Below are 576716 nucleotides of genomic sequence, written 5' to 3' on the forward strand. Positions count from 1 at the left end.
CTGGGCCAAACATCAGAGTACTGAGATTTGTCTCTTGGTGTTGATGTATTTTGGGGTTGGTTTGGTTTTTGTCAGAACTGGATGAACAGCTCATCCTTTCCATGGATAGGGAGTTCCATTAATTTACAGTTACCTTTGTGTCTGCTGAACTGAATTTTGTATGCAAAGTAGGTACATGGTTGCATATCCATGTAGCCTAAAAATAGGTGTTTTAAAAAGTCACCTCCCTTCCATTAAATCTTTCTCTTCCTTTCTGTCACACACATACAAGCTCACCTAGCCTATGATACTATATATCATGCCAGGGTTTCAAGATCTCTGTTAATGAGGGAGTCAAAACTAGAAGCAGCTTAAGGAGAACGCCCTTTTGCGGCTGAAAATCCCCTGTGAATGTGGCAGTGACCGACACACCCACTTTGAATCTCAGACACCCTCCTCCCAAGTTCTTTCTGAGTACAAGTGAGTTCAGATTAGCGCTGGAGATGGGGAGGGAGAGCAAATGATGAAATCTTGTGATTAGAAATGTGGGCTCCATTTTAGCAGCAAAGGGTTGGAGTGGTGCAGCTTGAACGATGAGCACTCTGTGAATTGAAGGCATCTTGGGAGAAGTAAATCTGCCTCGTGCAACACAGACTGAGCACTGGCCCAAAGACCCCGGGTAAATAAGAATCAAACTGCGCTCCAGGACGTTTATATGGTTGTGATTTATCGGTGCTCTCAAACCCTTTGAACCTTTGTAGTCCATTGGGGGAAATGGTGTGTTACAGGGGTTTAACTAAATAAATAAAGAATAGAAAGCAATACATGGCTACAGCTACAGGAAGAACTTATTGTGCTATTTGTTTCAAAAGCCTTGACATGCTCAGTTTTTTTGCCCTGAATTTGATTTTTCTTTTTTATGAGATTTTGGTCAGTCAGCCAGCACTGTAGGAAATAAAACAACTTTTTGACAGATTCTTGCGTCTCAGGCCCATTCCCAGCAGCACGCTCCCCTCCCCACCAGTAAAAAGAACTTAATGGCAGGAAAAAATCAAACCAACCTGCCGAGCGTAGCTGAGGAGTAATAGAAAACTACTTGGCTCTCATGGTCCTGCCAGTATAAGTTTAACACATAATGTTGTTCCTTCACCACATGTCAGATTTCGTTTTCTGTTTTCTACATCCAGTGCATTGCGTCTTTGATTCATGCACATGTGATCAGCTGCTGGCTCAGACTGCTGGGAAGGAGCAGGTACCTCCTTTCTGCAATACTTTTCAGACCCGCAGGGTGCCCCTCTCTCGCCAAGTCAAAATGTTCTGTACAATTCAAATTCCATATGGATGTTTTTTTGTACACCAGAGCCACCTGTATCTTCAGTCTGAGTGACTTTAGATTAGGGAAACAACAAAACAAGGAGACTTAAAAGTGGCCTGAATTTTGCGCCGTTCAACTCAATGACCAAATCACCTCTGACTTTAGTGGGGCCAGGATTTCACCCTCAGAGAGCAGTGCAACTCTGTCTTGTAACATATTGCATCAGTAATGCCTAGCAAAATGCCAGCTGCCTCTATAGAGAGGCTGTAATCAAAATCTAAAGGCAGAGGACAGAGAGAACAGACTATCAATTGCAAAGTTATATATATTTCTATTACCATCATTCTTATTTTTATTTATTTATTTTTTTGCCTGTTGACTTGTGGGTGATTAGATCATAACACTGATGTTCACTCTTCTGCTTATCAGTATGAAAAAGTTTTATGTGATTTATGTATGCATCTGAAGAAGTGAGTCTGTGCTCACGAAAGCTCATGCTCAAAACTTTTCTGTTAGTCTACAAGGTGCCACAGGACCCTTTGTTGCTGTTATGTATGTCTTGGGCATTCTTATTATTAGAGCTGGTGGAAACTTTTTAAATTCATTCTCCTGCCCGCCCCCCAATGGAAAATGACATTTTTAATCCAACTGAATACTTCCACTGAATATTCATTTTGGCTAAATGTTTCATTTTTTGGGTGGGAGAATTTCTAAAAATTTCCCATCTCATTTTGGTGTTATCCTTGCACATTCTCTGATCTTTTTATCCTCCTCTTTTACATATTTCCCCCTCCCCAACCAAAAGTTTCATTAAAAATATTACCTGGACATTTGAACAAAACAGATATTTGTCTCAACTGTTCATTTAAATACCGTTTTCCCTCAACTGGCTCTAATTACATACATATGTTGTGGATCTGTGGTTTGTTATGCTTCTTGTCAATCAAGAATGACTTCCATTGAATTCAATGGGTTGCACAGTTGTGTAAAACCTGTTCAAGAGTCTGAGTGCACATGTGCTGGTCCCTTTGAGCAGTCCTGTAAAGTGCAGGGGCAGCAATCCTGTATAGAGTGGACTCCAAGCAAGTCCTCCTTTCCTTTGGTACCCTTCCCCACTACCTGCATATAAGTCTGAAGGCACTCTTGGTAGCCTGGCACTGTTTTTGGGATGTCAGCAAAGCTCCTCTAAAGTTTGCAGGAAGTTCAGGATGAGCCAAGGCTCATGGGACTGATCTGGGTAACATGATCTGTGTTACTGTATCATAATTATCCCAGGTTATTTGCACCATCTATTGTCCAGGCACTATCGAGGATCAAAAATGAGAAATTACTGTAACTACCATATAACCCCAGAGCTCACTCAGGGTATGTTTACACAGCAACGTTATTTTGAAATAGCTTTGCTAGCATCTACACTACACAACTACTATTTTGAAATATTTCAAAATGGAGGTTGGCTTATTTCAGAATAGGTAAACCTCATTCCACAAAGAATAGTGCCTGTTTTGAAATAGGGGCTGTGTAGACAGGGAATACAGCCACAATAGGCTCTATTGTGTGTAGATGCTGTATTTCAAACGAGCTGAGTGCTATTTTGAAATGCATTTTGTGTGTAGCAGTGTTATTTTTGGAGAAAAAACTACTCTGGAATAACTCTTCTGGAATAGCTTATTTCAGAACACTGCTGTGTAGACATACACTCAGTATGCTGTGAGTGTTTCCCATGAGAGAATAAAAACCATCCTATGACTGAGATGTACATATAACAATGAGGGCCTCTTGGCATAATCATCTTGTTACATGTGTTGCTGCCCCAGGCCTCCTACTATGCTGTGCTTCTCCTGCTGCAGCTACTGCTGGCCCTTGTTCAGTTTTCACTCCCAGGCCCTATGCTTCCTGGTGTTCTCTCCATAGTCTGTTCCTGAGTGGACACTTCCCTCCTGCTGCTTCTATGTGTCTGTGGCCCCTGGTTCCCATGACCCTGTCCTTTTTGTGTCCTCAGGTTGTTAGAGTCTTTTTCTTCACCTGTCAGCACTGTAGCACTCTCTGGGTCATGATGTGCTTTCTACTGTCCAAATTTTTGCCCTCCATATCAGCCAGGGCTCACCGTAGTATTTTCACATGTAGCTGGGGAGCATGCTTGGTACATTCGGCCAAAGCATCTGGATGGCTGAGGCTATGATGACTATGGTCCAGTAAGGCAGAGTTCTCATGGCTGCTTGGGTAAGCAAGGCAGTAGATCTGCAAAGGGTGCGTCTACACTAGCCCCTTGTTCTGAAATTAATTTCGAAAGGGGGCACAATTTCAAAAGAGGCTGAAGAGAGTCTACACGCCCAACAGCCTCTTTCAAAATTGTTTTTGGCAAAAAGGGGCACAAATTTCGAAACCGTTCTTCCCATCCGGCATTGGGAAGAGCGGCCCCTTTTGAAACCAAATTTCAAAATAGGGCATGTGTAGATGCTCCAGGCCCACAATTTCAAAATTACGGGTTCGCCATGGCAGCGGCTTCAGGGAGCACGGAAACACATTAGCAAACCCCAGTGGGGCTCTGTGGTCCCTGGGACAGCCCCTTAAAGCCGCATGGCCCCAGAAACCCCATGCAGGAAGCTGAGAGCATGCCCAGTGCCTGAGGAGCACAAGCTGTGCCTGGCACACGTTCCAGCAGCCCAAGACAGATGCGCCACACAGCCCATCAGCTGGACGGTGAGGCCCCCACGCTCCGGGGACCCCCAGGAGGCCCCCACCTCCCAGCCTGAGAGGTCGCCTGAGGAGAGCAAGGGCCAGAAAAGGAGGGGCCCCTCCTGGACAGAGGCCAAGGTAAAAGACCTCTTTGGCTTCTGGGCGGAGGAGGAGTAATGCTCCATAGCACCGGGCAGCCCCGCAATGCAGCTGCCTTCAAGTGGCTGTCACTGGGACTGCGGAAGCTGGGACGCCCCCCAGCTCACGGTCGCTCAGGTCTGATCCAAGGTGAAGGAGCTGAGGCAGGCCTATAGCCAGGCCAGGGACACCCGCAGGCAATCGGGGGCTGGGGCTGGCTCGAGGTGCCCACATTACCAGGCATTGGAACAGCTCCTCGGCCCAAAGGTTGTCCCTGAGCTGTTGGTGGTGGTCAACACAGGTGGGCCTGACACCGACTGGCAAACAGAGCCGCAGGAACAGCCAGGACCCTCGAGCCAGACCACACCAGTGGATCCAGGGAATGACTCGAAGGAGGGGGGGCCGCTCATGAACGCAATCAGCTCTGGTACCTCCAGCCAGGCCCCCTCAAGGCAGGTGTCCCTGGACCTGTTCTCCAGAGTCCCAGGTAGGTAACGGGTGGATCCGGCTGCCTGGGAGGGTGGGGACTGTCCCACAGTCCCATGCCCTGTCCCAGACCCAGGTGCAGTGCCATCCAGCACCCATGCCCATGGACAGCACACTGGCCCTCCCGACCAGGAAGGAATGTGGGGGCCAGGCCGCAGCCAGCAGTTGCTCCACAGATAAGGTCCCAGCAGGCACATGGGAGCCCCAAGGGAGGGTTGGCAGGGGAGGCGCCACCTCAGGGGATGGTCCAGGGGTGGTGCGGGTGAAGCCCCTGGGCCTGGGCAACTGCACTGACGGGTGGTCTCTCTCCCCCTTGTGTCTCCACAACATCATCCTCTGAGGGCCAGACCACACCCATGCCACCATCTGATGGAGCCAGAGAACCCTCCTACCCATCACCCAGGCTGCTGCCCGCCCAGCCCCGGAGGGCCTGACGGCGAGGCCATTACGACCCTCAGGAGGCGGTGGAGGCCCACACTGCAGCCATCTGGGGGAAGACTGCCATGCTCCAGGAGTGGCTGCAGATGGAGTGGGAGGACAGAGCTTGGTGGTGGGAGGTCTGGGCTGAGGCGGCCACAGTCCTCCAACGGCTGGCTCCCGCCAGTGCCCCCTGCCGCCCCCCTACTGCCCTCGTCCCCCCCAGCCACCCCAGCGTTCCTGTGTAGACTCTCCCTTTTGAAGCATGGGGGATTTCTTTTGGAATAGCAGATCGGTACAGCAATCCGTTTTGTGTGTGTAGCTGTGCTATTTCGAAATCCCTTCTTTTGATTTTGTTTTTCGATGTTCCCCCTTTCGAAGTTTCTTTGTTGTGTAGACACACCCTAAAGGGTTGAAGAGATGATAAAAATGCTGCAAATTGGGGAAACTAATGTGCAAAAGACAATCAGATCTCTTCCCCTGTCCAGTTTTATCATTTTGCTGACATTACTTATGGACTGTGCAGTCCAGTGTGGGTCACAGTGGAGCAGGTGGTATCATGGAAAAGAGGAGAACAATAGGGCTATTCCATGTTGTGTGTAGCAGGATTCCTCTGCCTGGGAAAAGGAGGGTGTGAATAGGAGACAGTCTGGCTCTACACCAGTTCCATTAGTCTATAATTTCTGATAAAGAGAGCCCCTCCTTTGGTGTGCCTTTCTGTGTAGCATATGCTGTCCTCTAAACAAGAGAATGCATGCTGGCAGTTAATGAGAAATGCTGGAAGCTGTGTCCCAGGAGATGATTAAACCCCATGAGCCAATTAAAAGGAGTGTAATTGTCCCTGCTGTGCAAGTTGTTAAACAAGCTAGAGGTTATTGTCCTTCTAGTCAACTTACTGGAACAACCAAGAAAAACCTACCATGAAATCACTGCTAGGGCAGTTTTGCTTTTGCCTAAAGCATCTTTTAAAGAAGTTCAGGAGCTTTTTAGGAAGTAGTAAGATAGCATGGCCATTACTGCCTTGTATTGGATTTCTGAGTGAGAAGTTCTTGAAGCAGCGAGTGCCAAGAACGGTTGAAAAAAATCTCTGCAGGGCCTGGAAATGGAGCTACTTTGATGTGACGATATAGGATGTAGCTCTTTCTGTGCTTCTGAACAGCATGGTCCCTTGCCATGGGAAACTGGCCATTCCCACTTATGGTCACTTCCTGGAATGCCACTGATGCATTAGGAAACCCAACTGTTAGGGTGACCTGAGCAATACAGGAGGCCAAGGTTTTCATCCAGACAGTTGGGAGAACTTTACTGAACAAGCTAGAGATAAAGTAGAATTCGTCAGCCATTGTAAATTATTCTTCTCTGTGCATAGTGTCCACAGACATAATGCGATTGCATCAAATTTCTGTTAAACAATCAATCATTTTTATTTATTAGTTCTGGATTTATTGTGCACAATTTAGCGTTTGATTTTTTGGTACGAGTAATATTGGATGCTTCTGATTGGTCAAAAAGTCACATGCTAATGTTTCTGTTCCCTTATTGGGTAGGTCTGCAAATGTAATGATCCCTTCTGCACACATCCTAGACTTCAGCTGGTATAGAACCTGAGCACTTCAGCACCAAAACCATGTGTCTCTACCATCTGAACTGAAGGATAGACTCTCTCTTGCCTATGTATCCCAGCCACTAAAGGATAATACTTAGCCTGCATATTATATTAGCACCCCTAATGTGAACACTTATACCTGCAGTTTTAAAACTTGTTTCTATACAAACTTATGCAGCACTGAAATTCTCTTTCAGCAAACATTTACCAGTTGAATTCTGTGGGATAACAATTTGGGGAGAGCAAAACCGAGAAGGAAATACAAGCCCCTGGGGAAAGAATTTACTTAGTCTAGGCATGAATCTGTGGAATATTTTCTTGCTCTAGTGAAAATCTAGATAGATTTGCAAAATGGATGCAATCTGTAGAATCAGACATGACAATCAGAGTGAGATGCCTGACTTAATTTTGTAGCCACCCCCATGACCAGAATTCCCACTGGGAAAGAACAGCTACAGTATTTTGATACACCATAGCTTGGGGGGGATGGGAAGCGGGGGAACATGGTTAGGCTGTGAACTCAAACTTCAGTCTGTAATTAGGAAAAAGAGTACAAATTCTTTCTAAAAATAAAGAAACACCTCTGAAAGGGAGAAGAGCACACAACCGCAAACACTACCACTTTGGGCCATATTCAGCTTTGGGGTAAGCAGATGCAGCTCTACTGCTTTCCAAGAGTGCATTTGCTGTGTTGTCTTTCCAGCTTCCCAAGGGAAGGAGATCTTTTTTGGTGAATTCTCACAGGTCAGCTTCTCATTCATCTCCTGTGCTTTTGTTTGCTATTATTTCAGGCGATAGATGCACTGTGAACAAGGAGCAATGAAAGAGTTTGGAATGATGGGGGAACTGAGGCATCTTTTGAACGTGACTAGCTCGTAGCAATGTTGAATAATCTGATCTGACTTCTACTCTAATAGTTGTGGGCTTGATAGAGCCCCCTCCTTGAACTGGTGTGTTTCTTATGGGCCTGCCCACTCATCCTTCATGAATTTTTATTAAACAAAACTGTGAGCAGATTGATTTTGTACTCCTTTATTGCATTCTTATTTAATTCATTTCAGTGGTGGAAGCTCCATCATGTTATCTGGGTGTAAATCAAGCCAGGGCAACATGCCAAAAAAGCCAGAGAGCCTGCAGGAGCATACCTGCATCCAGTGTAAATTGCACTCTTCTACCTTTATTAGCACAGATGCATTGATTATTTATTTTTTATGTGAGGTCCGACCCTAACAGCCCCTCTGTAAAAGAAAGGTGGACAGGCTCTCTATTTTTCTTGCAGTCTGTCAGAGATGTAGTTCGGGTCGATTAGGCAAGGCTTTGTCCACTTGGAGTTCACAAGGAGCTACAGGAACCCGAGGAAACATCAGTGTTACTGATTTCTTCGTCATCAACTGAAGCTGAATGTGGGGTAGCAGGAAGGATTCAGGGGAGCAATGAGCAGATTCAGGACTGTCAAGCTTTCCACAGTAGCTTGGAAATTTGACTACCAGTCCCAGGTCAAGCTGTTACGAACCAGGCACAAACCCAGGGGTTGGGTGTTCTGTGCTCTGATTTCACCAACCAAGTGTGAATGCCAAGGAAATAGTTAGCAAGGAGACAGGTTGCCAGTAGGTGTTCCTCAAGAGCACATAGTATAATTCCAGTGTATTATAGGACCAATAAGAGTTCTGTCGCAATGCAAATAGCTTCCCATGAGCAGCTCTTTGTATCAACTCTTAATAATGCCAGCTTCCACCACAGCTGTTTTGTGTAGTGCCCAGCATGATGCCCCCTATTCTTGGTTGGCTTCTAGGTGCTACATTAATCAAATAATGAAAAAAAGAGGAAGGGGAAGACCTTTTTCCTCACTGTGCTTTGCGCTAATTTTTGCTCTCCTCATTGTCCTAATATGTCCTGTCCATGCTGGAACTCTGGAAGTTCTTACAGAAAGGGTTCATCTCATTTCTCTGTGTTGTGAAGCACCCAGCGTGCTATTAGAAGTAGTAAGAAATCATGGTAAAAATAAGAAACGGTAAAATGCAACTAAAGGATATTTTCAGAAATCCAAATTCTGTTGGAGGTAGGGCCAGACTCTGCAATGGGAATTGCTTGGGCAAACCCTTACATCTCTGTAGACTGCTGTTTACTTCAGTGGGACCCCACATGGCTATAAGTGCCCACGCTTGGTGTGTCTCCTTGCAGGTCTGGAGGTCTTAACATCCTATGAGTCTCTCTTATGCATGCAGGAAAAAAAAAGACAAATCCTATGATGCTCCTTGTCATGCTTGTTACTCCTGAAATAGCAGTCTTTGAATGGAGAGCGAGCAAATGTGCTTATCTTCTCAAACCTCCACAAAAGGTTAATAACCCTCAATTTTTCCATGTAAAAATGAGCGCTTTTTTGATAAAGCAACATTATTTGCCTTTAGCATCCAGATATAGGCTATGATTAACTCATTGTGATCCAGTGTAGCTTGTCCTTTGAGAGATGTATTTCTTTGTTTTCGTTTTTTGTTTGAATCGGAGCCACTCTGTCCATAGGATGTTTTGCAATGGCTGCTTTATAGCTTGCTCTTTGGGGGGCTCTGCAGTGGCACCTCAGTCATCCTAAGGATGGGCCCCAGGGGATAACTAGGGGCCTTGCATAGGGTGGTATCACAGGGCTGGAAGGGACCTCAGGAGGTCATCTAGTCCAGCCCCCTGCTTCAAGCAGGATCAACCCCCATTTCAGCAGCAGGAACCAGAGTGACCTGGCAGCCTGCTCTGTCCCACTCCCCTCTGCCAGCCTGCTGCTCTCCACTTCACCATGGAGCAGGAAGGGGAGTGCTGCTTCCCACTGCCACAGAGAAGCAGAGTGCAGCAGGTTGGGAAGGGGCAGAGAGGAGCGGAGCACGCTGCTTGGTCGCTATGGCTCCCACTGTCTTGTTGAGTGCAGGACAGGGGTTTGACCCCCTACTACTGCCCCAGGCTAGGCCTCTGGTAATTTTCTGGCTTGTGTTGCTTGGGAGATGGGGCTTCAGACAAGAGCATGGAGCAGGGGTAGAGCCAGAGCAGGGATGAGGGGTCAGAAAGGGGAGAGGTGGGTTGGAGCTGGAGATGGTGTACCTGCAATGGGGGGGGATGGTTGTCTTGAGCCCTATGCTCTGGGCAGAGGGAATCCCAGACCCCATGCCTCCCTAGGGACAGCCCTGTTTAAAATTCACAGTTTAGCAAAACATTTACACTATGTTGGAAACATTCTATTGTAAACATGCAGGAGAAATACAGACATGGGAGAAATTTCTCGTCGATCTGTAGTAACTCGTGGTCTGACAAAGCTTATCTGTGGACATTTCTAATGAACTCTCAGAAAGAGAGTAAGCAAAAGGGATTTGGAACACCAGATTCTCTGCCAGTCTGTATTGACATCCGTGGAGCTGTGCCTATTTTACAAATGGGCCTCTGGGCATAATATGCTGTCTCTTTGTTGCCACACAGGGAGGGAGAATCGGTTTGCCTGTACAGAGGGACAAAACCAGGAACAATTTCTTACTGATTACTTTTTGAGTGTTTTAGCTGAAGAGAAGACAGTGAGTTTTGGCAGGAAGTGCACTTTAAAAACAGACTTGAATTTCAGAAATTGCTGAGCATCCCCACCCTTACAAAATCTGTCCCCTTTAAAAAATCACTGTTAACTTTTGAAAACCTTGGCCTAACAGCATAGAATTGAAACCTGATATTCTCTTAACCAACTTCTCTTGATATGTGCTGTCTGTTTCAAACAGACACATTGAGCTACTGATTAAACCCATTAGCAGGAGAGCTTACTGTGTATTAAAGATTCTTTGCAAGAGAAACATAAAGACACATATAAGGGAGTTTTTATTGGTGGGCCTCACTTGTCCTGCCCCCACAATGGATACATTTCCACTCCTAGTCCAAGCAGATCAATTCATTACTGAATGCTGCAGAGGACTACCATTTTAAAATAGGAGATGATCATAGTTTGCAAATGTTCCCAGTTCAATTTATCGATACTTGGGGGTGAGGGGAAAGGAGGCAGAAGAATTTTTAAAAAAGGAGAGAGAGAAAATATTAAAAGACTTCTCTTTGATTTATCACTGGCCCAGAGATAAAAATAGTCCATCTGAGATGGCTTAATGAGCTCGTTTATGGTTGGTGAAGGAGGAGGCAGTGTTTCTAATGGGAACCATGGCATTAATCAGAAAACAAAAGTGGCAATCTACAAACCTAATGACATTCCAGATAATTTGATTATAACATGATGATTGTTTGAAACTGTCACTTCTAATTTGGTTAAAAGAAATAATATGAAATGGATCCATAAGTTAGTGATCTACAAAGGATAGCTGAAACATTAAGGGGAAGAATCTCAGGCCATTAGAGATGCGCTGCATTTAGGGGACATCAGTATAGGAGAAATGGGTTGACCCTAGTCCATGGTAAATCAAGTTATATGATCTTAAAGTGTCTTGACCCTTTCTTAACCTTGTCCATTGCTGGAGCTTTAGAATAAACTCACTAATTTCACACCCCTCAGAGCAAAACTCAATAACTAGCCAGCTAGGATGGAAGAAGGAAATGTTTCTAATGATGAGAGCAATTAGGGACTGAGAGTTTGTTGGAGAGTTCTGGTCTTTGCTCTGTCACTGAGTTGCTGTTTGACCTTCAGCAAATTACTTACCCTGTCTGTTCTCTATCCTTTTAACTTAAAGGGCAGTACACCTTCCTGCCTGGGTAGTCTTGTGGCTTATTTTTTATAAGCATGTCTAAGCTAGAAATGTATGTTGACCTAGGGCAAGTCTACACTACTATCTTAAGTCAACATCTGTTAGGTTAACTTATAGCTGCTGAAATAATTACTATGGGGGTTCATGACCACATTGTCTTCTCTTGGTGGCATGTGGCCTCACCAGAAGCATGTACATCAGTGTGGCTGAGACTGAGTGCTCAGCTCCCCCTGCATCTCCTTGCTGAAAGCCTGGCTACCTGCCCAGGTGCTGATCTCTCCACTGGAAGGGAGAGGGCAAATGAGAACGCTTGAGAGGCAGCTGGTCTCCCTGTGGGGAACTGCATGGAGCTGAGTGCCCTGGTTTTCCATCCCCCATATATGCCTCTATTCAGGCAATGGAGCGACTCCTGATGAGGATGCATACCACTGACAGAAGCATGGATAGCAATGACCTCAGTAATTGAGGTTCTGACCTCAGTAGACCCATTTGCTTCCTTTAAGTGACCCAACAGGCTTGGATCTGTTTCCCCTGATCTCTCTGGCAATGTATTGTGGAATTAACTTGGAAATTCTAGTTGTTTAGCTTGGATTTTCAAGCTGTCTGCATGTATGTTGTCTTTCCAGTTGCTTGTATACACATAATCCTACAGTCTGGCAAGCTCCATAATAAATCCAGATAGATGAGTGTGTGCACCATCTTCATTAACATGACTGTGCAGGCTAATGATGACCCCCCACTGTTCTCCGCTTGTTTTCTGTTGATTGTTATGTAATGTTTGGCAGCAGGAGGTAAATTCCTCTCCAATTTCGAGACCAGTTACAGCGAGCGAACCCCACTGTGGGAAGTCACGGTGATTGAGCTTTCGAATCAGGTCCCATGCTGATAACTATAAATCAGGCCTATTATGTACTCCGACCCACAGCCAGAAACCTTCGTATGGGATGTGGCACAGCTGAGTCTTGGAGCTACATGGGAGTTTATTTCGTAATTCTCAACAGTTGCATCCTTGAGGGGCTGTTTGTTAAATGTGCTTGGGTGTTTGTGCTCATGCAGATAAAGGGTGGGAGCTGTTTTTAAAGCTGATATGGAAGATCAGGCCTTGAGGCTCGTTTCTGATCTGCATATCGGATTTTCCTCCATTTTGGCTGATTGCATTAGGGACAAGCGAACCTCCTAGATATAGGAGCACTACTAACTCTAGAGACAAGGCTCTGTAGAGGGGATGAAATGGCTGTAACAATTCACATCTTCTGTGATTTGCATGGGGTAGGGCTTGTAATACACAACTGATAACACTTGTAACACATGCCTGGTTGCATGTTACAGTGTTGGAAGTGAATATGATTTTTCTTATGACTAGTGGCATTTGTTCACCGTTTCAGATGCACCTTGGTCATCCTGTGATCTGGGGCTCTAAAAAAAATGCTTCTTAACAAGTGTGTTGCATTGTCTAAGTACCAAATGACACCTGCCTTCAAAATACTTAGGGTAGCTTGCCATGGATGTGCTAGGGGTCAGAGGGTGTCTGTATTCTTTCCATACCCTTCTTGAGACCCTTGTGCAGGTGCAAAGTGCAGTGGCAATCCTTTATGTCAGTTAGTACAACAAGAACTCACAGGGTTAATGTGACTAGTGCTCGTGTCCACTCTTCAAATCTTTGTAGAGTAGGGTGGAGAGAGGATGGTTCTGCTAGATGTGCCGTAGATGTGCACTCAATGTGCTGTAGTTCAGCCACACACTTGGGCTTGATACAAGATTAAGCTGTTGACTTATTTTAATCTCATGATTTTGATAATTTCAATATTATGATTAATCACACTGTTAAAAATTAAAATACAAATTGAATTTCATTATATTATGTTGAACTTGAGATCTATCAAATGTGAAAGATGTCTGAAAATATTAGTATACAGTGCTCAATTTCTATTTTATTACAAATATTTGTACTGTTAACTTTTTTCAATTCTTCCTACAAGTAACATCGTACAATCTTTTTATCACGAAAGTGCAGTTTACCAAATGTAGATTTTTTTTCTTTTGAACATAACCACACTCAGACAAAACAGTATAAAACTTCAGAGCCTACAAGTCAAAGTGTGCAGGGACATATAAATGTTTAACATATCTGGCACATAAATACCTTGCAGTGACTGCTATAACAATGCCATGCAAATGCCTGGTCTCACTTTAAAGTAATCTTGTAAATAAGAAGCAGACAGAATTATGTCCTGTAAATGCAAACAAATATTTTTGTCTTAGTGAAGGGCTGAACAAGAAGTAGGACTGAGTGGACTTTGTTTTGGTTTTGAGTACCTTTTATGAAAAAAAGCTTTTTTACATTAGTACTCTGATAGAGATTGCACTGCAGTACTTGTATGAGGTGAATTTGAAAAATACTGTTCTTACAGCGTAAATATTTAATCAAAATAACAGTATAAAGTAAGCACTATACACTCTGTATTCTGTGTAATTGAAGTCAATATATTTGAAAAGGTAGAAAAAATACAAAACTATTTAAAATTTTAAATTGACGTTCTATTTGCAACAGTGTTATTAGAACTGATGAATGACACCTTTTAAAAAACCTTTTACATACCTTAATTGGGATAATACAAGCCCCAGTACAAGAATTGTGGGAGAAAATATTTTGGATATTGTCATGCAGGCATTCAGACTATATGATTATAAAGGTCCTTTGTGGTCTTAAAATCTATGAATCCTCATTTGCTTCTTGCTTGTTCTTTTGGCAGCACTTGCTGAAAAGCAATGTACACATTTCATTTCGCACTTTAAATTTTAGGGTTTTTTTTCCATGAGATTTGAGCTTTCTTCAGCCAAGGTAGTCTGAATTTTGAAACCACATCAGTAAAAATAGAATAAAATGGCCTAAATCATTAGAAATATTATGATTTGAAGCTTGAAGAGAAACTAGGCTCATGGAGTTGATTTGTATTAAGTCAGAATGAATTTTGGGAATTCTCAGTAGGTGAGATCAACAGATGTTTACTGCAGTTTCTGTTGAGAGGGTCCATGTAACAGCCTCTGTGCTATGTCACCCTATAGTGGTGGCTCAGATATTTATAGACAAAGGTATCTGAGCCTGCTGCAACCTTGACTGACAGGCTTTGGCCTCTTAGCTTTAGCAGAAGAAGCTCATGTATTTAGATCCAGAGAAGTGCAACCTTTATACCTATACCCTATGCAATTGTTCTATGGGGTGCGCTGCTGTTGCTGGAAGTTGGGCTCTGCGTAACTAAGAACTTCGGCATTTGGCCCACAGAAAGGAGCAGAGTCTTTGGACTATGTGGTATTGGGGCTGAGGCATACTGGTGCTGTAACTGCAGTTCCGTCTCTAGTTTGCTCTATCATTTAACCTTGCAGGTTTGTTGTGAGGCTTAGGTAATGTGCGTGTATTGCCTTGAAGCTGGGTGATGGACTCCTCAGCTGGTATAAATTTGGCCTGGCTCCACTGAAGTCCCGAGAGCTATGCTGATGTGCACAGGCTGGCTTGCAAATACTATTGCTAAGCAGCAGCAGTGGTAGTGAATGAAGCGGATCCTATCTGAAGGTTATGCATAGACATTGTATAAAAGGAGCTGCCCGCTAAGTATACCTAAATAGTTGAGTGACAGGGCCTTTAAATAAAATTTCTGTCTTAGTCCTGTTTAATAGTCAAAGATTAGGCAGCACGCAGGTGGAGATATATAGTCTAGGCAGCATGTGATGGGCTAATGATGAATGTGAGCTTGAGAAGGGCTTCAGATTTGTGTCTCACATGCATAAATATCACATGTGGCCTGACAAGGACAGTGGAGGTCACTGAAAAGTATGTGCTCACATTCACGGCTTTTAGAGATTCAGTAGTACGTGAGCAAGTTACCCTCAGGAAAGTATGGTCAGATGTGTTCCCAGGAGCCTTTTCCATCTGATATGAGCTTTCCAAATCTATCCTAACAATATGCTGATTTCTGTGGTGCTCATGGGGCACAGTATGTTGATAAGGATTAAAATGTTTCCACGCCTCCCCACCTTTACTACCTATTTGTTTCTTCCTTTCCTTTTTCCCTTCCATCCCCTCCATCACAGTGTTAGTATTTCTTACTCTAGAGGTAGAAAAGGCTCATTAGGTGATCCAGACCCTCTGAGTGAAGGAATGTTAAATTTGTAATACATTACATAGTACTTTTTGGCTTAATTTTGGATCCTTCCCCTGCAAAAATGTATTACAGTAAAGTTAAAGTTGTAGACTGGTATGTCAGTGAGTTTAGTCAATATTCTTTTACAAAATCATAAGCTTGTGTGTGTGTTTAAAAAAAAAAGTCACCGTTTTTAGAAACCTAGGAACTGCAAAGTTAAGGTTATACTTATCAAGAAATGTACCCAAACTACCTTAACTTTACATGTCCGTAGAGTCTACCATGTGAAGGTTTCTTAAATGATTGTGGCTGGAGGGATGTAGTGTTAACATTTCTACTTGGAGGCAGGAAGAGAAGACAGTCCCATTGAGCTCTCCAAAATAAGCAATCCGTACTACATTACTGTTTATCTTTAGAGCCATTAAACAACTAAATAATGAAAACTGAAAACCTTCTACCCAGATCAATGACAGACTCTGGTTTCTTTGGCTGCCATACTGCAGGATGTTGTCAACTAATGTGCATTGCCCTGCTGTTTTTTTTTTTTTTCAGAAATGACCTAATAAAATTAATTGTCCAAATATGTTCAAAGTAGCCTCAGCTGTCATATATTGTACCTGGTGGACACCTACTACTGTTGTTCCAGATGGAATGTTTACTTTTATTTGTATAACTTCTTCCATGATGCTCACAAGTTGAGAGATAAGACACCCTTAAAGGCCAGATTCTGCCACTGCTAATTCTGTCCCACAGAAATTAATACGGCTCAGTGCTAGAAGATCTGCAGAATTGGCAGCTGTTTTTTGGTTTTCCTCTTACGGTCTTTTCTGTACTAGACATCACTGATATAGCTATGTGACACCAAACCCCCAGGGTAGGTACACTGCACAGAAGTAAGACAGAACTTGGATCAGTCTGACCCACCACAATTAGTTACCATAGTGTAAATTGTATTGGTGTGGTGAGTAAATGAGGAGTATACACAGTATTGTTTTAGTAACACTGTTGCCTATTTGCCTAGCCTAGAGAAATGAGAACACCCCAAGTTGTTCCCATTGCTCTTCAAGGGGGGGAAGATGGGGAGATCACAATACTTTTCCCACAGTTATTTGCATGTAAATACTAAAGGTATTGCAATACTTTTGGTTTCATTCAATCCATTTTTCACAGTTAAGCAGAAAAGGAAGAGAAGCACTTGAATGAAAATGCAATTGTGGTAGTGATTGAAAGGACCACTGCTGCATTATATGTATTTTGGTCTTGGTTTAGGTCAGAGTTGCTCAGTGGAAGTCTGCTTTGCTGGCCTCCTTGTGATCCAGTCCCTAACACAAACATTGCTCAAAAACCCAACATTTAAGTCAAGAGGATTACAATTAAAGGGAAGTTTTCATGCAGTAGCCTTCTGTTGATCTGCGTATCGTAAGTAATGAAATGAATGTTCATACTACTTGTTAAACATATTGATTAGTGAAGGAAAAAAATATTGCCAATGAAGAAGAGGAGTATTTTCAATTGACCTAGCTAGGGATCCTTTCTTATTGGGACCTGAAAAAGAGTTGCAGTGTGAAAATCTGAAGCCCTTTTACTAACCAGCATAGACTTATTTACAGCCATGTGACATTTTCATATCGTAATTTGACTCCAATCTCTAGTCAAGGTTGCAAAAGTTTTGGGTGAACCTTGGCTGGATTTAAAGTGAATCTGCACCATTTTATGGTGTCAAAAATGTGAAGGAAAGAATGGGTGTATGTGTGTGGCCGGGGATTAAAATGTGAGCCATACAATTTAGCAGTAGTAGAGGGCTGTGCATCAAAGCTACCCAGAAGAAGAAGAAGTGGAAGAAGCTGCCATGAGAGCATCATCATGCCTTTGTGTATCATGGAGGATGACATTTATGTCTGGGTAAGGCAAGACTGTATAGGGTCATGGGCTTATGAATACTGTGATCCTAACACTCTAGGTAAGCGGTAGAGAAAGTATGATCTGCAGTTCACGTTCTGCCAGGTGGTGCCAGCAGGAGCCAGGCCCAGGTTCAATATCTAAGAGAAGAAATGCTGATGTAATCCATCCTCTCTCTAACTAAGTATTGTGGCCAGGGATGGATTTCACACATCTCAAACATCATGTACTTTACTGCCAAAAGCCTAGCTATTTGGCCTGTATGCAGATGATGTGACAACGCCCCTGATTTTTTGTTAAAATCTGATTTCTTTTTAGATTCAGTTAGAGATCACTTTAAAAAAAATCTAATTCGATATATGCCTAACCAATTATCAGCCCTTTCATTCTGTCCTTGGTAGGCCCCAGGAAAAATATCCAGATCTAAGGGTCTGTTGGGAGAAAGAATGATTTGGAAGATGCCTTAATTGCATTCTATCTGTCTGACAGCCTGACAATGACAAAATTATGTCTTACTGCCCTATTCTATAAAGTCTGTCTTCAGTGTGTGTTAATTAAAAATGTATTGCCAGTATTTTCAAAAGTAGGGTTTTCTGTGTGCCCAGCTGGAAACTCTCACAAAAGTCCTGATTTTCAGAGAGTGCTGAGCATTCTTCACCAGAAAAAGAGGTCCCTTTAAGGCATCTGAATCTGTTTACCAAGAAGGAATGATGCTCAGTACTATGCATAAAAAAATCTAGGCCATACTTGCATAAATAAACAACATCCAAATACTGCTGACTGGATGTGACAAAGTGGAACGCCTTAATACTTATAGGCTACGTCTACACGTGAAGCCAACATCGAAATAGGCTATTTCGATGAATAACGTCTACACGTCCTCCAGGGCCGGCAACGTCGATGTTCAACTTCGACGTTGCTCAGCCCAACATCGAAATAGGCGCAGCGAGGGAACGTCTACACGCCCAAGTAGCACACATCGAAATAGGGATGCCAGGCACAGCTGCAGACAGGGTCAACGGGCGGACTAGCGCTTCCGGGGCAACAGCTAGCCGCTCCCTTAAAGGGCCCCTCCCACATACACTCAGCCTGCACAGCACGCGGTCTGAGGAGCCATAGGCACACAGACCCCGGGCGCCGCAGTCATGGACCCCCAGCAGCAGCAGCAGCAGCAGCAGCTAGAGGTCCACCCAGACCTCCCGGCAGGAGCAGGGCTTGCCCTGGCCCATGCCATGTGGGAGGCAGCTGAGTACCTTCTTGCCCCAGGGGAGGAGATGCCCCCAGGGCAGCAGGGCTCAACCCCTACCCCTGCAGCATCCTGCTCCACCCCCCGCCTCACACGCCGGCGGCTGTGGAGCTACCCCACCAGCACCGACTGGTGGGAGCGGCTGGTGCTTGGGGAGTGGGACGACGACCACTGGCTCAGGAACTTCAGGATGAGCCGGCAGACATTCCTGGAGCTGTGCCAGTGGCTCACCCCCGCACTCAGGCACCGGGACACCACCATGCGGCGTGCCCTCCCTGTGGAGAAACGGGTCGGCATCGCTGTCTGGAAGCTGGCCACTCCGGACAGCTACCGATCCATGGGGCAGCAGTTTGGTGTCGGAAAGGCCACCGTCGGGGCTGTCTTCATGGAGGTAAGAGAACCCACAGGGGGAGGCCAGGGCAGGGCAGGGGGGCCAGGGCAGGGCAGGGCAGAGCAGGGGGGCCAGGGCAGGGCAGGGCAGGGCCACGCACACCCTGCTCACCCCTCATTGGGGCTGTCCCATGTGCTTTCTCTGCAGGTCGTGCGTGCCATCAACGCCATGCTCCTGCACAGGCTCGTGAAGCTGGGGGACCCACATGCCACTGTCGCCGCCTTTGCCACCCTGGGCTTCCCCAACTGCTTCGGGGCTCTGGATGGGACTCACATCCCCATCCGCGCCCCGCACCACAGTGGAGGACGATACCTCAATCGGAAGGGCTACCATTCAGTCGTCCTGCAGGCCTTGGTGGACAGCCGGGGACGTTTCCAGGACATTTACGTGGGCTGGCCTGGCAGCACCCACGACGCCCGGGTTTTTCGGAACTCGGGCCTGTGCCGCTGGCTGGAGGCGGGGACCTACATCCCCCAGTGGGAGATCCCTCTGGGGGACACCACCATGCCCTTCTGCGTCATCGCAGATGCGGCCTACCCCCTCCGGCTGTGGCTCATGCACCCCTACACGGGCCATCTCTCCGCTAGCCAGGAGCGCTTCAACGAGCGCCCGAACTGTGCGCGCCAGGTGGTAGAGCGCTCATTTGGCCGCCTCAAGGGACGCTGGCGATGTCTCCTGACCCGCCTGGATGCGGGCCCCAACAACATCCCCCAGATTGTGGGTGCCTGCTGCGCCCTGCACAACCTCGTGGAGAGCAAGGGAGAGACCTTTCTGCAGGGCTGGGCCGTGGAGGCCGGCAGGGCACACGTGCAGCCACCTGCTGCCCCCAGTCGGCAGGTGGACCCCGAGGGGACCCGGGTCCGGGAGGCCCTGCGGGCCCACTTCGACCAACAGGCCGCGGGGTGAACTCTGCCCAGGCCCCCTACTGCCCGCCCCTTCCTCCCCCACACTCCTGCCCCAACGCCCACACCATGGAGCACCCCACCGCCCCCCCCCACTTGTCCTGGACAAATGACAGCACGAACTTGTGGCTGAACGTAAACTTTTTTTTTGTCTTTCAGAAACTTTTTTTTTTTTTTTTCAATAAATATGTCAAACACAAACCAAAAAGTAGGGACAAACGTTCAACAAAAGCAAGATGTGCACAAATAAAACAATACAACAACAAAGCAAACAAGTGTGCGCCATCAACCAAAAAGAAATCCAGGGAGGAGAACGGGGAGAACTATTTACATGGGGGGGACGGGGCAAACGGGGGCACCAAAAAAAAACAGTCCAACTATATACACAACAACGGGGGGGGCCACGTCCCGGGCCCCTCGCCCCTAGAGCCCAGCACTGGGCGTGCCCAGCCGGGAGCCCCGCCGTGCCTGCAGTCTGGTCTGCGGCTGGGTGGGAGCGGGCTGGGCCGGAAGGTATCGGTGCCGGCGAGTCTCAGGTGGCTCCAGGGGTCCCTCGGCACTGTGGCCCTCGCGGGTGGGTGGTGGGGTGACGGCGGACGGGCTGGCGACGGCCGGAGCAGCTGGTGGTGGGGCTGCAGGAGCGGGCGGGGCGGGCAATGGCTGGGCCGGCGCAGCATGGGGGGCCAGGTATCCAACCAGGCGGTTAAATGTCTGGATATAGGCCCCCCATGCCTCCTGGCGCCAGGCCAGGGCCCGCTCCTGCAGCTGGAGGTGCTGCTCTGACACCTCCAGCTGCCGGCGGAGGATGGCCAGCAGCTGGGGGTCCGTGGCCGTTGCCGGTAGTAGGCGCGGGGTCCGCCGTCTTGCCCTCCGCGGGGCCGGTGGTTCCTCGGCCGAGGGGCTGCCCTGGAGCGATGGTCCTGGAGGGCTCTCCGGGACAACTGAGGCCTCGCCGGCGCTCTCTTCCGGTCCTTCGGATGGTGCAGGTGCAGGTGCAGGTGCAGGACACAGGAGAGGAGGGGGGAAAGAAGAATGGAGACAGGCGTTAGTGTGGGCCCCGAGCCGTGGCCTCTGTCCCCCCCGCCCTGTGCTGCAGGTTCCCCATCCCCATCCCCGGGAGATGCTGCTGTGATGGACGGGGTTCAGGGGTCCCCCTGCCCTGCACCCCGTCCCCTGGTGGGAGTGACTCTCACTTCAGCCCGCAGGGTCTGAGAGCAGGAGAGGTTTCTTCGGCCACAGATGGCCAGTTTCTGGCAGGAGTGACAGCACCAGCTGTCGGGAGAGACAGTCCTTCCAACCCGTTGTGGGGAGAAGACCCCAAGGGGGGCCCCTCTGGGATGCAGCTTTCCCCCTCCTCTGGCTGGCTGCCTACCAGCTCTCCCTTCCCCTAGCCTCTACCTGTGGCCCCCGCCCTCGCCCCCCAATTCCAAGCCAGCTCGGCTCCTCCCTCCTGCTTGTTCAGGGCAGAGGTGTCACCTGCCAGCTGTAGCGCCAGGATCCTCCTTTGGCCATTGGAGCTCTTCGGCTCTTGTGGCTCATATGTAGCCTGAGTCTCCCTTTGGCACTCCCCCCACTCCATCACATGCTGCTGCTGCGGGGTGTCCCACCCCCTCGCCCGGGGGCCCCTCGAGGTTCTGCTCCCCCCTGGCCCGGGGATGGGGCATGGCACTGTCATGCAGGGTGGGGGGGGGCAGGGGCTGATGGCTGCAGTGCTGTGAGGGCCATGGCCCTGGTGTCCTTGGGGCCATGGCCATGTGAGCGTGTGGGGGGCCCTGGACACATCTCTGTTACCCCCGCCCCTCAAGCCCAGGGGTGTCCACCAGAGAGGGGTACCTACCTGTGGGTCCGCTCCACCGGTCCGGAGATCCCCGGGGGTCGGAGACCCTGCTGCTGCTCCAGGATGGCAGGAGGAGGATCTGCAGGCTGGATTCTGCGGAGGAGGAGCCCCCCCCCCCCTCCTCCTCCTCCTCCTGCCGCGATGTCCCGGGGATGGCCTCCGGGGGGGGCCCCCAGGGTGCGGGGCTTGCCTCCGGGGCGGACTCCGGCTGCAGGGCCTGCTGGGCCTCGTCAGCCGAGATGTCAAGGGTGGCCGGAGGGGAGGAGGTGTGCCGGGGGCCCAGGATGTCCCTGAGCTCCCTGTAAAAGGGGCAAGTGACGGGGGCGGCCCCAGATCGGCTGGCTGCATCCCGGGCCTGGGCGTAACCCTGCCGCAGCTCCTTGACTTTACTCCGGACATGGTCCGGAGTGCGGGCAGGGTGACCCCGGGCAGCCAGGCCCTTGGCCAGCCGAGCGAACGCATCCACGTTCCGCCTCTTGCTCCCCATTACCTGGAGCACCTCCTCCTCGCTCCAGAGCCCCAGCAGGTCCCGCAGCTTGGCCTCCGTCCAGGAGGGGCCCCGCTGCCGCTTCCCAGACTGCCTGGCCCTCTGGCTGGGCTGGCTGCCCTGGCTCCCCTTGAGGGGGGTCCCCTGGGGGCGCTGGGGGGGCTGCTGGGCAGCCATCGCCGCTGTGTGGTGGGCTGAGGGCTGTGCAGGCTGCCCGCGTGTGCAGGTTGCCGCCTGCACATTGCCTTAGCTTCCTGCAGAGTCAGGGCGGGGGAGGGGACCTTTAAGGGGCCGCTCCACGCGGCCACCAGTGAGCTGAGGGGCTGGAGAGAGCGTCTCTCAACCCCCCAGCTGATGGCTGCCATGGAGGATCCGGCAATTTCGACGTTGCGGGACGCGGATTGTCTACACTGTCCCTACTTCGATGTTGAACGTCGAAGTAGGGCGCTATTCCTATCCCCTCATGGGGTTAGCGACTTCAACCTCTCGCCGCCTAACGTCGAAGTTAACTTCGAAATAGCGCCCGACGCGTGTAGCCGCGACGGGCGCTATTTCGAAGTTAGTGCCGCTACTTCGAAGTAGCGTGCACGTGTAGACACAGCTACACTCTCCTATTCTGCCAAGTGCCCTGATACAATGTCCGCCATGGTGCCATGAAAATCTTGAGCTTCCCTGGGATTTGCCAATGCATACAGAGACTATAGACTCTTGTCAGTCTCTGTTCTCTCTTACATAAAGGGAAATTTTTCTGTCAATTTTTCTAAGCATGCCATAAAAAATATACAATACCTATATTTTGAATGCACAAGTGAGTAAATTACACACACAGATTAGCACTGGAAGCTTTGGGGACAAGGGTTACCTTTATTTCAGTATTTTGTCTGACACTTTAGTGCCAGGGGTACCCATAGCCCTACTTGTGTCATATCATTGGCATGTGCACTAGCTGGAGGTTCAGTGTGCCATTTGTGAGGCGGGGCCATCCCAGGGCAGAACAGTTTGCTCAGGCTTCCATTTTTGACAACCTCCAAACCAAGTGGAATTATAAGCTAGGGTAGTGGTTTGGCCTCCCTGTGAGGTGACTGCTCAGCCAAACCTGAGTGCTTGATCCAACATGTCAGGTTTCAATACCACTCATTGAAATTTGGCCCAGCAGCCCCACCATCATGCTGGAAGGGTGGCTGAGGCAAACCCGAGTGGCACTGTGACCCTAGGTGCCAGGTAGCAGTACACGGAGCAGGGAATCTGTCCCTTGGGACAGGAGCTGAGTCATCCTGGCAAGGCGAGTGAAGTTCAGTTTTGTGTACTTTTTAGTACAAAACCCGTGGGAGTGCCCCTGCTGAGTGCAGTACTAGTGCTGAAAATAGTAAAACAATGTGCAATTACTGGCACTGGTCAGAAATTTTCAATGAAACATTGTTCATTCTGAAAATGCTGATTTGTCGAAATTGAAACCTTCCACGGAAATGTCTATTGGGAAGAAAATCTGGCAGACCTGGAATGTTTCCTGGCTTCCATTCAGTGTGATCACCTACCTCTTCAGCAGCCTGGCACTAAGAAGAAAACCAGGGAATCCAGGGCTGCTTAGTTTTTGACTCCTTGGCAGCTTCCTGGGTTCTGGGCAGCTTGGGGACTCTTGGAAATACTCAGAAAACATTATGTAACCCTTCTAGCAGGTGGGGCCAGCAGCGGCCAGGGCCAGGTTCAATATCTAAGAGTTCCTCTCCATCCATCCAATACAGAACTGGCTCAAGCTCCATCCCAGTCACCTGAGAAATTCACACACCATCCATGGGCTCTCGGAGAGGCAATGCTTGCCTACATACAAGCACTGAGTTTGAGCATAGAAAAGAAGTTTAATAAGAGGGAAGGAAATAACTTGGCATTTAATTTGGGAATACACCATAGAGTGGATCAACAAACCATGATTTAGAGTCTCACCCCAAGTAGGTTGTCCAATGTCCTTTTCTTAAGTTTTCAAGTCCAACAATCTAAATCTCTCCCTCAAACGCCCAACCCTTCTCTGCATCTCTCTCGCAGTTGCTGCCCCTGGCCAGGGCAGACCCAGAGTTCAGCAGTGCATCTGCAGAGTTCACCTCCCACCCTGAGTGGTGTGGAGGGGGAGGTAAAGAGACATCTTACTCTGCTGAGTACTCACCATTCACCTGCTCTCTGCTGCCACCCCGCTGGCTGCTCATTATGACTCACTGCCACCACCATGCTGGCTTTTCTTTGTGCCTCTGCTGGCTCACTCATTGCATCTGTTCATTTGTCTGCTGCTTCTGTCTGCTTGTGGTGGATTTGGCTTTGGACAAAACTCTCGTGATTTCAGCTCTTGGCCCAAAGCACAGTCCAGACACACAGTTCAGAATGTGCTGCAGTAAATTTAAAATAAGACTCCTTATGAAGCCTATTTTAGCTCTACCATTGATACAGTGTGGGGGGAAACAGGCTGGACCAGTCTTACAGCGAACATCTGGAGGGCGTGTAGCCTGCTTGTTGAGAGTCTTGCACCCCCCTGTTAACCTTACAGAAGTTTGGTAATGGAGCCCTTGTTCATCTAAGGTTCTTTATTATGACCGTCTCTCTCTCTCTCGAAACAGGTTAAATACAGTCTCTCTTTAGTGTATCCCCACAATAATTGCAAGCCTTGGTGATCATATTTCACAATTCCTGCACTTAGTATTTACAAACTTGTGGGCTTCTTCCATCACCGAGGAACCCAGTTGATTACAATGAGAAAAACACCACGCTGTCAGGTGTGTATCTAGCAATTCTAAGCAAAGAGGAGCGAACTGTATTTACATGCGCCCACCCAAAAGTTTCATTCTTTCAACAGAGAGTTTCCTTCACTTGAGCCAAGTTAAGCACAGTCTTGCTTTTCTATATTCCCACAATAATTACAAATATTTCATTTTGTTTTAACACAATTTGTGACCCAACATCAGCCCAGTTTATTACAATGAGAGAGAGAAAACAAAAAACACAAGAAACACGCCCCCCCACACTGCTCCATAGGCTGAATATTCAACAAATCTAAGCAAGAAGGTGTAAGGCGTATTTACTTGGACACATTCAGGGTTTCTCCCTATTTCCAGCTAGCTGTAAGGGATGCATTCCTTCAGATGCTGCTTACAGCTACAAACAAATGTCAAGCCAAAATTTCAGGATTCTCATTCCACAGAAAATTCCAAAAATTCTAGTTTTCATCCCGTTTCAGAGCACCTGTGATTTTCTTAAAAGTTGGAACTTAACTGGAATGTCCTGGTGTATGGTTCCAGTCAGTTCTAGTAATTCCTGTGTTTGTGTTTTAGTGGGCATAGAATGTGCTTGCAGGGTCTGACATTAAAAAGGAGGCCTGTTAAAATCTTAGGCCAAATATACTGTGGCGGAAGTTACCATGGTGAAGTTATTCATAGCAAAGCAATAGGTGACCCATTTTTAATGGCTACCACACTGTGATAAATAAATCTCTTTGGGTATGTTTGACATCTGGTTCAATCCTTTACTGAATGTAATCAGGGGGAAAAAAACTCTTCCCCTTCACTTCAGTGGAAGCAGGATCAGGCCCACATTGTAATAACAGACTTCAAACAGAATAAGAACTGGCCAGTTGCATTCTGGTTTAAATGCCAGTGTCCACAGGAATCATTAGATTCAAATGAAGAACAATGCTATTATGTTACAGTCTCAAGGATAGTAAAGTTGCTGAAATACAGTGATTTATTTTTTCCTTCAGTAGTTGAAATCAACTTGGCACTGCCCCAGGTCCTTGGGAAACTGTACACGTGTCGAAACTGACCCAGTGGCTCAGAACCAGTCATCATTCATCTAAGATCTGGGTGAGAAGCCAGTTAAGGAAACCCAAAAATTTTTGAGCAACCATCCCTGCCCTTTTCCCTCAAAAACATCTCTTTTGAAAGCCCATCACTCAGTCCACTGTCTGTCCATCTATTTCAAAAGCAGGAAAAGATAAACCAACATATGATTTTGTCAACATACAGTCAATAAGAATAAATATTTATTTATAAAACAGGAAGTGGAATTATGTAACCTTCATAACACGACTTTGGATATAAAAGGACAGAAATCAGCCCAGAACAAATCTGTGCAGCACCTTGTGATATGCTTCAGGCCAACACAACGCTTTGTTTTCAAAGCTGTCTGCTAGCATTAACGAGTAAGGTTCGAATTATGCACATGGACACACCACTGCCTATCTGCTGCCTACTTCAATCTTCACTACTTCCCTTTCAGGTACCCACCAGAATGAGTGTTTTTCCAGTAGATAGCTAGGAAGACTAAGTCATAAAAGATTGGGTTGCTCAAGACCACAGATGGGAACCAGTACCAAGATTATTGTTGGAATATGGGACTTCTTCATTCCCAGGCCTGTGCCTAAACCATTGGTTGAATATTAGTGGAATTGTCCTTGCTTGCCCAACAGCTGGATTTGACCCTGATGACTGATTAAAATGTGATCTTATTGCTGCTAGAGAGTGACTTTATGCACATGGAATGCTAGTAGGGCTCTGTTTAGTGATTGTGTCAAATCTGTTTAATCGACAAGTTCAGCATTTTTTTCCAGAGAATATTTAATGTATTACAGACAAGAAAAGGATTTTATAACATTCTCCTCCCTATTAAATGCTGATGTAACATTTGTTATGTTCTGATAATAGTTAATGGTGATGGTAATAGGTGTGTGATAATTGACTCACAACAGGTAACATTTGCAGCAGTGCTGAAGTGACTTAGGATATTGTCACTGAAAATCAGTGCTTGTCACTGAGAAGGCTTGCCTACATTAGGGGGAAGATCGATGCTTCTGTGGTCAATCTTCCGGGGTTTGATTTAGCATGTCTACTAGGAATGTGCTAAATGGAACCCTGAGGACACCCCCATCAACTGTGGTACTCCTTGTGGTCAGAAGAAGGGAAGTCAACAGAAGAGTTTCTCCTATTGAGATCTTGCAGTGAAGCTGCACTGGAAATTTGACCTCAGATATGTTAACTCCAGCGAAGCAATTCTTGTGGCTGGAGTTGCATATCTTAGGTTGAATTTCTTTTTTTAGTGCAGACCAAGCCTAAGTTAGTTTAAAATGGGTCTTAGGCTACTAAGTCACTTAGGGCTAGATTTTTTCAAAGGTACTTACACAGTGACAGATGCAGCTAGGTTTGATTTCAATGGGTGTTAGATGCCTCTCTTCATCTTCAGGTGCCTAAATATCTTTACAAATTTGACCCTTAGGCACTTCTGAAAATTGTAACCAGAAAGATTAAGGGCCCAATCCACTGCCTACAAAAATCAGTGAGAGTTTTCCTGTTGTCTAAAATCCCTCAAATGCTTTTAAATGTGATTTCTTCTTCTTTTTTTTTTTAAACAAATTAAGGTGCCATGTAATACAAGGAATAAAATACATGTGATTCCATTAGTGCTCTTGGGCCGCTAAATGAATGTTGGTGACCAGCATTGCACAAATGCACATCTTGACCTTAGGTGGGTGAGGTAATATCTTTTATTGGACCACTGTCTGTTGGTTGGAGACAAACTTCAGGTCTGAAGAGCTCTGTGTAGTTTGAAAGCTTGTCTGTCACCAACAGAATTTGGTCCAGTAAATATTACCTCATCCATCTTATCGCTCAGATGTCCTGGGACTGACACAGCTATAACAACACTGTGTACATCCTGGCCCTGGCTAACTGCTCCACAAACCAGACCTGTCCTATTGACTCACTAGAGCTGTAGGTAATCTCTTAAAAGACTTGGACGCTTTTCAGATAGGGTTTGAAAATTTTGCCTGAAATCCCAAATCCCATTTTTCAAAAGCATCTAAATCCTGTGCCAGATTAGTCACCAATGCAATTAAAATGATTTTGTGGGATTTAGACTAATGCTTTTGACAATGAGATTTAGGCACTTGGTAAATTTTACCTGAAGTGCTATCAAGCCCTATGGAGATTTAGCTTAAGGTGCTTAATCTCTTAAGTGACTTGGATGCTTTCAAAAATGTTACCCCTTGTGTGGAGTCAGTTTATCTGTTTTCCTCAAGTAGTTGGCTGGTTTCCCCTGTTTGAGTGGACCTTTTATGCTTCAACAGAGGGGAGACTGATATTTGGGCAGCTGGGCAAGGAACTCCAGGGCAGATAGTTGTGCCTGAGACTGCAGTTAGCTTGAGGAAATATGACTTCGTCTTCACCCGCCTTTCAGATGCCCCATGTTTGGACCTCTGCTACTTCACATCTCCCAGATGACACAGATGGCAGGATGGAGCGAATCGGAAGCACTTGACGATAAACTGGCAATTCATTTTTGCAATTCCTTTGGCATTCATGCTAACAATACTGGTCCTGATGGGCTCCTTGGATATGAATGTCGCTTTCAATATGCAATTCCACAGGAATTACGCTATTGCTCGGCTCTCATTAAGTCCGCTTTATTGTAAAGTGTTGCTGAGAAACCCTGCTATTGCTGATCCAGGGGAACTGCTTTGCTTCAGACAACTGCCTGATTTCTGAAAGCTCCTGCCTGTGTTGGATTTTTTTTTTTTTAATACACAGCTCTTTACAGAGCATTATCTCACTGTGTTTATGTTTTGGACACTAATGTGATGTGCTTAAGTATGTAAATTGCCATAATGTGAGGATATGAGATGTTAAAAATAGCAAGGGAGGACTGGAGGGGGAGCTGGGAGAAAGTGTTTTTGGATCCAGACATTCTCACCCCATCCATCTTTTTAGGGAAGGCGAATCCCTTTTTGGAGCCAGAGGAAAATTGGTCCAGGAGTGAGAGAGCGAAAGCTCTGGCACTGGGTACTGCCTAGAAATAGGGATTGGCATCCAGCCGCTAGTCGAAATTGGATCTCTCACCTCTTCAAAACATGCAGCGCCTGCTGGTCTGGGACACAGGCATTCAAGCCTAATTCCACACGTTTGAATTTTATAACCCAATCTCCAGCTAAGATCGCCAAGTTAAAAGGAATCGTTTAGTCCCATCAAGTGACTTAAGCAGAAAGTTATCCATCTTGAAATTAAATGCCTCTCTTTGTGCCAGCTTTGTATCCTGCTACAGTTTTGCTGTTTACAGTAGCAGGTGCTGTCAACGCTTGATTTAAAAGGCTCGGGGCTGAATTCTGAGCTACAGCTGAGCAGCATACAGCTGCAGCTCAGGGGAGTAAGGTGCAAAAGTAGATTTAGACTGTCTTTGTCTTTTCATCCTGGGGCCTGTCTGCTCTCTGTCATGCAGTAGAAAACTCCTGGCTCAAAAGGTCTGTCTTATCAGCCAGCAATCTCTGTGGAGCAGGGGCATCCAGACCAGGCCCCTTACACTAGAGGAGCTGAGGGGAGGGAGATGTTGGTGCTGTCATAGTAGCCTTGCAAAATCTGAATATGTGCATTTGGGGGAATCCTCATGAGGCCAGATTCACTGCTTTTTTTTGGCTCTTTTGAGTTATTAGAGCAGTGTAAAGCATATCAGAGGCTGTTATCCCTGGGAAAGAGAGAGAGAGAGAGAGAGAGAGAGAGAGAGAGAGAGAGAGAGAGTGATCTGAACCTGAGATTTTCGGATGGATGAAGCTGTAGAAATACAAAGTATTGTTCTCCAAGATCTCCATGTGGTGTCAGGAGGGTGCCTGAAAGATCTGTATGATGATGTGGTTCTTCATTCCATGTGCATGTTGTTGCCAAATATCTTGTCTTTTTCGCTGATGTGTGTTTTCTATGTAATCTCTAATTGTTTGGGTTTGTCATTGGTTGTCTCTCTATCCAGGAGAAGTAAACTTTTTTCTAAAGTCTATCTGGGGGGAAGATTTTTTTTTCTGTAATCTTGCCTACGATGGTTTTAAGTTACACCCAGTCAGTAAATTTAAGATGATTTTATTAGAACTCTCAAATAGAGTTTGGTAGCTTAGGCTGAATAACAAGTGTTTCTGACTCTGTTACTGACTCCCTATATGGCCTGAGGAACAGATAGTGCCTGGCAGCTCTGTAGGTATACAAGGACTTTATGGGATACATCTAGGTCCCTCCAAACCCTTTCTTTTTACCATGTCCATAACAGTTTTCCTGATCTAAATGTTGACACCATAGGAATTAGGTCCATGTCTTTGAGGATCAGTCTGGTTAGCTTGATCCCGAAAAGGACGGCAGTGAATATCCAGTTTGTCCCCACAGGATCTCTGGCAAACATAATGAGACCACCGAATCTAAAATAGCACCTAGGGGCAGTGATGGGTTTGATTAGAAGGGTTCCTTGGGAGCTTCATCCAGTATGCTAGTCGTACCTCTGAGCCTGCCAACCTGCTCTCTGGAGCACCTCATCACCCTTTCCTGCTGGATCAAAAGCTTTGGTCTCCCTCAGCAAAGGCACAGTGGGTTCATCTATAAGACCACTGGCAATGGCCAGGAACACAACTCCAAAGAAGACCACACCCTGTGGAGGATCACAGCCTGCAGCATACTATAGTGACCTTAGTAAGGGCAAGTATGTGGGCAGTTGGGTCAGTGCCTTTGTTTCCCAAGGACTGAAGCTTATCAGTGATCAGGCTGCAGGAGGAGGCTAACGCAGCCCCTGGGGCTAATCAAGCAACTGCAGCCAATTAAGGCCTGTGGAACCTTTCTATAAGGCTTCCCCTCAGGTCAGGACGAGGGAGAAGAAAGGGGTTGGACCAGGAAGGAGGGAAGAACTGCAGAGGAGAGCCTGCAAGAAGGAAGGGCAGCAGCCAGTGGAAGGTACTGAGGAAAGCGTCTGGGGAAGTGGCCCAGGGAGGAGGCTGGTGCACTTGGGACTGAGGGAGACAGTCCCTCCAGCAGCAGCTAGCTTGGGTCCCTGTGCCAGAACCTGGATTGAATGAGTGGGGACTGGGTTCCTCCCAGACCACCCCACACCCTCTGGGGCAGTTTGGAAGGGGCAGGAGGAGACCCAACATCCATGAGGGACCTCCCCCCATTTATTGCTGTGCTGCTGATGAGAAGGGCTCAATAGCCTGCACCCCACCCTTGGGAAAACTGGGAAGAAGAGCAAAAAGGGAAACAGCGAGCCTCTGAGGCATCTCTTTAACTGCCACAAAGCACAGGACCCGCAGAGAATATCTCAGGACTTTGTCATGCCCAAGTAAGTTGTCCTACTCAGTAAAACATTTTATGCAAAGAAAGCTCATAAGTTGTCCCTTTTTATCAATGAAAGACAGAAACGTATAGTGATTGCTTCCTGCCCATTCCTGGTAACAATCATTTACATTGAGATTGATAATCAACAAAAATATTATTATTTTGTATGGAAAGTCAATTTTAAGCAATGGCTAAACCTAAAACACTAAGAAAATTGTTACATACAAATTCTTAATCTAATAGTTGTTCTCATCATCACTTTTCCAAGCTAGACTGCCTCCTAGTTTGGGCCCAATCCTTCCCCCTGTTTAGTCTTAGATGTTTCCTGCAGGCATCTTGAGTGCTGAGGGTGGGAGGTGGTCTTCTGGAACTTGGCTTTTAACACTATTGTTTTTTGTTCCCCCTCCCCCCGACTTTTATATCCCTTTTGCCTAAAGTGAGGACTCTTTATGCTCTGTTCAACTTTTTCTTAACTTGAGTGGAAAAGAACCAGATCCAAAATGGGTTCCAGCATCAGGTAGCCTAGCCACATATCTTTACATGACCAACCACAGTCGAGGCTTACAGGAAAAATAAAACCTTTCACAAATGGGTATCCTGAGCACTGGGACATTAAGTTCCCAAAGTATCACTAATAGCTCTCATTAACACATTTAGAATTATACACAGATCAACACTTCATATTTCTAATTTCATGTACAGTAATGATACCTCCACAAAAATCGAACACATACATTCAGCAGATTGTAACTTTAATTATGGCATGTGATGCATTTTGCCTAAGGCACCTTTCAGTTTGGTATATTCCTATTCACCAGCTAGTTTTCAAAAAGCCTGGGGGACATGGCAGGGGCATTAAGCCATTTCTGGTCTAAGGTTTGGCCAGACATTGGCATGTTATGAAACACAGTACAAAATTAAAGGATTGTATCGCCTGAGTTCAACCATGTCTTTTCTCAGCCCTTTAGGCTAAACTTCCTAGTCTGCCCTTATACATTTAGCTGTCTTGTTTATGAGTTCTCCATATCACACTTTTAAACACCCTCTTCTACTCGAGTACACAGAATGATGGGCCGTGCCCTGCCCTTTGGGCTTCCTCCAGATTTACACCCGTGTAAATGAGGGTAGAATCTGGCTCATTAATCTCATGACTTCATTTTTATGACCCTTCCGGCTGTGGGAGATCTGGAGCAATCTTGTTCTGAACCCTCCTGTCCTGGCTTTGAACTATTTCACTGTTTGTGTAGGTACACTGTGCCTGCACACACCTTATAGTGGAATGTAGAGTACGTACACTGCATGACTTGCTGGCATGGGTATAAATGGCAGTGCAGATGCTTTAGGGAGGAGAGCAAATACTCACACACCCGCCTCCGAGTCTTTCGTCCCCTCAGGCAAAGACTCCTGGAAGCGCCATACTGCCAGAGCCTTTTCCTGCTGCATCTCCCCAGCTCAAGCCTTTCACCTACCATGTGTAGCTACATGCTGCAGTATGGGCACAACCTGCTTTGCACTGAGGCAAGTAGCCTACATGACTCATGCCTATAGCCTACGGGCTACTGCTAGTGTCGACTGAGCTGTAGATGTCTGCCTCCATTGGCCTCAGTGAATGATACAGCAATGCAACAAAGTACACAAGCAGCACTAGCCACAAAATGCTGGATCATTGCTGCCAAACAGGGTTTGGCTCAGATAATCTGTAGTACAGCACAGGCTGTTTCACATGCTGCCTTTACTGTGGGCTAGCAGAAAAGTTGGTCAACCCTATTGTGCTGGATAGTCTGTGACAGCCCCTTTCTGGCAAGGCCATCAGGGGAGCTCTCCCTTGTGACCTCCAGCACTTTCAGTGTGGAGGAAGGTAGCAGCTCTCCTATGGAATGTTCTTGTAGATACGGTGCAATAGGGACAGTGTTAAAATGGTCAATTTGGCATGAGTTGAATGCAGCCTAGTGACTTGACTGCCCGCTGGATTTTTTAAACACCTTCCTCTGGTATTGTGTCTTGGCTTGAAGACACACATATATGCAGAATGTTGGGAAAGCACCTGTATCTTTTTTGCCTGCAGCCCCAAAGGGCACATTGGTGAATACCTTGATAATCAAATCACTGATTTTTTGGCATATATTTTAATGAAGGACTCTTCTTCTCCACTAGGATCTGCTTGCAAGAGTGAACTTCTTCAGTTCCAGCTGAAAAGAAGCCTGGAAACAAATGTGTCAGAGACAATGAGGCCCCCCATGGCTTGCTCCTTTGTTGCTGATTATCATGTTAATGTTCAGCCTTCTACCTGAATGCCAGCCAAAGGACAGTACCTCTTTAATTGGAAATATGAAAGCCTGCTCGTGGCCTGGCTTGAACTGGGAGAATTTATGTCTCTCTTTCTAGATGGGATTGAAGGGAATGGTGTGATTCATGGAGAGGCCTGCATCTTGCCTGATTTACTGCCTATCATTTACATTCCACTAAAGTCAATCAGTGCAGAAGGTCATTCCCAACCTGTTTTTTTTCCCACCTTAAATCTTCTCCATCCTAGAATCTGCTTGGCAATCAAAGCTGCTGTTTCAAGATGGTTGCTCTTTACTCTGCCTTTTGACTGAAGAAAGATGGAATAAATAGAATGAAGGATTCTTGAGCCTGTCTGGAAGACTCCTTGGGGCATGCTGAGTCCATCAGATACAGCAGGTAGCTACTGGGCTATTTCCTTACATGATTTGCACAGCCATGTCCATGTCATGGGCCTGCTGAATCCATTGCACCTTCTGATTCAGAACAAGGTGGTCTTTATTTGTTCTTGATGTTTGGTCATGATGCTTTATTCCATACATACCCAAAGAAACTAATTGGATGGAGGCTTGACAAGCAATAAATTTAACAGCCCCTGTTTTTTTTCTGAATGTTAATTTGAGGATAAAAACATCTTACTGTTCCAAATGTTGAATGGAGGCAATTGTGGAAGTTTTAGCAAATTAGTAATCTTCTAATACCAAAGTATTTCTTAAAATATATCAATGTTTTGCAATGGAAAATGGCTAAAGCTGGACTGTCACATGATAGATGTACAATTATGTGCTTAAATTGTGTACACAACTTTAGTAACTGCTGAGAAGTGGCTAGACACAATTGCAAGTGCAGTTAGCCTGTTGGCATGTGACGTCTCAGTAGGCATGCGTATGATTGTGTATCTGGCCTGCCAGCATCTGACCTTTGAGTCTTTAATACTGGAGAATAAAATGAGAGCTCTAGAGGATGGCTATTCTCACAAGGGTTGTAGCATGTGTGATCTGCAGTTTGATCAGTTTCTGACATATTTCTTATGGACAGTAGAATTGTGCAAATAGTTCAAAGACCTAATCAGGAATATCCACACTGGTGCTAGAACAACTTTTATAGTAGAGACGCTTTGAGCCACTGACCCACACCATAAAGCTACTGCATAAGGGGTCAGCAACCTTTCTGAGTCCTAGTGCCGAAATATGGTCCAAGTGCTGGTGTGAGTGATAATTTTAAAGTCACTAATGGTTCCTGCGTGCAAGGGAGAGAATGGACAGGTCTGAGCTCCCACCTTATGTGTTGATGAAAATAGGCTCATGTGCCATTCTTGGCACCTGTGCCAGTGATCGCTAACCCCTGCTTTACATAATGGAAATCACTTCAAGTCAGCACTTAAGAATATCGGCTTGAATTTGAGAGTGAAATTTGATTTGACCATATCCTAAGAAGCTGTTTTTGTTGTTGTCTGCTTTGTGTATCTGTGTGTTTTTTCCCCCCAATTCTAAAGCTCAGCAATCCCTGGAGTGTGTTGTAAAAGGCTGTGCATTCTTTTGAATTTTATTGCTATCTGTGCAGTAGCTGGGCACTGTTCTTATACTCCTTTGACTTGTCCATTGTACATGCATTTACCAAATCCATGTACAGCATGGCTTTTTGCAACCCCCAAGTCTCTGTGTTCTTGTGAGTTCAGATTACCTTGTTTCCAGCTGCCACTCACTGGGGAATACAATAGAGTCCTGTGGTGCCTTATAGATTAACAGATTTTTTGGAGCATAAGCTTTCGTGGGCAAAGACCCGCTTCATCAAATGCATGTAGTTGAGGTTCCAGAGGCAGCTCTAAATATACAGGCCCAAGAAAAGGAGGGAGTACCAATCAGGAGGAAGGCCAGAGCTGATGAGGTCTGTTCAGTCAGGGAGGATGTGGGCCACTTCCAGCAGATGATATAGAGGTGTGTACACCAAAGGAGGAGAAACTGCTTTTGTAGTTGGCCAGCCATTCCCAGCATATGTTCAATCCTTGATTTACGATGTCAAATTTGAATTGTAGCTCCACAGTTTCTCTTTGGAGTCTGTTTTGGGGGTTGTTTTTGTTGCAGGATGGCTACTTCGAAGTCTGCTACTGAGTGTCTCTGGAATCTCCACTACATACAAAGTAGGTCTTTACCCATGAATGCTTATGCTCCAAAGTATCAGTTAGCCTACAAGGTACCACAGGATTTCGAGATTTTTTTTCAAGATTCTTGAGTTCCGAAATGGGCATGGTGGCTATTTTCTGAGGCACTGACTCTAAGAGAAGAGAGATAATGAAATCTGTGTGGTATGAGAGTTGTTGTTCTTTTAAGATCTATTAGGGTGAGAGGTCACAGAAAGGTTTAGTGGCACCCCGCCCAGTTATGTTGACTGGTTGTTTTCTCCCTATACACAGGCAATAAATATTGCAAAAGCGAGAACTGGCTGAGAATATCCCCAGCAGTTATTTTCCTGATAATTGCGTTATGGTTAATTAAAAACAGACTGAAACAGGAATGTGCATCATTTGATCTTAAGACTGAGCTGTTTCTTGTTCTATCGTATGTGCTATGTTTGGAAGGTCTGCTGCTTATATAAACTCCTTAAATACATCCTTGTATGCAATGAAGGAACCAGAATCATGTGTAAAATGTACAAGTGTGTGTGTGTGTGTGTGTGTGTGAGAGAGAGAAAGAGAGAGAGAGAGAGTATACAATGTAAGTCAAGGCCAAATTGTGCAAAATACATATATGAAATATAGGTGAACACTTCCATGAGTGGCCCCAATGACTGGTAGCAGTCCCACTGAAGTGTTCCCTCTAATTTTTTCCATTCCTGGGTGAAATAAATTTACATATGTGCACCAAGGCATGGGCAGATGTGCATCACTAATAGAAACACATGCTACTGGCTCTGGGCGCTTCAGTAATCAGCCTGGCAGCCCCTTCAAGTGCTCATCTTACCAGGAGCAAGACTGCTGGTGGTGTGCGTGCATGCAGTTTTCAACATGTGGAAGGTTTGCATAATTGGGCCTGTAACTGGGATAGCCTAGTGGATGGGCTGTCGTTCCAATTAAGCATCCTTTCCGCATAGTCGTTGGGAACGCCTTGTGTTTTGAGACACTTCACACATCACTCTTACAAATTCCCGTGAAGAAACTTGTGTATCCTCTTGCTGCTAAGCATTTAAGCTGAGAATCCTATCTTCCCTACTTTGCCACCAAAAGAACGGAATGACGATAGGCTTGTGGTAGAATCCTGTCTTTGTTATACTGAACCACCTTATAAGTCGACTGTCTTACATTGACAGAGATCCTAACCCTGGATCTTAACCACGTTAAGCCATGGACTGAGATATATAGAGCGTGCAGTGATGTTTTTACTGTCCTGTCTGGGTAACTGACATTTTCTGCAAGTTATTTGCTAGGACCCATGGATTACCCCTCTCATGTTAATGGAAAATTAGCATGTATTCAGATTTGTGATACAGGTTCAGGACCCTCCATAATTCTAACCCACCACTGGCAGAGAGATTTTCAACTCAAGTTTAATTTAATTTTGCAGTTATAACCAAACAGTTATCCCAGCTTTCTGTACAAGTTCACATGAACCAAATAGGGAAAAATGTTACACAAACCTATCTGAACTGAATCTGCGGAGCTTCACAACTATGCACGAAATAGCTTGTACTATATCTATCTATCTATCTATCTATATCTATCTATCTATCTATCTATCTATATAGATATATCTATCTATCTATCTATCTATGTAGTATGTAGTGTGTGTGTATATATATATAAGGGTCAAGATAAAACACCTTGAAGGAGGGGATGTTCATGCTAGCCTATATTTTTGATCTACTTTACTGTAATTTTATTAAATGCATGAAAGGAAAGCTGTGAATAATAAGAAATTGGATATTCTTTTCTTAATGCTTCTCTAAAAGCATTGGCAATACTCTTAACTCTGCTGAGTTACATCAGATCTTAGTGTACATCTACACTGGCTCTTAGGTTATAATTTCCAGCTGGAGTAGACATTCCCATTACTGGCTATTATCAGGCTAAAAACAGCAGCGAAGTGCAATAGCATGAGCAGCATGTTGAGGTAATCTGATAAAGTACATAATTCGGGTTGTAGGTGGGAATGTACCCAAAGTGACTAGCCCATCCTGCTGCTCCTGTGGCTACACTGTACTTTTTAGCATTCAAGCTCAATTAGAGCAAGCCCCAGCATGTCTACCCATACTGGAAATTGCACATGCATTCTAGACATTAGTAGATCTTTTGATCAGTTGCACAAAAAAGGTCAAACTGGGCTTTTTGGTACTTTATATGGACTTACGTTCTAGGCATATCATACTGACCACACAGTCATGCTGTGGTTTTTTTCCCCTTCCCCCAGTGAAAAGCACATAATTTTTGCTGTCAGTTCTATTTGTTATTTATAGGACTTGGCAGTGCAAGTGAGAGAGGCGTTTCTGCCCTTGGCAAACTGGAAAATGTCTGCTTTTCTTAGCAGTCATTCAGTCACTTAACCTTCTGTTTTCCTAGGAAAGTCCTGCTAGGTAAAGCCTCTGGCTTTGCAGTCCAAAAGTATTGTAACTCTCACTATGGGCTTTATTTTGGCTGAGATTTTTTCAGAGATGCCTAGGACATTTAGATGCACACTTAGCTTTTTTTCCATAGGCTTCTTGGGTGTTTTTTTGACACACACAGATATTTGTTAAGTGAGGTATAAGTGGTGCATTGAACCTCAGACTGGATAAGGATGCTATCGCATATTTAGGTCATACAATCTTTTAATGTTGTTTGCAGTGTAGTTATTCTAGCCACGTTAGTTCCAGAATGTAAGACAGTGCGGGTGAGGTAATATCTTTTACTGGACCCACTTCTGTCAATGAAAGAGACAAGCTTTCAAGCTCTCTCTAGCTCATAGTCTTTTCTTTCACCAGCAAGGTTGGTCTAAACAAAGCTATACCTCACCTACCTTGTCAGACTCTTTAAAAAAAAAAAAAGATAAACCCAACATAAATGACCTACCTCTTGTAATTGTGGACCCAGTGCTCATGTTCTGTTTCATTACAAGCACAGCTGACTAGATTGCTGCGTAAGGGGTTGGTGCCATTTTCTCGTCAGGCTTGTCTACATTAGGTTTCAAATGTCCCCATGTAGTTACTTTCTTAGTGAAGATAAGATGGTGCCTCAATCTTGTGTTGGGCCTACTTTGTTGCTGCAATTTGCCTTGTGGAGGAGACCAAAGACAAGCTCTCTCCTGCCTTGTGGTCATTAACAACATCCGCGTGAAGGCCAAGCAAGGTTCTGAACAGTGTCCTAGCTAAATTTTATGTATAGGAATAAAGATCTTGTGAAAAGCTTTTTAAACCCTGCTTCTTCCCTTGTAGAATGGACACAGATTGTGGACTATGCAAGGCAGGTTCAACATACTGCTCTGTGCTCGCTTGTTGATGCAACCAAACCACATCCTTTTCTATATGTTGTCTACAAAGTAAGATTTTTGTTTTAGGGACCTTGTTCTCCTACTTTTGTGTAGAGTACCATGCACATTTCTTGTGCTAAGTATAGTAGTAATTATTTGCATAATTGTATCCTTCCTGTAAACTTTTACAAGTGCCAGTTGGGTTTGGTATTCTTAATTATTTATTCTATGGCTGTGCAGTGTTACACCAACCAAGTTGACCTCAAAGGTTAGCTGCAAGTTAGTGACTCTTCTACATAAGTAGACTCTTTTAAATATGCTTTTGGCATCCTTTCCAGTGAAAGACTCTATAAATTCAAGGTAGCTATTAAGATTGATTATATTAGTATAAGATTAGAATAATGAATAAAAAGTAGAGATTATCAGAAAGGAGCTGAGAAATTAAGCAACAACAACAACAACAAGAAGCCTTCATACTTCACTCTTTTTTGGTGAAATTTTGAATATTGCAAAACTTGTCCATCCAGGTTTAGTAAACAGCCATGTGAAGGTAACCGAATGTAGGCCAAGAGTCATGAACTTAGACGTGACAAATCTTTTGGTAGGCTTGAAAACAGCAGCATTATCAAATCTATCCTGGCTCTTTCTGTAGAAATAATGAAGTAAATCTGGGTTGCAGTTTCCATTTTTCTCATTTGTAGGGTTTATTTTCTGATTACCTTTGAGCCACGAAACTTCCAAAAATAGCCCCAAATAATTGTATAGGGTCTTTTATTTGCAGTGGCATATATTTTTCTTAAAATCTGTTAGTTGTAAAACACAAATAAAAAAAGAGAAAAGAGAACTTAAGGAGGGAGTTGATTCCACAAAATGCTGAACCCTGAGGTTCTGCTTCAACACAATATTTAAGCATATAGTTAAATTTAAATATGTGGGGCAGTCCCATGAAAGTCACGGATCGCTCATGCACATAAGGCTAAGCATGTGATGAAGTTCTTTGCTTGAACTGGGGTCAAAATTTTGCAGAACCATTAAGGACTGAGTGGTGAATGAACAGGAAGGATGGAGTATGCAAAGGAAACTCCAAGAACTTTAACTCAACTTCTCATTGACCAATGCAAGTCCCAGAAGATAGTGCAATCAGATCCAGTGACATGAACTGGTGTGTGGAGGGGGAGGGCACCCTACCAGATCCAGTTGCAGGACTGGGTTCTAATTCTCAACATAAACAGCATGTGTATTTTGGTGGAAATTCCCAAAAAGGAACCCTTTTTATAGATAACTTTTCTTTGATGTGAAACTTTTCCAGGAGAACCTGACATCAGTTGTACCATGTTTGTGTGTGGGGGCTGTGTTTATATCAAGTGTCCTGCAGTGAGACAAGGCTAGAGATTAAAATTAGGAGGGCAATTATTGGATTTTGTTAGTTTCTTAGAAATTGATGCTATTCTTTGCCTCTCTCCTGAAGGTTGCCAGGTAAAGCAGCATTTAAGAGAGAGAACCAAACATTTTCAAATTGATTTTGTGATTGGGACTATAGGGTTTGGAGGGGAGGGGCCAGGGGAATATTATAATGCTGATACACATTTTAAAATGTCAAAACTGTATTCTGTTTAAAAAAATCAAGAGCAGAAACTGGGTCTGCTTTGAAACTCCATTTCCTAATTAGTTTTTACTGTAGAAATCTTTTAAAGGGGGATTCTTTCTGGAAACTCAAAAGTTCCTCCCTGTCATTGGCTACAGAAAAGAAAGCCAAAGGTATCATTTGGTGAAGATGCTGTTATGACTCTATCTTCCGAGGATATATCCTCAGGTTCTAAAACCTCCAAATGCACCAATAAGCAATTGTGAGAAAGTTACCTATTATCTGCCCCTTATGCTTGTGGACCAATGTTCTGCAAAGAGCAGCTGGCAAAATAGAGCTGAAAAACCTTGATTTGAAGGACCCAGATATCCACTGCTGCATTCCCTGTGCAGCTGCCTGCCCCTGTGCGCATAGAGCAGTGTTGTACGCACATGGCACAGGAGTACTGACGACCAAAAAACAGAACAGTGACAAATCATGCCTGACATCCCTCCTCTGAGCTTAGACCACACTAGTTTTTTTGCCATATTTGGTGAACAAGGGCTGCTTTTGTTTTCATTTGCTCATCTTCTGTTTTGAACAGTTTTCAATTTGCTTTTCATCGTACTAGTCTAGCGTTAACAGCTGTAATCGTAGAGCACTCATCATGGCTTAAGTGCTGGTTCCTAACAGGACAGCCCCAACACAGCTGAAATCTCAAGTCTCATCACATCAGTTTCCCAGCTACATGGGGAAAATGAGATTTAAGCTTACACGGATGGCCAGGGTCAGCATTTTGGTGCATTGAGCTGAGCTGCGTCCCCAGACATGGCAAGTGCCATGGGGAGCATATACTAGTGAATACATCCTGGGTTGCCAAAAACTCTATTAGACCACCTTGTTGGCACAGGAAACTGTTGCAATTTGAATAATGGCTTCTCTTATGGCCTTTGGAAGATACTGTAGAATGAATATTTGTAGTCAGAAATAAAAGAGAAAGCAAATGATCTTAAAAGCAAACATTTCTCTTTTCATTTCAGTTGAGATGCATTGGTTCTTCTCACCCATGTAGTTGTACAGTTACGTGCCATGCATGTGCAGATATATAATACAGAAAACAACAGGGAACACACATGCATCTCATCTCTAGGCTGCACTGAACAAGACGCTATCCAGAGTGTTAGGATGGTCTTCCTCTGCACGCGTGGTCACCATTTTCAACCCTGCAGCTCATGCTGAGTTTCAGTGGCTTTCCCTCTCTTCATTGACTTTTCTTCTTCCACCTCAAGCATCTCACCTTTATCTTTAAGGCTGTGCACAACTCTGCCCCCTCCTTATCTTTCATCCCATCCCATGTGCTCCTCCCCACCCCTTTCTAACTTTTTTTTTTCCTCTGCTACTACTTAAGTTTCCTTGGGTTTATGCAATGGGCTTCCCCCTAATGTCCGCCTTCCCCTTGCTCCTTAAATCTCTTCCTCCCTTTAGCATTGCCCCAGGGAACAGACAATGCTGATTTCCTCCCCAAGACCATATTTGCACCTTCTCACACTTGAAATGTTTGCCCAAATGAGGATGGAGAGGCTAGCTTGTAGTCCATGCTAGATCTTCTGCTCAGCTGAGCATAGACTGTCATTCCAAAGACTGTGCTGGAGGAGGTGATTTTTCCACCATGTCTGCCTGTTGGGGTCAAGGTAGTGAAATGACCCTTGATCAGTATATCCATAGCTATGACTATGGACCATAGGTAGCAGCTGTACAAGGTGGGTTGGAGGACAGCCTCATTAAAAAAGGCATAAAAATTGACCATTTTTACAGAATTAGCCACGAAAAATATAGTTGCTTAATTTGTGCCACACAGTTGTGTAGGTGCATTACTACTTAAATGCCTAAATGGGTATTTGCAAGTGAAATCATTGCCCTGGTGCAAACAATCTAGGCACATGCACGCACTTGTGTAAGCAATACTGAATCTGGGCCACAAGCTTTTCCCCTGCAGCGACTCACTTAACATATACCACTAGGCAATGGCCCACAATACTTTGTCTGATGATATTAAAATCCTGCCCAGGTGTAAAAATATTCTACTACTCCTAAATTCCAGAGCTTCCTTCTGAACCTTCATAGGACGTGTCCGATGGTAGAGCCCTTAACGCTGAAAAATCACTGCTCTGATTGGACTTGAATCATATGGATCAACCGTCAACGTTCAATGAGAAACAGGAGTTGCAGTTCAATAAGCAATGGAGGTACGAGTGACCCTGGTATAGGATACCCATCCATCACAGAGTGATTGATACACAGGGACTCCATGAGAAGCCAGACCTCCCAGGTGAGGAAGCAAGATTGCTTTAATGAATGGTTTTCTATGTAGGAGCGCAAACAATCTGGTTTTCCAACAGGAAAGAAACCTTTAAACAATATTGCAGTTCCTTCTAGAATCAATGATTTAAGGCAACCCGCCAGAAATGGCCTATGTAAAAACCCTGCTGTCAGGCTGTGGTACTAAGTCATCTGTTGCCTGAACGTTGCTGTGAAAGTACATCTCTTAGTTACATATTTTGCAGATTTAACCTCTGGTTTTATATAGGGGGACTGCAAATGATCTTTGAGAGATACCTGTGGATATCTCAAAGTGGTGGTGTGTTCTCTAAGGGTATGTCTGCACAGCAGAGATATTCTGGAATAGCTTATTTTGAAATAATGCTGCTACACACAAAATGCACTTTGAAAGAACGCTCAGCCATTTTGAAATACAGCATCTGTACTCAATGGAGCCTATTTTGAAACAGAGCCATTGGACGCACTGTGGCTCATTTCAAAATAGGGGCCATGTAGATGGGGAATAGGTGCTATTCCTTGTACAGTGAGGTTTACCAATTTTGAAATAAGGCATCTGCTATTCGGAAATTATTTTGAAGTGGCACTTGCGTTGTGTACATGCTGACATAGTTATTTCGAAATAATGACTTTGAAATAACTTTCCTGGGTAGACATGCCCTAAGAGTGCCATCATCAGCAGTATTAAGGAGATCAGTGGAGACAAGGAGGAAGGCTTGGTTTGCAGAGGCAACACGCAATTCCCTATCTCGGTTAGATTACTTTTCTCTGTTGGCTGCTTACACCAAATCTACTGTGATGTTGTCAACACCCAAAGGAGGAGGGCTAGTCCTTACTCCTTTTAGCAAAGAAGTATTTCAAGTTTTGGGCAAGTTTCCAGTGAGGCTCTGGATAGGGCAAAGTTTGGGAATCCCTGTTGTTCAGAGCATAATTATGAATTGAACTGCATGACGGCTCTTATGGCACCATATCAGGTCTGTTGTGTAAGATGAAAGCTTTCAAATAGATTTTGCTTTTTACTTTGAGACCAGCCCATTTTTCTTGCTTGCAGTCCTTTTCCATGAGCACTTGCTTCCTGCTGTACAGCATGGCCTAACAGCACTGAACATGTTCCTCCAACTCCCTGAATTTCACACATTTGCAATTTGTCTTGTGAATTTTGTTAGCCAAATTCACTTTCCTGCCAGATTTTTGTGTTTTTTGTTGTGTGTGTGTGTGAATGTATGTATTATAAATGCTAAATAACACCAACCACTTGGCACGAATGTTGAAAGCAGAATTGCTCTGCCAGGCGAGATGTCTGGGGTGGTTAATACCCATGAAAGTTCAAGTACTTCTGAATGCTTGGGGCCAGATTTTGAATTCTTGCCTTGCTTTGGTGACCACAGCAACATGGAGCTAATGACTAGCAATTTTAAACGTTTAAAAACCTTGTGGGCATCAGCTTTTCATTTGATTTCCCAGTACGTTATTTAACCAGGAAAGTTCAGCTCAGATGACATGCACCATCTGGAAGTCTGTGTGGTCCAGATTTTTGCCCAAGTGTTCCATCCGGGCAGACTGAAACTCAACGAGGTGACAGTGACTTGTCTGAGGTCAGGGTGTGGGTGACACAGCTAGGTTAGAACCCTGTGTTGCCCAGTCCTTGGATATGTAACCACTGCCTTCCTGAGCCTAAGGTGCCTTCTTCCAGGAAATGTTTTTTTTTTCCCTGAAGCTTCTAAAGAAACAAAATAAATTGGATTTGTACAACTATTTAACCAATATTACAGGGGCGTGTGGAGATGGCTCCAGGCGGCCACGGCTGTGTTTTTTAATTCATGGGAGCTAGGCATTTTCTTTCTATAAGGCCACCAAAATGTACTGAAAACAGTCCCAGTGCAATATGATAGGAGGTTTGAGTTTCTAGTGCCCTGATTTTGTTCTGAATTCTGCCTTGACCAAACCCTTTAGACCTGGAACACGTGAGAAGTGGGGGGAAAAAAGTACAAGCAAAGGGAACTGGCTATTTTTGCTTAGTCACTGTTATTAGAGTACTGTCCACACCCATTTGTCTTGCTGGTCAGTAGCAGTGTGTAGTTCACAATATATATGGGTGCTTAGAGCTTTCCTTTGCTGTATATTCAAAGCACTTCTAAGTTTCACAGTGAAACTGGTAAATAAATTGGTTTGCAGATTTGTGTTCCTCTTTCTTCCAGCACTGCTTCAGGCATCTGTGGAATGCTGAAGGACGTAAAAGGCACAACATGAGTTTGTTGGTGCTTAGGAAAGGTGTAGTAGCTGGTGATTTTTTTTTCCTTCCTGCTTGATCAGGGGACTGCATCTGCCAGCCAACGACGCATGGGAGAATGCCTTAGAAACAGGTGCTCCTGCAGAGTGCATGGTGCATGGAAAACTCAGATGTTTTGCTTTGCAATTTCTTTGCACAGAATAAAGAAAATGGTCTGTCACCATCTCCAATCCCCTGCCCATACAAAACTGAGCTTGTCACTTTAAAGACCCACCTACACAAATTACTGAGCGAGTGTGCCATGCATTGAAAGTAATGCTACATGCTGTGGCAACAGCTTTGGAGCTATTTCTGCACAGTTATTGGATAATGATCCATCACCAGCTGACTGATATGTGACCCACAGGTACCACATATGTTACCTAATGACCAGTCACTTAATTATAGAGTAGGTGACATGTTTATAAGGGTGAACTTTGGAGTGCTATTAGCGAATGGACAGATGAACTATACAGGAGCCCTCCGGGTAGATTTCACCCAGCCTCTTCTGCCTCTGTGGACCCATTACACAGTAATTAGGGTGATTTTTAAGTAGGATGCAAGGAGTTAAATGACTAACCTTATTATTGCTTCATTTATCACTGTGGTAAGTGCTGCTTGGGGGAGGTGGAGTGGGAGAAAGCAAGTGAGAGGGAAAGAGAAGCTGCGGTGTAAGGTCCATTCTCCCATCAGTCCATAGGAGGAGGGTAAGTCCATAGAGAAGGGTGTAGGCTTCTTCCAGGCTGAGGCAGGAGGAGCTTGAGCAAGTTAACTCTTTGCTTTCGCTGTTGAAATGTCAGTGGCATGGTGACTTAGTGTGACAGTATTCTGTGGTAGCTGGGTTCTCACATGAATAAGGAATTTACACAGCTGGGTGCAGATTTCACAAACTTATTTATCAATGAATTCATGTCATGAGTTTCTAAAATAAAATATTTTTGGCCATTTTGCTCAGCTGTGAGGGAGAGGGAGAGACTCAGGGTTACAGCAGTGGACTGGGGGCTCGATGGGTGATGATTCATTCCCCAGCACTGTCCCACGTTTCCTGTGATCATGGGTAAGCCACTTAGCCTCCTTGTGCCTGACTTCCCCATTTGATAATTGGGAGGTTGTGATTTATGAACTCAGTGTTATGTTCAGTGCTCAGGTACAAAACTGCTGGGAGCGGTTTAGGTACTTGGAAGAAGCAGCCGGTAGAATTTGCCATAATGTCTCAGACCCCTAAACTCTGAGCTCCACCCCTATGCCTATGGCAGCAGGTGGTCCCTACTGCTTAAAAGGAATGGGATCCCCTCCTCTTTCTGTGTAGTGGTGTATGAAGGAGGAATTAATGGTATGTCCTGGAAGCATGAGCCATTACCTTAATGAGCACAGCTACGCAATTTATTATTAGTAGTAAAGTTTTCCTGCTTTCCTTAAAATGCAGCAAGAACATTTGACTTGGAAACCAAGGTATTTGATTCAGTTAATTACTTACCACTTTCCCTTTACCTTGACCACAGCATAGCTACTTTTTAGGGAGTGAGTTATGTCCTCATCCTTGGGCACAGAAGGCTCAATAAATGTCAGAATGGTTTTTATTCCTGTGGGGCACTGGGCTGCTGGCAGCAAGTGGCAGGAGGGCCTTAACAGCAGTGGTCTGGCTCACGCTGTATGTGGTGCAGGGGTGGTAGAAATGTGATTGGTGCATCTGAAAAGCGGATTTCCAATACCATTCCATCACCGCTGCCAGGGCACGGGAGGGCTACAACCATTGCAGGGTCACTGACTTACCATGGGATGGGAGGGAAGATTCTCTCTTCTCTGACCCCTGCAGAACCTCCCCTCCCAATGCTGCACCTAACTCTGCTTACTCAAGCTTGGTGCAGGGACCAAGATTTTGCCCTATGTGCCACACACCATAATTCATGCTCTATAACAGCACTAATTCCTTTCCAATCCTTCCCTTGCCTAGCTAATTGCTTTTCTTGTGCATAGTCAATTGAAAAAGTCAAATATTCTCCATTACTGCCAATGACTTATTTGTCTGGGGTGAGTGTGGAAACATTTACCTTTTTGCACAGCTTTATTACTTTGGCAGTTTTTAAGTTTTAAGTCCCTTTCATCTTTCTAATGTGTTACATGCAAGTTTGATAGTGCTGGGCGTGCCTCTCACATTAGTCTGGCTTTACCATGTAGTTGCCCTGAAAATGAACAACATTTGGTTTGTAATATGGAGTCATGTGAATGAGTCATTGCACTGAACTCTGCAACTATTTATTTGCCATATATCTAGGTTTAGGGTTTTCAGTGATGTGCTTGATAGGCTTTATTAATTTCCATAGGCAGCAACCTGCTGTTTTCAGGAAGTGGGGAAGGATGGTATTGTGGGAGGAGACTAGTTTTCTCTCCAAGATAAATAATTGATTTGGATTTGTCAACACTTAATTTGGGTAAAAGTAGAGACTGAATTTAAAGTGCATAAGCTATTCCTGAATAACTCCATGTGTGAACACACTCATTCCAGAATAAAAGTGTTTGGTTTTTGTGATTGGTGTGGTCCATTTCCAAAGTTGAGTAAGCTAAACAGGTGCTCCTCTTCTGAAATAAGAGTGTCCACAAATGGAGTTATTTCAGTATAGCTAATCTGGAATACCCTTAGATACCGTAGGACAGATTTGTGAGCAAGCTAGGTGTAAATTTACATGCCTCCTGTGCACAGGTGCTGTAATTGCATATGTGCATTGGATAGCTGCAGGTGAAAATTGACCTCTCTGATAATTTGCATTTACTTACTATCCATCTTACTGGTATCTGTTGCCTTTTCAAGAATATAAACCTGATGTATACTGTGGACCATTGTTCCCTGTAAGCTGAGTGCTTGGGTGGCTGTCCAAGATAGGTTCAGGTGCTACTCAGCTGATTTGAAGAGCATCTAGAGTCAGAAGCATCTGTTTTTACGAGTGGTACACGTCCATTGGTGCACATAACAATTTATTCTGCACATGGATGAAAGAAATTTAGAGGGAATGTTGCCAGGCTCACGAGAGGCACATGAGGCCTTTAGCACCTCGCACAGGGGGGCCCAATGTTTCTCTTGCCCCACCAGTTTTGTCAACGCGCCAAAGAGCACAGATTTGCAAACCAATTGGATATTAATACCATGCGCAGTTGTGCATCTATTTGTGAACACAGTTGAAATACTGTTTCAACCTACTCCAGGATCTGCTGCTCTCCCCACTTCAATCTTTATTGAAGGAACAGAGTTAAAAACAGTAGAGGAGTTCAAGTACCTTGGCAGTGTGATAGCCAATGGTGGCTCCCTTGGCAAAGAAATCAATGCCAGAATCTGCCAGGCCAGCTGGGCACTAGGACGTCTGAGAGCGCGAGTGTTGAATCAGCACAATATCTGACAGTCCACTAAACTGGAAGTGTGCAAGGCTGTAGTCCTGACCAGTCTCCTGTGTGGCTGTGAAACCTGGACCTTGTACAGAAAACATATTAAAGTGCTGGAGCGCTTCCACACACGCAGCCTGAGGTCAATACTGCACATTCAATGGCAGGACAGAATTACAAACCTGGAAGTCCTGGACAGAGCAGGAACCATGAGCATTGAAGCCATGATCCGAAAGCCCAGCTTCGCTGGACAGGCCACATCATATGAATGGAGGAGTCAAGAATCCCTCAGCAGCTCCTCTACAGTGAACTCTCCCAGGGCAAAGGAATCAAGGTAGGCCTCGCAAGAGGTATAAAGACTGCGTGAAGGCCAACATTGCTCATGCTGGTAAAACCAGATCAGCTAGAGAAGCACGCAAAAGACTTCACAGGCTGGCGTGCTCTCGTACAACACGCGTATGACAACTTTGAAGAGCAGCGATGTGTACGCCTCATTGATGCTCCTGACAGGAAGAAAGCAACAGCAGCAGCCACACCAACAGAGCCAGGACAATTCCCTTGCCCCCACTGTGAACGCCCAGGCCGTTCAAAGCTTGGACTCCTCAGCCACATGCGAGTCCACAACCGATGAGCCTGTACAAGCTCAAGACGTCATCATTGGACATGATGGACTATCTACATGAGTTGCGCATCTATTTGTGAACACAGCTGAAATACAGTCTGGCACCATTTCCTCTGATTTTTTTCATCCATGTGCAGAATAAATGGGAACACTAAATATTCAGAAGAATTTCTCAGATGGCTGCTAGGTCAGCTTCCCCGGGAAGAAAGAAGAGCATTGGCACAGAATGCAATGGAGCTCGGCAATAGGAAAAAATTGCAGCCACAGCATTTGCTATGAACCCTTAAAAGAATTAGAACCTTTGGAAGTTCACTTTGCCCTTCCCTGGCTGGAATTTCTCTTTATGAAAATCTTCATAGAAAAGTTAAATGTTAACAAAATGTTTTCAGAAGTTTTCCAACCCTCTGAAAAAACACGTTAAAATACCCACCTAAGACATCAAAGAAGCAAAACGGTGAGAGTTAAATCAGTTTTATGTTCACTTGAAGATCAAAATGTGTGCACAGGCCTTAGTTCTTTTAATGTACCACTCTTAGGTGTGGTATATTTTTCTTAAAATTGTGGCTTTTCCATATTTTCTAAGAGTGAAAATAATACAGCTGCTCAAGGTAGTCATGGACTGTTAACATGTTTTTCTGAAAAAAAGAAATTGCATCCCTTCTTCCTTGAGGTATTTCACGGAATCTTTGACCATGTTTTCCCTTATTTGAGGATTTCATTGTCTGAATTCTTCCCAGATTTATATGGTCAGCAGTGGTTTCTTTAAGTGGTGGAAAATGTTTGCAACAAAGGGAATCGTTTAAAAGATGCAAGACCCTATGTCCATTGTATCCCAGTGTAATTCAGTATGTGGCCATTTTGGGTGAAATTTCAGTTCACGTATTAAATGAGCCTGATGGGAACAATCAACGGAGAGTGAAACATTTTTCCTTTTAATTGTTTTCCTGGCTTTTTCATGTACTGGTATTTGGCCTTTGCTATTGAGGATCCTTAAATACAAGTCATGCTCTTATCTGCCTGAGTCCAAACAAAATAGACAAGGTGAGTGAGGCATAAAACCTCTTCTTAAACCAGTTTCTGTTGGTGAGAGAGACAAGCTTACACAGAGCTATCCTTCTGATCAGGGAAATGTACTTAGAATGTTGCAGCTAAACACGAGGTAGAATAGATTTAGTCCAGATAAGTTCATTGTAGAGTCGTGGAAGTTGTGCTTAGGTTCACAGGCCTGCTTGAATTTTTTCTTCAGTTTCATGTCATATCTCTTGCCCCCATGAGTCTTTTTAGTTTCTAGTGAAGCCCGAATTGTAAAAAAAGACCCAACAAATGTTAAGAACCTTATTTCTGAAGAAAAACTGTAAGTCAGCCTGAGTCTATTTTAAAACAGTAGGTTGGGTTCATGAGTAGTTCCTGGTCAGCATGGGTAAACTGGGCATTGTCCTTGCACTAGGTTCTAGGAAACTATGGATGGATTGCCTGGTTCTTAGTTTCACTGCAGACCTTTAACAAACCCTTTTGTTAGCTAGCTAAACCCTTTGACAGCAAGTCAGCGTGACTCAACTTATATTAGATAGGTGGGAATCCTGTTCTTCAGCTGAGTGGGTGGGAAGTACAGTCTATTGGGGCTGTTTTTCCTCTCACTTAAATTTAGTTTGCACTAGTGCAGTAGTTCTCAACCTGAGGTCCATGGACCCCGAGAGCCTGCAAGGGTATTGAAGGGGGTCCAAGCAAAAAAAAAATATATATATATATAAATAAAAATGATCATAGAAAATGAGTCGTAAATCAACTGCTAAATTACAATAAATTATAATTTTTAAATTAAATATCTTCCAATAATGTTTGGGTGGGTTAGTGGGGGTGTGTCCATGAATGGTTTTGGGAAGTGATGGAGGGAGGTCACACTAGCGAAAAGGTTGGGAACCACTGCACTATAGGGCACTTACTTTTCCTATAGATAGGGTAAGGTATTTTGGATGCCACTGGCTACATCTACACTAGCCAAAAACTTCAAAATGGCCATGCAAATGGCCATTTTGAAGTTTACTAATGAAGTGCTGAAATACATATTCAGCACCTCATTAGCATGAGGGCAGCCACGGCACTTCGAAATTGATGCGGCTCGCCCAGATGGGGCTCCTTTTCGAAAGGACCCTGGCTACTTCAAAGTCTCCTTATTCCTATCTGCTCATAGAAATATGAAGGGACTTTGAAGTAGCCGGGGTCCTTTCGAAAAGGAGCCCCGTCTGGACGAGCTGCGCGGCAGCGAGCCGTGTCAATTTCGAAGTGCTGCAGCTGCCCTCATGCTAATGAGGCGCTGAATATGTATTTCAGCACTTCATTCGTAAACTTCGAAATGGCCATTTGCATGGCGATTTCGAAGTTTTTGGCTAGTGTAGACACGGCCACTGTGTGATTCCTCCAGGTAAATGTTGACTTCTTAAATGACCTCCTCCATGGTGATGTAACTCCTAGAGCTGGTTGGAAACTCCTTTCTCTTGTGAAGAACTTTGACTTTACATAACCGTCCCCAAAATCTTCAGTTTTTATCAACAGAAATGCAAAAAATATTAGCCTAAAACAGCCAATATTTTTCCCCAACAAAGTTTAATCAGAAAATTTTCATCACCTGGAGCAACTTTCTTTTGGTTAATTTCCCTGCAACTGGAAACATCCATGATCCATTTTTGGTAACATGTCCACTTTCAAGATAAAAATATGAAATTTGAAATGTGACATTTTTACAAAAATTACAGTGGAAAAACTCCTCCTTTTCGTACAAAATAATTTTGCATTTTCATTTTGGAATGTGAAATTAATCAGTTTTTCATTTAGAAATGACCGTGTTTAGAAAAGCACCACATAATTTTGAGATTCTCATCATATCAAACCATTTTCAGAAATGCAAAAATTTCCATCATGAGGCTTCATGTCTTTCCCAGTTCTCCAAGTTGAACATGTCCATGAATTTACTTTTACCGCCATCAAGGTAGTAGGAGCTGAATGTGTGTAAACACACTCTGTACCCCAGTCTAATTATCTTTGGGCCAGCTATTCTCAGCTGTCACTAATTTCAGCTGACAGCCACTCTTCTTCAAACTATTTTTAAATGTCTGGCCTGATTGCCTGAGTCAGTAAGCAGTCAAACTTCAGCTCAAATCCAGGGAAGTTCTGGTACATGGTACCTATGAAAATCAGGTTGGTATACAAAAGTTATGTTTGGTTCCTGTTGATACATCTGCCACTAACAGAAAACTTACACAATTTTCCTGGCTAGCACTTAGGTTGTTGTGTATGTTTCATGTCTGCTTCAAATGTGGCTGTGGAATATTTACACATTCCAACTGTGTATAACTCAGAGAATTGTATAGTCTGTCTCATTTATACACCTCCACCAAGTAGGTACTGTATTCTAGCCTGTGAAAGGGGCAATGAAGCAGCAGCAGAGGATGCGTGTCTTAATCTGACAGTTGGCTGGGCAGTGCTAGGGCAGTGCCAAGAAACCTGTAACATGAAGACTGAAATGCACATCATACCACCAGGAAATTCCATGGCTCAACTGAAGGCTGGTACCCAGGAACTTTTGGGTTGGGAAATTAATGTCAGATGGCTCTGAAATCTGACTGCTGAATAAATAGTCTGAATATCCCAAAACGAGCAAGTAATTTAAAACAGTGTGGGGCATTTGGGGAATTAATGGTAAAAATGGTGGGGGGGAGAAAAGGTAACTTAAAACTGTGATTTAAAGACTAAAACACAAGGCCTGACATGAGTATAGGAAAATTCAAGCAATAATCGAGTCCAAGGGTGTCAGTGGAATAATTAAAAGCACACAGTGTAAAATTGCTGTGGCTGCTGTGATAGACATGGGGTTGCCTTATATATATTGTGGTATTTTCATATAACAATGTGAATCTGAGGACTGAGCCTGGACTCTGAGGAACTCTGTGTTGGCCCCTCTGTAGTTACTTTAAACATTTCTTTATTATGGTCTCTCCTTCTTTGATGCACTGGAAAGGAAAATAGTGGCCGTTTGCTCCTGTTAGTTAATTGGCAGAGAGATGAGTTTTCTCTCTCAGATAGCATCTGAGCCATGAAGTATCATCTCAGAAAAGTCATGGAAGACCGAAGAAATTCCAGAAGCCTGGAAAAAGCAAATCTAGTACCCATCTGTGAAAAGGGAAATAAAGACAACTCAGGAAGTAAAGACCAGTCAGCCTAACTTCTGTGCCAGGAAAGATAGTGGAGTAAATAATTAAGGAATCAGTCGGCAAACGTCTGGAAGATAACAACTTGATAAGTAACAATCAGCATGGATCGGTCAGAAACAAATCATGTGAAACCAACCTGATAGCTTCTTTTGAAAGAATAACTGATCTTGTGGATAAGGGGAAAGCAGTAGATGTGGTATACCTAGACTTAGTGAAGCATTTGAGACAGTTTCACATCACCTTCTTATCAATAAACTAGGGCAATGCAGAGTAGATGACACTACTAGAAGTTGGATGGGTAACTGATTGGATAACTGTTCTCAGAGTGTAGTTTATATTTGGCTCACAGTCATGTTGGAAAGGCATAACAAATGGGGTTCTACAGAGATCAGTTTTGAGTTCTGTTCTGTATCTTCATACGCAATTTAGATATTGGCATAGAAAGCACGCTTACAAAATTTCTAAATGATACCAAGCTGAGAGGTTGCAAATATTTTGGAGGTTGGGTTATAGTTCAGAATGATCAGGACAAATCTGAGAAATGTCTTGAAGTAAAAAGGATGAAGTTCAATAAGGACAAATGCAAAGTACTTGACTTAGGAAAGAACAGTCAGACAAAATGGGAGGTGACTCCCTAGGAAGGAGTACTGCAGAAAGGGAGCTAAGGGATCATGGTGGACCACAAGTTAAATGTGAGTCAACAGTGTGACACTGTTGCCAAAAAAGATGTTTCTTGAGTGCATTAACAAGAGTGTCATAAGCAAAACATGAGAAGTAACTCCTCTGCTCTCCTCTGCACTGATGAGGCCTCAACTAGAGTATTGTGTCCAGTTCTGGGGCCCACATTTCAAGAAAAGACGTGGAGAAATTGGAAAAGGTCCAGGAAATCTTTTGGGCAACATCCCAGGAAACCCTTTTTCACTCATTGCTTTCATGGCTGCATGCTATCCTACTAACTCTGGGAATGAGTGTCATCCCACAGCATGCTAGACCCAGGGGCATGCCTCATTCTTAGCTGTCAACCATTCTCTGACTGATTTTGGAATTTGCTCAGATGGCTGCAGAGCACCTCACTGCCCAGCAGATGTGGGGTTTTTAAATCTGCAGTCATGATTATGCAATGTGATATGTAAGCCTGTCTACAGAGCTAGATGTTGTGCTGCAGTATGGATCTCGGAATTTGAAATGTACGGCTTTATGACAGAGCTGCAAGAACTATGACGGAAACTGTCTCATACTCTCAGTGGTATCCTCTGTGCAGTAAATATAATGGGTAGTAAAGTCAGTGTTCACCCTATTTTGGATTGCTCACAAGAAGGAAACTAAGCTTGGATGTGAACCAAGCCAACATTAGCATTATTAAACTTAGCTTAATTGTAACTGTTGGAGGCATCGGGGAAACCGTGAATAGTAGAGGCAGCAGAATGCATAGATTTAACCTTTACTGTAAACCATCTAACCCTCCTGGTTCTGAACTTTCATCAATGAGCTTCCAATCTGTTCTGTATTGGTCATTTACTCGGTGTCAATAGTGGCTGTTGTGAAGGTGAGCCAAGCCTGCAATTCAGGTTAATAGAGTTCAAGTCGTATTAAAACAAGAGACAAAAGAGCATGCGTGTGTGTACACATGAAGTGTGATGTAAGTTATAAAAAAAATTCAAACCCAGTTGACTAAAGTTTTGTAGAAGGGAGGTTTTAACAGGATGTGTATGTGTCACATACAGTACTACAGATGTCTCCCTCTATATATTTAAAAGAAGCCATATTAGAAATGTATTTGATTTTTTTTCAAACTGTTTTTGGGACTCTTTTCTTGTACCCTTCTACCTGCAAAGCTGAGTATTTTGGTTACCATGAGTTCAGCTGCACAGGGCTCAGGAGGAGAAATTAAAATCCATTTAACACCAGATTTCAAATGAGATAATGTGAGGCTGATTGAACATTTTTGGCTTGAGCTTTTTAGTAGAAAATAGCTTTTCCACCAACTAGAAATTATGGTGAAAATTGTCCCCATTTATGGAAAATTTCTGATGTTTTTCCCCTTGGCAAAACAGGCATTTTTGGTTTTAAAATGAAGCATTTTTGCTTTTCTTTGCCTCTCCCGCAATTAGTTCAGTTTTTTGACAAATGGGGAAAAGGTAGAAGAAATTTTTTTTGGGAAAAATAACTTATTTTGTCAGTAATAATTTTCCTAAGGCAGCGATTGGAACCTTTTCCTATACAGTTCTAGCTGTGTCGCCCACTGAAATTCTGGGAATCCATCTCCTTTCTGAGTTTCTGTCAGTTCTACCTCTGCAGGTTCATGAAATAGTGGGCATTAAACAGTTCACTTATCTGGCATTGAAATACATCTCATTCTGGCCTTTGGGCATCCAAAAATGGGAGGTTTTGTGGTATAACCAGAGGCAGCTGTTTGAAGCCAGCCAGGGAGGTGGAATGTTGGAGTGGTAAATATAGACGGATTAATGGGCAAAGGGCAGATGAGAGCATGAAAGGTATATGATACAGGGGGGAACTTTCACATGTCTTTGCAATTTATCACATGGATATCAACACCATTATGTGGTTTGCCTGTCCTATTTGGATATGTCTGTATACTTCCTTCTACGGAGTCTAAGGGGAGTTTTGGATCAGTGCCTGTTGTGCTGCAGTTACTCAGTCATTATTTTATTTTTCCTTTTTTGTTAAGCATTCAATTTATTTATTAAGAAATTACTGGAGGCATTAAAGATAGCAAACAGGTGGTTCCCCAAATCGAAAGACACTTAATTCAGATCAGTGTAATTAGTATCTTCCATTAATTGCTAACTATACATTACACTCAGATATCATGTTTCATTCAAGCATATCAAAGCTGCTTTACATGACAGTATTGACTAAGGCCCTCTTACCCCCACAAGATGGATCACTTATGCTTCTGTAAAATGGGTGTAAGAAGTTCAAAAAGTTGTTTTTCCCCAATACCATGCAGGAAAGACTCCCACTGCATGTAGAAAAGATGCGGACTGAAGTGATGAATCCTATCTTCCAATTCCCCTCATTAGCCAGCAGATCATCTGCCCTTTTGGCTGGAAATGCTGGAAGCAGCATGTCATGTCTGGAATTTGTGTCCTCAAAGGAAATTTTGCTGTTAGATGCAGAACTTGAAACCATAATATAATACCACTCTTTGCTGGAGCACATCTTTGATCCACTGAACTATGCAATCCAGTGGCAGGCTTCTGCTCACTTCAGACAATAGCTAATGCAGCTGACTCTGGGGTCCAGTGCTACACACAGCAACGCGGCAGCCAACTTTATTCTTTGCCTGTCCCAATATGTCCATATTGAAACTGATCAGGGAACCAGACATAGCACCCTTAAACTTACAAAATGTGCCATGAGATCTTTAAGGTGAAAATGTTGTTTTTAGATCTCATTCAAGAGAGGACAGGTCTACCCACCCTGTGCCTCCAATGCCACGTAGAGCTGATAATTTAGCATTAGACTGTGGAGGTGGGTGGGGTGAAGCACTAGTTGTTAAATCTGGGGAGAAGCACACTTTTGGCGAGTTCTCCCACGAGTACTGGCCAGGCAAGGTAGCGGTTCGTTTGTAAGGTCTGGCAGCTGAGCGCATGGCACTGTGGGCTAAGCATACATATAGCAATAAATATCTGACCTGTATACTATCAACATAATTGTAACAGAATCACAGGCACATTCTCACGTTCCTCATCATATGTGCCAACAATGCCCAGATGCTTTGTATATTGGCCAGACTTCAAACTCTCTTAGACAAAGAATTAATGGGCACAAAACAGACATAAAAACACTCCTGATCCACAAACTGGTCAGTCAGCACTTTAATGGAGTGGGCCATTCTGTTAATGACCTGAAGGTTTGCGTCTTGCTGAAGAGGAAGTTTCACAACAGATTGGAAAGAGAGGCTGCTGAACTCTCTTTTATATTCAAATTCGACACATTAACACGTGGCTTGAACTGGGATGTGAATTTTCTAGGTCATTGTAGGGATTCTTTTGCATACTTGGCTTAATCTAATTCTGGACCTCTCCCTGCTTCTACCCCTCAACTCTCTGATTTGCTCACCTTGATAATATTTTTCTGATTTGTTAACCTTGATTACTATTTTTGGTTCTCTGTGCCTTAAATATTGAGTCTATTCTGGTATGGCTATAGTCTGAAGAAGTGGGTCTGTCCCACGAAAGCTCGTCATCTAATAAATTATTTTGTTGGTCTTTAAAGTGCTACTGGACTGCTTTTTTGCTTTTTATCAATGTAATTGTACATTATCACTAAGTAGGATGAGCCCAGGTTAGATATCAGATAATCTGTGGAAGGAGTTAATTAATTGTGAATCATGTTTACTGAAAGCCCAGTGTGGAGAGCCCTGTGGTAACAGTCACCCCCACAAATCAGTGTTTGTTAGCATTGTCTCTGGGGGATGTCTGTTCTGTTCTGAACACAAAATGAAACAGAAGCTTTCATCTCCATCTCTGTTGCTTTGTCATTGAGAGGTAATAAGCGGCATTGTTCATTTAAATCTGAAAATGCCAGCAGTTTAATTCCTCGGGCCTCCCCTCTTTGCCTTTTTGTCTGAGAGCTCCTGATTGGTTAGAAAGACAAAATAGCAAGGCAAATGGTGTGGGCTTTTTAATGTATTCACTCTGGCTAGGCCTTATGTTTTCCATGCAATGCTCCCGGCCTTCCAAGAATGTTACTCTTTTTTTTTTCAGGTGCAGGTTTTTGTACATCCATATTTTCGCAATAGTGCTTCTGCTTTAACTAAATCATGCCCCCGGGCAGAAAGCTGAAGGCACAGTTGAACTGGAGGCCTGGTTTTGTCATTGCAATTTGCTACATTTTCAAAATTTGGCCATTGGTATTACTTTGCAATTGGAGGTGACTGGTGTGCGGGTTCTAGGGGGTGCACCAGCCAAGTGCCTCTGCCCTGCCGCCTCCTCACCCCTGCTCTGCCCATGCTCTGCCTTCTCCCTTCCGTGTCTGCCTCTTCCCACGGAACCATCATGCCACTTCTGGTGGGTGCGGTGCCAGTCCCCTCCTCCCATGAAGTGGTATGGCCTAGAAGTAGTGCTTTCAGGACACATTGTGGTGGGGGCGGGAAGGGACAGGACGGGACTGCCCCTGTACTCATCAGACATGAGATGGTGTTCACGGTGAGTGTGCGCGGGGGAGACCTGGGGGTGCATGTGGTCTCCATGCATTTCCTGCACACCGCCTATGGTTATAATTGTATCTGGATGGCATTTATTGTAGACTGCCCTAATGGTGTGTGTGATGTTGCACCTGTATTCCATATTAAAATATGCCTATGAATATGAATGATATAACTCCAATATGCTTAATGCAAAATAGCTCTTGTAACACATCATTGGAAAGTGTGTAATACACTGAAAGTCTGTATTCTGTTTGTGTATCTGGATTATTTCTGTATCTGAAATTAGGAATATTGAATGTAGGTTTATTATCAATGTGTTCATGTTCTGAAAAGCCTATTTCCAGACAGTCAGGAACAACCATAAAGGAGCCAGACACAGAGCTGACAGCCCATTAGCAAGAAACAATTGAGTAGGGGAGAATTATCTTCCTGCTGATGTTTGGAAAAGACAGGCGTCCATGTCAGCTGATACGGGGCTCCATCTTGAATTTGTACGTTTTCACAGACGTATCTAGGGACTTGAACAAAGACTTTCCAATCTAGGGAAATTCTATATTAGAATTTAGAGAGCCCAGTGAAGGGCAACCAAAATGATGAGGGGGCTGGACCACATGACATACGAGGAAAGACTGAGGGATTTGGGCTTATTTGGTTCTCAAAAGAGACAATTGAGGGGTGATTTGATAGTCTTCAGCTTCCTGAAGGCAGGTGCTAAAGAGGCTGGAGGGAGGCTGTTCTCAGTAGTGACGGATGGCAGAACAAGGAGCAATGGTCTTGGTTACAGTGTGGGGGAGGTCTAGTTTGGATATTAGGAAAACCTGTTTCCCTAAGATGGTGGTGAAGCACTGGAATGCATTACCTAGAGAGGTGGTGAAATCTCCACCCCTAGAGGTTTTTAAGTTCTGGCTTGACAAAGCCCTGGATTTAGGGTTGATCCTGCTTTGGGCAGGACGCTGGCCTTGATGACCTCCTGAGGTCTCTTCCAGCCCTAGGATTCTATGATCCTGTATAAGGCAAGGGAAGTAAACGATAATGGCCTTCAGCTGGTTTTATGGACTGACTCCCCACTCTGAAAGGATGTATAAAAACACCTGGAAACAACCAGGACTGTGAGGACAAGGGTGGAGGAGAACTGCCGGACCCAGGTCAGAAAGGACATCTCTGGCTCAAAAAGGAATTTACCTGAAATAAGAACTAGGGTGAAAAATTATGATTATAATGGGCCTTCTTAATATATTAAATTTAGCTGGGGTGTTTTGTTTTGCTTTGCTTTGTAACTTAATTGCTTCTATCATGAGCAGTCACTTAAATCCTATTTTTTATGCTCAATAAAACTATGTTTGTTTATTATTAAACCCAGTGTAAATAATTATCACGTGTGGGGAGAGGCCAACAGTTGTGCATCTCTCTCTTTCATTGATAAAGGTGACAATTTATGAGCTTGCGCTATATAAAACTTTCTTACAGAGTAAGACAGATGGCTCTGGGGGTCTGGTCTAGTATTCCCTATAGGATGTGCGCTTGTGCAGCTGCTCAGGAGAGATTCCAAATGTTGGCCAGCTGATTAGCAACGTGCCCATGGCTTGTTTCCTTTGTATTGGTGGTGCACATTTGCATATGCCTTGGTGCACATAAATATGTATTCTGTCCATGAATGGAAAAGATTAAAGGGGATGTTCTGGTCCTTTTGGGGTTGTGCACCTGGGTGCGGTGTCAAGGCTCTTTGACGGAGACCTTCCCAAAGCTGACCTGAACTCAATGTCTGTGGTGAGCTGTGACCCCGACTGTGTACCATCGCTTGGAGAGACAGGAGTGTCTGGCCCAGCAGGACAGTGTGGTGGGGTGCTCCAGAGGGCAGGAGTGTTGGCCTAGTGATATTTCAACACACAGAGTGACAGTTTCAAGGAGATCAGTGTGACTGAACCCATCACAGTGCATCACATGAACCTTTGCTAGATACATACAAAATGGGAACAAGAAATTCCATGGGTAGTGGGAAACTGGGATTTTGTTGTATTGGTTGTTGCGTTGCTCAGAGCTGGCTTGTATTCCTTTCATTCTTATTGAAATTCGTAAGGCACTTGTCTATCCCCAGCTTCTATGTTTTAACACACTCCATCCAGGTTTTGAAGATGCTGAAACCACAAATATCAACAGCATCATATTGCATTATCCTACCCAACAGTTAAATAGTGGCTAACTTTATGAGGTTTGGACCACACTTGTCCACTGCTTATCCAAGTACTACTTGCCCATGGAGTTCCTTGGGGCCTATTTCTGTCCCAGCACACCTGTGTAAATCAGGAAAACCTCAGTGAATTCTTTAGACCATGTAAAATAGGGTCAGTGGGGTCAGAATTAGTCACGTTGAGCCCTCAGTTAGGTAAACAGGTATGGACCTTAGTAACATTGCAGTCTCCAACTTTCTAGCCGCCATCATACAGAAACCACTTATTCCTGTCCAAGAAACTGTCTGCAGTCTCTGTTATCGTTAGATGTTTCCAATTGTTTACCAGTATTAATTCTGGAAGCATTAGCTGGATGGTATTTTCTGCCTGTTGCCAGCTCTTGCTCTTCTACAGTGTCTTGTGGGTATCTGAAGATTTTCTTAATGCTGGAGTCCTGTGATTACAGAAGCATCTGTTTTCATTTAAATAAAAAAGTAGTTGTCTAGATCTCACTATTGTGGGAAATAGCTGAAAGCATAACTGAAGTGCATCCTCATGGCTCAGAAACCTGAAGGTGCACACGCTGGCTCCAGATGCTGTCCTGTTTGAACAGCCTGCGGGGAAGTGACAAGCAGGGAGATTGCCCCAGGATCCATCTAGGGCATGGGTGTCCAACCTTTTGGCTTGCCTGGGCCGCATTGAGTGAAGAGGAATTGTATTGGGCTGCATATAAAATATATGATATAGTTAATGTATATAAATCACATAATAATGTTAAAAGTTTACGATCTTGTGGGGCCGCATTACTAGCTGTCCAGGGCTGCATGCAGCCCGTGGGCTGTGGGTTGGACACGCCTGATCTAGGGTAGGTGCCTCCTGGCACCCTGCCCTCTCCTGCCTCCCACCTTTCTGCCTCAGTCACAACCCAAACTCTGCACCGCCCCTCCTGCCTCCCTGCTTCAGGTCAGAACCTTCTCCCAAATTCTGCTCCTGTTCCTACACCCCCATCCCAAGTCAGAATCCACTTGTGAACTCAACACCCGTCCCAGACCCTGCTCCCCCTCCTGCCCTCCAAGCTCCTACCCTGAGCTGCTGTCTGCACCCAACCTCTGTCCTTGTCCCTGCACTCTCTCCATTTATACTGTGGAAAAGTTTGCCCTTGACCACTTTCCAAATTCTTGGAGTGCCCCCATCCAATCAAAAATGATTGCTCACCCATGAGTGAAGGGCTTGATTACAAGTTGAGTAGGGTATGCCTGCACTGCAGTAAAAGCCCAGGGTTCAAACACTTGCTCAAGACTTTTCCCACTTCTATTGACACAAAAATCATGCTTATCTCAGGCTAAAACTCAGGACCAAGTTTCAGTCAAGTCAGGTATCCAGGTTCAAGTCCTATTGCTTTACAGTCTAGAGCTAGTCCCACTGGACTCATACTCTGAGACTACCAAATGCACCTCACAAGCCTGTGTGCTGACTTTGTTCATGCTCTGGATAGACACATTTTCCTATGCTGCATCATGAACAATGGGGGAGAGAGGCTGTGTTTCGGGAAGTCCTTTGGGAGTCTCGGGTATGGGTGGCTAGACTTGGCCCACATCATGCAGTGCAGAGACCTGAGCCCCAAGTTAAGACCCTGGGGTTGCAAATGTGTGTAGATACCGAAGCCCAAATCTGGTAACTCAAATTCTGTTAACCCAGGCCTTACATTGTAGTGCAGATGTACCTTTGGTGTGCAACAAGCCTGGGTGGGCCCATACAGGGCACTAGCAGGGAGTGTGAATTCTGTAGCCACATGTTACGTTGGTGTTCTGTACCTTCAATCTTGATATCTTTGTGCGCCCCAAAACTCACACTGAGGTGCCGGTGAGTTCTGAGTGCAGAACCACTGAGGGACGGTTGTTCCTTCCCAGCCTAGCATGGCTCCAGGAATCTCATTCCCACACACACGAGTTGTGTGCAAGATGAAACAAGAGCCTATTGGCTTCTCAACCAGGCTTCAAAAAACCATGAGACTCTCTTAAAAAAAAAAAAAGCTGAGTTTAAAAAAATACATTTGGGGTTCTCTCTGCCCTCGGGCTTCTGATCCATTAGGATGTCATTGTGTTTTCAGGAGTTCCCCACGACAATGAGAGGCACTAAGGTCTCTGCACAGTGTGTCCTCTCCATGTGATGCCTGTGCCTGCAAGCGCAGCCCGTTGGCCAGTTTCCTGTGAGGATTGTGCTGGGGGCAGAGACAGAATGCAGAGAATCCCATCCTCCAGGGGTGTGCGTCACACAGAGATGCACATGTTGGTTCCAGCAGCTGGCCACTTTGAGTGACAGATGAGGGGCGTGGCAGGCAAGGATCGGGCATAAGAGTCCTGCTGAGCCATAGAATGTTGGCAGCCCAGAGGATCAAGGAGGGCCAGATGTGGCCTACGGGCCATATTTTACCTGTCCCAGGCTTAGTAAAACTGTCATCAGTAAAGTGAGGCCGTCCCTCAGTCTGGTCATGTCCTCAGAACAAATCTGTTATCAAAGTGTGGGCCGGATCCTCAGCAGGTAGAAGCTGGCATAGCTCCATTAATTTCAATAGATTTACACTGATCTGCACCTCGTGACTATTTAATAGTCCTTAATTTTAATCTGGTCTGCAGACTGTGTTCCTGAGTCTCCACTCACCAGTCCTATGAATGTATAACCTCTGGCTACAGTACTAACTTCTGATTTACCCTGCTATAACCGAGCAGGATCAGGCTTCTAGGTTGCAAATGAGTCTTGCTATGGCTTAGGAGAATTTCTCCCAGTGGAGTTTCTAGAGTTGGAAATCATCTTCAGATTGTCCCCTGCCTCTTCAACGGACACTGGAGACCAGGTGACTGGATGAACAATTAAGGTTCTCTGACAGACCTGCTAATTGATACCTCATTGTTGGATTCTGCTACACCAAACCAAAAAAGCAATAAGCAGTCAAGTAGCACTTTAAAGACTAGCAAAATGGTTTATTAGGTGAGCTTTCGTGGGACAGACCCACTTTTTGTTATGATAGTGTATAGACTAGCACGGCTTCCTCTCTGTTATTATTCAAAAAAGCAATGTTTTCATTTATTGACCTAGATAGCGCCTCAGTGTGATCACAACAAAGCAAGTTCAACAACAAGCCCTGTAATTAACTGTATCTATACCGCTGGGCATGTGCACGTGTAAATAACAAACTGGATATTTTCTTTTGTGGCTTGCCTATTTGCTAATGAATATTGTCTGGTATTTTTGTAAACATATTATGGTCAATTACAATTAATTCTGTTTGTATTGACTGCCTTTTTGCTTATGCAAAGATTGTGCAAATTGAGTGTGTGGCAAAGGCTTTGTTCCCTATAAAATCCATAATGTTTGCTTTCTTAGCTGGTGGGGGGAGCAATCAAAATTGCAGGCTGTTTGAAATTTAAATGAGAGCACTGGCGGTCAATAGTGTCAAGGTTATAGTGCTCTGGAAGATTTTTTGATTGGTCACTGCAAGGTGTATCCCAGGTAACACTGACATTAAAGGTCAAATGATAGGATTCTGTGTGGCTGAATACTGTGGTTTCTAGATTCATTTTTGAATGAAAAATCATGGACAGCTATGACCTTTAGAAATCTATTGGAATCTTATGGGCTTTCAGTGGAGGATGAAGGTATTCCTGGGCAGAGAGCTGGTGCAAGGCTCTTAACTTGATGATGGCAGGGCCCCTCCAGGACCTTGATTGTGCTAGTTATGGTACAAACACATATAGCAAGAGACAGTCCCTGTCCTGAAGTGTTTCCAATCTAAATACATGAGACTGACAAAGTTTGTGGAAAGCAAACATAGGCCTAGGACGGTGATGTGATTTCCTCAGATATACATTGTGGGTCAGAAGGGTCTATAACCACTTGAATATGTTCCCCTGAGAACACGGAATAAGCCCAGGTTTCCTGAATTTCCCTGTTCCTCTGATGTTATCAAATAGCAGTGAAGCCCACTCCCATCTCCCATTAATGATTGACCTTGCTACTGCTCATTTACTTGGCTAGTTTAAGTGGCAGAGGTCTGTGCTGTGGATTGTGGATCTAAAAACACTTGTTCTGCTGATTATTCAGGTGGGAGTTAGTTTGGTTCCACACAAGGGCATTTCTGTTTTTTTTAATTTGTTTTTTTCAGAAAAAACCCTTAGGAAATGACATCCAAATAGCTACTGAGAGTACATTAGGTTTTCAAACCCAGTCTCTTAAAAATTAGGAATTGCATGAGCAGTCTTAACTCTGGCAACATTAGGTCCTGGTTCGTAAGCATTATGAAAGTCTTTAATGACCTGATCATCAATTTTTTTTCTACATGGCCCTGCCTTCTATGCAAATAAGGCCATGTCTATATTACCCAGAAGATCAACCTGCTGAGGGTCACTCTTCCAGGGTTCAATTTCATGCATCCAGTAGGGACATGCAAAATCAACATATCAGGATTCAGCAATTAACCTTTGTATTCCTCGCCATTGTGAAGAGTAAGGTAAGGCAATAGAAGAAACTCTCCTGTTGACTCTCCTCAGTGAGGACAACTAGGTGAGTCAATTTCAGATAAGTCAATTCTAGCTACGCGATTGCCATATCTGGAATTGCGTATCTGAAATCGACTTATTTCCCCAGTGTAAACTAAGCCTAAGTGTGCCTCCTATCCAAGTCCTGAATATTCAACGTATTCAACATCTGGCATGTTCACCACAGGGGGTTGTATACCTGTGCATACACTGAAAGAGGAAATACATGATGTATGTGAAAGCTAGTCAGGGATGGAAGGGTAAGTCCTTCTTGGCTTCAAATGACTGAAGGTAACTTGGAAAAAATGTGTGGTTAGCCTTACAATCCTTGTAGAGATCTAACTACAGCTCTGGCCCCATGTATGCTGAACCTTGACTCTGCAGTGGGATCCTTGAGTGAGTCAGCACAGTGGAAATTCTGTGGCGCCTTCATTTAAATCTGACAACAGGTAGTTTCGTTGAATTAAATGTTAAGCAGAGAAGTGAAATAAGAGCAATAGTCCCTATGCTTTTTTGACAGTCAATTAAATTTATTTTATGATGCTCTTGTGTTTTCTAGAATCAGTATGCCAAGTTTTTGACTATACCACTGTCTTGGCAAAGTTCTCAGAGAGGAAGCTGCAGGATTTAATCACCTGGGTAGGGGACAGATGGAGAATTTGAAGTCTAGGTAAGTATTCAAGGCAGTTTGGAATTTTCATGTATGTGTCTACTAACATGTTCATCACTTAAGGAGTTATAGACTATGTAGACCATTTAAAAGCCAGTCTTCAGGTTTCACAGTTCACCACTGAGATGAACAGGGCAGTTCCCTCTTCTCTGAGCCATTGTGGCAGGATGTCTGCAGACTCAGCAACACAGTGCTGCATTGCTTTACTCTCAGGTTATGTTTTCATGGTTTTTTCCACAATGAGGTAAGATTGTTACATGGTTCAAATTGGGGGATTTACTGAGGATCTTCCTCCTAATTCACATGTAAACTCTAGAGCCCAATTCTGCAGTAAAGGCTGATTCTATAGCTAATTCTATGGCTGCAGAATTCCAGGGTATTTGGGGCCCTGATGATGCTGATGTGTAGGGCTTTAGGTCATTTGTATACAAAATATACCACGTTTCTCAAAACAGTAATAATATTAATAAAGCAAACAGGAGTTGTCATTTTTGTCCGCTTTCTTTTCTACAGCTCCGTAGTAAATGTGAATATGTTCCATTTGCTTTATAGAACAGTTCTAATAACTAACAAGGAGGAGGTGGAAGACTTGGAGAATTTTTCCCATTAAACTTGACTTTTAATCTACTTCCCCGACAAATGTACTTGATGCTGATGACGTTTTTCCATTCCTATCTAATCCCCAGTAAGACTGCTGCTGTCTGTCTTGGCTCTGATAATGTTTTTGTACTAACATAACATAATGCCATACAATTAGAAATTATATGTTAGCTGTTAGTCATAGCCCAGTGAGTTTACATTAGACAAAGGAAATTGAACAGGAACCAGAGGAGACCTCGTATGCACAGTTTGTGTTACTTCTATATTCTGAAATATAACATTTCTGTGGATGAGCATCATTTAGGTCTGTATGGGGAAAACTCGCTGTCCTGCAGGCAAGAGACTTCCCGATCATTTTCATGGGTTCACATCTACTGAGTTAATTTGTGAATGAAAATTTTTAATGAGATTTTTTCCCCTTTGTTTTAGGGATAGGTGAGTTGGTTATTTCCACTATTATTTATTACGTGTATTACATTAACATCTAGAAACCTTCGCCATTGTCCAGAGCTACGTAGTGCTAGGTGCTGTACACACACAGCAAAAAAGATGGTCCCTGCTTCCAATTTGCATCCATTCTTTAGGAGGGAATGGAACCTTTTTTCCTCCTCCTACAGCTGGATCATCTGAGATAAAGCAAAGCCCTGCGTAGTGCTAAAGAACCCTTGTGAAGTGATTCTGTTGGAGGTAGCAGTTCAGAATCTGGAAGGGGCACCAAATACCTCACAATTTGTGGGACACACAGAGCTTCTTTCTCCAGCTGGTGCTGCTGAGTCAGACCAATGGTGCATTGAGTCCAGCCATCTTTTGTGAGGGGTTACAGGTTCCAGTTGCTTCAGAGGATGTTCTGAGATAATCTGTCTGCAGCAAAAGTTTCCTCCTACCCTACGTTCTAGGTTGGCTTATGCCTCAGATCATGCTACTTATATGCTTGCATTTTCTTTTTCTTATAATTATGTCCCATGTTTGTTTCCTCTCCTTGTGTCATCTGGAGTCTTTATCATGCATTTTCAAATTCTTGGTTCATTCACCCATCAGAGACTGTTAACCATGGCAGAAAATTGGAATCAATGAAGTTACTGACTGCTGCTATTTCAATTCTTTTATCAATAACAAATTGAGGGCTTTCTGGAAGACTTTGTGTGAGAATTCAGTCTTTATAAATGTGAGTGAATTCATTCACTCTCGGGGACTAAGAGTAAAATCCCTACCTCAAAATGTGAGGAAGCAGCCAGGTTAGGGGCTTGCTCATGGATAAACAGCAAGTCAGTGGAAGAAATTGGAATAGAACCCAAGAGTCCTGATTTAATCAGGTCTTTTTGCTAGGCTACAGACCACACTGCCTCTATGGCAGCTGCTGGACTTTTTCCAGGGTTAAATGGTTCAGGCTGTAGAATCTAAATTGCTGAGCTCCTCACTCTGTTGCATATCCATGATGACCTGAGGTTGCCTGTGCTCTCTAGTTATAGTGTGGAACAATCCAAAGGACCAGCATGAAAGCAAAACATTGCCCTTTTAGCCTCAAAATCTTTGGACTGAATTTCAAACAATGGTTGAACCCCTCTAGTCCAGAACACACATAAACCAGTCCTGGCTCTGTGTTCTGGGATGTTGTTTAGCTGTAATTTACGCCTACACATCCTCTATGAGCCCAGTATGCAGTAGAAGTTTTGGCAATGCTGCTAGACAACACTGATCTCCTGTTGTTCAGAAAATTCTCTCATCCGGCACCGGTCCGGTCCCGAAAGCGATGGATTAGAGAGGTTCAACCTGTAATAAAATATTAAGCTGCATAAAATATTAAGGTGCACAATTTTTTTCAAATTAGGCACATTTGATGGAAAAAAAAAAGAAATTTTAACTACTTTTTTCTCTCCTGGGCACAAACACTCCATTGTCCAGATACTTGTGAGTTACTGAGTAGATAATATTTGTAACGTGTTTAGAAACAGTTACTCGTGGTTACTTTTTTCTTTCCCCCCAGTTATAGCAGCTCTTCTCCTGCCCAAAACCAAGCCACAAGGCAGCTCTGTTCCCAATTAGATACAGAGATGGAATGGTTTGTGGGCTGGTACTAGATGTCAACTTGGAACATTTTAGATCTTCAATGTGCTGCCTCCATAATAAGAAATTTTCTGCACTCTTAGGTGGATTTTCCAGACTCCTCTTTATTTTTTTAAAATAGGAACTAATCACTCTGTGAGTAGAAGAGACTCAGGCAGACACTGAGCAAGTTTTCTTGCACAGATGTGACTGTGCACAGATACAGCACCTCTTACCATTTACCAGCACTGGAGCCTGTAAAACTCTGCTAAGACATTCAGAAACAGTACCCATATCATTCCAAACCTTTGCCTTCTGCCAATGTGTCTGGTGTGATATGTGACACCCGCACTCCCTGTTCCACTCTTGAGCAGAAGTTGATGAATGGGTTTAGTGAGGTGGATAAATATCCCCTGGGAATGAAGTTGAAACCATTAAACTAACTTCCAAACATGTGACATGGCCTAGATTGAATCCAGGCCTCTAATGGCCAGAATGCTTTATATCATCCCTCAATCCTCCATCTCTGCAGAACTGTTCTAATCTGTCTTATTTGTGTACCTTCTCTTTCCTGCTGTTAGCTGTGGCATTGGTTTTATTCAGTAAAATGCCTGTTAGAAAGGGGATGCTACAGCACATTGTAGGTTCATGATGGACCCAATGAGACCAGAAGTAAGCAACAGCTTCTCTGATTGATCTCACATGCTAAGGCTAACATTGCATTGCTGGGTGGTGGTTGTAGTCCAGTTTCCATGTTACCTTTGATACTTGGGGAAATACACAGGCTGGCTTGTCCAGCAGGATCTACAGAACTGGTGAAATAATTTTATGGGGGACCTGTTCCGTTAGGTGCTGAGCACCTTTGAGCTACAGTCCCCCTACCCTACCACTGAAATGCACAGGGATTGAGGATGCACAGCATTTCTTGAGATCAGCCTTTAGTCTGCAAGGTGGTACATCTCAGTATTTATCTGATTGAAATAATACAGTACCTCTCCCATTCTTTATGGACTTCCATCTCAGTATCTGAGCACCTTTCTAACATACGTACGTGTGTGTGTGTGTGTGTGTGTGTACTATAAAACAGAAGCTTTTCTTTTTCATTCTCTTGGGAATATGTTTATAAAAATAAAATTGCAGAAGCTTTCATTGAGCTTTCCAACCCCCCCGAGGAGATTTAATGCTCATCTCCCATTGACATCATTGGGAACTGTATACCAACCCCCACAAGCCTTTATCTTTCTCCTGTCCTGTATTAATCTTCTCTGATGTCTAATTACATGCTCTGGGTGTGCGTGTGTACCTAGAACAAAGCTGCACAGTGTAAGTTGGTGATTAAGTTCGCTCTGCTTTCTCAGAGTTACTACTTTTTCCATTCCTCTTCTGGATTTTCTTTGCTAGGAGTTCCTATTCTTGAACTTCAGGGCTCAGCTTGCTGATGGTACTGGTGTGGATTCAGACATCCTGTTTCTCCTCTTACCCATATAGTCCTGAACTCCAAAGTCAAGCATCTAAACTCCTCCACGGTTGGATTTTTTTTTTTTAGTGGGAAGGACAAAAAATTAGGGGTGGGATAAAGAAATACAAGAGTCATCAAACCCTGAAGGCAACAAGGCAAAGCAGCCCTGTGTCCTGCTGTCCACGTGTCCTGCTGTGGTTTCCAAGCAACAACATACATGAACATTCCTACAGCTGGAGCATCAGGAGTATCTGGAGAGTGGCTTCTCTGGTGATTTTAAAATTCTCACATTTTCCCTTTTGGAATGCAAAGATGGTGAATTCCCCAGAACCTGCTTGCATGGCCTCAGGGTGCCTCATGAATGCATGCATGTGGATTTGCAAGTAAAGTACATGCAAATATGCATGTAAATACAAGAGCAGATGACTAAACTGGAATGTGTGCATACGGCATGCAGGTAAACATGGACACATCCCTTGCTGGACTAGTCAAATACATGAAGTCCAGGAGGTGGTTTGTTTATTTATGAACAGGTTTGTACATGTGTATGCATACACACGCAGCTAAATGCATGGGAATATATATGACTGGGTAAGCGTGCATTTGTGTTACTATGTTAAAGAACTAAACATATCCAGGCTTGCTAGGGAAGGGTAAGAAGGATTGTAATTTATGCAGATGTAAGTAACTGTAAGGGTTGAGCATGTTTCCTTGTAAGGATTGTGCAGATGTAGGTACAGGTATAAGTACATATTCAAGGTGCAAGTACCCATGGAAATGTTTGGGATGGAGCATGTTGAATAGAAGGTGGTGGAGGTGTGGCGGCTGTCTGGGTATGCATGTGTGTGAAGTGATGCATAAGTGTGTACAGATATTTATGGAAGTATGCGCAGATGTGTAGATACACTGTAGCGGTTTGTATGTATGAGGTAGAAGTGAGAGGTCTCTGGGTATTAATAAGAATGGCTTGCTGGGAGGTCCTGGATTTTGAACAGAACAGACTGAAAATCATGCAGTTGCTGCTGTTGCATTTTAATACTGCAAGTGTAACATACATGAGATGTTAATTCACAGGGACATAGAAAATGGTGGATTATATGAAAACATGGTTGCAGGAATAAAATGGGGTTATGTTAGGCATTTAATTACCAGTAGTAAGAAACATGCTCTTTAATGTACAGACATAGGGCAGATATTCATGTGAAGTTTTGCTGCCTTCAGATCAGTAGAAAGATTTACCTGAGTCAAAATCAATAACCAGCTTTCATAGCTGTTTCCCATGTGTTTTTCCCCCCACATATTTAAATACTGAGATTGGACCTGAAATAACTACTTTTGTTGCTTGTCTTCTGTATTTTCTATTCCTTTAATAATAAAATAATTATAGTTAATAATTAAGATTTACTTTGTTTCTGTTTAATCACAATGCCTCTGAAGACATGATGAGAAATCAAGGTCCTGAAATGACCATTGAAAGAAACAATTATGAGGATTTGAGCCCTCTAGTTCCTGTTTTTCTAGGCTGTGTATTTCAAAATAATTGTAAGTGTAAAATGGCTTGACACTCCACCTTTAAAACCCCTCCTCCTACAGTATCCACAGAGTGAAAGTTAATATTGTGAAGGTGCTCTGAGTGAAATATATTTGAACTGATTGGGGGAAAGCAGGGCTTTGACTCTAGTGATTTTATGTTGCATCCTGGAGGTAGGCTTGAGTACAGATACAGTAATCCCTCAAAATGCGCGATTTCAAGTTGCGCTTAACTCGAGTTATGCGTAACTCAAAATCCCGCTCTCTACGTCTCTGGTTCAACCCCGCTGTGGGACCCTGGCTCAATGTCACTCTCCCATCCCTCCTGCAGCCCTAGTCCCCTGTCCCCCATTCATGGCCCCAACCCACCACCAGGCTTAACCCTCCCTAATTGCTCCCCACACCCCAGGATTTACCTTTCAAAAGGAGCTCCAGGTGCTCCTGCTGCTTCCCCAGGTGCAGAATGTGTGTTCCACCAGGGAGAAAAAGCACCCCCACCCTCACCCCCTGACTTATGCAAAATTTGAGTTATGCAAGGGTATGTGGGAATGCAACCCTCGCATAACTTGAGGGACTACTGTAACTGTCAAGGAACCACAAACTACAGTGAATGTGAGACTGCTGGAAGCTGTTGAGTAGGCTGCAGTTTTGCATCCAACATCCAAGAATGCAGTATGTTCTTCAGAAATTGTGGTGGGTTTTGTTCTCACCTAACATACAGGTGGATGAAGGACTTGTGGGTGTGAGAACGTTTTTTCGCTCATCCTATTTGTCTGTTGGAAACCTGGCTCTCAAAGGGTTCTGAGATGATTTAGGAGAGCATCCCACTTTTCCAAATGCTAGTCTCCAATCTAGGCACATAATCTTGTGGTTCTTTTCTATCCCACTTTACTGGGAAATCGGGGCAGTCAGTTGTTTCTCTAGTAGCAAAGTTGAAGCAACACAGATGGGTCGTGCATTTGGCCCTGAAGTTGATGATGAGAGTTAAAAAAAAAATTCTCTAAAGTATTAGAAGTCCAGTGGATGGGGCCAATACAGACTAGATTACATATAATCTTCTAAATGTTTAAGAGGTGGACCTTGTAGAAATGTTACCTCTCAAGTGTGGCAAAACACTTTTCAGCAGCTGAGATGAGCATATAAGCAGTAAGATCTGCTCTGCTTTAAATAATCTCTCTAATAATCCAGGCTTAAATGTGGCTAAGGCATGCAGATTATACAGATGCAAGCAAATAAAAAGGCCTGGCCTATAATAGCTGGTTTTACACCCCCTAAAATTTCTCACTGTGGCAGCTCCATTTGTGGGAACAACGAGTGTTTGAGCTGACAAGATATTGGCGGCGGTTGGTGTCTTTAAATTTTTATAGACCTGCTTTAAGCTGTTTTTCTTGAAAGAAGTGCAGTTCTTTCTGCTTCTGGCTGGACTGCAGCAGGAGTGGTCTTGCTCCAATCATTTCATCTCTGGAAATGCAGAGAGAGCACAATAATAAAAGGTGTTGGGTAGGGTTGTGGTGGCAATGAATAGGCCTGGGCTGAAGGGATAACATCTGAATCTTGATCTAAATTGCTAACAACATTGGGACCTTTGGTTCAGCACCTTAGAAAGATAGGGGCAGTTTGTAAATTGTGGAGCTGGGCTTGGTTTAAAAAGACCCTCTATATTTCATGGTGGGTGGAACTGGCTTTTTCTAACTCAAAAAATTAGACTTTTAAAACCTCACCTCTACCTTATCTCACCCTCAATTCCCATTTGGGTTCAGCTGTGCTTGAAGGGTCAAATATGTTATTTAATCCAAATAAATGCACAGCATTCTTGATCTTAGAGATAGGATTTCCACTTGAATCGGAACTTGAGTTCAACTTGTAACCTGGAGGAAATGATTTGGGATCTACCACTTCTTCCTTGTCTTTGGCCTCTGGACATTTGATGACTTCCTTGCTTTTTGCATTGTTAGTAGTTTGGAAGGATGGAGACAGGTTGTGCTTTCCATGAATAGGGGATATTTAAAATACAAAAACAATATGAATTGGGTTAGTTGGTCCCTTCCAGAAGCTCCTAACCTTTGGACATTTCTCTTGGGTTTATTGTAATATTGTGCATTAGATGCACAATGCAAACTAGAGTAGAGAAGTCTCACTGGTGCTTATCTGATGGCTGAGTATTCACACACCTTGGATAGGGAATTTGGGTTTTCTTTCATTTTGTGCTGCTTCAGAGGTCAGTGTATAGGCATTTAAAAAGCTAGACTCAGGAAGGCAAGATACACAATGTAATGAGTGTGGCGTATCAGAATACTGGAGTCAGATACTCTAGTCTTTGATCACTGCACCCCCCTCCACCACAATGTCATGGATTTAGAAAAGGTATTCTTCACTCCCCATCCTAAATGCTTGTATAAAGTTGCTTTTTTCTGCCAGGAGGTTGTTCTGTCTTACCCCACTAGTCACTTGTCAATCCTGAATGAAGTTCTTCCAGCATGTAATTTCTTTATCAGTAGGTAAACTTTCCTTAGAGCATGAACTCATTACTTACAGTGCCTGCAGATATGTGTCACCTGGCTAGTCCTTGTTAAAGTGATGCTGATAATGCAAAGGTTGTAGATTTGGTGCCCTCTTTGGTCATGTATGAATGCCTGGATAGTCTAATGACCAGCACTTTGGAAATGCATAGTTATACACAAAACATACATATTCTCTTTATGGGATTATTTATGGTGACCAGAGTGTAGCTAGTTTCTGTGCCTCCTAAATCACAGCCATGTTATTCCTACAGTCTTATTGGCTTAATATCTCTTTCATTAGAATTTCTGTTCTCCTAAGAGTGAACCAAACAAAAACCATGCAAAGAAGTGATAGAAAATAGACTGTCAACCAGCTATTAAGAAGCGATGTAAAAGCACAGGTTCCTGATTGGAGTATTAAAGGGGGGTTATGTCTTAGGTGACAAAGGACATGTCAAACTTTGAAGATGAAAGTTTGTTTTGGAAGCACTCTCTGGAGCTCCTTTTTTCCATCTGAAAAAGGGGCCTTCCAAGGCAAACGTCAGTGCTTGACATGCAGAGCTCCCCTCCTTCCTATTCTAACCTTGCAAAGGAGGAAACAACCAGTGAGGAGAGGTGAGAGAATCAGTAATAGCATGTAAAGCAGCTTGGAATCACTTTCATTCAGCAGGGAGCTGAAGCTGCAAGCTCTGAGAGGAAGGCTTTTTCTGTTTTTTGTTTTGTTTCTTGTGCATATTTTTTGTCCTCCATTTAACTCCTGGCATCTCCAAAGAGAACCTTGGAGCTAGATTTTTCAGAAACCAGAGTCTTTTCAAACCTGTACACTTGCAATATGTAGGGGCAGATTTTTCACAAGAGTAAAGCACTCAGCAGCTCTGAGAGAGAGCTGAGTTGGGTACTTGCATTAACCTTCCCTATTACCACAAAAATAAACTGAACATTTAGGCTGTGTCTACGCTACAAAAATAACTTTGAAGTAAGCAACTTTGAAACTGAGCATCTACACACACCCTACTTCAAAGTAGGATACTACTCCATTACTGGGAATGGAGAAAGGACTTCGAAGTTAACATTGAAGTAACTGAAAATGTGTGTAGACTCGCTGCTGGCTACTTTGAAGTAGTACCTAACTTCCAAGTTAGTTCCTAGTGTAAACATACTCTAAGGGCCTCAACAAAAAGCCCAATGGAATTGCTGAGTAATTCAAACTTCTTTTCTTGCTCCAATCCCCCTTCTCAGGTCTGACATTTCCAGACACACAGTGCTGATACATTTTCAGGCCAAAATCAAGTCTCATTTCACTAGGTAAGAGAGGTTGGGCCTGGTGCTGTACTTGACTGAGACAGTTCCAAGGAAAACTCAGATGCTTAATGGTCCACGGACTGAGTGTCCCAGAATGATGATGCAGGAGGTAGTTAGTGATGCTAATGGTGTTTGAGGATTTTCCGTTGAATGGGAAACAAATATGAGGTCCATGGTCACTATGATAATGAGACTCCATGGTCTGGATAACTTATGCTCAATACCTAAAATCTCACCACTTGTTTTCATTGAGTAAGGTGGGGGTCCCAAACTCCCAGACCATGGGCCATATATGACCTGAGCAGTTCCCCATTCTGGCCCATGAAATATTTTGAAAAAATTGTTTAATTAGGCCCATGCAGCTGCTGGCAAGGGGTGGGGGCAGCAGGCTGGGGCTCACCTGTACACATGGTTCGCAGGCCCCAGCACCCATATAATCTAGGCCACAGAGGGTGCCAATTGGTCTGGGGAACTATGCTGGCTGCCTCTGCTGCCATGCGAACCACACTGGCCAGGGAGCTGCTGCACTTCTGCAGCCAGTGAAGCAGGGCCAGTGGGTTTCACTTTTGGTTACCCCAGGTGGTAGTGGAGGGATTCCAGCTTGAGGACCTGAATGTTAGTAGGAAGAGGGATCCCAATGGTGAGGACATAGTGGTGTCAGGGTGAGGATGTCTTTTGTAGGATCCTGGCCTCTGTCTGGGCTCCTGGACACTGGGGGAGATGCTATCAAACTGAATGTACTGTATCGCCAACTCCAAGAGTGCAAAACTCATGACTCAACACACTGATGTTGTATTGCTCAGGGGTATGGAAAATCCACCCCACTACCCCACACCTCGGCGCAATGCAATTTTATCGGCTGCACTCCTGGTGTGGATAGCACTGTACGGATGGTAGGCCTCTCTGGTCAACAAAGCTACCAGCTCTCAGGAAAGTAAAGTGCCTGCACCAGCAAAAGAAGCTCTCCCGTTGCTGTGGGTAGTGTTTTCACAAAGGGCTACAATGGCAGAACTGCATTACTACAGTGCAGTAAGTGTAGACAAGCCCTCAGAGTGTGAAGTGATGTGTATAAGTTTATAAAGTGCCTGGTGGTGATACAGCATGTTTTTATGTGTATTGTCTGCTAGGTACAGTGCATTGGAAAAAGTCACTTAACTGTTCAGTCTGTGAGTTTTCTCATTTGTGTAAGGAGGATATTTTTTTTTTTGCAAAAACGGAACCATAAGAACTACTGCATAATTCATAAGATGTCAGTAAAATCTTCCTAGCAAATTTGTAATACTAGGCAAGGGCTTGCAACTTTTCTGAGATTCCATACTAAATCCATTCAGAGATTTTTATCTTCGCTTTCATTGTTACGTCTATATCAGATTAGCTATCTTGATGTAAAGCTGATTTAGCTGGATGTGGGGACCCATATATCCCCACATGGGATTAAGGTCAACTAACTAAATCAGAGTAAAACCTAAAAAAAACCAACCTACCTTCTCTCCACTAGGATTTTGCAGTGCGTTGGCTAACTCAATATCAATACACTTCCCTTTTTGCAGTGAAGGTCTAGCCAAAGCTATTTGAAAGAGGTGCTTCTATATCATTTATTTTTAGCTTCCAAATTTCTTCTTTTATTACTACTAGTAATGTGCATCTGTCTGTTTACTAATACGTTGTTTTTGTAGCTTGTGCTCCCAGAAGTCATCTAATGAAGTCACACATTGGGTCAAACCATTCACTTGTTGAGGTCAAATCCTCTGCTGCAATTTTTACTGGATTTATGCTAGGAGCCAACTTGGCCCAGTGTGAATGTGACATCACAATGTATTAATTTTTTATGTCAGTCTTACCCATTGTGTTTCTGTGGAGTAGGAAAAATAGAACTACAGATTGAAGTTCTATAGCCTGGCACCCTGGGAACTTGACTGGTTCCAAACCGTGGGATGTCAATCTTGTCTAGAAGCATTACCAGCACTTCCACTGCTTACTGAGCTATTACATGTAGCTATTTTGAAATACAGTGTCTACACAGAGTCTGTTTTGAAATAGGGCCATTGGACATGGTATGGCTTATTTTGAAATAGGCTCTATTCCATGTCTACACCACCCCTATTTTGAAAGAGGTGCTATTCCTCATACAATAAGATTTACCTATTTCTAAATAAGCCAACCGCTTTTTCAAAATGATTTTGAAATAGCGGTCACATTGTGTAGACACTAGTAAAGTTTTTGCAAAATAACTTTGCTATGTAGACATACCCCAAAAATAACTTTGCCATGTAGACATACCCATACCCTTGAGCTAAATAGTAGCACAGAACACTGAAAGCCAGAACTAGCGGCTGTAAACACGTTTTATGGGACCATGGAAAGCTTTGCCACACCTGTGATAAATGGACACCAGCTAACTAAAATCTTGCTGGACCACGGATGTTGCTGGACCAGAGAGTGCCAGACTAGGGTGGTTCAGCCTGTATAAGAAAACACAATTAGTTTTACCATCCAGTAATGGTGATTGAAAACAAACTAACCTTGTTTGTTGCCCTCTTTTCTGACTTGAAAATGCTCTGTAGGTTACACAAATAGGAGGCAGAGCACCAGATTATGCTGAACTGAGCTTCTGGCCATGCTCATCTCTGTCTACCTCAGCCTTGAATTCTACACACGCAGGTTGTTTTTTTTTTAAATAAAAAAACAAAAGCATTTTTGTAGGGAATTAATATAGTTTCTCTAAGCACAAAGGTTCATCTTTTTAAGGAAAAAAAAGAGTAAGTTGCTTCCTTGAAGAAATACATCTACTGCCAAGTAGGCTGACAGCACAGCTTGGACTCTTCCAGTCAATGTTGTCTCCAGCAGGCTCTTGCTGTTACCAAACTAGACACTTTTCCATGGCTATGGAATAGGGCTTTTTTAAACCAAGTGCAGAGTGGGGTGGAATGAGCCTAACATGGCTCAGTTTCCCAGGTACTCCTTGAATTTTTCAGCTACCCTTGGGTAACTGGGGTTTAGAGACACATGACTACGACTCCCCCTTGCGTCTCATTGGGGCACCACGTGAAACACACTGAAGTATTGGGGCAGAGTACCACCGTACCAAAGTTCTTTCCTTCTTCTCTGGATTCCCTGCACTGGCAGTCAGCAGCAATTAGATGTGTACGTGTTGCCTTCTGCTTGCTGTTTCACTGCTACAGTGGATTTGCAATACCAGGCTGACATGGCTGGTTTCAGTATTGTCTTGGTCCATCCCTTGTGTGTGTTATGGAGTGGTGGCAGGTGAGCCAACAGCCTCACCAGGTCCCTGGGCAAGGGGTGTGGGGGGAGCAAGGGAGGTTGGCTGACTCCACACTCCTGGAAGGGGCTGGGCCATGAAGCCAGTCCTCAGCACCGGCTGGACTGTGCCCTGCTCCATGACATCCGGAGCATGCTGCCCCAGGCTCAAGTGCCCATTTAAAGGACCTGAAGCTCTGGCTGCCACCGCCCCTTGATATGCCAGGCTCTGGGGCAGTTGCTCCCTTTGTACCCCTCTGTTGGCAGGCCTGAATGAAAGTCAGCCTTTAGCCATCAACTTTTTGCTCACTTTCAACCTGTACTCTAATGAATATTTCCCTGCGGCAATATTTTCATCTGCAGATCAAGCAGATATCAGGGAGTAGACATGGAAATGAACTTTGAATTCATAAATGTGCATTTTCAGCCTGGAAAACTGATTGTGAAAGTTACATTCATTGACTCAAGGAGTGGAAACAATGCCATGTTAGCTCTGTGTTCATCTGAAATGAGCTAAACAAACGATCACAGTGAATAATTTATCTGATGAATCTGAGCCCCTGTTTTCTCCTTTGCAAACAGCTGCTGATTTTTATGAAACTGTTCATTCAGAATGTTTAGGTTTTCTGTGTTTCCTGCTGGTGGCTTGTTTGCAAACAATCCCTGGCAACTGTGAAAGTGCTCACCTATTGTACCGACTCCTTGAGAGTATGACTGAAACTTGTGTAAAAGAGAAGGGAAATGTAGGAAAGCTATGAGAATTTGAGTGATGCATCTGACGAAGTGCGTCTTTGCCCATGAAAGCTTATGATCCAAAGTATCTGTTAGTCTATAAGGTGCCACAGGATTTCTTGTTGTTCTGGAAGATACAGACTAACATGGCTACCTCTCTGATACTAGTGTACACAAGTGTGACTTCCCAGGAACATTCTTTTAGTGTTGGGAGCTTAATATTTTCCTGATTTTGAATGTTCATGGCAAACAAGTAAATGCTTTTATAGCTCCTGCTGGAGTGAGATTATGGCTTCTATAGAAATAATTGAATGACATTCAGTTCACCATAAACAGAAGCTCTTCTGAGGCCCGTATTCTGTCCCTCACCTGAGTGGTGTTATCATAAGGTTGAAGGACATGTACAGCCCTTTCCTAGTGGAGCAACTTTTCTGACTGAGGATTCTCTGGATTGTTTTAAACACTTACATATTCTGCTGTTGGAAGGGGCAAAGAAACAGCAATTCCTAAGAGCCTTGTGGTATATCTCTTCTTTACCTTCTAACTTCCTCCACTCCACACTTCCATCCCAGTCTTCTGGTACGGGAATGAATAAATAAATTATCCCTAATTACCTAGGCTGCTTTCTTGACTGAGTTCTTGAGGTGCCTTTCACTCAGCTTTCAAACCCTGTAGTCAGTTTATTGAAACACAGTAGGATCCTTCTGGGATGAGCTCCAAGATGACCCTTTGAAAGAGATGAAATGCAGTCCCTAATGAGCCGTTCCTCTTTTTTTCTTGGTCAGGAGGCTGCGCTGCTTTGAAAAATGAAGATGTGCTGCCTGCTTGTTTATTTTTAAAAAGTCCCTTTAAGGGAAAGGACTTGGCCTGCAGACTCCCTTCCTTCTCTTTTCTCCATATGGGTATGTTAATGTAGCTGCTGGCCCCGAGATTTATTCTAGAAAAGGGTGGGAAGGCTTTTTATTTTTTTCTGCTGAACACCTGGACCTCCCCAGAGGGATTTCCTGTCATCTGGAGTCTTTGAGGTTGACCTTATTGGTTTGGTTGTGGTTATTTGCTTTGAACTGGGGCTTGAGCTGTGGAATTTGGACATGGATTTCAAGCAGCTCAAGAGCTGGTTGGAAAATGTGGGTGAAGAGTGGTGTGCAAATATATCATCCACATTTTCTTCCTGTCTTCTTCATGATTTTCTGACCAAGTGTAGTTGCTATTCTCATGGAATAGGTATGCTACAAATTCCACCTAAATCTTTTCACTTGAAGGAACCTGGGATCTTCCTTTAACAGAATCCTAAGTTGAGCTTGACTGACTGTGTTTGCACAGTCCAGACCAGTATTGTCCTCACATTATCCCTATCTCCTGTCCGTATTTCATAGAATACATGCTGTTGCCTCTGCTCAGAGTTTAACAACAAAGCTCTTAAGACTCCCACTGCAGCCAAAAATAATAACAATAAAAATAAAGACATTATTGAAGCCAGAAACGACTGATGTGAAATCGCAGCGAGTGTAACATGACTCAGTCAAATTCCCAGGAGAGTCAGAGACAGAACAAGAAGGGAAGAGAGAGAAGAAAACTCTGTTTAAAGTTCTGGACCCCAAACATCTTGTGAATTGAGTTTGATAATTCATCAGATGAACACAGGGAAGAATGCCTCCCCCGCTCCAGATGCAAACATATCTTCTCCCTGCCTCTTTTTCCACAGCCTGTGAATCTCACCATATCAAGAGGCACAGGGAATAAATTTTAAAAATGTCTATTTTGGCTGGGTAGGTTTGAAATATTGTCTATATATGTACAGCATGTGTTTTATATACACAAAATTGTACTTGGAGGAAGAGCAAGATCACAAACTGACCATTCACACCCAGTGCAATTACAGAAGGAGGAGATTTCTGATCACTTTACAGGCCTGCCCATACTAACTAGGGAGAAACCTGAGGAGCCTAGCTGCTGGAGTTGAGAGAGTGGGCTCAATAGATCATCAATGATGGATAATGGCACTCATGCTCCCAGCAAGATAATTCAATGCACTGAAGGACTAGTTCAGAGTCCATGCAACTATTCATGGAACAGTAAAAGGATCCTGGATGATGAATTTGGCTGCCATTCTGATTGCTCTGCTGAATAAAGAGATGGCTTGGCTGCTGTGCAAAGGGACGGAAGAGGAGGCAAAGTGGTGATTGGTTACAATTCTTCTCTGATGCTCTCAGACTGGGAGAGTGTAACTTTTCATGTCCAGTAGCACTAGTAACCCTCCTACAAGTGGGTGCCATAAAATGAGCTCCTTCAATCTCTCCTTGGTAAACATGACTTTAGCTTTGATGTAGGGCTTCAATGTAGTGAGGAGGCAGATTAAGTAAATCAAGAAAACTCTGATCTGGATCCATTGTCCCCAGAACCTGAACATGATTGCTTCTAAAGTTTTGGTAAAGGCCCAACTCCAAATATTCTGGGGTCCTGCTATTTATATGTCTGGATACTCACTTTCTCCATCCCCAGCTGGGGCCAGACAGTATAGAATCTTCTGAGAAATGTGTTTTAATGTAGAGTTAGCTAAACCTTTTCAAGTATCAAGAGAGAGAAACCAGGTTCTGGGTAATGTGGTGTGATGGTGACTGTCTTGATCTGTTATTTATGTCTCTGATCTCTGCTTCTTCATAGGGCTTGTCTACAATTGGGTTTTTCTTCCATGAAAACCCCTTTCTTCTGTAAGAAAACACTTTGCATCCCCACAGCTGAGCCTGTTATTCAGGAGTGACAGGACATTTAACTCGGAATAGTCACTCCACCAAAACGAATGACTTTCACTACTCCCTCTCTTTCAATTCTGTAATTGAGTCAGTGTGTACAAAGCAGAGCTAATGGCAACTTCATTGGCCCCCTAGGAGGCGTCCCATTAAAGTCAGGTGTGTAGCTGGGCTCCCTGTAACACTTTGAAATGGCATGGAAAAGAACAGGAAACTGGAGGGGAGGGAGATTCAGGAAGAGAAGGGGCTCATGGGACAAATTCCTGATTTTAGGCACCATGTTTTTCCTGTTGATATCCCCTAGTGCGGCCAGGCATGATGGGATATACACCCAAAATGCATTGCCCTTATTTCTGAATTGGGCTGTCTCTTGTGAACACTCAATGTCAAAATGCTCTTGCAGTATAGATGCTATTCAGAAATAACTTATTTCTGCTCAACAAAGTAGAAGGAAGCTATTCCAGAAAATCCCTGCGGTATAGACCAAGCCATCGACTCTGGAAACAAAATCTCCCTACAATTTGGCAAGCTCTGCTGCCTTGCTTCAAGATGTCCCAGGATGAGAATTATAGAGTGTAACATTACAGCCAGGTCTGGACTGAGGGGTGCACACATATGAATTTGCAGGAGGACTGTGTGTGAAGTGAAATGGTTGCGTTTTGTTTGGTTTTGTAAAATGCACATGGTATATGTTAAGGCTGGATAAAGTAGATGAGAGATGTGCACCTTCCACTTGAATCATAAAGTGGTGAGATTTGCGATGGTCCTTAGTTCCTGTGGGATTTTGTTCAACAGTCTGGGACTGAGCTCTGGAAAAGCTCAATCTAGTCCATGGATGAACTTCAGCATAAAGACCTAAAGTTCCAGTGTGCCTAGAAATGGTGATGTTGACCTCGGTCATCCTGGGGCTTAAGTGATTTTTAGGTTTCATTAGCTGAGGCACTCACAGGAGCCCCAGGGACCTCATTTTTAATAATGACTGTGTTTGTCTACACTAAGGATGGGATTTGCAAGGGACTCTAATGAAGTTACATGACCAAGTCCCACTGAATATCAATATGATTCAGATATATCACTGCCTTAGGCTACTTTTGAAATTCCAGCCTAGATGCTAAGTGGTGTTCAAAAGTGTGTTGTTGAAAACCTTTGTTATTTGCACTGCAATAGCTTTGTTGGTCCCAAAATGTGAGAGATGAAATGGGTGAAGAACGTGTCTTTTATTAAACCAAATTTTGTTGATGAATGAGACAAGTTTTTGAGCTCCACAGAGCTGAAGCAAACTTGTCTATTTTTGCCAGGGGTATCTGGGGATTATTACCTTACCCATCTTGTAACCTCAGTTAAAAACTGAAAGTCAAAATGTTTTAAAACATCACTCCTTTTTCAGGATAGATACAGGTAGGGGATTTCATGTGTAATTGCAAATTAAAGTCATGCATTTGCAGATAACTAGTTAAATGCCTGCTTTGTCTTTATTGGTATTTGCAGTTGCAGGAGCCACACACAGTCTTGGTTTCTTTCTTTTGGATATGGGGGTAAGGTTTCCATTTCTGAGCATTTGTCTAACTTTGCCAAAAATTGTATGAAGTGCTACCTCATTCAGAGTTTTGATTGAGAGTCTCCAAGACTTCCCAGCTTCTGCTTGGTGTCCCCAATGAAAGTAAACAAAATGGACTTCTTGTGGCATCGCTATGCTCTAAAATTCAAATTATTTTGGCTGAATTTTATTCAGAAGTTTAGAGCAGTGTTTCGCAACCTTTTTTTTTAAATAAAGTATGTCTTTTAAAAAATATGTAAGCACCCCCAGCTTTCTCTTGCATACTCAGAAGAGTACATGTACCACCCATTGAGAAACTTGGTCCTAAGGTAATCTGAGGTCTTGAAACAAGTGCCATTCAGCCTTTCCAGATCACTGTACCCTTTTCAGGAGTCAGATCTGTTTTGCATACCACCAAGTTACACCTCACTCAAAAACTACTTACTTACAAAAGCAACGAAGAATCCTGTGGCACCTTATAGACTAACAGAAAAGTTTTGAGCATGAGCTTTCGTGAGCACAGACTCACTTCATCAGATGCATCTGATGCATCAGATGCATCTGATGAAGTGAGTCTGTGCTCACGAAAGCTCATGCTCAAAACTTTTCTGTTAGTCTATAAGGTGCCACAGGACCCTTTGTTGCTGTTACAGATCCAGACTAACATGGCTACCCTTCCTATACTTTACTCATAAAAATGTCACAGAAAATTACTACTGAAAACTTGCTGACTTTCTACCATCTTGTTATCAAATAAATGAATTGGAATATAAATATGGTACTTACATTTCAGTGTAAGGCATATGAAGCAGTAGAAACAAGTCATTGTCTGTCTGTGTGAACTTTCAGATTGTACTGACCTTACTAGTGTTTTTATGTACAGTAAGCTCTTTCATATCCAGCATTCTGTTATCCAAAACTGTCAAATCACCAGCATTTTAACCATAAGTAAATGTTAGTTATGTAAATACAAATACAGTATAAGTTTACAGTGTACAATACTACTGTTGTTGGTAAATAAAGTACTCTGCACACATTTATTTTTGTTTTCTTAGTATTTACTCTTGTTTTTCTTTAGTGTTATGCATTGCTAGTTGCACTTCTCTTTTATCCAGAATATTTGACTATCCAGCAACCTTTCAGTTCAGGGGCTGCCAGATATGAAAGACTTTACTGCAGCCTGTTGTAAAATTAGGCAAATATCTAGATGAGTTGATGTATCCCTGGAAGATCTCAGTATACCCCAAAGGGTACGTGAAATACTGGTTTAGAAGATATCTCAGTCATTAGCCCTACTGTTCTCACCGAGAAGCTTCCTGTCCTCACTGATCTTGGCAGTAATCTTTATGGGATTCTTAGCCATCCACAGAGAAAGGGAAGCTGTTGTGAAAGAAGGAGGGAAAATGGAAATACTAAGCACCTCTTGTGTGCCTTCAGGAGAAGGGTCTATTGTTCTCCCCAACCCCAAATGCTCCTTACTGGAAAGATACTCCACCCCACTAGGTACTAGCTCTGTAAAACTTTTTTGCAGTGAATACTCAATTCACTATCCTCTCCCAATGTGAGGGACTGGCAGTTTACTACTTGGCTTTGTCCATTTTTGTATACAAAGCATCTGGGCAGCTCCAGACTGGACTGTCCTTTGTAAGCCAGATTCTGCCACTGAGGAAGAAGAGGGTAGAATTCTTCTGATGTCTAAAAGGTTTGGGGGTTAGTTTGAAGTATGTTGTCTTTCAATATGTGATCCCAGCCTAAAGTCAGTTGACAGCCATTCAAGACTATGTCTACACTGGAGGATTGTGTTAACAAAACAACCCGGGGAACATCCACATTCCCTAGGCATTCTGCCAGCAGTAAATCGAGAGAACACAGCACTTTTGTCAACAGCTGTACCCATCTCCCCACTAGGCATAACACCTCTGTGGATAGAGATCTGTTGACAGAAAGCTGGTCTGGACGTTCTGGGGAGCCCTCTGTCAACAGACAGGGCTTCCAAGACACCAGGCAGCCATGTCTGCTGTGCTTCCCTTTGGCCATTTTGGTGATAGAGCAGCCAAGCAGTCCAGTCGCTCTCTGTCAAGAGTGGATCATTCTTGTGGTCTGACTGGAAGTGTGGTTGCAATCTGTCAACAGAAGTTTTGTCGAAGTGGTGAATTCAGCAAGTATCTTAGCTGAATGAAGATCAGGCACTGAGCGAAGACTTCTGGTGGTGGTCTGTCAGTGCAATTTGGAAGTTTTTCTCCTTTCTGAATAGTTTCCAAATACTAAATTTGTTGCCCATTTCTGCTAATTTGCCCTAACTTCGAAAAGGCAATTTTCAGCCTTAGAATTGGGGATGTGAAATATCTCAATTGGCCACCACATCATGAAGAAGGATTTATTGTATCTGGTTATATACAGTTTTATACTCTCTCTCTGGGGGCTATACCCTTGGCTTGCAGAACCATGGATACAGTGATCTAATAGATCTTTTCCCATCTCTGACTTCTGTGACTTGCTATATGTATGGATACCGTTTATCTCTTTCTCCAGTCACTGTTGATGGACAGGCTTTCAGGCATGGAAATATTATTGTGCGGGGGGGAGGGGGAGAGGCTGTGACGGGGAGTAGGGCCATTCACTGAGCATTAATACCTCAAGGGCATAGGATTATTGGAAAATGATAAATAGCTGGGCAGGCAAAAGAAATATGAAAACCCTGTTGCAATGCAGGGCTGCCCAAGATTTTTGTTCATATTGCAGTGACCAAAAGAAATTTACATTGGAAAAACCCTTCTGCCTCCAGGGCTGAATGTTATGAAATTTCAGTGATTCTTTAAGTCACACCCCTTGTTCTTTTCAAAGAGTGGGAGGGGTTGCTATTTCTTTGGAGAAGGGATGTAGGAGGAATTCATTCATCATGCTGCTGTGGTCAAGAGGATGGGGGAAAGGTGAGAGACGATCAAAGTAAAGATGATCTGCAATCAGCCATTTTCCACCTACTTCCCAAATCCAGACTTCCTGGCTCCTGGATTACTTTCAGGGATCATCTGGCTGGCCTTTAAGCTGGCAACTTTGGTAGAATGACTTGCTGCAAATTTACCTCTAGAGTTGCTTGGACTATAGCCTTTCAGTATTACAGACTAGAGTAAAGGGCAAATCCTTTGCTGGTAGAAGTCACTGAAGTTAGTGGGGCTATGACAAGTTACACTAGCCAAATATTTGCCCCAGGTATTGAATTGCAGGACATTTTGTGCCTCATGAGAAACAAAGACAAACAGCCATTTTTCATTATTACCTGAGAGGAAAACTTCCCCATTTTAATTTTAGTGTGATTGAGAAACAGTTAACTTTTCTTCATCTATCTCTCCACCCACTTAGCAATCAGAGTAACTACTGATGTATGTTACCTCTGAGGGCCTTGCAGTTCCATTCCACCCACAAAATACCTCATCTGATTTTGTTTTGTAAACCCACAGCCCAATGGATGGAAGTGTAGAGAGTTCTTGGGGTCAGATTTCCTTGTTCTTTCGATTCTGGTCTGAATGTTGTGTCGGTGATCAGCAATAGAGTCCCTGCTGCCAGAGTAAGATGAGTGGATAGGGAACCGAAGTGAATGCCAGTCACCCAGCAGAAGATGATCTTATTTTTTAAAAATATCAGTTTAAAATAGGACTTTTTGTTGATAGTGCATAGGATTGGAAAATGGGAAACCAAGAGTCTAGGCTCAGTTTTTGGACAAGCACTTGAAGCCAACATTTTCAAATTTGGTTCCCTAAATTAGCAGCCTAGCACTCATTGACACTGAATACCCAGTTCCTATTGAAGTTCAATGGTCTTTTAGGTGCCTAACTCCCTTAGGTTCCTTTTCAGAGGAAAAGTTCAGTTAAAGTTCTTAGAAAATTGACTTTTTCCCAAGAAATCCATGTAAAGATTTGTTCAGAAATTGGCCTATATTGAAGTTCATGATTAAATGGGAGAACCTTTGAATTTTGTACGTGTGAAGGACACCGTGCATACCTCTCCCCTGTGTCGCTAGTTGGGACTGCCTTGCTGCAGCACTTGGGTGTACAGGAAACACTTCTGGAATGGAATCATTGATAACAGGTGGCCAGTATCTTTATGGAAATAGTATTATATGTGTATATTAGGGAAATAGGTTCATTTTCTGTACCTTCCTGCCTCTCTTAATGAGTGAATAAGAGGGACTGTTTCTGTTAAATTTTAGGGTGTAAGGGACACAGAAGAAATTAATCAAGAAAGGATTCAAAGGTTTGAGAAATCTGAGGTAGGCACAATGAGAATGTAAAGGAAACTGAGGAAGCTATCAATGGGAAATGAAGGATGGATAATGCTGTGTACTGATCTGGCTTGAGGGTTTAACTGTAACAGCTGCTCATTTCCAAAAGCTTAGAATGGGGTTGTAATTAAGTATGTGTTAGAGAAAGTATTACTCCCTGATATACTGGAGAAACATTAAACCTGCGTATCAAACATAACATGATCACCACTGTGTATCTGGAGCTCTGCAATTGCAAATAATAATTCTTTTTACTTCCAAATACCATAGAAGTATGAAAAACGAAATGAAAAGGGTGGATGTTTTATTTTCTACTAAGGATTTCTCTGTGTTACCAGAAGGTAAAACCGAAACCTCAGCTGTTAACTACTTTAATTTTACCACTATTCTTCCCAATGACTATTTTTCCTCAGTCCAAAAGGGACCTTCAAATCAAAATGTCATCCGGATAAGATATCAGCCTCTTCCTTTGTCCTATTCAACACATTAGTGGGTTGGATTGTCTTCTGGATGGAAAATGAGGTCAGCAGTGCCACAGGCCCAATCTGAACAGAATCTGGTGGTGTTTGGAAGTGTGCTACATTTCTGTTTTAATATAGATTTAGAAACACCAGCTATCTGAGACACTGATTCAACATTCCTGAGGCTTCCTGGCTGGTCAGGCAGGCCGTAACCCTTTTGTAGTGTTCACCAACTTTCTGTTCCTCGAAAAATTTTTGCTTTAGTGCCTCTTTTGGCAAGTCTGTCATTACTGCAGACGTAGCCTCTAGGCTTGTCTGCAGAAGAGTTGGTATGGTCCAGTGATTAGCTCCCCTAATGCAGCCCCACATCACTTTGTACTGTAATGCTTGCATGCTTTCACACTGCAGTTGGAGTGGTGGGTGTAATTAGGCTGAGACTTTCAAATAAGTCTGAAGGCTGGTAGTACTGATTGTATTTAGGGCATGTCTATGCTTGGAGCAATGGGTATGATTCCTAGCTCAGGTAGACATGGTTGTACTAGCTGTCACCAAACTAGTGCACTAAAAATCTAAGTGTATCTGCAGTAGTTACTGTAAGCTCAAGGTATAGCCTGAACTAGTTGCCTTGAGCAATGTACGTGTGCTGGCTGGCCCAAACTTCTGCTGTTGGTTCCTTCCAGGATATGTTATGATGGAGAAGAGTGACGGGAGATTTGATAGCAGCCCTCAACTTCCTGACGGGGGGGTTCTAAAGAGGACGGAGAGAGGCTGCTTTCAGTGGTGACAAATGGCAGAACAAGGAGCAATGGTCTTAAGTTACAGAGGGGGAGGTGTAGTTGGACTTTATGAAAAACTATTTCTCTAGGATGGTGGAGAAGCACTGGAATGCATTACCAAGAGAGGTGCTAGAATCTCCCTCCCTAGAGGGTTTCAGTCCCAGCATGACAAAGTGGGACTGAAACCCATTGGCTGGGATGATTTAGATAGAGTTGATCCTGCTTTAGGCAGGGGGCTGGACTTGATGATCTCCTGAGATCCCTTCCAGCCCTAGGATTCCATGATTCTACTTTTAGTGTGCTACCTCAGCGAGAGCTACCATGAGCAGGTCCACCTAGGACAGGCATCACACCCTTTAGTTCCAAGTGTAGATGTGGCCTTTAGATTCTTTTAGAAAATCCCCATCTTAATGGTGATGGCATCTACAAGTGAAGGGCACAATGTGACCCAAAGACCTTGGATTTCCGTAGTGCCATTGATCCCAGAGCACTACACAAGCTATATGTAGAAGTCATTTTTTACCTTCCTAATGTCCATCTATGTCCAGGGCTGGGAAAATATCGGCCTGCGTGCTGGATACTATTCCCCAGGCTTAGTCCTTGCTGTGCTCCCACCTCTGTATTTACCTGCACCTCCACAGGTATTGGGTGCTCACAACTCTCATTGTCTGTGGATCGCTGTTCATAGTAAATGCAGCAGAGGGAGGCAGTGTCCTGGTCAGTGCCGCCTCCAGCCACTCCCATTAGCCGCAAACAGTGGGTCGCTGCTTTTATTTTATTGCCCATGCCTGGTCTCGGTGAAACACGAGAACTCATTGCAGAGTAACAACTGTTATGGGCAAGAAGGGATGATAGAGGAGTCTTCATTCCCAGTGACTAGCTTTTTTTTTAAGCTGGAGGTTTGGCCGAAACCAGTGTTCTTTATTTGACAACTGGTCCTTGCACTAGCCACAGATTGAAACCAAATAAACAAATAAAACCCACCACTTATTCGTTCCCTATAATTTCTGACCTGAGATGACACAAGTTTTGGCCTGATCACGTTACACTGCATCGTAGTGCACTGAATGTCACAAAGTTCCCTGAAACATGGTTGAGCTGCAAAGCACCACAGCGGAGATCTGAACAGGGTCCCAGCCTTTCCAGAAGGGAGTGCCCTTAGCACCCCTGGGGCTGAGGCATTGTATTCTGCTGCCGCAAGCTTAATGGGCACAGCTTCTTCAAGTTTGCATTTGCAGGCTTCACAGACAGGTTCTTGCATAATCATTCTTGCATAATCATTCCTGTAGTTTTTCATCTTCCAACATCTTCACTGAATGAAGCATCACAAAAACAAACAAACAAACAAACAAACAAACCCCAAACCACTAAAGAAATAAATGAAAAAGCAACCTTCCATGGGGAATTTGAAAAGCTGGTCTCTGATCTCATGCTGGTGTAAATCAAGCATAATCCACTGAAATCAGTGGACTGTGTACACCAGAGGAAGTAAGTGGCATACATTAAATCAGTACAGTCTTCTGACAACTCATCTGCTTCTGACTTTGCATAAATGTGCCCCCTGCTTCCCATGTGCTAATGGGAATTTATAGTGTTTTTTTCTGTTTTTATAATCTTTTCGCATGCTTACCCCAAATTGAACTGTCTCTTGGACCTCGACTCCTGTTTGTCTTAGGGACGCAGACACATTTTTATTCAGATGAAAAACTAAGTGACCGCAAAAACTTGGATTTGTTAAAGCTCAACTTTTTCCCCCCTAACCAGGCACAGCCTTTATCTGTGTTTTGGTTATTAAGAGACTTGTTTTTCTCTGTGCTCAAGGTCTTGCACGACCCCAATTCTAATTTACAGGATAATTTACAAAGGATTTTTGTGTGTCTGTGCATTTTAATTTGGTTGGCTTCTGTGTCAGCTGATGAGCTTTGATTGGTTATTTATTAGGAGAACAGGACCAAACAGAGACAGTTACAGAGCATGGTTTGTTTGGATGCGTGGTTTTTTTTCTCGGCAAATGATTCATTTTCTGTTAAGAGAGGCTGCAGCTGGAGAGCAGAGGCTTGCAGGAACAGAGACTGTATCTGCCCCTTTCCCTGAACTTTCAACAGCACCCCCATCTGTTGTCCATCACTCTGTGAGGTTCTTGAGAGACATAAAACTAGCAACCTTGTAGTCAGCATTATAGATGAACTGTAAGGCCTTAACTTGCCAGCCCCCCACCAAAATGACCACAGGTTGGTCATATGTACTGTATTTGGCTGAAGACATTTCACAGTCCATAAATACACATACTATAAACTCTTAAATATCACAAACATTGGCAGTTCCTATAATAGTTACTGTATTTAATATTATCACCTATTTTTTACATTCTGCAGACATTGTCCAAATCTGATCTGTGCCTAAAAGTTGTAGGATAAAATGTTCAAATTTCCCAACTCCCAAAATTTTCACTGGGAAGTGTAGGTGCTCAATAGATCTGATATTCAAACACCTTTGAGTGATGTGTATTAAATACAGTTTTAGGTGCCTAATTTCAGAGACCTACATTTGAAAAAATCCGGTATAAGTGACGTGTCCAAGTCTACATGTCAAGACAGTGGCAGAGCCAAGATTATAGTCTGGTTTCCTGATTCATTCCTTGAGCTCAATCCCTCAGACCATGCTGCTGCTCAAAAAGAACCTTTCTTCAAATTCCACATACATAATCTGAAACTTCCAGAAGCTTTTGTAGTCACTTCAAATTGGAAATGAGACCTCACTTTAATAGTGAGGATAATTAAGTATACGAACAATTTATGGAGGGGAGTGATAAATTATCTTTGCATGGACTGTGTCTACAGTACAGTGATCTTTTGAAAGAAATTTTCTGGAAGATCTCTTCCGAAGAAACTTCCTTCGAAAGAACACGTCCACACACAAAAAGCAGATTAAAAGAGTGATCTGCTCTTTCAAAAGAGAGGCCAGAGACCAAAAAAATCCAGCATCATGAGGACTGCTCTGTTGGGGAAAAGAAAAACTCCCAGAGCATCTACACATGCTTTCTTTTGAAAGAAGGTTTTGGTAGGAGGCACTCTTCCTGATCTGGGAGCGGAAGAGGGCTTCCAGAAGAAGAGCTGTGATCTTTCAATTTCAGATTGAAAGGGTGCATTTTGTGTGTGGACAATCAGTGTGTTCTTTCTGAAAGAACTTGCTAGTGTAGACACAGCCATGGAGTCTTTAAGAGATTAGAAGTTTTTCTAGAAAATAGGCTGTAGTTCATAAAAGTTACTGGGCTTAATCATAACAGAGAGGAAGCCATGCTAGTCTATACACTATCAAAACAAAAAGCAGTCAAGTAGCACTTTAAAGACGAGCAAAATAGTTTATTAGGTGAGCTTTCATGGGACAGACCCACTTCTTCAGACCACAGCCAAACCAGAACAGACTTAATATTTAAGGCACAGAGAACCAAAAACAGTAAGCGAGGAGGACAAATCAGAAAAAGATAATCAAGGTGAGCAAATCAAAGAGTGGAGGGGTGGGGGGGAAGGTCAAGAATTAGATTGAGCCAAGTATGCAGACGAGCCTCTATAGTGACTCAGAAAGTTCCCATCACGATTTAAACCATGTGTTAATGTGCCGAATTTGAATATAAAAGCCAGCTCAGCTGTTTCCCTTTCCAGAACGGTGCGATGATTCCTCTTCAGTTACACACATACCTTTAGGTCATTGACAGAATGCCCCATTCCATTAAAATGTTGACTAACTGGTTTTTGGATCTGGAGTGTTTTGATGTCTGTTTTGTGCCCTTTGACCCTTTGTCTAAGGGAGTTAGAAATCTGTCCAATATGCAAAGCACCTGGGCATTGTTGGCACATGATGGCATATATAATGTTAGTAGAGGAGCATGAGAAAGTGCCCGTGATTCTGTGAGTAACCTGGTTAGGTCCAGTGATGGTATTTCCAGAGAAGATATGTGGACAAAGCTGGCAGTGGGCTTTGTTGCAGGGAAAGGTTCCAGGACTGGTATTCCCAGGGTATAGACTGTGGCTGTTAGTGAGGATCCTCATGAGGTTGGGAGGTTGTCTGCAGGAGAGAACAGGCATGTCACCCAGGGCCTTCTGGAGTGTGGCATCCTGATTAAGGATAGGTTGTAGGTCTTTAAGAATTTGTTGCAGTGGTCTGAGTTGGGGGCTGTAGGTGATGACCAGTGGTGTTCTGTCCTTGGCTTTTTTTGGCCAATCTTGGAGTAGCTGGTCTCTGGGTATTCATCTGGCCCTGTCGATTTGTTTTTTTACTTCTCCTGGTGGGTAATTCAGGTTTATGAATATTTGGTAAAGTTCTTGTAGTTTTTGGTCTCTGTCAGTTGGATCAGAGCAAATGCGATTGTACTTAAGTGCTTGACTGTAAACAATGGATCTAGTCACGTGTGCAGGATGGAAACTAGAAGCGGGTAGATAAGTATAGCGATCAGTAGGTTTTCAGTACAGTGTGGTACTGATGAGGCCATCCTTGATTAGTACTGTAGTGTCCAGGAAATGTATCTCTTGCATGTTGTAATCAAGGCATAAGTTGATGGTGGGGTGTAGATTGTTAAAGTCTCTGTGGAATTCCTCTAGAGCCTCTGTACCATGGGTCCAAATCATAAAGATGTCATCAATGTATCTTAAGTAGAGGAGTGGTAATAGGGGACGAGAGCTGAGGAATCATTGTTCCAGGTCAGCCATAAATATATTAGCATATTGTGGGGCCATGCGGGTGCCCATAGCAGTTCCATTAATCTGGAGGTATAAATTGTCCCCAAAACGGAAATGATTGTGTGTGAGAACAAAGTTACAGAGGTCAGACACCGGATTAATCATGGGCTTAATCATGTTTGCTTATGTAGTAATGAAGAATAATTTTCTCCTTTGTAGTAACTGGGGAGGGGGAATTCCATGGCCTGTGTTACATGGAAGGTCACTCTAGATAATCATAGTAGTTCCTTCTGGTCTTTAAAACTTATTTTAAAGTTCTGGTCTTTAAATGTTTATTTCCCCCATTTGGCCCTTTGTAACTTGGAAAAAATGGGGTGTGGTTGCCTCTGATTAGGAAGACACGTTTATATGTACGCACACACAACTTGAGGTGCCCAAGTTTTAATGTTTTTTGGCCATTGGATTTGTCCTTCTTAAACAAATGATTGACTAAGTTAGTCTCATATCCTGCTTCCCTCACTCATCAAAAGCCAATGCTTCAGGGGACAGTGAAGAAGTGAAAACTTCTTAGAGACACCTTTCTTTGAGACAATTGTGCATTGTTGTTCATGGGGTTGGAAGGGTATAAAAGCTCTTTCTTGACCCCTGTGCTCATCACGTGACAACCTGTAGTGTGATTTTTCTGACAACCCAAATCTTAGTTTGTGTAGCTACCCATATGTAAAGATCCATCAGACCAGAACCTGGATATGCAGAGCCTGAGGCAGGTGATGTTCCAATTTTGCCACCAGTCTGCTGTGTGGAGCTATAGCCAAGGAGCACTGTGGTTATTAGGTGCTGCAAAAAAACACTGCAAAAGGTCTGGCGTGACAATACCCTGTAACCTTCTAATTTGCCCATGCTCTCTACCCAAGCCTGGAGGGTGGCTCAGGAAGTTTACTTGGCAACCCTACAGACTTCTGATTTGCTGCAACTCCAGAGGTCATGTAACAGCAACGAAGAGTCCTGTGGCACCTTATAGACTAACAGAAAAGAGGTCATGTAGCTACTCCAGTACAAGACAGTCAAGTCTTGACACATGTCAAGTCTGCCCTCATCCTGATTTTTACCCTTCCTATTGACTCCAACCTGGTTACTATCTCTGGTCACCAGCCTCTGACACTGATGCTTGTCTGTTGATCGTGGCTCTTGCAATTTACTCAGATCCCTACTTTCTAATTACTACCCCCAAGTCTTTGACATGTGTATACCAGCTGAGCTGTAGCTGCTAGCCCAGAAGACCCATGCCCCAGGCCCTTACAATGTTGTTTTACCAATCATAAATGTAGTAATCCAACTGCAGTAGTTAACTCTGACCTCCAATGGCCATGAATTTCCAGGCTGTGGTCACAGTGGCAGATGGAGCTGCAGGCCCTTTAAATTCCTGCCAGGTCCCTGGGTGATGTGCTGTGGGTGAGGCTAAGGGGCAGCTGGCCCCAGTCCTGGTCTTTCCGCCTGAGGCCTTGCCCTTTCTGGGAGTGCAGACCCAGTCCCCTCAGCTTGCCCAGGGTCCTTGCAATTCTGTCAGTCCCCCTACTTTTAGCAGATTAGGAGTAATAAATAGCTCTTGAAATCTAGTTCCCAGCGGCGGTAAGCACTTTGAAAACACTGAACCCATCATTGTACTGTCAGTGGTCCCCATCTACCATGTGCCTTTTGGTAAAGTTTGAATCTGATTTTGTGTCACTGCACTTAATAAAAAGCAGGCATTTTGTTTTTTTCAAATTAAAGGAAATGTCACGCCAGCAAATGATTAATTACTAATTAAACAGTGACTTTGTGACATTACTAAAAAGAGAAAACAAAAATTACCTGCATACTTTCAGCCGTAGCTTGGCTGTGCTCAAATAATTTTATTCTTAAATTATTTGAATTAAGTAATTCCTAAATGTATATTTAGTGTTTAATTTTGCCTCATACTGGAGTACCCAAATGGGAAAATACAGCATTCTCCTCCCAGATATGTGGCTGCAAATCTTAGGATGGACTTTCAAAATGGCCCAGGGTATTTAGGAATAAAAGCACCACTAAACGTTGATGGGACGTCTTCTCCTAAACTCCTGTTATTCATTTGAATATTTCCTCATTCTTTCTCTGGGAGATGAGGAAAATGTGACTAACAGTGGAGCTGGTAATTGGTAAATGACAATCATCAAATAGTCTTTCTGTTTAAGAATAACTAAAGATTATGGTATATATTTAGGCTCGGTCAAAAGGTGCTGAGCTATAGTAAGTGGACATATACTAGTGTGCACCTGTATTCTGCAGGTAAAAATACTTGTGATCTCCTAAAATTCAGCAAAATGGAACAGTTCAACAGCAGCTCAGGCATACGCTAGCACTTGCAAAGGGCTTCAAATACATGGCTTCTGCAAGTGCAAAGGCTTCTGTTTGCTTTTGATAGGTTTCATTATTTACCCAAGTGCTAGCGTTTCTAGCATGGCTTTTCATGAACAACGACAGTTGGCTGACAGTTTTCCTCATGGACTCTGGATGGGTGCTAGATAGATAGCAGGTGAGATAAATGAACTACTGTATGTGCTTAGGGGAGAGTTAGGTCAACCAAATGGAGTGAGTGTTTAGTAAGGACTTCAGAGATGGGACAATGAAGTAGCAAGGCAGATTGGATCAGGGGGCTGTTCGAGGAATAAAGATAATACATAAAAAGGCACAGGAAAATTATGGTTTGCTACTTGAAAAAGGGCAGCTGTCTGGCATTTACTCTGCTAAGCAGCTGGACACTGTCATTGGGTGGGCCTGCCCTGTTGTGCCCCTGCTGGGGGAGTGTAGTACAGAAGGCAGTCCTTGCCTCTTCCTTTTTCTTAGGATTTTCTCTCTCTCCTGGGTGAGGGTGTGGTTTAGGGGCATCAGGCCTCTGACTTGGTCGCTCTGAGTTCACTCTTGTTTTGGGGTAACAATTCCAAACAAACGTCCCACAGCAATCACATGTCCTTCTGCTCTACTCAGTCCTCCCTCTGGGTTCAGTTCTCAGCCCCTTGAAGGCTACCCTTAAATGTCCCTGTTCTAAGACAGAACACTGACTTCTCCGTTGCTTCCCTAACACACTTCATGGTGTTAGGCCTTATGGGTTACCATTCCCCCTTCGGTTGTTTGGAATAGGACCCTCTTTCCAAGCCTGAGTCCCTGGAGGACTTTGGAGCGTTCCAGAGGAGATGAGTTTGCCCCCCGTAGCTCTGCTGTTAAACTGAGTCAAGAAATCACACAGTTGATCAGGACCAGTGGAGGGGGAGCAGGGTGAGTAGCTAATCTGCCACAAGTGCAACAGAGCCCAACCACCCATAAAGGGCCAGTAAAATTCAGAAATTGGGTCATGTTGTTGTGTGTTGGTAGAGACATAGACTCATCTATGCCAAAATAGTTGTATACATGTCATCGGGAAGTACTAACATGAGAGGTTTTCTTTAAAGCAAAAGCGCCATAGCCTAAAGAAAGAGTGTATGGTGGTATGCGTTTGAAGGCGGGGTTGGGGTTGGGGTTGGGGAGCAGGCAGGGGTTGGAAGATGGGTGGAATGGGTGAGGTATAATTAGAATAATCTAATTCTCTGGTAACTGAAGGGTTAGGCCTTTTCTATACAGTGGGCATATAGCAGCACCACAGCTATGCTATTATAACCCATAGTGTAGACACAGCCTAGACTGATGGAAGGCCATCCATGGCGGAACGCCACCTCTCCAAGTAGCAGTTGTGATGGGGCAGTCCGTATTTTTATGGGAATATGTTTATGATATTAATAGGACCTGGCTTGAATATGAGAGAGTTCATGTGAGATATCATTGGAAAGGTGGTAATCTACTGAATATGATTATCTCCTTTGTGTCCAGGTATAATTTTTGTAGTTCAAGATAGGAATATGGAACTGTGTATCTATAATTGCATAGTTGCTGCTTTGAGTCACTCCCACAATTTACATTTCAGGCTCTGTTGGCCCATTAGTAAGGGAAAATGGAGCATTGGAGATCAATTTTCATGTGGGTCAGCCTGTGATGCATGGACATGGGCCTTGCAGAGACATATGACCATGTCACCTGATGCTGGGACCCATCCGGGATGCTGTCTTTTCCCACAAGAACAGAAGGAAAGCTTAGACTGAATGCAAATGATTCCTGCCTTTTGTTAAAAGTGTTTAAGCATGCGGGGGGGGGGAGGGGCGATGCTGTGTATCTGTGTGCAGCCTTGAAGGTGTGGCCCTGTTCCCTATGTCTGTGCTGAAGCAGGGTGGAGAGCTGGGCTCATCATGACAAGGTTACCAGGTGCCCAAGCTGTTGGAAAAAGCAGGCTCAGTGGGGTCTTAGCACATCAATGACAGTCCTGAGGGGAGTCCTAATCTGTCACAAGTGACATTCTTCTGTCATCCTAGCTGTCTATACACCGGGGTTTGGTTAGGGGTTAGCTGTTGCATTCTGAAGGGTGTATTTTTAACACTCTTCAGCACTGTAGTTATGTCAAACTAAATTTGAAGCGTGGACCAGGCATTAGAAAAGAAGATGTAGGTGCTACTGTTCCAATGATTTATTAAAGTATTTATTTTTACATACCTTAGGAGAGCTTATTCCTTTTCAGAGCTAAGGGGCACCAGTTGAATTCTAAGTAACATAGCAAGATTCAGAACTGTGGTCTGTACTGCTCCTTGTTTCTTGCTGGAGTGGTATATCTCTATCCACACACCAAACTGAATGCACTGGAAAAACTAGGTGTCTGAACACAAGACTGACTACGTTGGGATATTGGGTCAGACCAATCCTCCACCCCCTCAATATCCTGTCTTCTGACAGTGCCTAATGCCAGAACATGAGAGGAACTCTTTTTGTTCCGCTGAAGAAAGTATGTGAGAGTCTCACCAGCCAGAGGTGACTGGAGAAGTCTATCATTTACTACAGATGAACACTAATGTGGTTCACTTCTGGTATTTATAGCTACCATTTTTGCCTGAGAAAAAAAGTTCTTGCTTAAAGCAGAGAGAGAGTCCCTACAAGTTTGTTCTCTGACTGACGTGCTTTAGGAGAAGTAAAGAGGAAAGTTATTGACAATGTGTAATGTTGTCGTGCTATCAACTTCTGCATGCTGTTGTGTGGCGTAAGACTACACAGACTGGCACACTGCAAGCTAGTACAGTGATGGGGTCTGGACAGTGAAGGAGCTGTGTGGTATGCTTTATAACTATTTTACAACTTTAGGTTATCTGCCTAATATTAATCTGCCTGGCTGCCAGGAATTAAATGAAAGGAGGCTGTTCCCGGAGAAACCAATAGCAAAAGAAACAATGAGAAAGATAAAGCTCTGTGGGGAAATAATAGTGAAGCTATTGATTGGGCATACACCTTGCCTGGCTCCAGCTAGTCTGCCAAGGTGTAGTCTTCCTGGCTTCCCATACCAAAGCCTCAGATCAGAAAGGACTCTGAATCTTAAAAATGCTGGCCCAAGGGAGAAAGGGTGGGGTAGAGCTGGGAGCAGACTGAAGCTGATATCCAGCCCAACAGACTCAACTACTGTCTGTGACTGGGATGTGGAAGGTCATACTCAGTGGTTGGAGCACGAGTCAGGCGCAGTGACTCTGTCAGAGCTGGAGTTAGAGGCCAGGTACCTGAGCCAAGGGTCAGTCAAAGTGAGGAAAACAGGTCATGGTGGGCCCAAGGCAGGAGCAGAGTTGCAGACAGGCTCTCAGAGTCTAGATATGGGAATAATCTGGACCTACTGGAGTTATGACTAGAGAGGTTAAGCTGAGGCAAGGAAAATATGCACATAAGACCAGGCCCAGCTTTAGGGTGAGGTGAGCATGGTGGTTGCCTCGAGCACCGTGCTTTCAGGGCCCAACACTCCACTTGAGAATAGCCTCTACTACCTACCAGCCAGACCTCACTGGGCCAGGTCTACATAAGACTCAGTTGTGTTACCCCATTCTCCTCAATGCTGCATTCCCTCGGGCAGTTAAAAGCTGCTGGTTTTGAGTCACTTTAATTATCTAAAGTCAAACATGGAATAACTCTGCTGGCTCCAATGGAGTTGCTGCAGCTCTACAGTGATGTTGTTAAGGACAGAACTTGGTTCCTTTATTTCCTTTTATTATAATATTACAACAACACTGCCCGTATGTTATCACAGAAGTCTATTTTTGTGACTTCTACGCAGTGCGGATTGAGGGTTTGCGGCCTCAGCAACATAGCCGGTGCGTGGGAATACATTGCTTCTCTTTTGTTAAAGGGCCCATGAGCTGGTGGGATAGACCTCAGATGTGCAGTGAGGTTGAACTCCTTTATAAGGCTCCAGAGGGGAACTTCAAGACAGACATTAAAAGGCAACTGTTTCCTGAGCTCAGTGTATACTCCACGACCCCAGTCTGAGGTTTGTTCGGTTCCCTACAGTTGGATTATTCTTTCTTTCTCGCTGAAAGCATATTCTGTGCCCGATCTTTGACTCAAGCTCTGTAATTAAGGTCCTGTATATCTGCAGCTAGATCATAAGCAAAAGGGGTGAGGGATGTCATCAAGTCATAATTTCCACAATCTAAAGGCATGTGTTTTGTTACACCATACACTTTTTTTTTTTCTTATTTTGGGATTTGGCATCAGCCTCCTTTAAAAGTAGGCCATCATGTCCTTTCCTACAGTTCATTGTCGAATGGGCTGCAAGGAAAGCCTTGGACTGCCAAAGCCTCTATTTTGGTTTCCTTTTTCAGCATGAGGACAAAGTTTCCTTGAGATACAATTCTAGTCAGTGAGCTCTGTTCATGGAACATAGTATATAATTTTATTAAAAAAACAAAACAAAGTCTCTACAGTCCACATTACTTTACTATATGTAGATCTATAGATCCATATGATACAGTCACTGCTGGGGAAACCAGTCTGTAGTTAGAGTTGCCGAAAAATTTCTGTTAAGACACCCTGTTTTCACATGCTGAAAACTTTCAGAAGCATTTGCCTACTTGTAAGTAGGAGATTTGTCCCTCTGTAATGGGGTACAGTACCCCGCTGAACTGAGTGATGTCAAGATGTGAGCCCCTGCCATCATTCACTTTACCCTGGCACCAGCCTATCTGGACCGTCCCTCCTGGCCTTGTGTGAACAGGACTTGCATCACACGTGGGCACTGAGCCAGGGAGTTCCTGCGTGTTACCTCAATGTCCCCATGGGTAACTTGGAGCAGTGATGAAGGTGCTGCTACTCCAAAATACTTCTGACTCACTTGTTACCCTCTCACCCATAATTGGTGCAGTTCTCTTAAACATACATATACCATTTGAGTACACCAGAAACCGTTTATCTGGTAACTAAGGAATGCTTCTCCATGTATGTACTGTGAGGAAAGGGTGAGTGTGCATGGTTTGACCCAGTCCTGGATCTATGCATGGGCTTTAAATCAGCATCTCCCTCAGAGATGTGGTTATGCTGACCTATCCCCTGTTGTTGATGGTCCTTGGTCACTGGAAGCCCAGTTAGTGCCTTCTGTAAGGTTCAGTGCAGCAGTCTCTAATGTGCAGTAAACTTAACAGTTACAACAAATTTACAGGTCCAGTGTGTTCTTCCTGGACCTGAATGTTATGCTGTGACCCTGCTTGCATGGTACTTGCCCAGGTGGTGATCAGGATTCATGGCTAAAGTTAGGAGCTTGGATCTGGAGTCAGTTAGGTGCTAGGCCAAAGGCTGAAGCAGGAGACAGAACCAGGAGTCAAGGCAGGAGTTCACATCAGGACTAGGAGCAGGGAGTGGACGTGGGACAAGAAAGCAGGCACTGGGAGCAAATGGGGCCTGGGATGGGAAGTTACAGGAACAGGTGGTGAGGAAAGGCTCCGGAGTCAGGCAAGCAGGCAGGTTCCATAGTAGCACCCTACCAGGGATTCATCTAGAGGCACAGATGTCTTCCTGTACTCCTATCTGGTTTAATAAACAGTTCTAGGCCCAGTCAATTGGTGAAGCTGGGTATCTCCCCACCCCCAAGTCAGGGTACTGTGGGATCTTTTGTGATTTAGAACTTTGCTTGCCTCTTTTCCAAACCTTCAGGTAAATTACTGGATGGCGGTCACAGGCTGACCCCTAGCTGGGGACTTGAGGGCCTGCATTCAAGGCTTGCAAGCCCTCACACCTATGTGACTGAAATATTCCATATGTGTGACTGCCGGACAAAAACTGTCAAAATTGAGTGCAAAATCTATTGTCAGTTTTTGGATTATGAGAGTGAAAAAACCCAATACCACGTGATCCCTGTGGGAAGAAAAAATTCTGACTAGTCTTGTCTCTTTTTTTAAAGTTAAAACTCCAGCAAAAGTGGCTGAATTCTGAGTCTGGAAAGTCAGCAGAGCCCTACTTAGCATTGAGGGCTAGCCCCTTTATTTGATGGGGAAGTAATGCGCAATTGGCATTCTCTCAGATTTTAGTAGACTTTAGTGCAGTTCTACCCCATTGCAATATCACTGCGTAGTCTTGCTGCTCAGCTTGAGCCAGTGGGTAGTTGAGGATAAAAGATATTTTTTTTTCCCCAGGTTGCCTCTGAGAGAAGTTGCATGATGAAGATTTGCTTCTCATTTGCTATATCTGCTCTTGCCCCCTTCTTCAAAGGGGGCATGGTAGTCAGGCTGATGGGAGATTACTAATGAAGTGCTGTGATGCATATGCAGCACTTCATGAGGCAGATTCTCCCCCACAGCAACTTCAAACTGTCTAACTTCGAAGTGCCAGCATGCTGTGTAGCCACGGGCACTTCAAAGTGCCTTTACTCCCCAGAATTTTGAGTTCAAAAGTTTTGCAGCCACTACTGATTGTCTCATAGCTTCATAACTACGCAGTCTCACCAGTCTGTGCTTGTTTCGCAGAACCAGAATCCCTGGAAAGGAAATAAGTGCATTATGGGAATTTTATGAATTGCTTTCGCCAACCCTGAAGTGCAGCAGTAGCAGAATGAGGTCCTTTCTGACAATTCAGGTGTGAGTTGCAGTACACCTGTGAAAGCTTGCAACACCAGTCTGTTGCTGATTAGCCAGGAATCAGTTTGGTGTAGGTAAATCTACAGTGGGGGTTGCTGTGATCCAAGTAGCCTGGGCTATCAATACTTTTCTGCTAGGAAGGATAGTGAATCTGGGAAACTAACAGGACGTAGTGGATGGCTTTGCTGTGGTAGGGTTCCCGAACTGTGGTGGGGAGATAGACAGAATGCATATCCTTCTCTGGGGATCGGGCCCTCTTTCCAAAGAGTACATAAATGGGCAAGGGATACTTCTTAATGGTGTTGCTGATGCTTGTGAATTACGAAGACTGGTTCACTGGTATCAACATGGGATGGTTGGGAAAGGTGCGTGACGTATGCATCTTTAGGAACTCTGGTCTCTTCAGAAAGCTAAAAGATGGCACTTTCTTCCCACACTGGAAAGTTACCATTGGACATGTTGAAATGCCAGTAGTTATCCTTGGAGACCCAGACTGTGCCTTGCTCCCATGGCTCATAAAGCTGTGTACAGGCAGCCTGGAAAGCAGCAAGGAGCAGTTCATCTACAGGCTGAGCAAGTTGAGAATGGTGGTAGAATGTGCTTTTGGGCATATAAAGGGATGCTTTCACAGTTTTTGACTAGGTTAGACCTTGGTAAATACAGCGTTCCTGTTGTTGTGGCTGCTTGCTGTGTGCTTCATAATACCTGTGAAAGTAAGGGGGAAAAGTTTATGTCAAGGCAGATCACTTAGGGGTGGCAAATAATTTTTGAAGGGGAGGGGGCAACTCCAACAATTTGATAAGAGATCAAGGGCAGAACTCTTCCATCATTTTAATGGAGGAGGTGCAGGATCTGAGATGGAGGTTGGGTGCAGAAGAGAGCTTGAGGTGAGGGATTGGGGTGCAGGAGGGGATGTAGGGCCTGGGAGCAAGCTAGCATGTGGGAGTGGATTGTGAACTGGGGTAGGGTAAAGGAGTGGGTGTAGGGTCTGGGAGGGGGCTGTGACCTGGAGGAGCAGTGCAGTAAGTAGTGCAGGGTCTGGTAGAGTGTTGTGACCTAGGGCAGGCATGCAGGCTGTGGTGCAGGGATTTGGGTTGTGACCAGGGTTAGGGGATTGGGATTCAAGGTCTGTGAGGGGTTATGGCTGCAGGAACAAGGGTGCACAGGATTTGGGTTACATGGGAAAGGAGTGTAGGAGGGGGCAGAGAGTAGAGGGGAGGGATGGCTGGAGAGCCATAGGCAGGCTCTGGCTGGGAGACACTCAAGGGGCTCCCAGCCAGCAGTCCAGCTGGTTCCTCTGTATCATTCAGCTTACTACATGTAATATGTCTTCTCTGAATCAAACAGTGTGATAGGGAGTGGATGCTAACTAAATGTACCCAGAAACTTCGACCCTATGATGCACTGCTTTGAGCTGCAATGATGCCAGATCACTTGCTGCTGGCTTGGTGTGGAAGGATGTCCTACTGTGGAGGATGGAATAAGGCGGGCCTCCTGAGAAATCTCAAGAGTAGGACTGAAGAGTACCTCTATGAGAGCTTTGTAAAGGTGTGCAGGGAGAATTCCCCCACTCCACTTCCAGACATGTTAACAAAGAATTTCAGGGAGCCCCCACTGTGTTGGCAGTATGGCTGCCACAGATCAAACCCCATTACCTTAACCCACTTGTAATATGATTACAAGTGTGAACTTCCCAGAAGTGCCCTCCCCATCATCAGGGTCCAGCAGCAATATATCCTGGAAGGAGAGAATTGGCTCCAAAGTTAAAAAAGATTGTGGCTGTTGGTGAGATAGGATCCTCCACTTGCCTGCTGAGCATTCTCTTCCTCTTCCTCATCTACAATATCTTCCTTGTTGTTGCCAGAGGCTGCCTGAAGAGTTGCTTGGGAGTTATCCATGGACAGCTTTGGGACACTGTTTAGGTCTACCCCTAGAATCCCATGCAGCTGCTTGTAGAAGTGGCATGATTGTTTGTCTCATTTGTCTTCTGCTATGCTGGCCTAAGTTCCTTCATTTTCACATGGCACTGCTCGTTATCCCTTGATCCATCGTGCTCTCTGTCATTTTGAAAAAGATATCAGAATTTCTTCTGCTGCTTGGGAATTCTGCCTGCACAGATTTCTCTCCCCATACAGCAATCAGATCCAGGTTCTCTGGCACACTCCAAGCTGGAGGTCATTTGCAACCCCGATCATTCATGGCCACCTGTGCTGCTATGCTCACCACACTGACCAAACAAAACATTAAATTAAAATTTTCTTGGGGCTTTTCCTGTGTACCTGGCAGAGCAGCAGAGCTGAAAGTGCTCACCAGAGTGGTCAAATTGGGGCACTGTGGGACAACTCACAGAGTCCAAGTATGTTGACGTTAACAGTCCTGCAAGTGCACTATCCCAAAGTTGACCATGTGAGGTTGAATTTTAGTGTTACTCCTAACATCGAGGAGGAGTAGAGAAATTGACTATAACTGCCCTTAAAGTCAGCAGAATGGGCTTGGTGTTGTAGACTCACTGTTTTTTAGTTGACCTAACATAGCTGTGTTCAACCTACACTCATATTGTGGACCAGGTCCAAAACTACCTTAGTATCCAGGACAGAGGAAACTGGAATATACAATAAAAATACATTTGCCACATTCAGCAATATTCTATACATTCTAAACTTGAATTATAAACAAGGATTTTTTTTCCATTGGGAAGGTAGATATGAAAATGGAAGCAGATGTGTCTCTGCCCTGTCAACTAAGTTTTGCGAGATACTGTCTCCAAGCACAGAATTGCATCAGCAAGGTGTGAATTTTAAAGCCTAAGTGAGAGAATTTTGAAGACTGAAAAGATTGTTCATCAGAATTTTTAATAGGCACTATAAAAACCCTTAAGATAGGAATAAATGCTGAAATGGCTAATGAGACAAGAAGAGCGTGGCAATTTATTTTGTTAGATCAACCTCTTTGGATAAGACAGACAAGCTTTTGAGATACCCTGAGCTCTTTTTCAGGTCTGGGATAGGTACTCAGTGTCACAGCTGTGTACGTGGTCAAACAAATAGCTTAGTATAAGTAGGTAGTATATATTCAAAGGGGTGTTTCAAGGTAAAGAGACCCATTAACTCCTTAGGTGGTCATAGGATCAATTGAATAAAAGAGGGTAGGTTATAGATTGCTGTAATAAAATATGAATCTAGTGTCTTAATTGTAAGATCATGATTTTTGCTGTAATTTCCCATGCTTGTCCTTTGGATGTATCATGCAGGTTTTCTTTGAGGATGAGGACAGCCAAGGCCTCAGACTTTGCTCATGAAGTAGAAGCAATACTGAGTAAATTTCCCACTGGTTATAAGGGGCACATTTGCACTACAGAGTTATTTTGGATTTGTTTCAAAATATGCTATTCCAGATAATGCATCTACATTAGATACTGCATCTACACTCATAAAGCCTCAAAGTAAACAAAACTTACTCTGAAAGAGTGTGTCCACACACAATGGAGCCTACTTTTGGCTGTGTCTACACTAGCATTGCACTTTCAAAAGAGGCATGCAAATGAGGAAATTGAAAATGCAAATGAGGTGTGGATTTACATATCTGGAATTTCATTTGCATGCCCTCCTTTCGAAAGCACTTCTTTTGACAGAAAAAAAGCAGTTAGATGTGGCTCTTTCGAAAGTAAACCCCATCTTTGAAAGAACCCTTCTTCCTATTTTGTTTCAGGAAGAAGGATTCTTTTGAAGATGGGGTTTACTTTCAAAAGAGCCATGTCTACACTGCTTTTTTTTATTTTGAAAGAAGCTCTTTTGAAAGGAGAATGTGCAAATGAGGTGCCAGATATATAAATCTGCACCACATTTGCATTTTTAATTTCCTCTTTTGCATGCCTGTTTCGAAAGCACAATGCTAATGTAGACACAGCCACCATGTCTACACAGCAGCATTATTTCAGAATAAGCCATTCCAGAATAGCTTATTTCAAAATAGACCCTATGTCCTGTCTACACAGCCCCTATTTTGAAATATCTGTTTTGGAATAGATCCTATTCCTCATGCAATAAAGTTTGCCAAATTTCAAATAAGGCATCTGCTCTTTTGAAATTATTTCAAAATAGCAGTTGCGTTGTGTGGATGCTCGCAAAGTTATTTCAGAATATTAGCTGTTATTCCAAAATAACTTTTTTGCTGTGTAGACACACCTGAGTAGAGCTGGGTAAAATATTTGATACAAATAGCTGTCACAGTTTGTCCTGTTTGGTGTCTGATAATTCTCTGTAATAATTCAGCAAAGTAGCATTCATCACATGAAATTATTATGAATTTTTCCCCTATGTAATATTTAATCCATAGATTGTGTGAGTGTAAAAAGGGTACAGCTGCACAGTGGTGATAACAACAAAAAACACCCTGTAGCAACCTGTCTCAGGCTATGTCTAGATTAGTGATTTGTCAACAGGAGCTTTTGTTGGAAGATGCCTTCTGACATAACTTCTGTCGACAGATCACAGCCAGATTGCCAAGTGAATCACAAGAGCAATCTGCTCTGTCGAGAGAGTGGCTGGACTGCCTTACTGCACTCTCGACAAAACAGCCAAGAAGAAGCACAGCAGACAGGGCTGCCTGGCGTCCCGGAAGCCCTGTCTGTCGACAGAAGGTCCCCCGAACATCCAGACAGTCTTTCTGTTGACAGATCTGTCGACAGAGGCGTCATGCCTCATGGGGAGCAGGATAAAACTGCTGACAAAAGTGCCACTTTCTGCTGATTTACTGTCAACAGAATGCGTTGGGAAGCTGGACTGTCCCTGGGTTTTGTCGACAAACTGCCTGTTTTGAATATCCTCAAAAGAGCCAAGGCCTCAGACTTTGCTCATGAATTAGAAGCAGTACTGAGTAACTTTCCCACTGGTCATGAAGGGTATGTCTACCCTACAGAGTTGTCGACAAAACCCTCTAGTGTAGATATAGCCTCAGATCCCAGGTCAACTGACTTGTTCTTGCAGGGTTTGTGCTGCAGAGCTAACAATTGGGGTGTAGGCATTCCCACTTGGTGTGGAGCCTGAGGAGAGGAGAAGGGCCCTGGAGTCCAGGCTCTAGGGCAAGTGGGGATATTTTTATCTCCTTGTCATAAGTCCAAGTCAATTGACCGGGGTTCTGAGACTTACTACTGAGGGGTAGAGGTGTGTAGAAGCACCCTGAAAATCTCCTTGTTAATCATATAAATCATGTGGCGTTTTTAGTTTTCTTTGCTGATGGTATGACTTCATGCAATAATCTTATCAACCACAACACGTTTGATGAAAAATTAAATATTTGCAATGTGGAATTTGAATTTCATACTATTGGCTGTGCTATGCAGAATTCCCTACAGGAGAGCATTTGGAATTCCAATTTTCTTTTAACATTTCTACCGGCAACTCTGTCTTTCAAAATTTTGGCATCACCTCACATTGACTGCATTTCACCCCACAACCTCTGATGACTTAGCCTTTCTGCAAAAGAAAGTTGGACACACAGATGGCATATCTGAAAAATGTGCCACGTGAAAATCATGTGTCACCTCTAGTGGCAGATCCACAGGGAGCATGAATTTGCTGCACACTACAAGAGTTAATCTTTTAGCTCACGCGGCAAAGGTACAAGAGTTCAGAAGCGTAGGTCTTGGGTCCAATCCCTGATGGCAGTTACACGCTGTCACTTAGTTCAAGCAGCGGTGACTTCTGTGTGAAACATAATAAAGTTTCTCTTTTTACCATATTGAATAAAAAGTATTCGGTGCTAATTAGAATCACTCTGCTTCATGAGCATGAGACAGCATTTGAAAGCTGCTTTAAATGGTACGTGTGTGTAGTAGAAACACAGCGATCCTGTGCTTTTTATAACACACATTTCTCTCCCATGCATCTTGTTCTGTTTCTCAGGACATATCGTGGAATTAGCCATAAGGCTGGGCTTCCTCTGCACGTCATGGACATTCCATGGTTGAGCTCGGATTGCATTCTAATTATTAGCATTAGGTTTTATCGGAAGCTGCCAAGATGCACCATTTACTCCCCAGGGAAAAGTGGGGGTAGTGGGGGGGGGGAGAGGCAGAAGTGTTTTTGATTTGAAGAACTGGAAGGTGCTCCTTGACAAGAGACTGACCGGCAGCATACCCACAATTACTTTTGTCTATGAAATGCTTAGTAAACAGCAGGGCAGAGATCTGTATGAATTCTGGCACTGCTCATGGGTATGATAAATTGATACATGTCATGAGTTGGGCCAACTTGTTTGTAGAAGAGCATAAGCCAACCCACAGAAGAGCTGCTTTGAATTTTGGATGCTGAACAAAGTTTTCCTCTCCAGTAGGGCCCGTATTTCTTCCCTTACTCCTCCCTTTGTCTCCCCCCTCCTTTATTTATTTTATTTATTGCTTTTCATTAGCTTATTTCCCTCTTTAAACTCTCGGCTGTCTAACAGTTAAAACACGACTGAGATGCAGGCCAAGCTCCTGGCATGTGATGCTAAACCCTGCTGGCCTTGATCTGATAACGAAGCTGGTACTGGCCATCACAGTTTTCTGAGCAGCCAGTGAACACCCCAAACCAGTGTACCTTAATCCAAGGGTTGAGCTTGGTATGAAGGGCCTGAGGGGATGGGGTCAAAGGCTATCTGTACCTCTTGTGACCAGCACAGCAATCTGAAAATTCACCACATGTGAAGCAAAGACATGGAACTGAAATTTACACACTGTTATGAAGCTTCTGTCTATAGAGAAAAGAGAACAAAATATTCCTTACTGTTTATATCACAGTAATACCTAGATAGCCCAATTGATATTGGGGGATCTATTGTGTTCAGTGCTGAACAAATACATAATGAGACTGCCCTTGCTCCCAAACAGTTTACAATTTAATGACAAAGAGCAGGGAGGAAGGGACACTGAGGCAGAGATTAATTGATATGCACAGGATGATATAGCAAGAATTTGGCCAGCTGGAAACTATTGCTTCTAGCCCTCATCATCATAGTATCGGTGAGTGCATTCCAGTAGTGTATTAAGTGACATTGCCAATGTGTCATATACGACACATCATCCTCTTTTCAGAATAGAATTGTCTGCACCTTGTACTGCTTCCTTTTAGTTACCTTTGGTTCTTGGTTTTTATTTGTTTTTAAATATATGTAATATTCTATACAGTAGAACCCCAATTATCTGACCTAAATGGGATTGAAGGATGGTCAGATAACGGAAATGTTGGATAGTAAGGAATATTAATGAAAAACAGGTACAAATATCTATTAAATCAGCATACAGTATGTCATAAAGATGTCCTCTGTTCACACACCATCACTTGTGAATCATTCTTATGTTGGATAAAAGGAAATGTTGGATAATTGAAGGTTGGATAATCAGGATTCTCCTGTATTTATATTACATAAAGCAGGTAAAAGAAAAGCACTTGTATTTGGTGTGGAAGGTGATGAAGTGAGATGGTGATGGTCCTTAGTTCTTTCCCCAATCTAGGAGTTGCTCCAGGAAAGTTGATTTCGTGCAGATGAGCTTCACCCTTATGGCAGACAGTATAACTGTGCAAGAGGAGCAGAGTTGCTGACCATGTTTCTTATCCCAGAGCTGGATATGAGTTAACAGTAGCCAGGAAAGCTCATAATATATTGGGGTGCATGAGGCAGACTATTTCCAGCAGATCTAGAGAAATTATTATTCCCTTCTGTTTGGCACTTGTGAGTCCACATCTGGAGTATTGCATCCACTTCTGGGCCCCCTGGTGCAGAGAGGATGTGGTTGCATTGGAGACGGTTCAGCAGAGGGCAACAAAAATGATTATGGGGCTGGAGCACATGACCTGTGAGAAGAGGTTGAGGGATTTGGGCTTATTCATTTGCAGAAGAGAAGAGTGAGGGGTGATTTGATAGCAGCCTTCAGCTTCCTGAAAGGGGGCTCTGAAGAGGACAGAGAGTGGCTGTTCTCAGTAGTGATGGATGGCAGAACAAGGACTAATGGTCTCAAGTTCAGAGTGGGAGGTGTTGGACAGATATTAGGGAAAAAATACTATTTCACCAGGAGGGTGCTAAAGCACTGGAGTGTGTTACCTAGAGAGGTGGTGGAATCTCCATCCTTTGAGGTTTTTAAGTCCCAGCTTGACAAAGTTCTGTCTGGGATGATTTTGTTAGGGTTGTTCCTGCTTTAGGTAGGAGGCTGGACTCCATGAGATCCTGAGGTCCCTTCCAGCCCTAGGATTGTATCAATCTATAACTGTTAAGATATGCTGGCCTTAGGTCAATGAATGCCTTGAAAAGAATGACTGAGACCTTGAATTTGGCCTGATGTTCTATGGAAAGCCCGTGTAAAGAATGGAGGACGGGTCTGATGTATTTGCAGTTGCTGAGGCACATTCTGTACTGTATTTGTAGTTTAGCAAAGGCTCTTTTTCCATCTACTGCAGCAAAGATTTGTAGTAATAGTTGTATAAGGTCCCTGAATTAGGAATTACTTGTTGAACCTCTCTGTTCTAGCACTCTCTGGTCTGGCAACATCCGTAATCTGGCAGCGTATTAGTTAGCCAAACTTCCACTTATCATTAGTGTGGCCAAGTTTCCTGCAGTCCTATGAAGTTTGTTTACAGCCACGAGTCCTGGCTCTCAGTGTTCTGTGCTGTTATTTAACTCCCTCTAACTCCTAAATGAGAGCCCAGTAAGTAGTGCAGTGATGGTAATGCTGCTGGGCAATATTGACCTCCAGTGGTTTGGAAAATTCTCTGGTTCAGTACCAGTCAGGTCCCAAGGGTGCCAGATGAGAGAGGTTCAACGTGTACTACAAGACTGATTTAATGGGATAATGCTGTGTAGCCTTTATCATAAATATTTGGGTTTTAATTAGATGGACTTGACTTTTCAGCCAGGCCTCATCTAGTCTGGACTTTACCTGGTACAATTTTGTGCACATATAAAAACATGCTCATTTTTCTGTACCTGCAATCCATGTTTGGAGCAAATGCAAGTGAAGTGTCTAACTCCTGGCCCGAGAGGCATAGGCTCTCACAGGAAATCGTACTTCTTGCAGTGATTGTGTCTCCAGATGCAAAGGTAGAAAACGGTGTCCATAAAAATGGTGACCAGTTTTAAAAATCATCAAGGACACTTTGCTTGGATTGTTCTGCTTGCTCTGTTCAACCACAAAATGCTTATTTGTCCTCCCAAAAAGCCTAGGAGAAGGCACTATTCCATGCTCCCTATTGCCCTACCATTAAACATAGGCATGCATCCATCCCCCAGTTCAAGACTGCACACCAGCGTGTGCATAACTTCAAGCATCTGCAAGAGTCCCTTTGACTTCAAAGATATCATTGATAGCAGCGACCTGGTGAGATTCAAGGAGGGATTAGCCACTTAATGAGTGTAGCAGAATAACATCCAGAGCTGCTAGAGTTAATGTTAAAAACAGAACAGCTGCAAAAATCTCTTGCTTCAGGGCTTTAGCCAATCTGCCATCCTTAGAGGTTAGGAGGAGGCTTTCATCAAGGGCAGATCGTCTCATATCCCCCCTTGTGGAGTTGTTTACCCCATCTCTGAATCAGCTTATGCTGGTCACTGTCAGAGACAGGATGATGAAGATTGACCGTATGGCTTTTCTTCTACAGGAGGGTTGTCTAACCTTTTTTCACTTGGGGCGGGGGGGGGGGGGGGGGGGGGCGCATAGCAATTTTATACATATTCTGGGGGATGAACACAAAAGTGACTGAAAACACTGCCCTCCACCCACTGTTGCCAGGCTTAGACCCCTTGCAGCCCCAAACCCAGGATTAACATAATTTACTCAGGAGCTCAGGGTGCTGCTGCCTCCAGCTGTACCTTTACTGGGCTACTGTCTCCTCCTCTGCATGACTCCCCTGTCCTTCCATTCCCCTCCCCGCCCGACACCTTCAGCGTGCTTGGCTCTGTGCACGGCCACGCTGAAATAATGGGACTCAATTTAATTGGCTTAACAGCCACATCCCTCCTGCCAGCCATTAAAGAGTAAAACTCAATTTAATTGGTTTCAGCACAGCAGGGCAGGGAGCTGGAGGAGGAGTGAGTAGCGGCAGTGGCAGGAGCCGCAAATGGTTCCTTAAAAAGCCGTGTGGTTCAGAGCCACCCAGCTGGCTTTCAGAATCGTTCTGCTGTTGGCTCTGCAGGCTGGATGTAAAGTCTCTGCAAGCTGGATTCTGGCCTGCCGGCTGTGTGTTGGACATCTCTGCTCTGCAGGGTACCTTCCCGAGCGGGATCCATAATGGCCACTCTCTGAGTGTCACATAACTTCCATGTGCCTTCTCTCTTGAGTCCTTCTGTCCTAACCTCCCACTGTAGTGGGGACATCACTTGGCCCGTGTCTCTCATTTGTCCCAATTAATTTACCTTCTCTATCATGCAACCCCTATTGTCTGTCCTCCTCAATGACTGAATGGGAAGATGTGCTGGTTCAAAGAAAAGGCTTCCCATCCAGAGAAAGCAGCATGCTCTAGTCATATAAGATCTGGACAGGAAGCCAGGAACTCCTGAGTTCCAGTTCCGTTTCTGTTGTCATATATTCATTGTGTGGGTTTGAGCCAGTAACTTAACCTCTTTGTCCCTTGGTTTTTCCATTTATAGAATTAAGTTGATAATATTTCTCTTGCTCCTAGAGGCAGTTAGTTCATTGTGAAATGTTTGTCCAGTACTCTGAGGACATGAGATGTTATGAGTTATCTATGGTTAGTAAAAAGAATTGGGACTCTCAAAAATGCATATTGCAACATGCTACAGAATAGATCATGTTAATGAGTCAGAGTGGTTTGGGTTTATTTATTTATTTATTTATTTATTTTTAGTACCGTTGGAAAGCTGCTTGAGCATATCAGTAAGTACAAATCACCAGATCCCAAATCCCATGTCATAAATATCTCCCTCCTCAGACACTCTACAAAATGGGTTGATTTGAAACAGATCTATCTTGGCATTGCAACCCATCCATGGGGACTTCCAAGCAACATATGGTGAGACTGTCTAAGAATTCAGATATTCTGGGAAATGATCATGCAACTAATTCAAAAAATATTAGTGTCTTTAGTTAATTTAAATATGTTTGACTTGCTATGTGTAAATAATGCCTCCCCTTGAAAGAAAAAAATACTTTTGAATTCAGCCTGTTTGTGCAGGCTTGCACAATCCACATATTCTTAATTACTTTGTTTAATACAGTCTGTTTCATCTTAATGATAGAGAAAAATCACATGATTTCAAAATAACAAGAACGTGAAGTATTTTTGTACGGTGCTCCCTGCCTATCAGATAAACCATATCCAGTAAAGATGCTACTGAGCTGGTTTAACTTCCATTATTCTTTACTAAGTGGGGAGAAGTTAAATGTATTATTCTTTTAACATTTTCCTTCAGGATGGCTGCAGAAAGCTATGTTCTAGACTTTGCTTTCTCTCCTCTACAATTCTGCTGATACATGTCCCTTGTATCTGTCATGTCCTTGTAATTCATTCCCAATATCATGGCTGATGAGAGACTTTGCTAGTTCCTAAGGGGAGCTGGTTCTGGGCCTCTGAAAGGGGTGGGGCCTTGGGCAGAGCTGGAGTTAGTATCTCCCTGTGAGCCATTCAGCCCTGCCAGGGCTTCAGGGTGCGCATCGCCAGGTGGTCCAGTGGCAATTTCAAGGGCCTGTGAGTCCAGCTGCTGCCCCTTTAAATCACTGGGCCTGAGGATAACTTCTCCCTCTAACAAATCAGTGACACTGCCAAATATTATATGTTGCCTCTTTGTTTATATTTGTACTTGATTTTAGTTCAGAGAATTCAACCTCTCTTATTCAGGAATAGGAGATCTCCTCTTAGGCCCTTCACGAGAGAAGGCGAGAGACCTACAATTAACACTCATGGTAGAGGACACAAAAGTGACTCTCAGTGGTACCTGATTTTTATCTTTTTCTGCTTTTCTTAACGTAGGCTCATTGCTTGATATGTTGATCTTTGCCAGAAGCGAGGGACACCCTCTTTTGCTTCGGGGTTGCCCATAATGGAAAACAGGCTAATTCTAGCTGATTCATGGGCGGAGGCCAGGACATTCGAACACAGTCTCCAAAACTTGCAGTCTAACATAAGAAACCACTTGATACTCCATGAAAAAAATATACAAAAAGCACCTAAACATGCCTTATAATGGGAAGACTGGCCTGAGAGCCACTTTATGCATTTCCATGGGAGAGACCCATATGCTACCGTGATGAGAGAGGTCCAGCTAGATTGTTTGTTTGTGATCTAACCCAGTCTCTCAGGGGGCCAGCACAACTTGCCACTTGTTACCCTTATTTTTAAATACAGTCTAATATTGAGCAATAGAAATAACAAGACCCATTTCTTTCTGACTTTCTGCCTTTCCAACCTGTTGTAGACATTGTCTGCTTAACGTATAGTTTGTGTTTGGTGTGTGAAAAGCATTGGGGAGAGTTCAATAGTGCCTAATACTCCCCAGGCAAATAAAACATAAGTCTGTCTTCTGAAGACAATGGATAGTCTTGTTCCGTTGTTGTTTGTATTATTGGAGCACCCAGGAGCTGTCATCATTGACAAGACTCTACTATCTAGGCTCTGTCCTTGGACTTGGGAAACCTGGGCTCACTTCCTAGCTCCTCTTGTAGTGTTAGACAAATCACTTCATCCCATCTGAGCCTCAGTTCTCCATCTGCAGACAAGGAGCACTTCCTTTCCCCACCCTTTGTCTGTCTTGACTGTTTAGACTTTAGCTAAGGGATTGTGTCTTGCTATTTAAGGATCTTGGACAATACCTTTTAGGAGCTATTGAATGTGAATAAATAGAGCAAACCCTTTAAATGGCATGGAGTATCTGAGATTAGATTTTGGATTGGTGCCCATAAGTCTGAGGCAGGGCCTGAGGAACACAAAATATGTATGTGTTATCTACCCAAGGGAGCATGCAGAGTTAACATACTAGAAAATCAGGTATTCTACTGAACTAGCTTTCTACAGCTTATGAAACATGGACCTGTCCGCTGTAGCCTGTTCACTTTCTGTAGGACATCTACAGCAATCAAGAATTTGGGCAATTAAATGGTATTTCTTAAGTGGCAGTGCAAGAATGTTAATTGATGTGTGAAATATAATTATCCTCCTGGGCTCCTCAGCTTTCTTTTTTTCATGCCTGGTTTTGATTAAACAGTTCTATATTCCAGGCCCTATTGCGTCCACGCGCCCACTCTTTTCTTTGCACAAGCCTGCAATATGGAGAGAAATCTCAAGAGACTGTAGCCTTGTTTCAAGTCACGAAAAATAAAATAAAATAAAATAAAAAATAAAATTAAATTAAAAAAAAGAAGAAAAAGGAAAAACAAAGGAAGAGGGACAGGAAAAATCAGACACCCTCCTTGATGTTTGGGTCCTTTGCTGAGTGCTGTTTTTGGGTAAGAACCCTGCATCTGGACTCCAGCTCATGCCAGCTGAAAAGGAAATTTCTATTTTGTTTGCTTAAAAGGCAAAAACCTCTCTTTTAAAAAGGCAATCCAGGGGAATTTTGCAGGGACTTGACTTGTTTGGTCTGGAAGGTGAGTTAAATTAGGTGTGGCCAAAGCCTCCTTGAAGCATGAAAGAAAATACTATCTTACGAGGATGGTCAGGAAACAAGAGGGTGGGATCCTATGGCTACTGCTACATCACTTTCCTTAGTTTTATTCTGGTGGGCTAGTGTAATCCACTCCCTGTGGGTTTTTATAATCAGCCAGGCACAGGACTCTGCAATGAATTGAACATCTGAAACTGAAGGCTTCTTGTGCACCCCTAGATCTGGACTTGAGAAATCTGAGGACAAACCAGGATTAAAAGCTACAAGGAGATTTTTTTTTGCAGACCAGATATCGGGAACACTGTTCGTTTAGCTTTGAAAGTTGCTAGCCTGGCTGTCCTGCAGGCTGATTGTTCTTTAAACTGATACAGTATAGTTTATATGCAGTAGCAGGGCAGAGCTCTGCACTGATGGGTTGGAGGGGCAGCTGTCTGGCCTCATACCCCAGTTACTCCATGGCCTCTTTGCTGAGGTCACCAGTTATGATATACTAGGCAGTCTTAAAGTTATTTCTGATTTTGCTGGTATTACTGATTTCAGAAAGATTGTGTATATTTAAAATAGAGATGACCACTCAAGCAGGTAATTTTCTCAGTAGATAAATGAACTTCTAAGCACTGCTTCTGGGCCTGTGTTCTGTTCAATTTAAGTTTTTTATGACAGCCGTCGTCATAATATCTAAGCATGTAGAACATAAACCAAGACCACCAACTCTATACCACAAAGCATCAGATTGTGGTGACTTAAAATTGTGATCCTGTTGATGACCATAGCTGCACCAAACTAGTGATTTAGATACAAGACTCCCATTATCAATCAGATCAGCTCTACTTCCCCTTCAAGCTATTTTGTCACATTTTCATTCGGAATTCTGAATATGGAGGAAAGGGGGTAATGCTTCTAGGGAAAAGGCGTATATTTTTTCTATAATTCTGGTTTGTAAAGTACTGCATAGAAAAAGAGGTTTTTAAAATATCCAATAAGTGGGCCATATTTAGTTTGACTGGGAGTTAGGGTTGTTAGTGCCAGAGGGCTTGTCTTTACTACTTGGTGAATTGATACTGCAGAGATCAATCCATCAGCAGTCGACTTACTGTGTGGGCTTAGATGCACTATATCAATCTCCAAGTGCTCTCCCGTTACTTCACTACTCCACTAGGATGAGAAGAATAGCAGAAGTACATGGGAGAGCAGCCCTCACTGACCTTACGGCACAGAAGACCTTGCAGTGAGTACGTTGACTTCAGCTATGCTATTTGAGTAGCTGAAGTTGCATAGGTTAGTTCAATGGGGCAGTGGGTGGGGAGAGGCAGTGTATAGACAATGTCCTAGCCACATTTGAAAATGGGATGTAGCTTCCCGAGTAGAACAGGTGGGGAATTTTTTGACTAAACATTTTAGTCAGAAAATGCTGATTTATCAAACCTAAAACTTTTCACATAATGATGAAAATTTACTGGGAATGCCTCTTGGGTCCAGGATGGCAGGAGGGAGCAATACCCTCACACCAGCCTATAGCTTGCTGATCTGCCCTCACATGGGAGGCAGGCGACACAGAGAGTCCTAAACATTTTGAAAGGTCTCATTTTTGTCCAGAGGAGGGGGGAACTAATGCGCAAACCTGGAATTTTTTACCAAACAGAACTCTTGTTTGTTAGCTGATACGTTGCTGTCCACACCGGTGTTTGGGTCAGTGTAACTCCCATCACTTGGGTGTGTGGCTTTTTCACATTCCTGGGCAGTGTAAGTTACATCAATTTAAACGGTAGTGTAGACCTGCCTTAGGAAATTAAAAATACAGCACACACTTCCTTCTTTAGTGACGGCTAACATCACAGAGTTGGGCTGTGTGTAAATCAGAAAATCAGGCGAAAAGGTCGAGTCCTTTCCTGTGTCAATCGAGAGAGAGAGAGAGATGGAGAAATCCTCACTTAGCGGAGCTGGTTGGTGGAGACCGCCATCCTATCCCTTGATGCTGAAGCTCCGTTCTAGCTCATTTAGCACCACAACCCTCCATAAACCAAAGGGAGTACAACATGCCTAATGTAGCGTGAGGAGCAAGGCGGGGTTAGCCTGGCTGTGGAGAATTACTACAACCCTGGAGAATGATGGGCTTTAGAATAAGCAACTCTACCCACCCCCTTCAGCACCACTGTCTCGCTATCTCCCCACTCCCTCCCCAATGCACTTTAAACCTTTTCCTTTTCCTCATTAAAAGTGCCAGGATGCATGTCAAACGCCCGGAGCAGTCTCTTGCTTTATGGCTGTATTATGGTACTATTATGACTTGTCTAATTTGTTTTTTTTTTTGGGGGGTGGGGGGTGGGAAGTCTTCGTGCTTATCCTGCAAGTATTTGTGTCAAGTGGTGACAATCCTGTTTGTATATGTTTGAGGAGGGGGCTGTGCTCTTAAAGGGACCTGCATCTTTTCCTTTCTCCTGCTCCTATGCAAGAATATGTCTTTCACAAGAGGAAAAAATAAAATTCTTATTTTTTAAGTGTCATCTGTATAGGTCCTCCAGTTCATGATGTGCACACACTTGTGCCTTCTTGCTTGGAGACGTTCATCAGCAGTGCCTATGGGTCTGTGCCTTAGATATCACTGTGGTCTGGTATGAGGGTATGTGGAGAAAGAGGGAGGAATTCCTCCAGTTCCTTCTCAACAACCTGTAACTCAAGATGGAGAACTTGCTAGCTAGCGACCTGGCTTGCTATTTCTCGTGCTTGTTTTCTTTGCTCTGTCTCTCTTCTCTGTTATTTAGCACAGTTTGTGCCTTGGGAGGAGTGTTGGCCTGATCAGGACCTTAGTTATTGCTCAGGCCTCGATTTGCAGCCTCAAGTAATGGATTATGCCCACATTTCTTGGGGATCACACCCTGTCAGACCTTCTGTATGTCGCTTCTTTGCTGCTATGAACACTCAAGTTGTCTCTGCTACTTAGGAGTGACTTGTGTCCTCTGCAAATGTAAGACCTGCACAGGAGTTAAAAGTAGATGTAAAAAAAACAAGGGACGGTTTGGTAAAATTCCTGTTGATGGCACATTCCTCGAGACTCGTTTCATCAGAGTCCCCACCCTCACCCCCAAATATTAGATTTGGCTCCTCAGAAATGTCCGGTGATCATCCCTGCTGCTGCAGTAAGCAAAGACCATGGAACCCCCTCAGAACCAGAAAGACCATTAAAAGCAACAGAGATCACATTTTCCTGCATGGGATAGGAAGAGGGAAAGTCACCTTTTTGGTTTGGGTCTCAGGAGACCTCATGTCCCAGCTAAGGGCACCTCTGAGCAGCAGGGCCGACACCCACCGTGGGCAAGGTGGGAGAGTGGTCTGGGTCTAGACCCTGGGAAGGGGCAGGGCCAAAGGCAGACGGGGCAGGGGTCTGTGGCAGTCAACCCTTAGCTTTTCCTGGACCATGGTGCTGCGGCACTTCAAAGGGCCCCAGAGCTCCAGCCACAGTGGTGGCAGCCAGAGCTGTGGGCCTCTTTGAAACAGCAGCCCCCAGGCCATCTTCTCCCTTTGCCCTCACCCCTGTTGGCAGGCCTGTCTCTGAGGCCTCATCTCCTCTGATAGTGAGACACCAGCACCAGCTAACAAAAACATGCTATATACTGCACTGAACCTTGACCACAGTTCATCTGAAGCACAAGGTCTCTGAATTTAAGCTAAAATCATCATCAGTACTACCTTCCACAGACCACAGGAAGGGCACGTGGATCCCACTTAGGTACAGTCTCCACTACCATCATATGTAAGGACTATTGAGTCCTTATCTTGAGTTCCCAATTCTATCCAGGTTCCTGTGCTAAGAGTATCTTCAGATCCTGGAAGAACCTGAATCATCACTGCTGTGGGGAAAATGAGAGACTTCTCTCCGGTAGTGACATACCTTCTGGAACTGCTACACCTGGGAAACATGGTGTGGACAACCCCAGGCATCCTTCCTCTTTCTTTTTTGTCCTACTTCAGTGGCCTTCTTAGAACTTGTGTGGTCCCCTTACGGCAACCAGCTCTGCACAGTTCCACCTGGATAGGAGGATATGCCAAGGGCAACAATGGTCATTCTTGGACCCTGCTCCATGAGAGCAACTTGCAGAGGATCAAAAGCCAAGGGGGGAAGAATGAACACTTCCTTCTCACTAATCCTCCCCCCACCATTTTATGCTGATTATTTCAAAAGGCCTTAAAACAGATAGCTGAGACTTTACAAATTCCCTTGCAGGAGATATGGTATAGACTTCATTGGGACAATGCTAAAGTCATTCACTTATAGGCAAGTTTGCCACAGATGTCCAGCCTCTGGTCAGCTAAGTGGTACAGTCCACAAACCATAACAAGAGCTTCCCTAAAAACCTGGACAATATGGCAGCCCATATATTACCAAGATTACACTCATGGTGTTTTCACACCTGGTGAAGAACAGTCCGCATACCCAATAAGTACAGTCTATCCAAGCAGTCAGCTGTACCTCAGGAAGCCTCAAATCTCTAAATCAGAGGAAAGATCCCCAAAAAGTATGTGTAGAAGTTCCATTTCTTCAGCCTCCTCCCACAAGGATTGTCACTACAAATGCCTCTCTGATAGGCTGGGATACAAGCTTCCAGAGCTTCACTGCTTAGGGCAAATGGACACCTCAGGAGGCTATTCCTCTTCTCAATATATTAGTGCTCAGAGAAGTTTGCTACGCTTGCCATCACTTTCTATCACACAGCAGAGGCTCCCTAATCAGAATAATACTGGGTGACAGAGCAACAATATACAACATCATTTGATAAATGACAGGGATCTTGTTTCCCCTTATCTGCTGATGTGTAATACTGTGGAACTAATTCACACTACTGTTTCTTAGTTGTTTATCAGGGTTACAGAACACAGTGGCAGACTCCCCCAGCAGTCATTTCCATTTGGACCATGAGTGGCAGCTGAACAGCAAGGTAGCCTGAAGAATGTTTCTTATGTGGGAGCATCCAGAAGTAGATCTCTTCATGACACCATCAGATATGAAGGGCAGAGGATTCTGTTTCAGGAGAGAGCATAGCTACAACTTGATGAGAGATGCCCTAGCCATTCCTTGGTTTGGCGTATTTCTAAACGTTTCGCTCCCACTGCTTTACTGTTCAAGGTTCTAAACTAAATGACACAGGAGATATATCCACATAGCACTATCGTGGCTGTGGGAAGCCCAGTCTCCAGGCCTGGTGTTTGTGTTTTGACACCTCTCTCTTCACTTTTTCTTGACAGCAAAACTTCTCACTCTTCCAATCACAGCCTCTCAACACGTCACCCCAAGGCCTGCCTGCTAGATGGCTGTCTGGTATAGAACAAGATTGTTCACCTGGAGGTGCAAACAGTACAAATACACAACAAGGATCCCTTGCCTTCATAAATGGAACCTTTTCAGACTTGGTGCAACCACAGATATATCTCCTCTTGAGTGGTACCTAATGCACTCTTGGTTACTGACAGCATTTAAAATGCTCAGGATTATCTCAGAACTTAGTCAAGTTTATCTTTGCTTCCAATGTGGTCTTTTGCCCCTTCCGTGAAGGAGCTTCCAGTCTTCATTCACTCAACCGCTTTGAAGTTTATTAAAGCCCATTGAAGATTTGTCCTTTTGTCAAGGATCCTACTTTGCCTCAAAGCCCCCCATTTAATCCTTGCTGCACTGAAAATAACCCTATTTGAACCTGTGGTAACTTAATGTGGCTTTTAAGACCATTTTCATCTAAGCTATCCCCTTGGGTCGGAGGATACAGGAGCTAGGAGCTCTGATTGTGGATACTCTGCATATGGTCGTCTGTTGCAATGATATGATGCTACACCCACAACCTCATTTTCTATTTAAAGTTCCTTCAAGATTCTACATTAATTAGGACATGCACCTGCTTGTATTTGATCCAAAGCCTTACAGCTAAAGAGAAGAAGCAACCCTCCAAACATTGGATATAAAAAGGGCTCTTGCCTTTTACCTTGACAAGGCCAAGTCCTTCATGACTTCCCCTGGATTTTTCTTGATTTATGGAATGAATGCAAGGTCAGCTGATTTTGGGACTCCAGCATAAGCTGATTTCCCTTTCCATCGGGGCTCAGTCTAACTCTGAGTCCCTGCTGAAAAAATATTCCTGTCTCAGATCTCTTTCAAAACAGTCAGCTGGGTTCTGTTTTCCCAGAACTGTGCTGCTGTGCCTGGTTCCAGGTTTGATGTGGTGATCAGTGTTGTGGTTCTAAGATCTGTACTGAATCTGGCTTCTTGGAACCTTCCTCTAGAACTGATGAACTACTTTTGAATCTCCCACAGTGGAACAGCTTTAGGGACACTACTCGCAGAAGGAAGGGTTACTTTGTTCAGTAACTGGAGTTTTCAAGGTATGTGTCCCAATGGGTGCTTCATTATTCATTTTCTCCTCCTCATGGAGACTTCTTGCTGGACTTCCATGGACAAGAAGGAGCTGTATTGTTGGTCAGTCTTCTCCTCGTATGCTTTGTACCAAAGCTTGAGGATGTAGAAGATGCAGATGCAGATAGGAAGGTGAAAATCTTGGATTTGGAGTGTAAGGCTGTACATATATCCTTTGACTGTGTGCTCATAAAGGCACACATCTCAAAGAATTTCAGTTATTGCACAAGGTAAGTGATCTCTCCTTCCACAGTCCCTTTTTACTAACATCATGGAGTGGAGTGTTAACAGCAGCTTCTCTAGTTGCTGTCACATGCGTGTGTCCGGAGTCTAATATTAATAGAGTGGGTACCATCTTGATTGAATTACTGTCATGAAAATATTTTTTATACTTGGAATAGGAAGTACACTGGTAAACATCAGTCATATGTGTGATCGGTATTTTCATTTTTAAAGATTGTGACGGTGTATATGGCTCTGTGCTGCTGAACTAAATGTCAGTGAGCAGTTCTGGGCTGAGAAGGCCCTGCCTAGCTGCACCTTGTGTGCCTGTCCAAAGTGAGCTGCTCAGCTCAAAGAGGGCACAAAGGGCAGGAGCGCTGATATGCTGTGGGGTCTCCTGCAGAGAAGCTAGTGGTTCTTCATGTGGCCATGTGCTTCCCACTAACAAGCCACAGCAGTTTCTTCACTCACAGGGACTAGAAATGATATGTCATAACTGATTGAGGGAAACTCTCTGAAGTATGATCAGAGAGGACTCCAGAGGAAATTCAGACACGGACCAGTGGTGCTAATGGAGGAGCAGAAACTGGGATAGAAAGTGGCCCAGGGAGCTGGCGAAGGCTTCTCACCCTTCTAGCTACACAGTTGAAGTATTAATCTTGTGGCTGTGGGTTCGAACCCTGTGAAGCCAGGTGGGACTACATTCCACTATCCCCAGGCATTGTCTCACTCCACTGAATGGAGTCACCAGGTTTGGACTGCAGTCCCCTGACAAAGCTGCCTATTGAATTAGTGTTTCATAAACTAGGCCAGATTCATAGCTTCTTTATGCCAGTACAAATCCAGAGTCACTCTGGTGGGTGGAATGGCTGGCCACACTGGAGCTCCTGTAAGAGGGCTCTCTGTGAGAACACAAGAAGCTCTAACTGAGTTGGAATTTATTTGTGGTTTTGCACATGTTGCTTGACTAGACTAGGTTGGGTGCCACGTGTGTGGAGTTGTGCCAAATGTCCTGGGGCAAGGAAAACATTAATGCAACTCCTAGCCACCGTGCAGTCTCACTTTGTGCTGCTTTGAGCCTGTCTCATCCTCCTCTCTGACAACTACTCATGTTAAAACTCAGCCTACCTCAGAAGCTTGGGGAGCTCCCTTTCCACACAACTAGCTCTAACCTCCTGTCTGTCCCTTCCATCAATCTTATCACTGTTAGTGACAGACCTCTCCTTGGCAGCTTGTGCCAGTCACAGCAGGAGTCCCATAGCTCTCTGCCTCATCAGTTTCCAACCTTAATCTCTAAACCTACATCTTCTCTGTGTGTGTCTCTCAATTCTTTTCTCTCTACTGACATTTTGTATTTAGCTTTGTAAGGCATTTTGGGATATAGTTTTTTGGAAAATGCCCTGCCTAATAAAGTTGTAATGCATTGTACTATATTTCCTCCATACAGCAAAGCCAATTTTGGTCCAGTTTCCTTTCAAGCTTCTCTAGTTCCTTCAGCATTAATTGTTGCTGCCAGACTGGAAACCATAACAAGGAAGTGTAGAGAGTCAGAACATTGCTGTGGGGTCAGGACCTTGGCTTTTTGACTCATCCTTCTGGAAAGAAACCTTTCCAAAATAACAGTGATGCTGAGCGGGCACTGCTGTAAATGGGATGTGAGATGGTTCTTAGCCAACATCCAAGCTCTGTTCCCATTTGGACAGGAACAGGGGAAATGGACCTTCATTCAAGCAGAACTCAGAATCCTTCTCCTGGCTTTTCACCTCTACTCTTATTGTCACCCTTCCTTTAGTAATCTTTGGAATCAGAAAAGCAAGTTACTTCCTGTTCTCAAGTTCTGGGGTATTTCTAGGTGCGCTGGTGCAGGCTGTGTATGAATGGGGCATAACTCTCCTATAACTGGGTTAGACTTGGGAATCCCAGCCTTCTATGCAAAATATCCTCCTAGTCTCATATCACTGAGCACCTGTTCCTGTGTTTGTGAGAGACATTTTGGATGTCTTACATACCCCATGTGAGGCCTGGTATATTGAGGAACACCAGGTATAGCTGATTTCCCATGTCACAAGTTAAGTTTTCTTCAAATCTTCCAGGGAAAGAAGTCCCTGATTAGACTTTCAACAGGTTTTGAATTTCGTAGACATTGTAACGAGAAGAAATCCATTTCAGCTGAGGATCTTTTGCCACAAGCAAGAATAAGCAAGGGCTCCACGGCATCTCAGTTGTTGCTTGTGGTTAGTTTGTGACCTAAATGTTTGCCTGCTCCAGATAACTCTGAACCACTTTGCAACGGAGACTAAGGGATGAAGAAATGCGCCTTGACAGTCTGTTGTTTTGTCCTCTGGGAGCTAAACCTCACTGTCTAACAACACGGCTGACACACAATCTGATGCAGCTGATTTGCCGTGGACACCCAGCAAGTCCTGAAATCTCAGACTCTTGCAGTAGTGGGCTGCTATGCATGGACACGCTTCCTGCTAATTTCGGGGCATAAACACTCAGTGGCTCCAGACGCTTGGAGAAATAAACACAATGACTCAGTATTAATATTTCATCACAACACACTAAAGTTAAACCTTGCTGATCCAGAGTGACCTGCAACCACTCAAGAAAATGTTTCTTTTCTTTTTTTAATAATTTACCTTTTTATGAGATAAAATAAAAGAGAAATGCTCTCCTGTATGGCAGACTTAGCTTGGGGAAGCAAAGCCATTCCAGCGATAGTAAAATCTGCTTTCTTACATTACTTTGGAAGTTCAGGGAGGACAGTTAACTGATCTGGTGTTTTGCCTATGTCATCTAAGGAGAGCTAATACTCATAATGACATATATGGAATAGCAGGATACATGATCATTGGCTATTTAAAGGGGCAGTTTCAGTTATACATAATATAGCACTACTTGTGTGACTGAAAACCTGCTTTGGGTATGTGCCTACGCTCCCTGTCTTCCCCACCCTTTCTTTTAAGCACCAAAATTTATCCAACAGCTAACAATGCATACTATTGCTGATGCACTCAGCTGCATGTGAGTAAAGGCCATTTCACTCACAAGCAGGTGTTTGTCAAGAGCTGCACAGAGGTAGCTTCCAGCCCAAAATAGCTGTGCTCGGTGCTGAGAGTCTGATCTCAACCCTACTGAAGTCAGTGGGAATCTTTCCACTGACTTCAAAGGGTTATTGGATACAACCCTAACTGACTTTGCCAGAGAGAGATTTTTCTTGTCATCATTCTGGGTAGAAAAACATCTCTCATTCCAGGTGGATGCCAGATCTTGTCTTGGCTCCGAAAACCTTGGAAAACATGGCAAGTTCAGATGGGTTGGGGGAGTCAAGTGATTGTATAAATACCTTGGATGTGTCTGGCCAGCTTTGGCAGATATTGCATGGATCAAAGTGCCTTAGAGTCTGAAATAAGCTCACTACTCTTGTGTACTAAGTTTCATGTAACCTGAGATCTCTGGAGGTGAAATGGCAGCACATCATCACTAACAGCATCTGAGGCATGAACCCCCAAGAGAAAATGTTTTTGTTTATACAGTGGGGTAATGTACAGTAAAAGCCACATTATCCAGCACTTGGATAATCAACAAGTTTTGTTACCCAGTTCTGCAGCTTCTGGGGCCACTTGGCCTCTGCCGGGTGGCTGCCCTCCTGGCGGTAGCAGGGTTAACACTCAAATAACTGGAAGATTTGATTATCTGGAAATCCCCATGCCTTGGGGATGCCACATAATCAAGCTTTTACTGTAGTTGAATAAACGTGGTTGTGGTGTTTTAATTCACTCTAGTTTGTTCCCGAGGCTGCGTCTACACTACAAGATAAAATCAAATTTATTTATATTGATTTTTTAATACTGGAATTTATAAGTTCGATTTTGAGCATCCTCATTTCCATCGTGCTCCCCACAAAGTCGAGTCACTGCTGCCACACACAAATTGGCTAACATCGACTGTTGTAGTAGTGCATTGTTAGAAGCTATCCCACGGCTCCCTCATCCACATAGCATTCTGGGTATGCTTCCTGGTCTTGATGTCATCTTCCCTCATTGCATTTTCCTCATTCTCCTCCTGATCTCTGAAAGTATGCCAATCCCTGGAAATAATGCAGAGACCTGCAAAATTAGATGAAAGAATTTTTGGTTTCCCCCAACATTACATTGCCAGCACAGGTGCAGTGACTGTATTCTCAGCTAGCCATCTGCTTGTTCCACTTCCCATCATTGTGTGCATATCACCCCTGAAATGAATGCAGGGGCCCGGACTGTTTTTAAAAGTAAGAAGAAAGAGGATGGGAAAGTGTAGGAAAAAAAAATTGTTTTCCCCATTCACTATGCTGGTGTTGGGGAAAGTCTTTGGCTTTCCCGTGCACTATAAGGCTTTCGTGCAATGACTGTGTTCTCGATTGGCCATTCACTGAGTATCCCACCACCCATCATTGCCTGCATGTGATCCCTGAAAGTAATGTGGGGTCCCAGAGTGTTTTTTAAAGTGAGAAGAAAGAGGTTAGAAAAGTGCAGGAGGAAAGAATTTTTGGTTTTCCCCTGGCGTCAGCAAGCCCCAGCATGGGTGAGGGGGGCTGCAGTGGGGGGCAGTTGAAGTGGTTCTTCCCTGGTTGCATCAAGCCACTTAGCCACTTGGGGAGACCTTTTCCCCAGCAGCAGCAGCAGCAAGCCCTTTAGCTGCCGGGGGAGACTTTTCTCCGGTGGCAGCAAGCCCCAGTATGAGCCAACGGCCGGGGCAGGGATGGTTCAGTGGAGGACCAGTTAAGGGGTCCTACCCTGGTAGTAGCAAGCCCTTTAGCCACTGCAGGAGACCTTTTCCCTAGTGTCAGCAAGCCTGAGGGGCAGAGGGGGTGGGTGGTGCTTTGGTGGAGGACCAGTTGAAGTGGTCCTTCCCTAACAGCACCAACAAGCTCCTTAGCTGCCAGGGGAGACTCTTCCCCAGTGGCAGCGAGGCCTGGTATGGGTGAAGTGGGGGATGAACAGCTGGGGGGCTAGTTGAGGTGGTGCTTCCCCATGGAGGCAGCAAAGCCCCCAGCATCTCAACTGCCCTGGGGAGACTTTCCCACAGCAGCAGCAAAGCCCAGAATATCTTCCCCACTCTTGGAGCCCTAAAAGCGCGACTGGCAGCATTGCCAGCACTGAACTGTAGGCACATCCTTTTATTGGGTTGGGTTGGGGGCTACCCACCTGATGTGGCTGAGTACAGGAAAGACCTAGACTGTGTGGCACCTGTGTGGGAGGGAAGAGGGTCCACAAACAAATGTCAACTGCTAAGAAGAAGTTTTCTCCATGTGTTATGCAAGCATGACCCCCAGCACAGCCTTGTTGATACATGATATGGTGGGTTAGGCTCCAGGCAGCACAGAAAAAACACCAAGTGTACAGACAGAGCCACAAACTCCCTGCAGGGGCTATTTGAATGAATAGATGCACTCACAGCACTAGTAGCACAGAAAGAGAAAAGCCATTTCTCAGGCTGTTGTAACATGAGCCCACAGCTAAAAGCTCATCACTCCCACTTGGAAATTCACTCTCTTACTGTTACTTGATAGCAGTGGCCCGAGCGGAGCACTGAGAGGGGCATTATGGGTTACATACAGGACACATCTGGAGGCTAATAAAGTCACTTTGCAGATGTGGCGCTTCCACATTTGCCTTTAATCAAACTTCTGAATTTGAGCTTGATGCTATACCATCAGGTAACTGCGATTTTGTAATCTCAGGATTAGTGCACCCAAAATCTAGCTAATGGTCTTTACAGTGAAGACAGTCATATGGTAAAATCGAGCTAACTGAATTAAATTCGAATTTACCTCGTAATGTAGATGCAACCTCAGTTGTTGACTGTGATTAAGTGAAGCCTTAAAAAATCGTTTTATTAGCCTGGCTTCGAAAAGTATGTTTTTTAGTTCATTTCACTCTAAGCACCAGAAAAAATCTGAGCATGAAGCCTGCTACATAAGCATACACCACTGATTGATTGTGATAGGGAAGGAACACGAGCAACAACGTTTCCTTCTCAGTAGCCTGTTAGTGGTAATCAGAACAAAGACCACATGGGGCAGTGGAGAGCATCAGACAGAATTCTATGTCTTTTCCTGGGAACCAGATACAAATGGCAACAATTCATAGTGTAGCAGCTCCAACTGTTTAGCAGAGTCATAAAAGCCAAGTGGAATTTCAATGGTACCATTCTGACAAAGTTGGCATCAGCTGGTTGTGGTCTCAGTGCAGTGTGATGCAGGAACACCACTTGTGCATTAAGAGTGGAATGAATAGGAAGCTTAAAAGCAGCTGTGCTTCCAAAAGTTTGCTCATTCTCTTCATTCTGACCTTGGCTTGAGAGTGCAAGTGAAATGAAATGTGTTTGCACAACTTGGTTGCAGTTAGTGGAACCATCTACTATTTGCTTTCTGTCAGTACCACTGCTGATCCTTCAAGAATCCAACTGGATTCCTCAGAGGTTAAGGAGAATTTTCTAGAAGATGGAAACAACTTGATCCTTTGGTATTTTAGGCCTATTCAAACTGTTAGTTAACTCACATTTAAACTTAGTTATCGAGAGCCCTTTGTCACTGTAGGCCAAAGAACAAGGTCTGATCCATGGAATGTCTTGCTATAAACAGGTTTCCGTGATCTTGGTGTAGACTTGTGGGTCACAACCTTTCCAGAGTATTGTACCCACTTTCCAGAGTTTTATTTGTCTTGTGTACCCCAAAGCACTTCCCTTAAAAACTATTTGCTTAAAAAATTAGCCATAAATATCCAAGTGTCACAGCACACCTTTATTGAAAAATTGCTTCCTTTCTCATTTTGTATGTATTAAATGTATTTGCACTGACTTTGCTAGTAGTTCTTTTTGTTTAGTTTATTGTAAACCTAGGCAAAAATCTAGATGAGTTATATACTGCCCCAAGGACCTCTGTATACTCCCAATGGTACATGTTCCCCTGTTTGAGGACCACTGTTGTATATGGTCTCAGCATAGACAATCTTTTGAAAAGTGGTTTGTAAGTGAGTCTACTCCTGTCTTCTCTACACATCGGGGAGATGAGTTGTAAAACCTTGCTAGTGAGAACTCTCTTTATAACATCATTCTTTTTGTAAGTCTTTTTAGATACATGGGAGATGAAAGCCCAGGGCCCCAAAGGACAGAGGAATGGGGAGTTCTTGGGGCTTCAGTCCTGAGAACTTGCAAAGTGAGGATCCATTGAAGATGCAAGATCAAGGTTTTCCTCCCTAGATGTTTATACACTGCATAGGTCTTCACAGAGGCCTTGGGCTTTAGAAATCCTGAATTATAACAGTTAATCAGCCGTGTTTGTCTCTCTGCTTCCTGCTTCTGAAGCCCACATGGGAGAAAAATCATCAGTTGCCCCCACCCCTCCATTCCTCTTACTTCAGCACCAGATCAGTAGTCTCAGCTATGAGCACTGCACAGCTCAACATGTGCTATTTAGCGGTTTGAGGCTAATATTGCTGTCGAGAATGGATGGAGCAAGACCCTGTGGGGACTTTGGAAGCCTGTTGGCTGCAGGGTTGGTGGGTTGAAGGGCAGGACACCATAGGTTTTCTGAATTATTTCAATAGTCTGTCTCTTTCCACTTCCCTGCAAGGAAATGGGCGTTTTTTCTTTCTTTAACCCACCACATTGAGAGGGTTGCTTTTCTATCTTTGGTTGAATTTATGCCTGAAAGCAATGAGGTTTATCTTACTGATTACTGAATAAGATTTCTGTTCATGTTTGGATTCTAACAGTGGTTTCCAGCAAAATGCTCTTGCTTGAATTTTAGATAAACCTCCACTGTAGCTGCAAAAGACCCATGTCTCTGTAAGTGCTGTAAAGCTGAGTACATAATCTTTGGCATGTCTACCGGTCTTTACATAGAAGGAATTGCTCTTAAATTCCAGGCAATAGAGATTGGAGCCTTTCTCCTCCAGTTCCATCCTCTCCTCCTCCTCCTAATCAGGACTAAATGGTAGGTTTGTTCTCACATGTGTCCTTCTCCTTATATAAACACAAAATTCCTTAAACAAACCCCGTGATGGACATATTTTTTAAACTCTTCTGTTTATGCGAATGAGCTAGCTAATCCTTGTGTTTATGTGCAGTAGGGTGTGTCAATCTATAAGCTAGCCCAGCTAATGAAATTCATCTGTTCTCCACCTTCCAGCTGAAAGGGAAGGGGAGGGAGGAAGAAAAACCCACCCACTTCTCCTCAGTGTAACATGGTAATATGATCAGCAGTGGTGTTTGCAGCCATTTGCTCAGAGAGGGAATTGTGTGGCGGGGGTGGTAGGGAGGAGGTAAAGTGACTGAATGGGAGAAGTGAAGGGAAATATGCCCCCTTCAATTAGAGTAATTAAAAAGTAGTAAAAATAAACCACCCAAACGAGAGTCTGGCCAAAACAAAGTCTTAATGCACAGTTATGGTTTAGAAGAGTCTGCCGTCGGCCATCCCTGCGTGTTGGCACAGTGCTCTGGTGTCTGTCTCTGACATTAAGCAGACACCGCCGCAAGAATGAGGACAGGGGCAGCATTTGGATTTCACTTGGGTATGCAGTGTAACCAGAGGCTGAGCTGCCAAGACTCAGCATTCATCTGAGAGGGCCTGCCAAATGCCAGTTGCTGTGGCTTTTGTCGTTCCAGGCTGCAGTGTTTGAGCTTGGTACACTAAATACTGCATACAGCCATCCTAGATGTCACCCCAGCCCTGAGGAATTGTTACAGGGACGGGAATTATAAACCCCCTTGACAGTGATATGTTCCCTAACGTTTCGCTCTAGAACGGCTGCTGTCTGACTGTCGTCTGTTTTATTACAAAAGAACAGCTTGGTAGCTTGGTATAATTTCTTGAACTCCTCATCCGTTTCCCCCCCTCCACACTCTTTCTTGATTCTTTCTGGGCCAAATCAAGAGTCACTTAATTTTTTAAAAAACAACAAGAAGTCCTGTGACCCCTTATAGACTAAAATATATTTTGGAACATAAGCTTTCGTGGACAAAGACCCACTTCATCAGATTTATTTTTTTAAATTCAGTTCCTGCACTCTTTGATGCCAGTTGGAGATGTGCCTGCATGAGGGTTTCTGGACCCAGGCTATTTTACAGGAGATTCTCACTGGTACTTTTTGTCAGTCTAGTGTTTATGAAATGTACTGCTTCATGTGCTGCAGCCAGGGACAGTACAGACCAATGTCGTGGGCACTCCTTCATGTACCTAATGAATCTCGAGCCTGACCATAGAAGCTCATCATCAGGACACATTGCATGGTGGTTCTGTGATGTGTTTGGGACAGAGCCACTAGTGACCAGGTTGAATCCTTCAAACTAGTGACTGACGGGTTTGAACCTATGTGAATACAAAGCACTGTCTTAAAACCTCTGCCTGTTTTATGCTGCAACAGGATCTCCTGCTGCAGCCTCTCAGTGTGAGACAAAATTCTCTGTTACCTGTCTAGTGGTGATATAATCATCTTAAGCTCAGAGACGGGCTTTCTGGGCATTCCAGCCACTAGGCCTTACAGCTTCTGATGCTTGGTGGAGTTCCCAAGAAACAACTAATACTGAACTAGTATTTCCTAGAGCTGGTAAAGAAGCAAGGATGGAAACACCCTTTGCAAAAGTCAAAGGCTGGAATTTGCGTAGTGGAGTACTTAAAGCCAGGCTCTTCATTGCACATGGACATTTAAATCAAAGTGGCCTGGTTTTCCAACGTGCTGAGCATTTGCAGTAGCCACACAGCTCAGTGGGGCATGGTGTTCTACACCTCTAGGAGATTTTGCACTTCAGGGCTACGTCTACACGTGAAGCCTACATCGAAGTAGCCTATTTCGATGTGGTGACATCGATTTCAATGAATAACGTCTACACGTCCTCCAGGGCTGGCAATGTCGATGTTCAACTTCGACGTTGCGAGGCACCACATCGAAATAGGCGCTGCGAGGGAACGTCTACATGCCAAAGTAGCACACATCGAAATAAAGGTGCCAGGCACAGCTGCAGACAGGGTCACAGGGGGGACTCAACAGCAAGCCGCTCCCTTAAAGGGCCCCTCCCAGACACAGTTGCACTAAACAACACAAGATACACAGAGCCTACAACTGGTTGCAGACCCTGTGCCTGCAGCATGGATCTCCAGCTGCCGCAGCAGCAGCCAGAAGCCCTGGGCTAAGGGCTGCTGCCCACGGTGACCATAGAGCCCCGCAGGGGCTGGAGAGAGAGCATTTCTCAACCCCCCAGCTGATGGCCGCCATGGAGGACCCGGCAATTTCGACGTTGCAGGACACGGATCGTCTACAGGGTCCCTACTTCGACGTTCAACGTCGAAGTAGGGCGCTATTCCGATCCCCTCATGAGGTTAGGGACTTCGACGTCTCGCCACCTAACGTCGAAGTTAAATTTGAAATAGTGCCCAACGCGTGTAGCTGCGACGGGCGCTATTTCGAAGTTAGTGCCGCTACTTCGAAGTAGCGTGCACGTGTAGACACAGCTCAGGTGTCAGACATGTGAATTTGGGTACTCAAAAATGCAAAACTTAGAAAGAAAAAAACACAGAAATGTCTCTCCTGGAGGTTAGTGCAATAGTCTGTCTTCTCTGCTTCCTTGTGCTCTGCCAATCTGTTTTATGCACCTGTTGTCTATAGATTGACATGTAGATTGCAAGCTATTTGGGGCTGGCGCTGGGGCAGGGACAGGGCAGGTGTTTGTACAGCACCTAGCACAATGGGATTTGTGACCTGCAGGCACTGGTATAAGATAAAAAAAAATCATAACATAGAATTGTCTTCACTTCTCTTGTGGCTGAGGATTTCCCAAAGCTAACACACCTATCATGTAAAAAGAACTGGAGTCAAGAAATCAGTTCAGAATTTGTATGCACCTCTTTTATTACACAGGGGATCCACACAAGGGACCATTTCCAGTCTACATCAGTTCCTGCTCACAGCTGGGCTACCAGCAGGGCAATACACACCCCAACCCCATCTGCTGTACAGCTGTCCCCAGTAGCACTGCACTAGTGGAGAAATGCGTCTCCACACGCTGTTGGTGTAGAGCTATGAGGACTTTAAACCAAGTCAGACACAATATCTCCAATATCTCCCACTGCATCAGCATGTGCAGTCCCTGAACAGAGCCAGCTACTTAAAGCAACAGTCTGGCCAATGCTTCGTTTATTATGAAAGAGGAGTTGGGGTTCAAACAGGTTTTAGGATTTTGTAACTGATGTGGTGAGCCCTGAGGTGCTGGGGCTCTGAACTGCCAAGCCCAGAGGTGCCGGAGCTGAGCCTGGGCCAGCCCTGGCCCAAATGAAGCACTAAACCTACCCTTTTATTTAGGGGAGCCAACAAACTTGCTAGGCCCCTTGGCAAGGTGGGAGGAGCCACAGCTCTCAAAAGGAGCAGGGCTTCAGAGAGAAGGGGTGGAGCTGGGGGGTAGTCAGCCCTTCGCACAGGCTGGAGTGCACCATGTTGCATTACCCGCTCCCCAGCAAGCCCTGAGAGGGTCCCAGAGCACATTGTGCCATGTTTCACCAGCAATGTAAAGGTCCTGGGAGTTCCAGGCTCTGTTGAATCACTCTTTGCCCCCTCTTCTGCCCCCCAGGCATGCCTGATTTTATTATATTTTCAGCTTGGAAGGGCACAATCTGTAAAAACACAGAGGTGATTGATTTTGCTCTGACAGAACTGTCTGGGCAACCTGTAACTATGAAGCGTGTTTTCTTCCCTAGTTGCTGGAAGGCAAAATAGAGCTGGTGGGAAATCCTCCAGTGGAACTTGGCAAGTGTGGATCTGTTGCAATACAAATCTTTCAGACACTGCTTGATTTTTGTCAAACCTGTGATGGAACCCAACTAGGGTTCTGTCAGAAACCTCTCTGGGTTTCTTTTAGTTTCTTGGCCTTCCGTGTGGCAGGGGGACAGAGGAGCCTGCACAGCTGGGCTCCTGTCTCTTTGGTAGACCCCTAGCAAGTTGACAGGAAGCAAAGGTCTTGGCAAGCCTGGGTCTCAGGCTTCTTCGCACCTTGCCTGGTAAGCAGCTGCAGAGCTGGGCTCCCAGGATGCTGACCTCACAGATCAGCCTGCTAGGGTCTTCTGCTTTGGACCAGCCTGCCGTGTGTGATTAGACAGTCCCAAACTGCAATGAAACCAAATTTCAAAATGTCACAATCTTCTGCAGAGTCATTCTATGCACAGCTCCAATGTAAAACAAAAGGGCATCACCTGGGAGATAAGTGCTTATGCTGCCTTATTTAATCCATCTCACTGGCTGTCACCTTGGCACCAGAATCTTTTCCTAGTTAACTGACCTGATCAAGACCATTCCCATTCTTACTGAAGTGGGTTTCATCAGTTGAGGTAATTGTGAGTCACTCTCCCATCGATTCACTGTGCAATCTTGGACAAATCACTTTACCACCTGGTATCTCACTCTTCCCTTGTGGAGATATGTAATTATCATAAATAGGAATAAAACATGCCCATTTCATAGTCTGCTGGGAGTCTTCATTCATTTATATTTGTGAAATGCTTTTAGATCCTCAGCTGGAAGGTGTTTAAAGAACGTAAACTTCTTCTTTTTATTTATTTATTTATTTATTTTTGGCATAATGATAAAGTTGCAAAAGGGCCTCAGCCCAGTCTCTATCAGTATTTGTGCATGAAATTACACCACATGAGATCTCCCCACCTAGTTTGCTCATGGATGCATTCTTGGCATGCTTTTGCCTGTAAAGTATTGTGCGCACAAATTTATTCTTGCAAATGTTAGGAGCCATCTGTGGAAAATTTAACCAATCATGCCATTGCTTGTAAAATAGCTTAAAATAAACAGTGAAATGTAAACAGAGGAAATTATTGGTTTCCCAGCTGCTTTCCTGCACCAGGGATTCTGGATGGTTCTAGCAAGATTTTCATTGTCAGGGGCTGTGTATTAAAAAACAAAACAAAACAAAACAAAAAGCAGGTGCTTTTGATAGCCTGGGACCAAACAAGATCACCATGTGGACTGGGGAAGAAAGAGTAAGACCTGCTTGGAGTTAGCAGGGAGATCTTCTGCAGTGACGGGAGAAAGAAGCAGCACTGGTGCAACAAAAGGCCCAGTTAGGGCCTCCACTCTCTGTCCCTGATAGTTTGAGTCCCCATATCTACATTCATATCTACAACACTGAGCCAGGGATATCTGCATTCATATTCGCTGATATAAAGCAGATATCCATGGATATACCAGGCTCTAGTGATGGTCACAGTTTTGTCCAGTTTTGTGATCTTTTCTTCCATGCATTCATGTAAGTGTGAAAGGAGAGCAACATCTCAGCAAAATCAGTGTCCTCTAGCTGTTTGAGAAGTACCCACGGAATGCCCCATTGATGGCCATCTGTTGTCTTGCTCATAATCCAATCCATTATGATCAAACACAGGAAAGGTGACAATAGGCACCCTTGTCACACTCCTGAAAGGGAACACTTCAGACAACAGGGAGAAGATCTACTGAAACTGAAGGACAACAGTTAGGGTACTCTTGGAGTCAGCTAGAAGTTTTGTCCCAAAACAGAGTGGAGACTGGTAGATGACCTTTTCTCCACTTGATGTACAAGGCTTTAAGTCAAGTCAAGTGACGGTCACAGACCCTGAACACCTGCAGCTCTTAGAACTTTGTCCCATTGGATCTCCCTCCTGTTTGCTGATTGGCTGTTTTCTCCAACCCCCTTTCCACCCTGCAGAATCCCTCAGCTGCATCCTTTGGCCAACTTCACTTGTGGTCCTTCATGCAGCTCAGCCCTTATCTTATTTCTATCCTTCTTTCTCCAGATTCCTCCTCCTCCTCCTTTTCCCTTTTACTCCCATTTCTTTTGCTCACATTAACTCAGTCCTCTTGCCAGTCCCCATCACCGTATCACTTGCCTCATAATAAAATACAGACTAAAATAATGAATTCCACTAGGTTGTCAGCAATGTTATAAAAATAATACTGACTATGGTGCAGATGCCTTAGTGGCTGTCTTCTGAGTAATATGAGTGTAAAAGCATGGTGGCCACTGTAAGAAAAGGAGAATGGCCATACTTTGTCAGACCAAAGGTCTGTCGAGCCCAGTATCCTGTCTTCTGACTGGACAACATCCCTATCCATCCTGACTAATAGCGATTGATGGACCTAACCTCCATGAATTTATCTGTTAAGGTCCTGGTCTTCACAACATCCTCTGGCAAGCAGTTCCACAGGCCTACAGTGCACTGCATTAAGAAAAACTTCCTTTTGTTTTAAACCTGCTACCAATTACTTTCATTTGGTGACTGCTAGTTCTTATGTTATGGGAACAAATGAATAACTCTCCCTTATTCACTTTTTATACACCTGTCATAACTTTGTAGACCTCTATCATATCTCCCCTTAGTGTCCTCTTTTCTATAGGCCGTACTTTGAAGATGAGTTCTTGGTTACCCTTTGTTTCAGGCTATGGGTCCCATGCTATGTGTAAGTGGATGAAGAATGCAGTAGAATAGTGGGCTCCAGAGACACCATGTGCAGGGCTAGGTGCATAAGAACTATAGGCAGATGATATATGAAGGGATGAATGGATGGTAGGTCTTGGGATGTGTGTCCTCAGCTGGGGGAAATATGTAACCCAGGAGGCACTGAAACCCTGACAAGGGAGAGTGAAGTCTCTGCTCTGTAGCCTTGGTTGAGGGCCAGTTGATTTTTAGCTCATGGGATAGAGCAGAGAATTTACTCTCTTTTGTCAGTGGTCTCAGTGCTCCTGGGTTATGTAAAGATGACTTCCTGCCACAGTGACATGGTTCTGGACATTTTTTTGGACAACTCAGGTTGAGTCCTAAAAGAGTAATTCCAGTTTCTGATCCAGTTCTCAGGTTTGTAATCAGCCTGTGAGGTGCTACACTGAAATTGCTCATGCTGTGCTGGAGAAGGGAGTATTGGCTACCAGGAGGGGAGAGATATATTGATGCAGTTGATAAGGAATCTAAATGAAAGCATAAGAGAGAAGAGACGAGGTTGGTATAATATTTAAAAATGGCAAACTAAATAATATATAATTTACAGAAAATGACAGGGTAATGCTGGGACTATTTTTAAATCGGCAGTAAATTAGAATTATAAAACCTCTGATAGGTTTAGCAGATGGTCTGGATCCTAGAATCCAAACCCACACACTTTATTTCCTAGTATGCTAAGAACAAAATAATGTCATGTAGCTGCTGTAACACAGGTCTGAGATTACAGAACATTTGTAGCTATTAACTGTGCTGAAGTTAACTTTTAATGAGCCTGGATGTACTGGATCTGGAAACCAGTAACAATTGTAATCCAAGCTGGTAAGTGACTAAGAAATAAACTGTCTGGTATTTCAGAGTAACTTCCAGATGGAGAAATTTAATGCAGGTTCTGTGGACACAAGTTACAAGTCAATTCCAGGTCAGGGAAATGGTGAAGATCACGGAATGTGATATGTAGTCCACAGACTGTATGGCATTGATTCTTACATGGTCCAAAATAATCATATTTTGTGTAGTCATCCATTTATAACCATGGGGATCCAATCCCATTCACCTTCTCCAGAAAGTCATAGAAGCATGTTTTTGTTTGCAAAGGCGTGGAAGTATCCTGAAATCTCTCCTGAATTGGTCTCTATTCATGTTGGCAATGTTCATGCGCTATCTTGAAAGCTTGTTGTGGCACTGCAAACCATCCTTCAGAGAAGTCATTCAGTGAGTGAGCAGAAAGACTACATGCTGTAGTGTGCCTCTGCACTAGGAAAACTAGTGCCTGTTTTCCAGCATGGGTGAAACTGCATGGTTGCTTCCACTAGTGTAGACAGTGCTCACTGTGTCGTGAAGCCCTCTCTTAGCTGGAAGTTGCTCTCAGCACAAGACAGTTTACTTATGAGCTGGACTACAGTTATTGCCCATTTTCCAGGAACAGCATCTGTTGCATTACATGCACACTTGGTTCAGAGCAACTGGTTAAAACACTTGAGTCCCTTCTACAGTAAGGCTAACGTTGCCATTAGCAATGGTGCAGCTGCAGCATTGCTGAGAAAAGAAGTCTAGTATTTCTAGTGTAAAAATAGCTTTCTGTGACTGATCATAAATAGCAAACTCCAAATAAGAAAGAGTTAAAGAAATAGTTGCAGCAAATAGTTTCCAGTCAGTCCATAGACAGAAATATATTAGTGTAATAATTTAAAATGTACTTGCTCACAGATAATTCAGAAATGTCACAGGAACTTGGCAAAGTCCATTGGGTAGGGGGGTGAAGAGGAGGCTTATTCCCGTATACATTAAGATTCTTTTACACTACTCAGAAAAGAGAATCTAACTGCCCAAGTGGTGTAAGGGGTTTTCACATAGCTGAGATTTCAGACCGATCGCTTGTATGGCAGGAACGACAGTACAGTCCTTTCACAGTTTGTGCAAGAACTAGGAAGAAACATCAGCAAAGCCATGAAATTGTCTCAGCGAAATAGGATGATCTTATGCACCTGGCTTTTATGAGGTAGGATATGGGAGGGGAGAGAAGCCAAATAACTGCAGGCATTTTTGGCTGCTTTTGGGTAGTTTTTAATACACTATCTATTCAGACCATACCTTGCCTCTCTTGGCAACTTTACATGCTTTTCCTGGAAGTAAAATTGCTGGCCAAAGATACTTTTTTTTTTTTTTTGGGCAGGGGTGAGGAGAAGGTTTATCTCCCTATCTGTCACTATAGTTATAATTATTTTTTCAGTGCACATGAAAGGTGCCAACTTGACAGCTCTGGAGGCAGCACTCATTTGTTTATTCACAGAAGAGCTGTAGCTGGCGCAGGAGGAGTACAATATTTTCCCACTTTGTCCCATCAGTGTGCCTTTACCATGTCAATGGAAGAGTCGAAGGCCCATTCGGTGGTTGGCTTCTCTGCTGAGATTACCATTTCATGCCAGTTTTGGTGATCATTTTGGGGATTACTCTTTTCTTCCAGGCAGAAGTCTGGCGCTGTCACCTTATTTTATGTGATATAACCCCTTTGAGCCAGTAGATAGCAGCACAGGAATTGTTATACCAGATACGGCCAGTGGTCCATTCAGTCTGGTCAGGCCCAGTGAAAGAGTTTGCAGGAACCCTGTTGGCACACTGACAGTGGGCCCAGCGGATGGGCACTGGATGCTATAGTTTAAATCAAACCCAGTTGAGGGGTTACAGAGGCCAACCCAGGCAGCACTACCAATTATTAATTGCAGTGGAGAACATAGACAGTTACGGAATAGCCTGCTCATGAGCTAAGCTAAGCTTCTTCCTTACCCTAGATGGTTAGTAATTGGCTTATGCCCTTGTTTTTTTCATTCTATCTAGTGTAACTTAAAGTTCTAATTATCAAAATCAATGGCTGATCATTTTTTTCAATTCCTATGAGCACTTGGTCTCAACAATGTGATGAACAACGCAATGACTTCAATAGCTTAAAAGTATCAGGAGGGTAGCCGTATTAGTCTGTACCACAAAACCAATGAGAAGTCCTGTGGCATCTTATAGACTAACAGATTTTTTGGAGCATAAGCCTTTGTGGGCAAAGCTGACAAAGTGGGTCTTTGCCCATGAAAGCTTATGCTCCAAAAATCTGTTAGTCTATAAGGTGCTACAGGACTTCTTATTGTTTTTTCAGTAGCTTAGTTACACATTGCATAAGAATCAAAATGTCTTTTTGTGGTTTTACACTTGTTTGCCTTTCAGTTTTAGAGGATATTTCACTGTTTAGTGTTAAAATTCTAAAAGGAACATCCACTTTATTTTCCCTATCCCTAAGTCTTATTGGCATCATCTTTAAACAAAACACTTCATATCTTTTCTCTTCATATGGAAGCATTCTATGCTTCTAAACGCTTTGCTTGCATATCCTCAGACCTTCTCTAGGTTTGGTACATCTGTTTTTGAGATAGAATTCCCAGGACTGAATACACAGTTTCATACGAGGGTGTGCCCACAGCATATACAATGGTATTAATGCTGCTCTGTAGCAGAATATTCTGCAAAATTGGGCCCAGGTATATAACTAAATGTGAATTGTGTATCGTGCATTCAGTTACAAATATTTTTCAAGTTTCTTTTTGGCTCTTCTCAGAGTTGCCATCTTAGGCTTGAATCCTCCAAGAGATTGCTTGCTTTCCCCCTGGAGCTGGGGAATGGAATATTATGATGGAATTTTGGTACAGACATAGAATCGTAGAATACTAAAATTGTAAGGAGTGTCAAGAGATCATCAAGTCCACTCCTCTTGGCAAAGAAGTTAAGCGGATTGGTCTCGAGGTCCCTTGGTTGTTCTTATTTCTCTTTACAGATGAGCAGTACATTTGCCCTTTTCCAGTCATCTGGAATTTCTCTCTTTTTTAGTGACTATCAAAATATGTCAGCTACTGGCACACTTATCTTCTTAGTCAGCTTCTTGAGTATTCTAGGATGCATTTCATGGAGATGTGAAGACATCTAACTTTTCTAAGTAATATTTAACTTGTTCTTTTCCTATTTTAACTTCTGAACCTACTTCATTTCCTCCAACATTCTCTATGCTAGGCATCCAATTACCACCAACCTTGTGAAAACAAACCAAAGAAATAATTAATAACTTCTGCCATTTACTCACATTCTGTTGATTTTTTCCTCTTTTCATTGAATAATGGTCCTATCCTGATCTTGGTCTTCTTTTTTCTTCTAATATATTTGTAGGAAGTTTTCTTGTTACCCTTTATGTCTCTAGATAACTTGAGATCATTTTGAGCCTTTACCTTTCTAATTTTGCCTTTGCATACTAATGTTGTTTGGATTAATCCTTTGAAATTTGTTTTAGTTGTCACTTTTTGTAGGACTCCTATTTGATTTTTGGATCATTCAAGATCTTCTGCTTAAGACTGCCTGTCTTTTCTATTCAGCGAAATAATTTGCTCTTGCACCCTTCATATTGTCTCTCTGAAAACCTGCCAGCACTGCAGGAGGCAGAAGAATTCTTCTCCCTCCACTTCCATCACCATTCCAATTCCAACAGTTGATACTCAAGAGCTGGTTCCTTAGTTAATGTAAATTGTCATTTTGGTGACTTACCATGTCCATCTCCAACATTGCCTTCCTCTGTATTCAGTAACAAAAAACATGCAGTCAGGCTCATATCAGAAGCCTTCTAAAATGCAGCTTGTGAGCTAAACAAAAGCTGTGAGATTTATAGACAATAGACAAATATACTTAAATCCTCCAATGAGAAATATTTGTGATAAGAAAACAAAATGGTACGTGAAATTGTTCTGTTTTAATGAGTAAAAATCACGTATACTCTTCAAAATCTCTCTGGTCTCTTGGACTTCATTCTCTTCTGACTTGCAGCAATTTCACACCAGTGTAACTTCACTGAATTTTTAGCTTCCCCTTGATTTACAGTGATGTTAAATGAACAGTGGGCCGGGGTCAACATATAATAGAGAAAATGTAATAGAAACTCACTGCTAATTTGAGGGGACTGGATAGAGTTGGAGATTAGCAATAGAATCATAGAACTGGAGGAGACCTCTAAAGGTCATCAAGTCCTGTCCCTGCATTCATGGCAGAACCCAGCAGCATCTTCTCCATCCCGGACAGGTGTTAGTCCACTCTGCTCTTAAAAATCTCCAGTGGTGCAGATTCCACAGACTCCCCAGGCAATTTATTCCAGTGCCTAACCACCCTGACAGGAAGTTTTTCCTAATGCCCAGCCTAAATCTCCCTTACTGCAATTTAAGATCATGGCTCCTTATCCTATCTTCAGAGGTTATGGAGAATATTTGTTCTCCCTTCTCCTTGTAATAATCTTCTAGGCACTTAAAACCTGTTATGTCCCCTCTCAGTTTTCTCTTTTCCAAATTAAACACAATTCTTTCAATCTTCCCTCAGAGGTCTTGTGGTTTAGACCTTTAATCATTTTTGTTGCTTTTCTCCGGACCTTTTCCAGTTTGTCCAACTCTTTCCTGAAACGTGGTGCCCAGAAACGATATTCCAGTCAAGGCCTAAGCACAGAGTAGAGTGGAAGGACTGCTTGTCATGTCTTGCTTACAGCACTCCTGCTAATACATCCCAGAATGATGTTTGCTTTTTTTTTTTTTTTTTTTTTGCAAGTGTCACACTATTGATATTTACCTTGTGATTCACTCTGACCACTGGATCCCTTGCCCCAGGACTCCTTCCTACGTATTCGTTTCCTATTTTGCATGCATCTGTCTAATTACATCTTCCTAAATGGAGTACTTTGCATTTGTGCTTATTGAATTTCATTCTGTTTACCTCAGAATATTTCTTCAGTTTGTCCAGATTATTTTGAATTTTCTTCCTACAAATTGAACTTTTCTTGTCTGGCACCCTCAGGATCTGACCAGTGCCAGACAAGAGAATGTGCCAGATTTAGGAGAGGTCAATATTTTCTACAATGTTACTAACACTTCCACTGCTTACTGGATGCTTAGAAGACATTTAGGTCTTCATAACAGCACAGAACACTGAGAGACAGGACTGGCGGCAGTAAACAAACTTAGTTGACCACAAGAAACTTGGCCACACTCATGATAAGTGGTCGTTTGGCTAACTAAAATCATGCTGGATTATGGAGCTCACTGGACAAGAGAGTTCTGGATTAGAGAGGGTCAGCCTCTGTCCTTTGAAGAACTTGCAACCCTTCCCAACTTGGTATCATTTGCAATTTAAGACTATGGCTCTTTTTCCTATCTTCAGAGGTCATGGACAATATTTGTTTTCTCCATGCCATCATTTAAATAATTGGTTAAGATATTGAACAGAACCTGATGCACAACTGATCCCTGTGAAACACCATCTCATTATGTCACAGCTGGAATGAGATTTGGGTCTATAACACTACCAGTGTGTGAAATAGTTGATCTAGACTAAACTCTGTACTGGATCCAAGTTTGTCCCCATTGAAAAAAAGCAGCAGCAAAGGCCTTAATTGGTTATGATCATCAGAACTGGATCTACCTATGGAAGAAGAGGTGCTTGGGGAACAGTGGTGCTCCCATTGCTTCTGCTTTACCTATGCTTTACCTTCCTAGTGGCTGTTTCCAAAAAGAAAATAGGGAAAATAAAGATTATTCTTCATTCATTGGCATTTGTTCAGCATCAATTGTATGTTTTAAGGTGTTCAGCTTTAGCCTAATTCAGGCTTTCTTCTCATAATCTACTAGGAAATAGTCTAGTGGGAATTTTTTAATATCACCCTTTTGCCTGTAGCTCTCTGATTTTGATTATACATTGCATCACGGGTGAAATTTGGGTTAAAGATAATTGTAAATATGGTATTGATATTAAATGATGTTTTCCCAACATTGCAATAATGCTTGTTTTGTTTGCTGGAGAGTTTATTACTTTTTGATCAATAGCATATGAGATTTGTGAGGGAAATTAGCATAGTGAATAACAATTAGGAGAAAAATCAATGGCATTCAGACAAATAAGTGACTTGAAAAAGTCCCATAGGTACACAAACACTCACAGCGATTCTTTAAAGTGTAATACATCTCATTTAGAATTCCAGCAGAGGGGGAGGGCTATTTGGACCAGAGCTAAAACTGATGGAGCTACAGTTCCACTGTTGTGGTACCATTTGTTGCTGCTTATTTATTTTGAAATATTTGAATATATGACTCTACTTTACGTATTGCCCCAGGGACCTTCTCTCTCTTCCAGCTCCCTTTTCCCCTAAAATCTGTACCTATCTCCTTGCTGGAGGGTGCCCCCATATTGCCTCTTGTATCCCACTTGAGGTGTCTCCTTCCCCAAATAAAGTTGTTTCTCCTGTTCCTTTGAGGACATGGGAAGATTGAGTTTCTTCTGTCCCCACAATCCAGGAGCAGTGGTACAGCTGCTTCTCTAGATGAATGCGAGCAGCTCTCAGGCTGAGTCTACAATTAACTGGAAGGCTGACGGCTGCGACACAATTTTTGGTACACCAATTGCTTACCAAAAATCCACTTTGCAGCTGTTGACTTCCCTGCCTGTCTTCTTGGCAGAGGGTCGATGGGAGCACTCCTCCAATTGACTTTCTTTAATACCATGCCGCTCAAAAGAAGTTCCAGGGTCGACATTGACCCTGGAATGCTCAGTTTCACACACGTAAACGTTCAATCTTCCGTGGAGAGTGTAGACCTAGCCTTAGTCTTTGCTGATCCTTTTGAGTTGATTTGGTTCTTCCATGTGCTGTCTCTTTCCATCCCCACTGTTAGGTCAGAGAAAGTGAGTCAAGGTGAGTTGGTTCTCTGAAAGAATTGAAGGGCGTACATGTGTTGGATTTGGCTAGCGTCCCCAGGTTCAGGCGGTGAGTGAAAACACTTGGCAAGAGCTCTAACGAGTAGCTGGGGAGTTGCAGGGAGATTGGAGCAGACTTGGGAGGGAAAATGTTATGGGAAGGAGTCTTGCAGCAGGGAGAGACAACATCAATGAACAGTTAGCTACTGTTGTTTTGGTGAAGGAAGGAGCTGAGATCCTGGATTCTGAAGAGACTCAGAGGGAAATTCCTTGGAGTAGTACCTGTTCCTGGACTCAGATAAGGGTGAGCTAGAAAAGTCAGTGACGCTTACAGCATAGCTCAAGGAAGGAGGGCTGGGGTAACATCTTTCGAGGGAGAAGCTTGAGGCCTGAAAGGAAGGCAGCAAGTATGAGAAGAGGCCTTGTGAAGGAGAAATAGGGCAAGTGAAACTACAGGGATGGATGCCCTAAGTTTTTAGGAATTCCATAGCTGGGGCACTGGAGTAGAGAGTGGATATGGGTTCCCCCTATGCTGCTATCTGGTTGGGTGAAGCACAGACAGGAGAAAGGACTAGACTGAGCCTAGGAAACATAGAAGTTGATCCTAGGAAGAGAAGACTGACCCATAGCCTGTGCACCCTCTACAGATCTGGGTTGTAAGACTGGTGTTTTCCTTTGGACTTTACTGGAACAGGTTGGCCTTTGACAGAGCTGGACAGCAAGGCCACCTCAAGGGCATGACCATGCTGAGACCCCACTTTACAAAGGCAGGCTGTGCCATGTTATCCTGTAGAAATCAGTCTGGGAAAGAGCTGCAGAGCATAGGGTGGACCGAGCAGGAGTCCTTCTCTCAGGTTAAGGACTTAGGAGTGTGGCTGATAGAGGCAAGAGGTGACCTCGGAGACTGTAGCCCTTGTTGGGCAAAAGCTTTGCTCTGCCTAGATGTTTTCTCTTAGCTTTGGTGTTAAACCACATGTTATACCCAGGGCAAAGGGCGTTCAGTGAATTTGGGTTCATCTGCCAAACTTCCTGGTCTGGGGTAAGAGCTCACCAGATCATAAGAAGAGTTGGTTCAGTGACAGGGAGATGGGCAGGAGATCATGAGCCTTGTCCCTGCTGATGGCTGTCTGGAAAGTCTAAGCCCCTGAATACCACAAATCCACTTTGCAGATCTCAAAGGCTGTCTCTGCCTGTGGTACCCCATAGGTGTGTCAAAACCCTGCCCCAAGAAGGACCAGTCTAGATGTGAAAAATTCTGATTTTTCATTAAGTGTGTGATGTGCTGAGAGAGCCAGCACTGGACAGTTGGTGACATTTGTGACCATGCTATCTGCAATGTGGGCAGCTGGCCACTAGAAACTCGACCTAGACTCCCAGACTTATTCTGTGTAGGTCTCCAGATGAATGGTAGAAGTTTTGAGTCACTAACATCCTGAAACACACAAAGAAGCTGTGGTCTTTTCAAGGAAATGGTGGGAGGGGTAAAGAAAAAGTCTATGATATGACAAGGTAGTTGATAAACAGAGCTTATGCCATGTGTCTTCTAAGTGCATAATGATCCTGTACAGAAAACTGGGACCCACCACCCCTTTTCTGGCCCTGGCTAGATGTTTGCATTCCAACTTATACATATCACAGCATCTGAGAGTTCTCCTTTCCCGCAGACCTGTTCAGGAATCGATGTTTAGAATAATGGCCCTGCTTGCCTCTGAATTGAGCTGGTTAATAACCATTGCTGGGGAAATCAATCAGTTCTATGATATCTTATTACTTACGCTAATTTAATCACAGGGAACGGATCATTGCTTCAGTTCAGAGGGCAAAGTGAGTGTGTGTGGGTGGGATGGTGACGGGGAAGGAAGCAGAGGGTGAAGCGACTCAGTGAATTGCAGCCAAACTAGAAAAATTAAAGTCACAGTGCATGTATTTGGGTGAGTGTGGGGGCAGAGAATCCTTCACAGTGACAGAATGTTTTGAGGTCTCTGTATTGTGTAGTTTTCTGCTTAACTCAGCCTTCAGTGGTAGAGAAGGTTGTGATATATAACAGCTTAGCTCCTGGCCTGTCTCTACACACAATAAAATGGGGATCGCCAAGGAAAAACACAACCAACCAAAACAAAAAAAAAAAGAAAAAAAGGCCACTTTCACCCAAAGTACTTTGTGTCTGTTTTGGGTCTGTGTATGGACATGTACCTTATCCAAGGGAAAGGTAAATGCAGATGAATTGTTCACATCATAAACCCTTGATATACATGGTAATTAAAACCAGCCTCTGAAGTTGGTGTCTTCACAAATAAATATGGATCCCCAAATGTACATACCCTTTGCAAAGATCGTCAACATTTACTAGCCCTGGTGCAGAGTCTACCTGCCTCTTTTTCCATGGCGCTGAACATGTGAACTGCCTCCTTTGCAGAAATGCCACCTACTTGCTTCTGAGCAAGTGTGTTTTCTGGATAACACTCAGACTTTAAGTAGGAGAAATTGGTCTGCTGCAAGGACGATCTCCAGGATGATAAATCCAATATGTGATTAAAGAATATGAATATTTTTTCTGGGCAAAAGTGTCTTCATACTCAGAACATGGGCTTTAATCCTTACAGGAAATCTTAGAGTAACCTACTTGTACTAATATCACAGGGGTAGCTGTGTTAGACTGTATCCACAAAAACAATGAGAAGTCCTGTGGCACCTTCTAGACTAACAGATATACTGGAGCATAAACTTTCATGGGCAAAAACCCACTTCATCAGATCACATCTGACAAAGTGGGTCTTTATCTATGAAAGCTCAGGCTCCAATGTATCTATTAGTCTATAAGGTGTCACAGGACTTCTCGTTTCTGCTTACAACAGAGAGAACAATGCTTCTTAAGTCCACTGCCCCCCCCAAAAAAAAAACCACACCCCACATACAAGTGTGGACAGTGAAAGCTTCAGCTGTGAGCATTCCATTCAGAAGGGCTTCAGTGAAATTAACAATGGGTAAGGAAGTAAAAAATTAGAAAGAGAGAAACCATTCTATTGCAAATAGTCTAATACCATCAACCTGTCATGGCTCCAGTATAACCTACCCCAACTCTACCCCACCCCCCAGGATCCTCAAGGAATCCATTTTGGAGCACTTGGAAGAGGGGAAAATGATCAAGGGTAGTCAGCATAGATTCACCAAGGTCAAGTCGTGCCTGATCAATCTGAGTAGCTTCTGTGATGAGGTAACCGGTTCTGTGGATATGGGGAAGTCAATGGCTTTGATATACCTTGACTTTAGCAAAGCTTTTGATACAGTCTCCCACAACATTTTTGCCCATAAGTTAAGAAAGTATGGATTGGATACGTGGACTGTAAGATGGATAGAAAGCTTACTAGACATTCGAGCCCAGTTGGTAATGATCAATGGCTCTAAGTCTAGCTGGCGTTCGGGTTCAAGTGGAGTGCCTCAGGGATCTGTTCTAGGGCCAGTACTGTTCAACATCTTTATTAATGACCTGGATGGGGGTATGGATTGCATCCCCAGCAAATTTGCAGATGACACTTAAGCTAGGGGGAGAGGTGGATATGTTGGAGGGTAGGAATAGGGTCCAGAGTGACCTAGACAAATTGGAGGATTGGGCCAAAAGAAATCTGATGAGATTCAGCAAGGACAAGTGCAGAGTTGTCATATTCAGCACTGGTGAGGTCACATCTGGAGTATTGCATCTAGTTCTGTCTCTCCCACCCCTCAGTGTAGAAAAGATGTGGATGCATTGGAGCAGGTCCAGCAGAGGGAAACAAAAATGTTTAAGGGGCTGGAGCACATAACCTATGAGGAGAGGCTGAGGGACTTGGGCTTATTTAGTTTGCAGAAGGGAAGCCTGAAGGGCAATTTGATAGCAGCCTTCAACTTCCTGATGGGGGACTCTAAAGAAGATGGAGAGAGGCTGTTTTCAGTAGTGATGGGTGACAAAACAAGAAGCAATGGTTTGAAGTTACAGAGGGAGAGGTGTAGGGTGGATATTAGGAAACATTATTTCACCAGGAGGATGGTGAAGCACTGGAATGCATTACCTCAAGAGGTGGTGGACTCTCCATCCCTAGAGATTTTTAAGTCCTGGCTTGACAAACTCCTGGCTGGGATTGATATAGTTAGGGTCGATCCTGCTTTAGGCAGGGGACTGGACTAGATGACCTCCTAAGGGTCCCTTCGAGCCCTAGGATTCTATGATTTTCCTGAAATGACACCCTTGTAACTCAGCAAGGATGAGGGAGCCAGAAAGGAGCCCACAGTGACTCCACTGTGATGAAAAATATCAGAGAGAGAAGCTTGTTGGTCTGTGTCTTCGAGAACAGCAAGAAGTTCTGTGGCACCTGAAAGGCTAACTGGGTCTTTGCCGACGAAAGCTCATGCTCCAAAATATCTGTTAGCCTGTAAGGTGCCACAGGGCTTCTTGTTGTTGACTGTGATGAAAGTAGCACTGGTCCAGCCTGCTTCTGGAAGCACCTCTCTGAAAAGCTCTTCCTTATGGAAAGAAACTTGAAGCACACAGTGTATGTTATCGAGAACTGCTGAGTATTCAGTTACCAAAACCAGGCAAAACATTTCTAGGACCTAAAGTCAGGCAGCTAGAGCTGCGACTACGTTGTAGCTAGTGGGTGTAATGGCATCCTGAGCGGTCATACCTGCATTATCTTTCATCTTGCTAGCTCACGTCCCAGTGCGCGGAAGCCTTGTTTGCATGGGCTGTGCAGGCCCACCTGGAACCCCGAGGAGTTACTCCTGGAGCTAGCCCATGTTCTGCAACAGCTTCTGTTCTGTAGGGTTAAGCTAGCTCCGCTAAAGTTCCCGTAGCTGTGGCCTCTTGAGCCATCCTCTGATGGCAGCCTAGGCATGACCAAAAGCAGGAGTGAGCAGAATTTTTGCCTCAGGCCCCACTTTTCATCCCTGCAATTAGCAGCCTTCTGTCCCGCATCCAACCTCTCTGATGTAATCTAAACCAATGGAAATTCTGGTTGTGTTCATATGGGGGGAAACTAGTCTGTAGAATGTAAAAACTTAATTAATTGGTATTTAAATGTGAATACAGAAACATGTTTCAACATTTTCCATGAGCTGGATGAGCCTGAGACCCAGCAGCTAATGGTGCTGCGCCCTCCTTATGACATTTCACATACCCCAAGGGGGCTCACCCCCAACTTTGTGCACTCCTGCCCCTAACCCATATTTAAAGTCTGTGGCCTGATTTTTCAAACTCCCTAAGCGGTTGCAGGTCCTTCTGCTTTCATAAGAGTTTTTGTCAAGTGGTGGGGTGCAAACGAAGGGTAACAAAGCAGAAAGATGGGAACAGTTTGGCAACAGGGCTTGGGTCTCTCTGTAGGTCAAGGTTGTTGCAACTTACCCTCAGCTGTTTCCACAGGTCTTGTCTGTGTTTGTGAGAATGCATCCAAAACACCAACAATTACAATCTTATCTTTTGTGGACAAGGACGGTCCTGTTTAAAACCTAACAATCAGGCTTAACCTTAAGGGGATGTTGCTCATTATTTTCCAAGCAGCCTGAATTTGGTGGTACAACCTCATGGAATTAGGTGTGTGCTCCTCTAGCAGGGTTATCATTTGCAAGGGGCAGAGGAAGGCAGTTACTCCATCCCCAGAGCCTTGGTTTGCTCCCCACTCCCACACTTTTCATAGTACAGTGCTACCAGTAAGGAGATATCTTCCCAGGTTCACAGGAATGCCTGTTCTCACTTTGGTTCCTAATCACTGCATTGTCAGCATCAACCCCCTCTCCACACTGGCCAGACAGGAAGCATCAGTGACGTCCTGGGCTGCAGCTGAGCCTGGAGGCAGCCAGGAGCCAATCCCTGCCCTGGGCTGGTCCTAGGCGAGAACCCACTGTCTGCGTATGGCATGTCATTGCCTTTGGAGATGGGACTGGCCCGCCGATGCCCCATGGGCAGTTGCAGCCTCAGCAGGGAAGGCAGAAGGGGAGGAGCTGATACAACTTCACCTCCCCGCCCCTTGAGTTTTCTGATATGACACCCTTGCTACTCAGCAAGAATAAGAGAGCCAGAAACTAGCCCAGAGTAGTACAAATGCACACCAGACAATACAGGACTCCACCACGAAGAAGGTTGCACCACTTTTGTCACAAGAGGTTAGTGCTGTCCATATTTCTAACTGCTGCACAAAAACAATCTAACCCACCTGATTAACTAGTTAATGAACTAACACCCCTGTAGACTAGATGAAATAAATACACACATTAAAGCTGTGAATTAAAGTAACCACCTGTGGATGGTTTTGATTATTCTTGTTGTTTTAAAATCTTAGTTTTATCCCAGATGTTGGAGGACACATCTCCTTGTGCCCTAGAAAAGCCTGGCAAACATTTTTACTGGCCTTTTATTCTCTGTATCATGTTTACCTCATCTTTTTTTTTTTTCCTCCTGGGATGTCTGTTTTCAGTAATGCATTTGGCAAACCTACAAAGCAGTAAAGGAGCAAGGGAAATTGTCAAACCTTGACAACAGGACCAAGTAGCAGTTTAAATTCTACCGTCTATCTTGGCTTTCAATGGGAGAACAGTTAGTGCATGAAGACCTTGTCGAGTGGAAACCCAGCGTTGTTAAGTGTTGACTCCAGCCCCCTTTCCCATGGCCCCAACTGGCCTCTGGCCACTGGAACCAGTCAGTCCCTAAGCTTCAGGGGTTGGGGACAGAATGATGTGGGGAAGGGGGAGAGCAGAGGGAGCACTTCCACTGTGTGGTGTAGAGTCCAGTTTTATGTGGCAACGTTCGCACCTTCTTCTCTAGCACTGTGTGCGTGTTATGGAGGCTATGCTGCAGTCATGAAGGGATGGATTCCTCCCCTTTCAATTCTCTCTATCCCAGGTACATCAGCCCAGCAATAGAATGTAGTTTTCCTGAGTTCCAGTCCAGTGCTTTGTCCACTTGGCCACGCTGCCTCCTGTTTCAAAGAAATTATGCAAAAAAGCAAGGCTAGAATGTTACTTTCCAGTTTCTAGAAGAAAGTCACAGCAACTGAAGCCCAAAGCTTTTTTAAAAAACTTAATTTTAGAACAGGAATTACAAACTAGAAGCCAAAAGGCATGAGCTTGTGAGGAGCTGAGTGCACCCAGCATAGAGTAAAATACTCGCCTCACTGTACAATCAGGCCCTGAGTTCTACCTCTACCTCCCCTTCAAAAATTAAAGCCAGGTTTGCCACACACCACACATTAGCAAAACTGCTGCAGCAGCAGGAAGCTTGGAAAAAAAAATCAATGCTGAGCATTCCTCGTGTCGCCTAAAAGAAGCAGTCTCCAGGCCCCTTGTATATGTCCTTCTCCTAAGGAAGTGGTTTTCTGAGGGTAGAAAGTCTGTGACTCTAATTCTGGTTTTTACAGAAACCATCAAAGGGAACCTTTGCAGCAGTGATTCTGCCAAGCTTAGCACAGCACATCCTTGTGCTCCGGAGTCTCTCCTGGGCTGTGCGCTTGGAATCTTTGATCACCAGTACTTGCATTTTTGCTGACACCTTCAGGCCTTTGTTTTCGCAATTCCTTCTCTGCTTTGTGTAGACTTTTGTGATCCTGGAAGGTGCAGAAACTTTGATATTAACCCCTTGTTTGCCCTGTGCTGTAAAAGAGCTCCAGGTCCTTTCGGGTTTTGCAATGCTAAATTTCCTCTGTTTATGGAGAAACCTGTAACGCCCACACGTGTTATTCCTGGTGTGTCAGGGAGTGTGGGAATAGAGAGGCCGCAGAAGTCATACACAGGGACATCCACAGTTCTTCCCCTATAGAGAAGCTGACCTGAGTGCCCAGTTAAAGTGGACAGCCAGGGGAGTCCTGAACTGTATGGATCCACTGGCTCCAACCCCATATAGGCTCCCTGCCTAGAGAGCTGGCACTGGAGCAGGGAAGGGACAACATTTCCCAGCATGCCCTTGGCCACTAGCAACAGGAAAGGGAGGGGGATAAGGGGATACTATTTTTCACTTACTTCAAGATCCCAGAAGCTAATTTCTATAAATCTTTCATACTGCATAAAATTTTCAGTCTAGAAAAGAGGAGACTGAGGGGCGATATGATAGAGGTATATAAAATCATGAATGGTGTGGAGAAAGTGAATACAGAAGAGTTATTTACTTGTTACCATAATATAAGAACTAGAGGACACCAATTGAGATTAATGGGTAGCAGGTTCAAAACTAATAAAAGAAAGTTTTTCTTCACATAGCGCCCAGTCAATCTGTGGAACTGCTTGCCAGAGGACGCTGTGAAGGCCAGGACTCTAACAGAGTTTAAAAAAAGAGCTTGATAAATGTTTGGAGGTTAGGTCCATAGATGGCTATTAACAAGGGGTAAGGTATGGTGCCTAGCCTTTTGTCGAAGGCGGGAGATGGATGGCAAGAGACAAATCACTTGATCATTGTCTTCGGTTCACCTCCTCTGGAGCACATGGCATTGGCTACTGTCGGCAGACAGGATACTGGGCTAGACGGACCTTTGGTCTGACCCAGTATGGCCATGCTTATGTTCTTAATATGTTCTTATAACTGAATGTTTTCACCAATCACTGTTTCCACTCAAATATTTCATTAACCTCCCTTAGGCACACTCATTGCATGATATTTTGAATTCCCTTATATTTAAGAAACATTGCAGTGAATATTTACCAAAAAAAAAAAGGAAAAAGCACCTGGCCCTCACAAGATATGGCCCTGGAGCCCCACTGAAGTCAGCGGAGGGCTTCATAGGGGCACAGCTCATGATAATTAGAACCTAAGGTCTTGCCTAGAGCTGTATGAAATTTTTGGACAAATAGTTTACTTGATGGAAAAGGCAGCCTAAGCTGAAGAAAATGATTCATGAGTTCAACCCAAATTTGCTAAGAAGTTTTGACAAGACAAACAAACAAAAACAGTTCAAGCCAGCTTTACCAGGGACTTATGATTCATGTATAAAGGCGATGATGGTATCCTTATGCCCTGTAGTTACAACAGTGGTCCATAGTATGAGGAGATACAGCTTCAAGTCCCTACTGGGTATGCGTTGTAGTATGAGTTTGAACTTGGGTCTCCCACTGGCCTCTGGGTTATTTCAGAGTGAGTCTCAATATGTCCTCCTGGAGCTGTTCCACTAAGTATTTATTTTTGTACACCGAACAATTCCATAGCCCAGTGGGATTCCAGTCCTTGCTCCAATGGCTATTCAAGCATCTTGTACAAAGTAAAACAGCTTCATCAGGAGCCACTGAGCCCTTTCCAGATTACTCCATAGCCCCATATTAAGGGCAATCACCTGCAGTGTGGGAGACCCAGGTTTTCAAATCTCTGCTTGGAATCAGTCAGAGTGGGGACTGGAACCCTGGCCTACCTCATCCCAGGGGAGCACTGGATCTGAAAGTGGCTACCATAACCTCTTCCTCTTATGTCTGGGGTTTCCAAATGCCCTTTGTTCTTACCACTATTATTACTAAATAATAATAAAAAATAATTAATAAAAGTGGCCAGTGTCTAAAATAAGAAAAAAAATCTGAAATCAAGGGGAGAATGTTTTTGGTCAGTTTAGTCACCAAACCAAAACAGAAATCAAATATTCACAGAGCTTTTGTCTTGTCTACATTAGAATGTTGAACTGCTTTAATTAAGGAAGTATAACCCCTAGTGTGGATTCAGAATCCATATAAAGCCGATATACACTGGTTTAGCTGCTTCTGTATGAAAAAGGAATAACTGTACCTGTAAAAATCACTACATCAGTAAAAAAACAAAACAAAGCCATATTCCTAACCAGTTTTTGCTAATAAGAGTGCAGGTTGAATCTCTGAAATCTGTGCTCTCTGTTTGGTGGTCTGGCAGGACCATAGAAGCTGCTGAACCAGAGAGGCCTGGTGGCCAGGATTTGGGGGCAGGGAGGGGGCCAGCTGGTAGGCCAGTAGAGCCATGGCCCAGGCTGCAGCCAGGAATTTGGCAGTGGCTGGGGCAGCAGGAGCCACAGCCAGAGCTGGGAGACTGGCAGTCATGGCCAGGCCATGGCAAGCCACGGCTATAGCTGGGGATGGCAGCCAAGAGCAGGCCAAGGTGGGGCCAGTGGCCAGCAGGGAAGCTGTAACCTCCCCGGGTCCAGCAAAATCTCTGGTTCAGGACCACTCAGGTCCTGAGTGTGCTGTACCAGGCAGGTGTAACTTGTATAGACTAGGCTTAATACTACAGTACATAGAAAAATAAATTGCAGGGTCCTATGCAATTCAGCTGTGAAAAGCACTGACAGCCAGTCTTTGCAGTTTGATTTAAAACCAGGAATGGATCATTTCTTTGATTTTAATAGGGGTAATACCATAATTAAATCTCATTGTTTACTTTTATTAACAAGGGTTATCTAGAGCTCCAAGGGATTTACAATCTGTTTTGTTTTTAAGCCAACCTGCAAACCCTGTGGGACATAACTAAGAGCCTGTGCTTTTCTAGAAGTAAGCACAGCAGATATTGCTGCAAATTTCGTCCATCCCACTTGCACCAGCAGAAACATATGTTTGTGCTACCAAAATGGCCCATTGCACAGATTGTCCACATAGCTGCATGTCTAAGTAGCTGTCGGCATGCAAAGTTGTCAGTTTGCATGCAAAAATGCAAAGGAGGTTGCCGGACTTCATACTCTGTATGCTTAGGCAAAATCATTGTCAAACATTTGGCTCACAGATTTCAAACTGTAAATGTCTCTGAATTGTATCCAATCAGGGAAAATTCAATAACTTCATAAGCCGTGCTTTTTAAAATGAAAGCAGAAAACAGGATTACAAACAAAAAAATTGATATTAGAAAGAATGTTGCAGCCTATTTGCTTGTCTGTTTGTTCCATCAGTCATTTCCCCATTATCAGCACAGAGTAATATCTGGAAGATGACCAATAAGTGAGACCCATATATCTTTAGCTAGGATCAATGCAACATGCTGCTGTGTGTTAGTTTCCACACACCACTGACTTCACAGAAGATAAAAAGAAGCAAGCAAAGGACACCCCTCACTTCTGTCCAGCGTTCTTTAAATACACGCACACACACGCAGGCACACGCACGTCACATTTTTTTCAAGCTTGCATAATACCACTTCCTTTTTCTCTTGTCCTAAATCCCGTAAATCTTTCCTGATTTTCTTTCAAAAGTGTGACCTAAATAATTAGTTTCCTTCTGCGCTAGTGCTCAGCTAAAAGAAATGGCTCCCTCTTGCCAATGTGACGTACAGGTCATTGGATTTTCTGAATGCATCCTGTGCCATCAGTTAAAGGACTTCTCACTGCATGCTGGATTTAGGGATCATTACTGTTAATAGTTTTTTGTATTTATATATTGCTTTAGTCCCTCACAGCCTTGACCAGTGCAGTGTCACACATGTGCATTGTAAGGCCTACACTAAAGGGGAAGTTAAAATTAAGATACATGATTCCAGCTATGTTAATTATGTAGCTTGAGTTGACGTACCTTAATTTGAGCTTCCATGCCACCTCCACTGCAGGAGGTCGACAGAAGCAAACGCTCCCATGGACTACCCTTACTTCTCACAAGGAGCAGGAGTATCGCTGCCATTAGAGGCACCCTGTGAATTCAAGGCGCATCCCTACCAGGTGTGCTAAATCGAGCTCTAGAAGATTGACTGTGGCAGCATCAATTTTCCCTGTAGTGAAGGCACACCCTCAATGAGTTTAGAATTTAAGCAAAGAAGATGGAATGGGTCTGGTGACACAAACAAGCAGTCAAGTGTGAAGTGGAAGCAAAGACACAATCATATAAAGTTTACCACAGACTGGTCAGCTGTTGTGCAGAAATCACAGCTCTCCATTGGTCTACCCATTATATGAGGATAGTTTTCTCTCAGGTATTATAACAGAAGTATGTTTTAAGGGCTTATTTACTGGTGTAGTTAGATAAACAGTTAGAAAAGGGAAACATTTGTTTTCAGAGAGGAAACGTTTCTGACCAAGATGCCTGGTGTCACCACAGATTAATGAAGGGATGTAAGCAGCCAGATTATGAAACACTGAGTTTTCAAAGAGGGGATTTAAGAGAGAAGCTGCATTCCCATTGATTTTCCATGGCAAATGATTGCCCAACTCTCTTAGATGTCTTTGAACAATTCCACTCTGAATAAACACCAATGCAAGCTCTATGAGGAAAAACTGATTCTTTCGCTTTCTATTTTTTTCAGACTCTCCACTCTATTGACTGTTTTAGCTGCATCTAGGGTGAGAAGGGGAACTCAACTTGGGAGGGATCTTCTGCATTACCACTAAAATTCCAGGGACAATTAAGAACACATCTATAACATGAAGTAAGGCGAGAGAAAGAGGTAGTGGACTAGAAGACCAGCTCGTCTTTCAAATCAATAGATGAGCTGACACTGAAGCTAGAGGTCCGATAGAAGTAATGAGGAGGATGGACATACTGGGCAAATTTCTAAAGGTATTCAATAGAACGATACAGAGATGAGGCTGATAAATTGATAGCTCTAAGGCCAGATTAGATTGATATTTTGAATGTGTGTGGAAGTGTTCTAGTCAGGAAGACCTGGGCAACCACTGAGGGAATTGGTATGCAGAGAAACAGATTCATATTGGAATATCATTTTAGTGTGGTTTTTATTTAAAGGAAACCCCAGGCATGCAAGAGTGTTTCCACCTCACATTTGGAAAGCTGGATCATATGGTGAGAAAGGGGTGCAGTGCTGTCCTTTACATTCCTTTTCCTAGCTATTCTGGGTTAAGTTAGGAGTTATGAATAAGTTATTGTTTGTGACAAAACCATTTGATGCTAAGCTTTACACTGTGCTATAATTGGGAGAATAGTGTATCTTTATTGGCAGAGCACAACTTGGCTCTGACCCACAATGTATATTTTCTGTGTGTGGGTGTTCTCCGAAGCATATGATTGTAAGGGAACCATTATGGCAGTATTCCAAACCATGTGGTCACCAAGACTTGGAGCCTAAAATATACCTCCACTGAAGACAATGGGAGTTTTGTCATGATTTCAGTGGGAGCAAGATAGGTCCCTTACACGCAGGACTTTGTACTGCAATTGGCCAATCAGACTGCCCCTCCATCCTATACATTTTATAAGATGTAATCAGCAAAACCAAACCAGCCTTGCAAAGTGACATTAATCATCTAAAGCTGCCTGGGCTGATATTGCAGCTGTTAAACTGTACTGATTAACATTATTCATGTTCTCCCTTGACTCCTCCCTATCTTTACCCAGGCTCTGCTGGAAGTTGAACTTGAAATGTTTTCAGATTGGCGTTGCTCTTGTGTTCACCAGATGTTGAAGTAAGGGGGTTGTCTGTATTAGTGCAATCTTTTAGCAGCCTGTGACTGAAACATGGTGTTCAGCCTATGCTGGGAAATTGCCACTTATTTTACGCAGAAAACTTGGGTCTCTACCGAAAGCGCCTCCATGCTCCTGAGAGGATGATGAACCAAAGGTAGTTCTGAGCCACATTTTTGACTCCCCTAATCTTGAACTTGGCACAGAATGGACCCCAGCAGAAGCCTGAGCAGCTACATGTCTTATAGTAGATAAAATGGTCGCTCCCAGGATGGTTGCAGGCGAGTCTGTTAAATGAAGATGTATAGTACTCTGAAATATTTTTCAAAAAGTTCTAATATCTTTTTTTGAAAAAAAATGAAGCCCTATTGAAGTACATACAAAGCCTGTGAAAAAGGAAGCAACTTTGGTGCAGGGAAGTTGATGGTTTTTTGTCTACTGTGCAGAGAGCTTAATCATATAGCCAAAATGTATAATCCAGGGATTCTCAAAGAGGGGGTCATGACCTCTTAGGGGGCTGGGATGTTATTACATGAGGAGCACACACTGCCAGGCACACTCTCAAATCCCACTTTGCATTCAGCATTTTAACAGTGCTAAATGAAAACAAAATTTTTTTTATTTATATAGGGTAGGGGTAATCACACCCAGAGGCTTGCTGTGTGAAAAGGGTCACCGGTGCGAAGGTTTGAGAACCATGGGGATAACCTGTTGCCAGACAACTGTTTTATGGGAATAAAACAGTCCTGAGACATTCTTATTCTGCCAAGCAGCATCTTTGTAATACTTTAAAGGCTCTTGCCTCTATCCCTGCTGTGCTTGCTTTTTGGTAAAATTGTCTCTTGGAAGGTCACTGCCCTCCAAGGTGTCAACAGCAGGTATGGCTCCTGCTCTTCAAGGCAAAGCAATGAATTAAATAGTTGAACTGGAGTCCAATGCAGGTAGAAAGCAAGGGGAAGTGAAGATCAGTGTCAATTTTGGGCTTTTATGAAGTGCCCAAAGGGACTCCAGTAGAGATTTCTTTACTGTGCCTTAGAGTGGTAGCTGTGTTTGTCTAGTTTTACAAAAGCACCTTGAAGACTAAAAATTAGATGTATTAGGTAATGAGCTTTGTAGATAAGACCCTCTGCATCAGATTTTGCAGCAAAAAATTACTCTGCCTGGTAAGGGGCGATAGGCCTAAGCTGCAAAATTCAGATCTAGAGCTATGTTTTCAGACCCCTCCCACACAAAAACCTGGTGTTTCTTCAGATAAAGGAGGATTGGACCAACTCTGTAACCACAGAGGTGATTTGCATTATTTGGTGCCAGATCCAGCTATGGATTCCCAATATCCCAGAAGCATCTGGCTCTGGATTTTTGGCTTGGTCCTGTCTGTTTTTTTAAATCAGGGCAGCAGCAGAGATATTGAAAGATAAAAATCAGTTTCTCCATTAGACATTTGTGTGTGATTATTGGCCCTAATTCCTTTGTACACCCACCCCTCATTTAAAGAGTACTTTACTTATGAGTACTCGCTAAAATGAGGGACACCTATACCCACCTATGTTCACTAAATGAGTGACCTTCCTCTGCTAATATGAGCAAGCCACGGGGTCTCTGTCTGGGAGGCGGGGAGACCTGCACCCCCCCTGCAGCCCCAAACTTCCCCCAGTCTTAGACCCCCCCCCACATCCCTAAACTGCCCCCAGCCTTAGATTCCACCGCACCCCCGCAGCCCTAAACAGCCCCAGCCTTAGACACTCCTCCTCCTCCCACAGCCTCTTTACTGGGGCTGCTAGGCTGGGTGGCTCCCGCAGCCCTCCTGCTCCCAGCAGGTAACAGTCATTAAAACCAATTAACTCAAGTGTTAAGCTTTCAGCACCTATGTATAAGGAGATTGCTATTTCTAGTGATAGATATTTGCCTGAAGCAGCAGATATTTGCCTGAAGCAGCAGTGTTAAGAAACTGCAAATGGCTTCTTTAACAGCCACATGCAGCTTGGAACTGCCCAACTGGTGACCCTTAACAAATCTGATGGTGACCCATGTTTGGGTCCCGACCCATAAGCTGGGAATCCCTGCTCTAGATACATACACTACACCCTATTTCTGGTGCCAAACTAGTCAAATACATAGAAAAGTACCTAAACTCAACTGGTTTATGTCAAGTTACAAGCACTTGGAACAAACTGGAGACTTTTACATGTATTTTAATGGGAATTTAGTGTCATCCTTATGAGTTTTCACCTATGAGCAGAAATTTGGGAACCACTTGTGCTCATATAGTGAGGGATGAGTGTGCATGCTTCTCCTTTTGTGGTATGATATTAAAGTAACTACTTATACTTTCCTAGGATCATGTATGATTTGTGTGACCAGTTGATTACATGCATAGATTACTTTTCAGAAATCCTCTGAGCCAGGCAGGGTTTGAATGATTTGTGTGATGGCGGATGGGCTGTAGAACTTCTCACTCCAATTAAAATGTGGTCCATGTTGGGACTGGTGGATTAACAGGCTTTTCAAGCCAAAGCATTAACAGGTTTGAGGCAATTATTGTTCTAGGAGATTCTGCCTTCTGTCCTGATTGTGAAAGATAATGCTAAAAGCATTGAGGCTAACTTTGGTCTTATTGTTTTTGTATCATAGATGCATGTTTCACAATCTGCAAGTTACCAGTAGAGATGGAACTAAGCCAAAAAGTTTGGGATTAAATCTGTTGGGAGTTGGGATGTGGGGGGGGACAGAGAGAGAAAAATTAAAATATTTAATTAAAGATGAGTTAATCTAAGGCATTGTCAGGTTTTTGGTTCTAATCATAATCAAGTGGTCAATTCATTGCATCACGATGGGGCAGAGTTAAGGCTGTCTGGGTGCATTCGCTGTATGTATTTCCATGTGTTAACCCAGCATTTTCCAAACTGTGTTCCAGGGAACACTGGTGTTCCATGCAATGTGAAGAGGTGTTCTGTGGGGGAAAAAAAGATGCTAGTGATATGTTTCCTTTTAAAATATTTAATACATTTATTTTCTAATAGTTTTCTGTAAAAATGACATTTATAAAAACACAGTTTAAAAACATTTTTCCATACCTAATTTGTTTTGAAATTCTTTTTGTTTCCTTTTTCATAAAAATGTTTTTTAAGACTTCAGGAAGGACAGTTTTTATTTTTTTAAATAATATCATCCTTTCTGTTATGTACAAAAGAACCACACTAACTATCCTTCTTTTGGCTTTTATATTGATCCTTTGTTTTGGGTTTGTACCTAATTTTTAATTATTATACTTACTAAGGGGGTTGGTAACCTCCTGCTATCAGAATCATAGAATCATAGAACACTAGGACTGGAAGGGACCTTGAGAGGCCATCGAGTCCAGCCCCCTGCCCCAAAGTCAGGAGCAAGTACTATTTAAACCGTTCTTAAATATCTCCAGCGATGGAGATTCCACAACCTCCCTTGGCAATTTATTCCACTGTTTGACTGCCCTGACAGTTAGGAACTTTTTCCTAATATCCAACCTAAACCTCCCTTGCTGCAGTTTAAGCCCGTTGCCTCTTGTTCTATCCTCAGAGGCCAAGAAGAACAAGTTTTCTCCTTCCTCCTTATGACTCCCTTTTAGATACCTGAAAACCGCTATCATGTCTCCCCTCAATCATCTCTTTTCCAAACTAAACAAGCCCAATTCTTTCAACCTTTTTTCATAGGTCACATTCTCTAGACCTTTAATCATTCTTGTCACTCTTTTCTGGACCCTCTCTAGTCTCTCCACATCTTTTCTGAGCTGCAGTGCCCAGAACTGGACACAATACTCCAGCTGAGGCCTAACCAGCCAGAGTAGAGCGGAAGAATGACTTCTCGTGTCTTGTTCACAACACACCTGTTAATGCATCCCAGAATCATGTTTGCTTTTTTTGCAACAGCATCACACTGTTGACTCATATTTAGCTTGTGGCCCACTATAATCTCTAGATCCCTTCTGCTGTAGTCATTCCTAGATGGTCTCTCCCCATTCTCTCCCCATTAGGGCATTAGTTGTTCATTCAGATGATTTTCTCTTTTTTTATAAAGAACAAAAAATAACAAAAGACATCTTAAAAAACCCTAACTCTTTTAAATCAACTTTTGAGCATTATGTGTGGCAATTTTTCATTATGAAACACTCACTGTTTCTCCCAACCAGCCTGTATGTATTCTGTCAATATATTCCAAGACCAAAAGAGTTACATGGCCAAATTAGTTTGGGAAATGCTGTTTTAACATATTTGGATTTCTTTTCATTTTAGGCTTAACTCTGAATTTTCTTGATTTATAATGCTTATTTGAAATAACACCAATAACCCGGTCATGTATTTTACCCTACTCATATGTATTTAGTGTTAACTCTACATTGTTTTGTGTGTACAAGTGTGGGTCTGGGGGAGGAGGAATAAATACATGCTATAAACAGACTGGTGAATAGGGCTTTGGACTGGGACCCAGGAGAACTTCATTCTCTTCTTGGCTCTGATGTTCACATTCTGGTGGTCTTGGGTAAGTCACTCACTTCTTTTTGCTTCTTTTTTCCCTGACTACTCCCCACAACATCACTTTGTTCTGATTTGTCAATACAGAGTGTAAGCTCTGTGAGATGTGGCATATCTTTTTGTGGTTTGCACAGTAGGATGCATATAGCCTTGCCCTTGGACAGGCTCTCTAAGCACTAATGTGATACTTCTAATAGACTTAAGTGGAAAAGTTGATGGTAGAGCTAGTTGCATATGTATCAGTGGGTTGAATACAGACTACCATGCATGAACTCGGGACTTAAGAATAACCTACCACACAAACGTTTGTTGGGATTAAGCTAAAAAACTAAGCCATGGGGCTAAATTCTTCCCCTGTGCAAAGTTACATCTGCATGGCATTTGGTCCATTTCATCCACAAATTAAACCAAGATGTGAGCCTAGATTGCCAGAAGTGAATGACTACTGCATGGCTCACCAAACCTGCCACCTCCTTAGGCTGGTCAGTTGAGTTCAGTTTTCTTTCTGATGTCCTCTCTTCAACTGGATGTGAAGACAACAGCTTTTGAAACTGAAAGTCTATTAAAACAAAAAGCAGTCAAGTAGCACTTTAAAGACTAGCAAAATGGTTTATTAGGTGAGCTTTCGTGGGACAGACCCACTTCTTCAGACCATAGCCAGACCAGAACAGACTTAATATTTAAGGCACAGAGAACCAAAAACAGTAAGCAAAGAGGACAAATCAGAAAAACTTTTTCTGATTTGTCCTCTTTGCTTACTGTTTTTGGTTCTCTGTGCCTTAAATATTAAGTCTGTTCTGGTCTGGCTATGGTCTGAAGAAGTGGGTCTGTCCCACGAAAGCTCACCTAATAAACCATTTTGCTAGTCTTTAAAGTGCTACTTGACTGCTTTTTGTTTTGATAGTGTATAGACTAGCACAGCTTACTCTTTGTTACTATTCAACATGAAAGTCTATTGTATCCCTTCTTACCTTTCCACTTTCCCTTGCCCCCAGCCCACCCAATCTTACTGGCATCTTCAGCTACTGCCCAGCTGCCATCCCCATCCATCATCCTAGCTAACAATGACCGTCTGCTGTCCAGCGTGTTCTGATTGCTTCTGCTGCATTGATGTCACTGACAATATATGTACACATTTGTCATAATTACATGCAAAGCTCCATTAATTGGAAAGCATGTTGCTTGCCCTCAAGTCTGCACAGCTATCGATGTCAGTTCACTGCTTTGGCCTTCCCAGGGGAGTCTGTCTCCAAAAGGAAATGGTACAGCTTCCAAAAAGCCTAACAGCTGCACCCTGTCAGCCTGTTGAAAAGCAATCTCCCTTAACAATAGACCACAACATTCACTCTACTGTTTCGACATCACAGACTTAAGCTCACTGAGCAGCGTGTTTCTGCATGTCATGGTTGCCACATGCAGGACCTTTCCCATCCATCAAGATCATCACTTTGGTGGAAAAAAAATATAGCAGAGACGTTCCAAATGGCTTCTCACTAAAAGGAAGTGGCAGGCATTGCATTGGGTAGAGCGTAATGGAAGTTCATACACTGGGCAGGACCTCTTGCCACAGACAGGCTGTATCAACCCCCTGCAGGATTTAGCATTCTTAATTAAAATTGGCAGTGTTGACTGCCTCCTGCTGGCTGGGAGGCCGTTTGGGTGAACTGTAACTGTGAGAGCACAACTATGTGGAGCCTGTTGTCCATTTCCCATCTCATTCGAGCAACCCAACACTAAAAGGGTCTCAACAGTGATGCTCAATGCAAAATTAGTCCTTCTGGTCTTGGAACGTTGGCATAATTAAACAGAAACAGTGGGTGCAAAATCAAAGGTTCCCCTTCATTAATACACCAAAGTTCATATGGCAGAAATCCCCGTTTGTTTTCAGAAAATGGGCTGATGATTAATACTGCCTGGATTGACAGCACCTTCTGGCACAGGTAGAGCTCCTGAAACCCAGCTGAATCCCACTCATGACAGCGTTGGCCTTCCTCCCGGCCCTGTAACTGCTGCCCTTTAGGCAAAGCTGAGGCAGGTTTAACTGCAAAGTTGAGGCTTATTGCAAATGTAAAATGACTGTCTAAAGACAGGGCTATTTAACACAGTGATTCCTAACTGCCAAAGGCAGATTATATGCGCACATTGATAAGTTGCTGGAGACTTGCAGAATCTTGTGTTCCTGAGAAGGGCCGGCCAAACCAGCTCTGTTTGATTGTATTACCCCAGTTGAGTTTTACACCAATCAAGCCTTGTTACTTCTGTTTTTTTTCCTGTTCCTATCCAAAAAGAGGTACAGTCACTAACTGCATTTGGGGCCTGTGGCCCTAGCTTTCCATTTGGTACCTAAAATCTTCAACACTGGGAATGAAGCTGGAATGTTTTGCCTTTCCCATGAAGGTCAAGGAAAGAAGTGCCAGGGAGAGAGGGTGGGGGAAGGATCCCATTGCCACTTCAGCTCAGCGTCAATAGGACACGGGCTAGATGATTAAAGCTGGAAGTATTAGATAGCTGGGTAGTTGTGTCCTGAGTGTCAGAATGAAAGGCACAAATATGTTCAACCCAGCTATGCACCATCTCCATTCAGAAGAGCCGTGGGCAGAGGCTCAGGAACAGTTTGTGTATTGGCTGTACTGGGAGCCATTAACCCAAACTGTAAACCTTGGTTATAATGGAAGCCACTTCAATGCAAGAGGTGCTGCAGCATTCCCAGAAACTCAATATCCAGATCATTAGAGGCTGAAATAGCAGGAGCTTGCTATAGGTTCAAAATCAGGTTTTGTTAGCTGTGAGGACAGCACAGAAGTAGAACAGCTGAGTTAGGGCTGAAGGCCAAGACTGAAGTGCAAAAGCAAAGGGAGGACTACTAGACCAGCAGAGGCTATTGAGATGTGTTGCCTAGCTGTGTGTGGAGGCTAGAATGGCAGCAGTAGATGATGATGCAGAGTGCCAAGTAAACTTGAAAAATGGGGCAGTTCAACCAGGGGAAATACTAGACCATATATCCAAAGACCAATTAATCCTTTTGTGATAGCCTTATCTAAGGTTAACTAGGTGCACGTGTTGCAGGCCACTTTAGGGCATTGCTCTCTCTCACAGTTCAAGCGAAGGACCACGTTTTTTTCAACTCAGAACCCACTGTGATAGTTTCCCTGGACATGAGTAGAGTTGGCAAAGGTGATATTTGCTTGCTTGCTTCAAGAAGAATACATCTGCATGCTTACTAGGTGCATTTGTAACACTTAGGGAGGCTAACAATCCACAGGCTTTAGGACTTAAATTCATTAGGTACTGCAGTCAGGAAAATCTAGACCTGCGCAGGGGACAGAAGTTCTGCTTCACAAAGTACTTCAGATTTTGAAATCTGGCTTCATGCTGATTTGGAATAAAAATTCCATTTTTTTTTTGTTAATTTTTGGGTCAATTGCAGTATTTTATTTAGGCAGAATCCTAATGCTGCTTCTTTTCAATTTTGACTTCACATTTTTATCCTATAAACCAATACAGAAAGTCTAAGCACAGTCATTTAAAATTAACATACCTGGTTCCATAAGCTTTGAAATAAGCAAATTTCAATTTTCTGGGAGCTTTTGAGTTTTCTTCCAAAACAAAGTTTTGCTAAAAGAGATGACATTTCAAAGCTTCTCAATTTCCATGGACTTACACATTCCCACAGAGTGTAGTTCAGTTAGAATTTCTGTGAGCCACTCTACAAACTGCATCTAGATATTACTGTTCTACGCATTCTGTTATATGTGCAGATTTGAGAAGTAAAGCATTTTCTGACACACAAAACCAAGTCCTTTTCTTTCTGGCCACTATTTAGACAGCTGATAAAAATGGAAAATATAGTGGGTTTAGCTCACAGTAGATCTAACCAATAGTCCATTTAGCCCAGTATCTGTTTTCCAGCAGTAGCTAGTCCCAGTTGCCCTGAAGGGTATGAGCAGAACAGGACAATATTGAGTGATCCATTGCCGGTTATCCAGTCCCAGCTTCTGACAGTTGGAGGGGAAAAAACACCTGGAACATGGGACTTCGTCTCTAGCTGTCATGGCTAGTAGCCACTGATAGATCTATCCTCCAGGAGTTTATTTAATTCTTTTTTGAACCTAGGTATAATATTGGCCTTCACAACATCTCCTGGCATTGAATTCCACAGGTGCTATGTGTGTTGTGTGAAAAGGTACTGCCTTATTTTTGTTTTAAACCTACTGCCTGTTACTTTCGTTTGGCAATTGCTGGTTCTTGTGTTATTTGAAGGGGTGCATTACACAAACCTATTCATATTCTCCACGGCATTAATGATTTTATATACCTCATATTTCCCCCTTACTTGGCTCTCTAACATGAAAAGTCCAAATATTTTTAATCTTCCCTTGTATGAAAACTGTTAGAAACTACCAACTCCTTTCTTAAACCACCTAGGAACTTTTCTGTTAATGATATTGCTTCAAGGTGAATTGTGTTCATTTAGTAACAGACTTCCATTTTCCAAGTGAGGTGGTTCAAGCTGTCCATGTCAGTCTTCCAAGAAAACACTGGGAAGGTCACAAGCAGATCTGAGACCACTGTTAGAGGTTTTCAGTAGGAAAGCAAAGGAGCAGTAAAGGGGAGGGAAGTGCACATTCTAATCCTGATCTGGATTGTTCATTGGCTAACAGGTGGGTCTGGGGATGTCTTCATTGCACTGCCCATGCTGCCTGTGGATCAGTGTTAAAGATGCGCTAGGGATGTGATCTTGTGATAAGGAGTTCTGAACTGAGGCCCAGATTTTTAAAGGCATTTAGGCATTGCTCAGCATTGCAACAGCCAAGTCTCTTTAAAAAGTGGATTTTCGGCATCTAAGTACCTATCACTTAAAAATTAGATGTATGCTCCTAAATTAGGTACGCATGTCAATGCTGTGAGGAGGAATACATGGATAATATATACAAGTCTGTGTGCAAGCTCATCCGAGTAGGGGCCTTCTGTTTCCGCATATGTAAGATGCCACCAGTCATAAATAGGTCTCTGGGAGCACCAGAGCTTTCTTACAGATTGTCCTGAAGTTTAGAATTGAGTAACTTTTTCTTAAGCTGTGATTTTTTTTTCTGCATATGGAATGTACAAAATGGTCCAGATTGTAATCTAATCCGTCACCTATCTGCTGATAAAGCACAGATAAGAGAAAACCAGACATGAAACTAGATTTATGCACTTGTTTGACCCTCAAAACAAGACTCATAAGTTCTCTAAAACATTTTCCATTTTCACTCAGTTCCCCTCCTTGTTATGCCTGGGAACAAGAAGCAAGGAAGTACTACAAATCTTGTGAAAAAGTCTGGCATGAATCCTAGCTCATTTTTGCTGATTTTTGTGTTTTGGATCATTTGGATAAATGTCCCATAAATATCCAGACCTGTGTGCTCCTCCAAATCAAATCTGAACTCAAGACCTTAAAAGGCTTACCTGTCACTACTGGAACTGTCTGAACTATGGCCTCTGGTATCCAGCTTTCATTCATGTACAAAGCACAATATGCAGTTGGTTTGCTTTGTGGATGAACCTGATGCTCAGGTAACTTAGTCTGATAAGAATGACCGGAGCCAAGCATAATACAAGCAGCTGTTGAGCAAGTTTCCATCACATAGCTCTGCTGATGCACCTGTGCCCTGACCAGTGATAGTTCATGCTGTTCTGTATTTGGGTTTCTCCTCGGTAGATTTTACGCACACTCTTCCACTCAGGCTTACATTATAACTACTGAGATCCTTTTCCCTTCTGCAATCCAGGCTGGATTTGAACCCAGAAGAAAGAAACTGTTACAGAAAGGGCTACTGCCACTGCAGTCAATCTTCTTTTCTTCCATATAGTCACCGTAAGGCTGTGGCTACACTAGCCCCTGCCTTTTGGAAGGGGTATGCTAATGAGCCACTTCAGCAGATACTAATGAGGCTCTGCCATGAATATGCAGTGCCTTATTAGCATAGTGGCAGGCACGCGCGTTTCGAAAGTGCCACTTTCGAAATGCAGGTGGCTGCCATTATGCTAATAAGGTGTTGCATATTCATGGCACCACCTCATTAGTACCTGCTGAAGTGTCTCATTAGCATACCCCTTCCAAAAGGCAGGGGCTAGTGTAGCCATGTCCTAACACTACTTTGTGCCTGGAACAAGCAATATAAATGATGAGAATAGGTTATTCACCCGGATAGGTTACCAGGGAATTGAGGGCAAGATACCATGCATACAAGTATATGTATAGTCCCTATCCCCAGGTCTACACTCAGTATTACTACTTTAGTTCCAGAAGATACACAGAATTTGGTTAGTGCGCTGCCAAGGGGGATCTACCGCCTGTCACACCTTGACTTGTTGAGCACTAACACAGCCGCTGGGGATCAGAAAGCTGTCATTACACAGCATTAGCATAAGAAAAGGAGCACCCCTCGTGTTTTGGCACGTCACACCCAAGTGACAAGGAGCACAAATACAGTCAGACATGCAGAACAGTGCAAGTCAACATTGGCTTTGACAGTGTTGGGCACCAAGGCTGTCACTCTTTTGACACGGCCCCTCCTCCTCTCCTACCCACGCTGCCATTTGAAACAGCACCTCGCCCACTGCTTTTCTTTCTACACAATGTGTCAATAATTACTTGTCAGGCCTCTGCTTATAGACCTGGAATGGCGAATAAACGCTCATTATGCCTGAAAAATGTTGCAAGCTTTACCATAAATCTTGTGTTACAAATGCACACAATAGGGGCTATTGACACAGAGGCAAAACACTCACATTAACATGTAGAGTCATGCTGCCGAGAAGGGATTTGACAAACTAACTTGCAGCAAAGGAGTTTGTTGACCTTTTCTTTGCCTTCCTGGCAGCAGTGTGAGGTTTGTCTGGATTAAAAAATCCCGAGGAAGGAGAGAAGAGAGGGAGCCGAGGAGTGGATTGTTTATCTCCTTGGCTGCCAGAGCTCCAGGAATGGCCTTGCACATAATAAAGCTGCGAAAACACTGAAGCGATAGCCACATGTGGAGGACCAACGATTGTGTCTTAACTGAAGCTGACCACAAAGTTAACTACAAACCATGAAGCTGTTTGAGTTCAGCTGCAGGTTGAGTTCTGTCTGTATCTGGTAGGAGCCTAAAACTGGGTTGTCATTTGGATCCTCAAATGGCCCTGGATTCTCTTTGCCAAAGGCTGTGCTGTATCTGTGTATCTCGTAATAGTTTGAAGTGACTATTTTGCAATGCATTTGGGGTTTGAGCTAGTTTCATTGTGAGGAAATCACACTTCCAGTGTTCCCTGTGCTCAAATGTTCAGAATTTATGAGTCCAACTCCCACTCTGCCTCCAGGGCAGGACCTGGAGTTGTAAGAAAACCACAAGAATAGGCACTTTGGAAAAGCACATGCTGTTTTCTAGCAAGACCCGTCATATCTTGTGAACATGTAGGTGCCTAGGAAAACACTGTCGGGTTAAAAATCAAGTTTTAAGACCTGTTGCAAGTAACTCTCTAGAACTACATCCTGCATGTAGTTCCATGGAGGCAGCCCTGTACAACCACACTGGTCAGTGAGGCTCACTCAGAGATATGCCTTTATATCCCTCTGCAGCATCTAGTCCTTATATAGTATTTGTGTCTATGCTACTTTCATTTATTTCATACTGGGCCCCAAAGTATGCCAGTGATATACAAAGATACAAGAAGACTGGGCTATGTCCTGAAGAATTTAAAACTCTTAATGTCATAATTTTCAGGAATGGCTTGTTTAGGTGACCCAAATATCAACAGTGCTTTTGAAAGTAAGGCTGCATACATACAGCCATCTGTATCACGGGATTATATTTCATTTTTCTATATTTTTAAAATGCTTTCCATCCTAAGCCTGCCTGATTTGTTCACGTACTTTTACCATCCTTGGATTTGAATGACATTTTATAATGGTTGAACATCTCTAATCCCACACTCTTGTCCAGCAACATCGATAATCTGGCATTTTAGTTAGTTTGATGACTACTTATCATGAGTGTGGCCAAGTTTCCCTTGGTCCCGTAAAGTTTGTTTACAGCCACCAGACCTGGCTGTCAGTGTTCTGTGCTGTTGTTTAGCTGTAATTTACCCCAAAATGTCTTCTAAGAGCCCAGTAAACAGCAGAAGTGTTGGTAATGCTGCTAGACAATATTGAACTCCTGTAGTCCAGCAAATTCTCTCACCTGGCACCGTTCAGGTCGCACGGGTGCTGGACTAACAGGTTCAACCTGTAGTAATCCCAATGTGCATTTTTAATCCTTTCATATGTTCATGCTCACTTTTATTTATTTATTTATTTATTTTGCTACAGCATGAAAACTTAGCTGTTCAATGCATTTTACTCTCCAATTGTGTAATAGTGACAAAATGCTCCAGGGTGGGTTTCCAACATTTTAAGGAAGTATTTATTTTTATTTAAAGAAATACTGAGTAATTTTGATTTCTTTTAAAAAACCAAGGCCATGTTTTGATTGATCCCAGATTTTTTAGAAGTGTGTTTAATAGAAAGACTAGGCTTTGGAATACATTTGATTTAATTCCTTAAACCAAACCCAACACTAATTGGCAAATAAATTTTATGCTGCATATGTAGACTGATAACTTGCACATGATTTGCTATAGTACAACAGATGAATGTGTAAAGTTCATGTATGAAAATCACTGTTTTAAATCTCATATCTATATATAAAAATAGAAACTTTCAATTTATTTTTTGTTGCAAATGAATAATACATAAGTAATAGCAACATGTAGCTCTGGCAAATACTCCACATTGTTGGTATAACTCCTTTCAGGAGAGCTATAGCAATTTATCCTGGCTGAGGGTCCATCCCATAGAGCCTAATCTGACATCTTTTACTCATATTAGTAATATACATGTATGCGAATAGTCCCGTTGAAATCAAGGGGGCTACTTCTATGCATATAACGATTAATGGCATGTGCAATTATTGCAGGAGCCACTCTTTTTTAATTATTCGAGCAGTAAGCACACAGACCTTTTCCATTCAGAGAAGTGGCAAACATTTTGACACTTGTCCATCACTGAGGATGTGTAAGGGGATGGCTCTCTACCGTGGTCTTCTCAGGTGACGTTCTATTTAGTTGCACTTGGATAGGTTTGGACTAAGTTGATCGATTGATTTCAAGATTTGTATCAATGTGGATGAGACTATAGCTGAAGTGTTACTCAGCTGTTGGAATTATATTCACCAACATAGACTAAGAAACTCACCTTTGCTTGCTTCTGGGAAGAAAAGCATCCTGTTGCTTCACGTTAGACAGTAGCTTTTTGTTTTACCAGTTAGGAATTTGTAATCGGGTAGAAAACACACAGGAATCTTCCTGTAGAGGCAACTATGTTTGTAAAGTGTGTTTATAAATGAAAGAACTAAGGTAGAATTGGGTGCTTTGGCAACCTAGAGTCTTTCTGGATCTGCCTGCTCCAGGAGAAGAGCTATCTAAGGATAGCTGTAGAAGGCAGGTGAGTTTGTGCTTTGTGTAAAAGCTTTGGGTTACTGGGCGATTGTGCGGTGTACAATAGATTGGTATGTAGGATAAATCCATTTTGCTTTGCCAGATGCTTCAAAGGGGTGGGAGGAGAGACATGTTTTGATTTTAGGGTTTTTTCTTTAATTATTGTGGACTGAATGCACCCCAATGTGGAGTAGGTTTGCCAATTGCAGTTGGATGCATTCCTGGAGGTTTTATCATATGACATAATCTTCAATTACTGGAGATTTCAGGACTGTCCTGGAGTGTTGGCAACAATCATGCAGAGGTAAATACAAGGGGTGTAAATCACATTAGTACTCAAAACATGCACAGGCTTTGTTTATAGAACATTATATTATACCAGAGCAGTTCTGTGTTTAACGAGTCCATGTAACATGTGACAGGTATGGTGGTTTTGTGTCCTCTTCTCTCCCTTAGCAACCACCCCAGGCTATTGATTTGTATTTTAGTAACCCGGATGAAATTGTTAGATATCCCTATACCTCCTGCTGTGATTAACTTAAAAATCTATGGACATCTAATAAGTCATGCTGAACATTTGGATTATGTTTATATATATACTATATATATGCAATACCACGCAGCATTCCAAGACAGGAAGTGAAGCAGCATACCTGATACAACAGTGTTACATCTGAAGCGCATCTGGTTCGTGTGCTGAACAAACAGAAGAGCATTGCTCTGGACCCAGAGATGTCATTTTAAAATAAAAAAAAATTTCCCCATGTCTTTCTCTGGCATTTACAGCCACTTCTGAAGTGAAAAGGGTAATATCTCAGAAAGTAGGAAGTGTGATAGGCTGCATGTGCTAGTTTGGCAATGTAAGGTTCTCTGTGAGTTCTGAAGGGATGGCACTTTTTAAAGAACTCAAGTGAGCCAGCAAAGTATGTGTTTATAAAGCAGAATGACATAAACTTATAGTATATCTGGAAAGGACCTTGAAAGGTCATCAAGTCCAGGACCTTATCTGCACACTGGGAACAGGCACAGTCATCCCTAGTAGCCCTAACTTGCTCTTAAATATCTCCAGTGACAGAGATTCCACAACCTCCTTGGGCAGTTTACTCCAATGCTTAACCACCTTGATAGTTAGGAAGATTTTTTCCTGATGTCCAGTCTAAATCTCCCCTTGCTGCAATTTGAGCCCCTTGCTTCTTGTCCTATCATCAGGGGTCCAAGAGAACAATTTTTCTCCCTTCTCCTTGAAACACCCTGGCCGTGTCTACACTAGCCCCAAACTTTGAAATGGCCACGCAAATGGCCATTTCGAAGTTTACTAATGAAGTGCTGAATCAGCTCATGGGAATATTGCATTTCAGCACTTCATTAGTAAACTTCAAAATGACCATTTGCTTGGCCATTTCGAAGTTTGGGGCTAGTGTAGACATAGCCCCTTTTAAGTACTTGAAAACTGGTATCACATCCGCTCTGTCTTCTCTTTTTCAAACTAAACCATTGCTTTTCTTTCAGTCTTCCATCATAGGTCATTTTTTCCTAGACCTCTAAACATTTTTGTTGCTGTTCTCTGGACCGTCTCTAATTTCTCCACATCTTTCTTGAAATGTGGTGCCCAGAACTGGCAATAATACTCCAACTGAGGCCTAATCATGGATGATTGGGAGCAGACAAATTACTTCTAGTGTCTTGTTTATAACACTCCTGTTAATGCATTCCAGAATAATTGCTTTTCTTTCAGTAGTGTCACACTATTGACTCATATTTATCTTGTGGTTCACTATGATCCCTAGATCACTTTCTGCAGAACTTTACAGAGACATAGTGAGTAAGGGAGTATATTTTACTGAACAAACCTCTATTTGTGAGAGAGAGATGCATTTGAGCTTACCTGTGCAAACTCAAAAACTTACTCAATAAAAGGTAATATCTCACCCACCTTGTCTCTTTAATATCCTGGGACCATTATGACTGACACAACACTGCATGGTGCAGTCTTGAGTAGTGATGAGCACCTTGAACTCATGTGGAAATCAAGCCCCCAGATAGATGCCAGGGGGGATAAATAGGAAATAAAATAAAATGGAGGCCTGGCCAGCTTTGTCTCTTCAATTTAAAGCAAAAACACAATAAATTAATGGCACAGAGGCTCTAGTTTTAAACTCATGCTAGTAAGGACTGAGCAGAACTTCAAATTTGATTGCAGCTGTTTTCCCTTGGAAGGTTTCCTGTAGTTCTTTTTTGAAGGGTGCAGATGGAGAGGTCACTCAAACTGGGATATCTGGAGAAAAAACAGGGAAACTGTAATCGCCTAATATAATCACCATTTCACACTTCTTCCAGGTGTCCCTTGGAACTGTCAGCAGCATGACTTTTGGTTTCCCCTAGTGAGAGTTGCTGGATATTTCCTGTGATGAACAGTAATTCCCACTGCAAGAAATGTAAAATTCATTCTGCATAATGTTAAAGAAACACAAAGGTCAAGAGGGCCACAGCTATATTTGTCTTCTTAGCGTGCTACCTCAGTTAAAGCTACCACACATCCACCTCCCTGATTTAGTGATAATACCCCTAGCTCCAGTGTAGATGTACCCTTAGTCTCCCTATGCCTCAGTTCCCCAGTTGTGAAATAAGGATACTAGCACTATGCTGACTCCCAGGTAAGGGATGTTAGGATGATGAATTCACTGAAGATGCCACTACAGTGGTAGGAGCCAGGTAAGTATCTTGTATTGACAGAAACCAAAATATCCCAGGTTAGGAGAGAGAGTCCCTATGTACTCAAGAAAAACAGTTGTACAGTTTTGCTTCTAAACCTGTTAAAAATCCCAGTGTTCCCATGCATTGCAAGGGAGCCAATGGAGTTTCCTATAGTTTACTTTCCAAACATTCCAGTTACTTTAACTACTCCACTGTTGAACTGTGTGCCAAAGTGAATCAGTTCTTGATTATCTGCAACTTCATTGCTATAACTACCACTGATCACAGACAGCTTTTTAAAATTAGATTGCCATTATGGAAGGTAAGTGAATGATGTCCATTTTCTCATCCATGGCTCCCGTTGTCAATTTCCTCGATCTGCATGTCAAAACATAATAATCTTCTACCTGCTAGTGTGACAAACTGTGCCTGACACCTGCAAATCAAACTGAGTTCCTTTCTGCTCCATGCCATTGCCTGCCTGTGCTTGCCTGTATTAAAGACTGCATTTGGAATACACACTTCCATTCTGTTGTTGATGTCGAGTCTGACAAAAATGGATAAAACTAATATTTCAAAGCCAGGGTGGACAACGGTAAAATCCTGATTTTAAGGGAAAAATGGATCAGCTGTGACCAGGAGGAAGCAAAAGAAAAAGAACATTACCATGGGGCTGTTTTGAAGGAATCCCTGTATTGAACGTAACCATATTTAATACAAATTCTGGAGCACTCTGCTTCCCTGGTTTCGAATATGGCTTTGGGTTTTATCTCCTTCTCTGGAGCTGATACACTTCTGGGGTTAAGCAGCTTTGCGGATTTTAATCTGAGGGTTATGAAGTGAAACACTTACTACAGAGTAACACACGATTCTGATGCCAAATACACCAGTGTGGTGTATTTTGCGCTGAGGTTTTTTTTTTTAAAGCCTCACTAAAAAGTCAGAGGGACCATTTTCAAATCCTGATGTAGGCTGGAGTTTCATACACACTCCAGAATTGAAACAAAAAATCAGTCAAGTAGCACTTTAAAGACTAACAAAATAATTTATTAGATGAGCTTTCATGGGACAGACCCACTTCTTCAGACCATACCCATACCAATGGTCTAAAGAAGTGAGTCTGTCCCACGAAAGCTCACCTAATAAATTATTTTGTTAGTCTTTGAAGTGCCACTTGACTGCTTTTTTGTTTTGCTAGTATATAGACTAGCACGGCTCCCTCTCTGTTACAACTCCAGAATTGGTGCCACTTATATGTAGATAGAGGGCTCTAGTCTCATGCCATAGGATATAGAGTGAACTCTTTCATATCCAGCATTCCATCATCCAGACATCTCAAATAACCAGCATGTTAACCATAAGTAAATTTTAGTTACGTTTTCCATAAGTACAGTATAATGAAAGTAAATACAAATAAATACAGCAGATACAGTATAACTCTACAATGTACTATACTACTGTGGTTGGTTAATAAGACTCCACATATAGTTTTGTTTCTTAATATCTAATCTTGTTTTTCTTATTGTTATGCATTGCTATGTATACCTCTCTATTATCCAGAATATTTTAATATCCAGCAACCTCTTGGCCCTGGGGCTGCCAGATATGAAAGAGTTTACTGTAGTAAATCCCATTGAGCTCAGTGAGAGTTACTCAGGTGCCATGGTGAAAGACTTTGCCCCTTGTTTTCTCCAAGAATTGGTCTTGTTTTCTCCCTGTTTACAGTACATAATTGGTAATCGCTCTGTGCAATTATAAAGAACTAAATCTGAGAAGTAATAAAGAGCAAGGTTAAGAGAAAAGCTTCCTGTCTTGTTTTTTGTAAGCCCCAGCACCCTGTGAGACAGTGGCGTCTGACTGTGTCCTTGGAGGTTACAAATGTGGGATGGGGACAAGTAGAACATTCTGTTGCCCTGAGCAGAAGGGCACAATTTCAGCAGATTCACTGCCCTTATCTTTTCTTGTTTACAGTTCCTCTGGGAGGATTATGACCTTCTATCTCCTTTTCTACCATGGGTGGATTCTATTTTGAAAATAACATTTTCTGGATTATTGCCACAGCCAATTGGAGTCAGTTTCATAAAACCTTATGCCTCAAAAATGCAGCCAAAATGCAATGCTAGCCGATAGTTGTTTTTGACATGTAGTGGTGATGTGTACCATAACTTTGGAGTATGTTAACCTTTCTGCTGCTGCTATTTTGTGTGTTTTGCTGTGTGTTTTGTGACTGTATTTGTCTGAATCTGGTCTAACCGCTGTGGAAAAGAAAACCACAACTTTAAGTGCAGACTACTACAAAATACTGTTTTTCAGTCTCTTGTATTGATATACCATTGCTACAATGCAGAATGTATATGTGGTTATATGAAAGCACAGCCCTGTCTTTAACCCTTGAGTGCAAAATAAATTCTTTTAACTAGTTTATACGTAAAAAAATCAGTCTCCAAACCAATTATGTATACGTGCTGCTGGGAATTGCCAACTGATTCTTTTTTCTTCCATTAAATCCTCGCAGGAAATTGGAACCTGCATTCTAATAAGATCCAATTGATAATTTAAACTTTTAGAAGACCAGGTCTGTCTGTGTGCCTTACTGCTTAATGTACTTAAGCTTTGTGAATCTGGTCTTCAGTAGCTAGTGCTTCTTTTAGCAAGTTACCTGTCTTTGGTGTGCTTGCAAAATAAACTTTCCTGCAGAGAGGTCTCTAATTTGCCCTCTTTCTATGCTGTGATTTTCCCATTCACTCTTTCAAGAGTTGTTCCCAAACTTTACTAATCACTCTTCCCTCACTGCCACTCTGCTGGTCCCTCATGGAATGAGACACAGGTCAGCTGGAAAGGACAGTCTCTTCCTCTTCAGTTTTATTTTTAATACTAAGTTCTCCTGTCTGTCAGAGTCCAGACGATCCAAAATATTGCTGTCTGCTGCCATAATCTTCTTTCTCACCTATCACTTTGACATGGTGCACTGCCTTTGAATTATTTCACTAGCTCCTTGTTGCACGCACAAAAGCTTAAATAGCTAGCCCTGGCCTTTGAGACTATAATCATGCAGCATCTGCCTATTCCTGTCCACTGACCTCCCTCCATCTGCCTTCTCCCCGCTGACCTTCATGTCAGTCTCAGTAGGCCCTTCATCATCTTCCCTGTTGTATATCCATATTTGCTTCTATGCTTCCTCATTTGCTTTGAAATCTTCCACCAACCTATTTGTCAATCCACCACTTGCACCTTCTTCAAATCTTTCCCTAAAATTAACTTTCTCCCATTTGTCAGAAGAGTCTAATATTGCCTCATTCACCTATATAACCTGATCATTATCACACTCATCTGTCATCTCCCAGTCTAGTTTTTGTCTGGTTAATGACCCTCAATACTTGTTGCAACTTGAATTTAGATTTGTTAGCTTTTAACTGTAATAGTTTCTGTTCTGTACACGGTACACTTTTAGGTACCTAAAATAGTAATAATCAAGCCACACCATTTCCACTGCTGTTCACTTTCCTGTTTTTGTATAAGATTTCAACAGATAAGAGCGTGAAGATTTTGTACTTGTTTAAAAAAAAGTGTATTTTTTATTTGGCAGCCCTGGCTTTTATGTAGTAGTGGTTTGATACCAATATACAACCTTGTTCATTCACTATTCAAAGAGAAGGATAGTTATCAAACCTTTCCCAAATACTGTCAGAAGTTTTTTGGGGGAATGGAAGGCCCTGAAGAATAGTTTCCATTTTACCTAAACTTTTGGGCTACTCCGACCCAAGCATCTTGTCTAACTTACATTCAAATGTGAATTGTCTTTAACTATCACTGCAATAGCCTAAAACAACTGCCGAGGAGAAATCAGTAATTTCTTCTGTACATAGGCTGAATTTTGCTTCCTTTACCCACCAGTTATGGAAGTCAAATGGATGCACCCTTACCCTTGGTGTAGTGCTCTCTGATTCCCAGTCTTTACCCTGGGACAGAGGAGGGTGGGGTAGGGGAGCAAGAGGGTCACTACACACTACCAAATTGGACTTTCTAGGTGGAACCAAATTTAGTAGACCAATTAGTCCTGAGTGTATTGTAACATCATTGAATCATGGAATTACACCCAGGATGAATTTTGATCCACTGTTTATTTTTAGACCTGTCTAGGTTAATTCATCATTGAATTTTGGAGGTTTCACAATTGTTGCACTCACAGGAATTTCTCATCCAGCTGGCACAACAGAAGCTGGGACTAAGCCAGATTCTATGCTAGCTTGAAAAGCAGAGCTCTACAAAGATATATAGCAAAGGCTGCATTCACCTAAGATGTGGTCAGTGAACTCTGAGCATTTTTCCAGCATGTAAGTCATCCCAGTCTCCCTTTTCCAGTGCACATAAGAGTGACCATACTGGGTCAGACTAAAGGTCCATCTAGCCCTTCTGCCTGTGGCACTATCCCTTCTGGGGCTGCCACAGAGCCACCCCCACCTTGTTCAGTGGCCCAGGAAGTCTCCCATCAGCCCTGCTCTTCAGTCTGCTCTGGACTCAACTATTTTCAGTAGATTTGCATCTGCAAATTTTGCCACCTCACTGTTTACCACTTTTCCTAGATCATTTATGAATATTGGATTGGTCCCAGTACTTACTCCTAGGGGATGCCACTGGTTACTTCTTGCCATTCAAAACACTGAGCCTTTATTCCTACCCTTTGTTTCCTATCTTTTAACCATTTACTAGTCTGAGAGAGGACCTTTCCCTTTATCCCATGCCAGCTTACTTTGCTTAAGACCCTTTGAAGAGGGACATGGTCAAAGGTTTTGTGAAAATCTAAGTACACTATATCTGTCAGATACCCCTTGTCCACATGCTTGCTCATCCACGTCAAAGAGTTCTATTAAATTGGCGAGGTATGATTTCCCCCTACAATAAACATGTTGTCTCTTCCCCAACAAATTATGTTCACTTATGTGTCTGACAGTTGTGTTCTTTACTGTAGTTTTAACCAATTTGCCCAGTACTGAAATTAGGTGTACTGTCCTGTAATTGCCAGGATCACCCTGAAATCCATTTTAAAAATTGGCATAACATTAGGTAGCCTACAGTTATTTGGTACAAAATCTAATTTAAATGATAGGTAACAAACTAGAGTTAGTAGTTCTGCAATTTCACATTTGAGTTCCATTAGGACAGTTGGTGAACATCATCTGGTCCTAGTGACTTATTACTGTTCCAAAATCTCCTCTAATGACAACTCACCTGGGATAGGATCTCCGACTTGGCACCTAAAATCAATGGCTCAGATTTGGGTATCTCCTTCACATCCTCAGATGTGAAGACCAGTGCAAATCGTTCATTTAGTTTCTCAATAATGGCCTTATTGTCTTTGAGTGCCTCTTTAGCATCTCAGTAATCCAGTGGCCCCACTGGTTGTTGGCTTTCTGCTTCTGGTGTACTTAAATTTTTTTCTATTACTTTTTGAGTCTTTGGCTAACTGTTACTCAAAATCCTTTTTGGCCTTTCTAATTATATTTTTATGTCACTTGCCAGAGTTTATGTTCCTTTCTATTTTCCTCATTAGAATTTAACTTCCACTTTTTAAAGGATGCCTTTTTGCCTGTCACTGCTTCTTTTACTTTGTTGTTCAGCCATGGACTGAGTCATAGGGCTGGGAGGGACCTTGAGAAGTCATCTAGTCCAGTTCCTTACACTTGAGGCAGGACTTTAAAAAGTTTCCATGCTAAGGGAAGCAACAAGAAGACAGGACAAGATAAATATTCAACTAAAAGAGAAGGAAGAGGATGCTCATTGTTTTCTTTGAAGCCAATGTCCATGACATCTACTTTGGGTCAATATGAATAAAACTACCCAATCTAAACAGTACAGTTCTCCAGTTGCTGCTCTGGTCACCAGACCCAAGTGTCCAAGTCAGAGATGAAACATCCTTGGCACATGCCAATGAAGGAAACCACTTGAGGCCATGTTGATTCTTCCGCCAATGCCCATGCTCTTGATGTGGCTGCCACATATATGCAGCTTTGCCAGGACCAAATCAGACAAACGTTTAATTAGAAAGAAAATGGTCAACCACTATTTTTACATGCTGCCAAGAAAAATCTCTCTCTCTCTCTTTTTCTCTCCTCTACCTCCATTTCTATTATTCAGTGAAAGCAAAGTTTTCTGAATTCAAAACTTGAACAGGTTCTCAATAATGTGTGACACTAGAATCAGATTTATTTGAAAGAAATTGGTACTTGAAAACTAGTAAGGGCTACCCTGAGGCCTGTGACTTCTGTCTGCTCATCTCCTGATGTGATAGGTTCTCTGGTGTCTTGGTGGGTCTGTGCTTCAGAAAACTGAGAACACACTGAAACCTTAAAGTTCTGGGGCTATTAAAGCTCCAAACTGCTGAAGAGACAAGGGCAGGAAGGTAGAATAATAAATAGCTATACTGTTGGGTGTGGTCTGTTTTGCATCATCTTCAAAGCATTGCAGTTCAGTGGAGTCACGTGTCAGCATGTAGGTTTCATTTGAGAATCAGTATCTTGGATACAACTATTAGGTTTTTATTTTCATTGAATTTTTGTCAAAATGTTCAGTGACAAAAGGAGCCCATTGGTCTTTGAAATCCGCCAAGAAAGTACAAAGTTCTGGTAAGCTCAAGTACCTTGTTAAATACCACAAGATAAGCATAAAAGGTTGTTATACTGTAACCCTATTGTATTCTGAATGATCAAGCCATATAACACAACATTGAGAGTAGACCAGAGCAAAATATTTTCAGCTCATACTTTCTTTAATTGAAAAAAATGCTGACTTGGGGTCACCCAAAATGTTTAGTGAATTAAAAATGAATTTGCCAAATTGTTTTAGTTAAAAAAAGTTTTACATGACATTTTTAATCAAACATTTACTTTTTTCAGTTAAATTACTTTCAATTTTATTACAAAACAAAAAATGAATATTTAATTTCAGCTGAAATAACTTTTTTTTAGTAACAGAGAGATAGCCGTGCTAGTGTATATACTGTCAAAACAAAAAAGCAGTTCAGTAGCACTTTAAAGAATAACAAAATAATTTAAGAGGTGATGAGCTTTCATGGGACAGACCCACTTCTTCAGATCATAGCTTTACCAGAACAACAGTGGAAAGAAGTGTCTTTATTGAAGTTCATAGGTTGATCATTGCTTTAGTATTTCATCTCCCAGATGGTGATGTAATGATTGTCCATGCTATGCATGAGTTTTCACATAGTTGCAACTAATCACCCCAAAACCTGCTGTGGGCTCAGTGGCAATCAGGGTATGTATTTTCCTGGAACAGTCCCTTCTTTTGATGTTCCATAGGACTGGTTAGAAATATGGAGGGATCCCTTTTTGCTGTCCTAATCCCCTATAACATTACAGAACCTTACCAAATTGATTTGGAAAACCATTCACTTTTTTTTCTCCCCCCAACACTAAGTTCACAGCATTTGATAGTTTTCGGAAAAAAAAATCAGGTTTGAATTACTGTTGTTATCCTACGTTTAAATGTCTTGCAGTCAAATCTGAGGGCAAGTTTCAGTTAGATGGATGTGGCATGACATACAATCTCTCACTGGAAGTGAAACAAGTGGGAATAGTGGAAAATATTGTGGCTAAAGCTGTGATATTTTTTCTTGGCAAACACAGTTTGAACATATAATTCACTGGTAAATAAAAGGGTATTCACAGATATCCATGTAATCCAAAAACCTTTGCACAACAGTTCGGAAACCTGAGGGCTTGGACAAACCTCAGCTGCTCTATGGCTTATTTCAAACCCAGGCTGATTTCAAGTAATAATGAGGCGTGGAGATGAGCAATCTGCACAACACTAATTGAGGCCACTCTGACAGTTGTGCCAGGTCTGTTGCATAATTTATTTACTCTAGTTTGCATTGTGGTGGGAGCAAAAGTGAGGCATCATAGACACTGGCTGGACTTGAGAGAGAGAATATGTCTAAAACATACTCATTTGGTTGGTGTGGGCCCTGCCCAATCAGAGTATTTGAATGTTTGAGGACAGATTTGATGCAGTGAATATGCTGGGAAACAGGCACATTCCTTGTCTAGCCCTGACATGGATTCCCCCAGTGTTGTTAGGTAATGATTTCTTATTCATAAAGTAGGGGTCTGATTGTGCTCATCTCACAAGATGAGGATTAATGAATTCAAGCTTGCATAGCCTGTAGAACACGAAAGCTTCACAGAAGTGCCAAATGTTCTTACTGAAGCAGCACCACTCTGTGAAGAATTGTCTGTGTCTGAACAAAACACTTTCCAATGACTGAATTCAGTGCCTTGGTTAAGCAGTGATTTGACTGCTTGAGGCAAAGGGTAAGGTCTGTAAAGTTATGTTGGTGCTTGAAGATGCAGATAGTCACACACGGTGTGATCTTCAAAAGCACATAAGCACCTAACCTCTATAGATTTCAATGGGAAGTCTGTCTGCACATTTAGACCCCCAAATCAGTTTAAAAATCTGGCCCTAGGTCCCTTAGCTGGAAGCCATAAGAGACTGTTTCCCCATGAATGCAGCAAGGGTTGATTCCTTGCTTTGGCTCACATCAGCAAGTGATGGATACTGTGACAAAGTCAGTTCTATTCCTGGTCCTCTGGCCTCTGTTCAGTACATTAGGACCGCTTAAGGGCCCTGTTGCCCTCGCTGGGGCAAGGATGGTCTTGGGGAGAACCCGGCCCCCTGCCCACTTGTGCCGGGTTCCGGCCCAGGGACCCTGTGTAGCTGCCAGTGGGAGGAGCTGACTCCCTTAGCCCTTGGCACAGCAGCTCTCCTTCGTGGGCCACTTCCCAGACAGTTCTCTCTGGTACCTTCTCCAGGCTGTAGCAGTCCTGGATCCTTACTCTTGATCTGTAGAAGCTCCCAGTCTCCCCCTGTGATCTCTGGTGTTCCTGCTGCTCTCCTCTGCTCCTCTCAACCCTGTTCTCTCTCACTGCTCTGGTCTCCTTTTATCTCTTTGCTCACCTCTCACACACTCTCCCTGCCCTTCCCACTCTGAAGGGTTTTAAAGGCCTCGTATTAGTCCAGTCATTAGGGCCTGCTGGCCTTAATTACCCTGAGCTATCTCCCACCCCCCTGCCTGGGACTGCCCTGCAGGCCCTTCTGCTTGTTTGGGCTCCCTCTGAGGGGGCCCTTCACCCTGGCCCTGCCACAATACTTAGGCCTTGATCATGTCATTGGATCAGCTGGTGTGGACAGCTGCCTCCTTACATAGTCTATTGACTTCAAATCAAAAGTTAGCACAAAAGATCTGATTGCAGGACTGGGGCCCTGGTTAAGTCTAGTCTAGATATACCACTGCGTCTGTTAATTTACCTTAATTTTCTTGGTTTATTTTTTAATCAGTTACTTTAATAACACTCTGAAATGGGATGTAGTAAACATGGAATTAAACAGGTGTCCTGCAATCTCGACCCTGCTGGCTAATAAAGATGTCAGTCCAGCAAACTGGAACAAAAGGAAAAGTCATAGCTAATGGAGAGGACTGTTAGTGCCTCAAGTCTGCTGGCTTAGTTTATTGCTAGTATGGATGGTGATTGGCTCATTGAATGAGCGGCTAAGTGAAATTTTGTATTGAAGATTCTAAATATTGTAGCCATTGTTTCAGGTTTTAAGTGGTGAGAAGTTACGAGACTCGGGCTATTTCTACACTAGAAGCATCTGTTGACAGAAGTTAACTGTCGACAGGGTAATCTCGGCGGACCCTCTGTCAACAGATTGCATCTACACACAAGTTGCTCTGTTGACAGAGAACTCCCAGACTGCAATGTCCGCTGGTGCCAGAAAGCGGAATGGCAGCTCTGCAGAGGGCTGCCTGTCAACCGGAAGCCCTTTCTGTAGACAGACGTGGCTACACTGCACTTTTGTCGACAGTACTCTGTCCAGAGATTGTTATGCCTCCAATTTTTGAGAGATAACACTGTAGAGGAAAGTGCAGAGTTCTGTTGAGACTTTGTCAATGGAATGCTTTAAGTGTGTGGACGCTCCCTGAGTTATGTCGACAGAAGGCCCATTCTGTCAACAAAACCCTGTAGTGTAGACCCAGCCTGGGACCAGATGTGGATAAAACTAAATTAAATAATCGAGGGTGAAATATTTATATCTGCAATTTGTGGGGGCACAAAAGGAGACATGCTTGGGGATATATGACAGTGCATTTGGTATGTGATAATCAAGGAGCTAAAAGATGCCAAAATGTATAGAGGTAATAGGAAAGAAACAAATTACATCTGAAATATTTGGTGGTACAAGTTGAGAATTTACACAAGGTGAAATTTCATGCAATTCCAGTTAGTTCTGTAAAGACAAAGCTATTTTGTGAAATTGATGAGAATGCAGTAATTGTGAAATTTTCTTCAGTCCTTTAAAAAGAGAGACAACTTGTTGATGTTTAATTAAAGTGGTAGTGGTTTTTCTAATAAAAATGTCTTTGATATTGAAAAACAGTGCTACAAGTCTGAGTGGAAGCAGAGGAACAGCATTCTGTTAACTCTGAAAAAGGTTACTTAGCTTTGGTATGTTTATTCAGAGAACTTACCTTTCACTGGATGACAATAAGGCTTATTACAACTGTGGTAACACTTCCATCTGAAGACTTCAAAAATACTCAGCAGTCATTCATTACTTAATTCTCACCAACACTACTCTTGTAATGTAGCTGAGTGTTATAATACCTGTGTGACAGATGAGTTGCCTGAGGTTAAGCCATTAACCCAAGGTGTCACAGTAATTTAATGACAATACCAGCAATAGAACACAAGTCTTTGGACTCCTGTGCTCTAACCTCTAGGCAACACTCACTGTGTAAAAATTCCTTTGGCAAGAAGTGTGGTGTTTTCTTTTACCAAGTGTCAGAGTTTTATAAGGCCATTATAAAAGCCCAAATTTACTCTTATTATGTTGAGGAGGAGGAACATTTTTCACAGGTCATCTTAGTAAAGTAAATGGATGACTGATCCCTCTCCACTCTACCTTATAGGCTGGAGACTTGTACTTTCCATACAACAGTTTCTTTTAGCATTTTGTTGTGGTGCAAAACAAGGAAAATCCAAGTCAATGCAACTATCAGTGAGTGGATTAGAATCACAGCCCTGTGGCATTGAAACACAGCATTCTACATTTTCCCTACACTGCTTCCATACCATAGGATGACTGTAGTTCCTCATTTTTTTTTCTCTCTAAGTAGCTGAAAAATATTGCCGGTAACGTGTTGTGTCTATTGATCTTTCCTTGTCGTCCCCCAGCCCTGGAGGTCAGGAGAACAGGGGCTAAATAAACCACAAGTAAAAAGCCCACTCTCTTTCTGCAAACATGACAGTGAGATTATATATATTGTATGTTTCAGCCACTGTCTGAGTTCTAATTGAATTAATGCTGGGGGATGGTTTGTAGCGCATATCCTGACAAAGGTACAAGAGGCGACGTGTCTTTTATGGGAAAGGGAGAACTATAAGAGTGAACAGGAAAGAGCTTCTTTTGATACAGGACTTTTTTATACTTTGCACTTGATCACACAGTAAAACAACTAATTAGGTACTGACAACCCAGTGCCAGTGACTGTGCTGTAAGTAATGTGTTAACATTACAGAAGTCATTGAAAGTTCACACACACTTTAAGATATTGACGTTCACCCCAGTTAGGAAGGGAATGTTATCAAAGCAGCTCCCTTATTTTGGGTTGAAATATGACTCATTTTTGTTTGAAAGTGTCTTGAGATTTTTAATGCCCTTCTAAAATAAAGTTGGTTTAACGTTCCCAGGACAGGTTAATGATAGATCTAGTTGAACAAAAGGAAAATGTTGGGATTTTTTCCACAGTTTTGAAGTTGTTTCCATTTTTCAGACTTTGAAATGGACCCATTTAATCTTTCATGTTTTCATGATTGTTTTAAATAACAGTTTGTATAGATATATAAAACTTTTCAAACCAAAATCATTCTCGTAACCATTATCAAAATGATCCATTTATTGAAAAACACCTTTTTCATAATGAAAGCCAAGTTTCTGGGAAAGGAAAAAAGGCCCATGATTTTGGAAAAAAATTGAATTTCCATGACAGATTTTGAAACAAAACAAAATAAAACAAAAAAAACCAGCTAATTTTGACATTTCTTTCAGGAGAAAAAGTTTTATTTCTGAAAAAAAGAAAAAATCTTTTAAAACAGAAACCTCATCTAAAACATTTTGACAACCTGAGAATAATACAGTGTTCAGGGGAAGTGCGTGAAGTTTTGTGCCAAAAAAATTCTGGCACATCTAACTCAGTGGGTGAATTTCCAGTCACTGTGGATTGGAATCATTTGGACACTTCACACTACAGAAAAACCTGGGCCTCATATTTTGGACCTGGAAATGGACCTGAATCTAAAATTTAGAGGCAAGAGAAAATTCTGCAATGTCCAGGAGTGAAGGGTTTGCTACAGCGAAACTTTTTGTTCTTTCATAGACAGGATTTCCCTTGCTCTCCTGACCTCCCTCCCCTCCAGCTCTGTGTACAGGTGAGGGACATAGGACTTCTGTGTGACCTTTGTCAAATTTTTTAGTTGCTGAGTGCCTCAGTTTCCCCATGAAAGAGGGACAATAGTGCTTACTTGCCCTATTGGTATGAAAAGTAATGTTTATAAAGCGGTTTGAGAAATGCAAATGAAAGGTATTGTCAGTGTAAAGTGGTGGTATATTTTATACATCTCTTTAACCCCTGTTCTTATGGCAGTGGGGTGCCTCTTGGTAGCAGCTGGTCTGTTACCAAGAGTGTTTCTGTGGCTGTCTTTTGGCTCTGAGGACCCTTATGACCATCTGTGGCCAGGGTAGAGGCTGAAATAGCTCCTTGCAGTGGCCAAGATCAATAGCTTTAAGAAGAAATGAGAGAGAGCAAAAGAAGCCACTAACCACGATTTCTACCAGGCTCAATTGATTTCTAAAGTACTTTGACTAGTTCCCTTTGAAGTTGTGCTTCCATTTTTTCTATAAGTATCCAAAACTCAGAGGCCCACCCACAGCTGTCCTGCAGTAGGTTTACTTGGGCTGGCTATGGCTGCTCAAGAGAGTCGTTATTGTTTGGCTGTGGGTGGGCCTCCGAGTTTTCTGGGAACCTCTCCCAGATCCTGGAAATATGATTTAAAAAGCCAGTTGAGGAAGTTCCTGAAGCACGGTGGCCTCGGTGGAAAGAGGGCCTGCTGCTGTTTTCCTGTCTGAACCTTGGACTAGGAAAAGAAAGAAAAGGGAGGAAAGGAAAAAAGTAATAATAATAATAATTTAAAAAAAAACACCAAAAACAACAACAACAACAAAAAAAGACCTCTACAAACTCACATTCAGGCGTGGTTCAGATTCTTGGATCTACTCCAAGTGAATAAGAGACTGATTGTGAAGAGTTGTCCACACCCACTACCTCCTCTGTACATGATTAAATAAGTCATTCCATCAGCCCTAAGGCTGGGCCAATGGGAAGTATTTTTAAATTCCCAATAAGTCATTCAACCTTGGTACATCCTCCCCTTCTGTGAACAAATACAAGTGTGCACATTTTGCCAAGTGGGAAAATCTGCACTGTAGTGCATTGGGCCAGATTTTTTAGTTGTTTGCTCACAGTTGCATAAAGAACTTATTTATACCCCAAAGTGTACACTTGCACATGTCCCACAAGTGCCTGATTTGCAACTGATGTAATTCTAAGCTTGTATGTGCAAATGAATGCCATGTGTGTAGCCACTCTCAATAGCACATATCTGTGATAAGATGCCCAATTGAATGTGCACAAATAGAGGCTGGATTTTGATGTGTCCTATGACACCTTTGGGTGTGTCCACACTTCCATTCCTCTTTCGAAAGAGGCATGCAAATGAGGGAAATAGAAAATGCAAATTAGGCATAAATTTGCATAGCCAGCACCTCATTTGCATATTCCAATTTCCAAAGAGCTTCTTTCGAATGAAGAAAGCCAGTGTAAATGCTGCTCTTTCGAAAGTAAACCTGTCTTTGAAAGAATCCTTCTTCCCTTTATTTAATGGGAAGAAGGATTCTTTCGAAGATGGGGTTTATTTTCAAAAGAGCAGTGTCTACACTGGCTTTCTTCTTTCAAAGGAAGCTCTTTTGAAACTAGAATATGCAAATGCGGTGCTGAGTACACAAATTTATGCTTCATTTGCATTTTCTATTCGCCTCATTTACATGCCTCTTTCGAAAGAGGAATGCAAGTGTAGACACACCCTTTCTGTCAAAAAGAGATGCCACCAACACAGTGCTGGGTTACTAGGAAGGGGTAACACTAACTATCTCATTTCACGTGTTACCTGCATGAAAAAAGACTTTATGACATTTGATTTTAACACATACATTTTATTTATTTTGACCTCTACCCTTCCTGCAGAAGTGCTGAGACCACATAACGAAGGCTATTATCTTATATGCAGCTTGGATGTAAGCAAGGTGTACCAGGCACTTCATGGAAGGGCTTTAGCTAGTAAGATTTCCTACCCAGATTTACAGATTTATGAACATCTCCAGTCCAAGCTGCCTGCCCTTTTAGAGTACACTGTTTACAGAATCTAACAAGGAGAAGAGCACTGGAGAGACCGAAATAAAAGCTACAGATCAGGACTGAGGACAGAAGAACAGTCAAGGAACAAATGAGGAGGCCAGCATGACAAGGGAAAACTGTACCAACAAAATTAAAATTATAGCTGTTCACATAGCAGCTATAATAAAATATGAATAGGCAAAGAAGGGGAACATGGATGTCTGTGTTCCTCTGGCCATTTAGTAATAGGAGCTTGCTTCTCATGCACGGAGTTTCCCTGTAGGAACTGATGCTCTGATGCACTGGCTGAGTGATGATGGCAGACTTCAGAAGAAGCAGAACCAAACAGATTCAGGTCCAGGTCCTCTCTCAGCTCTTTTAAGAGAGAGAGACCTTCTCCCCTCTCCTCCACTGAAGCACCTGTCTTAGGAAATGTGATCTATGCTTTTATTTTGGACAATATCCCCATCTATTTTCTCCTTGTTTTAATGCAAATGTAGAATTGTGTATAAAAGTGATGTCACCTTAGACCACATCTGTACATTGTTTTATGGGCTCTTTCTCTCTGTCCTTACACATACAATGTGTGGGGCCCAGAAGGAGGGCACGTGCTTGATTTATACTGTCAGGGAGGGTTCAGCATCCAGCTCTGGGCTTTGAATCTTTCTTTGCCCCATTCTCTCTTTTTTATTATTGTTCTTCACCCTAGCTCATGTAATGAAGTTTCCTGTTGCATCTTCAAGAACCACTTTTAATCAAAGGAAAAGCAAGGAAGTCCCTCTTCTCTGGACTCCACCCATATTGAGCTGGCTCTTCCCCTGAGAGAGTAGAACTGGAAGAGGAAGTAATACTTCACTGCTATGCCCCTCCACACTCAATTGCCCCTCTCCCAAGGAGCTACAGGTCTGCTTCTTCCTTCCCCAGCAGCTTGAGACCCTGCAAACTTTAAGGCTAGTGTTGGTGGGGCTTGATACCTGGAAGGACTTAACCAATTAGCAGAGGCTCCCCTGTGGTGGCATTCTCAGAGCATATCTATTTCCAGTGTGTCTAGGGCTTCTCAGAGGCCCAGGCCACTTCCAGCTTTTTAGGCCCCTAGCCATAAAAAAATAAAAAATTATGGCACATGAAAACAAAATAGGTCAACAAAAAGAGGGAGACATATTTTTTATTTAAAAATTCTTTTCTACTCTTTTTATGTGCAAATGCGCAAGTTGCAAAGCTTATCAAATGGCAAAATAATGCAACAACAACAAAAAATTAAGAAGTGTCTAAATCTGAGTCCTCCTTTCAGTGTGAAGCCAAGGCCAAATGGCCTCATTCCCCATGTCTCTCTGATTGGCCCTGAGAGTATTAGCATATGTGAGACTCAACAAGGCAACCTTAAAGCCTTGTGGGGCAGCAGCTCTGTCAGCTGAGCCAACAAGGAGCATCAGGGAATTATGTGGTTGGTTGTATGTAAGTGCAAATCCATTTTTCTGCACTGAAGGCATAGCAAAAGTTCTCAGTGTTGGACTTGTGACAATGGAGATATCTGAAATTCCTGTTCTTCTCTCTGATAATACCAAAGTCTCTTCCACATTCCTTAATGCACCCATATGCTTCCAGTAGTCAAAGTGCAAATTTCTGTGCAGAGAGTGATGCCAGTGAATGATGTCAAAGCTCCAATGGCTACCTCATCTGATGACAACGAGGCAGAACTTTAAGTGAAATCCTGGATCTGTGGAAGTCAATGACAAACTCCCATAGCCTTCAGTAAGTCCAGGCTTTCACCATCACTGACTAACTGAGATGGGAACCTAAGGCCTGCAAAGAATGTATTTCATAAACCAGTGCATTAAAGAAGAGAGTGTTTGAAACCATTAATTTGCAATCACTTTGCACTTGCCTAACATCAAAACAGTCAAGTGATTGTTCTAACTTAGATGGGGGAAATTGTTTGCTTCTGGGGCTCTGATCTTTCAGTGGAAGCCAAGCTTCAGCTTAAATCAGATATTTACAGATGAGTTATGAACCCCTAAGGCCCATCATACTCTTACTGAAAAGAATGAGACTATTCACTTAGTGAGTGGGTGAGTGAGAGAGGCCTGTTAATCTTTAGGAAAAGGCTGCCAATCCATTTATCTGTCTCCTTTTACTTGTAGGCATTAATCACAACTGTTGCTTGAAAGAACTCATATTTTGTAACTTGTTAATTGTCCATTTGTCAGGGATATAGATTTTGCTACACGAATGCTTGTGTTTTCACGGAGAGTCTTGGTAACACCAGTATGTCAACTTTTTGCATTCTATGACCCCAACTTAAAATAACACTGTCACCTCCCATCTACCAGCTTTATGAAAATTGGCTTCTGGATATGAAAATACATATATGAAAGATGCTTCACGTAAAAAAGATCATGCAATTTATTAATGTGACAGTTAAAATCTGCTGAATCTGTGTATCTTACTTTTCTGAATGTATCATTCTTGTATGATTAGTTAGAAACATGAAGCATGGATCTGTTTGTAGCTCTATATGTGCTAATGAGGGCCATTACTGGTGCTCAGGTACTTAATGACTCAGTACTTAAACTAACGACTTGTGAATGGTTGTGTTTGTCCCATAAGCCCGAACTTTGGTTGGTCATAGAAAGACATGCCTCATTGTACTGGAATCCATCTTGATCCTGGTATATTTCCATGGGGATGGGGAGTATAGAGCAAAGGGTTCCTGCTCTGGGAGAAAGTCTATTTAAGCAATGGGAAGCCATCAGGCCTTTGACTTCAGCTGGCTTTGAAAATGCCTGGCCTACTCTAAGGGGATACAAGGCTGTAGACTAGGGCTAGAGTGAATATCAACTCAGAGTCAAAGCTCTCTGCCCAACAAGAACAGCTGTTTAGGGTAAGAATTCGCATGTAACAAATTTCTTAATGGAATAGAACTAGTTAAGTGGGTTTTGTTTGTTTTAATTTAGCAACTTACTTTGATCAAACTGTTTTCACTTGCAACCACTTCAGTCCTTTGCACTTAATAAACACACTTTTTTTTTTATTATTATCAAGCCCATTGTAAGTAACAGTTTGGGGTGGGGGAAGGCATGGGAAGCAACCACTGTGCATATCTTTGTTTCATTGATAAAGGGGGGCAGACATCCTTATAAGCTTTCTCTGTGTACAATCTTTACAGAGAGTAAGACAGATTTATATGGGGGGTTGGTTTCCTGGATGCTGAACCCTTATATCTGAGCCTTCCAAGAGCTGAACTGTTTCAGTGTCTGTGTGGTTCTGCAATGGGGTGGGTAATCCCAACTCTGTGGTTTGGCTGCAGGAGAACAGAGGGTCTGGCCCAGCAGGACAGGGTGGTGGGGAGCCCCAGAGAACAGAAAGACAGGCTTCAGTGGCATGATCAGCACAGCAGGGGACAAGCCCAAGGGGAGTTCTGTGATTCAACCCATCACAAGTGCTCCACCCACCTAAACACAAAGAAAAAGAGAATAATGGTAAAAGGAGGTTTTCCGAAATTTCACTGTTGGGTAGAAGATGAAGTATGGAAAAATTCAGGTCTAAAGATTATTTTCTTTGGAATATTGTAAGTGTAAGAATATAGTGATATTCACTCAAATAGTTTAGCATGCTTTTCTAGCATGTGTTTACTACCAGCGAATGCTATTTTGTGTGCATATATGAAATGATTTTATTTTTGTTCTTCATTATGTTAAATGCCTTTTTTCTGAAACAGTCCATTCAGCAGTGAATAAGGAAAAGCCATTGGGGTGAGGAGGGATGGCTATATCTTCTTGGACCATAAATGATCGAGTGTTAACTTTGGCATAAGCACAGGTCTCTATTTTCGTCTGACTAACTGAAGCCCATTGTATTTATTCCTTTGTGTGGTCGTGTCTGCCTTGGCATCTAAACTCACTGAGGCTTATGAAACTTATAAAGCATGTGAAGATACTTCTCGCTTGCTCTTTCTCTCTTTCTCAAACAACCTTAAGGTGTTGACTAGCACCTCAGTGTAGCACTTAGTATATTACCAGCCATTCACACCTCTACTTGTCTACTGTCCCCACCTACTCCCACACTTCCTTTTATTTTTTTTTTGACGCCTGTGCATTGTCAAGTAGTTGCAAGAACGATGTATTGCCAAACTAAACTGTATATCATACTGAATATATAGGAAGAACAAGCAGGTATTTCATGGCTGAGAGTTCAGGAGCTGGTAGAGAAAGGGAGAGGAAACAGCTTCTGGGACATCTAGCAGTTGTGTTATGTGAGAGTTGAGTGAATGCTGCAAAATAAGTCTCCTGAGCATTCATTTGCATAAGTAACTTTCAACTCAACAGGGAGAGGTAGGATAGTCCACTGGTTATGGAGCTAGCTTGGGCTTCAGGAGACCCACATTCAATTTCTTGTTCTATCAGAGGCTCCATCAGGCAAGCGATTTTACAACAAAAGCCGGGAACATTTTTTTCAATCAGAGGCTACTGACCCACAGAAGTATCAGTCAAGGCCCACACACATACCAACCTCCCCACCCCACATAACCCTCCCCCCGCCAATCCCTCACTACACACCTACTCCCAGGTGCTTCTAATGTGCAAATATCTTTTGTGCTTCAGTAATCATGACCACTTGCATAAAAGATTGGGCAGTGACTGTTCATTTGGATGTCCACATTCACCAGGAATAATCATGCATGAAGAAGATGATTTGTTGTCCTATTTTAAAGATTCCTGTAACCCAATCAAGCAGCAAAAACAATGTCCCTGTAATGCAGGTGATCAACCACACACCACAAGTAATAGTAAAATATGAACTGCTAATAGCACAGAGACTGAATATTGTTCATTGAACCATGCTGGATACATGTGTTAAGTCAAAATTTGATGGAGTTGGTCATAAATCAGCAAAACTGTTTTTGCTGGTTTAATGGAAATGTTGATGAATATTGTAATGAACTTTTCCCAAGTTTAAAAATGTTGAGTAGCTCTGTTTATATTTTGAAAAATGAAAAAGTAAAATTCAGTCAACAAATATTGCTCAGTTTCACTGACGAGACACAAATCCACCATTTTCACCATTGTTTCAATGCAGAAACAGTGCACTGGACAGGTTTACTTTATTTAAACTGAGTTCCAGTTTCCTTTGAAAGGTTCATGAGCCTTGGTTGAAGGAACCTAGGCTTGAGAGTACCTGGACTTAGTTTCATCGCTATAACTGCCCCTGAAAGCAGAGCATATTTTACACTTCTTTCCATGCAGGTCTTCCCACTCTTTGGAACCTGATGTTGTAGAGATGGTGCAAAACTTTGTCATTATCTTCCTGATTTTGTCAGATTTCCTGGCACTCCAAATTATAAGCAATGTCTTGGCCCTCTCAGTGCTGGCTGCATTTGACAGGTGCGGGGCAACCCTTTGTTAATTGTAAACAGCCATACCCAGTCGAACCTCAGCTAGATAGAGTATTTCTTCAGTGCACGTAACTATCTCTCTGTCTTTCTTTCTCTACAATTGATTCATGTGGAAAAAATATGATTAAAACATGAATGTCTACAAGTAATTCAGAATAACAAGTGAGGAAAGGCCATTGTGGCTTGCATTGACTATACAGGATTTCTGTAATTACAAACCAATGCTTGTGTACACCTCTCTGTGTCCCCCCAAAAAACTTTAAGACCCTCCATAGCCCACTGAAGTACCATTCAAAAACAGTATTTTCCCTAGCAAGGCTGTTTCTTTGATCCATTAGCAACCTTTACTTTGGCACATGTGGTCTCTGGCATAAGGTCATGCAATGTTGCCTGCATACACACAAACAAATCCCTAACTCTTCAGACATCTGCTCTAGCGCTTTGGCCAAGAACTGGAGAGAACGCTGTGCCAGTTCAGCAGTCACTCCTGAAGATTGCAGTTGGCTTATATTCAGCACCCTGAGTGGGTGGCACTGCCAGGTTCCCAATTAGAATCTGCTAAAGGCAAACGAGGCAGAAGTGATCATTTCTTTACACTCCCCTCCCCCCAAATCTCCAAATATAATAGTTATTCAGCATTTTTATTTTGGCCATTAAGTACAATGGGAGGGAGGAGGTTGTGTCCCCTGACCTCTGTCCATAGCTTCAAAGAAAACTGGCCAGGAGCTTGATATGGTGAGGGGCAATGTATGTTAGGGTTTGTTCACTCTTACAGGTTGTGCAGACTACTAAGGTTGGATGTCCTTCCCCCATTTCATTATGAATTTAACTAGAACAATCATCCCACTTCTTTGGGGAGAAATGTCATTGGCTGGTACCTAGCCAAAGCAATTTTAAGTCACTACCCCACATCTATGGCACCCAGAAAATTAAATAGAACAAATACTTCCTCCCCTCAACCCTTAGTCACTGCAGAAGAGTTGCTTAATCCTGATGTACCCCAGGCCAACTTGGTCAGTGGTGGGCCAGTTGTCTGGGTCGGATACTCTTCAAAATGGACAGGAGAGCAGTGGAAGAAAGGGATTTCTGGGAAGAGCCTGTAGGCTACTGGCAAGGAGCACGAGCTGCTGTTTGTATGGGAGCAGTAGGCTGAAAGATCAGCCCAAGGAACTGTCAGGATGTATGGCCACAGGTAAGCCTAGAGAAACCAGACCAAGTTAGATGCTAGCTGGAAACCATTAATCCAAGGGAGCCTGCTGCACAGAAGGTCCTGGTTCCTGCTATAGAGGCTTCTCCATTTGATGGGTGGAAAAAATATACAGGACAGGGTTTTCTTCCATTATCTTTCCTGAAGAGGGCTTTGAAATGAACTTTTTGAGTCAGACTTACTTGTCTCAACAGTTCGTGGAACTCATTGGTGGGTGGGGAAGGCAAGCAATTTTGGATTGAGACTTGGTGACGTTGTGCAAGAAAATTTCATGTGAACCTTCACGAGCTGAAATTACTGTTTTTCTTCCTGGCTGTAATGTACCCAGTTGCTAAACCTATGGTGAAGTTTGAAGCTGGGAAACAGTAAGAGCCAACTAATGAGCAATGACTGTCACCCTTTTTTAAAAATAGCAATTGTGTATATGGCCTTCTCTTTTCACAAGGAACGCAGTAGGAAGTGTATTGCAGTACTTATCTGAAATATAGAAAAATCTGAATTGTTTAGCAGGAATACACTAATTAATGTGAGCACATAGCTTACTATAAAGACTGTGGGCTTGACTAACTTTTGTGAAGGGAAGGACCCATCTATTTGGTGCATGCCAAATGCTTACTATAAGCCAGCATATACCATGTTGTGAGTTATATCAGTAGGTGGCTACTGAAGGCCTTTGAAATGAGGCAGTGCCAACAGTTGTTCTCAGTCATCTGCTAATTAAGGTTATCATATGTATGTGACAAGCAGTAGAAAGGATTGATAATATATGTGTATGTCTGTGTAAGTGAGAACTGAGGAATGTGCCTCTCAAGTAGAAACAACTGACAGAGGAAGGCGAGAATGTACCTTCTATGATGAGGGTCTCATTTCTCAACCTTTTTCTTTCCAAGCTTCCTTGTTGCTTCAATTCTATAAAAGCTCTGCCACCCACCTGTGCCACAACTATGTTTTTTCTGCCTATAAAAGCCCTGGCTGGCATTAAAGGGTGAAAACCAATACAGTTGCTTAGGGCCATGCAAAGCTCAGTTACTCAGGGTTAGGCTTCAGTCACCAGCACAGTGGCTCTGATGTGGCAGGGCTTCACTAAGTCTAACATCAGCTTTCCTTTTTCCTGGGAGGACCCCTGAAACCTGTTTGTGGTCTCCCAGAGAGCCACAGACCCCGTGCTGAAAACCACTGCTCTACAAAATGGCAAACAAGTATCTTGCAGTAATATGGTACCTGTGTGCTGACTCTGAAATGCCCACAGGTCAAGTGCATGCTGCATAAGGAAAGCAACAAGGTTTACATAAAAATTAAATAGAAGTCAATTGTGTTTGTAACATCTGATGCAGAAATATAGCAGCTTATGTTTTATGGGAGCAAAGAGCTGCATATTTGGCACCAATTTATGTTTCTAAACACGAGTGCTCTCTCCATCAGTTTGAGATAATCCAGGTCTGGCTTTTGCCCAATCACTCATTTTAACTAGAATTACATAAGACATATCCCATTCCCTACACAGGCACACTATGTATCCAAGTATTTTACCTCAGGGTGGCCGGGTGCCTTTCTATAAAAAGTCTTGTTTGTAAATCTTCCTTGTGATACTGTCCTCTTGGACTGAAAGTAATTATTTGCCAATCATTCTATTTCCATTTGAGAATTCCTGTTCTCTCTTCCCACTCCCCCTAATTGTTTTGGAGTTATATTAAGGTAGTTCTTGATGTGGAACTTAAACTTTTGATGGTCATAATGTGTTTGGTTCTAGCAAGATACAGTAGAAGTTGAACTTCTTTCGTGCAGCACCCTTGGGACCTGACTGGTGTCAGACAAGAGAATTTTCCCGATAATGAGAGGTCAATATTTCTAGCATGTAACCAACACTTCCACTGCTTTCTGGGCTCTTAGAAGACAGACAGCATAAATTACAGCTAATAACACCACAGAACACTAAGAACCAGGTCTGATGGCTTTAAGTAAACTTTATGGGATCCCAGAAAACTTGGCCACACCCCTGATAAATGGTCGTCCGGTTAACTAAAATCATAATGGTTTATGGAGTTTGTCGGATGAGATAGTTCAGGATTAGAGAGGTTCCACCTGTATCTGGACTGCTGTAGTTCTGTTGTATTCCCCTGGTTATCCTGGAAGCAGGACGTACTTTATTTTCAGTCAAGAAATGTTTGCTTCTGGGTAGACGTAATTATGGATTAACTCTGAGCCAAAGAGGTAAATTTTCATCTATGCATACAACCAGTTTCCACTACTGCAGGCATATAGATATATGCACACTTCATTGTTCCTGCACTTTACAAGTACAAATTCTTGTGCAGGCATGTGAAATAACCTAACATAATTTTATCCACATCTGTTAGAATTTATAACTGCTTAAATCATTGTGTTACTCTTGAAAATGCACTAGATGTACTTACATTGTACAGGTGCTAACCAGTAGCAGGTTAAATACATGTATGCAATTTTTAGCATGCAAAAGAGGAGCTGGCCTTTGAAAAATTTATACAAAGTATTAACGTGCACGTTGGTAACATCTGAATATGTAGAAATCTGAAGACCAAATCCACTTTCCTGGGCTTTAGCCCTTAGTCTGTGCTTACTCCTTATAGACATAGCCAGATTTTCAGAGAAGCGCTTTAATCGACCACATAACTTTTAGGGAGTCTCAAAATAATTCAGTAAATGTCTCTATTAATACTTAACGTATCTGCATTTCATTGTATTAATTAGGGCAGGCATGGAAGCCAGTATATAAGGATGTGTGAGGCTGTTCGCTTGCTTTCAGTGATCAAACAATGACTAGAAAACTTGTGATAGTTTCTTGTGGTTCAGGTTACATGCCTGGATAAATTGAGCATCACTATCCATACCCAACTTCACTCTTTGATATGCAGGGAATACATGGTGGCAGAGAGGATTGTAAAATCTTTATTCAACAGAATTTTATATTCTGTGTATGCCATATTGCCACATATGTTAAAGAAGTTGTTTAAAAAAGTAGTTCTAATTATTTTTATTTTCCCCTGACCCTAAAGCCAGCTCCCTGATTCTGCATCTACCATTTTCTTCATTGCATTGAGGGTTTGGCACTCTGAGTCCACTTGCACAAGGCTATGCCTGAGCCATAAATCTCTAATAATGACCTATTAATATAGCTTTAGGTGCAGGAAAGCTATTGCAAAGAGGTCTTGCCATAAGTGCTGGGTGTTTCGCTGGGAATCTCCTCTTTCAGTTAGCACAGGTTCTGCTCCTAGATCTGCAGAATCACTTAATGTCATATTTAGGACAAAGACATTTTCAGATGAAAATATTTGGGCTTTGGTTATTGGACAAAATGTTGCAATTTTTCATGTTGGGAAGTTTTTCCCCCAAACATCTCTGATATATAATTAATATTAGTTAGATATAAGGGCATTTCCCATGATTTCCATTTACCTTTAATGAGCAGCAATGAATGGAATTAAGATAGATCCTTTGACATGTACAAAAATTGTGCATTAAGAAGGTGAGCTTCAGCCACTGCTGTGATGCAATTCACAGATGCTACTAAGAGTGAGTCTTGGTCCAGAACTGGGATCTGCACTAACCTTGGAGACCAGACTACTATATAGTATGTTTAATGTGCCAGTGCAATAAAATATGGTCTCCTATATGCTGTTTATAATAATATGGAAATTGGTCAATTTTCTATTGTTTTAGGTCTTGCCACACTCACAAAGAGGATAAGATATTTCATGAAACAGTTGAAAACTACATGGAAAATATTTCATTCCCTAAGGAAATGTGATAAAATAGTGAACAATAGTGTCAAAACTCTACAAACTCTGCTTTAACCTTACCTTTCCTGGGGGATTCATTATCGCCGTATTAAGGTTGCAAGTCAACTTCTGTTATAACTCTCTGTTTTTGTAGGCTTTTTCTTCTTTCCATTCTAAAAGTTGTATATGGTGTCTGCCCAAAGAGGGACATGCAAAGCTAGTCTGAGCTGTTCAGTTTTACCATTTCACAGGAGGAACGACCATATCCATGTCGTCTTTAGGGCCAAATTTTGCTGCCATTGCTCACACTGAGTAGTGAGTTACTGCTTGAGTAGACTGAGGAGATTGCTTGTGTAACAGAATCTTGCTTGACATGAGTGAGCTGGCACAAGCTAACCTTGAAAAATGTAGCTCTGACCACACCATTCAAAGAGAAATTAACTTTAAAGCTTCATATTTTGATGGCTCATCCTTAAAGAGCAAATTTCTAAGGTTCAAAATGTGCAGCATAGAATTTCTGCTAGGCTTTAGTTGTGCAACCTCTACCAACACCTTCCTGTCTTGTGATAAGACCTGTGGCTCCAGAATCAGTCTGATCAGTCATCAATGGACTCACAAATATGAGGGTGACATGAAGGCATGCTACTCATTATCAAGTGATCGTTAAGAGAGATATTCAATAATCTTGTTACAAGAGGTGCTGTCCCTCTACAGGGAGGCTGAGTTTAAAAACTAGAGTTTTAAAATTTATTTTTCCTTTGTTTTTTATTCTTTTGATAATTCAGAAGAAATCAGTGAACTGAAATGCAAAGCATGTATGCTAAATTAACTTAAAAGCTGTGCATTAAAACAGCATGAAGAAGGAAATGCAGAATGTTAATATTGCCATAGTAGCAGTGACAGGCAGAACAGAACCTGGGACTTGTAGATCTGAGTGCCTAACATTCTACCACTTGAGCTAAAAGCCACTTGCTTGTTAGCAAAAGCTGCAGAGGAGATTCCTTCTTTCTCTCTGTAAGTGGTTTATGTACACCCACATGGGACAGTGAACCACAGGTAGTAGGTGTGTGGGTTACACCATATTACACATGAAGTATTGCCACATCCAAGTGTTTCTTGTGGCATTTGAAAGTTTCCCTAAGCCCGAGTTCCTGGAGTCCTGTGACTATGTGAATTTCCAGCCCTCATGCTTGCAGAGGGAAGCATGAAAACTTGGCCCCATGCACCTGAAAGGCTCAAAAATTAGAAGGCCAGTGAAAAGAAACCTGCAAGTGAATACTTTTATAAAGCCAATCTTATGATTTTTTTCAAATGCTCAGTGTTGGAAATAATGCTCTGGCCTCAGATGTACAACCAGTACACCTTGGAGTGAGCAGTTACCTCAGTAGTTCCATTACAGCCACTTGGGCACACGTCTATTAAAGTAAGGCTCAGAATTGACCATATGCTGAAATCCAGGAGGGAGAAAAGGCAGCTCTTCTTTCTGTTCAAGCAATAGGTCTGCATCCTCTCATTATACTACAGGGCTTGGACAGATGGCGGGTCTGTGCGCCAGTTCCTGCCCTCACCCCCCAAGGGAACATGGGTCGGGGTAAGAAGTCCCCTGCAGCTGGCTAGCATGAATGCTGTGGTCAGCAGCAAGTGCTAGCTTGAAGCACAGATTGTGCCCACTTACAGCAGATGCAAAGTGCACTCCCCAGCAGGGCACTTGTGTCCTTGCCCGTGGAATGCTGCTTTGGCTTGAAGGAGCAGAGGGCTCTCAGAATGCATCTGTTCCTCTTTGTTTGCATGGGCTTGATTAGCAATTGGCAATGCAGGTGAGCTCAAATTGCTGTGCAAACCTTAATGGTCCTGTTTCCAAACTCCTTTGGAGTTGAACATCACAGGGTTAACATTGCATTAATCTGGAGGAGGAGAGGCTCTTCCCTTCATGGTATAGTTTCATTTGTACCAAGGGGAGGAACTCGCTTTCAGCTGGACTCTCACTGTCTCTGTCTCCTCCTCCCAGTCCTACACGTATGTGATCACAACCCTTGACTGCTAACTAGGCTGTCCTCATCTGCCAGACTCTGAAGAGCTGCAGGGGGCTACTTCCTGCAGGGCTGTGCCAAGCTTGTAGCATATGGTAGACATCCATAGGCAGATGAGGTCAGTTAGGGCCAGTGAAGCATGAAAAAAACATGGGCTTTGGGAGGGGTAGGCTAAAGCACCTCAGCAAGCTGGTTGGATGACGTTCCCCAGCCAGTGTTAGCAGCTTGTTAATGTTCCCCTCAGTGTTCACAGGTCAACACCATAGGTCAAGGAAATGGAAAGCAAAGAGGGTTAGATAAATGCAATGGGTACAGGATACAGTGAAGGGTGTAGCCCGAGAAAGGAGCAAGGGGAATGCTTCACTTCGGTGTCCGCCTGACTAGCTGGGCCCCACCATCTGTCCACTTTTTACCTGAGATTCTCCCCATGCTGGGTTAAAACTCACATCATTAATCAAAAGCAAACTTGCCCAATGGCACAAGACACTGGAAAGCAGCTGATTCAAGATCCAGCCAAAGACATGGGGAGGAGGAAAGAGGGCTTGCCTTTGAACCAGGCTGTGTAAGCATATGGTGGCCCATGTACTTTAGGACTTGAGCCATATGCTCCACTTCAGCGCCCATATGCTTTAGATATTTTTTTAATCAGGAAGAGTCTGTGATCCTCATTCTCATCTTGCTGTTGGCTGTACAATTACATTTGCCTGTGTACCACAAATAAAACAACAAGGGTAAAAATACTCTCAGCTGCATCCCTTAGCTCTTTCTCATATCATGCAATTAACGTAGGAGATTGTAGTGTGAGTTATTGATATTTTATTTTGTTAGGTTACATTGCTCCTCCTTGATGCCCAATAAGAGCAACTAAGAAGTAGAGTTTCATTAACATCAAGGTTACGAGAGACACGCCAGAGTGTTATACAAACATTAACTAATCCTGAAAACACCTCTGGAGATACGTACATCATTTTATCCTTGTTTCACTGAAGAAAGTATCATTATTTACACCCTCCAATCTCCTACAAAGTGGAGCAGAGCTTGAGCCAAGATTTGTAGGTAAGATGTCATCAGTAATGCTTACATTCCCTTTGCTATTGTATTGAATATTTTGGCTTCAGTAAGAGATTTCCTGCATTGTGCACCGTTCAGACAAAAATTAATCACTTTAAAGTAAGGAAAATAGCAAGAAAGGACAAAAGCAAAATCTTCCAAAGAGAACATAGTGTGGTTCTCACCAACATTCTGCCCTAAAAACAAAATGGCTGTGGAACTGTGCACATGGAAAAAGCTCTTGGGGAAAGGCAGACAGCAAGAAATAGCTACATTCACCTAAAAATGTTTTCCTCCTCCTTGCTGCTGCTTTAGTCTGAAAAAGGTCTAAAGAGCAGATTTCTTGCTTTAGGGACAGAAGAGATGTTTATGATCAAATTATTTCACATCCGCTTGTCTTCTTGTTGCCTTTGCTAATCCAATTAATAATGGAATCCAATGTTCTATTGCATTTCCAGAGTTCTAATTTTTGTGGCAGAAAGATTCCTATTTTTTTCTGATACTAAAATTCAGTTCCTTGGGAAGGAGTTCCCTGCACACAGAACCGCTGGCTAAGAAGACTGTATCCTTCTGAGGATTCACCCCAGTAATTAAATGTATATATTCCCCACTTTTCATTCACAAGGAATGAGCAGACCGAGTGCTTTCTGGATGAATAGATAACATTTGTGAGTTATTCTGGGGGACCTGTGAGGAATACACATGCCCTTATTGCAGAGTGGTAACTCATGTTAACAAACTTAGAAGTCAATGGGAGTTTTGCTTGAACACTTTGGCTTCTTACTGATTTTTTTTATTGGAGATTTTACAGCCACAAAATTCCGAGGTGTTGGGAAGCCCCACTGTCCACAAGGGATGGAAGAATTACTCTGAAAATAAGAACTGCCATGACCTTGGTCTGCTCCTTGACCTGAACATATTTTGAGAATGAAAAGGGCCGTAAACATTAGTTGTCATTTTCAATTTTTACATTTCCTCTGAATTTTTTGATTGTGGAGATGAAAGTACCAACATATTTCATGACAGGCATTGATTCCACAGGAAATATTGCGAATTGTAGAGACCCTTTTCCAGGCTGAAGAAATTAGCAATACAGCTAGTCAGGAATCTTCTATTAAAATGCCTTTCTGATAGAAAATACAATTTGTGAAATAATCACAATTTTCTACTCGGGAAATGTAGAACAGTCAGCGAAGAGAACAACACCATGAGGTATTCAAACTGCAATTCCCATGAGGCATCCTTGTAACTGGGCAGGGTGCAGTTCAGCTGTGAACTGTATCTAAGGATATGTCTACACCACAGAGTTATTCTGGAATAGCTTATTCTGGAGTTGTTATTCCAAAATAAACTATTCTGGAATATTGCATTTAAACTACAGGGAAGCCCCAGAATGAGCAAAACTTATTCCAAAATAGTGTGTCCATGCACAACAGAGCCTATTTTGGATTAAAGCCCCCTGGAAGCAGTGCTTCCTGGGGGCTCTAATCTGAAATTCTGTGTCTGCACAGCAGCTTTATTTTGAAATAAATTATTTGGGAATAGCTATTTTGAAATAGCCCCTGTTCTGTGTTTACATAGCCCCTATTTTGAAATATCTATTGAATGAAGTTTATCAAATTCAAAATAAGGCATCTGCTATTTCGAAATTATTTTAAAATAGTGCTTGCATTGTGTACGTGCTCACAAAGTTATTTCAAAATACCTTTGCTGTGTAGACCCATCCTAAGTGAATTCCACTTGGGACTGTCAAAATGGGGATTTCAGTTGGAAATGTCAAAGCAAAATGTTAAAAGGTCTTGAATTGAAACTGTTTGGAACTTTGTGTTTCACAAAAACAACAACAACAAACAAACAAAAAAACCCCAAAACCCTCCCTTTTTTCCCCCTTACTATGTTGCAGCGTAGGGATGTCCACAGAATAGAAAGACATATTTTTGGCTAGCTCTAGTTATAAAATTTGGTATTTGAACTGGGATCTTGTGCATAAGCAACCCACCGAACATCAAAACTTATGGTTTTTTTCATCCAGCTATTGTAGGTGCTGATGACTCCCATTATTATAGTTTCTGAACCCTTCACAATACCTTTGTGAGGAAGGGAAATGAATCCAGGTCTCCTGAGTGATAGATGAGGCCCCTGGACCATCCTTGCTCTCCTCCAGAACTAGCATACACACAAGGCGGAAGCCACTGTTGGCTTTTCCAACTATAAAAGAGAACAAGTTAGGGCCTTCACTATGACTTTATGTAAAAGCCAGACATGTTCACCGAATCTCTCATTGCCAGGGGAGTAACAGCCCCATTCAGGTTCATGTGAAAACCTTCCCTGTGCTTCCAGGATATAATTTATATTCTGAAGAAAGTTGTATTGTATCTATAGTAGGGCCAATCGTGAAAAACATCACCACTTCGTATTTTGGCAAGCCCAGACAGGATTTGCCAAGCAGAATTGAGCTGTAAAGATCACAGCTAATTCTATTCTGATTTTAATAATCCTCCTCAGGTCAGGTGAATCCATAAAACACAGCAAAAGAAATCAAGGTAACGGACAATGCCGGCGGCTATGTAAGATGTGTTGCTGACCAGCTCCGTCCTGGAATGACCTGTAACTGGATGTGGCACATTGGGTTCAGAGTAACAGCTGTCTTGTGTGGCTATATGGATTGCCACACAGAATTTGATAAGAATGCTGGACAGGCTTGTACGCTGGAGGTTCACAAGGCCCTGAGCAAGAGGAATAGAATTCCAGGGTGTCAGTCATTTGTCCTTCTTTTACCACTTGTCAGGTTGTGAAATGTGACCCAAACTGATCTGCAGGCATCTCCTGCATCAGGCCTTGATTCACACTGGCTTTAATTCACTGCAGTGAAAAATGGGCTGGTGTCCTACTGTGAATTTAAATACTCCCAACCCAGGAATAAATGGATCCCATGGCTCATTTATCTTTCAGCCATTAATTAATCGTGGTTAATTGTAGTTATGAACTGCAGTATTCCAGTCTCCAGCATCCATACATTTTATTTAATGTATTCTGATTAAGGTGGAATCAGCGAGTTGGAGAATAATTAAAACAACCCCTCATTATCAGCTCCTTACAAAACCTCAGTTTCCTCCTGAATCTCTTCCTGTGTGGGAGTGTTGTTTTGGGACTAACGCATAGGACCCTTTGTAAGGGTTCTAGCTGAGCTCTGTCACCTATGTGGGTGTAAGGCTTTAACTTCTTAGCAACTCCATTTCCCAGGTTTGCATTGGGAGAGGCATTGTACCTATCACCACAGTTCCTGGGATTGCATGATGAGAATATCAGCGCTCATTTTAAAAAGAGATTTCTATCCGTCATGGATGCAAAAAAATGTCTGATGATGGGAATGTCTGCCTGACTCTGCAAACAGCCTGAAACAATAACCCTGAAAGCTGTGAACTAACCCCCTTCATCTTAATTCTGAAACATGTAGCTACCCTAAGGAGGGGTGGGGAGATGGTGCAGCGGTACATGAAAATATAAGAGTGGCCGTATTGGGTCAGACAAAAGGTCCAGTATCCAATGCCAGATGCCCTACAGGGAGTAAACAGAACAGGTAATCATTGAATTGATCTTCCTGTCATCCATTTCCAGCTTCTGACAGACTGAGGCTAGTGACACCATTCCTACCTATCCTAGTTGATAAGTGTTGATGGATATAACCTCCATGAATTTGTCTAGTTTTTTTTTTAAACTCATATTAGCTGTGTCTACACGTGCACGCTACTTCGAAGTAGCGGCACTAACTTCGAAATAGCGCCCGTCGCGGCTACACGCGTTGGGCGCTATTTCGAAGTTAACTTCGACGTTAGGCGGCGAGACGTCGAAGTCGCTAACCTCATGAGGGGATCGGAATAGCGCCCTACTTCGACGTTCAACGTCGAAGTAGGGACCGTGTAGACGATCCACGTCCCGCAACGTCGAAATTGCCAGGTCCTCCATGGCGGCCATCAGCTGGGGGGTTGAGAGATGCTCTCTCTCCAGCCCCTGCGGGGCTCTATGGTCACCGTGGGCAGCAGCCCTTAGCCCAGGGCTTCTGGCTGCTGCTGCGGCAGCTGGGGATCCATGCTGCAGGCACAGGGTCTGCAACCAGTTGTAGGCTCTGTGTATCTTGTGTTGTATAGTGCAACTGTGTCTGGGAGGGGCCCTTTAAGGGAGCGGCTTGCTGTTGAGTCTGCCCTGTGACCCTGTCTGCAGCTGTGCCTGGCACCCTTATTTCGATGTGTGCTACTTTGGCGTGTAGACGTTCCCTCGCAGCGCCTATTTCGATGTGGTGCCGCACAACGTCGAAGTTGAACATCGACATTGCCAGCCCTGGAGGACGTGTAGACGTTATTCATCGAAATAGCCTATTTCCATGTTGCTACATCGAAATAAGCTATTTCGATGTAGGCTTCACGTGTAGACGTAGCCATAAAGTCCTAGTCTTCACAACATCCTTTGGCAAGGAGTTCCACAGGTTGCCTGGGTGTTATGTGAAGAAAAACTTCCTTTTTTTTTGTTTTAAAACTGCTGTTTATTAATGTCATCTGGCGACCCGTAGTTCTTATGTTATGGGAACAAGTAACTTTTCCTTATTCACTTTTTCCACACCCGTCATGACTTTATAGACCTCTATCATATCCTCCCCCTTCCTCTTCCCTTTTCTAAGCTGAAAAGTCCTGGTCTTTTTAATCTTTCTTCATATGGCAGCCATTCCACATCCCTAATCATTTTTGTTACCCTTTTCTGAACCTTTTCCAATGCCAATATCTATTTTTTGAGATGAGGTGACCACATCTGTGTGCAATATTCAAGATATGGATGTACGATGGATTTATATAGTGGCAAAAAGATATTTTTTTGTCTTATTCTCTATCCCTTTTCTGCTGAATCCTAACATTCTGTTAGCTTTTTTGACTGCTGCAGCACACTGAGTGGATGTTTTCAGAGAACTATCCACAATGACTCCAAGATCTCTCTCGAGTAGTTGCAGCTAAATAGATCCTTCTAATTTTGTATGTATAGTTGGGATTATTTTTTCCACTGTGCACTACTTTGTATTTATCAACACTAAAATTCATTTGCCGTTTTGTGAGATTTCTTTTAAGCTCTTCACTGCCTGCTTTGTTCTGAATTATCTTGAAAAGTTTAGTATCATCAGCAGATTTTGCCACCTCAGTGCTTACTCCTTTCTGCAGATCATTTATAAATAGGTTGAATAGGATTGGTTCCAGTTGGCTCCTTGGGGGTCACTACTAGTTACCTCTCTCCATTTTGAAAACGGACCTTTTATTTCTACCCTTTGTTTCCTGTCTTTTAGCCAGTTACCAATCTGTGAGAGGACCTTCCCTCTTATCCCATGACAACCTACTTTACTTAAGAACCTTTGGTGAGGGAGCTTGTCCAAGGCTTTCTGGAAATGTAAGTACACTATAGCCACTGGATCCCCCTTCTCCACATGCTTGTTGGGGTAGTCCCACGAGGTGTTGTAGGGGCGGGGTTCGTATGAGCCATAAGTGTTTAATTTGCCCAGGCCCTTTTCGTTCTCTAAAAAGCTATTCCATACCATGCTATAAGTAATTTTCCCCTGTGCTATTATGAGGCTTAGTTTTATCAGTCTTTGCATTTCCCTTTGGGACTTCAGTGTCTTACAATGTGCTATTTTACTTTAATGAGTCAAAAGGCTTTGATTTCAGAGCATATCCCAGGGAGTGTTATTTTGGGTGCAGAGCTCCATTTGGATCCAGACACAATGGGGGCCCATGCAGAGTGACAGGTGTTAGTTCTTGCCATGCGTGTGCAGTTTAAGGGCTGTTTCCTTTGAGATTTCCTGGCCAGTCGTCCTCCTGGAGCCAGCCATTGTTTCTTTAAAAGAAAGCCGTATCCACTCTGGATGCTGTAGCAACCTGAAGCGCGCTAATATGCAGCAGAGAAGTTCAGTTCTGAAATGGAGTTGAAGATGAAACCTTTCTGAACAGTTAAATATTCCTGCCTAAGCCCGTGACTCTGGCAGGGCGACATCTTGATTGAAAATCCACTTCAGTAATTAGCACTATGGTGAGGGGGCTGTAGTCAACACAGACTGGCTTCCTCACTGCGACTGCTAGCCCATCAAAAGCAGAGCCCCTTTATTTATGTTGTGGTGGCTGTTGCAGTGAGGTGGGAGTTGGCTTGCGGTGTAAACCCTTGCTCCTTTTCAAGTCACTGGCAGAGCCCCCATTCACTTCACTTACAGCTAGGGTTTCTCCCAGTTTCTGCCCTCGAGCTCTGTGCTTCCCATATTACCAGTTAAAGCAAAAATTAGGCTTGGACTGAGATTTCCAAAGACTGTTCGGTAATTTAGAAGCAAAACTTGCATTAATTTAAATAGGAATCATCTCACTCTACATCCCTAGAAATCTTAGGAACCATGTATGCTTTCTACAGCACATAGGGTGGTCTATATTTGACAGGAATCTGAGCACAACAACAATGTAAAGAAAAATTATCCCTGAGGAGCAAATCACATCAATTCTTTCCTCTGTCAGTGGAAGTAGTGGGATGTAACAGTCTCGGCCAGTGGCAGCCGCCCCCTCTGGGCAGCGCAAGCCCCCACACCTTACCCCAGTCTGCGTACGACCAATGTTGGGGCCTTGTCCCCTTTAGCGGGGCTGCCGCCCAGCAGTGTATGCACCCATGGCCTGATTCAGAGTGCAGCAGCAGTCAAATAGTCAGTGAGCCCAACCCTGGTTCAGGGCAGGGCCACAGGCAAACAGTCAGGGATCCCGGCCCTGGTTCAGGGCAAAGCAGCAGGCAAACAAATAGCCAGCAAAGTGGTGTGGCTTGGGAGAGGTGAGGGGCTGCCTCTCCAGGGGTGGAGTAGGGGGACGCAGGCCCTACAACTCCACTGCATCCTGGCCCGGGGCCCTAGCGACAGCTCACATGGTGAGCTGGGTAGTGGGGATCCAGGCCACAACATGCTACCATGGGCTCAGGTGGAGCATTCCCTGGGCCATTTCCTACCTCCACCGCCATTGGTGTTGGTCCCCCTCAGAATTCGCAGCAAGCTCAGGAAGGCGGGTCTCCTCTGGGTAGGTAGCAGTTGACAGGTCCGGCCAGTTGGGCATCTCCATGTCGTTTGGGTAGTATTCTGTGGGCAGGACCATGGGCTCCAGCAGGTCCGAGGCCTCGGCGTTGCAGGCAGCAGGTAAGATTCCAGGCCCATGCCCATCTGGGCCCCTGGGGTAGGTGGCCATGGGCAGGCTCTCTAGCTCCCGAGGGACCTTGAGGTGTGGGGTTAGCTGCAAGCCCGAGGGCTCCAGTAGATCAGGGGAGTCAGGGTACTTGGCTAATGGCAGGCTTGGTTGTGGCTCTCTGGGTCAGTCAGGGCAGCTGGCTGCTGGCTCTCACCGGCCTGGCGGTCTGGCCCAGGTTCCCTGGCTCTGGCTCCCAGGAGCCCAGTCAGAGGCCTCTGCCCTGCTCAGAGGCCAGCCTTTGAATAAGCCTTGAGCCCTGCCCTTGGTACTCCTGGCCCCAGGTGCTGCTGTCTGGGGGACAGGGCACAGGTGTTCTGGGCCCACCCACCAAGGTCTCTGAGAGGCCTCCTCCACCTCTGAGTCGGGGGTGGGGCACTGCACCTCGCTACATGGAGATACCCTGAAATGACCGTAGGGCTTACCATTCAGTTTTACAGGGTGTCCTACTACTTCTTTCTAGCAGTGCACGTGCCCCTGTATATGATCTCTATGCTGGTGGAAAGGAAAAGTGTAGTCAGGCAGAGAATATGCGTTGTGTATAGGGTGAAGCGGTTTGTGCCACTATCCTTCTGTAATCCTACATGGAAATGATCTAGGCCTTTCCATAAAATGATGTGTGTTTTCTCTTTAAACTAGGGTGCTGGAAGAACTTTAATAGTCCGTGTGTTGACAGCCTTTCAACAGAGCTGTAATTCCTACATGTAGTGAAAACCACTTCAAGACAGGAGGTGCGGCAGCACCCCATTTTCCAGCACGTATGCTTTGAACCCAGATTAATGGTAAAATCCTTGGAAAACCTACTTTGCTGAACCACCTCCTTGACAGTAGCCAATGGGTGATGCTGTGGAGGAAAGGGCGTAAATATTTCATAATACCAACAAGCACGAATCTAGGGCCAGAAGTGACAATCATGTTCCCCTTATCTAATCACATGCATAATACAAGTTGTAATATTGCATCTGGTAATTTTTTCTTCAAGTCATTCACTTTATGTAGAGCTGGAGCATAGACTAATATATCTAGCAAGTTGAGAAGTGTTCCTTCCTGACCATTTGGCAGTCACTTTAAGACCCAAAGCATAGAATTTGTTTACCTCTACTGTTCTCTTTGTCATGTTCAGTTACATTATTGGAGAGGAGACCATGAGTCAATGTTTAGAGGTGTTCAGATGTGTGGTTTTAGCTAAGGTCCATCTTTTTTCATTGCTAGTGGTCACGACATTTTCAAGCCCTTTTAAAGTCCAGCTACAGTATTTGACTTGCTGACTGCGCAGCAGTGAATTTGTTGGGCAGTCTCTCAGTATATGCTAGATGCATTCCTTTTAATTGTTCTAAATTTATTACCCTTTAATTTAATCAAGTCTCCCTTCATTCTCATGCAGGAGGGACCAGCTTTTACTTTGCTCTTCTTAATTTTAAATAGCACTCTTAAAAAGCTCTCTTGCATTTTAGCTGAAACAGACCTATATTGTGAAGGGTCCTGCCATTGGGAGTCGTTTTTGTTGTCTTTGTTTGTTCTTTCTAGTTTCTACTCTCTCTAAGATCAGGCAGAAAAGTTTCTATGACAACATGATACAAGGTATGCACATGCACGTACTGCATAAAGTTGTAGTGATGTGATACCAAAAGTTGTGGTTTCATGATCTCTTCTTCAGAGAGTTTGGATACTTTTTGGAGTATGTGTGGAAAAGCTCTTTATGATCACTAGTTCTTCAGTAACAATTCAGCAGGAAATGCATATATGCTAAGGTTTTTCAGAACACTCTTCACCTTAATACCTACAATCTACATTTTGACTCTAGACTGGACAATGATTAAGTTGCTGCACCCCAGGAATATTTCCAGAAGACATTAAGACTGAAGATTTTCCCACAGGTGCCATAGCTGTGGAGCTGTAATCCCACAGTAGAGACACATGCAACAGTGATGGAAGAAATTTTTCTATTGCTGTAGTGGCTGCACCTCCCTGGGTGATGGTAGCTAGGTTGAGAGATGCATTCTTCCATAGACCTACCCGTTGTAATAGTGGGGGATAGGTTGGCATAGCTGTGGCATTCCAGGTGTGAATTTTTTCATGTCCTTGAATGAAGTAGCGATGTTGACCTCCATTTTGCATAGCCTCAGGCACATTTCGGAGTGCTGTGTCGTCTTCTTTTTGCACCAGTGGGACTGGCAGTAGGAAATTGCTGCTGGACAGTACCAAGAGTAAAATCTGATACCCTCCATGCTGGCTCAGTGGAGCTGGCTAGTGAGAAGAGACTACACAGAGGCTTCCTGTCCTTGACAGAAATTTGCAGCAGCTTAAAGATGGGTTTCAACCAGTTTAACCTGGTAGAAAGCCCTGTGTGGGACAATCCTGTTTCAATGTATGAGTGGCTTATTTTGACTTAGTCTAAATTAGATAGGAATAGGATGAAACCAGGCCAAAGTAAGCCCCTCTGAGCTACATCTATGCTTAAAACCACATAGTGGCATGGTGGCCATGCATGCTGAACTGCTATAGTGCTTTGGCATAGACACTTACTATTACTAGTGGAGGGGTCTAACCTGCCCCAGAGGCAGTGGTTAGTTTGATGAAGTGAAGAAGTCTTCCATCAACCTAGTGCAGATATGTGGGGAGTTACAGGCCCGCAGACATGGGCAGGGAGTGGGAAGTGCAAAGGTGGCAATTGCCCCAGTGCCTGGTGATTCAAAGGGGCTCAGGGCTCTTATCCTCTGCTATTGTTACTGTGTCAGTAAAGGCAGCTGGTGCCCTGGGCCCGTAAAATCACCATTGGAAAGCTGCTCTGCACACCCTCTGAAGCTGAGGGCTGATGGGGAGGTGCAGCACAGTGGCCGGGTTGGCTCTGAGGGACAGCTGCCCCATTCCCTCTCCTTCTGACTGAGGCCCCACTCCTTTTTGGGGTGTGGTGCTCCCCACATGCACCCCTGGCTTGAGGACCCAGCAAAGGTGTCGGCCCCACTGCTTAGATCCACTTAACTTTGTTTCTCAGGGTTGTGGATTTTTCTTATCCCTGAGCATCATAGCTGGGTCTATCTAATTATATAATGTAAACTCTGAAACTATTGGTATGACTTCAGTATAAGGTTATATTGGCTTTGCTATGGAAGCATAACCTCCAGTATAGCCGCAGCGCACACAGGCAGAAAGAACTTTTCTGCTGGTGTAGGAATACCACACTCCTGAATATAATTACCTATCTGTCTTCTATGAGCATTGCTGCATCTGCACTGGGCAGCTTGTCAGCATAGCTGTGTTGCTTGGGGCTGAGGTGGGGAAGGTTTTTTTCATATTCTTACATAGCTGGGGCTGTGTCTGACCTGGCATTCCTCTTTTGAAAGGGGCATGCAAATAAGGGAAATTGAAAATGCAAATGAGGTACAGATTTACATATCTGGCACCACATTTACATATTCTTATTTTGAAATAGCTTCTTTTGAAAGAAGAAGACCAATGTAGACACTGCTCTGTTGAAAGTAAACCCCATCTTTGAAAGAATCCTTTTTCCCATAAAAAAGGGAAGGATTCTTCCAAAGGAGGGGTTTACTTTTGAAAGAAAAGTGTCTCCACTGGTTTTCTTCATTCACAAGAAGCTATTTGGAAATAAGAATATGCAAATGAGGTGCCAGGTATGTAAATCTGCACCTCATTTGCATTTTCAGGTTCTCTTATTTGCATACCTCTTTCGAAAGAGGAATGCAAGTGTAGACACAGCCTATGTGAATGGAAATTTCAGCGTAAATCAGGCCTACCATCATCCGCACTATGGTTAGTTTAAAGTAATAACATTAGTCAAATGTTCTCAAACAGGCAAGGCCTTACACCCGGCCGGGCACTTAGTCCATCCGAGTCTCCAGTCATGTCTACCTTCGAGTTGAGAGGTGTGATTTCCCACCTCACAGAGAGATGCCCATTTTACCCTTGCTTTAGCTAGTGCCTAAAAATACTAGTGTGTCCATGGCGGCATGGGGAGATGTTCTGGGTCTGAACTTGGGGATTGGGCAGGATTGTACTCAGGGTGGCTAGTCTGAGTAGCCACCCATGCTGTTGCAGACAGGCTGCTATTTATAGGACCTAGGTCAAGCAGAGAGAGCATGTTTATGTGTATGGGAGCTGGGAATCACATTTCTCAGCTCAATTGTAGACTTACCCACAATCTAGCACTGAACATTTGCACCAGCCTAGCACTGTCCAAGGGAACATTCCACTCTCACAGGTTCAGGAAGCCTGTGCTTGTTTTCTGATGGTAATCTTGTGTGTGCTGGTTTGTGTTAGTAACTCCTCATCTTTGGTTGAGTCAGGAGAGTGACATGCACATAACCTGGGAGGGGCTTGGTGAAGGAATTAAAATCCATGGAAAAGAGTCTATGAAAGAAAGACCGAGTGCATGTTTCCCATACATTCTCCATTGTCCACCTGGGTTTGGGATACTGTCTCCTCAGGTGTGTGCCATTTATAAGTACCCATAAAGTTAATAATTCCCAGATGACCTTGTAGAAAATATAGTGCTGGTGTGGCTGAGAAACATACAGTGCTTTCTGACCCTGTCCTGAATTTCTCTATTTCATGGAATTTTATATTTATCTGTTTAGTATTATTAATATGGGACCTTAAAGATAACTTTTGACTCTGAAAATCAGGAGGGAGTTGTCTATTACTCGCTCAATACAAAGCTAACTTCCCAGGTATAACTCTATATGACTTGTTCATATCCTACAGCGGGGCATTAGAGTATGAAAGAAAAGGGGCCTGATAGGGTTCCCCTGCCAGGGCCATGTGGTGTGAGTTAGACACACCTTCCCTTCCCATAGAGGCAGGGACAACAGCATGGGGGCCCTTTTATTTGCCCTGCAGGGCAGGCAGCAAGGGGCCCTCTGTTCCCCATCTATACCCCGACTTCTTGGAGGCTTCCCTATCTCCGGAGAGGGTGAGGAGGACAAGCCCATAAAGAGTTCTCTGCTGAAGTGGTGTTGGCAGGGTACCAGAACAATGGATTTGATTGTTAACCCCACTCTTCAGTCACTGGGCAGCTCCCACCTTTCAGTGCTATTGCTTCAGCCTCTTGTCAGACACTGGCAGATGTCACTGAGTGGGTACACTTAGCTCATGCTTTCGATCTTTTCTCTGTGACCATGGGGGCTTAAAAAACTACTCTCAACTTAAATGAAACCTGGAATTTGGACAGTGGAGTTGACCTTGAGCACGTGAGCAAAACTCACCAGCCAGCATCTGGAAAGAGGATTCTTCGTATTGCTTCCCACTACTGAAGCAGCCCATCCTGTGTCCCATCTCTCTCTCTGATCAATCTCATGCACATCAGAGTAAGGTGAAGATATGCCAAGATTACATCTAGCCAGTTATGCACCAAGGAGGGGGGTGGGGGATTCCTTCCTGACTTCTTTAGGTGACCAGCTGAAGTCATGATCTTAATGCAGGCTGTAAGCGCTATATAAGTATGTATAAATTCCTGACTCCAGGAGCCAGAGCCCTCAGCATGGACCTGCAGTGCACATGCTTTTATCTGTTCCATTCTCAGCATTTGAACAAGCTCTCTGCATGATACAAAATAGTCCTAGGTTATAAACCTTCAGTGCCTGGTACAAGGCCCATCCTCCATGCACAATTTTTGAGGGAGATGTAAAGGCTGTTGTCAGAGAATGTAAAGTTCTTTAGCTGCTGGGTAATTTGTGATGCTTGTGGGACATGTTGATTGATGAAAAGAGGGATTGTTTTCATAACTGTGTGTTCTTTACCTTTACTCTGTTCTTGGTCCACCTTGTCTCTTTTGAAAATACTATACTGTTCAGGGCAGGGACCTTCTACTACAACACCAAGCACAAAAAGTCCCAGACTTTGGTTTGTTCCTAGGAACTCTTGCAATAAATGTGATTAATAATGCACACATTAATCCAATTGAATAAAGCACAAGGGTAACCAGAAATGCTTTGAGAATATTCCTGTGTCCTGAATCTCTGGGAACAGGCCTCAGAATGGAAAACTTGGTACTTGGAAACTACAGTATTTACTGTGCTGTAGGTGCAGATTCAGAGACTATCTCACCTCCACATTCCTCCTTCCGTCTCTGTTTAAAGCTTCTACTCATGACTCCAATCAAGCAAGCACCCAAATTCCTAGAGGAACCATTTTGCAGCAATGTGAGCCTAATTGTTTCTAGATTGAATATTTTCATGGGATATCAGTTTCAGAGTTCCTGGAATTAGCATGCTCACTGAAGGATTGAAGATGCTTATCGGGCCCGACAGTTTTAGTGTCAGCAGGATCGTCGACAGCTCTGTGAAACCATGCAGGCTGGTGACAATATTTATTTATGTGGAAGGGAGACATATGGGCAGAATCATCCGCTCCCTTTCCTCTGTAATTAAAACATCTGGGAGCACAAAAGGGTTGTATGAAGAAAATCCTCTCTGTGCTAAATAATACAGGAGCATGGTGCCTCTAGATAACTGCTGGGGTGCTTTTCCAATAGTGGTAATATCCCTGGAGAGAGACCCCCTTCAATGTTGAATGTGTAACAGTCAATCTCAGAGCAACAGGACTGAGGCCAGGGATCAGACTTTTTGTTGAAACAATATATTTTCCTTAGGGAATGTATTTTAGTTTCCCTGTGAAGGCTAATGGGATTATTTGAAGAATGGGAAAAGAGAAATCTTTCACTCTTTTATACACCAGTTATATTGGTGGTTTCCTCTGTCTTTTAGGGTCTCCTGTGTACCCACAGATATGTGATGGTGGGGCTCACTCATTACTGAGTATAATCACCTTTCATGGGAGTAGTGAACTGTGTCCTAGGCCTATCCTTGAACCCCAAGCTCTATTACAGTGAGGACAGATGTTTCCAGGTACAGCAGGAGTCTGATGGCCATGACTGAAAGCCAGTCTCTTCTTTCTCCTGTGCCTCTTGTCGTTGTCAGTGGGCAAGTTCAAAATATAGGGACCATTGCAGAGGACTTCTCTCCATTTTGAATGATCCTGGGCCAGTGTCTCCCAAGTGCCAATGTCAATATTACATTTCTTTAAGTTATACTTCAGCAGACATAGTCACAGAGTGGTGGGTCACCATGTTTGCCTGTATCTTTACAAAATATAAAAAGCAGCCCTGTAGCACCTTAAAGACTAACCAGATCAATTATTTTGTTAGTCTTTAAAGTGATACAGGACTTTTTGTTGTTGTTTCTTTGTTTTGCTTCAGCAGACATGTAGAACTCTGAGGGTCGTACAGCTGTAAACAGCTCTGAAGCTTTGAGGATCAAATTTATACCATGTTGGTAATGATGAAAGCTGTTACTATGTGCTGGATCTTCAGTGGCCTATGCACAGTAGCCAGTAATTTGCACAACTTCTTTGAGGTTAGATGTCCATATCACCTAAAGTACCACTTTTCTATCTCCTAAGTGGCCATTGCAGTACGTACTTAGCTATAAAACCATTGCATCCTCAGCTCCCATTTTATCAATGGTAGTTAACCTTGTTCCCTAAATGAGGGCACGTATTTGTTGTGTATTGAACCTTGAAGTCTCCAAACCCAGTCTGAAGAGACAGGCAGCCATTTCCAGAGACCGAGTTATGCTATATGAGAGAGACATCTACTGCAGAACTGGGCAAACCAAAACATCAGGAAAAACATTTAGTGTCCGTTCAGAATCTGCCAGCAAATTGGGAAAGTCCAGTTTGGACCAGCAAGTTGTGTTCATCTGTGTGTTCCCCTTTATAGCCTCTAGCGCAGTGTTTAAGGCTCTTATATAAGAGGAAGAAAACACAGGTTTGAATCTGGAGCAGGAACTATTACAGATCTCCACTCTGCCAGTGGTCATGCTAACCATCTTACTGGGTAGTCGGGGATGGGTTGCTCTGTCTCCTGTTGAAGCTCTTTGTATAAATTAGTTGGACCAAGGAGAGAGAGGGTGACTGTTTGGCCTGGTGGTCAAGGAACTTACTGGGGAGCAAAGAAATGAAAATTCACTTCTTCTCTCTGCCTGTTCAGAGAAGAGAATTCTATTTCCATCTGTCCCAGCACAGAACCTGATTACTCCCTTCTGGCTGTAGAGTCAGGTTAGGTGAAACACACTCTCATCCTATGGATAAAGAGTAAGGCATATAAATGGGATTCTGGGGAAATCTTGCATTCTGGTTCCCTGTGCTGCTCCTACTTTTATTTTTTCCTTTTTTTGTGGGAAAATTGAGAGTTTCAACTAGCCATCCTTGGTTAATCTAGCACTTTGAACACCCACTACACTGGAAAAAGAGTAATAAAAGATTTTTGGTCTATAAAACCTCACCACAACAGAGTTCCAGACAAATATGTTTATATTACAATGAATGGGAGTCTTGGGTTGGCTTTGATCAATCCATTTGTAGGTATAGCTCCTAATTAAAGTATCAGACATCCACACGGACTTCAAAATTAATGCTTGATAGAACCTGTGTTTAATAGCAGAGCAGTTGTCCCTGAGAACACAGAATACATGAACACTTTCTATGCGATAAGCTGTTAGTAGATTTAATGGAAGTGTCAGCAGGTGTAATTTTGCAAGTGTGGGAGAAACCTGTAAAAAGTATTTGGAAGAAATTTTGCGTAGTTGATGAATTGCCAGTTTGTCTGAAAGTTGCAGGAAGTCATAGAATCATGGAACTGAAGGAACCCTGAGAGGTCATCAAGTCTAGTCCTCTGCACTCATCGCAAGACCATGCAGCACCAAGAACATCCCTGGTAGATGTTTATCTAACCTGTTCTTAAATATGTCCAATGGTGGGGATTCCGCAGCCTCCTGGGGCAATTTGTTCCAGAGCTCAACCATCCTGGTACATTTTTCCTAACGTTCTCCTGTTCTGCAATTTCAGCCCATTGTTTCATGTCATATCATCACAGGTTAAGGAGAATAATTTCAATCTTCCCAACAGGTCATACATTCTAGATGTTTAATCAGTTTCATTGCTCTTCTCTGGACCTTCTCCAGTTTTTCCATACCTTTTCTGAAAGGTGACATGCAAACCTGGACACAATATTCCAGTTGAGGCAACCCAGAGTGGAATGGAAGAATTACTTCTCGTTCCCTGCTTAAAACACTCCTGTCAGTGTATCCCAGAATGAGGTTTGCTTTTTTGTTTTTTTGTTTTTCCCTTCAGAAGTGTCACACTGTTGACTGCTATTTACCTTGTGGCCCATCTGGGCCCCAAGATCCATTTCTACAGACGTTCTTGCTGGACAGTCATTTCCTGTTTTCTATGTGTGAAACGGATTGCACCTACCTAAGTGTAGTACTTTGCATTTGACTGTATTGAATTTCATCCTGTTTACCTCAGATCATTTTGTCCAGATTATGTTGAATTACAATCCTAGCCTCCAAAGCACTTCCAACCCTTCCCAGCATGGCATCATCTTGCAACCTTTACAAGCATACTCTCTATGCTATTACCTATATTGCTTATTAAGGTATTGAACAGAACCAGTCCAAAACCTGATCCCTGCAGAATCCCACCTGTTATGCCCTTCCAGCATGACCGTGGACCTCTGATAACTGCTCTCTGTGAAAGGTTATCCACCAGTTATCTGTCAACCTTATAGTAGTCTTGTCTAGGTTGCATTTACTTAGTTTATTGATAAGAAGGTCATGTGAGATTGTATCCAATGCTTTACTAAACTCCTTGGATCCAATTCTGTAACTCTTTTTGGTGCCTGATTCTCAGTTACACTAAGGTCCCCTGCCTGTTACACCACCTGACTGGTGTTCTCAGAATAGGTGCAAATATTATGCTTCTCAGATAGAGCCTTGGGTGGGAATATTAATCAATCCTGCTCTCACTGTTATGGCAGAAGGGCCTGGGGGACCTATAGGATCCCAGTTCCACACAGAGCTCTACTTTCAGGCCCATTTTGCCAAGAAGGAGCTGCATCCATGTATAAGCTGCTGATGACCTTTCAGCGCTCATTAGGTTGAGTATAACCAGCAACCTAAATGAGGCCAGGACTGCATTTATAGCCGGGGGGCCGACAACCACTGCAAGCCCTGGGGCAAGGTGGGAGGGGGCCCAGCTCCACCTCGCAGAAGGAGTTGGGCTAAGTGCAGAAGGGGCAGTGCTTAGAAGAGCCAGCCCTTATCAACCTCCAGCTCCTGGTCCTCTGCCACCTCTCCCCCCACTTCCCTCACAGCCACGCAGAGCGGCAGAACAGTGCTGCTGTGACAATTCAAAAGGGACCCGGAGCTTCAGCAGCACCACTGCCAAAGAACATCAGAGGCCAATGGTGCTCCAGGCCTCTTGGAAATGCCGGACCTCCTTCATCCCCTGCTGTTGGTGGGTCTGTTTGTAGTTCATACTTCCCAAGGCCACAGGCTCCAGACTGCCTCCTTTCTCAGCCCAACCAGCACTTCACTTCCACTTTCCTATCTGCTTCCATTTCTTTCTGTCCCATCAGCCCAGAGACTACTCAGTCTCCAGTCAGTTCAATTTCATTACCCACAGTTATCTCTGCCCATTCGGGTGCAAACCAGCACTTCCCAAAATCTGTCCGGGCCACATTGGCTGCTTCACAGAAACTGATATAACTTTGATATAAGCTTTGGAGCTTTTCCTGCTTTTCCCCGTCAGTCAGTTTGGCCCTATGTTCTCCAGGATAAAACTTTCCTAACTCCATGGGTAGGCCACAATAAGGTTTAACACGCTCTAGTGTTGCTTATCCATGAATGAAGAGAGAGACACAGATTCAGAGACCCCGCTACTGACAAACAAAAGCCAAGACGGAGTAAATGTGTCTAACCCAAGTAGTTGTACATAGCTAAGCATTCTGCTGTGCTCCTTGAGCAGCTTTCATTTATCTTGCTGTTCCTTTCCCATGTGCTTTGGCTGTCAGTAGAAATAAAAGACCCCAAAAGCAGGTGACAGCTCAGTGAACAAAATACACTTGTATTTTTCCAGAAATAGGCATTTGTTTTTACTCACTCAAATCCCTGATTCCAAGCAGGAGGAGCACAAGTCATAAATAGTGCAACAGGCTTGGTGAAGAGGTGAGCATCTACATATTTTTTCCATTTACCGTCCCCCACCCACAACTTTCCTCCAGTGCATTACAAGGACTTAACAATCAAATTGTTTCTCTCTTCATTTCCACCCCAGCACAATATCTGACAAACCGACCACCCACCCACTCACCCTCAGCTTTCCCACTCAATTGTTTCTTGTGACACCTTGTGCCAGCACACGTTCCGTATGTGGGGATACTAACAGAATACGGCAGTGACTTTGCAACATGCTTTGTTCATTTAGCACAAAGCTAGACAGAGGTGTAAAACATGGTTTCTCTCCTGGGGAAACACTGGTTTTGTGCCTCTTTTTCCCAGACAGATCTCAGTTTGAAAGAGCACTATTAATAGGTCCCCATGGAGATGTTTATCAGACAGCAAATGGTAGAATAGGGAAACTACCAGTGCCTTATCACAGAAAGCATTTTTAGGTCTTGTTACTTGGGAGAAAAGCCTGTATTTACACTCCATGGCTGTGTAGCTGGTTAGTGTTAACATTGCTTCTGCAGGCAGACGGGGAATTGTAGTAAATCTTCCAAGAATGGAGCGCTAGTTTTATCCTGTTTGACACATGGATTCCTGATAAGAACTGCTGGGAAAATACTTCAGCTCAGCAAGCTTGTCACACCAAGCTTGCTGAGCTGCTGGAAGAGACCCTGAGTCCACAGGGTGCTGCAGGAGGTAGGGATGGGGGAGGAAAATGCCCAGATCAGAAGGAGGAGGGGTGGCGGCTTGTGGAATGGATGGACTTTGGTGGTAGCTGTCTGAAATATGGGAAAATGTGGGTGTGACTGGAAATCAAATGTTCATTGGCAGCAGTGGGAAAAAAGGAAGAGGAAGCTTGAGTTTTATGTTTCTCCAGGATTCCTGTCTCTTGCACACTCCTGCTTTCTGCATGGACACAACTCTGTTGAGTGAGAATCTAGGGGCAGGTCTACACTGGACTTTAAAGTTGATCGTAGATATGCAATGCCAACTATGGCAATTGCATAGCTGGAGTTGACATTATCTGCAACTGACTTACCTGGCCATCCTCACTTAGGGAGGTCGACATGAGAAACTCTCCCCTCGACCTTGTTTACTCCTCATGAGAAGTGTAGTGTAGATGTACCCTAGAACTGAACGTTTGGCTGATTCCAGCTGAGGTACCTAGAGGCTGAATCTGTTCCTGTGAGATAGTGACATGGGGGTCTCCAAGGAATGAGCTCTCTTGTGGACACAAATTCCCCATTACAGATGGCACTGGTTTTATACCCCAATTGTCAATCTTTGTCAAAGGGACACAAGTGATATAGACCATGCAGGCTGAATTCCATTTTTGCTTACCCAGGCCATGGTTGAGGGGAAGAGGACTGACCTCCTGTGGACTGCTCACGTGCTTAAAGTTGGGCATATTTTTGACTGCCTCTGGGACCAGTGATAGACAGAAGATGCAGCCTCAAGAGGTGATGTGGGTATCAGTTAACTCAGTTGTAACAGTCAAAGGTTCCTATCCTATTGCCTAACCCTAGGTCTGAAAGCTGCAAAAACAAATAGAAAACGCAGGCCAAAGGTGATGTAAAGTGCGAGAGGAGTCACTTTTTTAATACCAAAGACTTCCCCAGAAAACCTATGGACCTTCCCCATCCCAGTATCTTTTGGGAGATTCAAAACATTCATTGTATTTCTCTTTTCTATTTCAGAAGCTTAGCTGTTTTAGTTTGTTTTAGAAAAAAAATCCCCACCCACAAAAAACGAGGAGTCCTGTTGCACTTTAAATAGCAATATAACATAGTATACAATAGTATGTAATGTTCCCACCTTTGCATGTATATATAAATCCCTGCCAAATTGAAGCTTACATTCGTGTATCTGATGAAGTGGGCTGCATGCCCACTCATGCCCAATACATTTGTTAGCCTTTAAGGTGCCACGGTGCCACAGGACTCCTTGTGGCTTCTTCTCTTGCTGTCTCAACTGCTAGCTCATGCCACTTAGAAAGTGGCACATTTCTAATGCCCTTTGACTAATTACTAGCTCTGCCATTGGACTTCACTGCAGCAGCCACCTATGCCAAAGAGCTCCTATTAAAATATTGTTGTACTTGCATTTAAAAAGTTCCCGTATATCCAAAATTGTCTCTGATCCCGCTGACACTCACCGGAATAAGTCAGATCAGAATGTATCTCTGAACAACATGTGGTTATGTGCATGTGCTCTTACGTTCTGAAACCAAAGCAAGCAAGGTCGCACACTGATAGTTCACATTTACCGAAAAATGTACTGCAACTTTGTCATCCTGTATTGCAAACCATGGGCCAATTTTTCATGGATTCTATGTCATTTTGATTACAACTATAGTTTGTTCAGACTCTGAAACACAAGAGTTACGAGTTTAAAGGAAATAAAACAGAAGACAGAATTCCCATAAACCCAGGTGAACTTCAGATACAGTTTCACAAAAAGTTGCACTGAGTCATATTTATCCCTGAACTACACTGACTTCAACTCAATTAGACCAGTGGCTATAAAAGCCAATTGGAGACACATGTCTTCATCATCTCTGAAAATCAAGCGGATTACTCAGATGCCTAATGCAGATTTCTGCACCTTTGAAAAATTTGGCTGCCATGTTTTTTCTGATTTAAAAACTTTAAGTGGTTTGAAAGATAATTTCTATAATAATGGGCAGTATCAGTACACGAAAAAAATTGAAAAAAATGTATGCAAGGGATATATTCAGCTCAGTGTGTCAGAATGTAACTAGGACTAGCAGTCTGCTTTGCATGAACATAAACACTTACTTTGAAATATTTCTAATTGTAGCAAAGTGCCTATTTTATATCAAATATATATACACACATGCGACACACCCAATGACAAAGATTTGAAAAATAAATGGACATAATCTTTCAAGCAGTTGTTTAGAACTTAGCTACATGTCAGAAATCACCTTAGTAATGTGCTCATCCTTCTGTATTTTTCACTACCTAGCCCTAGCTGAGGTCTGATACACAACTGGCACAAGCAGAGATGCATTCCCTTTACAAATTAATTTTTTTCAGCAAAATGTGAAGCGGAATGGAAAGCTTATAAATTACCTATGAAGTTCTGTAAACATCAGATTGCTGCTTTTTTAATTTAATTGCTGCTTTAAATGTTTAATTTGGAGACTTTCACAGCAGACGCTGTAGAGGATACTGATGGAGCTGTTGCGACACAGTGTCCTGTCTGTCAAATGGACAGCGCTCCAGAATTAACAACCCAGATTCCCCAAAGAAATCTGTGTCAAGTTGATGCTGAGCTGGTTTGGCATCTGAGAAGCATCTTAGGATGACAGTATCAGCCCCCAAATGTCGTGGGGTACATAGTGCATGTCACTGAATGGGAAGGGCACACATACAGCCGTGTGAATGTAAATGTTGCCAGCTTCAGGCTGAGTACAGAGGCTTATGGTACAAAAAGGCTTTATTAGACTGGCTAATAGCTAAAGTTAATTCTGCACTTCTACCCGGCCCAATGTATTTGTCACAAGATATACTAGAGTATTTCCGAGATGTCATAGACTCTGTAGCATCCTTTAGGGGTCAGCCTTATGAGATACAGAGCATCTCTTGTAAAAATTGAGTACCTTCTCTTGCTCCAATCCCTTGGAGGTGAGTGCTTAGCACTTCAGAGAGGGCATTCAGCACCATGCAGGATTGGGCCCTTTGGTGGTTGACTGGTCCATAAGGAAATATTCAATACTAAAGGAAATCATTAGCCATTCATGTTAGAATCCCAGTGCTATCCACTGCCACCTTGATACTATGAATATGATTTTTGGGCTAAAGAACCAGATGTTCAGCTAATGTAAATTGCCATATCTGCATTGAAGGCCATGGAATGAGGCTAATTGACAGCTGCCCAACTTCTCCCAGCTGGTTCTTATCAAAAGGACCTTGATCAACAAATGCACAGTCTTGGCAGTATAACTACCCCTATTCTCAGGTTAGGTTTCCTCCGCAGGGAACAGCTACTAATAGAGGGAATGGGATTGTGATATTGCTTGGCATGGTTATGATGCTTTTGCCCCTTGTAGGGGAATCACATAAACCTGATCTCAGAGCTTAGCATGGATGTGAAACTGATTTTCCGGTATTGTTCAATTGTAAACCTACCCAGAGAGAATTAATGGTTTGGAATGCTTAATCAGCTTTAATGACTGGGAGATTATGGATGCTCCTTTACTGGAGGTTTTCAAAAGGAGTCTGGTAGCTATCTCTCTCATCGGGTTTAGACACAACAAATCCAATATTTTGGCAGAGAGTTGTACAAGATGATGCTTGTGTTCCCTTCTAACCTTATGAGTCAATTATTCCCATTTATTCTAAGCCCCCGTAACAATGTATTGGCAGTGTTCAGAGGTATTCATAGAATCATAGGGTTGGAAGAGAGCTCAGGAAGTCATTGAGTCCAATTCTCATATGTAAATGAATTAATATAAATGAGAATCAGTCTAATATAATCTTTGCAGTTTATTTCGTGAAGGACAATTTTCTCTGCGACTAGTGAGAAAGTTGTTTTTGCAACTTTGTGCGTTATCCCAAATGTAAAACACTAGGACCTGGCTGCAACCTTGACAAATGTATGTGATCCCACTAACCTCAATGTGTCTTTTTCAAAAGGATCTTGGGCGGTTAAGGTTCTAAACTTCAATTGAAGGTTAATGTGATATGGGTTTATAAGTCACTTTGGGCCAGATATTTAAAAGTATTCAGGTACCTAAATTCTGAGTAGGAGCCTAGTGAAATTTCAGGAGTACAAAGGCAAGTAATGACTTTTAATTTCTAATTTTTCTGATGGTCCACCAATTTTGATTATCTTTATTTTGGGTGTGTAACCTAAGTGTGGTAAAGGAGACATCTGGGCCTCTTGTTGGCCCCTTGCTGAATGCAAGAGTTATGGATGCTTAGCCATATTGAAAACCAGCATGCAGGGGTGTCAAGTCAAGCTACCTAACAGTACTGGGCCTTTCTGGAAATGCTTACTCTTGTGAAAAGTTACATTCATTTTTGGATGCCAAAATGAAGCCATATGACAGCAAAATAACTATCCCTATTTGGAGTTTTGCAAAAATGTAAGTCATCATGACTTCTCATGACAGTGAGGGCTGAAGGATCAGACTTCAGTGTAGGTTGAACAAAATATTATTCTTGGTGTGCTGAGATGGCAGAGGCTGGATTCCCTTTGAAAGCAAGCAAGCTTGAGGTTTTTAGATGTCTCTCACTTACAGAGTGGGTGCTACTTCTTAAAATTAAGGAGATTTGTGGCAGTGGTACAGTGGGATGCTGGGAGAGAAAAAGTCTTCAGTTGACATGAATGTTGCATATTCACCTATTCGTGGTGATCATGTATAAAAGATGATCAACCCATTAGCCATAAAGCTAACTGTATATGAAGTCACCTCTACCTCAGTTTTTGGCTGTCATATAGCTTGAACTTCTAAACTGGCATAGAAAAGAATAGTTTACACCAAGCAAATTAGATCAATTAATTTCTAAAGCAAATCTAATGGGCATTTTAGAAGAGGATTTAATGTCTCATTTACTCGCTATAGCTATCTTGTTAAATGCCAATTAAGTATCTAAATATTTCTTACAAGCTTAATGAATTACAGTATAATAAGTAATAATTGATTACCAGCTTTTGCTAATGTATTGAAATCTCCTCTTCACTTTGGGACTCTCATTAAACTTCTCACACATGCTTGTTTGTATCATTAAAGAAATTATTTTTAACACTCAGATGATGTTTTATTAACATGGAAAAAGTGTCAGAGGGGTAGCCATGTTAGTCTGTAGCTTCACAAAAAAACAAGCAGTCCTGTAGCACCTTAAACACTAACAGTTTGTTTTTTATTAGGTAATGGGCTTTCCTGGGTAAAACTATGGAATAACTGGTTTAATGTAGAGGCTATCATCTATTAGGCCACTGTCAAATTGTAGAAGTAAAGCCAACTTCGGAGGTCAGATATGACACTGGCTTAGAACTCAGAGGCTCTTAAATTATTCAAATATTGCAGTTTTACCTGATTAGCTATTTGCACATGCAATTAACTCATTTTTTCATGCATAATTTTTCAAACTGCTTGAAAATCTGCCCCCATATTTATTCAAACCTGAAGATGATTGCCCTGTGCAATCTAAGAGCCAAATTTCCAGTGCTCTGAATACCTTTGCAGGTGCACAGCAGTCCTACAAAAATTGTCTAAAGTGCTTAAGAGTGTTTTTTTTGAGGCGGGGGCGGGGGCGGGGGCGGGGGGCAGAGGCCCCGCTTTCCTTTGTGGTTATAATATATGTCATAAATATCCAACTTTTAAACATCCTTATATTGTGAAATGGAAAAAACCTCTCAATAAGCAGTTTGGGCCAAACACTTCAGCTGGTGTATGTAGCAGGAGGAGGTGCATAAAGCCACAAAAAGCCACGCTAACTTAGTATTTTGGTAAAGCAGTAAAATGCCTAGGAAGGAGGGGAGACCATGTGGCTGTAAATGGTTCATATAACCAGTGCATCAACAGCCAAGCTTTCCTGATAATGAATTGTCATTGTGCCTCAAACCAGGAGATCTCTGGAGTGGAAGGATGCTTCATTCTTTGAGACCCACTGAGTTCTTAGCCTTCACTCCTGACATTAGCATTAACAATGGCACTTGTCATGGAGGTTTTTCTACATGATGTGCAACTGTTCTGTAGAAAACAGAATGGAAAGCCATCAAAGTGCACCAGTCAGCCATCAGACAATAAACAGCTGTCAGTCAAGTTTCCAAAGTGCTCAGTGCCTGCAACTAGCAACACCTACCTCCATGGAGGTATTTGAAATGCAGTGGATATATTTTTCCAAAGTAGAACTGAGCAACTTCCATTGAGAATGATGGGACATGGGACAAGCACCCTTGAAAATCTCCCCAATTCATTTACATGTCTGCATGATCGCTGTTGGGTGCTGAGCCCTTTTAAAATCTGACCACTAGGCTGGGATTTTCAAAGATGCCTTAGCAAGTTAGGTACCCTGTTCCAACACTGAGTACTTGCTAAAACAGTCCTGGATGATCAGTTGTACTCAGATGTTTTTTCCCCACACTATGAAAAATCTTCCTATTTGATGATTTTTTTTTAAAAATATCTCTTCTATTTATATCAGTTGTTGGTTTATTGTAAAAAGAAGGAAAGAGAGAAAGCGCTGCAGCCATCTGGCTATGCAGCTCCTTAAGTGCTTTTTGTCCAATTTAGGAAATAAACAAAACAAAACAAAACAGAAAATAACCTCCAAAGTTAAACTAATATGAAATGGCCCTAGCATTTGAACTTGTCACACGAAGCTGGTTTAAATTTTAATGTGAGCTCTGGAGTAGATTTGTGTAAGGCAAGGTAAAGCAAGGTCCATGAAATATTGATTCTGTACATTTTCTTATGAATTTTTATACTCCGATTTAGTAAATTTTTCATCTTGCCTGCACTTAGAGGTTGCCTATAAAGTCGTTACTACCAATTGTATTAACTGTTGTAAATAAATCATCTTGGTTTGGGCTATTTGTATGAACATGGGCCGACAGGCCCCAGTTTTGTTCAAGCTCTGACATTTCCTAGCCCCAGCCTGAAAGGGCTAAAAAGGATAATCAAAATTTAAAACCCGTCATGGCAGCAGAGAGGCCATCCATAAGTGACTAACAGTAGCAGGCTTCTTTCACCAGCACTGCCTATGTAGAACAAACAATGAAACATTCAGAAAGTCTATTGTATTACAAGTCCCGTGGAATTCCTAGCTTTGTTCCAATTTGTAAAAGACAGACCTGATGGTCCCTAGCTGCTTTCTCATCTTGCAGTCATTACTTGCTCCAAATGCCCACTGAAGATGCAAATAAAGACTGCAGCATTTGGTTCTGTTTGAATATAGCGCAGATGTTGCAAATTCCTCTAAGGCTTGAGCCCAAAAGGGCCCATGGGAACAATTTATATTTCAAGATTTCCATCATTCAGAATTATGAAGTTATGTGCTGAAACTTCAGGACAGTAGGTCATACCTTTCTGAACCCTGTGTCTTGATTCTGGCCTGAACCCAGATCAGGTCCGTACACCAAACCTCATTATGATCCTTGTGCTACTTCCTCCTCTCTAATTATTGCATATTAAATATATACATAGACAGTATATGGATCATTGCTTTAAAAAGTGCTCATCTCCTTGTCAGGTTTCTTGGTACTTTTCCCATTAAAGGTATTTAAAAGCAACGTTAGCAAATGAAGTAACATTTTAGTAGTAAAAACTTAAAATTTACTCTCCAACAGCAGTCCCAGGTTTAAAAATTGATTGCCTGAATGTTAATTGAAAGGAAGCACAAGCGGGACATGAGACTAGTAAAGCGGATTCTTGTTTTAATTTGGAACTAGTACATATGGACTCTTTTTGTTTGGTTTTATCCCCATAACTATGGATTATGGCTCCAATTCAGCATGTCGTTAAGCTTAAAGTTAGATATGTCCATAACTCTTTCAGGCTATGTCTACACCAGAGTGTTTTGTTGCCAAAACTCTTGTTTTGTCAACAAAAGCTGCAGAGTGTCCAGATTCCCAGGGCATTCTGTCAATAGTAAACGGACAGAATTTGCACTTTGGTCGCCAGCATTATCCCACTCCCCGTGAGGAATAATGCCTCTGTTCAGTCAACAGAAAGCTGGTGAGGATGTTCTGGGAGATGGGAAGTGGGGGGCCTTTTGTTGACAGCTGGGCTTCTGGGACACTGGACAGCCCTGTCTGCTCTGCTTTTGGTTTGCCATTTCGTCGATAGAGTATCCAGGCAGTCCGGCTGCTCAATGTCAACAGGGCAGATCGGTCTTGTGATCCAGCTGGCAGTTTGGCTGCAGTCTGTAGATAGAAGTTTTCATTGGAAGGTATATTCAGACCAATCCCTGTGATCTATACATAGCTTCATAGACAGGATCCCAACTCACCATGATAATTGTAGCACTGTCAAATCATGACGGTTAATAAGACCATAAGAACAGCCATACTGGATCACACCAAAGGTCATTTAGCCCACTATTCTGTCTTCCGACAGTGGCCAATGCCGGGTGCCCCAAAGGGAATGAACAGAAGGGTTACATCAGGTGATCCTACCCCGTTGCCTATACCCAGCATCTGATAGATGTTAGGGATACCACACCAATGAAATAAACTGTATTATATGAGGATTCAGCTGAGGGATGTTTGTAAACATGAACTTACATCGCAAACTATAAAATGGCTTATGTACATGCTAGAAGTTAGGTACGTGCTTCAGTATTGCCCTGAAGAGGAAAGTGCTTCTGAATTAGGGCTGGCTATGCATTAGCTGTAGCTGCACACGAGGACAAATAGTATTTACTACACTTCAGCTAACTGTGATCACATTTCTAGGTTTGCAAATAATCATGCCATATTGTTTTATTCAGAATTATTTGGCACTGGATTTCTATGATTGATGTATGGTGTAGTTTGTTTTGCAAAAAGTTTTTAAAAATTAAGTCTTCAAAATCCAGGTTGTTTTGACTGAGGAAAAAAGTAAGATTCGTGGCAGAATTTTGTTGCTTGCTCACTTAAGAGAAACTCTTACAATCAGCTTTCTGGTGCAACGGCTTATAAATGCAAATGTGGTGTTCACTTTTGCAAATATCCAGAAGTATCCATGATTTTGGAGAACTCTCCTGTCAGTAAGATGATGCACTGGAATGGTCAGAGAAAACAGACAAAAGAGGAAAGAGTGTACTAAAACCAGATCATTTACAAAAAGGAAAGAACATTCATATTTTCTTTTCTGTTAGTCTATAAGGTGCCATGGGACCCTTCGTTGCTGTTACAGATCCAGACTAACATGGCTACCCCTCTGATACTTCATATTTTCTGTTTGTTTTTCGGTTATCAGCCCAGTTCTTCTAACAAAATAAATAAACCCTGTTAATGGTGTGTCACTAATAAAATGCTATTTTAAATATTAAAACACTTAGTTTTTGAAGCTTCACTTTTGGAATAAAATGATGGAGATTGAAAAATAGTCATTGACTGCTGTAATCCCCTTTTTATTCTTGTTTAGTTCAGTATATTGCTGTTCTTTCAAAGAGAATCAGGCCTACATTAGTTAAGTGATATTCCGTGACATCTCCCCCCCACAAGATTTAATTAAATGTGTACTAGAATGAAACTGGCCTTTTGGTTGTCTGTGTATTTAAGTGTTTGTGTAAACAGCAAAGGATCCAGTTAATTACAGATCCTTCCTTCCATTCAGCAGAGCGATGTCCGGCCTTCTCTGATTGCAAGAGAGATAGGAGAAAGCCACTTGGAGACAGGAAAGAGCCTGCAGAAAGGGAAGATGGCTGCCAGGAGACAGAAGAGTGTGTACTAAACTAAACTAAAGGAAAGAGAAATGCAGAAGGGCAGAGAAGTAGCACCTAACAGCGGCTCTCAGGAAGATGTGAAAGGGAAATATGTACTTGTAGGGTAAATTTTCCATTGGCCTTGAGGATTTGGTCTATAGAGTTTACCTCACTCAGGCTGTTGGAAGGTTAATTCAGCATCTGAAGTACAACACTGGGGGTTGACACACTGGTTTCCATTTAGCAGGAACAGATCTAGATCTCCCCTTCAAATTCAAATCCAACTTGAACCCCCAAAGATTTAGTAACAGAGAGGTAGCCGTGGTAGTCTGTACTCTAACAAAACAAAACAGCAGTCATGTATCACTTTAAAGACTAACAAAATAATTTATTAGGTGATGAGCTTTCGTTGGACAGACCCACTTCTTCCACAAAAGCTCATCACCTAATAAATTTTTTGTTTGTCTTTAAACTGCATTGTGCTGCTGTTTTGTTTCCCCAAACATTTAGTGAGATTTGAAAAATAATTCATGCTTTCAGGCACCTCCCTGCATGTTCTGTGGCTAGCTTGCTCCTTTACTTCTGAGTCTTGAACCCATGAAGCTTGCAGTTCTGTTCTTCAAGTGGAATACTGCTGTGGTGGGAGACCATGAATCACAACTGCACGGGGAGAGCTGACCTCCCTGTGAAGTGCCTCTTCATGGGAGGCTGGGACTTTGTGGCAATATTTCAGTGGAAAGTGGGGGATTCTGGAGTTGGGAATTGTCGTGCCTTCCTTACCAAGTATCTTGCCTTAGAAAGATGGAATCCTGTAGGTCAAGCAGGTGATTATTCAAGAAAACCAAATTATGTCTAGTTTATGATTATGGCTGTGTCCAGTAAGATGCTATAGCTCTTCACAAAGGGCCCAGTTTTGCAAGGTGGTAAGCGCTCTGAGCTTGCATGCAAGTCAGTAAAACTCAGTATCTGCCAGGAGGTTTTGGGACAGATTCCCAGGACTGGTTCCATGATAGTGTTTTGTTAGCTTGGGATGGGAAGGTAATTCCCCTGAACTGGTAATATTTGGGAGAACATGGGCTCTCCTGCTCCCACTATGCATTCAGGTTTTTCCTGTAGTTAGTTTTCAAGATGAAAGCAAAAATCTACCTTTTGACTGGAATTGGAACACTGTAGTTTGATCAATAATAAATGTAGGCCTTTGGAGAGCAATTAGAAAGCAATGCTACCTTAAGGCTACATATTTGTGCTGTATTTCTGCTAAATGTAGCAACAGCATTTATTAGCCATGTTTAAACTAAAAATGCCTATTTGGTTATGATGGTTTTGTGAAATTAATATAATTATAATGTACATTGAATGTATTGTTTTCAAATACTATCAGTGCAAACAATAGTTGTGCAGTCACAGTCAGTAAATCTCTAGATAATTTGTTAGAAATGAAGAGATGGTAAAATGTATGTGGAAAGCACCTCAGAGATACTCAAACTAAATATGAGAGGTTGAATATCAGGAGCTTTTGCTATTATCTTTGCATGAACTGTGGTCCTTAGAAGTAGCTGCTTCTGAAAGTGATGCTGGTCCAGTATGATTCAAAATCACCTCATTATCATTAAGACTCCCAGCTCTGATGCTTTATAGATACACTACACCTTTCATCTGAGTAGCTTAAACATTGTATACAAATTAATTCCCCATAGCCTTGTATCTCAGTGTGGTAGGTCCTGCAAGTAGTATTGCACCAATTTCACAAATGGAATAAACTGAGGCTCAGAAGACTTAATATTATGGCACAAATATAGTAGTAAGTTTCCTAAGTTTTCAAACCTGGTTCTTTCATCCTGCATTTGGATGAACAATGGGTACTTGGGTGTCCAAATATGGGTTTTAGTTACTTAAGAACTGGCTTGAATGTCCAACTTTGGGCACCCAGCATATGCATCTGATTTATAACTTATACTCTGATGTGAACTCCCTTAATTATCATTGCCTCAGTGCTGAGACCACTCAACCTTCAGAGTTTTGAGATGCTCTATATCTCATAGGCTCAGAAACAAAGGCCAGGGAGCTCTCTTATTTTGGGGTTCTCATTCTTGGAATCCCCAGGTCTCAATTTTCAGGGGTGCTGCATGCACACAGCTCCATTTAATCTGCTTTTGTGATTATCACCAGACTTCTTTGAAAGAGCAAATTGGATCATTTCATTAAAGTACGCTTATTTTACATTGGTGTAGGATTGAAAGGACAGAATCTTGTTGACTGGCCACATTCGGCTTGAATGTTTCAAATAACATCAAAGGAACATATTTTGACTTTCAATAACTGATGGTGGGTTGGTTGGGGGGAGAACCTACAGGTCCTGGACTCAAGTTCTTCACATAGACCCATCAAAACAGAATTGCTTCCACCTACTCTAAAGCTCAACTGGTGAAAGAGAAAGGAACATACCACAGGTGCATATGATCCTTCTGACTCCTGAGTTCATTATACAGCAAGTGTGTTTCAAAGGACCTTGAGAGGCATGTTTCCAAGGGAGGGGACAAGGTCGATGCTTGGATGGGAGAAGCCAATTGAAATCAATGGGAATTGATTTAGAGTCTGGGGGCACAGTGTTAAAATCTCTAGTCTTGCGATATAGCTTCATGAATATTAACAGGAATAGAATCAATAACCAGCTGATGTTCAGATGCAAAACTGGCTCCTTTTTGTCTGTAGATTAAAGAAATGACACTCTTTCTTCCTTCACATAACATTCAGAAAATGGAGGCACAGCATTCAAAGGTAATAATTAGGATTATTTTTAAATGAACGTCTTTTGATAATATTTACCTCCAGTATCTGTCTGCCCTTTGAGCTGGCAAAATACAGGCCAGTGGGGTTACTTTCTGGGCAGGGTGGTATTAGGATGCCTTGTTTCCAAAAGTGGACATTTCCACCTAGATGCTACAATTTAATTATGCTGCACTTCCAGAAATCTGTGGGATCCCCAAAGGGCAATCCTCTAGGTCTCCTATCTGCCAGCAGAGGGCTGCCATGCTCTTACTGTTAGGAGATTTTGCACTACTCATCTCTTGTGCTTGTTGGAAAGGTGAACAAAGACAGGTACATTTTGGATTTGTCCTAACATTCTAATACCTCACTTCCCAAGTAGTATTCCACCAAGGTGAATTGCCATCCCATCTACTCCAATGTATGGAAGTAATAGCTCTTCAGGGTTCAAAGGAGGAATACTATCTTACTACTGATGAGACTGCATATGCTTGAAACACCCAGAATTTCTCCAGTCTTGGAGGCTGCAGCTGTGAAACAGAGTGTTGCAAAGCTATGACTTAAGAAGAAATGTACTTGAATCAAAATACCCTGACCATTTTTGGAGAGTTCAGGTAGGGGTCAGGAAGGGTCAGCTGAGACTTTTCTCTAATGGGCTGAACAATGGACCCAGATACAAAAAAGTGAAAGTTTGGGAAAGTTCACTCTAGCCTCTTTGGCTCTTCTCTACAGCAGACAAGGATGTCATTATTCAGGCTAGTTAATAATAAAGCATCATGTCCAAATCACAAACTCTAACCTAAACAAAGAAGGATTTGTGTTAAGCTCTGGAAAATTGGTTTTCACAGTTTTCTGTGTTATCAGGAGTGTCACTTTGAAACCTTCCTGAGACTCTCTGTCTGAGGAGAACACTTGAACAGTGCCTGCTGAGCAGCTGAGTTTTAAGTATGTATGTGCATGCTTTCACCCATGTTGAAACATTCAGGACTGTGTAAGTTTACAAGTTGTTTCAAAGTTATTTCTGTAAGAGCAGTCCAGACTTTGGTATCACGACAATGTAGAAGGGGGAAGAGAGGAGGACAGCAATCCTCTCATTTGTAGGAAGGCAAATGTAGGAAATGTTCCTCAAAACACGCCTTTACTTCACGATCAGCTTGATCCAAATTCTGAGCTCTGAGAGGGGAAAAATGCAGTGCTAGATTTTAGATTTTCCATCATTGAAATGGTTAATACTACTTCTACATTTCCCCACATTTAGGCAGACATAAATAGCCATTGTTATGTTCTTTGTTTCTTGAATTTAAGGCATATCAAATTACATTTTTAACCCTGTCTCTTTATATGGGTGTTAGCTAAAGCCCTAGCCCACATCCCCCCAGCTGCACCCACCACCAACACAGAAAAGCCTCTGACCTATGTTGGGAGGTAAATAAAATCTGAGGTGACTGACAATAAGGGCAGGAATCTGGATGGTGCTTTAGTGCTGGCTAGAACCTGCCATCTTTGTACTGAAGATACAGACCATATCACATGAGAGCCACCGATAGCCCTCCATTCTGTTCCCACAGTTTCCCCAGAAGGATAGAAAAGTTAGGATCACAGAACTGGAAGGAATCTCAAGAGGTCATCAAGTCCAGTCCCCTGCACTCATGGCAGGACCATGCACCATGTAAGGCATCCCTGACAGGCTTTTTTCTAACCTGCTCTTAAACATCTCAAATGATGCTAGTTAATTTATTCACCCAAAGGTTTTCATAACATCCATCCTCAACATTTCTTGCTGAAATTTAAGCCCATTGCTTCATGTCCTGTTATTGCAGGCTAAGAAGAATACTTTTTCTCTTTTGTCCTTTGTAACAATCTTTACAGTAATCATGTGCCCTCTCAGTCTTCCCTTTTTTCAGACAACAGACCTAATTCTTGCAGTTTTACTTCATAAATAATGTTTTTGAGACCTTTATTAATTTTGTCCCCTCTTCCATGAACCTCTTCCATGTTCTTCACAGGTTTCTAGCAAAATAGGCTTTGTTGACAGTTTGTTGACAAAACCTAACACACCTGCCAGCAGCATTGTACCTGTCCCCCATTCAGGTATAACGCCTCTTTCAACAGTGTTCTGTTGACAAAACAGCTGTGTAGATACTCTGGGGCCCTTTAGTCCATATATGGACAGGGCTTCCAGTTCACCAGGCAGCCCTGTTAGCAGAGCTTCTGGTCAGCTTCTCTATTGAGACAGGGCCAGACAGTCTGTTTTATGTGTAGACGCAATCTGTTGACAGAAGTTTTACTGGGAAATCCCTTTTGACAGTGACTTCTGTCAACAGAGGCTTCCTATGTAGACGTAGCCAAAGTGACACACATACCTCTTTATTCCGCCAAAGAAAATCTGCTTCTCTGTTGAGTCTCTGAGCCAGTTGACTTGTACTCATTATGAGACTAAAAACACTGGTAGGCGTCCCAGGCTCTGAAACTTGGCCAGGGCCTCTGAGCCCAGGGAACACCTACACTGCCATTTTTAGTCTTGTAGTGTGAGCCAGAGTGAGTTAACCTGTTTCTGGGACTCATAGCCAGAGGTCTTGGTTTCACAGTGTCAATACATCCTTGGGAACAGATCCCAAAAGGGCTTATGTGTTTCACTGCTTAACTTCTACATGCACTGCCACATGGTGGGATCCACAGCCTCAGGTTAGTGTCAAGGCTCTGCATACAGAGCATGAGGGGTGTGAGCAGGCACTAGACATGGTGTATAGTGTATTGACTATAGTCTATAGTCACATATAGTTAGGCATCTATCTCCACTCAAGATTGAAAGCCATGATCTTCCTTATAGAATAGGATGAAGAAGCCAGGGCAGTCCTCTCTCAAGAACAAGAAACTCAGACATCTCCTGCCTTCCTGACTGCTCCACCTGTTATAGCCAGCAGTCTGATGGTCAGGAGAACTATTTTCAAATCTTCACTCTGCCTGAGTTGGACCAGGGACAAGAGTCTACTGTGTCCCAGCTGGGTGCCCTAACCACTAGGCTATAGAATCAACCTCTCTTTCTCTGGTCCAGTTAAAATTTATTTATACAAAATGAAACCACTTCATCAGGGGAGATGGAGAACCACATATGGACCCTCAGGAGCTTAGGGATTAGATCATTTAACAGGCATCTAGAAGACTCCTGTTCAAATCCCTCCTCCAAATCAGGTCAAGTGGGATTTTGAAAACAGGTCTTCTACATCCCAATTGGATGTCCCAGCCAGTGGACTATTAGATATTTTGGGAATTAAAACATCTAAGGGTCATATCCAAAGCTCCATGAAGTCAACTGAAGATCTCCCACCAATTCCAATGGACTTTGGATCAGGCTGTAAGCACAGTGGAGGAATTACAGAAGCTGATTCCCATTCTAGAGGTATAATCAGTATTCCCCATTTTAAATATACAAAATATGTTTGGAAATATCTGTAGATATTTTAGAATGTGAAGTCACTTTTGAAACCCTTGATTTAAATGCCCAACCATTGGACTAGGTGATCACAGTCTTCAAGCCTTATATTTGTACTTGCAACACACTTTCTGTTGACTCTGAGCCCAGTTACATGTTTTTGAAAAAGTTGCTCAAATGTCAGCCCTGTATGGGTAGGTCTGTGCAGCAGCTGTTATTTCAAAATAACTATCCTAGCATCTACACAATGCAACCATTATTTCAAAATAATTTTGAAATAATTTTTGTCTTATTTTGAAATAGGTAAACTTCATTCTACGAGGAGTAGTGCCTATATCAAAATAAGCCATAGAGCATCCAATGGCTCAATTTTGAAATAGGCTTTGTGTGTGTAGGGAAACCAAAGCTTTTTGAAGATTAAAAAAAATGAGACTCTCCAAACTAGTCAGTTAGGCTTAGCTAGTTTTAACTGCTTCCTGCAGGTTTTTAAAAGGCTAAGGACCTAGTGATGGGAATTGTTTTTAAAAGAGAGTGTCCTAGAGTGGAAAAGACAATACTAAGGGTATGTCTATACTTATCTGGCATTTGATGCACTGGGATTGATCTTTTGGAGTTTGATTTTTGCTGTATGCGCAAAGACAGCAAAATTGATCTCTCTGGCCTCAGCTGTTGATCCTGGTACTCCATGCTATCGTGTGGAGTTAGGGACATCAGCACAAGCCCACAGAGTCCTGATCTATACTAGGGCAGAAAGCTGATTCTGATACATCAATTCCAGCTATGCTATTGCTGTAGTTAGAATTGCATATCTGGGATCGGCTTTGTTCCCTAGTGTGCAGGCCTAAGCAATGCAAAACTACATTGGATAAGTTTTGAAACTTTTGCTTTTTCATACATTATTCATTGCGGCTAGTGAAAGGCAACTTGGCTTCTGTTATGTTGTTGACAGCCAAGTGGAAATGCTGAAACTCTTTGTAACTTCCATTGTGTTTTCCTCTAATTAGATGTGGCAAATAGTTTATGAAGAGCAAAGACAGAATTAATCATGGGCTTTTGCTCATCACAGCTGTGTTCTGAATGTCTGAACAGGTCTACTTTATGGAATTTTATCTGGTGTATAAAATTAGATATATAGCCAAGGATGTATTTTTTGTCAAGCATTATTGGTGGCCATGCAATGATCTTTTGTATAAACTCAGCTGCTGAACACAAGCAACCATGTGTGGTTTCTGCATGTCTCAGGCCTTAACCAGCCTTTTGAAAAAAGAGGCCTCAGGTTAATATATAACACTGTGCATTCTTCTGTATACATTTTCATGTCCCATTCCTGTGACTGCAGACAAGTCTGATATATTGTGCATGCAGATGGTTAACTGTCTAGTTAACTCTCTAGCTGCACACACATAAAAAGAATGTGACCTTCATGCTGCTAATCGGACTGAAGACCTACTGGTCTCTGAATATCTATATCATAAGGCTATAGATAAATACAGATATATAAATATAATATGCACTTTAGAAGGTTTTGGTGTCAGTAACAAAAACACCTAAAGTAAATTATTGCTCAGTTATTTTAAAACTGACATTGCTTACTGGTTTGGGGCCTTTTTTTTACAATTTTTTAAAAATTTGCTCTTCAGATATTTTCCTCAGCTATTTGTTAAATAGCTTATTTGGTTAGCCAGAAGAAATTTTGTTGCTTTCTAATTGACTGCTGATATCATCCCATTCTTGTTTTAGTAAACTAATTTTTCTTTAAAAGTGGTCTTTCAGATAGGGAACACCAGAGCTGCCAACTGCTGTAAAACATGGATAGATATTTTTTTGGACAGCATAGAAAAAAATACAGACAACCTAATTTTTAACAGACACTTTCTTGCTAAATATAAAGATGGCTCAAAAGGATGAAAGTATTCAACATTTTTATTCATACAAAACAACAGGAATGTTAGTTTGCTAGTTTACCCTATCTACTGGCCACATCAGTGTCCTTGGTGATTGTACGTTGCAACAGCCACTCTGTCAACCATTGCTTTAATAGCAACTTTTCAGCTCCATTTTTGACAGTCAGTAATCCTTCCAGTACAGGTGTGGACAGATCATTATATTTAAGTGACCTCCCTGCAGTGTCTTACCGGTGGGTGGCTGTGGGAGGCTGCTACACCCAGCCTTCTGCATTCCATCCCCAACCCAGCTGCAGGGAGCTCAGCAGGGGAGTGTGCTGCATCCACACCCTTGAAAAGTTGCTGCTGCACTGACTAATGATGTAGAAGAAAAAGTTCAAAGTGGGAGAGGGAGAAGAGCAGCCCCCTACCAGCCAGGAGGGGGTCAGAGGACACACTGGCCATCATGTAACGTGTCCTGGGGCCAGGAGGGAGTGACTCTTCAGCTCCATTGCAAAGCTCAGTGGCTTTTTACTGATGACTGACTGTTTTTATGGATTTTACAGACAGGTCTAATTTTAGCTCCTTTTTATGGACTGTCCATGAATTTACTGACAGCTGCAACCTTGGGGGACCCTGATCTACACACACTTGACACAGGCCAGTTGACTTCCTTGGATTTTTGCCCCTGAGCTAGATTTCAAGAAGGATCCACCATCATTTGCAGCTACAAAGAGATCTCTCTAGCTTTAGCTAGCTAGCGTAGCAGTAGGAGGGAATTCAGAGAAGCACGGGCAGCAGCATGGCATAGGCATTAGGTGCTGTCATCCCAGAATGGCTTGTGCTGTTCATGCTGCCAGCCACACTGCCCGCCTTCACTGATCGCAATGAAGCTCACACTAGCTCAGGCACACTTACATGTGCTGCAGTCACACTTTGGATTGCTATGTAGACAAACTCAGAGTAGAGAGACAATGGTGGTGTCTTCTGTTGGACAATGGTGATATTCTGTTGATGAATGAGACAAGCCCTCAAACTTACACCCATTCCTTCAGGTCTGGGAAGGGACTCAGGACGCCAGCTAAATACAGAGTGGAATAGATTGTTTAGCAGAACAGAGTTACGTATTTAAAGAGGTCATTCAGGGTGAAGTGGCCAGTCAACACCTCTGCAGTCAAAGGACAAGAAAGGGGAAGGAGGTTCATGGATTATAGCTTATTGTGATGAGCCATAAATCCAATGTCCTTCAGTCTATGATTTTAAGAATCTAGCAAAGTTACTAATGTCAGCTCCTAGGCTTGTCTCTTGAAGGTATTGGACACGTTTTCTTTGTGGATGAGGCCTGAGAAGCCAGAGGTGGAGTAATAACTCTGTAGAAAGTGTTCACCCACAGGTAATGCAGTATTTTTTGCCTTAATCATTTTTCTGCGTGATTGCATTTGAAAGTGTAGTGATTGTCTCCTTGCACTCACACAGTGGATTTATATGCACAAATCTTATTTACACATGGAAATAATTGTGTGTACAATTTAGAAACTGATTTAAAACAACGTGGTAACATTGAATGACTGTGTAATTGTGAAACGTGATTTGTCAGCATGAACACACTTCTATTTTGGTGTGATGACTGTGATATCAAATAATATAGCCATGACAGTGGTCACATGAATTAACTATGGTCCCTTAGAAGAACATTCAGAAGCTTTTTGTAATGCACTAAAATGATTTTTCCTCTTCTAATTTCCTACCACCTCTGGGTATGAAACATTGCAATTTTAGCAAGAAAGTCACTACTTTCAGCTGCACAAACTTCAGATTTTCAGATAGTTTAGGTAAGTAGCTGAATGTTTGGATGCTTCGCATTGATCTCCAAATCACTCACACAATAGGATTTGTGCTTGTGGTGGATGGATGGATCAAATGAACTCTTCATTCAGTATAATGCACTGGTTTTAATAGAGGGGGGAAAAATACTCCCGTCTCCTTTATACCTTTACTTTATTACAGGAAAGTAATAAAGGCTAGCCTGTTGTTAACCAAACAGCTTTCAAACATGGAAATTAACATTGAAATTGACAGCTGCTTTTCACCAGATATAGGCAATTTTTTTTCTCTTGGGGAAACAAAAAAAAATAAATTCTGATTTCACACCAGCTCCTGCTTAAAAGAGGTCTTGTTACTTTTTAGCTCATGAAAGACAAAAGTACTACTGCTTAGTGGGATTTGTTGTTTATCTCATTGTAGCAAATCAAAGTTTTACTGGGTTCAGAAATGCCAAAGCAGCACATTTTGTACTCTGCACCAAAAAAACAACAAAAAAAAAAAATCAGTGCCTGGAAGTGAAAAACATCTGCATCTAAAACAGGACAATTAGCAACAAGACACGAGTGATGCTAACGCTTTTGGTCTATTTTTGCTCACTGGCTACGTGATCAGGAAAAACAAAAAATGTAACTACTTTGGTTAACTCTTCTTGTGCCTATTTCAATTCATTTCTTCTTATTTTCGGTGGGAAAATGTAAGGTCTGATCATTGTCTTACTTTTTAATTTGTCCTATGCTAAGACTCTGGGAAGAGCTTGGGTTTTGAGAACCCCACTCTTCTATGTCAGTTAATGTGCCATCGCATATAAAATATAGCCAGGGCATTGGATTATTTTATTACAATTAACTGTTCAGATGTGTAAACAAGTTCGATCCAACCTAAGTATGGAAGTGAACAAGTTTAAAATTCACTTCCCATGTGCTTCTGTGATTAAAGCTCAATTTTTCAAATGCCTGAGTTACCTTGTCATAAAAAGGCTGTAAATGTGGTGAAGCAAATTCATTTTAAAACTCAAGTATAGTCCCAATTTTTTATAGTTTTCAAGTGGCTTTCTTATTGCCTAATATTCCTTAGACCTGAAAATGGGTGTGTTGATACTGATCTTCTTTGTATAGCACTTAGCACTTTTCATTAGTAATTGTAATGATAGACCTCAGTGGTATTACATCTAGGGAGATCCTAGGGCACTTTTTTATAAAGTAAGTGGAGAAATCACACTTATTGCTGAAAATACAGCTACCTCTATGGTGAATCGCAACTTTTCTTGACCACACATAACAGCAGTAAGTAATAATTAAGGACAGAACAAAGAAGAAAATCTGAAACTGGTTTCCTGAACTAAAACTAATCCAGAATACCAGTTTTAATCACCCTCATTCTCATGACTAGTGCCATGGGTTTATTAATAATCAGAAGTAGGCAGGGCCTTCGTTTGACTTGTTTCCCCTTAAAAGGAAAAAGGCCAGATCCCCTGCAAGTGTTAACTAGTCTAGACAATTTGAAGGAAATAGTATTTCAAATTGTCCCGCTACCCCCAGTTGTGGTGCTGAGCAGAAGGAAATCTGACCCTGAAATTTTCTGAAAATCTCTCTTAAAGAGTAGAGTATCACTTTACAAGTTTCTTTAATTGTTCTGCTGGGTAATCTCTGTCCTGATTTATGAGATTTGCTGTTCCAGTTCTGGCATCCCCTGAGACATGCATGCCCATGTCTGGAGATTCCCAAAGCTGTCATTGCTGCCAGATTGCCTGTTTATAACCTGTGGCACATGTTCCGGGAATGTGGATGGAAACCATCAAATTTTATATAAATGTCCAGTAGATTTCCAAGGAACAGAGAAAAGGGCTAGTGGAGCTGCCCTGCATACCTCTTGATTTATTTATGCTGGGGTGATCATCACGTGAGATCAGCTTCTTAGAACACCTTCTGAATTAGGCAAAGGCACTATGGAAAACATCCTCCAAATTACCATAAAAGCAGGGTGATGATCTCTTTTCATTGCACATCATAACACTTCTTCTAACCCATGGTATCCTGGCAGCACTTGGGAACTTTAGGCTTCTTGATTGACCTTTTCAGAAGCCCTAAATTACCTTGGAGGGATTAAAAATTTCAAACTTGGATTTTCTTTTGAGTTATAAGTTATTTATTGCTTTATGTATCTACTTTAGTGAGTATTTTTTATTTTAGTTCTTTAGGTTTCAGGAACACTGACTTTGTGGAAATGCTAACAGATTTATTTATTTGGTGATGAGCTTTTGTGGGACTGACCCACTTCTTCAGATCTGGAAATTTTGTTAGTCTTCAAAGTGCTACAGGATTGCTTTTTTGTTTTGTGAGAATACAGATTAAAACAGCGACCTCTCTGTGATTGTGGAAAGGGAATGTTGTAGAGCTTATTACTTTCTCCGGTGTTATGACTGGAGGAGAGAAAGCATGGAGCCAGGCACAAGTGCATAGTAAAAGCAGACTTGATCAAGATTTTCAGTGGTAAGGGTGACTAGTGTTTTGGGGGATTTTAAATTTTTGAGTGCCCAATTTAAAACACCCAGAAAGGCCTGGAGTATAGATGTTCAGTGTGTTCTTGAAACCAGACCCCTAGATGGGTCACGTTGAGTACCTAACAACTTGAGGCACTCAATCACTGGTAGCTTGAGAAAACTTTGGCCGTACTGCTTATACAGCTAAACCTACAAATTTTGCCTGTGAGTGGAGTTTTCTGTGTGCAGATGTGGTCACCTCATCTCAAAAAAGATATTTTGGCATTGGAAAAAGTTCAGAAAAGGGCAACAGAAATCACTGAAGTATGGAATAGCTGCCATATGAGGAAACATTAATAAAGTTGGGACTTTTCATCTTGGGGAAGAGAGGAAGATTAAGGGTAAGAGTATGACAAACTAAAGGAAACACTACTTCGCTGAATGCAAACTCCTTGCCAAAGGACATTGTGAAGTCCAAGACTATAATAGGGTTGGAAAAACAACTAGATAAATTCTAGGAAGTTAGGTACATCAATGACTATTAGCCAGGATGGGCAGGAGTGGTGTCCCTAACCTCTGTTTGTCAGAATCTGGGAATGGGCAACAGGGGATGGATCACATGATCACCTGTTCTGGTCATTCCCTCTGGGGCACCTGGTATTGACTACTGAACTAGATGGGGCTTTGGTCTGGCCCAGTATGGCTTTTCTTATGTTTTTATTGACTATGTCTACACTACAGTGATCTTTTGAAAGAAGTTCTGCTGGAAGTCTCCTCTGAGAAAACTTATTTTGAAAGAGCGCGTCCATGCACCAAAAAGCAGATCTTTTGATAGACAGTGTCCACGCAGCCCCCTGCTCTTTCAAAAGAACAGGCCAGGGACCAAAACATCTGGCACCATGAGCACTGCCCTTTTGAAAAAAGGGCCTATGGAGTGTCTGCACGTGCTTTTTTTTTTTTTAGAGAAACTTTCAAAAGACAGTGCTTTTCATGATCTGGAAGCGGAAGAGAGCTTCTGGAAGAAGAGCCATATTCTTTCAGTTTTGGATAGAAAGAACGCATTTTGCATGTAGATGTTCTACATGTTCTTTCTAAGAAGGGCCTGATTTTCCAAAAGAACTTGGTAGTGTAGAAGCAGCCACTCACATTAGTGGAATAACCAAAATTAATGGAGCTGCACACCAGAGTCAAGGTTTGTAAAAAGCCCTAAATATGGAGTTAATTAAAAATCAATTGCTTTTCTTGCATTAAAATAAATTTTTGCTTGTACTGCTAAGAGTTGGGGAAGAGAAGAGATTGTATCTCTATCTGGACAGGTGCTGAGGGAAATACAAACACCCTCCTATTAATGGTGTAGCTGCAGCTCTTGGTATGTATATACAGTTGGGGTCTAATCCCAAGCGCTTTGAAATCAATAGAAAGACTTCTATTTACTACAGCGAGCATCTATGCCACATGCTCTCATCAACAGAATCCACTGGATTTTGGGTCAGGTCATTGATGTTTCTGAAGGCATTGCATCTGCATAGGGCACAATAGCTTTGGGAGATGCATTGGTAGTGTCCCCTGTTTGATGGCCCATAACTCTGAGCTTTGCCTTAAAGCCACTGTTTAAATTTTGATGCTTGATTTGCAAATATTTTGGTGGTGCTTTCTCCCGAGCACTTAGCAACTTTTATTTTTGGCAGTGACAATAAAAACAAACACTCAGATGCTGAATTGTTTCTGCAAAATGTAGCATATGGAAAAGTCAAGATTCCTACCAGGTGCAGAAACAAAACCATATTTTGTGAAATTATTTTTTAGTTTAACAGGTAGAAGCTACAGCAACAAAAGAGGCACCAGTTCTCCCCAAATGCTAGGTTTCATGCATTTTTAACTTTCCTTCTTTGAATATAGATTACTAATAATGGAGAAAACTACCTTTTTTTTGGGTATGGAGTGAAATATGTTTTCTGATTTTTACTATTTAATCAGAATTCTTCAAGCCCATTTACTGCACTCTCTGATAACATGAAACTCCAGCAACAAACCCATTATATTTGCTGGACTTTTAGGGACTATTTATCTCATGCAAAACTGATAGAGATTGAAAACAAATGGGGCCACCTAGCTGTGGTGAGCCAAGTTCCTGAGCTAGGGACCATGTGGGTCTTCACCACTGCAATGCCAGTAAAGCTTCCATGTTGCCCTTAAAGGGCCTGATCCAAGCTCTTTAAAGTTAAAGGAAAGGATCTCATTGATATTATTTTGGTCTCAGATCAAATCCTAGGATGTTGTCCCAGGTGAACTTCCCTAGTCTGGCCCTTTGTGGTCCAGCAACACCTCTGGTCCAACATGATTTTAGTTTGCCAGATGTCCACTTATCAGAAGTGTGGACAGGTTTCTGGTGGTCCCATAAAGTTTGTTTACAGCTACGAGTCCTGGCTGTCTGTGTTCTGTGCTATTATTTAGTTCTAATTTACCCCTAAATGTCTTCTAAGAGCCTAGTAAGCTGTGGAAGTGTTGGTGTTGCTACTAGACAGTATTGTCCTCCTGTGATTCTTCAGATCTTTGGCTATGCTTTGGTCAGGTCCTGAGGGTACTACAGGAGAAAGGTTCAACCCATAGTGTGTACTTTCCTTTGCTGTGGAGCAGTGATTCAACATCTTCTCTTTCCTTCTGCCTCTCCTGCCCCCACACAACCTCCACCCCTTCCCCCTCCCCACCCCTCACTACCTCCTAGCAGTACAAGCAAATTGGACTTCTGCCTAGCAGGAGGTACAAATGTGGTTAATTCCTGTTTGGGAGGGACAAGGGATATGGAGACAGTCTTTTTGCACCTTTCCCTTTCTTCCTAAACCATTCCAGGACCAGGCACATTCTGGTCCATATTACACATAACCTCTCAAGGTCATAAAGCAAGGAGCTGAGGAAGTTCCATTGCAAATAGGCCCATTTAAAAATAAAGCTCATTGTATATTCTGCAAAAGCAGAGTTTCATTCCAATGTCTTTCATAGTTCCTTGATTGAAGATTTGGCTACCAGTGACCTCATGGGAGTCAGTCTTCAAGTCACCCACTGGAGAACACGATGAGAGCAGGAAATGACCCTTCCTTCGGAAGTTATTCCAGCTGCGGATACAAGTAAAAAGAAAAGCTATTGCCATTTTTGGCTAGTGTTACTTGGTATTACTTACATTCTAGGCATTTCCAACATTCCAAATGCCTCACAGCTCAACAATTTATTTAGTGTGCAGAGTACAGCTTTCTGGATCTCTCCTTTTGCACCTTGGACCAACCCTTCCCTGTGTGAGAAAAATTGCACCAGTGTAATGAAGGTCCATGCCTTAAGACACTTATGGCTGTTTAAATTGCAATTAAATCAGGTATCAAAGGAGTAATTCCATCAGCTAACAATAACAGTAAGCTGTTTTCCTGGATGTGGGCCAGATGGGCTCTAGTTTGGGATGTGACACACACACTTTAGCTGCATGTTATAAAGTTGTTTGTGGAGTCTAGTTGGGTGTCACAGGGAATGAATTTGCAGGAATATGAGGCATTTTGTGGGTGGCTGTTGCATTTTTCATGGGAATTTGGGAAACATTTAGGTCATTGCAGCAATATTTAACTGGGGCGTGAGGAGTTTTCTGACTTAGCAAAAGAACTTTTCAAGTGTGTCGTGTGTTTCAGTGATCACATGGGGTTTTACTGAAAGCTTTGAGAACCATTGTTTATCTTACTCTGTAATGATGTGATGGAGGCAGCCCTATCATGGATACCTAAAATCTCATCCTAAATTAACACTAATCTGATTTTGCTGCAGACTAAATAGGGAAATAAATAGCTGTTTGGAGCCTCACCCAAGAATTTAGCAACACAAGCCCTATTTGATTCTCTTTCATCAAGAATTCTGACCACACTTTCACACCCACCTCTCCCTTGGTCCCCTGCCCCCATCCCGCTTTCTGGACTGTACAAGTGTTTAATCTTATGCATAGATGTAGGCGCGTCTGTCCATTATTTTGTGTCCTTCAAGTGTTATAATTAGGTCTGATTATTAAGAATTAATGCTTTTTTGTGAACAGAGGGTAATGGAACAACCACATTTCTCCACGTGCTTGACTGTGATTTACTAATAGGAGTTTTCAGGGAAAAGATCATAAAGTGAGCCCCCCACCCCCACATTAGTATGCAACCTGGTGTTAAGAGCGTCTTATGCAGGATCCCTGAGTTGCTGGTGGAAACCTGAAGGGGAAATGAGAGAACCGTATATCTTAAAGGGGCAGGCAGTTTCTTTTCATGTAGAATGAAATAGTATAATACCAAAAGGCTTGATTGAAAGCTCACTGTAATGAAGGTGAAAAAAACCTCTATGGTGTCAAAGGATTTTGGATTTGGCTCAATGATTAGAAAGGTTTGTGTGTGTGCATGCGCACATGTGCGTGAGAAAGAGGATCATCTATGGTTGCTCCCAGCAGGGCTCACAGCCACTGTGGACCGGGAACAAGCGGGGAGGTTCCACGCCCTGGCAGGAGTGAAGCCAATGGTGGAAGGGGTGGAGCCAAGGACAGTTGGCGCTCAGTGCCACCTGAAACAGATAGTGCTGCCACTGTGGCAATGGCAGCAGCCTGCACCTTTGGGTCCCTTTGAAATGCGAGGACTTGGTGCGGTTGCTCCCCTTTCTTCCTTCCCACTGCCCATCGGTGGGCCTGGATGCTCCAAAGGTATTGAACAAAGTGAAAGTGACATGCCTTAAATATGCCAGGGTGGAAAACATCTTGTACTGGAGAAAGGTGCAACGCCAGGTGCAAACCCTCTCACACTTTCAAGGATCTGAATTGAGACCAGGGCCTTACAATTTGGGCTTCTTGCGTTTGTGGGCCAAACTAGAACCCTAAATCAAAACCCTCCCTGACAAATGAGGCAGCACACACTTAGACCTGATTCCAGATCTGAGTTTCAGGTTGTGAGTCCATCTTCAGGCAAACCAGTCAGTGCAATGTGCAGGCAGGCAGAGGACCAGCCTCTGTTTAGGAAATTACATCTGCATCCACTAAGTCATCGGTAATTGCGAATCAGAGCAGCTGCATCACTTACCACCTGATTTGCACCTGTAACTGAGCAGTCAGAGGTGCTACAACTCAAGATTTGTGTCCGCATTCCTTCTGTGGGTGGATAATTAAGATACAGAATGTAGGAGGTGGCAGACACACTTCTGACAATGTATTCCTTAAATCCAGCTATATGTAGCATTTTCAACAGTTGTAACATTTTTGCCAAAAATAATTGCTAAATTGTTATATCCCATAGCTAGATCCCACATATACTGTGACTGGAAACAGTGTGCCACCTTCTTAGTAAAATAAAAAAGTTTGTCAACATGCTTGGCAAACACGTTTTAAAATATGGCCTTTGAGAACGGCAGTAGCTCACATGGAATCTTTGCCAGTCATACAAGAACACGAGGGTGATGTATTCATGGCAGTTGGTGCAAGGCAGCAATGGGGCATTGCTCTTGTGCTTTCCAATTTCTTATCTCAGTGGCTTCAGGGAGCCAGGGGGAGGGAGGACAACCTCTTTCAAAATAAACCTTCACCTGTTCACCACATAACAACTGGGAAGGAGGCAGAGAGGGACCAGTTAACCAGGTAGGCCCCAGCTGAGGTAAATTAGATGGCTGAAACAATCCCCTGAATTACGGCTGTGCCCAAGTGAGAGGGAACAGGCCGGGAAAATAAATCTGCAGTTATGCCCTAGGAGAAGAGTGGTGTGTTTGGGCTTCACAATGCCAAGTAGCCCATAGCTGTACCCTGCAAGGAGGAAGTTTTGGTATGGTAAACCTGGGGGAGATCCAGAAGGTGAGGCTGATGGTAGAAAGGAGTCCAGTGAAAGCACAACAGGTTCTAAGATAAAACCGGCAATAGTTGCCATAATAAGGTCCCTGGAGTAGAACCTGAAATTGTGGGTGGGCCCAGGTTCACCTCCCAGCCACTGTGGAAATGGTGCAGAACACGTAGTGGAGTATAGTCTGAACGGGACAGTTATACAAAGAGACTTTAGTTACCCTGAAGGGGAGGATCATAGTCACCTGGCTGGAGGGTTGAATCATGACAGGGTATCCTGAATCCTAGAGACAGAGACCACAGCACAAGGAACTGGCAAGAGGGAGCTAATCCTGGAATAACTGGAGTGAGACCCTCCAGTGGTGGCTGGACCACATAACACAGAAGCAGACTTCTTTTCACACTGGATGCAATGTTTGTTTTCCAGATGGTGAAAGAGCCCTCCCAATGGAGTTGGCTGGTTATCAAAGTCCCGCATCATCCAGTGAAATTGGCCCCATTAAAGGAAAATTTGCAGGAAAAAAACCAAAGCCAATGAAAAGTAAGTGTGTGTCTTTGTATAGAATTATTTCCCTTTCTCTCCCTCTCATTCTCTTTTTTTTGCAAGTTAACTCTGTATGTGATGTATTGGATTAGGAGATCATAATTTATTATGTCTAGCTTATTTAGAGGAGGCTCTTCAGGTATTCCCTTGATCTGAGTTTGGCTTTCTGATAAAAATCTAAAATTCAGGCCTACATCCTCTTGTGTCACACATATTTTAGGAGAGCTAAGGGTCAGTTTATGACCTTTTTATTGAAATCTTGTAAAATCCCCAGGTTTATTTGCACTGAGATTTTGAGCTGCAATTCAACTCCCCAAAAATAGATGACAAAATGCAGATTTTCATGAGCTCTGTTGCAAGAGGATTTCATATTTCCACAGCTTGGGTCACATCTAGATTAAATGTCTCACAGACACCTTCCTCTTTCATTTTTGATTCCACAGACCAACTCCTCACCCACTGATGACCATGTTAACACTTCTGTGGCATATACAGCAAGTGCTTAACACAAAACAGTAACATTTGGAAAGGTTTTAGTGGGTTGATAACTGGCTTGTACTGAGATATGGCTCTTGGAAATCAGAAGAATGCCACTGCTATGTAACCAGATGGTTAGTCAGCAGGCTCCAGCAAGCGCTCTGAGGACCAGTAGTATGCATCAGGTTCTGAGACTCGCTGCCATGGGTGGGATTTTGGTTTGTTTTTGCAGTACCCTAAAATCCTCCAAATAAGGTGTAAAGTCCTGTTAAAATGGCACTTGAGATCTATGAAGAAAAAGGTGGGATGTCAAAGTTTATATTAGGCATCTGTGAATTTGAGTTCCCAGAGTAGTACTCGGAAAAATACTCTCAAACAGCTCATGCTGTGTTATAGGCTGCAGTTTTCTTTGTAACTGTAGTGTAGAGAATCCATGATAGCAGTAAGACTTCTATTGCTATAAGTATTGGATGAATGTGTTTCTCACACAGAGAGAAAAGATCTTTACAAAGAAGAGGAAGCTAAAACATCTATGCCACGATGTACGATCACGTGTCTTGTGCATGATCCTTATTTTCTTAGGTTTCTATGGGAATTTATTAGCCTCCCCCTGATTTTTTCTGTGACAAATACATTAATTACTAGGGAAACAATGTTATATGAGGAAGAATGGGGTGTAATGCTATTCCTACGGTTCACAATAGAGTCATTTTATTCCATGGCTTACAATTTATGTCATGGTTGGTGAAATATTAGTTTGTGATTATGTTGCCTGAGTACAGTATATAGTATTTCTGCATATAATTAAAACAATGCCCATATATGGGGTTTGTGATGTGGAGGATGTGTAACTTGTTGGTGTGCTGTAGTTAAAGATTTTAATTGGCATTTTTCTAGGCAGGACATCCTATGCACAAGTTGATATTTTCTTTGTGGTCAAAGTCTTAATATCTAATTCTGAGCACCGCCTTTCAGGAAAGATATGGAGAAATTGGAGAAGGTCCAGAGAAGAACAACAGGAATGATTAAAGGTCTAGAGAGCATGAGCTACAAGGAAAGAGTGAAAGAGCTGGGTTTGCTTAGTTTAGAAAAGAGAAGACTTAGAGGGGACATCATAGCAGTTTTCAAGTACCTAACAAAGGGTTACAAGAAAGAGGGAGAAAATTTGTTCTCCTTGGCCTCTGAGGATAGAACAAGGAGCGATGGGCTTAAAATGAAGCAAGTGAGGTTTAGGATGGACACTAGGAAAAACTTCATGTTAGGGAGTTTAAACACTGGAATTAATTGCTTAGGGAGGTTGTGGAATCTCCATCACTGGAGATATCCAAGAGCAGATTAGACAGACATCAATCAGGGATGGTCTAGAAGGTACTTTGGTCCTGCTGTGAAGGCAGGAAACTGGACTAGATGACCTCTCGAGGTCCCTTCCAGTTCTAGCATTTTATGATTCTAAGATTCTATGCAAGTCATGCCAAATGAATGAACATAAAACCTATATGTCCTATTTCTGCCATCAGATGTTTTGTATGTGGCACATATTTTATACATATTTGAAAGCCCCAAGACGTTCCAAATGTCATTGGGACAATATTTGATATCCTGGAACTTCTAAAGACTGGCTACCTAATTATTGTGAATTCAGATGAATAAACTGGTGTCTGTCAGTGAGGAAGTATAAGTAATTCCTACATGACAACCTCGATGAATAATTGGAAAACATTTTCTCAATATCCCCAAGCAGTAGAAGCAAGTGCTGTAATCCCCCTTGAAAGGAAAGTAAGACTCTCCTTTGGTCAACTGTGTAAGCCCTGGTTTCTAGCTCTGATGGTCCCAAAATACCTCCAGCAAACTTAATTTCATCCTACTTTCTTAGGATGCATCTAGGGGTATGTCTACACTACATTGGGGATGGATGCTGTAGCAATCAATTCACCAGCCCTTGGTTTATCACATCAGCTGTAGATGCAATAAATCTGAGCATGCTTCTGTCGATACCAGTACTCCACCAAGGTGAGAAGAGTAGCTAGTGTCAACAGGAGAGCAGCTCCTGCTGACCTGACTGCACACACAAGATGCCACGATGAGGATGTCAACTTCAGCTACACTATTTGTGTAGCTGAATAGATTGATGGTGCTGCAGAACATAGACAAGGCCATGAGAAGCTGTGAGGTATAATTCCCAGGGTGGGTAGCTATGTGCACACTACAATAATTAATTTTAGGCTGTTAGCTCAAGTAATCAGTGTAGTGCTGGCACAGACTCCAATCCTGCTCAACCCTTGCATATGAGCCTTAGCCACCACATGTGCCATGGCAGCCATTCTGCTAGTTCTAATTGTTGGCTTGAACTGAGCTAATGTGTGTACCTCTCCCAGCACTGAGAAGTGTTCCTCCCAGATGCAATGTAAACATACTCTGAGTTGGTTCCGTGACACTGCCAAACAAAGGGTAAAATTTCATTCCACCCCCACCCCCCCAAAATTCACTAAAGTTCTAAATTGTGAAGATTTGTTAAAAATTAAAATGATTAGGCCAGATGTCTGGGCAGGACCTCCCCCTGTGTAAGTCAGTAAAGATGTTACCAACCATTGACTAACTGTCATATCTACTTGTTCTCAAACTATAATGTACCCATCAGTGTGATATTGACACTGATCTGTGAACAGGTAAAATGGAAGTACTGGGTCAGGAGTGAACAGTGATCCCATTAAGTGCTGGTGATTAGTCTACTCTCCCTTTTTAGTTAGCAGAGGACAGAGGGGGGAAACAGTGATTCAAATAGAGCAGATTTTCCTTCCTAGCAGCCAGATTAATATTGCTATCTTAAATTGTCATTTCATACTTGACTTCAACTCAGTGCTTTACCCCCTTACCCCTCTTCAGCTTTAATATCCACGTTTGTCTGAGATTTTTTTTCAAACTGGGTTATTTGAATGTCAAACTTTCAATAACACTTTAATAGAGGTGTCCATTAACCCATGCTAAATTACAGCAGAACATCTCTGAAAATACATGTGACATCCACATGAATACCAAATGAATTCATTAAGATCAGTGCTAGTACAATGCATACCAAATGAAATCCACAATGATAGGCATGTCTCCTTTCAATGAGTAATCGCAGGTATTCCTGCTGGGCTGGTCCAATGCATTAGCTGTTTGTTTCCAGTGATGAGAGGAGGCCATCTAGCTTTTGGTTAGATAAACAAATGACACCAGTAATCACTTAGTTCATGGCTGTAACACCTAATAATCAGGCCTTGATATCATGCACACTAGCAGCAGGGCTGCACTTTGTATGCATAATGAATCCCAAACATTTCATAAAAAAGGTGATAACTTTCTTTGACCATTGAATATATTATTTATAAGAGCTCCTTGCCCCTGCCCCTCCCCCACCCTTGGAGATTCTGTTATCTTGTGGAATACACTTAGATTATAAGGTCTCTTCTTATGCATAATTTATTAAACAATTTACAAGTGATTTATTTTTAGCAATACGATAAAACACCGCATGGAGAGTTTTGCCAAGAGACACACAGACTGGCTGGGGAATAATACATGGAGAGGCACCTGTGGTTAAGTCAAGCTTGTTGTTATGCCCCCCTCCACCGTGAACCTTAACCCTCATTTATGTAAAGCACAAAATATAGATACACACAAACTCCTTTCTCTTGCACTCACTAATTAGTTCCCTAAAACTGCATGATATTATGTGGCATCACCAGATGACTTGATTACGGATGCCTTTGTGAATTCTTTTTAACTGAATATGTGGTCAGTTAAATCTCCAAGGTGGGAGAGAGAGGTTGTAGGGTGGTTCTTCAGAGTTGTTTGCTTATCAGTGGTGAGATTTTTGCTTTGTTCTTCATTGCCAGATTCTTGGAATCACTTCCTAAACTCAGAGCAGGTATTGACTGAGGCCTAGTGTATACTACATCTTCCTCCCCACTTCATCAATCTAACCCATGCAACTTCCCCCATGCAAACAGCTGAAGTCAAAGTACTCAGCATGGTAAAGTCAGCGGGGGCTACTCTCCTGTTGATTCTGGCTCCTCTTCTTGTCCTGGTGGAGCACTGTAGCCCATGGAGAGTGCTCAGAGTTCAACTTATCATGCCTAAGCAGATGAGATAAATCTATGGTCGGTGGATTGATTGCTGCAAAGTGGATTCACTGTGTGGTGAGTACAAGCCCTGAGTGGCTACTTGTACACAGCAGCGATATTTCGAAATAATCCGTTCCAGACTATCTGTTCCGAAATAGTTTACTTCAAAAGAACACAGCTGCACACAAGAATGCATTTCAAAATAGAATGTCTGGACAAATAGTGCCTATTTCAAAATAGTGCTATTGGATGCCATTGTTTTATTTCAAAATAGCACTATTCTGGGTCTTAAGAGGGCCTACAGTAGACCCTCGCTTAGCATGGACTCGACTTAAGCATTTTCATATTAAAATTTTCATATTTGAGTCTGGAGGAACCCTACTTTATTGTACCCCACCTCTCCACTTACCCCCATGCTGCTGGCTGGCTCAGGGGCTCCTTAGGAGGTGGCTCCTGCCTTGCGGCTGCCCAGTGCTACAATACCAGGGGTGAAGAGGGGCAGGCATGGCTGGAGCTGCCTGGGGCCAAGCCACGCCATGGCTGGAGCTGCTGCCGCCTGAGCAACCCTGAGGCCAACCTGTGCCATGGCTGTGGGGTGGCAGGGGCACCATGGCTGCTCTGCATGGCCAGCAGCTGGAGCAGGAGGCAGCCTGCCTTGCCCCTAACCTGGCCCTTGCCTGCCCACCCACCCAACTCCCCACCCAATTTTCACAAAATTTGATTTACGCAGAGGTTGCCCAGGATACAACTGCCACATAAATTGAGGATTACTGTATTTTTGAAATAGCTATTTCAAAATCAGTGTTAATTCTCCTGCAGTGAGGTTTACGAAATTTGAAATAATGCACCTGCTATTTTGAAATAGCATGTGTGTAGTGTAGATGTTCCCAAAGTTATTTCAAAATAATGGCTGTTCTTTCAAAATAACTTTGTTGTGCAGATATAGCCAATGTGACCTCTTCGGCAAAATCAAGATATGATATGATGTAAAAAACTTACCCTCTAACTCACAAGTTTGCAGGGAACACTAGGATATGTTACCTCTACTTACTCTTACCAGAGTTTCAGAAGCTTAATATCCTATCCGGGCTCTCCAGAAATGTTGCACAGGTAACCAGTGGTTGAAACATGGCATGGTAGTGGCTGACAAAAGAGAGAGCAAAGAACAAACAGAGAACGCCGCGAAGGAAGTAAGCAATGTGGCTGTGGTGCAGCATGACAGCTTTTTTGCAATGCTCCTTCTGCAGCCTCAGGGATACACCAGTTACTGCTTGGGAAGTGGTTGCCTTACCTGGGGCACCTGGTTGGTGGATGCTTGAAGCCATTGATCTTTTCAGCCTGCTCCAGTTCCCATTTAGTGGCTGCATAGGGACCTCCGACCCCCAAAACTGAACTCCACAATGCAGACCCTATAACAAGCTTCTTCAGATTCTGCCAGATGGACAGAGTTGGATCTACTGTAGCCACACTCTGCAGACATGGAAGAGAGAGCAAGATTCATTTCTGCATCACTAGATGCTGACACAGGAACTGGGGGACTCTGCCCCCCATGTGTTGGATTGCTGAGAACTGCCTCAGCATAAAATTTAGTAGGTGTCATATGTGACTGATGATTGAGACTCTATTGTTCTCGTTCTGAGTTTTTTTCAGGAAGGGTTTGAGAAAAGTCACTGGTTCTTAGCTGCACAGGAATTCTCATGTGTAACTAGCTACTGACTCACTTCATCAGATGCTGGTCTTGGAAATCTGCAGGGCCAGGTATAAATAAGCCAGAGCAAGGGTGGGGATAACAAGGTTAGCTCAGTCAGCAAGGGTGAGGCTTACTACCAGCAGTTGATCTGGAGGTGTGAACACCAGGGGAGAGGAAGCTGCTTTTGTACTTAGCCAGCCATTCACAGTGGCTTCCCCTCCCTTTGTGTTCCCCTCCCTTGGTGTTCACACCTCCAGATCAACTGCTGGTAGTAAGCCTCACCCTCGCTGACTGAGCTAACCTTGTTAACCACACCCTTGCTCTGGCTTATTTATACCTGGCCCTGCAGATTTCCAAGACCAGCATCTGATGAAGTGAGTCTGTGCTCACGAAAGCTCATGCTCAGAACTTTTCTGTTAGTCTATAAGGTGCCACAGGACCCTTCGTTGCTGTAACATTCTCATTAACAACTGTGCAATGTGAGTGTAAAGTTCAACAGACTCCAAATTCTGTTGTTTTACCACTATGCTTGGATAGTATTTTTTACTTAATTACTACTGAGGTGAATGACTGTAGAAAGAAAAGGATCTGAACCCTCTCCCCAATTTCTTTTTCAGTGCCTTCTGCAAAGGGCTGACTTTTGATAGCCTCTTGCAGTGGAGCAGAAAAGCTTGAGGGTTTTTTTGTTTGTTTGTTTATTTTACATTAATGGTCTCCCAAGCCATTAGAACCCCATCATTGGTCACTTAAAACAGGTGAGACTCTCCCTCCCAAAGCCATCAAAGGACATCTGGAAGGTGGGGGCTGACTTCCTTCCAAAGGTCACCTTAAGTCACAGAGACCATCCAGACAACTTCCTGGAACAGGGATGCCCAGTCCTTGTTTCAGAGGGGTAGCCGTGTTAGTCTTTATCAGCAAAAGCAACTAGAAGTTCTGTGGCACCTTATAGACTAACAGATGTTTTGAGGCATAAGCTTTTGTGGGCAAAGACCCACTTCGTCAGATGCCAGTCCTTGTTAGCATTCACCGTGATGTTCATGTGGAAGTCACCACAACTATAAGAGGAGAAGCCCCTTTTTCCCAGTTTTTGCATCTGAGGTCTGCTTGTACATAGATTCAAATGATTCTGCACATGATGTGGGGGAGGGGCATAAGATAATTCCGTCTCTGAAAATGGCTGAATACAGTCAGCAGCTGCAGCAGAGCAAGAGAACTAATGTGGGTGAATTGGCAATGTGGAGGATTCACTCTACTGTGGAATCTACATCCCAGATATGTCTTGACCTGGAGCTCCCAGGCTGTCGCTAATGTAATCCTGGAGTTCAGCCTTCCAATTCCTATGCAATCAACATCTCCCCGCATAATCTATTTGTTTTAAATTAGTATCTACAAAGCTAACTCCTCTGCAGGCCCAGCCTTTGAATTGGGGACATCCACCCTGGAAAACTATGCAAGCTCTGCTTCCCCTCCCATCCAGAATTCAACAGAACTGTCAGATAAAACATGAGAGATGGTTAATAATAAATTAAAAACATTGCAGCCACAGGGAAACTGCATCTCTCCCCTTCCCCACCCTCCAACCTCCCCCTCTCTTCTGCTTTTTTCTACCCCATGGGCTTAATCAGCATCAAAGAGTAACAAATCCAATAAAATGTTTCCCTGAGCCAGGAACCAGCCTGAGCTGGATACACACATTCTCTCTCTCTCTCTCTCTCTCTCTCTGACTGCCAGCCCGTTTTCAAAACAGCTGACAGTCGAGGTGAAAATAGAACAAAGAGGAAGCTGGGGAATGGTAAATCAGAGACACCCCTTTTCTTTAATTGCTCATCTGTGTTGTAGGAAGGAGACCCTTTTTCCTTCTGCCTACCTTTCTTTTACCTCCCAGGATCTGTCATAAGGTGGTTGGAGTCAGCCACTCTGTCCTTTTTAAAATTAAATCCAAACAAAGTTACTTTTGACATGATATGTTACATCATTACATCCAGCCCGGGTGGTGGTTTTGAGAGGAGCAATTACATCAGGAGGCAGCAATATCACAGGTGGAAGCCATTCCAAACACCTAGAAATCCAAGAGAGAACAGGTCTGTGATGGGATCTAGTTCATCCACCTCCCACTTCAATTCTCCTGTACCATGTGGAGTAGAGGATCCGTCAGTGGTCTTCTATAGGGTGTGTGAAATTCATCTTGTTTGGAGGACTTCATTAGGCTAAAAGAGTACCTGGCCGCATGACTTACTTGTACTCTGGATGGAGCATAGATCGTCTACGAGTCTCTTCCACTTCACTGTGTCTTGGGACAAAACTTCTAGCTGATCCCAGTTTTTGTCCTTCAGTCTCAGTAGATCTTCTCCATATTGTCCAAGGTCTTCCTCTGTTGCGTTTGCCTTGCAGGTTCCATGCGAGAGCTTGACGGACTATGCTGCATGATGGTTTTCTGAGAGTGTGGCCTAACCATTCCCACTTTCTTCTGTTGATTTGAATGTCACGTGGTTCTTGTCCTGCTTTGTTCCAAGCTTCTCATGTGTGACCAAGTCTTGCCATTTGATGTGAAAGATGTACTTCAGGCATCTGTTCATGAATGTCTGTAGCTTGTGATTTGAACCTGTCCCTACGTTCAGGGTTGAATTTCACCTACAGTGCACAAAGCATTCGGGGGGAAAGCTACTACAGAATTTTCAGATGATAAAATAATTCTACCACTGCATCAAAACGTGTTTGCTCTGAAAAGAAATCCTCACCACCTGCCACATTCCATTGAAATCTTTTTATATGATTAGAGAGAGGTCTATTCCATTAAAAGATCTGATATGGCTGGCACTATGAAATAGCCAGGACATGAATGAACAAATTCTGTATTACCACAGAATTCCTATGGAAATCCATATGACATCCAGATTGTAACCATAATTATTTAACCTCTCAATCATTGTGATTCATGCTTCTCATTGCAAATTATTTTCAATTCCTGAAATTTTCATTGTCAGCCCATTAATCACAGTAGACTCTTTCAGTTATAAAGGGGATCTCAGATGTTGTTCCAGGCCTGATCTATACTTATAATAGATGTAAGCCAGACACTCAGACTTGAGGGCCAGAGTTAGATATAAAGAGGGCAGAAGCTCTTCAGATTTGGAATCTAGCTCTGGCACCCTGTGGGGAGAGGCCCAGACTGTGAAGATCTACATCTAATGCTGTTCGTCATTTGAGAGATGGGATTTCAGACCGTGCTTGTTACGCTAGCCTCGTCTTTACTCATTTGTAATAAACAAATGAATAACTAAACCAAAGTAACTGAAATACAGATTTGGCCTCCTTCTCCTCTGTATATGTGTGTGGTGGCAGTACTTAGTTGCCCTAATCATGGATCAGTACCTCCCTGAGGTAGGCAGTGTACAATCGCAACCAAAAAGTTAGTCCCTTCCACAAGGAGCCCACAATCGAGGTTCTTTCCTTCCTTCTCCATAATCTGACACATCCTGCAATCATGTGTGTACAGGCTGGTGTTCCCTTTAAGTTTAGTGTTGAGTGGCCACCCAGGACAGATTCAGGTGCTGCCCAGTTGATTAGCAGAGCATCCTCAGGTGTTTCTGTGTTTTTGTTGATGGGGCACATCTGTACATGCCAGGGGGCATATAGCAAAATTTATTCTGTCCATGGAATGGAAAAACTTAGAGGTCACATTTGTGGAGGCCAACACATATAGGTGCCATCTTGTCATTTTGACGGAGGGAGGAGGTGGTTGAACCCCAACTCTGCTCCAGGCCCTGCCCCCACTCCACCCCAATCCCTTTCATACCTCTTCTTCACCCATCTCCACCCATCCCCTTCCCTACCCTCCTGGAGTATGAAGCCTGCAAATCAGCTATCACAGCACTCAGGAAGTGCTGGCAGGGTGGGGGAGAAGTTGGTAAGTGTGGGATCACTGGGCATGGTGTAAGGGAGATGAGAGCGGAGCTTAGTGCGGGTGGATGCTCTGCACCTGCCAGTTTCTGCCTGTAGACATCATAGCAGCTTTGCACAGAGGCCAGGCTCAGACTGAAAGAGTCTGACTATAGGATTGGGGCCTTAGGCCAGTTCTACACTAGGAAAATAAGTTGATTGCAGATATGCAATTCTAGCTATGCCAATTGCATAGCTAGAATCAACTGGTCTGAAATTGGCTTACCTGGCCATCCTCATTGAGGAAGGTCGATGGGAGAGTTTCCCACCTTGAACTCCCTTACTCCTCACAATAGCATGAGTACAGGGGTTGACTGCTGACCCCTGATAGGTCGGTTTTGCGTGTCCCTACCAGACGCATGAAATCGAACCCTGTAAGGTTGACCTGAGCAGGTTAATCTTCCAGGTAATGTAGATGTGACCTCAGTTTGCTCTTGAATGTCTGCTCCTGAATATCTGCCTGGATTTTGCATTTGCTAATTGCAGGTTGGAGGTCATTTGTCCAGCTTTTACCACTGCTGTACATTTATTAGTGTACTGATTTATAAAGCAACTCTTTAACTTAATGCTTAGGCCAGTAGCCACAGGTCTGGCATCCTCTAACCCTAGGTGCTGTCCAAATCCATAAACTGCTCCAGAATAATCCAGTAAATGTAAAAAACCAGTCGTCGGAGTTATGTACAACTACACAAACACTAATGGCTGTGTCTACACTGGAGAGCACTGTCGATAGAAGCGGCCTTCTGTTGACAGAACTCAGGGAACATTTACAATCATGAAGCCTTCTGTCACTGGAGTCTCGATAGAACTCTGCTTTTGCGTCAACAGAGTTATCCCTCAGAAATTTGAGGTATAACACTCTGTCGAGAGTTCAGTCAACAGGAGTGCAGTGTAGACAGCTCTGTTGACAGAGAAGGCTTGCAGGTCATCAGGCAGCCCTGTTCACAGAGCTTCAAGTCAGCCATTCTGTTAAGAGGTCAGGGCAGTCTGGCTGCTCTCTGTCAACAGAGTGGGTTTCTCTGTCGATCTGTTTTTGTGTGTAGATGGAGTCTGCTGACAGAGTTTCTGTTAACGCAACTCTGTTGACAGACGTTACTGTCGACGGAGTGCTGTAGTGTAGATGTAGCCGATGAGAGATGTAGCTGCAATACATAGTGATTTGCACTGCAATCTTTTACTTGCATATGACTCTGAGGAGGAGTAGTACATGGGTGTACTGCCAGCAGTTAGTGCATTTGTGATCAAGGTTTTGATAGATTTGTAGGTCAATCAGATAACAAAAGAAAAAGGTGTAGGGGGCTAGAGGTTATGAGAGAGAAACAATCCTAAACCACTCTATTTTAGAGATTTATACTCAATGGACACCACAAAGATCATGAACAATGACAAGGAATCTAAACTTGGGAAATATATCCAGTTATAGACTGTGAACCTCAGAGCATTTTACTACTACAGATTTTACTTTTGTATATACGTAGATGAGAAATGAAACCTATGGACACCTACATACCACTTGCTATATCTGCTGCATTGTAGTACATTACTTTTATTTAGTGCATTACAGTTGATAGTCTGGATAGTTTGGTGTATCCCAGAAGAGTTAGCCTTAATAAACCTTATTTTTTTTGCCATGTGGAAATGTGCCATTTTGATCAGTAGACACATGTCCTCAGAAAGTTACTGTGTGTAGTTACAGAGATCCTGGGTGTCTGTCTTTACTTTCTGCTCTGCGTCACAGTTAAATAGAATTCAGCTCTTACCACTCAACAAATATTTATTGAAAAAGGCTGACATTTTGAAAAACATGAGCTGAAAATTGGGCTCCTTCATCCATATTTGGATGCCTGTCTGATTTTTCCAAGCTCTGAATGCCCAGCTACTGCTATGGATCTCTTAGAGGAATCTGTGCACCTAATTCTTTAAGAATAATAACAAAAACACCCTGTGTGTCTGAAACAGGTGTAATTAAAAATTAAAGGAAATATTTGTGGATCTGTTTTTAATGGTCTTCATCCAGTTCTAGAGGTAATTTGTGTTAGTCTCTTGTGTCATGAAATCTCATGTTTTTTCCATAAAAATGATGCAAGTAACAAGAATGAGTTATTTAACAGAAACATGGGAAAAGGGGTAGTATTCAGGAGCTGATCAAGTGCAGCACTGATAATTCCAGACATTCAGACATCACAAGGCAGACCTCCCATAATCAGGAGATATGATTTTAAGACATTTTTTTAAGAAAAGAATTCTTGAACCTTTATATGCATTCCAATTTGTACGTTCAAGATATTACCCGCAACCATAAGAGTTAGAAACTTACCTTTCAAAAATTAATTAAAGCAGAAGTTCTCATCTGAGGTGATAGAAAAAATGTGGATGATTTTTTTTTCATTGAAATTTGATAGTTTTCTCACATTGAAAATGGTTTGTGAAAATAGTTCAAATTCAGGAAATTTCTGAGGAAACCTAGGCAGGTCTCCTACCAACTCACCTGCCTGACCTGCAACTTTGGAGTCTGGGCTAGTGAAGTCTAGAACGCCAGGAGCCAGTCTCCTTGCTGTCTTCAGCCTGTGACCAAAGATCTAGAATGTCCCATACTTAGCATGGCTTCTGGATGCCCAACTGTCTGGTTGTTGCAGGGCCAGGGACACAGAAACCCAGATAGCTGTGGATTGAAACTGACGTAATTCATATCAGTTTCACTGTGGCTCATCACAGAATAGCAGTGATGAAACTCTCCAGAGGCTTGTAAACTTGAAACAAGAGTTTTTCCAGTTTGTACAGCTGCTATTCAGTGGCAGGCAGCAATGACACTGACGTGAAGCATGTTGATTTCTGGGCCCACCTCAACTGCAGCTTGCTAGGCAGACTCCTGGGGATCCCAGAGATTTTATTTAGTTTGGAATCACCACATTTCAGTATTTCCCAAATTGAATATTGTGGGACTTCATTTCCATGGAAACATTTGTAGGTCTTGTTTTTTAATTTATTATCCTGATTTAGGATAATGAAATTTTGAAAATGGCAACCTTGATTTCCTAAACAGCTCAATTTTTCAGGTCTGGGTGGTATTTCTCATGTTTGATACTGTTTAGAGACTATGTGGGAAACCAAATGAGAGCACTTGGTGGAGCCACCTGTATTTCTTGATTAGAGTAAGGCCTCCTTCACCTTAACCTCATCAACATGTTAAAGTATTTCATTGAGCAAACTTTAGGGGATTTTTACAGGGATTAAGAGGGTGATGGTTTGAGCTTTCCAAAATGAAGCACATCAACATTTCCTATAATTTTAAACAAAGAGACAACTTGCCCCTTGATACTCTGTGACTAAGGGAGGTGCTGTTTGGTCAGGAAACTCCCCGATGTGCTGGCTTCACTGCTTTCAGCTGTAAAATCAAAACATGCGTATGAGTCAGCCCAGTGGTGGAATTGTACTCACTCTGAGGTCTTGGCTTTGATTAAATTCATGTGTGATTTTAAAGTTCCATGTTTAGCTTGGTTTTAGATCATGCTTGCATAATTAGTTTATTTAAACTATGTCTCCTGTTAAATCAGATTTTGCCTGTAATCTTAAGTACAACTCTGAAATAAGATATACCTATTAAACAGATGTTGAATCTTAATGATTATGTTCTTTACAATCATTTGGTATTGAACATCTAATAACTGGACTGCAACAGTATGTATCTCTTTACATTTAATAATATATTATAGTAATATGGTAATATAGGTTGTTATAAGTAGCTTATTCATGGAGATCCACCAATGTTTATACAATACAAATATATAAAGTCATCCTGAAAGACAAGACATTTTAGCTCACTCGTCACATTTTCTAGTAAGAGCAAATGTTCTCCTTTTGCAAAAAATACTCTGTGGTGTCAGTAAGGATTTTAGTATGTGTTCCATCACATCACTTTTTGTCTGTATAGGTCGCTTCAAGTAGTTATTAACTAACTCTAAGCTACGCTTCCCAAGTGGTGTTAATGGAAGTCTATGAATTGGCTGGCAGAAGGTCCTCCTGGGGGAAAGAAAGTTTTTTGACAAATATATTCATGTGTGTTGCAATTTGTTGAATTTTATGTACTCATCTGAATTAATGGGGTTAAATACACCAACTCCAAAAATCCTCAATGGATGTATGGATTTTGTTTTAGGTGATTTTACATGTAGTTTATTTAAGCTAATATATATGATATACTAAATATACAATATACTAAATATACATGCAATGTGTAAGTAAGAAATTGTGTGCCAGACATGTGCATGTGACACCTGTGATCTTACATGCAGTTGCATGCACAACTTGCGCTTTCATGCACAAGTATATGCTTTGCATGTATTATTAGCCACTTCTTTGCACATCCAGTGGAATACCTAATTGTCTGGTCAATTTTATCTGCTACTCCAGGTACTAGAGCTTCAAATTCAGTTTAGCTTGTAATTATCTGTACAAATGTTTGTTTCCTATTCAGCCTCAGTGTTCCCTGTCAGCTGTGTGCTTGTGCAGCCACCCAGGAAAGTGTTATACACCCCCCAGCTGATTAGCAGGATGCTCACAGCTAGGTTTTTTGTTTCTACTGATAGTGCACCTTCGCACCTGCCTCAGTGCATGTAAGAAATTTATTCTACACATAGATGGAAAAAATTCATGGATGGGTGGAAAATATTAGAGAGAACATCGTCTACCTGCTGTATCATGACTGTTATCTATTTAACCTGGTTATACTTTAAAATATTTGTAATTATAGGTATAGAGATGAATATGCACCAAATCACCTATTAAGTGGATAACTAAATTGACAGAATTTAGGATTCTGCATTTATGTACCAGTCCAGTGAATCATAGAATTTAAGGGTGCATGCCATCCCCAGAAACATCAAGTCTGAGCTGTGTGTGACAAGATACTAAACATCACCCAGCAATGTCCATGCTGAGTCCAACCACTGGAATTAGAACTTCAGCCTGTGGGAGGCTAAACATGCTGAAAACCACATCTGTTCATCAAAGCGCTTAGGCATGTGTGTTCAGCGTTAAGCCTGTGTTGCTGACTAGGCGTAGACCAGTGAACAAAGATCTTAGGGGCAGAAACATCAAGTTGATGGGCTCAATGAGACTTGGGGAGGTGCAGGTGGGATAAAAACAGATTTAAAAATACTCTGAATGTATTAAATTATATCTAAAATGCTGGTCCTATTAAATGCCGGGCAAAATTATAAACATGTTTTTTAGAAACATTATGGGTTTAGAAGCACAGGTATGGTGTAACTCTGGACTCCTTATACACTAAAACCCTTTAAGTGTTAGCAAGTGCACACTGAATGTTCTGGCATTCAGGTTTTTTTGCTAAAGATGAAAAGAATTTCTTACAACATTCTGTGGAAATGTCTGCAGAGCTCCATTTTGCCCTGTCCAATGGGACTTTCCAAATTGACCATTACCTCATATATAGCTCATTCTTCCTGGGAATCTGTCAGTGCCACTAGCATAATATTGCCAGCTTAAATGTTTCAAAAATGCACCAAAAAGATCCCTTTCCCCATCTTAGTCAGAAACCAGAAACATAATTGGCTTCATCTTCTTCTCATGTGTTCCCATTATACGCCAGTGTGCATCCACTGAGTTTAGCAAACTTAAGACCTAACTCTGCTGGCCTATTTTGCACCACTGTAGCTGTGCTGAGTGAAACCTGTGATATAGATCCACAGCACTTGTATAAAATAGGACTTGTACTGGTTTGAATTACCTGACATATAATGTTTACTGCATTGGTATAATTTCATCAGTGCAAAATAATTTGGTTTAGAGAAGTGCCCCATTCCCTGTTTACTCCAAGAACAGAATCATGTTTGATGTCTCTTGGGTTCCTAATGCAGTTGATAGGTTTTTCCACACGCTGTTAGTAAAGATAGGGGTTGTGAATACGCTCAACTTGGTATTCCATTCACACTTGAAGTTGGCAAGTAGTTCAAAGATTAATTACCATGAAGCTTGCAGTTCATAGATTCTATTATGATACCGCTCAAGGAAAGAGAACGGAAAAAAAACCCAACAACAGATGATTAGCCCATAATTCTGTGTTAGTGACCATGTGCTTATGGTACACGATCAGCTGTTACTATGTAATTCAAGAGATGTTACATAATTATTCCCTCCTCCACTTGAAACAAAGGCTCTATTAATTTTTAGGTAGCTGATTTGTTTGTATGACTAAACATTGAATATCTGCATTTACTAAGTTATTACTAGTAAAGCATTCTTAACACTGAAGTAGAATCTGGTTAATTAAACTAACCCGCACAGTGACTAAATGAGATCACTGTTGCTATCTGGGTACTAGAAATGGGCACAGCGAGGCACAGAATAGTTAAGGAACTTGTCCATAACCACAGAGGAAGGGCCCGGTGCAGCAGTTCCTTTGAAGTGCATCGTAAGAGCTTCAGGGTGACACTTGAAGCATCAGAGCCATGATTAGAACTCAGTCCTCAGCTCTCAGGTTTGTGCTCCCTTTAATCTACTGTTCCCAATATTTTAGAATAAATCCATTAGGGCTAAATGAATAGGCCTGGAATAACTTCCCTCTGAATCCCTGACCAAATGGGAGCAACTCTTACCAGCTCGAATTCCCTGATGCTATACTTTCCTGCAGCTAACAAGGGAGGCCAATGTACATAGGACAGAGCAGGTTTCCATTCAGCCATGGAGAAAGCACTTGTGAATGTTGCAGGAAATGAGATCTTAAGTCAGTGCATAAAACAATCTAATCCATCACAGCCCTGAGAATGGCCCCTCATAACTCAGGGGCTGTCATACCCCTTTGTGTGCATGAAGGCAGTTGTGGAAGAAGTGACGAACTGCGCACACAGTCTGCTAAATCCGTTCTGGCAGCTGAGGTAATATATTTTCAATGCCAAGTCACATAATTTTACTTTAGCTCATTTGACTCCGGGCTACAAAGCTATTCCAGAAAACAAAGGGATGGTGTTTGAATAATGAATAATAATGAATTTAATTCTGTGGGCTTGTGCTGGGCTGGATCCGTAGGAGGTTAAATGCAGATAAAGTAATGCAAAGTAAAAGTTTTATACGACAAAACAGCATTATTTCACACCAGTAGCCTTGTCTTTATTAGACTTCAGTCCCACTGGACAGCTGCACTTGGCATCTGAGAGAAAACTGCTGCAGCCTCATTTGATTTTCTGATTCACACCTATAAAGTAGCAGAGAATTAGTCACAATATGCCTCCCCCAACCCTCTAGTTTTCTCCTTTGTTCTACTGTTTTCTCTTATAATTGTGAGTTTAGCTGGAACCTGAGCACATCCATGCCTAGGTGACTGTGTGTGCTAGCAAGGGCTTAGCAGTGCATTGTAAATCCTATGGATTTACACGATAACCTGACTGTGGATGCCGAAATGCATTATAAGAGAGGGCAGATGAAAAGTCCAGCTCTTCAGGATAGAGGCTGTCTTGTCCTATGTGGCTGTAGGGTATGTAACGTATCAGCATACTGATGGAAAGAGAGATTCCTCATCTAAATTGACACTGTCAAATAGTTTAGAGAGAACCTCTGATATGTTGTTTATTATACGGAATATTTTGGTAGACGTAAAAGGGCAGTTAGGCAGCCAATTCTCAATTAAAGTCAATAAGGTTTGAGTGTCTAACTCTTCTTTGCACTTTTGAACCTATCACCTTTTATTATAATAAAAGTAGGGCTGTCAGGTGATTACAAATTAATCTTGATTAATTCCACTGTTAATAATAGAATGCAACTTATTTAAATATTTTTTATTTTTTTTACATTTTTAAATGTATTAAGTTACAATACAGAATACAAAAAGTGTACAGTACTCATTTTATATTATTTTGATTAGAAATATTTGCACTGTAAAAAGCAAAAGAAATAATATTTTTCAATTCACCTAACACAAGTACTGTAGTTCAGTCTCTTCATCATGTAAGTTGAACTGACAAAGGTAGAATTATGTACAAAAAATAACTGCATTCAAAAATAAAGTCCACTCAGTCCTACATCTTGTTCAGTCAAACACTCAGGCAAACAAATTTGGTTATAATGTGCAGGAGATAATGCTGCATGCTTTTTGTTTATATTGTCATCTGAAAGTGAGAATAGGCTTTTGCATGGCACTGTTTTAGCTGGAGTTGCAAGATATTTACCTACCAGATGCAATAAAGATTTGTAACTCCCTTCATAATTTAACTAACATCCCAGAGGATATTCTTCCATGCGGACATTGAGTTCTGCTCTATAACAATCCGAAGAAGACCAGACTGACTCACATTCATTTTCATCACCTGAGTCAGACACCACCAGCAGAAGGCTGATTTCCTTTCTTCTACTTAGTTTTGGTGGTTTGGGTTCTGTATTTTATGCACTAAAGTGTTACTCTTCAAAGCATGCACCTCATCCTCTGATTTTGGATGACACTTTAGATTCTTAAACTTTGAATCAAATGATGTAACTCTCTTTAGAAATCTCACATTGACACCTTCTTTGCATTTTGTCAAATCTACAGTAAAAGTATTCTTAAAATGAACCTGTTCTGGGTCATCATTTGAGACTGTCATCGCATGAAATATATGGAAGAACACAGGTAAAACAGGAGACATACAATTCTCTTTCAGTAAGGTCAATTATTTATTTAATTAATGTATTACAGAGTGCAGTTATTTAAGAAAAAAGGTCTACATTTGTAAGTTGTACTTTCATGATAAAGAGATTGTATGAAGTGAACTGAAAAATGCTATTTCTTTTGCCTATCATTTTTACAGGAAATATCAGAAAAAATAATATAAAGGGAGCACTGTGCTCTTTAAATTCTGTGTTGCAACAGAAATCAATATATTTAAAAAAGTAGAAATAAATCTAAAATATGTAATACATTTGCATTGAGATTGTATTATTTAACAGTGTGATTAATCATGATTATTTTTAATTAATCTCCTGAGTTAACTGTGATTAAACATCAGTCCTACACAGAACGTATCTTATAACACTGCTATTAACAGAAATGCTTCATGTAGTCATTTGCAAATTCCAATGATTTGCACATATGCATTTAAACAATATAGAATACAGTCAAATGCAATGTGTGGTTGTGTGGGAGGTGTTATCCCAGCTGGAAAGGAAGTTAGCCATACATACATACAGTGGTGTCAGTCTCTGTGTTCCACTTATGGACATTGTAGATATGTCTTTGGGCAGAAGCTCCTTCCTATGAGCTGAGCGGCTTCTGCTGGATCCAGCCATGAAGTCATCCTCTCGTATTTGTAACATTAACATAATGCTATGAAGAGCTTTGACATGTCACAAATTCAGCATAATTCATGGCAAGATCCCAGAGAAGAAGCAGATCAATCAAGAGGGAGAACCCACTTGTGATGGGTTATACAAACCCCACACCAGGTGAGATTAAAGAGCAGCTTCAGTTTAAGGTATCCCTGCCCTGCTGCATCAGCAAGGAATGTAACTGTTGGAGGAGAAGGTTTCTTACAGAAAAAAATCCAATAGGAAAAAGTTATTTGGGACTTAAAAATTATCCTACAAATGCTGTGCATTTTGCTAATGCTAAGACACTAGAAGGAGAACTAATTATAAGCAGAAATGAAATGGGCCCTCCGGCATTGTATTCATGGCACTCACACTGAACTCATGTTGAATAGTAACAGAGAGTAAGCTATGCTAGTCTATACACTGAACTCAGTGAGAGTTCAGTGCATGGAAAGTCTTGTAAAGACTGTGCATGGTCTCAGGGGTCTGTTTTCATATTCCAATCAGCCTGCAATGAAAGAATAAACAAACGGCATAAATGATGATTTTTTTAAAAAATTCCTTTAATAAGACACAAGAAAGGATGCTTGATTATTAAAATATCTGATCTTTAACTTGGCAGTGTCGTCTTCAAGTCCAATGAATTTTCAAGTTAGAAGTAAAATTAAAAGTTTTGCTCCATTGCTTAACTTCTCCTGAAATTTCCTTGTTTTCCATAAGTACAGGCAGCTCAAGAACTGGATCTTCATGTCACAGAAACAAGAAGTGATAGCATAATTAAAAATGATTTGTTTGTCATTGTCACGTAACAAAAGTAACAAATCACAGAGAGTTGCTAACTTCCAGTACTGAACTAAACACCTCATCACAATCAGGAAAACAGTTATTTCTAAATTCTGTACCTCTACGTCTACACTAGCCCCACACTTCGAAATGGCCACGCAAATGGCCGTTTTGAAGTTTACTAATGAAGCGCTGAAGTGCATATTCAGCGCTTCATTAGCATGCGGGCAGCCGTGGCGCTTCGAAATTGACATGCCTCGCTGCTGCGTGGCTCGTCCCAACGGGGCTCCTTTTCGAAAGGACCCCACCTTCTTCAAAGTCCCCTTATTCCTATGAGCAAATGGGAATAAGGGGACTTCGAAGTAGGCGGGGTCCTTTTGAAAAGGAGCCCCGTCGGGACAAGCCGCGCGGCGGCGAGTTGCGTCAATTTCGAAGTGCCGCGGCCACCCGCATGCTAATGAAGCGCTGAATATGCATTTCAGTGCTTCATTAGTAAACTTCGAAATGGCCATTTACGTGGCCATTTCGAAGTTTGGGGCTAGTGTAGACACAGCCTCCCTGTTTCACTCTGGAGCCTCTGCATAGAAGCTTCTGGTCTCCCTCCTGCCCGACTTCATAGTATAGTCTTAATTAACTTGGCTGTACTTTTTCTTTGAAATCTTTCAGAATTTAATTCACATGTTGAAATTAATCAAAAAGGAAAATAAAGAATTAATGAAATTTTTGCAAAATTTCCCCATTTTTTTACCAGCTTTACAGTCAATGGGTTTAAAAAAATACTGTTAGTTAAACCAGTTGTTAGTTTGTCAGTAAACAAGACCCAGTATTGCCAATGCTCACAATGTTATTATGCGTCTTATGATATTCAGACTTTTGGCCTGATCTCTTGGAGTCTTTCAAATTTTATATTCTCACTTTTTTAAAATAAAAGCTAACTTTCTAGCCCTTGTGGTTGTGGAGAGAACCTGGAAGATTTAAATCACAAGACTCCAAAACCAGAAGGATTCTAAAACATATTATTTATTTAAAGTCCATGTTTCTTTTCCGCAGAGGGAAGGGCTGATTCATGAGTTTTGGATGTGCAGTGATGGTGATAGTACAAGATTAATATAATTCTGGGTGGAGGCTGATGCCTGAGTCTACAAAGACTTCAATTATTTTCCTTAGAGGTGCATTTTTTCTTTCCCTATTGAAATAGTTAAATGGCCACAACCCCTATTGTGGACATAATTATGTTGTTGGAAAGGTGACCTAGGGCTTGTCTACACTTAAAACACTACAGTGGCACAGCTGTGCTCTGCTGACTTAATGCTTTGATGTAGGTGCTACCTACGCTGAAGAAAGAGCTTCTTCTGTTGTCATGAAACCTAGTGACATCATTCCCGTACCCTCAAGCGATGTAGTCATAGCAACCTTTATTTCCTGTGTAGAGAAGCACTGAGGCCTGGTTTACTAGGGGACACCCAGGGGCTGTCCACATTTTGAAATGCTTCCATGGAGCAACTGCAAAAATGCAGCCATGCCACTGTAGCACTTGAAGGAAACACAGCCTGTCCCGAGGGAGGGGTTCTGCCAGTGCTGTAGTTAATCCCTCTCCATGAAAGACAGTAGTTAGGTCAACAGAAGAAATTTTCCACTGAGTGCAGGCTGGCTGCACCTGGGGTTAGATTAGCTTGAACCTGAATGTCATAACTGAATTGACCTATCTTCCCTGAGGCATGGACTACAATAAAAAGTTAGGACCCATTAACTATTGGCGTGAGGAAGGATTAAACTAAAGCAAAGTGAGGCCACTTTGCTTCTGAAAAAGGGCATCCAGATGGGGATTCAACACATTTTAGCTACTGTGCTTGATCTTCAAGCCTGTAATTAATTCATCTTAATATTTGGACAAATCCTCATGTACACACACTCCTATCCTGGTATAGTTACTTCCCCTTCCATAAGGGGGTAAGCTATACTGGCGTAAGACCGATTATACTGGTGTGATTGCATCCTCTCTAGATGACTATATAGCTTCAGCTTTTACCAGCATAATTAAGTGTCTGAGCCCTGGTCTGCACAAGTAATTTACAACAGTAGAACTAGATCTCAGGCATCTGAAAAAGCCACAGCCCAGTAAGATGCAGCTGTGTCAAGATCACCCTGGTGTAGACAGTGCTAGGTTGAGAGAAGAAATTTTCTGCCTCTAGATGAAGTGGGAGAGTCCCTTGGCTAGCAATGGAAATATCTACACACAGGCACTTCTGTAGCATTTTATATATAGACAAGCTCTGAGAAAGCAGGTGGCGTAGTGTAAGGGAAGTTCACATACCCTTTGCCCTAGTAATCTATTATCTTTTAAGACCTTTGCAGTCACTGGAGAGATGGGGCAAAGCAGCCCTTAGTTCCAGACTAGTGTTTGACAGAGTTAACCCTGTGAGCCTTAAGGAATTAAGCCTTTTGAAGCTGACATGTGTTGGCATTTTCCTTTTTAAAGGGTATCAAAATGAATTTTAACCTCTGAATGGTATCGGAAAGAGAGAGGAAATTGACTCAGGTCAACCATTGTCTTGATGATCCTGTGTGCTCAGATGGTACTTCAGACTTTGTGTGTGCATGCGCACACGTATATGTAAAACAGTGTTTACTTATTCCTGTTTGATCTCACTTCCCACCAGCATTTCCCCAACCACACTCTGATGGAGGCTGCGGGAAGGAACCTTCTGACTTTAATGGAATCCCACCTTCAAGATGAAATGTTTTTTTTAATAAGCCGTTTCCTGGCAAGGTCATTGTGTGACAGTTGCTATGAGGGGAACCCATTAGTTTGACTCCAGGGGCTAGCAGAGGGCTAACTGGGATGACTGCTCAAGTTTCACATTTGTTTCTTCACAGATTCCAGAGGTTTGGAACTGAAACCTTTTATTTATAACTCTTTAAGCTGGTTAAGATTGCCACCCTAAATGAACAAAACCCTGCAGAAAACAGGCCATCCTGGATGGTCTTGACCCCCTAATACTGGACAGTAGGCAGCAATGTTCTCTCTAATCTTTTCCATCCAGGTGCAAATTTTTCCATTTGTGTGAGGAATAATTTTTTTCTTTGTGGGCCAGAGCATGTGCACATATGCATCACTGGTAGAAACAAAACCAAGCTGCAGCTGCTCTGCTAATCAGCTCCGCAGTATTTGAATCTCTCCTGAGTGGTCATCCAAGCGCTCAGTTTACAGGGAATGCTGGTGGGCAGTGTGTGCTGAGCACCCTGACCCTGGACAGCTACTTCAAAGAAGGAAGGATCTGGGGGAAACCTGAAAAGGTGGTGCAACAACTAGCTGTGCTTTGCAATTATCCTGTAGAGTCTCTACTGCCAAATCATCACGCTTTGTTTGCATGCACAATAAGTAATGGTTTGTGCCTCTTGAGATATTTTCTAATCCCAGAATTGCAGCATTGACAGACCTGGAATTTAGAGACACAATACCTTGTATCCTAGATGCTAAGCCTGAAAAATGGGCAAAATCTTGAGCAACCAGGCATCCTTTCAGCTACGTTAGACATTTCCCTACCAGGAACCCCATAACTATGTTGTTGATGATAGCTGACAGCTTCTCCCATAAAAAGTTTAGAATCTACATAGATAAAACAGAAAAGATGGGGGTGCAGGTGAGAGAAGGGAGAGACAGAGAGGATAGGACTTGCCCAAGGCCATACAATATTCTCAGTGGCAGAGCCGAGAAAAACCTTCAGGTCTCCTGAGTGTAGGCATTTAAATCCATGGTCAGTTTTTAACTTTTATCAACATACATGAAGTTTTCAGCTTTGGGGATTTTTTTTTAAACAACCCAAAAATTGCCTGGGATTAAAAAAATAGAATGACTGATACCAGCTCTTTAATCTGTGCATGGTATTTGACTTCATTAAAAAAAATCCTCAAGATGAAAATTTCATGTGTTTGTTGATAAAAGAAATAAAATGTCCACTGCTTTTAAGGGTTTGGAGGCACTTGATTCTAGTTGTTAATCTCCTATTGTCCTACAGGAAATTCTCGGTCCTGGTCCCAGAAAAGAGTTGCTACTAGGGCTCACAACTTTTGGTTGTTGCTATTTGAAACCATCCCATCTTATAATGGAGAGATGGAAGCCTCTACCATCTTTTTTCACACACTACAGCACAGACTATAAATTAAAACTCTTTCTTTTACGCGTTAGGAAGGAAAAGGAAGAGCTTTTTTAAATGTTTAAATATCAGAGAGAAATCTGTAACAGCAACAAACGGTTCTGTGGCACCTTATAAACTAACAGAAAAGTTTTGAGCATGAGCTTTCGTGAGCACAGCCTCACTTCATCAGATGTGAGTCTGTGCTCACGAGAGCTCATGCTCAAAACTTTTCTGTTAATCTATAAGGTGCCACAGGACCCTACGTTGCTGTTACAGATCCAGACTAACACGGCTACCCCTCAGAGAGAAATCTGATGTTTTAATGATAATGCTCAAATTAGCATATGTGCATCTGTCTGTATAATATTTTTTCTGTTAACAGAACACAAAGGCATGCAGAACATACATACTTATCACATACAGATAGTGCTACATATGGGAGTGGTCTGGGACTAAGTATTAAACAAATTAAGTGCCACATTGCACATGCAAAGTGCAAGCAGTGGGCTCTGTCTAGTTTGTGTGTGCAAATCAGGTAATTGCACATGCAAGAAATAATGATTTTGCAGGCAGTTACTCAATTTGCACACCGTTGCTGTGATTACACATACAGATTAGGCATGCAGTTGTCAGTGCCTTGGAATACGCAATTGTGACTAAATTGTTTCAAGGCCAATTTGTGTATGCACAGAATATACCAACAATAATGCCTGGCAATAGTTCTTAGTAAACATATAACAAACACATGGAATACACGTTAGTTTTATTTTGTACAGTGAAAAGTGCCTGTAAGGAGTCAGCACCCAAATGCAGGGAAGGTTAAACAACATTCAGATGAGAATCCTGATAACATTGAGTGTAACCCTAAGGCCAGAAACCATTTTCTCTTGAAGCGTTAATAACAGAAAGAAATGGAGTGTATTTTTCCTTTCAAAATAGGAGCACAAAGAGTTATAATTTATTTTTATGTATGTGGCAACTTCTCAACCTGAGCAGTGAAGAAAATGTGATAGTCAAGGGTAGGGATTTCAAAAACTCCGAGGCGCTGTCCACACTGCTCTCTAAGCCTAGGGCAGTAGGCTCATGGCTTTGATTTGAGCAAATGTCGTGCATTGCAAATATAGGTTTACAATTGCTGGACCTGGGGTCCATGACATTTTTTCGGGGCATCCCTTCAGCAATCCACTTTTGGCACTGCATGCCCCAGTCTGCTTTGTTTATGGTGTGCGACAGAGCACACACCACCCTGTAGGCTAAGCTGAGAATACCCACCTTGCTTTAACAACACTGAGATATTAATAGCGAGATCTAAGTGATAACAAGCAGAAAGGATAGAAACAGAAAATGGTGACCAATAAAAAGTATAATGGATTCAAAGACAGTACATGTAACAATAGCCCACTCCTACCTTTGTCTAAAGTAGCTCCCACTGACAGCTATTTGTCAACATCAACACCAGCCCACATAGTTGAGGACTCGTTGTTCACGGAATGCAAAGGACACTGATCTTTTGGGCCCCCTCAGTGATGGATAATCAAGTGCCCTTTGGCATGTCCTTATATTCCCCAAAGTTCACTGTCTTTATCGCAAGAGTCAGGATGACCTCTTGGATTGAGATTGCAGGATGGGCTGAAACCGTATCATTTCCTAATCATCCTGCTCACTGGGATTTACTTCAGATGCAAATGAACTGACCCTAGTTACTGGCATCACCATGCTCAGTTTGCATTAAAGACACTGGCAAATCAACATGCCTTTGGCTAAGACAAATTTACATCTCAAGTCTGCCTCTATAGATATTTCTAGCAGTCATTTGGAAGTCTTTATACACTACCTGTACCTACCGCACACCAAGAAATTAATGACTGGGGTGTCACCAGCTTTCAGCTGACACTTCATGTAATCTTTTGTAAATAAATGTAAGGGGTAGTGGGTGTATCAGGCCTGGCAGATGTTACAGAACACCTCTGATGGTTGGAAGTGATGGGCTCCTTGGACACAAAGCCATGCTAATGCATCCAGGCTGTATTATGTAGATCTGACCTCATGTCCATAGCTTGATGTGTCCATACTGCTCAACAACAGGTCTTGGTCCCAAATGCCAGCAGGATTCCAGTTCTAAATACTTTGTGTGTGGATGGAACAAGTGCTGGGCTCATCCCCGAATCAGAGTTCAGAGTTTGTGTGCAATTCAGACATACCCACAGGCCACAGTGAAATCATGCTGGCACTCCTGAAAATCTCACATCAAACGTCCAAGTATGGAGAAGGGGCAGATTTGTTGCAACACTCTATCATTTACAAAACTCTGGAGCTACTCATTTGCCATAAACGTTGTAGAAATTACCTGTAAGAGCTGCCATTAACATTCAGGAGATCTCTGAGTAACACAGAGCTTTCCTAATGGCTCCACATCTCCCTTTGTGGAAGCACTGCCTGCTCATGTATGTGACATGACACAACAGGGCAGGGCCATGGCTGGTCTGCAGTGCTCTCTGGATAGGCTCATCTGTGTAATGGATTCATTTCTGTAGTGCCTGAATTTCAGCAGCACTGAGACAGGTCTAACTTATGCTGGTGACTGGGGTCAGAATAGAGGAAGTGAAAAAGAAGGCTTAATACCAATTTTGCCTCCCTTCAGTCTTCTGCCAAATGGAGAACTTACTTCAGTGTCCTTTTTTCTGCTCTATTATTATTTTTTAATCTAAACTTTTAGCCCGAATGAGATTTTTCATGTGAGTGAACAGTGGGTTCTCTGCCTGTTTTCCTCTTGCTAAATAACAGTAAAAATTTCAACCATCTTCCCCTGTTTTTCTGTTTGTTGCCATAATGAGTGTTGCTGGATTGCTGTTTTGGCACACACGTTGTGCAAAGTGCTGGCAGCTTGCACTTGTTGTAAAAGGCTTTGCAAGAGCTGTCAAAACACTGTGTGTGCCACAGGTCAGAATGCAGGAATTTCTGCTCCCACCTCACGCTCCCTGACCCTTTATGACATTAGCATTTGTGGGTGTTTTTATCTATGAACACCTTAGAAAGCCAGAGAGTGGTTGGGGGATGGAAGGCACCTGAGGGGATGGCACTTCTCAGGGGAGCCCACTCTCCTGACTGTCTTGCTTGCCCTGGGAATCCAGTAACAGGTGTGTAGGAAGGCTGGCCTGATCCTCTTTCCTTCCCATCTATCTGAACTTTTAGAGACAGGGTAAGTGGCCAGGGCAGCAGCATTTATTTCGTCTTTCCTCAACTGCCCACCTCAATCATCTGAATTCTCTTGGGCTGTAACTCTCACCGCAGCGATTTAGTTACTATAGATCCAAACGCTCCGGAATCAGGTTCAGCTCAGGAACCAAACATGACATCTGGCCTTTGTTTCTATCACTCATTGAACTGAAACCTGGGATCCAAATATTGGACAAGTTTGGGGCAGACGTGGCATCTTGGGCCCAACTCTGGCAATAAGCACAGGCTTACATGGTATGAATAGCCTCACAGGGCCAGGGCCAGCCAGATAGTTTCAGAGGCTCAAGGTAATATGCTGACAGTGGGGCCCAGCCAATGGATGAGACCTGAGGCAGCGAACTTGCCATGGAGGCAAGGTGGTTTGACCAAAGACCCATGATGGCATGGGGCCCAAGGCAGCTGCCTTGCTCACTTTTCCCTAAGGCCAGGCCTGTATGTGGCCTGTACAAAGAGATTTTGTAGTGCTAGTGGGAATGATGGCTCAGGGGATCAATAATGAGCTCAACATAGAGATTTCACCTATTGAAGCAGAATGGATTATGGCAGGGTGAAAGAAAACCAGAGGTGTGGGTGTTAGACCTATTCCACTACCAGAATTCCCATCCCGTGGCTCTCTTTGAAATCTGCACACTACATGCCACCTCCCCTCAGCGATCAATAGGCCTGGGACCAGGTGAAGTAGGGTGAAGACTGTTATGACCAGAGTGTGGACGAACTGAGCTATGCTTTCATTTCCTCCCTCCTGGAAATGGCTCTTGTGATTCATATTTTGGGGTGGGGGTGGTGGTGGTGGTGTTGAACCTAGTCCTGTGAGAGAGAACAAGACTGGGAAAGCCTCCATCACAGAACTGAAGCACAAGATTAGGGGAGAGAAAAGGAAAGTGGAGCTCTTCTTCCTCTGTTGCAGTGTCTCCATAAAAGACAAGTCCACCGCACCAGAGACCCCACTGATTCACCGACTGAGCTGTGGCTAGGAGCTTGAAGAGCCTGAGCACTTACCTCAGAGAATTAATTTTCCCTTCTGAAAGAAAACACTACCATCCTCTGGGCTGTGGCTGACGGTCTCGGAGATGACTAAGCAAGTTCAGCTCTGCAGCCCATAGGATTTAAACTCTGTTAATCTCCTTTGGAAATCCCAATTGCCTCTTTCAGCAGCATAAAGTGGGCTTTGGGGTATCCCACTACAGGGCATGTTCCAGGGGAGATAAGGGAAACCCACTGCAAAATCTGCCCCTTCAGAAAGCCTTTCTGCTATGAGAATGACCCCAGTCCCCACTATCCTTTCGATTTAACCGACTGGAAAGCCCTGGAAGAAATCAACCTAAACAGCAGAGAGCAAAAGTAACCTAATGAAACCTAAACTCAAAACCCAACTTCAAGAAGGCCCTTTACCCTAAAGAGGGAGAAATGCCAGACTTTATGAAGCCCATTAGCATCTTGCTGTGGATATTAAGAGAATAGTGTGTGCATTCTACAGAGGCATGTGGCAGGATAAAATCCTGAGGTGCTTTGGGGAAGTACTCAAGGATTGTTATTACTGTAAAATTGTCCCATTCTTTAATAAAGGTAGTTTTCCATTCTAAGTCAGCACTTTCACTGCTGTTCCTCTCTTCACGGGAAACTGTCCAGTTTAGTCATCCATTTCTATGGCATTACTGTTTCTGACGCACTTGATGCTGAAATGGATGAGGAAGCAGAAGCATCTTTCTGAGCCTTGGAGGGGCACATGGTAACCCAAGGACAGGTTGGCTTAGCTCCCAGTGTGCAATGCCCCCTTGCACCATTTTTAAATGCTGACAAAAGGCTGTAACTTCTGAAGCTGCAAGTTTCTTAACCTTGACAAGTACAGCCTCCAAACATTGCATGAGAACAAATTTTACCCTTTAGCCACTGAACCTGGCCTGCATTTTTTACTAGTGCTTAGCCGAATACTAGTGTGGCTAAAAGCTACTTATATTTGCAGTCCAAAACACCCCCATCATTTCACAGTGGAGTTCTTTTTGTACAAGTATAACTATAAAAAAACCCTAGTTCTAGCGGATAGAGGCTGTCATCTGATTGAGATATCCTAGTCAGCTAATCTCAATGGCTTTTAGGTGAACTTTAGGCAAATCTTTGAGACTTTTGTGTAAACGGTGTCTTTTCATGCATACAAAAACTATGAATCATTTTTTAATCTGAAATCAGTTTTCACAGAGGTCTTTCTTACTGAGCCCACTGTTGGGCTTTTGTACCTGCACAAAAATCACTGAACCCCCTTCAATGTTAATTTTCTTTCAGTGCAGATTTGGAAATATCTAATTCTTAACAAAAGATGGGATTCAAATTTCTCCAAGTTGTCATGTGTTCAAGGTTGGAACACATACCTCTGAAATGGGAAATATATCCCTGGACTTGCAGTGCAGTCAGGGGTTTTGCCTTCTGTGTGACGTTAGTGTCACAAGGTATTAATGTTCTGTATAATATTGAGGGAAATAAATTTTTGGGATAGGATTCAGCAGTGCATAATTCTAATTTAATTTTAGTCTGACACCACTGCTTTCAATGAGTTGAAATTAACTGAACTAATTCAATGGTGAAACCAGTCTACACCTTTTAAATATATTTGTTAAAATTTTATATCAATATAATGCCATTTCCGGAGTAGAACTTCACTTCTAAAATTATATCCCATTTGCACTAGACACATTTCTTCGTTAGGTAGCTCCACAAGCTTTCAGATATTGTCTCTCTCAAGTGCTTAAATCTAACAAGAGACCATTTTTTTAAACTAAAGTCAGTTCCATTATACCTGTATATCTGCTGACATCATTGCATCTCAATTGCTCAGTCTCAGTTCCGTACTTGTGGCATGTAATCTGGTTGCTACTGGCCAGCTGAGAAGCCTCATGAGAGAGATGAATTCTTAACAGACTTAACGCAGGCAAAGCTGTATCTAATGCTGAATGTCCCCTTCTTTCCCAGGATAGGGGTTGTGTCTGGGATGGAGCAGGTGCAGTCTTAGAATCAGAAATCTGTATCCAGCTTCTCAGTGCCCCCCATTGACATACTGCACTTGCCAAATCTTGGAGGACTCTTGCTGCCCACCCCCCCGCAACCCAGCTCCCCCACCCAACAATGTTTAAATGGAGTTGCCTTCAAAGATGGCTTCATGCCACATTCTGATACCAGGGTGCTGAGTGGCTGAAACTACTAGAACTACTTAAGGCAAGAGGATGCATGGAAGAGAAATTTGGGTGAGGATTTTTGAAACCATGTTTGTCAGCAATACTCCCGCTAATCCCTTCTATCCATGTGCAGATTTTTTCCATCCATGTTTGGAATATTTTTAATGTGCACCAAGGCATGTGCAAATGTTCACCACCAGTAGAAACAAAAATCTAGCTATAGGTGCTCTGCTAATCAACTAGGTGGCATCTGACTCTCTGCTGAGTGGCCACACAAGAGCTCAGCTAACAGGGAATCCTGATTTTAAGTGGATATTAGCATATTTTTGTGGGAAGCATCATTTTAACTTGTAGATACTGGGAACCTGGTTGCATGAACAGAGCTCTTAGAATCAGCCAAGTGTAAACCACACTGGTCCAGTGTAACTCTGTCCCTCATTTCATGGCTGAACACCTTAGGGATGTCTGAATTGGTGCAGACTTAGAGTGAATGGAGTGACAGTACAAGGTGCCAGCTTTTAGATCTGGGTATCACAGGTTTGAGTTCTGCTGTCAGTGACACCCCTTGCAAATGTTATGCCCCAAGTGGATTGGCATCAGAAATAGGAATCGGACTAATGTTACACACCCAGAAGGAAGTACTGAACAGCAGTAGCACTGCAGGGTATGATGTCTGTGCAATTAACATCATTATTGAGGTGTAATTTACCTAATTAGTTTATTTCATCAAGCAGATTTGATTGACTATTTTTCTCCTGCCACTTTTCAGCTTGTTTGTACTTCGAACTAATGAGAGATGTATTGTTTGACATGACAGTTTCATTGCCATCTTAAAGGGGCCAATACATAAATAAGACATCTGTCACTTTCTCTGTGTATAGTTACTGCTTTATTTCAGTCCAATGATTGATAAAAGACAGCAGTGAGAGTTTTTTTTAAAGCAGTGTAGGGAATTATTTTTTGATTAGACAGCCTAAATTGTTTGGGATGCACTCATAAATTAGGGAATTTACTTCCTGAGGAGCTCAGAAGGCAAGGAAATGAACATCAATGGAATACAACAGCACAACATGAAAGGGCATAAAGAATGAAGGACTTGCAATGAAGGAAAGCAGGAAAGCTTTAACCACACATTGCTGCATAAGGCTCATCACACTTGGGTGGTAAGAGCTGTCTTTCTCTCCTCTGAAGTGGCTTCCAAACCAAAAATAGGAAGATAAAAAGGCAGACGGGTAGACTGGAACTTGTTAAATATAAAGTGGAATGTAAGAAATAGGGGTCATGGATTTAAGAAAGATGCTGGTTTTAAGCTAGATTGGAGCTGTGTGGAGAAGCATGTTCCACATGAAATTTTCTGACTTTTCAACAACTTCCCCCCACATTTTTCAGTTTTGGTTTTACTTCTCCCTTTCCAGGGGCAGAATGGAAAAAAAAAACAAATAGAAAAGGAATAGAAGGGGAACTGACAATAGAAAACAGAACAAAGGAGTGAGTAGAAAGGCCAATTTTTTGCATGAAACATTTCTGAGAAATGATCTGTTACTCCTCTCCTCCTTTGTTTTTCACAGACAGCTGATCAGCTCCCTCACGCCATTGTTTTTCGGACTCCTCCAAAGTCAGGCTTCATCTTCAAAGTACATTGAATCCCAGAGGAAGAGAGTACTGTACAGGATAACACTGGTGTAGAACTAGGGATTCAAAATATGGAGGCAGAGCTGACAGGAACTCACACATCTGCATGGATTTGTTGGGTAATGTTTTATTTAATTTGTAGGAGGAGATGAACTTCTTTTGCTCAGTATTTATTGTTTCATCCTCCATAAAAATAGGAACTGTGTAAATTGATTAAGAGGTCGCCTAGTTCCATTGTAGCTTTTGTAAATGCTTCTATATCCCCTTAACCTCTGCCAAAAAGACAACTTGGTGGTTTCTTATAGCTCTCTTCAGTGAATCTGTGTCTCTCAATGCTACTGCTTTGCATATAAACATAATAATGAGTGTTAGTGTAGAAAAGGCTAGGTAGGAAGAAAACATACTGAATAAAATATAACACTGTAGCTATGTCTACACTTGCCTCCTTCTTCGAAGGGAGCATGGTAATCAGGATGATGGGAGATTACTAATGAAGTGCTGCGATGCATATTCAGCACTTCATTAGGCAAATTCTCCCCTGCAGCAACTTCAAATTTTGAGGAGTAAAGGCACTTCAAAGTAGCACAGGCACTTCAAAGCACCCGTGGCTACATGGCCTGCTGGCACTTTGGAGTTTGACATTTCGAAGTTGCTGCGGGAGTGAATTTGTCTAATGAAGTGCTGCATATGCATCGCAGCACTTCATTAGTAATCTCCCATCACCCTGATTACCACGCTCCCTTCAAAGAAGGGGACAAGTGTAGACATAGCTATGATCGCTTTAAAGATTTGAAGAAAAGAAATGAACTGCTTGCCTGCGAGAGAGTTGCCTTGTGTGGAAAGGCATCACATATTTTATCATATGTCTCCCTTTTCAAGAAAAAAAGATGATGATTGTTTAAAATTTAAACTTTCTTTCGTTATCTCTTTGAGATAATCCCCTGGTAGGTTAGTGCTTCCTTGTTTTTGTTAGCATAAATTTGGTGAGTGAGGAATTGCAAGGCTGCGTCAGCTACCCCCACGCAGTCTCTGAGTAGCACTCTATCATCTCAACCACATTTCAAAACAGACTGTTGAGTTTTTTGTTTTTAATTGAGCTTTTATGGTTTTGCTGGGGTGTTTTCAAGCCTTGCCTTTAATTCCCAACCAAAAGTCTCAAAAATAGCATTTCTTAGTCTAATCCTCTTCCAGCTGGGAATTCAGTAGATCGTGACCCTCTGTTGTTCACGAAATAGGACGTGACAATGTGGCTTGTCTTTAATTTACCATGTCTGAAGCACTACTAGAGATGGAACAGTTGTGATCCACCACTGCCTTCCTCCTTGGGTACTTATTCACCACCATGCAGTGTTGGAATAAGTGTGTGAAGAGCTCTGATTTTGAAGTATATTTGACTCACCTTGCTTGGGTGCAAATGGCTACCAAGGCCATAGACAACCAGAGCTAAGGTAGGCAAGTGCTCTGGTGCTGTAATTGTTGGAGCCCATTCAGATCAGCAATAACAATAGTCAATACATCTTTTTATTTATTAATAACAGCAAGTTTGGGGAGTTACATGGGATTTCTTGTCAGAAGATCCCAAAACCTTTTTACCAAAGTTCAGAATTGTTATCGCTGATCTAAAAATGGGTAAAAGCAAAGGGGGAGCAAAAAGAGGTTAAATATGCCAGCTTGAGCCAGGAATTCAAACTAGTTCACCTGATGCCCAGCCTTGTGTTCTTCCCAGAAGACAGCATTCAAACTATAATGAGACACTGTGGTTCAATGTGGGGACCTAAATTCACAAGAGTGAAAAAAGCAATTTTTCCAGATTCAGATTCCAATGAGTTTACGGTGTGAGGGGGGCAAAAAAGTGGGAGGAAGAAACCTAGTGGTGATGCTGACATATAATCAGAGTGGTCTTTCCAGGCTATGGACAGCCACCATGGGGTTAATCCTCCCCCACTGCATATGACGTGACAACAAGGCCTTGGCAAATTTCCCCATTCTTTATGTAACGCTTCCAAGAGCCGAGGCTTGTAGCCTCCCAGTAATGCTTTTAATTTGTGTTCCATTGAGAAGAAGCCAAGATTTAATCGAAATCATTAGAATGGCTTTGCTTGAAGTAGCTGAGGGCTTGTCATGGGGCTGGAGGTTACCTTAGAATAATTAAAAGAAATACATAAGGTCGTCACTGGTGTCCGAGCTCTTCCAGAAACTGGGTGGTGGGGAAAGGTTGAATTTAATGACCACACCTCCTAACACGATTAGAATTTATGCACTGTTATGTAGTTCCAATTATTAAAGGTTCCCCTGTTCCTCTTCCCACACACCTGGTAATCGGGGCTTTGCTTCTGGTTTTCTCTTGGTAGAGTAGAGATGGGCTGGATTCAAACCTGGGATCTAGGCACCTCTGAGCCTTAGGACTTTTATCAGAGAGGTAGCCATGTTAGTCTGTATCTTCAGAAACAACAAGAAGTCCTGTGGCACCTTATAGACTAACAGATATTTTGGAGCATAAGCTCTCGTGGGCAAAGACCCACTCATGCATCTGATGAAGTGGGACTTTGCCCATGAAAGCTTATGCTCCAAAATATCTGTTAGTCTATAAGGTGCCTTTGGACTTTTAGAAACCCAAACCAGGTCCTGTTCTAAAAATTATGGTTCACCTGGCATCTCTGTGATAGGCTAAGTCCAAATACCCCTGGGCAGTGGGGGGATTCAGAATCTCAGCCTAGTTCTATATTTTGTATCTGCCCCCTTATGCATTTAAGTGGGCCAAATCACAGCCATGATACTGGTCAGTTCCCCATTTGAATTTCACAGCCATACCTGAATTTGCAGCTTGTTTCATCTCTAGTTAAAAAGGCTCTGTGTGTGTGTGTGTGTGTGTGTGTGTGTGTGTGTGTGTGTGTGTGTGTGTGTGTGTGTGTGTGTGTGTGTGTGTGTGTGTACAGGAAAGGCTAAATCTTACTGTAATTGCGCTTCATGACAAAGGTTTTCTTTCTTTCTTTCTGTCTGTCTGTCGTGTTATCGCTGTACATTGAAAAAGCATTCATACCCTTTCTCTAAGGTGGTCATCAAACATCTACACTGCACTGTGCAACAGAAAATCCATAAGACAAACAAAAAAAACCCACTTCACAGGGGATTAATTAAACAACCTCAGGCCCATTAGGAAAATGTTCATTTCCTAGCTCATCCTCTTGTGTTTTTTTTTGTTTTTGTTTTTGTTTTTTTTTTATAGCTGCCGCAAAGGATAGACAAGTCACTGTTGCGGCATGCTGGCAAGTTCAAAACCTGTGTGAGAAACTGACTTTCCTTGAATTACTTTCCATGCCTCAATCTGAATACAGCCTGTTACAGGAGACTAGGTTCAAATAATGAACTAACAGTGAACGTTAAAGATTTAGGGAATTGGAGCTGAACTTTTGACCCCCGGCATATAAAGAGGTCTGGTTTTCAGGAGAATTAGTCTAGCTGGGCTAATGGGTGCCACTAAGGGCTGTAAGCGGTGTGTCAGGGACCTAATCTTTTAATTAACCGCCAAGTGAAAAGTAGTTTGGAAAATGCGATAAGTCAGATTCAGGTCAGATCAAGCAGAATAATATGTGGGCATGAGTGAAATTAACATGCTAGGGAAAAGCAAGCTAAAAATCTCAAAACTTTTCTTGTGAGGCTAATAGAAAATGGGATGCAGCTTGTCTGAGTCAAGGAAATAGCCCCCTGATTCTACTAGCTAGAGCTACCAGTATTTTCACTGTTCTTTCATCTTGTTCTCTGGGACTCAGTGCTTAGATACCAGTGTCATTAATTGTTTAAACGTGTAATGTCCATCTTAGAAATACATGGCAAAATGCTGTAGTGAGACCATATGCACAATGGGTGAAATTCATTCCCATGCTGAACAATGTTCCTTCTAATCTCTTCCATCTATGTGGGGCTATTTTTTCATCCATGTGCAGAATAAATTTTGTTTTGTGCACCAAGGCATGTGCAAATGTGCACCATCAGTAGAAACACAAATCCTGCGTGTGGGCACCCTGCTAATCAGCTGCCGGCATTGGAATCTCTCCTGAGTGTCTGCCCAAGCTCACAGCTTTCAGGGAATGCTGGTGTGGAGGACCAACATACTACACTAATGTACTAGCAGAGGCCCACATGTGCCTACATTTATGCTACAGCACTTATGCCCGCCTGGCTCCCTAAGATAGATCAAGTGCATGCCAACAGAAGGCAGCATTCTGTGTGTGTGGGAATGCAACCTCTCCATATGATGTTAGCTATGCTGATGGAAGCATTCAACTGTTGGCAGAGCTGCAGCTCCACTGTAGTTTTTGTTGGCGTAGGTACATCTGTAAGGTGTGTGCTTTGTTCACACCCCTGACCAACATACCTACTCCAGTATAAGTGTAAACCAGGCCTGGCACTTCAGTGATGTGTGAGCCTCTAGCTAGCCCTCTGCTCAGGGGTTCATTTAATGCACAGACCATGAATTTAATATTTTCCAGCTCTTTCAGGCAGGGCACCAAGGCCTAGTGGATCATGACTCAGCCAATACTAACCAATATTGCCTCATTGTTTTGTTGTACTCACCTGTCTGCCGGCCTGTCAATGTGAGTTTGTACAGCACCTAACACAATGAGAACCTGGTCTATGATTAGTAGGATAAATAATGTAGCTTCAATGACTTCAGTAGAGTAATAATTAATTCATTGCCATTTACACGAGAGCAGAACTGGCTTCAGAGACGTTGTGGGGCAAAGTAGGGGCACACCAAAATTTCAGTTGGGACCATGAGCTAAAGCTGGGCTTGGGCTACTTGTGAATATGATTTGCTCCCATTCTAGCCCTTGCCTGTCCATATCACAAAGCAGAATTTGTGAAGAGAGACCCAAACTAAAACCATCAGTCTCAACATCCAGAAATGTGAGGAAAATTCAAAGCTTAATTTGACCTTTGAGAACTGGGCCCATGGGCAGTCACTGCTGAATAGAGACTGGATTACTGTCAAAGGCCTACTGGGTCAACTAACCCAGTACTTGTGCATGTTATTCCTGGAACTGAGCCCTCAGTTAAGACCTGAGCCCAACTCTAGAGCTAGAACCCCAGCACCTTCAGTGAGCAGAAAAGCCCTAAATATCCTAGAAATATCAATGACACAGTGTCCAGCCTCCTACGTATCTGTCGGCATTAATAGTTCCAGCCCTACTTATAAGGTTAGACCACAATATCTTAATAGTGGGTGGTAGTAAAGTAAGGAAAGTGATGGAATTCCACAAAAGGAGGCCTTCACAACCAATCACAGCATTCTCTCGTGTGGTTCTCCCTCAGGCCTGACATTGGCAGTGCTTAAGAAAAGTGCCATTTTCTATCCCCCATAATTGTTATAAGATTCTGTTCTTGCCAAAAATGAAAGGGCTAAATTGCATTCACTTACTTAAAAACAGCCCTGCTGTCAACTAAGACGCATATTTAATTGTTCTCCTTGTACTTTGTCGGGCTGGAGCAGTTTCAAACAGTCCACCAATCATGAGCAGAAAAAAAAATCATTAGAAAATCAATTTTTGCTAAATTGAAGATCCTTCTTCCAAATGGGAATGAAGTGAGATTTATACCCTCAGATTCAATGACTGTATAATGATGGCTCTTTAGCTTGTCAAAGTTTTCATTTGGTAGATGTGAGGTAGACAAAGTTTACCTACTCTAGCTGTGGTGCACCTGCCCAGCTGAGGCCTGGAAGATGAAGGGCCATAGAATGTGTCGTGGATAGTGCAGCAGGCTGTTTTTACAGAGGACTTGTCTACACTTGCCCCCAACTTCGAAGGGGGCATGGTAATCAGGGCAACGGGAGCTTCCTAACGAAATGCTGCGGTGAATATGCAGCACTTCATTAGGCTAATTATCCCATGAGGCAACTTCGAAGCATCAAACTTCAAAGTGCCGGCATGCGTGTAGCCACAGGCACTTCTAAGTGCCCACGCTACTTTGAAGTGCCCGTGGCTACACGCATGCCGGCACTTCAAAGTTTGACACTTCGAAGTTGCCACGGGGGAGAATTAACCTAATGAAGTGCTGCATATTCACCGCAGCACTTCATTAGTAAGCTCCTGTCGCCCTGATTATCATGCCCCCTTTGAAGTTGGGGGCAAGTGTTGACCCAGCCAGAGTGAGGCAAAAGAAAAGGAGTGGGCTGTTCAGGAGAAATTATACGAAGGAGCTTAAAAGCTCTAAGTGGATTTAAATATATGAGGTGATATAAATTCCAAATGCAAAGGATCAGATCCTGGAGCCCATTCCTTTTGACTGCCATCATCTTTATGCTAGTAGTGTTGGGTATTGGGTTGAACCAGAAGTGAATCTTAGAGTCTCTTTTTGTTGTAGTTGTTGTTTTGTTTTGTGGATGATGCTTTGGCCATTTGGGGCACAGAAATATTTTTGTCCTGGCCAGCCAAATGTTTAGGATCTCCTCTGGATTGCACATATTTCACCCTTAATTCCTGACGGAGAGTTTCACTGAGTGGAGCAGAGAAAATGGGTACCTTTTACCTTGAAATTTAGACTAAGTGAGAATGGTAATCAAAGAGTAAATATCAAATGGTGACTCAAAGTGAATTTACCAAAGTTCAATACACATAAAAGTGATGAATTTAGATGTCATGTAATTAACTTAGAATTACACAAGCAATAACTCAGAAATTACACCTTTAATAATGTATTAAACTTGTCAGGAATACTTAGTCATTCAACTAGAATTTAACAAGATCGCCTACAGCAAGCTACAGTAATTAGATATCACTACTGAAAACAGTCGTGACAGTTCTTCATTGATCCCTTTTATTATAAAGTTAAATGCCAAACATTTCGTTTGAGTGGATTAAGGAATAATATTAGATGTGTTAAGACAATAATCACTATTTATATAAACTGTATGTGGGAAGAAATTAATTAATGAATTAGATTACCTGCTATATCCATCAATCACTTACACAAATTTGGTAAAAGTATTCACTCCTGTGATTTAAATTATAACCTGAGAATGACTGCTCCTTGGCACGGCTGTCAGGAGGTAAAAAGGAAAGGAAAGGGAAGAGAAAACTTTGTGTCTGTTGGAATCTGCAGATTTCCAGTATGCAGCAAGCAGTTTGGCATGCTAGCAGGAGGAGAAATTAACCACTGAAGACGTTGTTAATAGTATCACAAGACTTGGGATCTATATATAGCCAGATCAGTTTGTTTAAACTGTGAGAACGGAAGGATCATTGATTCAGAGAGAGGACATATGGGATTCCTCACTTGGAACTTATTTGCTTGCTGACCCTCGAACCAAAAGAAAAAAAATAGCATAAAGTTGCATATATTTGCATTAGCTCAGTCAAAACCCATTAGAAGTACATGCCTTCCAACTTGACAGTGTTACAAAACCAAAATGTGTTGTGAGAAATGCATCATGTATTTCTAATATTGTTCCTGTAATTCAAGATTCCCAAGGAACATGCTGAAAGCCCTAATGGCGGAAAGATTTAAAAGTAGATGCAACACGGAGAACAATCCTGTCTAGATGAAGCAATCCTGTATTGTCCAGGATGGACTTGAATGATCAAATGACTTTTCCATTTCAAATTATATAATTTTAGGTCATATCCTGCAAAGTGCTGAGCGCTCTCAACTACAGCAGTCTATAAGACACTCAGGATTGGACCATAGATGATTATACACTGTGTCATCTATGCAGAATGCAAATCCAAATCCAGGTGAAAGGCTCTTGGCTTTTTCTAGTTTTTGATCAAACTAATGTTTAGAAGTCAGGCTCCCAGCCATTAAGAAGTTAACCCACTGCACCTTTAAAACTACTCTTCTGCTCTGTTACATGCATGCATGAATGTTGAGCCATTATTTCCAGAAATATAAGGTTATTCATGAAAATTACAATGCTACAGTTTATGTTCTCCCCAGTTAGTTTCATGGCAACTGGAAGTGTCTTCACTTTTATTCATATTACACTTAGATAGATGTCCTTTTAATCATTCATTGGTAAAAAGCTTAGCAAATGTTGAATGCTTGAGCGAGAACATTTAGATTTTATCAAATGGTTAAACGGAGTGAGCCATCTTTTTGTGTGCGCTGTGGTCACTTAACAGCCAATGCCAAGCCACATTTCTGCAAAAAAACAGGCAATCGACAAAACACTAAAGAAGCTAACTGACCTAAACAGCATCAAGACCAACCAACAGTGTTTATTTGCAGCCTACAACATGGAAAGTGTGTTACAGGACCAGGCAGCACAAGGGCTACTACAAGGCAGACAGCAACCATCTTCCAAATGCTTTCAACACCCCAGACATTTTTCACACGAAGCCAGTGTGCTACTGCTTTCTTTGTGTGTTCCTCGCTCAGTGTCTCCAGTGTGTAGTTTTCTTTGCAGAGCGTGACACCACCAGAACAGCAGTACTGCTGTTGAGGCCGCCTGCAGGGCTTCCTTAGTTGATAGTAAAATATGGTTTAGAAGGACGGTAGGTATTTGTAGACCCAGTATACGTAATCTTGTGCGCCATGCCATTAGAGTGCTCCCAGCAAGAAAGATGTCACTCCTACCGGTAATCAGAGAGCTCCGCCTCCCCACTGGCCTGTGACTGATAGATCTGCAGATGCTCCTCAGTCCTAACAACTTCAACCCCGCTGTTACACTTCTGGACTTCAATATGACTATGTGATTCACAGTTCCTGCCCTGCAATTGCACCAAGTCCTGGGACCCTTGAATTGCCACTGGAGCACTGCTCCACTGGCTCTGAGGGCTAGGAGTTAGGTCACACTCTGGTCTGGGCAGTGCTAAGGACTGACTGCCCTCAGCCACACCACTTTCTGGGGTGCAGAGCCAGTCCCATCAGACACTTTTCCTCGGGACCTGTGGTGGCTGTTGGCTTCACTGTATAGCTGTGTCGGTCCTAGGATATTAGAAAGACAAAGCTGGTGAAGTATTACGGTTCATCAGACTAATTTCTGTTGGCGAAAGAGATAAACGTTTGAGCTACACAAAGCTCTTTGTGAGGTGTGGGGAAAGCACTCAGATCTTGCCTATGCTTAAAATTCTACAACGGCCCATCTGCACTGCTGTACTGCTTCAGTTTAGACACTCTAGGTTCAACCACCCTGCTCCAGCACCCTCAGGACCAGGCCACTCCTGAATGAGGGAATTTGCTGGACAAGAGGTGGCCAGCCCCTCATCCTGCCCCTGGCTGCACTTCTGGCCCAGCCAGCAACCCGCCACTGGCCTCAGCCCTTGTACCTGTCATGGCAGCCCCAGCTTCCAGCCCTGCCATGGCTGTCATGGCATAACTGAGAGTTAGGGCTGCTGCAGCAGCTGTGGCTGGGCCAGAACTTCTTCCTTTTCATGAGTCTGTACATTTAGACCCTCCTCTGGAAACCCCACTCACACCCACAAAAGCTTATGCTCCAAAATATCTGTTAGACTATAAGGACTCTCTGTTGTTTTTTGAAGATACAGACTAACTCAGCTACCTCTCTGATACTCCCAGACTCTAGCTTCCTAGCTATGGCGCCCTGGCTTCTGCCAGTCAGCTATTCCCTGGCCCTGGTGGCAGCTCCCCAACCCCAGTGGCAGCTTCTCCTCTGGTGCTGGGTTCCTGCTCCCTGGCTGTGGCTCCCTAGTTCCCCAGCTACTGTCCGGCTGCTGCTCCCTGGCCCAGACCAAGGTTCCTCAGCTGCTGCCAGGCTGCCTGTCCCAGCTATCCCATTTTCATCCTGACTCGTCGCTAGCCCCTGCTCTGGGTCACCAGGCTCTCTAGTCCAGCAACATGCATGGTTCTGCCAGACTATGGATGTCACTGGACCAGAGAGCTTCAGATTTCAGAGGTGCAACCTGTATCTGCTCCTGAAAAAGCAGGACAAAAGCACATGGAGACTGAGGTTCGTTTAACATGCCATTCAGGCACCTGGATTTTTGACCAATGACCAATGTACTTAAATCAACCTAAAGCCACATCTGTATGTACAATGATTCAGCGAAACAGCAGTATCGAGACAGCTGCAGCATGCCTGGTGAAGATTCTCTGTGCCAAGGGGAGACAGCTCTCCCATCGTCACAAAAAATCTACCTCCATGAGCAGCAGGAGCTATGTCAGAGGGAGACATGCTTCTGCCGATGCAGCACTGCACACATAAGCACTTGTGTTGCTGTAACATTCACAGGGTGGTTTGAGTGACATCATATCTATAGTGTAGATGCAGCCTTTTTTTTTTTTTAGTGTAGGCAGGCTGTAAGGTGTACTAGATTATTTAGAATAAGGAGTTAACATACAGTGAGAGACACATTCAGGGAGAAGTGGCCTGTTAACCCCTCTGCAGTCATAGATCAAAAAGGGGTGTTTGCTGGTAACAGGTTGCTGTAATAAGCCATAAGTCCAGTGCCCTTATTTATTTTCAGTGTCTTGCAAAATTATGAATTTAAGATTCCATTTTCATTCATTGAAGGTGCAGGTTTCCTTTGTGGACAAAGATGACCAAGTCTGATCTGGAGTAACCATTTTGTGAAAAGTGTTTCATGCCCATGGGTGATAGCGTTTTAATCTTTTGTCCTCTTTTAGTGTGCGAGTTTATTCAAGAACATAGGGACTGTCTCACATAGTTATTACTGGGACATTTAGGCTACGTCTACACTAGCCAAAAACTTCAAAATGGCCAAGCAAATGGCCATTTTGAAGTTTGCTAATGAATCACTGAAATACATATTCAGCGCCTCATAAGCATGCGGGTGGCCGCAGCACTTCGAAATTGATGCGGCTTGCCACCGCGTGGCTCATCCAGACGGGGCTCCTTTTCGAAAGGACCTTGCCTACTTTGAAGTCTCCTTATTCCTATGAGCAGATGGGAATAAGGGGACTTTGTAGTAGGTGGGGTCCTTTCAGAAAGGAGCCCCGTTTGGACGAGCCGTGCGGCGGTGAGCTGCGTCAATTTCGAAGAGCCGCAGCCGCCCGCATGCTAATGAGGTGCTGAATATGTATTTCAGCACTTCATTAGTAAACTTCGAAATGGCCATTTGCATGTCTATTTCAAAGTTTTTGGCTAGTGTAGACATGGCCTTAGTGTAGTAGATCACAAGGCCAGTGCCCTAACCAGATGAGAGGCACCACATGATGTGATAGCCATGTGTAGGACCCATGGATCTTGACAGGTGTCTTGTGGCAAGAGTGATATGTCTACAGGTTTTGCAGTTGTTGTTATGGTGGGGTTTGGTGCATCAGCATTACTTTCCTGAACACCCTGATAAGCTTCAGCAATGGAACTCTACAGACTGCTATAGGCAAGAGACCTATAGATCACCACGCTTATTTTCACAGATCCAAAAAATATTCCAAACACATGTAGAAAGCTTATCATCTACAGCCAGGCACACAGATACCACAGAATATGCTCAGAAGAGGAAGTCCAGGGTACACACCTATCTCCAGTGATACAATGATCAAAATGATCCATGCATCCTACACATGCCTATTATAGCATGCGCTCAACCTTGTTCAGAGCACTAAATTCACTGATATCAGCTGTCAGTGAAATCCAGAAAAACCATAAAAGACAAAAGCACCATATCCCCCATGAGTGAACACTTTCCACCAGACATCTCTCTCAGTGCATAACCTCTCAGTCCTTGTCTTCATAAGAAACCTGCAACCCTCAACAGACGAACCCGGGAGCTCAACAATCATAACATTCTGAAACTGTAAAAATCATGGTGTTTATTATGACACTGGATTCCTGCTTAACTATAACATCTATATCCTGCTAATCCTTTTTTGTCCTATGACTGCAGAGGCGTTATTGGCTCATTTCACCTTGCACATGTTAGCTCCTTGTGTTAAACTATCTATTCCACCTTCTATTTAGCTGCTACACTCTTAGTATCTTTCCCAGACTTGAAAAATTCTGTATATTCTCGAAAGCTTCTCTTTCACCAACTGAAGCTGGCCCAATAAAAGATATGTCCTCACTCACCTTTTCTCTCTAATAACCTGGGGCCAACACAGCTATAACAACACTGTGAACTGGCTACCAAAAACAGTTTTACTACTCAAAACGTTCAAGAGCCCTGCTATGTTTTCCTGAAAAGTTTTTCCTGGCTTTTTACCAGAAACAAACTTCCAGGTGTTTTATTTACTGCCTGAAGCAAAGTGTGGAAATAAAGTTAACAAAACAATTGTCAGGTGCACTAATAAACCAGTTTAAGGTGGAATGCACGGTGATGAGCTACTGAAATCCTAAGGTTACATAATACGTTGTGCTTGCTCATCTTAATGATGCTCACTGTGGATCCTGTGAATGGGCAGCTGCATGGGTGCGCTTCACTGGGTAATTAGTGGGACAGACTTCACACCAAACGGAACACAGGATACACCTGTGTCCTCTAAGGTCTGCAGACTAATGAGGTGCCAATGGGGTGTGATAATTCACCTCTCCATGATGGGTGAGTCACAGCAGAGTGCTAGCGCTATGTAAAAATCCTATAGGGTTTAGATTTAATGAATACCATTGAATGGCATTTAAAGGGCTGGAGTTCACCCCGGTGAGTGTTGTTGGGGTAGCAAAATTAAGGAATTATTTGCCCTAGAGTTTTTCTGTGCCAGCTGGATGCTGTGGCCAGAGCCATCCTGCCCACTGTATGAGGTGGGGAAGCCAGCCCAGGCCCCACGCTTTTGGGGAACCCCCTGGCAGTCGCTTCAACCATCCTATCGATGGGAGAGGGGAGGATTACCTGGGGCTGGGGCCGGGGCCGGGCTGGGCCAGGCCGGGGGATTACCTGGGGCGGGGGGTTGTGTGCAGTGGCAGCAGCAGTCGCTTACTTCCCCACTGACCACCCGGGGCTCCTCTCTGCCATGCTGTCCTCTCGGCGCACTGAGTCCTGCTTCTCTACAGTGGCAGAAAGTGCGGTGGAGCAGAGCAAGCTGCTGCTCCCACCCCTGCATGGTGAGGACGGCAGGAGAGGCGACCACTCAGTAGCTGCTGCTGCTGCCGCCGCCATCCTGCACAATCCCCAGCTCCAGATAATCCCCCAGTCCCATTGTGATGGGGTGGGATAGAGGTGGAGCAGGGGTAGGGCCTGGAGCCATTGGGAAGGGGTTGCCCTGGGCCCTGCACTCTGGGCACTAGTGGGGGGTTTCCTCAAGCCCCACCCACCCTTAGGATGGTCCTGGCTGTGTCTACGCTACCATTCATGTCTGTACAACGTATGTAACTCGGGGGCTGGAGAAACCAGCTCCTTAGCATCACTGCTCACCCTTACCAAAGCACTTGTGTGGACAGCACTATATTGGTGGGAAAGCTTCTCCTACTGACCAAGCAACCTTCGCTTATAGGGGGTGGATTAATTAAGTTGACGGAAAGTGTGTCTCCTGTCAGGTTAGAGCAGCTACATTAGAGGGCTTTCAGGGACGAAGCTGCATCAGTGCGGCTGTAACGCAGTAAACTCTCTAGTGGAGCCTTAATCCCACGCTGAGATAAGCAGCAGCGGTATGAATTGGTTTTTGCATGAGGGCAGTGCGTCTGCATGCAGGTTGTCCACCAGGGCACCTACAGTGGTGGGAGAGTGTGGGCAGAAATCTTTTACTGTAGACAAGACCTAAAGCCGGAAAAGGGCATACTGGGCTAGTGCCAGAGGCATTTTGTACTCACTGACTGCAGTTATGCACTGGCTTACATCATATTTCATCAGGGAAGGGTCAGCCACTGAGCGTGGAGAATCTCCATATCCTCATCCTCAGACCCTGATCCTGGAGAGACACTGCCTCTGATTCCTATTAAGTTTTGTGGATGTTCTGGCTCTGCAAAGTACTCAAGTAGATCATTCAGTTTTAATTAAATCCTCCATTTCTGGAATGCTTTTAAATGCAGGCTGCAATTCCTGTGCTGCCCAGAGACCTCACCACGTGCTTAAATGCATCCCTGAATCAAGCTGTAAGTGTAAGGATAAAGGATGGCACTCCGTGGCCAATGTCCCGCCCTCGTTTGTAGTCCATTTGCATTTTGGGCAAAACCCAGTGAAATATAGAGGAGTCACATGATGGATTCCAGGTTAGGGCCAAAGGTCTGGCTTGCTCTCCCATGGAGAGCATCTGCAAAATGTTCTGTTGCTTTGTAAATGGAAAGTTGCTTTTGATATAACATCTATGTCCTGGAGGGAGAGAGGGAAGACACTGGCACAGGGCCAACCTCTCTGGAGTGTTTTCAGATGATAAAAGGTTCACGAGGAGTCAGCATGACCCGCCAAGTAAACCCGAGTGCTCTTCAAGGAACCATGGGCTTCAGATCCTGCTGACAGCCAAGTACTCCTTATCAGCTTCTCTGTTTAAACATACATTCAGAGTGAAGGCACATAGACTGTCTGCTGTAGTCGGAGCCACGGGATGCCAGTAAACTGCAATGGACTGGCAGATAATGTCCAGCCAGCTGAGGTCACAGCCTGATTTCTGAAGCTTTTTTCTGTCCCTTTGACCTCTGAAGATGCTTCCCATCTCCTGAAAGCCATGAGATCAGAGCAGGGCAAGTGCCCTTAGCTATGGCTTCTGGCAGATCAGTTATGTCATCATGAATAATGCAATCAGATTCTGTGAACTCAGTGAATACAAGCGCCAATATGTGACTGACAGAGAGGAGGGTCTGGAGCCTCCCAAGAGATGTGTTAAGTTTTTGTAGAAGGTGTTTTTTTGGGGGTTCAGAGGTAGGATGTCTTTCTGTCAGACAGTGAGTTCAGGGCAGGTGAAGGTTTCTGGAATGACACCCTTAAAACCAGAAGCCCCCTCTGAATAGGTGAAGCAGTAGAGCAACCCCACCCCACACCAGGGAGACTACTGACTTGCTGGGTCCTTGTGCAAGGGGCGGAGGGTAGCTCCACATTCCCAGAAGGTGTGGGGACTTTGACAGAAGGGTGCAGCCAGCTCTTAGTGCCACCCAGGGTTGCTGCAGCAATGTTAAGGCCCCAGGCTCCAGACACCACCGTTCCAGTAGCAGCAGGAAGTTGAGGTGGAGGAAAGATGTTTGACTGCTGCCTACCAGTGAACTGGTGATGAAAGCGTGTACAGTCTGATTGCCCATTCCCTGACTTGTTTAGTGTGCTAGCACTTCTACCAGGATGAAAGCAGCACTTTAACACAGTGGTCCATGGACACGGAGAACAGAAATCGTTGGTCATTACAGAACTGTGGTCATCTAGGTGTTAAATTTTTCACACACAGCTTTAGAGTGGGTGGAACATTTCTGAACAACGCAGTTTCATTAAAAATGTTCTTTTTTTTTTCTTTCAAAAGATGAAGAAACCCAGACCCACCAAAAAAACTGCAAACACCTTGGTGACTTTTTAAAGACTATTTGAATGTGTTTGGGAAATAATTTTTGGTGACTTTTTTATTAAAATCTTAGTCAAAAACTTTCTCAAAACATCTATTTAAAGGGTGGAAAGTGAAACTATTGGTGACAATTTCAATAAAAATTACTTTATTTTTTTTATTTTAACAGCTTTGTCAAAACATAGATCATAATTGTTTATACAAACTCCATAACAATATTAATTTTATACTACAGTTATTAAGCTAGTTTGTACAATATAGTTAATGACTTACAAATATATATTTTATGTGTATTGTGGCAGTGGCTAGACACCCCATTCATGGAGCAGAACTCCATTGCCCTGGCTGTTGTACAATATCCTCCGCCATCCCACCAACTATAATGACAGAATGATTGAGAAGTTAAGCTATAGGCCAGGAAAATTGCATTTTCATGTGAGTGTTGTAAAAAGGTTGATAAAATAAAGGTTGGCTTTTCCTCTACCTTGGGCTTGGGCAAATTGCTTCTGTTCTCTTCTTTATCAAACCCACCCTCTCTCAAATGGAGATAATGGTGACTACCTTAAAAGGGTATTGTGGAGTGTTATTAGTTACAGGCAATCTGCACTTGGAAAAATACCATATTATTGCAAGGTATGATTAATAATGGTTATGATCAGAGCTGATGAGTTAGAGATGTAATACAAATGTATTCATAGGGCAAGAGCTGCAAAGCAGAAGACTCTTGCATCAACGGTGCAGAGTTTGGCCTGGTCTATGCTCCAAACTTTGCTCAGTGTAGCTACATTCTTCAAGATTGTGAAACGATGACTTAAGCCCAGCGTAGACACCACTTGGTCAATGAAAATAGTCAGTGGAAGTAAGGCTAGGTGAACAGAGGGAGCAGGCTGGTGAAGACGGATTTAAGGCCTGGTCATCAATCCATTTGCACCACTGAATGTCAAGCCTAATTCAAATGAAGCCCATTGAGTTGACGGAGCAGTGTTGTGTAGTAGACAGGACCCAGGAATGGCGTCATGTTTGGGGTTCTGGGCTTGGCTCTGCTGCTGTATGATGTCAGGCATGTCACCTCCCACTTTGTGCATCTCAGAAAGAAAGCTACAAATGTGATAGCTCATAATACAGATTGAACCTCTCTAATCCGAAACTCTCTTGTCCGGGAAAACTCCATAATCTGGCATGATTTTAGTTAACCTTGGCCACAACTTATCATGGGTGTGGCCAAGTTTCCCGTGGTTCTGTAAAGTTTGTTTACAACCAACAGTCCTTGCTCTTAGTGTTCTCTGCTGTTACTTAGCTCTAATTTACCCCTAAATGTCTTCTAAGAGCCCAGTAAGCAGTTGAAGTGTTGGTAAAGCTGCTAGAAAATATTGACCTCCTGTCATCCAGGAAATTCTCTCATCTGACACCAGTCACATCCTAAGGGTGCCAGACAAGAGAGGTTCAACCTGTATTGTGCAATTAGGTTGGACTTAAATGCTGAGACAGTCCATGAGGCAGGCTTCAGCAGTCCGGAGAAGGTCTCAAAACTTAAAAAGGTGAACTAGTTGAGCAGGTGAATGATTGCTCTCTTGTTCATTCTTTTGTTCACTCCAACATCTGACATGCATATCTGATGATGTGAATGAGGATGCATGCAGGAATAAAAAGTGTCAGTGCTCATATCCAAGTAGGATATGCAGGCTGTAAAATAAGGCTTGGACTAGGTCATTGTAGATTTTTTTCTCCTCTTTTTCCATGGCTTCCCCAAGTTTCAACCAGACCAAGATAAATAATTGTTCTGTCAAAACCAAAATGCCACTGGGTGTAGATGGAGATGGCTTCTGAATGCTTCACTTTTTTGCCTTTCCTATCCTGTGTTTGCACTTTAAGAAATTGATGTTGAGAGATGGGGGAAAAAAACAACCAGGCAAACAAAAGTTGACTTTTGTTAAACGACTGACACTTGGCAGTTGTGTGGAGGTCAGAACACTCAGTCAGTGTCAGCCTCCATTCCCCAGAGTTGTATCCTGTAATGTATTTATTTATCATTACAGACGGCCAAATTTTTTTTCCCCCTTTCAGTTTGTTCTGTCCAAGGCCACAGGGTTCCGACAGAGATCAACAACATTCCCGCAGTGATGAAGCAGCTCGTCAAAAGCTGAATTAGATGTTAAATCTTTCCAAGTTGGGGAGGAGGTAGAGGGAGGGGAATCGCACTGTGCTAAGAATTTATCATGTGTTGTTTCCTGTGAGATAATGTATAGAAGATTTGTTATGCTACAAGTTTCAAACTGCTGTTTCAGGGCTATAGTATCTGCCAAGCTTATGATGTATTTGATCTTGCTAAAAGTTTTCCCTTTTTACCCCCCACATTAACTTTTGTGGCTTAGTTATGGGTGGGTATTTAAAATACTTCACTTAGCTGGTTGCCAAAGGTGACTCCAAAACACCCTGTGTTAGTGGGTAAACAGGCATGGGACCGGTTTTGTTCAATATTTTCATCAAAGATTTAGATATTGGCATAGAGAGTACGCTTATTAAGTTTGCAGATCATACCAAGCTAGGAGGGGTTGCAACTGCTTTGGAGGATTGGGTCAAAATTCAAAATGATCTGGACAAATTAGAGAAATGGTCTGAGGTAAACAGGATGAAGTTTAATAAAGACAAATGCAAAGTGCTCCACTTAGGAAGGAACAATCAGTTTCACGCATACAGAATGGGAAGCGACTGTCTAGGAAGGTGTATTGCAGAAAGGGATCTAGGGGTTTTAGTGGACCACAAGTTAAATATGAGTCAACAGTGTGATGCTGTTGCAAAAAAAGCAAACATGATTCTGGGATGCATTAACAGGTGTGTTGTGAACAAGACACGAGAAGTCATTCTTCCGCTCTATTCTGCACTGGTTAGGCCTCAGTTGGAGTATTGTGTCCAGTTTTGGGCACTGCATTTCAAGAAAGAGGTGGAGAAATTGGAAAGGGTCCAGGAAAGAGCAACAAGAATGATCAAAGTCTAGAGAACATGACCTATGAAGAAAGGCTGAAAGAATTGGGTTTGTTTAGTTTGGAAAAAAGAAGATTCAAGGGGGACATGATAGCGGTTTTCAGGATCTAAAAGGGTGTCATAAGAAGGAGGGAGAAAACTTGTTCTTCTTGGCCTCTGAGGATAGAACAAGAAGCAAGGGGCTTAAACTGCAGCAAGGGAAATTTAGGTTGGGCATTGGGAAAAAGTTCCTAACTGTCAGGGTGGTCAAACACTGGAATAAATTGTCTAGGGAGGTTGTGGAATCTCCCTCTCTGGAAATATTTAAGAACAGGTTAGATAAATGTCTATCAGGGATGGTCTAGACAGAACTTGGTCCTGCCGTGAAGGCAGGGGGCTGGATTTGATGACCTGTCAAGGTCCCTTCCAGTCCTAGCATTCTATGATTCTATGTGTAAGGTTCAAAGGGTCTAGGCTATCTCATTGGGGTTGAATAGTAACAAAGAAGAAGTCGTGCTAGTCTATACACTATCGAAACAAAAAGCAGTCAAGTAGCACTTTAAAGACTAGCAAAATGGTTTATTAGGTGAGCTTTCGTGGGACAGACCCACTTCTTCAGACCATAGCCAGACCAGAACAGACTCAATATTTTAGGCACAGAGAACCAAAAACAGTAAGCGAGGAGGACAAATCAGAAAAAGATAATCAAGGTGAGCAAATCAGAGAGTGGAGGGGTGGGGGGGAAGGTCAAGAATTAGATTGAGCCAAGTATGCAGACAAGCTGACAAGACATCTGAGTCACTATAGGGTCTGTCCCACGAAAGCTCACCTAATAAACCATTTTGCTAGTCTTTAAAGTGCTACTTGACTGCTTTTTGTTTTCATTGGGGTTGGTGAGACCTGGTTTCCATACCTACCTTTGCAATTGAATCCTTTGGACAAGTCATTTAGGGATATAGTCACAAGGAGACTTCAGCTCTGTGATGCTGATTATCGCAATACCTCATATACCTAGAAGATCACTGGGCTTTGCGAAGCCTGAGTTAAATATTGGATATCTTAAGCAACGGTAGAGGGAAATAGTCATTTTACCATGGGATTCGCAGGAAGCCATCAAACTGAGCCTCCTAAGCTAGCCATTGGGAGATGCCTGGACACATCTGGATGTCAGCAGCATGTGGTGACCAGAGCTAGAAATGGCAAATGAACTTTTACCTCAAATATTTAAGTGCTCAGTAAGTTTAGCTGCCTACAGGGTTAGAAGCAGGTGAGCAGGAGTTTGGTGAATATCAGTGGTGCCTAAATAAAGCCATTACATTCCTAAAGAGGCAGCAAGAAGACTAAGTCCTTCTGTGAATCTAGCTTCTAGGCTCAAAAGAAGTGATTGACTTTGGTGTCAAACCTGAGACTCCTGTGGTCTGGTTTTCAGAGCTGCTGAGTACTCATAAAGGTGGCATAAATTAATCGGAGCTGCAGGTACTCAGCACCATTGAAGACCAAGCTCAACATGGATTAAGGTGGTCCTTAACTGAGGTATTCAAAATCGGTGTGCCCTCTGGAAAATATGAGACTAAAATGCCCCGTGCTTCAGTTTCCCCATCTGTAAAACTGTTAGTAATGGAACCTTTTCACCAGGCTCATTAATTCTCTCAGTCCCCATAAATCAACCCAGATGTGTTTTGTGTCCATATGTTTTCTGACTAGGCAAAGTCTGGATGGATTAGGGACAATGTTCTCTCTACTCTTTTCCATCCATGTATAGAATACATTTTGTTATGTGCCCCAAAGCATGTGTGACTGCACATCACCAGGAGAATCGCAAAACTAGCCATGAGCATTCTACTAGTCAACTAGGGAGGATTTGAATCTTTTGTGAGAAGCCACACAAGTGCACACTGATTAGGGATGGTGGCACTTGTGAAAAAGGAACATTCTGCAGGTTGGTGAGATGGGCGTGCAGTCTATTACTATATATTATCTGCAGTGTGAAAAGAATGTGATGGTGACTCTCCCCCAAATGGATTGGGGTTGTAGGCTGGCCTTCTGGGAGCATGCTTGGGATACATGTGTTAGCGCTTAGAAGTGGCAGCAAAATAGGAGAATGAACATACTAGCATGAATATGAATTTGCTTTCAGCTTTTTCGAGAAGCTTCCTATTTCCTTCCATAGACCACCCCACAGCCACAGATTATTGAATTCAAGCCTGTTGAGAAAGGAGAGTCACATAAGCGTCTCGTGATTACTAATTTATGCCATGTTTCCTGGTTCTGGATCCAACCTTCCAGCCTGGGCTGTGAGAGGTCTGTAATCATATTGTTGTCAATAACCAACCCCCTGTGCCCCCCCCCCACATATCCTGGCACCATTGATCATACCGAGTAGGACTGTTCAAGAAATGGATCTGTCACAATGATCCACTTCCAGTTCACAAAAAGAAAAGAAATCCAATAGAAAAGTGACAGGATAAAGGATTAGCCATGTTAAACAAAGACATTTTCTGTGTATCACACCAAGATATGATGTATTTCATAACACAGGAGAGCATGCTTCCTCAGAATCCCAGGGAAGAGCAAACTTATTGAAAGGGATAACAATATGGTGAAAGCAAATTATGTATTTAACAATCTCAACTGCATTTTGCAAAGAACTTTGCAGCCCCTATGATCTTTGGCTAAAATTCAATGGCAGCATGATTGTTTAAACCAAGGTCAGCAACCTTTCCAAGGTGGAGTGCTGAAATTTGGTCTTTTGACCTCTATGAACAGCCCAAGTGCTGGTGATACTTTTTAAAGTCACTAAGGCTGTATCTACACTAGCTCCCAACTTCAAAGGGAGCATGGTAAGTAGGGAGTCGGGAGATTATTAATGAAGTGCTACAGTACATATGCAGCAACTCATTAAGTTAATTCTCCCCCATGGCAACTTTGAAGTGTTAAACTTTGAAGTGCCAGCTTGAGTGTAAGCGTGGCTAAACTGGCGGTACTTTGAAGTGCCTGGGCTAATTTGACGTCCCTTTACTCCTCAAAATTTTGGACAAAAACTGGGGTGCTCCTGGTGTCAGCTAGAAGTTTTTCCGGAGACAGAGTGAAGTGGAGGAGACTTGTAAATGACCTATGCTCCATTCGGAGTACAAGGGTTTAAGTCAAATCAAGTCACACCAAAAATCAGACTACATTCGGGCAGCTTACAGTTCCAAAAGACCAGTCACCCCAGATCACTTGGTGCCCTCAATTTTACATCAAGGCCAATCTGTAACAAATCCTGTAATGAGCTTCATAAAGGCTTATTAATGATGAAAAAGAATAAGAGTTATTTACAGATTAAAGCAAGTAAATATATACACTCAAGTGAGTTACCCTTTAAATCCAAAAGCCGCATCTACACTAGCCGGCTACTTCGAAGTAGCTGCGCCAACTTCAAAATAGTGCCCGCCCCGTCTACACGTGGCGAGCGCTATTTCGAAGTTGAAATCGATGTAAGGCGGTGAGACGTCGAAGTCGCTATCCTCATCAGGAGATGGGAATAGTGCCCTACTTCGACGTTGAACGTCGAAGTAGGGCACGTGTAGATGATCCGCGTCCCACAACATCGAAAGAGCAGGGTCCGCCATGGCGGCCATCAGCTGAGGAGTTGAGAGACGCTCTCTCCAGCCCCTGAGCTCTATGGTCGCCACGTGCAGCAGCCCCTTAAAGCTCCCTGCCACCTGCGTTCCTGTGCAAGAAGCTGAGAGCGCGTGCAGGCGGCAGCACTGCCACACAGCCAGCCTGCACGTCTCTCTGCAGCCCCAACCCACCACCCCCGCAGCGATGGCCGCTCGCTAGCCCCCCCAAGCGCCCCCAGGGCACCCCTGCCAAGGGGAGCCAGGGCTCCCAGCCAGCCAGCCAGCCAGGGAAGAGGCAGCGGGGCCCCTCCTGGATGGAGGCCGAGATCCAGGACCTGCTGGGGCTCTGGGGCGAGGAGGAGGTGCTCCAGGTAATGGGGAGCAAGAGGCGGAACGCAGATACATTCGCTCGGCTGGCCGAGGGCCTGGCTGCCTGAGGTCACCCTGCCCGCAATCCTGACCATGTCAGGAGTAAGGTTAAGGAGCTGCGGCAGGGTTACGCCCAGGCCTGGGATACGGCCAGCCAATCTGGGGCCGCCCCCGCCACTTGCCCCTTTTACAGGGAACTCAGGGCCATCCTGGGGCCCCGGTACACCTCCTCCCCCCGGCCACTCTTGACACGTTGGCTGACGAGCCCCAGCAGGCCCTGGAGACAGAGTCCGCCCCAGAGGCAAGCCCTGCAGCCCAGGGGCCCCCCCAGGAGCCCACCCCTGGGATGCCGGAGGAGGAGGAGGGGGAATCCTCCTCCAGTGATGGGGGGCTGCGGATCGCCATCCCATCCCGGAGCTCCAGCAGGGCATCCGCCCAGAGGGTGTCCCCCGACCGTGGGAGCAGACCGTCAGGTATGTACCCCCCCGGTACACACCCCCGGGGTTAAGGGGCAGGGACAACAGACATGACCAGGGCCCTCCACATGCCCAGATGACCATGGCCCCAAGGACAGCAGTGGCATGTCCCTCAGAAGAGTGCATCAGCCCCTGCCCCCCAGCAGGACAGTGCCATGCCCCATCCCTGGGAATGGTGGGAGCGGAACCTAGGGTCCCCTGGGGGGAGAGACACCCATCAGCAGCAGCAGCATCTCCCGGGGACAGGGATGGGGAACCAGCAGCAGAGGGGTAGGGGGACAAGGGCCACAGGTCAGGGCCCACACTAATGGCTATCTCCACTCTTCTTCCCCCCCCTGTGTTCCGCAGCTGCACCATCGGAGGGCCCCGAGAGCGCCGGCGAGGTGTCCGTGGTCCCGGAGAGCCCACCGGGGCCATCCCAGCAGGCCAGCCCCTCAGCAGAGCACCGACTAGCCCCAGGACGGGGGCGACGGCGGAGCCGCCCGCGGACGGCCACGGACCCCCAGCTGCTCGTGACCCTCCGGCGTCAGCTGGAGGTGTCGGAGTGGCGCCTGTGGGTGGAGGAGCGGCGGCTGGAGCTACAAGAGTGAGCACTGGCCTAGCGCCAGGAGGCTTGGGGGGCCTTCATGCGCACCTTTGAGTGCATAGCGAAACACCTGGCCCCCCATGCCGCGCTGCCCACCCTCTGCCCGCCGCTCCACCTGCTGCTCCGACAGCCATCCCACCGCCGTCCGCCACCTTGGGGCCTGCCGCCGAGGGGGACCTGGGGCCTGCGGACACCGGCCGGCTGTATTTGCCAGTTTGCCCGGCCCCCACCCAGCCTCGGCCAGGGCTCCGGCCGAGGCGAGGGTCGCGCCCTCCAACCCCGGGCGCCGGACATTAGGGGTGCGGGGCCGAGGACATGCCCCCCCCTTTGTACATATCCCCCATTTGTAAATAGTTTGTGTTGGACCCCTATTCTGTTCTGCTTCGTGCCCCCCCATGTAAATAGTTCCTGCCTTTTTTTCTATATATAATATATATATATATATATTATTAAGAAGAGAATGCACTGTTTGGTTTCAAACAACATATCCATTTATTTGCAAGAAAAGTGGGGCAGGGGGGTGTGCTCTTGGGTGCTCTGTGGTGTGGGCATGGGGGCAGAGAGTGTTGTGGAGGATGTGGGGGGGTGCAGTCAGTGGCCTGCCAGCGTTCACCCCGCAGCCTGGTCAAAATGGGCCCGCAGGGCCTCCTGGACCCGGGTCCCCTCGGGGTCGACCTGGCGACTGGGGGCAGTGGGTGGCTGCGCGTCGGCCCTGCTGTCCTCCACAGCCCAGCCCTGGAAGAAGGCCTCCCCCTTGCTCTCCACCAGGTTGTGGAGTGCACTGCACGCGCCCACAGTCTGCGGGATGTTGGTGGGGCCTGCATCCAGGCGGGTGAGGAGACACCTCCAGCTCCCTTTGAGGCAGCTGAAAGTGCGCTCGACCACCTGGCGCGCATGGTTCAAGCGCGTGTTGAACCGCTCCTGGCTGGCTGTGAGATGGCCCGTGTAAGGGTGCATTAGCCAGGGCCGGAGGGGGTACGCAGTGTCTGCGACAACGCAGAGGGGCACAGTGGTGTCTCCCACAGGGATCTCCCACTGGGGGATGTAGGTCCCTGCCTCCAGCTGGCGGCACAGGCCCGAATTTCTGAATACCTGGGTGTCGTGGGTGCTGCCAGGCCAGCCAACATAAATGTCCAGGAAGCAGCCCCGGCTGTCCACCAAGGCCTGGAGGACCACCGAATGGTATCCCTTCCTGTTGAGGAAGCGTCCTCCGCTGTGCTCCAGGGCACGGATGGGGATATGGGTCCCATCCAGAACCCCAAAGCAATTTGGGAAGCCCAGGCTGGCAAACACCGCGATGGCAGCATCCGGGTCCCCAAGCTGCACGAGCCTGTGGAGGAGCAGGGCATTGATTGCGCGGACGACCTGCAGGGGAAGGACATGAGAGAGCACCAGTGAGGGGTGTGCAGGGTGTGTCTGGCCCTCCACCCCAGGGCTCCCCCTCCCCAGGGCTGCCCCAGGGCTCCCCCCTCCTGGGCTCCCCCCCGGGCTGCCCCCCCACCTCCCTGGGTCCTCTTATCTCCATGAGGACAGCCCTGACGGTGGCCTTGCCCATGCCAAACTGCTGCCCTACGGATCAGTAGCTGTCTGGAGTGGCCAGCTTCCAGACAGCGATGCTGACCCATATCTCGACCATGAGGGCACGTCGCATGGAGGTGTCCTGGTGCCGTAAGGCAGGGGTGAGCCACTGGCAGAGCTCCAGGAATGTCTGCCGGCTCATGCGGAAATTCTGGAGCCAGCGCTCGTTGTCCCACTTGCCGAGCACCAGCCGCTCCCACCAGTCGGTGCTTGTGGGGTAGCTCCACAGCCGGCGGTGTGTGCAGCGGGGGGCGCGGGTCGGAGGGCAGCAAGGTCTGGGGCTGCTTCCTCATCCCCTGGGGGCAGCTCCTTTTCCACGAATAAAAGGTGATCAGCTGCCTCCTGCATAGCATTGAGCAGGGCAAGCACTGCTCCTGCAGGGGCGGGTGTGTGGACGTCTGGCTGCTGCTGCTGCTGGGGGTCCATACTGCTTTGACGGGGTGTGCATGCCTGTGGCTCTGCAGACCGCGTGCTGTGCAGGCTGTGTGTGTCTGGGAGGGGCCCTTTAAGGGAGCAGCTTGCTGTTGCCCTGGAAGTGCTAGTCCGCCCTGTGACCCTGTCTGCAGCTGTTCCTGGAACCCTTATTTTGATGTGGGCCGCTGTGGTGTGTAGACGCTTCCCTGCAGCGCCTACTTCGATGTAGTGCTGCCCAACGTCGACGTTGAATGTTGACAGCACCAGCCCTGGAGGACGTGTAGACGCTATTCATCGATATAGCTTATTTCGATGTAGCGTCCCCGTGTAGACGTAGCTAAAGAGTGACAAAATCCTAGCGATCTATCAGTTTTAAGTGTCTTTCAGGGCCAACCCAGGAGGCAGCCCTTGGAGAACTTTAGTTTAAAATCTCTGTCCTTTCAGTGTTCAAACAGCCAAAATGATGGAACATTTCTCCTTGGTTTTGTTTTTATTTTCTTCAATCAGTTTCCATGCCCATAGGAAGAGCTTCCTGTACACACTTGCATTCCCCAGATGTGATAGCTAACCAATCCTTTTTATTGCAGAGACTTTGGGGGTCCATCCCATTTTAAGAGCTTTTCTGGATGGGCAGGAGGAGGAGGGAATGATTCTTGTGCTTGAGTTCACAAGTTCACAGCAAACATTGTCAGAGTTATATAGCAAAACTTACAAATTTCCTTATAGCCTGGAATGCAGACATTACAAGTGAGATTAATATAGGCAGTAACTTGCAAGTATTTCATAGTCTAAACAATAAATACAGTCTCATAGAACTATTTTGAGCAAAACTAGCATACAAATTACTTGGTCTGGGCTCCAGCTTCAAATGTGTCTGTTCTTTGCTACTGCCTTTGGTCCGGGCAAGAGTGGATATCAGGGCCATGCCTATGCATGTGTAGAATATGTGGCTTCATGGGGCACCCAAAAATCTGGGGGCACCACCAGAACAGCAGGTAAAAATGGATCTGGTCCCACACGTAGCAGGAGCTGACCTGCTCTTATCTGCTGTCCTAGTGGTGCCCCAAATTATGGTAATGTGAGTAGGCAAATTCTGGGGGGAAGCAAGTGGTTACCTCCCCATTTGCTGGAGTCTAGAGTGGCTGGAATGGCTTTGACTCCCACCCAGCTGAGCAGCCAAGCTGCAGCCTCTGCAGCAGTCAGACACTTACACCCCCCCGCCACGCCCCCACTTAATTCTCCCAGATAAGTTGCCATGGGGAAGGGACGGAGAGAGCATGGGGGCCTCAGGCTGGAGGCAGGAACTAGTCACATAGGGGACCTAGTGGGGGCATTGCATAGGGCCCCATAAATTCTATGGATGGCCCTGGCTGGCGTGTGTGCGTCAGAGTGAAAGAGAAAGAGAGAGACTTGGCTTGCATTTTCAATATATGGCAAAGACACTGATTGTCCTGGATAGCCACATTTTTACATCACATGAAATAAATATTCGGTCAAGATTCTTTCTCATCTGGGTTGGTGGTTCACATCTCGCTATGCTTGGTAACAGAACTAGTCAATCAGTTAAAAACAGAACATCTGATTCATGAATATAAGCAGGCACCTAGTTCTGACGTGTTCTGATTACTGGGGTGACAGGTTTGGTTAGGTGTATGTATTCAGGCAACTGCCAGGATTTCATGAAAAATGTCTGTGAATCCTGAAAGTTTCTTAAACATTGGCATGAGTGATTATTTTTCTTTTGGGTGACTGAGTGGGATATTGGTTTGCTCATGTGTCTTCAAACAAATTGTTAGCTAAAGCCCTGATAGTGTAACGAGCTCTCTTTAAGTAACAGGCTTATAATTCTGTTTCAAGTATAGGGACAAATGTTTACCCTATTGATACCAGTGCACTACCTTTAGCTCAGCACAATAACTATTACTGGTTTTGAGGCAAAAGAAGGAAATAATCCAAGTTGATTTTCAGATCCCACATTGTTTGCAAGGTCAGCGGCTGGATAAATAGTCTTTTTCTTGAAAACTGAATGATGGGAGGAGGGAAAAAGTGAAACGGTGAAAACTACTGCATACAAATCTATTTGCACTTACAAGTTAGGCAACTTAAAGCTACTATTGAATAGCAGGCTCAAGGGAACCTTAAGCTAAAACCATTAGCAATATATGACATACGGTATCTCAGAGCTACCTTTAGACTAGTCATAAATTATGTTTTCAATATTTCTGTAACCATTTCCTTCATTTATGAGTTGTGAAAATCCTCCACTTCCTTTGATACATCCATGTAAAAATGGATCATTTATTACTGTTTTTGTTTTGTTACAGTGGATAGCACTTGCATATAGAACATGCCAAAGAAGAAACAGATGGCTTGGTTTTCCTCTCACACCTATTTTGCAGCACTGTGACTTAGGGCTAATCTACACTACCATGGAAGACTGACCCACTCAGGGTCGATCTTCCGAGATAGGATTTCACACGTGTGCAGAATTGAGCTTTCACGTGTCAAAGCTGACTTTGGTGCACCTCATGAGAAGTGAGGAGTAAGGAAGGTCAAAGAGAGGACCTCTCCCATCGACCTTCCCCTGTTAAGACAGACAAGTTCGCCAAGCGTAGCTATATTGATCTTAGCTATGCAACTGGCATAGCTAAAATTGTGTATCTGTAGTTAACTTCTATGTCTAAAGTAGACGCAGCCTTGGTGGAATTTTCCCCAACTTACAAGATTAAGGCCACAATCTACATCCAAAAGGCTGCAACAGGTGTTGTGTACTTAACAGAATCTGTAACCACCAGACATTAGACTGAGGGCAAAATTTTAATTTTACCTACCATTCAGTTTAGGAATATTCTTATCCAAATGTCGGTAGCTCTTTAGAGTCTTATGAAAGGATGAATATTCATGCTGTGGGGGAAATAACACAAGTCACCTACTCATTTTTAACTTGTATTACCTTGCATATCTCCTAGTCATCATAGATTGTTCAGTCCATTTCTGAAGCTATTCTGAATGCAGTTTTCAGCGAGGTAGCTGTATTAGGCCCTGTCTTCACTAACTCTAGCTCTGCTTTCACCCCTACTGTCTTTCCCTCTCTCCTTCAGTGACATAAGTCGACTGGCAGCAAAGAACTCAGCCATAAGAATATACATTGTGTGGCTCAATAATGAAAATGGCCAGTGTCGCTAGTGGGGCCTGTGTTGAGCTTTAACAGTGACAGAATTAAAACAGGAAAACCAGGGCTGCTCCGAGGCTGTTTAAGGATTAGCAAAACTAAAACTTCCCCCTTCATATTCTGGAACATATGGATAAGTTTTTAGTTTTGACTGTAAATTCATAATTTCTGCCTGGGAGCACTGATTTTTGTGTGGATATGGCACTAATGAAATTATTTCCATGATCCCCCATGAGACCAAAATTGTTTTCCCCATGGGAATATGTGTCAAGTATATGGCAAATGGACAATTTTCCACCTGCAAAAACAGATGTGCATCATCTTATCAAATTTGATAAGAGATGTGACTCTATTGCTCTTTCATACATGCAGGCAAACCTATATGGGGTTCTTTGGGCAGAAGGTTAAAATTATTTTCACATTTTTTGCACAGATCCAATTTTAGTGCCCTGCTGTGAAATCACATAAAATAAGCAAAATTCTAGAGACAGGTCACAGAACTTACCGCTTGGTGCTTAAAAAGCTGAATAATAACTTAGAGAGAACCTCCTGAATATTTTTTGATCTTTGGGCTTCAGGCACTCTTTCACCCATAATTGAGTTACATAATCAGCTGATCAATCAAGGACAACCTGGCATGTGAGTGAAAACCAAGCAACTACTATTCTGTGGCAAAACCGCCATCAAGCCAGAATCTGCAAGAATGAGTTTGATTGGCTTGCTATGTTAGTGATAGGTGATTTTTCTAATTGACTACCATCAGCAGGCAGTCTTGGAGGAATTCTGCAATTTGCCCCTGGCTCCAAAGGCAACAAATGCAAAATTAAACAGCAATGGTGCCATTTTTGTTTGCTGTTTGAGCAGGACGTGATGTCTTCACTGAGCAAGAGCAGCAAATGCATTCAAGAAAAAAAGTAACCCTCCAGAAAAATTAAAGTTCAATTGGAACAGCAAAATCTCAGAAGAGGGCGGTATAATATACCTGATGGAATAATAAGACATGGAGCTTGGCAGATCAGGCAGGGTACAATAGTAATGGTTATCATTCTGTTGAGTAAAATTCACAGTGTACGAACAAATGTATTGATCATTTGCAGTGTTGGGAGGCTGTGCATACACATTTCTCTAGGCAAGTTTCTCCTATACGTCACCTATAAGAGTAAAGAAAACCAACATATTTGTGATATCGCTTGTGTAGTCCACTGGAGGAAAGCCTTCTACCTTGGACAAGAAAACCTTTGAGTGCAGAACTTTCCATGAGACAAATATTTGGTGCCTCACGGGATTCAGTCCAAACCAGAGCTCAGCCAGTCAGAGACACTGTATGAGTATACAAAGGACCAAAATGAAAGTGACACTCTCAATGCTCTGCAGTCAAAGTTAGAATGCTGAGTGGCACCAGATTAATTTCTTTAATATGCATATCTAAATTATTTATAATCTTGGGATCACCATTTCTGAAGTCTGTTTATCAACAGAGAAGGCAGAGCATGTTAGAGATGGGAGTAAATGTCAATGTAAAATAAGCGATAGACCTCATAAACAGTGATTTTTTTTGTGCTGGTACTTGCCAGTACTGAGTACCAGCACCTTGGCTGGGGGTTGGGGCAAGGAGCTGGCTGAGTACTGGCTCCTGTTTTGTTTTGTTTTTTTTTTAACGAAAAAGGCACTGCTCACAAGAAATTATAATCAAAACGAATGCTTCATACAGTACTATTCCTAAGATCTTACTCCAACTTCTAGAGCAACTACAAAATATGCAATGAAATGTGACACTCTTGAAATCAGATATTTCACTGAAGTCACATTTTATGAAGAGGCCTAACTGCACCAAATGCTTATGAAGTTTGAGGAGGTTTTGCTTTAAAACTGTGGAAATGATCTTATTTCCAAAAGAATATTTTTGAAATATCAATTTTGAAATCAGAAGTTTTAACTGAAAAGTACTTAGACATGTGTTGGAAAAAAATACGGTACTGTCAGGTCAATAAAAGAGGGAAATAATTAGGTGATTTACAAACACTTTATGATCTGAGGTTTACATTTTCAGAGTGACTTGTCATTTTTGGTGCCTATCTGGAAGTATGGGTAAAAAGGCTGAATTTTCACAAAGTGCTCAGCATTTATCCCGGAAATTAGATTCCATTTACGTACCTTGCCTTGAGGACCCAAAAACTGAAGCTCCGAAACATTCATGAAAATACAGGCCTGCATGTGCACTGTTAATGAGATGCAGTAACTTTTACTGTTTACTGTTGTTTTTAAAAACAAAGAACTTATTTAGGGCTTATCTTTTGCATTGCCATCATTTTGTCCCAAAGTGTACGGGAGTAACTAAAAAAAGATTTATTTTCCTTTCTGCTACTGATTCAGCTAGAGTTGACTTTGACCTGGCCTGCTGCCCATCCACCTTTATTCCAGATGTTACCATGGTGAGCCTCTAGGGCTGTAACCAGGCAACGATAGGGAAGAAGGCCTTGCTGGCCCAAGTCCTAGAAACAAAGGAAAAACAAATAGGAGGATATCTTAAGTCTTATACTTGTATTAGTTTCCCAATCTTGCTTCCTCTGATGTTTTATTATTTTTTGTGATAGAATACGGATGGTTTGATTTCAGCTGTGCACTCTTCTACAAAAGCTTACAAACTGCCATGGACTCTTGGTATGGTCGGCCTGTAGCCACCTCTATTGATCCTAATTTAAAGCTGTAATTGCAAATAAAAACATCGTTATTCCCCCCAGCTACCTTAATTGAAAGGATTGATTCATGGAAGCAAAGCATGATAAGAACTTCTACGTGGGCTAGGTGCTTATGGATGATTTAACACCTTCATTTCAGCTCCAGCTGCATTCTCTCTTTCACACAAAGGAATAGTGGGGAGATGGGAGGGTGTCAGAGAACCTTCTCCAGTTTTAACACATGCTCAAGTCTTTGTTAGAAATGATGCTTGGCTTGCCAGTGACTATTTATAGCCTGCAAGAAGTTCATTGGCCTTACTTCCAGATGGTAGGCTTGATTAAAGAATCCACATGTGTATCCAACTGTTACATATTCACACTTGACTGGTGTGCAGTAATGGCATGACTCAGAATAAGCTAAGAAAGGAGAATACTGTGGGCATGCATTTGCTGAATAGATTGAACCACATTGACTATACCCCACACATTTTAATTCCTTCCCTCTTTTACCCATAAAGGGAATGTGGGCCTTTAAATATTTAGTTGGATCATCCCAACCATGGATACAGCCAGGATGAGACGGTTGCATCTAGAGACACATGTGATACCAGATCTTTTTCAGGGTGAGATGTAGCACCTATATCCTCTAGCAACTGATGCTGTGAGTCAAGCCCTTGAAACCCATGTTGTTTTCAGATTCTTACCAAAAATGCATTTTAGATAGTGCCATCAGTTAATATGCTAGCCTGTCAACCATACCTCTGTTCTCCTGAGATCACAAACTAGAAGTTTTATGGCCTCAAATTATTACAACTATTCATTATTATTTCCTAATATTTGTATTTAATTATGAAGTGCAGTAAATGTGAAAACTGGATCCACAAACGTTGAAATTCAACTCACAGAACGCTTAACCCTCTTTGGATGAGAAGTTGAATTGCTAATAATCATTGAAAAGCCTTTAGCAGCTTTTTCATGCAAGAAGGCCCAAAACCAGAGTCCCCCACATAAAACACTTATCACAGGTTGAACCTCTCTAGTTTGGCACCCTCAGGACCTGACCAGTGCTGAACAAGAGAATTTGCCAAACCACATGAGGTTAATATTGTTCTGCAGCATTACTAACACTTCCACTGCTTACTGGGCTGTTAGAGGTCATTTTGGGGTAACTTACAGCTAAATAGCAGCACAGAACCCTGACAGCCTGGACTAGTGGCTGTAAACAAACTGTATGGGACCATGGGAAATTTTGCCACACCCATGATAAGTGGTTGTCCAGCTAACTAAAATTATGATGGATTATGGAGGTTTCTGGATGAGAGTGTTCTGGATTAAAGAAGTTCAGCCTACGCTAACCTTTGGGAAAAATTTGACTCAAGATCCAAACTTTGCTCTGATCTCTACAATGGACCTGGGATGGATTCCAAGATCCCTCAAGCCCATGAAGGCTGGGATTGGAATCTTCATTAGGTCTGAATTTTACACCTCAGCTCCATCTCAAAATATCTCATTCCTAAAAAAAGAAAACCCTTGTTATTGTTAGGCTTAGAAGAATTCAATCTGTATTTATTTACAGTTTTGACATATGTCACCATACATTTTTTAAATGTTTATAGATTGATATTTTAACCTTTGTGGGAAATTATGAGCGTGTGTTCGAGGTCAGACAATGGTGTGGGGTCAAGAATTGTTCATTGATAGTAGACATTACAATCCAAAAAGTTAAAACTTTATAATCATTAAAGTACAACTTGTCACTAATGTTCCACCTATTTGTTCATCCATGTGTGGAATAAATTTTGCAACTTGCACTGAGGCATTTGCCAATGTGCGCCACCAGTAAAAACATATGCTGCTGGCTGTGTGTGCCATAGGCATTCTGCTAATCAGCCGGAAAGCTGCCCAAGTATTCAGTTTATAGGGAACATGGACCGCCACTATAATATGTTAAAAGACACAAAGTACTAACCTCCATGCAAATTCTGAGAAGTTTTCAAGCAGCATTTTTTTCTTACTTTGCCTTTCCATAACTTTCAGTTATTGTCTCTATATGGAGAGACTTTTTTCTGTTTGATTTTGTTCATGATCTAATCCACATTTAGTGACAAAAATTCAGTACTTTTAAGCCTATGTATTGTCTTTTTTCACGTGATCTTGTGATTATATTCTATTAGAATATTCATTTTCTCATTGGTTATAGCTGAGTGATACTAAATCAGTAGCAGACCATTTACAAATTAAACAGTCACAATTAATTGTGGTTTATTTTGCCATGCTGATTTTAATCAAGAAAAAAAAAATCAAAATCAAATAACAATCAGTTAGTGATATTTTGCTGACCTGTCCAAAACCAACCAAGTAACCAGTGACCGCTTTCTCTTCTCCCAGGCAGCTGGGTGAGTAGAATAAACTTTAATATTAAATATTGTTTAATTGGGCTAACTCCTGAGGGCCTCTCACTTCTTCCTCAATTAAAGTTACTTTTGAAGTCCATGGAAGGTTTACCTGTGGAAGAATTGGATAAAAACTGACGAGGGTTCTCACTATTGGCCCATTAATTTTATTTTACTCTCTATGGCTGCGTCTGCACAGCCTCCTCTCTTCCAGAAGGGGCATGGTAATGAGCAAAGGGGAATATTCAAATGAGGTGCAGATTTAAATATCTCATGCCTGATTTGCATAGTCCTGAGAGATTTCACTTCCAGAAGAGCCCCTTCCAGAAGCTACAGAGCTGTGTAGATGGGGTCCTTCCAGAAGGAAGCCCCCATCTGAAAGCCCCCTTATTCCTCAAACGTTTGAGGAAGGGGGCTTTTGGATGTGGGGGAATCCTTCAAGAAGGGAGTCTTCTGAAAGCGAAATCTCATGGGACTACGCAAATGAGACACGAGATATTTAAATTCGCACCTCATTTGAATATTCCCCTTTGCTCTTTGCTATGTCCCTTCCGGAAGGGAGTGGGCTGTGTAGACTCCGCCTATGTTTCAATTATTTGGAAAACATCGTCCAGGATCCTTGAGTGCCAGTTAAAAGCTCTTCCAAGTTCTGGCAATCAGATCATGGTATGGAACCTTCTGAAACATTTCTATTAAAAGTTAAGATGTTGATAGTCTACCTTTTTCTGAAATTCAGTTATGTGTTGGTTGAAGCTAGAGACTCAGCTCTGGTACTGTTGAAAAATCTCAAGCTTCAAGGAGACAGTGATGTGGACAACCGATGAGCTGCCATGTGGACATATGTCCTTCCTCACCATCTTGGTTCATCTACTAGCCCAAACTTAAGTCAGATTCACCAAATATTTCCATGTTTGGCAAGCCTTGGGCCTCCTTAGATCAGTTTATCTTTCTGTGTAGAAAAATGGAGGTGAGATATAGGCTTTGTCTACACTGGCCATCAAGTGACACAAGTTTTGTTGTGCACAGGTTCTTCCTTCCCTACCTGTCAAATAACATAGGCTTTGCCCTAGCTAGTACTAGTGAAAACAATGCTGTCTCCACGAAAGTGCTCGCCTGCCAACCAGGCAAATGATGCTCATATATGGTGGAAGATTTTTGCCAGCAACAGTGCTGTCAGACTGTTTACACTGCCTGACTTTTAGTGACATGACTGTGTTCACACAACCATGTCACTAAAATCTGTTTAGTGCAGACATACCCTTAGCAGTAGAGCTCAGGAAGCTAACATCCAAACTGAAAACTGGTCAGAGCTGAAGGCTTGGTTACGCCCTTTGCTGAGATAGGGTGCAGCAGGGAGGCTTCTCTCAGGAGCTAAACATTCCTAAAAGATTGCAGCTGTTCAGATTTGGGGGTTCAGTTGGGGCCCAAATGTTATAGTAAAACCTAGAGGTTTCCTCTGAGCTTTATTTTGAGTTTTAGGGGAGTTTCCAGAACCATCAAAACTCACAGTTTTTGTTCTGACTCACCGCTTCCTGCTGCCACAAAACACTTTCCCATGAGCTCCCTTGCAAAGGAACTGTCAAATCTCACACAGCCCTGGTGACAACCCTCATTGTACTACCTTTCTTCACTGCTGGGTTAGCACAACCAAACTTGAACATACTAGCTACGTCTACACATGAAGCCTACTTCGAAGTAGCCTATTTTGATGTGGAGACATCGAAATAGCCTATTTCGATGAATAACGTCTACACGTCCTCCAGGGCTGGCAACGTCGATGTTCAACTTCGACGTTGCGCGGCACCACATCGAAATAGGCGCTGCGAGGGAACGTCTACACGCCAAAGTAGCACACATCGAAATAAGGGTGCCAGGCACAGCTGCAGACAGGGTCACAGGGCGGACTCAACAGCAAGCCGCTCCCTTAAAGGGCCCCTCCCAGACACAGTTGCACTAAACAACACAAGATCCACAGAGCCGACAACTGGTTGCAGACCCTGTGCCTGCAGCATGGATCCCCAGCTGCAGCAGCAGCAGCCAGAAGCCCTGGGCTAAGGGCTGCTGCACACGGTGACCATAGAGCCCCACCGGGGCTGGAGAGAGAACGTCTCTCAACCCCTCAGCTGATGGCCACCATGGCGGACCCCACTATTTCGATGTTGTGGGACACGGATCATCTACACGTGCCCTACTTCGACGTTCAACTTCGAAGTAGGGCGCTATTCCCATCCCCTCATGGGGTTAGCGGCTTCGACGTCTCGCCGCCTAACGTCGACGTTAACGTCGAAATAGTGCCCAACACGTGTAGCCGTGACGGGCGCTATTTCGAAGTTAGTGCCTCTACGTTGAAGTAGCGTGCACGTGTAGACACGGCAACTGAGTCCAAGAACCAGGCACTAGAATCACTAACCTTTCTGTGTGCCTCAGCTTCTAGCTTTTACACTTCCATGGTGGATTCACCACAGAAAAATCTCCAACCCTCCCCTCTTCACTTGGAAAATAAGTTTCAGCTCTTTGTTGCCTGTAAGGTAAGATGAACTTATTCCCTTCAGTTTTGATGGGTGTTTGTGCAATAATGTCAAAATCCCAGCCTTGAAAAAGGGGAGCTATGCCTTGGGAGCTGAACTAGTTTATATCTATGCTGATCCTCTTCTTTCTCTCATCCATAGCTCCTTAATAACTCAACAAGAGAAATATAGAGAAGATACAGCCATCTGATTAACAATGATCATTGGGGGCGAGGGAAGAGCAAGAAAGGGAGAATAATGTGGCCAAAAGCCAAGTTCCAGAAGAAACAGAATATCTGGCTTCCTCTAACCTCTAGAGGAAAATTAAGTTACAAAAACCTTTGGTGGAAACTTTGCACACGTTCAGAACATTGGCATGTCTGACAAAAATAACTGATGTATTATTTAGTTCATATGATTCAGCTTTAAAAGCACAGCCCCCCCTCCCCATCCCAGAAAAACGAAAATTGTTGCACTCACTCATGCTGTTATGAAACTTTCCCATGGGCAGTGAGGAATGGCCACATGTGAAGTGTTTGCAAACACTTTTCTCCATCACAGAATTCAATGCTTCTCTTCAAGGAAATATTTCACTTTGAAATACCTTTCACCCATGTTATGATTTGCCCTACCATCTGAGCACAAAGGATGTATCTACTCACATATGTGCTTCTTTTGAAGGTGACGATGCACAATACCTAACTCCCATGTCACATTTCCCAACAGTAGATCTCAAAGCAAAGGCTGTCAGTTGCACTAAACCCATTTTTCAAATGGGGAATCTCAGACACAGAGCAATGACATTACTATAGCCAGGAACAGAACTTGGTCTCCTCCATCCCAGTCAGCCGCTCTCTCTGCTAGACCACATGGACTCTAGAGAAGCTGGACATATTCTGTGGAAAGCTGGCAGCAAAAAAAGAAAAAAGGTTGGCAAACACTTTTTTGCAATTTTTCCCCCTTTTTTGTTATGGAAGTTCACAGTTCGTAAGAAAAAAAATCTCCAAAAGTTCAGAAAAGTTAGAGCAGCGCCAAAGCTGTGTTCTCAATGTTAAGAGAGCTAGCCTAGAAAAGAGGATTAAGTGAAAAGAGAATCAGGACCCAACTTTATGAAACACATTCATTGTCTTAATTAATTAATCACATTGAAATAAAATGCCATGCATATGGTGTGTTGATATTAATTATTTATTAAACATATCTCTCCAGAGGTCTAAAACATACTGTTAGCAAGCTGGACATCCCTCGTATTGCAGTCATGCCTCATGGGTTTTTTGTGCTTTTTTAAAATATAAAAGCTAGTGAATTAATATAAATCCTTCTTGACTCACAATATGTTCTGTATGGCTACGTCTACACGTGAAGCCTACTTCGAAGTAGCCTATTTCGATGTGGAGACATCGATGAATAACGTCTACACGTCCTCCAGGGCTGGCAACGTCGATGTTCAACATCAACGTTGCGCAGCACCACATCGAAGTAGGCGCAGCGAGGGAACGTCTACACGCTACAGTAGTACACATCGAAATAAGGTGCCAGGCACAGCTGCAGACAGGGTCACAGGGCGGACTCAACAGCCAGCCGCTCCCTTAAAGGGCCCCTCCCAGACACACTTGCACTAAACAGCACAAGATACACAGAGCCGACAACGAGTTGCAGACCCTGTGCATGCAGCATGAATCCCCCGCTGCAGCAGCAGCAGCCAGAATCCCTGGGCTAAGGGCTGCTGCACATGGTGACCATAGAGCCCTGCGCGGGCTGGAGAGACAGCGTCTCTCAACCCCCCAGCTGATGGCCGCCATGGAGGACCCCACAATTTCGATGTTGCAGGACGCGCAACGACTACACGGTCCCTACTTCGACGTTGAACGTCGAAGTAGGGCGCTATTCCCATCCCCTCATGGGGTTAGCGGCTTCGACGTCTCGCCGCCTAACGTCGATGTTAACATCGAAATAGCGCCCAACAAGTGTAGCCGTGATGGGCGCTATTTTGAAGTTAGTGCCGCTACTTCGAAGTAGCGTGCACGTGTAGATACGGCTTATGTGAGAGATTGTGTTTAAAGATTTTTTTTTTAAGTATGTACCCAGTTCTGAGCGAAGGAAGCATTAAAATAGTGGTTGCGTTCTGCTTCAGAGTGTCCTTCTCCTTTGAAAATACCTAGCTTAAGAGAAACATAGATAGAAATTTTATCTATCTATGAAATTTTATGAAGAAAAAAGGACCCTCCCATGCTGGATGATATTTATAAATATCAATACAGTTTCATTTATTTACTCGAAATTACATGTACAATTGTGAGACCAAAAAGTAGTACATAAACCTTGCAACGAACTTAGGCATCTGGTTATATGAACTTATTGTACGTGACTATGAGAAAGTGTATATGGAGTGCAGTTAGATTGGATCCAGCCACACACCACCAAGAAACACTTGGGAGAGAGAGACCTAGCTCAGAGTATACAGCTCCAGTGTGGAGGAGGGACTCAGCTTGCTCACACCCCAGGGATGGAATGCTGCTATGAGAATCCCTGTGGGGTGTAGGGGAGATCAGGAACAGATGTGGGCAGACCAAGGACAGACAGGGACCCACACCACACACCTATGCCTTCCTGTGGAGATAATGGTAGACCTATAATACATTCTCATCTTTCCACTCCCGCTTCACAGTGGGCAATCCCCTTTCAAGGAAGCAGCTGGGGAAGCAATTGAGCTGTCACTGTCCTGCCCCATTCACAGGTTTTGCCAAGGAAAGAGTCACTATTATTGCTGCATAGCAGGCGTGGGCAATAATTTTCATGAGGTGAGGGCACTTCAAGATTTTGCTAACTGATCAAGGGCCACACTTTTCCATGAAGGGCATGCAGGGTCCAAGATGGAGGTGGGAGCAGAAGGGAGCTCAAGATAGGGAGTGGGGGTGCATGGAACCAGCCAATAGGAGCTGAGAGATTTTGCTGGTGGCTGGGGCAGCACGCAAAGCTCTCCCTGCTCCTACAGCACAAGGAGCCACAGGGAGGAGCCAGCTGCTTTGAGCAGCTCTGGTCCCTGCCGCAGGGGCAGACCATAGACTGGATTAAAATGCTTGGTTGCCCTTATCTGGCCCGCCCCTGGTGTATAGCTACAGTGTAATTATCCACCGTATTACAGTGGGGCAGTAACATTCCTGTGTTTAAAGATGAGTTTTCTGCTTAAAAGACAATTTTTCTAAGTGCTCTGAAAACCTCATGCTAACTCACAGTATCTTTAATATGATTGACCCTTATTATAAAGTAGTGTAAACAGCCTGAATTTTGAGTATTTACCATCAGGCCATAGAGTAAAAAAGAAATTGTGGGGAAGACCCTTAACAAACCCGTAAACTGTTTCTGGAGATTGTACGGGCAGCAGAACTGGCTAGTTCATTCTCCCACCTGCGGGCCCATGGGGTGTGTGTTGGGGGTGGGGGAATGCAAATGCACCCTCCCATGTCCAGTTTCTCTCCCTGGTGCGCTGTGCAGGGGGACCCTGTAGGTCATGCCAGCAGAACCCAAGGCGCCTGGGAGCTGTAGTTCCTTGGCCAGTTCCCTGCCTAGAGAGCTGATCCTGGAGCAGGGAAGTGACTATGTTTCCCAGCATGCCTTTAGCTGCTAGCAACATGAAAGGGAGGGGGAAGCTGTGAGACTCTGAACAGCATTTTCTGTGCATGGAGAGGACTGCTGTGAGGTGGGTGGCGTGAGTGGAGGACATGGGTGCACAGGAAATAGGTGGCTTTGGCCCAGATCTCACCCTCAGAAGACTGGAATATTGTTTTTCATTTACAATATTGCAACAAGTTCCCAGAAGGTAATTTCTATAGCACCATTATTAATGCATAAATTGTTGGCTTGTTATAACAAAATAATTTTAGCTGTCACTGTTTCCCTCAAATTTTTCATTAGTCTGTCCTATTAACACATTTTAAGCATCAGAGTTGAAGAGTGTATGTGAATTTAACAACATAATTTAGTTCTTCATGTTCATCTTGCGGTCTGTTTCAAGCGGAGTGCTGCAAGGCTCGGTTCTGGGGCCGGTGTTATTCAACATCTTTATTAATGACCTGGATGAGGGACTGGGTTGCACCCTCAGCAAGTTTGCAGATGACACAAAACTAGGGGGAGAGGTAGATACGTTGGAGGGTAGAGAGAGAATCCAGAGGGACCTGGATAAATTGGAGGACTGGGCCAAAAGAAATCTGATGCGGTTCAATAAGGAGAAGTGCAGAGTCCTGCACCTGGGGCGAAAGAATCCCAAACATTGTTACAGGCTGGGGACCTACTGGCTCAGCAGCAGTACGATGGAAAGGGACCTCGGGGTTATGGTGGATGAAAGTCTGGATATGAGTAGACACTGTGCCCTTGTAGCCAAGAAAGCTAACGGCATACTGGGGTGCATTAGGAGGAGCATTTTGAGCAGATCTAGGGAAGTGGTTATTCCTCTTTATTCGGCACTGGTGAGGCCACATCTGGACTATTGTGTCCAGTTTTCGGCCCCCCAGTATAAAAAGGATGTGGATTTGCTAGAGCAGGTTCAGCGAAGGGCAACAAAAATGATTAAGGGTCTGGAGCACAAGACCTATGAGCATAGGCTGAGGGATTTGGGCTTGTTTAGTTTACAGAGGAGAAGACTAAGAGGTGATTTAATAGCAGCCTTCAACTTCCTGAAGGGGAGCTCTAAAGAGGAGGGTGAGAAACTGTTCTCAGTGGTGTCAGATGGCAGAACAAGGAGTAATGGTCAGAAGTTGGAGAGGGAAAGGTGTAGGTTAGATATTAGGAAAAACTACTTCACCAGGCGGGTGGTGAAGCATTGGAATGCGTTGCCTAGAGAGGTGGTGGATTCTCTATCCCGTGAGGTTTTTAAGTCCTGGCTGGACAAGGTCCTGGCTGGGATGACTTAGTGGGGGTTGATCCTGCAGTCAAGCCGGGGACTGGACTAGATGACCTCCTGAGGTCCCTTCCAGCCCTATGATTCTGTGATTCTGTGATCTGTTTGGCCGTGGTTTGCCTCTGGTGATCTCCTCTACTCATGGGGAATTAGGCCTATGGATAGTAGAGAAAGAACAGATCCCTGCAGTTTGCTACATTTAGTTCTAAGTAACTTTTCCCCCAACCAACATACAGAAGACTCTTCCCCATGATTCATTCACCAGCCCCAGCTGATGGGACCAGTTTCCATGCAATGGGACATAGCAATCACGTTTACATGTCTGTTCCCCTCCCAGGATTTTCTTTCGCTGTAGCCTTGGGGACCTGTCTGCCAACCCAAATGTAGTTTGGGGCTGAAACCGAATGCTGCCCATTGCCATCCACAGATAATCTTTCCACTGGACAGCAAGGTTTGTGTGTGTTTGTGTTTGTCAGAGTGTGTGAAAACAGATGGATGTTATCAAGAATAATAGAGGCTATTTGGAGTGTCACAAAATGGACAATTTATGGCCAGTTTTGGTAATTACTCAGACCAAAGAAGTGATTCAGGTCACTATTAATAACTTACTGCATTGTTTACTTTTAAAAAAGCAATAGGGAGTTCCAGTTAATGAAGAAAGATACTGAGAGAGGATAATTAAAGGGAAACAATCTTTGATGTTGTCTTATGATACAGTTTCTTCTTGTTCTGTCATGCTGCCCTCTCCCCCTCTTTAAAAGCAGAGCTGCTGCTGGGAATGGAGTGCGTGGGCAGCTGCATGGGCATCTAGTTTTGTCACGTCTTGCAAGGAGCTCTTTTAGCCCTCTCATTGTACCAAGTGGCTAAATGCAGAACTCCTGACTTGTTAGAGCCTCTAGGAATGAAAACATTTGGGGTCATCTGCTTATGTAGCTCTTCTTAATATAAGAGTTTGTTGAATTAATTCTCATACTGCAGTGTTTTGATTTGAAAATGCTGTTGCAGCATCTTGTGGGAGTAGTTGTTGTTGTAGCTTCATGCTCCCTATTCTCCTTTATAAGTGGGCCTCTTTCCCACCCCCCATGTAACACTTAAATTTCTACACAGAGAACATACTTCTTACAAAAACAAACAAACAAACAAAAAGGGTTTTGGTGAAATCCCGGTTTTCTGAGAAACTTTTGTTGATAGATATTTTTACCTGTCTTACCCTTTACACCTTCATTTTACTTCTCTCTATAAATACAGCATACATATCAAACTCCTTGTAAACAATTTCCCCTCACACTCTAATGCTAGCTTAACAATCCATAGAATAGCTGCTGTTTAACATGTAAAGAAGAATGTAAATGTGCATTTTATTAGTATGCCACTATGTGATATCTTTCTGAATCTCTGCAAAATTTTCATTTCCTATGTGAAATGTATAATTTTTATTCTATTGTATTCCATTAAAGCTAATTTTGCAATACACTCTGACCAGGTGCATCTACATACACTTTAAAATTTTTAATTTTTATTTTCTTAAACTGATCTTGAAGCATTGGTTTTGACGGTACAAGCCTTACCGTAAAAACACTATTGTTCCACAAATTTGGCAATATTACTAGAAATTCCAATATTTTATTGGATTTATAAGGATCTGAGACATAATTAGTTTGAGGAGCAAATAATTTACTTTAGCTGTTGAGCATCTCACATAGTCTTCAAGTTTTCTTTCCCTGAGCAAATGATTTCTTTAACATGTCTCGTATGCCTACATTAGACAAAGAACTGCAAAGAACAGATGCACTAAAGCAGTTTCTTAAACTTTCCGAGACCACAGAGTACCAAACAATATTTTTAAGCAGAACACATATGAAAATTTTCTGTAAAAAAATTAGTCAGACCAAAACTAAACCAAACATAAGCCAAATGAAATGAAGTAATTTAATCAGGTATCACAGCAATGAAGCAGTACCATTGTATCTGGTTTTAATAACAGAGAATATAGACCATTAGTGTATGATATCAAAAAAGTGTCAGACGCTCACAGCACACCTGTGAGTTGTTCATGGAACACCATTGTTCTGCAGAACATAGTTTAGAAACACTGCTCTAGCGGAAGGTGAAAACTCACATAATGCACCCCATAACTAGTGAATGTGACAGGGGAATTCCTTCTGACCCTTAGGAAGATTATACCATATTGCTCTCAAACATGGAATTTAATAATATGCTTCCCTATCTATTTGGCCCCTTTTGACTGTGGTTGAGCTGTGCTTAGAGCAGGTCATGAAGAGGTGGGGGTGGGGTGAGGCAGGAGGGAAGAAGGTTGCTATACTCTGCCTACATGTCTCTCACGATCAGTGTTGGGACAAGACTGGTTCTTTTGCACAGTCTAGAACAGCTTCAGAGCCTCCTTTTAGCTGTTGCCATTGGCAGTAGCCTTAGGGGACTGGTCAGATATTGCCAATGCACAACCTGTCCTCCAGTTGAACCCCCTTCCCTCTGTCATGCCCCGTGTGCGGCACAGGGTCAGCAATGTAGCTGTTCACTTTGGCTGGGTGGGGTGGGCTTCTCTTACATGAGTGAATACTCAGCAAGCCACTTATACCTCCTTCAAGTCTACTTTGCACACCACTGAAGCCGTGCAAAGCTGATTTTGGGGTGTGTGGGGAGGGGTCATTATGCTGTGTTTGGCCATACAAATATGCATCTTCTTTTAAAATTCATCAACAGTTGGGGAAGAGACCAACTAAGAGCTTAGATCAGAACGCTGCACTTTGGGGCTTGGCATCCAAATATAGCCCCGGAATGGAATATGGACTGAACCAAAGCCTGCCCTGAACACCCTGGAACTTAGGAGCTGTCAGAATGCGGCTCACCTTTAACTCTAGGACCTTTAGCAACACCCTGGCTCAAGAAAGCATTATACCTCAGGGAAACATGATCTGTTTGTGTCACATTATTCGGGGGAGGGAGGGTCATCAACCTGCTGGGCTTCCATTCTGAGCCCAATCAGCTCTATTCACTAGCACAGAAGAGAAGGTGTGGCCAGGTATCTACCTTCTGCTTTTCTCTCCTTCTGCTCTTTCTGGCCTGGCTTGGAGCCCGGGTGCCAAGGGAGATCAGTCTGTTCTCAGGAGAACAGGGATTGCTTCTGTGACTGGCTCTTGAGGCAGAAAGGAGAGGGACATTTTGTGTCCTCTCTGGCACGTGTGCTGGGGTGATGTCACTGAATGACCTCCTTGCTGACAGGAACAGGACAGTGTAAAGAAGGAAAGACCCATCAATTTCCCTCTGTCGCCTTCCTTATCTTATGCCCATCATTCCGTTCCTCTCTAATGCTTTCCTTTGGAGTCCTCCTTTGCAACAGCTTCTGTGCCAAACTGCCCTCTGCCTCTCCCCTCCACCCATGCTTCAGCTGGAGAACCTGGGCACAGGCTGTTTTAACTACCTTCGGGGCCCAGCCTCAAACTGTGACTCTAAGGAAGAGCAGGTAAACAAACACCTAGGAAGCAGCATCTAGGAGAGAACTGTTACTGCAGTCCAGGGCTATGGCACTGTGGATTAATCACTTCATTCATACAGATGCACATTTCCTGGCAGTGATGAAGCAGCTGGCCTAGAATCCAGACCTGTTCTTCTCTAGGTAGTGCCATTATCCTAAAGTGCTTTTATTGATCTGTTGACTCTCTGTCTCCCTCCTTCTCTTCCTCTCCACACCCCGCCAAGCTCCTAACTGCTCGTATCTTGTCTCATACAACCAAGGTATTTTAAGGGGCGAACAATGATTTTGAAGTCAGATTAGACAAGCTGAACTTGACCAGCGTGAAAGCAGATAGCCCCTGAGTGACGTCTGTTTCAGACCGATGAAGGATCTGTCTCCATTTACCAACAGTACTTCCTTCATTCCTCCTCTCTTCCCCCCGCCCCTTTTTATTTGTCCCTATGATCTTGAAAATTTGAAAAATGGAAGAGATTAATTTTAAAACCATCATTCAGCCAGTTGCACTACTCTGCTCTATCAACCTATGCCCCAGTGCAGGTTAACACTTTATTGTACTGCTGTGGTTATGGTTGGTTAATAGAAAATGTAAAATACAGATATAATAATATGTCTATATGCAAAACAATATTAAAGGCTGAGATTTACTAAAAGTGAGTTACTTAAAAAAATAAAAAGGGAAAGACAGTCCCTGAAGGCCCCTTTGAAAAATTGCAGCCTAAGTATTCTGCCATACACGTGTGCAGTACATTGCAGCAAGCGTAGCTGCTTCTCCATTTCAGTTGTGAGTAAGGTGACATAGCTAGGTCAGCAGGTAGAGAGATAAGCTTGCAGTTCAATTTATCATTATTTTTATGCTGAGAGGTCCTGGGGACAGCAAGGGTCACAAGCATCTCCGAGGCTGGATGTGAACACAGCCTTCAAGTCACGTAATTTTAGGATAAATTAATCACAGACCCTCACCTAAGACAATGGGGGCTGTGAACCTGCTCAGGAGTTTTGGTCTTGGTGGTCAGAAGTGCTTCTGTTATTTGTTATTTTGAGTGATGTGTGTTGTGAAGGAAACGAGAACACAGAGAAAGTGTTTTTTAAAAAATTTCAGGAAAGCCGAGCTGGAGCTAGTGAGCGTGAGGTTGGACCCTGGACAAAGCGAGAGAGAGAGGATTTTTGGGTCAGGGGCTGGCCACAGGGTGGAATTATAAGTTGAGGAGCTGATTCTTTTGTTTCTGAGTCCTTCTACATTCAGAGAAGGAGGATCATGTACACAAACAAAATTGCACCCCAAAAATCCCAGGCTCCATCATCAATTTAAACTTTCTATCCCAAGTTTGAACCTTTCCAGGGACCCAGACTTTGACTAGCAACTCAGGTCAAAAAGTAGCTACATCATTAAATTATCATTAGTAACCACAAGATGGTTTTGAAAGATTGGTTGATTTATTCTGGTATGTTATTTTAGAGTGCATGATTTTTCAGCTTCCTAGGAGATTGTCTTTACTTCCAAATAATAATGTGGTAGATTACTAATGAGTTACTATCATGGCAGTGGTTTGAATGTTATGCAGGGTCATGTAAAACATTATCAAACACCAAGGACAGCAAAATCCTTTATAAAGCTTAATTAAGCATCAAAAGACCTTCAGAACAGGATGTGGTACTATACATATTTTGCAAATAAGCAAACTGAGTAATATGTAGTTGACATTCATAGGGAATATTTCTGTTACTTTCTAACACTGAAACAATATGCCTAAAAATGCAAATTTACTTTGGGGTTTAGTCTGCAACCTTTGCTCATGCTAAGTAGTACTTTGTGAGGAGACCCATTGAAATCAATGGGCTGTTTGCGAGGATTACCATAATTGAACTTTCAAAAAAGAGGACACCCCTGAGAAGGAGTGTATCTGTATCAATAGCTACCAACACAGGTTGTATTAATGTGTATAACATTATAACACATTAAGGCTATGTCTACACTAGCCAAAAACTTCAAAATGGCCATGCAAATGAACGAATATTTTACCTCATTCTTCTTTACCCTCATTAATTTTAACTTTGGCAAACAGTAGGATTAACATATTTGAACTTTCAAAAAAGAAGACACCCCTGAGAGGGAGTGTATCTGTATCAGTGGTTGCCAACTCACTTTAGGCTGTGTCTACACTAGTCAAAAACTTCGAAATGGACATGCAAACGGCCATTTCGAAGTTTACTAATGAAGTACTGAAATACATATTCAGCGCTTCATTAGCATGCGGGCGGCCGCGGCACTTCGAAGTAGGCGGGGTCCTTTTGAAAAGGAGCCCCGTCTGGATGAGCCGTGCGGCGGCAAGCAGCGTCAATTTCGAAGTCCCCTTATTCCTATGAGCAGATGGGAATAAGGGGACTTTGAAGTAGGCGGGGTCCTTTCAAAAAGGAGCCCCGTTGGGGTGAGCCAGGTCAATTTCGAAGTGCCGTGGCCACCCGTATGCTAATGAAGTGCTGAATATGTATTTCAGCGCTTCATTAGTAAACTTCGAAATGGCCATTTGCATGTCCATTTCGAAGTTTTTGGCTAGTGTAGACACGGCCTAAACTGAGTTGGCAGCTACTGATACAGATACACTCCCTCTCAGGAGTGTCTTCTTTTTTGAAAGTTCAAATATGTTAATCCTACTGTTTGCCAAAGTTAGAATTAATGAGAGTAAAGAAGAATGAGTTAAAATATTCGTTCATTTTCTATGGTCTTTTAATCACAAATATTTTTTTTCCTTCTAAAAATATCCTGAGAAAGAGGAAGTATCAGAAATAGTCATTGATGGTAAGTGACCTATCATGGAGCACAAATAGAGAACATGAATGGCGCTTGAATCAATAGTCAAGATAAACAGTTTGTGAGAAGTATTTAGGCTGAAATGTGTTCACATAAGAAATCTGTCTAAGAATTTTGAATACAAGCACATTTGAAAACTTTCAAATCTGTTTGCAGATAACTGGGAAATTGAAAACAGGGTCTTGGCTTATAAACCCTTCAGGGCAGGAACAGTCACTTTATGTCCATATACAACCTATAATAGTGAGGCTCTAATCCTGGTTAGGACCTCTAGAAACTATTCTAATACAAACAGGAAATAACAATGATAATATGCATTGAATACACTCTTCACAACAAATTTTTTGTGACACTGCAGGAAACAACTGTGGCATACACAGGGCAATACAATTTAACAACTTCTTAGCCCTGCTTCTAAACAGGTACACATGCCAATTTTAATTGTTTATCAGAGGATTCCACAGTTTTCTGAATCAATGTTATGTGCTTAATCCTCCAAGTTGAAAGTTCATTTGAACCATCAGCTCGTTTCTGGTGTGTTTGGCTAGTATCTGTTATATTGGGGAGAGATAGCTCAGTGGTTTGAGCATTGACCTGTTAAACCCACCATTATGAGCTCATTCCTTGAGGAGGCTACTTAGGGATCTGAGACAAAAAGATTTAAAAAGCAAACAAAAAAAATTGTCGGGGTTGGTGCTTGGTCCTGCCAAGAGGCAGGGGACTGGACTTGATGACCTCTGAAGGTCCCTTCCACTTGTATGAAATAGGTATATATCTCCATATATTTAAATTAGCCCAAAGTACAAGTAGCACAGTAGACTTATTGCTGTGTTTGAAATTGTAATGATCAAAGCAGACAGCACTCTCACCTACAGGCGGTGCTGTGTCTTTATTTTGATATTACATGGTTTTCTTGCTTTGCTGTTGAGTTATCCTGGTTTAGCAGCAAGGCAAGGAAGAAGTTAAATTTTGTTGCCCAGCATATACCAGAGTTGTTTCTTGCAATGTCCCAATAAATCCTTTGATTTCTTTAAGTGGTTATGACAAAGTCCTTCTTACCAAAGTAAAATGTGTTCAAAAATTTCCATCTGAGTAATATATCATGTCATCCCCATTCCTGAGTCCTGGAAAACTCATCATTTTGATTGTTTGGTAAGGGATATTATAAAGGTAATGTAGGCATTACTTTGCAGCAAAAAAGTCTTCTTTATACAATATAGACTCAACCATTGGAATTCAGTGCTGCAGAAGATGATCAAGCCAACTGCTGTAGTTGGATTTAGTAAAAAGTTCTGGATAACTTGATGAATGTCAGTATCTTTTGCACTTATCTATGGGCAATATTCCCTCCATTTTTTCCATCCTTGTGTGGAATAAATGTGCACTAAGGCATGAGCACATGTGCGCCACCAGCAGAAACACATGCTGCAGGCTGGGGGTGCTCTGCTAATCAGTTGGGTTCAGCTTACCAGGAGTACTGTCTATAGGTCATTTTTAAGGTAGGACGATGCCAAACATAACTAAATGTCATGTTTCAGGCCATAAGTGACAGTCTGTTAGAATTCGGAAGGAATGCCCCGTTTCCAACCACACGCAACCAAAAAAGATTGACATGTGCATTGTATGATGGTTCGCTTCCTCTGAAGAATTGTATACGGCAAGGTCATGACATTCATGAATTTAACATTTGCAAATTATTGCAATTATTTGCGAGTGGCTCGTCGTCCCCTGCGCTATTGTGTGAGGGTCCATAGCCGTGCGGTGCTGGTGTTAATGCTGTGCAGTGCAAGGAGCCCATGCCACCCTTGTGGTACTGGAGTTGTCGCCATGTGGCGTGAGGAGCCTATCTGCCTACACTGGGCTTCTGGAGCTACCACAAGCTTCCCTAGCCACCTGTGCGATGCATCCAGATATTTGCGAAATTCAACGTTCATGAGGGTTCTCAGCACTGAACTCTCGCGAACGCTGTGACCCTAACATTCTAGTTATCAGCTAGAGGGAAGGAGGGAGGATTCAGAACCAGTGATTCAATTTGTTCTGGCAAGACTTGTAATGACATCAATACCCCCATTTGCACTCTTCAGCTCTTACTATAAAAGGAGATTTCTGTCATGCTGGGATATACTGGTTAATAGTGTCCATTACAATGAATTACAGAGAAATCCAGGCTAAGGACTGGCGGGCTTAAATAGAGCAGTGTCTACCTGTCAAGTGATCTGTGTAGCTGAATGAATGCATTTGAGGGAAAGCTTTCCCTATGAGAACATCATAAAATTCAGAGGCAAATAACCCCTCTCCAGCTCACATACATTAAATTGGGGGGTGAGTAGAAGGAATTTTAATTTCTAACAACTCCTGCCAAATAGAATTTCAAATGGAGTATCTGTGAGCTCCTAGGTGAGAAAGGTATCAGGGACCACTGTAATTAACCATCCTAGTATGGGGAGGAGGGGTGTGTGGAAGGAAAGACCCCATGATTAGCTAATTAGTTGTGCTTGCAAACCCTTAACTCCCTTTGGCACTTGCCCTTTGGAAATCTTCACCACCTTTTCTGTTTGTTCTGGGGCCAGGAACTGATTCTGGCAAACACAACAGTGTTAACCCTTGGCCAGCTTCTCCTAAGATGCCCTGCAAGACTTTAGTGTGAATATTATACTAAGTTGAGGTTCAGCATGGTTGAAGGGCTATTGAGTTGAAACTCATTACCCTCATTAGGAGCTGTGTGCAACGTGGTTTTAGGCTTTCAGTGGGGAAAGAAGAATATTTTGTTATCTCTGCTATGTAGTATCTGATATTTGGTGGGTTAAATTCAACCCTGATGTAAGTGAACTATTAAAGTAATTGCTCTTGCATCAGTTTACCCTGGGGCTGAGGCCAGCTGTGTGTTTTAAGCTGATCACTCTCCATAGTCACCTTTCCTTTTACTTTTGAAAACAAAAAGCAGTCAAGTAGCACTTTAAAGACTAGCAAAATAGTTTATTAGGTGAGCTATTTTGTTTTGATAGTGTATAGACTAGCACAGCTTCCTCTCTGTTCCTTTTACTTGTTATTCGCAGGTCAGAGGAGAAGAGTGTTACAATCCCAACCCAAAGTGGAGCCCTGCCTCCCTCAGACGGGTTGTAATCAACATTGGCTCCATTGCAAATATTTCCATTCCATACCATTGAAGTTTTACGTCACCCTAGTAAATTTTTTCTGAAGCCTCGTAAATCTCATAAATCACTTGAATAGCTAGTAAACCTTGCCATTCATATACATGTTCTCCAGTAAAGAGGATAATGATTATTGTTTTTGATACTGCCTCCTCCCACCAACTGTTCCCCCCACCCCTTTCCCTCTGTTCCCCATGGCTCAAGGAGCCACTTTCAGGCACTACTGAGCAATAAATATGCAAATAAATAATATTGCTTTAGTGTAGTAGAAAATGAAAGGGAGTGCTGCTCAGTCAATATAGAAACTGCTTGCAGGCTCTGTTCGCAACCTCATCATGGCTGCATTCTGTGACCTTGACCAAGTCACTTGTCTTTTCTGTGCCTCAGTTTCCCCATTCCAAACCATAACATCACGCTCCCTTATAACATAGAGGGTTGTAAGTCTTGAGTCATTAGGGTCTGACTGTCTGCTTATTTAATTATGTGTGATGGGGACAATAAGGAATAAAAGAGCACTGGGGCTGTTCAGGAAGTTACTGGGACTAAAGAGGCACAGCCCATCCCAGAATATTGCGCCACATTTGGAGGGTGAAGGGACTGCACCCTACTGTGTTATGTTCCAGTCTGTCCCCTTTCTACAGCAGCCATCTCAACATGAGGGTGGGGAAGTGTGGGGCAGGGCTGTAGCCTTGGTGTCTTCTCATGCTTAATCTTCTCAGTGCACTGATGCCTGCAGAGATTCATGGAAAGGGTGCAGGGGATGTTTGCTTTGATCCTCGACTCGGCATGTAAGAGTGGGTGGAGAGAAAGGATCCTTTTACTCTCACCACTGCGTAAGAGGCAGTTCCAGTCAGCCCTAGAAGGCTGGGATGTCCGAAGAGGCCTAGGTGAATTAGATAGTGCTTACTTTGTGCTGGGGCTAAACCTTGACACCTCTGGGCTTAGCAGTTCCCCTGTTGGTATAAAAATATCCCACCTCCATGTGCAGCATAAGATGTGTCAGTGGAAGAGACTCTCCTGCCAGCGTATCACTGTACATATGATTACTTATGTCAGTGTAACTTATGTCACTGGGGAAGGAGGAATATTCATGGCCAGAATGACATGTTTTGCAGACACAGGCTATAGGGTAGACATAGCTCCAAAAAGTCACAGAGACAGATGAAACCTCCTCAGCTGTGGCACTGTGTGGATTTCACTACAAAGTCTGATCATTTTGTCTGACCTAAAATGGGTCAAGTTGGCTTTTTTGCTGGGGGTGAGATTTGAACAGCTGCAGTTGTGCCGGCAGAAGAGCTGATGCCTTGTCCTTGATTGACAGCAGGTTATTGGTGGGGAGAGGGTGGGAGTGATTTGGTTTTCAAAGGTGAATGTTAATTAATTGAAAATCATGAGCTGTGCTTGGTTCTTCCTCTTGGGCAAAGAATTTACCCACTCTCTGAGAACAATGTGGGAAAGTTTTTCCTCTCCTACCTCCAACTATGGGCATGTGGGACTGACTGATGGGGTTCCACAGTAGAGCTGCTGACTTTGTACACTTGTTCTGGGCTTGCCACTGCCTGTAAGTGTGGCTTGTTGATGAGTTTTTAGTGCACAATTAAACCTTTGCCTGTGCATATTGGGCATCTTGGCAAACACCTCAGTTGTGCATAAATGTTGAGGGACTGCTCCTAACCAACAGGAATCCCATTTTGCAATTTTCCAGTCGGTTAATTAAGTGAGGAAAAAGCTTGACCATTGGAGTCTATTATTGGTGACTATAACACTTTCCAGAAGCATTGAGGTCTATTTAGTTTTCTCTGACTCTCATTCATATGTTGTTCTACCATTATACTTATTAGAGCTTGACTGGAATACGGGGGTCTGGGAGTTTCTCTTATTTCATGTTCTACTCTCCCCAGGGATCGTAATGCTGAGGAAATATGGTCTGGTGTTAGCCTAGGAGTTGGGAGACCTGGATTCAAGCACCACCACTACCTTCTTGTGTGCCTCAATTTCTCATCTGTAAAATGGAGATAACAGGACTTACTTACTTTACGGGGATGTGGTGAGGATAAATATATTAAAGATTATGGCATCAAGAGGCTGGAGAAGAAGCAGATTGAAGAGAGGCTGTCGCTTCACTGATTACTTTGGCAGGCTGAAGGAATAGCACAGGATCCAGGTTTTCTCAGTGGGAGGGAAAGTGGCCACAATGCACTTGAATTGGAGAAAGGGAAATAAAAGTGGGAGAAATGAATAGGAAATGGGTTGGACATGCATCCCACTGAAAAAAAAGTAAGATGCTTTTAAAATGATTTAAAATTCCAGTAGTACATCTTGGAAACAGCTTTCCAGAACCTCCTCTTCCACCCCATCCCCCCATTACTTTCCATCTGTGATTCTCAATATACCCTATCAGTCACAATGAATTCTTGTCAGCCCTGGGAAAGGGTCACTATTGTTATCTCCCCTGGGGAAACTGAGGCAACTGATCAACAACTGCCTTGGCAACAACATACATGAAGTCAGCGGCAAAGCCAGGGAGAGCATTCAGAAATGGAGCTGGTTGAAAAGTGCCAATAATTTTTCCTGGGACATTTTCAACATGTTTTGTTTATTTTCAATTCTCCCACATCACTTATTCTTCCTTGAAATTTGAGGAAAAATTTGGCAAAATTGACTACGTTTTCAAACATTTTAATGAAAAAAATATTCCCAGGTTTTGATATAAAACAAAGATTATTTTGCCTAAAATAGTCTTGCCCGTTTTGGTCAAACAACATTTTTGTCCCCCTCCCTTCCTTTCCCCAATAAAAAAATTAACAAGGTCTATTCAGAACTGCTGATTCCTTCTTTTTTCTTATTTCTTAAGCCATGTCAACTTGACAGGCACTACAATGGTACAACTACAGTGCTGTAGTGATGTCCCTGTAGTACAAGAGTGTAATTCTTCCTACGATGACAGCACAGGTGTGTTTGTTTGTTTGTTGTTTTTATTTTTTTTCCCATTACTTTAGGAACTCCTCCTCACCAAGCAATGGCAGGTAGGTCAATGGAGACATTCTTCCATTGACTATACTGGGGCTACATTGAGGCTTAGGTTCTCACAGCTGTGATGCCCAGGGTATGCATTTTCATTCCCCCTGAGCACTATATTTATGCCAACCTCTTTTTTAAATGTAGACCTGGCCTAAGTCACAAGTGCATACTTCTCCTTCTACTGATTGCTTGCTTTTCAAAGTCAAAGGTAGGATACCCACCCTGCATTGTCCTATCACATTGCAGCACCTAATTCCACTTGTAAAAGATTTAGGTACAATGGATTAGCTTAAGCCTAGAGCAGGGGTCTGCAAACTGCAGCTCTGGAGCCTCATGCGGCTCCCTAAGGAGTTCTTTGTGGATTCTGATGTCATAACTGCAAAGTGAAAAAAAAGAAAAAAAACAAACCTCTAGATTATTTTTGATAAATGGTGGACATCCTGCAGTAAACATGTATCACATAATAAATCATTGTGTGTGCGCTATTCTTAAAGTAGGGGTTACAAAAAACACGGTTTGATGTTATTTCTTAGGGGCCATCTCATATTCACTTGCATTGCAGTTCTTGAATTATTGACTTTTTTACCAAATTTGAAAAAAAAAAATCTCTTCTTGCTATTTTGGTTGCTGGCCCCTGGCCTCGAGTTCCTGACTTTGGCTAAATTCAGACAGATATCTCACATCAGATTAAATCACATAAAACCTTTTTCTGTTTTGGGAGAAAAAGCACATTATTTGTAATTATTCCTATCCTGTACTTGGCCTAACACACATGTAGTATTCCAAAGCAGATGATCATAAGGCACAAAACCAGTTTAAATACATTCAGAGCTGTACAGTGAGAAACCAGTGAAGACCTTTGAATAATTATTGCTCATGTTTACGGTTCTGTGTTTCAGCGGGTTGTGTTTAATCCCCTAATGAGGATGATTATAAATGTACCAAAACACATCATAATTAAAGGGTGCACTTACTACAATTCTAATAGCACAGGGATAACTTTGAAGTGCAACTGGACACAGTGGCTGCTACATAAACATTATGAGAGACAGATGCATCACGCACTCGGGAGCTGATAATTCTAGGCCCTCTGCATGCATGATTCATGCCTGCTTTGGAATTTATGATAGGTGTGTTTTTCATCGGCCTTATAACTGCATCTTGTACATCAACAGGACAGTTGCAACTTGCTTCAAAAACTTGTTTATGGCAGCTGAAGAATCAGTGCCAATGCTCCACCCTTGAAAATGAAGATGAAAATGGCCATGATTTCTTAATGGAGCTGTTGTTTGTGGTGTTGGGCGATGTTTAAAGAAAGAGAAATACAAGGAGCAAGTTATAAATGTTAGCTGAGTATCCTGAGATTTTGAAAGACCCAAGCCAATGTTCACTATTGATTTCAAGAGTCTGTTTGACTTCGGTTGGCCTGCTGTGTGTTGCCAATATTTTAAGCGTGTGATAAATGCCAAGTCTTGAAGGTGTCTGGGTGGCAGAGAGAATGGGGTCAGGGACTATGGAGTCTGTTCGTCCATCTTCCTGCTAAGCAAAACCAAACCAAACCACTATAACATTCTTTCAATACATCACTTCATTGACAAGAGTGGCTTATCCTTTGTTCATGAAAATTATACTGAGTGTAGTCAAAACACTACTTCTGATTCCAATTGTTAATTTGAAGTGAAGTGTGTCGGGGTGTGTAAGGCCCTGTGCTATGGCAGCGCCCCCTCTGGGCAGCACGGGCCAACACCACTTGCTGTCTGGGTCTAGCTGTCCCAGGGCTTTGTCCCCTTTAAGGGCCAGCTGGTGGTCGGCCAGCAGCTGGAGAGTCCCGCCTACAGTCCGGGGCAGGGCCGTGGTCAGCCAAACAGTTAGAGGCCCGCCCTTCGCTCAGGGCAGGCATCAGTCACACAAGCTGTTCTGGGAAGCCCAGCCCTCCTTTAGAGAGGCGAGGGGTGATGCCGCTAGGGAGGGGGTAGGGGGTCACAGGCCCTCCCGCTCCACTGCGACCCGGCCCGGGGCCCTGTGGATCACTCACACCCGAGCTTGACAGTGGGGATCCAGACTGCAACACACCACCATTGGCTCAGGGGGAGCATCCCCCGGGCCGTTTCCTACCTCTAGCTCCGTAGGCGCAGTGTCCCAGTTGGCCTGGTCTGCCGGTCCCAGCTGGTAGGCCTCATCCAGGTAATCTGCCCTTGGTGGCTGCGGCCAGTTGGACATCTCGACATCGTTGGGGTAGTCCAACGGTGGCAGGACTGTAGGCTCTAGGTGGTTGGAGACCTCCGTGCTGCGGTTGTCTGGACATACTCTGGGATCTTGTGCCTCTGGGGCCCCCGGGTACCCAGCACCGTGCAGTCTTTCTGGTTCTGGCCATGCCTCAGGGGAGGGGTCCTCCACCAGCGTGAGGACCCTGGTAGGTCCAGGAAGTCCAGGTAGTATCCCTGTGGCACCCTTATCTGTGGCTGCCCAGGCTGGTCTGGGCAGCTGGGGGGGTAGCTCTTGCCGACAGGCTGGGCGATGGCGGGTCCCCCGCCCCTGGCACCCAGGAGCCTGGTCAGCGGCCTCTTCCCGGCATGGCGGCCCAGCCTTTAATGGGCCTCAAGCCCCGCTTCTGGACCTAAGCGCCACCCTCTGAGGGGTGGGGCCCTGGTGTTCCAGCTCAGGGCCCGCCCACCAGGGCCTCTGAGCAGCCTCCTCTGCCTCTGAGTCTGAGGGAGGCCATGGCACCTCACTACAGGGTGTTTGGGGTGGGGCGGGGGATTGAAGACTGTAGTGAAGTCAAAGACCTCTTCTTTCGGGAATAAATTTGTAAGACTTCTGGCAAATGGTAAATTCTGGTCCATTACAAAGGCAAAATTTGCTTTTTGGGGAAAAAAAAGATTGGTGTCCCAGGGATAAGTCACTCCTGGAAAGGATGATTTGCAGCATCTGAGGATGTAAGAGGAAGCAGATGCAGAGAAATGATTCCATTTTTTTCTTCACTTTGGTGGAAGATCTTAATAACTGGCTTCCAGGAGCTTCTGACAGAACATCACTGATACATGGCTAAATGTGGGCATTCATGAATTAGGGACAATGCAGCCAGTTTAAGGAAGTGAGCTATTCTTGAATCCTCATCCATAATTTGAATCAAACCTGAATGGAACCTTCTTTTGGCTGAGACCTATCTCCAGGTCTGAGAGATGTCAATAGATATCCAACCCTTTGGGGTGAAACCACATTGACCTATGCTTCTCTAGCCTCCCAGATCATTTACTGTTCCATGGCAGGAAGGCCCAGAGTTAAGAATGGAGTTTCTCACACTTTGTCTTCCTTCTTTTTTAATCTTCCTCCTCTTTACTTCAGTACGGAATTTTGATTTTTGGCCTCATCCCCAATCCTGTCCACTCCCATGTTCTCCTCAGTCGCGCTCTCCCCTCTGGCTCTTTTGACCTGTTGAGTCCAGTTGCCTCTCCAGCTCCCTCCCCATCTCCCTGTGCCATTTATCTTTGAGCTCACTGACCACACTGCTGACTTCTGCTTATCAGCCCAAGATACCAGCCTCCATTGCCTACCTGTTAAATTTTCAAACAACTGCCTTTCACCTTTCTCCCATGCTGCCTCTCATGTTGGGGAGGGACACCCATTGTCAGACATAAAACACTTCATTATCCCCATTCACATCCCTCCTTAAAATTCTCCTTTTCCATGACAACAACAAAAAACTTGACAATAGGTAGGTTGTTGGTGTGCTGAGACCAGCACCTGTCATGCTAGAACCTAATCATTTTTTCTCACAATTTTCCTGTACTCCTCTGCCTGTGTATGTTGTATCATGTGCTGACTCTTGCCTTCAACTTAGACTGTAAACTCTTCTGGGCTGGGTGTGTCTTTTTGTTCTGAGTTTATACAGCAACTAGCCCAGTGGTGGTGCCAATCCATGACTAGGACTCCTACCTACCATAGTAATACAAATAAAAAATTATAAAGACCAACAATAGGCAAGCCTCACTAGCAACCCATGTCTTGTCTTCTCTTATTTGTCCGATGAAATTGTGCAAGCACTGATCCAGCTGTAAATGGACATAGCCAGACACAGGGAGTTTTCCTCCTCTCCCACCCACACTGGAGAATGACCTGTTGTGTTGCTTTTTCAGGCAGCCGTGAATATTCCATAATCTGTAAAAATGAAGGAAAAGCTGTTCAAAAATAGGGCTAGATTCCCTGGGATATTAGTAATCACGGTAGGAAGCCTTTCGTTTGCAGGTCTCCTGCTCATCTTAATAGTGGTCAGAATTTGTTACCCATTGAAGAGTAGGTTTGATGCTCTGAGTGAAATGAAGTCCATCTGTAGTCCATTTTCTAGTAGATATGTAATAGTACTATTGCCCCATCCCCACATTTCTACCAAATCCTTATTCCCTTTAGCGCTCTCAGAAAAGAAACTGGTGATTGGAAGGACACGGAGTCTAAACTATCTCCCCTCTTACTCTGTCATGGTGTCTCCAGGTTAGAGTTGAGGCATATTGGAGGGTCTTCGAAATGACCTGGGCTGTGGTCCTGGGCCTGTCAGTTGTGTCAAACTTTCTATGAATGCTAAGTTCATTGTTTTTTTTAAAACTGGGGTTTGCCTGTGACTTGAGTCTGACATGGGCATGTCATGCTGCAAACCCAAACTCAGCAAGAATGCCAAGCTTGGGAGAAATCTAAAAAGCCCTATGTCAGAAGTAAAGGTCATTGATTCTCCAGGAGCCAAGTCTGTAGCTCAGGGCCAATGCACATCTTGAGCCTTCTGTCATGACTTTGGGACCTCTTGCAAAAGCTGGGCATATTGCCAGTACTGAGCTGAAAAAAGGACACTTGACCCAGGACTGCACCAAAGGCACTGCAGCCTTTATTTCAGGTTCACACACAACTGTGTGTGGGTTTATTTGATCTGATGCCTTTTTTTTGTAATACTGCCACAGGAAATCCGCACTGCTCAATTAGTTTTCCTGTTGGAATTAGTCTTAACATGAATAAATAAGTAACTATTTTTTAAAAAAATTGACAGGAAAGTTGTTCAGGTCTGAGGATGCCTTGATAACACTGTTAACGAGATTGCCAGCATTTCCCCACGGCTGGGCTTTCCATTTTCCTCCTCTCCCCACCCGCCAAAACCCTGGGAACATGACTAGTGCCAGTTGTAAAGCTTCTAATTCTGACCACAGGTGTCTGCTTCGAAAGACGCCGTATGCTGTATTGTAGTCTCATTTATGAAAGAGCTAATTATATAAAAATACAGATGTGTCAGAATCGCCGTCTCTGAACATCTGAAATGCCCATGGGTTTAAAGAAACCACAACAACTCTCCAAAGCATCCCCAGCCATTTTGCCTTTTCTAACATTAACCACAATGAATAACTTAAAAAAGGCATTTTGAATGCCAGCATGTGTTCCCAAACATTTCTTTACAGCAAGAGGGTTTTGTTTGAAAAAACAAAGAAGAAATCCCTTGAACTGTACAATTCTGCTCTTTTACATGGCGGAATATTCTTGCACATTCTGTGTCATTGTTTACCGAGTTTATCTCCTTTCATCCCTAATTATTACACAGTGATTCGTAAACTATATGTAGTCAGAAAAACTCCTGCATTACAAAGTAATGGCTAGACCTGGTCAGCTTGTTCATTGTGAATAATTAGGTGGCCATTGTTTTTAAACAACACCTGGGTTTTTGCAAATATTTATTTGTAAGTATGTGCCAGGTAATTTCAATAAAATTTTAAGCCTTTGGTTTGTTTGCAGGCTAGTCATTATGGCTGCTCAATATTTTATATTAAAATAATAATTGATAACAGTAATTAATATGTCATTTGTTCTGGCCTCAATCGAGAAAAAAAATAAGCACAGGGTTAATTTTCAGACTGTGAGCACTTCCATTGAAGTCAAAGTTAAAGTTTGGCATTTGCTCAAGATTCTCTGGGCTCTATTCCTATTTGGAGTATGCACCCCTCTCCCCAAAAATCTCCTGAGTCACGTGGTAGTGTTTCTACTCCCTGATGGGACGAATTAATCTTTTAAAAGTAGGAAGTGCAGCACCATGAAAAACTGATTTTCTAACATGATTTTTTTTGACATATGGCACCCTGTTTATGTATCAGTATATTTGTTCATTTCTTGTTCCACCAGCTCTCCATGTAGCACAGTACAAACAGCAGGTCAGATCTACTATGACTGAACCGTGCTTCCTTGGTGCAGCTGGGAGAGAAGGCAGAAAGGTGGTTTTATACTACCATTGATCCCTGGACTGCTGTGTGATGGCCTGGTCCTATGCTTGGTGGTAAGTCAGCTTTAGGAAAAGTTTGCATTGGTGGAGCTGCCCTAGTGTAGGAGAAGGTCTGGCACTGAACATGGTGAAACAGTTTTGAGAAGGGCACTGGGTAAAGGACACCTACTCCTAGGAAGAGTCTCATGCAATCTTTCATGTCTATACACAACTGCCTGAGAAGGTAGTGCAGATTTTCAGAAAGGCTCAGCCCCCACAGCTTAAACCAGACTTCCAGAAGAACCCAGGCACTGTTGAGACACCAGAATAAGTGGTGTGATTGGTTTCAAACAACCACACCACTCTAGTCAATGGGCTTTTTTGAGAATCTTACAGTGAGTATCCAAATAAGAGATGTGAAGTGCTGAGCTCATTTGCAAATCTGACTCCTATTGTGGATGCTGACCACTTAGCACAATGGGATCCTGGTCCATGGATGGGTATCCTTAGGAAACATGACAGTACAAATAAAACATAATAAAAATGTTAATTGAAATCAGCATTGCCAACTCATGTGATTTTTATAGCGAGTCTCCAGCTATCTGGTGTTTCTCTAAAGGCTGAGCATCTTGACTCATTCAAAACAAATCAAAAACTTGTCTAGCCTTTGTGGTTGGGGAGAAAAGCTTGAAAATAGGACCAAGGAAACACTAAGGGCTCAAAACACAGCAGGCAAAGAGAAAGAGTCCCACATTTGTGATTTTTTCAAAGAAAGCCCATGATTTTAAGCCAATCTCATGCTTTTTTGAGGCCTGACTCGTGATTTTGGGGTTAGCAAAATGGGAACCTGAGCACTTGAAAACCTACTACACATTATTTGAAGATACAGGGCTTAAAAAGGAAGGAAACCTTTTCCCATTCCACGTTTCTGACAGCTGCTCCTTTCTCCCTGAAGCTCCACTGTGCCGGGTGGTGTACGGACACAGAGTGAGAGGCACTCCCTGGCTGCAACCTAACATGACCATTCAAGTGTTCATGGATGGGAGATACAAAAGGGGAAGGAGTGCTCCCACAGCAAGTTCATTTTAAAATTAAATATCCCATGGTACATTTCTTTGCTGTTTTCACTGAGCTGTAGGGGGCAGCACTCTAACACTATGCTGAGCTCCTTGCAAACCAGCCTAACCTCAGGCTTGAGTCTGAGACACAGGTTTTGAGTGATTTCCTAAGCCTGGAAGTCCACCAGAATGTTAACACATCTAGTGGTACCACATGGCTGCAGATACTGCACATGGTGTGAGTGATAACGCATAGAGGGACCAAAGAATCCTGGAGGGCCACAGGGGAGACAAACTTTTCAACAGTGTCTGGCTTCACTAACAGCCTGATCTTAATGTCCATTAAAGTCAATGGGAATCCTTCCATTGTCTCCACGGGGTAGCATCAGACTGTTAAACAGGGGACATGTTATTTGTCTTTTATTCCATACTCTGTGTTTTTCTAGTAATTGAAATGTAATGCTGTCGCTTTTATTCTGAATGTTAGAGAGAGAACAGGGATGGAAAGGAAGGTTAGCCAAAAGTAAAATCCCAGGCTTTTCAATTTCCCATTGTAAGGTATTGCGTTGGCAGGAGTAAGCACAGCAAAATATACAGCAGTAGCTCAGTGCTCTTTTCAATTGCCTGGGGCCATAAGTGAAACTTAATGAGCAAATGTAATATTTTAGGGCTGTGAAATGGAAACTTTATGGTGACTAGTCCATCACCCCCTTTCAAGCAATGCATCACATGTGTGTTTTGTGCACCGCACCTCAGATGCTGAAGCCAGCTCCATGGCTCTGTGTCCTTTCATTCACTCTTTCCCATGACTTCCCTATGGATGAGAAAGCCACAAGAACATTGCACTGTGACTTGTAAGTGAAACTGAAAAGGAAGAGCACATGCAGGGATGTGGTCTCCATATTGGAGAAGGGAAGGAGTAGAACCTTCAAGACATGCAACCCTCTGGACTTGATTCGTAGGCCAGGGAATGTCCTGGTTGCACCACAGGGGTATTTATGGCTACCTATGGTGACAGTGTGGTAGTTTACCTTTGAGATACTCAGGTTCTCGATGCCAGCAGTTCTCTACTGGAGGGTATGAGGTCCCAAGGGGACCATGAGCAGGTTTCAGGGGTGTTCACCAAAATAAGCCAAAGAGCAGGACTGTCATTCAAGTCACTATAACCTGAGGCAGAAAGCCAAAGCTTGAGCAACTTAGCTTTGAGGGGCCAGCTGACCTGTGGCCCTTGGCAGTTGCCTTGGTGGCTATCAGCCCTGGCATTTAATTGACTAGGTAGACAGAAAAACAGCTGTGGCACAGGTAGACTGAAATTTTTATCTCATATTGGTGGGGAAGGCATAGGCTCAGAGCAGTAGTTCTCAAGCTTTTTCTTTTTATGCGATTCCTTCAAATTCCAGACCTCAATGGAGCAGAAATGTAGCAATTGCCCACGGAATAGCCAGCCTCAGCATCGTTGACACTCCAATGTACTCTTATGGGAAATGAAAGCAAGAACTTGCAGCTGCATGTTTCTAAACAGCGGGTGGCTCTGATCAATTCAAAATGGTGTCTGGTTGAGGACATTATGTCCTCCCTGAGAGGGACGGACATAAGATTAAGCCACATGGGTTCCATTTGTATTTTGCCATGTATGATCCTGTAGACTACTCCACCTGATAGTTTGTGGAAGCTTGTGTAAAACATGCCCCCAAAATATAGTAATTCATCTTCAAAGATGAGCTCAGAACTAGATCCCACCACTAGCAGTATGTACCATTGTACCAGGAAGACCCGTACAGATAATTATCAAGTACATATGTAATCCTGCTAGTTGGAGTAGGATTCTGTAGAGTTCTGTTTTTCACTCTGCCACTTATTCGGTGACTTTGTACCAGGCAATGGGAGCTGATCCAACTCTTGCTCATTATGTTGGACAGTCATTTCAAAGGACTTCAACTGGAATTGGAGTGAGCCCCAATGCTGCAAGGTGCTAAGTAGTTCCTGTGAGGTTCTCCACAACTCATTGCTTTCATTGGAAGCTGAGCAGCTTCAGCCACATCCCAGGAGCCACTTCGTAGAATGAAGTCATTTGGTCTTAATTTAAAAAAAAAAAATTGAAAAGTTGGTATGTGCCAATACACGCTTACTTTGTATGCATGGTAACTGAAACTGTGTGCACAAAATAGGTAATTGGTTTACAAATGTCCGTTTAGATCGATGGCCCCAATTCAGCATTTGAGAACATACTTAACTTTAGGGATCTGTGCAGAAGCATGTAGCCAGTACGCTTAAAGGACACTAATATATTTAAAGCAAACCATGACCTTTAATGATTTAATGGATTGGGATCATGAAATCACTCAGATAATGTGTTCAGTCTTGGAAATTGAACATGGCAATTAGACACACTGTATTTTAAAAATCACATGCTTAATATCCTTATAGTGCCATGAGATCTTCACATGGAATGCCCTCTATAAATGCAAAGTGTTATTCTTTTCTCCATGTAATACATTCTAAGGAAGTACTTAAGGAACCAGCTGCAGACTTCTCTGAGCCATTACCAGTTATCTCTGAGAACTCATGGAGGTTAGGAGAGGACTCCTAGGACTGGAAAGGGGCAAATATAATACCTATGGCGAAAAAAGGGAATAAGGACAACCCCAATTATTATATACCAGTTATCTTAACCTTGGTACTTGGAAAAATACAGAAGCAAACACTCAAACCATCAATTTGTAAGCACCTAGAACAGAATAAGGAGATAAGTAACAGCCAACACAGATTTGTCAAGAGCAAATCATGGAAACCAACCTCATATCTGTCTTTGGCAGAGTAACAAACCTTGTGAATGGGTGTGGGAGTGGAGGCAGGAAACTGTAGATGTGATGTATCTCAGCTTTGGTAAAGTTTTCGATACTCTCACCATATACTACAGAAATATAATGTAGACGAACCTACCATAAAGCATATTCAGAAAGTAGTAATCTGTGGTTCACAGTCAAGATGGAAGAACATATTGAGTGAGAGTCCTTGGTCCAGTTCTATTCAATATCTTCATAAGTGATTTGGATAATGTCATAGAGAGTGCAGTTACAATGTTTGCAGATATCAAACTGGGACAGCTTGCAAGTGCTTTGAAAGACAGGCTTAGAATTCAAAATGATCTTGACAATCTGGAGAAATTGCCTGAAATAAATAGGAGGAAATTTAATAGAGATAAATGCAAAGTACTCCACTTAGGAAGACATAATCAGTCGCACACATACAAAACAGGAAATGATTGCCTAGGATGGAGTACTGCAGACAAGAAATTCTGGATTATAGCTGATCGCAAACTAAATACGTGTCAACAATTGAATACTCTTTCAAGAAAAGCAAACATCATTCTTGGATATCTTTATTAGCAGGACTGTGAGAAGCAAGACACCAGAAGTAATTCTGCCACTCTAGTCCATGCTAATAAGGCTTCACTTGGTGCACTATGTCCAGCTTTGGCACCATGCATTGGGAAAGATGTGGGCAAATTGGGGAAATTCCAGAGGAGAGCAACAAAATTGATTAAAGGTCTAGAAAACGTGACCTCTGAGGAAGGTCTGAAAAGACTCTGGGTTTGTTTAGTCTGAGCAGAGAAGACTGAGAGGGGGACATGGTAATAGTCCTTGAGTACATCAAAGGTGGTTGTAAAGAGGAAGGTGATAAATTGTTCTTCTTAATGACCGAGGACAAGAAGTAATGGGCTTAAATTGCTGCGAGAGAGATTTAGGTTAGACATTAGGCAAAACTTTCTAAGTGTAGGTAGTTAAGGATTGGAGCAAACTATCCAGAGAGATTTTGGAATCGTCATCACTGGAGGTTTCTAAGACCAGGTTAAAAAAACATCTGCTGGGGTGAGCAAACTTTTCACGTTGGGCCCCACTTTTTGTCTCTGCAATTAGCAGCCCTCTCACCCAACCTGTCTAATATATTCCAAACTGATGGAAATATCAGTTATGTTCATATGAAAAACAAACCTTTTGGTATGCATAAGAAAATAAGTCTGAATGTGAAAACTTTATTAATCAGCATAGAAATGTGAATACACTGACATAAGAACACTAACATATTTCAACATTTTTTAAAGAGATGGATGAGCCTGACACCCAGAAGCTGATCATGCTGCTTCTCACCTAATGAAATTTCACACCCACCTCCTACTTTGCACACGCCTGGTCGAGACCAGCGTTTCACAAAAATCCAAAGTTCTGTTATTTCTTTTAAGCATATTACCTAATTCTTATTATGCTGCCTCACTGCCTAGCTCTGAGATGCTGTCTTGGGTAATGGAAGAGAGGAATATCCACTAGTCAAAAGCTAAACTTAAAGAACAATTGATTTAGCTCGCTGCCATGAAATGGACTAAGATTTGATGCAAGTTCCCTGTGAAAGACTGGGCTATGGGCCCTTAAGAGGTATTGTAAAGTGTCTGTTGGATCAATTGGAACTGTATCACAGGGAAGGAGAATAATACCAAACACGCCTTTAAAGAGCAGGTTAGATTAAGTGCAGATGACATTTTTATTCATTTGAAGCCAGAATGCTTGGTATTGCATCCTTCCCATGAAAAATGACACTCTGGAACCAAGCCACCTACTGCAAAACAACTTGGCTTTGACCCTTCTTTATGTTGCAGCTCTCAGACCAGCATCATGGAAAAATCTGTCAGATCACTAGTTTCTGAGGCAAAGAATGACAAAACACCTTCCTCCTTTACCAGCACCTCCTCCCCTTTCATTCAGAACAATGCTTAGCTCTTTGGTGGAACCACTGATGTCCTCTCTCTAGTGAAAGCACTGTCTGCGAATAACTGCATGCACTGCCATGTGTCGGCAGGCCTCCCGTTTCTGCTCAGAACTGTCTGGAACCTGTTAGCTCTCCCTTTCCCTTTGACTTCTTCTTGCCTCCTGTAGACCCCTCTGTAGATAGGAACCTCTGACTGTTACTGTGTGCTGCAATCTGGCTCTAGAGGCTACAATTCCCATGAGGCTTTGGGAAGGAAAAGCCTTTTTGGTGAGGCTGGAAAAGGATGATGTTGGTCTCCTGTTGTTGGAGAGTTAAGGCTGATTGAACAGATGACCTTGTGGCAGGTGTGGAGTTTTCTCCCAGCCAGGAGCTGCAGCCGGTTAATGAAAAACCCTGCAGGGAAGGAACTTTATCTGTGTCTGTTAAAGTGCCGCAATGATCAACTCCAGTTCAGAGGGGCTGGTCAGCTTGTTGCCTTGCCTGGACTGATGCACAGAACAGTCTCCAAGCTGTCTGTGATCCAGTGCACAACAGCCGCATGCCACCACAAGCCAAGAACAGCAACTTTGATAATTAAAGAGCGTGTACACTCTGGGATGGGAGATCTGATGGCAGTGTACAGGCCAGTTATGTTTCATTTATTTCTATGTATATTGTTAATTGATTTCATTCACGTTTTGTCTGTAACCCTGTCTCCTTAAGTTGTTAACTAAAGGGGTATGTTAATTCTAACTAGGTCTGTTAGAGATATACTGTTTATAATTGCTGTTTGGGATTTAAACCCAGATTATAACTGGATTAAGTTTCCTGGAGGCTCCAAAGGCACACCATGAAGTTTGTACAGGAGCCAACCAGGCAGAGGCACCACCATTTTACAGAGCTTTAGAAATCAGGGCTGGAAAGGGGAATCCCAACTATCCAACATCACCACTGGAGCATTCAGGATCTCCTTTAATATTGAACCCATCAGGCGCACAGACACCCAACTGAGTGCTACCTGCTCCCGAGTATCCCCGGGAGGAAAGAAAAGGGGTTACACTCCTTTTTGTGTTTCTAGGGTGGTATTTTCAAAGTGACTCGCACGATTTACAAGTACAGCTGCACTGACTGTCATGGAGATTGGCACCCTTCCAACACTGAAAGCTGCCCTCATGGCTCACATACCCCAGACTGAATTACAGATCAGCAGTGCTAAACACAAAAGCCTCGACCATTGAAGTGAAATAACCAGGCTTTGTAGCTGAAAGCTGCAATGTCCTTCAGAGACTGGGCACGAAGTGAGGCACGTAACACGTGCTGGGCAATGGCTTGCACTACTGTTAGGAATCGTTGCGCCTTGCCAAGACTGTCCGGATAGCCAGTTGCCACGTTCCGACCTCTGTAACAGAGGGGCTCAAACGGAGAAAGGGGAAAAGAGTTTTTTCCTCTTAAGCTATGTCTGCATTTGTAGCATGGAGTGTGATTTCCCCAATCACACAGGTGTACTTGAGCTAGCGCTCACTGAACTGGTGCACTTGTGTAATAGTGTAGACAGGGACACTGACAAGCACAGGCACAGGCTATCTGTGATGAGCAGAAAACTGCCCCAGGCACATATGCAGCCCAGCTCACCCATGCCATTTCTACTGTTGCCTGACTAATCACAGCTACACTACTATTAGGCTACGTCTACACGTGCACGCAACATCAAAATAGCTTATTTTAATGTAGGGACATCGAAATAGTCTATTTCGATGAATAACGTCTACACGTCCTCCAGGGCTGGCAACATCGACGTTCAACTTCGACGTTGGGCAGCACCACATCGAAATAGGCGCTGCGAGGGAACGTCTACACGCCAAAGTAGCACACATCGAAATAAGGGTGCCAGGAACAGCTGCAGACAGGGTCACAGGGCAGACTCAACAGCAAGCCGCTCCCTTAAAGGGCCCCTCCCAGACACAGTTGCACTAAACAACACAAGATCCACAGAGCTGACAACTGGTTGCAGACCCTGTGCCTGCAGCATGGATCCCCAGCTGCAGCAGCAGCAGCCAGAAGCCCTGGGCTAAGGGCTGCTGCCCACGGTGACCATAGAGCCCCGCAGGGGCTGGAGAGAGAGCGTCTCTCAACCCCTCAGCTGATGGCCGCCATGGCGGACCCCGCTATTTCGATGTTGCGGGATGCGGATTGTCTACACATGCCCTACTTCGATGTTCAACTTCGAAGTAGGGCGCTATTCCCATCCCCTCATGGGGTTAGTGACTTTGACGTCTCTCCGCCTAACATCGATTTCAACTTCGAAGTAGCGCCCAACACATGTAGCCGTGACGGGCACTATTTCGAAGTTGGCGCCGCTATTTCGAAGTAGCATGCACGTGTAGACGTGGCCTTAGTGTAGTAATAGTAGTAGCAGTACTACACTACTACTACAGTACTACTACTACACAGCTATACTACACCTGAGAGCTAGCATGAGTACTTGGCCATGGGCTGCAAATCACACTCCTAGCTCCAACTATGGACATAGCCTTGAAGGCTAATAGTTGAACTCTTCATCCTATAGGCCACCCAGATACATTCCATGAGTTCAGTAAGTATAGGGCTGACTGACTGCTGAGAACTATAATGATACATCGCGGTTACCACGGGGAGCCAGGATGAATCCAAAGCAAACCCTGAAGCTGGGTTTTCCTGCCCATTAGAACTCGATGCTGACTCTGCCTTCTACATTGGAAAATGGGTATTTCAATAATCAGATCACAGCGTCTTTCCAAGATTAGGCCATTATCTTTGTTTTCAGCTGTGATGCAATGCGACATGTATAACGGGGCTTGTCAGGATTCATTGTCAGTCCTGTTTCAATGTTAATAAGTCCTTAATGCAAAGATGTCACATTCAACAGTGTATCGTGAAATGTTTGAGAACTGGTATCATATGAGCATTATGTAATTGTAAGTGGTATCCACATCATATCTACAGTCAGTGCTTGCCAAGAAGACATCCTTCACATTCTGAAACTAATCTATCCAGGCTTTCAGGATCAATCATAAATTGGCTGGCTACATACAGCATTACTCTTTGAATATGGATAGTATAATATACACCATACACAGTCATTCATTCTCACATTGCTTATCTGTTACTTATTTTCTATGCGTAATTCACATTTGCTCTAAAATAATACTGCACAATGTTGGACTGATCACCTTAAACTGAGGTTGGCACTTTAAATCCAGATAGAAATGAACTGAAACCTAAAACCAGTTGTTCTTATTTTAATCTATTCGTGATTCACAAGGAGACAGAGGAGGTTCAAGCCAAGCAGCTGGTGGTGGATAGAAAATGGAAGCTTTCCAGAGGGGCTGCAGTTATGATCGGCACCTCTACAGCTCATTGTGGAGCCTTCAGAAGAGAAAGCACAAAAGTAAGTGCTGAAATTCTGGATGCAAGGTTGGGATTTTGTAAATCTTCTCCATTTGAAAACAAGAGGAAGGAACCTTAATGAACCCATGTTAACCCTGCTATTTGAACCAAATCCAAAACAGCGTCACCCCTTCACATGAATATGTCTCTGTCTCACTCTACATCACATTTATGCACTGCATAACATAAATTGAAAACACACCTAAATACAGCATATAGGTACATGGATGTACTGGATTCTAAAGGGATGGCAGTTCCTCCCAGGGCTTTTTGGTGGAGGAATTCTGTTTTTGACATAAAGCATTTTGATTCAACTCCAGTGGAATTGGGGGTTGGGGGGCGGAGGGGAAAATCTTCTTTTGGTTCTATTTTCCTTCTTCCTGCTGGAGATGAGAAAAATGGACAAAAACACTCACAAACCCTCCACATTTTTCACTCTACTTCCAAAAGCTGATTCAAATCAAAGTGAAAACTTTTCATTTGTTGCAAACTTGGAACAATTTGGTGAGAAAATTTCTGTAGACTGAAAGGCCATCGCTCATTGGAATAAATGTTAAGGAAAAATTGTCAATCGGCCCTAATGGAGACTGGAGAGTTGAAACTATCCTCTCTTACGAGGAGTCTTGTGTGTGTTGGAGACAGAACTGTTAGAAGTTCTGGATCTAGTTTATGGAAATTATTTCTGCATTAAAAATAATGGTCATAAACCATGTCCTATTGAGAACCAAATTCAGGAACTCATTTCTCTGATTTACCATTACCTACAGAAGTTACGCACTCCCTCTTAATTTGCCACCTAACACTGCAACTCAAACTCAAGCTCTAGATCTCTGGGAAGAATGAATTTTACTTACATATTTAATATTTGGCAGATGTTCTTATATTTATGATAATAGGGAAGGCATAAAATTACATAGTAGACAGATAGGGAAGTGTTACAGTTTTCTTGGTAATTTCAAGATACATTTCCAAATTGTTTGTGGGTTTTACACGTTTAGCCTAAAGTTCCGTCAATATAGTTCATTTATTAGCCTGCATCCCAATGCAGAATTGGTGGACTAGGGATGTTTTAATCAATGAAGTGATATGGGTCTGGATCTGTGCCTGTTTTTAGGTAGCTTTTATTTAATTCCTGTAATGTTATCTTTATTTTTTAAAAGAAGCAAAAAGCCTGTGTTTAAATATTTTGCATTAAGAAGTGCTAGTAAGTGGGTAACTGCTGTAAGTATGCTTTAATTTAATTTATGCCAACAGACATTTAACAGCAACATTTTTTCCACGTTAATTAAATGCCAGTTTGTTATTAAGAAAATTTTTCTTGATAATGAACTGGGTAGCAGATATGTATGTATCACATTATGGCTAAACCGTGTTAAATAATATTTTAATTGCAGTTTGTTTTTAATTACCATTAATTTAGCATGTTATTAAATCTAAATTACCTACATATGAATGGAAGGGATTGTAGAGTCTTTACTACAGCATTGTTGTTGGGATACTATCATTTGAAGGGCTTATTCTAAAAGTTTGACTTATTCTGGTTATTATGAACACTGTACAACAATCTAGGCCACGCCCACCCATTATTAAACAGAATTACTGGAACCTGAGCCAATCAACAGACATGAGTGCAAAATAAAATATGAATCACAGTGATAAAGTAGCTCTTTGGCCAAGGAAACAAGGCTCCAGCAGGGGAGAAAGCTGTTAGCAAGGAGGGAACAAAGGCAGAGAAAATCCAAGTTAAACAAGAAATTGAAACCAATTATCTAAATTAAAAGAAGCAGAGGAGAGAAGCTGGTTGCCTGAAGGGCGCAGAGGGATACCACTAATGGGATACAGAGCTTTTCCCTATTAGCTCATCATTACAAGTCTGGCCCAGGTCAGTAGTCATTACCATCTGATGATTGAATGGTGGCTCCCATGTGAAATGAGCAGGTAGTTTCATGCTACAGCATTCATGGCACTGCTGTTGGCAGTGGAGAGGCCAAAGCTAAACGGGTCATAGACCTCTCTTGCCCCTAGAGGTCAGGGTTGCAGCATGTTTGAGACACACCCGTTCGGCCAATACGGCACTCTCCAGAGATGTCGGTTTGGGTCTTTATGGCCAGTACTAAATGCACTTAAAAATAGAACCAGTCAAAGGATTGGTGCGGGGGAGAGGGATTTCAGAAATGTTCACAAAAATGTACCTCTGCTATTTTTGTCAAACTAAACAAAACGAAACCACAACACAGCACAAAAGGAAGGGGTGATGGAAGACCATTGCATGGAGCACAACCTGTGATCAGATAAAGGAGAGACAGCGGGCTGGGGACAGAAAGGCCAAGGAAAGATTTCTGCTAATCCTCCCTTCCCCCTCCCCTTGCCCCAGACACGCATCCCCACTAGTGGACCAGGAAAAGAGCCCTTCCACTGCCTGGCCCTGCCAAGGCTCTGAGGGAAGGGTTAGCAGGTTGAGGGCCCTTTGAGCAGTACTTTGGATTGTCAGCACTAAGGAGATGTTAATCTACTGAAGACAGCATACCCTGCTTGAGATGTCATTGACTTGCCCATGGACTGGGTAGGGAAATGTAGTAGTGCTTTGGACAGTGACTATACATATAACTCCTGCTCTTGCTGGCTCTGATTTCTCCTTGTTTACTGGTTTTACATCAGTATCTCCCCTTGTCTTCAGTGGGGTTACTGCTGTTTAAAGTGTAGCACAGATCAGAATGAGGGCTCTTCTCTTCTCTTCTCTCAAAATCTTCTGCACCAGATTGTACTTGGGTTTGTCAAAATGTCATTTGGTTGTTGCTGTAGCTCCCTACAAGTTGATATCTATGTCGCAGAAGTCAAGGCTTTGTTTGCTTCTGTGTTTTAAATGTCCTTCTGTCTCTGCCTCTGTCTTTTGCTGATAAAAGATTACTAATACAGCAAATTATTTGACATTCTCACTGGTGTCTTCTCTGAAGCAGCTGTTTGTAGTCCACTGAGGTGGTTTTTTCATGTGGATTGCTTCATTTTCATGGTGCAACTTCTTTCCAGAATCTTGTGATTCATGATGGCATCTTGCTTCTTGGTATGTCAAATAGCTTAATGAAATTTTGTCAGTTCTTCAAAATGCCAGCAATAACTTGCCCATGTTTCAAAGTTTTGGAATAGTGTTAAGATCACCGTCGCATTGTAAGCATGACTTTTGAGTTGGTGGAAGATATTGGTTGGCTATGAACTTCTTCAAAAGGTTGGGGAAGATATCTACCAGACCCTAATTACTCCAGAGGACAGAGCACATAATTCATTATTCACTAGGAAGCTGGAGGGGGACCATAAATCTTTTTTATCACTACATCAGTAGTTCTCAACTACTTCCATACTCTGACATGAACATACATGAGAAAATATTTAAGTTGCTCCACTGCATGCATATCTAGCCCTGTAGAGCAATATCCAGCATCAGAATTGTGGGTGAGGGTTTGTGCAAAGTCACTTGTGAAAATCCATATTTCCATAAGGAATGGTCTATAACAGTTCAATAGTACTTCAAGGATCACCATACTTGTGGTTGTCATCCTTCCAGATTTGCCACAGCCCACCCACACCAACACTCTAAAAAGATTCCCTCTTCCTCCTGCACAGCCAGGTACCCTGAGTCCTTCCAGCTCTACCAGAATGCCTTCCCCCTCCCCCAAAGAAAGGCACCCCCAGTTCTTCTCATGCTACCTGAATGCCCGTCCCCTCTCCCAGAGACAGGCACCCCCAGCCCCCCACTCTATCTGAATGTCCTACCCCTTCCCCAGAGGCAGGCACTACCCTCTTCCCCCAAACTGAATGCTGATGACTCACCAGATCCACTGCCACTGCCAGATCCACGCAGGGGTGAGCTGGAGCCAGAGCTGTCGTGGCTGTCAGAGCCAAGGCAGGGCCCTCCAGAGCCATGCTGGGGCCTGCCAAAGCAGAAGCCGCATAGATTGCTGTTGCCACATGCTTGTCACACCAAGTGGTGGGGAGTGTGTGTGGTGCAGGCAGAGGGCACTCCATGTGTGTGGCTCTGAGGAGCTGCATTTAAAGGCTCCAAGAGCCACATGCAGCTCCAGAGCCTGTATTCGCCGCTCTGCAGTGTCCTGTTAGCCACATGTGGCAAGAAGTGAACATATTGCACATTGAAGGTCTATGAAATGGGTTCTTTAAACTCTGAAGCCTATTTATGACACCCAAGGAAAGATAGGTTGAGGGCCCAAGGCCTAGACCATTATCTGTGGCAACATGGATTTCTACAAGTGGCTTTGCAGTTTGTAACTCCATGGTGCTGTTGGGTTTTGCCTTGGAATAAGATTACTTACTGTTCATGATTCTAAGTAATTTTCTAGTCGCCTGTAATTTATTTTAATTGTCTTCTTTTTGTCAATGACACATAGTCTTATCCCTTAGCTGTCGGTTATTTCTGATCTGAGTATTTTAGTGCAAATATTTATCTGTCCATCAATAACTCAAAGTTAGTTAAAATCTGAAGTCATTGGAAAATATATTCATGGTGCTTCTGAGATGGGAAAAGTTTTCAGCCTAAAAGGAAGAAGTTATGATTTAGTGAAAACAGAGATTTATAGTGGGACTACAGCCGCAACTTTAACTGTAGTGCACACTGTCTTAAATGCACCAATTACTTCAGCTATGTGGAACGATTTTATACATACTGCCAAACATTGGGAAGTACTTTCTGTAAGACTGACGATGAATCCCTAAAAAAATATACTTTCATGAAAAGACATATTGTAGTGTACCTTAGGTGCACAATTGGACATCTAGTTTCCATGCACAATTATCATGATATATACGACCAGGTAATTGCACATGCAAATGCATCCATTATTCAAACCGTTAGTGCATATAATGACCCCATTTGGCCAAGAATAAGGTAAGCAATTAGGTCTGCTTTTTGCAAGTGCTATTGTATGTTTTTAATTGTATGAAAATCTGTTCAGTTAGTCTTTGATGTGAGATATAATAAATATCATGGAGCTTTAAAGGGCAGCCTGAGCATATTTGTCTGACATGTATATAGACAGAGTCAAGGGACTTTGCTTTTGCTCATGGTCCTGGCTGTGTGAAACATTCTTCATATGGTGGCTATGATTACCATTACATTTATACCTGAGTTTCAGAATCATTATTATAGCTTTTATGAAGGCTTGTCAGTCCTTGTGGTAGCTCATTGTTTCAGACCTACTTAATACATTGTTTTTGCATTTATGTTCCTTTTGCTACTAATTTGATGGTGCCTGATTCCTTCTATCACATCCCCTTTCCACTATGTCACAGAAATGAGTCAAAAAAGTTCAGGAGACTTTAAATGGGGAGGAGAATAGCCTGCTCCAAGCATTACCACCCCTCCAATGCTGGATTGGGAAATTTGCCCTACAGAGTTAGTCTTAATTAAAGGCTTCATTCAGTCTTGGCTACACAAACACAGGAGCCCCATGCTGATATCTGAAATTTACAATGTACTTTCTTTTTACTCAGACATATTAAAGCAGAACAGAAGAAAGGATCAAAGGTACCATAATGTTTCTATACACAAAAATATATATAGTTTGTTTTTCCTTGGGTCTGTTATATTCCAAATAAGTCTTGTAGGCACATTAGGCTCAGATTTCATTATATGATAAATCACCAGCTGGCAACAAAATCACATATGTCTGAGTAAGTAAAATAGATGAGAAGTTGAAGAAGAGATTGACAGATGACTCAAGCAATTGCATTGACTTCTGTACATTAGAGTATCTATATAGCTCTCTGTGGTTTTGTATCATGCTTTCTTCACTGAAGTATCTGGTTGAGACGAGCCAAAATTACCACTTTGGGATCTGCATTTGGATCTGAACTTTCAGAGATGTTTGAATTTGGGACTTAGACTGGGGCCCATCTCCAGTATAGAGAGTATTATTTATCTGGCAGTTGTCTGTATGGACTGGCAAAGACTACATCAGCTACAAAAATAATCCACAAATCCCCCTAAACTGGGACTTAATATGTGGTTTTGCTGCCTTTCATTGAATTCACAGAAAAATATGTAATTCCCTGGCAGCACAGCCAAAAACATTCATTTTTGGTTTATTCATCAAGGGATGAATAATTCATTCGAGTTACTCAAACAGAGGTGTAACTGCTATGTTGATTGATATTATGATGAGGCATATTTTCCCTCTATTCCCTCTATGTTCTTTGAGGGCCAAATCACGGTCCCTTTGAAGGCAATGCTGATTTGCAATGGACTTTAAGGTTCTTTTCTTATCTTTTTAGTGTATTCTAAGCCTAGCTGGTAATGAAACTCCAGAATGCATTGATGTAAGTTCAGTATACCTGTTGAGGAGGGGAGTGGCCTTGTAAACCCAGGGTTGTGAGCTCAGTCCTTGAGGAGGCCTTTCATGGGTCTGTAGTAGGTTAGATTAAAAAAAAGAATCTCTCAGAGATGGTGATAGGTCCTGCTGTGAGGGCAGGGGACTGGACTCGACTTGATGACCTCTCAAGGTCAGTTCCATGACATGTTTATGTAACTCTATCTCTCCTCCATTTCAGATTGAAACTGCAATAATGCCCTAAGTATTGGGCATTTCTTGGGAAATCATGACCAGCTGGAATCTCCATAAATAACTCCTCCAGGCCCCTCATAAAAGTCCAGCCCCCCCCAGTCACTCTTAAATTAAAAAGCAAATGATAAATGAACATCTGCGTTTTCTTGGGGTTTTTAAGGGCTCTATAGACTCAAGGCTCAAGCAGCATCTTTGTTAGATGATTAATGGGAACTGATTTCCCCAAGTCTGTACTTGAATTTCAGAGAAGACTTGGGCCATGCTCATGCCTCTTTTGTGGTCACTCTGCAAGCATGCTGGAGTGATCCAGTTTTACTCATGTTCCCTCTTCCTCTTGGCAGTCACTCAGTAACGAGTAGGACGTCCTCATGTCACTCTCCTATTGTGACTCCATTGATGGCAGACCAGCCCAAATCTGGAGCTGCAGGTCTTACTACAGAAGGGGCAAGTTGTGGTAACTGTTGGAGGTGTACAGGGCAGTTTTTGCTGCTCTTTTCTCCTTCTCCACCTCACCTCATCTGTACCATAGTGGGTCCAAAAATTGTGTCACCCCCTCACAGATTACCACTCTCCACTGGGGACAGTCCTGTGCAAGGTTTTCCCAAGTGTCGACACCAATGCTGCACTTTTTCATGTGTGCCTTCAGCATGTCCTTAAATTGCTTGGGATGTATTAATCTTTGTCTTGACTAGTTACAGCTTTCCAATATGGGATGGCACACTGTTTGACACAATAGGGGACTAGGATTCCCCAGACCTCTTGCCAGTGTCCTGGCCCAGAAACAAATCTGAATTAGACCAGGATCTGCCCTGACTGTGTGTAAACAAGAGTGGGGCGTGCCTATGCAATTTCTTGAATTCTGCCAATGATTCCCACGGCAGTTTAATTTAATGGAGGACTTAGTCTCAGAGGGGTGGCTGAGTTAGTCTGTAGCTTCACCAGTAATAACTAGTCCCGTGGCACCGTAGGGACTAACACATACTAGGTCATGAGTTTTTGTGGGTAAAACCCACTTCCTCAGATGAATGAAGACTATGGTCTAACAAAGTTGTTATTCTCTGAAGTGTCACAGAACTCCTTGTTTTTTAATGGAGGATTTGTTAGCACTGTTCTCAGGACAAAATGTTTGACACTCAGGCAACATAAGGTTTATTTTTTGTAACTTTTCTTATCTGCAGCCTCTCTCTTAACCACTCCATTTTCTTGAGTAATTGAAATAATAAATTACTTCTTTAGACTCTTTCAGGCTATGAACAATGCCAGGACAAATGTGGGGACAGACTCACCCTAACCCCCAGTTCCTTCCTTAGTCCTGAAAAGATCACCCATATTTTGGGGGAGTAGTAATGAAGTAAAGTGGCTCAGTTAGCATTATTTTTGTGCCCAACTAAGCTGATCTGATGACACAGTCAGTATGCACAATGCCTTTTGCCCAGTTCAGAATCATCTGCATAGGAAGATAAACTGGGAGTTAACAAGGGTCAGGTTTACGACGGAGAAGGAAGACTGTTAATGACCATTATCTGTGCCAGAGGTTTAACTTCATTACTTTTGCATTAAATTCTAAATGCCCAGAGCAATAAGCAAACTGTCTAGTTGAACTATAGTAACCTAATCTTGCAGAAAAGAAAAAAAGACAGGAGAACAGAGTCATTTGAGGTTACCTTTATTTACCTGTCTCTTCCCCATCACCCATGCCTGTATTAGCCATTAACATGATGTCAATTTGCTCTCTTGCTTGTATTGGCTGACTCAAAACCTTTGTTTGTTTGTTTATTTTGGTTAAGATCAAAACTGCAATTTGCTGGCTGGCCAGGACTTTATTTAATTCAGGTTTTCTTCTGATTAGGGCAGGGTTTTGCTATCTCATGGACTAGAGGAAAGGGCTTGTCATAGGGGAGAATCCAGGCCTGAAGCAGCAAAGAGATCCCCAAACTTTTGGAATTTCAGATTCTCCAAACATGAGGAGTGGGACATTAGAAACTTCAGATTAGTATCTGTACGTACAGTTGTGGCCCCAGACACTAAGCTAGACAGAACAGATTTTCCAGTTCCTATTTGGAGGTGTTTAAACTCTCATAAGAACAGTTTAAAAATTCTCAGGGCCAATTGCTCTAATCCTGACTGTGGACTTGATTAACCCTCCATTTCAAACCTTTTCAACATGACCAAGATTAGAAGCTACTCTGAACATCTCCTTAACCCATCCAAAGGTAAAGGAATGTGCTTAGTGGTTATGGCTCCAAATTAGTCCCATTCTATCTTCAAACATGTCTAATCTGGTTAAAAATGAAATGACAGAAGCATAAAATTAAATGAAACAAATAATTCAGAACAGCCGGGTTCACAATCCCTCTGCCTTTTTTTTAAGCCTTCCACTCTGTCACTGAGAAAATAATAAAATAGTCACTGCTGATCTGTGGCATCCAAATATTATTATCCTTCAGCTGTGGTTGCAGAAAAAGCCATCCCAGCAGCAGAAGGAGAACAAACTACAGAGCCTCACAAATGTCCCCAGAGCTCAGAACCCTAGAGAGCTTTCGACACAGTGATACAAACAGGCCCTTGCTTCCCTGGCTTGGTCACAGAAACAGACAGAGACAATCAGTATTTGCTGGGAATGGGAGTAACAATGCCCGATAGGGGAAGAAATATTATTTTACTGCTTCCAGGATGTAGCTATCAAGGTGACAGAAGCTTTAGGTAGAGAGGTAGATAAATAGAAGAAAATAATGTTATATAAAAGGGGAGTTAAGCAGTGAAAATGAAAAACCTGAAGGGGGAAAAAAAAACTGTCACCAGTTCAAAACAAAAAGCAGTCAAGTAGCACTTTAAAGACTAGCAAAATAGTTTATTAGGTGAACTTTCGTGGGACAGACCCACTTCTTCAGACCATAGCCAGACCAGAACAGACTCAATATTTAAGACACAGAGAACCAAAAACAGTAAGCAAGGAGGACAAATCAGAAAAAGATAATCAAGGTGAGCAAATCAGAGAGTGGAGGGGTGGGGGGAAAGGTCAAGAATTAGACTGAGCCAAGTATGCAGATGAGCCCCTATAGTGATTCAGAAAGTTCCCATCACGATTTAAACCATGTGTTAATGTGCCGAATTTGAATATAAAAGCCAGCTCGGCTGCTTCTTTTTCCAGAACGGTGCGATAATTCCTCTTCAGTAACACACATATCTTTAGGATATTGACGGAATGCCCCATTCCATTAAAATGTTGACTAACTGGTTTGTGGATCTGGAGTGTTTTGATGTCTGTTTTGTGCCCGTTGACCCTTTGTCTAAGGGAGTTAGAAGTCTGTCCAATATACAAAGCATCTGGGCATTGTTGGCACATGATGGCACATGTGATGTTAGTAGAGGAGCATGAGAAAGTGCTCGTGATTCAGTGAGTAACCTGGTTAGGTTCAGTGATGGTATTTCCAGAGAAGATATGACCTAAAGGTATGTGTGTTACTGAAGAGGAATTATCACACTGTTCTGGAAAGAGAAGCAGCTCAGCTGGCTTTTATATTCAAATTCGGCACATTAACACATGGTTTAAATCATGATGGGAACTTTTTGAGTCACTATAGGGGCTCGTCTACATACGTGGCTCAATCTAATTCTTGACCTTCCCCCCACCCCTCCACTCTCTGATTTGCTCACCTTGATTATCTTTTTCTGATTTGTCCTCCTTGCTTACTGTTTTTGGTTCTCTGTGCCTTAAATATTGAGTCCGTTCTGGTCTGGCTATGGTCTGAAGAAGTGGGTCTGTTCCACAAAAGCTCACCTAATAAACTATTTTGATAGTCTTTAAAGTGCTACTTGACTGCTTTTTGTTTTGATACTGTATAGACTAGCACGGCTTCCTCTCTGTTACTTGTCACCAGTTCAGTGTAAGATACTAGCATAACCCAATATTATGTGGTGACCTCAAACTAGAATCCTGCACTTTGAATAATAAGTGGAGTTGCCAGTTTTGACTGGAGGTCTTTCTGAAGGTTTCATCACAAGATGTATCTTTAATTCAAGATTCATTTTTAATTCCTGGAGATTCCAGGACAATCATGGAGGGTCGGCAACACTGTTAGTCCCCAAAATTGAGTATTTCTTTTATGGCTTGTGCTTGACTGAATTATCAGGGTTGGGGAATTCTTGGGGCTTTTTTTAAAGATCTTTCTGCAATATAATTTCTCCACTGAACAGTCTATGTGATCAGCCCCTGATTCTGAGCTGATACACTAACGCTTGTAAACATGCAGGCAGAACCTGGTCTGTGAGTGTCAAAATAAGTCTTACTGTGTACTTCTAAAGGATGTTAACCCTTTTAACAAGTCATGTCTGCCTGCTAACCTGTCTGCCTTCTAACTGCGTGGTGTAACCTACCTGCTGCCTCTATCAGCTGTATTAACCCCCTGTTGTCCTGTTCCACACTTGGCTGCTAACCTTTGTGCTCTGACTCCCAAATGAAAACCTGTTTTCATAACCCGAGGTTGCCATTTGTGCAGCTGAAGAAATGCAGTTTCAAACTGCTGTGCACGTCGCACTTGGGAATGTGAGACCAACCCTGGCTCTAAGGAGAGTCAGCCAAATAAAAGGTCTTTATTACATCTTTGGTACTTGCCAGTGAAGGAAGCAGGATGGGGCACAAGAGAGCTTGGGAATGTGGCTGTCAGAGCCCTTGTCTGTTTTTGTGAACTTGGGAAAGATCTGAAATCCCATCAGGTCTAATCAAAAAATGAGCTCAGTGCCTTAAAGGAACTGTGGGACCAGCAGTCTCAGTGGGAAAAGAAGGGGCTTGTCTCATTTCTGCTTCGGTCCTTTATGGCCTATAGGCCACTCAAAATCACTCTTCCCACTGTTACATTTTAATTTAGTCTTGAGCAGAGTTCTGGCACCGCCAAGCAATCACTTTCTCCAGGCTTTCACTTCCATGGAGAAGCTGGAGAATAGTGTACGGCTCTGTTTTGGGCCCCACAATGGTGTCATAAACAGTCTGTGTAAAACAAAAATGCCATTTTTGCTGAGCTAAGTTGAAACCTGGCTACAGAATCCTGACCTAAGATCCTGACCCAATGTCCATTGCTCCCACTGACTTTATGTGGAGCCAGCTTAGGTCTGAAACAAGTAGGCTACGTCTACACGTGCAGCCAACATCGAAATAGTCTATTTCGATGAATAACGTCTACACGTCCTCCAGGGCCGGCAACGTCGATGTTCAACTTCGACGTTGCTCAGCCCAACATCGAAATAGGCGCAGCGAGGGAACGTCTACACGTCAGAGTAGCACACATCGAAATAGGGATGCCAGGCACAGCTGCAGACAGGGTCACAGGGCGGACTCAACAGCAAGCCGCTCCCTTAAAGGGCCCCTCCCAGACACAGTTGCACTAAACAACACAAGATCCACAGAGTTGACAACTGGTTGCAGACCCTGTGCCTGCAGCATAGATCCCCAGCTGCCGCAGAAGCAGCCAGAAGCCCTGGGCTAAGGGCTGCTGCCCACGGTGACCATAGAGCCCTGCAGGGGCTGGAGAGAGAGCATCTCTCAACCCCCCAGCTGATGGCTGCCATGGAGGACCCAGCAATTTCGACGTTGCGGGACGCGGATCGTCTACACGGTCCCTACTTCGACGTTGAACGTCGAAGTAGGGCGCTATTCCTATCTCCTCATGAGGTTAGCGACTTCGACGTCTCGCCACCTAATGTCGAAGTTAACTTCGAAATAGCGCCCGACGCGTGTAGACGCAGCTGTAGGGTCCTGTATTTCTGAATAGAGCTGGGCTGGAAATTACTTTCCTGTTGCACAAAACCAAGACTTTTTGATGAAAGTGTGGGTGTGAGAGGGAAAAGGCACACAGGGAACAGCCAACAGCCTGATGGCTAGCACGCTGTCGTGGGAGAGGTTCAGGTTCCTGTCTGGCCTGGATTCAGGTTGGGCCACTGAATCCGGGTCTCTAGCATCTCAGATGGCGTCCCTAATCACAGGCTTAGTACTTTATTGGGCTGAGTGGCTCTCTCAATGTTTTTTTGTTTTGTTTTGGTTTTTGGTCAAAAATGTCCTGCCCAACCCTTTTTAAGACCTGAATAGACAGATTGCCACAGGAGCTCAGAAGGGGGCTCCTGTCTCTCCTCATGTGGTAGCAATATTGGGTGACAACACTGGAAAAGTCAATGAACCCCAGTGCAGTGAATGATGGTTGATGTGACAGCCTGCAAACTCAAATTTTGTGCAGCTCAAGGATTTAATTATAGCAGCTGTTTAGTAGATACTCTCTGAAGCATCACTTACTGGGGTCCTGTGGACAGATGCCGTTTACCCTGTCACTCCATCTGTCGTTAAAAAAATAATCACTGAGTCTTTAAGTAGTAGGCCCCGCAAGACTGACGTGAAGATGTGTCTAATGAGGTTAAAATAAAGGTTAGTATAAAAGAGATGAAGGGCAATTAGTGGTGTTTACCACATCGGGTTCGCCATGCTTCTTAAAAAAGAGAGAAAATGTGTGTGTGAGTGTTTACACACACACAAAATCATTGTTAAGGGGTACTTATATTGCCCTCTGGAAAACACCCTTGTGCCACTGATACCCATCCCCTGGCTATTCTTAGTCCTTCCGTACAAAAGTTTACTTCTGTTTGAGTGGGACATTGCATTAAATCCGATCTGGGGGTTGCTACAGTCAAAGGAAGACAGTGGTTGTTGGTGAGCACAGAGGAAAGGGGCTGTCTGTCTTAGGAGCTTTATATTAAAATGGGGCAGAGCGTGTTACACTCTCCAGCTACAATCCAGGGCATGTTGGCAGTGAATGAATATTGTTACTTCCCAATAGCTCCTCAGTCACCTTGAGAGAAGTGAGCTGGCATCTTTGTCTAGTTGCACAGACCCTGCCCACGCTGGCTGGGAAAATGCTGCTCATTGTTTTTGAAGCTAGCTGTGACTAGTGTGGACAGGGACTTTGCACTTTCTGCTCACCCCCTGAGACTCATGTTATAAATCCTTGCTCAGCCTTGGCCATTCAACTCAGTCAATGCCTGAAAGCTAGGACTACTGAGAAAGTTCTGGCAAATTCACCTCCCATTGCATGGGCTCTGTAGCTGCTCCAGTTCTGCTAGCCATGAAGAAAGCACCTGTGGAAGCAGCCAGCTACCATGAATGCTATATGCTCCATGTCAATGACTTTAGCTCGCAAAAGTGTTCAGTGATACCATGCTTAATACCAGGCGGCAGCCTGCAGCTTATCTCCTTGCTTGTCAGTTTCATCCCAGGTTCTCTGCTTGGTGTCCCTTCCTGGTTCCCTTGTTTTGATGCTGTAATCTGCTCTCTTCTACCTATGTTTTCCTCTTGATCTACTGTAATCAGCTGATACCATACTTTGCTCGAAATTTCAGTTTTTTTCTTCAAGAAAACACAAAACTTGGTTTCCCTTTGCCTCCCCGCTGTATGTTTTTTTTTAAGATATTGGCATTTCAATTAAAAGCTTTAATTTTCCCCATAAACTTTTGATGAAAACAAAAAAAAATTCATAAAGGGGGGGGACCAAACCAAACAGCCCTGCTTTCTGTGTACAGATATCATCCCTAACACTCATTATAGCCTTTCAACTGACTTTGTTGCCAAAAAAAAGAAAAAAAACAAGAAGTTCCTGTCATGTTACTGTTAGGAGTAGTTTGCAGCCTCCTTACATGATCTTATGTGACAGCTGTTGCCATTCACTGATTCACCTGCAATAAATAACTATAGTTGTAAATTCACCGACACATAATACCTTAAAAATCCAAATTAAACTCTTGAAACTCATGACGGTGTAAAGTAATGGTAGAAACACATAAGTGTGTTCCTATTGGAAAGCTGGGGGCCTTTTATTGTATTCATTGTAAGACAAGGATAGAGCCTTGCCTCAATTCATACATAAATTATAGAAGTCTAAGACTGGAACAAACCTTATAAGATCATCAAGTCCAGTCCTCTACACTCCTGGCAGGACCAAGCACCATCAGACCATCCCTGACAGGTGTATTCCTGCAGACTGATGAGTTTTTAAATGTGATTTGCCTCTTTCCCTTTAGAAAAGTGCAGACTAAAGAAGTAATTCCACTCAACACAAATGAGTTGCACCCACATATAACCAGTGTAGTGTTGGGCCCATAGCCACATTTTTATTCCTTGCAGCCCTAATCAGCCAATCTAGCTGCAAACAGCAAGAGAGCTTAGTTCTATTCAGCTTTAATATCCCATCAGCCAAACACATGAGCCAAGTTCTGATTCCAGATTATTTACTGTTGCGGCTGGTGTCTAGAGCAGGAAGAAAACAGTTTGATCTGCTGGTCCTGGGTTGAGCTCCACTTCAGTGCTGGCAGCAATGCACCACTTATTTTGATGTGCAAGCTGAATCAACTGATGGAAAAGTTCATTGCCATTCCACTCATACCCCCATTCTGTTTAACTCACATCTGATTTACTTTGGATTTCTTTAGACTTTACTTGACATTCCAACTGGTTTTCTGGCTATTCCTTTGCTTCAGACTTTTGTCTCGCTCTGCTTTTCCAGCTTAGCACTTCCCACTTTTGAGGGATTTTTAAAATCCATGTTGGAGACACTCATTGCCCTGTTCTCTGAGCAGCCTTGAGCCTCTGCCAGGCGCTGCTGCCAATGGATAAAAAAGGACTGAGTCACCCTTCTTTAAGCCTGCTCTGAGTTTTACGTTTACATGTGGAGTGGCAAAGCCAAGGCCATCATGAACAAATCAAGCGACCACAACAAAGGCCCTGAACTTAACCTCAAAGCATACACTGAAGCCCAATGAAGTGACAGCCAACAGAGAGCATACCAAAGCACCTCAAAGCATTACTCCATCTCCGTCCTTGATTAACCACATCAGAGCAAACACCTCACAGCACCGGCTGGGGGCAGGGGGAAGGTAGTGATGATCAAATGACCCTTCTATTTCCTCCTGGAGAGACTTTGTCAGAGCAGAGCTTCAAAAAGCAGCAGAGAGACGTGAACATAGGATTACTGGCCTGTGAAAGCTGGAGTCAAACAAAGCAGCTGAGACTACAAGGGGAAGAAGACCTTACTTGAGAAAACAGCACCACCTCCAAAGCACTCTCGGTGGCTTTTGCAACTGTAAGAGAAGGTGCAAAATACCATACGCGTGTTTCTGCAGGACAGGCTATTTCAATGGCTGACTCTTCTAACACAGCAATTAGTTCAAAATAACTACCCTAGCATCTACTCAATACAACCCCTATTTCAAAATCATTTCAAAATAGCAGCTGACTTATTTCAAAATAGATAAACCTCATTCTATGAGGACTAGCACCTATTTCGAAATACTCCGGAGTGTGTCCAATGTCTCTATTTCAAAATAGAAACAGAGAGAAAGCTGTGCTAGTCTATAAACTATCAAAATATAAAAGCAGTCATGTAGCACTTTAAAGACTAACAAAATAATTTCTTACGTGAGCTTTCATGGGACAGACGTGAAGAAGTGGGTCTGTCCCATAAAAGCTCACCTAATAAATTATTTTGTTAGTGTTTAAATTGCTACTTGACAGCTCTTTTATTTCAAAATAGACTGTATGTTTGTAGATGCTCTACTTTAAAATTGCTAAGAACTGTTTCAAAAATGCATTTTGTGTGTAGAAGCATTATTTTGAAATAAACTATTCCAGAATAGCTCTTCTGGAATATTTTATTTCAGAATAAAGCTGATGTGCAGACATGCTCTGTGAAATTTGCCAGGATGGACTGATTCTCTTTCAAATGCAGCTATGTTTGATTGGTTTTTCTGCATTCATTTTTGCCCTCTCATCCTTAGGTTTGGTGTACACTTAAAAGTTATGTCAACCCAGCTACATTGCTCAGGGGTGTGAAAAATGCACACTCTTGTGTGACATAGTTAAGCCAACCTAACCCCCAATGTAGGCAGCACTGTGTCAATGGAGGAATTATTCCACTGACTGACCTACCAACTCTCGGGGTGGTGGATAACATATCTCAGTGGGACAGCCCCTTTTGTCAGTGCAGGTAGTGTCTACACTAAAGGGCTACTGTGTCAGTGATGCAGACATAAATAGCCTAAGTCATGTTTTTAAATGTAAACAAATTTATAATAGGAGGAGCAAGAGGGTGGCCGAATTGTTGCCATTGTTTTCCTTCACCTGCCCGATGGAATTGCTTGGAAGGTGAGTGGGATACTCTGTGGCACAATTTGTGCACCCTGTCCCAGGAGGGCTCAATGGAGGCCATCCAGTTTCCATGGTGGCTGTATCCTGCACGATTCATGTGAATGGAAGGTTTGCCATTTCACTTCAGGTGGATGAAGATCAGGTGTGATATATGTCATTGAGAGACACCATGGTATTCCAGTAATTCTAATAGTAATAATGGTAATTCTAATAGTAATATTACCCTACCTGGCACCAGATTCCACCATTTTGTTGAGCTAGGGTTTGTATCAGGGGGAGAAGGGGGTCAGGCTGAAATATACTCCAGTCATCTGCAAAGGCAAAGGGGGCGAATGTATTTGTGTTTGTTCATATACTATCCTCATAGAAAGAATCTGATAGGAGCTTTTTCTTTCTTTTGCCCCCTGTACAAAGGGGAGCTGGGATCCTATTTGCATTCTCTCCATTTTGTTTGTGTAATTAATGTATGTGGGTTTACCCCTCCCGTCCACTCTTCCGAGGTAAAAAATGACCTTGTCAAAAGTTAGATTACAAAATCTTAGTTACTAAGCAATGGGGAGGGCCCCACTGGGATGGCATCCCGGCTCCTGAAATGGTATGTATAGTAAAAACTAATAAAAATGGTGTCAGAGGCTTGCTGGCTTCCAAGTCCCCTGCTGTGTGACCCCCTGATCCCAATTTATTAGCTGAACCCGGGGAAGCAGACAAACCACTCTGGCTCCAGACTGTAGACTCCCAGTGAGAAATAATGCAAGCTCCAGAGCAGCGGCTCCAGAGAAGGGGGGGCAGACAGAAAGCCCTGGATGAAGTTGGGCAGGAGGGTGGAAATCAGTGATAGGAGCCATGTGAAGAGAGGGGGAAAACTTGCTCCTCGGTGTTTCGATAGTTAGTACCTTGACATTCAGATGCTTTAAACATATGGGTGGTGGGAGGCGGCTTTCTGCAAGGAGGCAGAAAGCCAAAGTTGTTTGCTTTCATGTGCTAACAGTGCACTTCTAGTTGAGATCACCTTGTGTTAGTGACATAGCTCGGATTTAGCAGCTGGGGGTGGCAGATGGAGCAGTAAAGAATTTCCCCTATGGGTCAGAGGAACCATATATCTCATCTCTCCCCCTCCTCTGCCTCTCGCTACAAGAATTTTTCATTTATGGCCCTAAAGGGGGATGCAGCTTAATGTGTTATTTTTAACCCCCCTAGATTTCTTCTGCTTCTGCATGCTGCTAATAATTAAAGCACATTTCACGAGGGGTGCATGAGCTGCTAGAATTATACTGACAAAGAAGCAGGAGGCTGTTTTGGTTTGGCTAGCAAAGATTTTACTTGAGTATAGATAGGAGCAGTTCCCTTTGTAACCTCCTTCTCGCCTTGGACAGCAAACCTGATTAGTGGATAGTCACAGAGGGGTAGCCATGTCAGTCTGTAACTTCAAAAAACAAAAAAAACAGTCCTGTAGCTCTTTAAAGACTAACAAAATAATTTATTAGGCGATGAACTTTCCATGGACATACCCACTTCTTCAGATCTGGAAGCTTCAGATCTGAAAAATTAGTGGCTCCACTCTCTTTAGTAGTGTCTGAGTATCTCAGCCATCTAATCTATCTGCGTTTTGCCAAGGAGGGAAGAAGCCCTGCAATAACTCTCCTTGTTAACACCAGCCATAACCCTCTGCATACTTGAGCCTCAGGAGGGAGAGCTTATTGAGAGAAGGAGGAGAATTCTGTTTTTTTAAAGTATCAACCAGCTGTAAGCATTTGCAATGAAAACAACTTACTTAGAAAGGTGACATAAGAATAGCAATGGTGAGGGAGGCAGAGAGGTCCCAGGTTGTTCTTTAGGCCCATGTGTACTCTGCTCTTAGAAATATATTACATGCCTCTTTGTACACCGCATAGTCTAGCATTTCCTCTCACTCAGTGGTGCTGAAGTAAAATCAGCTCTGTCTAGAGGGCAAAAAAGAGGCCTGATCCTTTGCTTTGGCTAAGTGCATTAATGGGCCAAAAATGGTTTGAAGTTGCCCTAATGGGACAGCTGGGGATATTTCGCTGACATAGTGGTAGGGCACCTGATAAGATGATCTGCTCCCCTGGGCAATGTGTGTGTGTGGGGAGACTCCATGTACCTGGAAGGGGCAGGGCCTTGGAAGAGGTGGGGCTGAGGCGATGCCCCCTTCTGCCAGTCCTCAGAGCCAGCCAGAGTGTGCAGCGCTGTGCATTCTGGTGGCGATTCTAAAGGGCCTGGCTTTCTGGCCGCCACCACTGCTGCTACTGCAGTGACAGTGAAGGCCGAAGCCTCAGGCCTGTTAAAATCACCATGCCAAGGAAATGTCCCTCCCCCCGCCTCTCCCACCAGCAGGCCTGCAGAGTGATGTAATTTGCTGGGAAGTGGGGGTAGAACCACTTTTTTGTCTCACCCTCTTAGCTGTGCTGAGTGTAAGTGGAGCACAGCTCTGAAAGATGCCTAGGGTTCTTCCTGCGCAGTCAGTGCACTGGGTGACTATCAGTTTATGCTTTCTGCCTTTTCACCAACCAGAGCGAGGTTGCAGCCCAGACTTGGCCAAGATTTTTATAATCAAAGCAGAGTGGAGATGAAAATGCAGTTTTGCTCTTTGCAGCTAGACCAGGTCTGAAGTGCTAAAAGTGATGATGTGTCTTTGTCACTTAACCAAGAGAACGTGAGTCCTTCAAAAGCAGCATAAGGGAAGAGACAGAGCCAAAGTGAGCTTTTCAGGAAGCTGAGCTATGCTAGGTGTGGGCAGGAGGAACATCACTGGAGCTGCTATGCCCACAACATTGGGCATTCCTGGGAGTGGTGAAGTTAGATGCTGTCTTTGCTACATCTGCAAATAAACGGAGCCAGGATGCCTGCATGCTCAGAGGAGGAAGGCGCTGTCTGACTTTGTACACTTGCCTAGTGGTAGTCATAATGGCACCCACTGTATATTCAGCAGTAAGCATCTATATCGAGGATGAGCAACCAGTGGCCCACATGTGGCCCACTGGGGCTCCACCTGCAGCCCATGGACACCCTGACTGTCCTTCTCCCTCATGTGCCTCTCGAGCATCAGGGCCCTGGAGCCCCACTCTTCCTACACCTCCTTCTTCCCTCCCAGCACTTTCAGAACCGCCACAAATTGCATGACTCACACCCATCCCCATTCTACCTGCTCCTTTCCAGAGCTGGAACACTTCAGATCAGCTGTTTGCAGCATTCCAGCTCTGGGAGGGAGGACAAGGAGTGTGGATGGAGGATGAATCAGGTGATTCACATGGTCCAAAAGTGCTGCGAGGGAAGGGAGGAGCAGGTAAGTGTGGGGCTCTGGTGCCCCAAGGCACAAGAGATGTGAGTGGGGGGTAGATTTCCAGACAGGATTTCATTGGCTGCAGGTGGAGCCCCAGAGGCCTGCAGGCTGCTGCGTCCCACTGAGGTGAAGGCAGGTCACTCATGTGGCCCACCCACCATTCACAATTGCCCATTGCTGATCTATATTCACGCAGGACATTTGTTTCTTCCTAAGTGTTGATTCAAGCTGAGTGATTGCTAAGAGCACATGCTTCCTACAATTACTCCTAGTGCTGACTTCTCTTGAGCCTGTGGCCAGGAGCATGGATGGGTAATGTACATCCTTTGAAAGCTTCCCATGCAAACTCAAAGACCTTGCCAGTTTGTATTAGGTATAATTTTTCTCATGAGAAGCTGAAATTCTGCAACCTGCTCAGTGATGATTATCTTGCCATCATGGGCTGTGTTTTTGAAGTGGGAGGAAAAAGGTTTTGCTGTGTTAGAAGCTGAGAACATGCCTTGCATGAAGTCATGGGAGAAAAAGAGAGAAAGTGATGACGTGTCTCCTGTGCCCTTATACACAGACCTAAGAGGGGATCATGAAGTTTCATCAAACAGTGGGGTATGAAATCTTTTCCCTTTTATACTTTTTTCTTTGTCAGCTGGTGGTCCCATGCAGACATATCTCTGGTTATTTAATGCTAGAGAAAGTATGCAGAAGAGGACTTTCTAATTTCAAGTACATCAGTGGGAGATAGGCCTGAAATAGAACCCAGTTTTGTCAGCTTTAATGATTTTATTGTGAGTCTTGCGGTATTTGGAGTGTTTGTTTTAAAGCTCCAGCTCCTGGAATCATGAGAGGCTCATCATTCCTCTTTGTAGGAAGCAAGTTTCTAGCCTTCAGGGTGCCAAGAAAACTTGAAAACAAAAATGTGACCTACGTGATCCATGACGATTGAAACACCAGAGACAAAGAAAAAGAACAAAAAAATATTCTTTAAAAATATTGTGATTTTGAGATGTTTTGGGACACTCGCTGTTGGCAATTCTATAAACCTGAGATGAGATCTCCATAGCACCACAGCATGGGTAAAATCCTGGTTTTGGGTTCTTGAGAGTGGCCTTCTTGTGTATTCAAAATGCCGGTGGGTATCAACAACAGTACCACAATGGGAACCAAGCACAGAGGAAATCTACACTGCACATGCAGAGGTCAGGATCCTCACTTTTGTAAATCTTGGGCCAGACTCGGATCTCAGCCACATGGGCATAGAGCTGGAGTAACTGTTGTGAGTATCAGAGAGGTAGCCGTGTTAGTCTGTATCTTTGAGAACAAGAAGTCCTGTGGCACCTGGGAAAGCGGGTCTTTGCCCACGAAAGCTTATGCTCCAAAATATCTGATGAAGTGATGCAGCACTCAGATATCAGATGCAGCATCTGATGAAGTGAGTCTGTGCTCATGAAAGCTCATTCTCAAAACTTTTCTGTTAGTCTATAAGGTGCCACAGGACCCTTCGTTGCTGTTCCAAAATATCTGTTAGTCTATAAAGTGCCACAGGACTGCTGGTTGTTCTCAGTTGTCAGTGTACTCTTTCTGGGTATGAGTTTGAGAGGCCACTGTGCAATGGCTCCTGGTGGGCTGGTTCAGTTCAACACATCTGCTGATGCAGGGAAGTAATAAGCTGCCACACTGTGGCTGCATATAATTATTATTCATTAATGTATTACATTGTAACATTGGAGCCAGTGGTTCAAATCACAATAAACGAATCTAAGATTGACCCTAGCATAAAAGTGCATTTAATGGTGAGGTCTTATTGATTATGTGAGCCTGGAAAGCACCAAAGTGAGCTGCAGCCTGCGTATGCCCTAATAAATTTGTTAGTCTGTAAGGTGCCACAGAACACACCATTTTTTAAAGGAAATTCTGATTTCTTTTCCTCCAGAAACTTAAGGGACACATTTTATGTTTCAAAACACTCAGGAAAGGTGGTCACTTTTTGTCAGTTGCTACCACAGATGCACCTCAGCAACTTGAAGTCCTATTAAGCCAGTTTGGGGTGTTATATTTTGGGCCTTCTTAAATTGCAGAGTTTTTACTCTTCTGACCCACACTCTGACCAGAAATAGACAGAGGTCTCCACGGTGCACAGGAAATGGCTTACTGTGGTTCAGAGCAGTAAAGTAAAGAAGAACTTTGCTTTGTTCTTCCTTAGTTGTGTCAGTTAGCATTAGGTATCCCACTTACACACTCCTAACTTCCATGTTAGCCAACTGATTGTTATTATAATACGGTACCAAGGCCCCTTTGTGCAACCTGCCCAACTTCATGAAGAAGGTTAGTGACAGAGCCAGGAACTGGTTCTAGAGTCTTACTAGACCTGAGGAGGAAACAGTTTTCCAAGCCTATTAAAAATAAATTCAGGATTCTAAAACCCAAAATTTGAAGAATTATGTTGATTTGGATCAATTAAAATGTTTGTTCTGATCACTGCAAAATGTTTCCTTTCTATTTCGACCATTTGTTCTTTTTTCCCACCCCCCCTGAATTTTTAAGTCTAAATTTCATAACATTTCTACAAGAAGCCATTTTGACACAAAAAACATCCAGAATTTCCCCAGTTTCCAAAACTATTTTTTCCATTCTTTTTAAGTCAAAAGATTTGGCAAAAGTGACCCAAACTATTGTTTGTTTCCACTAATTGCTATTTTCTGGCAAAAATGATTTGTGAAAAAATGCCCTTTTTTTCCAGCTCCTTTTTTGAGTCCTAGTCCAGTTTCTCTATTCACCCAGGAACATTCTGACACCCTGCTCAAAAAGACTATGCTGCCTCTCTGTAATGCTAACTCAGAATGCAAAACATGCAGGGTAGAACATTCTCTCTCTTCTACACACTAAGGTGCCATTTGACTGATTCTGTACACAACAGTTATCTTCATGGACTCTGAGAGCTCTTACTACATAGGTGTGTAATGCCAGAAATGAAGATTATATAGAGCAGTGGTCACCAACCAGTAGATCGGGATCTGCTGGTAGATCCTGCAGACTCTGACAGGAGATCCTGACTAGTTTAGCCAGGAGCTTAACAAGTGCTGGCATTTCAGTTGTCTCTTTCCCCCTCCTGTGCTGTGCCTGCCCTCTGCCTTGGAGAGGCCCACTGTGTAACCACCTGCTTGCTATGCAGGGCAGGGAAAATAGGCAGTGCTGATGTCAGGATGTCTCCCATGTACCTCCTCTCCACAGAGAGTGGTGGGGAACACCTTGGAACCTCCTGTTTGTTATGCAGGAGCAGACAGCTGTTCCTATATCTGATAGTGCTCATCACACACACACACACACACACACACACACACACACAGAGCCTTTCACCCTCACCTCTTGAACTAACACCTACTTCTGTTGTTATTGTTACTACTTATACTTCTTTCAGTGTTTGTTGTTTTAGGTTTTTTACTGGCTTGTGCATTTCATCATTATTATTTCTCTCTTCTGCTTAAATGTGATGCAGTTCCAAAATGCCTAATGTTGTAGTTGGAGTAATTTTTAAATATATAATATATCTAGGTTTTTGGTTTCTGCTGGTGGTGCACATCCACACATTGCCTAAATATGGTGCACATAACAAAATTCATTTTGCACATGGATAAAAAGTATTAGAGGGAACATTGGCATCTGCTGGAATTGGAGGGTCCTGCAGTCAAATGGAGACATTAGTTTCAAACAGTCTGGCAATGCAGCTGAGCTAAGGCCGGCTCCACCCTGCCCTGGCCCTCTGCCACTCCTAGCAACAGCCAGCACATTGCTGCGGCCCCACACGCTGCCCTTGCCTGCAGGTATTGTCCTTGCCTTTCCTAACGGTCAGGAATGGAAAACTGCATCCAATGGGAGCTGTGGGGGCAGAGCCGTCACGTCCGTAGGATGGTATGGGGAGACTACCCCAAGTCCTACGCTTTGGCAGGTCCCGCAGCAGCCACCTCAACCATCTTATTGACTCTTCCCAAGATGGGGGATTACCTGTGGGCCTGGCACCAGGCAACAGCAGGGGTAGTCCTCGCTCCCTGCCCCGCCATGCTCACTGATGGCAGGAGCTGGACCGACCCAGCAGCCTGCTCTGATCTGCCCCACCCCACCCTCTCCCAGTCCATTGTGCCCGGCTTCACCCATCAGCAGGAAGCTGAGTGCCTTGGTGCCGGCCTCATCTTGCTGTGCTTTGCTTCCTGCCATCCCAGAGAAGTGGCGCCCTATGGGCTTGGCAAGAGCAGTGGGCACGAGTGAATCAGGCTACCAGGCTGCTCCAGTTCCTGCTGCTGCAGTGAGTGCAGGGAGGGAGGGCTGACACCTGCTGCTGCCCTGCACCAGCTCCCACCCCGCATCTGCTGATGTTGCTTGGGAGGAAGTGGGCACGGCAGAGGCAGGAAGGGGTGATGCAGGAACAGGGTTGGGAGACTGGGTGGAGTGGGAGATGGGCATTGATGGAATGGGGCCTGTGGTGGGGCATTGATGGAATGGGGCCTGTGGTGGGGCCCCATTGATGGAATGGGGCCCTGCACCCCACATCTGGGACATTGGGGGGAGGTAGCCTGATGAAAGTGAGCAAAGATAAGGGGAGAGAGGGAAGATGGAGTGCGCAAGGCCGGGTCTGGGAGAAGGGGTGGTACTGTAATGGGGCCTCAGCGAAAGGTAGGGGAAGGGGGCAGGGCAACACTGAGGTAGATCCTTACATTCAAAACGTGGTCTTGTGCTTGGAAAGGGTGGAGAGCCCTGGTCTAGAGCACATGGTGGTTACAAAAGGGCTGAAACTGAAAATCTAAAGATCAGCCTTGTATCTGTAAATAGCAGTGCCATGTTTATCCCCTCTGGGACCCACTTAGCAGCTTGTCAAAAAGACGTTTCTTGTCAACTTAGTAGGGAAACGTGGCTCTTCTGAGTGGGAACCGAGTGAGGGTTCTCATCCCCAGTGAACCTGAGCTGTAGGCCAGTGGGAACAATAGGGGCAAACTGTGATTTCAAATCAACTGTTCTTTTTCAGAGGGGGTTGCTGTCATTTGAAAAAAAAGAAAAAAGAAAAGATGGTTTGTATGGTGCTGTGTAGGTGGAAAGTACAAGAAGTCACCATCTTGCTACAGCTGACTTTTGAGAGAGACACAGGGAGAAATAACAGGTCTCTCGTGCTAGAAAGAAAAACAATACATTTCTTTTTGGCACTACGTGAAACTAATGTGTCACTCATCATTACACAATGAATCCAGTAAATAGCACTTGTAGAAAGAAAAGAAAAAAAAATACCCGGTCTAAACAATATGTAGCACAGAACTGATTTATAAACATGATCTGGCCCCAAATAATTGCAGTGCTTATTTCTAATGAAAGTTTTCTGAGAACTTTTATGATTTTGTTTCTTTTTTAAGCGGCTGCCCGAGGCAGTTAATGGTTCAAACTTCACAAGCAGTAACAGCTATAGATTCAAATCCTGATAGAGTTGATTCTGCCTTTTGTCTTTCCAAGAGTAATGTGCTGGGCCAAATTCTTCTCTGGTGTGCACTGAAGATTGATTTCTGCTTCTCTGGAATTCACTGCCATAGTGCCTTAGCATGTCCCCAACGCTTAACCTCAGAATACCATGTTAAGTAGGCAAATATGACTCACATTTTACACATGGGGGAAACCGAGAGGAGACACAGGTAAAGTGACTTTCCCAAGGTCACACAAGATGTCTGTGGCATAGCCATAAATAGCCTCTCACATCTCCTGGCTTGCACTGCTGTGCCTTGGCCACAAAACCATTTGGTACACTTAGTTCTGCACAGTTTGGGGGGCGGATGCTTTAAAAACTAACAGCCATGTACATGCTGAGCAGCAAAAAGGCCTTGACGCTTTTTGCATAAGCAAGAATTTGCCATTTTTCCCCAAATTTTCACCTTTCCTAATGCTGGTGTGCTGTGTAGTTTGGTTATTTCTTTTACATTGCAGAATCAGCTGCATTTCACTGTTGCTGTTCTCTGTGGACCAACTGCTATGCTGCAACTGAATTTTAGGCTATGTGTGCCAAGCTGGTGTAAAGTTCCCCTCAGTGTCTTCTGCTGGATCCCGGAGAGGTGTTTTTCCTTTCTTTCTTTCTTTCTGAAAGAAGCAGAGAAGCAGCCTTGGGGCAACATTCTTAGGATAACAGTAATATTCTTTTTAATTTTAATATTAAATATTGCCATGTTAGACAAAGGCAAAGAGAAAATTTGTTGTTGATTTAACCTGCTGGGTTTTTGTTTTGTTTTTTAAAAGCATTGTTGCTAAAAATATATACAGGTCAAACCTCTCTATTCCGTCACTCTCTCATCTGGCAACGTTTGCAATACGGCATGATTTTAGTTAGCAAGGCGACCACTTATCATGGCTACGGCCAAGTTTCCAACAGTCTCATAAAATTTTTTTTCCAGACACCAATCCTGGCTCTCAGTGTTCTGTGTTGTTATTTAGCTGTAATAAACCCCAAGATGTCTTCTAAGAGCCAAGTAAACAGTGGAAGTGTTGGTAATGTGCTAGACAATATTGACCTCCCATTGTCTGGCAAATTCTCTCATTTGGCACCGATCACTTCCTGAGGGTGCCTGATTAGAGAGGTTTAACCTGTATTAAGCTACTTTAGTCTCTGGTTTACACATTGTGCAGTCCTGTTGCCATCAATGGGCTGTCACATGGGGGCAGATCAGTGGAAAATGTGGGCCACTGAGCACACACAGGCTACGTCTACACGTGAAGCCTACATCGAAATAGCTTATTTCGATGTAGCAACATCGAAAACCGAAATAGGCTATTTCGATGAATAACGTCTACACGTCCTCCAGGGCTGGCAATGTCGATGTTCAACTTCAACGTTGCGCGGCACCACATCGAAATAGGCACTGCGAGGGAACGTCTACATGCCAAAGTAGCACACATCGAAATAAGGGTGCCAGGCACAGCTGCAGACAGGGTCACAGGGCGGATTCAACAGCAAGCCGCTCCCTTAAAGGGCCCCTCCCAGACACAGTTGCACTATACAACACAAGATACACAGAGCCGACAACTGGTTGCAGACCCTGTGCCTGCAGCATGGATCCCCAGCTGCAGCAGCAGCAGCCAGAAGCCCTGGGCTAAGGGCTGCTGCCCACGGTGACCATAGAGCCCCGCAGGGGCTGGAGAGAGAGCATCTCTCAACCCCCCAGCTGATGGCCGCCATGGAGGACCTGGCAATTTCGACGTTACGGGACGCGGATCGTCTACACGGTCCCTACTTCGACGTTGAACGTCGAAGTAGGGCGCTATTCCTATCTCCTCATGAGGTTAGCGACTTCGACATCTCACCGCCTAACGTCGAAGTTAACTTCGAAATAGCGCCCGACGCGTGTAGCCGCGATGGGCGCTATTTCGAAGTTAGTGCCGCTACTTCGAAGTAGCGTGCACGTGTAGACACAGCTACAGTGTCATATAAGGGCATTTTGTAAGTGAGGAGCCAGTGGCCCCACACAGGAGGGGATTAGCACAGGAATGTGAGGTTAACCCAGGGGACCCACCAGAAAGAAAAGATGCCCTCTGAGAAGAAAAGGGAATGATTCTGAACCAAGCAACTCACTCAAGTATCCACTTCAATGGGAGACAGATATGTTTGTTTTTATCTCTCTCTCTGTAGAGTCACCCCTACATGCGTATCATTGCCTGCCTAATTATTTTATGTGCTTCACTTAACTGAGTGGAAACAGAGGTTTACCTGCTCTGTCCAGCTGATTTGTGGCACAGAGCTGGTACTTGGTGGTACACAGTGCCAGTGAGATCAACCTAATGCCCAACGAATAGCTTTATTTCCAGGGTGGGGAATCTTTTTCTGGTTGGGGGGCCACTGACCTGTGGAAACAAATGAGAAGCAAAAAAAAATGATGTGGGGTGTGAGTTCTGGAAGGGGAGTGGGGTCTGGGAGGGATGAGTCAGGTTGGGGGTGAAGGGTGTGAGGTGGGTTCAGGAGAGTTGTGTGCAGTCTGGGTAGGCTGGAGGTGCAGGGTTAGGGAAGGCGGGGTCAGAATCAGGGTAGGGGTGGGCAGAGTGAAGGAAGGGGACTGGAGTGGGGGGTCTGAATGGGAAAGGGGTGCAGGAGCTACTCTAGGATTGTGGGTGGAGCTTGGTATTCTGGGTGGAGGTTGAATAAATGATGGTGATTGATTATTTAGCAGCAGCAGCAATTTGTATTCTAGCAGCACACACAATGACTGAAGTGTTTCCATACACACAGGACAATATAATCCTGCCCTGAAAAATAGGCCCATATATTTCTGGTCTGTTTCCTGCTCAGAGCTAATAATACAGAAGGCTCTCTCATCCACAACAGTTAACAAAGAAGTCCCAATAATTAACGTATAATATCCAGAGACACTAACTTGCCAACAAGACAATTGTTTAACTAGAATATCGGAATAATTCTGTCTGGTGTTTCATGAGCATCAGATTCATTGCCAAAGACTAAATATAACTAAGAACAGCACTAAGTACTATTCTATGTGTGTCCTTTTCACAGTCTACCTAGATTTATCTCACTACCCTACAGAAGGGCTGACACATTTTCTGGGCTCTTGGGCAAGTTGGAAGGGCTGGGAAGAGGGGAGGCCCAGGGCAGCCAGCCTGGAGCATAGCAGCAGAGGTGGTCATCAGGAGCCCCAGGCTCTTTTCATAGAATCGTAGAATCATGGAACAAGAGAGCTGGAAGAAACCTAAAAAAAGCCATCAAGTCCAGCCCTCTGCCCTAGGCAGGACCAAACCCATCAGATCAGCCCAGCCAGGGCTTTGTCCAGGTGAGACTTAAACACCTCCAGGGATGGAGACGCCACTACGTCCCTGAGTAGACCATTCCAATGCTTCACCAGCCTCCTAGTGAAAAAGTTTTTCCTAATGTTCAACCTGGACCTTCCCAACCACAGCTTGAGACCATTGTTCCATGTTCTGCTATCTGTGACCACTGTGAACAGCCTCTCTCCAGTCTCTTTGCAACCTCCTTTCAGTAAGTTGAAGGCTGTTATCAAGTCCCCCCTCAGTCTTCTCTTCTGCAGACTGAATCTCTGGGCTTTAGGGCAGTTGACCTTATCTCCACCCCAGCCCTGCCCATTGGTGGGCCTGTTTCCTACTCTTCATTTTCCATCAGAGATTTCCTTCCAGATCAAAACTGTCAAGTTTACTTAGTGAGGGAAGTTTTCTTTCCTTGGCAAATTCAACTGTGGTTTCTGGGGGTGGGGGTGGGGGTGGGGAGAACACACCATGCTGTTTTGTACATTATCATTTCTCTTCCCCCCCCACCTCAGTAAAGTTTCAGGAACCAGAAATGAGCTGGCAGTCCTGCCAATAACACATGGAATGGCACACAGTCCAGATTGCTTTTCAGCAGCTATGGAAGGTGGGCTCTGCAGTGGTAACCATCAAAGTTTGCTTTGAAGAGTTTACAGAGCATCTGACTCAGAAGGATACAGGGAATACATATCATGTGTCACAATGAGGTTTATTTTATAGAGGCATCTTTTTGCCCAAGCAAAAATAGATGGAAGAAAAAACAAGAAAGAAAGAAAGAAAGAAAGAATGGAACAAAGAAAAGGTGCACATTTGCTTTTTCCCAGTCTTTATGCAATCATTCCATATTTGCTGTGAATCATGGTACTGTAGCTATTTTGCTTTCCACGTAGGAAGCAATGTATAGCAGATATAGAAGGGATCTTCGAACATCCACATACATATGGTATGGAGTGGGGTGCTGCCAATGTACTGACAACTCCCATCTCGGCATCGCCTCCATATGTGAACAGAATGGTCAATTGGGTACGCGGGCATCTGGATGAAAAAAATAGCTGACAGAAGCTCAGCGCCTTATGAGAGAAGGACGAATCAAGAGAAGTAACAAAAGAATTAGCATAAAATGTGACAATTTCTTCTCGGTGTCATCCTCCCAGTTTTCAAAGTGGTGTGAAACTTTGGGGTCTATTAGAACTGACCCTAGTTAGGATAAGAAAGATAAATCCTCTTGGAGAGGATGAGAGGTTTCAATGCGCTTGGAATTCAGACTGTTAAAGATTCACTGACATTCACAACCAGGCCAGTCAAGACAACTTTTCAAGAAAGCATGATTCAGTCAGCATGTGTTTCCTTGTATAAAAAACAGTGCAGACTTTCACAGATTCACCTGCAAAACAAGCCACAACTTTGACCATTTTTAAGCAGAACTCAAAGGTAATAATTCAGGGTACTTGAAATTGAAGACAATAGTCACACACAGCCCTGCAGCATGAAGCCCCAAAGTTCCAGGGAGGATGCTGCGATCACAGCACTGAACCAGCAGAAAAAGATCCTTCCTTGTCTACAGACTTTCATCTCCAACAGAGTTCGCGGTTCCCACATTTGCAAAGCCTGACTAACAGCACATGGCGCGAACTGGGTGCCGCTTTCCCTTAGGGAAGTTGGCTGCCTCTGGCAAGCATTTAGCTGTGAACAGAACACATGGCTTCTGTCAGACACTTGCTCTCAATCCAAGCATGTCCCTGATGCACAAGGTGCGGGCTGAGCTCTGCCCTTGGCACAGAGCAGCATATGTGCTTAGCCATGTAACTTCACTCCACAGACAGCTGCTGCTAAACGCTGCTCATCACTGATTCATCAGGCGGCTGCCTTGTACAAGCCTGGGGTTTTTATTTATTCAAACTGCTGGCATGAATTGTGGTTAACAGTCCCCCAAAGATGCGACCGTGGAGTTGGCAGTGAGCTATGGGGGTAGCAGTGGGAGGGGGCGAGGGCTTAGGTTAGCAGGTTTTTGCACTAACCTGGTGAGGGCTAGGTTTTCATTAACCCTTTGTTTTCAAGGACTGTATTTTTTGCATCACTGGTATATAACAGTTATCTGATGCTATCATTTCCTTGTGGCGGTCCTTCCTTGGCAAAGGGGTCACTCTTCCTTCCTCCCATTTTGGGCCCCCTTTCTCCACTTGCAGCTCTATGTTTCACCCCCCTTTCCCAGCAGCAGAGCTGATCGAAAAAAAAACCCAGCCACTGAAATGTTTTTCCTCCTTATTTATCTGTTTGTAAATCATTTAGATTTGGGATTTTCCTGGCCCATTCCACTTTGCAGAGCTGTAAAGGTGCGAAAGATACACAACTACAGCCCTTTGTTGTTGACCACTAGCCTGCCTTTAACATTTGTAGTGTTTCCGCAGCAACATCACTTTTACCTCACAGAAGTTAAAGGGCAACCTGCCAAATGGTTAGCTCCGGTGTGGCCATAACCGATCTTTGAGCCATTAAATGCAGCTTCTCCTCAGAGTTACGCACTGGGAGCACCATCCACTGCTCCGCACACATGCCCCAGTGCTTGGTGGGAGAAGTGTGTGGCTGCGGCAGTGGCTCTGGGGCAGTGGTGGTGGCGGCAGCAGTGGGAGAAGCTCTGGTGAGTCTCTGGCATTGTTAGAGCAGGTGTGGGGGGGGTGCCTGGCTCTGGGGAAGGGGGGCAGCATTGAGCAACATATCTATCTATCTCTCTATCTAGATACATATATGTAGATAAATAGATAAACATAAATATATAACATGTGGCTCTTTGCACTCTATTCGTGGCTCTTTGTCCCTAACTTGTTGGCCACCCCTGGTTTAGCCTGTGGCTATGTCAAGTGAGAGGCACTCCTCAGAAGCGGAGCCTTTTGTGTAGGTAGAGCCCACAAGCTCACATGCCTCTCTTTGCTGTATTGGCCCATACTGCTGCTGAATAGAGGTTGGAGAAAAGAAGGCTCACAGTAGAGACAAAATGTATTCAAAGAAATGAGATGGAGCTTTACTGAAAACTGCATTTTCAGGGTTGCTCTATGCTAGTCTCATACTGCATGCCTCATCTTGCTATCTGGGAACGTTTTTTCAGATTTTCACATTCCCCTATGTATAAACATGCATTCAAAACAGTGAACACATTTGTCCATTCTCTGTGCTGGCACTCATGTCTAGTGGTTAGAGCAAGAGACTAAGGGTCAGGATCCTGGGTTCTATTCTAGGCTCTGCCTGTGTTTCCCAGAGCCAAGGGAAAATGGCCCCCATCCCCAAAAGTATTTAGTGGGTCTGAGCATTTGGTTTCAGTGGGAGTTAAGTGCAAAAATACTTGTGAGAATCTTGGACAAGGATCTGAAACAGGAAGGTGAAAAGGGGGCTGGGAGAAAGAGGTACTGAGGGGAAACCAGTGGGCCAGCTCCTCTGCTGTGGAAATAAATTAAACTAAGAGATGCTGATTTACACCAGCTGAGGATCTGTCGGATGTTGTGCATGTATGCAGCTCATGCAACTGAAACCCTCATTTTCAAACTAATTTTTTTCTTTTCTTTTTGATCTTAGAAAGCCACCTAGCTTTTTTTTTCTTTTTTTCTTTTCTTTTTTTTCTCTCCACAGTTTCCATAACCTCGCTGACTCTACAGCAAGGAGGAGAACGTAGAATTAGCCACTTAGCATGGATGTTCCATTCAGCCCAGTTGGGCAGCTCAGCATTCTGTTTAATTTTTCCATTACCTCGTCCATTTCTCCAGAAGCAGCTGACACCTTAGTCACAAGATCATAGTCACAAATCCACCCAAAGCTCTTAATGCCTGGTTGTATGTTTGTGTGTGTGTGTTTTTTTCAGAGTAAGTGCATACTTTAAAGATTCAATAACAGTTTGTCTGAGGTTCAACATTTTATAGGGAGCCATCCGGTCTAGCAGCCAAGATGTGTGCTGCTGTCTTGAGGTTTTAGGGATAGGTTGCTGCCTGTCCTTTTACATAAAACACAGCAGATTGTCGGAATAAACACATTTTAAATATACGACAACATAAGTCAGAGCTGAGAGAGGCTGACGAGTTGGAAAAGAGCTCAAGGCAAGGAGGAGTTTGGGCAGCCAGACCAGGAGGCATTTGAGCTGAAAGGTTCTTTTTAATTCACTGGAATTGAAAGATGTTCAAATAAATTAATGAAATAAAAGATCAATAAAACAATAGAACTTAAATAGCTTCTTCTTCCTTCTGGCGTGGAACATGAAATCCAGCTCATTTTGTATAGTTACCATGTTAGTCTGTATCTGTGAAAACAATGAGACGTCTTGTGGCACCTTATAGACTAACAGGTTTGTTGGACCATACGCTTTCATGGCAAAACCCCCATCTGATGAAGCGGGTCTTTGCCCACGACAGCTTATGCTCCAATAAATCTGTTAGTCTATAAGGTCCCACAGGACTTCTCATTGTTTGTATAATTGTTTAGTTCTTCTGCAAGTGCCTGATTTGCAGCAAGGTGCAAACCCTTGTTCCTGGGCTTGGGAGAGCTGAGTCATCATGTAGATCTGCAGCCCTGGTTGGGTCCTTGATCAGTAAGGCTTTGAATATAACAAGAGCTGACTTAAGTTTGTCCTCTTGAGATTGTGTCCCCAGATTCTGAACCAATGATGGGTGGGGTGTGTGTGTCAAGAATATGTGTCATCTCAGGGAAGGCACTCAGCACAGATGGGTGTGTGTGTCCAGCTGCTGCTATACCCTTTCAGGCAGTGCCACATTCTTTGCCCTGTGCAGCTGGTCAGCCATGTCTTAGAGAAGCCTAGCACCTGCCTCTTCCCAATCTCTAGAGACTGCTGGAGCTACAGTTGTTCCTTTTTGCTGCACATGAAGCCTCCTTTCCCTCCCCTTCCCTTTCTTCTCATTCCCTAACCCCACCCCATGCCACAGAAGAGCACACCTGGCCCATACACCTGAAAGATATGTGTATGACATGTCATGTGGCTCAGTGGTGATTGTTCCAAATGGAGGTGGCGGGAGAGGTTGACAGAAAGAAACTGAGCTCCAACTAGGGACTGGCTGGACTAATTTTGTGAGGCATTTTCCAGACTTTGTGGCTGTCTTTACTTGCATCTGGAAGGTGTGTGTGTGAGAGAGAGAGGTGTTGCAAATTATAAATCTAGTTCACCCTTAACACAATGCAGTCTAATTGCATTATAATCAACACACCGAGAAGCTGCTATAACTGTTATATCTTCATGGAAAGGTGTCTATCTGTCTTTTTCTCCTTGTCTTAGCTGCTAATGTTTCGTGCAGAACTGGCAATGTCGCTAAGCTTCCAGACTACAAATTCCATCTGTGAAGTAACTCCATCCAGAAGGTGTGGTGCCTCTGCCAGCAGATGAGTAGTTTGACAACCTTAGTGGCCGATAAACCAGTTAACAGAGGATCAGGCCAATTAGTAACTTACCTACAAGAAGCTCCTGTAGCTTATGGGATGGTCGTCTTTTATTCATCACTGCAGTGAGATTAACCTTCTGTGTATGAGTGTATGCTTATTTGAGGTGATGCAAGAAATCATTCAGAAATGCATCTATTTTTTTTTCTTTTTGCTGATACTGTCCTATTTTTCTTTGGTCAAAGTAAAGTATGCAATAAACAATGAACTTAGAAACACTTAGTCCAGATCCCAAGGGTTTACACACTTCCCATTGGGTGAGGAGATCTTTAAGTAATCTTACAGTTAAGGTATGTCTCCACTCAAGCTAGAAGAGTAAGTTGAAGTTGAAGCTCAGGTTAATGTTTAGGTGTTCAGTTTGACTGAGCTAATGTAAAAATAGCAGTGAACCAATAGTTCCACAGGCAGTGAGTAAACACCTAGGTTTCCAGACAGCATTCTACTCAGGACTGCTAGCCCAACCTGCAACCTGCACCACTGTGGCTACACTTCTGTTTTCACTGTGGGTAGGCCTACACAGCAAAGTTATTTCAAAACAACAGCCATTATTTTGAAATAACTATGCTAGCATCTACGTGATATAACCACTATTTTGAAATAATTTTGAAATAGTAGTTGACTTATTTCCAAATTGGTAAACCTCATTCTACGATGAATAGAATTATTTTGAAATAGGTGCTGTTAAGACAGGGAATAGCACCTATTTTGAAATTTTGAGCTCATGCTCAAAACTTTTCTGTTAGTCTATAAGGTGCCACAGGACCCTTCGTTGCTGTGACAGATCCAGACTAACATGGCTACCCCTCCAATATTTAGAAATGTTCAGTGAGTCCAATGGTTCTATTTCAAAATAGGCTCTTCATATGTAGACAATGTATTTCAAAATAGCTAAGTGCTATTTTGAAAGCATATTGGCTGTGTCTACACATGCCCCTCCCTTTTGGAAAGGGTGTGTTAATGAGGTACTTTGGAACAGGTTAATGAGGTGTTGACATGCATAGTCAGCACCTCAGTAACATAATGGCAGCCAGTCCTGCTTCAAAAGTGTCTCTTTTGAAACACAGACTAGCTGTATAGATGTAGGTGCTTCGAAATAAACCCCAGACTTCGAAATTCCCTTATTTCCAATTCATTTTAGGCCTCCAGAGCATCTACACATGTTTTTTTTTTAAAAGAATCTTTTGGAAAAAGGTACTTTTCCTCCTCTGGGAGAGGAAGAGGGCCGTCAGAAAAAGGGTCACCTTCTTTCGATATCAGACCAAAAGAGCACATTTTGTGAGTAAGTCGCTCCATGGGTTTTTTTTTTTTTCAAAAAAGACCAGGCTTTTCAGAAAAAAATTGCTAGTGTAGATGCAGTCCCAGTGTTAGCTCAATCAAAACTTGCATGTATATATCTCATTGAGCTGGAAGTTGCATGCCAAGCACGTGTGGAGGTGGACCCATAGAGCTGTCTGGAGGATGACAATTTACTTCATGATGACTTCTGAGGTTTCAAAATTTGTTTGCATTCAAAGGGGAAAAAAAAGCTTTTAGAACATTTTTGTCAAACAAAAGCTTATGGAAATTGCTGTTTTCAGACATCTTTCTTTCTTTCTTCCTTTCTTCTCCCCTTGTTGTCAGAAATGACCCAAGAGCTCTGGATCTCAAAAACCTTCCTGACCAAAATGTCATCAAAATGTCTCCAACAAACATTTTAGCTTTACTAAAACCTCATTGGTTGAAAAGGTTCTGACCAGCTCTACCTATATTTATCATAATCATCTCACTGTTACCTCGTAGTTCTCTGTATGTTTGTTGTATACACCTATCTCTTGTCTCATACTACGTTTGGAATCTGAATGGGGCTGAAGCTGTCTTTTTATTGAATATGTATATGATACCTTTCACCATCAGGCTGTGATCCCTTATTGAAACCGCTCTGATTTGCCACCGTACAAATAATAGATAATAATGGTTGTGTGAAATCTGATGCAAAGTGAGGAAGAAGGCAGAGCGAAAAAAGCCAAAAATCAGAATATGAACTGTAGCTGACCAATAGTTAATAAAATAACAAATTAAAATTGTTTAACACTGTTTTCTTTCTTGCTGGTTGGTTTTCTTTCATTTCATGGAATCTTTTTTTAGACTCAGTTTTGTAATGATTACTGCAGACAAATCTTGATACTTCTACATCTGATTAGACCTGCGTTTCAGTGGCCATGATGAGTTACCACAACAATCTATTATTGGCATTGCTAACTAGCATCCCTCATTAAATTAAATTAAAAGGGAGAAGGAAGAGAATCGTGCAAAGGTGTAACTCTGCTTTTAATAATTTTCTTTCATTTTTTAATAAGGGGCACACTTAGTTTTCTTTAGCAAAATCTTCCTGGCCTGGAAATTAAGCCTCTTAATTTTTTTCAGCAATAAATTCATCCTTTGTGGGTTTTTAATTTACTATGCAAATAAGACAATTTGAAGGTCATACTCAATGTCAGTAATACTGCACAGAAGGGCTTTTAAGTGTATTCCTCTGTCTAGGTACATCTGTCGCCCTCCAGCATTATAAAATAGAGTACCTGTGCACCAAAAAGATAGCACCTTTCAACCTAGGGATACCCTAACCGCTTTATATGTTAGGAACTAAAGTGCAGATCCTAAAGTGTATTTAGGTTCCTTACTTCCATAGACTTTGGGAGCCTAAATACCTTAAATGCATTGCATTTTTTACGACAGTACTTGCTGGTATTGAATTCTGTCATGTCGGCTGCCTCAGCTGCAGGACTTGGGTGGCGGAGGAAGGGGCTGGAGGCTGCTGAGTACTGACTCCTCTTTTTTTTTTTTCCCCCAAAGTGCCACTTAAAGGATCTCAGTCTTAATTTCTGTACATGTCAAATAACTCAAGGACAGAATAAGGCAGAAGCCTTCTGCCCTGATTCTAGCTGCCTCCAAAATTTCACAAATGCACACCAATTCCTTATGAAGGGGCATTGCATTATTGTACCTACACTCTCATCCTATAAAGCACTCAACCATATGCTTAATTTTTATGGGACTTAAGTAAATACTTCAATTAAAGCTTGTGCTTAAGTGCTGTACTGAATTGGGACCCTCTTCAGAACGTGTGCATGTGTGTGTGTGTATGCACATGTGTGTGTTTGTGTGTGCATGTGTTTAAATCCTTACCTAGCAATGAGAACTGTACACATTCTTCTACCATATGCATATGCTGCCTCACACAAATCATTGATGTTCCTAAGAGAATGATATTCAGTGCGTTTAAGTGCCTCAGATTTCTGCTGTAATGGAACTTTTCTCTTTTACTCTTCCAGCTTCTTTTGTCTGTGCTCCCTCGTCCCTAAAAAAATGCTGCTTCTGATATCCTCTTATCCCTGCTTTTGAAGTAAGGAGCATTCTCTGGACCATTATAGGGTAAGAGAAGGTAAGCTACAGTGGAGCAAGGGCAATTTAACACTATCTGCACTGTTTCTTGTGTTCAGTAGGAAGAGCAACTGCATGGATGAACATGCTTCTCTCTGTTGAGTCTGAGTTAAGATATGAAGAGGATTTTTTCTAGAAAAAATAGGTTTTCTCAAGGACACCGGAGAAAAACAAGAAAATCATACTGCCTTATTTCTTTTTGAGACTTGATTAAACAGGATGTAAGAATATTCCAGGCTTGTGAAAGGATTTCACTGGCTCCGAGTTCTTCTCTTGGGATTCTTCTAGGCTTCTATCTCAGTTGTCTTTGACACAAGTACAAGTCACAAAAATTGCACATACAAAATAACAGAATCCCATTTTTGTTCACATTCCTGAAATGCTAGAGAGGGGAAAAGCTGCTTGTGAGATCAGCTCATTCCTCTTCCAGGGGCTGCCACTACTCCTTTTAGTTTTGAGTTACCTGGATTTCCCCACTAACACCAGACAGGTTCAGCACCTGTGTTGATAAATATCAGTTCTGTCACATGGTCTATGAGAAAAGCATGCAGTGAAATTTCCCCATGTAACTTGCCTTAAAAATCAAGTAGAAACCACATATCAGTCACCATGAATAAATATAGAAAGCTCTGAGACTGGAACCATCTGCATCCTTTAGGAGAAAAAAAATCCAGTGCATTCTAAACTTACCTCTTTGATTTTGAAACCCGTTTCTATTTAAGATTAGGGTAGTTTAGTAAATTGTCTGGCACTACCCTGAGTATCAGTTTAACATTTTTAGGTGTTCAGTACCTGCAGTAATTTGTCCGATAAAGTTGAGGGTCTGATACACATCTCCCAATCTTACACATCTACCACCACAGTTTCACTGTTGATTACAGATGAATGGTCAAAGGACCAAGAAATAATATTTAAGGAAAGGTCATCTTTTTTCATGATCACTGAGTTATTGGCTATAGCACCAGTATGAGTCTAGCACGGGATCATAGTAAATGAAAGTCATTACAAATGCAGGCTATTTGGTGACCCACGTGAAAGTGACTAATGATCGTCAGTCAGTTTTCATAATGGACAGCAACCCATATTACCACACTCACCACAGCAACAGACACTTCATTGCTAGCCGCTCATCCCCCGTCACGTGGTTAGGACAGACAGTAAGGGAAGCTTATCGCACAGGGGAAGCCCATGCCTATTCTTCAGCCTTTTCGATTGCTGTGTATAAGCAGAGTGATTCCCATTTTTTTGTGGCTTTCAGAATGATGTGTTTCTCTGAGTCCCTTTAAAGTAGGAAAAGCTACAAGTGACACACCTGCAGAAGGAATAAGACAAATCACTTCCATGGATGCTTTAAAGGCATTTTATCTTTTGCCTTCTCATCATCTAGTCTCTTGAATGGGGCCAGACAAAAGTGAACTGAGATTGTTTCATTGGACACCTTTGTTCAAGACCTCACTTGATCAATGTGTAGGTTGATGCAATGGTGAAAAACTGCCAGACAGGAATGCCATAATTCCTTTTGGACTGTGGCATTTATGCTACAAGAGTGATACCATTGTAACTCCTGCTCATTGGCTACCCTGCCTCAGAATTAGCTGCAGGAGCAAGCACAGATGGGGTTTGTCTGATTTCAGACTATTTCAGCCAGCAAAGTTGAACTGATAAGTGTTCTCAGCTGTTTCTATCACCATGACTGACTTCAAGACAACATGAGGAACAAGCTGTGAAGTATCACTCTCTGCTGCTGCTGTTCACCACAGAAGAGGAATCACTGCACTGGTTGTTGACGTATACAGGAAACAATCATTTTCAGTCTGAATAGCTTTTATTGTAACCTGGGAAACCAGGAAGAAGGCATGTAAGCAAAGTCTCTGTGGGAGAGCACAGTTTGTGAGTCTCTTGTAAAACAAGCTACAGCAACTCTGAAAACAAAATGGTCGCTGTGTCTTTGCACAGAGAAAACTCAAAAATTTATAGATGCAGTGTGCAGAAATCAAAAGCTTCATAATTTTCTAGCTGCATCACACACCACACCCTCCTAAAGCTCCCCATATCCCCCATTATTTTTCTGAGTATCTAGGCAAAGTTTTGTTATGACATTAGGCCTGTGATTCGAATGGGATTGAAATGTACCTGGTATTGTTAGTAGTAATAATGGTGGTTATTATAAGTAGTTTCTCATTCTAGGCTGACAGGAATGTATATATATTCTTTGCTGAATAGGGGTTGGTTTAAAGTATATGATTGCATTTAAATGCTTGGCTGAATCGGGGCCCTGACTCATAAATTTAATCTAGAAATCACAGAGAGGAATAAATATTAAACCCCACAACATCAGTTTAACAAAATCACTTTTCTGACTACATAGCAACTGCACTTTAAGAAAGGTAAAGCATCTTAAAAACCTTTTTGCACTTGCTAAGAGCTTATACATTATCTGGTACCTTTCATACTAGGCACTATAGATGTCTGTGCATATTATATAAACACTAGCCACTTTGCAACAGTTTATAAACCTAAATATTTTATAAATATTGAATATTTAACTCATCTTGTGTTTTTCATACAGCAATAAAAAAATATCACTTCCAGCAAAAGATTCTGGAAGACAGAGCTAATAATGTGACACATTGTTATAAACTGGGAAGAAGAGCTCACCTGATTTTGAATTAAAAAGCCATCTCATTTAGACCAGTGTACGTATTTTTGCACTGAATGGGAAAGCGGCTACCTTTTTCTCTGTTGGCTATGGAGAAAAAGATATCTATAGCTTGTCAGTACTTCAGCTCGTGGATCTATGTACGTGTACCATAATTACTAATAATGTCTGGGACCACATTCAGTCCTTTCATTTCTGAACAATTCTCATTATGAGCAGAGGGGGGGAGGAGGTTGCAGTGCCCTGTATGAATATGATCAGATATGTTTAGGGTGTCAGAACTCTACTAAATATGCTCTTGCTTCCAGGAAAAAATGGGCTGTTTACCCTACCATTATGCATTAGTTTCAAGGGAGCCTAGAGTGAATTTTGAGTGAACATGGATAAGGACTGGTTAGAATTCGCAGGGGAACTTTGTAGTATGAACATATGGGACTGAAGCAGAATAAGCTACAGTAAAAGCTTTGTTATCCAGCACTTTAATATCTGGAAAACTCGGTTAACCAGTACCTACCATACAATTTCCTCTTAAATTAGCTGGAAAAATTCTGATAGCTGTCTGGCATCATTTTCTAGTGTTTGTAGAAGTTGATTAAGGTTAATTCATTTCTTAAACTTTTTTGCATTTGGTGAAAAAACTTACATAACCAGCACATTTGAATTAACCGGCAACCCACGTTTCCCATGCATGCTTGATAACAAAGCTGGCACTGTATTGGGTGTCATTCTTTAATAGTGCCTAAGAAATTTAGGTGCCTAAATACCATTTTCAGAAGTGATGTGGTCACTTAGGTTTAGATTTTTAAAGAGTTCTAGGAGTTGCTGTGCTTAGGATTTCAAGGCTTCAGTGAACTGGGTGTTAAGTCCCATTTTTAAAAATGCCTTAGGTACTTAGGAGCCATGACCTTTTGGGCTCCTAAGTCGCTGAGGTCATTTAACATGTTTATCCCTTTTCTACCATAGTACAATTGCCCACCATTGGTTTTGCACTAGTTCAGTTTCACCTGAGGCAGCAACAATGGAAGAGCCTGGAGTGGGTCGTGGTATGTGCTAATTAAAATGATGTGGTACCTTGTCTGCACTACTGTACCCCCCACAGCACACCAGTGGAATAAGAGCTGGAATTGTCCAGGGTCTGTACACCTGAAAGGTCACCATAACCTTCTGCAAACTGAAGCCATACTTTTTGTTTTGAACAGCTTCCCCATCTATTTTCCCCAGAACATAGCAGCCCCAGGTGAGAGGTTTCTGTTCATGGAGCTGCATGGAAATGTTTCCATTCTAACGTTTGCATTACACTTTGGCCGTACAAAGGAGGAGAACAGAAACCTGCTGAGATTTCTGTTTTGAATAATTCAGGGTTTTATCTGCTCTCCTTTATTCAGAAAGTGTGCCAAGCCACTGCTAAATCACCACATACCAACTGTGACAGGTTTATTCCTTTGTGTCTTAAGAAGACTGTGGCATGTACCTGTCGGGGTTCAGGTTTACAGGAGATCTGTAGTCCTTAATGGTTACAGCAGCTATGGAGTTGGGTTTGCTTTTAATGGGTTGCTGTATACATGGGGACTACAAACTGGTTTTGGCCTAATTTCAGATGTGTGTAGCCATCACGGGGTCAAAAGTTCACTCGAAAGCCAAGTGTTATTGCATTCTGTCCAGGAGAGGCTGGAAAAAGGGAAGAAAGAGAGAAGGAAAAATATCCTGGACTCTACTCTGTTCCCACTTATAAATCAGGAGTAATCCCACAAAAGGAAATGGAGTTACTCCCAATTAACACAGGGAAAAATGCACTCCAAAGGTGGGCTAACATATGTGCCATGTACAAGACACCTGTTTATGCCAAATGGAGTGTTAGAGGTGCTAGTTGAGAGTACTTCCACACTGGAGCTGTGAGCTGCAATTTCCAGCTGAGACAATTAGCTTCTAATATGCTAGAGATAGAAGTGAGGCCCGGTGCGAGCTGTGGGGAGCACTGTCTGTGTCCCTCGGCTCTCAGTACGCATGGCACTACTGGCGGCTAGTCCCTCATGGTCCCCACACCTCTGGGCTTACAGTTCTGGTTTAGCACATTTGCTCAATCTGAGTTCCTCCCACTAGCAAGCTCCAGCATCAGCACACCTTAACACAGTGGGCCCAAACTTTTACTCTGCCACCAAACCTCACCAGCAATAGAATTGGTCCATGCTTGCCCAAACCCCTGCCACCTCCATTACTCTACAGTTGGCTCAGCAGAGGAGTGTGCACTGAAGTAGTGTTAGCACCTTCCTAATGGCGGGTAACTGGACTTCCTGAGGCCCTGCCCAGCTCTGTCTCTTCCTCTGAGGCACTGGCCATTTTTCCATCATTTCCACATTCCTGCTGTGCCTCTTCCCTCCAAGGCCACCACCTCTGTCCTTTGCTCCTCTTGCATCTCCCTTCGTTAATCAGCAGATCGTCACCAGCACCCCTCAACCCTGCACTTGAGGTCCCTCACTCCAGGCCTGGGACAGGAGGTGTTGGAGCCTGCAAGGAGGCTTCCTGGAGATGGTTCCAGCAGGACGGGTGCTGGTTAATGACCTGGCACATCCTCCTACTGAAGGCAGAACTAGGGATGAGGAAGGAGCTGGGGCTATAGGTGGAACTCCCTGAGGGTGGAAAGGTAATGATGACAGAGCTGGGCTGGGGACAGAGTGGAGGTGTGTGGTGCCCCCTCCCTGGCTCCTGTGGAAGGTGGCCTGGGCCCCATTAAGTTGCCCCCACCCGCACCAAACATTTCTCTGTGCCTCACACACAGGCATGTCCCACCATTTGGGGCCCACTGCCCTAGAACATAACAGAGACTTTTCTTTAGGTTACAGGGAAACATGGTCAAAAGCATAGGAGTGGGTATCACGGTATCAAATTAATGTGCCTTTTTAGTCCCATGCTGGTTTGCTCCTCATGGCCTGTTTAGCCCATAAGATGCCCCTATGAGGTAGGGAGGTGTCATGATTGCCATTCTACAGATGGGAAACTGAGGCACAAAGAGGCTTAGTCCAACCTGACTACCATTGAAATCAATAGGAGTTAGGTGCCATACTGAAGCACCAGAAATAGGGAACTTGGCTTGCGGTCACATAGGACATCTGGGGCAGATCAGAATGTTGACGGCAGTCTCCTGTTTCCCAGGCTAGCATGCTAGTCACTGGGCCCTTCCTTTTCATCTTCAGACTATTCTGGATCTTCTGTGTGGCCTTGGGCCAGGCACTGAGCTGCTCTGTCCCACTCAAGCGCACCTTTTATAAGTCATCAGTAAAGCCAGCCTCTCAAGGTCCTAGCATTCTCCAATCAATCAAATGCCAATAATTTCCCTGGCAAGGTTCACCTCTCGTTTAGTACACAAATTGTTCATAAGCACATTTATTCCCATTTTGGAACATTTTACTGAATAATTTCTGGTCAAAATGATTGTTAGGAGATTATTTGTTAGCATTTTGCTAAACCCCAGACTGAACATCTTCAATCCACCCATTCTAAGATTAGATCTAGAACCCTAAAGCCAAACTTGTTCAAATGTTTAGATGTTTAAAATCTAGAACTGGAGCTGAACACCCTGGACTTTGGTCTGAACTTCAACATGAATGCTAATTCTGAGCCCAACTCGGCACATTCCTGTAGTCCCATTTCCCTGTGCAGGGAAGTTCTCGGAGGTACGTATGTTTAGTATGTTTTGGAGGGGCAATGGGCTTTGTGTGCAGAGCAGCAACCTAACAATCCCACCAAAAGTGCATTTAGATGGAGTTTGCATACACTCCTTTTTAAAAAATAGTTTGGTTGTTTTTCTGGGTCACTTTGAGGCCTGTGGAATTTGGTGTTTTGACAGAGCAGGAGAGTCTAAGAAACCCCAATGCAACGTATTATTTTCATGTTCCTTTTCCCCTTGCCTATTTTCCATGCAGTGCTTGCGACTGTGTCCCACTTCCTAGAAATCGGAGCACCGCTGCTCCTCCCCGTGCCATTCATTTTCCCACATTCTGAGAACATTGTATGATTTTCTTTCTCCCTGGAAGGGAATGTCAGGGTGAGTTGGGGACTGTGGTCTTTTGCAGTTACAGCACATCAGCTGCAATTCACTCTTTCCAGGGAATTATCCTAGATTTATTCACCACAAAGCATCAGACCATAAAGCCTCGGTAATTTTAAGGCCTCAGGAAAAATAAGATGTTCAAAAAAATTCAGTTTAGGATAATTGAGAGTTGTTTATTTCTGTGCACTGCTGATTAGGTTGCCATGTGCCGCAGTTATCTCTGTCCTAGGGAATGGGAGTTTTTTTCCTCTGCTTGGGAGCAAAGATATTGTTTTAACTACATAAATGCTGGCTGATGTATCTGACAGGTGGGGCAAAACTTATTCCCAGTACTATCCCATCTAGTAAATGATCCAGAACTACAGTGGAGAGTGCTGGATTACTGCCTAGATAGATAAATGGATAGAGAGATGGATTTAGTAGGTCTGACGAGAAAAGGAGCTCTATTTATTCATTGGCAGCTTCTGGTTAACAGCTATGGGCATTGTGATCTTTAGGGATTGTATGCAGGGCAAAATGCCTCACTGCATGGTTGAATTTGGGTCACATTCTTTGCCGTTTAGAAAAGATCTGCCAGGGCCCTTCCATTCCCTAGAAGTCCATGTGCATCTTTTTAGATGTATCTACGTTGAGAATTTTCAGCGCTTCTTCCAGCATTGATTCAGCACTGACACTACCTAGCTGTCCACCGAATGTCAGTGCTTTCCCTAAAAGTTGTGTCATGGCTTCTTCTTTGCCAATGCAGAACGTGTTTGTAGACTGTGTGTGCTGTGGTTTGGGGCATGAAAGCTGCTGTGTCCATACAGATACTTTCGGAAACAGGGAACGTGTTAACCTAGCAGTTGGAAACAGCGCACAGAATCAGGCTGAAAAGTAAATTACTTTTGCATTGATTTTATTTTCTCATTTGTCTAAGAGGGTCAAAGACTCACCATTCCAGTAGAATATCAGAGGGGTAGCCATGTTAGTCTGGATCTGTAGCAGCAACGGAGGGTCCTGTGGCACCTTATAGACTAACAGAGAAGTTTAGAGCATGAGCTTTCGTGAGTTAACTCACGAAAGCTCATGCTCTAAACTTCTCTGTTAGTCTATAAGGTGCCACAGGACCCTTCGTTGCCATTCCAGTAGAACGTTACCCTTGTGGCATGCCACCGTGTGTGCGCAGTACATGCCTCAAGCAAAGAGGACATGTATAGACATAGTATGAAGTTAAACTGTTACAACAGAGGGGACTTCTGGCATTTGTGACCATCTGTATATTTGCAAAACTGGAGATTTTCAGGACTGTGGGGACTGATCCAGGGAATGATTTTTTAACATTTTTGCCATTGGAGATCACACCATTTAGCAATCATAAACAAGCAAAAGTGAAATCCAATGTGCTTTCATGGGGAATTTGAATTTTGTCTCATTCAGTGGAATATTCATCATTTTGGGAAACTAGCTGTTTTTGGTTTTTTGTTTGTTGGTTGGTTTTTGCCAGAAATGTCGTAATAGTTGTAGCAAAAGAGGCAGCAAATAAAACTTTTTATTTTTTCAAAATTGCTTTATGTTTTCATGAATAGAACTTAGTTTCCAGACAGATGTTCACCTGGCTAATTCCACTGAAGTAAACAAGGATTAGGCCCAGTAAATTATAATTCCATTATTTGAACCAAATTACTGATTAAGTAGTTCTGCAACAAATTTCCATCATATTTCACTGGCTCCAGAGGACAGTAGGCAAGATGCAAAGCGTCAAGAGATAGTGTTGTTTTCACCCACCATTTATATCAAATCTAATTCGCACAACATAGATTTAAAAAATAAATAAATAAAAAAACACCATCTGAAGAGAAGAAAACTTCTGGCCATTTTGGCCGTGTCTACACTAACCAAAAACTTCGACATTGCCATGCAAATGGCCATTTTGAAGTTTACTAATGAAGCGCTGAAATACATATTCAGCACCTCATTAGCATGCGGGTGGCCGCAGCACTTCGAAATTGACGCGGCTCGCCGCTGCACGGCTTGTCCAGATGGGGCTCCTTTTCGAAAGGACCCTGCCTACTTCGAAGTCCCCTTATTCCTATGAGCAGATGGGAATAAGGGGCCTTGGAAGTAGGCAGGGTCCTTTCGAAAAGGAGCCCCGCCTAGACGAGCTGCACGGTGGTGAACGTCAATTTTGAAGTGCCGCGGCCGCCCGCATAATAGTGAGGCGCTGAATATGTATTTCAGCGCTTCATTAGTAAACTTCGAAATGGCCATTTGCACGGCCATTTCGAAGTTTTTGGCTAGTGTAGACATAGCCTTTGTTAGCCTGAACATGCATGAATTCGTAGTAAATTGTTGATCTCTAAGTTTGCAGTTTCTGAACCATAAAAGATGTTTATTTCCCCCATAAAAGAACATTTGAGCTTATATAGCTATTTAAGTTTAAATGCTACCAGGGAAGTGTGTGTGTGTGTTAGTGTTAAAAAGGAGCGTGAATAAGTAATCCAAGCTTGTAATACAATCTTACTGTGCTGCATAGCTTGCATAGAAATTCCCTTCAATGGGGATTTTCTCTGCTCACAGCAGCCCCTCCATTCAGGAAATGTACAGTATATATTTCCAACATTATCTGTAATTGCAATAAAGCTCACAAGGCAAGCCATTCCTTGTGTGTTCCTGGTGATCTGCAATAAACGAATACTTTTTAAGTATTCATTTAAAGAGAGAGACTCCAACAAGAGCTGGCAGGAACCCATGTCGGCAGGGACTTAAGAAAAGTCGTCTTTATTAATGTGCCATGGACAGGGGAACAGCACAAGCTGCGAAACGAGGATTGAAAAGTCGCCTGCTACATTTTTACTATATCCTAGTTTCAAGAGTTTCAAGGAGCAAAATGCTCTGGAATCAACCGTGCCATTCATGCACCACTTTATATGGGCAATGCAAAGCAGCACTGCCCTCAGGGGAAAGTCTGTGTGTTTTGAAGGAGGCACGGTCTCTCTCTCAGCTGTTTTTCTATAGGTTGCTACATAGGACGGTGTGACTTTTCCCAGGTTAGCCTGAGTTGCGAGGCATTTTGTTATCACCTGTGTTGTCTATACCTACTATGGGCCAGCTCCCTGTCTCCACTGATCATGCACAACACAAATATTCCTGCCTAGGGCTAATACATCCCCCTCTCTCTGTCTACCAAACCTGCCAACAGGGAGGAGCAAAGGGGGCATTTGCTGACAATTCTAAAGGGCCCATGGCTCAGTCCACCCCTGCTGCCACAGTGGCATCAGCAGTTGGAGGCCCGCACCCTTTAGAATCACTGCTTGCATGCCAGGCGGCACACTCCATAGCCCCAGGCCCGCTGGCTCTGGGGGCTAGGTGGAGATGGGGTGTGTGTGCGTGTGTCCCCCTGCCCCTCCTCTTCTGCCCAAGTCTCCGCCCCTTACAGGACAGTGGAGCCAGCCCCTTCCCCATTGCTCAGGGGCCCACCAATCTTGTCAGCTGCCCTGCTGCCTATAGGCTAACAAGAGGCACACTGTAACCACCACCCACTCTGGACATCTCTCTGTAGTGTCCAGCCCTTGGATCACTGAGCATTCCCAGCATTCGCCATTTGGCTGCTTCCACATAAACAGTACACCCCAGCCTGCCAGCTCCACCTCAGCTCACTGTTCCCTTTAACGCGCAGCACCTAGCTATGGTTATTGTGTACACAAGTGCAAGTGGATTGAACAAAGGGCAGAGATGCAAGCGATAATAGGCAGAATTATTAGCAACAAATGACTGCATGTAAAATAACACCGTGTCTTCCTGAGCCTAGACTTCTGTAGCAAGATATTGTGATACCTTATAGTGCAATGTCCTTCCAGCATTTTACAGCCAGGCTTGCCTATGATCTTCCATTTGCCAGACAAGTCATACTCTCAGTTTGCCTCCTGGATGAAGGCTTTATCCCTCAGTAGGCTATTTCCCTTCTAATACCCCAATTTCTCAATCAGTAGCTGGCCCAGTATGTAAACAGACCTCTGTTGTGAAGCAGACCATACACATATGATCAGGCAGACACATGCCTTCCCCCAAAAGAACCTGTGTGAAACTCCTCACATCCTAGTAAAGAACATAATTTGCGGTATAGCTGCATAACTTCTTAATTATTATTCATACATACATGTCTCAATTATTGTGATGGCCAGTGGTCTACTGGCTTTCAGCAGAGACCTTACATGCCTCCTTTAGGTGATCTAATATGGAAATACCTCACCTGGGGGCTCCCTGTAACAGCCTGTTCACCTCCTCTACCCTCTTCTCGTTGTCCTTAGATGGGCCACAAATGGAGGGGATCATAGTCCTACCAAAGCGCTACCCGTAAGGGAGCACAGTGATGCCTCTACTCCTCTAACCTTAGAGGCTGTGACTCTAGCAGGGGGCACAGAATGAACTGACTTATGCCTTGTATCAGCCTTAGCACCTATCCCTGTCCAGCCATGCAAAAGGTAGGGGCCATCTGGACCTTTGCAAATTGCTGCTGCTTGTAGCAATACTCTGAAATAAACTGCAAGCTGTAGCCTGATTCCCTGTGGAGTGGAAGACGCATAACATGAAATGAAGGGCTAGGCTACATCTATGCCCTGTCAGTCCTTTCCACACTAAAAGGTCCTGAACACACTTCAAAGTAGGTCAAAACCTAATCACGAGTTCCCTGAACTAAGGGCCTAATGGAGCTGCATTATTTAACTCACCTCTCCTTTGAAACTAGTCATCCTTTCCCTCATAAAACTTAAATTAGCTCAGTCCCTGATCCAGGAGGTGACATCATTCTGTGAGTTTTATCCAATACAATGGTGTGAGACGTGGGAAATCATTCAAACTCAAACCAGGCCGTGACTTGTGTTTGCAGACCCTGACTCTTTGCTTTGTGTCTAAGCCCTCGTGCGCTCCACCACTCCAGGCTTCACAAGCCCTGCATACTCTTAATTTATGTTGACATAGCAAATGGCAGATCAGCATTAGGTTGTTGAGTGCTATTCAGATGTCTGTTTTGTCTCCATTTCTGTTACACTAGTGTGGGGCGCACAAGTGACCAACCTACCAAAATGAGCTTCAGCAGGTACCTCTATGCTACATTCACTAGAATTATCCAGACTAGTTTTAACCTAGTGGACAAGTTGTTGATGTGTTAATGCCATTAAAAACCCCCATGGAATACCGAGGGTACCTCTTCACTACAGGGAAGCTCAACTCTGCCAAGGCTGAGCTTTCCAGAGTTCGATTTAGCATGCTTAATGGAGCATCAATGGGAGCGCAGGCTCCTGTTGGCTTTTTTAATGGAGACAGTGCAGAAGCCAGAATTCAGGTATGCCAACTCTAGCTATGTAATTAATGTAGCTGGAATTGTGTGTGTTAATTCAACCTTCCTCTGTAATGTAGACATGCCCTGCTGCTGTTTTCTTGCCCTGAGTGATTCCTGGGATTTCACTGACAAGTCTGGCAAAAATAGTGTAATGTGAACTAATGGTCTAGGGTGTTTGCTATGGGACTAAGCTGGCAGCTGTGTTTGTATGGGAAATCCAACAAAGTATTCTCTCTGGGCCCACTTATTCCACTGGCCATAATGTAGTATAATGAGGTGTTTCAAGAGCTACAGGTTTTTCTTTGGAAGTACATGACAGCAGAAGTAGACTGAGATTAGGGAACTACTTAAATATATGCAGTAAAGCCATGGCCCCATTAAAAATCAATGTTACTTTTTCTGTTGACATCATTGGAGCCAGGATTTCACCCATTTTGTTTGCATTTCTGTAGCTACCCATCCTGTGATCTACTTGGTTATGCATCCAGGCATCATCTGATGGTTCAAAGAGCAATTATTACATGACCTTGGTTCTCTATCTGCTATACAGTAAATTCTTTCATAGCCAGCAGCCCCTTGAAGGATCGAACTCACACCCTTGGGTTTAGCAGATCAATGCTCAAGCTCCTGCACTCAGTTTTCCATTTTAAAGCAAGTGGAAGGAGCCTCTGCCTCATTAGGGGTTGTGCCAGGCAGGGCTGTTCTTTGTTTTCCTTCTCATGCTGACTGATAAGTGCTGCCTATCTTGAGCTTACCTAAAGTTTTTACATTGGAAATGTTCTCTGCGGGGCTTTCAAGAGTAATGCTTGGGTCGGTTTTGGGTTTTTTTCCGCCCCCAGGCTGACTTGATCATACTCCCAAACTCTCCAAAGTCAGTTAGACACCAAGATTAAATTGCCTCTGTGGACTGAATTACATTTAATATATTATCCTGCTTTAACGCTCCCCTCCCACCCCCACCTGATCTCATCCTACGCCCAATAAAGATTATTAATATTACCCGTTACCAAAGGATTTATGAGCAGGGTCCAAACTGGTGCCAGTTCACATTTTAGCAGTGCAATGAACATATCCTGAAGAGTTCGCCCAGCTATAAAAACGTACTTACACTGTCATATTTGTAGTTTCAAACGTGCACCGCCTGATAGTCTCGAAAGTGCTGTTTAATTGGGTTTTATAGGTTATAATTAATTATCGCATGTAACAAAAAAAAATGTCTTGTCCCATTAAAGCCCTGTATGGTTTACCATGAATAATAAAGTAATTTTGAGATTAGCTTTTTACCACTTCCAGGAACAGTTGCAGAAAGGTTTAACCCACCCACCTGCCTGCCCGCCTGCCCATTACCTTCCCCTTTTGCGCTCTCCCTGTAAAATAAAATCCACCTGTGTACTCTGCAAAGGCAATAAAACTGTCTAAAAGAATCATAACTGAGAGAGAAAGAATTACAGGTGTTCATGAAACAACTTTCAATGTGCCTTCAAATGACTCCAAGTTAGGCAGGATGGATCAGGCCTGCTGACAGCGGGTGACAAAGAGGGTCATTGCCCTCAGGTCTAGCATTTTAAAGGGCCCCCTGAGGCAGTGATGGATGGAGCTCCAGGCCCCTGTGAAACACCACAACAGCCCTGTTCCAGCTACACATGGCTGTGCAGGAGTTGGGGGACATAGTGCCATAGTCTGGACAGCGCTGAGAGCTGACTGTCCACCCCTTCCAGGTGCATAGCTCCCCTCTCCTTCCCTGCTGCTTGCCTCAGTGCCTGTGGCAGCTGTCAGCACTGCTGGGTGGGCTGAACAATGAAAGTTCTCTATCCACCATCAAATATTCACCTGGGACTCAAATCCAAAGTATATTCATGATCAGGTGTGAAAGGAACTTAAAATTTCTCACAGGTACTGTCCCATTGTACCCTGGGAACCTGCCAGCTTTAAAGAGCTCCCCCACCGGCTTGTGCCAAGCTCAGCCAGCTCTTGCTGGAGCTGCTGCTTACTTTTCTCTCTGGTCCGGATCTTGTTTATCTCATAACCACTATGAGTTGGGCTATCTCTCCACCACAGCTTCTGCCAGCAACACTGACGGCCCTTGGGAGTATGAATATTCCACCCCTGTGAGCACCATTAGTTACACCGACATAATCAGATGTGCGCCCAGCAGTATGTCACTGAGAAAGGGTCTGCTGCCAGCATAGCTTCTAGTGCTTCCTGAGGTGTTTATGTTTTTCCAACAGGAGAGTCCTGCTGCAGTGGCATAGTTGTATCAGTACAGCTTGACCACTGTAGCACTGTATGAACAGGCACAACCTTAGTCTGGCTGACATCGGTGAGGTTGCTTGTTAGTCTTTAAAGTGCTACTGGACTGCTTTTTTGTTTTGATAGCATATAGACCAGCACAGCTATCTCTCTGTTACTATGCTGAATGAAGTGTGGCCTAATGGACAGAACACTGAAATGGGTGTTAGGAGGCCCTTGACTTTATTGCTGGCTTGGCCAATGACTTGCTCTGTGTCTTTATGCCTCAGTTTCTCCATTTTAAAAATAGAGGTAAGAGCACATGCCTCCTTTGTGAAGTGCTGTGAGATTCACTGAGGAAAAGCACTTTGCATTATTCATAAGCCTTTGCATGATTAGGCCTGTATTGGCATTTGGAAGGGGGTAAAAAATAAACATAATTGGTTTCTGCACCTACCTCTCCACTCTTTCAGAGTCAGAATGGAAACAGACATCCCAGCATACCAGGCTGTCTCTATTTCTGATCCAACCAGAAACTCCACAAATGATGCCTACTCTAATGAGTTTACCTGTCCAATTTGGCAGTACCAGACGATTTGGAGTCTTCAGGCAATCTTTGGAGCCATGTTCTGATATATGGATGTTTATCAGGCTCTCATAGGCTACGTCTACACGTGAAGCCTACATCGAAATAGCTTATTTCGATGTAGCAACATCAAAATAGTCTATTTCGATGAATAACGTCTACACATCCTCCAGGGCTGGCAATGTCGACGTTCAACTTCGACATTGCACAGCACCACATCGAAATAGGCGCTGCGAGGGAATGTCTACACGCCAAAGTAGCACACATCAAAATAGGGATGCCAGGCACAGCTGCAGACAGGGTCACAGGGCGGACTAGCGCTTCCGGGGCAACAGCTAGCCGCTCCCTTAAAGGGCCCCTCCTAGACACACTCAGCCTGCACAGCACGCGGTCTGAGGAGCCATAGGCACACAGACCCTGGGCGACGCAGGCATGGACCCCCAGCAGCAGCAGCAGCAGCAGCAGCAGCAGCAGCCAGAGGTCCACCCAGCCCTCCCGGCAGGAGCAGGGCTCGCCCTGCTCCATGCCATGCGGGAGACAGCTGAGCACCTCCTTGGTACACCGGAGGAGGAGCTGCCCCCAAGGCAGCAGGGCTCAACCCCCAACCCTGCAGCACCCCGCCCCGCCCCCCACCTCACACGCCGGCGGCTGTGGAGCTACCCCACCAGCACCGACTGGTGGGAGCGGCTGGTGCTTGAGGAGTGGGACAACGACTGCTGGCTCAGGAACTTCAGGATGAGCCGGCAGACATTTATGGAGCTGTGCCAGTGGCTCACCCCCACACTCAGGCACCAGGACACTGCCATGCGGCGTGCCCTCACAGTGCAGAAATGGGTCGGCATCACTGTCTGGAAGCTGGCCACTCCAGACAGCTACCGATCCGTGGGACAGCAGTTTGGTGTCGGCAAGGCCACCGTCGGGGCTGTCCTCATGGAGGTAAGAGGACCCACGGTGGGAGGGCAGGGCAGGGGAGGAGGGCCTGGGCAGAGGAGGGCAGGGGAGGGGAGGGCAGGGCAGGGCCACGCACACCCTGCTCACCCCTCATTGGTGCTCTCCCATGTGCTTTCCCTGCAGGTTGTGCGTGCCATCAACGCCATGCTCCTGCACAGGCTCGTGAGGCTGGGGGACCCAGATGCCACCATCGCGGGCTTTGCCACCCTGGGCTTCCCCAATTGCTTCGGGGCTCTGGATGGGACTCACATCCCCCTCCGCGCCCCACATCACAGTGGAGGATGCCACATCAATCGCAAGGGCTACCATTCTGTGGTCCTCCAGGCCTTGGTGGACAGCCGGGGCCGTTTCCAGGACATTTATGTGGGCTGGCCTGGCAGCACCCACGACGCCCGGGTTTTCCGGAACTTGGGCCTGTGCCACCGGCTGGAGGCGGGGACCTACATCCCCCAGCGGGAGCTCCCTGTGGGGGACACCACCATGCCCCTCTGCATAATCGCAGATGCGGCATACCCCCTCCGGCCCTGGCTCATGCACCCGTACACAGGCCATCTCTCCGCTAGCCAGGAGCGCTTCAACCAGCACCTGAACCACGCGCGCCAGGTGGTGGAGCGCTCCTTTGGCCGCCTGAAAGGACGCTGGAGATGTCTCCTGACCCGCCTGGATGTGGGCCCCAACAACATCCCCCTGATTGTGGGTGCCTGCTGTGCCCTGCACAATTTGGTGGAGAGCAAGGGGGAGGCCTTTTTCCAGGGCTGGGCTGTGGAGGCCGGCAGGGCCGACGTGCAGCCACCCGCTGCCCCCAGTCGCCAGGTGGACCCTGAAGGGACCCGGGTCTGGGAGGCCCTGCGGGCCCACTTTGATGATGAGGCCGCGGGGTGATCTCTGCCAGGCCCCCCACTGCCCACCCCTTCCTCCACAACACTCCCTTCCCCAACGCCCACACCATGGAGCACCCAACCGCACCCCGCCCACACACTTTTCCTGGACAGCACGCACTTGTGGCTGAACTTAAACTGGTTTTTCTTTGAGAACTTTGTTTTTTTGGAACTAGAATTAAAACAAGAACAAACTATATACAAGATGTGTGTAACAAAAGTAATGTGTACAAATAAAACAATAGTAATAAAAAAGTTTGTTCACTAAAAAGAAAACCAGGGATGATAAAGGGGAGAACTATTTACATGGGGGGGGATGGGGCAAAGGGGGGCACAAAAAAAGAGAACTACAACTGTCCATCGTCCTTTTTTAAAAATCAACTATATACGGCGGGGGGGGCCACGTCCCGGGCCCCACGCCCCTAAAGTCCGGCACTGGGGGTGGGCGGTCGGGAGCCCCGCCGCGGCCGCAGCCCTGTCCGGGGCTGGCTGGGGGTGGGGCGGACCGGAAGATATGCCCGGCGAGTCTCAGCTGGCTCCAGGGGTCCCTCGGCGGTCTGGCCCTCGCTGGTGGATGGCGGGGCGATGGCGGACGGGACGGCGACGAGCGGAGCAGCAGGTGGTGCGGCGGGTGGAGCAGTCAGGGCGGGCGCTGCGGTGGCCGGCGCGGCATGGGGGACCAGGAAGTCAACAAGGTGGTTGAAAGTGTCCATCTAGGCCCCCCCATGCCTCTTGGCGCCAGGCCAGCGCCCACTCCTGCAGGTCGAGGCAGCGTTGCTCCACCCGCAGGTGCTGCTCCGCCACCTCCAGCTGCCGACGGTGGATGGCCAGCAGCTGGGGGTCCGTCACCGTCGGCTGGTGGTGGTGCGGGGTCCGCCGTCTAGCCTGCCGTGGGGCCGGTCGGTCCTCGGCCGAGGGGCTTGCCTGGAGCGATGGCCCCGGAGGGGTCTCCGGGACCACTGATGCCTCGCCGGCGCTCTCTTCCGGCCCTTCCGATGGTGCAGCTGCGGGACACAGGAGAGGAGGGGGGGAAGAAGAATGGAGACAGGCGTTAGTGTGGGCCCCGAGCCGTGGCCTTTGTCCCCCCAGCCCTGTGCTGCAGGTTCCCCATCCCCGTCCCCGGGAGATGCTGCTGTGGTGGATGGGGTTCAGGGGTCCCCCTGCACTGCACCCCGTCCCCTGGTGAGAGCGTCTCTCACTTCACTCCTCAGGGTCTGACAGGAGAGGTTTCTTAGGCCACAGATGCCCAGTTTCTCCCAGGAGTGACAGCGCCAGCTGTCAGAAGAGACAGTCCTTCCAACCCGTCCTGGGGAGAAGACCCCAAGGGGTGCCCCTCTGGGATGTAGCTTTCCCCCTCCTCAGGCTGGCTGCCTTCCAGCTCTCCCTTCCCCTAGCCTCTACCTGTGGCTCCCCCACCCCCCCCCGCATTCAAAGCCAGCTCGGCTCCTCCCTCCTCTTTGTCCAGGGCAGAGGTGTCACCTGGCAGCTGTAGCCCCAGGATCATCCTTTGCCCCTGGGAGCTATTCGGCTCTTGTTGTTCGTATCTAGCCTGAGTCTCCCTTTTGCACTCCCCCCACTCCATCACATGCTGCTGCTGCTGCGGGGTGTCCCACCCCCTCCTCCCGGGGGACCCTCGAGGTTCTGCTCCCCCCTGCCCCGGGGATGGGGCATGGCACTGTCGTGCGGGGTGGGGGCGGGGGCAGGGGCTGATGCACTGCTGTGAGGGACATGGCCCTGCTGTCCTTGGGGCCGTGGCCACATATCTATTACCCCCGCCCCTCAAGCCCAGGGGTGTACACCAGAGGGGGGTACATACCTGTCGGTCCACTTCCACGGTCCGGAGATCCCTGGGGGGCGGAGGCCTGGCTGCTGCTCCGGGATGGCAGGAGGAGGATCTGCAGCCTGGATTCTGCGGAGGAGGAGCGCCCCTCCTCCTCCTCCTCCTCCTCCTGCCGCGATGGCCCGGGGGTGGGCTCCGGGGGGGCCCCCGGGGTGTGGGGCTTACCTCCAGGGCGGACTCTGGCTGAAGGGCCTGCTGGGGCTCGTTGGCCGAGGTATCAAGGGTGGCCGGAGGGGAGGAGGTGTGCCGGGGGCCCAGGATGTCCCTGAGCTCCCTGTAAAAGGGGCAAGTGACGAGGGCGGCCCCAGATCGTCCGGCCGCATCCCGGGCCCGGGCATAACCCTGCTGCAGCTCCTTCACCTTACTCCTGACGTGGTCAGGAGTGCGGGCAGGGTGACCCCGGGCAGCCAGGCCCTCGGCCAGCCGAGCAAACGCATCCGCGTTCTGCCTCTTGCTCCCCATTACCTGGAGCACCTCCTCCTCTCTCCAGAGCCCCAGCAGGTCCTGCAGCTCGGCCTCCGTCCAGGAGGGGCCCTGTTGCCGCTTGCCAGCGTGGCTGCCCGCCTGGCTGGGCTGGCTGCCCTGGCTCCCCTTGGGGGGGGTCCCCTGGGGGCGCTGGGGGGGCTGCCGGGTGGCCATTGAGGGTCCTGTGGCTGCTGAGGGACATGCAGGCCGGCCGCATGTCTGAGCTGCTGCCTGCACGTTCCCTCAGCTTCCTGCACAGGAAGGGAGGGGGAGGGGACCTTTAAGGGGCCGCTCCACACGGCCACCATTGAGCTGAGGGGCTGGAGAGAGCGTCTCTCAACCCCTCAGCTGATGGCCGCCATGAAGGACCCCGCAATTTCAACGTTGCAGGACGCGCAACGACTACACGGTCCCTACTTCGACGTTGAACGTCGAAGTAGGGCGCTATTCCTATCTCCTGATGAGGATAGCAGCTTCGACGTCTCGCCGCCTAACGTCGAAGTTAACTTCGAACTAGCGCCCAACGCGTGTAGCCGTGACGGGCGCTATTTCGAAGTTAGTGCCACTACTTCGAAGTAGCGTGCACGTGTAGACACGGCTATAGTGTAAAATGAACAACTAAGGAGATCCATTTGTTTTATTATCATACATGTGTACAATACCCTACACGTCACCACAGTATCCAGACGCCTGAATAAATTGAAATATATGAGCATGTGAGAGACAGAGACAAAATACCATGCTTTCCTATGGCAGCTGCGTTATCAGAGAAAGAGGAAATCAGGCTATTAAGTTAGTGGTAAGACCCTAAGCAAAGAATCAGGGAGTTGTGCATAATTGTGCAAATTTCCCCACATTTGTACTTATTTCAGAAACAGATGCTTGGGCTTCAGAACATGTGTTGTTTCCCAGGAAGGTTCCTCTTCCAAGAGTGGCGAAAAGCAAAGCAAAACAAACAAACAAGAAAAAAAAACCCCAACAAACTCTTACAAAACTACATGGGCGAGTGCTATTATGGAAAAACCTAGTGAAAAGTCTGCGCTGTTGAGTATTGCTTTCAGCACCAATGGTCAGGGTTGTCAAAGTGACTGTGTACGCATGAGTGATCATTGAATCAGACTGCATTAGTCCCCCTTCATTGATTACTTTTGCACAGAAAAAAATCAGTTGCATAGAGAAGCTGTGGCCATTCTGGGTATCTAGGGCATCATGTCTTGAGGCAGAAGAAATAGAGCTGCTAAGAAAAGTAATGAGGAAGCACACACCTTGCCTATCCATCTGAAAAGTGATAAGCTTTTTATTCAGGATTAGGATTTTTTTGTTTCTTGTTTTTTTAAGCAGCCTTTTAATACACACAATTAATTAAAAGAAATTTGCATGCACCTAGGTAGTCCTTCAAAGCTTTTATAGAGTTGTTTTGTAGCCCAAAAAGGCAAATATGATTGTACACTCAGGAACCCAAATAAACCCAAATGTCTCAATATAGTGTTTGGTAAACTCAAATAAACCTAAATGTCTTCATACTTGTATAGTGCTTATGTTTGCTTTTCCATGACTTTTTACTGCCTCAGAAAGCCATTTATGGCAAGGAAGCTATGTGAAATTGGGTCTTCTCATGCAATTTCCACTATCCAGGAATTTAAATAGCATGAAAAAGAGCAGATCTCACATTATTCTATCTCCATAAATTACTCAATGAGTCATTAAAACAGTCTATGAAAAACATAGTCATAAATACCTGGAGCACAGATACATGTACTGCATCCCACCCAAACTCCTGTTGCCAGCAGCACCACATGGCTTGTTTACAGAGTCCAGCTAGGCCAGACCTCAAAGTGTATGGTGGCATACAGCTAGCAAAGCAATTTTACACCAGTGAAGTCATCATTACCATTTTCCTTGATTGGCAACATGCAGCAGCAGGCCGGTACTTGGGAAACTCACAGGCCAGCTGTTCTGATTCTTGGCAGGGGAGGGAAAAGGGGAAGGGGGAACAGAGCTGGGAAGAAGAAGAAGGCACAGGAAGTAAGAGGAGATGGAAAAAAGAAATAAGGGAAATAAGGAAAAACTCAAACAGTTTGCTCTAGTTGACTGAAATCTACTTGGCCTTGGAGGAGGCATCACTAAACCTGATAGGTCTTCTTTACTCCTTTCTGGACAGACCCCACAAAATGGGCAAGAGCAAGAGCAGCTAAAGGGCTGCTGTAATTTACAGCACTGGCGTAGCTTTTTTAACAGTGTTCCTGGTAAGCTGAGTACTTGTGCAGTGGCTCAGGAGAGACTCTAATGTCGCCCAGCTGAGTAGCAGGATGCCCACAGATAGCTTTTTTGTTTCTGCAGATGGTGCGCATTTGCACATCTTGGTGCACACAGAAAAATTTATTCTGCCCGTATGGATGGAAAGGATTAGAGGGAATATGGCTCCTTAAAAGACTATAAGCCTTAATGGCCCTTCCTTTAGTGGAGGAAAGGTGTGTGAACATGAAGCTCTGTGGGGAACCCCATCTCCAGATTTGTCCTCCGCGCTACACTGTTTGGGGGCGGGGGGCAGCCACCAAGTGAGAGTCACCTCTGCTGGCTTTACACCAGAAGGCAGGTCCCTCTGGCAGGGATGTCATTGTTGGCTGTTTGCACTGAATGGGACCCCCTTTCTCAATACCCAAGCAATGCAAAGTGCTAGTTCTCACCTGGGAATCCATCTCTATTTTCTCATTTGCCTTCTAATTTCAAGATTCCCATTCAGAGGTTTGTTCCCCCCACCCCCAGATTAAATCATGTATGAGCCAGTTCATCTGTCTTGGGGTCCACATGCAGCTGAAACAAATTCCAAGCCGGCAGCAAGCTCGTCAGAGAGACATTCACATTTCAAAGGCATGTGTCCTGAGTTGCCTTTTACATTGCAGTGTTCCTCCCTGCACCATCCCTCCCACTTTGCCTGATAAGAAAACAAAAAGAGCAAATTCTCAGGCCTTGTAAGCACTAAACTCTCCTGCTTTCCATCACACTTAATGCCTGGTTAGGCTGACCCCCCGCTCCACCCTTCAAAAACGTGCTGTGTCTGGTCACGGGTCTCCTACACAGACAACCGCAAGTGCCATGTTATCAGCGCTCGGAAGATCTCCAGGACTTACCAATGCTGTCTGGTTTGGAGCCCATGAGGGGAGAGAGAGAGAGAGAGAGCGCAGATTACACTCTGTGGTCAATGATATCACTAGTTGGAATAAGTGGGTCTGTTGAAAAGACAGAGGGCTGATCATTCTGCATTTACACTTGGCTTTCTGGAGTTCAGCTTTTCAGTGCTAAAGAAAGTGAAGTTCATTTTTCTGTATGGGAATGCTTACTTTCTTAAAAATCACATACATTTAACTTACTTGAGACCCATATAGATTGTATGAAATAGCATTTCATTGTATTTAGTTCTAAGTTACCCACCATAAATTTCATGCAAAGCTTCCATCTTCTTCAGGCCCAGGTAATCCTACCGGTAGAGCTCTCGGTACCAAATGTCTGAGCACTATGATGTAGCTTCAAAGAGCTTCAAACAGAGATCCCGCCAACACACACACACACACACACACACACACACTTTATAAATAAAAGACTGAAAGTTTCCAGTATGAGTAAGGTCTCTCTCTCTGTGAGATGCAAACAGACCAGAGGACAATTGAACAGAGTGTTCCAAATGTGAAGAAGTGGGTCTGTCCCACGAAAACTCATCATTCAATAAATTACTTTGTGAGTCGTTAAAGTGCTACAGGACTGCACTTCTGTTTTGTGAAGATACAGACTAACCTGGGTACCTTTCTGAGACTGGAGGAAGATGGGCACTTCCCCATCAGCTATACATAGTGATACATTTTTGCAATGTGATTATATTTCACTTTTCACCACACACCGCTGCCCCGGGGTAGACTTCCTGGTGTGTGTGTGTGAGAGAGAGAGAGAGAGAGAGAGATGTGTAGAGTCTGTTTTCCATAGGACCGCCCCCCCAGCTTGGCTGCTTCATTTGCTGCAGAATTTGAGCGATATGTGGCGAACAAGGCAATAGACTTCAGGAGAGAAAGTAGGATTTAATGTCCAGTTCTGGGCCCCCAGTTATAGGAAGGATATGGATATACTGGAGAGGGTCCGGCAGAGGGTGACCAAAATAATTAGGGGGCTAGAGCATATGACCTATGAAGGAAGGTTGAGGGAATTGGGTCTGTTGAGTCTGCAGAAGAGAAGACTGAGGAGGGATTTGATAACAGCCTTTAACTTAATGAAGGGAGGTTGCAAAGTGGCTGTTCACAGTGGTCACAGATGGCAGAACACGGAACAATGAGCTCAAGTTGCGGTTGGGAAGGTCCAGGTTGAACATTAGGAAAGACTTTTTCACTAGGAGGGTGGTGATGCATTGGAATGGTCTACCCAGGGAAGCAGTGGAGTCTCCATCCCTGGAGGTGTTTAAATCTCAGCTCGACAAAGCCCCAGCTGGGCTGATCTGATGGGTTCGGTCCTGCCTTGGGCAGGGGGTTGGACTTGATGGCTTCTTAGGTCTCTTCCAGCTCTATTATTCTATGATTCTATGATTGCTGTCCTGGAAAGCTGTCATCTATCCCTGCCTCTGCCACAGAGTTTCTATATAGTGCTAGTCAAGTCACTTCAACCAAACTTTTCATAGATGATGACTAACTGTGTGCGCCTCATTTTCTGGATGCCTGGCTTGACAGATTGATTGACAGAAGACTGGGCAACTCCAGCTGGAATGGAGGTCATTGGAAGCTGTGGACCAGGAACATGGACAGTACTGTACAAATGCCAGCTTCCCTGAAAATCAAGGCTGAAGTGTCTCAAATTGAATACCCCAAATTAGTAGGCACATGTGACCTTAATTATCATGTGACTCAAACTCCCCAAGTGTAAAATGGGGATAATAATAGGCCCCTTACCTTACAAGGATGTTGTGAAATAAATTAATATTTGTGAAGCACCCACATTCAGTGAACCAATCCATGGAAAAGCACATGAAATTAATAACTCTGTCTTTCAAACAGGCTTTGAATCATGTGTCTTAAGAAAGACCTGAAATTTTGAGAACTTGACTGTGCAAACATCTCATTACTGTAATGTAGTATTTTGTGTAATTAGTCATTTAAAACCATGAGTAGAAATGCACAGTAGGAACAGTGCATTGAACAAAGGACAATCATAGTATACTCCTTGGCTACGTCTACACGTGAAGCCTACATCGAAGTAGCTTATTTCGATGTTGCGACATCAAAATAGCCTATTTCGATGAATAGCGTCTACACATCCTCCAGGGCCGGCAACGTCGATGTTCAACTTCGACGTTGCTCAGCCCAACATCGAAATAGGTGCAGCGAGGGAACGTCTACACGTCAAAGTAGCACACATCGAAATAGGGATGCCAGGCACAGCTGCAGACAGGGTCAACGGGCGGACTAGCGCTTCCGGGGCAACAGCTAGCCGCTCCCTTAAAGGGCCCCTCCCACATACACTCAGCCTGCACAGCACGCGGTCTGAGGAGCCATAGGCACACAGACCCCGGGCGCCGCAGTCATGGACCCCCAGCAGCAGCAGCAGCAGCAGCAGCAGCTAGAGGTCCACCCAGCCCTCCTGGAAGGAGCAGGGCTTGCCCTGGCCCATGCCATGTGGGAGGCAGCTGAGTACCTCCTTGCCCCAGGGGAGGAGATGCCCCCAGGGCAGCAGGGCTCAACCCCTACCCCTGCAGCACCCCGCCCCACCCCCCACCTCACACGCCGGCGGCTGTGGAGCTACCCCACCAGCACCCACTGGTGGGAGCGGCTGGTGCTTGAGGAGTGGGACGACGACCACTGGCTCAGGAACTTCAGGATGAGCCGGCAGACATTTATGGAGCTGTGCCAGTGGCTCACCCCCGCACTCAGGCACCAGGACACCGCCATGCGGCGTGCCCTCCCTGTGGAGAAACGGGTCGGCATCACTGTCTGGAAGCTGGCCACTCCGGACAGCTACCGATCCGTGGGGCAGCAGTTTGGTGTCGGAAAGGCCACCGTCGGGGCTGTCTTCATGGAGGTAAGAGAACCCACAGGGGGAGGCCAGGGCAGGGCAGGGGGGCCAGGGCAGGGCAGGGCCACGCACACCCTGCTCACCCCTCACTGGGGCTGTCCCATGTGCTTTCTCTGCAGGTCGTGTGTGCCATCAACGCCATGCTCCTGCACAGGCTCGTGAGGCTGGGGGACCCACATGCCACTGTCGCCGCCTTTGCCACCCTGGGCTTCCCCAACTGCTTCGGGGCTCTGGATGGGACTCACATCCCCATCCGTGCCCCGCATCACAGTGGAGGACGATACCTCAATCGGAAGGGCTACCATTCTGTCATCCTGCAGGCCTTGGTGGACAGCCGGGGACGTTTCCAGGACATTTACATGGGCTGGCCTGGCAGCACCCACGACGCCCGGGTTTTTCGGAACTCGGGCCTGTGCCGCCGGCTGGAGGCGGGGACCTACATCCCCCAGCGGGAGATCCCTCTGGGGGACACCACCATGCCCTTCTGCATCATCGCAGATGCGGCATACCCCCTCCGGCCATGGCTCATGCACCCCTACACGGGCCATCTCTCCGCTAGCCAGGAGCGCTTCAACGAGCGCCTGAACTGTGCGCGCCAGGTGGTGGAGCGCTCATTTGGCCGCCTCAAGGGACGCTGGAGATGTCTCCTGACCCGCCTGGATGCCAGCCCCAACAACATCCCCCAGATTGTGGGTGCCTGCTGCGCCCTGCACAACCTCGTGGAGAGCAAGGGGGAGACCTTTCTGCAGGGCTGGGCTGCGGAGGCCGGCAGGGCACACGTGCAGCCACCTGCTGCCCCCAGTCGGCAGGTGGACCCCGAGGGGACCCGGGTCTGGGAGGCCCTGCGGGCCCACTTCGACCAACAGGCCGCAGGGTGAACTCTGCCCAGGCCCCCTACTGCCCGCCCCTTCCTTCCCCACACTCCTGCCCCAATGCCCACACCATGGAGCACCCCACCGCCCCCCCCCCTCCCACTTGTCCTGGACAAATGACAGCACGAACTTGTGGCTGAACGTAATTTTTTTTTTTTCTGGCCAAACCTTTTTTTTGGGGTGTAAATAAATATGTGAAGCACAAACAGAAAACTAGGTACAAATGTTCAACCAAAGCAATATGTACAAAAATAAAACAATCCAAAGAAACAACTGTGTGGCATACATAATAAAAAGAAAACCAGGGAGGAGAAAGGGGAGAACTATTTACATGGGGGGGACGGGGCAAACGGGGGCACCAAAAAAACAGGGTCCAACTATATACAACAAGGGGGGGGCCACGTCCCGGGCCCCTCGCCCCTATAGCCCGGCACTGGGCGTGCCCGGCCGGGAGCCCCGCCGCACCTGCAGTCTGGTCCGCGGCTGGGTGGGAGTGGGCTGGACCGGAAGGTGTCGGTGCCGGCGAGTCTCAGGTGGCTCCAGGGGTCCCTTGGCACTCTGGCCTCGCGGGTGGGTGGTGGGGCGACGGCGGATGGGATGGCGACGGCCGGAGCAGCTGGTGGTGGGGCTGCAGGAGCGGGCAGGGCGGGCGATGGCTCGGCCGGCGCGGCATGGGGGGCCAGGTAGTCGACGAGCCGGTTAAATGTCTGCATATAGGCCCCCCATGCCTCCTGGCGCCAGGCCAGCGCCCGCTCCTGCAGCTGCAGGTGCTGCTCCGAGACCTCCAGCTGCCGGCGGAGGATGGCCAGCAGCTGGGGGTCCGTCGCCGTCGGCGGTAGTAGGCGCGGGGTCCGCCGTCTAGCCCTCCGCGGGGCCGGTTGTTCCTCGGCCGAGGGGCTGCCCTGGAGCGATGGTCCCGGAGGGCTCTCCAGGACAACTGAGGCCTCGCCGGCGCTCTCTTCTGGTCCTTCTGATGGTGCAGGTGCAGGTGCAGGACACAGGAGAGGAGGGGGGAAAGAAGAATGGAGACAGGCGTTAGTGTGGGCCCCGAGCCGTGGCCTTTGTCCCCCCCGCCCTGTGCTGCAGGTTCCCCATCCCCGTCCCCGGGAGATGCTGCTGAGATGGATGGGGTTCAGGGGTCCACCTGCCCTGCACCCCGTCCCCTGGTGGGAGTGACTCTTACTTCACCCCGCAGGGTCTGAGAGGAGGAGAGGTTTCTTAGGCCACAGATGGCCAGTTTCTGGCAGGAGTGACAGCACCAGCTGTCGGAAGAGACAGTCCTTCCAACCCGTCGTGGGGAGAAGACCCCAAGGGGGGCCCCTCTGGGATGCAGCTTTCCCCCTCCTCTGGCTGGCTGCCTACCAGCTCTCCCTTCCCCTAGCCGCTACCTGTGGCCCCCGCCCTCGCCCCCCAATTCCAAGCCAGCTCGGCTCCTCCCTCCTGTTGCTTCAGGGCAGAGGTGTCACCTGCCAGCTGTAGCACCAGGATCCTCCTTTGGCCCTGGGAGCTCTTCGGCTCTTGTGGCTCATATGTAGCCTGAGTCTCCCTTTGGCACTCCCCCCACTCCATCACATGCTGCTGCTGCGGGGTGTCCCACCCACTCCGCCCGGGGGCCCCTCGAGGTTCCGCTCCCCCCTGGCCCGGGGATGGGGCATGGCACTGTCATGCAGGGTGGGGGGGGGCAGGGGCTGATGGCTGCAGTGCTGTGAGGGCCATGCCACTGGTGTCCTTGTGGCCATGGCCATGTGAGCGTGTGGGGGGCCCTGGACACATCTCTGTTACCCCCGCCCGTCAAGCCCAGGGGTGTCCACCAGAGAGGGGTACCTACCTGTGGGTCCGCTCCCACGGTCCGGAGATCCCTGGGGGTAGGAGGCCCTGCTGGTGCTCCGGGATGGCAGGAGGAGGATCTGCAGGCTGGATTCTGCGGAGGAGGAGCCCCCCCCCCCTCCTCCTCCTCCTGCCGCGATGTCCCGGGGATGGCCTCCGGGGGGGGCCCCCGGGGTGCGGGGCTTGCCTCCGGGGCGGACTCCGGCTGCAGGGCCTGCTGGGGCTCGTCAGCCGAGGTGTCAAGGGTGGCCGGAGGGGAGGAGGTGTGCCGGGAGCCCAGGATGTCCCTGAGCTCCCTGTAAAAGGGGCAAGTGACGGGGGTGGCCCCAGATCGGCTGGCCGCATCCCGGGCCCGGGCATAACCCTGCCGCAGCTCCTTCACCTTACTCCTCACATGATTAGGAGTGCGGGAAGGGTGACCCCGGGCAGCCAGGCCGTCGGCCAGCCGAGCGAACGCATCCGCGTTCCGCCTCTTGCTCCCCATTACCTGGAGTACCTCCTCCTCGCTCCAGAGCCCCAGCAGGTCCCGCAGCTCGGCCTCCGTCCAGGAGGAACCCCGCTGCCACTTTCCAGACTGGCTGCCCTGGCTCCCCTTGGGGGGGGGGCCCTGGGGGCGCTGGGGGTCTCCTGGCTAGCCATCGCCGCTGGGTGGGTGGCTGATGGCTGTGCAGGCTCGCCGCGTGTGCAGGCTGCAGCCTGCACGTTGCCTCAGCTTCCTGCAGAGTCAAGGCGGGGGAGGGACCTTTAAGGGGCTGCTCCACGCGGCCACCAGTGAGCTGAGGGGCTGGAGAGAGCGTCTCTCAACCCCCCAGCTGATGGTTGCCATGGAGGACCCGGCAATTTCGACGTTGCGGGACGCGGATCGTCTACACTGTCCCTACTTTGATGTTGAACGTCGAAGTAGGGCGCTATTCCTATCTCCTCATGGGGTTAGCGACTTCGACGTCTCGCCACCTAACGTCGAAGTTAACTTCGAAATAGCGCCCGACGCGTGTAGCCGCGACGGGCGCTATTTCGAAGTTAGTGCCGCTACTTCGAAGTAGCGTGCACGTGTAGACACAGCTCTTGAGTCAGTTATTTCTTGTTGCAAGTAGAGGGAGATACTGGGATAGCTAGCAGAAGAGGGAGTGGGAAATAAAGAAGAGGATAAGTCCCTGATCCATTGCTATATGGATCAGTGACAAGTTGGACACAAGCAAACAGAAATGCTTCAGACATGCTATATAATCACTATTATCATCCTTCCCACTCTAAAGCACCCACAGATAGAGATGGGCATATGAGGATTTGAGTAGAAATGAATCTTCTCCTCTTTATTCACTGCCAGCCTGCCTGTGTCCCCTCCCTTCCCCTCTCCCTGCACCCAGAGTCTGCATTGTGGAATATATGGGGCACCCCAAAGCCATATTCATCATCATACAGAGCTGTGCACTGTCTACACGTCCTCCCCAGTCCCTGCTCCCCACCATTTGCATTAGTTCCCCTGCTAAGGCCTGGTGTACAGTATCAGGTTAGGTTGAATTAGCTGGATTCTGTCAATTCTATAGGGAATGATTCTACACCACCAAGCCCCTTCTGCCCACCTCAATGGTTTATTTCGGTACGCCACCGTGATGAGTGGAGTAGCACTAAATTCAATCGTCTGGTGTTGAATTTGTGTAGTGCAGCTATAGTACTGTTCAATTCAACAGTCTGGGACTCTGGGAGGTGCCCCATGGTGACTGCTCCAACCAGCACTTTCAACTCTAGCCCCAGGAACTTTTGAATTTTATTTCTGGTTTGGCCAGGTTGGTCACAAACAAGCTCCAGCACAGAGTATGAAGGAGAGATTGGATCTGATTGCTGTAAGGGGAGAAAAAAATCTGTGTAAGCAGAACTCCAAAACAGCAGAGGAAATGCATGTATCTATGTCAAAATCACACAGGGCATGGTAGAAAAGGGATACAGCAGAGACACCTCGCAGTGGCACATGAAAATAAAGGAGATGAGGCAAGCATACCAGAAGATAAAGGAGGTGAATGGTTTGACTGGGTTACAGCCTGTGTTATACCACTTCTATGAGCAGCTGAGTGGCATTCTGGAAGGGGACCTAACTACTGTCCCAAAACTGCGAGGATGCTTCCAAAGTGACGCTAGGAAGCCTCGAGCAATGAAAACATGAACATTGCATATGAGGAAAAGAAGGAGGGGCATGCTCCAAATGCAAGAGGAGGAGCCAGTCTCACCAACAGCCAGGGATCTTCCTCTAACTTTAGAGCCAATCCCCTTCAGGAGCAATTACTTCTGGCCACTGATGCGGGGGAGGGCACTTTTGATGAGTGCACATTTGTCATCATGCTACAGTGATTAAATGTAACTGGGTTTAACGTTTGCTCTGCCCTGAACAATTGGGATACAATGATTGCCAGTTCTAGTACACAGTGAGAGTGCCCAGGAAAGGTTTGTTAATGTGTCTGGAAATGGTGTGGGAATTCTCCCTGCACATCTCTACAAAGCTCTCATACAGGAAGTCTTTGATCCTTCTCAGAAGGTCTCTGGGGAAGCCTGCCATATTCTGTCCCACTCAGTACGACACCTTTCCTGGCCAAGCCTGCAGTAAGTGATCTGGCATCTTTGCCGTACAAAGCAGAACAGCATATTGTCCATGTTTCTGGCCACATTTATACAGCATCCACTCCCTATCATGCTCTGGGCTGAAATGGGGCAAGTTTTGTAATGAATAGGACTGAGGCAATCCACCTCTGTTTGCTCATCCCCAACAAATTATCACCCCAGGTTTGCTGCCCTGCTTGTAATGGACTTGAAGAGATCATCCTAGGGAAGAGCCATGCTGTGCGTGGAGTGGGGGGGAAAGAAGTGACAATGTGATGATCAGGCTCTACCTCACCAACTTACTTAACCCCCTCATGATTTCGAGTCAATGTGACAAAGGAGGACTGCAGTCTGCAAGCATAGTGTGCGGGGGCAGGAGGAGCGGAGGAGGCAGGAAGGGGAGCTCACAAACATGGGCCCTTCTTTTCCAAACACATGAACAACAAGGAGGGCTGTAGTTTGCAAACACCTTCCCCACATATGTTCAAAGTGGAAGCAAAAGAACTCTGCTGATATTTTGCTTACTGTGGCTGCCAGCAAACCGAGTTCAGCTGCCCAGTGCTACGCTGTGTGTTCTGTCTTAGCGGAAAGCACTAACTTTGAAATGAACAATTCAGGCTTGTCCTTAATACATCTCTATTGTGCTATGTAGTGCTTCCTTCATTGTGAAAGAGTTAACCTGCTGGTTTTTACAGTGTATCTTCTCTAAAGTCTACCTTTCTGATTTTTTGTTTTTAGTGCAGCTGGAATCATAATTATGCTACCTACCCCTGCTCCTCCAGCAATTAGACTTTTGTAGATTAAAAGGTGCAAACATGTACATGGAAGAAAATGTTTAACAAGGTTGTGCAATCTGCCCACACTGACAGGACCAAACGGAATGCATGGAGGAGAATGCTGCTAGAGACCACCTCCACTGAATGGTAAGATGGGCCGCATACAGGGAACATGAGCGTAAGAGATGTTGGACAAAATGTTGATGCTCATGGGGATGCAAACAGATGATAAGACATGTAGTAGAGGTGCAGGAAAAGCACCTTGAACATAGAGCCCCCCGGAGCCATTGCTAAACCACCTGTCCTCCTCACCAAGTTCCATAGCTCCTTCTACCAGTTGTCCTAGAATGTGGGTGGGAGAGGGGAAGGGAGCAGGAGGAAGGGAAAGGCCTGGGAAGCCTTTGACTCATCTCCCAGAGATAGCTCCTGAGGAAGAAGTCTGTCATTCCTACAGCTCTGAATGCTACATAGGGTGATTGTAATAAGCCGTGTATCCTTATTCTCCCTGCTCTTCCATTATCAATCCCTAGCTAGACCCACAACCCTTTTTCTATTCTGTTATGTCTGTGTTTCCCGTGTTTCCTAAATAAAAATGCATGATTGGAGAACAACAGGATCATTATCCATTGTGCCAGCTGCATTTGGGGTACTTGTGGGGCTGGTTCACAGTACTATACACCATACGTAACTATACAACAGCTTGGTGACTCTGCCAACCATATATCACTAGGACGTGCACTTTCAACTTTTTAAAATTGGATGCTACAAATCAATCTCAATAAATGTGATTTAATTTCCTAGGTAAGACATACCTAGGACAGAGAGCAACACAGTGAGTTGATGGGATCAGAAGACATGGCAGGGACCTAGTCCTCTGCTGTGGCCTGAAAGCATCCCTGGCCTGTTTAGCAATCAGCAGGAAGAATTTGAGGGTGAACATTTCCTAGCTGTACCTTCATGTTTCCTCACTCACAATCAATTTGCTGTTAAATCTTTCAGTCACTTTGACATTAGCATCAGTGGGGATTTTGTGGTTGCATTTCAGAGCTCTTATGAACATCCCTTGTTTCCTGAGTCTGCTGCAGATGATAACCTTAATCTTGCATCACATTACAGTGCTCCAGGAATTGTTGAATACTTTGGTTTCTTTGTCTTTCAACTAGTTTGGATGCTTTTACTGTATGAAGGTCACATTGGTTATGTTTATAGGTGCTATACAGTGAAAGAGTTCCAGTCAGCTTCTTGAGAGTGGGTCAAAATTAGTGATGAATGAACAATTTCAGCTAAAACAATCTTCACCCAGCTGAATCTTCACCCAGAATTTAGAACAGATCTTTTCTGAGGTTGGAAAAAGTTCCTGGGAACTCTTTTTAAACAACCTTTTTGTTGTAGGGAAGCTGCAATTCTCCTCATTACCACACCTCCCATTATCACCTTCATTACCACCTCTCCCAGCACCCTCTGAGGTGACTTACACCAGAGGAGATGCAGGTGCATAGTGAGGAAGCAGTCCCATTGTTACCCCCAAGTATTAGCACAGCTATTTTGTGTGGCCTTTGTGTAGAGTGGCGGAAGGGGTGGCAGTCCCTACTAAAACTGGCCATCATGCAATATGTTCTTGCTTTTTGGCTTGGGTAGTCGGTCAGTTTTGGGGGCCATGCCTCATTGTTTCAATTAGGGAAAAATGATTATTTGGAGTTAGATATTGCTCTGTAATTAAAAGGATTGCACCAGAGAATGCACACACAGTCTTGTTTTCAGTGGCACGGACAGGTGGTGGGCAAAGTGGATGGCTGCCACAAGGCCCAGCGATTTAAATGGGCCTCTGGCTACTGGTCACCACTTCCACAGCTGCTTGAGATCAGTTCCTTTCAAATCAGTGCTGGAGCCCCTACCCATGTGGTACGGGCAGTGAAGAAGGGCTGATGGCGGAGGAGGGGAAGGAGGATAGCCTTCAGCTTACTCCTTAAACCCAAGGCTCCACCCCATCCAGGAGGGCCCAGAGCTGCCCTGCACCTTTCCCAGGGCCTTGGCATTTCTGTCCTCAGTCCTGCTTGCTTCCTTGAATGCAATAGTAGCCAACAACAATAGCAAGTTTCTTTGCTCGTGGTTTCCAAGCCTGCCTTTCCAGCCAGTTTTCTGCCCCAAACAAACTCTCTCTTGGCTTACTCCCTGTCTCACTGTTTTTCTCTCTACCTGCTCACTCCCTGCTGCTGGCACACACAGATACATGGCTGCACCAACCAGTGCCCAGTATCCTGTCTTCTGGCAGCAGCCAGTGCCAGATGCCTCTGAGGGACTGAACACAACAGAGCAATTTGTTGCATGGTCCATCCCCCTGTCATCCAATCCCACAGCTTGTGGCTGTCTGAGATTTACTGACATGCAAAACATGCATTTGCATCCTTGCCCGTCTTGGCTGCCATTCATGGACTTATCCAGCATGATTTTCTCTCAAGCTGGGTCTACACTACAGAGTTCTGTCAACAGAAGAGGCCATCTGTCAACAAAACTGGGGCACATCCACACTACAAATTCATTCTGTGGAGAATCTGTTGACAGAACACAGCAGTTTTCCCGGCAGAGTTCTGTCTTGACCATACGAGGCACAGCGCCTCTGTCGACAGATTCTGTCAACGTAAAAATAGTGTAGACACTCCAGAGGGCCCTCTGTCACCAGAGTAGACTTCTGGTTCACTGTGCTGCCCTGTTTGCTTCCAGTTCGCTGTTCTGTTGACAGAGGGCTGGGCAGTCTGTGTTGACAGAGGTAGCCTGTATTAGGTGTGGACGTATTCTGTAGACAGAGGTTCTGTCAGGAAATAGCTGTCAACAGTGACTTCTGTCAACAGAATGTTGTAGTGTAGACACACTTTAAATGATTTTTTTTAATCTAGTTATACCATGGCCTTCACAACATGCCCAGGCAACATAGCTGAACTGTGTATTCTGTGAAGAAATATATCTTTATGGCTGTTTTCAAAGAGCTGCCTGTTAATTTCTCCAGGTGATCCCTGGTTCTTGTGTTATGTGAAGGAGCACTTAACTCTGACATATTCTCTTTCTCTGCCCTATTCATGATTTTATAAACTGCTATCATAGACCCCCTTAGATGTCTCTCTTCTAAACTGAATTGTCACCTTCTTTCTAATTTCTTCTCATGGAAGTATTTCATAATCATTTTTGCTGCTCTTTGGTGTACTTTTTCCAAGCCTAATACACCTTGTCTGAGATGAGCTGACCGGAACTGCAAGCAGTATTTAAGGTGTGGGTGTACCATGGATATCTGTACAACAGATGATATAATATTGCCATAATCACATTTACCCAACTGTTTACTGACTCCTTTTCCCCTGCCCCACCCCCTCACCCAGCCAAGGACTTCTATTAGACTGGTGAGGCATGTTTTCTCTTTACAAAAGCCATATTCACAACATGTTGCATTTGTCTGTGTGTCTAACAATTCTGTTCTTTACTATAGTTTCAAACAATTTACCAGATACTGAAGTTAGATTTACTGTAATTACCAGGATTTCCACTGAAGCGTTTTTTAAAAAAATCAGTGTTATGTTAGTTATCTTTCAGTCATCTGATACAGAGGCCGATTTAAGCAGTAGGTAGCACTCTACAGTTAGTACTTCTGCAATTTTATATTTGAGTTCTGTTAGGAGAACGTGAGGTAAATAGGATAAAGACTAAGCAATGATCATGTTGCTTTTGACTTTGCTTCCTTATTTAAGCAATATTATTATTGTTTGGTCTTTACCTATCTTGGCGGTCACTCAACAACGATTAGGACATCTTCATGTCACCCTCCTATTTGTGAGTCCATTGATGGATGATCAGCCTGTTTCTGGGGCTGCAGATCTTATCACAGAAAGAGCAGGTGTTGGTAGCTATTGGAAGGGTGCAGGGCACTTTTTTATGCTTTTTTCATCCTTTCTGCCTCTCTTTGTCTGCACTACAGCAGGACCTCTCAAATTGCGCCACCCCTTCACAGATTACTACTTTCCAATGGGGACCGTCTTGGGCAAGGTTCTCCCAAGTGTCAACACCGATGCTGCACTTTTTCATGTGTGCCTTCAGCATGTCCTTATAACACTTTGTCTGGCCCCCAACACTCCTCTGTTCTTCCTCCAACTCAGAGAACAGAATCTGTTTTGGGAGGTGTTGATCAGACATCCGAACCAGGTGACCAGTCCAGCAAAGTTGTTGATGAAAGATAATGGCTTCAATGCTGATCATGTTCGACTCTTCCAGGCCGCTAACATTTGTGCACCTAGCCTCCTAAGAGATATTAGGATTCTCCTGAGGTAGACTTGATGAAATTGTTCAAGTGCCTTCAAGTGACACTTGTATGTTGTCTAGATTTCGTATGCATACAATAGCATCGGAACAACCACTCCATGGCATACAAAGAGCTTTGTCTTGAGATAGATGTCCCGGTTCTCAAAGATTGTTTGTCTCAGGCAGGAAAAAGCAAAGCTTGCACTGCTCAGATGATGATGGAGTTCTGCATCAATGTTGACTTTAGCAGAAAAATGACTTTCCTATTTACTTCCCATTCTTCTAAAAAGTTCCTTTAGACCTCTTAAAAGAATATCCTCTGTTGTGGTGACTTCTTACAGCTTAATTTATCAATTAATCCGAAATCTCCTGTATTGACATCTCAATCAGGGACAGTTGCTTAAATTTGTTACCAGGGAAAAATGAGTTAGCTTTTGCTCAGGCCTTCCAATGCTGCCCAGCAACTTGGGTGGAAGCTTCTTTTGTTTCAGCTATCACTAAACAAAAAGCATTTAATTTGTCCCGTATTTAGTCTAAGTCAAAGATATTTTGCAAGTAACAGAGAGGGAGCCGTGCTTGTCTATATACTATCAAAACAAAAAAGCAGTCAAGTAGCACTCTAAAGACTAACAAAATAATTTATTAGGTGAGCTTTTGTGGGACAGACCCACTTCTTCAGACTATAACCATACCAGAAAAGGCTCAATATTTAAGGCATAGAGAACCAAAAACAGTAATCAACTTGGTCAACTTGGATTACTGTTTTTGGTTCTCTATGCCTTAAATATTGAGTCTGTTCTGGTATGGTTATGGTCTGAAGAAGTGGGTCTGTCCCATGAAAGCTCACCTAAAAAATTATTTTGTTAGTCTTTAGAGTGCTACTTGGCTGCTTTTTTGTTTTGATATTTTGCAAGGTGTGGGATTCCTGGAAAATCAAAAACATGCTTGTCAGCAGCCACCAATCAACATCATTCTTTTGAGGGAGGCTACACTTTTTGACAAACATTTCTCAAAGTATAGCTCGTAAAGCTTTTGCTTTAAGTACATAATAAAAATGTATTTTAGCCCCACAGCAATCAGTGTTTAGGGGCCTAAGCATAGTTTTAGATGTCCAACTTGAGGCACCTACACTGGAAGATGGTTTTAAGACTCACCTTCTGCTTTCTTTGATGTCAGTGGGAATTCAGCTACATCTTCCATGGAAGAAGGTATATGTTCTGCGACTTCGTTGTCCTTTTGTCAAGCACAACGTATTATAACTCAGGTGAGATGGTGGAGTTTTAGCTACTTCCCAAACTGCACTCAGATTGGGAGCAGACCTCTCTTCTTCTGTCTCTCTCAAAACAAAATGCTGAAAGAGCATGGGTACAGGAAACCCGTTAGAACTAAATAAACAGCCAGTCTATGTAGCCTGGCAAGATTCATTCATACACATCCAGCCCAGACTGGCTGGTTTGATTCCAGTTGGAGCGCTTCCTTCATTACAGGCCCCCTGGGGAATGTTAATCTGTACAGTATAAACATTTTTAAACATCTACTAAATCATTACACTTCAACTGCCCCATAAACATGCGCGAATGCTTGCCTTAGGCAGTGTCAGTTGAGTTGTGTGGCTTTTGGCAGCAGTGGAAAAGGGCTGGGTGGGTGGGAGGGAGTTCAGAAAGGTTAAACAATATTATTTAAGATCCATGACTTCTTTAGGACAATGGCATCAGCTGTTCTGGAAGGATTAAAATGCGAATATGGGAGAGCTGTCAAGGGAAGAGGGAACAGATACAGGGCAGAACTTACAACTGTAATCAAAGTACAAGCCTGGACAAGAGGTAAAAGGCCCTTCAGTTTCAAATGGAGGGTTTCATCAGTGCGCAAAGGTAACAAGAAGAGTCCAGGCAGCTAAAAGTGAGCTGTAGAAATTCACAAGGGACTTGGTTGTTCTGCAGTTCAGAAGAATGTGCTGTTATTCATGCATGAGCACCGGACTATTTGCCTTTGAAAGCACTGACTGATGCAAGACAAAACATAGACATAACTGTTGAAAACTCAGCCAGAAGTAATGTGATCTACAGGACATTAATCAATTAGGCCACAGATCAGCGACCTCCAGTCAATGCAGGAATGTCCAACAGACAGTAGTGTTGGGACAGAAGCTTGGTACTGTAAATTTCTTGCTTTTCTGGCCCTTCTAATATGCATATAATTTGCACTTAAGGCAGGCTGTAGTCCAGCTTTCCTTTTTTAAGGTAAAATTTTGCCCTCAAAGGAAAGAAAGAGAACAAATCTGATTAATTGCATCTTTTCCTGATTTGCACATGCATTCAGGTACATGCTGAAACTCTCTAATCCAGAACTCTCTTGTCTGGTAACATCCATAATCCAGCATGATTTTAGTTAGCTAGACAACCACTTATCATGGGTGTGGCCAAGTTTCCCTTAGTCCTGTAGAGCTTGTTTACAACTACCAGCCCTGGCGCTGAGCATTCTGTGCTGTTATTTAGCTGTAATTTACCCCTAGATGTCTTCTAAGAGCCCAGTAAGCAGTGGAACTATTGGTAATGTGCTAAACAATATTAACCTTCCATGGTTCAGCAAAGGCTCTTGTTTGGTACCAGTCAGGTCCTGAGGAATGCCGGACAAGAACAGTTCAACCTGTACTATGAAGTGCAAGCACTACAATCAAATCTGGGACTGCAATTGGGGAAATGGAATAAAGTAAAACATGCTACTTGTAAAGGTTAAACCTGTAGACTATTCAAAGAAACTTCTCACTTGAATAAAGCTACTCATGCATAGAAGTATTTTCAGGCCCTGGCCCTCACATACTCTTCTATATGATTTAGAAATAATTGGTGCATGGAAAAGCAGTCCCTCAAAATAACCACCTTATGGGTTAGTCTCTAAAGAAATAAGTATGTTTACAGCTTCAAGTATCGGAGGGGTAGCTGTGTTAGTCTGGATCTGTAAAAGCAATGAAGGGTCCTGTGGCACCTTATAGACTAACAGAAAAGTTTTGAGCATGAGCTTTTGTGAGCACAGACTCACTTCATCAGATGCTGGTCTTGGAAATCTGCAGGGCCAGGTATAAATAAGCCAGAGCAAGGGTGGGGATAACAAGGTTAGCTCAGTCAGCAAGGGTGAGGCTTACTACCAGCAGTTGATCTGGAGGTGTGAACACCAAGGGAGGGGAAGCTGCTTTTGTATTTAGCCAGCCATTCCCTGCATTGTCCTTCTTTCCTTTTTTAAAAATGGGCATTACATTTGCATTTTTCCAGTCATCCGGGATCTCTCCCGATCCCCAATTCGTTTTGGGAATAAGGGAATTTTGATGCGTGGGGTTTATTTCTAAAAGCCTGTGTCTATGTGGCCAGTTTGTGTTTCAAAAACAGAACTTTTGAAGCGCAACTGCCTGCCATTAGGTTAATGAGGTGCTGAATATTCATATTAGCACCTCATTAACAAGGTCTGATCCATGTCATTTAAATGTGCCTTCCAAAAGGAAGGGACATATGTAGATATGGCCTTGATGTGTAGAGGTGTTATTTCAAAATAAGCTATTCCGGACATTCTCTCTCTGAATAGCTTATTCAAAATAATGCTGCTGTGCAGACAGAGCCTAAGTGGTCTCTGTGCCGCTATCTCGGATATTTCACCATACCCAGTAGTTGTATGGTTATACATTAAGGCATATATTTTAGTGTTTTTTGTTTTTTGAAAAGGCACAAACTGGTTTGTGTATCATCAGTTACCAGAGGCACTTCCTATGTATATGGGTAATCAAACAATAAGTAACAACAACAAGAAGTCCTGTGACACCATATAGACTAAGTATCAGAGGGGTAGCCATGTTAGTCTGGATCTGTAGTAGCAACAAAGGGTCCTGTGGCACCTTATAGACTAACAGAAAAGTTTAGAGCATGAGCTTTCGTGAGTTAACTCACTTCTTCAGATATGAGCATCTGAAGCATCTGAAGAAGTGAGTTAACTCACGAAAGCTCATGCTCTAAACTTTTCTGTTAGTCTATAAGGTGCCACAGGACCCTTCGTTGCATATAGACTAACAGATTTTTCTTGAGTATAAGTTTTCACGGGCAAAGATCCACTTCATCAGCTGCATGAATTAACTAACAATTACCACATCACGTCAGAGGCATAGTACAGTAAACTCTTTCATAGCTGGCAGCCCCAGGACCAGGAAGTTGCCAGATATTCAAATATCCAGGATAATAAAGAGGTATACTTAGCAATGCATAACACTAAAGAAAAACGAGACTAGATATTAAGAAACAAACAAAAATGTGTGCAGAGCACTTTATTTATCAACCACAGTAGACTGTAAACTTGTACTGTATTTGCTATATTTATTTCTACTTACTTTCACTATAATATATTTATGGAAAATGTAACTAAAATTAACTTACGGTTAAAATGCCAGTTATTTGAGAACTCCAGATGATAGAATGAAGGATATGAAAAATGAGTTAAAGATGTATGATGAGCTAAAGATGACTCTTGATTTTTTTACAGAGTCTGTTAGCAAATTATTGCATTCTTTAATCACATGTATACATATATGAGAAGATATACATTTATGAGTAGAGTTGCAGCCATACTGGTTCCAGGATATTAGCAAGACAAGGTGGGTGAGGTAATATTTTTTGTTGGAGCAACTTGCGGTGAAGAGAAAGAGACAAGCTTCTAAGCTTACACAGAGCTGTTCTTTTCTGCCTCCTTCACATTCTCTCTCTCTCTCACTGCACAACATTTAAAATCAAGATAACAGTTTTTAGAAGACGCCTGCAGAAGTGTGTTTCTCTCTTGTGTATACAAATAATGCACAGCCTTAGGTATGGTAAGCATATAAGATACTGCCTCAGTAGTTGCGGACACACCCTATAGAGAGAGAGTTAGAGGCAAAATCCTTTTTGATTAACAGAAAACCACTGTGGTAATTCCTTTCCACTTGCCTCCATTGCTGGGCCTCTCTGAGCAGTCATTGCCAAATTAACAGCCAGAGTGAGACTCTGTAAATGGAAGAATTCCAAACTCCATCTTGGTCTAATGTCCCTTGGGCCCAGCAGTTTGCTAGATCTCAAAACTTTTAATTCTGTTTGACTTGCTGTCCTGTCACTTTGACACCAGCTCAAGAGGATGAAATGGGCCATTTTGGCACTGCCCGACTCCTGCTAAATTGCAAGGTAAAAATGGTACAAAAACTTTTGGTATAATTACTTATTCTGTACCAAAGCCTCTAAAAACATCACATGGAAGCAGAGACCTCATGGGTTAGGGTTAGGAAAGCAGGGTGTTGAGCCTGCAACTTCTGTTCTGATTTCTCCAGCAGGGTGTGTTTAGCCACCTTTTTCACAAGGTAAGGAATCTGTGCTTCCCTGCCAATTGAATCCACCCCAGGTTGTCAGCAATTCCAAGTTAATTTCTTGGCTTTTTCGTAGTATCTTCTTTGAGGTGAGTTTAGTCATCTAAAACCAATTACAACTAGCCAAGTAGAGCCACATCTCTCTCTCTCTCTCTCACACACACACACACACAAAATACCACCACTATTGGATGGGGTTTTTTATTACCATAATGTCTAAGACAGAGGTCATCAACCAAAATAGTGAGAAGAGCCATTTTTTCAAATTTGGTTAAAAACTCAATAATTCAAGAGTCACAATGCATGTAAATACAAGACAGTTCTTAATAAATAACATCAAACTGTGCCTTTTGTAACCCATGTTTTAAGACCAACACACACACAATGATTTGTAATGTGAGTTGTGTACTGCAGGATGTTCACAAATGTTTACATATTCTATTTCCTCACACTTTACATGTGTGCGTTTTTACTGCTATCTTCCTGACTTACACTCCCAAACCCACTTTAATTATGCCAATTTTGCTTCATGATTACTTTCAGTTTTCTTCCTTAAAATGCATGCCGTCCTTCGCAGCAGGAATGCCGCAAGTTTTCTTTTCCTTTTCAAAATCAAGACTTTATTAGCAACGTGATCAAAACACAGATACAGCATCATATCCCACAATGCACTGCACATATTAAAAGGGGCGTTATCCAGCATTTCAAGACCAGATATGGTTTGCTATTTAGATATGATAAGTTCATTTTGGGACTTTTCGACATACACCATTTATGGAAAATAATCAGGAGGTTTTTCGTTTTTTTTTTTACTTTGCAATTCTAGTGCTGGGGGCTACAAAGACGTTCTTAAAGATTGTGTGGCTCCAGAGCCACAAGTTGCAGATCCCTGGTCTAAGACATCAATGGGGCAACCTAGGCAAATGAGAGGGCAGCATGAGTGGTCCTCCTTCATCGCAGTGGGCTGCACGATTGTTGTAATCAAAACAGTCTCCTGGGATAGGGTACTTTTGTAACGGTGCTTGCAGGGTGTGCTGATTGAACCACAGCAGCGGCACTTTGATTGGATGGGGGGGGCGGGGGGGGTGCCCAGTTTTCACAGTGTTGTGTGCAATCAGCATACACATCACTTCACATGTCCAGGGGATGCCCACTGACAGCATAGTTCTGGGAGCATAGAAATGCAATAGTTAGGGCGCCACAGGTAAGATTAGAACTATGTTCCGAGCACTGTGGGGGAGGCACACACCTACCCACCCTCACCCCGGCTCTGGCCAGTCTTATTTTGGCCATGTTTTCATTAGTAGCAAAATTAATTTCCATGAAAACCCCCCTGACAAGTAAAGGGCTTGCAGACATCACTTTACATTGCAAAGTTTGACAGAAAGTCACAATCAAGTGTTCACTTTGCCCTATCAAAGCAGTTTGAATACTTCAATGCTGCTTTCGATTTGCAGGCAACATCCAGATGTTTAAGAAGGTTGGCCTAATCCAAACTCCAGTAGACCCACTTAATACTGGCTGGCCACAATCTACTGCAGTCTTGGTCCACAGTGCTTCCTCGCTCTGTGGAATCAGGTAGCAGTGGCTGTGATGAAGCGGGAGAGGAAAGCAGGGTGTTGAGCCTGCAACTTCTGTTCTGATTTCTCCAGCAGGGTGTGTTTAGCCACCTTTTTCACAAGGTAAGGAAGCCACACATGGCTAATTGCTGCTCAGCACAAGGGCCTTGATAACACACCAGCATTCTCTCACAAGCGCTGAACCTTCATGGCTAGGGTTTGTCATCTAAAAGTCAGGCCCTTCTAGAAAGAGAAATTAAAAAAAAAAGTCTTGATGGTGCTCAAAAAGTGAAATTCATTAAAGGTAGGCTGTAGCCCAGCAAGGGGCAATCATGAATCCTGAGAGGGCTGCATAAGGGGGTCTCCTTCAGCTCAGTGGGCTGCAGCAACCCATGGCCCACTAAGGTTCCACGTGTGGCCTGCAGCACCCCATCTGCCTCCCCTCCCCCACATGCCTCTTGCATTGGGGCACCAGAACCCCACGCTTTCTATTCCTTCCACTCCCCCCCCAGCACTAAAGGAGTGCCACAAGTCACCTGATTCACTCTCCTTCCTTGCGCCGCCCCCCTCCCTCCCAGAAAAGGGGACCCATGGCCCAGAGGTGGAGCCCCAGGGGGCTTCATGGAGCGCAGGTTGCCCACTCACCACTCCAGGTCTTCAGGCAGGCATCTGTTCTCCTCACTGAGAACTGAACAGATGCTGCTTAGGATATTTTTTGGCTTCCAGGTATTGCTGGCCCCTGCATATGTTTGCACGAGAGAGGAAGTGTATGAGCTATGTAAAATGTTTGTGGAAGCTCTACCCTTAGCTGCCATAGTAACCCCAAACCACTTCCCCATTTGCTTCTGTAACCCTTCGTTTGAACTGAAACGTCAGCACAGTCTCTATCCCCTTTTAGCCTGAACTCCTTGGAACCTTCTCCTACAGATGTCATGGTATTAATGCAGCACTGAGAAAGCCTAGCTGGGCTCAGGGCCTCTGCGATGGCGCCGGGCCAGCATGTGCATCCTTGACTGAAAAATGAGCAATGCCTGGCTGAAATCAGTCTGCTTCACTTGTGGGCTATAGTGATCAACTCGGTACCAGCATTATAAGAAAATGTTCAGACTTCACTGAGTGCTTGTCAGCTGTCACCTGCAATAATCTTACATGCAATTGCTGTGTTGTGGTTCTGTTGTGAGCTTCTGCACCTGTACAAGTCATCTTGCAGAGGAGGGATGTTAATTAATGGAAAGAGATTGTTACACCCCTTCCAAAAGAGGAGACCCATTGATACCAGCCAGGCCAGACTGGATTTTACAGCTGGAAAGGCCCTATATCTGCACTGAGAAAGAGGGTTGTCGGTTTTCTAGTGGCAGAATACTTAACACCTTTGCCCCTCCCCTCCCTGTCTGTTCCCCAAGGTCCCACCATTGCCCCACCCTGCCTCCAAGGACCTGCACCCACTCACTTCATCTCTGTCTCCATTGCTCATTCTCCCCCACTTTTGATCAATGGCTTATTTTCACTGGGAGCGGGGCATGGCAGGGCCACCAATGATGGGGGAAGGGGAGGGCAAAGGGCCTGGTGATTTAGAAGGGCCTGAAGCTCCTGTCTGCCATTCCACTACTGTGGCTACAGCAGCAGCTGGAGCCTTGGGCCCTTTAAATCTCTGCTGGAGCTTGGGCATCACGTCTGGTTGCACTGACAAGCTGGCTGGGGGAGACTAACGCCTAACCCTGCCTGTTCACTCTAAGGTCCATCCCTTCAAGGGGCAAGGAGCCAAGCCAGACCTCTGGGCCCGACAAAGTCTGTCCTTAGTCCTGGGGCTCTGACAGGGGGCGTGGGACCTGGAGTGGGGCCGGGGATAAGGGGGTTGAGTGGTTGGGGTGCGGAAGTAGGGTTCGGGAGTGGGCTCTGGATGGTGCTGACCTCAGGCATCTATCAGGAAACAGCATGTTCCTCCAGCTTCTAGGCAGAGAGGCAGCCAGCTGGCCCCGTATGGTGCCACTGTGTGAATGTGCCATGCTCACCGGCCTCCTTGGCCATGCTTTCTGGGCAATGGAAGCGGCAGAGCCAGTGCTCAGGGCAGCACCTGCAGTGGGAGGAAGGAGTTCCCTGGCAACCCTTCTACCAAGGAGCCAGACATGCTGGCCACTTCCTGGGGGCTGGGCAGGGAGCCTGCAAGCCCTCCTGCGCTACAATGGCCTGGTCAGCAGTGTAAGGGCCTCTTTCTGACTGGGTGTTTGGGTCAAAACACAGACATCTAGCAATGCTACTGAGAACGCACCAACAAAAGGACTAAAACCCCTAAAACTCATAACCAAGTTGGGGGTTAGTGACCTTGTTTTTAAGAGTCTGCTGGAAGGTTGGCACTCACACTTGTGTGTTACTATTAGAAGCATTATAGCCTCATGGAGCCCATAAATGACATGTATTTAGGTATTATTTGTCCAGTTCATTCATCGCTTAGTGAGGAAATCTGCTTCCCCACCCCCACAGACCTCTCTTCTTCCTGCCCTTTGTTTCCCTTGCTTCCCCCACTTCCCTTCTGTTCCCATCTCTTTTCCTGTCTTTGTAAGTCTTCTCTGTTCTGTTCTCTGCATTTTCCACTGTAAAACCACCCCCAGTTCTCAAGCCAGTTGGTTTCAACTGCGCTCTGCTGAGTCATTGTTTCAGACTCTCTGCATATTCAGGCAGATATCACTGCATTGGTGACAGTTGGTTCACATTTGAAAGATTCATTCTGCATCCATGAGGGCTAGAGTCTTCAGACAGGAATGTCTCTGAAAACAGTGACTTTTAAGTGGCTTTTGGAGACTATTCAGATAAAGTGAATTTTCATAGATTCATAGTTGCCAGGGTCAGAAGTGACTGCTGTGATTATATAATCCAAGCATAGAACTTCACCTGCAAATAATTCTTGTTTGTATTTTGGAATCATAAATGTGAGCATTGGCACCACAAACCTGATTCTATCTATTACACTCATCTAATCAACGAATCAAAACATACCATATAACCTTTGTGTCCAGTGAAAACAGTTCAGGTTTCAAATATAAAATGCTCGCAGCGGGCTAGCTTGCAAAGAGCAGACCAAGTATTTCTCATGGGGGTTATTTGGCAAATCCTGCCAAACAATAAACAGACTTCAGGAAATCACAGACTTGTAACTGGAAAAAGAGACAAAATCAATAGAATGTATTAACTGTTACAATTTGTTCCCCCCGCGGGTCAGACTTAAATGCTGGGTAGTCCCTGGGCTGGCCCTCTGCCGAGAGCTCACATCCGGTTCTAGGGATAAGCATTGTTCCTCAATTGTGTTAATGATCTGAAGTGTAAATGTATGTGAAAGCAGAACTAGGCTCTGGGTAGCCAAGATACTTAAGGATTTTCCTTCTCCTCATACCAGAAATCCAGGGAGCTCAGCCATAGTATTGATGTGTGTGGTATTTAGAATTTGTTTTTGCTAGGGTTTGAAATCACTCTGATACTGCTCCATACATTCTTTTTGCCATACTGTTAAAGACTGTAGATTTCACATTGCAATAGGCGTTATCCTCCAGGCAAGGCCATTCCCGGCTGTCACTGAGTATTGAGTTTTTCATCTGTTCTTTGTCAGGGCCAAGAGATCTCCGATAAGTAGTGGCCAAAAGTCTCTCTCATAGGATGGATGATTGAAGTGGTCACATGGAAGACAGTCTCCCAGACCAGCCCCCAGTAGACACATTGTCCACATTACCAAACCACCATCACGTCGTTCCTAACTAGTATTTTTCTTGGCTTTGTCAGAGATTTAGGCACCAAACTCCCAATGAAGTCCATTGGCATTAATGACCTAAATACCTTTGAGAATCCAGGCCTGAATAACTGCAATTAACTCTGCCCTTTCAGGGAATCCGCATAAAGTCAGGGCTGAAGTAAAGGGAGCCAACATCTGGGTTGGCAATGCTGTATATGCTCCATGGCTGTGCTCCAAAACTCTCAGTTTAGGCCCTTTCACTCATAAGAAATTCACAAAGGGATGGATCTGAAGATTTCTGTTGGGTAATCAATGAGAGTTTTTTTGCCGGCTGCAATGGGCTCGGAATCAGGCCCTAAATACAACTCCTACTCTGGCTGCTAATTAATAATTAAATTAAAAAGGGGCTGGCAAACTATTCCAACCACTGTAAACAAATATGTTTCCAATACAAGATGCATTTAATGGCATTTTGCTGCATTGGTCTCCCGGGCAAGCATATTAGTAGCTGCTCCCCGCCACCCCGCACCTCTCACCGCCCCCGGTCCTTAATGGCCACAGCCAGAGGGGATTAGTTTGAACTGTGGAGGAGGCTGTTTTTTATCTGCCTTGAGTGGTGAGGCATAAATTGGCATTCCGTATCATCATAAAAAAATCCCAGCAATTATTAAAAGATTCTTATCTCTTGCTCCCTACATGGATAATGAGATCCTTCTCTGCTGGACTGAGACAGCCTGTCTCTCAGCCCACTTAATGAAATGGACCCACGTTTGCAAATTAGCATAGCCCTGACTCCAGACGTAACCTCTTGTTGTCTAGTTGTACATCAAGGCACCTGGCTTATGTCTTTTCTTATTAACACCCTGTAATCATGTCAGCCCTCTTTAGTTTTCATTTCCTGTTTCCTTTTAGAAATTCACTATATAGTTATGGGCATTTTTGAGAGGGATTTTTTTGTTCAGCAGGTCTGGGATTTTTTTTTATACCGGTTGTAACATTATTAATTATCATGACTTGTTAAGTGGACAGGGCATTGGATTGAGGCTTCAGGTTCTAGTCTTTCCTCTGCCACTGGCCTGCTGTAGAACCTTGAGCAAGTCACTTACTCTCTTTGTGCCTCTCTCCTGCCTCCTACCTTTTGTCTGTCTTTTCTATTTGTATAAGAGCGTTGGGGCAGACACTGTCTCTGGTTATATGCTTGTATAGTGCCTACCACAGTGGGTTACCAATCTCAATGATAATAGTAGTAATAAAAATAATAGGCAGGAGCAATCTTTTAAGGTAGTGCTCACCGTATAAGTGCTTTCCAAGCCATGAAGAAAGACAATCCCTTTAAAACTATATTTCTCAGGTAAAACCTTTAGATCAGTGGTCCCCAAACTGTGGGGCACTCCTGCCCAGGGAGGGTGCAACAAGTTCTGGGCCAGACCCTGTGCAGGCACAGGGGAAGGGGGACAGGGACCACAACCCAGTTCTGCTCCAGTACTATCTCCCAGCCATGGCCACAGTTCTTGGCCACAGATCTGCTTCTGGCCCTGCCCCCAGCTGCAGCCTTGTCCTCAGCCTCTGGCTTCAGGCCTGATCATGGCTCAACACCTGGCCACAGACCCAACTGCCAGCCCAGCCATGACTCTGCTTCTGGCTGTGACCCCATCCCCCACCAGCCTTCACCCCAGCCCCAGGCCCAGCTCCTGACCACAGATGACTCCCAGCCCAGTTCAGCTCCAGTCTCAGCTCTTGACCCCAGCTGTGGCCCAGCTCACAGCCCTGCTTCCCAATGGGAGGGGGGCAGGGGGGGGCGCAAGGTTGAAAAAAAACTGGAGCCCACTGCTGAATAATCAATAGAAGTAACCCAGAAGAAGTGAATTAAAATGTCACCTGATCATACACTGTTGGCCCAAAGCATCTTTGATACATCAGTACCCTGCCACTTCCTCCAGTGTCCTGCTACTTGTCCTTCACTTTCTTGAGAACTCAAATTTGCTCGCCTGTTTGAATAAACAAGGAACAAGGAGTGGGTTAGCTGTACAGGTAAGTAGACATTCCTCATTGTTAGCTTGGAATGATTATTTTTCCAAGATTCCCATTCTATTTTTTCCCCACTTAAGCCTGTTGCAGTAAAAATTATTTACAGTTTGTAACACAAAGGACAACGCCTTGATGCAAAGCTTTAGTGTATCCTTTTAGAAGATTTATCCCTTTATGAAGTATTAATTTAAGAAGGAGTGCCTTCTAGGTACAGCAGCGACATCAGCAAATCTGTTGCATAGCAGCAGATTTATTAATTTAATAGGTTTATCCATTTTACAGCTCGGGTAATCATATTTCACTAAATTGGTACACAAGGAGATTTCCACCCATCTGACAGTTTTATTCTTGTATAGGTTAACAGGCACACTTTATACTCACTACCTTCCTTGTGAATTATAGAAGCCCTCTGAGGAGCTGAAGTGAAATGGCAGGTGAAATGAAGGAACAAGCCTACTTGTGGCTACCAAAATCAGTATTGTCCATCACAAACATTCAAAAACCACAAGTTATTCACCCCCATGGCCCCATCATCGGATTGTCTTATCAATCGTGTGTGTGTGTGTGTGTTTTTCATTTTCTTTTCTGTTTTTTGAGGCACTAGGATGCATTTAGTTGCCATTTTCGAGCTTATCTTTGAAACTGTAAGGGGAGGACTTTTTCTTTTTTTCTGAACTTCTTGGGACATTTTTCTGACCTTTTTCTAGTTTTTATTTTTGTTTAAAGCACTCATGGAAACTTTTGATTTTTTTGATGAAAACCCTCACAAAAAAAGGGTTTTGTTTGTTTTGGAGATATTTTCAGGACAAAATCTTTTTTGGGACTAAAAATTAAAATTATCCGTTAAAATCAGGCAGTTTGGCTACATCGACACTACAGCAATCAGTCAACAGAAGTTACTGTTGGAAGAGATCTTGCTGCAAAAATTCTGTTGACAGATCACATCTATACATAAAAGCGGACTGAAAGAGCAATCCTCTCTGTCGACAGAAAGCAGCCGGACTCCCCGGATGCTCTCTCCACAGAACAGCCAACTGGAAGCTCAGCAAACAGGGCTGCCCAGTGAAACAGCAGCCCAGTCTATCAACAGAGGGCCACCCAGAGTGTCTCCATGGCTTTTTTTTTTTTTGAGAAAAACTGTTGAAAAAGGCATTATTCCGCATCAAGGAAAGGCAGAACGCTGTCGGTGGAAGTGCCAAGTTTTGTCAACAGCCTGTCAACAAAATGCATTTTGTGTGTAGACGCTCCATGGTTTAGTCAACAAAACTCTCTAGTGCAGATGTAGCCTTTCTGTGAAGTATTTTCTTTAGGTGAAAACCGAATTTTTGTCCAAAAAAAACTTCTTACTGAAAAATTTTGACTAGCCCACTTCCTTTTTAAAAATGAAAGCTGAGACATTCATATTTCGTATTTGCAGCAGCAAGTCCTTCCAGTTAAACACCAATTATTGTGAAACTCATAATGAACTGATGAATACTGACAATACAGTGAACCTGGGAAAAAAATCCCTTCATTGTTATCTACAGAGAAGGCTTCTTTACATCACTCTGGAAATGTCAAAGGCTTTGCGCAAATCAGATTTAGAACCCAAGAGTGGAATTTCAAAATTGTGTTCAGCATTGACCTAATTCAGTTCCCACTGAAGTCAACAGTAAAACTCACATTTACTTCAACTGAGGCAAGAGTTGGGCTAATGCTGGTCACTTATTAAAGTGCCATCTTTCATTTACCTTTCCTTCTGGTCTGAGTTTGCTTTTCGCATGTCACTCCACAAGTGTTTATGTCCTGTAAGCTGCCTTCAGAATTTGCTCCAGTTTTGTGGGTGCATCAAACTAGACTGAGCCAATCATGCACTCACCCATGCAAAACACACAGCTGAACATAAAGCCTGGGCTGTGCATATGTACAAACTGCTAGGTTACACTGAGTTTTGCAGAAACCTGAGTCTGTAGTATCACTTGAGAGGCTAAAAATGTGGCTCCAAAAGGTGGCTGGTTTGTTTAGCTGCACTCTCTCTTTCTATCCCCTTTCACTGTCTGAGTCTCATGAACCAGCATGTTGCTGTTGTGTTGGGCTTTGGGGATCTTTAATTTTTTTAAAAAGTTATATTTAAAAAATTAAATAATTGTGAAATATAGTTATGTTTTATGCCACCACCTTTTAGAACTCCTGAACTTTGGCCTAAACTACTTGACGGTGTCCCATTGAGAAGGTAGTTTTCTTCTGTTCTCGTTTAAGACAGAAACCTTAATGATATGGTGGGCTGCAGTTAAAAAAAAAAGCAATATAACAAACAACGTTTAGGGTCTGTATGGCGTGAAGTTCTTATTTTACCCAAATGGGTTAGTCCAGGCATCAGCAACCAAAACAGCAAGAAAAGCCATTTTTTTTTCAATTCAGTAAAAAACTCAGTAATTTAAGAGCTGCAGTGCATGTGAATACGAGACTTTCCTTAATAAATAACATCAAACCATACTTTTTGTAACCCTTATTTTAAGACAGTGCACACAGTAATTTGTAATGTGATACATGTTTACTACAGGATGTTCACAAACTTTTTACATAGTCTTTCGAGGTTGCATTTTTTTGTTGTTGGCGAATTCCTCATTGCAAATGAGACATAAAGGGAGTTCAGATGAACTTGATATAAATGCAAAGGGTTGTGTCCATTCAGTTTGAAATTCTCTGTTTTCATCTTTAATTTTTTCTCTTTTTTGAAGCTATTCCAACCCCACTTTAATTATGCTAATTTACCCTCACATTTAATTTCAGTTTTCTTTCTTAAAATGCATGTTGCCCTTCACAGCAGGAATGCTGCAAGTTTTCCTTTCCTTTTCAAAACCCAGACTTTATTAGCAACATGATCAAAACAGAGACAGTATAATATTCCCAATGCACTGCACATATTAAAGGGGGAGTTATCCAGCATTTTGAGATCACATATTGTTTGCTATTTAGATATGAGTTGTTCATTTTTGGGCTTTTGGATGTTCACTATTCATCAAAAATAATCAGACGGGTTTGTTTTTTTGCTTTGCAATTATAGCATTGGAAGTCACAAGGAAGTCCTTAAAGAGCCACATGCAGCTCTGGAGCCGCATGTTGTAGACCCCTGAGTTAGTCCATCCATTTGTGGATAATACAGAAACCCTCATGGCCCTTTCTTAGGTCATAAATCTGAAGTGATCTCTCTATCCTCTGAAGAGTATGTGCCCCCCGAGTTGGATGCTTTACTCTTGTGAATGGTTATGAATAAGAAGCAGGATTTTCACTGCTGCATTGGATTAAAATTTGTGTCTGGATGCCCCCTTATTTTGTTTCCTGTATTAGGAGTGGGATACGTAAGCAAATCAACATAGATAATGCTACCTGAGGTCATTATCAGCCAGCATACAATCAAAGCATCAGCAGTAACAAAAGGGTCAGTAGTAACTTCTTGACGTTGCTTCTGATGACATTGTGCCATCTAGCCTCTTCCTCTGTGGAAAGTCTATTCATCCCCTTTCCCCCACTTCAAAAGAGGGACATGTCTTTTACTGAAATGCTGCTCAGTCACAGGAAGACTTTATAGCTGGCCATAGATGTGTTACAGGATCAGATCCCTAATTATTATCAATTTTCAGCTTGCCTTGGATGTCTCATTAAGATTCCTGAGGAATGATTGATCATAATCAAAGAAATTAATTGCCTATCAGGCCTAGCAATTAACATTACTGAGCCTATTTGCATATAGTTGATAATTTATGCTACCGCTAGAAGAAAGGCCTTTTGTTGGATAGTATTGATTAAGGGAGAAGAGCCAGAAGCTTCTATCAATGGAATGTTAGACAGCATTAGAGAAGGCTGCTAATGTGTCAGAGATTGAAGGACACTCCTGCAGCCTTGTCTTCCAGCTTCTTCATCTTAAATGCATCCTTGAAAGTACTTCTCTAACACTGAGTGAAGGGACAATCTGCCCTTTATGGGTCTCTGATCTTGAATACCTTATGTCTTTGTCTTTTGTAACAAAAATATGTATGATCTCTTCAACCATATATGGGTCAAACGTTTTTAATATTGGGCTAGAGGGTGAAACTTTACACTGGCAACAGTTACTTCCACAGGAGTCAATGGGAATTTTCGTGTAAGTAACTGTTTTCTGTTGTGAGTAAAGAATTCACAGTCAGGCCCATTGTGATTTTGGCTAATTGCAATGACAATTAAAATATACAGTATTGCATAGCTGAGTACTCGAGTTTGTAGGTATTAGTCCCATACTTCCCAGCCTCTGGATTTATCTCTATATTTCCAATTTTTTTCTTTATGAAACAAGATGGTCTTTTAAAGCCCTTTTGAAAAAGTTTTGCACTACAGCACATCAACATTAACTCCACTTTAATTAAATTGTTTACTGGAGAATATAACAAAAAGTTTAACACATTCTAAAACTGGCCACCTGGTAGTGACATTCAGTGGTTTGTCCTTATGCTCCAACATTCTTCAATATCACAAATTCAAATTGTCCTTGCCTTTATACAGGTTGAACCTCTATAGTCAGACACACTCAGGACCTGACCAGTGCTGTATGAGAGAATTTGCCCGACCATGGGAGGTCAATATTGTCTAGCAGCATTACCAACACTTCCACTGCTTACTTTGCTCTTAGAAGATATTTAGGAATAAATTACAGCTAAATAACAGCGACAGCCAGGGCAGAGGGTGGCAAACAAACTTTATAGGACTGCAGTAAACTTGGCCACACCCATGATAAGTGGTTGTTGGCTTAACTAAAATCATGCTGGATAACAGACGGTGTCAGAGGAGAAGGTGCCGGACTAATGAGGTTCAACCTGTAACAGTTTATAGGAGAAATGTAATGACTTATGCTCATTTTGCATATTTCTTCCATGTAAATGAGAGCAGAATTAAGCCCACAGTATTTTGAGCACACCTGATCACCATTTAGTGAAATGTTGATGTTTGAAATGCAAAGGCATTTTCCTCCATTTTTCAAGTAACAATTTCAAAACTTTAAATTTAAAAACAAGTAGGGTAAAATTTCAAAATTACTTTGCTTATTTTCCCCTTTTTATCAACTCTGCTTTGCAATAATGACTTTGTTTTAGGTGAAGTCTCAGTAATGCTTATCATCAGAACTTTATGTCACTTTTGTACTGAATCTCTAAACCAGTGGGTTGACCAATCTTAAATATATATATATATTTTTTAAAATAATGAGTAAACAGTCAGCTCTTTTCTTAATTTAGTCAGAGTGGTTCTCCCACGGACTGGAGCTCTGTGCTTACATCACACATTTTCCAGCAGCCGTGTATTGCTTGTTTGTAATGGATGCAACCAGTGTTTCCTGTAAACTGAGCACTTGGGTAGCCACCCATGAAAGATTCAAACCTCACCCAGCTGATTAGCACACACAGCTGTCAGCATGTGTTTCTAATCATGGTGCCCATCTGCACAGGTCTTAGTGCAAACAACAAAATTTATTCCAAATGGGGATGGAAAAAAATTCCAGGGAACCCTCATGGACATAATGTTTTGTGAACTTCCTGGGACTGTGTCCTTATCCCCATGTGTACTACTTCAAGCCTTAAAAGTCTCCTTCTCTCAAGGGGGTATTTTACACTCACACCTGCTGGAAACAGAATGAGACCCAACATCATAGAATGAAATAAATTCATTTGCATTTCTCTTTAACCATTAACCAATCTGAAATTATGCTAATACCCAAGTCTCTCCAGAACCTATTGTGGGTCCAGATTAATGAGCCGCAACATCTGGCTTGCACTGAAGTTGGTTGGTTGCCATCAAAATTTATCAATGGAAAGTGCAAAGGTTAATTGAAATCAGAGGAGCATAACCTATTCAATTGCCTCGTTAATTATGGTCAGCTCTCCTCCGCCTCTTCCATTCCTCCGTAAACATCAAGAACTGACCAATCAATGGTAAATGAGGGCTAAAGCTGCCCCTAGCCTGCTGTCACTGATCTTGATGGCTGGTATCTGCTTAACAGCTGAGTCACTGACGCCAATAAAAATGTCTGTGTTGGAGGAAAGGGGTGTAAGGGTGTGATGGAGGAGTTGGTGACATCTCCATACATCATCCCCTAGCTATAATGTTAGGAGCTTTCACTGGAGGCTGGTAATGCTTTGAGATTTATGACAGGTGCACTTTACTGAATGTGTGGCTTTGGTTGAAAACACTGTGGCCAAGCTGAACAGCATCCCACGACAAGACTGGTTGCCCAGTATCTTAATCCTGCCTAAGGTTTACATGGATGGAAGTCATGCTGGGAGACTTTAGCCGTGTCTACACGTGCACGCTACTTCGAAGTAGTGGCACTAACTTCGAAATAGCGCCCGTCACGGCTACACGCGCCGGGTGCTATTTCGAAGTTAACTTCGACGTTAGGTGGCGAGATGTCGAAGTCGCTAACCCCATGAGGGGATAGGAATAGCGCCCTACTTCGACGTTGAACGTCGAAGTAGGGACCGTGTAGTCGTTGCGCGTCCCGCAACTTCGAAATAGCGGGGTCCGCCATGGCGGCCATCAGCTGAGGGGTTGAGAGATGCTCTCTCTCCAGCCCCTGCGGGGCTCTATGGTCACCGTGGGCAGCAGCCCTTAGCCCAGGGCTTCTGGTTGCTGCTGCAGCAGCTGGGGATCCATGCTGCAGGCACAGGGTCTGCAACCAGTTGTAGGCTCTGTGTAGCTTGTGTTGTTTAGTGCAACTGTGTCTGGGAAGGGCCCTTTAAGGGAGCGGCTTGCTGTTGAGTCCGCCCTGTGACCCTGTCTGCAGCTGTGCCTGGCACCCTTATTTCGATGTGTGCTACTTTGGCATGTAGATGTTCCCTCGCAGCGCCTATTTCAATGTGGTGCCGCGCAACGTCGAAGTTGAACATCGACGTTGCCAGCCCTGGAGGACATGTAGATGTTACCCATCGAAATAGCCTATTTCGATGTTGCTACATCGAAATAAGCTATTTTGATGTTGGCTTCACGTGTAGACGTAGCCTTTATGTTGCACTGAACAGTTAGTCAACCTAGAATATAAATGGGGGCAGGTTGGCATCTTCCTCTCATGTTCATACACCAAAACATTTTGCGAAGCGTAATAAATGTCAGAGGTTTATTTTTTAAGTGTTTCTGTATTCACCAATTAAATGCTATTTTGCTTATAGTTGCTAAACAACCTGAGCCAGGAAAGAAGAATTCACATTCCAGAACTGATGATACATCAGAACATTACATGGAACGCATAGGGGAAGCCATGTTAGTCTGTAGTTTCACCAATAATAAGCAGTCCTGTAGCACATTAAAGACTAAGATATTTAATTATTTATTAGGTAATGAGCTGTACTGAGTAAGACAGAAGTTGGTCTTACCCACAAAAGATCATCACCTAATAAATAAATTTGTTAGTCTTTTAGGTGCTACAAGACTGCTCGAGCTACAGTAAATTAGAGGAACAAGAAGAACAACTCCTGTGGTATCTTATAGACTAACCAATATTTTGGAACATAAGTTGCTGTGAGCAAAGACCCACTTCATCAGATGCATGTGACAGTAAATTAAGTACATAAAAGTGTAGGCTGACTACAGATACCTGTGACAAAACTTTAGTGGGGACAGATTTGGGTAATCTGAAAAAAAAAGAGTGATATGGTAAGAATTTTCAGATTAAAAACTGGAAAATACATTCTAAACACTTTCTAGTTAAAGACTGGGCTTCTTAAATGTTGCAGGTTCCCAGATCAGAAGGCATTTAAAAAAAATATTGTCCTCATTGTTTATCCCAAAACCTCAAGGCCAATTACCCAGTCTTCCTGCAACAGAACCTGGACACCCAATGTCCTGTGAGCCTGAACACAACCTTTCTGCTCCAACAAAAACAGGCTTCCTCTTATCAAAGGGCCGGACTATTTGGAAAATAGACTCTGTATCCTACTATCAGCAGCTGCTGGCTTTAATCAATAGTAGTATTATTGCAGTAGTAATGATGGGCTCCAGACAGGGTCCAGGATCCCCATTGTGCTGGGTATTGTATAAACACCGACATTGTACAAAAAGACAGCCTAGGCCACAAAGATTACTATCTAATGAACTTTAATCTGAATTAAAGGCAACACATACAAATATTAAATTGCCAGTGACTGTCCCTGTTTAAAACTGCTTTCAGTATGCAAAGATTGTTGTGACTCAGTAAATGTAGCCTGAAATGAGCTCCCAAGTGTAACAGTATAAAATTTAAATATTACATGCATACAATTCACATGGCTTTATAAGTGAATTTTATCTTTAAATCCCCAGTGCATTTTCAGTCCTATGCTAGATATACATCTGCACTAGAACTGATATTAATGAAAATATTCAAAAGATAATTAAACCATTTTATTCTTTTAAGAACTTTGCAGAGGTATTTTAGTGAAAATGTGAAAACCAACATTTTTCATTTGCAGTTGTTTTTTTTAAACTTTTTTGTTTTGTTTCATTCTGACTTGTTTTGTTTTGTTTGATAAAAACAGAAAATGTCAGTAGCTTTTGAAACTAAAATTTTCATTTAAAATAAAAGCCATTTGGGGAAAAAAAAATTTGAAGGATATTTTTCTCTACCTGATACTTTATAACGAATTCCCATCTGACGGAGGGAGATCTTATATGCCCCTGCAAATCCCCTGGCTAAAATGTGTCTCTGGGCTGTACGACTCCCATTTTGTATTGAGTCAATGATTTCCTGTGAATAGCCATATTATATCCACTACTTTGGTGATCCTGGCTGGCTGAAAAAAGAAGCAATGTGAACATATTAGAGCATGCTGATGTGGGAGAGGGAAGAAAAAATCCAGAGCAACTTAGAGTGTAAAAGTGACTTTTCGTTTTATAGTAATTTCAGTTGAAAGGTCTCATGGCATGTGCCAGGCCCATGCGACCTAGTAATTTCACTCTAGCTTAGCTCCCATTGAATTAATGTTGACAGCAAACAAATGTTTAGTGTTTATGGCTAGAGCCTAGAACTTACTGGGAAATGATCTCCTATCCTCATAAAAACGTTTATGAAAAAATGAAAGCTTTCTTTAATTGTTTTCAGCAGTCCATTGAAAAACTCAGAACATCAAATCAATTAATTTAATATGGGAAGCTTTTCTGTTTTCTTTTGCAAGCACCTAAATATCTTTTTTGTGTTGTTGAGAAAAACATGAAAACTTTTGTCAGTGAACTACTTTACATTTTTAAGTCAAAAAACGGTTTAATTTTTTTTTAATCTAGTTCTAATAAAAGACACAGCCATGGTCCTGGAAATATTTTTTTTAATTGCTTTCTGAGTCCAAGATTTTCAGTGGTATCTAGCCTCCTCAAATTCACTGATTTTAATGCAAGTTACAAGCCTAACTTAATCACAGTATCCATATGGAGCACAAATATTTAATAACAGATTCTTCAATCTGGCAGCTAAAAGTATAGCATGATCTAATGGGTTGGAAGTTTAAGCTACATAGATTCAGACTGCAAACAAGGCATACATTTTTAATAGCAAGTGCAGTTAATCATTGGAACAACTTACCAAATGCTGTGATGGATTTTTTTCAGCACTGACAATTCGTAAAGCATGACTAGATTTTTTTTCCCCAAAAAAGATCTGTCTAGCAGTCATTTTGGGGGGAAAAAAATCTATGACCTGCATTAGAGATGTCAGACCATATGATCACAGTGGTCCCTTCTGACCTTGGCAATATGAAAATCTAGCTCTGATGATCTTAAATCCAGTCAATTGTTGGGTCCTAAACCACTTTATCCAAACTGTTAGGCAAATACAAGACAGAATGTGCAGTAGAAGAGAAGGACATTTGTTGACTATTGATACTACGTTGGTTTGCTGGCAACAGAATTAGGTTGTATGTTATTTTTCTGCAACTGATGTCAGTGATATTATGGATTTAACCTAAACTGCAGTTGGTTTACTAACATGCCTGTTTTACTTTATAAGTATGGATATTAAGATAATTTCAGGAAAATTGTTTTCCCAGCACTGGTGATATATTTCTAAAAAATTCAGAAGGGTTTCTCTGCAGATCCTTATGCTTCATATTGCTCCAATGTAATCCTCAGAGTTGCACAGCTCCAGAAATGGGCAACCACTGATACCCAACTGCATTCTAGAAAAAGTACTGTTGATTTAAAAATCGCTCAGTAAACACCCATTATGCCCCATCTCTGCCACTGAGTGCCCTCAAAAGACGTATGGCCAGAGACAAAATATCATTTCACCTTTGATTTTTCCCTTTTTTGCAGCTGGATATTAAATATTAAATTCCATGTGCACGTTAATGGTTCCTTAGAAATAGCTTGTCTGTCACCCCAGGCTGGGTTATCTCGGCATTCTGCACCTGATTGACATTCTCCCTCTCCCTGAGAAGACAAGTCAAAGGTTAAAGTTCAAAGGTGAAAGAGCTTGTCAGCAGCACGGTTTTTTTTTCAAGCTGAGATGAGGCTGAAATCTACATTTTTTATGAGTGGATGGGTTGTGTGTGTGTATTTACTTGCGTGTTTGAGGGTATGCTGTGTGTGTGTGTGTGTGTGTGTGTGTGTGTACATTAGCATAATGGTGGCCACTTGAATTTTGAAGTACACACACACACACACACAGAGGAGCTAGAGGAGGAGGACTGAAAACTGAAATAGTTACACTAAGGCTGCTTCTACACATGCCACCTCCTGTCAGAGGTGGCATGGTAATGAGGCAATTTGAAGCAGGCTAATGAGGAGTGAATGTGCATATTCAGTGCCTCATTAGCATAATGGTGATTGCTCGAATTTTGAAGTCAGACTTCGACTTGCAGATTGACAGTGTAGATGGGGCAGCTTTGAAATAAGTGCCCCTCTAACATTCCCTTACTCCCATGGAACTAGCTCGGAGTAAGAGAATGTCAAAATGGGGTGCTTATTTTGAAGCTGCCCCCATTTTCACTGTCAATCTGCAATTTGAAGTCTGCACTTCAAAATTCACGTAGCCGCCATTATGCTAATGAGGCACTGAATGTGAAGTGAGCACCTCATTAGCCTGCTTCGAATTGCCTCAGTACCATGGCACCTCTGATGGGTGGTGGCATGTATCAGAGGTGGCAGCCTAAATACAAGGTGACCTGGAAATAAATTGCTGTGATACTATAAATCAGGCAGAAAATAAACAATTTCCTACATATTTAAAAGAGTTTGTGTGTCTGTCTGAGTCTATCTGTCCATCTGTTCATCCCCCCATCTTTACAGAAGCCCCACTGGACCATTATGGCTCTGGGTACCTGCTGCTGGATCACCATGGCGATGGGTTCCCTGAGAACTGCCACTACCAACCCAGCACAGCCCTCACCACATGAGGCTCCAGTAAGCCCCTCCCAGGCATCCCAGCCTCCTGGCTTGTGCCCCTATCCCTGCCTAGAATCCTGCAACCCCCCTGCCACCCTCAGCCCCCTTCCCCACCCCCTGCCTAGAGTCCCCCTCTACATCCCCTTCCCCTGCCCTGAGCCTTCACCCCCTGTTGGGACACCTCTACCTCCTAACTCCTTCTCTATGCTCCCTGCCCTCCCCATGCTCAACCCCCTCCCCTGAGTGCCCTGCCCCAATTCCTGCACCCCCCACCCTTTGCCCTGAGCGCCCATAAAGGCCTGAGCCATGTTGGTAAATCCTCTAGGAAATAAATGAACAAAAAACAAATTTTAACAAGGACAGTTCAATTCACAGAAAACTGGCTAAAGAATAGTATCAGCTGATTGGTGAAAATTCCTGTGGGGGCAAAAACTTCTTCAGAAAATTTCAAATGTTGAAACATTTAAACCACTTTTCCTCATTTCATTGTGCTCCTGCTCGGCAAGGGACTCACACCTGCTGGATATCTTATCCGTTACTGCACATCTATTTAATATACATATGTGGCTCCTGTTAACATTTTAACTGGTCAAATCATAGGCACTAAAATATTTATCCTCATACACACCTGTGAAGCAGGGCAAGGCTTTTATCCCTGTCATACCCTTAAGGGCACCTGGCATTGGCCAGTCTGAGAAGACAGAATACCAAGCTAGCTGGACATTTGGTCTGACCCAGCATGGACAGTCTTATGTTTATCTGGAGAACAGAGAGGCTAGTGGATGTATCAAAATGTCACATAGAAAGCCGACCACAGAGCTGGGACTTGAATTTAGGTCTTCCAAAAAGGAGGACTAGCATCCTAACCACGGGAACAAATTTCCTTTTGAAGTGAGCCACAATATTTATGAATAGTAAGAGGCATAGGAGACAGAGAGCCAGCTGCCCTCACTGACTTTCCTGGGTTTGGTCAGCTCAGGTCAGCCCCTTCAGGTTATTTCAATGAAGAGGGGTTTTTTGTTTGTTTCTTTTGTTGTTAATTGAAATTTGTCTTTTTTTTTGAAAATACTCGTTATGGACATAGAAGCTTTCCTGGAGGCTCTGTGAGCGCCTATGAAACCCTGGTGGCTAGTGTTCATGCACTTTAAAAGGGATGCAGTGGAGGGGTTGACTGAGATTATGACACTTGCTGTGATGAAAATCCAAACGCAACACATCGTGTTAATGGCAGGGTGTCAATAAGCAATATTGAGGCTGTGGCCACACCACCCCATCCTTTTGGAGGAGGTATGCTAATGAGCCACTTCCACAGATGCTAATGACGTGCTGCTATGAACCTGCAGTGGCTCATTAGCATAATAGCAGCTGCGCAGGCTTTGAAAGTACCAGTTTTGAAATGCACACCGCCCGTGTGGCTGGGGGCCTTTCAAAATAACTCCCCAGTTTTGAAAGCCCCATCTTCCCAAAAACCAAATAGGAAGAAGGGGCTTGTGAAGTCTGGGGGGAGGGGTCCTTTAGAAAGGCCTCCGTCTACATGGGCAGTGCATGATTTGAAATAGGCATTTTCGAATCGCTTGCAGCCACTATGATGCTAATGAGGTGCTGCCTCATTAGCATCTTCTCAACTTGCTCATTACCATGCTGCTTCTGAAAGGAAGGGGTTAGCATAGACATAGCCTGTCTAAACAGCCCCTATTTCAAAATAGTTATTTCGAAATAGGCGCTATTCTTCCTGCAACGGCTATGTCTACACTTGCTCTGAACTTCAAAAGGGTCACGGTAATCATGCTGATGGGAGATTACTAACGAAGTGCTACCATGAATATGCAGCATTTCATTAGGCTAATTCTCTCCCGCGGCAACTTGGAAGTGTCAAACTTCAAAGTGCTGGCATGCCATGTAGCCGCGGGCACTTTGAAGTGCCAGTACTACTTTGAAATGCTTTTTCTCCCCAAACTTTTCGGGAGTAAAGGCACTTCGAAGTGCCTGCAGCTGCCCAGCATGCTGGCACTTTGAAGTTTGACACTTTGAAGTTGCTGCAGGGGATAATTTGCCTAATGAAGTGCTGCATATTCACCACAGCATTTCATTAGTAATCTCTCATCAGCCTGATTACCCTGCCCCCTTTGAAGTTTGGGGCAAGTGTAGGCACAGCCAACGAGGTTTACCAATTTTGAAATAAGACAACCACTATTTTGAAAGAGTGGTTGCATTGTGTGGATGCTAGGAAAATTATTTTGAAATGATGCCTGTTATTTTGAAATAACTTTGCTGTGTAGACCTACCCTAAGGTAGTTGTCACCATCACATATTTAAGAATCCTGAGTCACTCATCCCACCCCATACAAGATGAGGTTTGCTTTAAAAACATGTTTTTGTTTTTTCTGTTTTTAAAGAAAATACTGTTTGAGGTTTTTTTTTATTTTACTTTTTCTGCTTTTTGAACCTTTGGTGTACTTGGGTGATGCTTTCAAGCTTTTCACTAGAACTACTTAACAATGAAAACTGAGTTTTCCATGCATTTACATGGTTACAAGACCAGACATTTTAAAAATTACATCCAATATCACAAGAGTTGTGATGAAACCATCAGGAGTTGACAAAAATGACACTGAGGGTAGGCATGAAGGTTACCAGCCTACTTTCTGAGACCAAGGTGAGAGAAATTTAAGCAGTTAGCAAATAGAATCAATATTGAAAAGAAAATGAGATTATAAAAATTATTTCCACATTAACGATTATGACAGGTTGGATTAGTGGAACAGGTAGATATTTAAAGAGAGTATACATCGTAGCCTAACTCTGCTTCCACTTACCCTGGTTTCATCTTAATATAATGTCATTAATATCAGATATGCAGTACTGTCAGTCTCCCCCAACCCCACAAACAACCCATGAGATAGCTTAAAACTCAAGAGATTTTAAAAATGATAAATGGTTTAAAATAATAGTTTGTGCACCTTTTGCATTCACATTTTCAAACTTTTTATTTTCTGCCAAAAGGAGAGCTAGAAGCTTGCTTTTATTTAGAAACAAAATGAAAGCTGAGATTCTCCTGAATCTGGGAGCTAAGGCGTTGATAAAAACACAGCTGTCATGAGACTTGAGATAAATTTGCAAGCATTGGCATCAACAGGGAAGTTACAACTGCCATATTAAGGTAAGTCAAAAAATCTGGCCCCATATTTTTCGTCTTAACAGTTTTGTAGGGCTTTCGGTCTATTTAAAGGGATGCTACTCTACTCCTTTGTACTACCATTCTATATAAAATATATATTATTTATCTGGTAGACAGTGTCTACTACACTCACATTACAGTCTACCCTGCAAATCTATGCAGGACCAGATCCTCAGCTAACGTAAATTGGCAAGACGTCATTGACTTCAAAATCAGTATAACTCCAAATCCTGGTTTCACCGGTAATTCCAAAACATGATGAACACTGTAGGCTAAACCTTCAGCTGGCATAAATCCCCTATTGAATTCAGTGGCACTGTGCCAGACTAAATATGCATTTTTAAAACTGCACCAGATCCACAGCTAGTTCAACCTTTTTACTGCTGATTGAGATAATGTGGTGAAAATCTGTATATATTATTGACCTGTTGGCATGTAAACAGCTTTTTGGAACCACTCTGGTATGTAACAATCCAGTTCCTGTATGTTCTTGTGCAGTGAGTACAGAGAGAGAACAAGCTATAAAATCCCAGATGGATTTTCTTTGAAAGCTACTTAATGTCCAGGTGCAGGCAGGACTTCTCATAGTTAAATATTGGCACATTTTAATGGGATTCTTTTAGTTCAGATTGCCAACACCTTCTGACCTGAACCAGCAGTGCAGTGACCTGCACTATTCCACAGCAAGAAAAAGACGGGCGTTCACTCGGCAGACCATTCCACTCACAACCTTTCTGCTGAGATTGGCAACAGGGAGGCCAGTTTATGCCTGTGGTTGGCAGAGGGTAGAGGGGAGGAGGTTTTGAAGGGGTGACACCTGCCTTCAAGGAAGCTGGGCTGAACCACATCCGGTCATTCCCCAAAGGCAATCGAGAGCTTTTTTTTTTTTTTTTAATTTGCAAGGAAGTGCAGCAAACAAACCAGAGAACACTGCCCCTCCCATTCTGACAGGTTGAGTGCCAAATTTCAAATCAAACCTTTATGGCCAAGTTGGAACACAGTGAAAACGGGGCCTTTGTTCGACTGGAAATGCTGTGAACTGTTCAACTTTAGCACAGGCTACTGACGTGGCTGCTTAAGAGCTCCCAGGGATTGTGGGTGGTGGGTGAGGAGCGGGAAAGCGGTGGTTTAGCTATGTGCAATATTTCTCATAAGAAATAAAGGGATATAGTCTCACCTCACTGCCTGTTTTTCCACATCTATGGAGACAGAACATATTTATATAACCCTACTAAAGGGAAACACTCAGTGGCAAACCTGGTCTTTAAATAGCTAATATTCTGCATTCTCCTGTCTCCTAATCCCTCAATTCCATCTCACACCCACTTAAATTCTTTTTGAACTACCCTTTGGCCTGTCTGTGACTTTGGGCCGAATCCACAGCCCTCTGAAGACAATGGAAAGATTCTTGTTGAATTCAGTGGTCTCTGGAGCATGCCTCTGGTTGCTTAAAACCATGATGCTAAGAGCACTAGATTAGATAGGCAAAGAAGGCATAAACATCGCGGCCTAATTCTGCTTACCACTGACATGAATGGGAATGCTCCCATTTACTTCAATGGAGATAGGATCAGATCCCTTATTCCTGGCATTTAATAAGAATGAGTATGTTAATTGGTAAACCTCCAAAAGTTTTACAAAAAAGCTAACCCTATTTTACAGAGGGAGAAACTGAGGCGCTGAGGTGCAAAGTACTGTGCCCCAGGTCACCCAGCAATTCTGAGGCAATCCACGTCTCTGAGTTTTCAGAACCACATCTGCTGAGTATGGGCCAATGTGCTAGCCACTAGGCTATACTGTCTTCTGGCTTCAGCCTGCCAGACACTGAGCAATTGCCAGAGCACATTCATCTCCTATCATCCTGCATGGGCATTGGGGATACCCAACACTGTCACAGAATATCAATGAAGCTGAGAGGCTCTATGGAATTGTTTTTGTTTTTCACCACCCAGAAAAATAAGTTCTTTTTTGACATTTTCCTACGTTATTATTTTCCCTTCCACTCCTGTTATTTTAGTTCCATTGAGCAAATGCTTTTTTTATTAACCCAGTATTTCTCCAGCAACCCAAAGTTTCTCTCTTGCCCCTTTCCTATAAAACCATTTTGCCTCCTTTGGTGCACTGAGTGGATTTACAGCCCATGTAGGCCTCTTGCAGTGGTATGGCTGTTGCAGTTTGCAGGCCGAAGGGCCGTAAAATGATTTATAGTTACAACAAGAGTCAGTGGCCTGGAGGCTTGGGATCCAAATCAGACAAAGAGAGGCAGGCAGTGTTAGTGGCCCGTAAAAGAAGTTTGGAAGCAAAATAAACCAGAGGCTGCTGTTAAAGGGATCGGGGAGGGGGTTCCCTCTCAGCTGAATGGTGCTGCTGTGGCAGCTCTGATAATTCTGTTATATGAAACTTTTTTTCCGCCTTCCTCCCTCTGCTCCCCTCCTTTAGTTGTTGTTGTTGGACAGATTTCTTTTGAAAATACAAAGCTCAAGCTGGGGCTGCAGCAGCTTTACACAGTAGCTAAGATTCCAAAGCTGATATTCCCGGGATGCTGGCAGCTGCTCTCTCTGCTGTTTCTGGGATGCTTACGATACAGCAAAACCCAATGACACAACTAACCCCAGCCAATTGGGGTAAATGATGGGAGGCTGCATGGTGTAAGCTCTATACTGGAAGATGTCAGAAACACGTAACACATGAAGAATGTAAAATATTCTCAGGGCCTGATCCTGGTCCCACTGGAGTTTGGCCACTAACGTCAGTAGAAGCAGGGGCAGATGTGATCTCACAACAAACTGAAGCGAACAAGAGCTTTGCTATTGACTTTAAAGGGAACAGGATCAGCCCAATAGAAGATCACTAGGGCCAGATTTTTCTAAAGGTTTCAGGGCATTCATCTCCTCAGAAAATTTGGCCCTATGCTAAGTGTTACAATGGAGTCTCTGGTACTGAGCACTTTCGAAAACTTGACCCTTAGTTAGGTGCCTCACTGGGTGCAAAGCTCTTCTCAGATGCCTTTGGCTCTGTTTAGATTACAGGGATTTGTCGATTGAAGTTTACTGCCCAGCGACTGTTGGCAAAATGGCCAACCGGATGCACAGCAGATAGGGCTTCCCAGTGTTCCAGAAGTCTTGTGGGTCAACAGGCGGCCCCGTGAATGTTCAGACTGGCTTTCTGTTGATGGATCTCTGTCGACCGAGGCGTTACGACTCCTGGGGAGTGGCATACAGATGTCAACAACAGTGCAGCATTCTGTCAACTTACTATTGACAGAACACCTTGGGAATCTGGATGCTCTCTAGTGTAGAGGATCAGAGGGGTAACCATGGTAATCTGTAAGGTGCCACAGAACTTCTTGTTGTATTTGCAGATGCAGACTAACATTAGAGCATATGCTTTCATGGGCAAAGACCCACTTCGTCAGAGACATTCGTCAGGCTATGTCTTCTGTAGAAACAGCATTTCAGGGCATACACATGCATTAGAGTTGTATGAATAATATATTCAATGAATTAGACATTACTGTTCAAATAATCATTTTATGGCTATATTGTATAAACAGCTTAACCAGCTCTGTCATGCCTGAGTCATACATGTGGAGTCCTGTGCCACCTTAAACACTAACACATTTATTTGGACATAAGCATTTGTTGGACATGTTTTTGTTGAAACAGACTAATCAAGCTACCTTTCTGAAATTTGGCATGTAGTTGTTTATAATGGACCACTAAACATGAATAAACATCACTTTTAAATACTATTTGTTCTTTTTGCTTTAAAGCTCAACATTTTCATACAGTTGTAAAACATCCCTTACTTTTCTTTTCCTTCTTGCTGACATTGTTTTAATCAGTTTTCCCAGTCTACTTCCAGTTCTAACCACAGCCCCTCCAAATTTCTCCTGGAAATTCAAATAGCTACAGCATTCTTCATGTTCTGTCTTTATTGTTATGCACTCAAAGGGGGAGCTGTGTTAGTCTGTAGCTCCACAAAAAAGAAGTCGTGTAGCATCTTAGACTAACACAATTATCCATTAAGTAATGAGCTTTTGTTGATAAGTGAGGAAGTGGGTCTTACCCACGAAAGCTAATTATTTGGTAAATAAATTTGTTAGTTTTTAAGGTACTACAGAGCTGCTTGGTATTTGTTATGTACTGTCACTGTTGACCAGCTGCTGTGTTCCATTACAGAGGTGGCTGTATTTCATTAGTAGATAACATAGCCAACTTGAGTTAAGAACTAGTAGGAGTACTCAGCACGTAGCTAGAGGAATCATTAGCAAAGTATTTACTCTTGTCACTTTGTATAGATCTTAGAGGCCTTCTTGATGAAAAGCACTATATAAATGTAGGTCTATTATGTTTACATATTCTCCCCTCAAGGAGAAAAAAATAACCACATCCTCTTTCCCTATTTACCCTTTAGGACCAGTTCTTCCTCTTTCCTGAAAAGAAACTCTGAAAAAAGATGGGCAATATTTCTGGAAGGATTTGGCTAGGGTTTGCTTTTTATTGGGAAGCACCATCGGCCTGCCGAGAGGCTGAAATGGAATTTAAAAAGCACTCGCATCTCCATTAAAATTTAAAATCTAACAACCAAAGACAGGCAGGCAGCTCTCACCCCAGTTCTCCCCCTGATTTCAGCCCTCCATGCAGTAGCCTCTATGCAGGCTTCAGACAAATCAAGGGTGGTTACTTTGTGTATCTTTGCAGTGTTGGGCTATAGAGTTCTGCAATGTTAGCTGTCCAGCCAGCTTTCAGCCTCTTTAACTGACTGTACACAGGGTGCAGTACAGACCTCAGGTGACCATGCAGGACTCTGATGGATATTTGTGACTGTCCCTAGGGATTTTCCACAGCACATTGAACTGTGACATGTTCCGTTTCCTGAGGTTTGTCACTCTCATGGCTTTCTCCATCTTTCAGGTTCTCTCATCTCTTTTTTCTGTTTCCTTTTTCCTTCCTCTTCTCTTCTGTAAAATGCCCTCCGCCTCTGAAGTGACTCCCTCTTATGACAGACCATCTCTACAGGAAAAGAGGTAATTTTATTAAAACTGATTAAAATGTTTTCCTCCAGAGTCCCCCTTGCTCCTTCAATAAAAAAAGCAATTCTTGGGTACTACAAGAATATTAATGAAAAAAATTGATTCTCACATTTTCTATTTTTTCTGACAAAACAAAAATAGTTTTGTCTGAAATGAACATAAATTGCAATAGAAATTTTAATGTGTGACATTTTCCCCTGTTCTCTTCATTTTTAATTCTTTCCCCATATTTCACAAGAAAGAAATTACCTTTTTAAAATGTAATCCTGTCTGATTGGGATCAAATTATTTTTTCCTCACTTTGTATCATTTAATCAAAAATAATTGGAAAATGGTGGACTTTTTTTATGGCGATGGCCATTTTGGGCTGATGTGAGATTTTTCACAGGAAAGAATCACCAGTGTTTGTCCAGCCTCATGCATGGTCCCAAAAGAAAACACAGCAAGATTGAAAAGCTTAACTTTTACAGCCAGAGATGCCAGTGTCCCACGGCAGTTCAGACCCACTGGCATGCCAATGGCATTCAAAAAGGCCAGTCTTATAGTCCCCCTCATCCATCAGTACTGAGCTGTGCTGAGCCCTCTAGAAGTTTGCTGTAAATTCCTTTCCTGGAAAAAATGTATATTACTCCTCACCTCTCTCTCTCTCTCTCTCTCAGCTGAGTGCACAGTAGCAGCTTCGGACACAGATGAGCACAAGGAAGTAAAATAGGTGCTGCTGCCTGAACCAATACAGAGCTTTTGGGAAACCGTTCCTAGGACTTCTAGGAAAGAGTGACAACTCTGCAAGAAGAAGAGTGTCGGTATTCTATACTAGCAGCTCTCCAGATCCAGGTTGTCATGGCCTCCCCTGAAGAAGGAAGGGCTGGATGAAACTCAGCAATTTTGTTTCATGCAACTAATGATACACCCCAGCTGGTTGCTTGTGGGGCCTGGTTCTAAGGAGGCTCAATCTACTAGTTTGAAAGCCATAGCAGTTTTATAAATCTCCATGGGTTTGGCCCACTGGAGCAGGACAAAGAGCCACCCATTTTAGCTGTTAGAATTGCAGAATATTAGAACTAGAAGGAACCTCATTTCTTTTGCTCGTCTCTGGACCTTCTCCTTTCTTACTTCAGCTGCAATCTAATCATCACAGAGCAGAGCGGAAGAATTACATCCAGTGTTTTGCTTACAGAACGCCTGTTAATGCATCCCAGAATGATGTTTGCTTTTTTTTTTTTTTTTAAGCAACAGTACCGCATTCGTGACTCACACCCATGTTCATTTGAAACTTTTCTACCTTGTTATTGATCCAGCTGAGTTCAAGCCCATGCTTCCAGGGTCTACTTTGCATTTCAAATTCCAACAAATTCCAAAACTTGGTGCTAAACTCAGCCAAAACCATCACATTTTGCCTGGTGTTGAGGCAAAATCAAATCTCAGCCCATGTTAATATAAATTGGCATCAAAAGGATCCAAAACTAGATCCTCCTCTTGGCACTGTTGTGTAATATTCCTTGTTCATTTGATTAAAACAAATCCCATGTCCTGAACTGTTCTGCAAGAGGCACAAGTGTTCAGAACCCACTGGGGGTTCCCAAGAACAAGGTACAGGCCCTATGTTGACTTGACAGCCAGATTCTGTTGATCACAGGACTGACAGCACAAATTATATAGACTCTGCCACAATGTTCTAATTTCTCCAGGTGACATAAGCAGCAGGCTCCATAATTTACAGCTGAGGAAAGCCCATCAGGCCCACCAGAGTGTGGCCAATAGAAGGCTTTAGTTTTCATGGCAAGAGGTCCTCTGGGCCTTATTTGGCCTCTGGTATTTGTAATGGCTGCAATGGCATGGAACTCCAGCCACAGGCAGAGGAACCTCAGTGTACGGCCAGCAGTTGGCAGAACCACTCCCAGCAGGTTTTGAACACCCTAAAGCATAATGCCCAGTTATACTGATACAACTGTGATACACCAGGGGATCCTGCCAAGCTACATGTCCATTAACAAACATGAGAATTTCATTAAATAATTGATGCATTTGGTATGTTTCTGTTTCTTATAGAGCTTCCTAGGAATTTAGTTTCTGTTCCTTTGAATTTCTCTGCAGTTTCCGTTCCATGTAATGATGCATTTGACTCTATCTAGCTAGAGCCTTGTTGACCTTTCCTATTAGATTGTCTCATGCTAAGAGCACTTCTCTGGTCTCTAGAACTCTGTATCCATAGCTTAAAGTGTTTTGCAAATTCAGGCAAGAAGCGTGATTCTTATTTTACTGATCAGAAACTGAGGCACAGAAAGGAAAAGTGCCTTTCCCACGGGTGCAGAGCAGGTCAGTGTAAGAGATGGGAACAGAACCCATATCACCTATTCCAGTACATTATCACTGTACTGTGTTACCTCATTTCAGGAGCAACAGAAGGGTTTCAAATGAGCTTTTGAAGTAGAGCTGGTCAGGAATTAGATTCCAAAGCAAATTTTAAGTTAGAAAAATGCCAATTTGTTGAACTTGAAATGTATCATGAAACCCTTTCAGATTTAGCAAACTTTATTTTAAATTCCAGGCAGGGTTCTGCGGGCTACTTATTGGGGGCTGCAGAGGAGCCAGAGTACTCAGGGTTTGCAGCTCCAGGCAGCCCCATGATGCAAACTGTCCTGTATCTCAGGAGCCTGGATCTATAAGAGCCCTCGATCCAGGGTCACCTCCTTGCTAGCACTAGCAAGAATGTGAATTTCAGTCAGAAGCTGATTCTGGAAGCACAAAGTGTCAGCATCTGTTTATCTATCTAATCTCACAATTTCTAGTCTGTGGTAATTAAAAAAAACAGTTTTTTTTTCAACTCACACCAAAACTAAATTTTAAAAATGCCAAAATTTGCCATAGACCAAAGTTTAGCCAGTTCTGCTGTGTAAGTAAGGAAGTTTAACTCTGGCTCCAGCATTTAACTTACCATTCAGCACTCTTCATTTGCTTAGCCCCCATCTCAATGTTGAATACCATCCCCCCTGCCCATTTTTCCTTGAGATAAAGGTTAATCTCATTCTATTGATAACCCAAATGAGAAATGTCTGGAAATCTTGGAAGCATTTCAGCTCGCCTTTGAGGATGCAAATGGTGAAGGGGGACAAAGTCTGGATAAGCAGATGGACTTTTGGATGTTGGTCTGAGTCACACCTGCAAACCTTTCCAAGTCATTCCATCCCTAATTATCTCTTGATAGCTCTAAGTACGATGATTGTCCCAGCTTCTGAGGAAGGCTTCCCCTCCACCCTCTTAGTCACTTAAATATTGTACAGTTGGACAGATAGATTAAGGAACATTTTCCACCCTTCTGACACACCTGGCAACTGCTGTTGATGTAGGGCAAAAGCAAGAGATGATGTGCCAATGGCCTGATTTAGAATGCCAGCTCATAGTTTCATCTTCTTATCCCCAGTGTATATTCCTTGGGTGTCAAAAGACTCTTTGGCTGTATCCTTCACGATGCAAAGGTGAGAAATATGTTATTATTACAGCCTTTGCTGTGCTTGAACTAGGCTTGCTCAAAGCTGGGCACTGTTCAGAATTGAAATGTTCATTTGTCGCTTTACTGAGTCTGGGGATAGCCACTACGTTCAGTTCAACCAACCCAGAGCCAGGTTAAAAAACTCTGGCAGGTTGAGGGAGTTTGGAGACCAGATTTTTATATAGACCACACTCTTATTCTACATGCAAGGCAACTGTGAATACTGCCCTTCGTACATTTGTAAATAGCAAGTAGGTCACGCACTAAGGTGAAGGCTTGTTTTCAAGTGACACTGTGTTCTCCAAAATAATTCATATCCCTTAGTATGGTCACTTAGGACATGGTGTTTTCCTCCACTGCAGCACATAGGAAGGAAGTGTGTCTTCAGGAAATGTTTATTATATCAAGAGATTCTCTGATACAAGGATCCACAATAGCCGGAAAATAAAAGCACAAAATTAGTATTAAAAAAAAAAAAAGATTGGCAAGATTGCATTCATTTTATCATCATGGCTGGACAGAATAAAATGTTCAGTCATGTTCTGTACTTATACCCATGCCTCAGAGTACAGCTGTGTGGTTGCCATTCTCCAGCTGATGAGTGACCCAAAGACCTTTCTGTTCTAAAGGCCAAGTGAGCTAAAAGAAGAGTCCCTCTAATCATTGTATCCCAAAGGCCATGTCTATACTAGCCCCAAACTTCGAAATGGCCACTCAAATGGCCATTTCGAAGTTTACTAATGAAGCACTGAAATACATATTCAGCGCTTCATTAGCATGCGGGCCACCGCGGCACTTTGAAATTGACGCGCCTCGCTGCCGCGTTGCTCGTCCCAACGGGGCTCCTTTTTGAAAGGACCCCGCCTACTTCGAAGTCCCCTTATTCCCATCAGCTCATGGGACTAAGGGGACTTCGAAGTAGGTGGGGTCCTTTCGAAATGGAGCCCCGCTGGGACGAGCCACGCGGCAGAGAGGCACGTCAATTTCAAAGTGCCGCAGCGGCCCGCATGCTAATGAAGCGCTGAATATGTATTTCAGCGCTTCATTAGTAAACTTCGAAATGGCCATTTGCGTGGCCATTTTGAAGTTTGGGGCTAGTGTAGATGTAGCCAAAGAGAGTCACTCTTTGAAGGCCTACAAGAGAGACAGAATATGGGGGCCATAACATCTTTTATTGTACTAACTTCTGTTGGTGCCTGGTTCAAATTAAACTCACTTAAAACAACTTTCACTATCCAAGGCCATTCTACCACAGAAGATGATCATATCAAGGAAAAGTCTTCCCAAATACCTGAAAGAACCTGATTCAATATAAAAATACCACCCACTTAGCCTAGTTGTCACTTGCCACCCTAGCCTAGAGTCCATTCTGGATATTGTAAAACAGTAACAATCAATATTTGAAGGAGACCACATTGCAAAAGAAATCTCCCCCCCCCACCATCATCCTTCTCATTTGGTCTTCAAACAGCTCCCTGACTCACCAAGCTCTTCATTAGAAGCAAGCTCCACATAGATCTGAACACACCAACCCAAGGAAGCACCAAACCATCAGAACAACTGAGGTAGGACTTGTAGACATATTGCCACAGGAGCCATGATCAGTATTCCACCCCCCCTCCCCGCCACAATGAACCTTTCAGGCTTCACACACGCCTATCACAAAATGTGGAATACCTTATCCAATGCATCAAATGCAGGGCTGGCCATAGAGCAAGATAAGCAACATGGCCGCCTTGGGCCCCTACATTTTCAGGGCCCTGCACTTCAGTTGACTACAGCATCCATCACACATTGGCCAGGCCCCACTGTCAACATATTGCCCCCTGGGTTGGCTTTGATCAAATGGCTCAATAATAAACTATGTAGGGCTACGTCTACACGTGAAGCCTACATCGAAATAGCTTATTTCGATGTAGCAACATCGAAATAGGCTATTTCGATGAATAACGTCTACACGTCCTCCAGGGCTGGCAATGTCGATGTTCAACTTCGACGTTGCGCGGCACCACATCGAAATAGGCGCTGCGAGGGAACGTCTACACGCCAAAGTAGCACACATCGAAATAAGGGTGCCAGGCACAGCTGCAGACAGGGTCACAGGGCGGACTCAACAGCAAGCCGCTCCCTTAAAGGGCCCCTCCCAGACACAGTTGCACTATACAACACAAGATCCACAGAGCCTACAACTGGTTGCAGACCCTGTGCCTGCAGCATGGATCCCCAGCTGCCGCAGCAGCAGCCAGAAGCCCTGGGCTAAGGGCTGCTGCCCACGGTGACCATAGAGCCCCGCAGGGGCTGGAGAGAGAACATCTCTCAACCCCCCAGCTGATGGCCGCCATGGAGGACCCGGCAATTTCGACGTTGCAGGACGCGGATCGTCTACACAGTCCCTACTTCGACGTTGAACGTCGAAGTAGGGCGCTATTCCGATCCCCTCATGAGGTTAGCGACTTCGACGTCTCGCCGCCTAACGTCGAAGTTAACTTCGAAATAGCGCCTGACGCGTGTAGCCGCGACGGGCGCTATTTCGAAGTTAGTGCCGCTACTTCGAAGTAGCGTGCATGTGTAGACACAGCTTAGGTGAAACTAGACAATCACTCTGCTCCTGAATGAACTCAGACAGAAAAAATAATGAAAAAGACAAGCCCACTGTCACCCAGGAGTGAGGACATTTCACAAAGTGCTCATCCCACATTGGACCTTTCAATACTCAGCCATAAAGGAAATTGGCACAACAGTTTCATAAGCTGAGAATGAGACCTCAAATTTATAATGATGTCAGTACACTAAAGACCAAGGACTCAATGGGCACACTGGTTTCAGGGTTCATCAAAACAATTTGTAACAATCCTTCATGGCCCACTTCGAGCTCTAACACTCAAAGCCTGGCTGTCCACAACATTTCAAGCAGCTTCCTTCAACAACTTTTTGCTGAGCAATCTATCCCCACTTGTATTGGGCACAGCCGTTCTGATTTCCTTGTTCAGACCTGAAGAAGAGTTGTGTGCAGCTCAGAAATACACCCAATAAACAATATTGTTTCACCACCTTGTCTTTCTCATACCCTGGGCCCAACCTGGCTCGAACAACACTGCAAAACAAATGTCTTACAACAGTCTAGAAGCCAAACCTAGTGTGACACTTAGCAATGTAGCTATTTACATACATCAAAGACTGGTGCTGCAGTAAAACCTAAAACAGATAGATGCCCTAAAGGAGAGAAACATGATGTATATTCTATCAATTCCCTATCAAGCCCCTCATGCCCTGTCTGGAACAGCTACAGCTGTGTGACGCAACACAGCCTCTCTCCTGGCTAAGCCATTGGAATGCATGTAGCACTTATATCAGCTGAGAGTGGAGGGCTCTATTCCTTAGGGGTGTGTCTACTTTTGCATCCCTCTTTCAAAAGAGGTATGCAAATGAGGCAAATAAAAATGCAAATGAGATACAAATTTGATATTCTGCACCTCATTTGCATACTGTAATTTCGAAAGACCTTTTTTTCAAAAGAAGAAAGCCACTGTAGATGGTGCTCTTTGGAAAGTAAACCCATCTTTGAAAGAATCCTTCTTCCCTTTATTCAATGGGAAGAAGGATTCTTTCGAAGATGGGGTTTACTTTCAAAAGAGCAGCATCTACACTGGCTTTCTTCTTTAAAAAGAAGGTCGTTCGAAATTAGAATATGCAAAGGAGGTGCTGAATATGCAAATTTATACCTTGTTTGCATTTTCAATTTGCCTCATTTGTATACCTCTTTCCAAAGAGGAATGCAAGTGTAGACACACCCTAGGATTTTTGTTGCGGGAGTGTTTGCCACATGCTGATACCACAAGCTTTCACACAGAAATCATTTACTTGCCATCATTCCTGTAGGTAGACTGTATTGGTGCATTAAGCAAGAAGAAATAATGTCTTAACTAAAATCAGAACTGCTCAAGGTTATAGAATGTTTCACGTTGTAGTCCCTAACAAACTCTACCCTACCCTTGTCTCCCGCATATGCCCTAGCTACGCTCTGCCATACAAAAGAAAACCCTCAGTCATTGCCTATGCAAACCTAGCATGTCCCCAAAGTCCACCACAGACGTCTAACCCTCTGTGTCTTCAGGCTGGCTCCAGCATGCTACAGCTTAAGTCTGTCTGGACTCAAATAAGCATGAAGAGAGGCTTCCTCAGAAACCTCTAAATGGCTTTTAATGTCTCCCTGCCATAGGATTCCCGGAACTAATTTGTGTCTGGCTTTGCAAAGTGGGTGGGGCCATATTAAAGAAGATGAAAGCCCCCTCTCCTCGGAAATATTGAGAAGAATGCATGCATGACCAGGTGGTTAGTTTAATATGCCTGGCCACAGCTTGCCAGAGCAGAAATGGGGGTGTTGATTCAGAGTTTTGCAGTGGCAGCACCCACATGTTTCATTTATTTATTGTCTCTCCCTTCACTTCAAGTCACCTCATATTTGTTCTGACTGGTCTAAAGTTCATGTCATAGGTCTAGCAGTGATGGGCAAGCATAGGCTTATTTGGAGGCTTCAGAGCCAGCCTCCTATGGCTATGGGGCAGTGTTTCCTCTCATATTTTCCATTCAAGGGCAGAATAAATGTTATTATATGCACCACGGCACATATGGATGTGCACCACCAATAGAAACACGTGCTGCCCACTGTGGGTAGCTGTGGGCACTCTGCCAATCATCTGGGCAACACCTTAATCCCTCCTGGGCAGCAGCCCAAGCGCTTGGCTTACAGGAAACACTGCTATTGGGTAGGGCATGGCTGCAGCAAGCGTCCTTTAGTAATGCATAAACAAACAGAGCCTGGTTCTAGGTGATCTTACATGGGGACAACCTTGCAGTGGAGTCAAGTTACACTTGTATATATTTGTGCAAGGTACAACCAGGACCCCATGGCTTGGTCTGCCTTAGCACCATACTAGGAAGACACTCTAATTAGATTCTCCAGTGAGAGCAAGGCCACAACATCAGACTCTTCCACTCTAGGTGGTAGGATAAGGGTAGTGCTCTGGGTAATGCCTGATGTACATGAACAAAAAAGCCCAGTGTAAGATCCACATTAAATAAGTTGCCCTTTGCACTTGCTTGTGTCTTGTGCAGGCAGGGTACCTCCAGGTAATACCCACAGTGCTGTGACACTTGGGTTCACTGGCAGGGCAGTTGTGACAGGTAAAATAGTCTCAGAGCTCCAAATCTATAGTATCCAGAACCATTGGCTGCCATGAGATGGGTCAGAGTCACCAGGTAAGGAGGAGGATTTCTGCCTTAGGAGTGAAACTTTCATTTCATACGTTATAGACTGTGGCAATGGGTACAAAGATCTGAGGTGGGCGTGGGTTTAAATCCACCTCTGAACTCTTCTAAAATACAGGGGTGTTTGGATCCAGGGTTTTGACTCATACTCATGCTGCGCCGAATATGGGGGAAGATCTGGTTGTGGTGCCTTAGGGACACCCCCAGCAAAAATCTCTGACCATTACCTATCATCCACCTCCTCAACCATCTTACCACATGTCCAAGTCCTGACAACAAATAGCAAGAACAGAACCAGTCAACCGCCCCCCATTCCCCAACTCACGCCCTCATTCTTGTCCTGGCAGCCCTCAGAGAGGTGGCAAAAGTAGCCATACAAATTTTAACAACTTGGCGTAGAGGCACTGTAGGAGTCCTGGGACACCCAGCCCTTGGCCTAGGGCGGGCGGCAACCAAGCAAAGGGTTATAACACCCACCCAGCACTCAGTTCAGGGCGGGGCAGCAGTTCACAATTGTAACGGAATCCTGGCCCAGCCCTCAGTCTAGGGCGGGGCAGCGGTTCACAATAGTAATGCAGCACAGGCCCAGCCCTCATTTCAGGGCGGGGCAGCAGCACACAGACCTGAGCACAGGCCCAGCCCTCAGTTTGGGGCAGGGCAGCAGCACAAGGGTTTGAGCACAGGCCCAGTGTGGGCTGGCCCTGTCAAGGAGGGAGTAGGGGGTCGCAGGCCCTCCCACTCCACTGCGACCCGGCCCGGGGCCCTGGGGGTCGCTCACACACGACCACGGCAGTGGGGATCCAGGCCGCAACACACTGCCATGGGTTCGGCAGCGTCGTTCCCCGGGCTACTTCCTACCTCTACCTCCACTGGCAGAAGGTCCCAGTCCATCTGGTCAGGGGGTCCCGCGGGGTCGGTCTCCTCCAAATCGTCCACCTTCGGGGGCTCCGGCCAGTCGCTCATGTCGATGTCATTGGGATAGTCTGGCAGCGGTAGCACGGTGGACCCGAGGCGATCCTGGGCCTGGGGGCTGCAGGGGTCTGCCAGGACTCTGGGGCAGGCCGTTCCTGGGGCCCCATGGTCTCTCACCCTCGCTGGTCTGTTCGCGTCTGGGGTTTCTTCCAAGGCGGGGGGTCTCCGCTGGCGTGAGGGTCCTGGCAGGTCTGGGAAGTCGGGGTAGTCCCTCTGGGGCATCTGGATCCGGGGTTGTTCAGGGCTGCTGGGGGCTTGCTCCTCCGGCCCAGCTGGGCGGCGACAGGCCCTCTGCCCTTGGTGCCGGGGAGCTCGTGCAGGCGTCTCCTCCCTGCCCGGAGGCCCAGGCTTTAATGGGTCCCGAGCCCTGCCCTTGGCCCTTCTAGCCCTGGCCCCTCCCTCTGAGGGGCGGGCCTCTGGTGTTCTGGCTCCGGGCCCGCCCACCAGGGCCTCTGCGCAGCCTCCTCTGCCTCTGAGTCAGCAGGAGGCCATATTGACTCACGACAGGCACACAGCAAGGGAACGGTATCTAGCTTAGAGGTGCTATTAAGTCTCCTGAGTGCTGGATTGAACTGGAATGATACGGGCCCTAAATTTCATAGACCAGTTCTAAGGATGGTTTAAATTCAAACTTTACTGTGGTGAACAAAAATTAAATCCATTTACATTTTAGGATACATCACCATAAAATCAGCATCATAAGTGGGATATTTTTCTATGAGGAGGTGACCTCAGGGCATAATATTTAGGGTGGAAAGTGCAACACCACCTTTGGGCTGTGCAATAATAACTTTTTCTGTTGCTTTTGTTTCATCATGAAAGCCATTGTTTGCTTTCCCTACACAGTATGCTATTGCAAAGAGGATGGGAGAGGGGAAAGCAGAGGCCCAAATAGGTGAATATTCTTAACAACCTGGCCATTTGGATACTGTTAATCTCATGACAGTACATAAGGCATTGGCTCATGTTTTCTAGTCAGTGACAAAAGACTTTGCAGATAATTAGCACTGCCCCAACCAGCCAAAGAAGTAAATACATATTTAAGTAATATTTAATAAACTGCTGAAAAATTGTGAAGATCTACCTTTCAAATTGGCAAATTGAAAATAAATTATCAAAACATTCCCCTTTGTAAGACCAGCCATAATAAATAACGAAGAAATAATAATATTCACATAGGCCTTTAAAATCCATTTCACCGTATTCATTTACATTCTGTAGCTGCTTAGACTTCTAAGTGGGTCTTCCGAAAGTAACACATGCAAGAATTGAATACAGTTTCTTAATGCCTGTATGGACCTTTTGTGACTGTTAATAAGGATTGAATCAACATTCCAAAGCCTGCTCCTGGGTAGGATTTCACCCCTTTTCCCCTTCTTGAGCAGCACTTACTGATTTACAAAGCGAACTGGTAGAGGCTAGTTGCCACGAGTAAGGATGGCAGAATTGGGCCTATTATTTTTTCCATTTCATACCCCTTAGATTTCTCAAGAAAATATTTATTTGGGAAAAACCCCATATCATCTGAATTCCTGTAGCCAGAACCAAAGGATACAACTCCCGGAAAAGGGCAGCTGAGCTCAGGCAGTTCTGTGTGAGTGTGGTTATGGTTAGAGCTTTAAATATGGCACCTTGTTACTGTACACACTAACTGCACCCTGTGTGTCAGTGGCTGAGTCACAGCAGCAGAGTTTACTGACAGAAACATGTTTTACTGTTGTCAGTGCTGCAGAGGGCTTGAACAGAGCGAGCTGCGCGCTAGAAAGATTCACGTGTTACCGGCAAAACTGCCAAGCTCCAGTCACATCCCAGGGACTATCCATAACTTACATAATTCATTAGGGGATGGGTGGAGCCTTAATTCTGCGTGTTTGTTTCTCTGTTACAAGGGCTGGGCAGGTCTTGAAAAATCATGGAAAAAAATGTGCTACACAGTTGATGTCCAGCTCCCACCCCCAGCTTCACTTTCATCCGTGATGACGCATGAAGCAGAATGGAGATGACTTGACATTAAAATGCTGGGATGACAATCAGTGCTCCCCCTAATTTTTTCATCTAGGGGCAGAATAAATTTTATCATGTGCACCAGTATGTGTGGATGTGCAGCACATGCAGAAACACATCCTTCTGGCTGTAGCCAGTTGTGGGTGCTTGGCTAATCATCTGGACAGCACCTGAATCTCCCCTGGGAGTGCTGACCATTTGGGGAAAAATGATTTCTTAATGAGACTAGTGCTAGGCAATGATTTTGAATTGACCACCTTCGAAAGGGCATCCTCTGTAAACCCTCAGGGCCGGGATAGCATGGGCAGAATCAGGGCTAGCTTCCCCACTAATGTGCTTCATCCAGAGCAGTGGGGCAAGAGGAGACCCATCTGTGGCTGAAAGCATCATATGGACCTGCTTGGTAGAGCTGGCTGGAATGTCCTTTCTTAAGGGCTGAAAAAAAATTCACAGAGATAATGTAAGAGTGATTTTAGGGCAAGAGACACTCTCACAGGCTATAGCCTGGTGGAAGGCCATTGGCCAAGGATATGGATGACCTGTGGTGAAGTCCCTGCTCTGCTTGAATCAGAGCATTCTCGGGGTACACCTAGACTGCAATGAATAATAATGTGCATCAGCGAGTGTCAGAGCCCAGGTCAACCAACTCAGGCTTGTGGTATGTGACTTTTAGTGGCAGTGTAGCTGCTCCCTCTGGGCAGGAACCGAGGCTCTGAAACTTAACTAGGGGGTGAGGTCTCAGAAGCCAAACTGCAAACATTTATATGGCTATTTTGAGTCTCGCAGTGTGAGCCTTGCAAGACCAAGTCAATTGATTTGAGTTCTCAGACCAGAGACCGTGGCTTTTTGTTTGGTTTGTTTTCTCAGCAGTGTAGATGTATCCTATGATGAAAAAAAAACAAAATAAAAACAAACAAACAAAAAAAGAAAACAAAAACAAGAACAAAAAACCCCAACCCTCATGAATCAGGAAAAGCAGGGGCATGAACTTGCATTTCCCATAGCCGAAGCTACTGCCTTAACCACAAACTCTCTGTCTGGGACCCCTTGACTCTTCTTCCCAAATGGAAAACCAGATTGAACATTGGAAAGACAAACTTAGGTTTTCAGTTGGAAAACAGACTTTTCACCACACTTCCCTTTTCATGGAAACAGAGAAAAGCTTTTGGGTTTGTTCCAAATGGGAATTAAAAGAAAATCTGAAAGTTGGAAAGTTTCCAAGAAGTCCTGTACTACCAAAAACCTGTTGAAGCAGGGCTTTATGTAATATGGCCACTCTTTCACAAGGAAATCAACTGGAGACATCCTTTGTTTTGACTCTTTAAGTAAAGAGATTTGATATGACAATTGCTGACAGGGACTAAAATACAAGATCGATATAATGTTCCTTTTAATAAGCCCCCCTTATCAATAATAATAATCATCATAATCCATAAAGGAGTCTCAGAGGCAGCCACCTTTGTCTGGAGTTCACAAATAATAAGCAGTCCTGTAGCACCTTAGAGACTAACAAATTTATTAGGTCATGAGCTTTCATGGGCAAGACTCACTTCTTCAAAGAACCACTGGTATTGCCACCCTACTATCATTCAGGTTCACCTTTTTATTTCTTTACTATTGGTTTAATCATACGATATGCCTCAAAGAGAGAGAGAGAGAGAGAGAGGGAGAGAGAGAGAAACTGTTGTGTACCATGAATAACTTTGTCTAGAATTGATAAAAATTCAAATGGAAAAAATAGACTTCTTTTGTTTTAATCATAAGTATCTGAATTTTTGTCTTTTTGTGTTGAAGTTTACATTTTTTGTGGGCTGCTTAAGTGACCCGAGAAGATATTGATGGGGCTGAAATAATGGGATGTTGGACCTGTTCCTGGTATTTCATTTTGCGGAAGGTGGGAATAGTATGAGAAGACCAGATCTCATGTCATTTTGGCCCTTTGAATGTCTCCAAGGCATTAAAGAAGCCAGCAAAAATAACATTGGAAAGAAAAACAAATAAGAGTACAGTTAAAAAAAAGGCTTAACCACAAATAATGAGCAATTTGCTTCTTTCCGGTTTAGCAGAATATTATTATTGTAATTAGCATTATTTTTTAGCTTGGGGTCCTGCAAAAATCAAACCCTGTTAAAACTGGATCCACAACATGTGGTGGGGGTTACAGAGATGGTATGTTCTGAAAACAAAACCAGTCGGACACAGCAACACCTGAAGCGCAGGTTTCATTCATTGTGTTTTGTGAGAAAATACAGTGTTTGTGTTCCCCGCATGCATCCAGAAAAAACAAACCTGAACCTGGCAATTATATTTGGTTGACTAAAGTAGAAGTCAACATGAGCCTATCCCAATTCTTATAACTGAGGTCAAGAGCCACAGTGTATTTTCAGTCTGTGGGACAAACGTCCATTATCTTTTCATGAAGGAAGCTAGCTTATAGATCAAATATTACTTAATTTCCCACTTCTGTGCATTTTTTGATAAAATAACAATCCATGTACTCTGGATTTTGGGGGCAGAAGAGCTGACTCTCACCATGCCAAACAGAACAAGTCAAGTGATGGATTGCAAACAATCTTCTCTGGCTCTGGTCTAATCCCAGGCACTGGGGAAGTCACCAACAGGGCACTGTAACTGCATGGCATGTGTGTACTTCACAAGTAAAATAAGATGCTACAGTCTTTTCTTTGAAGGGCATTTTACATCTTTGGGGCTGCAATCCACACTGTCTGTAAGAAAGTATTCCACCTCCTATCCAAACTAGCTTCCAGTGGTTTCTTAACTGCCCAAAAGTCAATCAATCTGTCATTGTATACACAGCTCTGAAAGATGTGAGACTACACTGCCTGCAAAAAAAGAAAAGAAACAAGATCATTAACATCTTAATATCCTGCCCTGACATCTTGCAAATTATTTTAGACTTCATAGCCAATGTAAACAGGTTTGTTTTCAGCTCCCCTAATTGCCTGCTAATTAAGAGCAGATGCAGGCCGTAACTTTCTGCAGATAAAGACCAGCCTCTTCTCTAGGGTTTAGCAGGAAGCCACAGATGTATGTCTGAACGCCTCCTTAGTTAGTATTGCCAAGCATGATGGGGAGTGGAACTGACTTTCATGAATCAGATGACTGAAACCCAAGTGAGGCAGAAGTGAAGACCGAGAAAACAATGTGGAACTCTTCAGCAGTGGAGCCAATCACATTGTTCCATTCTGCTGTTAGTGAACTTTCGGCAACAATGTAGGTTTCCCTTTTTTGGATTCCTCAGAATTATATATGGGTTGAGATAGAAATTCTTGGGTTTATGGAAACTGCATTACCCTCATATTCCATCGCCTAGTTCCGCTCAGAATGCAATACTACAGCTCACAGATTTCTTTTGCAGAAACAATTCCTCCAAAACACATTAGTCATCAGTACAACTGGAAAGGAGTGTTATTTTACTGGAGCTGTCTTGCAGGAACCAGTTAAAAAGACTGCAATGACTACCTGCCGTCAAGGTGGCCTATGGAATTTGCTCACTTCTGTTAAAAGGAGTAGGAGCTCCCCCACACACAGCTCAACACCCTGAGGTTTGCATTAGGAGAAATGTAGATTATTGGTACAATACATATGTAAATGGTTTGACTTTCTATGGTCCACATCAGTTATTCTCTGGAACAAATAGCAAGAGGTAGGAACAAGATTAGAGTGCTGTGGAAGAGTTAATTCATGGCCATAATATAGCAGGATCTTCTCTGCCAGCATCCTGTAAGGTAGAATATTTTCCACCCATTGTAACCCCTTGTGTTACAATGTGACTCTGTCTGGGATCTTTGCATATGGCACCCTTGCTCACTGCATCTCGCAGGGTGTTCTGTGGCTAAGCTCTCCAGCCAACTCACATAAAGTTCAGTCCCTTTCCAGGAAAGCAAGAAGATCCAACTAAATGTTCACACAAAGTCCCAACATAAAGTAGCCTTCAGGCCCCTCTTGGAATATTCCTCAGTCTGTCCATTTGGACTCAGGCTTCAACACAATCCTGGGTTCAATATTCCCTCAGCTACTTGCCTGTCCCTCCTCGGGGACTGGTAGGAAACTCAGGCCCATGCTCTACTCAGGGTCCCTGGATTATGCAGCTTGGTTTGCTCCTTCAGATGTGCTGCTGTTTCCCTAGGATGCCTCTTATTATTAAAACTCCTTCTTCAGCTTCTCCACACAGGCCCAGTCTTAGGTGGAGGTGAGCATGGTGATCACTTTGGGTGCCTCACCTTCAGGGCCCTGCACTCCTACCTGCTGGGCCCCATGAAATCTTTGGCTGGGTGTGTCTACACAGACTCTGCTTAACATCACCTTCCTTTGGTCCTCAGGCAACGTGTGCCAGTCCTGGAGCGTGAGCCAATTCACTCTGGCATGCAGTGGGAGCTCAGCTCCGCCCTCCATCCCCCCACACAGGCAGCATAGGAGGGAGCTGGAGCCCCAGCAGCCTCCCTGCCGGGGCACCCCTCTGCAGCGCAGAGCCAGGTCAGCGCTCCTGCCATGGAGCCATCAATGCAGCACAAGGCTGTAGCCCCTGTAGACCCCCTGCCCTCAGCCTGAAGAAGTGGGGCAGCCCGCCTCAAGAGCTACCCAGCGCATGCTGGCCCCTCCCTCGCAAGCACTGAAAGTCATGTAACCCCATGGGATATCTTCTGGTAGCCAGGCAGCTGTCTCCCTGTCTTGCCCATTGGTGTTTCTGGCCTTGCTGGTCTGCAGAATCTCCCACAGAATGCTGGTGCTATGCAGCTGCTGGCACAGTGAGCTAAGGTAAAACTTGGTAACAATCCTGCCCTCTTGGACCCAAAGGGGCTGGATTCTGGTGGTTGCCCAAGGGCTGGTCTCATGGCGGGGGCTTGAAAGGCAAGGGGCCTTGCACAGGGCTGAGGACAGCACTGCAGGGTTGCAGGCCTCGCTCCAACCAGAGCCCCAGCCACAGCATGGCACTGAGGCCAGAGCTCCCACCAGCACAACCTGCTGCAGCAAGGGGCTGAGGCTGGACCCCCCGCTAGAGCCTTGTGGCAGCCCTAGGAGCCTGGAGTCCCAGGAGAGTGAGAAGCAGGGGCCACCTGGGGCAGCAGCCCTGGACTACTGGCAAATTCTGTCCTTCAGGACCTTTCCACCTGAAGCTGTGCCCCTTCCAGATGGCCCAGAGCTGGATCCCACCAGGGTCTGGTGAAGCCTCTCGTCATTCATGCTTGGCTGTGGGGTATTCTAATGAAGGGCTCCCTTTCTCACCACTGCTGAAGTGGTTTTAATTGTATCAATAACTAAATTGTTACTGGAGCAGGGGTACACTGGATCTCCCACTTCTGAGGGTGCCCCAGCCACTGGACTAATGAGTTACTCTGTCTTTCTGGTCCAATGTCTAGTTATCCAAGACGAACAGCTTCAGCAGCAGAGCTGTTGAGACCCACATCAGAATACTCTGCAGGCTGGTGATGTGAGCCCACTCCGGAGAGGTTGGAGACCCCTGTTCAATTCCCCTCTCTGTACCAGGCACAAGCAGACAGGATCACACTGAAAGGTGTGTCACTGAGGGGCTTTATTCATTAATGAAGCTGTTGTAAGTAGGACTATTTGTGACTTTAAAAAGAATCACCAGCACATGGATCATTCATAGAGGTCAAACGGTCAAATTTCAGCATGCCACCTCGGAAAGGATGTTGACCCCAGCCTAGGACTTCCTGGCTTCTCCTATCTGACATAAACTAATGACTCATCTGCTCCTCTTGAGCTCCACTGGCATGCTCTGACTCATCCTTTTTCAGGGCATCCCCCATGGGACTCTGACCTTCTTCCTGTGCATCCTTTTGCCAGGCTTCTTGCTGGCAGAAAGCCCTATCAGTGGGCTCCCCAACGGGAGATTGGTGTGCTCTCTCTGGTTTTCTCTCCTGTTTCCTCTGAAATCCTCTCTTCCCTTGGCTCACTCATAAACCCCAGGTGCCTAATGAACCCTATCTAGTGCCATCCCCTCTGGCCAAGAATGAATTAATCAGTTATAGGTGATCTAATTGCTTCCATCACCAGTTAGACAAGCATTAAGACTCGAGTCCCATCACGCCCTCATTGCTGACAGCCGCTCTGGATTTGTGGTGGTCTTCATCTTCTTGTGATTTTGCCCTCAAGCCAGGCCACATTTAGTCCCATCACTTCCAGGGTAACAGAGAGTCCAACAAAATATTATTCCCACTACATGAAAGATGTGGAGAAATTGGAGAAGGCCAAGAGAAGAGCAATAATAATAATTAAAGGTTTAGAAAGCAAGACCTGTGAGGGATGACTTAAAAATTAGGTTTGTTTAGTTTGGAAAAAGGAAGACAGAGAGGGGATATGACAGTAGCTTTCAGGTACCTAAAAGGGTGTTACAAGTAGTGGGGAGAAAAATTATTTTCCTAAACCTCTGATGATAGGACAAGAAACAATGGGCTTAAATCGCAGCAAGGGAGGTTTAGGTTGGACATTAGGGAAGAACTCCTAACTGTCAGCATGGTTAAGCTCTGGAATAAATTGCCAAGGGAGGTTGTGGAATCTCCATCATTGGAGATATTTAAGAGCAAGTTAGATAAATATCTGTCAGGGATGATATCAATGGTGCATGGTCCTGCAGTGAGTGCTGAGGACTGGACTTGATGATCTCTGGAGGTCCTTTCCAGCCTTAGCGGTCTATGAACCTATGATAACCTCACAGCAGGTTTTCACCATGAGTCTGGGCTCAATGATCTCTACACCTTCTACTTTTTGGGTTCATAGGATAACCCAGGCCCTCCCACTCCCTGTATTTCAATCCAGAGTCCCCATAACAGGAAGCTAAAGCCTGCTTCCTCCGACTTCTTCCTTGGACCACTTTTTACCTCAGGCAATCTCTAGGCTTTTTCCTCCAGACATACTTCTCAGGTCCTGCGGAGTTCTTTCCTGCTGTAGTATAAAGTCAAATCTCCCAGAGCTTTCTCACGGGACGCACAGACCCTGTCTGATTCTATCCAGGCGCTCTCTGTCCATGTTTTTGTCCTTGTCTAGGCTAGGTCTAGATTTAGGTCTAAGACTAGAACCCTCTCCCACCACACTTCTCTCTCTCCTAGTGCATGGGGCTCCCTTGCCTGAAATCAGCCAGCCAGATCCTCCTCATTTAGGTGGAGCCACATGGGCAAACTGATTTGACAGGGTCATTTTAACTCTCCTGCTGCCAGTGTGCCAGTTTCCAGACAATAGGAGCTGAGAGATTTTGCTGGTAGTGAAGCTCCTCCATCCCCACCCCAGTGCAGACAGTCACATGGACCAGCCAGTGGACTGGGGCTGCTGGCAGACAGGAGAGCCTGCCTGAGAGTACTGATAGCCAAGAGCTGCTTCTGTAGGTGCCTCCCAGCCAGAGTCTGGTATGGTATGGTTTAGCCATATAGCTATGGTCTGAAGAAGTGGGTCTGCCCTACAAAAGCTCACTTAATAAATTATTTTGTTAGCCTTTAAAGTGCTACTTGACTGCTTTTTTGTTTTGATAGTATATAGGCTAGCACGACTTTCTCTCTGTTTCTCTTATTTAAGTGTTCTTTATACAGTGTAGGGAAGCAGCGTCCATGCCATATGATTCAAATGATCAACCACACAGCACAACTAAGTAACCATGAAGAGCTAATGCGGATAGTTCCACAGAAAGCAGAATTTGCAAATTATTCATCCAAACTATTTAGCAGATACTGACAAAGAACAAACATGTTTAGGATTTCTTTGTGAAAGACACCTAACAGGAAAAGGGGAAGAAGTAACTCCTCGTTAGAAATGTTACCCTAGAACCTGGGCATTCAATATTGCTCTTTCCAAGAGTCACAAGCAGCATCCAGACCTGTGACGACTTTAGTAATCTCAGAGGAGTGTATGAGGGTATGAGGAAGGCATTAGGACCCACCCAGAACAAGATAGCACCTCTGAAATCCAAATCTGGTGAAGTCATTGCTGACAAAGCCAAACAGATGGAGCGCTGGGTTGAGCACTATTCCGAGCTGTACTCATGCGAGAACGTTGTGGTTGACGCAGCCCTCGATGCCATCGAGCTCCTACCAGTAATGGACGAACTGGATCAAGAACCGACTGTGGATGAACTGAAGAGAGCCATCGACAGCATTGCAGCAGGAAAGGCCCCTGGTCAGGATGGTATACCACCAGAGGTAATCAAATGTGCCGCGGACGCACTCCTGGAACCCCTACATGAGCTACTATGCCTGTGCTGGAAAGAGGCTGAGGTTCCACAGGATATGCACGACACTAACATTGTAACGTTGTATAAGAACAAAGGAGACAGAAGCAACTGCAACAACTCCCGTGGAATCTCCCTCCTAAGCGTCACTGGTAAACTGTTCGCTCGCGTCATCCTTGGCAGACTCCAGAAGATTGCTGAGAGGGTGTACCCCGAATAGCAGTGCGGATTCCGCGCAGAGAGGTCTACCGTTGACATGGTCTTCTCTCTAAGGAAGCTGCAGGAGAAGTGCAGGGAGCAGAGAAAGCCACTCTACATAGCCTTCATCGACCTGACCAAGGCCTTTGACTTGGTCAGCAGGGATGGTCTGTTCAAATTGCTCCACAAGATAGGCTGTCCTCCACGGTTACTCATGATGATCCAGTCGTTCCACGAAGACATGAGAGGAACCATCCAATATGACGGCGCATTATCGGATGCTTTCAGAATCAGGAGCAGCGTCAAATAAGGATGCGTGCTTGCTCCGACATTGTTCGGGATCTTCTTCGCACTCCTCCTGAAGCATGCCTTTGGATCTTCAACAGAGGGCATCTTGCTGCACACAAGATCTGATGGGAAACTGTTTATCCTTGCAAGGCTGAAAGCTAAGTCTAAGGTGCGAGAAGTCCTCATCAGAGACATGCTGTTCGCAGACGATGCTGCTGTAGTGTCTCACACAGAAGACCAGCTTCAAAAACTGCTGGATCAGTTCTCCAAAGCATGCAAGGACTTTGGGCTTACCATCAGCCTAAAGAAGACAAACGTACTCGGTCAGGATGTTGCTGAATCCCCATCAATCAGCATTGACAACTAGACGTTAGAGGTCGTCCACGAGTTCGTTTACCTCGGGTCCACCATCACTGACACTCTGTCGTTGGACACTGAGCTAAATAGGAGGGTCGGAAAAGCGGCCACAACTCTGTCCAGACTCAGCAAGAGAGTGTGGAATAACAACAAGCTGTACACTCACACCAAAATGCAAGTCTACATAGCCTGCATCCTCAGCACCCTCCTTTATGGCAGCAAGACTTGGACCCTGTATGCCCGCCAGGAAAAGAGGCTGAACATCTTCCACTTGCGCTGCCTCAGGCGCATCCTTGGAATATCATGGAAGGACAGAGTGACCAACACCGCCGTCCTCGAGCAAGCTGGAATCCCAGCCATGCACACCCTCCTCAGGCAGCGTCGACTCCGCTGGCTTGGCCACGTCCACAGGATGAATGATGGAAGGATTCCAAAAGACATCCTGTATGGTGAGCTAGCCTCTGGCAAAAGACCTCCCGGATGCCCCCAGCTGCTTTACAAAGATGTCTGCAAGAGAGACCTCAGAGAGGTAGACATCGAGCTGGACGGATGGGAAGAACTAGCAGACAACCGCAGCAGATGGAGGCAGAGGTACACAAGGGCCTTCAGAAGGGTGAGTTGAAGATCAGATAGCTAGCAGAGGAGAAGCGAGCGCACAGAAAGCACAATAAGGACTTGCCAGACACCCACTACATCTGCAAGAGATGCAGCAAGGACTGTCCCTCTCGTGTGGGTCTTTATAGTCACAATAGACGCTGTAAATGAAGTCCTCAATTGAAACTTTAAAGGGCGCGATCCATAGTCTATGCAGACTGAAGGATGCCTACTACTACTACTACTACTACTGCTACTTTCCCAGGCTACGTCTACACGTGAAGCCTACATCGAAGTAGCTTATTTCGATGTAGCAACATCAAAATAGGCTATTTCGATGAATAACGTCTACACGTCCTCCAGGGCTGGCAACGTCGATGTTCAACTTCGACGTTGCGCAGCACCACATCGAAATAGGCGCTGCGAGGGAACGTCTACACGCCAAAGTAGCACACATCGAAATAAGGGAGCCAGGCGCAGCTGCAGACAGGGTCACAGGGCGGACTCACCAGCAATCCGCTCCCTTAAAGAGCCCCTCCCAGACACAGTTGCACTAAACAACACAAGATCCACAGAGCCGACAACTGGTTGCAGACCCTGTGCCTGCAGCATGGATCCCCAGCTGCAGCAGCAGCAGCCAGAAGCCCTGGGCTAAGGGCTGCTGCCCACGGTGACCATAGAGCCCCGCAGGGGCTGGAGAGAGAGTGTCTCTCAACCCCTCAGCTGATGGCCACCATGGCGGACCCCACTATTTCGAAGTTGCGGGACGCGCAATGACTACACGGTCCCTACTTCGACGTTGAACGTCGAAGTAGGGCGCTATCCCCATCTCCTGATGAGGATAGCGACTTCGACGTCTCGCCGCCTAACGTCGAAGTTAACTTCGAAATAGCGCCCGACGCGTGTAGCTGTGATGGGCGTTATTTTGAAGTTAGTGCCGCTACTTCGAAGTAGCGTGCACGTGTAGACACGGCTCCAGAGTCACAAGACCTTTAGCATTTCCTTCAGAAACCCACATCTAATGACAACACCTGCATGAAAGACACTTCTCTTCCCAGCTCAGTTCTATGCCACCTTCTGAACACAGTCACCCTCTGATGACATTGTCAGTCTCTGGAAAGTTGCCACATATAGAATAAAGTTCTGATCTAATGGTGATGTTAACCGTTTACTCAGAGGGCAGGGGGCTTCAAGTCCGTAGTATGAGGCATAAGAGACTAAAACAGTGGCCCATTAAATCTGCACACTGGGGCCTAAACATTTACAGTCACACAGTCAGATGTTTCCAGTAATTATTTCCCCATAGTATATTTTATTAGGTGTGCCATAAATAATATTCATAGCTGTCTTCTTCTTGTGGTCTCTTATGAAAAAGAGAGAGAAAGAGAGAAATTCACTTCCCCTTCATCTGGTCTTTGAGGTGATGAGTCCTTTAAATTACTAATCAAGAAGTATGAACTTGAAAATGACAGCAGATCTGCTCCCTTCAAGCCAGGCCTTATGTCCAATTCACATATGGTCATAGATAAGTAGGCCTAGCACTAGGCACAGTGAAAGGAAATAGCCATTTACATTTAATATTTTTATTTGTATAGTCATCAGGGAAATTGCACTAAAGAACTGAAATGACACTGACAATCTGCAGGCTCTGGCAAACCTGTGACAAGAATAACTATTATGTAGTTTTTGCTTATTAATTGATTTCTTAGAATATGATAAGTGCCTTGGGGTTGGGGAGAGGGTAGAGGGAGGAGGCAGTTGCCTAGGGGACCAACAATTTAAAGGGGCTTGGGCTGTAGCCGCAATGGCAACAGTGGTAACCAGAGCCCTAGGCTTTTTAGATTACCACTGGAGAGCCATGCTAGAGTGCCTGGCCACATGCTCTGGGCAGTGCTAACAGGTGGGAGGTGTACCATGCTCTGGGAAGTGCTGAGGGCCAGCTGCCCAAAACCTTGCCCCTTCCACACTCAGTCCCACCCCTTGCAGGAGCACAGAGCTACTTCCCTCCCTCCCCCACACTGTCTGGGGCCCTCTGTGGTGGGAAGGTTTGTGTGTTCTGAAGACCCCCAAGAGTTTTGCTACCAGTAATTTTAACTCCTGGGTATGAACACCCAAGCCAGAAAATTCAAAGGGTAAGGACCAGATGAAAAGCAGTCCACTGGTCCATCATGATGGGGTTGAGTTATAATAGGCTAACAACCCAACCTCATAAAAAATTAACTTGTAGAAACACAAGGTATCTATCGTGGCATGTAGCAGGATACATGGCGGATGGCACAGCCTTATTCATTTCCTTCCTGATGTTTGACAGTGCAGGGGGCATTCAGCTTCAGACCCTTGAAAAACTGTAAGAATTTAAGGTCTCTTCATGGCAGTTTCCAATCATTGGCCCTGACCCTGCAGTAGGTTCCACTTGGACAAATCACCATGACTGCAAAGAGCTCACTGCAAGAATCAGCGTCAGTAGCACAATGACAGTGATGATGCAGGACTGGGCCCTAAATAGATCAGATGAAAACCAAAGATGGGCTATAAGGGAGAAGAGTGTGATAGGATATGATGCTCTATTTTCTCAGACTCCATTTAGTTAATAGTAAAATAGGAGTTCGTTTAAGGTTTGTATTCTATTTTGTTTTGGTTGTTTTGTTTAATTTTTGTTTATGGTGGTAATGAAGGGTGTAAGGGGGGAAAAGAAAATAAAGAAAAGAAGCCATTTCCTGTCTCTGTGGTTACATAAATGTTCTCTCTTTGGTGGAGACCACTGTGCAGGTGTTTTTTTCAGTAAATATTAATATAGCTGCTTGAATTACGGTATTGGCCTCCGTTTTTGCAGACTCTATCTTGGCACCCGAACTCCACTGATTCTGAAGCAGAACTTACGTAAGCACATGATTTTTTTTTCAGCATCAGTTTTCCAGCTGAAGTAAATTTTCTCAATTGAATTCTTTTGTTTTCTGATGGCCCCCTAGACTGAAGGCCATCCACCCACTTTGCCTCCCTCTGTTGCCTCCTTGGAGATTCACTGGTTAAAACCTCTCTTCTTTTTCCTTTTCCATCTTAAACCACATTTCTCTTTCTGTGGTGAAATCAGCTGAACCAGATCCAACTGTTATGGTCACTGTAAGGCATTCACATGTTACCTGGAAGAGTAAGTTCATGCAGCCAATGATTTCGGGATGTCCATCATGTACTCTCCAATAATCAGTTTGAAATATGATGTCCATGAGATCAACTACCAGAGTAGAAAACTTACCTAAACCTGTACTGCAGGAGATCTCTATGGCTCACTTGGCAAAACCACTGCCCATAAGCCATGAGGGTCTTGAGTGAAATGCCAGTTTTAATAATAGTGTATCCAGCTCCAATTATCTCCAAGCACTTTACAACTATGAGCTAAACCACAGAACAACCTCTTCTCCTACCCACTCCTGGGTAACTATGGGTAGATATGGGTAACTACTTGTTGTTAGGGATGGGGCCAACCCTCACCTTTGGATTTTTGGGGATCATTAGTTGGTGGTCAAGCTTGAATACCTGCTTCTCAACCAGGGGTTGATCTCCAGATCATATTATAATGTGGCCCAAAGTGGCGAAAACCTCCTCAGAATGACCAGTCTGAGAAAGCTTCCACTATTTCAGGCTGAAAGCACATGAGGAAAGCTTGCCCATTTTTGGCACAGCTACCCAATACTCAAGCCCAGTCTCAAGGTTAGTGTCAAACCCAAACATCAGCCTACAACTAGCACTAGTTCCTCAGGCCACTTCCAATTCCTGTACTCAGGGCACAGATGGGTACCTTTGATTCTCAAGGCACTTAAGTATTCAACTTGAAGCTGTGATTCAATGGTAATACTTGTAAAAATGAGCACAAGTCAGTTGCACCTAACGGAAGCCTACATATGCATATCAGTGTCTCTGCACCTTCCACAGCCAAAGCTATTGTACGCATGACTGAAAATCATATCTAAGCAATTTCTCAAAGGCCACACAGTCAGTCCATAGCAGAGGTGGGAAAAGACCACCAACGCCACTTCCTGAGTCATTGTCACCCGTTCAAAGTTATAGACCACCCTCCCAGCTTTCTTGGTGTGTACAGCATGTGGCTTTCAGGTATTATTTCCAGCAAGGGAGAAGCCCTGCCAATTGACAATGTCTGTTTAGGTTTGCTGCTCTTGGCTGTCAGTGGCTGGGTGACCCTAGAATGTACTGGTCTGTGTGTATGTGTTTGCCAGTGTGTAAAGAGCCAGTGTTCAGCTGGTGGCTACAGTTTAAAGTGGCCAGGGCCCTTCCATGTGCGAGGCTGATGGACCCAATCATCAGCAGGACGAAATGAACCTGCAACCTCAGGGGCTAAAGCCATGTGCCTTTACAGCATTAGCTAAAAGCCAACTGGCTCTCAGCTGAGGCTGTAGCACAGACTTCACTCTCCCTTATCAGTGGTCTAAGTGCCTCTGTTGTTACATATGCAAGTTAATGCAATCAGGGCTGTTTTACCATCTCACCTCCAGGGGCTGGGATTCGCTGCTTATCCACCCATTACTGCAGCCCAAAATTAGAAGCAGGTCTCACACAGTCCCTCAAAGAAGAAAATCAGAATGGACCATCCTACAGCAGTGCCAACAGGAGCTGGGCTAAACTAGCCCCACCTGGAAGACACATTGCTACTGGCCAATGTTTTGGCCACCAGAAGACATTATGTGAGTAGAAAAAGAATAATGTTTCTCTTTCTCTTGAAGAAAGTGTGTTCCTTTTATTGTTTTATTTGGATTCTAGGCCACTTGAGTTGGGGAAGCTACAACCTGAACGTACATGCAGGCCTATTAACATATTTTTATAGTGTCATTGGAAGGCAAAATTCAGCCAACCTCAAATTTTTTTGTTTTGCTCTTTCTCCCACATATAATGGAATAATCCCTTTAAAGAAGTGGAGAGATTTATATGTTCTGTATAGTGTTCAATCAGAATCCATCAGGTTTTAAAAGGAGTCATTTATTAGAACCATACTTCTTAATTTTTTAAAAAGAAAATTTGAAATCCGGAGTTTATTTTTCCTTTGCTGTCACTGCAAAGAACCAGCAGGAATTGGGAGAATTTTTGTTCTCTTTCTTGTGTTTGTTCCTCCTTATTAAACACATATGTGGGCCGGATTTCTTGCCTAGGTGCAAAGTGGTTTGAAGGAAAAAAGAAAAAAAGAAAGAGAGAGAGAGAGAGAGGGAGAGAGAGAGAGAGGTGCAGCCCACTCCATTGACCTGTCTCTTTGCCCTCAGGACTCTTTTGAACAGCTGTGTGAAAAAGGAAAAAAAAAAAAAAGAAGAAGAAGAAAAGGAGGTAATTCAACAACCCAAATCCAGATGTTCATTTCATACACACACCCTGAACAGCTTTTGCATGGTTTATTTCATTTTCTGAAACCATTTTTCACCAGCCTGTTTTCTCAGCTGGGAAACTTCTGGTGTAGTGTTTTCAAAAAAATATTGCATTTGGCATTACAAGAAAACAGAGCCTTTAAGACATTAAAAGGACAATATCCTTGTTTGACTTGGCCTGGGGAAGCAGGGTGATAGGAATTTTGGATTTTTGTACCACCCAAAGAATAGGTAAAAGAAATTTTCCACTCTTAAGCCCAGTTTACACGGGAATTTGAGAGTTGATTTAGCTTGATTTCTTCCTTTCTTTTTAAAGACTGCTCTGTGGGCTTTATGTTAGTGTAGCAGGACTTTATTAGCGCAGGGATGAGATGAACTGGTATAGACTAAATCTCATCTAGATCCAAACCAGGGCCCCAAACTCAAACTGAAACTGAATCCTTTTGTGCTCAGTTTGGCCTAATTCTGATACATTTACTCATGCCAAGTAGTACCTTTGATCCAGATTGTAAAGCTGTTTAGACATTGCTGCACACAGCATTGAACACATACTCACCTAGGAGCCGAAACCTAGGAATCAAAATTCCTGATGCAAATGAGATTTAGGCTCCTAAATCTGTTAGGTGTTGCAGCACTAAACACAGTAATGCATACGTAGCTTAGAAAATCTAAGCCTTACTCCTTTGGGTAGGTAGGACAAAGCTGATTTGAGTCCTGACTCGCACTGCTGCAGTTATCCCCATTAAAGGCATGGGTGAGATGCATCTTGCAACACTGTTGCCGGTTTACAATATGGATTTCCACTAGTACAACTACCCCACCAGCTGATCACCAATGGTTGAAGCTGGGGCTAATCCACAAGATGAACAAGGCTTAAATTGTTCTGAAAATCACTTTCTATTAAATTATATAGAGGGAAATCCTGGCTCCACTGAAGTCAGTGAGAGCTTTGCCATTGATTTCAATGGGGCCAGGATTTCACTCCTTGGGATGTCCCATATGGGGTCCTACCAGGACCATGAATTTACTCTTTGCACTATTGGTTACATACTGATACAAAACTATATAAAGAATATGCCCTAACTTAGAAACAATTTGTATCTTCCCTTTGCAGCTCAGATCCATTCCTGTGGCCAAACGAAGGAAGTTCCAGAGTTGGAAACGTTCACATCCTTCTCAGCGTACAAGCCCTAAATGACATTTGGGAAATGAAAGTAGGTGGTTGGGGGATAGAAGTTGGACTAGGGTAAAATCAGGCAGATTCATGTCCAAGGCTTGAAGGCAGCTGGATCTGCTGTAGAAAGAAAGAAAGAAAAGACCCTGCTTGGAAAAATCCTGGAAAGCAAGTCAATGATATGACTTGGAATATTTTAACATTTCAAATATTTCCTCTCTCTTCATAGCTGTGGAAGCATATCACAGAGGGTACATCTACACTTAAGGGAAGATTAAAGTGTTGGTGGTTTATCTTCTGGGGTTTGCTTTAGTGTGCCTAGTGGAGATGCACTAACTTGAACTGTCATGGTGCCATCGTTGACCCCAGTACTGTGGCAACCATTGATTTTAGATTTGTTGACTCCAGTGACACAATTCTTTTATCTGGATTTACCTATCTAAATTTGATTTTACCTTCTAGTGTAGACCTGGTCTTAGTCTCTGCCTCATAGGGAATTGTGCCAAAGGGCAGTGAAAGCACCAAAGGACTTTCATGGTAGTGCCTAGGGGTGAAAAACTAGGCACTTCAGCCTCAGACTGCCATGAATATGTGTTCCAGTACCCCCTTCTCCCCGCCCCCTCCCAAAAAACAACCAAAAATTATCCTGGAACCAACAGTCACTTCAGGCAGGAAGATGCTGGCTAAATGGAAGAGATGTGAAAAATCTCATTAAGGATTAAAACGCATTAGCCAGATTATTGGCAGGTGCTGAGGCAGAGAACTAGACCATAAACCTGCCAAGGAGCACATGTTGTCTCCGCTCAGCAAAATACAGGCTGCTTGTGGGCAGTTATGTGCTTTTTAAAGCCTTTGGCTTCGTGCAGAAACAAAATCACCATTGCCCTGGAACACATATGCACAGTCTGTCGATGTCAGAGACCTGTAGGTTCATAACACAAAATAGAGCTCATTGGTATGTCTCTGGCGCTAGGCCCATTAGGCTTGAATATGCACTGTGGCCTGAAAGGCAATTGGCATGCAGCCTGGGGGAAAATAGCACTAGCAGTTTCATTTAATTAAGGACCTGATCCAAACCCTACTAAAATCTATGGAATGACTCCCATTGATTTCTGTGGGCTTTCAATCGGCTCATCAAAGAAGATATTTCTCTTTATTTATCCACCATAGTGCAATGTCAATGCCCTAGTGCAATATGTTTACCTACCACAAAATCCTCTATTAATTTACCCACATTTGAAAATTGGCCTTACCCTCTGATAACAAGGAGGTATTACACGCACTGGGCAGGGCTGCTCAGATTACCACTTAGGCAGACAGAATGGCCTCAATTTTCATTTGGGCATCTGCCCATGGAATTTGGACTTCATATCAATTCACCCTTCTTTACGCTGTGAAATCCTCTTCTGAATGTCATGTCTATCTATTGATAGAAGCATAGATAACCCCACCACCCATGCCTCCCCCACACCACAGTCCATCTATAGCACCTCCCCAATATTTGTGTTCAGCCTCCAAAATACAGGTCAGTACGTCTAAGTCTGTGCACAGTAAATTAACACATTTACCATTTGTGATGCTGGAACACCAGTGTAAGCTCAGGTCGAGGATCCTGGGCCTCACTGAACACTGAGATATACAGAGCTGGAAACCAATCTGGCTCACCTGTGCATTCACATTGTTAAAAGAGATGTTAAGTTTCTGCAAGAGTGTCTTGTACTCAGATCCATGGTGTCCAACCAGTTCTGAAGCAGTAGCCACTACTAGAACGAACTAGCCACTTTATTATGACATCATATTTATTGTTCAAGCCAACTAGCCACACTCAACTGTCCGAATAGTCACATGGGGCTAGCATGTTGGACACCACAGATAGACTTTATGACATATTTTTCTAAGGATGCTGCATGCACTGATCTCATTTATAATATCTGTTGACAATGGTATAAAGTTGTACTGAGCATTTGGTGAGTTAAACAGTTACAAAAGTTTACAAAGCAAAGAGGAAAGAGGCATTAATCAATGCAAAGTACAGGTCCTGCACACATATGGAATCAAATGAGACATTGTGAAACATCAGTGGACAAAAGACCTTGTTGATTGCTCCCCTTCTTCATCCATGAAGAGCATAAGGGTGCACACACTTGTCACATTAGTTTGAATGCTGGGGGAAGGGGTAAAATTTAGAAGAGGATCTCACAGCTTAAAGAAGGGTGAATTTATATGAAGTCCAAATTTCATGGGCAGATGAAAATTTAGGCCATTCTAAGTGGTAATCTGAGCAGCTCTGCCCAGTGCATATAATCACTCCTTGTTATCAGAAGGTAAGGCCAATTTTCATATGTGAGTAAATTAATAGAGGATTTTGTGATAAGTATACAGAAGGAACTGTATCACTGTGCTGCTTGAAATTTTGAGAAGACAATAACTGTAAGCATAAGGTTGGAGTCCTTAAGCAGCTTAGCTCAGATAAGGTCTAAGAGACACAGAAAACTTGCCTATCACAGCAGCTTCTATTATCGTTAGGATCCTAAGGCTGTGACTCATTTGTGTATGTATGTTTATCTTCTTTAGACTTGTAAATAATTCTGTTAGTTATTTCTCAAGCTTAATAAATCTTTAGTTAGTGCCTTAGACAATTGGCTACAAGCATATGGTCTTTGGTGAGGTCTACGATGTAACTGTACCTGGGGTTAGTAATTAGTCCTTCAGGATGGAGTGCAACCTGAACAGTGTTATGACTTTTGATGTCGGGGGCCATCTTTCACAAGAGCTAGGTTGTGAGATAGAAGGGAGTACACAAGGGACTGTCTATGATTCCATGGTTGCACTGCTATAGTGCATGAGGAGTACGAACGTGTTTCATGGTGGGTGAAATCTAAGTAGAGAACTCACAATCCGTTTGTGACTTGGACCCTGCTTCCTGCCAGTCTGGCCTGGGGTTAACACACTCATGAGATACTCCAGACAGCTGGACAGCATTCACCTACAAAATCTCTGCTGAAATTCTACCTGGGTCACAAATGAAATGAGCTTGAAAGTTGCAGCAATATCAATATTAAAAAAAAGCCCAATTGGCAGTCTTTACTCAGCAGTGACTCTGTGAGGTCTGTGGGAACAGAGACCACCTTTTTATTCCATGTTTGTGCAGCATCTGGCACAATGGGTCCTGGTCCATTATTGGCTTCCTTATCTCTGCTTCAGTACAATCAATCACTAGCAGTAACTGCTCGGGCGTGGAAGAGAGGATGGGGAAATGATAGCACACCGCAGGTTGGAGTTGCATGGGGAAGGTTGCGCACATCTGTCTCTGCCATGCCAGACACTAACCCCTATCTTTACCTATCAGGAAAACAGTAAATCTGGTGGAGCACGAGTGGTTTCTCCTGTGCTCTGTCTTCGAATAATGCAATGACCTGAGCCACGTGGCCTCTCCCAAAAAAACATTTTTTGTTTAGCCAAGAATTACACACTGTAAACATTCCCAGTCACCACATGGCAATGGCTTTTTTTATTATAACAGCAAGCAATAAAATTGAATTCACTAGTCTGTTCAAGGGGTTTAATAGAAGTCCTTGGAATAGTGGATCGGTGCTGTGGAATTCCAGCTGAAGTCCTACAGAGCTCATTCAGCTCCATTTGAAATAGGAGTGCCTGCTCTTTGGCCTTGCCTCTCTTCTTTTCTTTTGGCTTCCTCACCATCACCCCCAAATTTCTCTGCTTTGTGTTTTGCCAAGCACAGGGGAGTATGTCTCAACGGCTACGTCTATGCTAGCACACTACGTCGAAGTAGCCTATGTCCACGTAAGAATATTGAAATAGGCTACTTTGACGTGTATCGTCTACACATCCTCCAGGGCTGGTGCCATCAACATTCAACGTCGAAGTAGCAATGGACAACATCGAAAGGAGCTGCCCCGGAAGGAAATGTGGAACGTCCACACACATGAGTACTCCCCGTCAAAATAAGGGGCCAGCAAAGCCCCAAGCCGCTCCCTTAAAGGGCCCCTCCCAGACACACTCACCCTGCACAGCACAAGATCCACAGAGACGAAAACCAGTTGCAGACCCTGTGCATGCAGCCTGGACCCTCAGCTGCAGCAGCAGCAGCAGCAGCGGCCAGAAGCCCTGGGCTAAGGGCTGCTGCACGCGGCAACCATAGAGCCCCGCAGGGGCTGGACAGAGCGTCTCTCAACCCCTCAGCTGATGGCTGCTATGGAGGACCCTGCTATTCCAATGTAGCGGGACGCAGATCGGCTACACATGCCCTATTTCGACGTTGAACGTCGAAGTAGGGCGCTATTCCCATCTTCAGAATAGGCAAAATCACGGTGGGTAGGTGAGGTGCTGTGACCTGCAATGCACAGAAAGTCAGGTGAGATGATCCTGAAGATCCCTGCTGCCCTTAACATCTAGAAGTCTAACTTCCTTTTTGCAACTGAAAAAATAAATGGTGAAAATTTGGGGAGAATAAACTGTGCACAAAAATAGGAAGCAGGGCTTTTGAAAATACAGGCCAGTAATGGGCAACTGAGGCTAGTGAGTGGGCTGCAGGAGTGGCCCTCCTTCATTTTAATGGGGCACAAGACTGAAGTCAGACAGGTGCTCTAACCATGACCCCAAGAACAAAATGAAATACATTAATACATGGCACACCAGATATTTCAAAACAAGTAGAACTGCCATCAACTTTGAATCATGAAACAAAGAAAAACTGACACTTTCCTTACAGTACATTGCACTCAGTGCAACTTCACTTGGATCTGTCCTCCACAAGCTTTCTTAGATTAGGAGTAAGGGATGTGCAATGCTTTGCAATTCAACACTCATGTTTCCATTCATTAAATCCCTGACTGGCCTCCAGGGTTCCCTCTAATTTGCTTCTATCCATGGGCAGAATAAATTTTGTTATGTGCACCCAGGCATATGAGGATGCGCATCACCAATAGAAACACATGCTATCAGCAATGGGTGGCTGTAGGTGCTCTGCTAATCAGCTGGGCGGCACCTGAATCTCTCCTGGGTAGAAGAGTAGGTAGGTGCAGGGCCTCCAGCATGCGAGAGGCATGGGGGTAGGAAACAGAGAGGGGGCATGCAGGCTGCACAGGAAGCCCTCACAGGGTGCATGCAGCCTGCATCTGCCCACCACTGATGTAGGCCTAAACTGATGACCAGTATTACTCATTAACCAAATTGTAGATTTTGGATGGAGCCAGCGTCTCAGTAATAGTTTGATTAGAATGTCCCCCGTTCAAAGGAAAGGAACACCAGGGTGCATTAATGGAGAGGAATGTTTCCTGAACACACTGCACCCAGCACACACTGCCCCATTCAGTTTGCTCTTTGTGTTCGAGACACACTCAACCACTTTGTTTCTCAGTCTGACTGCCTGGCTTATCCAGGAACTGCTGCACTTCTTCTTCCTTTGGACAGGTACATAGGCTGCTGCCGATTTGAAGAGTCAACCAGAGCACAACTACCAAAGGGAGGGAAGAAACTGCTCTCCATTGCTGATTCTTTTTCCTTTTGGTGTAAATAATTTCATGGCATAAAACTGAACTATCTGGGAAAGGTTTTGTTGGTGCCTAGCTAGCTTAAATCTTCCATAACCCAAAGTATTCTCTATCAGTGTTAACATCCTATACTTCCTCCTGCCCCAATGCTGGGAAGGGGGTTATACAAATAAAAGGAGGGTGCAGGGAGTGCAGGGCTGTTGTGATTCTTTTTTCATTATGTGCCTCTTTAAGTTAACAGTTTCAAATGTAATAATCAACGCAAATGGAGGAATAAAAATAACTCCAGCCGCGTTGCCCTCCTATAATTTACACTCTGTGAGGCTGTGCTAAATGCATTCTGTCGCATTAGAGAACCTTTTACCACATTCCAGCCCACTCCTAAACAAGTGCTTTAATCAGAGTATTATGTTCTCAGCCACTAAGCTCTAACCAGTGCAACTAGTGGGATCTCCCTCCCTTGGCAAAATTTACTGTTAGCGATCTGTCTTCTGTAACTATTTCCATTGGAAGGCCTTCCATCTGGAAGAGTTTGGCAAAGAGGGGAACTTTCCTTTCAAATGTTCTGCCCCCCCCCCACCCTTTTAAAGGTATATCTGTTGGAGGCCTGCAGTTTTCAAGATTTATTGTTGCAGGGGGCATGGATTTTGCTAAAAGAAGAGAGATTTCTGTACAACCAACTCAAGTGCCAACCCCGTACCCAACACACCTCCACGAGGGAGGTTTGTGAGAGAAGAATATGGTTGACATTATGGTACCTTGTGGGTCAGTGTGCAGCAGGTCACAAGATGTGACAAGAACACATACTAATTCCTTTCCTTTTCAGTGACTAGAACAACACAGATGGGAAAGTTTACCCTGGGAGCTGACATTTGCACCATGCAGGAGTTAAGAAAGACATAGGGCTGGAGGTTGCTTTTCACACCAGAATGATTATCATCTCAGGTCAGCAGGCAGGAATCCCCACCATCTCAGACATTGGCTCTTTGACTAACAGCATCTTCCCTCAGAATTGTGGTGAAGAATTCTGACTGGAGATTAAGATGGATTTTATTCCTGGCAGTGGAATAGCCCATTACAGCCGAGATATTCTTCCTTTACAACTCAGTTCAAACAAGCTCCAGCAAACAAACCAGGCATCCGTCATCTCATAATAGTGTGCTTTGGTACAGGCTTGAACCAGTGACATATTTACTGTGCCCATGAGCAGAATGAACTAAACCCTGAGGAAAGATAGCAACCTACAGCCAAAAACTAGAGGCAGAAGGGATACCAAGGTGACTGTCCATCAAAACAGTTCAGAAAACAGAATTTCTACACTGCAGGAACTTCTGTCATTTCAACATTTGTTTTCATCCTTTCTTGGGTGAAATAGTGAAAGTTTTGGCAGAATGAAAAAATCTGATAAAATCACAGAATCATAGAACACTAGGACTGGAAGGGACCTCGAGAGGCCATCGAGTCCAGCCCCCTGCCCCAATGGCAGGACCAAGTACTATCTAAACTATCCCTGATAGACATCTATCTAACCTGTTCTTAAATATCTCCAGCGATGGAGATTCCACAACCTCCCTTGGCAATTTATTCTACTGTTTGAGCACCCTGACAGTTAGGAACTTTTTCCTAATGTCCAACCTAAACCTCCCTTGCTGCAGTTTAAGCCCATTGCCTCTTGTTCTATCCTCAGAGGCCAAGAAGAACAAGTTTTCTCATTCCTCCTTGTGACTCCCTTTTAGATACCTGAAAACCGCTATCATGTCTCCCCTCAATCTTCTCTTTTCCAAACTAAACAAGCCCAATTCTTCCAGCCTTTTTTCATAGGTCACATTCTCTAGACCTTTAATCATTCTTGTCGCTCTTTTCTGGACCCTCTCTAGTTTCTCCACATCTTTTTTGAACTGCGGCGCCCAGAACTGGACACAATACTCCAGCTGAAGCCTAACCAGCCAGAGTAGAGCGGAAGAATGACTTCTCGTGTCTTGTTCACAACACACCTGTTAATGCATCCCAGAATCATGTTTGCTTCTTTTGCAACAGCATCACACTGTTGACTCATATTTAGCTTGTGGTCCACTATAATCCCTAGATCCCTTTATGCTGTAGTTGTTCCTAGACAGTCTCTCCCTATTCTGTATGCGTGAAGCTGATTGTTCCTTCCTAAGTGGAGCACTTTGCATTTGTCCTTATTAAACTTCATCCTGTTTACCTCAGACCATTTCTCCAATTTATCCAGATCATTTTGAATTATGACCCTATCCTCCAAAGTAGTAGCAACCCCTCCCAACTTGGTATCATCTGCAAACTTAATAAGCGTACTTTCTATGCCAATATCTAAATCATTGATGAAGACATTGAACAGAACCGGTCCTAACACAGACCCCTGCGGAACCCCACTTTTTATACTTTTCCAGCAGGATTGAGAACCATTAAGAACTACTCTCTGGGTACGGTTATCCAGCCAGTTATGCACCCACCTTATAATAGCCTCATCTAAATTGTATTTGCCTAGTTTTTTGATAAGAATATCATGAGAGACCGTATGCAAATATCAAAACATTAGTGCAGTGTCTTTCATTTTTTTAGGCTGCATGCCACATTCCAAAGAGTGTTGCCCCATCCAAGAAAGGGTCAAAATATATATATGATTAGATTGTGCAGTCTTACTGTATAAAACGCATTGTCTGTCACAACAGGATTTTTCTTGCAAACCATCTGATGAGAACTTGTGCACACCTGTTCAGAAACCACTGAGTTAGTGACATGCTGTCATTTCAGAATGGAAAACTGATATTTAATCACTACCTAGCTGGTACAGTTGTGGCACTTTTGTGCATTTTTCTTAGCCAATTCTTTTGATACTCTTTGCTTTCACAACTGCCTTTGACCATTTCTTTTTTAATTTTAGACATGGATAGAATACTTTTTTCACCACTGAAATCTCACAAGTATTTGGTCTCACCAGGACTGTAGCTGGTATATAGTAGCTGGTATATTTCGTTGGTGCTGTGGGAAGTCCCACTGAAGCTAGCAGTTATAGCTATGGTGGCAGTGAATGGGAGAAGCCAGACAAGGAGAAATTAAAAAGACTAGGGCAAGTTTTTCAAACGAGCCTAAGTAAATTAGGAGCCTAGGTTTCATTGACTTTCCATTAGCCTGGGCTCCTATCAACAAGTGCCTTTGAGAATTTTATACTAGGACTATTTAATTTGCAGAATAGCATGAAAAAGCATAGCCAGGGTGAAACCTGTTTTCACAGTGCCATAGAGCTAGTGACTATACATACTGTTCCATATTGATAAGAGGAATGAGGCTCATTCTGCAGAGACCACTTTGAGAGGTAAATCCCCACGCTGCTCAGAAAATCTCTGTGGGGACTATTTTCCGTGGGTGAATTAACAGCCATTAACATCAAAGCACTCTCTGACACTGTACTGACTTTTGCCGGAATTTTAGGAGGGAAAAGGGAAAAGTTCTGATAGCACTGAAATATGCCATTTCGATAATGTTGGAACGGCACCTTTTTATTTTGCGTTGGAAAATGACTTTTGTGTTTCATGTTTCGAATTTGGTACATTAATACATTGTAATATGAAATCCTAAAGGAAAAATGGAAATGAAATATTTTGATTTTGTCAAAATCAAATGTTTTGATTCAGTCTGAAGCAAACTTTTCTGGGAATTTTCTTTCACAGAGAATTTCCAAACTGTCCAGTTTCGTTCCAGTTTGAAATGGAGCCAGATTTTGAAATCTCCAAATTCCTTGGTGAAATGGAATTTCTGTCCTCTGCTCAGCCCTAGTAAATCATTTGCTATTCCAGTTGGCCTTTCTGTTGGGACTACTAGCAAGGAAGCACATAGTGCCAGTTAGGAGGATAGTTTTCACAATATAGGTGTCTGACCAGTGTTCCCTGGAAGCTGAGAACTTGGGCCACCACCCACAAGAGATTCAGATTCTGCCCAGCTGATTACCAGAGTTCCCACAGCGGGCAGCATGTATTTCTATTCGTGATGCACATCTGCAGATGCCTTGGTGCACACAAAAATTTATTCCACCCATGGACAGAAAAACTTGGAGGGAACACTGCATCTAGCAATATAGCAGAGACCACCAACTCCTTTATTTACTTTTATTCAAATATCCTGCTGACGGAGAAGATCATAAGATCCACAAGCTCCCCATGCCCCCACCCTACCCTGGGGAAACAGCAGTCAGACAATCCTGCCATAGCCTACTCCAGTACAACACACCCAGGGTAATACAGAGCACTTGGTCTAACACTACAGATGCCACTGAGCAGTCACGCTGTTAGTTTATTTTACACTGACAGGTTTCTTAACATAGGGGATAAAAAATTTCTAAAAGCCTGGCCAGATGGGTGCCTGAATCAATGCAATGGGTAGCATATTCCAGCTACTGAACAGTCGTTGTCAGATGGTAATTACTTCCATTCACTATCAACCTGAACCTGAGCTGAACCATGACCTAGAGGTGAAAGGCTCAGTATCCCATTCCCAGTTAATTCCTAGAGCTGACTAGTGCTGCTCAGTAAAATGATTTTTTTTCCTAACGGTGATAGCACAGACAGAAAGAGCTCCATGGAAAGCCCTAGGAAAATAACAAAAAAGAACCTCTACCTCCCAGCATTCTACCCTGTTTAGCTGAGCAGACTCCAAATGCAAGATGGAGCCACATATGAGCTTTGGGGACAGTTGGCCCCATATCAGGTTGAGCCCAAAACTTTGTGGCATTGCTTCTATCACTGTTTAATAAGAATGGGCTAGATGAGTTTTCTGGGGTGATGCAGGAGTAGTCCCAGGAGGGCGTGTGAATCTGAGACATCCTCCTGAGTCACAGTGCCTCCTCTGTTTCCACCTGGTTTTGACAAGGGAGTAGTTTGCTGGTGACATATGGCATCAGATTTAAAGAAAATGTAAGGACATGCTTCTTCACAGCATACATTGCTAACCTCAGGAACGTGTTGCTACGGGAAGTTGGCAAGGCTCAAAGTATAACTGGCTTAAAACAAAATGAATCAAAGAAGTTCATTAGCCAAGATGCCAGAGATGCAACCACATGCTCTGGGTGCCCTTAAACCTCATCTAGCAGAATCTGTAGCTGGACTGGTGGGGATCGATCATTCAAAATTCCTTGTTCTGTTCAATCCCTCTAAAGCATCTGGCACCGGCCACTATCAGAAGATTGGGTACTGGGGTGGATAGATGGAAGGATCATTGGTATGACCCAGCGTGGCCATTCTTACCAGAGACTTACTTCTGCTCCCCACCTTCATCCTGCAATTGCTCTGCAAATTTTATCAGCCAGTAGAGAGAAAGGGATATCTCAGTAGTTTGAGCATTGGCCTGCTTAAACCCAGGGCTATGAGCTCAATCCTTGAGGAGAGCATTTAGGAGTCTGGGGCAAATACATTTTAAAAAAAAATCTGCCAGGAATGGTGATAGGTCCTGCTGTGAGTGCAGGGGACTGGACTTGACATCTGAAGGTCCCTTTCAGCTCTATGAGATGGTTATAGAAAGAAAGGTACTTCTCCCAGTTTAGACAATCTTCTGGTCTGTGGAGGGAAAAGTGGTAACGAACCCACTTATTCCTTCCTATAGCCTGGATGTGACACCTGAGTAACCTCTCTAGTGGGACTTAGGAGGGTTGTTGCCCTTCCCATTCCTATGCACAGTCTATGCATAGTCAAAGTGACAGTCTAGCATGATAATAATTCAGATACATGAAAAATTTACACATTTTCCCGTTTTTATTTTTCTCAAAGGGCCATAATAGCCATGCTTCCGTGACACAAACAAAATCTAATAATGCTCCGGTTTTATTGACCATAATTACCATGCTTACAGCCTGACCAAACTCCCATTTAGCGATTAGGAGTCGTTTCAGTGCAGCTTGCATCAAATTCTTAGAAACCAGTTCTGCTGCTAGATAATCTACAGTCCTTGGTTTTTTTTTTTCTTTTGAGCATATTTGCATAAACAAAGGCTCTTTTGTTTCTAATATACATACAAGACAGCATTCGCCTGACCCTCATAGCCTCATGAGCCAGGAAGAACTATTTGTTACTGTCCAGACACAATAGTAAAGTGAGGATGCTTAAAAACCAAAGCAAAAAACCAAACAGAAACACAAAGTGTAGCCACAGTGGGACTCTCTCTTAATCTCACTCTGTGTTATCTTTTATCTTTAAAAGAAAATCTCCTATTCTCACACCAAAGGGCATCACTGTTAGAGACAAAGTTATAACAGAATATTCAAAATAATAGTATATTTTCATAAGAAAAGAGTAAAACTTCTTTGACAGACTACCTGCAGCAAACTTGCCAACACCTAGGCAGCTTGCGTTCTGGATCCACTACCTATCAAGCCACCAGATATTGTCTCATTTGAACCCTGTACATCCCTGCCTGTCTGCCTGTCTCCCCTTGTGCTCTATATCAATTCTAAGCTATTTGGAACAGAGACTGTCATTGCTTTGGTTTTGTACAGCACCGAGCACAATGGGGCCTCGTGCCAGGACTGGGGCTTCTGGGTGCTAATGCAACAGAAATAATAATGATAATAAATATTAAATACAAATCTCTGATACAAACTGCAAATCTCAGCATCAACTGGAAAAAAACAGTAGGAAAAGACTGCTCATATCATGAGCAAACAAAACTGTTTGTCATATCATCCTCACTTCCTCATTCGGTGACCGCTTAGGAGCCAGGCTAGCGTTCTCTGTGAGCTGGACATCGCTATCAAGTCAGCGTCTAGAAGAAACTTGCTGCTGCTGACTTCAGTGTCTTACCTCAAGGGTCGTTGGGCTGAGGTTTACATTTCACGTGGACTTCCTGTGAACTGGGTTCTCCTCCTGTCACGAGGGCATCTGATCTCCTACCCCTATTTCTGAGAAGTTAGGTGACTCATCACTTCAGTTTCTTAGTCCTTGGTGCATGATTTCCCCAACCCAGCCCACATTTGATACCAGGCCAGCCTCCTTCCAGTGCATCAGCATCTGCCCCATTCCTTCTGCACGGATGTGTCTGTTTCAGCTCCATAAGAAGATCTTTATTGTGCCTTCTGCACACAGTGATAAGTCTGGAGGTCGGGTGGAGCTGCACCACCTCAGCACATACAGTGTGTGGCAATGTGCCTCCTGGAGCTCCTGAGCACCCAGAGGTTGCCTGCCTGCTTGCACCTTGCAAGCGTGCATATTTCCCTCTATCTAGCAATGGCCCTGCCTCCTCTTTGCCTGTACCAGCCCCTTTGAAGTTCTGTCCAGGTGAGTAAACAGGCCACTGACCCAGTGCTCTTCACAATGCAGAGGCTGCAACTTGGCCTGTTCTTTCTATGCAGTCCTCATGAAGCTTCTTCGCCCACATAGTGCACAACCTGCCTTGTAACGACTTGTAATACAGTGGTATCTACAACCGCTTGTTCAACAGTAGTTCAGCTAAATTTTGGTCTCGTACAAACATTCTGTTCCCAGCTTAATACTTCTGAGGAGCTGAGCTCTAAGGTGAATGTTTAGATTAGAGGTTGTTTTCACGCAGAAGAAGCCACCATCCTTGTCTTAACAGTGGCCCACCTGGAACGCTATTCCAGTTCTGAGGAGGACAATGAGGAAATGCTTCAACTACCTTTCTCTTGGTGCGAGTGGTTGTCCAAGTTCCTCAAGGACCATTGCTGAGCCGTGGACTCTCTCTGAGGTGCTGTCTGTGATGGGATGTGTGTACCTTATGCGAGGAAATGAGGGAGTGACTCCGTTTCTCAGGATGGGGAGAAAAATACCTGCTTCACCCTTGCAGAGAATGTACATGTTATTGAGCCTGAGAGAGGAGCAGCAGAGCTGATATTTGAGCCTTCACTGGTAAAAAGGGCTTTAAAAGAAATTTGTCTTGCCTTTCTTGGCCTTCTGTGAAACAAGTGCTTGAGTGTTGGAAGAGGCATTTGTTTTCCAGGTGAAATGTTCTCTGGCAAGATCTAGGGTTGAACACAAGGTCCCCAGACAATATGAATGGAAGGTGATGAATTTAGTCTACTTCAGATTCATGAGCCTGTTGCAGTGATGACCGAGGAGTCCCAGTTAGCTCTTCCAGAAGTGTGGAATAAAATCTTTTTTCATGCTTACTCTGTGGCATGTCTCACTGTGTGAGCATCAAAGACAGCTGGAAAATATGGCTCCAATGAGACACAATGAGGGCATTTGAAGAGGATCCTCTCCACAGAAGAGTTTTGCCATCCAAGAATGATAGAATCCATTTGGTAAGTGAAAGAACAAAATCACTAGATCAACAAAGACCATGGTGGTATGGTTTTGCTTGGTGCCCATGTGATTCTCAAGAATTCATATGGCATGTGTTGAAACTATGAACCTTGTCTGTCCATAAAAAGTGTAATGGTAATATTGGACAGACCTCTGTTGGAATTTCACATGCTACTGTTCAACCCAATCTAAACAAACATGAAATTTGTGGTCAGACTCATAGGGCACCTTTCTTCCCCCACTACTTTGCAGAGAACTGTGGTGGCGGCACATTTCCTCTCCAGATTTAGGTGGCTTTGAGCAATCTTTTTAAAATCAGATCGCAGGCAAGTCAGAGAGAGGGGGAAAGTCTCTGAAGCCTTCTCTGCCCTTTCACCAAAGCCATCTACAGCCTTTTGCCCCACCTCCCCATACCGTACTGTCCTATCTGAGATGGTGATAGCATTTGCCTACGCTTAGGATAGGACGACTCTGCACCGATGTGGGAATGCTGGCTTTTTCACAGTGCCACTCCTGAATGTGTAATTTTCTGCACATATGGGTTAGATTGAGCCTTTTGGCTCAGCCCTGAGTATGGGCAGGGTAAGCATATGTCCTGTTTTTAAAGGGACAGTCTAATTTTAAGCCCTCCTGCCAGCATCTTTACTATTTTTTTTTAAAAATGCACAAATTGTCCTGTATTTTCTTTCTCTCCCCTCCCAGCAGCATGGGAGTGTCCTACTGCTGGCCTGATCACTGCTCAACAGCCTCCCACCTGCTAGCAGTGAGTGGGGAGATCCCGGGGCCGATGATGGGAATGGGTACACAAGGCTGGTGGTTGGGTGAAGCTGCAGGATGCAGGGCCAGCCCCCCTGCTGGTCTGTCCATGCTGTCCCTGCTTCATGCCAGCTCTTGGAAGCAGGCTGCCCCACCTGGGTTTAGCCCGCACTAGCTTTTTGCAGCAGTGGCTGGTGAGTTTGGGTGGGAAGTGGCTGGTTACGTGTCACCTCTGGTGCCCAGTCATCATCCCTGTCCATGCTTCCTCTTTCACTGTTCTCTCTGTGCTGTGCCTGTTCACACACACCCAGCCCTGCTGCTCCTCCATATTGCCCTCCTTGGGATGCGTCCCACTCCCAGCACTGAGCGGAGAACCCACCCCGGTCAGGTAATTCAGTTCACCAACAGCCTGGCTGGTAGGGTCCTTCCTTCCCAGGTTCCTCCATTGCCTCTGGCTGGGTTGGCGCCAGGGGAAAGCTCAAGGCTTGCTGGCCCAGGGCACTGGTGAGGAGGGGCCAAGCACTGTTGGTGCCAATGCCCCACACAGCAAGGCCTGGGGAAACTTCTCTGCCTGTCAGATAAGCTCTCGAATGCTGGGGAAGAGGTTATTTCCAGCTTGTTTGCAAACTGACCCTGAAGGTCCCCAGGCAGGAGCACTTAGCACCTCCTATGCATGCTGTCCCCACCCTAGGTCCTGCCCCCAGGGAGAGTGGGCTGCTCTGTTCCCTAGGCCACCCTCCCTGCGAGCCACCTCTCTGGCCAGGTTGGCTGAAGACCCTGCAATCAGGTTCCTGGGCCCTGGTGCTCAATGCATCCTTAAGGCTTAATTCCTCCCTGCTTCTGCTGTAGCCAGGGGATGGGAAGTGGCTGGGTCAGAATCACCGAATCACAGAATCCAAGGGTTGGAAGGGACCTCAGGAGGTCATTGAATCCAGACCCCTGCCTAAAAACGGGTCAACACTATTAAATCATCCCAGCCATGACTATGCCAAGCCGGGACTTAAAAACCTCTAGAGATGGAGATTCCGCCACCTCTAGGTAATGCATTTCAGTGCTTCACCACCCTCCTGGTGAAATAGTTTTACTTACTATCCAACCTAAATTTCTCCTTCTGTAACTTCAGACTACTGCTATTTGTTCTGCCATCTAGCAACACTGAGAACAGTCTCAATCTATCCTCTTTATCCCCTTTCAGGAAGTTGAAGGCTGCTATCAAATCACCCCTTATTCTTCTCTTCTGCAAACTAAATAAACTCAGATCTCTCAGCCTCCATGTGCTCCAGCCCCTTAATCATTTTCATTGCCCTCCGCTGAACCTGCTCCAATGCGTCCACATCCTTTCTATACTGGGGGACCCAGAACTGGACGCAATACTCCAGACGTGGCATCACCAGTGCTGAGTAGAGGGGAATAATTTCTCTAGATCTGCTGAAAATGCTTTGCCTAATGCACCCCAATACACCACTAGCTTTTTTGGCTACAAGGACACACTGTTGACCCATATCCAGCCTCTCACCCACTGTAATCCTCAGTTCCTTTTCTGCTGCACTGCTACTTAGCCAGTCGGTCCCCAGCATGTAACAGTGCTTGGGATTCTTCCATCGCAAGTACAGGACTCTGTCCTTGCTCTTGTTGAACCTCATCAGATTTCTTTTGGCCCAATCCACCAAATTGTCTAGGTCAATCTGGACCCTATCCCTACCCTCCAGTGAATCTACCTGACCCCCTAGCTTTGTATCATCTACAAACTTGCTGAGGGTGCAATCCATCCCCTCATTCAAGTTATTTATAAAGATGTTGAACAGTACTGGCCCTAGAACTGATCCTTGGGGCACTCCACTTGAAACCAACAGCCATAAGGTCTGCAGCCAGCAGCAGTTTGGAAATGTTAGCTGCTTGTCTACACTGTGTGGGCAGGAAGGGACAAGCTGCTTCTAGCCATAGAGGAGCAGGGGAAAGATGACCTCTGGAAAAACATCAGCCAGGTCATACTTACTTCCATCCCCTTTAGGGTGAAAACAGCTCCCATCCCTTCCTTCCCACACAGTGCTGAAAGGCTGCTGATGGCCTCATTCTGGTGTGAAGCCTAACAGAAATTGGGGGGTGGGAGCTTTGACCTTTTGTGCACCTCTGCCCACATGTTGCCTTGAGATGATGTGGCAGCAGCCACCAGGACAGACAGGTCCATCTTTGAGGCACAGCCAGGCCTTGTGGATGGAGAACAGTGGAAAGGGAGGGTTGGATTAGGTCAGTCAGTCATCCCCAGGTGAGAGAGGTGCAAACTTTGTACGTAAAAAGGTAAATAATGACTCCATTTATAAGGTTTCTTTTTAACATGGGCACAGTCAACTTGATGTTAAGCTGAATGTTTGTACTGCGTAGTTCTGACTGATTGCCACTGAATTTGCTTCAAAGCAAATAATTTTACCAGGCTTCCTGTGTCCACTATGGGGAAATATGGCCACCCTACCTAACGGACAAAAAGTTGCTTAGAGTCACTCCTCTTTCCATGCTCCCCTTTTGCATGGGGGGAGGAGGAAATAAGCTGTGACACCCCTATTCTCCGAGTAGATCACTTCTCTCTGAGGGCTGTCTCAGTCTGCTGATGGGTTTGAATCCTGGAGTCAAGGCCCTCTTAGTTCTTCCCCACCCATTTACTTGGAGAAGGGGGAGAAGGGGTGAGGGAAGAGGCAGCAGCCCCTACTCTGACCTCCCCACAGTCATATTGTGACCAAAGTAGACAGTAGGAGGGGTGCAAGGGCCCTAACTCACTTAGAGCACAGTCCCACTTTATGTCATCTGTAATGGTGCCAGTGAAATGAACTATCCAGGTACCTTGCCCATTAACAACAGATACAAACCATAACAGAGCTCAAGGCTGTTTCATTATAACCTGATTAAAAATACAGAGTGACAGAAATAAAGGCTGCTGAACTGAAAAGGATGCTGATGTAAAGGCTTCACAGTAGCATTTGCTTTTCATTTGTCTGTGTGTGTTTCTTTTTATTTACTCCTGTATTAGTGGTTAGGGACACACACAACATTCCCTCTAATTTTTTCCATCCACGTGAGAATTTTTTACATGCATGTGTGGAATAATGCTTATGTGCACCAATGCACATAGAATGTGCACCACACGTAGACACAAAACCTAGCTGTAGCACTCTGCTAATCAGCTAGATGGTATCTGAATCTCCCCTGAACAGCCGCCCAAATGACAGCTTATATGGAACACCGGACATACAAAACTTTTATGGAAATGATGTTTTAAAATCCTGTGCAAAATTAATCCCAGCCTTGTAAAACAGCTAGTAAAGGGTTGGGAGTTTTAGGGGGTTAGTTCTAATTTTGAAGGCAGAGCATAATTGGGTAAATTGCTGCAACTAACTGTTCCTCTCTGAATGACCGAGCTCTTCAAACCATGCTCTCAGGATACCTTGGCAACTACTTTACTAGAGCCATGCAAATGTATCTGGCCAGATGTCTTTGTGGCATTGTTTGTGAAAGGAAAAGCCTGCTAAGTGCTGATTCAGATGGAAGTCCTGAGTTGAAATGATGCTTTCTGCCATGTAAGGCCCAGACTATACATGTTCTGAATTGACAATGGTCCATAAGATCCTGGCTCTCAACTGAAGATCTTTAGTAAGAACCAGCCTGAGCCACAAAGTTCAGACCTGGGCAAGAACATGATCCAAACCTTTGGAGAGTTTGGGGCAGCCTATCTCCAAAGTTTTGCTTTGTCATAGTGGAGATAGGGAGCAGGGTGATCAGAGCTGATCCTATCTCCTATTCTGTAGCTCCACTTGTTGTTAACGGAAGATAGAACGGCAGCTGCTAAGAAAGGGAAAACAAGGTGATTGAAGGGGGGTAATAGCCAGCCAAATGCTTGCAGATACTGGCATGCACACAATGGTGTTGCTTATGATTGGTTCCGTCAATGCTGCCACAGAGAAGCTCAGGGGGTTGGTGCTCAGTAGTGACAAAGTCATATGCTAGTGGGATATTCCATGTGCTGTTGAGTAACAGCTGCTTGATGCTGTCCAGGAGCTTGCTAGTGCCAATAAAATTAAGTCTCTCCCTTTTTTTCTTGCCTTGCCTGGGCACACCACAGGTTCCACCTGTTATGTAACAGAGAACATCCATCACTATTTCCGTAACATCAGCCACTAACACACTACTTCTGGATACGGAATCTACCTGCCTCCCTCACCCTTTTCCCAGATGGCATGGCCAACTCACGTGGGTCAGAGAAGGTCATTACACATGTGGGGCAAAATCCTGCAAGCACTTGTGACTACCTTCGTTAACTTTGAATACAAGGAGACAGAAGTAAAACTACTCCTTGTGTAAGCTTTTGCAGTGTCAGATGCTTAATCACGGAGCTGGGGTGGGGAATTCTGGGAAAATGAGGCAACAGGGTTTTTGTGTTTACATGATTTAGCCCTCCCAGTGGTTCAGAAACATTAGAAGCTATGGTTGCATCCCTGCTTTTAACAACAGCATATACACATGTATGTACATCTGACAGGGGTTTCAAACTATGGATTTTGCCTGAGATTTTCCAGTGTACCTGATTTCCTCTGGATTCTGATTAGATTTTGGTGTCTTAATTCCCATTTAAAACTCCCAGTCATTGTATTTTCTGTCTTCTTTAAGTGAAAAGGCATCAGGATGGGCTGATTTTAAAGACACATTGAATAACGTGTGCAGTGGCTTCCCTTGCAGAATTCTGTGCAATGTTGGAGGGCGTGGATGGCTGATGGCAAAGTCTGAGCTTCTTCAGGGTTGCTGATGAAGTGAAGGAACTGTGTGCTGCTGGCTCTGAAATGAAAACAATCACTCTGAAATCTCTGTGCTTCGCTAGAAATGTAGAAAAAATGGGGTGGGCGCAGAAGTTAATTGTACTTTTACACACTGTTATACTTGTCACCCTGCCAGATGCTACATTTCTTCCAGGGGTAAAGTGAAAACTCCAGATTCATGTGGTTATGAAACAATTTCAGTATGAGCACTCGGTGAAGAATTATAAAGTGGGAAGGATGCAGTGCCATATTTTGGCTCACTAAAAAGGATCATAGTTTACCAAGATTTCACCCTGCTGGGAGGAAACCTTTACAACATATTGAGAGTGTGCTGCATCTGTGTGTGTGTGTGTGTGTGTATACTGCGTGTGTATGTGTGTCATGAAAACTTTATACAATGGATGAATTGTTACAACGCTGCTTTGATTAGGAGATGGGATAACTTGATGAAGTCACCAGTGCCATCCCTAAAGGATTTCATTTCTTACCCCATCATAGACAATGCAGTAAGTGGGCCTGATTATCCTTCAGTTTTAGACCAATGTAAATCGACTGAGCTGCACAGCTGGCAAATCTATACTGAGGTGGGCAATAATTTTTGATGGGGGGCAACTTGAAGATTTTGCTAAGTGGTCAAGGGCCACACTTTGCTGTGGAGTCTGAGGTGGAGGTTGGGTGCAGAAGGGAGACTGGGATGCAGGAAACCAGCCAAAAGGAGCTGATTTTGCTGGAGGTAGTGGGGAACATGTGAAGCTCTCCCCTTTCCACAGCACAGAGAACAGTTAGCTGCTCTGAATGGCTCTGCTCCCTGCAGATTTAGTTCTTGGGCTAGATTAAAAGGCTTGGTGGGCCAGATGTGGCCTGCAGGCTGTATCTTGCCCAGCCCTGATCTAGACAGTGAAGGAATTCTCTGGAATTCTTTGTGAATAGGCAACAAGAGTATGGGTAGGACACCATTTTTATGGTCTTAAAAACAGGCTGCGAAGGCTTCTCTCACTTATGCTGGGACCAACCCCAGGACCAAGGGAGAACAAAGACAGATTACAGCCACCTTTACTAGTGCTATGCTAAGGCCAGCCCATCCCAGCTGGAGTTTCTAGACCACTGACACTGTGAGAGGATAATTACACTCAATCAGATCACATTAGGACAATGGCTTGCAGATGTTCACTTTGGTTTATAGTAGCAGGAGTTAGGAGCCTAAATATGTCTGAGGATCTGGCCCCAAAACAATTGTTTTAGGGATCTAGGTGTTGATTTAAGCCCCCCAGTTTGAAAATAGGTCTTTTAATCTAGAGGACATTTGGTCATGGTGGGAAAATACATATGGGCTACACCCATGAAAATTCATGATCTAATAAATGTGCTAGTCTCTATGGTGCCACAGGACTGCTTTTTGTTTTTGAACTTACAGACTAGCACAGCTACTCCTCTGCGATGGATTATACTTATATTAAGGAAAATAAGAAGTAGGGGTAGAGGGGTGGGAAGCTGGGAAAGCAGATTCTGACACTACATGAAAAATAAGGTTTGTATACAGTAGTTTTGAGTGAGTTTATGTACATAAATGGGTGATTTGTCATAGACTGATTTGCACACCATTTGTAAGTGTCTAATGTATTTATTTGTAGAGATGTATGGAAACTACAAGTTGAAATGCAGTTTGCGTAACATCTGGTATGTTAATAATGTAACCTTTCAATGTATTTGTTGGTCTAAATGTCAATAAAATAATAAACTTGACCTTAGTATTAGTTTACAACACTCATTTCCTGGCAGACAAAGCAGTAATGACTTGCTTGTCTGCGCAAATGACATGTATCCCCTGATTTTGAATAGCTTACACATCCAAGATGAACAGAAGGATTATAGCACATTATGGATCATTTACACACTTACAAGCTTCATTTTTTTCATACATTGTGAAATGTGGATACATTCTAATAGCCAATCTTTCAGAAGGGGTCTCTGATTTTTCTCACTGGAACTGATTTGCTTGTTTTTCATTTACAGAAACAGAGAAGAGCTAAGTTTTTAGGGCTGAAGCTGATTTTTTACAGTGTTTTAAACCCTGTTAGTGTCCCAGACTTTTTCTTAGTACGCCAGGTCTTGCATCCATACCAGAGCACGTGCTTCACAATTGTGTTGAAGATCCACATTTTAGTCTTAGCAGATATTATCTGTGAACTCCATACAGGACAGAGTCTTGAATGCAGTTGTTGCTTTTTCCTGTTCTGGCATTGATATCCTTCTGGTGTACTAAAAATTCTTCAGATCACAAGACATGCATAAACAGATACCTGAGTTACATCCTTCATATCAAATGGCAACACTTGGTCACACATGAGGAGTTTTGGAACAGGACAAGAACCACTTAATGTTCAAGTCAAGAGAAGAAAGTGGGGATGGCTGGGCCACTGTCTCAGAAAACCATCATCCAGCATAGTCCATCAAGCTCTCATATGGAACCCACAAGGAAAATGAAAAAGAGGAAGACATCAGACAATGTGGAGAAGATCTACTGAGATTGAAAGACAACAGCTGTGTCTACACTTACATTCCTCTTTCGAAATAGGTATGCAAATGAGGGAAATCAAAAATGCAAATGAGATTCAGATTTGCATATCTGACACCTCATTTGCATATTCTTATTTCGAAATAACTTCTTTCGAAAGAAGAAAACCAGTGTAGACACTGTTCTTTCGAAACTAAACACTATCTGCGAAAGAATCCTTCTTACCATCAAAAAAGGGAAGGATTTTTTCGAAGATGAGGTTTACGTTCGAAAGAGCAGTGTGTACACTGGTTTTCTTCTTTCGAAAGAAGCTATTTTGAAATAAGAATATGCAAATGAGGTGCCAGGTATGCAAATCTGCACCTCATTTGCATTTTCAATTTCTCTCATTTGCATGCCTCTTTCAAAAGAGGAATGCAAATGTAGATACAGCCAACTACTGCTGTACTCCTGGGGTCAGCTAGAAGTTTTGTCCTGAGACAGAGTGAAGCAGAGGAGACTTGTAGATGAACTATGCTCTGCTCAGTTTACAAGAGTTTGTCAGTAATTTAACTGTCCCAGCCATAAGCCTTTCTCAGGTAGCAACTCTTTTAAAAAATCTGTATGTTTTAACAGGCAGACTTGTATAGTTGGAAATGAAGGCGCACTAAGCATGGGATTAAATATGTAATTAATGATTAATAATGATTAGTAATATTGTTTTGCTGTGGGTGAGGGGTTTCATTAATTTACAGTTACTTGACATGTTATATTTTCTAATTATTATTACTGTCTCACTTTTACAACCAGATCACACACTGGGGCCGTGTCTACACTAGCCCAAAACTTCGAAATGGCCATGCAAATTGCCATTTTGAAGTTTACTAATGAAGTGCTGAAATACATATTCAGTGCCTCATTAGCACATGGCCAGCCACGGCGCTTCAAAATTGACGTGGCTCGCAGCCGCACGGCTGGTCCAGATGGGGCTCCTTTTCGAAAGGACCTCACCTACTTTGAAGTCCCCTTATTCACATCTGTTGATTTTGAAGGGGATTTCAAAGTTCCCGGGGTCCTTTCGAAAAGGGCCCCGTAGGGATGAGCTGCGCGGCAGCGAAAAGCGGCAATTTCAAAGAGCCGCAGAGGGCAACATGCTAATAAGGCGCTGAATATGCATTTCAGCACCTCATTAGCAATCTTCGAAATGGTTATTTGCATGGCCATTTCGAAGATCTGGTGCAGTGTAGACGTAGGGTGGAGCTGCATCTGCACTACATTCCCCTTTGAAAAGGGGAATGCAAATGAGCCAGACCGGAAATGCAAATGAGGCATGGATTTACATCTCTCATGCCTCATTTGCATAGTCTCATGTGACCTTGTTTGCAAAAGTGACTGCTTCCGAAACATAAACAGCCATGTAGACACGGTTCCTTTGTAAACAAACCCCGTTTTCAAAAGAACCCTTCTTCCTGAAACAAAATGGGAAGAAGGGTTCTTTTGAAAATTGGGTTTGTTTTCAAAGGAATCGTGTCTACATGGCTGGTTTTCTTTCAAAAGCAGTCTCTTTTGGAAGCAAGATCATGCAAGACTATGCAAAAGAGGTGCAAGACATTTAAATACACACCTCATTTGCATTTCCAATCTTGATTATTTGCAATCCCTTTTCGAAAGGGGAATGTAGTGTTGATGCAGCCTGACTTTTTTTCCCCAATACATCTGAAATTTTAGGACAACTTTTCCAATAATGTTCTGAAGTTTTCAATCATCTCTAAATACCCCAACCAAGATCCAGGTCTCATTCTGCCTGGCAAAATACAAACACATCAATTATAGTCCCAGTCCCAAAAAGTTTACAATTGAAATAGGCAAGACAAAGGTTGGGAGAAGGCAGAGCCTTTAAATTGATCCCAGATGTGCAGAATCCAAGTGCCTTAGTCACAACCCTTTTTCTTCTGAGTAAGGTAGAGTTAGTCAAAGCATACACTTCAAATAAAATGTTGGATGAATGTAACACTTTTATCTGAGGTTGCTCTGGATATGATTTCTGTGACAGTATTTGTTGCTCATTGTTATTCACCAAACAGTTTGAACAAACAGCTTTAAACCTATGACTTTTCATAGGTTCATATGTCACAAAGCTAGAAAATACACCTTTGTGTAACCTCTGGCACAGTCCAGAGAATATCACCCAGGCATTTCTCCATTAAGCCCATATCTTCTGCATGTCTTTCAGAAGCATTTTCAGTCTTGATTTAAGATATATTCATAAGCTGTTCATAGCGACCTTTTCCTTCTTCTTGGTTTCCTGAATCACATTGTATTCTTTTCTGCTCTACTACTGGTTGACTGAAAGTTTTAAAGCAGGAGAATAAGGAATTATATTTTAAGTAGTGAATCAGAAATAAGTCGCAAATATTGCTATTCATGCATGAATGCAGATATTCATTTAGGGCCTAGTGTAAGCCACCTCTATGCTATGGTAAAAAAATCGATTTATAATACATAACTCTGGCTATGTGAATTATGTAGCTGGAGTCGATGTCTCAGAAATTGATTTTTTCTGCTGTCCCCACAGCGGGAAGTCAACTGGAGAAACTCTCCTGTTCACATCACTTACTCCTCATGACTGCAAGGAGTACTAGGGTCAACCATTGAACTCTGATGGCTGAATTTAGTGCAGTCTCACTAGGCATGCTAAATCAAACCCTGGAAGATTGATCACCACCATGTTGACCTTCCAGTGAGTATAGATGTATCCCTAAAGACTGTTGAAATAACAGAGAGCCTTCCCTCTGATTTCCATGGGCTTTGGATTGGCCCCGGCTGACTAGCCATTGTCTAATCCACACCTGCAAACTGCAGGTACTGACAACGTTTTAAAAATGCATGCCAACATATTCAACTTTTCGCTGTTCCATGTTTACTAGGACACAAGCGTCTAATGCAATTGGCTGCATTATATCACACAGGGACATTTATTAGATAACTCTGCCAGTTGCCAGTTTCCCTTCCACTCCATTGGCCTTTGAAAAGGAAGGATACTGCCCTCTGACAGAGCAGGTTATCTTCTTCCTTCTCTGCTGCTTCTTCCCTGACCCTGGCTGCAGCAAGATTGTCTTTGTGGCTTGGATTTCAATCAAGTTAGTTAAAATATAAAACATGCAAAAGAGAATTATTTTAGGCATTAATACGCCTGTGGAGGGTGTGGTTTCTTTTCTTCTTTTTTTAAAGAACCAGATGCTATCTGTTTCCCATTGCTCTACCCACACTATCCGGTTTGGATCTGATTTTAGCTGGTGTGAGTGTATGTGAGGGAGGAGCTGAGGGGAAAGCGGTATGCAGCTGTTATTATCTGATTTCTTCATTAAACAGTTAAAGACATGTATGACCCACACACTCACTTGCAGCTAGGAAAAGGCAATTTCACAAGGTGTTCCTGATGGCTACAGGAGATTCCACTTTCGGGAAGATTTCTCATATGTAAGGTAAATCCTTAGCGTGCACCAAGGACACCAGTGTTTGAAGGCAGCTATGGAGGATGATTTATTTTAGATCATATTTTTCCTTCAGTCCCTTGTTTTTAGCCCCCTGATTTGCTGACAAACTACATTCCCCCTTCCCCCTCCACCCCCTGCCCAAATCCAGTGAGCAAATATGAGAGGTAGTCGTCTTTCCCGGTGATAAGATACTAGCACCCTGAAGTGCCAGCCACTAAGGGCAACAAGTTCACATCTTGGGGCTGCACAAAATGGAGTCTTGTTTGCTGGAATATTTTTGTTTGGGTTGAGGTGGCTTTTGCTTATTTGTTTGGCTATGTGTTGGGAGCTGAAATGTTTCCTGCCCGAGCAGACAAAACACTTTTGGCTAGCCCTGGATTTGATCCACCAATTTGTTTTCCTCATGTCTATGAGATTGTTAAAGAGTGGTAAGTCCAAACTCTTACAAAGAGGTTTTTGCTTACACGCGTCACAGGCTTTTATAGGTAGGGGGAACGGAGGCACCAGGAGATATGACTTACTCAGGTTAGTGCCACAGCCAAGCCTAGAACCTAGGTTTTTTGACTCCAAGGCTAGTACACTACAAGACCACAATGATGCCTACTTGTGCTACTTCCTTGCTGAGCTCTGGCCCCCAGCAGGAGATCACAGTGGTTCAGACAGTGCCCTGGGGTTCGCTTCTCACTTCCTCCCTGCACCTGAGACAAGCTAGACTGGAGACTTGATAAAAAAGTATTAGTGGGCTAAGTGGGGGACAATAGGTAGGAGTTTGTTGACTAGAAAGCAGAACAGAGAGCTTTAGCAATGTAAGATCTACCCATTCAAAGGGTTTTGTTTGGTATTTAAAGGCTTGTTGGTTGCATGAAAGAAAAATGCCCAAAGATTTTTCTGCTTGGTGTTATTTATTAAAAATCAAAAAAAAAAAAGCCCTTTTAACTATCCTGAAACACACCAGGGGGTTTAGCTGCCTGATGTGGGAATGCTGCTGACTTTCTCTCCAGCTGTGGACTAAGGGCTCTGTCGTGCTACAGCCCTGCAGAACATTACATAAAACACAGAGTTCCATAAAATTCCAGGCACATTTCTCACTCCATTAAAATAATATTAAGTTCTTGTGGGTCACATTTCTGGCCTTGCTGGCACAGTCCACTGAACATCCTTCTGCTTTCTTTTGTTTGTTCATTTATTCCTCTATCTCGTCATCCGGATTTCATGATGGGCTAGCAATTGAGTTGACACCCTAATCTCACCGAGTCTTTTTAACCTAAGGCCTTAACCCAGCCCAGCCTGTCTCCATTGCAGTGTGTTTAAACTGCAATGCTAATTTCCCCCAATCCCTGTGTATATAGATTAAGGCAACACATTTAACCAGGAAAACAAAACCACACAATCACATCAACTTAACTTTCACACATCCATGCTGCCCCTTGTGTGTGACCTCTGGCTCCAAAGCTGTAGACTAAATCTTAGCCACTGGGCTTCAGGCTCCAGGAGACATGACAGTAAAGCCCTCGAGTACCCACTTGGCTATTCTCTTTCATTTTAATGCTTGTTTATCTTTGCTGCTTTTCATACTCTGGACAGTTGACAAAGCAAGAAAGTGCCTCTCAGGACACAGCACATTGCCACACCAGATAAACTTATTCTCGTGTATACTTGTCCATCGTCTGGGTTTGTGCCCCATGAGAAATCTTGCCCAGTATTTATGAACAGAACAGAGACCCCAGGAAAAAAAGGTTCAAGTCGGAAAAGGTGGAGAAATGAATCTAGTGCTCTTCTCTTTCAGAGGTGACCACTGTGGGCATGACAGGCAGTGCAATGGCCAAAGTGCCCCTGCCCCGCCCTTTCCCCGCCCCTGCTCTGGCAGCCTACGAGTAGCACTTTCGGGCTGCACCGCTCTGTGGGAGGGCAGGACTGCATCTCCTCACGCGCATTGGAAGTAGCACGGCACACATAGTGGCTACATCGACACAAGCAGCTTTTCCCAGCAAAACTGGGGTATTGTTGGGAAAACACAGGAAGCATCTACACGTAAAATACGCTTTGTCAACAGTTTGTTGACAAAACCGGGCACATCTGGTGGCAGCATTATATCTCTCCCCATTCAGGTAGAACTCCTCTCTCAACGGTGTTCTGTCAACGAAACAGCCATGTAGACACTCCAGGCCCCTTTTGTCAACAGACAGGACTTCCAGTTCACCGGGCAGCCCTGTTTGCTGAGCTTTCAGTCAGCTGTTCTGTTGAGAGAGGACCGGGAAGCCTGGCTGCTTTCTGTCGACAGAGCGGATTACTCCTTCAATCTGCTTTTATGTGTAGATGCGATCTGTCAACAGAAGTTTTGCCAGGAAATCTTTTTCGACAGTGAGATCTGTCGACAGAGGCTTCTTGGGTAGGTGTAGCCAGAGAGTGCAAGGGCAGACCAGGGGTGCACCCCTTCCCCCCCGTGCACCTCCAGGCATCACCCTATGTTCTCTTGTATATATTCAAGCCAGGATGCAACAGCACTAATGCCAAACTGTTGGATCACTTGCATTCGGAGGGGGATGTCTGCAAATTGCCCCCCTGAACACAACAGGTGAAAAATTCTTATTGCACGAGCCAGATGAGCTGGACTTGAACTGCACTGCCTATCCCAAGAGAGCCCAGGGTGGGGAGATGAGAAATGATGCAGGGAGAGAAGTAGAAGGAAAAATAAAAGACTGGGAAAAGTGGGAAGTAGTTTCACTTTAGTTTTCTGATTGATCTGAATTGAACCTGGCATCAGTGAAAACGCAGAATCAGACTAGGACATGAACATGATTACAAAACCAGCTGAAACCACAACACTCAGCCTCAGAAAATTCATACCTATATAGGGGCACCGTAAGTTTTGTCCTGAGTTTCAGCACAAAGTTCTTGGATCTCCAGAACAGGCTAAGTTAATTGACATTCAGTTTTGTGTCCAACTTCACAAAGAGTCACATGGTAATGGCAGCCCTACCTGCAGAATTGGTTCCCCCCTCTGGTAGATGATTCACCTGCTGAATTCCTGTGGGTTGTATCATGACTATACATATGTGAGCATAATAAAACATGCCTTTGATTGACACTACAAAGGTGGCTGTGCTATGGAAATACCTGTGATACATTGATTGTGATGCAAACACAAATCCAGAGCCCTCAGAACTACTGAAAGTGGCCAGCTGAGGTGTTTATGTTAGTGCTGGTGTAAATTGTCAAATACTGATGTCTACAAGGCTGATTCCTGGAACTAAGCAGAGAGGAGTGAGCGAGAGAGGTCTGTTCCTAACATGAACAGACTTGTGGTTGTGTTGACAGAGCCAAACGAACAGTTTAAAGGAATTCACTCCAGCAGTATTGCTTCTTTGCCCATCATTGTCTCTTCAAATTCTTTAAGAGCATGCTCCCTGCTAGAGATATTGCATCTTCCATGGGTTTAAATGCTAAGGACTTCCACCTCCCCCAAACATACATGCTATATTGTTTTTGTCCACGGGGTGAATACTTTTAACCAGGGGTCTGATGCCCTTTTTCTGGTAGCGAATGTGGGAAGGAACCAGGAAGGGTGGCTCTGTTCCTGGGGATGTGTGGTATGTGAGGTGTTCCATGGCATGCTCTTCTTTGTTCCCTGCTCCTCACTGAAAACCTTCCCCTCATTTATGGTAGTCAAGGTCCTACCGTTATGGCCAGGAGGGCTGACAGCCTTGCCAGGCTCCTGGGCAAGGGGGAGGGGCTCCATGCTCCCAGAAAGGGACCAGCCTTGGGCAGAACTGGCAGGGCTGGGGGACTCAGCCCTGAACCTTATCCCACCCCGGACAGCCCTTGGAGCTGTCCAAAGCATGCTGTGAAGTGCTCTGGCAGTGATTATAAAGGGCTGAGGCTCCAGCCTCTGCTGCTCCTGTGGTAGTGATTGTGGCTGCCGGGAGGCCCAGGCCCTTTTGGATCACCAGCCCTGAAGGCAGCTGCCCTCTTTGCTCCTCCCATTGGCAGGCCTGGCCATGGCCTGCCTGAGATGAGCAGGCATAGAGTTTTTGGAGTACCTCTGATCCACGGTATCAAACCAGGGAGGTAGCAACTTAAGATAAGGCTGATTCAGTTTTTAGGGTGATTCAGAGTGTCATTAGGTACGCGGGGCTTTCAGGACATTTCTGATCATGTGCAGATTTGGGCAGGCCAAGGGTCTGAGCCAAGGCTCATTCATGTCAACAGAAAGACCTTGTTGTTCATGCAGCTGGAGTATGGATAATGCTCACACAGCTGAGGTAAAACCTGTGCCCCTGAAGCTTGCAGGATTTTGTGCTGCCCTGCATGGGTCTCTCCTGTGCGGAAGATGTACTGATCTTTTTCCTAAGTTCTGCATAGTTACATGTGCTTATTGAATGCCTTTGCACAAAGCAAATCTCTGCTTTAGCCTGAGTTTGGTTTTCTGGTTTTATGAGGGAAGAACTGAAAAGTGCTCTTTGGCAAAGAAAACAACAGTGCATTGGTGGGGAAAATCCAAATACAAGAACGTCAGTCTTGTATTTATCTTATAAGCTAGCATATGCAGGCACTTTTTATTTCCAATGCTTATTAAAACTAAAGAACAGCTAGGCTGCTGGGAAGCTGAGACTACTGCCTATCCGACTGACTAATAGTGTCTCATTGTTTACTCATGCTTCATTGTTAGGAACAAAGCTCTTGTCTTAGATTGTAAGCTCTTTGGGGCAGAGACTATTGTTAGTTCTGGGTTTGTGCAGCAGATAGGGCATTAGGGTCTTGGTCCATCACTACAGTTCCTAACCATGATTCTAATACATAAAACACCGTAATTTCTGAAGATTTTCCTGCTGACCAGACTTTGCCATGGCCCAGGAAATGTTTCAATCATGTAGGCTTTTGGATGTTTCGCTGCTTAGGCATTTCTGCCTTTTTGCTAATGTAGCCAAGGCCTCTTTGGAAACCTGAATTTTCTTGAGCCAGTGTCTGAAGCTGAAAGTTTCGGCAGTGGTGTTTGAAATAGTATTAGTGTTTAAGAAAGTACTAAGATAAGTATGTGATCTTGACTGCCTGTATGTATTTTCACAGCTTCAGCAGTATGGGAATGACACCAGACATTTCATTGTTCGTGGATGTTTTGCTTTCCACTTGCGAGGAGTTGGCAGGTGCAGTAAGAGCTGACCTACGACTTTTCTATGGTTTGAGTTTGTTGGTGCTTCTACACTGCCAAGGACCCAATGAGACTTCACCATGGAGTGATTTCTGAGAAGCATGAGGTCTGTTTCTTTCCTAGCACCCTCCATTATTTGATGTCCAGCTCCAGGGACTGCCAGTGAGGAAGAGAGAATGTCAGCTACTTCATACTGCTTAAACCAGGAGTGCATGACCGACAAGCCCTTGGCAGCAAACTAGGTCTGAAGCCAAGTAGAGGAGTGGGTGTTGTTTGGAAAAGCTGAACCAAAGGGACCTGTCCCAGTTTCCTATCCAGTTTGATCACAGCCAGTTGTGCCACTGAAATCTCCAAGCACTAGCAATGTCTCATGTGGTGAAGGTGACTGGATTTTCTGCAGCTAAGCTGGAAGGAGAATGTGTCCTTTCCTGTCAGTGCTGTGTTGTTCAAGCCTATACAGCAATGAAGAACATAAGTGTCTTAAAAGGTCAGAGAATGGGGGTTCCATGTCATTAAGGTTTTCTCATAATGGGTGCCACATCTGGAGTGGGGTGCAAGCCACCCGAGTGGAAGAAGGTTGTTTTTTCCACAGAGACTTGGTTGCTTTGTGAACAATAAGCCTTTTTTAATTCTGTCATTTACGATCCAGTAGCATGTGACTTCTTTGATGAGCTCTGTCTTGTATTCCTAGAACTGGTTGGTGTGAGCACCTTCTGTGTGACAACACAGAAGGCTCCTCTGAGATGTGGGATGGACGTTGGGGAGTTGAGACCATCCCGGCTATGCCTTTCCTGAGCAGGATTTGGGTTACAGCCATCATATAGATGCAAAATATGCCCTGATCCTGCAGTCAGTATTAACAGGATTTTTAATCCTGGTACTGATCATGCTGTATCATGGTGGGGTGCCTCTTTGTTTAATATTTAGCTTTACTTCCTTCTCAGTGGATTTTTTTGGAGACAGCTATTTCCTTTCCCAGGAAGTCTCCTCTGTTTGTTCCTGGAGGTGGTGATGACTGTTTTAAAGATCTAGCACCCTTTACACCTTTCATGGTCTCCCTTCTACAGTAATCGCTCATCCCCTTTGCCTCTCCTGGGGAGTGTTGAATGGACCCTATAAACTTCTGAAAGGGTAAGTTTCTTAGAAAAAAAATTCAGGGAGGCTGCTCTAAAATATTAGAGTCTTTCTGTCCTGCCATGGACTGAACATTGGAATCTTGCAACCTCTCTGAAAAGAAAGCTACAGCCTGCTCAAGAAACTCTGCTGAGGTCTATGATTGATGAAAGCAGCCAGTTTCTTTAAAACTGAACTCAAAGATGCACTGTATGGTGAATTCTGGCCACAGTTGGACTGAGTCTTCCCCAATCACCTGCAGTTTCCAGCCTTCTAAACTATTGTTTGGGTAATGAGTGGTGTTTGATTTCCTTGCATTCATGTTTATAAGTTAATGCACTGTTGACACCTCCAGCACTGCAGCTGTGTGCATCACTGCTGGAAGCTGATCATACTGCAGCCAAATCCTCTTTCCCTTTCAGAGGTTTCACCCTTATAAGTAAAGAAATACTGTCTGTTTGTTTAGGTGAGATATTAGTCTGCCCCTGGAGATCCAGGTCATAGTAAATGTAACACAATCCCTATTTCCTATTAAGGGAGGGGGGAAAACATGCCTGTGCATTGTCTCTGATGTGCTGCCAATTGTCAGAGAAGATTCAATTTGTTGGAGAATTATCATGCTGTTAAAAAGATACAGCGGGGACCAAGACTAAGGGCACCTAGTAAACCCAATGAAAGATTTGTCCTGGACTTCTATGGGACTGGGGCCTTACTGGCATGACATTACCCACTCTTCCTCAGTTTGCATGGAGTGGATGAACTTGTTCAGAAGATTTCTGCTTCTTCTTTGCCTTCTAGTGTCAACCAGGGTCAGCGACTCTTGTTCTTTACCTCTAAACATTCTTGTTGAGTGCCTCGTCTTCATGTCCTCCTCCAGTTACTCAACCCAGCTCTTTCTAGGGTTTTGTTTTCTTGGTGTGGTTTTTGTCTTGTGAATACTAGCACTTGTACTCTCAGACCAACATATAAGACATCCCTTCATTTCACATGACTCAGCTCTCTGAGGTGGTATTCCAGAATCCACTGAAACAGTCTCATTTTGACAGTGTAAAGTAGCTGATCTTCTGTCTTCCTCACTGGCATGTATACTGACCCAAACATCATGACGGGACTAATCATGATCCTGTACACTTTGCTTTAAGCTTACTTTACATATTGTTAATGCCAATAATTTCTGTCAATTCTCCCCATTTACACTGCACACTCTTCATAGGCTTTTAACAGCTGCACTTAGATTTGCACCATGGCTCAACAAAGAAATGAGGTGTTTACATTGTTGCACAGAGCTTAATGCTACACCATCCACTATTATTGGCATCTTGTTGTCCCTCTCAATGAAGCCCCACAAGTATTCCATCTTTTGTCAGCTCAGCTACAAAATCGGACATGAATATTGGAGGTAAATAACTCCAGTTAACTCAAAGTTAACTTTGGTTGTTCATCTAGGGCCAGACACCCATACTCAAAAAATAGATCCTAACGCACTAACCACAGACATTGACTGCAATGGGACTAGTCACAATATCTGCCACTCTTCTTGGTAATCACTTAATAATGAGCAGGAAGTCTTCATGCCACCCTCCTATTTGTGAGTCCATTGGGGAGCAGACCAGTTCTGGAACTGCAAGTCTTACTACCGAGGGAGCAGGTGTTGGTAGCTGTTGGAGGGACACAGGGCAGTTTTTTGACTCTCTTTTCTCCTTCCTCTCCTTGTCTGCACTGCAGCAGGACCTCTCAAATTGCGCCACCCCTTCACGGATTACTGCTGTCCACTGGATGGTCCTGGGCAAGGTTCTCCCAAGTATCAGCAGCATCAAAGCTGCAGTTTTCCATGGTGCCTTCTGCATGTCATTATATCACTTCCTCTGGCCCCCAACACTCCTCTGTCCTTCCTCCAACTCCAAATACAGAATCCGCGTTGGGATGCACTGACCAGACATCCAAACCACATGACCAGTCCAACGAAGTCGTTGGTGAATGACAATGGCTTCAATGCTGGTCATGTTATGTTCAACTCTTCCAGGTGCTACTGACTGTGCACCTATCCTCCCAAGAGGTATTTAGGATCCTCCTGAGGCAGCATTTACGATATTGTTCAAGTGCCTTCATATTATGCTTGTATGTTGTCCAGGTGTCACACGCGTACAGTAGTGTTGGAACAACCACTGCATGGTATATAAGGAGCTTTGTCTTGGCACAGATGTCCCAGTATTCAAAGACCCTTTGTCTCAGGTGGGCAAAAGCAAAGCTTGCACAGCTCAGGGGATCCTGGATTTCTGCATCAATGTTGACTTTAGCAGAAAAAGGCCTTCCAACATATTGGAAATGCTCCACATTTTTCAGTCTGAGTATAACAGAGTACTGATCTTTGGGTGTATATCTGCAAGGCACATACCTATGAGCAAGTGTGTGATCTACAGGAAACCTAAGCTAACTCTTCCTGTATTTTAGACAAGGGAGTAGACAGAAGATGGCCAGTGCTGGTAAAGGAGTTGGGACAGGGCTCTACAAATGGGGTAGATGGATGGCCTGGAAGAGAGACCAGATTTAGGGGATATCCTAGTAGGTGTCTCCCCATAGTTGCCAGAGAGAGGATGGAATGCAAACTGGGTTGTTCTGATCACCCTGAGAGAAAGATAACAAAGAATCCTGCACTAAGAGAGGAGAGTCTATTTCAGCCAAGTAGAGGGCGTCAGGACTACGGAGCCCATACGGGGCTGTGAGACCTCTCTACACGGAGACAGAGAAAAGATAATATCTAAAGGTGCTCTAGGATAGGCTATTTGTGAAACCCTTGCTGCCCAAAGGGAGCAAATCCTTATACTTATTGCACATGCATCCAATAAACCAGACCTCATGAGGAGGAAAAGATACTTTAACAGCATTAGGATGTGGGTTTGTGGGTGTGTTCCTTGGGGAATCAAGAAGGTAAGAAAGAGCAGTAGGCAAGTGATCCAACAGGCTAAGCTTAACCAGTTCCAGTGAATACAGATATAGATGTTCAAGACTTATGCTTTCTTTTCCTTTTGTGTTCCCTGGTTCAAGGCTAAATTTGGTTTCAGTGAAAAGAGAGTTACTCTCCATAGATATACAAACGCCTGGAGAGGGAAGCCAGATTCACCTACTTGACCGCTTTTATTGCAAAAGACAGTGATTGCTGTTGTATGGAGGAAGTTGTAATCGCTGTGTGGTGCTAAAAGCAGTGGATGGGGTATCTGTTGGTTTTCCTTTATTCACCCCAACCTTGAATGTGAGGGTAACAATAATTAAGATGGTCCCTGCTACTAAAGATCATGATCCAAACACCCACAAGCTTAACGTAAGTCCATATTTAATTCCAGATCCCACTTTGCATCTCAAACCCATCTCTAGAAAATTCTCAGAAGTGGTCTGCAGCAGCATTAAAAATAAACATAAAAAGTGGAGTGTTTCCCAGCCACTTACCCATGTATTAACTGGAACCCAGTAGGCATTTTGATAGCTGGCATCTTTAGCTGTGGTCATGTGCCAGCACTGGCTCGCCCACAAATCAGACCCCACATTTTTCGTGTTTGCCTTACTGCTGCAGTAATTGGTAAATAAGGACTGTATGATCATGAAACTAAGTTGGGGCAGACCTAATTTGTGTTTATATTGCTGCCGCAACAAACAATAGCTTGCACAATGGTGAAAAGAGACCATAAGACACACAAAAAGACAGCTATTTTAAGCATGGAAAAAAAAGCAATGCTTGTTTCTTTCCATGTGTTCAACTCCTCAACTCGCTATTGCAAGGCTGGTGTGGTGGCTGGATAATGGCCCAACCAGACTATACACACATAAAATATGACCATCGTGATCTGTGTGCTTCCTTAATACTTAGAGGAAGAAAATTAGCATCCAGTGTCATATACCAATCTATAGCCACCCACCACTTTAGCATCTACCTCTCCTTTATGAATTAGCAAACACAGACAATCAGGAAATCCATCACCCCCAAACTCCTCTTTAATCTGTTAAGCTCCTGTGTTCTGGGCCAGGCTTCCAGGCAATGTAATGAATGTTTACCAATTTTCCTCAGGCTTTCCGTAAATTTCACCAAGTTTTGCTTGAAGTGTCAGAGCACAGTGGAGTGGGTGGGCCCAGCTGATCAACAGATTCCACCGCAGTTATATAAAGTGCTTGTGGAAGTGCAGATGGCTGGACTGAAGGAATATTCCTGTCCCTCTGGCTTTGCGTAGAGATGCCACAGACTGGAAAATACAGAAAATGGCTCCTAGGTTAGTTTTCCATTGTGACTCTTGGACTGTTCATATGTCAGAATCACACTGTTGATGAAGAAAAGGTTCTTAAATCCTGAGTTTGTTTATTCAGATAAAATGTATTATGTGTAAGAAAATCATGCATCTGTGAGAGTTGGGTTAGTGTCTGGACAATTGGACAAGTGGGTCAAAGGCACTTCTGCAGCCCAAACAGAATGTCTGCATAGCTGATTAATTCTTCGCTGGCGAAGAAGATCACTAGATTTTCCAGACTGTCCTCCTCATTCTCTGCACACACCCCTCCCCACAAGTTTCCCTGTCTCCATTCATTCCATTGAAACAACTGATCAGCTGATGATTTCTGACTTGTTTCTTCAACCTCTTGCTGGTGGTCTCCTAACAGTCCTGGCCTAGGCTTGTCCCACTTTTCCTGAAGTGGAGATGCAATCATATCAAATGTCAGGAAAACAGCAGTGAGCGTGCATGAGTGCTGTAGCTAAATCAAGGGAGATATTGACAAGACAGCAAACCACACTCAGCAGGTAGTTGCACCTGTGTTCTGTAACCTCCCTTGCCAGTGGCTCCTTTTCTCAATATCTCCTTGCACCTTCTTCTCCCTTGCACTCTCTTCCTCCACTAGAAATGCTTCCTGCCCTTGAGAGAAAGTCTGAGGTCCATTTGAAATGGGCCTAGAGGAAAGCCCATGAATCAGTCATCGCTCAATAGAACTTTCTCAAGCTCCTTAAGCTCTTCCAACATGATGAGAAGGCAATTATTTGGCATTGTTGTATCACAGTAAGTCATGTAATGCTGGGCAAGAGAGCAAGGGGGAAGTGGTAACTATGTATGAAATCCAGGGTCACCCCCCAGGGAAGGGGAATTGCCTATGAAAACAAAGGCAAAGCCCTCTGTTTTCTCTCTGCCCATTTCATTGATGGAACAAAGAGAATATGAGAAATGGAGGTGGCTAATGGGAAGGAATGGAGGGCTTTCTGGGCATAGGAAGAAGGGCTGGCACACATCCACTATAACACTCACTCCTGGATTGGATAACAGCAAGCAGATACTTGGCAACCAGCATGTCTCACTCTGAGTTTACCTACGTCTGTTTGCCCAGAAGCTCTGACTTCTCTCCTCACTGTTACTAGCCTCAGCTACAGATTCAGTGGACCTGGGCACATCCATAACATTCATTCTTTCACTCCCAACTGGCCCATCTTCACCTTCAGTCCTTTACTTACCACCCCACTCCTCACCCACCTTTTTCTGGTAAAGCAACAGTCAAAATACCTGACTCTCATTCCTTTCCTTCCTATTATCTTTTATAGCTCTAAAGATAGCCAGCGGAAAACAGCTTCATGAAATAATGACCCTGCAGCTCTGAAACTAGCCAGAAACTCCTTTTGTTGTATTTCTTGTGCTGTAAAATATGACCTAGAAATTTGTATCTTTGTGTAACCAGATGTCAACTCCTTCTGTTCCTACAAAGCTACTCTTTTTTCTTCCCTCCTTCACCAGAAAACCTATTAAATGAAAAGCCAGCACCATGAGTTCATGCTGCTAACAAGATTAGTATTGTCGGGAATAGACAAGCTGTGGTTTATTTTCTCTTCTGCATCCTGAAAGCGAAGGAAAAAGACCTTTGATGTATCCAAACTCTGTTATTCTTTTTTTCTTCATTGAACTAATAAAAGGTATCATTATATTATCACACTTATGTCCCTTCCATGTTTTTTCTGGCCCATGCTCTGCTTTGCAACAACAAGAACATAAAACATCCCACGAGAAACCTAGGTTAAGTTTATATGACTTTTTTTTAATTAAAAAAAGTATGTTGTAATCAAGACTGTTTTGCTAACTTAGTTCATGGAGATAGTTTTTGGTAAAAAGAAAGATTTGCTTAGTGGCCAGAAAGAACACACATCTGACTGGTTTATGCCTTGCCACCCTGAACTGCAATGTTTTGTTTATTGAGAGTCTGAGCATGTTTTATTGGCGAGTGGAGAGGTCATAGCCTTACAGTTAGTACTTGCATTTGAGGTTTATAGGTTCTGGGATTTGGAACCACAAACAATTATGAACTTTTTGCTGCCCTAGGTAACTGCATGTTGTGTTAATATGGATAGGTCAGGTCCTACACATTGCTCTTAACCTGCCAGGAACTAAATGCATGACACTGGCCTCTGAGATGCAGCAAAGTGCATAAATGAAGGACGTAAAGAAAAAAAACATAATCCAAAATAAGCCTCAGTCTGGACCTTTCCTCCTTGGATCTGTAATAGAAATCATCTAGAGCAGAAGTCAGCAACCTTTCTGAAGCAGAGTGCTACAATTTGCCCTTTTGACCTCTATGTACGGTCGGATAGTATAGTGTGGGTGATACTTTTAAAGTCATTAATAGTCCTACTTATAACAGCTTCATAAATAAATAAATGAAGATGCAGAGCTTTACTGCTTAGGTGGTGGTTGGTAGCATTTACTGGTCTTCTGTTAATCCACAGGTGGCATGGCTTTGAGCAAGCTCCTGGCTGCATGGGGAAGGGAGGCACAGCTGAGCTCCTGCCTCACGTGCCGATGAAAATCGGCTTGCATGACACTCTTGGCACCCATGTCAGGTGTTGTTCACATAATCCAGAACCTCATCTGGTGGTTCATCTTTTCATATGGAAGCCAATACCACTTACAGCTACCACAGGAGTGGCCAACCAGTTAGGAACTAAAAGCCACAGACAGGCCATGTCTACATGTGCACGCTACTTCGAAGTAGCGGCGCCAACTTCGAAATAGCGCCCGTCACGGCTACACGTGTTGGGCGCTATTTCGAAGTTGAAATCGACGTTAGGTGGCGAGACGTCGAAGTCGCTAACCCCATGAGGGGATGGGAATAGCGCCCTACTTCGAAGTTGAACGTCGAAGTAGGGCATGTGTAGACAATCTGCATCCCACACCATCGAAATAGCGGGGTCCGCCATGGTGGCCATCAGCTGAGGGACGCTCTCTCTCCAGCTCCGGCAGGGCTCTATGGTCATCATGTGCAGCAGCCCTTAGCCCAGGGCTTCTGGCTGCTGCTGCCGCAGCTGGGGATCCATGCTGCATGCACAGGGTCTGCAACCAGTTGTCGGCTCTATGGATCTTGTGTTGTTTAGTGCAACTGTGTCTGGGAGGGGCCCTTTAAGGGAGTGGCTTGCTGTTGAGTCTGCCCTGTGACCCTGTCTGCAGCTGTTCCTGGCACCCTTATTTCGATGTGTGCTACTTTGGCATGTAGACGTTCCCTCGCAGCGCCTATTTCGATGTGGTGCTGCCCAACGTCGAAGTTGAATGTCGACGTTGCCAGCCCTGGAGGACGTGTAGACGTTATTCATCGAAATAGACTATTTCGATGTCGCTACATCGAAATAAGCTATTTCAATGTAGTGTGCACGTGTAGACGTAGCCACAGAGTGCAAAGCGTCACATATTACATATTTATTTTTGTGACAGATAGATAGATAGATAGAAATAAATCTATAATACATTAGTGGCTCAAAGGAGCTGCATGTGGCTTGAGAGCCACAGGCTGGCCACCCCTGTACTAGCATGTGTATAGCGTTCACACATGAACTTGAAAGACATTCTTAGGATACATTCAGATACCAGGGTGATGGATGCCAAAATGAGAACCAGAACAGACAGGAGGTAGGGCCCTGCCTTCTTCTGATGGAGAAACTGCTGTAGAAAGTGAATTGGGACAAGTCCAAAGCCATACAGGGAGTCAATGATGGAACCAAGATTTCCTCATTCCCAGGCCTCTATTTGTTTCTGCATACCACACTGCTTCTTCAGTTATGTGAAAGTGGCAACAAGGTGGTCTGCCTGGGGATATGGGGCAAATTTACAACAGAAACAGGGATATATCACTCAGTGACGGGTCTCACTCAGGTGATGACTGGAGGCCAGAGTGATAGACGCAGAAATATCTGAGGCAGATTTAATTCACCTCAATTAGATTAGGGTGGAAAACCCGTGCTTCCTAAACAGTTCTCTTGCAAAACATTAAATAAAGGGCACAGAAGTTTATGAAAAATACTGTCAAGCTCCTAACTGTAAAACAAATATTTTATACATTTTTCACATAAGCAATTGCAAAATCACACGTACGTATATTCAGTGCAATCAGCAGAATCACAGAATCCCACATTGCATACTCAGTGCTCAGGCTAATTAGTGTCAAACATATCACATGAAATCTGTGGTGGAGACAGCTCAGAAGACTAAATGAGGTCTCTTTGTTTCATATGTTGACAGTTTATCTGTGACACATGCCAAATTCAGAGCATTAATTCATCCTTACAGCACCTCTGTAAAGTAGGTTATCATTCTTCCCATTTTAGAGATGGAAAAACTGATGCTCAGAGAATTCAGGTATCTTAACCAATGATACATGAGAAGTTCATGAAAAAAACAGAACTTGGGATTTCTTGGCTTCCAGTTCAAAATTCAGTCACACCTTGTATATACAAACTAAACATGTGGCTGTCTGTGTGCATTTTATTTTCCTTCTATCATTGAAGACTCTCTAGTAGAGAGTCTTTGAGGCCTTCCTTCATTCTTAGGAGATGATCCTAAAGTACCCTTCAAAATAGTGCATATTCTTCTGTTCCAGCTTCATCAGAAGGCCACTTCTGTCAAGCATCAACTTTCATCAAGACATTCAGTGAATTGTTAATACAGATTGCACTCTTTTGTTAATGAAATGACATTATGAAGGCCTATTTGAATTTTCACCTCTCATTATTTCAGCCTGGGCCTGTTATAAGGCCTAGGGTATGTAGTCCTCAATTATTAAGCACCACACATTCTAGTCGCGTAATTTTTGGTAGTGGGACAAGTCAGTGAATTTGCCTTGCTAAATCATCAGGATCCTGAATCCAATGTCTAATTAACATATCGTAAGTCTATACATTCATAATTTCTCAGAGTATATTTTCTGCTTCCCTTCTATATATATTTTCCAGTGGCTTTTTTTCATGATCATTTACTAAATATATATACATACACACACACCTACACTCCATTTATTTACCTTGGTCTAGACCTTTCTGTGGTTTCCCCAGCCTTTGCAGGAATTTCACAAATAAATCACTGCTCAACCCTTGAGGCAAAGGGAGAGTCAAGAGTCATCCCAGGACAGGAATTGACCCCTCTGACTGATTCAGGACAGGTACTGAGGGGTTTTCAAAGGATAGCATTAATGACGAGCTAGCTAGATGGGCTGATGAGGCAAAAGTGACTTTTGAATCTCCACATAAAATCCCTAAAAGATATTTTTTCACAAATATACAAGAAAGAGTAAAAACAAGACAATACTAATCCGTGTAGAATGAGCAATGGTATATATCCTTAATTTGTACATATATGGTTAAAGCCCTCCAGGCATTCTCTAGAACTGACCTCCCACAGGGGTTAGCAGTGCCAGCAGAAGATGTGAGGTTCCTCTGGTGAGAAACATACAGATTCTGGAACGCAAGAGAATGTCAGAGAGCAAGATTTTTGTGCCGCCTGGAATATCATTCCATTTGCCCCAGTTATTTCTGCCTAATAATGCTAGTTTCTCCATAAGAGCCACCCTGGAAAGTTCATTTCACCCATCTGTGTACATTGGCAGGGATTTATTGAGAATAACCCATTTTACCACAAGCAAAAGTTGTACAATGTTCCCTTCTCACACCAAGAGGAACTTATTCCCCCAAATTGCTAATGACTAATTTTTCACTTCAGGTAAGTTTCCGGCAGCAGTGCTCAAACTGTGGTCTGCGGACCAGGAATGTTCCACCAAGTCCTTCCTGGTGGTCCTCCCAATGAAATATCTGAAAATCAGGCAGTACAGAGCTGGGAATTTTAAGTGTGTCAGAGGATCTCTCTCTACCAATGCAGGCCACAGAATTAAACTCTTTGGCTACTGTGTTGAGTTCAGATCACATGGCTGAAAAATGTTTCCTTTCATTCTGTTGTTGACTCTCCACCACCTGAGATTTTTGGGGGCTTCATTCTGCTACAGCAGAAAAATGGATATGCTATTAGACTAAGGTGACCATACCTCCCTATCCCAAATACAGGACAGGGATATACTGGGGGAGTGTGGCTCCCCGTCTGTCCAACCAGCCTGAGCCACTGACATGTGGATGGCGTGGAGGGAGGGCAGGGGGCCACCATGCAGGGTGTCTGGAGTGCAGCAGGGAGAGGGCTGTGGGCAGCTGCTCCCCAGGGGCCAGGTGAAGCTGAGGGACCCTGGGCAGGTGAGGGACACTTGCTGCGCAATCCACGGGTTGGAACCCATGGGGTGCCCAGGGTGCACAGGTGGGGAGGGGTGGGGGGGGCGTCACTGCTCCCAGGAAGCTGAGTGTAGCGACTCCCTGCACAGAAAGAGCACTCCCATGGCAGGATGCCAGGGAGGGCAACACCAGTACCTGCACAGACCTGCCAGAGCCCAGAGGAGAGCCGCATGCCTCACCCCATCCCCATCAGCCCAGCCTGGAGCTCCGCCACTTCTGCCTCTGCTCCCTACCACGCAGCTGTGGGAATTGGGGGTTCGGGTGCCCTGCCAGCCTCCAGGAGCCTGCCAGCTCAGTGGGGTGCTGTGCCCAGGGCAGGGCTTGGGGCTGTCTATGTGTGGGTTGGGCCAGGCTGGGCACATCACACCCTGTAGCTGCCCCCATGGGAAAGGCCCTGGCCCCAGCAGGGTGCACATGTGGGGCCGTGAGCACCCTGGACTCAGGGACCCCTAGGCAGCATGTGGCCCTTGCTCTACATCGGGCTGCAAGCCTTGAGAAGCTTGTGGGGCTGCCAGGCAATGCAGAGCCACAGAAAGCAGCCAGGGCACCCTGTCCCCACAGGACAGTGCAATGCCTGGAACCCTGTGACTCCCCTGCCAGAGCCGCAGGGCTAGATTCCTGTCTTTCCCTTGCCTAGGGGCTCCAGGCAGAAGGAAGCAGCCACCCCTCCCGTACACCCCAGCACACCTCTCCCTCTGCAGGGCCCCCACTGGCTGTCTCTGGTGTGGCCAGAGAGCACGTGAGTGTACTCTCCTGCCAGCAGCTGTGCTTGTGTGCCAGCACGGGGCCAAATATGGGCCAATAAGCCCCTTGGTTGAAAAGAGTTGGGATGCTTTTCTGGCACCTGAAATATGGGGCTGTCCCACGCAAAATGGGATGGATGGTTACCTTATATTAGAATCACAGGCTAAGCCATTAATATTCACTTGCTTTGTATCAAACTGATTCTCATGCAGCCCAAGAGTTCCCTCACTTGTTTTGTTTTACTGTTATTTTTACAAGGTACAGGGGGTCCTAGTTATAAGTCACTTTGCTATAAGTTGTTTTGCATATGTCATTAACTAATTCAGGAAACCAGATTCACGATAAGCTGCATGGATCCGCACTTACATCGTTTAGGAGCCGAGGGACCAAAAGCCAGGAACAAAGTGGAGCTTTGTGGTGGCCGGGCAGCAGGCGCTGTAATGCTGGGACCCTGGAAGTGAGTCCTGCAGTCATGTGAGACCAGCGAGAAGCTGCAGGGGAGTTGGGAGGCATCGGAGGGGAGCTGGTAGGTAGCTGGAGGAGTGGCAGGGAGCTGGTGGGCAGATGGCAGGAAACTGCAGGGAGCCAGCAGGCAGCTGGCAGGGGACCAGCGGGGAAATACAGGGAACTGGTGGGGAACTGCAGGGAACTGGTGCGGACTGGTGGTGAGCCAGCTTATCTTTTTCTATTTATTTATTTATTTATCTTATTATTATTTATTATGTATTTATTTATTTCTATTCTATTTCTATTTATTGTTGTTTGTGGATTATAGGTACATTATATGTACCACACGTGTGTGATCTATATGTGTTGGGAACGTATCTCAAGCTAATTATGTTATACCTGATGGATATTAATTCCCCTTTACAAGTCGTTTTACTATAAGTTGCATTATTTAGGAGCATAACCTGGACTTAAAACAAGGACTCCCTGTAATGCACTCAGCTATTGTGTGGGTATGTGTGCACACACACACAGAGGGATGCACAGCAATTTATTGGCCTGGAATGGACCCAAACATTGTTCTTTTGGGAGCTGGACTGTGCATGAAGTGGAAACTTTTATTATTTACCAACCAGTCAAAATGATTTTGCTTTCGACAGAGGCTTCATTAAGTTGCCCGTTCCAGTGTTTGAAAACACTGACAAGAAAGAAAGAAAGAGTGGGGTGAAAAAAATCCCATTTCTTCTTAAATTGAGTGGAAATATCTTCAGGAAAATTAAAGAAAAACCCGAGAGCTTGAGAAGAACAAAAGAAATAAGTGGAGCCAAGACTACTTTCTTTTTTCTTTTTCAATCTCCCGTCCAACGTGCTACTGGTAAAATCATTACAAAGGCCGTTTACTTTTAAAATTGAAAGATTGGGGAGAGTCATAATGAGATATTATGTGTAAAAGTTGCACATAAATTTCCTCCTGTCATATTTTGGGCTCGCCTAACGCATCCCTTTGGCAGGCCGGAGGGAAGCTGATCACTTTAGTATAGATTATGTGTGCTTCAGTAATATTGCCCAAGGACAGAGCGACTGGGTGGCTGACTTGGCTACATGCTGATTTAGAAATTAGCTGGGATTTTATTGGCCACACTAAATTGTTCTCAGAAAAAGAATATTTTTTATAGCAGAACAAGAAAAGATGATTGGAACAAGGCTCTTTCCCTTTCTTCTTTCTCTTTCAGTGAATGCATTTTGAACCTATTGCACAGTTTTTCTTCTTACCTAATCTTATTGATGCTTTCAATTGTGGCAGTCCCTGGAAGAAAGTAGCTTTGACAATGCTATGTAGCACAGGGAGGGCCCTTTTACAGTGTGGAACTTGAGTTCTGGGTGCGCTGTGTTGCCCCTTTTGTGTTCTGGAATTTTACTGTTGAACATTCTGTTTCATAAGGTTCTCACTCAGTCTCTGGGTCATACCAGGTCCAAGGATAACAGTGATCATCTCCTCCTTTTATTACACTACATAGTGGGGGCCTCAACAGTTCTGAGAGGGGTCCAGAAACTTTTTATTGTGGCAGCATAGGGTGACCACATGGGAAAAGTTTGAAATGTGGGGGGTCTTCCTTTTCTGTCTTCTTTCAGGATCTCTCCCAAAGCCTACTGAAGTTAGTGGAACTCTTCTCATTCTCATTGATATCAATTGGCTTTGATTCAGACCCTTGAATTTGAGTCTTTTTCCCCACCTCCCTTGTCCCCATCCTTTCAGCTCTGTTTTGGGTGGGGCTGTACTATTCTCCATAGCCTCATCTGAGGTCTGGAATCTAGGGTTATTTCTTTTTGTCTCAATTTATCCTATCCATACACAGAGCATTCAGATCTTATGGTGAATGGCACCACTGAAGTGCCTATAATACAACAAAACAATGGAAACGCAATTTATTTTTAGAAATCTAAACTCAACCTCCTCTCTGGATTCCTTCTCTACTTTTTGATGAAGGAATTTCCTGAAATGTAGTATAAAGTAGGAATTAAGAAATGCAAGATGGATAAGGCATGCCAAAATGAGAGGCTTAACACCAGTGACATTTAGCGTGGGAAAGGCCACATGCATCAAATCATAGACCTGTTTTTTGGCAATTGGCCTGTGTCATCCCTCCCCCTCCAGCAGGTCTGAACACCCTCACACCTTGGACAGATTTGGGTATGGATCTGAATTTCACAGTTGCTGTACATCTCTCTCCTGTTGCAAACCAAAGCATACATGCCACCTTTCCAAGGCAGTGTTTCAGATCCTGTGATACAGCCAAACTTCTCTGAATGAAATCTCCAGAACTTTGGAGTTTGTGCCATCACAGGCTGTGTTGCACTTCCTGTTATCTTCCTGACCTTTACCCTCATCTCCTGGTATCAGCCACATGTGACCTTAGACACTTTACCTCTCTTCCTGTGCATCAAAGCATCTTTGCCTAAAATTGATGGCAAACTCAACAGTACCATGTGCACCAATTAAAATGCGCTCACTGCCAATATTTTTAAATACCCAGTCACTTTGGGTAACCCAGCCTGCTTTGATCTTATGTGAGGCTGCGTCTACACTATGAGATAAAATTCAATGTATTGATATCGGTTTTGTAACTCTGGAATTTATAAATTCGATTTTGACTATCCTCACCTCCACATGTGCTTCTCGCAAAGTCAACTTATTGCTGCTACAGTCAATTGGCAAACATTGACTGTTGCAGTAGTGTATTGTGGGAACCTATTCCACAGTTCCCTCATCCTCGTAGTATTCTGGGTATGCTTGCTGGTCTTTGACATCATCTTCCCACATTGCATTTTCCTCATTCCTCTCCTGTGCTAAGCACATGTCCAGTATTCCCGTTGGAAAGAAGGAAAAGTAGAGCATCCATGGAGATGGCAAAGTTAACAGAAATCTCTTTCTTCTGTAACTAAATTAGCAAGGATATCATAAAAATCATCAAGTGTGTATGTTCTCAACTGACCATCCACTGACTGTTCCCTCTGTGATTGCATCTGATCCCTGAAAATAACACAGGAACCCTGAAAAGCTGGAAGAAAGAGTAAATAGTAAAGTTTTTGAAAAAAAGAGAGTTGCTCGGGGAGGGTATTTGGCTTTCCCGTGCACCATTCAGCTTCTATGCACAGTCCGTATTCTCAGCTGGCCGTCCACTGACTGTCCACCCTCCCGTGATTACATTTGATCCCTGAAAATAACACAGGGACCCTGAAAAGCTCGAAGAAAGAGTTGATAGTAAAGATTCTGAAAAAAGAGAGTTGCTGAGAGGAGGGTATTTGGCTTCCCTGCTTGTTATATAGCTTCTGCACACAGTCTGTGTTCTCAACTGGCCAACCACTGACTGTCCCCCCTCCCTTAATTGCATCTGATCCCTGAAAAACAACACTGGGACAGTCTGTATTCTGAACTGGCCCTCCACCCACGCTCCCCTGCGCAAAGGGGTGCAAAGTTAGAAGAAAGAGGATAGAGAAGGCTAGGAAAAGAGATGTTTGTCTTCCCTCTTCACTACACAAACATTGCCAACACGGGATGGCAGTGAAATCTCATACACTAAACTTATAATGGAAACACGACTCTCACCTGGCCCTCCACCCACTGTTCCCTGTGGTTTTGGGGGGGTCAAAGCATGAAGAAACAGGATAGGAAGGGTTAGGAAAAAGATTTTATAATTGAAATATCAAAGATTTTACAAAAAGTCTCAGGTGTCTGCAGTAGGCAGCAAGCCACGGGAAATATTTTTGGCAGTGGGAGAGCCTGTGGTCTGCAGCTGCAGAGCCAGTTGAAATGTTCCACCACCCCTGAATATCTTAGCCACTGGGGGAGATTTCCCTCTGGCGGCAGCAAGCCCCTGAATATAACAGCTATTGGGGGAGACTTTCCTTTAGTGGCACCAAGACCCCTCGGGTCCTTGCTGGGGCATGGGCAGAGTTTCAGTGGGGGGCCAGTTGCGGTAGTCCCCCCATGCTGCAGAAAGACCTGAATGTTTAGTTAGGGTGGGGGGTTGAAGTAGTCCTCCCAAAAATCTTAGCCACCAGGGGAGACGTCCCCCTGGCAGCTGCAAGCCCTGAAATTGTTTCCTGTCTTTGGAGCTCTAACTGTGCGCAAGCCAGGACATGGTGTTGCCTGGCAGCATGGTCAGCACCGAATGGCAGGCATATCATTTTATTTGGTCGGGGGGCGACTCAAGTGATGTGGCTGAGCGTGGGAAAGACCCCCAACTGCATGGCACCTGTGGGAGGAGAGTGGGGGCACATACCAATGTAAACGCTGAGAAGAAGTTTCTTGGCCTCTTATGCAGGCATGACCCCTACCACAGCCTTGTTGCCACTTGATGCAGTGGGGCAGCAGCTGGTGCTAGGCAGCACAGAAAAAAATACCAAGTTTAGAGACAGAACCACAAACTCCATGCTGGGGCTATTTGTAATGGGTAGATGCGCTCACAGCGCTAATAGCAAAGAAGGAAAGACATTGCTCAGGCATTCATACAAACATGATGCCACAGCCACAGGTTCCTGGTCCTGATTTGAAATTCACGGTCTTAGTGTTACCTAATTCTGGTGTATCTGCAGAGCAGCAGCCAGGAACAGAGCACTGAGGGGCCTTGTGGGGTACATACGAGACACCTCTGGAGGCTAAAAATTTGATTTGGCGCTTTCACACTGGCCTTTAATCGAACTTTTGAATTTGAGCTTGATGCTATAGCCATCCAGTACCGACGATATCATATCGATATTAATGCTCCCTAAATCGAGCTAATGGTATTTATAGTGAAGACAGTCACATGGTAATATCGAGCTATCTGCCTTAAATTTGAATTTATTTCATAGTGTAGATGCAGCCTGAGTTTGAAAACAGGCACTGGGATTAATTCAGAGGTGGAAAAAGTTTCTTGAGTAAAAGTGCAGCTGTTTTCACTTCTGGATACAATAAAGATGTGATGTGTCTTGTACTTTTACTCAAGTAGTTGTCCAGTGGGATACTGGTGACTTGTACTTGTACATCCTCCTGCACCCCCACCCCCAAGCAGCTGTTCTTTTACTCAAGTAACTTTTTGGGTACTTTTTTCACCTCTGGATTTATGGAAGATTCATGCTGTTAACACGTCAGACATCGTGCCATTAATTAAGAGAAATTCCTTTCACTCTGTCGGGTGGATAGATAATGTTGGTACAGTGTGCAAATTATCCATGTCTCGCCACCCTGGTCTAATCCCAGATTGAATGACTGATTATACCCAAGAGAATCCAGAGCATCTTCAGGTAGTTCACTTGGAGATTTTCCAAACCCGAGGAACAAAAGGAAACTCCAATCTGCTCCATTCTTCCTTGAATTAGTAACAGAGACAGCAGAGCTAAGTGGGGTATGGCAAGTACATGTGTTCCCAATCACAGCCCACACAATGAAAACGTTTTCTTTCTGGGACAATCAGGAGAAATCTTGCAGGGATTTGGGGCTTTTTGTATATGTAATTCAATAACTATCATCATCATTAAAAAGTTAACTCTGAAGCCCAGCGATATGATCTAAAATTTGGTTGGCAAGCAGGCTGATGTTCCTGACAATAACAGCCCACGCATGACCTTTCACACCGAGCCATATGAGCAGGGTAGTCAAGCACTGCAGGCGGGGAGGCAGTGAATTTCTGGCAGATTATTGCTTGCGCCTGGGGCAGTGTTATGTGAGGCGTGAGGCTGAAGTCTGAATGACTTGAATTAGGACTTGCCGAATTCTGAACATATCAGAAGGGTAACTCCTTTCGGGTCTTGTCCTTCTGTCTGCCTTCTCTGGCCTGTCCTTCTGTCTGCCTTCTCTGTGTGGCCCATAGGAGCCAGTTATGTCTGTAACATTTACTCATCCCATTTTAATCGTACTGTGGGCCTGGAGGACACTCCTTACTCTAGTTTGCCAATATGGAGACATGCAATCAAATGACTAGAATGCCCCCATCTTCCTACCCTTTCCATCAGCACTTCTTTCCTGAAACCCTCAGGAACATGAGATATGCAATTTGATGCCAGTGCCTTTAAAAAAAGTACCAGAATTATGTGCTGTTTCCTTTTTTCAGTCTATTCCCCATCAGAATGATTATAGTCATATGACGGAAAAGGTGGTGTATCTTTTTAAAAAAATGCTGCACGTGTTCTCCTAATGAAACATGCTGGATTCACAGTTCTGGACACAGAAATGTTCTATTCACAGAGCAAATTCAGCGTGGTCAGGGCAGTGTAAGCATCTTCCATAAACATAGAATCATAGAATCTGAGGGCAGGAAGGGATCTCAGGAGATCATCGAGTACAGCCCTAAAGCAGGATCACCCCTAACTAAATCATCCCAGCCAGGACTTTGTCAAGCCAGGACTTAAAACACTTCTAGAGATGGAGATTCCACCACCTCTCTAGGTAATGCATTCCCGTCTCAACTCAGATCTGGAGTTCCATTGTCAATGGATTTGACAATTAGGTAGGCAAGAAGGGTGTTTGTTAATTCTATTTATGTTCCTATTTTCTGTGATGTGGGCAACCATCCATGAGGAATTGGATTGAACTCATTGTAGGTGCCCACTAGATAATAGCCACTTTCTGTCATTAATGAGCAACGAATTAGTGCTGACACCATAGCAGTGAAAGGGTTTTTAGGCTTCCTTGCCAATTCCTGAGTTCTCCCAAACTGAAAGGTAAGAAGGGGATAGACACCTTTCCTTCAGAGCGTGAAAATGACAGGTGATTAATCCCATTACTCTGTTTCTGTAACCAGGGTAGAAAAGTTGTTTTATAAAGAATTAGTAACGTATCAAAGCCTTCAGTTTCCTTATGAAACTGGTTTCTGAAACATAACATTCTTCCCATACAGGGCTGACTGGAGAGAATAATTCATCTGCTACGAAGATAAAACTACTCCACAGGAGCAGGGCTTTCTGACCTAGACTAGCCTACATACCACTAATAATAACCAGCGGGAGGCCCATTTGGGCATCCTTGGCCAGTGTTGAGACCCAGGAAGATGAAAAAATAATATTTTTTTATGCGGAACACCTAGGAAAATTTTCTTCAAAAAAACTTTTGGTAGACCAAACAGAAAACAAAAACCAAAAAATCCAAACAGCAACATATACAGCAAAACCAAAATGACATCATTTAATCAGATACCACAGCAATGAAAAAGTAACTTTGGATCTGGTTTTAATAAGAGAAAATATAGACCGTCAGTGTACAAGATCAAAAAAGTGTCGGAACCTCGCAGCACACCTGCAGATTGTTCATGGAACACCAGTGTTCCAAAGAACATAGGTTAAGGAAATGCTGCTCTAGGCCGTTTTTCCTACGAATTCATTGTAGTGGAACATGGCACCCTCTGGAGTAACTTCAGCATGCCAAGTTAATCACTATTGCCAGTGCTGGCAGTATGATTCTGCAGAGGATTATTCTCCAGAATAGTGTCCTGTTCTGGGATGTGGAGGGAAGAACATGGTGCACATAGCACTTTTTGGCAGGTTGCATGCTCCGGCGCCCTCTAAAAAGGTGACTCACGGTGATGTACTCCCTCACAGCTGGTCATGCTGTAATGTGCTCTGCATCTCTGGTGCTCCTGGCTCACAGCTATGCCTGCACTGTGGTGGTCTGCTTGACGTGACTCACTCCTCTGCACAGTTCGCTTCTCGGCTCGCCCCTTCTAGGGTAATGGGGAGTCTCATCAGAGACTCCAGTCAGACTTTGGGTTCAGTGATCCTTAACTGCCTCGCCTCAGAGGGCTTTCCCATCATGCTCCTTGGTGGCTAGCATGGGAACCCACCCCCCTTTGGGTTCCACTTTCAGGTTCCTGTAATAAGCTTCTAAAGTCTCTTTTCGCAGACTCCTTCCTGCCACCCTGCTCTAATCTTACTTTGGCCCATCTCTGAGACCCTTTCCCCAGCTTTTTCAGGGGCTCACTCCTCCAGACTTTCTACCCCTTCATGGACTCTGGACAGGTCCTATATAGATGACGCCTCCCAGATACATACCATTTATTAGCTACCTGCCCATTTGAAGCTGAGATTCATCCTTAATTCTGCCACCCAGCTCTTCTCTAGCTGGTCCTAATCCTAAACTGGGCCTAGTCCAGCTTCCAGGTATAACCAGGTGCATTAATTACTCATTGGCTCCAGTTAGCTCTCTGCCACTGTGGGTTATACAGTCTATCCCATAACCTGCCCCTCAAGACTGTCCCTCCTGAGGAAGATATCCAAACTGAGGCACGCACAGCAGGACCACATCAAAACAAATGGAGCATCATAGTTCATTATGTTGGTCTGGGACATTTCTGTGAGACATTTACAAAAGGAAGCAGCAGAAAGGTAGCACTTGAAAGACTAACAAAATGATTTATTCAGTGATCAGCTTTCATGGGACAGACCCACTTAGCTCATCATCAAATAAATAATTTTATTAGTATTTAAAGTGCCACATTTTTGCTGCTTTGTTTTGTTGGAGTACGGACTAACATGGCTACCTCTCTGTTACCATTTACAAAAGGGTTAATTTTATCATGAAATACGCTGATTTCAGCAGCTCTGACTCAGACCTGCAAAGAATCTAACTTGGATTTTATATTTGCTTGATATTCCCCCATTACACCTTGATTTTACAATAATAAAACCCTCATCTAGGCAACTTGCAAGCCCACACAGAGTGGGAAAGGGAGTATAGCCACAGGAAAGTACTTCCAGGAGCTGAAGAGCAGGAAAGCCATACCACAAGGAATTCATCACCAGCTTACTGAGCCTCAAGAGAAGATGTGAGATGGGGAAATCAATACTAGCAGCTGGGAATCAGTAAAGAATTAATTTCAGAATAATGTGCACAAAGAACAAATCCAGAGGTCACGCAGTCAGGAAAGGCGTGATTTGGGATGTCAGTGTCAAGCATCAGGGACGCATTGGCATCAAAGGAAGCCAATAATAGAGGTAGGGTGGGAGGGTTGATTGTACGAAGGAAGATACGGTAAACAGACTTCCTGTTCTGGCTGGGCCTCTGTGTGGCCTCTCAGGGATGTGGTAGGGAATGAAGTTCTTTGCATCTGGGTTAGAGGAATCTGCTCTGGAACCCTGAGATGAAATCTTAAATATGATGTACACTGAGATGTTTGGTAAAATCCTAGATGCGCAGCAAGATCCTGCTTGGCAACTTGTTTCTGATACAAAGAAACTTGGAGCAGATTCTTTTTTGCATCAGGCTGAACTTTCACTGAGAAGCACTTTAAAAGCATGCTGGGATACTATCATAGCAAGGCGTTTCTAGTAGGAATACCGCTAATATCAACTACGCATGCTTTTATTAGCATAGTTTACTCCATCCACCTCTTCCCCAAGAAAGCTTATAACCTAATAAATTGGTTAGTCTCTAAGGTGCAGCATGACTGCTTGTTATTAGTAAAAGTGCTGTTTGGATGTTGTAACTGCATCTACATTACATAGTTCCATCATTTCAGCTAAGTCAGGTAAGGATCACACCTCTTTAGGCCCCAGATCAACATAGCAGAAGTTGGCAGAGGCTGAGTTTCCTATTCAGGAAATGATTACAATTTTACTGCTATTTCATCTCCCCATTGTGTTTCTAAAGGAAAGGATGGGTGTTCGGTAAGATGTACAACCAAGCAACTGGATCATCTGTCTTTCAGCCAACCTATAATAAACAATCTCTTCTGTGGGGTTTCAGTGCTAATTTTTTGCTTAGATTTTAGCCATAAGTAGTACTGTGTAAACTGGAGGTCAGCTCATAGCAAACACCTCAGGGAGGGATAGGATCTGAATCTGAACAAAAGTCTGGATCTCGTATTTTCAGCTGTTCTCTATCTCCATAAAAGGGCTAACCGTGGTTCTGGACACCCCTGTAATTTGGCCTAGCTCTAGTGTGAAGCTTTTGTAATGAAACCACAAGCAATTTGGAAAGCTTGAATTTCTATCTTAGAAACAAAATCTGTCCCCTGTCACCCCCTACCCCTGCCCAAAGTGGAACTCTCACAAAATTGCAACTTGATGTGTACGACTCTGAAGCTATTAAATAGTTTTCTTTCAGGACTGTGTGCAACCACATGCATTTGCAAAATGTATGAACATTTGAGTGCCCAGTTTGTGAGACCATTTGCAGTAAGTGTTTGTGCAGACGGTTAGCCAGGCAGTTAACAGACAATTTACACTTGACTGCCATCATGCATGCAAATTCGGTATTTTTTGTAGGCAAATTTAATCACATAAACTATTCTAATAACAAAGGAAGCCTTATACTCCTGAATATGTTTGTTGAATAAATATTGCCTTTTCTGGTTCAGTAACAAATTCTATTCCCATTCCCTTTGTGCAGCCATAAAACTACCCCGCTATTGCTTTTCCAAACTGGCGTAGCTGGCACTTGGAATGCAACAGCTGGTTAACTCTGCAGTGATCCAAGAGCAGCAGAAGACAGGGAGTGCAGAGAGGCCTGGTGTGTCCTGCCAAGCACAGCACTAAGCAGCTGCTTTGCATTTTCACAAGAGTAAAATGTTTAACTGCTTCAGTACTGAGCGTTGTGTCAGGTACAGGCAAGCAAGCTGCAGTTATGCATGCAGAGGGACTCAACTTCAGTAGATCTCATAGGTTACAGGTACACTACAGTGATCTTTTGAAAGAAGTTCTTCCAGAAGATCTCTTCCAAAAAAACTTCTTTTGAAAGAACACCTCCACGTGCAAAAATGAGGATCAAAAAATTGATCCGCTCTTGCGATAGAGAGCATCCATGCAAGCCCCGCTCTTTCGGAAGAAGGGGCCAGGGATTGAAAAATCAGATGCTATGAGGACTGCCCTTTGGCAAAAAGAGCCTGCGGAGCATCTACACATGTTTTTTTCTTCTGAAAGCTTGTGAAAGAAGGCACTTTTCCTGATCTGGGAGCAGAAGAGGGCTTCCAGAGGGAGAGCCGCGTTCTTTCGATTTCAGATTGAAAGAGTGCATTTTGTGTGTAGACAGGCTGTGTGTTCTTTCAAAAAAGGGCTGGGTTTTCTGAAAGACCTTGCTAGTGTAGACACCGCAACACAGACATAATGTCTCTTTTGTTCATGCAACCCACACACCTGATGGGCGCAGTTCACTGTCCCGTGCAGTGGTACTTAGACCACTCACAGAAAGAATGAGTTTCCTCTACAGCCTAAACAAAGAACTGGGCTCAAACATTAGAGGCTCATGTACTGAGCTCTTGAAGACCCAAGTTTGGTTCTGCCTGTCGGCGGTTACATTCACACTAGCCACCAACAGCATCTGGAACAGAAAAACACTCCTGCCATAGCAACGTTAGAATGACACCATGGACTGAACCTTAATCTTCTCCTGTATCGTATGATGCTTATTACAAAAGGGGCTCTTTGTCTGATTTGTGACTTGAGAATGGCTCCAGTTTTGCTCTAGCTCTTGTTAGCTTTTCATCTTTACCACGGCCACACGCAGTAGCCACAGGGAGACTCACCTAAAATAGACACGTGTTCATTAAAATGAACATATGTAACTCCCTGCACACCCTTTGGTCCCGATCTGTGACGGCTCTAGGTATTCTAGTCTTGCTCCCCTGCCAAGCGCTGCCCTGCCCCTGCTCACTGATCAGTAAATGCTCCTGCTGCTCTGTGATACCAACCTGCAAGCCCAGACTGTCAAATGTATCAGGTAGTATCACTTTTTGTGATGTTCTCATAGGGGATTGTGGTATCTTTATCCACAACAGTGAGCATTTGCTAACATAAGCAGCCCCATTAAAGTCCATGGTATTACCAGGGTGAATAAAGCCTTCTCAATCCAGCCTGAAGCATGAAGTAAGATGATTCCTGCAAAATTATTTATATTTATATAATATTCTTTAAGGTCTTAGCAAACAAATAAATAAAAGAAAAAGGCAGTGTAGGACCTGCCTGCACTACAATATCCTGCCCTAGGTTTCTTCCAGAGGTGGAAATGGTCATTATTTCAAAAGCAGACAGAGGCCAGGTCAAAACTAGACATTAAAGTGAATTGTAGATATGCAAATCTAACTATGGCAATTGCGTAGCTAGAACTGATTTATCTACGGTCATCTTACCTGGCCATCTTCACAAAGGGAGGTTGACAGGAGAAATTCTCCCATTGACCTCCCTTACTCCTTGCGATACGGGAAGAGTATGGAGTCGACAGACAATCCCAGCTAGTTCGATTTCACACATCCCTACTAGGCATGCAAAACTGAACGCCAGAAGATCCTCCCTGATTGGGTCAATCTTCTGCGTAGCATAGATATACCCATAGTTACCTTCCTTTGTAATTGTATTGCATCTTGTGAGCTCCGGGCATGTTGATTTCCAATATGTCATGAGGGATTTACATTGTAATGAACAGGCAGTGGATAGTTAAATGCTCCAATTGACTTGGGAACTCTCAGTCCTGGATGCCTTCTTCTCAGATGCCATCTGAACTTGAGGGAACTCAAGTCTCCTTCTTTTTGCATCTCAAATTAGCTCTGGGAATTTGAACTCTCTCGTTTTCCTGTCCTTTCTAGCTAAGCAGTGGTGGCAGGTACAGCTAAGAACAAGGGTGGGCAATATTTTTGGGGGGGTGGGGCAGGCACTTCAAGAATGTGGTAAGTGGAGAAGGGCTGCACTCTTCCATGATACTATTCAATGGGCTGTGTTTTGCCCAACCTAGGCTGGGATCCTGACACATGAACATGCATAAGCCTGTGCTCAGCTTTAAGCAATTGAGAAGTCCCATTGAGGCTGTCACTGTGGTGCTTACGGTACAGCTTAGCTGAACTGGGCTGGATAAACACCAAAAATGGTGAGACTCATCCAAACCTCTTGACTGGCTGCCAGTCTTCTGAGAGCTGCCTTTCTTGTGTATGCTTCCTGATTCCAGGCAGGCCTAGAAATACTGTTAGCAGGACCTTTCTCATGGCACTTTATAAATGTGCTGCTCTTCATCTCAGCTGCAACCCAGGAGGATAGAGGCAGCATGGAAAAGAAAAACAATGTGTGGGGGGAAAGTTCTTAGGCGGCTTTCAAACCTCAGGAATGATTAAGATGGCGGACTTTGGTGAAGCTTTAGCAGTTTCTTCTTGGTAATCACCTCTGAAACTAAACCCCAGATCTGACCCTCCCAAAACTTGAGTGGGCAAATCACATCCAAACAAGGAGCCTGTACTTTCAAAATGGGATGGACCCTTGCCCCAGTGCTCTAGTCATTCAGATTTTGGAAGATTCTGACCAAGCCTGTCTCACTGAGGTGTGATTATGACCTGGCCCCGGGAAAGAGGGGAAAAGTGATACTTAAAATACACATTTGTAACAATTTTAGTATTGCAGAAACACATAAATTATGAGCCCTCCTTCAGCTGTTATTTACTAGACACGTGTAGAGAGTATTTATTTATTGCCCTCTGAGACCACTAGAGAGGACGGAAAATGCAGTTAGCCCATCACTTCCCCAGACAAAGAATCAGGCAAACTCTTAATAAAGTATCAATGGCACCCCCAGGAGACAGCCAGAGATACTCATCATGGATTTGCATCCCTGCAGCCAAACTGACAGCCCACATAACTTACTGCAGAGGCAGCCTGGTCCTGTCAGGGAAAAGAGCATGATGAGGGAAGAGGGAGAAAAACGTGATTTGTACTGCCATGTAGTTACAACAAGACAAGTTGTGCATGAAATTAAAGGAATAACTGCATAAGTTGGTACAGACTTAAAAGAGAAAGTCCCCTTCCCAGTCTCTTTAGCTAGGTTGTGTGTGTGTGTGTGTGTGTGTGTGTGTGTGTGTGTGTGTGTGTGTGTGTGTGTGTGTGTGTGTGTGTGTGTGTGTGTTTAATCTTTGTCTTTTGCAAGTTAAATGTTTGACTGAGTGCATGCAAAATTTCATCCCCCAATCAATGTCTGGATACTCTGGTGGGTGGCCACTCTGTGGTCATTAAAAATCCCTAGCTCTTTCAGAAGAACCAGAGATGTTGGCCAAATACAGACATGGCTAATTACACTCTGCCTACCAAAATTAGTCCAGTGTCTTCAGCCAACTAATTCTTTTTGACCTTGTGCCCTAAACGATTGTAAACAGCACACTTCCTCCACTCCAGAAGTAGCTGCATCTTATAATGAGCGGAGTAATTCCCATTTATATGGCAAAGGGCTCTGAAATTGTTGAGAATAATAAACACCAGGGCTTTTTTTGTGTGTGTTGGTATGTGCCACCAGTACCAGCACATCTCCACCAATCTTCCTTCCATCTTAAACTGTGGCTAAGACATTTGAATGTGAACTCTGTTTCAGATGCCCCCTTGTATTTCTTTTTGCTCTGCCTACAGGTGTCCTGGTGCTGTCTGAAGTACAACAGCTCTCCTGTGCCTTCAAAGACCAGACTCTAAATTTGAAATGTGCTACATAGGAACTACATAAATTCAGCAAATTATCAGTGGTAACATCAGAGCCTTTCTGCTCAGAAGCACAGTTGAGCCCCACAGGGACTTAGCCAAAAGGGGTAACCTGAGTCGGAGATGAAAAATAGAAAGTATTGCACTTTAAAAATAATGTTTTGCTTACATTGTTGAATTGTGGTCAAGCAAAAAAAAGGGGACAGGGTCTTTGCTGAGGCTTCATTGTGACAGGCTATGGAAGCCCATCCTGTCTGCGTAGGAACATCTGGTATTCTTGGCCTCAGCTCTCCAGGTCTTATACCATATCCTGCCCAGCTCTGCTGAAGTAAACCAGGTGTAAGTGGTTTCCACAGGACAGCCAAAACCACATCTTACTCTGAGAAAACGTGTCTTGAGCATAAAGGCTTCCTTCTCAAGGGCCAGAGCTCCCTCTTCCCCATTGGGAGTCAGTAAAAGTGTTTACAGAGGCAGGCAGCCCAAAGGAGTTGAATTCAGACATCATGAAAGCTCCGTCCTTTGCAAAATAAACCTTCAAAGAAGATTCAGAACCATCAGCAACAAAACCCTTTCTATTCTCATCTGTGGCAGCCCCCTCTATTCCCGCTTCATGTTTATTTAACAATTTAAAAAATAAATTCATTGCTTTGAGCTCAAGGGATTGATATTTTTAAGACTTGTGGGGGGCGTTTTTCCATGTACATTTCCCGTAATATTTCATATTTTCTTTTTCCTTTGGCTATTTTATGTTAGCCATTGTTGACAGTTACAGCCCTGGCACGGCTCCCATTCTAGTTGACGGGTGGGTGCAGAGGGGAAATGTTAATGATGAAAAGACCAAATCTTCTTCTCCTTGTTTAAGCAGCATTATCCCAAGGAAGCTCATATTTGAACAACTTTGTCAAGGAGGATTTGGCTCAAAATTGATATGTGGGGCCACATTTGCAAGTATCAGACCCTATATTCAGGCACACTGATATGTGGAGCAAAGAGGGCCGCTGCTCATGGGCCCCTCTGAAATGCCACAGCAGCACTGCTCTGGCTATGTACGGCTGTGAGGGAAAGGGGGTGAGGGACCCAGTGCCACAATCTGGGCAGCCCTGAGGGCTCACTGCCCTTGGTCCCTCCTCTTCCAGGGCATGGAGCTAGACACCCTTCCTACCTTGCCCTGGGGTCCATGGCGGTTGTCAGATCTGCTGCCTATATTGTCCCTGCAATATATATTGTTAACTGCACATCCAAAATGAGATATGAGCAGTATTCCCTGTAAGGTGGGTGGTTGTATGGCTGCTCAGGAGAGACTCAAATACAGCCATGTGCCGCTTTGAATGTTTCCAACAGTCTGAGTTTTGCTCTTCTTCAGCAACATACGTATCAGGTCAATTAATCCCACTGAACTGGAGTATCAGACTGGTTAAACATGCAACTGCTTGTGCAAAACATGTGTTGATCTACCATGCAGGCACTGACTGATTATAAATAGCTAATTAAATATATTTGCACCCAGACCTCTAATTCACATGCACAGTTTTAGGCATAGTGCACTATAATTAAAGACCCAATGTGGACTGTGACTTGGCACCAAAAATCTCTGAGAATCTGGGGCAGTGAGTTAAATTTTCATGTTGTGCCTTCTTGTGTAATAACAATAATCACCACCGCCTTGGAGTATAATCACAATAAAGAGCTTTTTGTGATTCATTCAGTGTTTATTCACTCAGTAAACAGCCCTCTGCTGCATTTTTATACTACAAAGCAAATGACATGATTGCCTAAATAGTCCAGGAGTAACTAGCTTCTGTCCTCTGGCTTGCTTGTTCAGTTTGTTTGTGTGTTGTGGTTTTGGAAAAGAAAATTTGTTTAAAATTAGCTCCCCAATAAATCACAGTGACAATGAAGTGAGAGTTTCTGCAGCGTGACAGATTTGTGGCTTTTTATGTCTGTAATAATGATACAGTTTCTACTTTATTTTTTCCCCTTTGGCCTTTATTCTCCCAAGCTCTTAGGTCCGCTGCAGTGAAGCTTCAAGAGCCTAGAACTGTGGAGGATATGTAGGACAATCTCCATGAAGGAAAACTTCAGAAGTTAACAAAAGAGAGCCAGTAAGCTAAACTGGTATGGCAGGCTATGTGGTCCAGGAGATAAACTCCAGAGCAGGATATTGGGAGACTTATATTCTAGTTCAGCTCTGTCATGACTATGTGACCTTGTGCAGTTTGGGTCACCTTCCTGTTCCTCAGTTTCACCATCTGTATAACAGTAATTACACTTCGCTCTTGTCAGCTGTAGATTTCAAAACACTTTGCAAAAGAGGTAAGTATCACCATTCCTCCAAGAATCTCCAAGGGAAAAATCACAGTAGACACTACTCAGCTCTTCAAGAATATGATTTCCAGCTCATTAGGCTTACTTCCCAATGATGGGCACAGTGGTGGGAAAAGAAACAGACCTCGGCTGTAATGAAAATACAGGGCATTACTCATTCACTCCTTTCCGAAATGTGTGAACAGAGCAGTGCAGAATCATTCCTTTGCATAAGGCTACCAGATGTCATCACCAAGCGGAGGTATTGCTGTTACAAGCAGTGTTAGATAAATGGCACTTTTTATTTCATCTGTGCTATCTTTCAGATATTGGTAAAGAGTTTCAATGATAATTACTGATTTTCTGTATGTAGCACAAAGGCAACGTTCAGGATAATTCAGTATTCAGGACATGCCAATTGTCTGGAAATACTTGACAATGATTTGGTCACCTTTATTGTAGCTGCTTTTATGTTCTTAGCATGTAAATTATATTCTTCAACATTCACCTATGAAGGAACCCATTTACAGAGACTGCTGAATTTTCTAACTTTGGCAGGCTCAGTCAGGATATAAATTGCTCTTTTTGGGACTTGGAGAGTTAATGTGTCACAATGCCATCTACAGGCATTGCCAGTTTAAGCACCCAAATGGTGACCCTAACTTAATTGATCACATTGAGAAATTGTTCTGAAGAGAAGATAAATGTTTTATTTGGGATTCTTGGATCTTGCAATTCAATATTCAAACTTTGGAACCAAAATGAATCCCTCACATGTCTGCAAAAGAAAACAAGGCAGTCTGCCAGCTCCCTTGTACCATCCTGCAGGGATGCTTAAGGTATGCAGGATAACCCCTTCACGCAAGAGACAAGGAACCACCCTGAGCTGACAGGTAGAGCAGTCTCTGTCCAGCATCAGGAAGTCTAGAGCACCCAGACCTCACCAGCTCTGGCCTTCCTCTTGATCTGCCCTTCTTTTCATGAGCCTGTATATTTAGACCTGCCTCTAGAATCTCCACCACATGCATCTGATGAAATGGGTCTTTGCCCAGGAAAGCTTGTGCTCCAAAAAATCTTTAAGGTGCCACAGGACGTGTTGCTTTTAAGGCAGTCTGGCTTCAACTCCAAAGGTTTCATTTGAGCCCCTCTTTCCTAGATACATGGGTGTTAGCAATTCAGCAGACAGCACTTCTAACTTGTATAAATACCACACCAATCATTTGATGTTGGAAGTAGGTGCTGTGGCTCAGAACCTCAAAGGCAGTGAAGAGCCTAACTCCCACGTATTTCAATGTGAATTAGGCATCTACATACCAAGGAAGATGGGGCTTGTGATGCTAGAGGTTTGGTATAATCAGATGAGAAATAAACCAAGTTCCCCTGCCCATTGTGTCCACTGTCACTTTCTTTTTGAATATAATTTAAATAATCAGTGCATTTATCCTGCTTTATTAAGAGAATCTAAGCCATGCTCAGATGGCACTGGAATTCCGCCAAGGAACTGAGATTCAAATATTTTCTGTACCTAAACTTATGTGTCAGTTACAACTACATGCGGTATACTTGTCTGCTCCTTGTCAGAAACTATGGTGCATTGTTTTGTGACAGCCTCATTTTACCAAATGTCAGTGGCTGAAATTGATCTTATATACAAGACGCTAAGTCCTGAGTTCACTGAAGTCAGTAGCAAAGCCCCACGCTGACTCCGATTTGAGTGTGGGAGCAATACTGTAGTTAGTAAAGGGCCCTACAGGTATCATAGAGATTCCCAGACATACAGGGAAGTTATAGGCTATGTCTACATGAGCGAGTTTTTTTTTTAAAAAGCTGGGGCTCTTTCGAAAAATCCCATGGAGCGTCTACACACAAAATGTGTTCTTTCGATATTAAATCAGAAGAACGTGGCGCTTTTTCCAGAGGCCTTCTTCTAGTCCTGGATAAGGAAGAGAGTCTTTTTCTGAAAGATTCTTTCAGAAAAAAATATGTATAGATGCTCTTGGTTGCCCTTTTTCCGAAAGAGCAGTCCTCCATGGCACTGGATTTTTCCATCTGCGGTGTTTCCTGAGCCCGTTCTTCTCTCTATCAAAAAAGCAGATCAATTTTTCGATACACTTTTTGGATGCGGTTGTGATCTTTTGAAAGAAGTTTTATGCGGAAGAGATCTTCTGAAAGAACTTCTTTCAAAGGACCACTGTAGTGTAGACATAGTGATAGTGAATATTGTGCAGAACACATCCCATTATGGGGCATTGACCCATTAAATAACTCATGTTTCCAAGGCAAATAGCTGTGCTGATAGTGGTAATTTATGGCAGATCCTCAGGCATATAGTAGCGGTATGCATATATCAAAGGGGAGATGCTGAAAGGCACAAAAAGACACCAGTGAATGAGAGTGAAGCACCTGCATTCCCTTTATGCCTATGAAGCATGAGATCAGCTAATGTCAATAATGCAGGTTGAGATGAGACTGCTTAGAGAATTGTCACCCAGGGTTTCCAAGTATGTCTTCTTGGGTTGAAAACTCAACTTATTTATTTATTAATGAAGCTGTTGTAAGTAGTACTACTAGGGACTTCAAAAAGTATCTCTGGCATTCAGACCATACACAGAGGTCAAAAGGTCAAATTTCAGCACTCCACCTACGCAAGGTTGCTGACCCTGCCCTGGTATTAGGGGTTCCTGATCTCAGAAGGGATCTCTGGCACCTACTGGTACGTGAACGGTAAATACAAATCATTTTCAAGAAAGGCTCTCCTGCACTGGTGCAGTGATTCCTAGTGCAGTCCTGCAGACCCTGGAAATAAGCTGTCTTTTCAAATGAAGCCCATGGGCATGATGAAAAGAACCACCTCGAATAACCCCAACTTTTTGCACTGTTAAAGGCAGTCACAGCTCCTTCTCTTTTGATTTTTTTTCCCTTCAACCTGGCAGCCTGAGTCAATAAGCCATAAGCTCCTCGCTAAGAACTGCCGTCATCAGACCAAAAGGCCTCCAAGTCCACTTCCCTAACAACCTATTTTAATAACACAAGCAATAACGGGATTTATTATGCATGTGGCTCTCTGCAATCATTTCTGAACAGAAAATTAGTTTGAAGCCTTGGGCGACAGTTGAACTTTTGGAGGAGCTTAAAATAAAATAAGGTGTGGGGGAATAAAAACTGGGGGTAAAAAGTGATGTGGGAGAAGTTACAGAAGCAAATATGTTAGTAAACTTTATCTTTGTCTCCTCCTCTGGGACATTGTGAGCTCCGTAACTTCAGTTCCGGGCACTTTCCAAAGGCTGTGCTCTCAGGATTCCTTTGACCCTGCAGGTACCATGGGGCAGGAGAGGGGAGGGGAGCCAAGACAGATTGCTGCACTGCATGACTCAGTGCTGGATAGCCCTGATGTTCAGATTTACTGCATGAGTGGAGCTGCAGTAAATTGCAGACGCCTCTGCATTGAGGAGTAAATCTCAGCTGTATGGATAGGGCTTAAAAAGGAAAAGGGATTGTTATGCTGCTGTAGAGGGGAGGAAGGGAGCAGACAGCTGCTGGACACACATTGACCCTTCAGCCAAGTCAGCCCTGCATATGTGCCAGTGGAGTGAGTCCCTGTCCTATCAAATCCCTCAACACCCCAAAAAACCTTCTGATCTCTCCTTCAGCCGTAATCACCTGCACATACCTGGAAATATGACCGCAGAAGCCCAGCCCAATCAGGGCTCATAATACCCGGATCCAGATCACATAACTCTTACCAGCTTGCTGCAAGGAATGATTTAACAATTGAGAACCTCCCCATTACAGGCTCTGTAGATTTCAGAAGTCTGCCTGAGGCACGACCTCCGTACTTGTCACAGAACCTTGAGAGGGTCCTTCCCAAAGCCAGGATCAACAGGGGAACGACACGTGGGCTGTTATGCTGTGGCTCCTTCACCCCAGGCAGGACAACCATACCGACTTTTCCACATTTCCAATATGGAAGGTTGTGACCAGTGGATCCATTTATTACAGATACAGTCCACCTATGCACAACCCCGTTTCCCCATGTAAACCTGTCCCCATACCTCTGCAGAAAACTACCATGGCATCAGTGACTTGCATGGCTCCTGAATGGGTAGGTGAATTCCTCCATGAGCATGGGAATTTCACTGAATGGGAGGCATCAGACATTCTTACATGGGAACCTGCAGTGCCATTGCCAGTCCCACTAAGTTCAGAGAGCTAGAAAAACTGTAACATAACCTGAAGGAGCATAAGACAGAGAGAAGTACCTGAAGAGGGCACAATGTCAGGATGACCAAGGCTTTCAGTGATTTAATGCACTGCTGCTGGTAACAAATATATAAAGCTCGAAACAGAGATTAAAACTACTTCCCTGCAACAGAAACCCACTGAAGGCCACACTAGACCCATCATTTGCTGTCTCATTCATATGATTTCCCCAGGAGTCCAGTACTGCTCATTGGGACAAATTGGTTAAATACCCATCTGCAAGGGGAAATCTGGGCATATACATTTATAGCACATAAAACCAACAACAACATGTCCTGTGCTTCCACCAAACCAAAATCAATTCCTCCTTTTCACAAGAATGGCCATCCTGGGTTAGACAATGGGCTGTATAGTCCAACATTCTGCCTTCTAACTGTGGCCATGCCAGATGCTTCAGAGGGAAGGAACAGAACAAGGCTATTAGCAAGTGATCCATCTCCTCTTGTTCAGTCTGAGCTCCTGGCAGAAAGAGGCTTAGGAACATCTGGAGCTAAAAGCCACTGATAAACCTATTTGCCATGGTTCTGTTTTTTCAATCCATTTGTACTCTAGGCCTTCACAACATCCCCTGCTAATGAGTTCTACGGGTTGATGGTGCGTTGTGTGAAAAAGTATTTCTTACATCTGCATATTAAGGTGGTAGGTGAACCCTGATACATGTGATACATGAAGGAGTAAATAACACTTCCTTGTTCATTTTCTCTGCACCATTCATAATTTTATAGACCTCTATCCCAACCCACTCCCCACCCTTAGTCATCTCTTTTCTCAGCTGAACAGTCCCAGTCTTTTTAATACCTCTTCATATGGAAGTTAAAAAAGCAGTCCTGTGGCACTTTAAAGACTAACAATATTATTTATTAGGTGATGAACTTTTGTGGGGCAGACCCCCTTCTTCAGACCCACTTCTTCAGATATGGAAAATTCCAGCTGTTTTGTCAATAAAACCCATGGACTGTCCCGATTCCCAAGGGCTTTTTGTCAACAGTAAGTCGACCGACCGCAGCACTTTTGTCAACAGCTGTACCCCACTCGCCATGAGGAATAGTGCCTCTGTGCACAGAGATCTGTTCTCAAAAAGCTTGTCTGGATATTCTGGGTGCCCTCTGTCAAGAGAAAGGGCTTCCAGGACACCAGGCAACTCTGTCTGCTGTGCTTCCAGTTGGCCGTTTTGCTGACAGAGCGGCCAGGCAGCCTGGCTACTCTCTGCTGACAGAGTGGATAGCTCTTTCAATCTGTTTTGGTGGTCTGGACATAATCTGTCGACAGAAGTTTTGTCGCAAACTGTCTTCTGACAAAAACTTCTCTCAACAAATCACTTTAATTTAGACATAGCCCCAGTTAGTGATCCTGGCAAGGCCTTTCCCGCTTAACCCTTGACTGCTTCCTTTGAACTCTCAGAAAGCCTTTGACAAGATTCCTCACCAAAGACTCTTAATCAAAGTACAGTACATACATTGGGTCATGTGTGTCCAAGTTTATTGACTCCCCTAGAGGAATTACAATACTTTGGTGAGCTGTGACTTCTCTTTACAAAAGCTGTGTTGACAGTTCCCCAGTACATTATTCTCATTAGTGTGTCTAGTAATTCTGTCCGTCACTATATTTCCAACCAATTTGCCTGGTACTGAAGGGAAGCTTAACAACTTATGAGTGCCAGAATCCCCCTGAATCTCTTTTAAATATCCTTCAGTCCCCCATACAGAAGCTGATTTTAGCAACAGATTACATACCAGAGTTTGCAGATCTGTAGTTTCACACCTGTGTTCCTTCAGAACTCTTGGGTAAATGCTACCTGGTGTCCTCATGACTTATTTTAAATGCATTATTTTTTTTTTCCAAAACTTCCTCTGTTGACACTTCAGTGCAAAGGATGTGAACGATATTCCTGTACCTGAGCCCTTCTTTTTAGGTGACGGGTGGGAGGAACTGTCATGGACTGAAGGCAGAGGCAAAGAATTCATTTAACCTCTCCTCAGTGGCCTTATCTTCCTTGAGTGAGTGCTGCTTTAGCATTTCTATTGTCCAGAGGCCCTGCTGATTAGTTGGCAGGCTTCCTGCTTCTGATGTGCTTTAAAAAATGCTCTCAGTTTTTGTTTCTTTTGTTATTTGTTCTTCAGATTCTTTACGGCTGTTTAATTATACTTTTATGTTTGACTTGACAGAATTTATATTCCTTATTTTCCTCAATAGGATTTGACTTCCAGTTTTTAGGATGTATTTTTGGCTCTAACTGCATCTATTACTTTGTTGTTTAATGATGGTAACATTTTTGGCCCTCCTACTGTTTATTTAAATTATTATTTGGGCGGTATATATGTAATCTGAGACTTTAGTTTGATCTTCTAAAAAGTTTTCATGCAGCTTGCAGGCATTTCACTCTCCTGAGTGCTCTTTTTTAATTTTCATTTAACTGGCTCTCTCTCTTTTCGGTAGTTCCCCTTTTTGAAGCTAAGCGGTACAATGGTAAAGTTTTTCTTTGACATTTTCTTCTCTACAAAAATGTTCAATTTAACTACTTTTTTTGCCATTCCTAATGGTTCAGCGATATTCACCACTTGGAGGAGGACCAGCACTCTAAGCCAGGGAATGTAGAATTGTGTGCCTTAAAAGAAAAGTAAAAACCAGGGAAAGAGATGTGGGCATAAGTTTATTGTCTCCCTATGTGTGCTTGTATACATGTGTGGGGGGTCTCACTTTGTGCGCATGCATGCAAGTTAGAGAGAGATTTTTATTTATTTATTTATTTAATTTGTTTATTTACTGGAATGCAGTGGGTGCTGTTTTTTAATTCTGGATTTTTTTCCCCCTTCGAGCAATGCATGAGTTCAGCTTCTGGAAACATTGTACCTCCAGATGACTGAGACCATAATTTCAAACCAGCTATTAGTTGCTCCTTGCTTTCGGGGCTATGGTTTGAGGACAGATTACTTGCTTCAAATCTGGAGCTCTAGGCCATCTTCTTTGAAATGTGAGCAGAAGCCAAGGCAAACAACGTGTGGTTATTGTTTAAAAGACATGTTAGCATTAAAATATATGAACGCTTAAAGGGGACAGCAGAGAACAGGGTCTTCTGTTGGATTCCACGAGGCTCTTGGCTAACCAAGCAATTGCATAGTTATATTCATGGCTTCCATATAAAAAAGAAAATAAACTGCGGCCATTTGGTACCCACGTCTTTAATGTTTAACTGCTTATTCATTCTCAAGAGCTGGATTTAATAAGACAGTTATTGTATGTTATTTAAATACCAATTGATTATTAAAAACATATTTATTTATAACTACATATTATAAAGTACTTAGGGACGTGAGACCAATCAGATCCGGAGACTGGCCGATGAACATTCCTTCCGAACCCCATCATTTTATATATAGAAAGGAGGTTTGACTTGTGCCATGGGATAGAGCTAACTGCCGTTATGGGTCATTTCTTCCTTTGATGAATACTTGTAACTCCCATTATCGTTAATAGTACCCATGCCTTCATACTGGGCAGAAAAAAAAATTGATCCCCTTCAATGATTCCATTGACTTTGTTCCAATCTGAGGTTATGTGTAGGGCCATGGAATGTTCCCAGTTTTAATCAAATGTGCCTAATACATTCTTTAAGTAAGCTCTTCTTTTGCAGCCAAGAGATGAATAGATGCTGGAGAATCCTTTTGTATGGTGTGCTGTGTTGCGAACAATTCTGTGTTACTGTACAGCGAAACCTTATTAAGAATTACTCCCCTAAACACGGCTAAATATACTAGTGTAATACAAGATCTTCATCATAATAAAGACTGTTCTCTTCCTAAAGTGCCTTTTGTCCTGGATGTTCACACACATAGGGGATAATGATAACATAAGGGACCAGGAGAATGCGGAATGGCGGAAGTAGGGGGAAAATTAGGTTAAACCAAACCATGATAATCAGGGCAATGATATTAATACCCGTTCTCTTTGGAATGGTGAATAGTTTAATCAGCCTGACAGTGCAGTAATTCTTGAGCAGAGTCATTACAGGCAGTGGAGCAACGAGAGCTCCAGGAGAAACAGATGATCTGAGAAATGAAGGGAAAGCACAAGGAAGTCAGGAAGCATGAGAGGCGAATGACACTGCCTACCTGCTCCCTTGAAATCCATAGGGCCTAGGCACCAGTCTCCTTCCTTTGGAGGGGAAAGACACAAGGGGAAACAACCTGAGTAGAAGTCAAAGGTGTCTTTGCCCCCCTTACACAGGAAAACTACAGGAGCTGATAAAGGGGGAAAAATCTGTGCACTAGTTTACAATTCTTCTGCCTTATTGAATAGACAGAGAATGGGAAATCCTCTGGGTTTTTGTTGTTGTTGTTGTTTTTTGTTTCTCCTTGGTCCTTCTCTCTCCATGGCTTCCAAACCAAACCCATTTGTTTAAGAATGCCCCAGCAGAACCTGATATTTCCAGAATGCATTTCCAAATAGTGAGTGTGGCTGCTGTTGTGGATACTGATTTTGTTACTAAAAGAAAACTTTAACATGAAAGGAGGTCTGAATCCTAGCCAGAAAGCAAGACAATCTCATACAATATACATATATCTGTTTAGGAAAATGAATCCAAAACTCAGGGATGTGCTAAAAAAACCCCAAAAAAACAAAAAAAATGAGAGAAAACAGGCATGTCTCAGAAAAAGGAATGCTGTAAAGATGTGATCTCACCAAACTCCCATATTGGGGTGGCCTGATGAGCTAATTGTGTGCAAAGAAAATGGCCTGTTTTCCCCTTTTGCAACTCCCATTAACATTAAGGCTACGTCTACACGTGAAGCCTACATCGAAGTAGCCTATTTCGATGAATAACGTCTACACGTCCTCCAGGGCTGGCAACGTCAATGTTCAACATCGACGTTGCGCAGCACCACATCGAAATAGGCGCAGTGAGGGAACGTCTACACGCCACAGTAGCACACATCGAAATAAGGGTGCCAGGCACAGCTGCAGACAGGGTCACACGGCAGACTCAACAGCCAGCTGCTCCCTTAAAGGGCCCCTCCCAGACACACTTGCACTAAACACCACAAGATCCACAGAGCCGACAACGAGTTGCAGACCCTGTGCGTGCAGCATGAATCCCCCGCTGCAGCAGCAGCAGCCAGAAGCCCTGGGCTAAGGGCTGCTGCACACGGTGACCATAGAGCCCCGCACAGGCTGGAGAGACAGCGTCTCTCAACCCCCCAGCTGATGGCTGCCATGGAGGACCCCACAATTTCGACGTTGCAGGACACGGATCGTCTACACGGTCCCTACTTCGACGTTGAACGTCGAAGTAGGGCGCTATTCCAATCCCCTCATGAGGTTAGCGACTTCGACGTCTCGCCGCCTAACGTCGAAGTTAACTTCGAAATAGCGCCCGACTCGTGTAGCCACGACGGGCACTATTTCGAAGTTAGTGCCGCTACTTCGAAGTAGCATGCACGTGTAGACACAGCTTAAGTGTTACATACACTGGAGTCTCATCTTCGGTGGTATAAATCAGCATTGCTGTATTGAAGTCAATGTAGCTACATCAATTTACACCAGCTGAACAGCCACCTCAAGGAAAACAGACCCTGCAATGAGGTACTAATGCAGTGGAAACCTAGCAAATGCCATTGCACCAAAGTGCTTTTCTTTTAATCCGTCCATTACTTTTGAGCTATTCATTTAAGTGGGTGCAGGTATTTTGTGAAACGTGTTTTCATTCAGCACCTAGAGGCTATGTCTACACTACAGTGATTTTTTCCAGCGATGTTATTCTGGAAGATCTCTTCCAAAAAAACTTCTTTCGAAAGCGTGCATCCACACACAAAAAAATAGATCAAAAAATCGATCGGCTGTTTAGATAGTATCCACACAGCCCCCACTTTTTTGAAGGAATGGGCCAGGGATTGAAAAATCCAGTGCCATGAGGACTGCTCTTTCAAAAAAATGGCCCCCGTGGCATCTACACATGTTTTTTTCTGAAATAATCTTACAGAAAACGGCGCTCTACCTCATTTGGGAGAGGAAGAGGGCTGCCAGAAAAAGTGCTGTGTTCTTTCGACTTCAGATCAAGAGAGCGCATTGTGCACGTAGATGCTCTGTGGGTACTTTTGGAAAAGGCCCATTTTTTCAAAAGAACTTGCTAATGTAGATGCAGCCAAAATGCCTTTGAGTAGCAGATCTGTTGATCAGGTTCCTTTTCTATTGTGTTTTCTCCTGTTGGGTTTGTTCCTATTAGGGGTTTGTTCTTTAACCAAAGAGAATTTTAAAAAAGAGGGGGTGGGGTTAAAGGTAGAAAGTAAACAGAGCTTCACTGTATTTCCATAGCCATTTAGGTTGGGGGCACGAAAAATGTATTTTTTTTAATAAACATGGATTTTTATAAGTTTAGTTCAATTGCACAGACACATCCTTTGCCTTATTAAATGGATTACATTCAAAATTTCAGTCCACATGGGGGCCAGCCCTGCTCTTACTGAAATCAAAGGAAAAGACCTGATTTACAGTAAAAAACACCTCTGACCAAGGTTTGCAGCTTTGTGGCAACCTCAATGTTTCCCTCAATCTCCGGTGCTTGTAAGGGGCATGTTACATCTGAGCACCAACATCTGCCTGAATAATTTATTATGAATGTTATATGATGAATGTCACCCTTTTATCTGCTCACAAACGGTTAGTGAACTGATCCTGAATTCTATTACCATATTATTTGCTTGCTAGTCACCCAAGAGTTTTCATCAACAAATTTCAGCCTTGCAAATTGTTCACTTAGAGTATTTGCTGTTTGTGTGATATGTGACTGGTCATGTAAATCAATAATGCTGTTTCTTAGCCCCACCTCCCTGGCTGTAAAGGATCTCCCTGGCAGCAGAACCATAGTGATGTTAGCGGTAAGACTTTGAGAAAGCCGAAAAAGGGCAGGTAGAGTGAGTAAGCTTGCCAAGTTTTCCCAGGATTGTCCTTTTTTGAGGTAGTTGTCCACAGAAATCTGTAAGGATGCTCAGTGCACTCTGCTAGGTGTCCAGTTTTATGAGCTCAAATCCTCCTGGATTTTGCAGTCCCAGATGTCATCCCTTTAAGTGGGAAGCATGCCAAAGGGCACAGCATATCCATGAACCAATGAAATGCAGTAGTTTCTACAAAGTCGCCCTCAGCCTAGAGGGGGAGGAGTCAGATTCCCTGTGCCCAGCAACCAGCTCAACTCCCTAACTTATTATGTGCCCCTCTAGTTCACAGAAATTGTGTGAGTTCATCAGTAATATAAACAGGAGACATGATCAGCTTTGTCCTCATTTTGCAATTACAGAGAGAGGGCAGCCCAGGGACTTACTTGAAAAAAGGACCAACTGCTATTGCACCTTCAGAGGCTAGTGTAGGGGTGAAGCACTTATAAAGCTAGAAGTGGGACAGGGAGAAGATAGTTGATTTGTTAGATAGGTTGTCAGTCACTCATAGAACCAGAGGTGGGTCATCCCTTCCTAACAAAGGGTTTCTGGCAATGGAAGAACTCTATAAACCTCCCTGGCTACCAGCTGGAAGACAAAGAGAAACGTGGAGGAATCTGGGTTTGCTGGATGGAAAGTGTATGTGTGTGGAGAAGAAAGACCTCTTGATATTATATTTTTTTTAAATTACTCCGGTCTTTATCATGCTGCTTCATTGGACAGTCTGGCTTCTGCACTCTGCCACAGGACACAATTAGAGATTAGAGTGTCAGCTTGTTTGTTGACAGAAGAAGGCCCAAAACAAACCTCTAGGACTGAACTTTGAGTTTAGAGGCTGGATTGGAATTTTGCTATTGGCCCCCCAATACTGTCATGGACTGATTCCTCCAAAACCTGGGTTCAACACCCACTCCTACAGACTTCAACCTCTGCAAGCCAGGGAGTGTTCAGAAACCAGGCCTGGACATGAATTCAGCAGCTCAGGTTTAGCTCTGCATTTGGAGATGAAAAGATAATAGATTATAAGTCATAGAATCACAGCACTCTAAGGCTGGAAGAGACCTTAGAAGGTCATCAAGTCCAGCCTCCTGCCTAAAAAAAGGATCAACCCTATTTAAATCACCCCAGTCAGGACTTTGTCAAGCTGGGACTTAAAAACCGCAAGGGATAGAGATTCCACCACCTGTCTCAGTAACGCACTCCAGTGCTTCACAACCCTCCTGGAGAAATAGTTTTTCCTAATATCCAACCTACACCTCTCCCTCAGTAACTTCAGATCATTATTCCTTGTTCTGCCATCTGTCCTCATTGAGAACAGTCTCTCTCCATCCTACTTAGAGCACCCTTTCAGGAAGCTGAAGGCTGCTATCAAATTGCCCCTCACTCGTCTCTTCTGCAAACTAAATAAGGCCAAATCTCTGACCCTCTCCTCATAGGTCATGTTCTCCAGCCCCTTAATCATTTTCGTTGCTCTCTGCTGAACCCTATCCCTTATTTGGTATCAAGACTTGCAAGTGCTAGGTCCTCAACATACATACCATGAAAATATGGTTGCTATTCCACCAGCTTGCTAAGGGAATAAATATAATAGAGTTCAGACAAGCCACCTTCATGTGACTACCATTTCCACTTACTAATAGTGTGGTGAATAGCATTCACCTGCAGTTACTCTAGAGGTTTATGTGAAGTGAAGGGTGAAATAACTCCACCACAAGGCAAAGAGTGAAATATTCATTTTCTGCTATTGAACATCCCTATAGGGATCACACCTGCTCTCCTCCTACACTATTTTCCTGGCTAGCAGAATTATTGTGTATCACCTTTAGAGCCCTGTGTATTAATCTCCATTGACTGTGAGAAGAAATTGTCAAGTAGATAGGGAGAAGAAAAAAAAAAAGTCTTTGAATCCAAAAGGCACAATTCTTAATAGCGCCTTGCATACAACTGCTATGCCACAAGTGGAGAATTTGTCAAGAATACAGGGCTGTTGCTAATTGTCTGGATAAATTACAGTCTGACAGCCAAGAAGCCACAAATCATGTCACTGGTGCAGTAAGCCGTTTCTTTGTGGAATAGGTCTTTTACAACCTGGAAAGAAAAAAAAAACTTTTAAGAGGCTTGCCTCACAGGGAAAACTTTTAAAAAAGGGAGGGGAAGAGAGAGAAATCTGCTTTGCAGCCTTGGAGCAGCTGCCTCTGAGAACAGAGCTCCCAACCTCTTTCTATTTCAGGTAATAGGTTCTGATACCAGCCAAATTCCCACAGCAGTAGTGCCATAATAGGAGTCCCGCAAGGTCCTGGAACAAGGAGCCGATTTGGATTATTAGAAAGTGAGTAAGTTACAGAGCATCTATGAATGTATCAGTGAGAGCAATTTGCTGCTGGCTTTTGCCTTCTAAAGCACACCACACTTCTCCCCTTTTTATACAGTTCAACTATGTCTGCTCCAAAAGTAAAAATACATACAGTGCCTCACACAACATACATTTCTGTGAAATTTACCCAGTGCCAAGGATCCATATCTTGTATAATGAGACCCATGTTAACATTATAAACCATCACTTAAATTTCAGAGATTTCTCCTAGCTCCTATTTGCAGAATAGCAAGATCTATAGGGAAGGCAGCTGGACCTATAAATGGTCAGTCTGCAGCCGAGCTGGCCTGAAATAAGATGGGTGAGCTATGATCTCTCTGGTTTAGAGAGCAGCTGGCTTTGTCTCTCTTTCTTTTTGGGTTATTTTGTGTTGTTTTCTGGACTCTAAAGCTGTGTCTACACTAGCCCCTTCCTTTCTGAAGGGACATGGTAATGAGCAAGGTTGGAAGATGCTAATGAGGCACTCCATGAATATGCAGGGCCTCATTAGAGTAATGACGGCAGCAGTGATTTGAAAGTGCTGCATTCGAACTGTGCACTGCCCATGGAGACGGGGGCCTTTCAAAAGGACCCCCCCAGTCTTCAAAAGCCCCTTCTTCCTATCCGGTGTTAGGAAGAAGAGGCTTTCGAAGACTGGGGGGTCCTTTCGAAAGGCCCCCATGTCCACAGGCGGCACATGATTCATAAGCGGCACTTCTGAATCGCCGCGGCCACCGTTATGCTAATGGGGCACTTCATATTCATAGGGTGCCTCATTAGCATCTTCTGACTTTGGTCATTACCATGCCCCTACCGAAAGGAAGGGGCTAGTGTAGACACAGCTTAAGACTAGTGTTAGATAACTTCTAATACTCTGGCTAGAAGGTCACAATGTACCAGTAACTCCTACATGTATGCCATGAAACATAGCCCCACAGAAGGTATTTTCAATTATTTAAACCTTTAATATATAGCCTTGCATAAGTACCCTGAAGAGAGGTGAATTTCAGAGCATCATATTTGAACCATATTTTCCAGCCAGGCCTAATCATTGTGCAAGCTGGTGCATTGTCTGAATTTTGTAGCACTGATTGCCATCAAAAATAGGCTACCAGGCAAGAGAGGGCCTTTGTCTTTTAGACTGAGAGAAATTAATGCTTGCCATGCTAGCGATTGCAGGGTCCTGAAACAAGTGAGGGCCTGATCCAAAGTCCATTGTAAGCAGTTGAGATTCCAACTAACTAGAGTGGTCTTTAGCTGAAAGCTTCGGTGAGCTCATGTAACCTAATCTGTAACATCAGAAGATTTACCCACATTGCTCAGATCCTTAACACTATTCATTTTTGGGTTTTGGAAAATAAAATGAAAATGTCCATGCTCCATTTAAATCCTTGCTCTGGAGAGGAGAGGTTCAGAATGCAGGCTGCTGTCCCAGCCCTCTCTCACTATAGCACTTTGGGGCCAGGGGAGCAGCATCTCTCCTTGGCTACTACAGCTACAGTGAGCACAGCCAAGAAAGGGGTGCATGTCCCGCAACTGGGCAGGTCAGGTTCATCCGCCATGTGCACTCCTTGGCCAGAGTGAACAATGGAGCAAACTGCACTTTCCTCTAATCTCCAGCTAGCAATGTCCCCATGTGAACCAGGGAATGGGGAGCGTCAGCCTTCCTTCCTGGAGAGTGGGAGGCTCAGGGCGGGGGAAGTCCCCAGTGGGGGCAGGGAGCACTCCCATTCGGTCCCTTTCACTTGCCTCTTTTCCGTAGAGTTTTAAGAGAAGCAATCCCATGCTGGGCACATCTCATTATTCTGGCACAACCAAACCCTGACCTGGCTTTATGTTATGCTCAGAGGAAGCTGTGTGTTAAATGTCGTAGTCCTAGCTCTCACCATTTAAGAGGAGTTCTTGAGCAGACGGACAAATGGACAGACAAACGCTCTCAGATAAATAGTAGATGTCAAGAATTTAGCTGGGAGTAGTGAGTGGCTCTTCATAAGGCACACTTCGTACAGATAATACCCAAGAAGGCAAACAGAATTATTGGGGTCTCTTTAAGGTATGCTGCATGAGGTGCTCCGTCTCTTTACCACACAGGGCTACTACACTGGGAAAGTATTTTAGGCTTCTTTACAGGCCCTAGTAATTGCTCACCAGCCCTTACAGGACAAGCTGCCTGATACAATTCAGAGGCTGTAATGAGGCAGACAGGCGTGATAACGCAGCAGTAAATCACTGCCTTTACAGTAGATTCCTGAGATGGAATCTCAGGCAAAGAGGTTCCAATCAGAAGTCAGGACTGAAGCTGCAGTGCTGTATGATGCCCCCATTCCCATGTTCACTCCACCTGGGTCCCCTACAGCTGTTGGAATGTGTGCGGCACTAGGACCCATTCTACTGGAAGATGGCTGCAGAGTAAACGCTGTGGATGAAGTTGTTTCAGAGATAGTCTTCAGAGGCTGCACAGAGAATTTTTCTCTTCAGGGAGTTTTTCCCCAAACCAACCTACCATGGGTATATTATACAGATAGCTACAAGTGCTAATCGCCCCTCATGTTCATATCCCGCCCAAGCCTAAAGTAAAATGAGAAGCAATACACTGTCTACACATGCGTGAGCCAAATCCCATTGACGGCAACGAAAAAGACTTTAATTGCCATAAATAGCTTTAAATCACACCATAAATGGCTGCCTGGGACAGACAGCTTGTGGACATGTGTTTTCTCCTGATAGAGGATCGCCAGCTGCTATCTGAGTTCCCCTTTCCACTTTCTTACCTCGGGCATCCTACCCTATTGATGATGCCAATAAGAAAGCCCCTTGTCCCCCTAAATTCAAGAAAACCTTTTTCTGTTAACTCATGACCACTTGTTACTTCATCTCATAGCTTGTACACATCATGCCCCTCCTCCTCCTGTGGGCCCACTGAAACCAGGATCAGGTCCACATTCTGTCACCCTTTTAAAAGCATTATTCATATGTCAAAATCTGTACTTATTAAGCAGTCTTTTTATACCTAAATAATCCTCTACCTGATATCTGACGGTGGGATTTCCAAAGGGCTCAGTGTTGGCCTAACTCTACATCCATTAACATCAATGGAAGTTTCATCATTCATCAGTGGGACCAGAGGTAAGCCACTACTGGGTCCTTTGGAAAAACCCACACTGACTACATCATAATAAGGTGACCATTGTTGCACTGCTCTTTTGCCTGTCGTTGAATCTAGGCCTTGTCTAAAGAAGGCATTGCCTGTTTTGATGTATTGACACAAAATGCCTTGCACGTGTGTACGTGTTAGTGGGCCAATTTCTGCTCATGCCAGTGTAAATCTGGACTCATCTCCTGAAGTTGGTGGAATTATTCTGGATTCACACTGGAGTAAATGAAAGGCAAATCCTTTTCACTGGTATAAATTAGAATAGATTAAGTTAGCATCAGGCCCTCCAGGAAATAACTTGTTGGTATATTATGGCTCCTGTATTCCAAACTTGAGGTCTTGCATTGTTAATGTGATCCAGTCCCCACATCTACTTTCCTCACAGTTGTGTTCCACACTCTCCTCAAGAAGATCACACTACTCTGCTCTTTTGTTCCTATTCCTCCTTTCAGATGTCATTTTATCTGTAAATAGTCACTCTGTTTTGGTCCTGCACCTCCCAGCACTGGCTAGCATCTCCAGTCATCCTCTCAGATAAACCCTTTCCAATGTGTGTCAGGGAAACAGAATGTGCCAGGGAGTGACCTGTCCAAAAAGGTCACCTTTGAGGATGGCCTAGTCTCCTTGATAGGGTGGGAAGCTGATGACACTTAGTACGGTAGCTTGGGATGCCCTGGAAAAGCCACATTAGCCCACTACCTACAGCTTCATTTCAGAAAAATGCTGTAGGGACTGTTATTATTGTTAATCCTACTGGAGGAGATTAAAATACCAATGACCCCTTACAAAATAATGTTATCTCAGTTATGCAAGAGAACTTAATGGAAAAGCATCCTCTATAATTCAAGTGTTACCTGATTTTTAGTTCCTAGGGCTGTCTCTGGAATCTTACTGGAGCTCTAAGGCCTAGGCTGCTTTTAGCCTGTCCCACTGTCCCACGTCATCTTCCAGATAAAGGAGTAAATCATAGAATCATAGACCTGAAAGGGACCTCATGAGATCATTAAGGCCAGTTCCCTGCCCTCCTGGCAGGACCACCTATATCATCCTGTTAGAAATTTTTCCTAATGTCCAATCTAATCCTTTCTTGCTGCAATTTAAGCCCATTGCTTCTTGTCCAATTTTCAGAGGCTAAGGAGAATAATTTTTCTCCCTCCTCCTTGTAACACACTTTTAGGTACTTGATGTGCCCTCTAAGCCTTTTCCCCTGCCCAACCTAAACAAGCCCAATTCTTTTAATCTTCTCTCATAGGTCATATTTTCTAGACCTTTAATCATTTCAGCTGCTCTTCTCTGGACCCTTTTCAATTTCTTCACATCTTTCCAAAAACGTGGGACCCAGAACTGGACACAGCTGAGGCCTAATAAGTACAGAGTACACTTCTGTTAATGCACCCCAGAATCATATTTGGTTTTTTTGCAACAGTGTCACACTGTTGACTCATATTCAGCTTGTGGTCCACTATGACCCCAAGATGCCTTTCCACAGTACTCCTTACTAGGGGCTCCCTTCCCATTTTGCTTCCTTCTGTGAACACTAGCACTGCTCTTTAGTTAGCCAGTGGAGATGAAAAAATTTTTCTAAGTCCCCCACAGAAATACAAGATCAAGAGATGGGAACCAAGAATAAGGCCTCATGCTCTCACACGGTGGAAGAGAATACCACCAACAAGCTAAGTAATTACCCCAGGTAGAATCATCTTGAGGGAAAATCAATGGACCGTTGCTGATTTTTAACTGTGCAGCTGGCACATGAGGCACAAAAATCACTAAGGCATTATGAATAAGAATTGTCTGATGCAGCCTGCTCCTTTGGTGTCAAAAACATGGGCATCCAGAGTCACAACGTACCATGCAGTAAACCACAGTCCATCTTTGGACAGGGATTAAACATTTATATGGATAATTAGAACACCTACAGGTATTCTGAAAGAAAAACAATTTGTAGAAAAGATATAAATGTCCTTGTTTCAAGGCAATCACTAATTGATAGGGGGTAAGAAAAAGTTCCTGGCGGGGGCTGTTTCCTCCATTACTGCCCACTAGATATTACAGGGTTTCTTGTATCTTCCTTATAATCACTTGCTACTGGTCACTGTCCCAGGGTATCTCCACATTGCAATCACAGGGTGTAACTGCCGCTTGTGTGGACATATATGAGTGAGCTTTGATCTATCTTGTTTGGTGCAGGTAGCCCACATTTAGAGGAAGTGCATGCTTTACTGTGGGTTAGCAGTGTGATTAATTACCCATGGTTTAGGCTTCCCTGTTCCAGTGCCTGAGCTAGATTATAGCTAGCTCGGTATGATTCTACAAGCTGCAGACACCTCTCATGACTGCACCATAGACATATACACAGACAGGATTGGAGAGGATACTGGCCTATAGGGCACATGTCCAGTTCCAGAATGGCAAACCCTATAGAAATGCCAGTGTCTGGAACAGAAGTTATGCCCCCTTTAGGAGGAGAACAAACATTTGTAAAATTCAGATTCATGATTTGAGTTTAGGACCCTTTGTGTCTCCAACCAACGAAAATTTTGCTGATGGGAGCCAACGGGATAGGTAGCTCTTAATAGGGCTAGCTGAGACTAGATGGGCCGAAGGTGCCTGTTTTTTGGCTGACTTATCACAATTATAGAGGATGCATTGTGCTCAGATTTGGGTGAGGTGAGCAGCGCTGAATGTTCTGCATTGCAGATTTTCCTCAGTGAGAGGGATACCATTTTTAATTATTTTTGTATTTTCTCTCCTGCTCAGTGTCCATTTGGTTCCCATCACTGTAATGTGCACAATGTGGCAGAGTAAGCTTTCTTGTTGCGTTAAAAGAAAAAAATGCATAGGGCTAAATTTCTTTGCAGCACTATACATAATAAATCACCACTTTATTTATTTCCACAGTTAGAGTCAATGGAATATAGCCACAATTCTTTGATCAAACCCTAATAAGAGTTTTAAGATTCCCAAGCTTAAATGCACATTTGGCACTTTGTCATTTAGCTCTGGAGCTGCCATTTGTTGGAACTTGCTCACTGTATTGCTAAGGAGTGCCATCAGTTTAGCAAGATTTATATGGAGTTGTGTGAGGTTTGCACTTGTGTGAAGTTAACTGAAGTCATGGGCGTAAGCATCTGAGAAGCTCGTCCTTATGGTCTGGCCCTGTTCAGATGACATGGTCAAGAGTTCCAAAAGGTTACAATCCTTGTCACTGGCAGTGGGTCAGTAGCTACCCACTCCTGTGGGTAGCTCTCCATCTATCTGGCTGTGATAGGAAACCGGAATATAGGGAAGCTTGCTCAAAGATCTCCAAGCCGGCTTGCCGCACAGTTTAGCTTTCCAAGGTCTTCCTATGCAGAGGAGAATTTGAACAAGTGATTGCAAGGGCAAAGTTTTGAATCCAGCCCCACCCACCACACACTGTCTCCAAGGAGGCTAGCACAAGCTGGGGGGGCTCCTGTAGTCAGGAGTCTGCACAACTCAACTGCTTCTTATGAACCAAGCATGAGAATTCCTTCTCCACTACAGGACCCAAGTGGAACTCTCGAGCAAGCTGCCTTGTTAGCTGCGACTATTTGGCCACCTGGCTGAATGTCGCTTGCCTTCTGTGCAAGTTTGCCAAGGAGGAGCAGTTTGTAACTGTACCTTATATTGGTTTTGAGTCTGGTCAGAGGAAGTTAATTATTTTAACAGGTTTTTCCATTAACAGCAGCGGTTCCAATGGTACATGATCAATGCTTCTCATCTTGATATTGCAGGTGACTAATACACGGTTATTGCAAGAGCATGCTCGGCTGATGGATTAAAATAATTCCTCATGAGAACAAGGCACTGCAATGTAGCACAGCTAAAGGATGGCACCATACAGAAACGAACAGATCAACGAGGAAATTCAGTAATGTACATTGAGTGACGAGTATTTGGGGCCAGGAGGCTTCTCTGCGGCAAAATTTTGGCAATCTGAAAAATATAATTAGGCTACTTGCTGAACTGACTCTTTGCAGTAATGAGAGTGTTTTAAAGATTTCCTTTGTTGTTCAAAAGAAATCTCCCATTATTAGCTGTCCATTTCCTAGGAGCTGTGTGGAATAAAGACCAGGTAGAATTTTTCCTCAAATGAAAATGTTAAATTTTTGAAGTATGTTCAGATAACAAAATGCAAATATAGCAGTTACTTAAGCCATAGACATGTTGGCTATGCTTACACTAGTGAGTTTTGTTGAAAAAAATACCAGTTTTGTCGATAAATCTGGTGGAATATCCACACACAAAATGAATTTTGTCAACAGATTGTCGACAGCACTCAGCACTTAAGCTTCTCAGCCATGAGGCATACCGCTGCTGTTGACGGATTCTGTTAACAAACAAAGCTGTATGGATGCTCGAGAGGTGGGGTGGGAGCCCTCTCTGGACAGACGGGGCATCCAGAACAATGGGCAGCCCTGTCTACTGTGCTTCCAGGTGCCTGTTTTCTCAAGAGAGCCGCCGGGCAGTCTGGCTGCTCTGTCGACAGAGCGGAACGTTCTCCCGATTGGCTATTGTGTATGGCTGTAGTCTGTCAACAAAAGTACTGTCAGACAATCTCTTCCAACAGTGACTTCTGTCAACAGAGTGCTGTAGCGTAACTGTAGCCACAATGTGTATATATTTGTCACAACATAGTCAAGTGAGTGGGCAAGAGGCCTTAAAATCAGGAGATGTGGATTATATTCATGGATTTCCTACTGACATACAATATCTCCATTTCGACAGCCCCTCAGTCAAGCATTTAAACCCGTGGCTAAAGTTAAGCAGATGCTTAAGTCCTGTTAGCCGCGTCTACACGTGCTGGCTACTTCGAAGTAGCCACGCCGACTTCGAAATAGTGCCCGCCACGTCTACATGTGGCGAGCACTATTTCAAAGTTGAAATCGACATAAGGTGGCAAGACGTCGAAGTCGCTATCCTCATGAGGAGATGGGAATAGCACCCTACTTCGACGTTGAACGTCGAAGTAGGGCATGTGTAGCCGATCCGCATCCCGCAACATCGAAATAGCGGGGTCTGCCATGGCGGCCATCAGCTGAGGGGTTGAGAGACGCTCTCTCCAGCCCCTGTGGGGCTCTATGGTCACCGTGTGCAGCAGCCCTTAGCCCGGGGCTTCTGGCTGCTGCTGCTGCAGCTGGGGATCCATGCTGCATGCACAGGGTCTGCAACCAGTTGTTGGCTCTGTGGATCTTGTGCTGTTTAGTGCAAGTGTGTCTGGGAGGGGCCCTTTAAGGGAGAGGCTTGCTGTTGAGTCCACCCTGTGACCCTGTCTGCAGCTGTTCCTGGCACCCTTATTTCGATGTGGGCCGCTTTGGTGTGTAGACACTCCCCTGCAGTGCCTACTTCGACGTAGTGCTGCCCAACGTCGACGCTGAACATCGACGGCACCAGCCCTGGAGGACGTGTAGATGTTATTCATCGAAATACCTTATTTCAATGTCGCTACATCGAAATAAGCTATTTCGATGTAGCATTCACGTGTACACGTAGCTGTTGACTGCAATGAGACTTAAGTACCTGTCTGCTGGTAAGTTCATCCCAGTTCAGCCACATGCATAATCACATGCTTAAGCACTTGGTTAAATGGCTTGCTGAACGTAAGCTTGTGAAATCTTGGGAAGGTCACTGAAAGCCTCTGCATCTCTTTAGCAACATTTGCAAACTCAGGCATATCAACTCTAATTCATAGGACCATCCAAGTTCTGAGATACCTCATGGAATAGGACTGTCAGCATTCATTTTTGTTTAGTGAAATGCAATGGAAAATAGTACTGAGAAAAGATAAGATGAGGTAGCTGAGTGCATTTCATTCTGAACCAAATCGATATCTGAAAAGCAGCAACGTATGTCAACTTTTCAGATTTTTGTTGTACAACACTGAGGTGACATTTCATGGGATGGGCTAAAATTTGTGTGACCATCCATCCCATTTTGGCTGGAACAGTCCCATATTTCAGGCATTAGGAAGGCATACTGACTTATTTTAACAAAAGGGCTAGTTGTCCTGTATTCACTTCTCCTGCTGAGCTGTCCTTCCCCCAGGTCAGCGCAGTTGCAGCTGCGAGTACCAGGTGCTGGCCAGAGAGCACACGTAGCACATACTGACTGGCCAGGTGTGCAGGCAGTAGCAGGAGAGGGAACCAGCAGGGGCCATGCAATAGGGTAAGCAGGGTATATTTTGGAGTTGGGCGTGGAGGTAGTGTGTGTTCCCCACAGTCCTTTTTGCTGCCCCTCCAGCCAGGGAGACCTCCCCTCCCTAAGACAGTGCTTCCAGCCCTGTTCCCAGTGCCATGTGGCTTGGGGAAGCCAGGATCCTCACCTGCAGGACTGCAGCCCTGTTTCCAGCCCCCTGCAGCATGGGGCAGCCCAGAGCCGTACATGTGGGGCTGCAACCCTGTACACGGTGCCTCATAGCATGGGGCAGCCATGGAGTGCCCCACCTGTGGGATGATAGCGCTCACAGGGCAAACGCCCCCAGAGCTTGGGAGCTCCCCTGCAGGATGGCAGGCCCAGGTGCCAGTCACACAGGGCAGCCTTATTGTATTTTGTGCCATTAGAATTCATGTTTTCAAACACCTTCATAATCAAGAGGGCTAGAAGCCTTGCTTTGTAATTAAAAGTGGGATTATCATCTACTCACCTGATCCCAGGGATGGAGCTTTAAGAAAAACACCCTGTATGGACAGACTGGTGATGTAATCCCAAATTTGGTAACACTCTGTCTCAATCAGATGTACACTCAGAATCCTAATTATGACCTTCCCAGCAACAGGGAGGCAGCCAGTTCCCAGCACCTCGCAGTGTGGAACAGCTGGGGCACCCTCCACTGTGGGACAGCTATGAAGGAGCCTTCATCACAGCAGCCCCTTTGTGTCCCATTGCTTGGGCAGCCACGGAACCCTATTGCTTGGGACAGCCCTGCTGCAGCCAGCCACCTTTTCTGCTGGGCTGCATTCCTGGTGCCCCATGGCTGAGAAGCCATTCCCACAGCCCAGGAGGACCCCCCACAGTCCAGTGGGCTGCAGCCTTCATCCCCAGGGTCCCCTGGCCCCACTGGGAAGCTGCAGTCGCTATGCCCACAGCCACCACTGCAAGGCAGGAGCCCTCTTGTCCCATGCCCCACTGAAGGGCAACAGCTGGGATTGGCAGGGCTTAATCCTGCATTCCCCACATGCTCACTGTGAAGGGGAAGCCTCTGAAGCCCATAAGGCAGAGTCAGGGCCAGATTATCCTCCTGTGGGCTTTTAGGGGAGCAATGGAGCATGGCACAGGATGAGACACAGGACCTTCTATAGAGCAGTGACCATTTACTTGGAAATATCTGCTTTTAATTTTCTTACCTATTATTAGTTATAAAAATGTGCCATGTCTTTTAAATGGGTGCTCAGTAAACAATGTTATTTTGAACATTTGTATGGCATAAGCCTGGTTGATTTCCATTGAACTCGCTGAAGTCTCAGCAATTTTACCAGATGTTCTTTATTTGGCATAGGGAAATATGGTCACCCTAGCTAAAATACCTTGTCTATCACGTAATTTTTTTCAGTCTGAATGAGTATAGATGCCACTCTTCATGTTACTATAACTGCTGGCCAAATGTACCAAGTGTATTAAAATATTGAAATATGCCATGTACTCTGAGCAGGAACTGAGGCTTTGCAGTGATAAAAGCTCAAGTTGCAGAACTCAGAAGAAGCGCTACTCTTTCTGGTTGCACGGGAATAAACTGGAAGAGTGTTTTAGTCAACCACATTGCTCACCTGAAGCCTTTCCATTGTTGAAAGCAATGTAAGGAGGATCTGAAGGAATGCTTCCAGTACAGCTAGCTGTGATGGGAGAGAAACATTAGGTGGTGTAGCTATGTAAATACAGTCTGCTCCCTTTGCTAAATTTGTTAGATATTCAGGGGGTGGAGTGGTGTTTTGCTCATTGTAATCAACTTGTCTGGTGTTGGTCACAAATTGTGTCAATACTAATTGCAATGTCTATAATCATTGTGAGAAAGAAAGAAAGAATCCAGGCTCAAATGAGGGGACACTCTCAATTTAAAGACTGAGATTTTGGGCATGTGCACGTAAATACAGTTCTCTCCTGTGTGCTTAGATTTGCTAGAGATTCAATGTTGTTTTGCCCATTGTAATCAATTTGGTTGTTGTGGGATCACAAATTACGTTACCACTAACTGCAGGAAATGAGAAATTGCAAGCAGTTATTGTCAAAATACAGAAAAGACAGACTATGTTTAACCCACTTCAAAAGGAGAGAGACAGTGTCAGTTTAAAGACTAACGTCTTTTGGAGCATAAGCAAAGCCCACGAAAGCTTATGCTCCAAAATATCTGTTAGACTATAAGGGGCCACAGCACTTCTCGGCCGTGTCTACACTAGCCCCAAACTTCGAAATGGCCATTTACATGGCCATTTCGAAGTTTACTAATGAAGCGCTGAAATACATATTCAGCACCTCATTAGCATGTGGGCGACCACAGCGCTTCGAAATTGACACGGCTCATCGCCGCGCGGCTCGTCCAGACGGGGCTCCTTTTCGAAAGGACCCCACCTACTTCGATGTCCCCTTATTTCTATGAGCAGATGGGAATAAGGGGACTTTGAAGTAGCTGGAGTCCTTTCGAAAAGGAGCCCTGTCTGGACAAGCCGCGCGGCGGCAAGCTGTGTCAATTTCGAAGCGCCGCGGCCGCCCACATGCTAATGAAGCACTGTATATGTATTTCAGTGCTTCATTAGTAAACTTTGAAATGGCCATTTACATTTTGAAGTTTGGGGCTAGTGTAGACATAGCCCTTGTTGTTTTTGAAGATACAGACTAACTCAGCTACCCCTCTGATAATTGTCAGTTTAAAGAGCTTCAGATGGACAAGGAATCTCCTTACAGATGTCTGTGAAGATGAGAGGAGAGAGTAGGACTCTCAATCAGCAGGCTGTCTGTCCTCCAGGCATTGATTGCTAAGACTGGCTGGACCTGTTTATCCCCATTTTCTCAATGGTTAAGCTAAAGAGGATGAAATTTCCTGTGGCTGGACTGTGCTTTGGACCAAAGAACTGAAATCACTGAGACCTGAAATCTCTGGGTTTGTCCAAAGCCAAATCCACCACAAACTGGCGGAAGCAGAAAGCAGATGGACAATAGGGTGGCTGATGGATAGATGTGACAAGTGGCTAGCAGAATGGTTGCAAGATGATGAGCAGCCAGTAGGCCGCTGCAGACAGGTGTAATGAGCAGCCAGCAGGGAGGTGGCAGTGAGCAGGTGGATGGCATGTGACCATCAGAGTGAGTAAGATACCTCTCTTCCTCCCACACTCAAGATGGGGGATGAACACTGTGGATGCACCTGTGAATTTTGGGTCTGCTTTGACCAAGGGCAGCAACAGTGAGTGAGGTGCAGGGAAGGGTTGGGTGTGTGAAGGGGACATTTAGATTGCTGGACATAGGAACCTGAGAGGAAAGGGACACTGGCCAGCTACTTGGGGTGGGGCTTTTATTCATGGCTTTGTTTATGAACTTGGTTTGTGGTGTTTTCCCAGATTAACACCCAACCAAGTAACTTCTCTCCCTTTTATTAAACATTTCTTTTCTACACTCAGACTCAGTGCTTGCGACTGGGAAAGCGTTGCCTCTCTGAGGTGCCCAGGAGTAGCGTGTGAATTTCCCTCTAATTTTTTCCATCCCCAGGCAACATAAATTTTGTTATGTGCACTGAGGCATACTCATTTGTGCACCACCAATAGAAACACATGCTTGTGGATGTGAGCATTTAGGCAGTCGTCTGGGTGGCACCTGAATCTCTTCTGGGGCAGCTTACGAGGAAGAGTGGGGAGCGGGGTTCGAGCCAATTTTGTCTTGGATGGATGGAGAGGTACCTCTACATATTGAAATTGGGCGTAGCTGCTGCCAGCTCCACCTGGCAGAAGGGCTACATAAGGAAAAGATAAAGTTTAGCCACAAATTTTAACCTGACGCCTCTACAAAACAGGTAAATGTGATAAGTGCTACAGGAAGGCACTAGGTGGGCCCAAACCTCAATGACATTTAACATGTTGCTGATTTTAAAAGATAGCTATTACCATGTCATAATGTTACTATTCAATCTACCGGTACACTACAGCGCTCTGTCTACAGAAGTCATTGTCAGAAGAGATCTCCTGACAAATCTTCTGTGGACAGAGTGTAGCCACACACACAAGGCAATCGGGAGAGGGTTCCGCTCTCTCGACACAGGAGTTGGACGGCCTGGCCGCTCTCTCTACAAAACAGGCATCTGGAAGCACAGCAGACAGGGCTACCCATTGTTGTGGATGCCGTGTCTGTCAAGAGGGACCCCGTGGGGGAGTTTACACAGCTGTGTTGTCAACAGATATCTGTTGACAAAGGCATGATGCCTTAGGCCCTATCTACGTTAGAGTCTTGTCCACAATACTGGGGTTTTATTGACAAAACCCTTCGAGCGTCCACACTACAAATGTGTTTGGAATGCAGAAGTTTTCTTGAGAGAGGGCTTCTGGTTCACCCGGCACCCCTGTTGGCACAGCTCCCAGTTGCTTGTTCTGTCGACAGAACTCTGTAGTGTAGACCCAGCCTCAAAGTTCTGAGGCAGAACGCTGCAGAAAAAGTGCTCAGTTTTGTCGACACACTGTTGACAAAGCCCATTTTGTGTGTAAATGAGCAGCATGTTTTGTTGACAAAACCCCTGTTTTGTAGTCAAAACTCTGTAGTGTAACTGTAGCCTTGGTGTAATATGTATCTATATTACAGTAGCACTTTTAGATCTCAACCAAGATTAAGGCCTCATTTAACTAGGTACTGTAAAAACTATATAGTGAGGGACTTCAGATTGCAAGCTCTTGGCAAGGACTGCCTTTTGTTGCTTGTAGTACATTACATGATGTTTAACATTTAGCATTTAATTAAATACTCAACAGATTTTTTTTTTAGAAGAGGGCAGGGACACCTTGCTAACCCATGTAAAGCAGAAGCAACTCTAATGAATTTGGCATGTGAGTAACATGGGTGGGAGACCTGAACTGGACCCAAGGACTTTACCGTAACTATTAGCTTATGTTTTTAAAATCAAATGTATTCCCTTAATGTATTGGCCCAAATAAGATCTTTAGGAGACTGTCATGGAGGAAACAGGAAATAACTAGATTTGATAGAAAAAAACCTAGTTTCAAATAATTCTTGGAAACTTAAAAATAAAAACTTTATGTCATCCATGAAAAATTTCTTGCAGTTTTTCATGAAACAGGTCAAAATTTTAATTGCTTTTCCAACCAAAACTCATTTTTGTTCAAATTTTGTCAAAGCCAAAATTAAAAAAAAAACAAAACAATGGTGTAATGCTATAATCAAAATAATAATACATTAGTAACAGTTAGTATTATTAATTATAATTTTAATTTTTGCAACTCAGCTGTCTTTAAAATATCTTCTCACCAGTGTTTTATTAGTCCCATAAAAAGTTACAGATGAGTGGTATTAAGTGTCCCAGGAAAACCAAACCATCCCATTTTTAGCTGTTTAAGTATAGCATAAGAGGGAAACAAAATTTGCATTCTTAGGATGTGGTTCTGAGAAGTTTATTTAATTTGTTATAGCAAAAAGCAAAGAATAAATTAAACATTTGTTCTCTTCTGTCTCTTTATATTTATAACCATATTTGGTAATATCTTTGGATGCCACATTTTTGAAACTTGCAAAAATGTTGGCAAGATTTTCTGCCTTTTTTCACTCAAAACGCCACCCAGAAAATTATGTTGTGAAACTACACAAAATGAAAATAGTTCTCCCATGAAACTTTCTGCTAATGAAAACTGTGCCACCATGTGCCAGTTACATTGTACTGTGTTCTCCTCTTACTCTACTGCAACAATGGCTAACCACTATTCGACCCAGGAGAATTTGGTGGCAGTTTTGAAACAATACTGCATTTTTATTTGTAGTTGTATTAACTTAGTGTCTAGCTCCCAAGTCAGTCACTGGTAGAAAGGAAAGAAAAACAAAAGCTGTTTTGTTGAGAGAGCAGATAGGCAGTCCGGCAGCTCTGTCAACAGAGCGGAGCGCTCTTCCAATTGGCTTTTCAGTGTGGCTGCGCTCTCTGGACAGAAGTTTTGTCGAGAAATGTCTTCTGACAGTGACTTCTGTCGACAGATCACTGTAGTGTGACTGTAGCCTTAGAGAAATTTAAGGATCTGTTGAAGTAGACGAGAGTCTTTCCATTTTCTTCAGAGGGCTTTGGCTCTGGCTTTAAGGAAATTGTTGCAAATGCTGCACAAACACTCTTGTTACCATCAGGGGTCACATTTACTCTTGGACTCATCAATATGATTCTGGTCAGATCCGATTCATACCTGTCCTGTTGTCCTCTTTTTGACAACTAGAGATTGTTCCAGGCAGGGGCATGCTTCAGTTGTTACCAAAGTATTCTTATGCCTTCGTAGTTTCCTGCCTCTACAGTGGCCTATAATGACTATGGAAAAGGGTGCAAACTACAGCAGTCCTGTATGTGGGATTCAAGCCAGCTTGAAGCAGTCCCAGAATTTGGGTCCATGTATGAAATTAAATTCAAGCAGAGCTCGCAGGGGTACTGACAGGTGGGATCAAAAGGGGTAGCTGCCCCAGGGCCCGGTGATTTAAAAAGCTCCACAGTTCTAGGACACCTTTGTTGCTACAGCAGCAGCAGCCAGAGACCCTAGCCCTTTAAATTGCCACCAGACCCCACTATCCCCATGGCATAGCCTGGGTGGCCCTGAGGGGTGGGTGTGGGAGGCTAGATCCCCAGTCCCACCCCTTTTACCTGAGGCCCCACCTCTTTTCCGTGGGCCCTGGAGCCAGGATCTCTCCCGACTTGTCCAAGGCCCAGTGAAGTTTTTCACCAGCCCTAATGGCTTCAATTTGACAAAGAAATATGATAAGCCATGGACACAGGATTGTGGCCTTTGGTATACCCCGCCAAACAGGTAAGTGCCACAAGCAGGACAGAAATTGGCCTACAATATCCTTGCTCTCATGGGACATTTTTGGAATTTAAAAACATAGATACAGCAGCCATGTCTATTTATAGACTGTGGGTCAAATCTTGCCCTCAGTTATTGCCATAGCTCCTATATGGTTCTATGGGTGTAATTCAGGACAGAGTTTGCTCCACTGTAAAATGGGATAAGCTGGGGTAGCTGGTCCATAAAATAGAATTAAGGGCCAGCTTTGGCTGCCTCACTCATATTAAGAAATCCCTTACTCCTGCAGTGGTTGCCTTGAAATCACAGGGGTAAAGTACGTTAGCATAAACTACAAGAATCAGGCCTATAATAGGTCATAATGATTGAAAAGGAGCATGTACCTGCCTATTGTAACATACCAATAGTTTAATCTGGGTTTAGGCTCTAAGGCACAGCCCCAAGAGGGAAGAGGTCCAAAGAGGTGTACAGAAGTTTTGGACTCATTAGTCTTAGACTATGTTTATACTACCTAGTTTGCCAACAAAATTTATGTTGAGACCCAAAAGTTGACAATACAAAAATCACACTTGCTCCATCTGTCTGTAGATTATGCATTTGCTAGGGGCACCATCATCGACAGTGTGACCAATGCACTGTGGTATGTATCCCACAGTTTTGTGTTGTGGGAAGGCAGAGCCGATCACATCTTGGGATTCTCTCCTGGTTCTCCCACAGCCTCCTCAGTGGCTGGGAGTAGCTCTGTTTGCTCTCCATGCTGAGAAATGTCAAAGCAGCACAGTGACCTATCTCAGCCCCTGCAGCGGTAGTTTGCCTTCCACAGTGTTCCTCATGTAGGGCAAAACAGGAGCAGTCCCATGACTTGATCTGTGTTTGGTCCCCAAATGAATCAGCTGAGCTGTCAGATACTTGCTGGGTCTTTGAAAGGGGAGGGGTGCATGCCTGCAGGGCAGCAGAGCTCAAAACACTGGGTAGAGCACTCAGGGCAGGGCATTGTGGGATACTGGTGGAAGCCAGTTCTGTCAACAAATCAAACAGCAGGGTCTGCACTGGCCCTTTGTTGACAGTAAAGGGAGAGGAAAAGAAAAAAATTGCTCGTGGGGGGTGGAAAATTTTTCTCATTGAAACCAGGCACTTCTCCCTCCAAAAACTGCATTGCCATGTGTGTGCTCTCGCTGTTTTCTCACAAAAAGGCAGGTTTTGCAACAAAACTTGGTAGTGTAGACAAAGCCTTAGATCAGCGTTTCTCAAGATGAGCTGTGGACCTGCTTTGGGGAAGCTGTTGGCAGACTTCACACTGCTTTGTTTCCTTAAAGAGTCCATAGCCACAGGTCTCTGATTCACCATTTCAAGCCAAGGGCCACTGCATGAAGCCCAATTTAAGAAACACTGACTTAGATAACTGCTCCTTTCTCTCTCCTTACTTTGTACATTACTAGGGATTATCTGCTTTGGGTCTTAGTTACACTGAAAACGTGTTTGCTGTGTTTTATCCTGTGACAAATAGGCACCAAGCCACAAACCTTGATCTAAAGATTATGCAGATTTTGGAAGACATTGGATCTGTCTCGTCTGTTTACATGGTCCTTGTTACTTACTATCTGAGCACCTCACCGTCTTTAATACACTAGTCCTCACAGCATATCTGTGAGGCAGGGTAGTGTTATTATCCCCATTTTACATAAGGGGAACTGAGGTACAGATAGACTAAATGTCTTACC

This window comes from Carettochelys insculpta, chromosome 17 (genome assembly GCF_033958435.1).
Source record: "Carettochelys insculpta isolate YL-2023 chromosome 17, ASM3395843v1, whole genome shotgun sequence".
NCBI lineage: Eukaryota > Metazoa > Chordata > Testudines > Carettochelyidae > Carettochelys > Carettochelys insculpta.